The sequence below is a fragment of the Schistocerca nitens genome, chromosome 3 (assembly GCF_023898315.1).
Source record: "Schistocerca nitens isolate TAMUIC-IGC-003100 chromosome 3, iqSchNite1.1, whole genome shotgun sequence".
In the NCBI taxonomy this organism is placed as follows: Eukaryota; Metazoa; Arthropoda; class Insecta; order Orthoptera; family Acrididae; genus Schistocerca; species Schistocerca nitens.
In genome coordinates this window covers 380,580,585-381,157,300 of record NC_064616.1, presented here as the reverse complement: position 1 = coordinate 381,157,300, position 576,716 = coordinate 380,580,585, and the positions used below count along the sequence as shown (strand labels likewise).

The following is a 576,716-nucleotide window of genomic DNA, read 5'->3' as shown; positions in this document are numbered from 1 at the left end:
CTTGATGTCTGTGCCACTCATCTAACGGTCTAATGGGATGTCTGTTATTTGTCTGTTTGTAGGTCAGGTATGAACAGAGCAGTCGTTTACACACTTTCGTCTCTCATTTTTCTTGTTATTCGATTTCTTTGATGTTTAGGGCCCTGGCAGTATCAGAGATGAATCGAGTTTAAATTCCCCAGCTCATTGTCAGAGAGAACTATGTTTTATACTTAGCTCATCATGACAAGTGAGTTTACGTAGGGATTTCGGAAAGTAAGGTACACACGTATTCCCAAGCTAAGACCATGACGCAACAACGATGGCGCAGTGTCAAAAGAGAGCACGTGTTCCAGGTGTTCTGCAGACACAATTCTGCTGCAGTACAGGTAACAGGTACATCACACCGTGCGACTGAACTGATGCGGCAACTCGAAACATACTCCAAAGCAGAAACACACTGACAGTACGATTCTTCTCGGGAAAATGTCTAAATTGTACACAGATTCATCGTGAAATTTTGGCTGTATATGGACCAATGCAATGTCCCGTCCGGCTGTAGTGAAATGGTGCCAAAATTTTTGACCAGGGCCACACAGACGTGGGTGATGCCGACCCGCCATACAGTCCCGATCTTGCACCAAGCGATCTGTATCTTTTCGGCAAACAAAGAACATCGGCGGGGGCGGGGGAAGAGATTTTTCAACGATGAGGATGCGCACATGGCAGTTCTAGTACGGCTCCGTGATCAAGGAGCTAATTTCTATCGTCGAGGAGCTGAATGACTAGCAGAACGTTCCGACTTTTGTTGACAGGTAGTAGGTTACCATTTTGAGAAATAGTGTGCTGTATCTGTGTCACTTTGAATAGTGCAGCTTTCAATAAAAATTGCTTGGCTTGCCATGATAACGTGTAAATTACTTTTTGAAGGTCCCTCGAAGAACTAAAGGAATGGTAAAGCAAAATAATTTGCCGTTAATGACTTTTGCTGCAAACAGTAAAAGTAGATTGACAGTCCGACAAAAATCCTGAACTGCTTCCTTTAGACTGTGTCGGATGAAGAATAGCAATGTCACTTTTGTCCCCGTAAAAAAAAAAACCAACCTGATTCTTCTCATAAATGGCTGATGCAAGCCTGTGTTTATTTTCTGCATCTACATAAAGCTCCGACAACCATTATACGGTGAGCGACACCCTGTACAACTGCGAGTCATTTCCTTTCCCGTTCCACTCGACAATGGAGCGAAGGGAAAACGACTGTCTATATGGAGACATACGAGCCATGAGAAAGAGCTCCTTACGCGAGATGAACGTTGGTGGCAGTAGAATTTTTCTACAGTGATAGACAAAGTTTTCTCAATAATGTTTCGCGATAAGAACGCCTTTTTCCGTCCAAAGATCCCTATTTCAATTCACGCACCATTCCCACAATACTCGCGTGTCGATCGAACCTACCGGTAACAAATCTAGCAGCACGCTTCTGAATTACTTCTATGTCTTACTTTAATTCGATGTGGCTGGGATTCCAAACACTCCAGTGGTACTCCAGAATGGATCCGTACGCGGTGTCCTTAAAGATGAGCTAAACTTTCCTAGAATTCTCCCAATAAACCGAGGTCGACCATTCGTCTTCCATATTATCTATCCTATGTGCTCGTTCCATTTCATACTGCTTTCCAACGTTACGACTAGACATTTATTCGACGTGACTGACTCAAACAGCAAACCACTAACACCTTATTCGAACATTACAGGATTGTTTTTCCAACTCATCTACATTAGCTCGTATTTTTCTACATTTAGACGAAGCTGCCATTCATCACACCAAATAGAAATTCTATCTAAATCATCCGGTAATCTTCCTACAGTCTCTTAATGAAGATCCCTTCCCGTATACAACAGCGTCTTCAGCAGACGCTGACTGCCGTTCATCCTATCCGTCAGATCATTTATGTATACAGAGAACAATAGTGGTCCTATCACACCTTCCTTGGACACTCCTGATGATGCCCTTGTTCTCATGAACACTGTGGTGCACCACGGGAGATAGATGACAGACGTGAACAACGGCCCACATATCTGTACGGGAGAAAACGCATGCACCTGCTGAGCAACTGACCGCACAGGCGACAAGGAACTACGAAAAGTGTCTCGTCAACGACAGTTCAGCGACGTTGTTGCGTGTGGGCCTCGGCAGCAGGCGCCTCGTCTATGCAACCATGCTCACTGCTGTTCATCAGCGACGAAGGCTGGTATTTGCACGCCAGTGTCGCAACTGTACGTCCACTGAGTGGCGAGAGGTGGCCATTTCATATGAAGCACGTTTTTGCTCCATTGAACTGATGGCCGTTGCCCTGTACGGCGCGAAACGTCTGAAAGCAAGAGAAAGGGAGCGTTATGGTCTGGGGAATGTTTTCGTGGCATTCCCTGGGTGATCTCGTTATTCTGGACGACACAATGGATCAACACAAGTATGCACCTATCTTTGGGGACCATGTCCACTCCCACACGCAGTTTGTTTTTACTCTGCATGACGCCATATACCAGCAGGGCAATGTAACGTGTTGCACACCTCGTAGTGCATGCGCATGATTCGAAGAGCATTAGGATGAGTTTACAGTAATCCCCTGACCATCCATCTCCCCGGACTTAAACAATCTAGAACCTGTGGGAGCACCTCGATCGACTGTTCGCCCCATGGATCCTCAACCGAGGAACCTAGCAAAGATAGCCACAGGACTGGAGGCGGCATGGCTCCAAATCCCTGTCGGTACCTTCCAGAACCCCCACTGACATTTCAGGCACGTTTCGCACTGCAAAAGCTGGTTATTCAGACTTTTGACAGGTGATTACATTAATGTGATTGGACAGTGTAAATCCGCGCTCATTTGTGGACAGAAGCCGTTCTGTCTCAAATTTACTATATGCGAACAAAAACATGCTCAACAATTCTGCAGTAAACCGATGTTAAGGATATTAGCCTGTTATTTGGCGGGTCCATTGTTTTATACGTCTTGTACTCAGGATTCGCCTGCGCTTTTTACCGATCGTTTCGGACTTTGCGTTGAGCAAGAAGTTTGCGATGAATGCAAGCCAAATAAGGGGTCAATGTCGAATACCACTCTTTGTAGAATAGAACTGGGATTCCATCCGTACTTGGCGACTCATTTGTTTTCAACTGTTTCACAGTTGTTTCTCAACGATAGTGACGCACATTTCTGTGTCCTCCCTACGGGAGTCTGTGCGACCGTCAAATGATTTTCTGAACTCGAAATTTAGAACTTCAGCTTTCCTTCTGCTGTCTTCTACAGCCACACCAGACTAGTCGATGAGAGGCTGAATAGAAGCCTTCGACCCTCTAACTGATTTTTCGCATAACCAGAATTTTCTCCGGTTTCGCCAAAATTTATTGCTAACGTACGACGGAAGAAGTCTTTATGTGCTTCGCGCATCGATCTGTTAACAGACGAACGGATTTGTATTGACTTTCGTACGTCGAAATTTCCGCGTTCTTTTTCGAGCCAATTGTGCAACAATTCTACTCCCTCAGCATTTTCTGAATTTTGTTATTAAATCATGGTGGGTATATTCCGTCCTCAAACCACTTAATTCGGCACATACTTCTTGAAAATGTGATTACAGTATCTTTCAGCTTTGCCCATTATTCCTCTCTGTCTATCATACTGGAACTAGATGATATCCACTCGTATGAATAGCATGCTAACACTTGCTTATCTTTCCAGCATAATAGCTCTTCCAGCTTCCTCGCTGGATTTATTAACTTGGATAACTATCGTCGCTACGACGACACCATCACTAAATCCCTGTCTGAAACCTGACAGCATCGATAAGGTTCGCAGGAGAGCTTCTGTAAAGTTTGGAAGGTAGGAGACGAGGTACTGGCAGAAGTAAAGCTGTGAGGACGGGGCGTGAGTCGTCCTAGGGTAGCTCCGATGGTAGAGCACTTGCCCGCGAAAGGCAAAGGTCCCGAGTTCGAGTCTCGGTCCGGCACACAATTTTAATCTGCCAGGAAGTTTCATATCAGCGCACACTCCGCTGCAGAGTGAAAATCTCATTCTGGACGGTCACGACTGTTTGTAGCTTCAATGTCTAAAATATTTCCACTGGAGAAAATGTGTTCAGTACTACTTCACAATACTGTCTATTACCATTTCATTACATACACTATTGGCCATTAAAATTGTTACACCAAGAAGAAGTGCAGATGATAAACGGGTATTCGTTGGACAAATATATTATACTAGAACTGACATGTGATTACATTTTCACGCAATTTGGGAGCATAGATCCTTCGAAATCAGTATCCAGAACAACCACCTCTGGCCGTAATAACGACCTTGATACGCCTGGGCATTGAGTCAAACAGAGCTTGGATAGCGTGTACAGGTACAGCTGCCCATGCAGTTTAAACACGATATCACAGTTCATCAAGAGTACTGACTAGCCTATTGTGACGAGTCAGCCGCCCACCATTGACCAGACGTTTTCAGTTGGTGAGAGATCTGGAGAATGTGCTGGCCAGTGCACCAGTCGAACATTTTCTGTATCCAGCAAGGCCCGTACAGGACCTGCAACATGCGGTCGTGCACTATCCTGCTGAAATGTAGGGTTTCGCAGGGATCGAATGAAGGGTAGAGCCACGGGTCGTAACACATCTGAAATGTAACGTCCACTTTTCAAAGTGCCATCAATGCGAACAAGAGGTGACCGAGACGTGTAACCAATGGCACCCCACACCATCACGCCGGGTGATACGCCAGTATGGCGATGACGAATACACGCTTCCAATGTGCGTTCACCGCGATGTCGCCAAACACGGATGCGGCCATCATGATGCTGTAAACAGAACCTAGATTCATCCGAAAAAAATGACGTTTTGCCATTCGTGCACCCAGGTTCGTCGTTGAGTACACCATCGCAGGCGCTCCTGTCTGTGATGCAGCGTCAAGGGTAACCGCAGCCATGGTCTCCGAGCTGATAGTCCATGCTGCTGCAAACGTCGTCCAACTGTTCGTGCAGATGGTTGTTGTCTTGCAAGCGTCCCCATCTGCTGACTCAGGGATCGAGACGTGGCTGCACGATCCGTTACAGCCATGCGGATAAGATGCCTGTCATCTCGACTGCTAGTGATACGAGGCCGTTGGGATCCGGCGCTCCGTATTACCCTCCTGAACCCACCGATTCCATATTCTGCTAACAGTCATTGAATCTCGACCAAAGCGAGCAGCAATGTCGCGATACGATAAACCGCAATCGCGATAGGCTACAATCCGACCTTTATCAAAGTCAGAAACGTGATGGCACGCATTTCTCCTCCTTACACGAGGCATCACAACAACGTTTCACCAGGCAACGCCGGTCAACTGCTGTTTGTGTATGAGAAATCGGTTGGAAACTTTCCTCATGTCAGCACGTTGTAGGTGTCGCCACCGGCGCCAAGCTTGTGTGAATGCTCTGAAATGCTAATCATTTGCATATCACAGCATGTTCTTCCTGTCGGTTAAATTTCGCGTCTGTAGCACGTCATCTTCGTGGCGTAGCAATTTTAATGGCCAGTAGTGTAGCTTTTTGAGCAGCATGTATAGACCCAACACGAAACCTGTACCTTGTGTGCCATAACGATGAAGCTACAGATAGCCATAACGCAGACACAACTACAATGGAGGAGTATCTGTTAAGAGGACAAACATCTATTTCCTGAAGAGGAGCAACAGTCTGGATGATTGACTAATCTTGCCTTTGAACTTTAGCTAACGTGGCCTTGCTAAATCGGAACTGCGAACGGCTGAGACAATAGGAGACTATAGCTGTTACTTTTTTCGAGGGCATGTGCTCTGCTATATGGTTAAATGATGGAGTCCTCTTGTATAAGATATTATACGGAGGTATAATCGTCCGCCATTCAAATCTCCGGGTGGGGACTACTCAGGAGGCTGTCTTCATCAGGAAAAACAAACATGGCGTTTTACGAATCGGAGTGTGGTAGGTTAGAAAATCTAAAAAGGGAAATAGACAGGCTGAAGTCATATATAGTGGGACATAATGAAGTCATGTGGAAGGATGAACACGACTTCTGGCCAGCTGAGTACAGGGTTATAAATACAGAAACAAATAGGGGTAATGCAGGAGTAGGCCTAATGATTTATATGAAAATAGGAAAGCATAGTGAACGCATTACTGTAGCCGAGATACACACGAAGCCAACACTCATCACAGTAGCACAAGTTTTATAATGCCAACCAGCTATGCAGATGAAACTGAAAGAATGTATGAGGAGATAAAAGACATTACTCATTTAGTCAGAAGAAACGAAAATTTAATTGTAATGGAGATTTAGAGCTGAAAGAAAGATATAGAGAAAAAAAAAACAGTATGAGGATATGAACTTGGGGGAAAAGAGTGAAAGAGAAAGCCATCTGTCAGAATTTTGCACAGAGCACTATGTAATCATTACGAACATTTGGTTTAAGCGTTGGCATGAGAAGCAGGTTGTCTACCTGGAAAATACTAGGGCACACCGTCATCGGTCACAAAATGGAAGTGCAAAAAATGTAAATGCTGCAAAAGAAAAAACGGGTTCTAAAAGCCGAAAAATCGCTAAGGGTGAAAGTGCAACTACCTTTCTTCGATGTCAGCCTGTGGACACTAGGGATGGGAACAAACCGACTGGTTAAAACCGATATCAGTACTTTAGTTCTGAATAGCCAGTGTTTTTCGGTATTTATTTGATTTCGGTTATAACACGTGTTTTTTAAAAAAAATTGTCATAATTGAGTAAAATACCGAAATATCGATTAACCACAGCAGTTATGTTAAATCCTTTTGTTTTTGAATAATCATTTTATTAAAAAAAGTAATTTTTATTAGTACCATCTGCATTGCTATGAAATATTGCGTTATTACAGAAACTGGGAAAAACGATCAGTGCTATTTTAATAACAGTGGTGACAGAAATGAGCAACAAACACATGGCCTAAGAATCGCTACAACATTGCTCAGACCATAATGTCCCTGTGGCCGTGCGTCGTGGTTTGAAGTTCGTGTGTACGTACAGTGTGCAAGTTACTTAGCAATGAAGTACAATGCTTCATTCGCTTTAAAAGATTAGAAGTTTGTCTGCCATTTCTATGAAATAACAAAAAAGGAAGAAAATTATAGTGACAGTAATAAATTAAAAACTAAATAACAATAAAAATAGATAGTAGCTGATCTGCTGCCTGTGCATTCGTAATATGTCTTCAACTGCTTGCAGCCCTCGAAAACGGACAAATTAACAGGAAAAACACAGTTCTTCTTCAATCTCCGTTTTCATCCTTTACCATTGGCCCAAATACTGGTATGATCCCCCATTTAAACATGATTTTTGAGCAGAGTTTCAAAAAATTACAATCGATAGGAGAATACTGTTTTTTTCCGTAGTATTCAACCACTTACCACTTTTCGAGAAAAGCAGCGAACGGTGGATGGGTTAAGTTTTCTTTTCTTTTCATACGTAATTTAAAATTTTCATTCTATGTAACTTGCAACTGAAGGACTCAAAATTTTTCAGTCTTTGTTCGAGTTCTAAGTTTCTTACAGGAATGATAGGAATTAAAACCGAAAATCGGTTAATTCAGAAACCGGTGAAGCTAAACGGCTTTAAGTATCAGGTTAAACTGGCGTGGAAAAAATCAGATATAACCAAAAACCGGCTTTTTCACCGACAACCGCCATCCCTAATTCCAACAAAGAGAAAGAAACTTGACTTCAGAACGTGTAAAAAAGAGCAATAAACGCCCACTGACGATGCTATGTAAATAAAAGCGAAATGCGTCTGATGTAAAATACTCAAACTGTGGTACGCGTAAGACGAAAAACAACACACAATCACTGACGCAAAGCAATACTGAACCAACGACCTATCTCACAAATGAGACTGAAGAAAGGTAAAGATACTTTTATAGGATGAGTACATTTAGAGTACGTTTTTGAAAGTGTTGACAAATTCGGAAGGTAGCAGGGATAAGGCACATGGGCCGAATGGTTATCTACAACTAGCACAGAAATGAGACTGCGCTTGTAATAGTCAAACTACATGAAAGGGGAAGTCTTAGTCGAGGAGGAGTGACAGGGTTTGCAGCCTATCCACGTTGTTATTCATTCTGTGTATTGAGCAAACAGTGAAGGAAACCAAGGAGAAGTTTGGAAACGGAATTTTCCGATGACACAGCGACAGTAAAAGACTTTGAAGATCATTTTATCGGAATGGATAATGTATTGAAAAGAGGATTAACATTAACAGACGTAAAAACAGGATGATAAAAAACGTATTCTAATCAAATCTGGCGATCCTGAGGGAATTAGATTAGGAAATGAGACACTAAAGGTAATAATGGGTGATGCAGAAACGCAGACTGGTAACAGCAACAAAATTATTCCTAAACAAAAATTTGTTACCTATAACATAAATTTCAATTTTAGGAAGTCTTTTCTGAAGGTATATGCCTTCAGTCCTCCACCCATGAACCATGGACCTTGCCGTTGGTGGGGAGGCATGCGTGCCTCAACGATACAGATAGCCGTACCGTAGGTGCAACCACAACGGAAGGGTATCTGTTGAGAGGCCAGACAAACGTGTGGTTCCTGAAGAGGGGCAGCAGCCTTGTCAGTAGTTGCAGGGGGCAACAGTCTGGATGATTGACTGATCTGGCCTCGTAACACTAACCAAAACGGCCTTGCTGTTGTGGTACTGCGAACGGCTGAAAGCAAGGGGAAACTACAGCCCTAATTTTTCCCGAGGGCATGCAGCTTTACTGTATGATTAAATGATGATGGCGTCCTCTTGGGTAAAATATTCCGGAGGTAAAATAGTCCCCCATTCGGATCTCCGGGCGGGGACTACTCAGGAGGACGTTGTTATCAGGAGAAAGAAAACTGGCGTTCTACGGATCTGAGCGTGGAATGTCAGATCCCTTAATCGGGCAGGTAGGCTAGAAAATTTAAAAAGGGAAATGGATAGGTTAAAGTTAGATATAGTGGGAATTAGTGAAGTTCGGTGGCAGGAGGAACAAGACTTTTGGTGAGGCGAATACAGGGTTATAAATACAAAGTCAAATAGGGGTAATGCAGGAGTAGGTTTAATAATGAATAGGAAAATAGGAATGCGGGTAAGCTACTACAAACAGCATAGTGAACGCATTATTGTGGTCAAGATAGACACGACGCCCACGCCTACTACAGTAGTACAAGTCTATATGCCAACTAGCTCTGCAGATGAAGAAATTGATGAAATGTATGACGAGATAAAAGAAATTATTCAGGTAGTGAAGGGAGACGAAAATTTAATAGTCATGGGTGACTGGAATTCGACAGTAGGAAAAGGGAGAGAAGGAAATTTAGTAGGTGAATATGGATTGGGGCTAAGAAATGAAAGAGGAAGCCGTCTGGTAGAATTTTGCACAGAGCATAACTTAATCATAGCTAACACTTGGTTCAAGAATCATAAAAGAAGGTTGTATACATGGAAGAATCTTGGAGATACTAAAAGGTACCAGATAGATTATATAATGGTAAGACAGAGATTTAGGAACCAGGTTTTAAATTGTAGGACATTTCCAGGGGCAGATGTGGACTCTGACCACAATCTATTGGTTATGACCTGTAGATTAAAACTGAAGAAATTGCAAAAAGATGGGAATTTAAGGAGATGGGACCTGGATAAACTGACTAAACCAGAGGTTGTACAGAGTTTCAGGGACAGCGTAAGGGAACAATTGACACAGGAATGGGGGAAAGGAATACAGTAGAAGACGAATGGGTAGCTTTGAGGGATGAAGTAGTGAAGGCAGCAGAGGATCATGTAGGTAAAGAGACGAGGGCTAGTAGAAATCCTTGGGTAACAGAAGAAATATAGAATTTAATTGATGAAAGGAGAAAATATAAAAATGCAGTAAATGAAGCAGGCAAAAAGGAATACAAACGTCTCAAAAATGAGATCGACATGAAGTGCAATATGGCTAAGCAGGGATGGCTAGAGGACAAATTTAAGGATGTAGATGCTTCTCACTAGGGGTAAGATAGATACAGCCTACAGGGGAATTAAAGAGACCTTTGGAGAAAAGAGAGCCACTTGTATGAATATCAAGAGCTCAGATGGAAACCCAGTTCTAAGCAAAGAGGGGAAAGCAGAAAAGTGGAAGGAGTATATAGAGGGTCTATACAAGGGCGATGTACTTGAGGACAATATTATGGAAACGGAAGAGGATGTAGATGAAGATGAAATGGGAGATACGATACTGCGTGAAGAGTGTGACAGAGCACTGAAAGACGTAAGTCGAAACAAGGCCCCGGGAGTAGACAACATTCCATTAGAACTACTGATGGCCTTGGGAGAGCCAGTCATGACAAAACTCTACCATCTGGTGAGCAAGATGTATGAGACAGGCGAAATACCCTCAGACTTCAAGAAGAATATAATAATTCCAATCCCAAAGAAAGCAGGTGTTGACAGATGTGAAAATTACCGAACTATCAGTTTAATAAGTCACAGCTGCAAAATACTAACGCGAATTCTTTACAGACGAATGGAAAAACTGGTAAAAGCCGACCTCGGGGAAGATCAGTTTGGATTCCGTAGAAATGTTGGAACACGTGAGGCAATACTGACCTTACGACTTATCTTAGAAGAAACATTAAGAAAAGGCAAACCTACGTTTCTAGCATTTGTAGACTTAGAGAAAGCTTTTGACAATGTTGACTGGAATACTCTCTTTCAAATTCTAAAGGTGGCAGGGGTAAAATACAGGGAGCGAAAGGCTATTTACAACTTGTACAGAATCCAGATGGCAGTTGTAAGAGTCGAGGGACATGAAAGGGAAGCAGCGATTGGGAAGGGAGTGAGACAGGGTTGTAACCTCTCCCCGATGTTATTCAATCTGTATACTGAGCAAGCAGTAAAGGAAACAAAAGAAAAATTTGGAGTAGGTATTAAAATCCATGGAGAAGAAATAAAAACTTTGAGGTTTGCCAATGACATTGTAATTCTGTCAGAGACAGCAAAGAACTTGGAAGAGCAGTTGAACGGAATGGACAGTGTATTGAAAAGAGGATATAAGATGAACACCAACAAAAGCAAAACGAGGATAATGGAATGTAGTCGAATTAAGTCGGGTGATGCTGAGTGAATTAGATTAGAAAATGAGACACTTAAAGTAGTAAAGGAGTTTTGCTATTTGGGGAGCAAAATAACTGATGATGGTCGAAGTAGAGAGGATATAAAATGTAGACTGGCAATGGCAAGGAAAGCGTTTCTGAAGAAGAGAAATTTCTTAACATCGAGTATAGATTTAAATGTCAGGAAGACGTTTCTGAAAGTATTCGTATGGAGTGTAGCCATGTATGGAAGTGAAACATGGACAACAAATCATGTAACTAATGAGGAGGTATTGAATAGGATTGGGGAGAAGAGAAGTTTGTGGCACAACTTGAGTAGAAGAAGGGATCGATTGGTAGGAGATGTCCTGAGGCATCAAGGGATCACAAATTTAGCATTGGAGGGCAGCGTGGAGGGTAAAAATCGTAGAGGGAGACAAAGAGATGAATACACTAAGCAGATTCAGAAGGATGTAGGTTGTAGTAGGTACTGGGAGATGAAGGAGCTTGCACAGGATAGATTAGCATGGAGAGCTGCATCAAACCAGTCTCAGGACTGAAGACCACAACAACAACGCCTTCAGTGTAGCCCTGTATCGAAGTGAAACGTAGACAGCACGCAATTTAGACAAGAAGAGAATAGAAGCCTTGAAATGTGCTGCAGACCAAGGAATGACTCCAGTAATCAGGTTCAGAAGGGTGTATGCTGCAGTAGTTACGCAGACATTAAGAGGCTCTTGTCCAGGATAGACGAGCGTGGAGAACTGCATCAAACCAGTATTTAGACTACAGAAGACGACCATCACCACCACGTGTCGCAACCAATGCACATAGATTTTACTTATTTAATTTACTACGTCGTATGCAGTAGTCTGTAAACGGCCTATGTGTAGCCGAAACACACACACACACACACACACACACACACACACACACACAAAATCACGTACACGTTGTTTTAACATGTCTCTTTCGACTAATACGACAGAGATCTTATGAATGATGTGTGTAAAATAGAATTAACGACTAACTTAGGCCCTACGATTAAATGAAAATGGCTTTTATCGACAGCGAAAAATGCAAGTTGTGCCTCAAAGTTGTCGCGATTCAGTAATGAAATTACCTTTCCAAATTACCTACCGTACTATTGGAACAACTGGAAGTACACTATGTGCGAAAAATCTAAAGCGCCTAGTGGGACGCTAGTTTTCACAGTGGTTTTGCAGGAGCCGTGATAATTACAGAAGTTTATCCGTACTGACGCATTTCCGCAGATGTACACACAGCGCGTGCCTGCACGATAAAAAGAAACAACGCGAAATATTTGGAGCGGCAGGAGGCGGTGGGGGGAGAGCCGGGGCGCTCTAGCATTCACATTCAAGGACACCGGTGTGGTGGTAAATAAACAAAAACGTTCTCCAAGGAACAAGCGGAACACGTGCAACCGTTCATAGCACTGTGTACCGGAAACAGCAGATGCGAGTCACAGAATTGGTGCTGAGCAGAATTAACGGGTGTGAGAACTGGACCGGATATTTCCGATGTGTGTGTGTAATACAATATGACTTATTTTCTGGGGAACTTTTAACGTTTATGACTGCCAAATAGTTACACTGACACATTATTTATGGAACTACAGACTTTTTCTGTGGCCTCGAAACACGTCAGACCTCGATCAAGAAGCAACAAAACAGCTCCGCACACCAATGTCCCATCGTCAGGAAACGACGTCGTTTACCAAATGTAAGCAACCAAGTAACTCGAGCACAGTTCTCGTGTTTGCCTGTGCGCTTTAACTCTTCCACATCTTCTGGCTACAACTGTGTACCTTAACTTTTACTGTGTCTTAGCTGCAACAGGAGTATTTTTTCCCCACTGGAAACTGAGGTACACATTTCGTCATGCTTTACAAATGGCTGGGCATCACTATTAAAATAGCAATAAGTCAATGGAGCAGTGATCAGCAGCTCATGACCATCATAATACTAGGATGTGATTGGTTTGCTATATTCCACCGTATAATTGGATATTGATACTGTTATTTTGCTTGTTGATAAATGAACGATCAAAAAAATTTGTTTAAATGTGTGTGAAATCTTATGGGACTTAACTGCTAACGTCATCAGTCACTAAGCTTACACACTACTTAACCTAAATTATCCTAAGGACGAACACGCACACCCATGCCCGGGGGAGGACTCAAACCTCCGCCGGGACCAGCCGCACAGTCCATAACTGCAGCGCCCAAGACCGCTCGGCTAATCCCGCGCGGCAATGAACGATCATTTTACTATTTATTACAATATAGAATATTTCGTACGTAATTATTTTAGTCCATAAAATGAAGCCAAGTGTGCAAAGTATGTTTCGAAAACGGCTACATATTGTTGTATAAATCTTGCATCTAAAATCATTAAAAAAATCACCTAAGAGCATCAACATATAGAAAAATTTGCCTTCCTCCACAAAAAAATCAGGTATGAAACGGTTAAGCCCATACGTCCGTGTTTTGCTTTTGTATTCACAATGAATATGACGGACGAAAAATCGGATTGGCGTTCGTTTGCCGCGAAAGTCGCGTAACTGTTACATCAGCAGTGCGGTTGTGTATGCTCAAAGGTATCGTACCAAATCCTCGCGATAAGAGTGTTTGTAGGGAACTCAAGTTGTGAAAAGTAGAATACGTCACGAAAAAGAATAGTGACGTTATGAGAGATGTGTGTAAGGGGTGACTGGGGTGGGGGTCGGGAGAGGGGTGCTTCTGCTTGCAATGTTAACTGAATATGTAAAAATGGCCTAACATATCTGACATAATTCAGAACTTTGCCCTCCAAAAGAATTATCAACGATTGTTATCTACGAAATTAAAACAAGAATCACAATGAACTTAGTTTATTACATAAAAATGCAAGAGAAATAATTTGACAATTACTGACAATGATAAGCTAATGCCTTAGCAAGCCTGGCCAAGGGATCTGGAATGTGATTCAATGAATGCCTATCTGGATTAGCAGTTATATTTGTCTAATTCGGACCGTGATTTCCGAAGAGATAATGTTTAAAGTCAGAAAGCGCTACAGAAGGGTACGTATTTGCATCTATAGGCGGAGTTTAAAGCATCGTGAATCTTTAACGGCAAACAAGTGTTCAGAATGAAAACTGCAATTACTGGATCTTGGTAAAATAACTATTTTCACTACAGCTCGCCTCGCCATTGCGGCTAATTCTCACCATATTAATCGGCTGGTGGTGGCTGAAAAATCAATCACTGGCTCTATCCCAACAACTTGCGTCTGCATCTAAGTTCACATCAGCTGGCTACATGCATAACTGATGTCTGCCAGAGACCGCGCCCGTTCATCAAGTCTGTCCAACGTGAATCCCTCCTGTCAAGACAACTGGTTGTAGAATAACTTTTGACCATCTGCATCTTACAAAGACTAGTGTATCTGCGTTTTTCTGGCGTTTAATAAGTAACTCAAATTTTTTTCTTAAAGCAGGTTGGTTTTATTCAGGATTTCAATACATCATATTATTCCCCACTCTTTCGGCTACAAAATCCTGTTTTTCAACGTCATCTCGGTTCAATGAGACGGCGTTGCGCTATCTTAGTGGGACAGCTTGCATGATACCACTCTAATGGTCGGTGTGGGAGCAAACGTCTTGCTGCGCCAATAATCTACCTATCATTGACGTACTGCTTCCCGCGGAGTGCATCCTTCATTGGGCCAAACAGATAAACGTCGGAAGGTGCGAGATCCGAGCTGTAGGATGGATGAGGAAGAACAGTCCAACGAAGTTTTGTGAATTTCTCTCGGGCGCGCAGATTTGTGTGAGGCCTTTCGTTGTCATGGAGAAGGAGAAGATAGTTTGCATTTTTGAGGCGACGAACATGCTGAAGTCTATTCTTCTGTTTCCTGAGGGTAGCACAAAACACTTCAGAATTGATCATTGCACCATGAGGCAGGACATCAAACAGAATAACCCAGTCTCGTAACGCTCAAGCAATCCCGCACAGGTGGTCCTTCGTTGCTCTTTATGGCACTGAGTTGTGCGGCGAGGAACCCAGCGTGCACGCACCTTTGAGCACCCCAACTAGTGGAGCAGTGTGTCGGCACTAACAACATAGACGTTCAGCTAAGCAGCTATTAGTGTGATTGTGATCTGTCGATCACCTCGGATGAGAGTGTCCACACATTCCAACACTGAAGGAGTCACAGTTGTGTGCGGCCGGCCAGCACATGGGCGATCGGACAGGTTTGTGTGACCTTGTTGCGATGATCACAGACGCCTCGCCCGACGACTCACAGTGCTCTTGTTCAGTGCCAGGTCCCCATAAAAATTCTGAAGTGCCTATGAATACCTGATACCCTCTGGTTTTCAGCTGAAAGAAACTCAGTGATAGTTCTCTGCTTGACACGCTTCTCCGTTACAGACGCCATTTTGAGGCTACATATACCACCGTCACGTAACGAAACTTCATCAAACTACAGGGGCTGAAGCGACAATATTCCACGACGTCCCACAACAAATTCTGCATTTTTTCAATCCAAATTGGCCGAGAAAAAGAAATGTGTTGCATTACTTATTGAACTTTCCTCCTACGTCGAGTGCCGACCAGTACGAAGCTGTCTTACAAGACGCTAGTCTCCTTCCCCTCCTCTCATTTCAGGCCATTAACCAATAGCAAATGTCTTAATGCTTGGCGCTGCCAAAACTCAATCCTTCTATCTCTCTTTCTATGTCTACGTTCGAGTGTCTGATAATGAGGGTGACCCTCTGTATGCACAGTCGTGTTTCTGTCTTCCGCTTTCAAGTTAATTAGTTTACCAAAAAGTACCTGTTTGCCACATTTCGTTCAACATTTTGCCTTGTATGGCCTGAGTTCGGTGGGGGTGTGTCACACTCTTCAGAGGCGTCCTAAACTTCCCCGTTTCCCATTCCATTCTCAGATGTTATCTTTAGCGGTCTATGTATTTCGACGGATTCTCGCTTTCCACCACTCTTTCTGTAATAGCTCTTCCGGGACGCTGCCAAAAAGATCACATATCCCCTTATCACACACAGCTCATTAAAAACAGACTCCTTTGTCCCGGCTCAACTTTTGAGATACTATCTGTATTGTGACTTTAGCATGCGGCGCCCAGGAGTGGCTACCGGTAAGCCTCAAGGCACGGGCAGTCAGTCTGCCTAGTGTTGTCCCTAGCAGGTGTCAGAGTGCCTTCGGCGATTTCTCCTGAAGCGGTCTCCCGGTTGGCTTTTATGACCTACGGTCTGTTCGTTCACTAACGTAAGTGCAAGATGCTTTGAGGGAAGCTACTTATTTACATGAACATGCATTTTAATAATGGAAATTGTAATTTACGTTAGTTAAGTACTGGCAATCACTGGTACTGATACATATTCCACTTATTGGTGGGCTTTTATTATTCCCATTTGATTTTTCTTGCTATTCCGTATTATACATCAGTTACCGGACGGTTTGGGAGAAACGGTCGCGTAACGAATGAAACTAACATTTAAGTAGCGGTAACATACAACACACACGTTATAACGAGGCAGCTTGAGTGTGTGCGCGGAATCAGCCACAGGGGTCTTTTGCGAGTATTATATTCCGACGCATTTTATACTTCCTGCGATTCTTTGCGCCAACAGCCTCATGTCAATGGATTTCTAAATCTGTTACAGTTCTTCCAAGGATGTCTACGAAAACTACTAACTGATGCAGTGTTTATATACAAGATTTTGTTTGTGGATGAAGCATCGTTTGCAAACCACGAACTAGTCAACCTTCTCAATATCCCTTACTGGACACTTGAAAATCCACGCAGGCTGAAAAAAGTGGATAAACAACGTCCATGGTTTGTTAATGTGTGGTGCTGGATTTGCACGAATCGCATCACTGTTCTCTGTTTTATTGACGGGACTATTAATAGCAACAAGTCTTTACAATTCCTAACAGACATGATGCTGCAGTTATTCTCGGATAAGAAGCAAAACATGTGGTACAAATACGAAAGATGTCCCGTAAGTTTCGCACAGATAATTATAGACTTTCTTAGCAGAACATTTTGGAATCGTTGGGAAACACAAAATAGCCGGCACACTCACCAGACACCCCACTTCTAGCTATAACAAGAGGTGACTGCTGGCTTGTCTTATTGGTCGAAAATAGCACTCAATCAGGAAACTAGCAGCAAGAACGAAAAACAGATAAATAAAACTGTCTAGCTGTGGAACGATTATTTCCAGAACCAATACCAATTGATTCTCCTTCATACTCTTTACAGATTTAATGAACGTATTCGAAATTCCTCACCAAACGACGTTTAAGAAGCTATATTAATTACAGATATATCGGTATCAACTTCGCTGTTTCAAATTGAACTATAGTGATTTCTGCAACTAGTACTGTAATTCTAAAAGAGTCGAAAAAATGCAGTATCACTCTTCGAAATTCGCTTAATCCACAAGTTGGTACACGGATTTTTGAACTTTAAAATCTGAAATATATGCCAATGTAGGAAAAAAATCTCATACATCGAGAATGTGTTCCATGCGAAAAAATTGATATTCATTAACTATTATACATGTCTTTTACATTCTCCGTTAAGTGTGTCAGAGCTGTGGAATTAATGCAATTAATTTATTGGTGAAGGCCACAAACACTCAGAAAATATATGTTGCTACATTAGTTAACAGCAGCAGCCCACCGTATAATATGAAGTGCAGGTGTACTGCAAATCAATAACGCTGTCTTCCAAAACAAGAAGACTTCGCAGCAGTAATACTACTGTATATATTCACTAGTGACATAGCCTTAGTTTTCCTGTATTCCGAACGAAGTTTACAGAACACGCGGTCAGAGCCAATACCTTCCCAATGACACAAGATACATAAAATATAATTTTGAAGAGCCTCACTGGTAAAATATTGTTATCAGGAAGCGTGTGGAGCAGAGAGAGAGAGAGAGAGAGAGAGAGAGAGAGAGAGAGAGTGTGTGTGTGTGTGTGTGTGTGTGTGTGTGTGTCGCACTACGAAAGTAATTCGACATGGCCATTTCTTGACAGAACTGGAAATGATGGATCCAATTACAGCGGCCTAGGGCTCTATGCTGTACTTCTGTACCGTACATCGCTAAATTACCCCAGGAAAAGGGTTTCCTAATAGCTGTAGTTATTAGTGAAGCAGCATGACATTGCCACGAAGGAGACACCGGTCTTAACGTAATTTATTGAACATTTTTTATGTAAAAATTTATTATGCCTAGAACGCAAATTTCATTACACAATTAAAGCATGATGTCTAGTTCCGGTTGCTTTCTACAACCATCTTCAGCTCCTTCAAACAGTAAAAACGAGTTGAATATGCATTGAAGAATATCATCATTAGCTACAGACATGCAATGACACGCATTCGTATTATGGGCCAATTAGACTAGGACAGTATGTAATTGTATGTCTCATTGAGAGTGAACCAAGTTGTAAACCATAATCTCGCAAGATGCAGGTAACAAAAAAGGAAAATGGCCAGTTGCATCAGTAAAAATTGCATTAAATGTCCGTTATTTGCAACTGTGCAGCAGAAATTAAAGTGGAAAAAGTATATGCAACGTTAACAAGAATTGTCAGCTGTTCCACAGAAAGGAGTAATTCATAACGGCGCATAAAATAGTCATGCTTATAAAATATGCACAAACTGAAGATTAAAAGAAAAATGCCACAATCCCAACCAGCCTGGCAAGACACGTTTTGACGTACATATTTTGAAAGGATTACTATTTTGTACCACATGATGGAACACTCCTTTCCATAGTACAGCAGATAATTTTTGTTATCGTGCCATATACTTTTATCTCTGTGCTTTCTGCTATGATGTTGTCGTCGTCGTCTTCTTCTTCTTCTTCTTCTTCTTCTTCTTCCGATCCCTTCTAGACAAGTTGTGCCACAAATTCCTCTTCTGCCCAATTCTATTCAGTACTTCCTCATTAGTTACATGATGCACCAATCTAATAAAGTGCCTAGGTGAATACATATTTCGAGAGGAATTTCTCAGGTGTCAAGCATGAAAGGGATGCCGCCGCTTCATCCTGGTGGGACCCAAACTGACATCTACGCGTGGTTTGGCAGCTGACGGCCACGTCATCTCTTCGCGGGGACTGCCGATGCATCCCGACTCCTGGGGACGCGTCCAGAGTCGGCGGCGTCGGGCATGGAGTGGTGGGATGTGTTTTTCTATTAGCAATCTTTTGTTTAAACTATATTCGATCGATTTGACGACCAATAGGGTGCCGTGAATCAAAAAAATCTACCCCATACATGTGAAAAATATCGATTTAATTAATTTGCGTAATTTTTTTACGTCAACGTGGTGTTAGGGGTACAATAGTTAAGGGGAGGGTGTGTGTAAGTGGGTGACATGGAGCAGAACAGCAGATGATGTGCGTAACACTAGGTAAATTTGCATAATTTTTATGTAAACCAACGCAGTACAATAGTTGAAGGGGGTTGGGTGACGAAGAAGAATGTGCCAGAAATGGCGTTCAAAAGCATGTGAAATTCAAAAAGTGTACCAGAAAATGGTGGGAGGACGTGACTAATCACTTAATTTGGTATCAAAGGCAGTACAATAGTTTAAGGAAATGTGGGTGACATGGAAAACCACTTAACAGAACAACAGGTTAAGTGCCGACAAACGGTCAAACATTTGGTTAAGACACCCAGACTGCAGTGCCAAACATTAGGTTATGCACATGTTTGCTCCATGTAATTACTTCTTACAAGACTACATGTTTCTAAACAGCAGAGAATGATGAGCAAGAGAAATCCAACCTCCACAAAGTGAATTTCTTTATAAATAAACAATATACCCTAGAATTTCCTGTTATGAGATCCTACCTCTCTGCCAATTTCCAAATATTCTGTAAACTGCCTTGAATCCTCTAAATTGTTGAAATAAACAATATACCACACACAGCAATCGATTTCCCTCAAAATGGGCGATCAATTGAGCCTTTTTCCCGTCAATTTCCAGGAGGCAGGATGGGAGGGGAGGAGGGTATACCAGAGAGGGAGAGGTTAATTAATTGATCAATTTAATTAAGTAGGCAATCAAATTGATAAGAGTGAGAGGAGCTATTCCAATAACTCGGACCTGAAAGTGTACCTGTAGCAGTGAGGGGGGAGGGGGTGCCGCGGGACGGGGAAGGGGTGCCGGGGGCAATAAGATAACTGCCTGTAAATCAAAAGGAAATGCGGGTGACATGGAAAACCACTTAACAGAACAATAGGTTAAGTACCTGTCATTGCAAGAACAACAATTGGTTCGCCCTTGAGTGCATACCTGCCCCTGATGCAGGTAACCCGCACTAACAAAATGAACTCGCTCCTGCTTTGTCCCCCTACTGTCGTTAATTCTAAGACAAACAGTTAATATACCGTACAGTTGACACGCAACACACATGGTCATGTACCATATTTCAGTGAAGCATTTACAATAAATATGACAAGATATGAAACTTCGATAATTATGCGCTATTCCCTAGATAAAAAGCTAAAGAATAGCCAGAGGTAACATTGGGTACAGCTATTTTCTTACCTCTCTCTATCGTTGTAGGATTCGACGAATGTCAGATGGAGGCCGACGGCGAGACACAGCAGGTACTCTTATAAGGGGTCCAGAGAGACAGTTTAGGTCCACAGGAATGTATTTTCTTCCTTAATGAAGTCTTCGACGCAAAACATACATGCTGGATGACTGACAGTCTGGTTTGTGGGCATTTTCACACACGAAGTGTTTCAAAAGTTTCTGGAGAACACGACGTAAGTATATTATGATGGGAATTGCATTTCATGTTTATGGGTAGGAATACAGTGCTCGTTGCTTTCGAATCATCACTGGGCAAGAAACTGTGGTTTCTACTTCCTTTTGCAGTTTAGATCATCATTCTAGATCTAGCATTATCCCCCGACGCAAGGAAAGACGACAATCTCTTCACATGACATGGCATTACCAATTTTAAATTCAGTCCACGACGAAGAGTGAACACAGATGCAGTTTACCTGCACTAGCTCATTTTGAGGTAGCTAATCCTTTCATCTAGCTATGAAACAATGTATCATCGACAACATAGCTATGACTACGAATTTCTCTCACTCTTTATAGTTACAAAATCTGAACAACGCCGAGAACTGACCAAAGTGACTGAAATCTTGTTACAGTTACCACCATCTTACGATGAACGTAAATTTTCAAGTGTTCTGTTGGCGAAATAAAAACGTTTATAGTATATTTTTACTTGTTTTTTGTATGAATCAGGCAGCAATGTATTTGTCAGGCACAACCGCAAATATCAATTTCGAAGAAAATTGGCATAATGAAGTAAAATAAAATGAACAGTACAGAAATGTACTCACTTGTAAAGTATATTCACATGTTTTTTTAATGCTATTCCCAATACCTGATGAGCCTGAATGTTGAAAGTGCATATGAACGTAATTTGTAATTTCGTTTTTTCCAGATACCGGTCAACCACTGTTTTCAAGTGCAACAGTTTGTATTTTGTAGTTGTTTGCAGGATCAAAACCTAGTGAACCATGCTACCTTACAGTCAATGGTTCTATGGAAACATTTTCTTGAAGAAATGAAGAAATGAAGCTGCAAAGCCTCGTTCAACGGCAATTTGTACGATAAATTTAGTGATTCAGAAAGTTTGTTAATTCGAATCGACTGTTGGTACTCAACAGGCTTGAAGGCTGATAAAGTCGTGTGAACTTGTATAATATACACACAATTTTATCACCCAAATTGAAACGTGGAGCGACCACTGGTCGTCAATATCTACTCGACAGTCATCAGACAACTCACCAGATAATGAACACACGGTGCAGACGAGGCCTTACAGAGCTCCTGCGCTGCTGCTTTACCTTCTGGTTCTGCATCTAGGGGAGCGCACAGATTTCTTTGTTCACGACTAGACTTCATGTGGCTCCTTTACCCACGAGGCAATTAAAAATTTTTTGTCTCCAAAATAATCTCTCTTCTTAGCCCCTCACAAAAAGATTGCTAAGTTTTGTATTGCGTTAAAAATGGTTAGTTGTCGCACATTAACAATCTAATAGACAGTCCTTACCCTTCTGCAGGAACACAATTATCCATAACAATAGCTGAAGGGTGGAGCTAATGACTTCCGTCAGCATGGTACTGCACGATTAGACACAAATACCTCGCTTCCAACGTCCATTTGATTCAGCTTTTGAGACACTATTAACTCGCTTCATACAACTGATATCGGGGAAAATGTTTTCTCGGTTTTAAAATCCAGGAGAGAAGTCCGCACCAAATGCTGTCCACAGTCAAAATTTGTGTAAATATTTACAATAGGATTCATCCAGTACAAGTTTACAGATCCACGACTACTTTTTCTCCTTCTTGCTTCCACTTATATCTACATAAAAGAGCGGTATGTTTCATGTGATGTTCCGTACACGACGAAATCTACACTGACGAGGCAGTTACAAGATTTCGCTCTTTTTTTTAGTGTGGGAGTACCCACAATGGGCATGTCTTATAGACGTCCCATTCAGCATACGACGTTTGCTTCAGAGTCTGAATATAAACAACTCTCATTCTCTTCTTTTTTCAGCAACTCCTTAAAATCGCCACGTTTGACAACTATGTTGGTTTCAGTCTCACTTAATTAGTCTGAGTCATTATGCCACAAATCAAACATTTCCTTGCTCTTTATAGTAAGTAATCAATAAATCTTCCACCACTTTCAGTTCACAAGGTGCTCATTTCATAGGTTTCTTCGTAGGTGACCACTCTTACTTCACTTCATTTGGTTTGAGTTTTATCGTTAATCAAAACGTCATATTAAATCATCATGCTATAATAGAAACAATAAACATTCTTGAAATCTACTGTCTGTTCCGTCGTGTCATCACGACAGAGATGCGGGCACGTTTCCTTGGAAATAGTTCAACTAATGTAGCTGTTTGCTTTTATCCCATTACTATTACTTGCAGCGAAAGCAAGAGACAGGAAAGAAAAATTTTGCACTTCTCGTCGTGGTACCATCAGTTTCACCCATGTAGTCAATAACAATGGCTAATTATCTGAATGTGCAGTAGATTTTCACGCATGTAAATGTTACATTAATGAAATTTTTTGTTAACGCCGATTTGCTGGACAACAGCGTCGGTTTTTCTATGTAACGAACCACGACATCATCACACAAATGTTATCAATACTTTATACGTCCATATTAAGTAACTGACAAATAACTTGTTGTTCCATCAGTATCCAAAACATTCAAGAGCGCCTTTACCATTGGATTAATCACATACACACCTCAAACTGAACAATGCAACCTCCAGATATACTCAACATTTTCAGTCCAACAACATACTAATCATTGAACAACTATAATTACGACATACGTTGTAACCTCTGTCTACATCAAACTCGCAATGATTATCAGGTTTGTATGTTAACATCTCTACTGATTAGACGTGGCAAAATAATTTTCGAAGGTTGAGTCAATGTTCTGCACATTGTAGGTAGTACACACAGTAACTGTGCGCAACGAGTTTGTGCTTTAGAATCTGTCCAACAAACTCTTCGAAAATACACATCGTTGCGCAGTTTGTGATATGCTAGCTTGTATATCCTATATTTTTATACGACATGAAACTATTATAATTGGTCATTTACGACCTGGTATATCGCGAAATCAATCTGTAGCTCTATAGTTATACTCAGATGATTTAATTTTTTTGCGTTCGAGGTCCCCTTCAGGTTGCTTCCAATAGTAGTAGTAGTAGTAGTAGTAGTAGTAGTAGTAGTAGTTCGTTGATTTATACGATTTTATAAAATTCTTTCCCGGGATACAAGCTGTTCCAAGCAATACTGTGTTCTTTAAGTATCTCTTCACTGCTTCCTAAAATGTGCGTTGGTTCTGTAATGAAGTTACATGACTAATTATTACTGGGATGATCTCACACTGTTCACCTGCCACATACGACTTATCTCTATGATCCAGATGAGCAGTTTCCTCATTCATGAGGAAACTGTCATCCTTCCAGATGCACTACATTCTCTTTGCCTGTTGTAAAATGTGTCTTTTTACATGCTACGCAGTACCGTTAGTTTGCACCATTCTGACGTCCAAGATTGTTCCAGCTGCTGTGTGTCGGAGAGATCCAGTACTACAAGGGTTCAACACATTGGCCAGTGGTGGTTTGTATTCCGTTTTTGAATGAGAGAATAAGAAAGAGCTTTACTTTCTCCCCTGTCGTCTAACTGTTCCTTGTCCGGTGTTATTTGTATTTTGCCTCTATTGAATTTTCACTTTCAATTAACTGATAAACTACCATTATAAATGGTGTGTATCACGCCAAACCAATTATTTTACAGCAACCTCACACCTGCATTGCCACGGACTTTTGGGAAGCACTTTATGTACGAAATATATCGTACCCGACTCTCGTAATTACTGACATTACTCGTACTTGAAGTCAATGATACCTGACTTCGCTATATTACTCCTTTTACGATTAAGTTATAAAAAATGAATCATACACCTATTGAAAAGTTGATTTTAAACGTCAATCTTTTGTTTTATTACATCCGTTAATTCTTCCGCAATATTTCCTGAAGTGTCTTTTTCCTTCTTTTAATACTATAATCTGAATATCAAACCTCTAAGTGATGAGTCTCACTAAGCATACACAGACAGCTATTTTTTTCCTTATACACACATAATACTTGTATCAATGATACATGAATTATTTTAAGACTTCAGCACAATACATATAAGCACTGTTAACTTCAAAATTTTATTTTTCTGGGTGGTAAGTCTACGGCACTTCCTGAAGCTACCACCGGAAGTGGCGAAGCAGTACAAATATCTTAGATCAACCCTAGCTTCACTTTCTGTGCCTTAATCTTCGAAGTAACTTTATACTTACATCCCAGGTTTAAACGCCAACTAATGGATACGCTAAGAGTAAGACGATCACTGATACGAGAATGTTCTTCGACCTCTGTGTTCAGTAATGTACTTACTTTGTCTTCCAAATTTTAATCCATTTTCTCTGTAGCATATATTTATGCCCATCTCATCAGGAAAGTCAGCCAATAAGCTACGTTATGCAGCAGTCTGAGGACGACAGGGATCTATTCCCCATCAAGCTATCCATATGTCGGTTTTTCTGTGATTTCCTTGAACAGATTAAGGCGAAAGTCCAGGTGGTTCCTTTGAAAATGAAATGTTCGATTTTACTTATCACTGCCCAACAGGAGATTATTTCCTTCCTTCGGTTCTTTGAAAAACATTTCATGATAAAAGTGTTAATCTACAACATGATTGCAAGCAGAAATTTGTAGTTTTCTTCGATTAGTTCAATATCTACGCACCATTATTGTTGTCTTGCTGGTACCACGTTGTCCGCAGATCGTGCTCTAGTGGGCAGCGTCGCAGTCTCTACATCATGGGGTCCTGGGGGTTGATTGGCAGGGTCGGTGATTTTCTTCGATCGGAGAGTAGGTGTTTGTACTATCCCAATCACTTCATCTCACCTTCATCACAAAGATGCCCAAGTCGTCCGAGTGGTGTCAAATGAAAGAATTGCGCCAAACGGCCGAACAACCCCACATGGGGTCTACTGCCTGTTTGTTGCAAAACCGAAGATAGGCTTTAATGTAATGCTTTAATGCATTAAACGTTTGGCGAGAAAAGTCGGCCAGAGGCTTCGACTGCTATGATTTCTGACAGTAATTCCCAGCTTCACGAAAGAAAAAAGTAAGCCTTCCTAATATTGCAATAGAAATAATGTTCATCAGTTTCTTATGTTCTTCCTTCTTTCTTTAGATGATATGTAAGGTTCATGTTTAACATTTTTAATCTTCACACCTTGAGACCACAGGATTGGTTGAACATGTTGGGTCCAGACGTTCAAGGAAAATAAACTTCGTCTCTCAAACGTGTCAGAACTTACATTTCAATGCATTCTCTCACTAGCTTCACTACTTCACGTAATTATGTCTGAATTAGCAAACGATCACGATAGCTAAAAATAATCATGAGATCCCCACTTTTCTGCAACTTATTTCATTTCCGTGTAACTTGAAACTGAAGTTTGTACAGTGGTCTTCTGTATTACAGTAAAAAAGATTTTCGAAAAAGGATGGGAACACAAATCTGATTTTTTATCCTGGTATCATTTCCTCATAAGGCTAGGCAACCTTCAAAACTAAAAGAGGACTATGGCTTCGTGTTGTTGATCCGTGGTTAGCAGTACCACCAAATTGAAGGAACTTCTCAAAAATATCAGACAATGAAAAATTCTTCATCAATGATGGAATTTCCAATTCTTCATGAATGGTATCACTTCCGACTGAAATCTTCCGTTTTATGCCGTACTTAGTAGGCATTTACCTTCTTATTGCATCAATATTTTTGTTGTTTACGTGACTCTCCGTCTTACTTTGTAAAACGTCATAAAAACATTATATGTTAATGTCTTCCCAGACGACAAGAGACTGTCCACATAAAGCTGTGGATTCCTACGATGAACTGCTTCAAAGTAAAACATAATTTCATGAATTGGTGAATTTAGATATTTACATTGCTGGAAACAGCACATTCTTTTTACAGTTTTATTTCATTCCACATTAGCAGTGATAATCAGTTCGCTTCCGGGTCTTTTGTTTATTCACAGAATTGACTAACGAAGTTCATCTATAACATTTCAGAAGATTGTAAGAAAGTTCTCATTAACTAGATGAGACCGTATTTGCATCGAATATCAAGTCCAGGATACTATTTTCACTTCGTTGTTCTTGCTTCAAAAGAAACTTTCTTCTTAACTAACTCTATTTTATCTGAATTGTTTCAGTCTTGGTGGATTTTATATTTACCAATGACAACATACTTCCGACTTATCAATCTTACTGAATAGAAAATTTATTTATGAAGACACAACAAAGCTTGGCAAATTTTATTATTTACCCAACAGCAAATCATTCTGAAAATGACATGATAAATACTACTGATTTAGGTAACAATTCTGAAGTGCTTTCTGATTAATACCATCATTTTACAGAATTACTATAATCTCTAACGCACTAGCTTTCTTGTGGCTGTTATTTTTAAGAAAAGTATCATAATTAACATTAGAAAATTCGCTATGCATAATTTATATAATCATTATTAGTTCAAATTTACGATCTCATGATTTCATAAACACAACTAATGGTCTAAAACAATCAACTTCTTTTCAGCCAATAGTGCATTAAAGAACTGCTAAATTTTATAACTACAGTTTTGCTCTTCTTCGTGTGCATTCTATCGATGGCACATCGACATTTTCTCGTTACTTGTTGCCTATTCAACTAGACAGCCATTACTTGGTTGACGGGAACAGCCTTCTCCTCGTTGTGAACAGCTACTTCGGTGGACAGCGCGCTCTCTCACCTCAATGAACCTACAGCCTTCACAGCAGTTGTCGGGTCCAGCACTGACGACTATGACACGAAACTCACCTGAAACAGAAGACGTAAGATGTTCGGTTACACTATCATGACATTCATCAGGAAAGAAAAGGATGATTTGTATCCTTCTTTCGCTGACTTTAGTGCCTCGTCATCAGCGAAGAATGTACGTAAACACAGAACACTAATCTGCACACAGTTTAAATCAGACAACGGTAGTATTTGTCGCCATCTCAAAATTGGAAAGCTCAAACACACATTCTCAAATTCCCAGCAATTAGCTTACTTCATGCGCTTACAGGTAAAAGAAAAAATGAAAAATAAAAATGGAAAGCTCTCTCTCTCTCTCTCTCTCTCTCTCTCTCTCTCTCTCTCTCTCGCAGAGAAGACATGTGATGTCTTACGTGCATTGTCTATGTCTATAGATGGGCCGAGAAGAAACATCTGATAACTCTGCATTGACGAAGAAGAATACTACATTCAGTCCGTGGACAGCCGGCTCCTATACAATGCACTAGGTATGAAAGAAATGCGTCAATCAACGAACTCTGAGGAAGTTTTCGTTTTAACAAAATAAATGTCACTGACTGTAAGCAGAAAGTTTAGTGAGTCATCCTTACTCACTACGTCGTCGTTATTGTTTTCGTTGTAGTCAGAAGACTGGTTTGCTGCAGCCATCACACTAGTCTACCCCGCGCAAGCCTTTGGGTAACAAGTTTTTGGGTAACAACTGCAACCTACATCCATTTGATCCTGTGTACAATTGTTGCCTTCCCCTCCCTCCGTTTCCCTTAATCACTAAACGGACTATTCCTTGAAGGCTAAGAATGAGGAAGCGAGAGGCACTCAGCAATCAATCGCAATCCCATTAGTTTTTATCATTCTTGCAACTCTAGATTTCGGTTGTAAATAGCAATCTTCATTTCATTTGAGTTGCAATTCAAAAGACTAGCGGCAGTGTGTCAGCCTATGTTCTTACAGGTGTACAGGCAGAAGGAAACTAAGGAGGTTGTTTACAGCATGTGAAACAGCTTTAGTTGACGTCAACTAAGGCTGTTATACTTGTTGTAAACAACCGCCTCAGTTCCCTTCTGCCTGTACACTTGTAAGAACATATGGTGACACACTGCCGGGAGTCTTTCGAATTGTATCTCAAAAGCACTGGAGATGGCTATTTATAGCTGAAACCTAGATTTTCAAGAATAATAGAAACTAATGGGACGGCGACTGTTTGTTGTGAACCTCTCCTCATAGTCTATGGTCGCTTTAGACAACGGTTCCCTATGGAATCAAAGTTGGCTCAGGATACGTCTTACAAATCGTTCCCTTTTCTCCCAAATCCGATTTTATGCCACCTCATTCGTTATTCGATTTACTCATCTGATCTTCCTTTCTTGTCTGAACTCCTTACCGTCCACGTTTCATTTCCGTACAAGGCTATAGTTCACACAAATACCTCGAGGAAGGACTTCATAACACTGCAATTTGTATTACCCGTTAACAAATTACTTTTTTCAGAAATGCTTTCGAATGAAACATGTTTTACTGCTACCAATCACTATTTAATTATTTCCAAGATGCGTTTCGTAAGGCGGCGGAGGGGGGGACGGGGGGGCGGGAGAGAGGAGCGAGGGGGGGGCGGCGGGAGAGGGGCAACGAGTGGGGTGTGGGGGGATGAGAGACAGTGAGAGAGAACACTTGGATTATGATTCGAATATTATACGCATATAGATACACTCTTAATAATATAAAAAGATCTATATACTGCCAAGCTGATGGAGTGTACAAAATGTTTGTGTGTGGGTGAATCTGTTGTGTTTTGTGAGTCAGGCCACTATTGTTCAAGTGTCAGTATGCCAATTTAATAAAGTAGGCTGCTGATAAAAACAGATTACACTGGCGTAAAAAGTGTTACTTTTGTCACTTAGGATGGACTCAGGCTGTTTTCTTCGGTGTTTGTATATTTGGAGCGTTTAAAGGGTGCCTACTTTTGTGACTTTAGGTTGGATATGTAGAATATTCAAAAAATGGCTCTGAGCACTATGGGACTTAACAGCTGTGGTCATCAGTCCCCTAGAACTTAGAACTACTTAAACCTAACTAACCTAAGGACATCACACACATCCATGCCCGAGGCAAGATTCGAACCTGCGACCGTAGCAGTCGCGCGGTTCCGGACTGCGCGACTAGAACCTGTAGAATATTGATACCTGTCTTATTAACATGTTTTGTTTTAGGCATGTGAGTAGCTACTGCCAATCTGTGTTTTTTTTTTTTTTTTTTTTTTTTTTTTTTTTTTTTTTTGCCTAGTGCTTACATGTATTACTTCAATCTAATCTCAAACGATCTACCGATCTCAACTGCCTACAAGGGTGAACGGAAATTTAATGCCTCCGAAATTTTTATGTGGAAAATCTTAAAGCTTTTCAAATCAAACAACCTTTAGTAACAGTCTACACCTCTATTCTTCACGTCTGCATGTTTATTTATCAACATAGTCACCGTGGTGACGAACACATTTCTCCCAACGAGAGACCAGTTTGTTGATACCGTCACTGCAGAATGTTGATGGAGACAGAACCTCATCTCTGCTTAAACCGCTTCATTGCTACTAAAGAGAACTCCTCGAACGTGTTGTTTAAGTTTTAGAAACAGAAGAAAATCGGGTGGGACCAAGTTGGGACTGTATGATCGACAATCAAGGTGACAACCAAGGTTTCCGATTGTTGCATATGTTGAAACGCTTGCGTGTGGTTTCGAATTGTCACGCTGCAAGACAGGGTGCTCCATGTGTCGACGAACTCTTCGAATTGGAAACTCAATTAAAGCACGCTGTTTCTCATGCACCGACGTAGTGACTTTATGCACCGCCATGTTAAACACTGCAATTTAGAGCTCTCAAGCGGCAGATGGCTTTAAATATGTAGACAAGAAGAACAGAGGCGTAGTATGTTAATAACGTTTGTTTTGGTTAAAAAGCTTTAAGAGCTTTCACATAAAAAATTCAGAGGCATTATGTCTCAGGACGCCCTCACAGAAACACAGCCCAAACAAGTTTGTGTACACCTGTATGGTCTAGTGGGTTTCTTGTGCTGCTGTTATGAGGTAATTTGTGCTAATCTTGTAGTCAATGATGAAAAATATGTTGATGTCCTTGTGTTCTGAGACACTCCACCCGATACGAGGTATTACCGAGAAACGAGATTGTGTGGAAGAACTTATTCTCCGAGTGTTTTTTGCGCTGTAGCTGTTTCGATATTACGAGTGCTTCAATGTGTCGGCTGTAGCTACTTTCAATTGCTGTTTATTTTATTATTTCCAATCCTTACTTGTATTTCACTTCAGAGACTGCTAGTTGGGCTGTTCTGTTGATCATATACCGGAACGCTGTCTTTTGTGGACTGTGGGTTGTGGATGGTAGTGTACGCGCGTCCATCTGTTTGCTAGTTAATAACGACCATTGAGCTTTACCACTGACATTAGTCAGCCATTAATAAGAAATTGGGCTGGCTGATGACTGCGTAGCCAAACGCCAACAAAGTAAGTACATTCAAAAACTGAAATTAGTCCTAGAATTCCAATTTTCTCGATCTCAATTCAATTGCTCTAAAGGCTCGTGACCCCTTTAGATCGTGAGGATAATACTACAACCCTATTAGATTTGCGAATAGGCGATTTTTATTTTAGCCATATTCAAATGGCTCTGAGCACTATGGGACTTAACTTCTAAGTTCTAGGGGAATGATGACCTCAGAACTACTTAAACCTAACTACCCTGAGGACATCACACACATCCATGCCCGAGGCAGGATTCGAACCTGCGACCGTAGCGGTCGCACGGTTCCAGCCTGAAGCGCCTAGAACCGTTCGTCCACAGCGGCCCGCAATTAGTCATGTTGCATCCTAGAAATAAGTAAGTCTTGCGGCTCCTAGCCCGGTGCGGATGTTTCTATTTGCTGCCGATTAGGCGTTTGCATGCCATTTTTTCTGTTTATTTACCTGATAAACTTCTGATAATGTCTCGAGAGAATGTTTGTACCCCTGTTTTATAACTTCCCGTCACTGAAAAAATGCGATATGGTCAACGAAAGTTGAGCCAGAGACTAATGTGTGACTTGCCAACAAAACGAATTATTGTTCTAAGAGGCATGAAAGGGAAGGAAGATTTGGGTTTAATGTTCTATCGACGACAAACTAGGATTGGGAAAGTTTGAAGAAGGAAATCGGCCATGCTCTTGCCTAAGAAACGGGTCTGGTACTCTCCTCAATCGATATATGGCGAACACACGAAACTTGAATCTGGATAGTAAGAACGGGTGTGAAGCCAATTCATCCTGGACGCGACGTGGGTGCGCTGCGATGTTCTGTTCATCTGTAATCACGTTACCCTTTAGTGGTGTTGTAAGGTCTGTCGACCTGTCCGGCATCACCGCAGACAGTAATAGCCAACAGGATAACCTAGGTTGGTATCTCAGTCTCCACATCCTGGATTGACTTTCGAGTCATCCACGAAGTTATGGCGATTCAGCGCAAGGCACGTTCAGTAGTTCCCGTGTGAGATAACACCCACCCCACACAGTGCGGTATCATCGCTACATCAAATCTAAATCTTCAACGCTTTCTCCCGTTTCTCACAGAGTTTGCGTGAAAAGGAAGTAAGGGCAAGATAACCTTTGATGATCCATCAGAATGTACGATAGCTATAAGTAACAATAGCGAGTAGTAAAAATATTTTAAAAAATTAGACTTTGAGAAATGAAGACAGGTAAGATACGACGCCCATATTATGAATCTAAATTACATCGTAATGTATTATGTTACTGCCCTCTATTTGTGAACTGCATGTCAGAATTTGTCATTGTCATAATTCGTACTCAGAATGCGAATACCGAACGGTCCATTCGTGTAGTTACAACAAGACATCTTATCTGGTACAGCAGCACGAGTCAACATTCTTATCGGAAACGTGGGGACCTTTGCACCACTGATCCGTTGGGCCGCGATAGCTGACTCCCTACCATCGAAACCGCCATTATTCCCACACATTTCGTTCTACCAGCATCATACCTGCCTCAGCACACATGGCATCAAGATTTAGTGTGCAGCTACACCTTACTGGCATGAATTTCATATTTTACTGGCATGAATTTCATATTTTCGGGATTCGGTCCTGTTTCTTGACACCAGGAGGGAGAAGATATTGCTTCTACATCCACATCGATATTCCGCAAGCTACCGTGCAGCGCGTGGCGGAGGGTACCCTGTACCACTACTACTCTTTTCCTTTCCTCTTCCACTCGCAAATAGAGCGAGGGAAAAACGACTTTCTATACGTCTCTGTACGAGCCCTAATTTCTCTTTACTTATGTTCATGGTCCTTAGGCGAAATGTAAGTTGGCGGCAGTAGAATTGTTCTGCAGCTAGCTTCAAATGCCGCTTCTCTAAATTTTCTCAAAGTTAATCGTCGAAAAGAACGCCGCCTTCCGTCAACGAATTCCCACTGAGTTGCCGCAGCACCTCTGTAATACTTTAGTGTTGTTCGAACATACCGGTAACAAATCTAGCAGCCCGCCTCTGAATTATTTCGTCATCTTCCTTTAATCCGACCTAGCGCGGATACCAAACACTCCAGCACTACTCAAGAATGGGTCGTACTGGTGTCCTTTATGCTGTCTCCCTTACAGATGAACCAAACATTCCTGAAATTCACCCAATACACAGGAGTCGGACCTTTCGCCTTCCCTACTACAGTCCTTACATTCTCGTTCCATTTCATATCGCTTTGCAGCGTTATGGGTAGATATTTAATTGATGTGACTGTCACAAGCAGCACATTACTAATGCTGCATTCGAACATTACGGGTTTGTTTTTCCTACTTATCCGCATTAACTTACGTTCTTCCACATTTAGAGCTAGCTGCCATTCATCACACTAACTAGAAAATTTGTTTACGTCATCTTGTATCTCCCTATAGTCACTCAACTCAGACATCTTAACGTATACCACAGCATCAACAACAAATAGTCCGCCCCAGTAGCTGAATGGTCAGCGTGACAGAATGTCAATCCTAAGGGCCCAGGTTCGATTCCCGGCTGGGTCGAAGATTTTCTCCCCTCAGGGACTTGGTGTTGTGTTGGCCTAATCATCATCATTTCATCTCCATCGACGCGCAAGTCGCCGAAGTGGCGTCAAATCGAAAGACTTGCACCCAGCGAACGGTCTACCTAGTCACACGACATCAACAAATAACCGCAGATTGCGGCCCACCTTCTCCGCCAAATCATTTGCGTGTATACAGCACAATAGCGGTCGTATCACACTGCCCTGGCCGACCGATGTGGCCGAGTGGTTCTAGGCGCTACAGTCAGGAACCGCGCAACCGCTACGGTCGCAGGTTCGAATCCTGCCTCGGGCATGGATGTGTGTGATGTCCTTACGTTAGTTAGGTTTAATTAGTTCTAAGTTCTAGGCGATTGATGAACTCGGAAGTTAAGTCGCAGAGCCATTTGAACCACACTGCCCTGGGGCACTCCTGACGATACCCTTGTCTTTTATGAACACTCGCCGTCGAGGAGAAAATACTAGATTCTGTTACTGAAGACGTCTTCGAACCACTTACATATCTGGCAACACCAACATGTCTGGAAACCTATTACGTATGCTCGTACCTTCCTTAACAGGCTGCAATGGGGCACCGTGTCAAAAGTTTTCCGGAAATCTAGAAACATGTAATCTGCCTACTGCCTTACATCCGTTGTTCGCAGTTTATCACGTGAGAAAAGGGCAAGCAATGCTTTCTAAAACCATACTGACTCGTGGAAATTAACGTAGGGATATTGGTCTGTTATGTTGCAGGTCCGTTCTTTTACGCTTCTCATACACTTGAGTCACCAGTGCTTTTTTCCAGTCGCTTGGATCTTTGCGCTGGGCGAGAGGTTTGCGATAATGCAAGTTAAGTACGGGGCCAATGCCGTAGAGTACTCTTTGCAAAACTGGATTGGGATTCCATCCAGCCCTGCTAACTCATTTGCTTTCAAATCTTTCAGTCATTTCTCTGCGACAGGAATGCTTATTACTGTGTCGTCCATACGAGATTCTGTCCGATTGTCAAATGACGGTATGTTTGTACTATGCTCATGCTTGAACGATTTCTCTAACGAGAAATTTGAAACTTCGACTTTCGTTCTGCTATCTTCAACCGCCGCACCAAACTGGTCAACAAAAGAATGGATGGAAGGCTTAGCTCTACTTAGCGATTATACACAGGACCAGAATTTTCTAGGTTTCTCTGCCAAATCTTTTGCTAATGTATGACGGTGGTGGCTGTTGTATACCGCATAGATCTTATCGCAGACGCACGAATCGCTACAAACCTTAGCTTGTCGTCGTTTGTAGGTTCTCTTTTAAACCCAGACAGCCTCTACTTCCTCAGCATTTTGAAAATTTCGTTATTAAACCATGGTGGGTCTTTTCCGTACTTTATCTACTTACTGGGCACATAACTCTTCAGGCCACAACTACTCACATATTCACTTAAGTTAAATGAGCACAGTGTAGACATTGTCTACAGGAAACATGTTATTTATTCCTGCTAAAGTCTTTAACTTTAAATGTCTTTTAATAAGGCGACACTGGATCCTACAGTTACGTATTAGGTACATCCTTGTACCCGTGTACTGTGGTACGTACGAAGGATGAGCACTGTCACACTCGTGCAAAAACGTCAGGTTAAATTTAAAGATGCATAGATCCGTTCCGTTCCAGAACTGGTCTTATAAACATGTACACGCACATTTTTCAGTTCTGTTATTTCTGGTCGTTTACGAAGGAGGTTATGTACTTTAGTTGCCTTTTTACTTCACCTTAAATACAGCTGTATCGACAGGCAAGCCTCGGGATAGATAGAGAGGAATGGTTCATGTTGGTGAGAAAAAATTAGTTGCTACATCCACCTGGAATAATTCATGTCAGGACTGTCTTTTAAAAAATAAAAAAATGGAAAAGTGAAAACTGAATAAATTTTTCAACTGGAAAGATCGCTGAAGTCATTCATTCATATCTTACTGGTTTCGGCAATTCTCTCTGGCCATGTTGTAAAGTGGTGATGAAAGTGAGCACTTGTAATCGGCACTATAACATACATGTACTTACTGTACTGAGGGAGAAGATTGTGTAATAACGTAAACATGTGGTAGATCCGAAGATGGCAACAGTAAATTGCCGAAACCAATAATCTATATGAATAAATGATTTTAGCGATTTTATTTAAAAAATTTATTAGGTGTTCATAATACTTAAGATCGCCCCCCTACGCTGACGATGTCGGAAGTGTACTGGAAAAGTTAGTTTTCGATTACGTATTTCAGTTTATTCTAACTATGATATGTGTGTCTTTTGCAGCAATACCGCACATTGTTTATACAGCATTATAAGACTTTCGTCTGAAAAGTTTTTAAGGGTGTTGCAAGGGAGACTGTTCTGAGAAACAACAGCTAAGAAGAAAATTCGATACGTTGCGCCGTTTCCAGTTTATTTAGCAGTAAAGTTAGCCAATCAGGTAGTCTCGCACACAGCTTCAAGCAGCCTACCGAAGACAGTGTCGCCAAACTTGGTCTTCGTTTTGTTTCCTCAAACCTAAAAAACTGAAGTTTTTCTAACCTAGCTTCAATTTATCACATCCGCAACAGGCACATTTTAACTGGTAATGAGCATCTGAACAAGTCGTAATTCACGGACCCACAGGTGATATGTGCATTACAGCATTTCAGCGCGTGCAAGCGACTGGATTTTTCGCGCGACGATCTGGTTGGGTAATTTCAATGCTAAAGAACTCGGAAAAGGCGTAAAGTGTCGAATTTTTTTTCCTTAACAATTCGTTCTCAGCGCAGCCTCCCCTGCAACACCCTTAACAAGCTTTCCAGACTATTTCGGACCACCTCGTATATCACTGCAAATCCGTATTGGCGCCATGTACATGTCAACGTCTCTTCTGTGCTTTCTTACAAGGCCATTATGGCTAGTGGAGTATAAAAGTTATGTAGCAGACAAAGCTAATAGCAAAATGACTGCTAGGATGACTCGTCTACCGCACACGGTCCGCCTGCCACGAACTGAACGCCGGTGTCTCGCTTCCTGCAACAGCTGCGGCACATTTTCACACAGTGCGTATCTCAACAGCTGTAGCACATGTGTGTTGAGGCCTTCGTTTCCGGTACTGACAGACCTTCCCAGCTTTAACCTGAGCGCACTGCCGGCAGTCTCTCTCTCTCTCTCTCTCTCTCTCTCTCTCTCTCTCTCTCTCTCCCCCTCCCTCCCACTAGCGTCTCAAGATACGTTTGATCGCATCAGCTATGTTCCTTCGATAAGTAATTATCATCGCAACGAAACACTTAAAATGAGACTGACTTGTTAAGTTCCCATCGAAAAAGGATTTCACAGCCACGGCGCACTGTAGAGTTGATTTTTTTTTTATAATGGTAGTCAATATTAAATGAGAGATAAACTGATACAAAAGACGGAAAGTCATTAGAGCTGCATTCCTTCGGGATCGATGACTCGCAAAGTCGAAAAATTCACTCGCTGCAAAAACGTTGCTACGTCTTCGACAGTTGTTATGGAAGTCATTCTTGCACATTAACCTATTGCCTTAATTACACTTTCTCCATATTCGACCCTATATTTTGTTTCACATACTTTCCTCAATATAATATAATAATTTTCACAGGTATTCCTCGTAAATCTATCCTAACTATTTACTGATTTATTGGAATGAGGAGAAGTAAAGATAATACTGTTTTACAAGTTTTGTTGGTATGGTATACCAGAAAAAATACAGGAACGTGCAACGCGACTAGACATTTCTGAAACTCATACCATGTGTAAGTTTTCTTCTTCCTTGTTTGCACACTAATCAATTTCTGGAAGGTGTTTTCTTGATGGGATTGGGAAGGGGATAAACCTTACAAAACCTGAGAAAGATTGCTTAAACTCACAAAACATAGAAAGGAATCGAGTGTATTATAACACCACTAACAAGATCAGTGTCTCAGCTCCCAGTGGTATATAACATATCATGCCATCTGTTAACAGAGAAGAAGAAACATTAAGAAGCAGCTACAGCTGCTCGGCCAGTCTCACTGCCGGCAATGTAATAAACCTGCGGCAGGCTGTGAAGTCAATGGGTTACTTTCCTGTTGAAAAACGCCATGTGCCGTTATCTCAAAGACAGTCATTACCTTTTGTTCGCTATTTGTTCAGAATATCATAGTAAAAACCGTGTTATATCTAATAAGGTCCCCAAACCGCAGGGGTTTCACAGCTGTGCCTCAAAAATTTTTATTTACTGATTCATTTATCCTAGCAAAATTATAGACTCTCTCTTACATGTAACCAGGTAGTCTTCATATTTTGAGCAGCCGACTAAGTTGACAGTAGTGTCGCCACGGCCACTAGTCACACCAACGACAGCTCTAAATGCCCAATGTATTGTAAGGTTTTTGGGTTTTCTGGACAATGTAATCCGACGGCATAGCATGCGTCCAGGTTGAACTGTCTACGCGGACTCGACGTAATCCATTGGACTGCTGTAGCGTCGAGCAAATGTAGAACGAAAGTGCACGGTCACCTTGTGCCATGGTCACGTTGCGTCGTACAGCGCACGCTCACTGTTCCATTTCCAGAAGACCGTTCGTCTTCACATGCTGATGTTACTGATACTGCGCCCTTTGACGACAAAAAATTATACTATCAGTTCATACATCGATTGCCGGCTCTTCATGGGGACGATTTACTTTTTCGGTAATATAAGAGAGAGCGCTGCTATGGGGAAGTTTACGCCCTCTCAATCATTCATTCATTCATTGATGGTACATTTTACTATACTTTCGCAGTTCGTTAATTTAGTGCTATCCTTTCTAGATGTATTAACTTCCCTTCATGTTAGTATGGATGGGATTTCAAAAAGATGTAATGACTACTGTTAAATGATACATTATAAACTGTGAAATACATACGGAATCAGAATGGCAAATTCTCTGTATGAATTAATTATGAGAATTAAGGAAGAAAATAATTCCTGATTGCGTCCAGCAGCCACACACCTTCACCTTAAGTATCGAAATGAGAAACTGCAATGAAAATAAGTTGACTTTGTGCATACATTATTCTAATATGACATACCAACAGCGGGCAATTTTAGTTTGTCAGCAACTGGTTGAGACTCGCACGTGATTGTACAGACGGCAGACAAAGTGAGATTCGTGCTCGATGGTACAAAATACGTTTTTACACTTATCGAGCAGCTAGACAAGTCGCAGAATTGCCAATATCTCTCTCTAACAAACAAGCTAGAACTTTGCCACTCTATTTTGGTACCGGGAGTAGTGACAGACGACAATTCTCATATACAGGCAGTGACTGCTTTCGTTGAACTGTTACTAAGGGGAGAACAATAAAAATATGCTTCAACTAGAACACATTCAACCACGTAAATGGGAATCTTGATAACCTATGGTTAAAGATACTGAACAGGCACGCTCAAAATAAATAGCTTACAATCAAAATCTGCCCGATGCAACGTCAAGCGGAAAGATACGTATCGGGTATTTATTCAAACAATTTTAAGGCAAAATTTTATCTTTTGGATTATGAAATACTCACAGGAAGTTTTGGTTCTTTGTACAGTCAGTTTACGAGTAGAAATCATCTCTTCCGCTAATGAATGAGCATCCTGGTACTGCAGTAGTATATACAATAAAAATAAAATCCCAAATTCTGCCTTTCGAAACACTTTCAAGGCCTGAATTCAATACTCGCTATAGAAAAAAATGCACCAGCACGATCAGAATAAAATTTATATAAGATGGTATTCGAACCAAACGTTGCTGTCGCTCAGACGAGTTCAATCATTGAGCTACCAGCATATTACACGCTAGTCGCCCCCAACAAAGTGGTATCTCTTGCCGTTGTTACGAACCGCAATAAAGCACCTCTTCCGAATCTATAATCGTAAGAATGAAACCGTGTATTTTTTGTCTGTGTTTGCAGGGTGGAAGCAATCCTTGTAGAGTGTGGACTGTACCTCGCCAGAATGGTAAAATTTTACAATGTTGAAAGTATCTGCGTGAAATAAAACATAATTTTGTTTTGTTTCGTTCACTGCACAGTTTCGGCTGTGTAGCCAGTTTTTAAAGGTTTGCACTATTGCAGTCCATAAAAATCGTCATACCTTGATCAGAGTATAAAAATTCATCAAACCACACAAATTATAATTCAAACGCACAAAGTTGGTTACATTACCGTACTTCACAATGAAAGGCATGGCAGCTGCTACCTAGAACACCACTCATCCATGATACCACTAGTATTTTATGGATGTACTGGAGTAGTTACAATATGTGATCAAAAGTATCCAGACACCCCAAAAAACATACGTTTTTCTTATTAGGTGCATTGCGCTACCCTACTGCCAGATACTCTGCATCAGCGACCTCAGTAGTCATTAGACATCGTGAGAGAGCAGAGTGGGACGCTCCGCAGAACTTACGGACTTCGAACGTGGTCAGGTGATTGGGAGTCACTTGTATCATACGTCTGTCCGCGAGGCTTCCACACTCCTAAACATCCCTAGGCCCACTATTTCGGATGTGATAGTGAAGTAGAAACGTGAAGGGACAAGTACAGCACAAAAGCGTATAGGGCGACCTCGTCTGTTGACTGACAGACCACCGACAGTTGAAGACGGTCGAAATGTGTAATAGGCAGACATGTATCCTGACCGTCACACAGGAATTACAAACTGCATCAGGATCCACTGCAAGTACTATGACAGTTAGGCGGGAGGTGAGAAAACTTGGATTTCATGGTCTAGCCGCTGCTCTTAAGCCACACATCACGTCGGTAAATGCCAAACGACGCCTCGCATGGTGTAAGGAGCGTAAACATTGGATGACTGAACAGTGGAAAAATGTTGTGGGGAGTGACGAATCACGGTACACAAAGTGGCGATCCGGTGGCAGGATGTGGGTATGGCGAATTCCCAGTGAATGTCATCTGTCAGGGTGTGTAATGCCAACAGTAACATTCGGAGGCGGTGGTGTTATGGTGTGGTTGTGTTTTTCATGGGGGGGGGGGGGAGGGGGGGCTTGCTTCCCTTGTGGTTTTGCGTGGAACTATTACAGCAGAGGCCTACATTGATGTTTTAAGCACCTTCTTGCTTGCCACTGTTCAAGATCAATTCAGGGATGGCGATTGCATCATTCAACACGATCGAGCAGCTGTTCATAATGCGCGGCTTGTGGTGGAGTGGTTACACGACAATGACATCCCTGTAATGGACTGGCCTGCACAGAGTCCTGACCTGAATCCTATACAACACCATCGGGATGTATTGGAACGCCGACTTCGTGCCAGGCCTCACCGACCGACATCGATACCTCTCCTCAGTGCAGCACTCCGTGAAGAATTGGACGTCATTCCCCAAGAAAACTTCCAGCACCTGACTGAACGTATGTCTGCGAGAGTGGAAGCTGTCACCAAGGCTAAGGGTGGGCCAACACCATACTGAATTCCAGCTTTACCGATGGAGGGTGTCAAGAATCTGTAAGTCATTTTCAGCCAGGCATCCGGATACTTTTGATCACACAGGGTAAGCTCAGCGTCGGAGGCACAGGGGGAATAGCACATTGCCATCGTGGGCAAGGTCCTACGGGTGGTGTCTTGCTGTTGTCTTATTTCGACCCATGTCAAGGGTGTAACTGAGTGAATGTGGACAGTGCTTTGTATTACACACGGATCCACGTAGAGTGTTCCCAACAACCGTTTCGTTCAGCCTTACAAAGAAGGGGATATGAACTAATGAGCCGGCAAATTTCGTACGGAAATTTCAAACTAAAAAGTAACTTTCACGGCGATTTCTAACAGACCAACGTGTTGCCAAGAAAAAGGACCATCGGATGAGAAGCTCCACATAACTGTTAGATTCCTGGAATCAATTTAGTAAAGTAAACCAGGCTGGTGTGTCTGTCCAATAAGACGACAAAGCCTCAGAGTTCAAACTCGTATCGCCGGCCGGTGTGGCCGAGCGGTTCTAGGCGCTTTAGTCTGGAACCGCGCGACCACTACGGTCGCAGGTTCGAATCTTGCCTCGGGCATGGATGTGTGTGATGTCCTTAGGTTAGTTAGGTATAAGTAGCTCTAAGTTCTAGGACACTGATGACCTCAGATGTTAAGTCCCATAGTGCTCAGAGCCATTTGAACCAAACTCTTATCACAGACACGATTCCGCACAGGAAGACATTGTTTCTTGCGCGACAGCTGGTGTGGCGCCACCGCACGGTGTCCAACCTAAACGCTGGTGGTCTCGTCCGCTCCTCCGCTTCAAAAGCCACAGGAGCGGGTCAGCGAAGCCTCTCTTCTGGAAAAACTGGCCCTTTTTTTCCAACGTGGTCACTCCATTGAGTCACTACCGAGCTAATAAAACTGCAATACTCTCGCCGTTATTTTCTTGTGTAATCTATGTATTCTTTCTCCGTGGTTAGCATGCTTCTGACAACAGCAGCCCATAATCATGGATTCACGGCTTTTCCCACATTATGAGCCTGATTCACTTCCTCCCGTGTTTCTTAGAAAGCTATATATTGAACTAAACTAAAGCATCTCCATTACACGTCAGTAACCCTTCCCCCTGCCCCTAAATAATTCCAACGCCACAACTGAAGCACTTGCTATAGATTGCGAGCACCAACGCCGAACGGTCAAGTGAGCATGCAATTTTGCAGATAAGCTTTAATTTACCTTTAAAATTGCGGGAAGGAGTGAATAGTTGCCGCTACCTTTGTGATCGATCGTACCCCACCTTCTCAATTAATTAATATCGTCACAAGTGTTGACGAAACAATCATATAATTCCCTCCAGAGCTTCATAGGTCTGGATCATTGTATCCCATCTACAAGGCATTACAATATGAATTGAAGGGACGGAGAGCGTAAAATCCTGTGCCTGCCCGCGTGCGTAACGTCCCTATTCGGCAAATGAGTTACTATCAACAGTATAATATACCCTCACACTATGAGATACTTCTGAAAAATTTTCAACTGAATCAAAGAATGGGCTCAAAGTTTGTTGATCAGGAGCTAAACGCCACCACGGTCGTCCTATTTTCGGCGAAATACTGGTGGTGGAAATCTCTTCCTTTATGAGTACTTGATCATGCTACCTGCAAGGCAAGCGGCACCTTGCATTGTGCGTCAGTCGCCAGCGGGGTACAGCTACGTCATCTGGGAACTCGCCGTCTCCGCATGCTCGGCCACTCGATACGCAAGTGTCCGCCGCTGCCCATTTAAGTGGTAGCTCGTCACTTGGGTCTATTGCTGGGTACAAGTAGATGATACGAGCGTAGAAACGAGAGCGAGTCCAAGAGTTCACAGGTACAACCGATGACTCGTGGCATCCGCTACGTACACAACTTTAGGGTATGACTATTATTATTTACTAGTGCATTGACTTATCTGTTAGCAGTGAATATTGTTCTGTTTATACGTTTATTTGCATGTATATATGTATGCACGTTTGTACGTATGTATACATACATATATGTGTGTGTATACAGGGTGGCGCCATAAGTCACTGGTCTCTGGGCACTGACTGAAACGAAAGATTGAATTTATGTTTCATTACAGATACAAAAAATACATTCAATTATTTTTATGTACAAACTGTTTTCTGCCTTCATTAATACATCTTTGAAATCTTTTTGGAACACTGTTACATACTCTATGGCACAGTGTGGTATACCGTCCAAATCATGAAATGAGTCGTGTATGTAGTTTTTAGTTCAGCAATGGTCTGAGGCTTTTGAGAACAAGCAGAGTCCTTGACGACACTTCATACGAAAAAATCCACGGCCGTGATATCTGGTGAACGTGGAAGTATGACAATATCTGCCCTTCGACCAATCACTTTTCTTTGGAAGGTTTTGTTTAAAAAATCGCGGACGATAGTGGTATAATTTGGCGGAGCGCATATCCAAATAGTTAACTCTTGTCACTGTTCCTTCGAAACAATATGGTCCAAGTACGGCGAATAATGATACTGCCCACCAAACACTCTGATCAGGTTGATTGTCATTATACCAGTAAGTGCAGTTATGTCTGTTAACTTGTCCGCTTAACTTCGAATTGGCCTCGTCAGACCACACAACTTTATTGAACAGGTTAGGATCATATTTCTGTTGTTCAAACATCAATTCACGTAACTGAAAACGTCGACCTGTATCATCGTCAAGTAACACCTTTCGTAAATGTGGAATGTAAACTTTAGACTTCTGTTTGTGTAACATTCTTTGCACCGAGTAGAAGTGCGTTCAATTAACGATTTAAGAATTTAAAATTTTAGAGAACCTGATGCTAAATTAAAAGTTACGTAATTTCATGATACCTTAGCCATGGCTTACTAAAGGGATAAAAATATCTTGTAAACAGAAAAGGGAAATGTATCTCATAGCTAGAAGGAGTAATGACCCAGAAACAGTGAAACATAATAAAATCTACGGCACTGTATCAAGAAAAGTTATTAAAAAGTCGAGAAGTATGGGCACTACGTCTGGGATAAGCACATCTGATAACAAAATTAAAACAATTTGAAATATTATTAAAAAGGGAACATGGCAACAGAAAGCACAGGAAAATTGAATTTCTATCAAACTTAATGAGAAGTTTGTTAACAAAAAGTCAGAAGTAGAAAAAATTTTTAATCTTCACCTTTCAGGTATCGTAGAGAAAATAGGATCCAGCTACTCATTAGAAAATACAAGGCAGTAATATGGAAAAAGCAATACCTATGCAATTTGATAAAATTGGAATTCAACCCACCTCTCCTACTGAAATTAGGAAAATAATAAATTCACTCAAAAGGAAAGCTCGCATGGAATTGATGGCTTTTGCAACAGAGAACTAAAAGTTTGTTCCCAACAGATAAGTAGGATTCTTAGCCACACATGCAGCAGCTCAATGAAACAGGGCATTTTTCCAGATAGACTGAAATACGCTATTGTCAAACCATTGCATAAAAAAGGGGATATGTCTAAAATACGCTATTGTCAAACCAATGCATAAAAAAGGGGATATGTCTATAGCTAAGAACTACCACCCGATCTCACTTCTGACAGCTTTATCCAAAATTCTGGGGGAAAAAGTCATGTCTTCAATAGTAGCATCACATATTTGTTAAGAATGAAGTACTAACAGAATGTCAATTTGGTTTTCAGAAAGGCTTTTAAACAGAAAACGATATATACGGTTTCATTGATCAAATATTAAATACTTTGAATAACCGAACATCCCCACTGGGATATTTTGTGATCTCTCAAAGGCTTTTGACTCTGAATTATGAAATCCTTTTACATAAGCTTTTGTATTGTGGTATGAGTGGGGCAGTGCAGAAATGGTTTAATTCATATTTAACTGGAATGATGCAGCAGGTTGAAATTAACAGTACAGATAGCCTGCAAAAATTAGCAGAGTCCTCTAACTGGGGGGGGGGGGGGGGGGATGTTCAAAAATGGTGACCCACAGGGCTCAGTCTTGTGTCCCTCATCGTTCTTAATATTTATTTATGACTTGCCACTATATACTCAGGAAAATGCAAAGCTAGTTCATTCTGCCAATAATAGAAGCATAATAATCACAGCCAACAAACCAGAATCAGCTGAGGAAATTGTTAATTTATTTCAGAAAGTTAGTAAGTAGTTCTATGCGCATTGACTCTCGCTAAATTTTGAGAAAACACAGTATATACAATTCTGTACAGTAAATGTCGCAACACCATTGATAAATATAGACTTTGAACAGAAGTTTGTTGCTAAGGCAGAATACTCAAAATTTCTGAGTGTGTGCACTGATGAGAAATTGAATTGGAAGAAACACGTTGAATATCTGCTAAAACGGTTACGTTCAGCTACTTACGCTATTAGGGTTATTGCAAATTTTGGTGATAAACATATCAGTGAATTAGCATACTATGCCTACTTCATTCACTGATTTCATATGGCATCATATTTTCGGCTAATTCATCATTAAGAGAAAAATTATTCATTGCACAGAAGTATGTAAACAGAATAATAGCTGGAGCCCATCCAAGATCACCTTGCACACGTTTATTTAAGGAACTCGGTATATTCACAGTACCTTCGCAATACATATATTTACCTAAGAAATTTGTTATTAGAAGCCCGTCCCAATTCAAAAATTATAGCGAAGTGCATAGTTACAACACTAGAAGAAAGGATTATCTTCAATATTCTGGGTTAAATCTGACTTCGCGCAGAAAGGCGTGTATAACGCTGCCACAAAAATCTTTGGTCATTTGCCAAATAGCATTAAAAGTCTGACAGATAGCAAACCAACATTTAAAAACAAATTAAAGGAGTTTCTGAATGATAACTACTCCTACTCAATAGGTGAATTTTTATACGTGAAGTAGTAACCGTAAAAAAAATTAATTACATTGCGTAAAGAAAACTTACATTAAACTCACATATTTCACATCATTACAAAATGTCGTATTCTTGATCTATGGAACAAGTATTAACTTAATGTAATGTCACTGACCTTCCCAATAAATCTAGCTTAGTTGCTAATCGTCTGGTTGACTTTTGCGGACAATGGGTCAGAGCTAAAAATACTCACAATTAATTCTCCTCAGTTGTGACGGTTGTTCGTGCATGCATAACAAATCCATGTTCTTCATATCTATCTTTTATGGCGTACACTGTTTGACTAGACGGTGGTTATGATCTGAAGTGTCTTCCCCATTTATTAACAACTGCAGTAGCACCAATTTTTTATAACGTTCTTTGAATGCGAAAATACTTTCTTCTTTCGTTAACATCAAGACAATTCGGAAACCTATAGCCGTAAGCACGTTCACGCTTTCAACAATTCACTAGTTTAATTATGGCGTCTGTTTTGTTTGACACCGCAGTGTATGCCAACTTGACAAGGCGTAATTATCACTGTGTGTGTGTGTGTGTGTGTGTGTGTGTGTGTGTGTGTGTAAACAGGTATTTGTATACATTGCATCACTTACTTTTCCTTTTACACCATCCACCATCTCAACTACAGCTTCTTGGAGGCCATCTGATCAGGAGATTCGGCCATTTTCCCGTCAGCTTTACATTACAACGGAAGACTGTGTTCTCAACTTCCATACAAACTCACGATTAGCCTTGCACTCCTGTACGCTCCAGTAAGAGGGAATGAGTCAACGAGTTGGTTTGACCGCAGTACCACCGTCCTCAGACCCGTCATACTTGTGATACGCGCAGAACCACAGTGGAAAGGGGTACAGCACTCACCTAAGACCGAGGCCTTGATTTCTAGCGTATGCAACCCTCAACACTGGACTCCAACCCACTCCGCATGCATGTCAAAAGTTGAAACAGAATGTAGGCTTGTCAGCTAGAATCTGAATTACCGTAACTGCCCCACTACCATGGTAAGAATTACACAGCTAATCTTTGGCACTAGAGCTTCACTGCTCAAGTTGTGAGTGTACACAGGGTTCTTTCCCCATTTTTATCAAAAACAAAACCAACCAACCAAACAACCAATCAAACAAAGAACCAACCAACCAAGCTTACACAGTGAAGTATCTGTGTAGGCCTTATCCTGTTTTTGTATCCACTGAACTATGTTGCATGAATCAACAAGAACACAGAGCAATGATTCCGAATATTTGACAAGGTCAATTATTTGCTGGAAAGTCTCATATGCTCAGTATCCCATGAGAATAACATCATCTAGTATCAGCCAATCTGAATATGCCTGACACAGGCAGAATGCGTCATTAGTGAATAAATAATACTTACAGCCCTGTAACCAAGACTGTTTGATCCTTCATCGTGTATCACTGGTTGCTGCACCATCCCGGCTATGAGTTGGAAAAATTTTTATATTTTATTTCTTTGGTACTGCCAGACAAGATTTTCACTTTAAAGTTCAAGACAATATATTTGGCAAGCTTCATTCTGTGTTTGCATCTATTATTACGAATACAGTGTGAAAATTCACGGGCGTTAGCCACGAAAGACTTTTTGTTTACAAACCGTTCCAGGGCCACAAGAGTTTGGGAGGCGCTGCAACTATCTACTACAGAGCTCAATGGTTACCAGCTCTTTACAAAAATCGCCTCTCAGCTCATTTCGCCTCTCAACAGACAGTTTTATGAGGATCATTCAATAAATAATGCCCCACATATTTATTCTTTTCGAAATGCGTCCAACATTGAGAAACCTGAAGTGGCCCAAACAGATTGAAATCCGAGAATGCACTATAGGGCGGATGAGGCAAGGTCTCCAACCAAATTTGGCAAAGTGTGCTCCAGTACTGAGACTCTTGAGTGAGTATGCACTATTATGTTGAAGCAAGATTTCTTTTTGTATTCTTGTCAGGCCGAACACATCGGAAAAGAATCGTAAGTTTGTTCAGATTCTTCACATATACTTCTGAATTAATGGTTGACACTTTTGGCAACACATCCATGAGAACGACACCATCCCTGTCCCAAAAGACAGTCATCATGACTGTCGTACAGGGAGCTGCATTGAATTTCTTCTTTCTTGGTGACTGTAGGTCATGCCACTTCAATGCCTGCCTTTTTGTTTCCAGCTGAAAATTATGCACCCAGGTTTCGTCACGTCTCCACTGCTTCAGACTGCTCCAACAGTTCATATGAAATGGTTTTTCTCTGAATGTTGTCGTCTGTTGTGAGCATTCATGGAACCAATCTTGTGCACACGTTTGGTTATCCAACAGTTTCAATCATTACACTCTCCCTTCCAATATTCGCCGATTCAAGTGAAGTATTTGTGGAGTACTGATGGCGCCAGTTTGCACGATCAGTGGCATCCGCACGATTAACCCTGTCGGCAGCAATGACTCTGACACGACGTCTCGAACGTGGTCTATCATGGAGCTCAGTTTCTGCACTACCTGACGCTTTAACACTATTTCCCTATCGCCCAACAGTTGTGTCACTTGTATCACTACCATAAATCGCAGTCAAATTTTTATGGATGTTCACCAAGGTTTCATTTTCCGCAATCTCGAATTCAATTATAGCACGCTGTTCATAACGTGTGCATTGCGTATATGACGTTTGGATATTTCACTAAGGCACTGCTATTTGTCGAAATTGTTCGAAACATGTTGCTTAAACATCAAGTTTAAAGTCTCTAAAGGGACTATTCCTATATAATATGTAATACGTTTAAAAAAAATTGGGGCATAATTCATTGAACAACCCTCGTATGGCATGATAAAGCGATTGGCTGGTTCGCAGCTGGAAGCGGTCTCTGATGCAATTTATATACTAAATTAAGTTCGTTACGTATTAACTGTAGTCTAAGGAGTATTATTTGTCACAGTGTTTGCTATCGACAGCGAACGCCTCTACTCAGTGCAGATCTACTGCTCACGATAGACCAGTTGGGATTAACTATTATCTATCTCCTCGTTACGCAATGCCCAAGATTCCTTTCATACAAGAACTGGAAGAAAGTAGTAAAAAAAGAATATCGTACGATGATTTCTGGTTCTGACTCCATCGTGCGAAAGCTTCGGATGTTACCAAGCCTCTAAAGCTCACAAGTAAAACAAAACAACTGTCCATCGTAATGAAAAAATACGGTGCCAAAGACGCTTGCCGCTTCCATAGCTAATTAAGAGCATTATCAGCAGTATCGGTACAGTTAATTAACAGACAGAAAAAAATATTAACCATAAATCACTTATAATGAGACATGAAGCAGAAGGCTGGTGCAGAACGAAACAGTCTATAGGCGAAGCGGCCAACAAATGAAATAAAATGTACGGCCCATGATAGGGTTTAAAACAGAAAAAGTTACGTTGTCCGAGTGTCATGGGTCACAGTAAACCTAAACTCTAATAACGCGAAACGGTCAGTATCAATGACGTTCACTCCCCTTAACCCTGACTAACTTTCATCAAAGAGCATTGCATATATCCAGGGTCACAAAATCCTCAAGCAGGTTCTAGTGACAGTGCGATGCTAACCGACTATTTCATCCTCCCCTTGAGGCGTCACGAGATCGCAGAACTGGAGGACCGTGTTGTTAGCACATTTCTCTCCCGGTCTTTAATGTCGGCTCTCTTGTTTCAACAGTGTGTTGCACTCAGGCATTCCCTGGTGAAACATTGAAGCGGCGTTCCAAAATAAGTTGTACTATATATACGGTGATAGTTACTGAACTATATGAAAAAACGTACATTAGTTACTAACTACAGCGTGCACACACTTTATTCAACATTTACATGTCACTACAGATATTCAGGTTTAGGTTATGACACGTTCGATATGCCTTCCATCACTGGCGATGATGTGGCGCATACGAATAGCGAAATTATGCATGAACCGTGGAAGTATCGAAACATCGATGCTGTCGATGACCTCCTGCATGGCTGTTTTTAGCTCAGCAATGATTTTTGGGTTATTGGTGTACACCTTGTCTTTTAATTTAGCCCCCCAGAAAGAAGTCGCATGTGTTCATATCCAGAGAATATGGCGGCCGACCGCGGCCCATGCCAGTGGCCTATGGGTACCCCAGAGCCAGAATGCGGTCCCCGAAAGTGCTCCTCCAGGACATCAAACATTCTCCTATCTCGATGGGGTCGAGTTCCGTCTTGCAAGAACCGCATATTGTCGAAGTCAGGGTCCCTTTGGATAATGGGGATGAAGCCATCTTCGAAAATCTTCACGTACCGTTCGGTAGTCAGCGTGCCATCAAGGAATATCGCACCGATTATTCCGTGACTGGACACTGCACATCACACAGTCACCCGTTGAGGGTGACGAGACTTCTCGATCGCGAAATGCGGATTCTCAGTCCCGCAAATGCGCCAATTTTGCTTACTGACGAACCCATCCAAATGAAAGTGGGCTTCGGGCTTCGTCGGTATTCCAAACCATACTAACTCCCATCATGCCCTGCAGCCAACCGTTCATTTTGAACGTCCTAACGCAAACCGTTCAGAAGTTATGACGATTTTATTTCATAAAGTTCAATAATTGTCACCCTGTATGTACACAGGTATGAATAATAGAATCTCGTTTGCATAACGGGATGGTTAATAGGTCGATAAAATGACAGCATTCGTCCTAGAGGAGACTGTCGAGAGAGAGAGAGAGAGAGAGAGAGAGAGAGAGAGAGAGTTCCAAGGTCTAGCGTGATCAAGTCACATATTTTTCATTTCATTTCGTGTGCGAAGTATGTAGGATGGAAACCAAATCGTTCGTTTTCTTTTCCAGAAATGGACCAGAACTGGCTGCCACTTCGGTATCAGCAAAATCACATACAGCACATATAAAGAAGTTTATGTTATCACATTAAATTGAACACGATAGCTCTGTTTCATCACACACATGAGTATGTGCTTGTCTGGCACATGCTAACTAGAAATGACAGAAATACTTCAATGTAGCGATACCGACGAATATAATAATATGGGGTAACGCAGCACCCAAGTGTCACAAAACAATACTTAATCCAAAACATTCGGGACTTATTTAAAGTATTACCTGCACTTTCTCTCAAGGACAGGATAGGTAAAATGTCCAATAAAATACGAATGGTATTACAGATGCGCTTTACTCAGAGAGTGTTTTGTTAATTGTAGCAATTTATATTAGGGTCAACTGTAATTTCACTTTTATTTCTTTAGTATAAAGTCAACAGAACTATAAATACTACAAATCTTACACAAGTAAAGACGAAAATCGTTGCTCTGGGTCCCTGCCGTATGCTTATACCAGCGATCCATTCAATTACTACTTTCAAGTTCCTGGAACACTTTTAAACAAAAACTAGTACTTGTGAGAGCGGTTGACAGTCGACATACATTCATAGTGATCCTCTGCTATGTTCTCACATTAATATGTAACGGACAGTCAAATGAAAAAGAGAGAGATGGAAAAAAAGGAAGTACACTGTTTATTATTTCAAAAGCAATCGCCATAACTGTTTGTTCATTTATCCCACTGTGAGAGACGACGATCAATGCCTTCATGAAAAAATGTTTGCGGTTGCGTGCACCTCTTCGTGTGAAGAAAATTTACGATCACCAAAGTCTTTCTTCATGACTTCCAAAAACATGGAAATCACATGGAGAGAGATCAGGACTGCATGGAGGATGTGTAAGGCCTTCCCAGCGAAACTTCTATTGTGTAGTCGAAACAACAGGCACGCCAGCTGCAGGAAAGGCATGACGACTTTCTTTTATTGCAATTGTACGCTGCTCGTTGGTTTTCTGCAACACGGTGCCACAATTCACGTACAGCGCGGTACATGGACACCTTGCAAACACCGAAGCGCGTCCCGAAGTCCAAACGCCCAGGAATCATTCTACTGCAACATAATGCCCACCCTCTTGTTACCAAGGTTACTTCTAAGACGCTGCTGAAGTTGCACTGGGAAACCTTTACACGTCCTCCATAAAGCCCCGATCCCTTCCCATGCGATTTCCATATTTTTGGAGCCCTGAAGGAAGACATTCGAGGCCGTTTTTTGCTTTGTACAAAGAGGTGCACGCCTGGGTACAATCATCCGAAGGCAACAGCGAACATTTTGCCATGAAGGAACGGACCGCCTTGTCTGACAGCGGGTTAAATTTACGTTATTAATATTTATAACGACTACTTTTGAAATAATAAACAATTTACTTACTTTTTTCCCCATCTGTCTAGTTTTCAGTTGGCTGTCCCTTATATGTAGCAGATTAGCAGATCTCCACCTTTGCGTTCTGAGAACATTTGCTTCTTGTCTGCTTCCCTCGGGGAACATGTGTTGCTGGAATTAACACGACTCAACATTATCAGACAGTTCTTCAGACTGCTAATCAGATGTGATTCGTTCTTTGCTAACACGTTACGTGATAATCTTACGACGAGAGAGAAGTGTCATACACACTTATCAAACGAAGGTCTCGTAAATGGATCACCTAATCGGCACAGGAGATACGGAGGGGAAATGCCAATGCCTTAATTTTCTTTTTCTGTGTGCAAAGGAGAGCTAATAGTGGTCATGGCGCAAGTTCGGTATTTTTGTATGATGTAATGCGGAAGGTGGTAATCGTTTCGATCAAAGGCAAGTTTTTAATGTGCTTGCTTCTGACAGGAAAGGAATAAATTTTTTTAACCGTTTGCCCTGGAATAATTTACACTCTAATGAAACAAAACTAAAAAAACAAGCATTACGAAGGAATTGTCCGAATGCGATAGAAATCTGTGGATGTGATGTACATGTGCAGACAAACAAATGACTTACATTTCAGAAAAAATTGGATGATTTATCCAAGAAAAAGAGGTTCACAAACTGAGCAAGTCGATAATGTGTTGGTCCACCTCTGGGCCTCATGCAGGCAGTCATTCGGCTTGGCAATGATTGATAGAGTTATCGAATGTCCTCCTGAGTATTATCATCCCAAATTCTGTCCAACTGGCGCGTTAGAGCGTTAAAATTCCGACCTGGAATAAAACGCTTACTTTACATATAAATTTATTTTTTAGGTAGGTTCAACAGTAATGCTCCGATGTCGTCCATATTCAAATGCTGTGGCACAGATTTCAAACAATCTAATAATAACTATACAACATGCTTTCCAGGGGCATCTGCTTCAGGATTTGATGAATTTTCGCCCCTTGCGTTTGTGCAAGTACCTGAAACAATTTCTCCTCCTGGTGTCATCCTTTGTCTCTTACGAGAATTGGAGGTAGCTCCATCCTGAACATCAGAATCATTTGCCTCATCAGTATGAACAACAGCTTCTTCCATCTCTGCTTGTTTAGTGGCAATTAGAGGTGATAAGAAATGAAGCATGTCAAAATTTAGACTTTTTTTATTCTACAGGAGAACCACTTTTTGAGGCCTTCCTTATCCCTCCTCTGGGTGGCACCTTCCAATGTGAGATACGCATACATTTTCGATCGCAGATTTACAAACTCCACAATAAGCAATAAATTCGCCTCGTCTTTCGTAAGGCCAATAACCTTCTTGTTTCCTGTGAAACAATAACATAAGGATTAATCAGCCATGTATGAGGACGTGTCGAATTCATTACAGTGGTAGGTGTCTACTTCATATGGATCGCAGTTCTTCACCCAGTAGATAAAGCTATCTGTATCCATATAAAGTAACTTAGGATCAGCAAAATGCTTTTTCTCAAACCCGTAATGAAAGCAGTACATGTGGAATTTGGACAGCTCTAGTATGCACATTCCCACATACGATATAGGTTTCGTGACTTTACTGCAACCTTCGGCATCTTCACAGCAACGAAGGTCTCATTGAATATTGTGACCCATTTACAATTTGGTCTGGCGATGCATTTTCTCACGTCCCAACGGCCATCGCACTCGGTTCTAATCAAAATTTCACTTTCCTTCCAATGCTCCGTTGTTTTACCGAACACTGAATTAACCATTAATTTAGAGGTATCTTTCTCAAAGCGACATGTTGCAGGAGCCCTCAGTTTCGTATTCAAATCAATATACTCCTTCAACGAAGGGGATTACTTGAAGGAGATTCCCGGTGAGTCTAACCAGCTACATTCCCAATCTGAGACACTGCTGGAGATTAGGACAGTGAATAATGTATCTCCGCTTAGTACGCAGCGTTATGAGTTTTGGGATGGAGCCTCGTCACGTAACTAGTTCCTCAGGACACAGAGGAAAATCGGAGTGCGCACAATGCAAACTAATAGGGTGTGTGATTTCTGCTTTCACCACATGTCCCGCATCAGGATTATCCGACATACCCTCGATTTTTCCACCTAATCCCTTGGATTAGGTGGAAAAAAACTCCCCAATCGGCATTCATTACTGCATGGCATGCCCGTGTAAGTTATTTATATTCAAGAACATGACATAACTCGAATCAAGAGATGCACTGACCCTGTCACCCATTCGTGGGTTATTTGCCTTGGCGTGCCTATGGAAACACTGCCAATGTCCCCGACGGATTTCTTGCTCTAAGGAAAGAAGCATGGCAGTATCAGTCATAATTCGATGCTGCACTTCGTTTTCTTAAGCATTGCGTTCCAAGACAACCCAGGTGCCGTGTAACAAAAGGCAGGATCCAGAGAATATGTGGTCATGCATAGACTCCAAAATTTCTCGACAACATCTGCAAGCAAGTGCAAATCTGTGTCCACGTAAAGCATCCACAGCGTGCTCATACTCTGCATCCGTTACGGCATCGCCTGTAATGTTGCTGGAGAATGCAGTTACGTCAGGAAGCCTGGTTTCGTTGAGTTTTGCCGTACTATTCAGATACTTGTATGACAACCCCCCCCCCCCCCCCTGCTAGTCACAAGCTGAAACTTTTCTTCGTCGGGAAATGCAGTTCGAGTGATGTGTATATCCTTCAGAGGTGGAGTTTCAACGAGTTTCTGGAGTGTTGCCTGCATAAAGCAGAGCGAGTCAAGGAAGTGGAGCGTAACTCTTGGTGTCATTCGTTTGGAAAATGAAATATATTTCTCAACGCTTTGAGGCAGGACACTGATCTGACTTTTCTCCATACCGAAATCAGCCAAGTGCTCAACAAGAAAGTGAGCGTCATACCCGCTTAAATTATAGAAGAAAACATATTTGTGCCTGGATAGCTGATACTTCAAATTTCACATATTCTCAGCTGCGGCGCGGAACTTCCCCAGAAGATGACAGTGGTCCCTCGAGGAGTTTCCACTTTTCTATCTAACGACAGCCCACAAACATGGCAGCCAACTGCATTATTGCACAAATCTTCATTCTCTTTCGGATTTGGTCATGGGAATGTTGTTGCTGTAAAGCTTATCAAACTCCCACGAAAGTTTTACAAGCTCAGTGAGAAGCCAAACCGCAGGATTATCCCCAACATAAAATTTGTAGCAGTTAAGGACAGTACAATTTGGTACGCTGCCACATATGGTACGTGTTTTTCTGTGAAGGTCGTATGTGAGCCTGTGGGGTCACCTTCACAGTGGGACACAGGAGCGAAGAGGAGTTCAAAGTTGGCAGACACCATGAACGGGCATCACTCGCTTGTCGAAAAATAATTCAGACGCCTTAAGCAAATATGCTTTACACGTATACTTTTTGACAGTTGAAAGGAAATAAGTCAAGACATGGCTCTGATCTATAAGTAACGATAACTCTCTTCCTCCTCATTTTTCTCTTCGGAGAATAGCAGTATGTTTACACGCAGCTTACGCTCACCTGTAAATTTTGAGAAACAGAGGAGTCCAACGACTATATGCTCATTCTTCCCCTTCGAATTGCGTTTCGCCAGGCCATAAACATGAACAATATATCAGTATTCGGAGCCTGAAATTTAGATATATCTTGGAGTTTAACGGGGAACTCGATACTATCAAAGTTATACCCTCTGTGAATAGTATCTTGACGCACGTCATATTTACCTGTTCGCTGTGCATCTTTCTTGTAAATTTCTCTCACAAACCAGGACCGACCAAGCAAAACAAGCATGATCCTCTCTACATTCGACATTAACACATGCCTTCTTATTTGCTGTATCTTTAGGTTGTTCGATGTAGCTAGAGACCTTCCATTGATTGTAGGGCAAAGCGAGAACCAGCGTACTTTTGATATCAAATTGGTATGAAATTAATTATGCAAATGAATTAATTGATATATTAATTACCCCATTCTCTGATGACATGGGTTTTCCGCAGCCGGCACGTGGGTCCCTTCTCCGTCCCCCACTCCTTGTAAATTGTAGGAAACTGAAATTTTGGCGGAAATATCAAATGATGTGTGATCACCTCGAGGTTCAGAGACCAGTTGACGTGGAAAAAGGACTGAGTCTGTGCTATTATTGTTTATTTAAACAATTTGAGTCGCCATTGATCAAGCACTAGACAGTAGCTCTATCCTGTTTCGCCAATAACTGCGGGATGTAGAGGGGATACTTTTGCTATTAGTCTAGCACTAGATAGTTCCTCCAGTCAGTCTAGCCAATACTCCTAGATCGGTAGGATGGTAGTTAATAATAATACGGCAGCAATCTATCACTGAAGTACAGGGGAGTAGCCTCCTGCCGATCTCCAAGTGAATAGCTGCTGCTGGGAGAAACATAATGATGGGTAATAATAATAGAACAGCGACTCACTGTCCCACTGTGGCTGTAATGCCCTGCCTTTATACATAGGACTTCTGTAGCAGCATCATTTGGGAATGAAGCACACTTATAACTATTTACGAATTGCAAGACGCATCCTACCCCAACAGAAACATGGGAAATATAAGATATTTTTTTTACATATGTAGTGCTCGATATCTTATCAGAACAAGATCTCTCAAGACGATAAATAAAACTGACCAGTCACCTCCAGCTTAGTCCACTGTCATCTACCGGGTGTATTGCGTCCTGAAAATCCGGCCTGCCGGGACAGCTGTGAGCAAAACCGGCCGTAAGCCTCGATTTCCGGTCGCCCAACATCCTCGTTACCTCTCCAACCTCTGACCGTGGCACTGCAGCTCTACTCCTGACAGACACATCAGTTTAAAAAATGCGAAACGGGGATGTTGTTTTGTCAATACACCTTGAATTTCTCACGCGAAATGTAGATTCCTCTCTTTTACACGTGTTATTTTCGAAGACAGAAGAAATGATTCCACACGTGTTCCCACATCGCTAAAATATCGTTACTTGTTGTGAAAATCCTGTACAACACTATGGCATAGGCTATATTTCCTCTAAGTATCCTCTCATCACATAGAAAAATCTGCCCTTATCTGCTAAGTATCTGCTATGTCCTGCATTACAGGATCAGAATATTAAACTTATTTTTGGCTCATGATGGAGTGCTAAGACCATGCTCTACCTGTGTACCGGATGCTTCCTCACTTTCGAACTCTCTTAATGTAAACAAATGTCTCATCACATATGAAGTCTCTCAAGGTAACAGTACAGGGAAGTCTTAAGTATCAGGTTTGTACTACGTATCACTTTATATAAATTCGATAATGCAGCCAATTTTATTACGATAATCATCTCTACCTATTATGGTGGGAGATTGAAATCCATCATGAATCATACCTGTGGTTCTAGGCGCTTCAGTCTGGAACCGCGCGACCGCTACGTTGCAGGTTCGAATCCTGCCACGGGCATGGATGTGTGTGATGTCCTTAAGTTAGTAAGGTTGAAGTAGTTCTAAGTTCTAGGCGACTGATGACCAAAGGATGTTAAGTCCTACAGTGTTCAGAGGCATTTTGAACCATATTTATGGTACTCTCGCCCTCGCTCCCACTCGCCTGGTGGCGCATCACCGATATCAAACTGACAGCCTAATTAATTAAATTGATCGGAGTCCTTTTGCATGCTGAGTAATTTTTCCTGCAGACAGACTATACTCGCTAGATAACCGTTACAGACGTTTCTGTGACTTCTCCAGAGAATTCACAAATGCTAGGTAGTCATTTCCTCTGATACCAAAATGAGTGGTAACCATTGTCAAATACCTGAAGACATCCAACACTATTTGTCTTGTCATGTTGGTGGAAGTAATTCACTTAGAATTCTGGTACACTGCCCCCAAACTAATCCTGCTGAGACCTTTATGTCTATGGAGAGCAGTACGGTGTTACACACTCTTCTCCACCCCGACGACGCCTCTGTCACTCGATCGCATGTGAATAGTTACCACTGCCGCCACCAGGTCGTGACTCTCCGCCCACACGTCAGAGCTGTACCTCTCCAAGCAGACAACCCACCACCCGCCGTGCCAGACAGCTGTTAATGATTTCACACTCGCAAAAGTTGTCCTATCGTTACCAGGAGGACTGGGCGCATAAATGTCTCTGGGGTAAATACCAGGAAGTTGAACAATATGCTTTGCCTCATCCTCCTGCGAACAGAAACGTTCTGAGATGTGTTTTCGAAATATCCCGGAAAGGCTGAAGTAGTGAGCAGTAATAAAATAACTGTCTACTGACTGCCACACCCCAAATGTGTGCGAGTCTGCTGAGCTACGTTTTGACATGTAAACAGTCTTTTCTCCGTAGCTCTATTTGTGAGTGGAATAGGGAAGGAAATGACTAGTAGTGGTAAAGGTACCCTCCGCCACGCACCATATGGCTGCTTGCGATGTATGCATATCGGTGTAGATGTAAATTTAGTCTGCCTACGAACATGTCTCAACTGTCCATTTATGGGCACACAAATCTCACGCAAGAATGTCGCCTCTTACTTATTGAGAAAACAAAAGACAGAACTTCTGCTGATTGTACGTAGAAGTGGTATCAGTCCATCATTATATGGTAATCAACAGCATACCAGTGGACGGATGAGATGAAAAAGACTCTGCCGATATGGGACGATGTACTGCAATATGCATCACAGTTGATAGTGTGATCAATCTTAGCAATTTTTCCGTAATTTCAACGTCAACCAATGACACGACAGCATGCTTCCCAACTTCTGTATCACTGATAAACCACCCCTCCACTACTCTATGAGCATCGCATACTAGATTGCAAATGTAGATACATGATCGTAGTGCATTTAATCACGGTTAATTCTTAAACATATACACAGAAGTATACCAGACAGCACCCTACCCGATGCAGTTAGGTTATCTACATATTTCTAGCACTTCGACTGTAGTGCATACTTTAGGATTGCCCATCTTTCTCTATGTGGATGGGAGTCGAGGAGCATTCTTGCATTCTTAGGATCTTGTCACATTGTTTTTGGCCAACCCTCCCTAAAACACTGTTGCCGACTTAATTTGCAGCTGACCAGACATAGAAGGGTACCATACCCATTACATTCCACGTCTCATGAAGGTACAGAGCAAGTAGAGTCCATAACTACTGCTCAGCGAAGACTGTTCCGCACCAGTCTCTCTACGGCATCCATCCAAGTGCACAAGATCTCTCCAGATGCAAGCAGGTCGAGGAGGTTAGCACCCCTTATCAGTGTATAGTAGAGATGAGTGTATTGTGTTGATGTCACAGGCACGTAAGAAGAAATATGTGGTTTATGCATGATGGAGCTCCACAAGGATGGAGTGTGAAGCATTTTACGCAAATCAACTGCACTATCAATTCTGAAGTGTTTTTTTTTTTTTTGTCTCAGGTATCAAGAAGGTATTGGCAAGAGAAATGATCGCAGAACATAAAAACTCGCACTTCTAAGGCTACACTGTTCTGTACTTAAACACGCTATAATATTAAAGCCATGTGGTTTCCAAAATATTTGTGATACGGAGTGCAACGGTCTTGATATTCTAATGCAGGGCATGTATGTCCAACATCTGACATACATTCAACCTGCAAGTTTTCTATCCCACTCACTATGGTGACAAACTTTAAGATGATGAAACCGACTGTCACAAGTAGATGGAACATGCTGTAATGCATCGCCATGCGCATTGTTTATATGCCGATTTGGATCCAAAATTTAATTTTGTACTTATTGCGACAGTGTGAGCGGCTTCTATCTGTGTGCTTCTACTGAGAAGGACAGCTGGTAACACATCGCTCACCTACAGAATATTCATGTATATACACCGTAGTAACTAAACTTTGGCAGCATTTAGCATGTGCTGTACAACTGTTGCTTGTTACAAAGATGCTCATACGAAGATATAACACAGGCCTACTTTGCTCAGAGATATTATTTGTAAATACATACAATATTTGTTTTTCTTTGCATAAATTAGAGTCGATATATGGGCAAATACTTTAATCAAAACTGGCGTTAACGTGAATGCCCAGGAATAAAATAATATAAAGGTATAGTATTTGCAATGAACTGCAGCTTTTTATAAGAGCATGAACTTTATATTTAAAAAACAACGAGCACAAAACTTCAAATGAACTGCTGACTTATTTCTGTTCTTACATTAACATGATCTGCAATATTAGTAAAGACAGATTGTGTTTATTTCAGCTGAAGGTCATATGTAGAAAACTATTGATTTATTTGAACAGAAGTCAGTCAGCAGTTCATTTGAAGTTTTGCTCTTCTTGTTTTTCAGTATATAGTTCATGGTCATACAAAGAACTGCAGTTAATTGCAAATACTGTACATTATTTTATTCCTGGGCATTCCAGTTAATGCCAGTTTTGATTAAAGTATTTGCCCGTACATGAACTGTAATATAGGCAAACAAAACAAATAATACTTCTGAACAAAGTATCCTGTATCTTCGTATGAAGATCTTTGCAACAAGCAACAGCTGGACAGCACAGGCTAAATGCTGGTAGAGTTTCGCTACTATGGTGTATATACGTATATATTCTGTTCGAGTGAGTGATGTGCTACGAACTGTCCTTCACAACGGAAGCGGATAGATGGATATATTAATAACAAAGCCGTCTACATTGTCGCAGAAAGCACAAAATTAAATTTTGGATCCAATCCGGCATATAAACAATACTCATGGCGATGCATTCAAAAAATGTTGAAATTTGTGTGAATTCCTAAGGGACAAAACTGGTGAGGTCATCGGTCCTTAGACTTACACACTACTTTAACTTATGCTAAGAACACACACACACACACACACACACACACACACACACACACACACACACACGCACGAGGGAGGACTCTAACCTCCAGCGGGAGGAACCGCGTAATCCGTGACATGGCGCCTCTAACTGCGCGGCCACTCCGCGCAACATGGCGATGCATTAAAGCATGTTCCATTTGCTTGTGACATAGCCAGCATCCAGCATTACGCTTTGAAGTAGCTATGTAACCTCCTGTGCACCATCTGAAGATGAGCCTGAAAAGATTCGAAAACCGGTCCGTGAAATAAATAAGTATTCCAAAAAAGTGACTGGTCGCAGCTTTCTGTATTTATACTACACAAACAGTCGCGAGTTCTTAAACATCCGTAATGGATAAGCTTAATAAATAGATCGTTTTCTTGGGGAGTTCAGTAACTTTGCTTTCACGGAACTAAGGTCGGTAACATCAATGCTATCGCACATTGAAGATATCGCTAATGACTTGGTGCTGGTAGATTTACAATCAGAGTCTCTTTGAATTTTCTCATAAATTTCGAGATAGTGCTCGTGTGGTAGTTAGTGTGCGGCAGCAGCTGCGTGTGGCGAATCGAGGTGACTTCTTCTATCTGCCTGGGTTAGCCTGACAGCTGCAACACTTCGCAGCGGCCAAAGCAAACTATCGCACGCTGCTTCACTCTGTTACTGGCTTCGCCAATATGTTTCTGTTCCTCAGACAATGTGCTACAGTACTGTGGTGCGGGAATTTAAATTTTTTTGAACTGATAATTAAAACTTTATGACTTCCTTTCGAGTACAGCGAGATCAAAGCAGTGGGTGCATCTGACATTTTTACACGTACAGGAGGGAACGGAATATACGGATATCTGGCCCAGTAGCACGCTGTAATAACTTATAACAGCGTTTCTAGAACTGAGGGTTGCAAAACCCCAAGGGGTTGCGTAAACTATTATAAGGGCCGCGTTGGAGGAGGAAAAAAAAAAAAAGTTTTCGGGATTGAAAAGTCTCGCTGGTTGCAGTTTTTCCATTTTTTATATCAAACAGTCATAGTCGTCAGGAATCACAAATTTTGAAATTCGTTTGTTGTGGATCTAGGCTCCTCTATTGGCTCTACATTGGACGTTTCATTAGGAAGTACAGAAGGCCCGAAAGAAAACCCAACAACATTCACCTACACACTAATGACAGGAAGGACCCTGAACCCTTACCGGAATTGCGCGGGATTCAAACCTCTGTTCGAAAATACAGTTTTAGGTATTCCGTGGTTTTCGTGAATGACTTCAGGGATGGTCCTTTGAATAGAAATTTGGCCGACCCGAGCTTCTGCGGTGTATCTACATCAATGAGACTTTAAAGCTCTCTACTTCCCTCGAGCTAATGCGGACTTCTTGTTACGAATCTAGAAGGCAAGTATGCAGTGTATTAAGTGAGCAGTACACTACGACTGCCTCCAGATGTGAGAGGCAGATGCAATGGCGAGGCGACTATCGGCGCTTATCTAATAGGAGCGGCGTCAGTAGTTGGATCCGGAACACGGCACAGAACAGAGCGACGAGTGCTTCGTGCCGCTGTTGCTTCCGGCACGTAGACGCGCCGTATATCACTACAAATTTGAAGGCTTATAACAATATATGCCACAATTGGAGCACACGAAGCAGAAACTCTATCTCTACTTTCAGTTTTGATCAATGTCACTCACGGCTTTTATTTTTATTTTTGTATACCTCAAAACATACGCTACAATCCCCCTTGTAACCTAACTGTCTGCGTCTTCCGATAATGCCACTTTCAGCTGATACGCATTTGAGATCTGGCGGCACACACTGATTTCAGGTTCTCTTCTTTATTTTTCTTCAACTAGAGTAATTTGTTACCTAATTCCCCTCGCGACTCACCCATAACCGTCCTCCACACGCACATTTTCATTTATTCTGTTTAGTAGCTCTCCACACTGCCCTCAAATGATCGATCGTCTGTCTACTTCAGGTGGACAAACAATGTTTATCGATTCTGATTTACTTACAACATTCACAGGACATGAAGGGGGCCTTTATTTTAACACGACCTGTGTATTGCGATTATAATTTAAGGTGCCTTTCACTCTCTCGTCTACGAACACCAAATAGTGTTCTTCAAACCGACAACACAGAACCACATATTGCTGTTCCAGTTCGATTTCTGCACTTAGTATCACGTATAATAACAAGACATAATGCGTTAGTTAGATGAAAATGTGACCATTTAATGTTTCAGCATCTCAGTTTCTCCCTTTGTTGCTTAACTAGCTGCCATCACTGTATCAGTCTCTGGTAGTACAAAACTCGACTAGCACAGAAGGCTGGAAACACAGACTCCCTGCGACCACTCGTGACCCGTCGTACCGCGCGTTAGGAGCCAGTAGCAGTCGTCTCTTATTTTACAGTAGCGCATCCACGGCTGCTTCACACCCACTCGTGCCTCTTGGATCTTTATAGGCTGTTCACAGCAGAGATGGTGCTCTTGTTTACTGTGCAACCCCAATTGAACACAGCGTGCGCGTTCTGCTATACATGTACTAACATGCACTCCCGTGGCCACTATGTTGGCGGTGCCTCACACTGAATGTATCGTACACGCCCGCCGAATTGGGAGACCTAGCATATGTTGGTTGTAGCCTCCAACCACTCCAGGAAATTGATTTTGTGGTAAGTTCCTATGGGACCAAACTGCTGAGGTCATCGGTCCCTAGGCTTACACCCTACTTATTCTAACTTAAATTCACTCACTCTAAGGACAACATACACACCCATGCCGAGACGAAGCACGTTGCCTATACGTTTGCTGACGCCCTTGAAGGCACAAAACTATTTTTCTCAGGGTAGCTACAGGATCCCGAATGTCTGCATTGTCTATCGTAGTAATTACGCAACAGGAACAAATAAGAATGACGGGAGAAATGAGCCTCACTATTTTGTTCTATATGTCCCTCCATCAGCTTAACTGCATATGCGGTGTGTTTCACCGCATAGCCCAGTCCTTTGCAACAAGAAAAGGAGCTCCTCTGGTCCTTTCGGCAATGATTTGTGATCCAAGTTGTTCGAACATGCTGTACAGAAGAGTCTTCTGCCGCCTTCCCTCGTATAATGGTAGCCAGCAAAAACCACTCAGCACTGAACATTAAACAAATTCATAGCTCAAATCAATTTGCTCAAGAATTTGACGAAGGATGGTATGGGTCTGCGGTGGCCGCGAACTCGTACGGTCTCGACCTGGGTTTAACCTTCCCTTCGGGCAGACCACATCCTGACTCTACAATTAAGGTTCAGAAGTGCTATTCACTATTCAACTCTACGAATGATTTCTACGTCTACATCTCTCCTCTTCATGACACCTTGAGGTGTGTTGCACAGGGCGCATTGTGAACTAGTGTCATTTCCCACCTTTCCTGTTCCAGTTGCGAACTGTTCGCAGGAACATTGGTTGTCGGAAAGCATCTGTGTGAGCTCGAGTATCTAATTTTATAATGTCGCAGAAGAAGCCCAGCAGCGCACACGCCGTAATATAGTGGTTATCATACTGGATGGTTGCATGGAGGGTCGTGAGTTCAAAACTCACCTGAACTGAAACATTTAAATTTCTATATTCGTTTCGAGTACATTCTAGAAGTATCCACAAATGGCAAGAATCGTTGTACTGGAATGTTCTGTAGCTGTATATATACCGTGTTTGTTCTGACCAGAGGCAGTTCACTCCGCGCTCTTATATGTGCAAGTGCTGAATAAACCTTCGTTAAGTGAAGTTAGTGTTTGTCATTCATCTACTTACACCATCCTCTACGTGACATTATACTGGTGGAGGCGCTGGCTATTGGAACTTGTGATACCTCACATTAGCGACGACACAGTGGCTCCCATCAGGCCACGACAGAGCCGCCGTTTACGAGGAGAGAAACCAGAGTTAGAGCCATATTCAAAAGATCGCAATCTATCAGAGACGGAAGAAGACGACGACGTCACAATGACAGCTACTGTGTGCCACCAAATCAGACATCCTTCTCGGTTCTCTGGTGACGATGGCCAAGATCCAAACAAATGGCTGAAGGTATATGAGCGAATAGCCGAATTTAACAAATGGGATGACACCGTGTGTTTGGCTAACGCTAACGTACACTACTGGCCATTAAAATTGCTGCACCAAGAAGAAACGCAGATGATTAACAGGTATTCATTGGACAAATATACTAGAACTGACATGTCATTACATTTTCACGCAATTTGGGTGCATAGATCCTGAGAAATCATTACCCAGAACAACCACCTCCGGCCGTAATAACGGCCTTGATACGCCTGGGCATTGAGTCAAACAGAGCTTGGATAGCGTGTACAGGTACAGCTGCCCATGCAGCTTCAACACGATACCACTGTTCATCAAGAGTAGTGACTGGCGTATTGTGACGAGCCAGTTGCTCGGCCACCATTGACCAGACGTATTCAATTGGTGAGAGATCTGAAGAATGTGCTGGCCAGGGCAGCAGTCGAACATTTTCTGTATCCAGAAAAGCCTGTACAGGACCTGCAACATGCGGTCGTGCATTATCCTGCTGAAATGTTGGGTTTCGCAGGGATCGAATGAAGGGTAGAGCCGCGGGTCGTAACACATCTGAAATGTAACATCCACTGTTCAAAGTGCTGTCAATGCCAACAAGAGGTTATCGAGACGTGTAACCAATGGCACGCCATACCATCACGCCGGATGATACGCCAGTATGGCGATGACGAATACACGCTTCCAATGTGCGTTCACAGCGATGTCGCCAAACACGAATGCGACCATCATGATGCTGTAAACAGAACCTAGATTCATCCGAAAAAAATGACGTTTTGCCATTCGTGCACCCAGGTTCGTCGTTGAGTACACCATCGCAGGCGCTCCTGTCTGTGATGCAGCGTCAAGGGTAACCGCAGCCATGGTCTCCGAGCTGATAGTCCATGCTGCTGCAAACGTCGTCCAACTGTTCGTGCAGATGGTTGTTGTCTTGCAAGCGTCCCCATCTGTTGACTCAGGGATCGAGACGTGGCTGCACGATCCGTTACAGCCATGCGGATAAGATGCCTGTCATCTCGACTGCTAGTGATACGAGGCCGTTGCGATCCGGCGCTCCGTATTACCCTCCTGAACCCACCGATTCCATATTCTGCTAACAGTCATTGAATCTCGACCAAAGCGAGCAGCAATGTCGCGATACGATAAACCGCAATCGCGATAGGCTACAATCCGACCTTTATCAAAGTCAGAAACGTGATGGCACGCATTTCTCCTCCTTACACGAGGCATCACAACAACGTTTCACCAGGCAACGCCGGTCAACTGCTGTTTGTGTATGAGAAATCGGTTGGAAACTTTCCTCATGTCAGCACGTTGTAGGTGTCGCCACCGGCGCCAAGCTTGTGTGAATGCTCTGAAATGCTAATCATTTGCATATCACAGCATGTTCTTCCTGTCGGTTAAATTTCGCGTCTGTAGCACGTCATCTTCGTGGTGTTGCAATTTTAATGGCCAGTAGTGTATTTTTCTACTTGGAGGGCACTACCAAGCAATGGTATGAGAACAACGACGGAAAGTTCACAATCTGGGAAGTATTCCAGGCGGAACTGCGCAAGCATTTCGGCGACACACAACGACAGAAGTGCAACGCTGAAGATAAATTCAAGTGCATGGCACAAGGTCCAGGAGAAACTACAGCATAGTACATTCAAGACGCCTTGGAGCTGTGTAAAATAGTGCATCCTAGAATGAAGGAGGAAGATAAGGTTGCACATCTCATGAAGGGTGTTGCTGAGGACATGTATCAAGCCCTACTCCTGGAGGAGGTTTCAACAGCAGATGACTTCATAAAATGGTGCCAGTATATCGAGAAAATTCATCAAAAAAGAATTACACGCAAGAAGTTTGAATGGCTTCCAAACGTCGTATCGATGTCTGTGACGGAGGAAGAAACTGGGTTCACAAGTGTTCGTCAGACCAGATAGTGAGAGAGGAAGTTCAGAAGGCACTTGGAATGCACGGCGAACAAAAAACCGAGACGCTTCAAGAGGTCATAAGGGAGGAAGTGGAACAGACATTAAGCCGAATCTCTCGCCCTTCATTTCCCTTTCAAACGGTAAAAAAGTCGAGACCCAGCCGCAGTTACGTTCCTACAGTGTCGCATGGGGAACCTGTTGGGCACCAAGGAAGACTGACACCTGGAGGACCCACGATAAGCAACCAGTATGTTTCCACTGCGGACGACCGGGACATGTGGTGCGCTGTAGTCGTCAAAGGCTGCGGATATTTGATGACGTCCGCGCCAGAAGACAGAAGACCGTTCTTAGCCGACGCCAGCTCCGGGACGACGAAGATGAACAAGAAGATGTGGGTGCAGGACGGCGTAGGTCACCATTGCCGCAAGCCAGTCGCTGGAGAGGACGCTCCTCAACACGCCGATCAAGGTCTCCATCGCCGGTTAGAAGCACCAGCCTATCACCTAGCCGCCGCAACCTGGAAAACTAAGGGGTGCGACCTTCCTTGGAGGTGAGGCCGCCGATCACTACAAAAATCATACGAAACTACGTCGATATCCTGGATGGCCGACCAGTCCAAGCTCTTGTGGACTCTGGAGCATCACATTCAGTCATTCCGGAGAAGTACCGTCGCCATTTGCAGAAAACCGTATTCGTCGACAGCAAAACATCTCTGCTGAAGGTGGCAAATGGGAGATATGTAAAACCTACAGAAAGATGTGTCACTCGTGTGGGTATAAGTGGCTACATACAGCCCTTAGAATTGATCGCCGGCCGAAGTGGCCGAGCGGTTCTAGGCGCTACAGTCTGGAACCGCGCGACCGCTACGGTCGCAGGTTCGAATCCTGTCTCGGGCATGGATGTGTGTGATGTCCTTAGGTTAGTTAGGTTTAAGTAGTTCTAAGTTCTAGGGGACTGATGACCTCAGATGTTAAGTCCCATGTCCCATAGTGCTCAGATCCATTTGATTTTTTTAGAATTCATCGTCTCAAAAGAGTGTAGTCATGACGTCATTCTCGGATGGGACTTTTTGAAAGTTTCTCAAGCAGTTATAGATTGTGGTCGCTCGAAGATTATGCTAGACAAGATGAGATACTGTGGATAGGAAGATGCGCATCCGAGTGTGTGGACACTGTGTGTGCTGGATGAAGTGATCATTCCTGCAGTCAGCGCTAGAAAAGTAGCTGTCATGTGTCATGCCATGCAGCAACCCGTCGGACTTTTAGTAGAATGTAAGAGAAACATACCACTGAAGAATAACTTGGTCATACCAGCCTCTATCGTCTCGTTTCAGAGCGTATTCGGTGAATTCGATAGTTTACTGTCGCCGAAAACCGTAGATCCTTATAAAAGGCATGTGCGTAGCAAACGCTGAGCCGTTAATTGCAGAACAAATGGTTCAAATGGCTCTGAGCACTATGGGACTCAACATCTTAGGTCATAAGTCCCCTAGAACTTAGAACTACTTAAACCTAACTAACCTAAGGACATCACACACACCCATGCCCGAGGCAGGATTCGAACCTGCGACCGTAGCAGTACCGCGGTTCCGGACTGCAGCGCCAGAACCGCTAGACCACCGCGGCCGGCCAATTGCAGAACAGCTGAGCGTCATAGAAACCTCCCACGCCGAGTCTGTGGGCGAAATTAGCGCTACCACTACGGGACAAGATTTTCTAGCTCGACTATCACCAGATCTCACTAAGGAACAACAGAACAAACTACTTGCCGTTATTCAGGAGTTCTCTGAATGCCTCAATCTACAGGTGAAAAGCAAATTAGACAAATCGACGTTGAAGCACCGGATTAGCACTTCGCGACGAGGTAGAAAAAATGATGAAAAATTAAATCATTCGGCCTTCGCAGAGCCCACGGTCGTCACCAGTTGTTCTCGTCAGGAAGAAGGATGGCAGTTGGCGCTTTTGTGTTGATTGCAGGATGCTTGACAAGATAACTAAACAGGACGTTTACCCTCTTCCACGAATTGACGGTACACTACATTGTCTGAAGGGGGCTAAGTTTTTCTCGACCATGGACATGTACTCGGGATACTGGCAAATCGAAGTAGATGAGGCTGATCGTGACGAAACTGCATTCATCATCGCTGAAGGCCTGTATGAGTTTAAGGTAATGCCGTTTGGTTTGTGTGTGCACAAGCAACTTTTGGACGAATGATGGATAATCTTCTAAGGCACCTGAAGTGGACGATGTGTCTTTGTTATTTAGATGACATTATAGTGTTCGAGACATTTGATGAACACACAAAAAGACTGAGGGCCGTTCTAAGTGTCTCCAACAAGCCGGACTGGAACTTAATCCAAGAAAGTGGCTCTTTGGAGTGAAAGAAATCAAAATACTTGGGCACCTTGTGTCAAACGAAGGTGTGCGGCCAGACCCAGAAAAGGTGAGAGCTATAACGGAATTTCCTATTCCTAAAACTATGAGAGATGTGAGAAGTTTACTCGGATTGTGTTCTTATTACCGTCGTTTTATCAAAGACTTTTGTATCAAAGCCAGGCCACTCCAAGAGTTGTTACAACCCGATGCTAAAGTTATCTGGGGGTGGTGCTCAACAAGATTATTTGGGTGTGCTGCGAAAAGCTCGGCCGACTGAACCTGTACTTGGTCTCTATGATGAGTGAGCACCTACAGATGCCAGTGGGAATAGGATCGGTGATGTTCTGGTGCAGATTTCGGATGGGAAAGAGAAGGTTATAGCCTGTGCTTCTATGACACTTACAAAAGCCGAGAGAAACTACTCAACTACAGAAAAAGAATGTCTTGCTGTGATCTGGGCCATGTGCAAATTTCGACAGTATCTCTATAGAAGGCCATTCACAGCTGTTCCAGACCATCATTCACTTTGTTGGTTGACATGTCTTAAGGATCCAACAGGACGACTGGCCAGGTGAGCACTACGTCTTTAAGAGTATGACATTATTATAGCGTACAAAAGTGGAAGAAAACACCAGGATGCCGACTGTCTCTCAAGAAACCCTCTGAAAAACCATCAAGACTTTGATGAAGATATTGACTGCCTCGCTGCACTTCAGGATCTCTCTGCTGAGCAGAAGAAGGACGCCAAGATATCTCAAATTATGCTTGCCTTAAATCGGTCGGAGGGTGTGAAAAGACAAGTTAAGGTAGTTAATGGATTACTTTGCGAGAACAACTTTGATCCGTTTGGAAAGACGTGGTTACCAGTGATTCCTACACACATGCGCTTAGATGTTCTACAGAAATTCCACGACACACCTGAGGTCGGACATTTAGGATTTATGAAGACATAGGATAGGATCCACAAGAGGCCAGGTTTATTTAGGAGTGTTCGTCACTATGTGTCGCCCTGTAGAGTGTGCCAGAGGAGAAATGCAGTTCCACAGAAACCACCTGGCCGACTCATACCAATTCCACCATCCGAAACGCCTTTCCAGCGTGTCGGGATTGACCACCTCGGACGATTTCCAGCGTCTGCTAGTGGCAATAGATCGATTATTGTTTGCACTGATTATCTGACGCGCTATGTCATTACAAAAGCCGTGAAAACAGCCGAAGCATTCGAGGTAGCTTAATTCATCTTAGAAGACATCGTATTAAAACACGGTGCCCCAAGGTCGTTAATTACGGATCGAGGGAAAGTTTTTCAATCGAATCTTGTGACAGAGATACACCGTCGGTGCAATATTACTTAGCACATGACGACTGCCTACCATCCGCAAACCAACGGTTTTACTGAACGCCTTAATAAGACCTTGGTTGACAAGCTATAAATGTTCGTCAGTTTTGAGCAGAGCGACTGGGATGAGGTGCTACCTTTCGCGACGTTTGCCTACTACACCGATAAACAAGACACCACAGGATTGACGCCATTTTTCCTGGTGCATGGGCGTGAGACGACGACGACGACGACGACGACGACGACGGTGGACACTGTGTTTCCGTTACATCCCGATGACGTGGACGACGACTACAGAGCTGAGGAAGCTCGGCATTTAGCTCGACTCCGCACGCTGCAGGCTCAAGAAAACGATCGCCGAAGGTATGACGCGACCACCGCCCTGTTGTCTACCAGCCTGGTGACCTCGTCTCGATCTTCACTCCTGTTCGGAAGGTTGTTCTCTCTGAGAAGCTTCTCAGGCGCTACTTTTGACCTTATAAGGTTGTAAGACAATTGTTTGTTGTTACTTACGAAGTTGAAGATTTCGACCCGACTCAAGACGACGAAAGATCAGAGATACGGTCCACGTCCTTCGAATGAAGGCCTATAAGGATCCTGCAACCCAGTGTAAATTCGAAGCTGCAGCGACAGGCAACAAGCGGAAAGATAACGAAGAACGTAGCAGCAAGGAAGTTATAATATCACCGCCAGGGCGAACGTCAGTCATCGGGAGTCGGAGTATGCAGGACCGATGACTTGTTCCCGGACTGGGAGGATGTAACACCGAGATGCTGTTCTCTATTCCACAGTCACATATTTCGGTGTCGGCCATTTTGTCATTTGTACGATGACTTAAAAGAGGTACTACAGTGTGATCCTCCTTCGAGAAACAGATTTGAAATAAGACGTTTAGATTTCGGCCTTTTCTGTGTCGTCCTCCGTTTCAATGCAATTATGGGCACAGAATCCGTCGACAGACGACTTCGATTCTTCTACTGATTTCACCTAAGACCAAAACTTCTCAAGATCTTCCGTCACATCTACCACGTGAAAATTACAGTATTCAATAACTGTTAGTAGAGACTAGCGTGCTACATATTCATTCTCTCTCTCTCTCTCTCTCTCTCTCTCTCTCTCTCTCTCTCTCTCTCTCCCCCTCCCCCTCTCCGCGAGAACAGAAGGCATGTTGTGCGGGATACTAACAAATGTTCGGTTATCGCATCTGTTAGAATTCCTTAAATATTCAGTTCATGAGTCAGATAAATTCGATCCGACTTACCGATCGACTGCGACACAAGAATGCGCTTTACGCGACTCCTCATCATCATCATCATCATCATCATCATCATCATCATCATCAATGTGAAGAGTCGTACCTTTGACAGATGAGTAAAAATCTGGCTTTACGAAACCGTCCGAGGAAAGTGACTTGCAGGAGGCTGCAGCAGCCTCTTTATCTTTGTAACATTAGGAACACCACCTCTAAGCCTGGGGTGTCATTAGCAAACTTCCGTACTACTCAAATGCCCACCCTTGCCAAAAGGGTCACGCTATTCATGTAAATTACGGACCGGTGGTTTGTGAGCGCAGATCTCATGCCCGTTAGCGTCGCAGATCTGTTCCGTTGGGCTCAAATCAGGTGAATTTGTTGGCCATAACATCAACGTGACTTCACTGCCAGGCTTTTGAAACGGACAGTTATCCTGCTGGAACATACCATTGCCGTCTGGGAAGACAAAGAGTACGAAGAGCGGCACGTGGTCGTCAATAATGCTCACGTAGTCCACACCTCTTCTGGTGCCTTTATTAGCACCACAGCCCAGGTCATATTTTCCACAGCCTAACACTCCTCCAACCGAAATGCGTCTGGGGCGCAGCCCTTTGCCTGGATGACGACATATTCGGTCACGAAGATCGACCTGATGTAACCAGAAACTTTATTCACCCGACCAGTCCAGAAGTCCAGACTCCATGATCCCACGCCCACGGCGATCTTAATTGGTGCTATTGGGTCAAACTGTAGAGATTGTCTGCTGTGGAGGCTCATGTTCAATGTGTGCTGAACGGTGTGCTCCGAAAAACTTGTGCCTGCACCAGCATTTTACTCTGTCAACACATACACAGATCGCCGCTTATTCTGCTTTACAGAGCAGACGATCCTCCGACACCCCATTCTGTGATGATGCGTGAACGTCAAAGAACTTTTCACCTACTCGTGGTTTTACTGTCATTTAGCGTGTACTCTGGGGACTGAGAAACAGAAGAAACTAAATTCTTTGGAGCTATGGTGTTATAGGCGAATGCTCAAAATAAAGTGGACTGACATGATTACAAACGAAGACGTCCTTAAAAGAGTGGGTGAGTGGAGAAACTTGTGGAAGTCCGTTAAAAAAAATAATACAGCTTACTGGCCATTTAATGTGACACAAGGTTTGCCTCAACACAATAATATGGGGGTAGGTTAGTGGTAAGAGACCCAAAGGGAGACAACGTCTAAGGTATAAAGACCAAATTATGAAAGATGCGGAATGTGACTTACGCAGAAATGAAGTCTGGAAGGCGTGGAGAGTTGCTGACAACTTAAGTACTGCCAACCAATTCCCGGACTGATCACTACAGAAGAACAACATGACGATACATACATTATGTTGTGGCGTAACAAGCTAGTCACGCCACACTGAGGAGGAAGCCGAAAGGCACGCGTACACACACGCCGACGGGCGTCAAGTCTGGAACAGGATAAGTTATGACTGCTATAAAGAAAATACGTAACTTTGGAATATACTTAACTTTTAATGCTTCCTTTGGTACATCTCTCTTGACTATACAAATGAGACTCGTAAGATACATGCACTGATACAATTGGCGCCTTGCTAAGTCGTAGCCATTAGCTGAAGGCTATTCTAACTGTCTCTCGGCAAATGAGAGCAAAGGCTTCGTCAGTATAGTCGCTAGAAACGTCGTCGTACAACTGGGGCGAGTTCTCGTACGTCTCTCGAGACCTGCCGTGTGGTGGCGCTCGGTCTACGATCACACAGTGGCGACACGCGGGTCCGACATGTACTAATGGACCGCGGCCGATTTAAACTACCACCTAGCAAGTGTGGTGTCTGGCAGTGACACCACACATTATATAGTAGCACTATGACAAAACTTCCAGAATTAGATTTTCACTCTGCAGCGGAGTGTGCGCTGATATGAAACTTCCTGACAGATTAAAACTGTGTAAAGTTTGGAAGGTAGGAGACGAGATACTGGCAGAAGTAAAGCTGTGAGCACCGGGCGTGAGTCGTGCTTCGGTAGCTGAGATGGTAGAGCACTTGCCCGCGAAAGGCAAAGGTCCCGAGTTTGAGTCTCGGTCGGGCACACAGTTTTAATCTGCCAGGAAGTTTCGTATCAGCGCACACTCCGCTGCAGAGTGAAAATCTCATTCTGGAAACATCCCCCAGGCTGTGGCTAAGCCATGTCTCCGCAGTATCCTTTCTTTCAGGAGTGCTAGTTCTGCAAGGTTCGCAGGAGAGCTTCTGTAAAGTTTGGAAGGTAGGAGACGAGATACTGGCGGAAGTAAAGCTGTGAGCACCGGGCGTGAGTCGTGCTTCGGTAACTCAGATGGTAGAGCACTTGCCCGCGAAAGGTATATGACAAAACTGTTTCAGATACGACCAGTGTAAAGTTTGTGTACCTCACTTTCCACGACAATGAATTATTTACTTTCATTTTCATTTTAGAGTACATTTAACGATTGGCAGTGAGACGCAATTTTTCTAGCCTTTGCGGGAAGGAAGGATGGACGACGCTGCACAAAGCTAAAATTATGGAACGACATCGTCCATGTAGTTTTCGAAAGATCCCGTCATTTGCCCTAAGTGATTTAGGGAAGCCATGAAAATGGAGAGAGAGAGAGAGAGAGAGAGAGAGAGAGAGAGAGAGAGAGAGAGAGAGAGAGAGTTCGGAGACAGCTAAGCTTCCACTTGCTGTATTCGTCGGTCACGGGAGATTGCCTAGTTGCACAACTTCTTTTGACTTTGAAGTTAACACTAGATCGGCCAATGAGGTGTGTATGGGTAGCACATTAAGGGCCTATTTACAATCATCCACCTGTACACGGTTGAAGGGAAGTACGTTGCATACCTCGACAGCCGTGCACAAGACGCTGTTTGTCAACCGTGAAAGTGTGAAACGGCCCGGCACGGGTATTTAACATGTCAAAAATGTTCAATCAACCAAGTTCTCTGAGATATTTAACGTAATCATAGCAGTCACCAACACAAACAATATATCAGTTGTCGAATGTCTACTAAAGCACATGATAATTTCTGAGTAAATGGAAGAGACTGAAAAGGAAAGAGTATTATTTTCCATGTTACTAACAGCAACTGACAGAGCGGTAGGTTACGACCAGTGAAAGTATATATTTTTTTATGATTTTATGACTAAATATGTTACTACGAGATAAATAAATAAGAATATACATACTTCGAGATAAAATAGTCGAAACTGTTCGTAACAACAACGACATATTAGTGTGAGACTTTATTTCGAAACTTTGTGTTATTACGCTGTGCCTTGTTTCATCAGTATCGAGGACTCAGAGGCAGTGGATGAGAATCCTGCAAAATTTGTTGTACGAGGTCCAACACATCAGGAACAAGTCTGATGCTATAAATTTTTGTACACTCATGTTCAGAAAACACAGAACGACTAGAGATAGGACGTTCATATTCACAGGGCATGTGCATTACTATGTTATGCAGACATGATTAGCATTTCAGTCACCTCGGTTCAGCATGTGTCCTGTTACTTAGTAGGCACAGGGTCAGCCAAGGGCCCTGATAAGTTGTTCCACGCTTGATGGCATCTAGGAGTATAAGGCGCGAATGGCGTCCTGTGGTATAGCCATCCATGCTGCATTCACCTGGTTCCAAAGTTCATCTGTGGTGGTTGGCACTAAGTCACAGCGCTGCACCCGTCGTTTCATCATATCCCACACGTTTTCGATTGGCGACAAGTCTCGTGCTCTGGCGGGCCAGGGCAAAAAGCTGACATCCTGTGACACCAAGAAGGCACGTGTTCGTGCAGCACTATCTTGCTGAAAAACGGCGTCTGGGGTATTGTGCAGAAAGGGTGTGGATACGGCTTGCAGGACGTCATTCACGTAAGTCACACTGGTCATAGTGCCCTGGACGCGCACCAACTGTAATTTGTGGTTGCACTCAATAGCACCCCGAACCAGAAGGCCTCGAGTTGGCGCTGTACGTCTTGTGAGAATGCAGTCACTGTGATGCCGCTCCCCCTGTCTATGGCGAACCAAAATGCAACCATCATTTTCAGACAAACAGAACTTGGATGCGTCCGAAAACACTATCTGATGCCATTCCTGTCCCCAGTGACTTCGTTCCACACACCATTGGCGTCTAGCATGTTTCTGCATATTCGTAAAAGGTGAGCAGAGAAGTGGACGACGCGCACGTAACCCATGCCGTAATAAACGCCGACGGGCTGTCAACTCTGATAGTGTACGATGTGTTCCACTGTTGCGCAGAGTAGGACGCAGATCTGTTCTGCAATGTCATTCGGGTGAGGGGGTGGGGGGTGATCTGGGTGGTGCGACCCGATGCATCTCGTTATGTTCTACGATCTTCCTTGAACCATTCTGCATACACCCGTTGCATCGCCAAACCACTTCGTCCCACACGAGCAGCAATTTTCCGGATGGATGAATCACATTCTATCATACGATCTTCCTTGAACCATTCTGCATACACCCGTTGCATCGCCAAACCACTTCGTCCCACACGAGCAGCAATTTTCCGGATGGATGAATCACATTCTCTCATACTAATAATGCGCCCTCTTTCAAGCTCACTGATTCGACGCTACGGTTCGCGCAAACGTCTGCGAGGCATCCTGCACGTCTGCTGAAGGTTGAATTAATGGTAGTTGCCTTCAAAGTACGGCCTATTTTAGTACGTATTCGCACCTTCCCCTGCTCTACATGTCATTTGCTGTGGATTCATTGACGCTCCGCCGTTTCTGTCTTCCGGCAGAGTGCAAGAAATGATATGCAATAAACTGCCCCTGTACTGTCACCGCATAGATAGATTTTGATGGAATTTGTCACAAAGTAAGGATACAGCTCAAATTTGGAAAACAAACGCGCACCAGCAGATGACTTCCTTAGTAATACGAGAAATGGAATTTCTTTTCAGTCCAAATACTACAACCACCTAAGTGTTGCAGCAATGAAGAGAATAAATCTCAAAGTATTAATGTTAAATATGGGTAATAAAGCATTCAGCTTAAGGAAAAGTCCGTTTTTTGCGGGGAGGGACACTAATATGGGCATGTTGTAGTAATGTGATCTAGTGACATTCGATTGACTAAATAAATAAATAACTTACAAGGTACGTCTGTAAAGTTCGGCGAATGGTCTCAAAAAATTTAGAAAACAAGAGTTACAAACAAAATACCTTTACTGGCCCTCAGTATAGTTACCATTAGCTACAACGGACTTCTGAGATCGGCTATGTAGTTGTTGGAAACTGTCAGTAAACACTTCTTTTGTCAATTGCTGGAAGCACTGTGGTCGCGCGTTGTTGGATGTCCACATCAGTATGGGAGATGAGACGTGGCGTGGTGCTACCAAGACGATCCGTAGACCAAGCGACAGCCAAGAGCATGGTGTTCGTTTTTACCGCCTTCTAACAATATTGGCTAACAAAATCGAAGATTAAGACGATGCTGATCGCCTTTTTCGACAGAAAGAGCTTGATTCATCATGACCTAACCGAGAGCGGCTAAAAAGTCTAACACCGTGTCACTAACTGTCGCTTGATCTCCAGATCGTATTGGTAGTAGCAGATATCATCTCCTGTAACGATGTGGATATCCAATACCGCATGACCGAACTATTCCTTCCACAATAAGTGTTTGCTGACAGTTCCCAACAGTTTCACAATCTATGTCTGAAGTGTGTTGTAGCTAGTGGTGATTACTTTTAAGGCCTCTCGAGGTGTTCTGTTTGTGACTCCGGTCTCAGCAAATAAAAGAAACAATTCACCGAACGTTTCAGACGCTCCATGTATAACACAGACGTCAACACGACACTCATTCAACATGAATTAACATCACGTCGTTTAAACAGTTATAAATGTATAAATGCTTATCAGTTTAATTAACTGATTTGTTGCTAAAGGTGAAATTAAAGGCCTAAAACTATTATGTTATCTATGTTTTCACTCATTCCAAGCCGGCCGGTGTTGCCGAGGGGTTCTAGGCGCTTCAGTCCGGAACTGCGCGACTGCTACGGTCGCAGGTTCGAATCCTGCCTCGGGCATGGATGTGTGAGATGTCCTTAGGTTAGTTAGGTTTAAGTATTTCTAAGTTCTAGGGGACTGATGACCTCAGAGCCATTTGAACTCATTCCAAATGCAGCCTCCCTTGTAAGACACTAAGTTTTAAGTTAAACAGTCAGTAGTCACTGTCAGATACTTCATTCTGTGCGTGCGATGCCGTTCGCCAATTCTTTAGAAAACGCTCCTTTCGCGAAACATGAACTTTGTGTTACACAAAACCAGTTTTCTCAGAATGCTATTATGCAATTGAAATATATAGTACCGAATGGAGTAATGATCATCTATCTAGCAGCATATATCTAAGAGATAAGTCCTCAGAAAATGAGTTCCACAATGCACTGCATCCGATGAGACAGAAGGGACGACGTAACGCGAAAAAATATCCTACGTGATTTAACTCCCAACGGAGGGGTTAAATTTAAAGCAAGCATCATTTTATGAGAGGAAGTAATCACCCATTGCTTATGTACTGGAGCACGATTTTGAGATCATTCTATTACGTCTTTACAAAATACTGTTATCGCTTATTTCTACACCGATACACTCGATACTCATGATGCCGAATAAGATTCAGTAATTACACAGTTTCGGGTAATGCTCTTGCACAGCTGTTCCATTTACTGTCTGCAGGAAATCTTTAGCAAATGTCCAACAGCAAATATGGCGCACATGATATTGTTATCCACGAATTCTGGAGCTAATCGTCCAGTTTGGAGAGAAGACTGTCCGTCTCACGAAGCCGTATAGAGTAGCAGCGAACGAAACCTTCTTGGCGGTCGATCTTCAGTCCGAAATAGCAATTTCCCTGCCGTAAGTCCGTCTTCACCGTGATCAGCACTGTCACAGAAAACGGGGACCGCTGGCAACAAGAGGGAATCAAGGAGGCAGCCGGCCTTGGGAAGCAATTGTGGATGGGCGACTGGGTGAGGCCGCCAACCACCACCTGCCAGTCACCCTTCCCTTGCTGTCGTCATTAATCAAATCGAGCACAAGCTAAAATTATAGTGTACACCATTTATGTAAATATCAGGTAACCTCGTATGACTTGAAGGCCCAGTAGTTAAGTGCCAGACTAAGAATCAAATTTAATTCCTAGGATTTTTATTGCTCGCTGAGCACTTTTTTCAGCTCTGGCAATGTTTGTTAATATGAAAACTGCCGAGTTGTATGGCGGTTCGCTGTCTACATTAAGCTTTAGGTCCCCCAGTAAATAGCCAGGTTAGTCTATTCAAAGCTCGGACAAATGCAAGGACATATCACCTCTAATACGGGTGTGTCTAGTAAAGCTATGTGCTGTTCAAAATAAACTTTGGCTTGACGACAGCGTTACAAGTAACATGCAGACCTTTTACAAAAAGATCTACCGTATTTTTGTTGAAATGTATCCACCAATGGTTACAGCAATGACAGTGGTGCGGGTGATGTTCTCTGTAGGCTGGGACTGTGGGTCAGGGTAGTGGAGGGGCGGCGATATCCACATATTCCCGCTCTACACTAAGGAAACAGGATTTCAGTAACGTAGTCACCTCAATCAACGGGAGTAATAACAATGAAAATTAACACACTGGATGCATAACTAAGACACTGCAACGACTACACACACAGACACAGATCATCAATTCAAGACACAGAAAAGCAAGACAGAAAAATTCTAAGGAGAATTTTTCGCATAGACTACTTATGTGGGGTAAGAACGAATCGAAAATCTCAGGAGAGGTATCAGAATACCGAGCAAGTTATAGGTAAAGTTGAAATCAACACAAAGGCTGGTTTGAACAACATAGTGATTTATCCCACATTGCCCTACTGTGGGTGGTACGGCATGGCCTTATTTCGAAATGACACTGACTTATTCAGTTAGTTCTAGGAGGACATATAATGTAACATCGGCTCAACACCACTGTTCAACTAGGAATTTTTCACGCCAATAAATCACTGCAAAGGCCATACAGTTAATAAGCTAAGACGTAAGGGGGGCGAGATTGCCTTCAGCAATGATGCCTTTTTATATCTAATAATTTTAGTATGTGGAAACTGTCAGCATTACTCACTTAGACACTCATCTGAAAAGAAAAGGGGTACAATACACTGATGAATTAAAACATTATGAGCACTGCACACCGCGAGATTGAATACTGCCTGGTGGCGTTGCGAGCACGTGACACGGCACAGAAACTACACCTATATAGGACAGGCAGAGAATAGTGGGTCATCATTCTCTATAGCAGATGACTCCTACGTGAGTAGGATAACAGTTCGCTTTGTGGTTGCAATAATTATCTTATCTCAAGTACAATGAAATGGACTTTTGGTGTGAGGTTACAAACTTTGGCGACTTATAATCAAGATCAACCCCCACTTGTTTGTGGAACATTCAAGGTCATCCAGGGGAGCACGACACACACTTCAGGCGCCTGTGCGAGTTATATTTAGGGTCATCCAGGGGAACCACTGCCCAAACCACGCACCTAACGCATCGTCTACTGAGCAACGATGTAACTCGATACTTGCCACGTTATACATTATTGACGGGAAACCCCTGGACCAATGGCAGCACAAAAAAATAGCGGGAAACCCCAAGGACCAATAAGATTCGAAATCCCCCTAATCATCCTTTACTACTAGCCCAACTGTGTATAGGCCTCCTTATTCCAGGCCTGAGCATCATGGGGGAGGGGTTCAGGTTTTTAATAAATAAATTTACAATAATTCTACAGTGACAGGGTTGGGAATAATAACATTCATGTACAAAATGAACTAATAGTTTATTATTAACAATTTCTTTTTAGCAATATATTATTTACAATTTATTTTTACAAGGCTATTTGTTACACAATTTTTAAATTTACAATCATTTGTTATTCACACAGTGCTTTTTTAAACACTATTTCTATTTTTTACACTCCTGGAAATTGAAATAAGAACACCGTGAATTCATTGTCCCAGGAAGGGGAAACTTTATTGACACATTCCTGGGGTCAGATACATCACATGATCACACTGACAGAACCACAGGCACATAGACACAGGCAACAGAGCATGCACAATGTCGGCACTAGTACAGTGTATATCCACCTTTCGCAGCAATGCAGGCTGCTATTCTCCTATGGAGACGATCGTAGAGATGCTGGATGTAGTCCTGTGGAACGGCTTGCCATGCCATTTCCACCTGGCGCCTCAGTTGGACCAGCGTTCGTGCTGGACGTGCAGACCGCGTGAGACGACGCTTCATCCAGTCCCAAACATGCTCAATGGGGGACAGATCCGGAGATCTTGCTGGCCATGGTAGTTGACTTACACCTTCTAGAGCACGTCGGGTGGCACGGGATACATGCGGACGTGCATTGTCATGTTGGAACAGCAAGTTCCCTTGCCGGTCTAGGAATGGTAGAACGATGGGTTCGATGACGGTTTGGATGTACCGTGCACTATTCAGTGTCCCCTCGACGATCACCAGTGGTGTACGGCCAGTGTAGGAGATCGCTCCCCACACCATGATGCCGGGTGTTGGCCCTGTGTGCCTCGGTCGTATGCAGTCCTGATTGTGGCGCTCACCTGCACGGCGCCAAACACGCATACGACCATCATTGGCACCAAGGCAGAAGCGACTCTCATCGCTGAAGACGACACGTCTCCATTCGTCCCTCCATTCACGCCTGTCGCGACACCACTGGAGGCGGGCTGCACGATGTTGGGGCGTGAGCGGAAGACGGCCTAACGGTGTGCGGGACCGTAGCCCAGCTTCATGGAGACGGTTGCGAATGGTCCTCGCCGATACCCCAGGAGCAACAGTGTCCCTAATTTGCTGGGAAGTGGCGGTGCGGTCCCCTACGGCACTGCGTAGGATCCTACGGTCTTGGCGTGCATCCGTGCGTCGCTGCGGTCCGGTCCCAGGTCGACGGGCACGTGCACCTTCCGCCGACCACTGGCGACAACATCGATGTACTGTGGAGACCTCACGCCCCACGTGTTGAGCAATTCGGCGGTACGTCCACCCGGCCTCCCGCATGCCCACTATACGCCCTCGCTCAAAGTCCGTCAACTGCACATACGGTTCACGTCCACGCTGTCGCGGCATGCTACCAGTGTTAAAGACTGCGATGGAGCTCCGTATGCCACGGCAAACTGGCTGACACTGACGGCGGTGGTGCACAAATGCTGCGCAGCTAGCGCCATTCGACGGCCAACACCGCGGTTCCTGGTGTGTCCGCTGTGCCGTGCGTGTGATCATTGCTTGTACAGCCCTCTCGCAGTGTCCGGAGCAAGTATGGTGGGTCTGACACACCGGTGTCAATGTGTTCTTTTTTCCATTTCCAGGAGTGTATATACTGATACCATTTATACATTAACGAAGTAATTTTTTTCCTGGTCACTTACAACTATCAGTTACAAGACGAACAACTGAAATACTACGTTTCACGTTATCTGTATTCCCCCCCTCCCCCCCCCCCCCCACACACACACACACAAGCACTTCATCGAACTATTCCATACACACACGCACATAACATCACCTATTTACAAATGAAAATACAGCCACACAGTCACTCACTCTAACGAATACTTTTAATATGGTAGGGTGCCAGTCCCGTCCCCAGAGATGAACCATTTGCCATCATGATACAACAGCCCTGCTTCTAGCTGCTATGCTGTATGTACCTCAAAACCTCTCGGTAGAAAAACTTACTTGCTCACCATATGTGGAGTATCGCCAACGCTCTCGGGTAGGCACATCTTGTGATCGTCTACCGAGATGAAGCCTCTGGGTGGCACTTGCATCTATGCAGTATGTTTACATTTGCGACCTGAGCTCTACGAACTCCATAATCTGCGAACCATTAGGCTGATCTTTTATCAGGGCGAAACCTTCTTGTCCTGTGATATTACTCTAAAAGGGTTATCCAGAAGTGTTGAATTCTTCGTCATTGTACCTAATTACTTCCTCTGGATGGTAGTCTTTCACCCTGTAGATGAAACTGACTGTATCCATATGAAGTTAACTTGGGTTCAAAGAAGTTTGGCATTACAAACTCACCGTGAGAGAGGTACATATGATGTTTGGAGAGGTCCATAACATGATACCGATATACACAGGATTCGTGAACCGCACCGACCCTCGGCCATCTCCATACTGACCAGTCCTTCATTGAAGGTGGTGGCCCGTTTGAAATTTGACCTGGCAATGTAATCTCTTGTGCCGTAACACCCATCCCACCGGTGGACTAATGAATTTCTCGGTATTCTCTAATGCTCTCCCATGGTTTCTCCGAAAACCGAATTGTTCATTAACTTGGAACCGTTTCGCGAGGCTATGCACTCCAGACAGCAAGTTGCTGTGCTTGGCGTGCAAATGGGTGAGATATGCCAATTCTGCCTCCAGGACATCTCACTCACAGCCACAGCCACATCGACATCATGGATCTTTTCCTTCAATCTATCAATTTCCACTTTGCTCGTCCACTGGAACCCTCCAAATTGTAGACTTGGTTGAATGGTGCACCCATAGAAGTTGTTTATATTCAGGTAACGGATGTCACTTAAATCTTCAAATTGCCTGTAAAACTACTCATTCACTCACGGATTATTCGCCTTGGCGTACCTGTGTACGCACAGTCAGAGTCACTCCACGAATTCCGCATTCAAATAAGAGCAGCATGGCAACATCAGTTAACAGCTCACTGCTGACACATGTTCTTAACACTGCGTCTCATAAAAGAACTGTCATGTTGAAACGGACAGGAGAATGTGTATGGGTACATTCGTACATCCAGAACTTCCCGAAAATATTCCCTGAATTAGGGATGCCAAACTCTTACCAAATATTCACAGCGTGCTCATACTTCATATCCGTTATGGCAGTGCCACTTAGTTTACTGAAGAATGTGGTTACGTCAGACAATGTGATTTCTTGGAGTCAGTGCATCGAATCCAGGTATTCGTATGGAAAGACCCTCTCCCTCGTCAAAGGCTGAAACATTGCATCATCTGGATATGCGGCTCTGTTAATAGGTATGTCGTCCGGATGCAACACCTGAACAAGTTTCTGAAGAGACGCTTGAGTGAAGTGAAGCTAATCCATGAATGGAGCGATATTCTTGAAATGATTCTCCACGAAAAGAAACTTACTTTTCAACGGTATCAGGATTGACACAGATATCACCCTCCAACCTGAAATCACCCATGGGTGACAGAGAAAGTGAGCACTATACCCGCTCAGATTGTGGAAGAAGATGGATGTGTATGGTAGCTGTTGGTACTTGAATAGTTGCTTGCATTGTGAGCTGCACAATTTCCCCGTTAGATGACAATGGTATCTATGTGAATTGTCTGCGTACCTATCCAACGGCAGTCCACAAATATGATTCAGCTGCTTGCTCGTACAAGACATCATTCTCCTGCGAGTCGGTCATAGAAACATTGTTGCAATAAATACCATCAACTTTCCAGGCAATATTTTCGAACTCTGTGAGCAATCATCTCGCAGGATTATCCCCGACGTAGCTGGAGTCATACGTTCATAGTGGTTCATACGCCGGCACATACAAGAAGTGATGTTCTGGGGAGGTAGTAAGGGAGGTACAGGGGTCGCCTTCACAATGTGCCACAGGAGCTAGGAGGCACTCGAAATCGTTGCATATGACGAATAGACATCGCTCCTGGTGATGGGCGTTCTTTAAGAACTTTTTATCGTCGATAGGCATTTCCACATATAGCGCTTCCTGGCTCGAGCAGTCAGTGGGGTGCCTTTTTTATACTCACTCTTACTTTTGTGTTGATGTTATTTTCTGCTCATCTGGGAGAAAAGTAGGCGGGGCATGTTTTTGATCCATACTTACCCCCGGTAGCAACAAATCTACGTTTGGGCACTGAGTGGCTAATTTTGAAAAGTACGAGGTCCAACTACTTTGTGCTTAACTTCTTTGTTCTGCACATCGTGCTCTTGGTCATCCACTTCTGGCTTCCTATCATCAACATCCAGGATGTATACGTGAATTGAATCATCAGAACTTAAAATGATGATAAACCAATCAGAAAGAAAATGTAAATAGACAGGCAATGTGAAACGTAGTATTTAAGTTGTTCGTCTGGCACCTGATAACTAAGTTTCCAGGAAACAAATTATTTTGTAAATAAGTCCTGTGTGTATATACACCAAAAAAATTGAAAATTATTGTATATATAAAAAGCTTTGTAAAAACCACTATGTGAATAACAAAAATAAAGAAACTGTAACAAATAGCCCTGTAAAAATAAAAATAAGTTGTAAGTAACACACTGCAAAAAGAGAATGTTCATAATAAACTATTAGTTCATGTGTTATATCATTTATTATTTCCATACCCTGACAATGTAGAATTAATTTGTTTATTAAAACCAGAACCCCTCCCCCATGATGCTAAGACCTCGAATGAAGTAGCTGTAGTAGCAAAGGATGATAAGAGGGAGATTGAATTTTGTTTGTCCTTGGGGTTTCCCGCTATTTTAATGTGCTGCCATTGGTCCATGGGATCCCAGTCAATAATATATGTTACCAGTATCGAGTTAGGTGTATGGGTAGGGCATGGGTTACCTGGATGACTCTAACATTACTCGCACAATTGCCTGAAGTGTGTGTAGTGTGCCCTGCATGTATAAGTGCTGGTGATTCCCTAAGGGGAGGGGAGTGGTGGGTGACCATGATGTAAGTCGCCAAAGTTTGTAAGCTGACATCGGAAGTCCCTATCAGTGACCTTCATATAAGATAGTTAAAACGGCCAGAATGCCTACTGATATCGTACTTACGAGTTCCCATGTTGATCCAATCACATCGTCAATTACGATCTAGATTGGACTGTATATCAATGGAAAAGTGTCCCATGGTCGGTATAATCACATTTCTTACTACACAAGGACGACGTTGGTGCCGGATACGCCGACAGCTACTCGAAACATGCACGGCACCGTGGACGCGGTTGGTGAGGGCAAATATTATGCTGTGGAGGGTATTCACTATGGGAACTGTGGTAGTAATCGAATGCACCACGACATATGGAGTACGTGAACATTACTGCGGACCACCTACATCCCTTCATGCTTCATGTCTTCCCTCATGTTAATGACATCTTCCAACAGGGTAACTGCCCATGTCGCATGGCTAGAATCTTGCTATAGAAATCTGAGAAGCATCATAATGAACTCACATTGCTGTTTTTGCCATCAAATTCGCGTAATGTCAACCCGATGGAATAGATCTGGGGTGTTACTGAGCACCAACTTCGAGCCCAAGAACCAGTGGCCCATTAATTTACGGGTACTGCGTGACCATTCACGAAAACATCTCGCGCCATATACTTCCGGAAACCTACCAAGGACTTGTCGAATCCATACCACGCGTAACTGCTGCTGTATTGGGTTCCAAATGTGGATCGAAACGCCATTAAGCAAGTGGTCATAACGTTTTGCTCACCAGTGTTGGAGTCACATGGTGTAAGAACACGCTAAGGTGACTGCATGTCATTCCGATTACTGCATCTGTTGTTATTTCGACGTCTCAAAATCATTCAAAATGCTTATCGACCAAGTGCTGGAATATTGGGAATTCCTCGCGTAAGTTACAAGGCGGGGACGTAGGAAGTGAAGTAAGCCTGCAGCGACCGCATCTGGCAGAACTACGACCCTGAAGCACAGCCGCAAACAAACAGGTCCGGAAACTTGCCCGCCGGAATCTGCCAGATTTCTGCATTGAGCACACGGCATTCTCTCGCTACCCACTGTTCGACTAAGCACGAGGAATCGTCCACTCTCTTGTCTTTAGCATCAAAGCGGACTTTACAGAAACTGCCGCCTTCTATTTTAATAGCGTTTCAGACATTATCGGGATAATCTCACTTGATACAACTTTAAATTTACACGCATAAAAAAAATTAAGTTTCATTAAATACTAGCTCGTAATACAGAATAACGTATTTATAGTCACAACCGGTTCCAGCCCCTAGTCCGTTTCCAAGTGATCAATTTGTTATTACAAACGGAATCGTCCTTTAATTCCAAGGGTATTTGACCACTCAAGGACTTACAACATGACTGTGTATGTGACAGCTAATTTCCAACTAGAAACTGGTCAGTGTGCCAAGAAGGGTAACAAAATAGATAAGTTTTTATACAACTTGGGCTTTCAGTTGATCACACTGATAATAACAGCGGGATATCCACAACGCAGAGCATTCTAGATGAAATAAGTAAATAAATTTTACTATTTGATCACAATCGACTGAGTAGTTTTCCACCTAAAAATATTTAGAGAGTTCTTTCTGTTGAATACCTGGGAGCACGACAATATAAAATTATTATTTCTTTCGCAGATAAATTATACAGTGTTCCATGTAAACACAGACACACAGTAATTTTAATTAATACTATTATTGTATCTCCTTAACAACCGGCCGGAGTGGCCGAGCGGTTCTAGGCGCTACAGTCTGGAGCCGCGCGACCGCTACGGTCGCAGGTTTGAATCCTGCCTCGGGCATGGATGTGTGTGATGTCCTTAGATTAGTTAGGTTTAAATAGTTCTAAGTTCTAGGGGACTGATGACCTCAAAAGTTAAGCCCCATTGTGCTCAGAGCAATTTGAACCATTTTTTTCTCCTTAACACAACTTCAAATTCTACATCTATTTGTTCGACCTGCATATTATTCCCAACAGTCATTCTGGGAGAATATAAAGTTTGGGAGTCTTCGCAGGTGTAGGAACATTAATCGACCAGCAATCAATCGCCAGTTTGTCCTTGGATCTTGGACAGTTAACAGCTCATCCCCCCCCCCCCACACACACACACACACACTCTTGTTGATACTCTGTCCGCGAAAACAGATGCATGTGGCTCAGTTGGGCATTAAACTGTAGACACCTTCGCGTCAGTCGGCTGGATGAGAACGGCTCTCACACAGGAGGAAGGGAAGGGAGTACTGCCTCGCTCAGGACCATGCGATAATCCAGCTAACTTCCGATTTATTAAAGTTTTATTTCTTAAAGCTATAGCAGTCGGATGCTTAAAGTTGCAGATATGAATACGCATAACCAACACATCCAACTATATCTGATAAGGGGAAGGCCTCAAACACGGCCAACTGATTCGGGTCAAATTTGGCAGGCCACCTGTGTTCAACCTAAAACGAAGGACTAAGATATTCTGGCTCAACGACAAAGCCCATGCCTACTACAGTAGTACAAGTTTATATGCCAACTAGCTCTGCAGATGATGAAGAAATTGATGAAATGTATGACGAGATAAAAGAAATTATTCAGGTAGTGAAGGGAGACGAAAATTTAATAGTCATGGGTGACTGGAATTCGTCAGTAAGAAAAGGGAGAGAAGGAAACATAGTAGGTGAATATGGATTGGGGGGGGGGGGGGGGAAGAAATGAAAGAGGAAGCCGCCTTGTAGAATTTTGCACAGAGCATAACTTAATCATAGCTAACACTTGGTTCAAGAATCATAAAAGAAGGTTGTATACCTGGAAGAATCTTGGAGATACTAAAAGGTACCAGATAGATTATATAATGGTAAGACAGAGATTTAGGAACCAGGTTTTAAATTGTAAGACATTTCCAGGGGCAGATGTGGATTCTGACCACAATCTATTGGTTATGAACTGCAGATTAAAACTGAAGAAACTGCAAAAAGGTGGGAATTTAAGGAGATGGGACCTGGATAAACTGACTAAACCAGAGGTTGTACAGAGTTTCAGGGAGAGCATAAGGGAACAATTGACAGGAATGGGGGAAAGAAATACAGTAGAAGAAGAATGGGTAGCTCTGAGGGATGAAGTAGTGAAGGCAGCAGAGGATCAAGTAGGTAAAAAGACGAGGGCTAGTAGAAATCCTTGGGTAACAGAAGAAATATTGAATTTAATTGATGAAAGAAGAAAATATAAAAATGCAGTAAATGAAGCAGGCAAAAAGGAATACAAACGTTTCAAAAATGAGATCGACAGGAAGTGCAAAATGGCTAAGCAGGGATGGCTAGAGGACAAATGTAAGGATGTAGAGGCTTGTCTCACTAGGGGTAAGATAGATACTGCCTACAGGAAAATTAAAGAGACCTTTGGAGAGAAGAGAACCACTTGTATGAAAATCAAGAGCTCAGATGGCAACCCAGTTCTAAGCAAAGAAGGGAAAGCAGAAAGGAGGAAGGAGTAAGGAGTATATAGAGGGTTTATACAAGGGCGATGTACTTGAGGACAATATTATGGAAATGGAAGAGGATGTAGATGAAATGGGAGATAAAATACTGCGTGAAGAGTTTGACAGAGCACTGAAAGACCTGAGTCGAAACAAGGCCCCGAGAGTAGACAACATTCCATTAGAACTACTGATGGCCTTGGGAGAGCCAGTCATGACAAAACTCTACCATCTGGTGAGCAAGATGTACGAGACAGGCGAAATACCCTCAGACTTCAAGAAGAATATAATAATTCCAATCCCAAAGAAAGCAGGTGTTGACAGATGTGAAAATAACCGAACTATCAGTTTAATAAGTCACAGCTGCAAAATACTAACACGAATTCATTACAGACGAATGGAAAAACTGGTAGAAGCGGACCTCGGGGAAGATCAGTTTGGATTCCGTAGAAATGTTGGAACACGTGAGGCAATACTAACCTTACGACTTATCTTAGAAGAAAGATTAAGAAAAGGCAAACCTACGTTTCTAGCATTTGTAGACTTAGAGAAAGCTTTTGACAATGTTGACTGGAGTACTCTCTTTCAAATTCTGAAGGTGGCAGGTGTAAAATACAGGGAGTGAAAGGCTATTTACAATTTGTATAGAAACCAGATGGCAGTTATAAGAGTCGAGGGACATGAAAGGGAAGCAGCGGTTGTGAAGGGAGTGAGACAGGGTTGTAACCTCTCCCCGATGTTATTAAATCTGTATACTAAGCAAGCAGTAAAGGAAACAAAAGAAAAATTTGGAGTAGGTATGAAAATCCATGGATGAGAAATAAAAACTTTGAGGTTCGCCGATGACATTGTAATTCTGTCAGAGACAGCAAAGGACTTGGAAGAGCAGTTGAACGGAATGGACAGTGTCTTGAAAGGAGGATATAAGATGAACATCAACAAAAGCAAAATGAGGATAATGGAATGTAGTCAAATTAAATCGGGTGAAGATGAGGGGATTAGATTAGGAAATGAGACACTTAAAGTAGTAAAGGAGTTTTGCTATTTAGGGAGTAAAATAACTAATGATGGTCGAAGTAGAGAGGATATAAAATGTAGACTGGCAATGGCAAGGAAATCGTTTCTTAAGAAGAGAAATTTGTTAACATCTAGTATAGGTTTAAGTGTCAGGAAGACGTTTCTGAAAGTATTCGTATGGAGTGTAGCCATGTATGGAAGTGAAACATGGACGATAACCAGTTTGGACAAGAAGAGAATAGAAGCTTTCGAACTGTGGTGCTACAGAAGAATGCTGAAGATAAGGTGGGTAGATCACGTAACAAATGAGGAGGTATTGAATAGGAATGGGGAGAAGAGAAGTTTGTGGCACAACTTGACTAGAAGAAGGGATCGGTTGGAAGGACATGTTTTGAGGCATCAAGGGATCACAAATTTAGCATTGGAGGGCAGCGTGGAGGGTAAAAATCGTAGAGGGAGACCAAGAGATCAATACACTAAGCAGATTCAGAAGGATGTAGGTTGCAGTAGGTACTGGGAGATGAAGAAGCTTGCACAGGATAGAGTAGCATGGAGAGCTGCATCAAACCAGTCTCAGGACTGAAGACCACAACAACAAACAACGTTTCTGAACATAGGTTCCTATTCAAAATATTATGTACTCAATCCCCTCTGTATGTCCTAAAAGTTTGTAACGCGAATTTCCGAACACCATTACATATGCATGAAGTTTAGCCTTAGTTTGTTTCGTTTTTTGCTTAGCATGTTGGTATTCCGGTTACTATGGATTTATTTATCGATTGTCATTTTTTTTGTAGTTCACTGTTTTTTGGTTTTACATATCATCATTTAGAGATAGTGAATAGAGCTGTGGACGCCATAAAATGGAGTGCTAAGTTGAGAAATCGAAACATTTCCCACATATTCTTCTGTCTGAGTTCAGCAGAGGGGTGACAGCAACGGAGGCAGCCAGAAAAATTTGCGCCTTATATGAGGATAATGCCATTGGACAAAGCACGGAAAGAAAATGGTTTTCTCGTTTCAAGGAGGCTCGGTTTGGCATCAGTAACTCTCCACGTTCATGAAGACGTTTGGAGTTTGATGACGATCGTTTAAATGCATTGATCACGTCAGAGTACTCGAGAACTGGCAAATGTGAATTGGGATCATTTCACCATCATGCGGCATTTGCATGTATTGAGGAAGGTTCAAAAATCGGGTGTATGGATGCCGCATGCTCTAAAAAAAAAAAAAAAAACTGCGAATGGCCATATGCACATCTCTGCCTGCTCGTTATCAATTGGCTCGTGAACAAGACGGACGATTCCTATCCTGTATCGTTACTGGTGAAGAGAAATGCTGTCTTCATCCACAAGGAAAAGGAAGAATGGTTATGTCCAAACAAAGCAGCAACTCGCTGTACAAAACGTAATGTTGCGCGTCTGGTGGAACAGCGACGGTATGGTGTACCACGAATTGCCTCCCAAGAGGTATAACCATCACCGCTGACATTTACGGTCAACAACTGAGACGTCTTGCAAGCGCAGTCCAATAACAACAACCAAGAACACTGCGTGAAGTGATGCTACTGCACGATAACGCCCGCCCGCATTCTGCTAGAGTGACAAAAAGCTCTATATACGAATTGGGTTGGGAAGTCGTTCCCCACCCACCATATTCACCTATTTTGTGTCCTCAGATTTTCGCTTTTTCCGCTCTCTATCTAACTGCCTTAAAGGAGCTTCCTTTCTGGATGAAAATGTACTCCGATCATGGCTCGACGACTTCTCCTCCTCGGAACCATGTGATTTCTACAGTCGCGGAATCGAGAAGTTAGCCCGGCGTTGGAAGTCTGCCGTAAATAGTGAAGGAGCATATATTATTGTCGACCGAAATCTTTGTTATGTGTATCTGTTGTGTTTATTGAACTTACGGAAAAATGCTACGAACCTATGCACCAACACACACAATATACAGGGTGATTCAAAAAGAATACCACAACTTTAAAAATGTGTATTTAATGAAAGAAACATAATATAACCTTCTGTTATACATCATTACAAAGAGTATTTAAAAAGGTTTTTTTTTCACTCAAAAACAAGTTCAGAGATGTTCAATATGGCCCCCTCCAGACACTCGAGCAATATCAACCCGATACTCCAACTCGTTCCACACTCTCTGTAGCATATCAGGTGTAACAGTTTGGATAGCTGCTGTTATTTCTCGTTTCAAATCATCAATGGTGGCTGGGAGAGGTGGCCGAAACACCATATCCTTAACATACCCCCATAAGAAAAAATCGCAGGGGGTAAGATCAGGGCTTCTTGGAGGCCAGTGATGAAGTGCTCTGTCACGGGCTGCCTGGCGGCCGATCCATCGCCTCGGGTAGTTGACGTTCAGGTAGTTACAGACAGATAAGTGCCAATGTGGTGGCGCTCCATCTTGCTGAAATATGAATTGTTGTGCGTCTTGTTCGAGCTGAGGGAACAGCCAATTCTCTAACATCTCCAGATACTGTAGTCCAGTTACAGTAGCACCTTCGAAGAAAAAGGGACCAAAAACTTTATTGGCTGAAATACCAACGTTTAATACACCACCTATCAGGAGGTTTAACACCATACTTCGTTCGAAATGCACGCTGAACAACTGTCGTCGATTCACTTCTGCCGTACTCAATAACACAAAAAGCTTTCTGTTGAGCGGTCGCCATATTAGCATCAACTGACGCTGACGCCTAGTCAACAGCGCCTCAAGCGAACAAATGTACAACTAAATGAAACTTTATAGCTCCCTTAATTCGCCGACAGATAGTGCTTAGCTCTGCCTTTCGTCGCTGCAGAGTTTTAAATTCCTAAAGTTGTGGTATTCTTTTTGAATCACCCTGTATATTACTCAATATCTGAGGAAATGTACAAGTATTGACAAAAGCGAAACTTCTCACCCACTAGCGTGATAAGGTAGATACTGGAAGATTACAACCTGTTGAATACTATCCAGGTGATTATAGCTGTATTCCCTGTACATATTAGAAGGCAAAAACAGGACTTCCGCAGGGATGTTTGGTCGAAAACGGCCAGACTCCAAAAGCAACGGCAAACTGAACGCACCGGGAGAAGCGAGCAGAGGCGCCCTGCGTATACAGTGTGGTCGCCCATCCAATAGGCTCACGGAAGCTCGAGTAATTCTGCAATTTCCTGGGAACAGTGGTGGGCGCTCGACCAATCATGAGCCATTACGGGCTATTCCTGCCCCAGCTTACGCACACGCTCCCCCCGGTGTTTCGCCATATTCGTGGCGGGGCGAGGAAGCGCGGTAGCGGCGGGGCAGGTCAGCGTGATGCTATTCACGGATCCGGTCGGTCAGGGCCTGCGGTCGCATTTCCGACGACGCCGCGCCGCTCCTCTGCTACACGCCACGCTAACGCTATACCAGAACAGTTGCATGACTTGAGCAGTACATAGACAATTATCCAGTACTATTAGCATTCACCTACCCTCTTTTTTCATTATACATACGCTGTACACCTTGTACGGGAGTGAAACGTGGACGATACACGGCTCCAACAAGAAGACAATAGAAGCACTACAGAAAAATGCTAAGCCTTGGATGGGTAGACCGAGCAACTAACGAGAGGGTACAGAATCGCACTGGCGAAAAGGGAAATTTATGCCACAATTTGACAAAAAGAAGGGATCAGTTCAAAGAACACATCCTAAGGCTTCAAATGAATCATGGGGTGAGATGTGTGGGCTAAAGATTGTAGAGGGAGACCAAGCTTCGACGACAGCGAACCGTTTAAAATAGACGTGCGTTGCAGTAGTTCTGCAGATATGAAAAGGCTTAACAGAGGAGACACTAGCGTGGAGGACTGCATCAAACCAGTCTTTGAACTGATGACCAGCTATGGAATTCATTTGAAAAGTTTCCCGCATACAGAACACAGCATGACAGTCTCAACGAAGAGAAATCTTCAGACGTAGAAGAAACTTCGCGTGTATACCAACGGAGTGTTATACCACCATTACTTTTCACAATATATAAAAACTAGACGAGATCAAAAACTAGCGGGAATTTTTTAATTTCGAACATCCGATTTTTTTTAAAAATCATCTCGTTAGTACCTATGTTCCTAATGTCTGTTTGCATTTTCGGCTGTTTTGAATATTTAGTTTATTGTTGATATTCGGAAAGGTTATACGTGTTTTCGAGTACTCGGTGCATTTTTTCCTTTCGAAAGAGGCGGATCTAAGAATTTGCATTAAATTTTGCTGGAAAAATGGAACAAAGGGCAGCACCACATTCGAAACGTTGCTGTGGCTTTTGGCGAATCTGCTATGCTGAAGACACGAGTTCACGAGTGGTTCAAATGTTTCGAAGAGGGTCGAGAAGACATTTAAGACGATGCCAGCACTGGAAGCCCTAGCACATCAGTTACTGACGACAGTGCGTAAATAGTAAAGAGAATGGTCCTGGAAAATAAAAAAAAAAAAATGGTTCAAATGGCTCTGAGCACTATGGGACTTAACATCTATGGTCATCAGTCCCCTAGAACTTAGAACTACTTAAACCTAACTAACCTAAGGACATCACACAACACCCAGCCATCACGAGGCAGAGAAAATCCCTGACCCCGAACCCGGGCGTGGGAAGCGAGAACGCTACCGCACGACCACGAGATGCGGGCCCTGGAAAATCCCCGAATCTCCGTCAGAGGGGCTGTTGACGGCATTTCCTTTGGCTCATGACAAGAAATTTTTTCGTATGTTTTGGGCATGAAACGTGAAGCAAAAAAGTTTGTTCCGAAATTGTTGAACTTCGACCAAAAACGACGTCGCGTAGATACCGCTCGGGAATTGATGAATGAAGTCAACAAGACACCAGAACTTCTACAGAAGGTTATAATAGGTAATAATAATAATGACGTGTGATGAGGGACTCCCGTCGGGTAGACCGCTCGCCTGGTGCAAGTCTTTCGATTTGACGCCACTTCGGCGACTTCCGCGTCGATGGGGATGAAATGATTAGGACAACACAACACCCAGTCCCTGAGCGGAGAAAATCTCCGACCCAGTCGGGAATCGAACCCGGGCCCTTAGGATTGACAGTCCGTCGCGCTGACCACTCAGCTACCGGGGGCGGACATAATAGGTAATGAAACATGGGTATATGGATATGAAGTCGAAACCAAGACCCAATCGTCCCAATGGAAATTGCCTGAAGAGCCAAGAGCAAAAAACATTCGACAAGTTCGATCACGTGAAGGCGTCACGTGGAAAATAGTTTTAGTGCTACGGTTATTATGAGTTGGATTTATTACTACTGGCTGATCGGAGGATGAACTCCTAGTATTGCTGACCGCTAGTTGCGAAAATCTGACCATCTGAAATTTGAGTGGCCACTCTTGATTGCAACCACAGCCGGATCACCGATGTCCCCATGCAAACACTAATGTAAACTGATTCGTTCTACTGCCGTGTGCAATCATTACATCGTCTCACTTATGTTTCTTTATCTCTCTCTTTTGCATATCTCTTTTAGTAATCTGTATGTGCAGTTTTTCTTCACTGAAGGATGTTTGTCTCTCAGTCTAGTAAGCACTATCTTTCATCCAGGCAATTTTTCCACCAATTTAGGTGCCTTTTTACGTTGTACGAAATCTTTTATTAATTTGATTGTGGTTTCTCTTACAAATTATAAAACAGTCGGCAACAGACTTATTTTAGTAGCGCTGTGTTACACCCACCTTACTTCTGTCTTTAACGTATCATCGCTTCGGATCTTCTCTCTCTCTTACAATCATGAAGACAAGATCTAATCACAAGTGTAGGAAGAGCTTAAATGGTTCAAATGGCTCTGAGCACTATGGGACTCAACATCTGAGGCCATCAGTCCCTAGAACTACTTAAACCTAACTAACCTAAGGACATCACACACATCCATGCCCGAGGCAGGATTCGAACCTGCGACCGTAGCGGTCGCGCGGTTCCAGACTGAAGAGCCTAGAATCGCTCGACCACAACGGCCGGCTTATTTTTATCAACTGATTCTGGCAGGATTAGTGTCAACAGGTCCTCCCTTACATCTAACCAACCATTTTACAGGTTTTACATTATACTATTCTTACGGTACAGTGTTATAATAAAGCACTTCAAATCGGATAAAACACTTAGAAACAACATAAATAGTGGAGGCAGTACTACCTACAGTAGATTAAGAGAGACCTGTTATGTGATTATGATGAGGTGAGCGGTACTTAATCTCTATCAGGGATTCCTGGCCTTTATGCAGACTCAGCAGCAGATGACGTAGACGTAGCGTATGGCAGTTGCGTAACTTGTCCGGTCGCAACCATCCTAGCTGGGTATACGGAGCACTGGCATGATCAAATAGCTGGATGTTGTACATACGCGTTATATTCGTAGACCATATTTAATTATTGTGTTAATACAGAAAACTACCTTCTCAAACTTTCCTACTGTTCAGTACCCCAGAAAGCAATCCACTGGAAATATCTTCATTGCTATCATTATCAAAAACGTATACTGTTTGCAAAAATTGAGGAGCCAAAGATTTATGTGACTAAAATGACCATATATTAAGTAAATGACAAAAAACAATTATTATTACATAACTGTAGATGATCTCCAACTATATGAATTCACTGAAGCCGGATATTCCGGAGACATCCTTTCTTTCAGGAGTGCTAGTTCTACAAGGTTCGCACAAGAGCTTCTGTAAAGTTTGGAAGGTAGGAGGCGAGGTACTGGCGGAAGTAAAGCTGTGAGGACGGGGCATGAGTCGTGCTTGGGTAGCTCAGTTGGTAGAGCCCTTGCCCGCGAAAGCAAAGGTCCCGAGTTCGAGTCTCGGTCCGGCACACAGTTTTAATCTGCCAGGAAGTTTCGTATCAGTGCACACTCCGCTGCAGAGTGAAAATCTCATTCAGCCTCAGCTGTCGTTTAACGGTCCATTTATCCTGTGCGTAAGTGCCCTAGAAATGGTGTAGAAATAAACTTATTAATATTACTTTCAGTCTTCAATCTGCTGTTGCCTGAAGTTGAACACTCACGAGGTGTTTTTTATTTACAGCATGAACAGTCAACCTAGGGTCATATACACTGCTAATTGCAATGGATTTAATTACGAATATTTCTTTTTGAAAACAATGCTTTTCTAAAGTAGCGCGCACTGCAGGGTGGAGGACGTGTATCACACAGGGGAAGTAGGCTATTAAACACGAAATACACTCCTGGAAATTGAAATAAGAACACCGTGAATTCATTGTCCCAGGAAGGGGAAACTTTATTGACACATTCCTGAGGTCAGATACATCACATGATCACACTGACAGAACCACAGGCACATAGACACAGGCAACAGAGCATGCACAATGTCGGCACTAGTACAGTGTATATCCACCTTTCGCAGCAATGCAGGCTGCTATTCTCCCATGGAGACGATCGTAGAGATGCTGGATGTAGTCCTGTGGAACGGCTTGCCATGCCATTTCCACCTGGCGCCTCAGTTGGACCAGCGTTCGTGCTGGACGTGCAGACCGCGTGAGACGACGCTTCATCCAGTCCCAAACATGCTCAATGGGGGACAGATCCGGAGATCTTGCTGGCCAGGGTAGTTGACGTACACCTTCTAGAGCACGTTGGGTGGCACGGGATACATGCGGACGTGCATTGTCCTGTTGGAACAGCAAGTTCCCTTGCCGGTCTAGGAATGGTAGAACGATGGGTTCGATGACGGTTTGGATGTACCGTGCACTATTCAGTGTCCCCTCGACGATCACCAGTGGTGTACGGCCAGTGTAGGAGATCGCTCCCCACACCATGATGCCGGGTGTTGGCCCTGTGTGCCTCGGTCGTATGCAGTCCTGATTGTGGCGCTCACCTGCACGGCGCCAAACACGCATACGACCATCATTGGCACCAAGGCAGAAGCGACTCTCATCGCTGAAGACGACACGTCTCCATTCGTCCCTCCATTCACGCCTGTCGCGACACCACTGGAGGCGGGCTGCACGATGTTGGGGCGTGAGCGGAAGACGGCCTAACGGTGTGCGGGACCGTAGCCCAGCTTCATGGAGACGGTTGCGAATGGTCCTCGCCGATACCCCAGGAGCAACAGTGTCCCTAATTTGCTGGGAAGTGGCGGTGCGGTCCCCTACGGCACTGCGTAGGATCCTACGGTCTTGGCGTGCATCCGTGCGTCGCTGCGGTCCGGTCCCAGGTCGACGGGCACGTGCACCTTCCGCCGACCACTGGCGACAACATCGATGTACTGTGGAGACCTCACGCCCCACGTGTTGAGCAATTCGGCGGTACGTCCACCCGGCCTCCCGCATGCCCACTATACGCCCTCGCTCAAAGTCCGTCAACTGCACATACGGTTCACGTCCACGCTGTCGCGGCATGCTACCAGTGTTAAAGACTGCGATGGAGCTCCGTATGCCACGGCAAACTGGCTGACACTGACGGCGGCGGTGCACAAATGCTGCGCAGCTAGCGCCATTCGACGGCCAACACCGCGGTTCCTGGTGTGTCCGCTGTGCCGTGCGTGTGATCATTGCTTGTACAGCCCTCTCGCAGTGTCCGGAGCAAGTATGGTGGGTCTGACACACCGGTGTCAATGTGTTCTTTTTTCCATTTCCAGGAGTGTATGTTTGCAGATTTGGTGTTTCTGTGAGCAATAGTCTAAAACAAAACTTACCCCATTCTATCATAACACAAGACCATCGTTTCACTAACTCTGGCGTTTACGAAATTACATGTAATGACTGCCCCCAAGTATTACATAGGACAGACAACGACCGTTCACAGTAAAATATAAACAGCACCTGCTAAGTCAAGATGGGGGCAATGTGTACAATCCCACTTTTGCTGAACACCCGCTTCTTCTCAACACACACCACGAACACTAGAGGACTGAGAGCTTTTGTATAAGCAAAGTCGAGGTTACAGGCTTGACCTGCTAGAAGAATTAAAACTTTTTAAACATTCTGCTCACAACGAGGGATCAATTTTAAATGAACACGCGCAATTCAAAAACAGAAATTTTCTAGATAGTTTCAGACACCTACTTTCGTTAATCTAACAGAAGTGGCTCGATCTTCCAGATAATTATTGGATATGTCTTTTCCTCATATTAATGATAGTGGTACATATGTTTCTTCTTCGTTATGATGTAAATGTATTTCTAGAGGTTTTCACGTTCACAATTTTTCTAATAAATTACATTTGTGAGCTATACACGTTGTTACGATCTCCCCCCCCCCCCAATCTCTCCCCATCCCCCTTTCCACCCCTCATTCTACAGACCTCCCCCCCCCCCCCCTCTACTAGAGTATGTCATGGGACTTAACTTCTGAGGTCATCAGTCCCCTAGAACTACTTAAACCTAACTAACCTTAGGACAGCACACACATCCATGTCCGGGGCAGGATTCGAACCTGCGACCGTAGCGGTCGCGCGATTCCAGACTGTAGCGCCTAGAACCGTTCGGCCACCCCGGCCGGCTTTAAGTAAGTTTAACACAATAATGTTCATTCACTATCGCGCACCCTCCTCGCGGATCTAGTGCCTTGTCTTGCTGGAAGCTTTCGTTAGCTCAGGCATTACGTACGCGACGCTAGTGCACTAGCTGTACATTGATAAGGTTATATAAAAATCACCATGTTGGGCATGTTTTAATTATTACGGAGGTGAAATTTTTCTGACACCTTTAAACTACATTTTAATGTACGTCTGCCACAACATGTAGGAAAGGTTTTCATAAATGCTGAAAATACAGTCAAAAGGTTTAAATAAACCTTCAGTTTCGAAACTAATTGGCTGTTTATTATTTCCTCAAGATTATTGTGATACCTCATACCTCAATCACAGAATATTACGTTATCATATTCAATACCTTCATGTAAACACAATATTTTGTATGTTACATCGAACAACATCAATTTAGTTATGTATCTTATTTCTATACGAAACACATATTTCAAACGAAACATAAAATAATGGGACAGGGCAAAAAGTTCACTACACATTCAACAAAATCCAAAGCCTTATTGATGAACGAAAACTGAACAAGACCACAACGAACGCAAGTAGAGCAATGCGAGAAGTCTTCGACGAAGTCGAAGCTGTAGCTATATATACAAAAGTGAACCAAAACATTCATGACCACCTGCTTGACAGCGCGATGGCGTATTTTTGGAACACAATACAGCAGCGATTCTACGTGGCATGGATTCGATAAGTCCATGATAGATTTCTGGATTATGTAACACCAGGTATCTACCCACAGGACACACAAATCCCGTAAATTATGTGACAGCGGTTTGCGGTTGAGGAACTTGTGCTCGATAGCACGATTCTGGTTTCCTGACACGGATATTTGTTCTGCAGGAAGGTGCCATCACCGTCGGGAAAGGCATCAAGCATGAAGAGATTTAGCTCGTTCGCAATAACGTTCACGTGGTCCACATTTGTCACGGTACCTTAATACAATCACAAGTGCCACGGGAGCCCAGGCCGATCGTCTCCACAGTGTAACACTGCTCCCACCGGCCAGCGTCGGTAGCGCGGTGCATGTTTCGAGAAGTTGTTCGTCAGGATGATGCCGTATCCGACACTAACATCGAGCTGGTGTGACAAAAAGCATGTTTAACCAAGCCAGACGACACATTTCCACTGATCCACAGTCCAATCCCGATGATACGGTGGCCACTGCAACCTTATCTGACGATATCGTTGGGTCAACATGGGAACACCGAGGGGTCATCTCCTGCTGAGCCCCAAATTCAACAATGTGCACTGAAGAGTGTGCTCCGAAATATTTGCACCATCATTCTCCCTGTCTGATGTGTCTCAAATCGGCGCCTAGTCTGTAAGAGCGGGCAAACTTCCGAACTCAATGTTCTGTAATGAGGCATCGATACCCAATACTTTGTCGCAGAATACACGTGATCTCACAGTCATTCAACCACTTTTCTTATATGCTCCCAATAGTAGCAGACGAAATGCCGACCATCTTCGCCGTCTCCGAGATGCTCGATATCAAGCTGCGGGGCATAACGATCTACCCTCGTCAAAGTCCTTATGTCGGTGTATTTCCCCCAATCGTCGCTAAAATGAGTGCCCATTCGTTTCCGCTCCGCTTATATTATATCTTTGGCACGTCTAGCGCCCACAATGTCGCCAGGCGGCATTCAATCTTGCGGTGGGCAGTTGTAATGTTTTGGTTCAACGGTGTATGGTTGTCAAACCATGACACTTCGGCTCGTGCTGAACATACCGCTAAGACAATGACGCCTCTGCAAAAGCAGCAAGTGAAATAGGTTTATACCCAGAGACGAGCTGATATTAGATCGGATAATGTGCAACTGCCGATAATTACTAACATATTGTTCCCGTGGTTGTACCTTCGTGCACAGTGTTGGCTCAACGGCGATGCACTGCAAGGGTTATTGATCTGTTTTCGATGGTTGCACGGGGTATTCTACTGACTAGTCTTGGTGTTTCGAGTGTCACTGCGTAGATTTCCACTGTCCAAAAATCAAAAATGACTGCAATAGGCACTTGGTCGTGGTAAAATATATTTTCGGACGATCTACACTTTAACTTGTTCTATACTTTCAGTAGCTGTCATTGTGACTACAATGTGACAACCAGCATTAATGTGCTATATTGCAGGCAACGCGAACTGTGAGTTTTTGGGTCTCCACTGGATACACCACGTGATTTCGAGTTCTACAAATTAAGGTAAAGAGGAGCAGTATCATCTACATAATGGTGGTTTCATGGCCTAAAATACTGACCCTCCACCTGCCATTTCTCAGCAGGGCAGTGGCAAGTATAAAAAGAGTCTTAATATAAGAATGAATTGCACCACTGCTTACCGGAGCTGAGTGTTCGCCTGACACGCAGTCCACCCATGTTGATACTAGTCACGGTACTCATGCAACCACTACTGATGTTTTCTGGTCCTGCATAGAAACCAGGTGGAGAGAAATTCTCCACAAAAACATACCCAGAGCTTTTGAGTCTATACCATGAATATTGGGAAGTCAGAGATCACGTATAGTTTTGTAATCATAGTCACCCATATACCTTAACTGTCCTATACAGGGCGTCAAGGCGGAATGGTCCGTATTCAGGGATATGATAGGAACGATCATTCGAACCACGAAAGTCTAGTAAAGATCCAGAATGTACACCTCAAGCCGGCCGGAGTGGCCGAATGGTTCTAGGCGCTTCAGTCGCGGTCGCAGGTTCGAATCCTGCCTTGGGCATGGATGTGTGTGATGTCCTTAGGTTGGTTAGGTTTAGGTAGTTCTAAGTTCTAGGGGACTGATGACCTCAGTTGTTAAGTCCCATAGTGCTAAGAGCCATTTGTACACCTCAAGGCCTACGAGCACTTTTTCAGTAAAAGAGGCGTGTTTCGCTGTAGCGAAGATGAACAAGCGCTCATAGTTCTTGATGTATGAACTTCATTGCCCATGTTTACTAGACTTCTTGCTTTGAATGATGGTTCCTGTCATATTCCTAACTATTAACCAATCCTCGTCAGATACCATATACAGTTCGTTTCAGTCGTGCTACAATTTCCGCCAATAATGTATACTCGCAACGATCATAAAAATAGCACCCTACCACAATAACACTGACTTCAATATTTTGATTATCTGCGAGTACAACAAGTTTCACCCCCAACCCTGTCAACAGATCACTGGGTATATTACTCTCTGTCACAAACATGTAATAAACGCAAGAAATGTCTACTACTGCCCGACGATGGGATTCAGGCAGAAACTTGTCATGATACATCGGCTTGGTGATGAAACTGTGGTCATTTGCAACGATTTGTTTCTCAATTTCATAACTGTAGATTAAGCCTTCTCTACAGTTAATCACCAAAAGGACACGGTCATCTGCCAAAAGCCTTTCTAGGAAGAGCTTTTGTCTCCATCGAATTCCGGTGTTGGGTGGTTTATCAGCACCTGAGCATTGTATTGTGACGTTGGCTTGCTTGTACTTATAAACGTGTGTTTTCCTCGTTTCTTACGAGGAATGTTATGCTACCTCGGACTCTATAAATTAGGGATTAAAGAGAAGTCATAACTGAAAAAACGTAAGCAACAAGAAGCCCATGCTCAAACAGGCGCAGAGAAATGGAGTGCTAGTTTTAAGCTGCTTAAACGGAGAGCGAAAGCTGCTTGGTGCCGCTCCCTGGCTTGCATTGTCTTCTCATCGCCTGTTGACGTACTTAATTCGTGTGGTTCACTTTTTACCAGCGGGCAACTGAGCTGAAGCATTTAACACTGAAAGCAGATGTAAAGTCATAATCCCGTTGCGTGAATTTATTATATTATGATCTGGTATTTGCGCCTCTGTTATTTCGTCCCTTTTGCGTATGCGAGTTTCCGCTTACGGCGCGTTTCGAAATTGCTTGATGCTGTTCAGTGAATTACCGCTTTATCTACGCGAAAGGTGTTAAGAACCGTACTGCAAAATTTAAGAATTCACAAACCTTGTAGTTGGGGATGTGTTACTTCCAAACGACTGAAGACTTGCACCGCAATACTTGCGGCAACGAGCCGGCGGAACAATCAGCCGGTTATTGAGAAAAAGGTTGCTACAGAAAATGATATCTGAAGTATAGCAACAGGTTGTATTTCCACTCAAAAGAAAGTGACAGTCTGAGGCGGTAAATTACAGTGCTGTTATGAGTACAAGCGTTAGTGAAAAACATGCTCTAGTTGAAAGTAGGAGATCTAAACCAAATTACTGTGGCTCTTGTTGTTTTCATATTGAAAGTAAAATAGAGTGTTAGCAAGATGCCTTCAATGTCTGTTCGAAAATGAACACACTTGGATCATCCTGAAATTAAAGTCAAACTGTAAGTATTACATCGGCAAAAATACCATCGAAGTGGAAGTAAGAAACATAGTCACGATCAATCATTTAATATGATCGTAATTATTTGCACAGCGTAGCTAATGGCGTTTATAGCTTCTTATATTGCGCGTAAGCAAGGTATTATTCAAGACTTTCAGAATTTGAGGAGCAGGAAATACATTCCGAAACAGAGTTTTTCTATTTTTGACACAATCATAACCGGTTTCAGCCTTCAAAGGCCATGTTCAGACGCTATGGGTGGCATTTTATGAACAAGTTTTCATGTGTTATGAATGCCGCCCAAAGCATCTTCAGACGGCCTTTGAAGAGATTGTGAAACCCTTTAAGTACCAGTGGCTTCTAATTGATACTACCATTTCATTAATTTTTTTTAAAAGTGCCATTGCCTTTCGCGTGAAACCAACTGCGCTATTGTAAGGTACAGACATGTAGTGGTGCACTGAGGTATTCTACAAATGTAGTGAGTGCATCGTAGCAGACACGCCGTTCAAAGCAACAGTCGGCGCGGAGATTCTGCTATGTGAGTCTACAAGATTGTCATGTGTGTTTTTATTTATTTATTTATTGTTATCACAGTGAAGAGTTCATTGACAGTGAAAGGAATTATATCTAAAGTTACTGTAATGTAAATCTAAGTTTGTACTACCGCTGTTGAGTGGTTTCAAAATGACACCACTCGAGCAGAATGCACTTTTCAGATAAATTTATTAAATTTTAGGTTCATTTTGTTTGTTGTTTAGTATTATAGTTTGTTTCAGCATTATGTGTTCATGGAAGTTTCAAGATGTGGGGTTGTGTCTAGGGAAAATGCGAAACTGCTTTCAAATATTTTTCAAGAAATGGTGGGTGGTTGAAAACTGTATGTCCCAAACTTTGTCTCCTTGACTCAATTATCTAAGAGACAATATACAACAAACAGCTCTACGCCCGTGTGCATTACGTCAGAGAAGTAGAAAGAAAGTGCTATTGTTTCGAAAGCCAGCTTCGACGATTGACAGTGTTAATCTTACTTGTTGGTTTCAGCACTATCCTGCAAGTTTGAATGGTGTATCACACCAATAATGAATAAACATTGTCATGCAAACATTTAGAAACCTGAAAAGTAACATTCAGAATACGGAAGCAATCTCACAAAACTGAAATGTCTGAATCTACGGGCTGTTTGATATAGCATGTCAGTATGTCTTGAGGGTAGAGACGTCTGAAGCGATGCCTTAGGAAAGGACTCAACCAGACCCGGATTCCGTTTACGCTTATTTACTATTTCTAGTCAGTTGTGCATCTGTGTCAAAAGTATGAATTTGTGGCGATTCCCACTCCATACAAACAAATGTCACATATAATTACAAACTATGTAGGAAAGTTAATCCAACAACAATAGAGTGTTTTTTTAAGCCTGATCAAGGAACAAGAGTGGCAGGATGTTTACAGTGCCGATAACATAGATGACAAATATAATGCTTTCCTTAACACATTTCTCTTTGAGAGTTACTTTCCATTAGTACGTTTTAAACAGGGTACTAGCAGCCGAAGGCAGCCTGGGTGGCTCACTAGTGGGATGAGGATATCAAGTAGAACAAAGGGGTAATTATATAAAAATGTTACAAGAGGTCACAATTAAGCTACAGTAGCCCATTACAAACAGTATTGTAAAGTGCTCAAAAATGTTATTAGGAAGGCAAAAGTATGTGGTACGCAAATAGAATAGCTCGTTCACAGGATAAAATAAAAACCATATGGCCAGTTGTGAAGGAAGTGTCTGGGCAGCAGCACAAGGTCGACGATATAAAGTCAGTTCGTAGTAAAAATGTTTCTGTTACTGATAAATCAGATATACGTACAGTATTTAACAATCATTTTCTGAGCATTGCTGGTGAATTAAATAAAAATTTAGTTTCTACAGGGAATCATATAACTCTCTTGACAAATGCCTCTCCAAGACTGATGTCTGAAATACTCCTCTGTGATACAGACATGGGGGAGATTGAGTCAATAATTAAATCACTGAAGACTAGGGACTCTCATGGATATGATGGAGTGCCTAGCAGAATATTAAAGTACTGTGCTGCAAATGTTAATCCTGTACGTATGGGACCGATGACCTCGCAGTTTGGTCCATTCCTCCCCCACCCCCCTCCATCTTTTAAACCAACAGACCCTGTACGTAGCCGTGTTTGTAATTTTTCCTTTAAGAATGGTCAGTTTCCTGAACGATTAAAGTACTCAGTAGTAAAGCAGTGTTATAAAAAAAAAGGGATAATGTGGGCATTTTAGGCCTATCTCTACGCCATCAGTGTTTGCTAAAGTTATTGAAAAGACTGTATGTAAGGATAATTGATCATTTTATATCAAATGTACAGTTCGGCTTTAGAAGTCGTTTAACAACTGAAAATGCTATATTATCTTTTCTCTGTGAGATGCTGGATGGGTTAAACAAAAGGTTTCCAACGCTAGGCATATTTTTTGATTTAACTAAGGCTTTTGATTGTGTTGAACACAAAACATTGCTCCAGAAGTTGGACCATTACGGAATACGGGGAGTAGCTCACAATTGGTCCACCTCTACTTTAGCAAGACAGCAGGAATTATAAAATATTTCTGTCTGCTGATGACACTAGCTTAGTAGTAAAGGATGTTGTGTGGTTTCAAATAGTGCAGTTCATGGCTTATAGAAAATAAACTTACGCTAACTCACAGTAAGGCTCAGTTTTTACAATTTCTAACACACAAACAACACAACCCGAAGTTTTGATTTCACAGAATGGGCATATGATTAGTGAAACTGAAGAGCTCAAATTTCTGTGTGTTCAGGTAGATACTAAACTGTCATGGAAAGCCCACGTTCACGATCTTGTTCAAAGACTTAATGCTGCCATTTTTACTGTTCGAACGGTATCTGAAGTAAGTGAACGTTAGACGCGAAAATTAGTCTATATTGCTTATTTTCAATCGCTTATTTCGTATGGTATTATATTTTGGGGTGACTCTTCCCATTCTAAAAAGATTTTTGGCTCAGAAACGGGCGGTTCGAGCAATAAGTGGTTTAAGTTCGCGAACCTTTTGTCGACCTCTGTTCACGAGTCTGGGTATTTTGACATTGGCCTCTCACTATATTCCTTACTGTCATTTCTTGTTAACAATATTAGTTTAGTCCTAAGAATAAGCAGCTTTCACTCAGTTAATACTCGGCAGAAATCAAACCTGCATTTGGATCGGACTTCCTTAACTCTTGTGCAGAAAGGTGTGCAGTATACTGCTGCATCCATTTTCAATAAGCTACCACTCAAATTCAAAAATCTTAGCAGTAATCCATGCGCTTTCAAATCGAAACTGAAAAGTTCCCTCATGGGCTACTCCTCCTATTCTGTCGAGGAGTTCCTTGAAAAATTAAACTGATTCTTGTTGTATTGTTGACTGCGTTTACTTAAACTTATGGCTTGACTTTTTCTGGGTTCATAAACATTCTATTTTTATCTGTTACTACATTTATGCTGTAATTTCATGTACCGATACGTTCCATGACCTTGGAGATTTGCTCCTCAATTTGGTCCTACAGAACTTGACGTGTAAATAAATAAATAAATAAATACTTCGGAGTCAAATATACCTTACAGAAGTTAGCACAGTTCTCAAGACACAAAATTCCCGCACAAATGTGACTGTGACGATCACGCTGGGAGGGGTATTCGGCCACAGAAATACACGCAAATAACACTATCTCTGTAACGAAAGCATTATGAATAGACAAGCGATATCGTCGGAAAAATCTGAAAACCTCTCTTCGAGAAGGTCTGTGCGACAAATACAATGGTAACTACTGACACATCTTCGATGGTAACTGACATTTATATCGTAGAAATACATCACAGGAAAACCCCGGCGCATTCTCTCAGCGAAGAACCAGTTTCCTGTGTCAATAAAGTGACTCTTAACTCTGCTGTACTAACATAGTGCTACGTAGCCTGAACAATTTCGGTTATAATGACCTCTTCGTGGATTGGAACTATCTGTGTGGTTTCCCAACAAAACTATTTCATGGAGTAACTTTGATAACTTTACTGCAAATTAATACTTGGAACAATTTATTCATAATTTTTTATAGTCACACATCGTATACCTACTTTAAAAATTCCAACTGAATTGATGACCACTTACACTCTTATAAAAAAGTATTCGGACACCTGTTAGCGGACATTAATATGCGGTATGTTCCGCTTCGCTTTTATAACGGCTTGAACTCTTTTGGGGGCATTTTCAATGAAGTGTTCGAAAGTCTGAAGGAATGGCAGCCCATTCTTCCTTAATATCAGTAATCAGAGAAGGTAGTGATGTTGGAAGCTGGGGTCTGGAGCGAAGTCCACGATCCCTTAAAATTACTTTGCGTGCCAAGCGAACTGCCCTACCCTGTGGTCAAATTTTAGTATGGATTGCACATTGGCTACCTAAAAACTATTGTACGGAAGTGTGGGCTCGTGCAGCGACACTGAATGCGCCGGCAGCAAGCGTGGCACAAGTGCTTGCCTTATACAGAACCGGATATCCGTACCCCACACCTCCAGGCGCACTTGCCCAGGCTACACTATCACGCTTCATGGTTACATATTCGTCTGCAACTACAACTTTGCAATCAATGGTAGAGGAAACTCGTTAATAGAATGGTTGCCGAATACGATGGTTTACTGTACTTAAAAACCCTCGACTATAGCACCTTTCGAGGCGATTTTTACAATTATCTGCGTCTTTTATTATAAACTCACTCCAATCTCAGCACTAATTTGCGCATATCTTCGTAGTAGTCCCTGAACATTATATAGTTATATCGTTATTTCATTCCCTGCGTCCTATTCGAAACTCGCGAGAAGAGCGAGTGAGCAAGCAAGCAATCAATCAATCCTTTAACAAGAATCAGTAATTTTTGGGAACATGTCTCTTGGTTAAAAGCGGTTTTCTTTACTTAAGAATGACCGTGAACAGACACAACTGCAAGGAACTACTACTATTATGAGGTTACCGGTTTTGGTCTGTTTTAGACCATCTTCAGACCTACCACTGAAATATGTACATACAGTAGTATTAGAGGGATACAGTAATATATAACATACATCTTCATCAATAAATAATAAAAGAAGAAATTACACCCGCGATTGTAGACGGTGGCGGTGAAAGGAGCAGGCGCTATGTCTCCACCAACGCTAACTACTAAGGAGAGCAATGCAGCTGTTGCTAAAATATGCGACGCTCCGCCCACTGCACACCGAATTACATCAGTGATGGCCAATCAGGCATTCAGGACAATAATGCATATCCAGAATGGTTACACGAAAACTAACAACATATAAAGAAATGGGTGCTTTGTATTACGACATTAATGGTTCCCATGGAGACAGCGTGGTCATATCGACATGCGCCATACAACAGAAGCGGAACTGAGAGCTGCAACATCGGTGGATGTCGAATATGTACTGGCATGCAAGTCGACATGTAGAAATGTATGCAAGTGATTGCGTATTGCTCTCAGATCGTAGCGCCAGTGAAAATACAGCTTGGCCGACGCTGTTATTATGGATGCGGCGTGGAGGTGACGATGTACACGTTTCACAGGAGCCGATTTCAAAGTTGCGGCAGCGATTAATTGTTATCAACTATTGGCATGCAAGTTAGGCGACTGTCGTAATGTGTGTAGGATCCCCCAGATGACATTAACCAAGTAACTAACGAAGATAAATAGTACAGTACGATACCTAGAGCATAGAAATGAAAAAAATACGTAAGTTACATCAAATGAAGTATGGCCCAAAATCTCATTGACCCATCGAGGTAGACAAAGACATAAAACAATGAACATAAAAAACTGAAGTTACAAAACCGTGAACGTAGCTGTTTACGGTAATTCCTACTACGTTCACAGTTCTATAACTTCAGTTTTCTTATGCTCATTGTTTTATGTCTTTTTCTACCTCGATGGGACAATGAGATTTTGGGCCGTACTGCGTTTGATGTAACGTACTTTTTTTTTCCTTTCTATGCTCTAGGTATTATACTCTACTAGTTATCTTTGTTAGTTCCGCGGTTAATGTCATCTAGGGAATCCGACACATACTACTACAGTCGCCTTACTTGCATGCCAATAGCTGATAAAAACTAGTCGCTGCCGCAACTTGTACATCGTCACCTCCACGCCGCTCACATGATAAATAACGGCGCCGGTCAAGCTGTATTTTCACTGTCTAAAAGCAGTACGCAATCACTTGCATGCATTTCTACATGTCGACTTGCATGGCGGTACGTATTCGACATCCAGCCGATGCTGAACCTCTCAGATCCTCTTCTGCTGGATAGCGCATATCGATATGACCACGCCATCTTCATAGGAACCATTAGCGTCGCTTAACCGCCATGTTTACTGCCATACCATCTAAAAGTTTGCAATAAATCCCCACAGATGGCTACTGTTGTTTTTACAACAGATTATGATTGGTTATCTCTGTTATATCTATTTTTATCACTGCCTGACCTAATGCTGTTTCTAGCAGTTACTTTATGTAATACAAAGCACCTATTTCTTTATCTGTTATTAGTTTTCGTGTAACTATTCTGGATATACTTTATTGTAACAACTATTTTACGTATTGGCTTCTGTCTCGGGTTCTTCGGCCGACGTTCATCTAATGATTTTTCTGACGTTTCGCCAGCACGAGTGGCTGGCATTGTCAAAGCTTCACCCTCCATTGCCGGTGGTGAAAAATCATTAGATGAACGTCGGCCGAAGAACCCGAGACAGAAGCCAATAGGCAGTTTGTCAACAAGTGGCCACGAAAGCCTCAACAATTTTGAACTATTTTACGTCCTGAATGCCTGACTGGCTACCGCTGATGAAATTCGGTGCAGTGGGCGGAGCATCGTGTATTTAAGCAACAGCTGCATTGCTCTCCTTAGCAGTTGGCGTTGGTGGAGACAGCGCCTGCTCCTTTCTCCGCCACCGTCTACCATCACGGTATAATTTCTTCTTTTATTATTTGTTATGCAAGATGTATGTTACATATTACTGTATCCCTCTAATTCTATTTTATGTACATATTTCAGTGGTAGGTCTCAAGATGGTCTAAAACAGACCAACACCGGTAAACTCATAAAAAAGAAGTTTCTTTCGGTTGTGACTGTTCATGTTTATTCTTTAACAAGAAGATATCTGTCATAATGCAACGACCATTGGCATTCTCCTTTTGCATAAAGAACAATAAGAAAAAAATTGTTGGTGTTCCGCAATAATTGTTAGTATCGTGTTCTATCAAGCATTCAATTAACGTTCCCTTGGAAGCATACTCGTAGTTTCTTCTTTCGATCGTAGTAAGACAAAATTTACATCAACTTTGACACCACACAATATTCTCGAAGTCGACTTTGCTTACAACATTAATAAATTACTTAAAGAACCAGAACTTCCGTCATAAATTGCCGGACAGTTTATACAAAAAGCAGGTGTAATTTACTTGACATGATCACTTACAAGTATTCGAACAGGGCAGAAACAGTTTGGAGACATTCTACTCAGTGGAACTAGTGTAAATGCACACACAAAATCCGTGTTCTTCCGACTTCGAATCACCCCTTTTGCTTGCTCTAAACAAGAAACAAATATTTCTAATTACTCAAAACACCAGGAAAAAAATAATCTTGCAACCCTTGCCCTCGTCGTCAGTCGATCCGACAATTTCGTATGCTATCTTACTTTGGAATTACCAAAAAATGTAGGCAAGGAAATTTGATTTTCACCTGACGATGGCTTAACAAGCTAAACGCCCGTTAGTGACAAAATGAACATAATTTTGCTGAATATTAAGAAGGGTTTCCTATATAATTTTATTGTGTTCACTAAGCAGTGACGGAAAATTCATTTAAAGGGTTTTAATTACCATCTACGAGATATCTCTACACAATGTAACACCCTGATTATAGTAATTAAACAATCTTTAATACGGTGTGCCTAGCTGGATCAAGTTTGGCCAGCCTAACTCTCCCTCTCCCTCCCCCTCCCACATGCGCTATGTTAAGGCTCCGACTCGGAACGAACTCATTTTCATGGATATTCATCAAATGGCTCTGAGCACTATGGGACTCAACTGCTGAGGTCATTAGTCCCCTAGAACTTAGAACTAGTTAAACCTAACGAACCTAAGGACATCACAAACATCCATGCCCGAGGCAGGATTCGAACCTGCGACCGTAGCGGTCTTGCGGTTCCAGACTGCAGCGCCTTTAACCGCACGGCCACTTCGGCCGACGGATATTCATCGGCACCCTTTACAGCCGCTGTTAGCTTTTAAGATGTAAGCACCAGGCGCGTGCATCTTTGTACCAATTCAGATCATCCTTTATGTTTTCGCGCTGCCGAGAGTGGACGTGAAATGACCGTCTACGAACTAACTGTTGCATGCGTGGAGGCCGTTAACTTGCGACTCCGCTAACAAAACTAATTGGTCTAGCTCACTTCTCGTGTACTACCTGCACCCGTGCAGCCGCTTTGAAATTCCGCTCTCGGGGTAGGTGCGCTGATTTCGCACGATGGACGTGAAAAAGCCCTACAGGTATACGATAGTCACGGAAAACATCTTTCAGCGACATCAGCCGTTACTGCTCACAGTAGTATGTACAGCGAGCCTGAAAAACTTTTTTTAAAAAAGTACATTGTGAAAATCGTTTGATATGAATAGTTCACACAACGCACTTAAAAAAAAAAAAAAAGAAAAGTCCGATTGGACTAGAATAGAAATCTCTGTTGGTCCATCATGGCCATTATACAATTTCTTCATACAATTGCAGTTGTATAAAGATTGGAATTTACAATAGCCAGTGATTTATGGCGCTGTACGACAAGTTTGTTTATTTGGATAAAAGGGTGTGGGGCCTAAAGGTGGCAAAATGAAACGCCTAAACTGGTTGCTTTCAGAATAAAATATCTTCAAGTATACGGCTGTTGCTGAACTTCACAACACTGAAAACTGTAAAATAAAAATGGTAAATATTTTATCAATTTCTTTGACAGGACCATTCCTTTCATACTACTACACTGCACAGTCTTGTTTGGTGTTTAATTGCGTTTCTCCCGTTTAGGTGGTGCATACACAAGATGACTGCACTGACAGCGTCCAATATTCTCGCAGCCGTTAACAGTTCTATATTAAGAGTATTATATAAAGAACGACATTATGAGACAGGAAAGAGCTGATGTAGTGTGTATTTATTCACAGGAAACCAGCTTCCGTCGCCGTTCTTTACATGCATTCAAGCATCGTTCGTAGAAAAAAGTTTATAACATTCAGCTACATCATCAGTTGTTTAAATTATGACTGCAGATACACCCAGGTGACCTCCTACTCTAACTTATATGGGTTGCTTATTTCGATGTCTGTTTCTAACTTTTTTATGGCACATATGTGTATTTTCGAACGCTATGACTGAGCGCTATCTAACGTTGAAAAATGACAGTGGACGACAGGTATCACATTACGTTGCTTCAGAGACGTATGTTTTCTGCCCCCAACCATCCAGCTACGAAGAGAGCCTTCAGAAATTTCTGAAAGTGCAAAATGACAATTCATCGTTGTAAGGTATGGAAAGCAATGTCGTAATTGGCTAAAACGTACACTACAAGAAGCCAAATAGCACGCACTTCTTGACAAGAATATTATGGACAAAGCAATGTCAATTTTCGACAGCAACATCAGCAGTGGCAATAAAACAGCGAGAAAGAGGAATGGGCCTTTCAGTTGAGGTCAACGGCTTCCAACGTCGTCCAAAGAGCCGTGGGAATGACACAGAACTCCCACATCTACAATGACCCCTAGAGAAAGCGGAGTGTTGAAAGAAGTTACGATCTCCCTCACCGACGCTCCACAAAGTGTTATTTTCTCTTCTAGTACACGGATGTTCGATCTGTGGTGGTTGTTTCTGTGGCTTAACAGGTTTCTCTATACCCCACATAAAACTAAAATACATAGCCAGTTTAACGTGGCCTCCGGATGATGATGATGATGATGATGATGATGATGATGATTTAGTTGAGGGGGGGCACTCGACATGGTCATCAGCGCCCTGACGAAAAGTTAACATGAAATCTCATGGGTGGAGCCTAAGTCTATTCACACATGCAGAGCAGTTTATAACGTACCAAATTCTGCCGCTCTCCCCTACCAGTTTAGGGATGAGGCCTGACAGTTCACAAAATTTCATCACTCTGTTGGCAGATCTCCAGCGAGACCGAGGGCTGCCCTAATATCCCGAACGACAGAACAACTTGGCTTTACTTCCCTTTACAGACAAATCATCGACAGAGGTGAAGGAAGAGATCAGAGGAAGAGATCTAGGTCCGACGAGGAACAGAACCCTGAACTTACGGATTTATAACCTGACACCCATGTAGCCTTCGAGGCATACAAGCAAATTAAAAAATATATATATATAATAATAATAATAAAAAATCACGTTTATAATTTTAACAGTCTACGGTTATAATCGTGTATTAATTATAAAGTAAGTTTCTCTAAGCGCGATTTAAAAGTTAAGTAACTCATACGAAACTAGCTGTTGCATACTTTCCTCACTGATAGTACAAACTTTTATCCTGGACACATTAACAACGGTGCTCATTTGAACGCTTTTACAGCTTCCCCCATAATCCTAATACACAAAAACTTTTCAGGGCGCATTTCACACAAATCAGGACTAAAAGCGCTATTAGTTAAATGGAGACCACGTTCCATTTATCTGACAAGCTGCGTTCCATCACCTAATACGTCACACCAAGCCTGCAGCAGCAGCTGTAAGCTAAGCTTTAGTTTCCTTTTTTTAACTAAACACGTCGCTGTAAAGCTAACCAAGTGCATTCTGAAAGCCTCGTACCATAATGTACGATTTATTTTTCATTACTTTAGAAATAAACAACAGAGAATATGAAGTCAGATGAAAAAATGTATTACACTAATCATAATGTTCGACCAAACACAAAAACGAATTTCGTAACTGGCGTCTCTCTTCAAGCCGGTTGATTCTTTAAACACGTTTAGTTACTGTCATCAGGGGCAATGAAGTCTATAATGTTTGTTGCATAATGAATTATTACTGGATGTAGTTGGATATTAAAGTGCTACCGGTAGACACTGAAGGTAATGGGTAGATAGTTCAGCAGCGGCACTATATCATAGTTATATGGATACCTAAGTTTTGTTGTCACTAGCAGGAATTCATCTCTATCACTACACACAGGTACCTTCCAAGAACTACCAGTACGTCAGGTAATGTCGGGAAATTTCGAGACGCTATTCACAATAATTAACACTTGTGTAGAAGGACTGCAGTGTCCCATCTGTCAAGAGACTTACCATGCATTGTGAAGCTTATACATGGTGTACATAAAGTCCGGGAACACTTTCAATTATTTATTGTACAAGAACTGAACACTGTACAGATGTTATAAATATTGCACTTTGAAGAGAAACTCTCAGAGTTTTTTTACAAACATTCGACATGCGAACCACAAGTGACCCGGCATACGTCAATACGGTAATCGAATTCTTGCCATACCCGTCCCAGCATGACATCGTCGACTGTGACAGTCGCTTCCTGTATTCTCTCCCGGAGCTCTGCTACATCAAGCGGTAGAGGCAGTACATACACCAGATCTTTAATGTGTCCCCACAGATAGTCACACGGAGTGTTATCTGGTGATCGGGGAGGCCATTTCATGAAACAGCTGTCCCCTTCTGTAGCACGACCGTTCCATCGATGCGGCAGCTCTATGTTAAGGTATCCACGAACTTCACGATGAAAATGGAGTGGAGTCCCATCCTGCTGAAACATAAACGGAGAGCCCGATTGCATTTGAGGCATCACCCGTTGCTGTCCAAGTAGGAAAATCCAGAGACAGTGCTCTCATCGAAGAAGAATGACCCGTACAGTTTAAGATGTGAAGAAAGAAGAAAAAAAAATACCTTTAGGGAATCACGCTAAAATTCAATGCATTCGTGTGGATGCTTTGTACCCCAAATTAAACAATTATGCCTGTTCACATTCCCATTATGGTGAAAAGTGGCTTCGTCGCAAAAAATTAAGCGATCAACATTGCCATCCCCACCCTCATTCAATTGTTGCAACAGCCAACAGGACTCAAAACGCTTGTCTTTGTCGTCATTGAGCTTCTGCACTAGCTCCAATTTGAATGGATTCATACACAGCTTCTGTCGCAGGACTTTCCACACTGTCAATGGAGCCATTTCGAGTTACGGTCTCCAGATTCACTTCACTCACACTGGGACGTCCGCTTCTCTTTGCCGGGAACAAACAACCGGTCGTAATGAATTTGTTGTGCCAGTGGTAAATGGCCTTCCTTGTTGGTGGCTTCTTACCGTACTTCATTCTAAACATTCGCTGAGCAGCTGTAGCACACTTGTTTTTGTCGAACTCCCAACACACAGAATCCTCGCTCCGCACCTGAACTCGGCATGTTTGCGACTAGCGCGGACTATCGGCAAATTACCAAACCACGCTGTGGCTGTATACTGGAAAAAAACTTTCAGGGTTTCTATTGAAAATGACATGTATGATATTTGTACAATGTTTGGTTCTTGTGCAATAAATAATTGAAAGTGTCCCGGACTTTATGTACACTCTGTATTTATCCCTCTGGCTGGACGTATACTTAATATAAGTTTGCTTTCTCAAGCGCGTAATTCCATAACCCCCGTAGATAATTTTCCCGTAGGATGGAGAATCGCACACAATCGCATATTTGTTATATTCCAATTAAACTTCATTTTAGCATTTTTTTACGTTTCAATTGATTTATTATAGTAAAACTAGAGTAAATATAGTAATCTTTCTTACAGTTGGTTTTAGGTTACTTATGAGTGTGTCAAGTTTTGCGCAAGTGCACACTACTCCCCAGTTTCCCTTATACCTAGAACGAGTTAATACACTCCTGGAAATTGAAATAAGAACACCGTGAATTCATTGTCCCTGGAAGGGGAAACTTTATTGACACATTCCTGGGGTCAGATACATCACATGATCACACTGACAGAACCACAGGCACATAGACACAGGCAACAGAGCATGCACAATGTCGGCACTAGTACAGTGTATATCCACCTTTCGCAGCAATGCAGGCTGCTATTCTCCCATGGAGACAATCGTAGAGATGTTGGATGTAGTCCTGTGAAACGGCTTGCCATGCCATTTCCACCTGGCGCCTCAGTTGGACCAGCGTTCCTGCTGGACGTGCAGACCGCGTGAGACGACGCTTCATCCAGTCCCAAACATGCTCAATGGGGGACAGATCCGGAGATCTTGCTGGCCAGGGTAGTTGACTTACACCTTCTAGAGCACGTTGGGTGGCACGGGGTACATGCGGACGTGCATTGTCCTGTTGGAACAGCAAGTTCCCTTGCCGGTCTAGGAATGGTAGAACGATGGGTTCGATGACGGTTTGGATGTACCGTGCACTATTCAGTGTCCCCTCGACGATCACCAGTGGTGTACGGCCAGTGTAGGAGATCGCTCCCCACACCATGATGCCGGGTGTTGGCCCTGTGTGCCTCGGTCGTATGCAGTCCTGATTGTGGCGCTCACCTGCACGGCGCCAAACACGCATACGACCATCATTGGCACCAAGGCAGAAGCGACTCTCATCGCTGAAGACGACACGTCTCCATTCGTCCCTCCATTCACGCCTGTCGCGACACCACTGGAGGCGGGCTGCACGATGTTGGGGCGTGAGCGGAAGATGGCCTAACGGTGTGCGGGACCGTAGCCCAGCTTCATGGAGACGGTTGCGAATGGTCCTCGCCGATACCCCAGGAGCAACAGTGTCCCTAATTTGCTGGGAAGTGGCGGTGCGGTCCCCTACGGCACTGTGTAGGATCCTACGGTCTTGGCGTGCATCCGTGCGTTGCTGCGGTCCGGTCCCAAGTCGACGGGCACGTGCACCTTCCGCCGACCACTGGCGACAACATCGATGTACTGTGGAGACCTCACGCCCCACGTGTTGAGCAATTCGGCGGTACGTCCACCCGGCCTCCCGCATGCCCACTATACGCCCTCGCTCAAAGTCCGTCAACTGCACATACGGTTCACGTCCATGCTGTCGCGGCATGCTACCAGTGTTAAAGACTGCGATGGAGCTCCGTATGCCACGGCAAACTGGCTGACACTGACGGCGGCGGTGCACAAATGCTGCGCAGGTAGCGCCATTCGACGGCCAACACCGCGGTTCCTGGTGTGTCCGCTGTGCCGTGCGTGTGATCATTGCTTGTACAGCCCTCTCGCAGTGTCCGGAGCAAGTATGGTGGGTCTGACACACCGGTGTCAATGTGTTCTTTTTTCCATTTCCAGGAGTGTATATTGATATGCGGTTTGTGTCGAGTTATAGTGGAAAATGTGACTAGTTTTCTGCCTTTCGCAAGAAATTTTGGGTCAATTCAAATAAAGTGGTCCAATAAAAATTAAGTTGGTTGCCTGACCATTTTTAAATATTTTTTTTATATGTGATTACCCTATAATTGAGAAGTTCAAAACAGTTTTTTAAAAAATTTACCTTTCAATTATACTGAATGGCGGCCATTTTAGTTTGTACGCACGCGACGATGTTTCAGTTTAGAGACGTTAGCAAAAATATGAATATCTCTGCACTAGGTTAAGTTACAACATTGCAATTGACATGATTGTTTTTAGAAAAGTATCCTCTACAACATTATTATACAAAATACCCTAAATTCAAAAATAACCAGTCAAAATGACCTCCAAAGTTTGGTCTAAGAATTTTCAAAAATCCACTTTTTAGGCCCAAAAATAACAAACAAGGAGTGATTTATGAGAGTATTTTTTCTTATAGTTAGATATTATACACTACTACCCTCATATAGAGCAAGAACACAAATGTTTCCTTAATTTTTTATGAATTTTTGAAATTTGAAAATTGATTTTTTGTAAAGTTTGGGGTTAATTATGTCAGGTGGGACTGAATATAAAAATATGATTTTTGCACGGTTTGTTATACCTATATGATAGCAACGTATTGAAAAAATTTCAACATCGATATGGGACTGTGAACAAAGATATGAATCCAGATTGAGATTTTCACTCTGCAGCGGAGTGTGCGCTGATATGAAACTTCCTGGCAGATTAAAACTGTGTGCCCGACCGAGACTCGAACTCGGGACCTTTGCCTTTCGCGGGCAAGTGCTCTATCATCTGAGCTACCGAAGCACGACTCACGCCCGGTCTCACAGCTTTACTTCTGCCAGTATCTCGTCCCCTACCTTCCAAACTTTACAGAAGCTCTCCTGCGAACCTTGCAGAACTAGCTCTCCTGAAAGAAAGGATATTGCTAAGCCATGTCTCCGCAATATCCTTTCTTTCAGGAGTGCTAGTTCTGCAAGGTTTGCAGGAGAGCTTCTGTAAAGTTTGGAAGGTAGGAGACGAGATACTGGCAGAAGTAAAGCTGTGAGACCGGGCGTGAGTCGTGCTTCGGTAGCTCAGATGGTAGAGCACTTGCCAGCGAAAGGCAAAGGTCCCGAGTTCGAATCTCGGTCGGGCACACAGTTTTAATCTGCCAGGAAGTTTCACAGATATGAATGTTTGAAAATGAGGAAATAATTCACATTACTCTACAACTTATTTTGTGGGCCTATTTAAATGGTTTATTGTTTCATTGTAATAAAATTTAATTGTGACATGTATTTAGTTAACACTGTCACCCAATATTCATTTAGTTTATTTGTTTTTAATAATGCAACTTTCGCTTTTGTTCTATGGTAGTAAAAAAAATGCCCATTTACATTTAGGTTTATTGCCAACAAAGAAGTACATTATTACTGGGTGTGGCATTTTTGTTGTCAAACTTGAAAAATGTCAATGACTTTGATGAAGTTAGACAAACATTCTTTAAATTTCGAGTTAGTTCTTCTGTAACATCAGTGTGAGTGTACCGTGAGAAGAAATATACTCTGAAGTACAACCATATTTTTGGAAGGAAGTGCTATGATCTACTTAAAGTTCATATGAAGCCTATTACTAAAGGTTTGAGGGAAATAAAACTTGAATTGATGAATACGGATGTAAAAAGACGATTACTGAAAAGTAAGAAAGCATTCTAGGCGATGATGATCATTAAATGGTAGAGATGGTGTTATTAGCAAGGGATATCTTATTCCAAGACGACCTTGTCACTGTCAACAGCAGAGGAAATTTCCGAGATTGGTTTGAGCTCAAAGAAGAAAACTCACTTCACAAGGCTCTCTGCAACGTACAGATTTGGATATCCGCATTGGAAATACAAGTAAGGAGACGTCACCCTCTTCCAGGCTTAAAGTGCTGGAAGAGGGTGACGTCTCCTTACTTGTATTTCCAATGCGGATATCCAAATCTGTACGTTGCAGAGAGCCTTGTGAAGTATATATATATATATATATATATATACACTTTTTTTCACACGGAGTTTTCTGACTTTCACACAAGTCATTTACTAGCGACCACATGCAACAGCTGTAATAGTGTAATAGTAGTTTGTCGTTGTAAGTTCTGTAAGGTTTTCTTGGCGGACTGACAACGATCCCATGGGCACGTAAGCTCCTACTCTACCGTGGAACAGGAATAATCAAAAGAAGACATATTTACGTTGATCATTGTTTATTATCAGAAATTTGATGATGTTGTTGTGGTCTTCAGTCCTGAGACTGGTTTGATGCAGCTCTCCACGCTACTTTATCCTGTGCAAGCTTCTTCATCTCCCAGTACCTACTGCAGCCTACATCCTTCTGAATCTGCTTAGTGTATTCATCTCTTGGTCTCCCTCTTCTGATAATTAGTCTTTATTATCACAAGTTGTGAAATATTAAGTAATGATATTAGGTAGACAAGGAACATAAAATATATCATTATGCATGAAACTTTGTAAAGCTTTTGTCGGGCAAATTCACGTTACATGTGCGCACATTTTGACAGTTTCATTTTTACAAATCGTACATCTTCTCCTGACCCGACCAGTGAAAATAAACCAGTCAGGATTCACTGAGCGTCGGTATCCAAGAAAATAAGATCGTTTTAGATGTTAAAATTGGCCTTACAGTATCATTAGGTGGATATTCATATTATTTCGTCCTACCTCTATTTTCCTCAATGGTCATTAGCTATAATCGCCCAGTTAACGTGGAATTATTTAACCAAGATTATAAGTATGCTGCTGCTGTTTGTTCACTTGTTTTAGGGCCGTTGCTGAATATGAATGTATGCAATTTGTGAATATCGCAAAGACGTCTTTCCTTAGAAAAGTTTAAATATATTACTAGTTTTTTGACAATATGTATAATGTCAGTGTTTGGAACATTGTGAATGATTCCCCGTCCATGTAAGATCACAGGGGAGAGATGATACCCACCAATGTCAACACTTCCGTTCCATACTGTCTATGCTTGAAAACAGTATTGTAAGAGTGATTTTAAAACGCGTAAAAGGTTAATTTTTAATTAAAATTATTTATAATTTGAAGTAAGCATATTAAAAGAAAGTACAAAAATATGAATGATTGTGTACATGTCAACAAATGCGCTCAAGCTGATGTCCTCGCAGTAAAATAAAATTATATTAGTCTTACATAAAACATTACTTCGTGATACAAAGATTAGGTGGACGCAAACTTTCCCAAATACATGCGGCTGGTTGACCACAGATTTTTTTTTTTTTTAATGTACATAAAATCCAGGAAGGAGCCAGCCAGCCAATCAATTGTTAAAATCTGCTCCCTATAGAACTGAACATGAGTCCTGATTCCTCACAAAATTTTAAAATCCGAGAAACTCAAAACAGAGAGCATATCCAGCCAATCAGTTTAATGCTCTCTGATGGGCACACAAAGAACATTTAGTTACAATATGGCGCAGTGTTATAAGGATGCTACATGCGTCGCATTTTGGACGCTCTTCATGTCGCAGGAGAAAGCCCTGAGTTGAACAGTGTCATACGAACTGAGCTAAAATTACCTCGTTTCGCCTGACTAGATGGAAGTACGCCACAATCAGCTTCTTTGACAGAGTTGTCAGAGTCTTGTCGGATGCTTCAGGAAGCGTTGTTACGGTAATCTTTTACCGTAATAGTATAGATAAAACCTGATTTATTACTGACAAGGAAAAACTGCGGTGCGAGGCAGATATTTACCTTGCCTAAGTGTATCTACATCCATTTTATTACTATGAGCCATACAAACTACCCTTGTAGAGCCGTAGGTTCTACTTCTCTTTGTTTGAAGTTGTAGTTAAAAATATGCATCGTATGTAGAAGGCAATATCGCCTGTTAGATAATTCAGGCATATGATGCCACCGTCACTAGCATATAGAGGAGTCATCTCGAGACACACAATTTACTTCTAGCCAAACTTTTGTTGGGTTCACTATCAACATTTTCCGTCTGTCAGCGGCCACTCGGGCACAGCCTTTACCACCATCGCACTATCAAATGGAACAGAGCTTTTAACTTAACAACTGTGTGTTTTAGAAGATGCCGAGTGGAGCAGGCTTCAAATATTGCCCCAAAGCAGAATAAATAACATGCACACAATGAATATTTTATTGATGATATAATACTAGACAAATTTCCGCCATGTTATGAACAATACAGGAAAATACCACCTTAAAAAAAAAATCACAGCTTTTGTTGCACAGAACTGGAATCCCAGAATAGCAAAGAAAATGAGAAAATACTGTTCCACCAATGAGGTTTGATTTTGAAAGATACCAGAGTGAACCAATCATTATGTTCACACGAAAAAATATACTTACGAAAAATGAAGCACCAGAACTAAAGTGGCCAGTAGTTTATTTAGGACGGTGTCATGAGAAGTAATGCCTCCAAATTTTGTATGTGCAAACTCTTACAACTTTTTAAATAAACACATGTTATTAGCATTCTACATCTTTATTCTTCATGTCTACATATTTAGGTCTCAACATACACACGTTGGTGACAAACATTTCTACCAACAAGACACCAATTTGTTGATATCGCCACTATAAAATGTTTGACTTCGTTGACGGAGCCACAACCTCACCTGTGCTCGCACCGCTTCATTACTATCAACGAAGTCCTCGAAAGTGTTCTTTACATTTCGGAAACAGACGAAAATCAGATGGGGTCAAGTTGCGATTGTATGGAAGATGTTCGATGACAGTGAACCCAAGGCGTCGTCGGATTGTTGCAGCGCTCTTGTGTGGTCTGGCACTGTCCTGCTTAACTAGAAGGTGCTCCATGTGTGGACGAATCTTCGAATTCGGAACTCGATTACAGCACGCTGTTTCTCACGCATCGACATAGTTACGCTACACACAGCCATGTTACACGCTACAGTTCGGAGCCCTCTGGCGGCAGAGGGCTGCAAATATGTAGATGTCGAATGTTAATAATGTTTGTTTTATTCGATAAGCTTTAACAGATTTCACATAAAAAATTAGGAAGCATCACTTTTTAGCATGCCCTCGTAGATGAACCGTTGATTAACACATATTACACTGCTAAAATGTCGCAGATTGACAGTGTACTAAGTCAATCGACAGTGTCTATCAACGTTTCATTGTTGTGAATGCAGAGTTTTGTTTCGTGTTCAACTCTCCTCTACGATGAAGAGGAATACGTGAGATTTATGTAAAAATGGAGAGAAAAACTAAAAATACGTAGAAGCAAGGTAAGCCAAACATTTTGGCATTAATTAAGGAACACCAGCCTTCTCCTGTTTATTCCACTGGCAAAATTTTGCAAGAAAATGGTTCCCTTCCTACTTCCTCCATACAATCTACACCTAAATTCTGTATAACAGGTCTGGAAACTTGCAATGAATAAGATCTGCATCTGCAATACGTCATACACATCGCTCTCTAACCCTAAAAAATAACAGCTGGAACTTTTGCTGCTAATAACTAAACATCGTTTGTCATCTAGCCTGGGTTAAGCCTTTCCATGTAAAATCCTTCGCTTGTTTTGTATTTGAGTAACTTTTCATCTGGTCTCACTAGGCTGAGGAGACCTCCTTTCACAACTTTCTACAAGAGAAAAACTGAAGGTTATCACCGGAAATAGAACCCAGGACCTATTCATTACTAGCTGAAACCGCTAACCACAAGACGATGCAGATAGTTTCCTTTTGATGTTGTAACATTAGAAAACTAGAAAGGTCGTGGATCTCGCCAAAAAAGTGAGTGATGAATACTGGAGAAGATACTCTGACGGACGACAGCATAAATCATTCAGCGTGGATTCGAATCAAGACTCGGCATTACCCGCGACTGATACAGCGGACGATTAATCAACATGCACAACTGAGGAAAACAGTGACATCAGCGGGGAAGGTAGGTTTACGGATTTGACCAACAAAGCATCGAGAGAGGGCAAGGTGAGATATACTGTACGTCTTGCTTCTGTGCTTGTCCTAAATGGCAATTCATTTAGTGGTCCGCACAGACGGGTAGCGTGTGATAGCTCTCCACTTACACAGTACGCTGTCACTGTCCCCCCCCCCCCCCCTCCCCACTTCTCGAACATACACACGATAGTGTTACCATCCTGGAAATTTAACAATTCGCCTTGTCGAGTAATATATATCAATTTTGTAACACGAACCGTCGTAATTCACAATTAGCATTATTGTGATATGTCTCACAGATAAATTAGCGACCTTTTCTTTTCTTTCCATCTTCTTCAAAAGTCTGGCAAAGCTGCAGAGAGCCGCCTGCCTCCCTCCTCCCCCCTTTTTTCCTTCCTTTGCCAATGCCGTTCCTGAGTTTTCTATTACTGTAACAGCTTGGAATCGCTCCACAGCATTCCCTTTTAACGTTAGGAATCTAGCCTCGAAGGAAGAATGCTGTTATGAATGAGGATCATTCTAACAGGGTACGATGCCACAAGAAGGGAAAATAACGAAACCGTGTGTATTACTGATGGATGAATAAACACGTCGTCTCCATTAAACCAGTATAAAAGATCAAGTCTTTACTAAAGTGATTAACATTATAAGAATATTGTGTGGTTTTGCTGCTCACAAAAAATTAACAGCTATTATTAAAAATTTTGGTTTCATTAATAAGCAAAAAATAAAATCCACACAAAAAGAAACTGATGTTAACACGACATGAAAGATAAAACAGAACAGCAGAATGTGACTGGTTAACCGCTTGGGAGAAACGTATAGGTTAGTCATACTGTTACGCATTAAAATCGACCTAACATTTTAGGAGGCGCCTCGACTCATCCCAAATTTTAATACTTCTCCAACACTGTGGGGTTGCCAGACAAAATTGACAGTAAAACCTTACGAAATTCGAGAGTTTCCTCCTTGTTAGCAAATAAAACGCATGCAGCTAAAATATGGTATATAGAATAGGTCATATTGCAGCTACTGCATACTGGTGGGTTCTCTGTCCGATAAGGTAGCTGTGAATCATTGAAGTAAGGAAGATTGGGATCCAGTGTTCCGACGACGAAGAGGTGGATGATCGCAGGGGGAATTTGAACATCAGTCCTCCAGAATGCAAGTCCAGTGTCTTACCACTGCGATACCTCGCTCTATGTGGGTTGTGGAGAGATTCCCTATTTTGTGTCTGCTGCGCAGCTCTTCCAGCTTTGTGGCTAGGAGGACGTGAACCGCAGTCTTTGTTGATCACTATTGTTCATCCCCTTCGAACATTCTTCTTGACGTGACTAGTAATTTCTGTTTTCGTTGCCGAGGAAAGGGTATGTTGGGGAAGAGGATCATGTTGCACCGAACTATTCTTACAGGCGCCTCCGACTGTAGCGTCCGCTATGTTGTTGGCCGTAATTTCCACATATCCTGGCGCCAAACAAAAATGTACTTCTCTCTCGCTGTTCGGAATGTTCAGGACAATATCTTGATTGTACTGAATCATTTTGCCCGTTTGGCACATTTCCACTATTTCTGCGGGTACTGAGAACCAGAGCAGAAAAAAAACTTCTTGCTAGGATGATTTTTTATCCTGTCAAAAGCCTTTTTGATAGCGTAAACTTCCGCACCATATACGCTACACATATTAGGGACACGGAACTTTAAGACCATATGTGAAAGAACAACAGAGCAGGACCAATATATAAAACATTCAATCATAACCCTTACTTAAAACTACGGTTAAAACATTATTACAAGTACGCGGCTTTTAGTGTTGCGTCGTTTCTGAAATTACGTAGGAGTCTTAATTAACCAGGGTGATTATCTGTTCCAGCCCATGTTCATAGCATGTCACATCAAATTTCCCAAGGCATTATCGTTCTCGTATCCCAATTTATTTTGTACTATGATTTAGGTTTGCAACGGGCCGCTCAAAAGAAGTATCACCAAACTTTATAGCATGTTAACAATAGGACTTTCAGTAGATTTTCCCCAGGAGAAGCTGTCACAATGTTGAGAGTGGTGGCTACCCAGCCTCGTCACATATGCTGGAATTCGAGGTGACTTACTACGCCATGGTCCTTAGCCTAATGTCTTCATTTGGACATAATTTGAGAGCTTGCAGATACATGCGAAGTGGAATCGTTTACAAGTAGGGACCGAACACATGCCTTGTAATACTGTAGGAGTCGATATCTACCGGCTGTCCAAGTGCGTTGTTATTTAGGAGAGACAAGTCTTAATAGCAGCAGATCCTCTAAAACTCGATTCCCATTCAAGATTATCTGTAAGGACAGGTGCGCACCGAGCGACGTGGCGCAGTGGTCAGCACACTGGACTCGCATTCGGAAGGATGACGGTTCAAACACGCCTCCACCCATCCTGATTAAGGTTTTCGTTGATTTCCCTAAATGCGAGAATGGTTCCTTTGAAGGGGCACGGCCAACTTCCTTCACCCTTTACCTCGCTGTCTGGTCCACTCCCCATCAACCAACCGACAGGTGAGCAAATCATGAAATTTATAGCGGAGAATGAGCCCGATGTGATCCTGAGACGTGTTATTCAGGAGAGAAGTCTTCTAATACAAGCAGATCCTCTAAAATTTGATTATGTGTGGAGGTGGCGTTGGAGGAACCCCACAGGACATTGTGTGAACTTACGTTTCCAAGGAGAACAGCTGCGGGGAAAGTTCTTTAAAGAGGTCTGTGAGTACTTGATTGCCAAGACGTTTCCGTGAAGGCTTATTTATTATATATGTAAAATGAAAAAAATGGCTCTGAGCACTATGCGACTTAACTTCTGAGGTCATCAGTCGCCTAGAACTTAGAACTAATTAAACCTAACTAACCTAAGGACATAACACACATCCATGCCCGAGGCAGGATTCGAACCTGCGACCGTAGCGGTCACGCGGTTCCAGACTGAAGCGCCTTTAACCGCACGGCCACACCGGCCGGCCATGTAAAATGAACAGCTTTTACTCGAGTGCTAAGGGAGATGGGAGAGGAGCAAAGCAGTGCACACGCGTGGCCGATTCGAATGTCTTCCCTCGGTTGCGGTGTGTGTGTGTGTGTGTGTGTGTGTGTGTGTGTGTGTGTGTGTGTGTGTGTGTGTGTGTGTGTGTGTGTGTGAGAGAGAGAGAGAGAGAGAGAGAGAGAGAGAGAGAGAAAACAAACTTAGCTTGTAGGAAATTGAGGAAGATGACCGATTATACTACATCGCTTAATGGCCACTGGAATCTCACTCGCTTGAGCATAGGCGGCGAATTTGTCGTATGCGCAGGCTGGATACGCTCGAGGCCAAGTTGCGTAGATAAAGAGTTATGGGAAACGAAGGGCCTCACTCGACTTCGCCTTGCGGACGGAGCGCTGATCTGAGCACTGGTAAAATTCACTGACAAACAGAGCCAAGTCTAGTTTACCCCCTTCACTACTAAGGTCGTCTACTTACAACGTTCGTATTCTCACAGAATAGAGGAATCAAGGGGCGTAAAGTGCGTGGCTTGTAAATAAATGCAGATAGGTTTTGCCTCCTGTATGTGCGTCTTACAATAATTAAATTCCACTCAAGTATTGTTGTCAACTTCCAGAGAGGTTTTTTCTTTGTCTTCTCCATTCGTCGTGGTGACGACTCAAACAGGAGGAATACATGGGTCTGTTACTATAGTATCTACGTCCATACTTCCTCGCCTATACTGGATATTGGAGTTTTCTGATCAGATAAATTTCGCTCTATTTACTTAGGCTTTGGTTTACCTCTACCTGCAACTGTGGAGATACCATCTTGGTCAGTAATGGATCTCTTTAGCTGACTGAATAGATTTCGAATTGGCTGTGGATTTTTTTAACAGATGCAGTGTTACAGGTGTCCGTTTGGACTGAGGCACTTCTCCCCATAGCTGATTTACGAAGTGTGGCCGCATATGACTTACTAAACGTAGATGGCTACATTTTTACAACCGCATACAGAAGACGTGATTGTTGAGCTCCACAGTGTTCGTTGTTTTTACTTAGATGTACCGATAGACATGTAGCGTTCGCCTTTTGCACGCTAGTGTAGATGGTGCCACGAAACAATCTTTTTCGCACTTTTATGTACATATATATACGTACATAAATCGGTTTTCGGTATTTCTTTTGTGTCCGACTAAAATGACGCGTGTTAGATGAATTCACTTCGAAATCTAGATCGTAACACTTCACATAAAATTTAAACGTTCTTTTCGTGTTGACTATATCTAAACTCGTGCAAGTGTGCTTCACACAATTTTAGCTGTCGTCCTCTTTTAAAAACTGTCCGTCCCAAATTTTAGTGTATTTCTAACAGAATAACCATATTTTTTTGAGAATTTTCAGAAGCTACGTGTTACGAAAGTTGTGTCATGTATAGCATATTTGTAGTAAATCGTCGTTTGTAATTTAGTTACTGTAACGTATATTCTATCTTATCATGTAATTTTAGCTTTCCCTTTCAACAAGAGTGTCTGTAGTTCGAATTTGTCCAACATTCCCACCGTATCCGAGTTTATTACCCGAGTTCGTTGGTGATCGTAACTTCGAAAAACAAAATTTCAAGTAGCTTCAGCACTGCAAGTGGAATTGCAACGAAACTGAAGCTTCCGTATTATCCCCAGAACTGATCGTGCCCCCTAAAACTAATGTTTTGAGTCAAGTAGAAGACCTGAATCAGAGACTTCAAAGTTTCTGCTACAAGCTAGGCTTCGACTTTCTAGACTTTTGCCATCAGGATGGGAAATCTAGAGTTCCCATAAATATGTCAGATGTGTACTATACATCACAGTCGGCCACCCAAGCAGCTGTGTATGGGAGTACCCACTAGGGATTTTACTTTTAAAAACTAGGTGACTCTCCGACCAATCCACTTGACAGCTGTAGAAGAACCCGAAAAATTAGTGTAAAAAGAGAGACAATCTCTCCAACCCAAAGTCCTGTCCACGTAAGTGCTTTCTCCCTAAATATCCAAGACGAGGAGGATCCTGCTATTGTCTTTCATCAATAAATCCGAAATTCTACAATTTTTCTTCAGTAAGCGTTCTGACAAAGTATACCAGTTTGCGCCGGCCGAAGTGGTCGTGCGGTTCTAGGCGCTGCAGTCTGGAACCGCGAGACCGCTACGGTCGCAGGTTCGAATCCTGCCTCGGGCATGGATGTGTGTGATGTCCTTAGGTTAGTTAGGTTTATGTAGTTCTAAGTTCTAGGCAACTTATGACCTCAGCAGTTGAGTCCCAGTGCTCAGAGCCATTTGAACCATTTATACCAGTTTGCGACAGATGCGTAGAAAACTGTATGCTGCTTATTTCGATGGGAAAAATGATTGCGTTTTTCGGTTACAATCTTATTTTAAACCGAAGAAGGCAACACACAATCATTCGTAGCGCTGTTAATCATTTTAACATACCAGGTGGAAAAGTCTTAGAGCGAGGAAGCAAGACCACTACAATAAACAGATACTTTATCACATTTGTGAAAACAGAGGCAAAATATTGGACTTACTCAACACAAAATCTTTTCAAACGACTGCATTTTTGGTTTTAAAGGTGTTGGTTCGATTTCACGTCCACAACCTTCGAAAGAGTATTGGCTAACCAAACGTGTTTCTACTCGCGTTGCGAGGGAAAGGAAGGGAAGGTAGGGATGAGACGTTTCGTGGTTCAGATTTCAGATCGTTAACAAGAAATCCATTTCCCCTCACAAATTAATTCTATATCAATTACTAGTTAACAAATGCCCAGGGATAAGCGCTAGCCTCACTCCCACAAACATTTCGTGATTATTATACGACTTTTGGTGCAATTCCTGGCCGATAAACGGTACTGCACTTTTTAGTTGGGATAAGAAACATCATCTAAGCGATTCAAACAAGATCTGAGTTTTGAAGATCTGCTACAAAAGAGCGGAAGAGACCGACAGAAAGACGGAGCGGAAAAGGTTCCTTGCAGCTTCTCAAATCACCCGTTTCTGAAATAAAGTCGGACAACAATGCACTTTCAAGCTCTTAGGTAAAATGCAGTTGATCGAGCGAAGAGTCGCTGATGTTGACAAGTGGATTACAAACCGGGAGCAGAGCGGTGAAAGAAATGTCCAGTTTATCTACAGAACACCCGGATGATTGTCTAGTTTAACTGCGAACACAATGCAGTGAGGTGTTAGAAGTGGACGCGACAGCAGGTGTGCAGATGGGCACGTTCCCGTCTTTCCTGGCACGCACCACCGCCGTCTGCCTACGCGGTCGGCATGCAGACACCGCACTGCCTGCCTTCGCTGGTCGCCTCTGACACGACTGCCGGCTAAGTTCATTAGTGCATTCCATAGCGGCCATAGCGACAGCTTCGCCGCGACTATTATGTTGCGCTTTTTTAGCATACGGTATGGTGCCTTACGTTCTCGACAGTCACATTTCATAGGCAGATACGATGGCAAAATAGAGAGGAAAAAAAGTTAGAACTTAATGTAGGTACAGTGCTACATTTTTATAATAGTTGTAATACAGATACAATTTATACTCGAGGAACGCAACCATATTCAACCACAGGTTGTTTGATGACCCAACCAAATAATTGTCAATGAGATATGCTCGTAGCTTTGGACGTCTGCACCGTAATTCTTGATAGGTGCCTCACGCGTGCACTGACACAGACTTCCAGTAACTTCGGTCACACTTTGTTCCAGGACCATGCGATCCGTCCTTGGATGTTTTTCGCGAGGAAACAGCGTGTCGTTCCTTTTCTTTCACTCCACATAATATTTAACGTCAATATTTGGTCTGCTTGTCGCCTGAATCTGAGCTTGAACTCTGAGTTTGCTTCACAAACAAATGTCAACACCAGTCGCAGATGATACCTTAATGCAAATGTGTACACTCCAAGTCAAGATAATGAGAGCCGCACGACAAAGTTGCCAGAATTTAATAACGAAACTAATGTGTTTGCTTCTCGTCATAATAAATGAACTCTCTTCTGTTTCTGAGCCTGGAAAGTGATGGAGACGTTTCCCATAATTTGTTTTGGTTACAGGACTGAACGGCTAAGATATTTTGTTTAATTGGGCCTAAGTACTGGAAACAATGTATTTTGTGAGCGGCTGCGTACCTCATCGTTTCCTTGGAAGTTAACTTCAATTCTCTTTCGAAATGCTTTCAGTAATTTTGCATTTATCTCTGTATATTTGGTGAAAAGACGTCGATTCTTCAGTTGCTAAAGAATTACTTCTCGCTCGTTGGTGTCATGCTGTTCTTAACAACACTGTTCTACAAAAAAAAAACTTTTTTTCTATTTCTGATAAAAAGTATTGTGATCCTGGTTGTAATTTTAGTGCTGAATTGAAAACTGTTTTTGGTTTTTTTCTGTCAGGGATAGTTTATGAGTAATCGCAATTTTATTTCTCTTTTCAGTTTCTGATATAGTGCAGCAAACGTGAGGTGAAATTCGACAAACAAATGCACATCTTTATGATGTTATAAGTTCATCACATTAATGGAGGGTGGGATCTAACATATAACACAGTAACCTTTGTGTATACACTTTGAAGCATTTATTTGACATGAGAAATTACAGAAAATTGACAAACAATGAGCCACTGCCTTGTAATGCACATCACTTTTTTCTCTTGTATTGTGAATCTTTCTTCTCTCGAATGATATTCCAGCAATAATCTGCTAACACAGAAGGTACCCATTTCCCTTCATAGTGCCTTTCTATGATAGAAATGTCTTTATGGAATCTTTCCGCATGTTCATCCGATACGTCACTACAACTCTCTGTGAAGTAGTCCAGATGAGAGTCCATCATATGTACCTTTCAAAGACATATTGCACCCCAAATCCTGATATGCTTTGATCATATCCTTCACCATTGCTTTGTAGTTAGTAGCTCTTCTTCTTCCGAGGAAGTTTTCCGACATCATCTTGAAACAGTCCCATGCGGTTTTTTATCAGTTAAACATGCTTCAAAATTTGCATCTTTCTGCAGCTCTCTGATTTGTGGGTCCACAAATACACCTTCCTTTATTTTTGCAGCTGAAAGACGGGGTAATTTCGTAGCTAGATATACAAACCCACAGCCTGTTGGATCCATGGCCTTCACGAATTGTTTCATCAGGCCAAGTTTGATGCGAAGCGGTGGAAGTAGTATATATTCAGGAGCTATCAGACTTTCACGTTGTACATTCTTTTCGCCAACTTTCCCTCTTCGCCTAGGCCATTTCTTTTTCACGTAGTGAGAATTTTGGTCTCGACTATCCCACTCGCAAAGAAAACAGGCATACTTTGTGTAGCCTTGTTGCATTCCCAGTTCCATACCAATTACCTTGAAATCTGCACATATTTTCCATTTGTGTTCATTGTATTTTAATGAATTTAGTATCCTTTGTACGAATTCGTAATTCTCTTTTGTCAAACTAGCGTAAGATACTGGAACGGATGGTATTTTATTTCCGTTATGGAGCAAAACACCCTTCAGACTTGTTTTCGATGCATCTATGAAAAGTCTCCTCTCATGTGAAATATAAGTGAAGTTCAGCACTTTCATCAGGCCAGCAACGTCATTGCAAAATGTCAGTGCTTCGTCAGTTGAAAAATAAGAAATAAAGGCATGTTCTCTGTGCCTGAACACACTGATTTTAGTACTTTGGTGCAGTAGATTATACTCTTGTAATCTTGAACCAAGCAGCAGCGCCTTTTGTTTACTTAGTCCTAGATCACGTACTAAATCATTTAAATCTGCCTGTGTTAACAAATGTGGCGATGACTCACTCTGTGCAGTGATATAAAGAATCATCATCTGTGTTTTTTTCAGTACTACTTATTTCACTGTCATTCAGAATTTGACCTCGAGCTCTTGAAGGTACTGGAAGGTTGTTGGAATGCTGAACTGGCATTCTCGCTGAAGGAAGATCTGGGTAAACAATGTGCCTCTTCGACTTTTTGCATGGGAACAGCAAACAACGCCACATTCTCTTTACCTTTCCACCACTGAATTAGTTTGCAGTAACATGTAGCACAACAGAAATGTGGTGCCCATTCTTTATCTTGGTCTCCAACCTCTACTCCAAAGTAATGTTTGTATGTTTTCTTTATGACTGAAGAAATTTTCTTCCTATTTCTGGCAAAAGTGAACTTCCCACAGATGTAGCAGAAGTTTTCCGGCTTATATCGACATCCACAATGACATGGCATTTCTGCAAATTTAAAAATACCACTTTGGTAATATACCTGTATTAAATTAATAGTAGGGAACTAGAGGAACGCTGATGTGTAAAAACAAGCAGTCGTTTTACCTTCAGCACCAGGCTCAATCAGTTTACACACAGGAACTAAAAAATTCAACCGTGCTCAGAAATATGACAGACAGTCACTTGTCAACCAAAACACCCACTTGTTAAGACTGACACAAATTGCGGCTAACACCACTGCAACTGCCCCTAGGAGGCGTGAAGCTTTACTGCCGAGGCAGCGACCGGCTGTCGCCGTTGGAGTTAATGAGATGTTTCAGGTGGTCTTAATGACATAGGTGTGGCAGCGGTAACCTAATGATGTCTGATTCTTCCCACCTGCTTTTGCACAAGAAATTATCACGTTCTATCACTACTGGATGCAGCAACATAACAGTATTTCTCTATAACGTCTCTGTGTTTGCCATGAATTGTGAATATACATATATATACGTATTACATAAAAAGTATCCCTGACAACGATATTTTGTTTACATATTTGAATTTCCCACGGTAAAATTGTCTAGAAGCACATACTTTAATATCAGAAATAGAACCCATGTCGAACAGTGCAATCAGACTATTTTACGTGGAGTTTCTCGATCTATGATGACCCCATGGTATCATACTGATGAATATGATTAGCTTTTAACTAAGTTAAGCAGGGGTAAATATTTTGTAGAAATACACAGAACAGTGTACTGAGCGCTACAGATGGGGCTCTACGCCTTTCATTCGCGGATCAATTAAGAGTGTAGCAGGTACGAGGTTTGGGGAGGGGAAGGGGATGAGGAGGTACTGGCATTAGCTGTAACAATACATTTTCGACTTTTATAACTTTCTCTTGATTTGATGCATTTCCGCTGTTGGAATCTGTTACGTAGCGCCGAAATCTCTTTACAATGAAGTTGTTCACGTAGGTGAAAAATTTGCAACTTTTACGTATCCAGCACTAAGTCAATTTCTAATCGTCATGTGGTACCGAAACGAATTCCAAAATGCCGAATATAAAGTACTATAGTGACAGAAATTTACACTTAGAGATACACTGCAACACATTAATTAACAACTGGCTCTGAGCACTATGGGACTTAACATCTATGGTCATCAGTCCCCTAGAACTTAGAACTACTTAAACCTAACTAACCTAAGGACATCACACAACACCCAGCCATCACGAGGCAGAGAAAATCCCTGACCCCGCCGGGAATCGAACCCGGGAACCCGAGCGTGGGAAGCGAGAACGCTACCGCACGACCACGAGATGCGGGCTAATTAACAACTGTTAAGTTCTTAATATAGCTGAAATTGTTGCTACCGTCATCTATCTCGTTCGGCTATTACGTGGCATATATAACTTTATAGGTAGCTCCGTGGTAAAGTGCTAGACTACCTCAGTCAATCTTAGTCAGTCCAAGGATTTTTTTGTGTCACTTATCGCGTCTTCCGCATTTGGTAATGTTAATATAAAAAATGTCTAGTTGCACCGTGGTTCACGTTATACAGTATACACTGATGCTCATAAATTAAGGATAATTGAAGGATGTCGTGCCACACAACGTGGCATTACAAAAAACTGGCGCTAATAGCATAGGCATATAGGGAACACACACGAAAGAGATCTGTTAGTCCTCAGTATTGGTGATAAGCTGAGAAAACCGTCCCGAAACACATGTGCTACAAAACGCCACTGTTTCCTGTGCATGTACGACGGCATCAATATGGGATATGATCACCATGCACACGTACACAGGGTGCACAACGGGTTGGCATACTCTGGATCAGGTGGTCGAGCAGCTGCTGGGGTACAGCCTCCCATTCTTGCACCAATGCCTTCGGAGCTCTTGAAATGTCGTAGGGGTTTCAAGACGTGCAGCGATACGTCGACCGAGAGCATCCCAGACGTGCTAGATGGGTTTTAGGTCTGGAGAACAGGCAGGCCACTCCATTTGCCTGATATCTTCTGTTTCAAGGTACTCCTCTACGATGGCAGCTCGGTGGGGCCGTGCGTTATCATCCATCAGGACATACTGGTGCAAAATGACGTCCCGATACACTTGACCTCTTACAGTTCCTCTGTCAAAGACATGCAGGGGTGTACGTGCACCAATCATAATCCCACCTCATACCATCAAACCACGACCTCCATACAGGTCCCTTTCAAGGACATTAAGAGGCTAGTATCTGTTTCCTGGGTCACGCCACATGAAAACCCGACGAGAATCACTGTTCAGACTATACCTGGACTCGTCTGTGAACTTAATCTTGGACCACTGTTCCAGTGACCATGTACTGTGTTCTTGACACCAGGCTTTACGGGCTCTCCTGTGACCAGGGGTCAGTGGAATGCACCTTGCAGGTCTTCGGGCGAATGTGTGTTCAGTCGACTGTAGACTGTGTGTCTGGAGACAACTGTTCCAGTGGCTGCGGTAAGGTACCGAGCAAGGCTACCTGCAGTACTCTGTGGCCGTCTGCGTAATTTACCATGTCCGTAATTTATGAGCATTAGTGTAGTACAGATTTCCCCATGACTCTGGATAGGTGAGTTCGAAGATCAGATGGTAGCAAGGGCACAGCACCTCCAATAGAACCACGCCTCATAAAGCACTCTCGGGTCTGCAGCCGGACATCTGGCTGCATATTAGAGAAGAATATACTGAATTAATACACTGGGGAACTTTAGGTATGCACATAACTTTCACGTTGACGACAGCTTTACCTTTTTTATGTGACTACTGCGATAACATGCGTTTAGGCCCGTGACTGCATATACAGGTGAAGCTGTGACACCGTTCACGATGCTGTAATTCTGGCTACCTGATCAAATCGAGATAGTGTACGTTAACCACACCGAACAAAAAATTAGTCAATCTCAGTGGCATGACGCTAATACCCTGTAACACAATCTGTAGCCTTGATAATGGGCTCAATTAGTAGAGGAAGAGAGTGCACAAGCTTCTCCGGATACGCCTTATCAAGCTGAAGCTGCTCATTGATGAGTAGATCCCATTGAGCTACCACTCTGTGGGAGTGCTGATGGCTACATTTCACCCGCTGTTCCAGTAGTCCCAGACACTTTCTAGAGTTTACTTCGCAATGTTCGTTCGGAAACTGGATGAGATGGGCTTTCATTCACTTATTTATTGACATGTGAAATTCCTGTCGGATTTTAAATATATTATCACTGACTAGGCTGTACACCCACATCCCCTCCGAGTCGGTTAGGATCTTTTTAGAACCACTATTCTTAGGAAATGTTACGTGGCTGCTAGAGGTACACCATTCCTCTTATACACGTTCGACAGTCCGCGATGATACACAAAACAAATCACGGGATTTCCTTTACAGTTTAATCATAGGCACGTCCAAAGGTGACAGGTCCTTCCTGCCACTCTGTCACGTTTCTACGCCGACCAATTCGTGTTCTATACAACCGACCGGCACATACCCATCACTTCCATGTCACGACTTACGTAAGCGGCAGAGAGTGAGATAACCGCTATTGCTGACGGTTATGGGTTTTAAGAAGACTAAACATCCACGGTCATCTGTCTCCCAGGACGGAATCAGTGTACACCAATCTATCTCGTAGAGAAGGGTTTCCCAAACTGTGTTCGGCGGAACACTGGTGCTCCGTGGCAAGTGAATAACTGCTCCGCGGAAAACTACTATGTTCAGATGTAAAGCGCGTTGACGCGCGATCGAATTCCCGGAGAGTTCATGTGGAATGGCAGAGCGCGCTAGTCGCTGCAGTTACTCTCTCCGGATCTCACTCTCGCTGTGTGTTTCGATGGAGCCCAGAAAATAGATGCTGAATAAGCTGTAATTTTGTAGCTGTACTGTAAGAGACAATGAAAACGCGCACACTGGGACCAGCTAGTTTAAAATGATAGACTATCTACCAAATTGTATCTGCAACTGATGGACAATGAACTTAAATGTTTTAATTACTTCAGAAAGTTTATCAAATCATTTGAAAACTTGCTCTGTCTCATCCAAGAGAATATTAAAGGAGACCAGAATGCCTTCAGATATTGCGTTTCAGCAAAATAAAAACTCATAATTGCTTTAAGATAAGATTTAGTTTTATCAATGTTAACATTTGACAGTTTAACACTCAGCAAACAGTTGCAGTTGTGAATCATCGCTGAGACAGCTGAAGGTGTACTTGGTGCTAAATTCCACCCGCCCCGTTGTGCAGCCATATCTACAACAATATTGTTGTGCGGGGTAATTGTTTCCTTGTTAATAATGTGATGGTGACGTTGATGGAGAGCTGAAGCCACTGCGTGCACTTTGGTGCTGTGCTATTATATAGTATGTGTCTATCTTAGCTCTGAGACAGCTATGTTCAGGGACTGACTTTATTTCGTTCACTAAAGACAAGCAAAATAATTTGTCTTCATTGCAACATCACCTTTGTTAACTCTGTGAACTCAAAATGGGTTGAATTTCTTTTGTCAGCTACGAAGGTGTATCATCATTAGTCTTCGTACTATTACTTCCTCCTGCTTCAGCATCTATGTCAGCCCTCAGATTACTTTGTATTTCTTTAGTTAGTACGCCAGATTTTAGGAACAGTAAACTGTTGAAGACAATGTGACAGTTCTTGCACGCACCAGATCCAGATTTTCCTTTCTTCGTCGCTTTAATGAAACTGTCCTTCGTGTTTTCCATTTCTTTTGTATCAAAGCAGCGGGCAGCTGTAAAGAGTAAATACTAAACGACATTATTCATTAAAGATATCTTGGAAGCGGTTGTTCAGTGGCGGAGCTGCACTATTCATATAAAACCGGGAAATAAACTGCATATGGGATAACTCATCAAGTATGCTAAGTTATTTGAATTAAATTAAATGAAGAAAAATGGATTGAAATATCTCAAGGATTTAAACACTACGTGAAGTTTCCGCATTGCATGGGAGCTCTCGACGATAAACATATCAGAATCCAGAACTTTCAGGTTCCTTATACTTCAATTATAAACATTTTTTCTAGTGCTGTTGACGTTATTTGATTCTCACTATCGCTTTATCTGGGTACACACTGGCGCTTATGAGAAAGACAGCGACTCGGGAACTTTCAGATCTTACGTGGTATATCGAAAACACACACTAAAATGTTTGCATATATGGAAGCCAAGACCACCTTTATCAGAAAAACACATGACACTTCCTTACGCGATCGTAGGCGATGAACTATTTGGGCTAATGGAAAATTTAATGACACCCGGCGGTGGCAAGCACCTGGCTTATGTAAAAATGATACTTAACCATAGGCCAACTTTACCACGTAGGTATGTTTAGTGTATTTTTGGTAGGCCTATAATGTGTAAGAAGTGGAGAATACTACAATGCCCAATAGATGTCAGTGCGCATTGCACAGAACACAATGTAAAAGATACTACAGTGTTTCATAACTATGTTCGAATGTGAGAGCTATTAAAACACTAAGACATCTTAGGCGGAAATTATATAAGTATATAAACGCTACGCACAATTGAGGTCCCACTTCGTCAGCGGATAACATTCCGGGTATATTTAGTTAGTATTCTGCCAGTGAAGGTTAATTTGAACGTACAGATCGTGTCATATGAACGAAAGCGTACTGGACAACAGTAACGGTTTTCTTACCAATATTCTTCTTCCTGACAGTCATTTCCCTTACAGTAATCAAAACCAATTCTTCCCAAGCTCACATCTAAACAATTATTTTTAAACCACTCTGACGTTATATTCCAAATTGCTGGCCTTTTTCTATTTCGTCAATTAGTACCTCTGTCAATATTCTCACCTTGCGTTTCACTCATTTTTCCACATCGTCATACAAATAACAGTAACGGAAAGACACAGAAAGTACGTCTGGTTACGATGGAAACGCGCATTTATCTGCGTCTAGAGACCTTTTGCAATAAACGCGCATCAGCGGTTTACCGCGCGATTGTATGATTGGTTGTAAGTTAATGTTAGATGTTTAAACGCGCGATTTGAAATAGAGCGTCGAATTTCCGTCGAGTGAGCACAGCCTAAGGGGCGACCAAACAGTTTTAGTTTGAGGGCGCTGCTGCGGCGTATGTACTACGTAGCTAGGTTCCGATGTGGGTGTACAAGCACAGACATGTAGGCAAGGGATTAATGTGGTTGATTGGATTAAAAGAGGGGGAAAGGGACCAAACTACGATGTCATCAGTCCTTTTTTCCGAATAAAACAATGCCACAAGTGTGAGAATAAAACAAACGAGACTGACAGCTCAAGACGAAATGAAAGGAAAAATCACAAGAACGATGAAGGGCAACAAACATATAAATGAACAAAAGGGGACAAGAAATGTACAGAAATGCAAGAAACGGGATGAAGAGATTAAAACAACAAGGAAGATTACCATGGCTGGCTGACCATGAGAATAAAAAAGTAGAAGCCAGCCACTTTGCAACACATTAAAACCTCCATCCTACAAGCACTAGGGTGGAGGACACAGAGGGACAAAGGGCATGTGCTAAAACTTAGATCAAATGATAAAACCCACTCTCACGAATAAAGCGTATCAAAGATATTTGGGCCACTGTCTACCGGGCGCTACACCGACACTGAGGCGCGTCTTCACGGCGCAGGAGGTAGCCGTGGATCGCCCAAGCGTGGCCCATGCGGAGCCGGCAGAGGACAACTGATTCCCTGCGAGAGGCCCGCATGGAAGACTTCCACACACAATGACACGAAATTTGTTGTGTGTACTGTTATGCCATTCCGTCTCCCAAAGCCAAAAATCCCTACGGCGTAAGTCAGAACGCAGGTCAGGTTCAGAGATGCCCATCTCCAGAAGCGGTTTCCGCGTAGCCTGTTTGGCCAGCCTGTCGCCAAGTTAGTTGCCTGAGATGCCGACGTGTCCTGGGGTTCACACAAACACCACTGAACGACGGGACCGCTCCAGGGCATAGATGGACTCCTGGATGGACTCAACAAGACGATGGCGAGGGTAACACTGGTCGATAGCTTGTAGGCTGCTCAAGGAGTCAGTACACAGAAGAAACGATTCCCCGGGGCATGAGCGGATATACTGAAGTGCACGAGAGGTGGCCACCAGCTCTGCGGTGAATACACTGCAGCCATTGGACAAGGAATGCTTTCAAAATGGCCTCTGTGGACGTAGGCGAAGCCAACATGACTATCAGCCATCGAGCCGTCGATGTAAACCGCTTCAGAGCCCCGGAACTCGTCAAGAAACGAGAGGAAGTGACAGTGGAGAGGGACAGGAGTAACTGAGTCCTTAGGGTCATGCGAAAGGTCCAGACGAATCTGCGGCCCTGGTGTACACCATGGAGGTGTATGAGGATGGACCAGGATGGGAGGTGGTAAAAGGAAGGACTCCAGTTCAGATAGAAGGGATCGCACGCGAACCGCAATCGTTAGCCCTGAACTGGGCCGTCGATGTGGGAGATGAACTGCCGCGGGTGGAAAAAGGAGGCTGTAATTCGGATACCCAGGAGAACTACAAATGTGTGCAAACGTAACTTGCGAGCAGCTGTGCACGTCGGACCTGCAATGGAAGGACTCTGGCCTCCACAAAGGCGCTGGCCACTGGACTCGTCCTAAAAGCTCCTGCCGCTAGGCCAACGCCACAGTGATGCACTGGGTCGAGTACACGCACCGCTGAGGGCGCCGCCGAAGCATAAATCAGACTCCCATAGGCAAGGCGGGATTGAACAAGGGCTTTGTAAAGCTGCAGCAGAGTAGAGCGATGTGCACCCCAGTTGGTGTTGCTCAGGCAGCGGAGGGCACTGAGGTGCTGCCAGTACTTCCGCTTAAGCTGACGAAGGTGAGGTAGCCAAGTCAATCGGGCGTCGAAAACATTTCCTAAGAATCGATATGTCTCCACTAAAGTGAGTGGATCGTCATGAAGGTAAAGTTCTGGTTCCGGATGAACGGTACGACGCCGACAGGAGTGTATGACACACGACTTAAAGGCCGAAAACTGGAAGCCGTGGGCGAGAGCCCATGACTGTGTCTTGTGGATGGCTCCGTGAAGGCGCCTCTCAGCAACACCAGTGCTGGTGGAGCAGTACGAAATGCAGAAGTCGTCTGCATACAGAGAGGGTGAGACAGACGGCCCTACAGCCGCTGCTAGACCGTTAATGGCCAATAAAAAGAGATACACTCAATACAGAGCCCTGTGGAACCCCATTCTCCTGGATATGGGGTGAACTATGGGAGGCACTTGAACACGGAAAGTACGGGGCGACAGGAAATTCTGGATAAAAATTGAGAGCAGGTATCGGAGACCCCATTCGTATAATGTGGCAAGGATATGATGTCGCCAGGTGGCGTCTGGAAAAGGCTGTTCGGATGGCAGACTCGAGGGATACAAGATTATCAGTGGTAGAGCGACCCTGGCGGAAGCCACCCAGACATTGAGTCAGTATGCCACGTGACACACCATACGTTCCAGCAGCTTACAAACAGCGTTGGTGAGGCTGATGGGCCGATAGCTATCCACATCATGCGGGTTTTTGCCGGTTTTGAGCACCGGGACGATGGTGCTCTCCCGCCACTGCGATGGAAAGACGCCATCGCACCATTTCCGGTTGTAGATGACGAGGAGATGGCGCTTGTAGTCAGACGAGAGATGTTTAATACAATCTGACTGTGGATCCGATCCAGCCCAGGAGCTGTGTTGGGGCAATGTGCAAGTGCGCCGAGGAGCTCCCACTTCGTAAATGGGGCGTTATAGGGTTCACTGTGGCGTGTAGTCCCTTCCATCCGCCGTTTGTGGGTGCGAAAGGCTGGGGAGTAGTTCTGTGACGCAGAGGTTCGAGCGTGGTGCTCAGCAAAGAGGTCATCAATCGCGTTTGCGTCGGTACATAGCGCGCCATTGCTGGTAACCACAGGGACACCTGCTGGGGTCTGGTACCCAAAAAGACGTTTGATCTTCATCCAGACTTGTGAAGGGGACGTATGGCACCCAATGGTCGACACGTACCTCTCCCAACACTCCTGTTACGTCGTTGTAGCAGCTGATGTACATGGGCACGGACCCAGTTAAGGCTATCAGATGCTCTAGGGAAGGGTGTCGCTTATGCCGCTTGTAGAGCTCGACGACGATTGCCTCAGCGACTTACAGCGACCACCAAGGGACTTTCTTTCGCCAGGAGCACCCTAAAGAGCGAGGGATCGCGTTTTCTGCTGCAGAAACGGTTGTGGTTCAAATGGTTCAAATGGCTCTGAGCACTATGGGACTCAACTGCTGTGGTCATAAGTCCCCTAGAACTTAGAACTACTTAAACCTAACTAACCTAAGGACAGCACACACATCCATGCCCGAGGCAGGATTCGAACCTGCGACCGTAGCAGTCGCACGGTTCCGGACTGCGCGCCTAGAACCGCGAGACCACCGCGGCCGGCACGGTTGTGGTAGTCACCTGCTCAATCATCACATCCATGTTGCCATGTGGGGCAGAGTCAATGGTGACATAAGAGGTGAAATTTTCCCAGTCCACCTTGTTTAAAGCCAATCTGGGCAGGCGTCCGCGAGCCTGACGCCTTGGCAGTGACAGGAAGATGGGGAAGTGGTCACTACCACACAGGTCATGTGCTCTCCAGTTGATAGATGGGAGAAGACCTGGGCTGCAAATTGATAAATCAATGGCCGAGTAACTACCTCGAGCCATAATGAAATGTGTGGCGGCCCCAGTTTTTAAGAGGCAGAGGTCGAAATGAGACAGTAAAATTTCGACATCTTTGCCTTGGCCAGTAAGCATGGTGTCATCCCACAACGGGTTGTGGCGTTAAAATCTCCCAAAAGTAGGAAAGGTTTAGGGAGTTGATCAATCAGTGCAGCTAATACATTCAGGGGTACTGCACCATCTGGAGGAAGATATACATTGCAGACAGTTATTTCCTGTGTCGTCCGTATTCTGACAGCCACAGCTTCAAGAGGGGCTTGAAGGGGCACAGTTTCACTACAGACTGAGTTTAGGACATAGACACAAACTCCACCTGACACTCGATTATAGTCGCTACGGTTCCTGTAATATCCCTTATACCCGCAGAGGGCAGGCGTCCGCATTGCCGGGAACCAGGTTTTCTGGAGGGCAATGCAGAAAGCCAGGTGTAAAGCTTAACAGTTGCCGTAGTTCAGCCAGGAGGTGGAAAAAACCGCCGCAATTCCACTGGTGGATGACGTCATCGTGAGACTGGGAAGGCATGAGGCAGTTTACACCTCAAGGTCACCTGCTACCACCGAGTTTTGGCCTGAGCAGTCTATATCCATTGTGTCTGAGAGTCCGGCGAGATCTAGGTCCTCAGCGGACGCCAGAATCTCCACCGCATCCTCAGACACAGAACTTGTAGGTAGCGGTGGTGTGGGTGCCACCGCAAGTTCCTTGTTCTTAGGGGTCTTATTTTTCGATTTCTCGCACTATTCCTTGGGTTTCCCTGGCTGGGAGGACTTCACTGAATCAGTCTCCAGGACTAAGGATTAGCGTGAAGCCCTACGACTAGCTGCTTTTGGGCTCTTCAGCCGCTGGCGGGTGTTATCTTTCCCACTAGCAGAAACCTGGGAAGGGAGTGACCCAAGGGATTCCATCCTAGTGAAAGGAGCCAAAGAAGCCTTACGCTTATCTGGCTCAAAAGTGGGGACTGAAATCCCCGATGGTTGGGGGGGGGGGGGGGGGGCGTTGCTCCCAAAGTAGGTGGTGCGGGAGCAACAAGGAGGGAAGTGCTCCCCCACCATCAAGGGGTAGGTGTAGTCTCCCAGTTCTGAGAGGAGACAGGAATTCGAGGAACTGATGGGACAAGAACTGTTCTCGTAGCGGCAGCGTATGAGGTGGTCATAGCCACAGGATGTAGGCGTTCAAATTTCCTCTTAGCTTCAGTGTAGGTCAGTCGCTCCAGGGTCTTATATTCCATGATTTTCCTGTCTTTCTGTAAAATTGGGATGCGATGGGCGTCCACAATCTCGACAGGTGGGGTTGGAGGTACAGCGGGAAGACATAAGGCCGAACTTCCAGCACTTAAAGCACCGCATCGGGGGAGGGTCACAGCGGTAGACTATCACCTTCTCCTTCTCGGGCAATGTGTCAGCTCAATGGCCAAGATGAAGGCACCGGTGGCAACCCAGTTATCCCTCGGACCCCGGTTGACGCGCCGGACAAAACTAACACCTCGCCAATCTACATTGGCGCGCAGCTCGTAGACAGACTGAAAAGAAGGTCACTGTGGCATATAATACGCTGGACCATATTTAAGCTCTTATGAGGCGTGATGGTAACAGAAACATCCCCAACTTGCCACAAGCGAGTAATGCCCGTGACTGGGAAGAGGATGCCGTTTTTATCAAAACTGACGCAGAGTGCATTTTGGACAAGCGCTCCACCTGCCCAAACTTGTCCTCCATATGCTCCAAAAAAAACTGAAGCTTCATGGACATGAAAGATTCATCAACACTCGTACATACGAGGTACCGAGGCGAATAAGCTTCACTGCCATCCTTAGCCTGGCGTTCCTCCCATGATGAGGCCAGGGAGGGGAACGACTTGGGGTCACATTTCTTAGCATTGAAGTTAGACTTTGCCCGCTTAGAGACTGTTGGCCGCGGACCACCAGCAAGAGATGACGTACTACGCTTCATGGCGTGTCATTTGCCCTGATGCCACCCACTCCGACCAGGGGCCCTCCCCACGGGCGCCACCCAGTCGCAGCAAAGGCCACCTGGCAGGATGGCCAATGACGGGAGTCCCGATGCCCCAGCGTGACGGGCATCTACTCCTTGCCATACGAGGGGAGTTAACGGCGCAGGCATCAGCAGAGTGGTCCCTGTGTTGTCAGGGGGCTACAGCCAAGAGGGTACATGGCGGCCCCACCACAACGGACTGCTGCCGTGCTGGATATGAAGTGCAAAGAATTCCATGGTCATCGTCGGCACAGAAAGTGACACTGCATAGTGCATGGTGGAAAACGCACAGAGGAAGGTGTCCTCGCCCAAGAGATGGAGAATAGGCGAGACTGCAAAGCGACGACGAGAAAGTGGGCTAAAGATTTCAATGCATGATGGACACGATGCAACATGTAAGGCGCCCTTCCCCAATTGGCTCGGTCTTCGGGAAAATTTTGAAAAATTGAGGTCAAACCCTACAGGGGACCATCAAATAAAGGCCGTAAATTGTGAGACGACTCCTTTTAGTCGCCTCTTACGACAGGCAGGAATACCTCGGGCCTATTCTTAACCCCCAGATCCGCAGGAGGGGGGGGGGAGGGAGGGGGGGGGAATAACGTGGCTTTCGTGTCTTTCCGACATGCGTTATATACGGCTACGTGAGCTCTGCCGGCCGATGTGGCCGAGCGGTTCTAGGCGCTTCAGTCCGGAACCGCGTGACCGCTACGGTCGCAGGTTCGAATCCTGCCTCGGGCATGGATGTGTATGATGTCCTTAGGTTAGTTAGGTTTAAGTAGTTCTACGTTCTAGGGGACTGATTACCTCAGATGTTAAGTCTCATAGTGCTCAGAGCCATTTGTTTTGAACGTGAGCTCTGGCGACGATATTAAAAATACGCTCAGAAAGGACCACTGTGCTGCTATTCTTTCCTTGGCTGCCGAAGGCCAAACGCCGGTAGATATCCATTGGAGAATGGAGAACTGTATGGAACACATGTCTGTCGAAACCACCACTGTTGCGTGCTGGGTGCTGCTGTTTCATGGTAATGCATGTCCCTCATATCGCAAATGTAACGCCTAAGTTACGCCAGCTCAAGTGGGAGACACACTAGCACTCTCCCTATAGTCATGGTCTCTCCCCATGCGCTTATAATGCCTTCAGTCTCCCCCCCCCAAAAAAAAGTCCTTGAAGTGTAAAATATTCCTGTTACAGACTCCTTCACGCAGCAGGGTACTGTGTTTTACCAAACGGAAATCTTCAACCTGGTGCGTCTGTGGGATGATTGCCTAAATGGTCACGGCGATTTTGCCTGATTGACAGACCGATTGCGCACTGTACGGCCTTAGAACGCAAACTTTTTGGTAGTCCATTATATTAATACCACTGCCTTTTTTCCGACATTTTGATGATACTAATTTAACGGATGCAAATTTCATAACTGACCGCCACTGACGCCACAGAACGTCGCGTGCGTCTGTTTGCCAGTAACATTACGCATTTCTTCCAGTTTAAATTCTTTATGAAACTAGCTTATATTGGCTGCCGCCATTAATTTGGTCGCTTTCTCTTACTAATAATGCTGAGAGAGAGTTGAAAGTAGTTGCTGGAACAACTGAGAAACTATGCTATCTCACATTGTAACGATGTTTGTTACACGTTGCCTGCCTGCGTGTTAAATAGATATTCAAAACATATCCCTCTTCTAACTACGGAGTAATTCAGTTACAACAGACCCCAAATATTAATAAAAGGCCAGTCACTCTTTTTGTTTCATCCCATAGCGCGTTTCGAGCGCAGATGGTGCTACATACAACTATGATAGGAAAAACCAAGGCACCTGCAACACATATACAGCAGGAAGTTACAACAGCCAACAGCAGTCATTGTATTTTGCACAGGCAAGCTCTAATAACAAATAAACGCCTATTGATTTCAAATGTCTTATGAATGAAGCGGTCAAAATGATACATTGTGTAAAATCTCGACCACTGCAGTCCAGATTGTTTCAAATTTTGTGCGACAAGATGGGTACTGAACACAACACCCTTTTACTACATACAGAAGTAAGAGGGCTGCCCAGAGGAAAATTACCATTGAGGCTTTAGGAACTACTAATGACTTATTGATTTTAATGCGCAAAATCATTCAGTACAAAATTTTACTGAAGTTTTAAGAAATCTTTACGGTCGTTGAAACTCCCAAATCTAGCAGACATTTTACACAGTGCATCCGAATTACGTAATCATTGGAAGGAAATAATGTTAGAATTTTTAATACAAGAGATAAAATTGCATCATTTTAGAGAACATTTAAATTTTGGATTTCTTGAGTTCAAAAATCAGTTTCGAAGCTATTTATAAAGAACTTACATGACTTAGAAAAAATCTTTTACAATATTTTCCGAAGATTAGTGAAGATAATTCCTGGGTTCGAAATCCATTTTCTGTAACAGCTCAGCCAGCAGGCTTAAATGCAAGACACTATGTAAAACTACTGGACTTAACAAGTGACTGATTTAAAGCAAATGCACAAATAGCAGCCATTGTGTAATTTCTGGTCCAATTTTAAGGAATAATATCAGAATTTACGATAACAAGGTACAACTGTTTTACTTTCGTTTATCACTGCATATTTATGTGAAGTAGACTTTTTATGCTGCAACGTAGGCGAAGTTCAGGAACAGGCTTGACACCGCACCAGATACTTTAATTCAACTTTCTACTATTGTATGCCAAGAATATTTGTAGTTTAATGGCCCAAAATTACGGAAGCCACTGAAAACTTTATTCCACTTTGTTGTTTTGTGTTAGCGAAAAAACTTAAATAATTACTAAATACGTCTGAAATATGAAGTTCTATGTTATCAGTTATAATTTGAAATAGAAGTAATCACTGAATAAAATAAGTTTATTATTTTTAAAATTTTGTTGATTTTATTAACCTTTAAAATAAACTAGGTGTTCCATGAAAGTATCAGGTTTCTCGAAGTATTCCGCCAGACGGTACGTCTGGAAATCCCTGGTCCAGAATAAATTCTATGTGCAAGTCTGAGGAAGTTTTCTAAATGTTTGCGTGACCTGTGTCTGAGGCAGGAGGTGGATGCCAGTTCGGTATTCACCTAGTGGGATGTGGGAAACCGCCTAAAAAACCACATCCAGACTGGCCAGCACACCGGTATTCGTCGTTAATCTGCCGAGTGAATTCGAACCGGGGCCAGTGCCCCGCCCCCTTCGCAGAAGCGGGCGTTCGAACATGTACGGCTATTCAGGCGGGTAACACGACCACCTGGTAGTAGTTGGGTAACTAATGCTTTGGCCGTGAGGTTACCATAAAATGTAAAAGGTTACAGAATATACATGAAATGTATTCGCAGTTGCGAATATGAACAACCGTCAGCTGACAATGAAAAATTTGTGTCGGACCGGGACTTGGATCCGGATTTCCCGCTTATCGCGGGCGGTCGCCTTCCATGAGGCATCGGAGCACGCTCCACGGCCAGACCCAAACTTCCACATGTCGTCAAACACGTGTCAATAACCCGCACTCATACATTTATATGCATATTTCCGCACAGGGGACATTGAAAGTCGCATGTTCGGTGTCAGCGAATAAATACGATATTGCAGTGCCTGTGTTGTTCAGAATCACGAAGCACTGTGATTCACTGCATCGTAATTCTGAAAAAACAGCGACTGCAATTTCGTATTACAGAAGACAGCTATCTTCTGATGGAGATGGTTATCTGGCCCAACATCAGAGCAGGTTATTTGTGAATAAATAATTTTTATGCACCTTTTGTTGATTTCTGAAACACAGTAGCTTTCAAGTCTTATCTACGCTTTAGAGCATCAGATTTAGAGCAAAAAGGAGACACCGGGAATATTTCGAAAGAAGATTACAATTCAATGTCTCAGTGATGATGGGACAATGATCGCTACAAGCTGGTAACGGACAAGGAGGGAGGAGGTAACCGGACGTGACCTTTAGATGTAACTAGCCCGGCATTCGCCTTAAATTAGTGAAACACCGGAAAACAACATTTGGATGACCACATGGTGGTTTCGAGTTCGCTCCTCCTACAGGTGAGCCCAGTCACTTCTCTATCTCTATCTCCATCCGTGGGAAATTTGCACGCAAATTAGAAGTATTGTGACCTTTCACATGTCCAATGAAAGCAATTAAAGAACCAGCGAAAGCTGTGCCAAAAAATGGTTCAAATGGCTCTGAGCACTATGGGACTCAACTTCTCAGGTCATTAGTCCCCTAGAACTTAGAACTACTTAAACCTAACTAACCTAAGGACATCACACACATCCATGCCCGAGGCAGGATTCGAACCTGCGACCGTAGCAGCCTCACGGTTCCGGACTGCGCGCCTAGAACCGCGAGACCACAGCGGCCGGCCAAAGCTGTGCCGTAGACCAATTGTTCATACATTTTGTGTGTTAGGTATAAGCAACTTCTCCATCTGTAGCCATGTACACAGTATACTGTAATCGTAAATAAAGGTATAAAATAGGGCGCAAAAAGTATGGAAGTGGCTCAAGCGAGATTTTCTCATAGGCCTTCATATTTCAACTATTACATGAAGCAAGAGACCGTTCAGGACTGAAAGTACTCAAAAATAACCCGTAACGCATAGGACATCCTCTCTGCAGCTAATACGAGTCCCTGAGGGTTGTGGAAGAGAAAAATTCCCATCAGCGAACCCACACATTAAAGTTACCCCAGTTTATTTTGTGGACGGTTCGAAATAACGTAACGGGGTTTTTACTTTATTGTAAAAAACAGCGGTGTAATCACCGCCTGCAAATGTGTGGAATGCTCGTAGACATAATGAGGATACCAACTTCAATGCTAATTCTGTACAACTGATGCAGTTAAAAACTATTATTTCTTATCTTAGTTGCTGAACCAGTCAACCAAATTACATATTCAGAAACTTTATGGGCATTGGCCAGAAAAATTACTGAAGTATCAGTATATGTGGATTTTACCAGAATTTTTGAAGTTGGTGGCACTCTAATATCATGAAACGTAATATGCTTTTCCCTTTTTATTTATTTATTTTACTTTATGTCATGTTGACATCCATAAACAATTTTCAGTTTTTAAGACAGGACTTCCCTTTACTTGTATGAGTAACACTGGCTTCCAAAGGTTATGAAGACTATCTTAGTTTGCATTTTTGATACCAGGGTGGTCATTCTGCCAATAACCGGCTAAGAACTTCACCAAAACTTCCGTAACACGATAATTCTTACAACTTCCCAACAAATCGGTAGGTCTGGCTAACCTAACCTAACCTAAGGATTTAACTGACTCCTTGGTTAACTGAATATCGTCATACTTAAAACACATTTTCTTTTCGGAATAATAAGTTTAAAAAATGACTTAAATGTTTCAATGTCGAAATCAAGTATTCCTTTATCACTCACATCACAGAAGAAATAATCTTTTATTACTAATTTTCAGCGAAATACGCAAGTAAAGCTTAGCAAATACTACATAGGCCCTACTGCGCGGAAGTCACGCGAACAATGAAGTTTCGCTCGCACTGCGCTTGTGAGATAGCAGCAGTTTCGGAAACGTTCATTTCTCTTTATTACACGAAGAAATGAGCACGCCCGACTCTTTTACTTAGCAACTGTTTCAGTTGCAGCTGTTATTCAACGTCTTTCTCTACCGCATAGGTTTTTACAGCCAGTCTTCCTCCGCCGAGCCATGTTCTCGTTCGCAGTTACCGAAACGTAAAATCGCGACAACACTCATATAGGCCTACTTTTGCTAAAGCAACCCTATACCACCGTGTTCGCAATAAAGTTATCTACATTTTCTTTATGACTGTATATGAAAATTCGATGAGGCAATTTACTCCTACAGGCTTATCTGTTTGCACCTGGCAACCTTTCATCGTTATCTGGAAAAAGGTAGACAGACTTACTTTGGCGTTTTATTGACACATTTTACTTTTGATTTATATTAACTTTAACAAACTTCATAAGACTAACTACCGAAAAAACCTTAAACAATTTTGATTAAAAATAACTGTGCACGGATATGGGGTGACAATCCTAACATGCTTTGTTTATTTACAATTATAGTAAATAGAGATTTTATTAGGAAAATCGATGAGAAGATCTAAGTGAGTCGGCACCTTAGACTATAAGCTCAAGGAGGTCCCTTGCGCTAGAGTTCGCTAACTTACTTGACGACCTGTTCCACTGTGTCACGTGGTAACCAAGAGTGCTGCTCTGCCACAGGTGGACGTAAGACCTAAGTTACAGTATGTAACACCACCTTTACTGCCCTTACTTTTCTTACGACAGCCTGTTTTACTGTTTGTTTGCAACGACACGCCGCTCGAAAACTGCAATCTTTCTTATTACAGATACAGTGCACCGACGGCGACTCCTTTAATGATCAATTAACTTCAACAGGCCGAATGTCGGCAAATAATGCTATCATACAATAGTAAACAAGACTAACATCAAGTATCACAGTCTGTCCCCTAAACCTTTGAGTGTAACTGTGTGCGAGAAAAAACACATTCGAAGCATGTGAAGACTATGCTCTTAGTTTCGGATAACATTCAGTAACGTAAGAGTTCAGGATGAAAACTTCGCTACGTTATTGGCCACGGACATATGAGCTGTTAAAGCCAAAAAAGATCACTATCTCTTGCTCGCAGTTTACATCTCAGCAACAGCGAGACTTGCAATCACCCATCAGACCCCACAATACTAATCCATACACAGTTCACAGTGGTCTGCGTTAAGATAGCTGTTGCGCACATGGGCCCTTTAATGTGACCCTAAAGCCCTAAATGGGGATACAATCACCTGTGACGAGTATGTCCTATAAAGAGTCGCGATTTAGTATCAAGATGAAAAGCGGCGAATTCACTCCCCGCGAGTGTGTTGAAGACAACACATAGTGTGAAACATACAGGCACAATAGCGGCGAACAGGGGGTGTACACAATAATCAGCATTAATGGAAAGAAGCAGCCCGTTACATAAAGCTGTTCTTTGATAGCTCCCATTCGGGAGGACGACATTTCAAATCCTTGTCCGGCTATCCACACTTAGTTTTCCCGTGGCTGCCCTAAATCGATTAAGCCAAATGATCCATGTTTCCTCTGGAGAGGACACGGTCGATTCGCTTCCCAAGAACTTCGGAACTCAGTCTCCAATGACATCATCGTCGATGAGCCATTAAGACCTGATCTTCTTCCTTTTCTCTGACAGCTCACAGCATCGGGGGCAAAATTTTGAAGTAGTTTGTTCTACACTATGGATTGTGGCGTTAGTAGTGTCTCCTTCCTATTAGACGGCTTCACTATTCTCCGTAGAACTCGCTTCGTGAAAGATATGTTCCACTATGAGGTCATTATTCCACTGCCTGTCAATTTGTACCCGAATTTAAAACATACTGAAAGGGTCTGTTTGCTTAAACGACATACTGGGAAAGACGACTGCCACTGAGATTGAGTCTACTCTTCTTGAGGAGCGCTACAATGTCGCGCAGGAACTGTTCAATAATTTCATTGAAGAAACGGCTGTTTGGCCTGTTTGAGCAACTCAACCGGGATACAACTTGTTTTGTAAAGTTTTGTGTCGTGTTGGCAACAATTTCAAAGCACCTACATGAAAATAATCCAGTGCATTCAGCTGTGTTAGAAAGTATCTCCTCCAATGTAAGCATATAGGACAAAAAAAAAAATAGTCGTCCCCAAGGAAAAATTAGGATAATACCGCTTAACATCATCTTTAGCCTTAATAATGCCCTCAATTCGATGATGATGATGAAAGAATACTAGTTACTGTACGCGTGTCACATCAAGCTGAAGCCACTGAAGGCTGATTACATCTCGTGGAGCTGCGTATCTGCAGGGATGTTTGTGCTACGTTTCGTCCGCTTTTGCAAACATTTCCAGACATTTTTTGTGGGGTTAAGACGAGTGACTTGCGGGCCAGTCAAGGTGCGATATGGTGCCTGATTGCCACGTAACCATTACCGCTGAAATACATGAGTGGCCGCGCGGTTTGAGGCGTCACGTCACGGACTGCGCGGCCCCTCCCGACGGAGGTTCGAGTTCTCCCTCGTGTGTGTGTGTGTGTGTGTGTGTGTGTGTGTGTGTGTGTGTGTAGACAAAATTCAACACGTCGTTCTTAACGGAGCCAAATCGACATGTAATGGTAACTTCCGGAGTACCCATAGAAAATGATATAAGGTGTTTACTATATATGCAGCTCATGGATAACGTCGGAAGCTCCATGAAACTGTTCGCGCGATGCAGCTGTCTATAAGAAGACAGCAATGCAAGATGACTGTAGCGACTTGCAGGAAGACCTGCAGAGACTCATAACTGGTGCAGGGCCTGACAGCTGACCGTGAACGTAAACGAATGTAATGTATTTCGCATACATAGGAGAACAAATCCACTACTGTTCAATTCCACTAGGTGACAAAATGCTAGAAACAGTAACTACCGTAAAATATCTGGCAGTAACCATCCGGGTCGACCTTAAGTCGAATGACTACATGAAACAAACTGCTGGAAAAGCAGATGCCAGGCTCAGAGACACTGGCAGAATGTTAAGGAAATGTAACTCATACGCGATAGAAGTGGCTTATAAGCCACTTGGTCGATCGATTTTTGAGTATTGCTCATCAGTCTGGGAACCTTACCTTACCAGATTCGATTAACAGGAGAGGGAGAGAAAGAAGATCCAACGATGAGCGACGCGCTTCGTCAAGGGAGAGTTTAGGGGGCGCGAGAGCGTAACGGAGATGCTCTATAAAATCTAGTGGCATACGCTACACGAGAGTAGTATCGTACCAAGGAGAGGTTTACTGTTGAAATTCCGAGACAGAACGTTCAATATTACTGAACACTAGGAAATATTGAGCAGTGATATTCACTGTCTAGAGGGTGCTCTCATTTACTTTCGCCTGCAGAGCTCTCACTCCGTGGTCGACATCTTTACATTTCGGTAACGGAATCTATTTGCTCCGTAGTGAACCATCCTCGATGGTGCACAAATGTTTGTAATTTGTGGTTTTGACGTATTTTCACGTGATGACTAGTGGCATCATTAGCTGCCAAACATAGATTTCTATCTATACTCTGCAAATCGCACAAGTGCGTAGCGAAGGCGACTTCGTGTTACACCCTATATTTCGGTTTTCTCCACTTCCATTAACGGATGAAGCGTGAGAAGTTTCTGTTGCTTGTGCGCTTTGTATCGACTATTCACCTTCATGGTCCCTATGAAAGCAGTATGTTGGAAAATTAAGTAGATTATGCTCCAAAGACATTTCCCTACTATTTTATAAGTGTTACAAAACTGTTGTTCGTACGTGCCTGTGAATTCTAATTTTGCAGCGTTCCTGTTATACATTTCTGCCATTCCAGTCTGAGACTGCGCTGCCTGTCGTCGTAATCTCTCGCGGTATCGCTTGTTAATCCGATTTCATCTGGGTCTAGCACATCTGAGAAGCTGTGTAAGTGTTTTAAAAATTATATCTTCTGTGGACGCATTGCATTATCTCAGAATTCTGGGCAATTCTTGTTGAAGTCGGTATTTGACAAGACTGACCCCTGTTGCACCTTGTTAAAGTTGTCGTCAACAGTTTTTTTTTCGTCACGTGCACAATTTTACGTCTCTCTGCATAAAAAAACTAGTTATCCATTCTTTTAACAGGATGAAATAAGAAACAGGTGTGGCATTGTTAAAAGAGGCAACTCGCGCTGACGAAGTGGTTGAGAGAAATCACGGAATGCGTAGTAAACGAGGAATATCACTGAACTCCGGCAAAATGGAGTCTAGTGTAGTAAAAACTGCGCTGTATCTGCCGGTAGTTTCTAATTACTTATGTGGCTATTTAACAGATTAAGCCTCAATATGATGCTCAGTGTTATACGGCACTGCTGATGTTGACTTCTATGTGGAAGAAATCATGAAGCGCCAATTATCTTTCGCACTTACCGAGGGCCGTAGTGCAGTGGTTAAGGCAATGGATTCGCATTCGGAAGGACTGGTGTTCAATTCCCCTTCCGGCCAATCAGGTTTAGGTTTCCGTCGTTTCCCTAATTTACTTGAGGTGGCCCCTATCCTATTCCATCCTTTCCTTGCTCTTGCTCGCGCTTCGGCTCTACGGACCTCGTCGTCGGCATGACAAACCCTAATCATCTTTCCTTGGTACTTATCAAGAGCAATAACTTTCGTGTTAGCAACGAGTTTCACACCACTAAATCGAGAGGGGTTTCTCAGCAACTGACGAAAGATTGTATTGGACGACTGCTAGATGGCACCCCTTTTTGGGTAGTAACACCTGACTACCTGATTGCTCCCCCACTCTTACAGCAAAGGTACATTTTGATAAACAATTTCCAGCTGGCTAAGAAACCTCAACGTTTCCAGTATCAAACCTCTGATAGTACAAACAAAAAATATGATGTAATGCCGAGAACCCGCATGTTGCGACTAAACACTAAAGTATACGGCAAAATCATACAAAGTACATTGTAATCTTAGAACTGTCATTCGTGGTTTTTACGAGTGCTTTTAAATCTCCTTTATATGCTTATTTATTGTTCACTACCTAATGCTCACTGATAAATAATCCGTCATTTTCCGAAAGTAACTAGCTAACTGAAAAATCTGATCACACCACGAATTAAGAGCGAATAAAGTTAATAACACAGCAACTGCGAACGTACGCTATCATTATAAGCTGACCTGACCTGACGCAATCTCGAACAATCAACAACATTGTTTTCCATATTTTAAAGTAGGGAGCAAGCAACTTTCGAAACTTCCTGGTAGCTTGAAACTGTGTACCGGACCGGAACCCGGAGACTTGCCTTTTGCGGAAAGTTCTCTTACGACTGAGGTAGTTTCGTCAGAACATCGGTTATCTTACTGATACCGAGACGACTTTTGTATGGATACCTTACACATTATATTTAAATTGTTACTAAAACTTCATACGAAACAAGCTTAAAGATTCTTGTGAAAAATCAGCTTCTCAATCTAATATTAATCGCAAACTTCTCGCTTTGATCACCAAGGAATTACTACCCCTCCTCTAGTTTCAGTCAAGAATAGTTATCTAGCGATTGTAGCTTCATGTGACACAGCTTTGCGACACATCTAATCTCCTTTCCTTCTGTTTTCATCGGAAAAGTGATAACGCATAATATACGCGGGCGTGCTGAAAAGTAATGCCTCCGAATTTTATATGTGAACACTCTTAACAGCTTTTTAAATAAACAAACGGTTTAATATTCTAAATATTTATTCTTCACGTCTCCATATTCATTTCCCAACGCAGTCACCCTGACGACGAACATTTCTCGTGAAGAGAGATCAGGTTGCTGATGCCTACACTGTAGAATGTTTGACTTTGCTGACGGAGCCACAACCTCACCTCTGCTTGCACCGCTACATCACTATCCAAGTGAAGTCCTCGAAGGTGTTCTTTATGTTTTGGAAACAGATTAAAATCAGATGGGGTCAAGTTGGGAGTGTGTGGAGTATGGTCGAAGACAGTGAACCCAGGGTGTCGGATTGTTGCAGGTGTCACAGCGCTCATGTGTGGTCTGGCATTGTCACGCTGATGGAGAGGGTGCTCAATGTGTGGACGAACTCTTCTGACTCGGAAACCGAATAGAGCACGCCCTTTCTCAAGCACCGACGTAGTTACGTTAACATCGCCATGTTACACGCTACAATTCGGAGCCCTCTAGAGGGAGAGGGCTGCAAATAGGTAAACATGAAGAACAGATGTAGAATGTTAATAAAGTTTGTTTTATTTTAAAATCTTCATGAGTTTTTACATAAAAAGGTCGGAGGCGTTGCTTTTCAGCACGCTCTCGTGTGTGTGCCAAAAGTGGTTACAAAGTATGCATAAGAAACGACACCAAGCTGGTGTATGTATTAGCTACCAATTGAAGTATGAACATGCAGACTAAAATTGCGTGCTATACCAATGTCTGTCGCCTCTACAGATGCAACAGTTGTCGAGCCGTTATAAAGGAAGCATTTTATCGATGCGACTATCAAGCGCCTTACACGCGACCATAGCGTACGCTCAAACAGCGGTTTGCATAGCGACAATAGCCCGTCGTGTCATTTCCCGGAAGGAGTTGGCGCATGCTGTCGACAGTTAACAGTGGACCCCGTTGAGAACACTAGTATCACTAGACTCAGTGACGAAGCTAGTAATCTTTCGTTCTTTTTACATATTCGCAGATACCCTCGTGCAACAACAACTAACAACAATATGGGAATTGTGGGCCCGCCTTGATGCAAAACATTTACTTATTTATTCATTCACCATACCAGTTTCAGGGACAAATAACACCTACATCAGTGTGTTGTTCCAATTCTACAACATTCAGAAATGGTGTCGTTATAAAACAATCCCAATTGTATAACGCTGACACACACAAGCTCACGTTTTTGTAATTGTTTACTAACAGCCGCTCATACAGCTGCAGATGACATGATGAATGCCGAGGAAACGGCAACCGAAAAACACAGAAAATACGCCGCACACAGTGACAACAATCTTAAAACCATGCTGTGACGAATAGTAAATAAGGTATTATAAAAATATTCACAGAAAACAATATTTAAACAACAGCACATATGTAATAAGGTTTACAATGTTTTATAACTATGCAATGTTTTGGAGTTAAAGAACCCACTGATGATGGCGACATTTGTCGCTAAAACTAATTTGGAGAATGAATGAATGAATAAATCAAGTATTTTGCATGAAGGCGGACCTACAATTCCCACATTGTTATATATATATATATATATATATATATATATATATATATATATATATATATATGCGAACGTGGACCAGTGGAAGAGTTCCAAGACAAAATTATCGAACTGACAACTAATTTTCATCTGACGTAAGAGAAATAGCGCCTAATGTCCAGCAACTTAACAGTTTTCTCCTTTCTCGTTGTGCGCATGTACTGAGATCTCCATACGAAAAGCCACAAATCGTTATATTCATAGCATTAAGACTTTTAGGAGAAAAAAAATGGCGCAGCTGAACTCTACCTAAAACATTGTTTGTACACTGATATTTAGTGGCGCTCAGTCGGATATCAGCATTCAGATGCCTCACGGTATTACTATACTGGTCTCTCGAAGATAGAACATGCTGCACATCGCGAAGTGGTCTGCCGTCAAATTACAAGCTAAATGCTTTCGCTATCAAAGGTGGTCGTTACAGCGCAATCGATCGTTAGCAGTTCCGCAACTCTGGTCAAATCCGCTAGCCCGTAGTCCTTCCTAGAACCTTTGCCAGTATTTCGTACCCACCCACATAAGTTATTTAACAGATTCTCGAGTTGAGTTCCTCCTAATGTGTTTACACGAAACATAACTTTACAATTGGCATTTTATGGCATGGTAGGACTGAATTATGTGCTTAAAACTGACGACGTAAACCAGCTCTCAGATAAGGAAAAAACAGTGCATGTCAACTTTCATAACACCGTGCCTAGTTGAGCTCTGTGGTGTTAAAAACTAACCTATTTAATGAGAGCCGCTTCACGGTCTCAAAAAAATAAAATGTTACAACTAAAACATTACCACTATTAATCACAAACAAATGCAAAATTTTAACAATTTTTTTCGGGTCATATTCAAGTATTACCTTCGGCCTCATTCGTACGATGTCAAAACACACCTTACTCAGCACAGGATACGGAGCACTTTCATTGCCTACGACTGATAGATGGTAACAGCGATGCCTGCACTTAATTTAATGCACTAGTTTTTTAATCACATGCCTGTTGATAAATACTGGTTGATAAGGAAATCAGAAATTATTACTGAAAGAGTTGATACTGTAATGGAAGATACAGCCGGAATAACTTGGAATCGCTACCCAGCACTGCAACTTCTGATACGCCGTCTCGGGAACAAACAAAAGAAACTCAACATTAACACTTGAAGATTTCAAAAGGACGAATATGTTTCTGTTTATTTAAAAGGCTGACTGAAAAGTGGGGTACCAGCTGCCTCATTCTCCCTTCCCCAGCATCTTTAAACATTTTGGCATGTGAACATATTCACACTTATTTGTAACATGCAACTCTACATCTACATCGATACTCTGCAAACCACATTTCAATGCCTGGAAGAGGGTTCTCCTCAAACTCCTATAAGCTCCCCTAGCTCAAATCCACTGGTCCATCAATGTAAGTTACTCATACCCACCACTCCAAGTTCCCCTTTCTCACTCATTCAGTCCAACATATTGTCAGTGTCTCTCTCTGTCGTTGTCTCCTGTGTCACGGCCACAGTCCTCTCTGCTCTGTCCTACAATAAAGTCACATCTCATTGTCACTACATCCTCCTTGCTCTCTTTTACTGCTAAAATCTCGCTCCTTCCTTTTACACTGCTACTGTCTCTTCCCACCTCTCTCTCTCTCTCTCTCTCTCTCTCTCTCTCTCTCCCCTTCCTCATTGTCATATATTCTCTCTCACTGTCATTTGCTCTCACCCACTTCCACTATCTTTATTCTCCCTTCTCCTCTCCCCCTGGCACTGTCTCCTCTACACTCTTCCTAGTGCTGTTCTGTCACTGTCAACTACGTTCCAGTGTCACCGTGCCGTCCCCGCCCCCCTCTCGCACTACTATTGTCTCTTTCACTATCTGTAACATAACCACTATCTACTATCTCCCAGTAATTATTACTTTTCTGTATTTCTGCCACTCCCACTGTCTTCTCTCTCAGCATAAAAAAGCTTGACTACGATCATATGTCAAAATTTTTGGAATTTTTTAAAAATATTTTGAGGTATGTAGAACGACGCAGGTGGTTCCCACTTTACAGTCAAAATATTTTAAATGGACAGGAACATACTCGCAAATTTTGTGCTCCAATAGGAGCATTTTTCTGCTGGTTTCCTCCCTTTCCCTGTTGCAGCAAGGCATATAACTCATATAAAAAGAAATGTATTGGTTAGTAAAATTTAGATAGTTTACTTATGTGAAATTAAAATAACGCAAAACTAACGTTACACCAGAGATTGGATTTAGCATGCGCTTCAGTACTACAGCATGGGGTTTCCAGACAACGGAGACACTTTACAGCATATTTCTCCGTGCTACGTCCCTTTATAAACTACATTTTTTCATCACAACGGATTTTACGGGCACATTTTGCATGAACAAGTCGGGTAGCTATGACCCTTGTATCTAGGAAACGGATAAAGATACGAAGAAAATTTGCAAGGTTGTTCGAGATTGGATCTTAGGAACATATCGTATAAATTTTAGCCATCTGCTGTGCATGGCAGTCTTCGAATATTTTTCTCGGTTTTGGTGACGTCAAAATATGGTAAAAAAATCCGAGGAACGCCCATGAATTAATGGTGCCTCCGTAAGTCCCATCAAGCCCACTGTACACCACATCAAAATGCAAAAAAGAACCAAACGATTTGCTCCATCTGCCTAAGCAGGAGGAAGTGTACAATATTCATACTCTGGCCCTGTACTGTAGGATAGTGACACCATTCATCTGTTGCATATACAAGTAGTCCCTAGTCCATGGGCTATCCAAAACACTTGGCACTACCCTTTTATCAAAGTCACCCGAGTTGTGAATACCGAAAATCCCGTTTTTATGGGCGGCGTTTTGGAATGTATTAGGTACCCATGCTGTCACTTGCATACAGATGACCAGAAATTTAGAAATGCTTGAAAAGCAATTCTGACAATAGCTATGAATCTTGTGGTGGCAAACATAAGCCTCATAACAAATCGCTACTGTGTTAATCCCAGATTCGTAAGAACATATGCGGATGGATGGTTGTTAACACACTGCCGACGTCAAACTGAAGGAAGAGCTCAGACGAGGGCATACGAAAGTATACATTGCACAAGAGAAATTACTCAGTCCAGCGTGACAGAAATTTGAGTACTCCCACGAGAGTTTCATCTTTCTGAGGAATATTTTTTCGTAACTCTAACAAGCAAAACAAACCAGTTTCGCCAATGTTCAGTTTCTCTAGCTACATGAATTATCAGCAAAATGCTCAGCAGCGAATCACACACATACATACGGTACTAAAATACGATAACTACAAAATGAAAATCTTTTCACGCTGTGCATGAAAGTCCAGCGAGTAATATATGCTTTTTAGAACAATAAGGTTAAAAATTTCAGTTGTCAGCGCCACAAAACAAAATATTTACAGGAAGACAAAAAAAAAAGGTACTGATGATTTAAACACTACATAAACAAACTACTTCGAAAAAAAGAACAGCATATTCTTTCACTGGGAATCTTGTTGATACACACAAGAAGATAATACTACATGATTATATTCAGTGTGGGACATGAAAATAACACTTCTCGCTCTCGCTCGCCAGTTCAGAAGATGGAACAAATATCCCAGTGGCAGAGAGAGAGAGAGAGAGAGAGAGAGAGAGATGTAGGTTCAGGCGTAAGCATCCTCATGCGCACGAAGTTTCCGCGGTAAATACAATCTGTCCACTGAAGAAGCCATGACAGCCAGGCCATTCCATAATACATTTTCATTAATAGGCCTCGCTTTCAAAACTAGTGCATTTATTATATTTACAGATCCTGTCTTGAAATAGCAGCCACATGACTAAAACATTTAAATTCATATGGCTGACAAATAGTAAAGACGCATTACGAATTTGTCAACTACACATTAGAATCTGAGCTACATCACGTGCCGAATGAAATGCTCTACAAATGAACTTAAAACATTGCAATTTTTCACATACATTAAAGGATAGAAAGCAATATATCGGAAAGGCGCGAAGATGGTGTTGATATTGCAAAACACAAAAATTATAAACACTAATATCAATGAGTGATTCGTAAATGATAGTGGAAATAATCTAGTTTGTTGAAGCAGTAGCAATTTCTGTCAGTAGACAGCAGCAGCAAACTAGGGCGATACTATACTCACAATAACTGTTCGATCCTAACCTCAAATTCCGTGAACTCCCATGCAGCCAATACAAACGAAAATACATATTTGCAACCGCCAATGGCACTTTAATTGCAACCCATCACACTATGTTTTGCTCGTTATAAAAATTCAGCGATTGTGCACCATAAAGAGGCAGCAACTACACCACTTTACCGACAAGCCAACAGCTGATGAAAAGTATGATTTCATGAAACTCGTTCACTAATATAAGCTGCAGTTTGTATTTCTCTGTATGGCCATTGACAATGGCGGTCACGACTTTTGAACGGACAATCAATAGGCTCACATATCATGTTCCATAGCCCCATGCACTAGGATGGCACTCACCTGAGGAAGGTTTGCTGAGATCTGTCGCTGAAGAGAGTCCCGCTCTTTTTCTACTTCTTGAAGTTTTGCTTCTGTTTCACACAGCCTTTCTTGAGCTTCTCGTAGACTGTCCATAAGCTTGTCCCGTTCATCCAACATTGAAACCATAAGCTGTTCGAAGTTCGCATCTTCTCCAGAGAATTGCGAACTTCTCTGACTGATACTGTCCTCCGAAATTGTCGGCATCACATCACACATCATATTCCACATGGTTGCTTATTCGGAAGCACCGGCAAAGAGTGGTAAATATTAGCGGAAAACAAGAAACTGAGCAGTTTCGGACTACAACACTAACGGAATGAATATCTATATTTTACAGAACATGCAGCTATTTATATTATCTAGAACTGACACACGGGGCTGTTAACGCTTCATTGCAGATACGATCATACACACAACAATCGAAGCGGCAATACTTCATCGGCATTATTGCCGAACCACTAGCGTGACACACCTACGTTCAGTCTCCTACCACCCCATTACTACAACTACACTCCTTAACCCACGCGGCCATATTGAAACATGACGTCACAAATGACAGACGCCGAGAGGTCACGGGACTTGAGCATCATGACTGAAAGAAGTCGAAGCAATGCGAATAGTCTTTGCTTGGTATCGCGCCGTAAGAAGTGTGATGTGTGGCTAGTATTGTCATAAAATTGAGGCGTTTTTTTTTTTTTTTTTTTTTTTTTACAATTAAAGAGCTAAATAAACTGGTTTGCGACGGATAAGTCAATTGCATAAACCTTTGCAAGTTTAATAGTAGTACAGCAAAAACAAACACACTAGGACAGCCAATAAATGTTAATCGTTATAATACGCAAGAAAATAGCCATAATGTGTCTTGTAATAGACGTGGATAGTAACATTATATTAACATTTGAAATATTAATGTTACTTTTAGATGCATTGGCGTGACATTGAAACAGGCCCTAACCCATTAAGGTTATAATAGCATACGGTATTTCAATGTGCTTATTTAAGGCGAATTTGAACAAGGATTATCTCGGATATAACACATTTCAAAACTTGTTAGCGCACGAACAGGCACTTCTTTCATAATTTATTGGTATACTGTACACATGAAGATTGCCAGTATCCACACTGCACACACATCTCAACATTGGAGCTGTTTTCTGCACTTCTTGTGTATAATTGTGTCAGCTACTGACTCGTGCTTGAAGATATGTGATACAAATCGTACTAATGATTAAGGTTACTTCGTCTCTGCATTGCTGCTCAAAAAATATTGTGTGGAACTTCATATGGAACCTGGAATGTAACTTAAAAAACTACATTAGTTTTGTGTTTTCTTACGTAGGGTGAAATCATTCAGTGAATTTCACAGTCGTATCCCTCCATATTCTACTACACCTGTCGTACAGTAACCTAGGAACATGAGGTACCCAAAATTCCATCACCACCGAGCTATCAGGACATATTTGCAGTTGCATTCTTGTGCAATGAGTATGCAGCAGTCTTTACATAAGAGTTACTACAAACTAAGAGACTAAAAAAAGTTGGATGGACCAGGTTTCTGCCTCTGCATAGTATACATCAGCAATGAAAGCAGCAGGATCTGTTAAATGTCACTAAGGGCTGTGTATGTATGTGACAGCTTAGGCTGACCCAATTAAAGATTAGTGTAGCATAATAACTTAAGAGGATGGGAATACTTCCAACCAGAGTGAACGTTTTGAAACATTTAGCAGTTCATGGAAAATTTTGCCACTTTTGTAGTGTAGTATATTCTCTCTCTCTCTCTCTCTCTCTCTCTCTCTGTGTGTGTGTGTGTGTGTGTGTGTGTGTGTGTGTGTGTGTGTACCAATTTTGTATTGAAGATAAAATCCACAATTTAAGTGAGAGCTTCCTTTGTAATTAAGTCTCTCAATAGAATCTGATGTAACACTTATGTGATCCTGTTGAATATAAATCAAGAGCAAGTTGCAAAACAACAAACAACATAACAAATAATATTCTTCATATGTGTATCTCGTTTCGGTTCTCCATTGTACTGAATGACAAAATCTGTGACATTTGCTCTGATGACTATTATTAAAATGCATATTTATAGTTTCCAATTTTAAAAGATAAGTGTTGAGGAAAATTTGCTGTTCTTCAGGCAATAGGAACAAATCAGAGATGACATGACTCTTACAGGAAATAGTGACAACATTATTTGAGCAGTAGGGGATAAGTCTATTTTGAATACTTTAACCATGAATTTTTTTTTCCATTTAGAGGCAACATGCACAAACAGAAATATGTACAGGCAGAAGGATGTAAGTGTCTCCTGTTTACTGTAGAAATTGGACTTACACCCTTTTTCCCAAAGAAGAGCTAGTTATTAAAATCAAATTTTGAATTTTTGAACATTGTAACTTATAGCCTAGGTAAAACACTTACCTCATCACTTACCTATGCAGGTAGTATTCTTCCAGGTGAGCACAAAAACATGCTTAATCTACTGGTTCAAGGAATTAAGCTCCTACCAACTGACACCTTCACTTTCAGATGCTGTAGATGATCTGCTAATGGTCTCTGTCAGTCTTATTATCAACTCATCAGCAGTTTGCTGTCTCACTGACCTTTATTGAGTGTTAGTGGCATGTTGAGGTTGTGTGTAATCTTTATAAACTGTTGTTTCATAACAAACTAGATAGTCAAAACTTTGTTTGTGCCTGTAAATACACAGAAATTTCACACAAATTTATGAGGACAGTAACATGATACACAGCTGCCACAAACTAATAACATGGTGTAAGTATATGTACAACATACAATAGTGTTGATGGAGTTTTCTTTATAATTTGACTTTAACCCTTCATGTCCTGAATTTTTGTTCTTTGACGTTGACAGCTTCCAATTTTTTATGTAATTTTGGAGGATTGTAAATTGCTTTAGATGCAAGAAAATCACAGAAATGGAACTTCAGAGCCCCATCAGGTCATAATGGTCCAATCATTGACAAACATTAATTCATGACAACTGGTTTTGGTGAAAACAGAAATGTTCAAATGTGTGTGAAATCTTGTGGGACTTAACTGCTAAGGTCATCAGTCCCTAAGCTTACACACTACTTAACCAAAACTATCCTAAGGAAAAACACACACACCCATGCCCGGGGGAGGACTCGAACCTCTGCCGGGACCAGCCGCACAGTCCATGATTTGGTGAAAATAATTTTCTCTCTTACTGACAGATAAAAACATTTTGCATTGGGAACAACTGTAATGTGTTCTTGATTCTATGTTGTAAATAGCATAGTTTTCACATTTTCCATGATTAGCAACAAAATCTGGCATAACCTTCAAGATTTTTGGGTTCAAATTTTATTTGCAAGTAAAATCCCCTTCTTTCTTCTTTTATTCTGAAAATAATTGGGAGATATTTCCTGGTACCACTGCAGTCTTCAAATTGAATTTCTTCAGCTTCTGGAGAATAGGTGGAGACATTCTGCTAATGATGACAATTTGCGTGGTGTCATTTATTGTTTGTGCGGTCTGTAAATTGGTGAGTTCACATTATTCAATAATGTGTTTTGTTTCAGAATGACTACTTTGCCAAATTGATGTATCAATATCAGATGAGGAAAACTTCTAGTGTAACTCCATTTTCTGCTTATCTTTCAATTTTCATGCATCACTTTATTATTTTTCTCCAGTTTTTAATTTAATAATTTCTTTGGCTGTTTGAGTAACTTTTCCTTGGCCTGTCATACAAAAATACGAAGCTCCTGACAGGACTTACAAGTGCAGAAAACGAAAGTTTTCTAAAAATCTTCAATATTGTGGGCTTCTAAACAGTTATTTGTATAAATATTTTAATCACAAAATTGGGGAAAAATTTGAAGACCAGATTACCACTGTAAGCAGTCAAAACCAAGCACAAATTGGGCCATATCCGACTCCACTTAACTGATTAGTCCGAGGACTGCAAGTGCTGATATTAAAACTGATCTGGAGCCGCAGATAAAACATCAGTAAAAGTTCTGCTATATGTTAACAATGTACCAAACTAAAATTAAACAATGTGCAGCAGTCCTGTCAGGTTGCTAGCGAAAGATAATATTTTGTGCTCATTTTCTTTTTAATGTGGGACTCTAAAAGTCCCATCAGATCTTAAAGGATTAAATATTTTGGTTTACCTGACACCTTCAATGGCCAGCTCTCAACCAAACTGTCACATTTCAACCTAACCTAAACCTCGGTCTGTACCGTAGATCAGTAGGTCACCACAACTAAGATTTCATATTTACATTTATTGCCTTTGCCAACTCTCAACCAAACAATGGAAGCAATCTTGAAGGTAGATGACAAAACAGCATATCAGAACATATGGGACACTGTGCTATGCTACAAAAGAAAATGACTAAGAAGAATATGAAGTCTAGCAGTAAAATATAACCTATGATGACACTGCAAGATGATACACATCTCTGTTGCAAGGGATTGACTAGAAGTCATTCTTTCAAACCACTTGCTGATCGCACTGTGGTGTGATGGCTTTATCAGGTTGTTTAAGAACACTTCATAGAACTGCATTTCTGGGGATACAAAGCAAAACCTGTACCATGAGCTACACTACAGTTGTTAACCACAACATACATCACAAAAATAATACAAATGTGAAGACTGTAGTCTGCGTTCTGTTCTCTTCCTGTTTGTACACGTGTGCTGTAACATGCTACGTCTTTAAGTCACAGGACAAAGCAGACATCCTGAATCGGTGGCTGTGGTTGACACAAGATTCTCAAGCAATTGAACATGTGCATTGGCCAGGTAGGTTGATTGATTATAGAGAAGAAAGGGTGGCAGTAGACAATTAGAAAGCAACAAGTATTTTTAGTTATTTGTAAAGAGAATAGAATCATGCATCTTAGTGTGTTTAAATCAAGTATAGTCTCATAGCTGCAACATCAAGTAAAACGGCACATTTTTCTCTATGTCGTGAAAAAGTGAAATTGCAAGAGTTGTGTATCATACCTTAGAAAGACGTGTTCACAGCTTGCATTCTGAGTGTGTGGCATACTGCATAAGAAAGTTTAGGGTTTAATATTCTGTTGATGACACCAGCATTAGAGTTAGAGGTAAAATCTTTGAAGTTTTGGAGATACCATCATTGCAGTGCCCCACAATATTCCATAACAGTCACAGTGTGAAACCTCTGTTCTGACTTTGATGTTCCTGCAACTGTAGTTGTGATTTCAGGGTGCATATAGTAGACATTCATGCAATGAGCAACGGCATTTACCATTTGGGCATAATCTCCATCCATGGCCAAGTTTTTTGTTGATTCAAGTAATTCAAACATGCGATAAATCCATTTTCATCTACATCTACATGACTGCTCTGTAATTCATACTTAAGTGCTTGGAAGAGGGTTCATAGAACCACTTTCAGACTATTTCTTAAACGTTCCACTCTTGAGTAACACGTGGAATAAAAATGAGCACCTAAATTTTTGTGTGTGAGCTCTGAGATGAAAGTGTGTGCAGGTGCCACTACAAAATGAAACATGTTTGGTGTTCATGTAATAATTGCACACACAACAACATCAATTCTTCCTTGGGAATTTAATTGAAACTGTCCCTAAGATTTTACACAGCAGTCTTCATGCAAGGGAGACAGCAGCTATCACAATATCTAACCCAGTATCAGCGTTTCATTGATTCAAATGCAGACAATAGATGTTTGATGGTTTTAATTCTGGAAGGTCAAAATCAGTGACCAATGAAGCAACTGTTTGCAGCATCTTGCTGTAAAAATTTGATATGAAGCTGAAGTAACAGTTGTGCATGTTGGTTCCCGCTCTTCATTATAAGTCTATATATCGTCACACTCACAGTTGAAAAAGATACAATAACAACTGCAGATCTGTATACTGGGATATACCTTTCTAAACTGCTATATGTGTGGATGCTCTTTCTTCATTATACACTGAAAATAAATAAATAAATAAATAAATTAGTACAGCCTTTTAGAGGTTTCCAATTCACACAAGATTTATTGTTCCTACAGTGCAAATGGAGTAAATGAAATGATTACATTTACAGATCAATAGCACAAGCGGTTCTAAGGTACCAGGTATCGACCCGTACTGTAACACCCATATTAGTATGTGGTGTTGCCTCCACAGGCAGCAATGCAGGTGGTGATTCTTACATCTCATCAATTGTACAAAAGGTGAATACTGTCCTGGGATACATTACTCCACACCTGCTTGACCTGTTCATGTAGTTCCGTAAGAGTTGTTGGCTGACGAGTCACGCAAGTCACTTCTCGTCCCACCACATACCACACGTGCTCGATTGGAGACAGGTCCGGATATCGTGATGACCAGGGAAGCTGCTACATGCCTTGCACAGTACATTAAGTCTCACAGGCAGAGTGTGGGTGAACATTATCCTGTTGGAACAACACATCGCCTTCCTGTTGATTTAAAAACGGGTCTAACAACTATCTGCTCATATTGAGCACTGGTTAATGTTCACTCCAGAAACGCCAAAGGTGAACGAGAGTTGCAGCTTATTGCACTCCAGACCATAAGACCTAGGGTGGGGCCAGTGTGTTTTGGATGAATGCATTCTACAAGACTGCTCACCAGGTCTACGACGTACTTGCAAACGACCGTCACTTATGTGCAGGCAGAATCTGCTTTCATTACTGGAGACCATGGCACACCATTCCATCTTCCAAGTGTACCTCTGATGGGACCAGTGCATGTTTATCCTGGTAGCCTGAGTGGAATACAGGCTGGAGGTGTTTGTGCCCATAGTCTCACTGCTATTAACCGGTTTGCAACAGTTCTTGTTGACACTTCTGGTCTCCCAAGCCCTCTTATCTGTGCTGTGTTAGCTGTACGCTCTGCCACTGCTGCTCTTAAAATACGGTGATCCTGTGAGGCATGTGTGCTGTGTGGACATCTAGAACCTTGTTTACTGGTGTGAGAATGTTCATGTGATCACTCATACCACTATAACTGCGCAACTGACACAGCACATCCAACTTGTGTTTATATTCTCCAAAAGGAGCATCCTGCCAATTGGAAGGCCACATGATTTGACCTCTTTCAAATTCGCTCAGTTGCTGTAGGAAGCACTAATGTGTCTCCGTGACAAGGCTGCATGTTTCCTTCACACATTTGCACCACACTGAGCCTTCTGACTTGAGCATCCACTATTAAAGGGTAGACGCAGATGGCTTTCTGGTAGCCATGCCACTATGCTCTCTGTTGGTGGACAACATTAAAACTATTATCAGTACATCTATTATCTCCCAGGTGGAATGTGCCATCATTGGATGAAAATCAATGTCATCTTTCCAGGCGTCCTATTTTTTCTTTCTTTCTTTCTTTTTTTTTTCTTTCAGTAAAATTACTAACATTTGAATAATGTGGGACACGTATTGAATGTTGGTTTGCTAGAGTACATCTTTCTAAATTTTTTGAAAACTTTCAACAGAAGCAGCCAAAGGCAAGCCTGAATGGAATTTATTCCATCACAATGACACATACGCTCACTGGGCAATAAAAGTACAAAGCTTTCTCTCAGTAATTTGGAATCTAGACAACTCCACATTTACCATACTGGCCAGATCTGACTCCATGCAATTCTTTTCTTTTCCTGAAAGTGAAAGAAAAAAAATTTGAGAGTTCTGTATTATGTCCCCAGAAGTGCTGTGTCTGTGAAGTGTTCTTGAACAAACTTACAAAGCGATCACACTTGAAGAACCTTATAAAGACATCACATCATATTGTGTTCAGCAAGTGGTTTGAGAGAATGGCTTCTAGCCAGTGCCTTGCAGCAGAGATGCGTGTCATCTTGTATCATCATATGTTACAGTTTGCTGCCAGATTTTATGCCCTTCTCAGTCATTTTCATTTATAGCATGGCATAGTGCCCCATACTTTCTGATATGTTGTGTCATTATCCTTGGATATTGTTTCCTTTGGAACTTCAATGTTTACTTATAATGTGACTCAATTAGATGAGACACAATGAACCTTGTCCAAGAGTTCATTGTCACTGTTGGTGATATATTACGCATCTGACTCCCCTGTTTTTGATGCCTTCTCTCACCTGCAGGGCCGTAGCTTGTACATTCATTCTGTATTCCTCAACATCTGCATGCTCTACCCTCAGTTGCATTTCTCACTAGTTTCATTCTGTTGCACTGGTTCTATACAGATATTGTGTTGCTCATAGACAATAAATCAATTTCACTCAGTTGCTGTTCATTACATTCTTCAGTCTAGTCATTCACACTGAATGTAGAAGCTGTGATCAGGAAGAGCTATATGAATAAAACTGGAAGCTCTAAAGATGCTTACTTCACTAAATTCTCTGATGATACCTCTGCAATAAATCACCATGAACATCTTTGGAGTGAAAAAAAGACACTCGGCTGGTACTTCTGAAAGAGATTACATGCTAAACAGACTTTGTTAGGAAAACTCATAGACATACATTTAGTAAACAAGAAGTATAACACCATTAAAGAACTCTTGATCAGTGGGATATTAAAGATGCCTTGAAAACACTGTATTTGCACCTTCTTCTTAAGCATCATGGAATGTGATTTCACTTCTCCATTGGTTTTACAATATTTCCTCATCCTTTGATCATTTTGTACAATATTGCAGACAGATACTCTTTTAAAGATTTGTGCAATCTGATGCATAGAACTGAGATATCATATGGAAACAAATATCTTTGTTGAAAACTGAAATGCACTGTTTTGGTGTTTCACAATAATATTTATTTTCTTTCTGTTTTGTATGCCTTTCTCAGACAACTTAAGACTATATGATGGATATCTGAGCTTCATTAGCACATTTGATAATATTTATGGAATTTTCTGCTGGCACTTTAAGAGATATTGAAATATTAAAAACAGAATATCAGTGTTCTTCGAAGTACTGACAGAATATTCCATAGATGTTATCAGATGTTCTAACATAGCTTAGTTATCCATCATATAGTCTTAAGTTGTCTGAGCATGGTCTAGGAAGCCAAAAGGAAATAAATATTATTGCGGACCAGCAGCACTACGTGCTGCAATGTTTAATAGGTTGGTATTCCTCCAAGTACCAACAGAATATTCCATAAGTATCTTTATCTTAATTATTTTTGAAAGCACCTAAAATCTTATGTTCTAATCCTTTCACATGTATAAAGATAAAGCATTGTAGGTATACATGCTTATGCAATGACATAGTTTCTGTGCTCACAGTGAGGAAGAACTGTCTTTTTCCCAGCTTGTTAACTGGGTTGTGTTAAAATTGCTGATGAAAATGAGAATTTGAGAAATAACCTGTGCCTGTGCCTGTGACTTGTGAGGGCTGGCGAGTTCACTTAGTATGTATTGACAATGCTCACACTAACTTATGATGCATACCATAGCATCTTGCCAGCACACTACCAGCTGTGCTGTCATTCATTTTATCTGCTGGAGTGAGCTTCTGTCTATGAGAAAGGCTGTATGTGCATTCAAATGGTTCAGTGTTGGTGTGTATGCTTTGTGGAAGGGCTTGAAGATGTGCATGATGAATAGCACACAGGAAAGCCCACTGCGGTGACTTGTGATGATGCCATTATTGCAGTTCGCAGTATGGTGGTTGAAGATCATCAAGTTACCATTGACATAATCGTCGTGCGCCTACCCTCTGGGTCTGCAATTGGATGCAAAGATACTGACTGGCCATCTACACTACTGCAAAGTGAAGATTGGTGCCACATTTGGTGAGTGATCACCAAAATCAGCAATGGATGGACTCAGCCAGAATGTTTCTGGAAATCCATGAGAGAGTGGGAGATCTGCTCTTCAAATGGCTTGTCACTGGGTTGAGGCCTGGGTCCATGATTCAACTCCTGAGTGCAGACGTCAGGGAGGAAGAAACCCAGCAAAAGTGCCTCAAAACAGGCAAAGTCACATGTTCAGCAGGAAAGTTATGGCAACCATCTTTTGGGACTGTCCAGGGGTTTTGCTTCTTCCCTACCTGCCTTACAACACATATAGTGAATCCAGAGGGATAGTGTAATGTTTTGAGGAATCTGCGAGCTACCATCAAAAGAAAATGTCCTGAAATTTTATCTCACAAATTTCTCTTCCTTCATGACAATTCTCAGCTCCACAAAGTTCAAATGGCCCAGGTGGAGCTTGGAAGATTCAACTAGAAGTGTTCCTGCCTCCCCCTTTTTCACCAGATGACCTCCCCCCCCCCATGTGATTTTCACATATTTCCTCCACTCAAAGGTCACCTTGGAGGTAAGAACTTCAACACCAATGATGAAGTCACATCAATAATGACCAGCTTGTTTTGAGCAAAGGACCCAACCTGGTACAATGCTGGTTTGGAACACCTTGTGTCAGATTAACAAAAATGCATGGAAAAACATGGTGGTCATATAGAAAAGTAACAGAAGCATTGTACAGTGTGAATTAAATTATTTCAACATGATAAATTGTGTGTAATTTTTTTTTGTAAAATGGGGAAACTTACTTGTTTGGTTCCCAATATATTTTTATTTGTACTTGGTTGTAGTAATATTGTATGTGGATGTCAACAAAAAGGTTGATGAGGTGCAGTTGTTTTCTTACATATAAGGTGCCCGAAAAGAGTCTTGCACCACCTGCATTTATATAAATGTGTCTCAATTTGGATTCATAATAACCAAAATAAATGTAGTCTGTCTGAAAATGGACATCTGTGAAATCAATTACCTGCTGCTTTCAGTACCATGTTCTTCCACCCTATAACATGCTTGAATCCTTGTCATACTGTTAACTAAATGGTTGAGATGTTGCTGCTTTAACTTGCCTCCACCCTTGGATGACAGCAATCCTGAGGTTATTTGTTGTGTGAGGTTAGTTCATACAATGGCACACAGCAGTTTTCAACAGGTCCAGAGCATGCTGAAATTGGTTTGTCGGCAGATACTATAGACAATTCTGTTCAGTTGATTCCTGTCTCCTAGGGGAAGATGAGCACAAGATGAATGCAGTGTGTTAATTATTAGTGATTTCAAATACAATTCTGCTGCTGAAATATTTACTAGGACTGGACAGTAGTTTAGAGGATCCTGACTCGGTCCTCTGTAGCTGTCAAATTACAGTTGGTAGTAATTCGAGGTGCCCAAAATCTGTATATGATACTAACCGTAACAGGATTGATCTAGTATTTTACCGAACCCATGAAACTGCATGCCTGAGAACTGCACTGGCACTAGCACACTTTCAGACACTTTTATTATAAGTGTCATGCACAAGGCAGATCCTTTTTCGTCTATGAAGGGAACTTAATACCACAGATTGAGGTTCCATTCTATGTGTTCCTTTACCCACCTTCTTTGAGTACTATAGTGCAGAAGGAGGAGGAGGGGGGGGGGTGGTTGTACTGTTGTTCATAATGGACAGCTAGAGGCTAAATTGATTGTGTGGAGATAATTGTATACTGTCTGGGACCGATACAGCTCACCCAGTTACCTCCAAAAAGACAGCATGAAGTTATTTTACATCCTTCTTGGAGTAAATAAGAGCCATAATTTCTAGGTAGCATTCGTCAACATATGTTATTGACTGCAGGCAACCACAATGAGGTAGATGTTCATTGTTTTGGGTCTCACTGTATCGGCTGAATGTTCAAATAATGCCACTGTGATGTACACCAATCCACTGGGAAACTTCCTGTGCCAACAACCCTTCTTTCTGTGAAGTGACATAGCACACATGGCATAAGCTTGAAATGATTATGTGATGCATCTTGACTGACTAAACAGTGTACATAAGCCATTTTGTCCCATCTATAACAGATCTCAATCTATTGAACAACCAGGGGTAATCTCCACTAGTTTTGAGGGCAGATTGCCTTTATAGAAGTCCCGTTTATGATAAGGGACACATTGTACTCTACTGAACTACACAGAGAATGAAAGTTTGCTTTTGCCACCATTATGCAGGTGGCTATATGTAGCAATTTTGGGTGGTCAAAAGGATACCAGTACTGAGAAAGATTTTTTTTTTTTTTTTTTTTTCAGTTAAAATTTTTTTGCTGAAGTAACTTAACTTACCTCACCTCCTTGCAGACTTTTGTGATGGCAGTCATTGAGTGAATGATGACATTCATTGTTTGGTGTCTGTAACCACTCAGTCACTGAGTCCTGTATTGCATGCCAAAATGATGTCAGTTTTTTCAAGGCGGCTATGTAACTAGAAATGTCAGTATTAATAAAAGTCACAACATTTATTCGATGTGCAATATATATGGTTGGAATCATATGAGGAGACTGGATAAAATACATAAGTTCATTAAGGGTCACTTAGAAGGAAAGTCCAAAATGGATAAGTTATATGTTCCTAATTCAAAGTCTAATCCAGACTAGCTGGCTGTTGGTTGTAGTCCAGTGTGTGCATATTAATAAGCCAGAGTAGAAACCTGGCTTACTCAAACTTTAGTTGATGACCATTTCTAGACAACTCATGGACAACTGCTTGTAGAACTAGGAGGTAACAGCTGATCACTTAACTTCACTGGAGTCACAGTTCAACTGGCTCTGCAAACAGACCAGCTGGCTTGGGGGTGTGTGGCCACCTAAATGGCAGCTGAGCGGATGAATTCTTATCCCTCTCTATTCTTGTGTATATGAGCAGTGTAAACAAACATTGCAGTGACTTTGGCGCTGCCTGTGCGAGTTCCGCCTTCTGCGAGACTGACCACAAACATGTTGTCATCACACTGTTGTTGTCTACCAGGTATGCAATCTGGCCAACCTAGCCATACCATGGAAGGGCTTAAGACCTAGGATATAACAGAGACAGTACGTAGGATACAGCAGAGACAATACCTTGTTGTGCACAAGTTACTCAAATCCCCAGCCTATAAATACTCAAAATATTTATGCATGCCAAAAAGAATGTCCAGATATATGAAAGTAGATCAGATGTGCACTCATATGAAACCAGAAACAGGAACTTTCCATGGACTCAATTTAGTAAAGACAAAAATAATTTTTCACTTATTGGCAAAATATTTTTCAACAATTTACCATATGACATAGGAGAATTATGTGAAAGTAAATGTAAAATGGTGGTAGAGACAAGATCGAAAGAAAAATGAATTTATATACAGGGTGTCCCAGAAATGTTGCAGCAAACTTCTAGGGGAGGTGGGGCACATCAAAAGAATTGAGAATTTCATAGCAACCCGTGGCTGCAAATGTCGTCATACACTGCTAAGTGGGGCTGTACATGAGAGTATTGGAGGGGAACACTTCTAGATGGTGCTGTACATGAGATTACTGTAGGACGAATGTGACAATTTCCTCATTCGATTGCTAGCCAGGCCATCCTACAAGCACCCTGGAATGGTATACAAATGGTGAGCTTGCAGGTATGCACTTCATGTTTGGAATAGCTGAGTGCAGTGGATGAGCCGCTGGATGCATTTATCAAGAACAGTTCCCAGACAGACATCAACCACACTGCAGTTTGTTCGCATGCCTGCCTCAAAATTTGTATTAATATGGATCAATAAGAAGTGGCAGGGCTGATAAGGGCAGGCTATGATCGGTGGGTTCAGTTGTTAGGGAAGAAAGTGTGTTGGATACTGTAGAGACTTATCAAAGCACCAGCATATGTGCTATTACCTTGGACTTAAGAATGTCTCATATCAGTGTCTAATGTGTTTTGAACATCAAGTCCTTACATGCCTTTCATCTTCAAAGGATGTAGTTATTGCACCCCAATGATCATCCTGCACTAGTGTGTTTTGCGCAGTGGTTCCTGCAGCTGAGTGACTGAGACGTGCATTTCCCAACTTCTGTGGTGTTCACTGACATTTCCCAGCTTATGTATTGTTCACTGATGAAGTCAAATTCACTAGAGATGGCATATTCAGTCACCACAGTGAGCATTTATGGGCCCCAGGAAACCCCCACAGCATGTGGCACAATGCTGCACAACATCGGTTCACAGTTAATGTGTGGACATGTTTTGTCAACTACTGCTTAGCCGGGTGCATTTGGTCATTAGGGAAGAACGTGTGTTGGGTGCCATGGAGACTAATCTAGGCACCACTGTAGATGCTGTCAATTCTGACCTAAGAATGTCTCATAGCAGTGTCCAGCACGTTTTGAACATCGAGTCCTTACATGCCTCGCATCTTCGAAGGGTGCCATTATTGCACCACGGTGTCCATCCCGCATGAGTGCATTTTACAGAGTGGTTTCTCCAACAAAGTGGCTGAGATGTGCGTTTCCTGGCTTAGGAGGCCACATTCACTAGGGTTGTTGTATTCATGCACCACAATGAGCATTTGTGCAGCCAGAAGACATGCACGGTGTGTGGCACAACACCACTTCACAGTTAATGTGTAGGCAGGTTTGGTTGGTGACTGCTTAGTTGGGTCTTACCTTTTACCATCCTGTGTAGTTGCTGCAAATTGTCAGACCTTTCTGGAACAGGTTCTTCCTGGCTTGCTTGAAGATGTTCCATCAAGTGTGCGGTGGAGCATGTGGTTCCACCTGCTCATTTTGGATTGGCTGTTGGCAGGCATTTGAACAAGTCATTTCCACATCAATGATTTTTAGTGTTGTGGACTGGCTCCCACACTCACTAAATTTATTGAGCTTTGAGATCTCTCTGCGGAGAGCCATGAAATCTCCCATGTATTATGATCCTGTGGAGTCTCAAGTGGATCTCATTGCAAGAATTGTCTGTGCAGCTGTGTTCAAGTGTGTCTGGCAGTCAATGCTTGATTGGAGTGAGCCATGTTTTGCATGTGATGATGCAAGCGTCGAGTAGCTCCTGTAACATTAGAGCTGTATTCATGTTGTACACCATGTGTACTCATTATGTCCAATAAATGTTTCAAGTGATTCACTATCTTGTTTCCTTTCTAATTTTCAACCTCTGCTGCCATTTATGCCTGATATTTGGGGCCGTGGGTTGCTTTGAAGTTCTCAGTCCTTATGATGTGCCCTACCTGGCTGTGACTGAATATGGCAAACCTGGGGTTCCTGAAATCACCATTTATAACCACATAGGGTTCATGTGTATGGTTCATGAATTACTATGGCTGTGGCAAGCTTCATCTTCCAGCTTGGTTAATATGTCAGTTATTAGTAGTGTCAGTTCTTTATTACTGTAAGCTCCATGCATACTTCAGAGATTGTGGTTGGCCCTTACAGTGGAATGTATAGTGTCAGAAAGAGAGAGAGCAAGAGGCTTGAGGAATATCTGGTCAAAGTTGAACCGATGCAACAGCCAATTTCAGTAAAGTTGTTGTGAATTGCCATGTAAAAGCAGTAGACCTTCAGAAAGAATTAGACTAGAAGTACGAAATATAATGCCGTAAAATGTGCTTTCGGTATATGTACTGCTTGAAAATAGCTAATGGTCAAATCTAGTGATGCAGTACTGAGTGGTTATAATTAAACTGACAGAGTTCCGAAAGCATTAGTGCAGGTTGTATATATTGCAGGATTCTGAAACATCGTGGGTACGTTCTTTAATCTGCGCACTTGTGGAGCATGCTGAAAAAAATAATAGTTCCAGCTTCTGCCACCAGGTGAAAATATGGTGCTGTAAGCAGTCAGAATGTGAAATGTTTCCTGTTTTGACATCAGTATGCTGTTTGTCGGTTGGTAATGCATGTTGATTTTTTATGTGAAGTGACTGCTGGTGTTAAGGGTCAAGAAAGTTGAAGTTATCTGTACAAAATGCAATGACTATTGAGAAGAAAGACTGTGCATTGCTGTTAAATCTCTTTTATCAGAACAGCAGCACCAGGACTGCACTGCCAGACTATCACTGACAGAAACAGCTGTAAAAAGAGGGCCCATGTCCATAAATGGGCCAAAGACTATGGTAAAAAAATCTGCAGAAAAAAGTGAAGTAGGTGTTGCAGCAGGGAGAGGGAGGCAAGCCTTTCCCATGGCAGTTGTTGTTGAAGTTACTGTAGCTATAGCCGACAGTGTAGCATGTACCTCAAATTCTGCAGCCGGTGTTTGAGATGTGCCACAGGAATTTTGTCTCCCCTGGTCAACAATACAAAAGATGTTGTGTCAAATTTTGCTCTGGAATCTGTACAAGACTCAGAATGTGCACCAAACAAAGCCCCAAGATAGGCTACAATGCCGTGACTCTGCACGTCATTTGTTGGCATGCATGGAAATCGATGACATGTGGCTGGGAAATAATCTTTGGACAGACAAGGCACATTTTACTCTGTGCAGTGCTATGAATGCACAGAACTGTTGCATATGGGGTTCTTCTCCACCACATGTTGTGCAGAAGCATTCATTGCACTCAGAATATATGACTGTGCAGTGTGGTTTCAGGAGCTCCTTTGTTCTAGATCTGTTTTTCTTTGTGGAAATTACACATCATGTGTCTGTTAGGTGTACAGTGACATCTGCATGTTATAAGGACCTCATTGTGCAACATATGATTCCAGATTTGTAAGAATGCAATTGCGTACAAACCACTATTTTCATGCAAGATGAGGCGACATCTCATGTTGCTCGCCAAGTGAAAGATTTGCTTCAAGAAACATTCAGTAATGACCACATTATCTCTTGGCAGTTTCAAGATGTGTGGCCATCTGGATCCTCTGACCTAAATCCATGTGACTTAGGGTTGTGGGAATATGTGAAACAATATGTGTGTCAGGGATCTGTCCGGACTCTTCCTAAGCTGAAGGATAGCGTATGATGACACATTGCTCTGATTACGGTGGATATGTTGTGAGCAGCTGTCGACCATGCTGTGTTATGGATGCAGCATGTTACTGAGTTGAGAGGCCATATTCAACTCATGTTGTAACTTGTGACCATTATCCTAATAAACATGACAGAACCAACATCATCATGTGTTTTGTTGTTCTTCCCTTATCGTGCAACAACGCCACATTCTGGCTGCTTGCAGTGCCACATTTTCCCCTGGTGACAGAAAATGGAACTATTCTTTTTTTTTTTTCAGCATACTCCACAAGTGCCTGATAAATAAACCTACCCATAAAGTTTCAGTGTCCTGCGATCTATACAGCCCACACTGCAGCACTCTGAACAGCGTCAGTTTAATTATAACCACGTAGTATATCCAATAAAGACAATACTGTTTAGCTTGTAATTACAGCTTTCTCCTGTATGGTGCTCCAGTACCCAGACTCGATAAAATATATAATGAAAAATGTTGATGGTGTGCTTGGAAAAGTCAATCACTTTTCTGTTAACCAGGGTACCTTAAAACAGGTTCCATTAAACTTAAAGTGTGACACTTTTACTTTAAATGCTCTAAAGTATTTCAAATAACAGAAATTTGATATTACCGTCTTAGTATTTTAGAGGCAATGTAACTTGCAGATCTCATTAGGAGACCAGTGATTCAAAGACAGCCTGTTTGTCCTTGCTATCACACCTTAATTCCATAATTAACCATCTTGCTTACAATTTTAAGACACCAAGCTTACTGAAGAGAGAAACTGAAGTACCTCATGCAATTGTTTTGTTCAACAATCCTAAGGTAAATTTGATGCAGTTCTTCTTTCATCTCACTTGCCAGCTATCCTCATCATTCCAGCATAACTCATCCACCCTACATCATCGGTGATCTGCCTTATACACCTGTATGTAGGCCTGACTCTATGATTCTTTCCTTCCACCATCCATTCAACGACAGTTTTCATCAATAATTCATGTGGTAATATGTACAGCACCAAACCATTCCACCTCTTTGAAGCATTCTGTACTTCACTAGAAATTTTTTCTTGTTGATTTGTTGCAGGGCATCTTCGTTCCTTACTCTGTTAATCCAATAATCCATACAATCTTTAACAGTCTTGGGTAATATCACATTCAGTGGCTTCTAACTGTTTCATTTCTGTCTTCCTCATTGTGCATGTTTTATACCCTTATACAATTGTGCTGCAAACATAGCTTTTTGTTCATCTTTTACCGATCTGAAGGTCAATATTTTTTTATGTTAGCAGTTTCTTTTTGTAGTAAGCTCTCGTCATGTGCAATTCTTGCTTCTGTGTCTTTCTTGCATCTTTCATGTTTGTCTGTGCTACTTCTGAGGTAATTTACCCACCTCTTCAAGAGACTTGTACAGATTGAACATTTAGCCATCCAGCATATCCATCTACTGCACACTCAGCATTACATTAGGTCTCTCTTTGTTTGTACTCATATACAGCCATCAGCTAGCACACATTCAATTTCATTGAGCCCTCCAGTTACTGTTTACTTTCAGTGACTACTGTTAAGTCATCATCAAACTGCCATTCTGGGTCTCTGCCTTGGAGAAGCAACTCCCATACTGATAGAGTTCCTTGCTTTCCTCATTGTAACAAGATGCATATCACATACTGAATCCAAGTCATAGTGAATATTTTATCATGGGAGCCCTGCATGTGAATTTGCACAAGCTGGTGTTGGTTCCACCTTTAGCCATTTCCAGTGAGATACTTTTCCTCAGTTCCATTTCTTCAGTGCAGCCAAAGGTAATAGCACTCCTTTGAAAATCATCTTAGTTTCAGGATGTGGTACACATCTTGTTATAGTGGGGAAAGTAAGGAACTATATCAGTGTGGGAGTTGTTTCTCATAGACAGAGACTCAGTACAATACAGTGAACAGGAACAGGAATATCCAGTAGCAGCAGGCAGCCACCTGTGCTGGGGACCGTACACTGATCAGCCAGAACGTTATGACCATCTACCTAATAACTGGTATTTCCACCTTTAGAATGGATATCAGTGACGACACATCATGGCAGGGAATCAATGAGGTCTTAGTAGGTCGCTGGAAGAAATTGGCACCATATCTGCACACTCAAGTCACCTACTTCCTGTAAATTGTGGGGAGGGGGCCAATGAGCTCTGATGCCATGCTCAATCACATCCCAGATGTGTACGAGATTCAGATTAGTAAGTTGGGGGCCAACACATCAACTCACCACTGTGTTCCTTGAACCACTCCATCACACTCCTGGCCTTGTGACACAGTGCATTGTCTTGCCAAAAAATTCCACTGCCACCGGGAAACATTATCGTCATGAAGGTGGTGGTGATGTTTGGTTTGTGGGGCACTCAACTGTGCAGTTATCAGTGCCCATACAAATTCCCAAACTTTGCTAAGTCCAGTCTTGCCACTTTCATAATGATGATGAAATGATGAGAACAACACAAACACCCAGTCATCTCGAGGCAGGTGAAAATCCCTGGCCCCTCTGGGGATCGAACCCGGGAACTCGTGCTCGGGAAGCAAGAATGTGACCGCGAGACCACGAGCTGCGGACTCGTCATGAAGGGATGTACATTATCTGCAACTAGTGTGTGATACTCCTTAGCCATCATGGTGCCTTGCATGAGCCCCACTTGACCCATCGATGGTCACATGAATGTTCACCAGAGCATAATGGAGCCGCCACCAGCTTGTCTCTGTCCCACAGTGCAGCTATCAAGGAGCTGTTCCCCTGAAGGCAATGGATTCGCACCCTCCCATCAGGATGATAAAGATGGTATCTGGATTCATGAGACCATGCAGTGCTCTGCCTCTGTGCGAACATCCAGTGCTGATGGCCATGTGCCCATTTGAGTTATAGTTGCCGATGTCATGGTGTTAACATTGGCACATGCATGAGTCGTTAGCTGCGGAGGCCTATCATTAGGAGTGTTTGGTCGACTGTGTGATCAGGCACATTGTACTCAGCCCAGCATTAAAGTCTGATGTTCCATTACAGTTCGCTGGCTGTCCTGTTTCACCATTCTGCTAAGTCTATGATGTCCGACATCTGTAATGAGGGATGGCTGCCCAACCCCGCGACATCTGGACGTGTTTTCACCACATGTTGAAGACTCTCACCACAGCACTCCTTGAACACACAACTAGTCATGTAATATCAAAAATGATTGTGCTGAGCCCCCAGACCATCACAATCTGGCCCCAATGAAACTAAGACAGATTGCGCACCTTCCCCATTCTACACACGGACAGCACGCTCACTCATACTACATGCACCGTGCGTGTGTCTGACTATCAGTCATTCCTTACCAAGTAATGCTTCTATTGCCTGAATGGGTTTATATTGATAGTAGGTCAGTGGTCATAATGTTCTGGTTGATCAGTATATATGCAGATGACTTAGTGCCTTCACACCACTGGGTCTCCCTCTGGGTGACTACCTCCTGCTGGCAGCCAGTTTTCTACTGTGATGAATGTTTGAGTCTGGGCTGGGTGGTCCAGTGACTCTATTGCTGTTCACTGGTTCTGAAGGCCATCATTGAGGCTGATCATTGCCCAGGGAGTGCACACACTTTCAGCAGTGATCGTGCTGAGGGTTATGGTTTGGGTACAGTTATAAACTGTGCTGTGTTCTGCGGCCGGAGATGGAGCCAGCAGCCTCCACTAGGTTGTCATACATTTGCTGCAGTGCATAGTCTCTGTCAACTGCTGACTCCAGCTGGCGATACTACTTATGCAGGCAGCTGGCCAGGTGTACCTACTGAGAATAGCTCACAGAGCTCTGTGGCTCACTACATCATCTTGCCAGTGCCAACCGCCCCTTTGCACCTAATGTGAATGAAAGTCTAATTCAATCATGGATGTCTTACTAGCTATCTGCCACTCACATCCAGTCACCACAACTGGTCTCAGCCCACATCCTGGCGATGGTGATGGCGTTGCTTCCTGACTTTTGCATAGCTGTTCCCTCTGTCACAGTAGAGGTCACGGCCCCAGCCTCTACACTTGGTGTTAGAAGTATTTACTGCGTCAGCTGCTGCCATTCATTGAGAGGACACTCCATCTGTTACATCATCACCAGCTATATATTGTGGTCTCAATGGTGTCAGTTTGGCGAGTGGGCTTTATATCTTATTGGCCTTCATTGTGTTGTTCTTGTGAACAGCCTTGGTGGATAGGACTGATGTGCACAGGAATGTATGGTGTAGTTTGAGAAATCAGAGGGACCCACAGACCTCTCACAGTGTATGGGAACTTTGGAGAGTACTATTTGTGGCCAGTAAGGAGTCTATATTGTAATTTAACGGATCATGAAATGCCCTGTATGCAGGCAGTGGCAGCTACGCATGGGATGTGCTGATGTTATGGGCATGAAGCATATCACTGCTTAGAGTCTCAATGGGCTATGATCCACTGCAAGAATTAGTGTCATTTCATTGTACCTTTATCCAAATATTTGTGCTATATGTTTTTGCCTTCTAATGTACTTTCACTATATTGTCTTTTTTGGTAGAGGTAGCACAAATGCCAGAAACATGAGCAAGGACTATACGGAAGTGGTTGAAGTTTTGACAAAACAGATGGTCGAACTATTGGTGGAGAATACTGCATTATAAAAGCAGGTAGATACTTTAAAGGCATATTGTGAGTGTGCACAAGCTATAATGGTGGAGGCAAAAGTTTCAGTCAGTATACCTGTTTTTCTGTGGATCCTATTGCACCTAGTCTAGTGACTTATTTCTTTAGATTAGTCAGCTGAGGATATGTCAGCATTTATTGACAATTGGTAACTGCTGCTAGTATCGGTAATCGCTCAAACAACATACATTTGCATGTGGTTAAGTTAGGATTAGTGGGTAACACAAAGAATTATGTCATTTATCATGAATAAGGCATGTGGATTTGAACAACTCAACCTTGGACATTTTTTCTCCATGAGTGAGCGCTGTGGATATTCAGTACCACACCTTATTGATAAGTTGTAATTTATTTAGGAATCAGTTAAGTATTTATATTTTTCAGTAACATTTTTATGTATTTGATTCAAAAGCCTTAATCAACACCTGAATGAAGGAATTCATGGGTACCAACTATTAACCTATCTCCCTTTTCAACAAGCTTATCTAAAGTTCTTGAGAAATTGATTCACAAAGACTTTTGACTACCTCATTCATTATAAGGTATTAAACAGTAGCTGTTTGTATTTCAATGGGGTGTATCATCAGAACAAGATATTTTTCCATCACCCATCAAATTTTAGTGTCTTTTAATAATAAATTATCTCTTGTTGGTATCTTCTGTGACCTTTTTAAGGCCTTTGATAGTGTCGACCATGAAATCCTCTTAGCAAAGGTTGAATAGTATGGTATAAGTGGATCACCTGGCTCATGAATTAAATCCTACCTAACTGAAAGAAAGCAGAAGGTCATGTTGGAGGACTCCGAGGGGCATTCTATGTCATCCAGCCGGGGCTCTATTGGCTGTTGTGTTCCTCAGGGCTCTGTACTTGGTCCCATTATCTTCCTCATCTTTATCAATGACCTTCCCTTGTGTACTAGTTTCAAAATTCATTTTACTCTTTTCGCTGATAACACCTCCATCCTCATCAACAAAGCTCCCAACCACAATCTTGAGGTATCAGCCAATATTTTGTTTAATGAAGTACTTAGTTGATTTGGAAATAATAGGTTATCACTGAATGTTGATAAGACCAAGTTTATTCATTTTCAAGTAAGTAAAAAAAGTGGAGGAACAGTTAAATATTAAATGTAATGGTAGTGAGTTACTACAGGTTGAGTCATCAAAGTTCCTGGGTGTACATGTTGACAGCAACCTAAAATGGTCTGAACATATTTTACAACTTCTCAAAAAACTCAGCTTAACAACATTCTCTATTCATATTATTTGCACCATCTGTGACCGAGACATCACAAAAACTGCTTTTTTTAGTGTTGTGTCTAGGAATCCTGCATACTCAGTTTGCTAGACAAACAATAAAACAACTCATATTAATAAGTTTTATTATAACAAGGCAATTACAAATATTTAACTTTGATGGATGTGTTGCAAGCAAAGGGCGATATGCAAAATAATCATCTTCTTCAGAATAGACAAACACAAGTCTGTGCAATGTAGAGAGTACTAATGGTAGAGGCTATGATGCGTCAGATAATGAAGTGACTAACGTTGAAGCTGCTATCGAAGTGGGCTGCCACCAGCTGGGCGCGGCGCTTATGTCCTCTTCACCTAGGGGCCACAGCTATCACATTGTCATCCTGGAGGGAGGTCGGTCAGTGTGTGATTGGCTGACCTCTTCTCACAGCCATCTCTTTTCTGTCGTTCCCGACTGGCATGCCAGTGCTGACTTTATGCCGTAACATTTAGTTACTTCCATGCACTATTGTTGTATGGCATAGTTTCCTAGGATAATCAACCACTTTCCAAAAAAAAAAAAAAAAAAAAAATAAAAAAAAACTTAATTTCCCAAAAGAGAGTTATTAGGATAATGAGCGGAGTCCAGCCTAGACATTCTCATAGAAACCTTTTTAGAAAACTAGGGATACTGACAATTGCATGTCAGTATATCTACTCCCTGTTACATTTCATTGGTAAAAATGAGCAACTATACAAAACCAGTGATTCATACCATATTCACAATACCAGGAGGAAGGTAACCTCCCTTATGAATTAAAAAAAAACCCTTAGTATTGCTCAAAAGGAGTCCATTACATGATGCACAAGGTGTTCAGTGCTCTCCCACTATCACTGAAATCACGTGTCCACGAGCTTTCAAAATTTAAACACCAGTCCAAACACTATCCAGTAGATAATTAATTTTATTTGGTTGAAGAATATTTCAATTGTGTTAACTGTAATTGATTTTTTCTTTTAATTAAATCTGATTTACTCTTATGCATTATGACAGTTGGAATCATTGTTAACATTACTATGTCTTTAATGTAGCTATTAAGATCTACCTTTATTTTAACTTTTTTAAGTGTAATTTTGTCTATACCTATTAATGTGTATTTTGTCTTATACCTATACCTCCTCTTGCAAGAGGGATTTTTGTGTATTCGGTCTGTATAATTTGTAAAAATCCGACTCATCCTATACCCATGTGTTGGATTTATGGGATCTAAATAAATAAATGTAACAAAGGGAAGAAATACATCATTTAATTTATATATAAGAGACAATTAACTTGTAAGTAACATAAAGATGATTATATATTTCAATTTTCATTATTTTATGTTAACTCTATACAAATATATTGTACCTAAAATAAATTAATTGCATAAAAATAATAAATTGTGTATCAATCAGTCTCCTCTTGGTGACTGGAACACACGTAGGCTCTGTAATCAGATGTGCTTGACAAGCAAACTTATTGCACTTCACACAAGCTTTCCTCGTGGGGTTGTCCTTTTTTTTCCAAACACACTGCAGTGCCCTTTCTTCCTCTTCTCTGACAGCCCTAGTATGTCAATTACTTTTTCTGAAGGGAATTTCCTTGTTATAAATTCTGAAACATCGTTCGGCAGTGATACAATTTTCGATCTATTTTTCAAGTGTTCATTCATCAATGCAAATGCTAAATTCTTCAAAAAAAAAAAAAATGTCAAATTTTGATGGTTCCTTCTGGTTTTGAAAGTGAATGCAAAATTTGACAATTCATCCCAGCTATATTTAGCATAGTATAAAATAACACCATGGTGATTGGCTTTCCTGTTTTGGGGTTGATATTGTCCATATTATGCATTGTGGAGAGGAGTATCACTGAACGATTTCTTTTTCTTGAATATGAGACAAGAATTTTGTTACCTTGAAAGCCCAATTTCAAAACTCCATTGGCTGGTTTTTAGAGCCAAAAATTCTGGCCGGCTCTCCCTTTTGTTCTTGCGAAGAGTGCCTACTAGAGAAAAAGAGGTCAATTTTTTCTCTAACATGTCTTCTGCTAACAGGCAGCTCGTGTACCATTTCTCAATGGTAACATTTCTGTGCATACCTTCGATGTCGCTGACAAGACTTTTCACAATTTCTGCTGGGCTGTTTGATACCTGAAGTGGTCTATCTGGCTGCTTTCCCCACACGCGCTTGAATATTACTGGTGTAAAAACTCTTTGCATCACACATGGAAAATATTTTTATCCTGTATTTATAAAGTTTGGTTGGTATATATTGTATCCAGGAGCAGTGGCTTCTAAATCCCTTCAACATTTTATTGATTGTCACATATTCAGTAGGATTATAGGATTGTTTCAGGTCAACTGTAAAGCAATGTAAAAGCTCTCTGACAGCAGCTAACTTGCTAAATTTTCTCCTTTCATTTTGCCTAAAACCTCATGAACCCTCTTACAATGCTTGACAAATAAAGATCTCTTATAGTTCATTGTGGTCCTCAGGATATCCATACCTGTACCATACGACTCATGAAGTTCTTTTACATTTACATGTTGTCCTTTCTTTATACCTATCAAAGATAAAATTGCCAAATAATGTCATAATTTCTCATTTATCCAAAACTTTACAGTCTCTTTCGCATTTAAAAAAATAGTTTGTTCTAAAGTTGTCAATATACACACATCAAAAAAAGTTTTGCATCACCTTGGTTCCGAGAGTTCCGGAACCTGTACAGAAAATTGGAATAGAGATCAACATAAACATCATTTCTGCCCTTTTTATTGCTCATGAAAACCACACATTGCATGTTGTACCACCATACAGCGAGACCTTCAGAGGTGGTGGTCCAGATTGCTGTACACACCAGTAATAATAATAATAATAATAATAATAATAATAATAATAATGTCGTGTGACTAGGGCCTCCCGTCGGGTAGACCGGTCGTCTGGTGCAAGTCTTTCGATTTGACGCCACTTTGGCGACTTGTGCATTGATGGGGATGAAATGATGATGATTAGGACAACACAACACCCAGTCCCTGAGCGGAGAAAATCTCCAACCCAGCCGGGAATCGAACCTGGGCCCTTAGGATTGACATTCCATCGCGCTGACCACTCAGCTGTCGGGGGCGGACTGTACACACCAGTACCTCTAATACCCAGTAGCATGTCCTCTTGCATTGACACATCTCTGTATTCATCGTGGCATACTATCCACAGGTTCATCAAGGCACTGTTGATCCAGATTGTCCCACTCCGCAGTGGTGATTCAGCGTAGATCCCTCAGTGTGGTTGGTGGGTCATGTTTTCAATCTATCCCAGGCATGTTCGATAGGGTTAATGTCTGTAGAACATGCTGGCCACTCTAGTTGAGCGATGTCGTTATCCTGAAGGAAGTCATTCACAAGATGTGCACGATGGGGGTGCGAAATGTCATCCATGAAGCTGTATGCCTCGCCAATATGCTGCTTATATGGTTCCACTATCAGTTGGAGGACGGAATTCACGTATTGTACAGCCATTACGGCGCCTTCCATGACCACCAGCAGCATATATCCGCCCCACATAATGCCAGCCCAAAACAGCAGGGAGCTTCCACCTTGCTTCACTCGCTGGACAGTGTGTCTAAGGCGTTCAGCCTGATTGGGTTGCCTCCAAACACGTCTCCGACGATTGTCTGGCTGAAGGCATATGCGACACTCATCAGTGAAGTGAACGTGATGCCAATCCTGAGTGGTCCATTTGGCTTGTTGTTGGGCCCATCTGTACTGCGCTGCATGATGTCGTGGTTGCAAAGATGGACCTCGTCATGGACGACAGGACTGAAGTTGCGCATAATGCAGCCTATTCCGCACAGTTTGAGTAATAATACAACGTCCTGTGGCTGCACGAAAAGCATTATTCAACATGGTGGCATTGCTGTCAGGGTTCCTCTGAGCCATAATCCATAGGTAGCGGTCATCCACTGCAGTAGTATTCCTTGGGCGGCTTGAGCAAGGCATGTTATCGACAGTTCCTGTCTCTCTGTATCTCCTCCATGTCTGAACAACATCACTTTCGTTCACTCCAAGACATCTGGACACTTCCCTTGTTGAGAGCCCTTCCTGGCACAAAGTAACAATGTGGATGCATTCGAACCGCGGTATTGACTGTCTAGGCATGGTTGAACTACAGACATCAGGAGCTGTATACCTCCTTCCTGGTGGAGTGACTGGAACTGATTGGCTGTAGGACCTACTCCCTCTAATAGGTGCTGCTCATGCATGGTTGTTTACATCTTTGGACGGGTTTAGTGACATATCTGAACAAAGTGACTGTGTCTGTGATACAATATCCACAGTCAACGTCTATCTTCAGGAGTTCTGGGAACTGTGGTGATGCAAAACTTTTTTGATATGTGTATTTGTTGGTATGGGATACTATCATAGCTATGATATCAGTTTTAGAAATCTTGAAAATCACATCAATTTCATTCAAAATACTGTTTGAATAGCTTGTGAGACCAGGTGAAACTTTTATAATATTTTTTTGCTTAGTTGTTTTTGTTTCAGAGGCCAGTTTTTTTACTCCATTTTGATGGTTTGTAATTTCCTGAGAAGAACTCAGTTTCTGAACTTTTTTCTTCCTCACTCCCACTTTCGTCTTCCTGTTCAGAGTTCAGAGTTAGTTTCATTGTCTTGGCCACTAAAATGAACTTCTTCATCACTCAGATCACTTTCACTTTCAGCTAAATCAATAAGATTTACTCCAGTTCTCTCAGCTTCTTCAAGTTCTTGAAGGCATGCAGGTATGTCCTCAAGCTTTCTAAAATCTTTGGACCTAGAAACAAATAGAAAAAAAACAGTAATTGTTGGCTAACGACTCTTACATCGCAAAAAATTTATAAATATACAAAAAACATTACTTAGATATTTTTCAACCATTGTAATAAATACTGTTGTGAAAAATACTTTTACAGTTCAATTCTTTGCTTAGATAAAGTGAAAATAGCACACATGTTCAAAACTGTCCAAAAGAAACAAGCATAACATGAGCGGGCACGCAGTATTTGGAGTCCCTCACTACATTTTCCTTGCAAAACAATGCAATACCGAGGGCTCTGAGTTGAGAAAGGAGGGTAGAGAAAAGGAAGGGGGCAAGGAGGGCCAAGTAAACAAATACCTAGAGCTGCCATGTTGAAGGGCTCTGCATTACACTACAGCATTACTAAATTCCCCAATGTAGTGCTCAATACTCCAGCACACCTGCTTGAAGGTTAAGGGCATCTATCAGCGTTACTGCAAGTAGAACAGTGCTAGATTCTTAAGGGAACAGCTTAATGTGATATCCCAGAAATGAAACAAGTTTGTGGAAGTATTATTAGATAGGATCAGGAAAGTCAATGTGCAGGCCTGTAAGTTGACACAGAATGAAGAAGTGGACAAAACTTTTTGCAGGAGGTGGAGCACAGGGTGTTAGATGTATTTTTGAGAGGGCTTCCACCCAACACATCCACCGTGCGAGGTGGCGTTGTGGTTAGCACACTGCACTCGCATTCGGGAGGACAATGGTTCAAACCAGCATCTGGGTATTGTGATTTAAGTTTTTTGCAATTTCCCTAAATCACTTCAGGCAAATGTTGGGATGGTTCCTTTGAAAGGGCACAGCCAATTTTGTCCCCTATCCTTCCCTAATCTGAGCTTGTGCTCTGTCTCTAATGACATCATTGTCGATGGGATGTTGAACCCTGATCTCCTCCTCTTCCTCCTCCTCTTGATATGTCAAGGAAAGTGTGGATTTAAAATCCAAAGCATTTGGCTGCTGCCATTAAGGTTGGTGTGCAGCTGGAGGAGCTGAATATAGCAACAGGAGTGCAAGATAAGCAGAATGCATTTTCTTCAGAAGTGAAATGTTATTGGTGTGAAGGTACAAACCACATTTGGAAACAATGCCATCAACCACAATGTTATGAATGTAGGGTGGTTGAGCATTGGGCACAGGACTGTTTAAACAGAAAGTAAAGTGAATGGGCAGCATAATAAGTCGTTCATTAAATACCAACAGAAATTCCTCAACCACCAGATGATGTTCCCAGTAAAACAATGCTGCAAAAGTACATGCAGAGGCCTTCTGATTTGGTGGGCATGGCAAATGGAACATAACACAGACTTTTAGTGGAACGGGGGCTCACGTGTTGGTAACTGATGTTGGTAGGAAGAGACTGAAGTCACCACAATATAGGTTGCATGAAGTACAGCACAATTATTGGGTATCGTTCAGTTTAGCATTGATCAATTGACGTGTTGGAATTTTCAGAAAGATGTCAAAGTATTATTCCATGTCAGTGAGGGGCTCTGCTCAATCCTAGGGCTGGATTTTCTGAAAAGCATAATGCCATAACTGATCTTTTGCAGCATACTATGAGACGTTGTTCTAGCTGGTAATGACAGCTGCAAGTGAGACTTTATCGCAAGGTTCACTGGTCATGGAGATGAAACTGAATAAACTATGTGCACCTTCATTAAAGCTCAGTTTATATGATAAAGTACTGAGAGGTACAGAAAAATTACTCTGTGAGACTGTCGGTAGTGACATACCAAATAATAAATTGTGCGTTACAGAGCCATCGGAACACAATGACTAATTGGATACTTTGCATTGTTTTGTGCATAGAAGTGCGGCATGCATGCAGGAAGTAGATGGAGATTACATGGTTCCATTGAGTGTAAATAATTTCGGATCTGACAAAGCGGATCTGCTGAAATGGCGTTCTATTGCCAATTTAGACTTTGCAGATGAGAATGATTTGGATAGGTCAGGTGGAGACTTGTGCCACAAGCAAACCATCAATGCATCTGTGTCACACAAGAAAGTGGAGCATTTAAAAGGAAGGGATATGTCTACATCTACATCTGCATGGCTACTCTGCAAATCACACTTAACTGCATGGCAGAGGTTTCATTGATCCACCTTCACAGTAATTCTCTATGCCAATTTTGAACAGTGCACAGAAAAAACGAACACCTATATCGTTCTGTGCCATCTTTGATTTCCCTTATTTTATTATGATGAAGGTTTCTACCTAAGTAGGTTGGCATCAACAAAATATTTTCACATCAGAGATGAAAGTTGGTGACTGAAATTTCGTGAGAAGATCATGCTGCATTGAGAAATACCTTTTTTTAAAAAAAAAAAAAATTATATCCACCCCAAATCCTGTATCTTGGCCATGACACTCTCTTCCCTGTTTCTCAATGATAAAAAATGTGCTGCCCTTCTTTGAACTTTCTTGATGTAGTCTGTTAATTGTTTCTGGCAAGGACTGCACACCATGCAGCAGTACTGCAATAAAGGATGGACAAGTGTAGTGTAGGCAGTCTCTTTAGTAGATCTGTTGCATCTTCTACGTGTTCTGTCAATAAAATGCAGTCTTTGATCATCCCCCCCCCCCCCCCAACATTTCCTATGTGTTCTTTCAAAGTTTAATGGATCCCATTTACCACTCATATGGATGACCTAACACTTTTCATTATTTAGGGTCAGTTGCCAATTTTTGCACCATACAGATATCTTTTCTAAATCATTTTGCGATTTGTTTTGATCGTATGATGACTTTACTAGACACTAAATGACAGCATCCTTTGCAGACAACCTAAGATGCCTGCTCAGATTATCTCCTAAATTGTTTTATAGATAAGCAACAGCAGAGGGCCTTTAACACTACCTTCGGAAACACCAGAAATCACTTCTGTTTTATTCTATTACTTTCAGTCAGTTACTACGAACTGTGGCCTCTCTGACAGGAAATTATGAATCCAGTTGCATAACTGAGACAATATTCCATATGCACACAATTTCATTACAAGCTGCTTGTGAAGTATAGTGTCGAAAGCCTTCTGGAAATCTAAAAGTACAGAATCAGTTTGAAATCCTTTGTTGATAGCACACAACACTTTGTGTCAGTAAAGAGCTAGTTGTGTCTCACGAGAACGATGTTTTCTAAATCTGTGTTGCCTGTATGTCCATAGACCATTCTCTTCGAGATAATTCATGAAGTTTGAACACAGTTTATGTTCCAAAATCATGCTCATTATTGACGATAGTGATATGGACTCATAATTTACTGGATTACTCCTAGTGCCTTTCTTGATATTGACATGACCTGTGCAGCTTTCCAGTCATTAGGTATGGATCTTTTGCTGAGCGAGTGGTTGTATACAATTGTTGAGTATGGAGATATTGCATCAGCATACTCTGAAAGGAACATATTTGGTAAACAGTCTGGACTGGAAAACTTGCTTTTATCAAGTGATTTAAGTTGCTTCACTACTCTGAGGATAGCTACTTCGAAGTTACTCATGTTGACAGCTGCTCTTGATTTGAATTCTGGAACATTTACTTCATCATATTTGGTGAAGGAATCTCGGAAGGCTGTGTTTAATAACTCTGCTTTAGCAGCACTGTCATTGATATTTGATAGTATTTCCATTGCTGTGGTGTAGAGAAGACATGACTGGGCCTTTCTGCTAGCATACTTTACATACAATCAGAGTCTGTTTGTGTTTTCTAACAGTTTTGAGACGAAGTTTCATTGTGGAAACTGTCATAAGCATTTCACATAGATGTCTGCACTAAATTTTGAGCCTCTGTAATAGAGTGCCAATCTTGGGGTCTTAGTTCATTCAAATTTGTCATGCTTTTTCCATTGTTTCTGCAACAAGTGTTCCGACCTGTTTTGTGTATCATGGCGGATCAGCTCTGTCGTTTGTTGATTTATTTGGTATGAATCTCTCAGTTGCTGTCGGTACTGTTTCTTTGAATTCAAGCCACATCTTGTCTACACTTACAGTACAGAAAATTTGTTTATATGTTTTGTGGATTCGTTCAGTCCTAATGGACCATTACTGGCAATACCTGTGACTCAGCATAAAATCCTAATGGGAGATAACCCTTCAGTATACAAGAAACCATACAGAATTCCCAGGCACCGTCAACCCATAATGGAAGAATTTATCAATCAGCATTTGTCTGGCAGTATAATTGAGGAAAGTGACAGTCCATGGGGAGTAGCCATCATCATTATTCCAAAGAAATCAGGGATGGAACAAAGAAATACTGGTTTTGTTGCGATCACTGGTACCTAAATGCAAGAACAGTCATGGATGCATTTCCTATACCAAAAAAATGGAGATTTTGGGCAACCTAGGTCAATGTAAGTACTTTTCCACCTTGAATCTGAAGAGTGGATATCACCAACTGAAAATGGTTCCAGTAGACCAGCCAAATACTGTGTTTACAACTCCATAATATCACTATCAGGCTGTTGTTGTGCCATACAAAAATACAGTGGGTTCTTATGGTTTGCTCTGGGAGGATATTAAGTGTAATTATAACACATAAAATATTAGTTCCCTTTATTAAAATATAGATATTAATATTTACTTAACTTTGTACAATCCATATCTGTAGGAATGTTTTGAGTATTTACAACTGTCTGTGAATATTAAAGTATGACTTGATACAGACAGATTTACAAGAACCTTAACTTGAAGAACAACTGATATAATGTTCACATAATGTTCTGCATAAGACATTTAATATACTGAGCATTTCTCTGCTCAGTCACAAGTAGACAAGCCACTGCGGTGATGTAGAGAAACTATAGGAGGTATTTCTACGCTGGCATTTCTCATTCTTTGGTGTGGCATGAAGCGACTGTACTCTTTTGTGGTTTCATTGCGAGTTGCCAACATTGCTTTGGCACCCCGTTTCTTTGGAGGACACCACATTCCTCCTCCTTCCCCCCCCCCCTCCCCCCTCCCCAAACCTCTGCACCTTCATCGTGTAGGGCAGAGGCCTGTTATGATGGGGGGGGGGGGGAGGGGGAGGTGAACAACTGAATGTGGATGGAGATGAGGAGACAGGGAGTGTAACTATAGCCCATGGTAGCTCCCTGCCTGCTCTCTGGTATCTGCCTTACAAGTGCTCAGAAGCAACGGCTGAAACACCAGTCACAGGGTGCATGCATGTATCCAGAGATGCAGATGCTGTGATCAGGTTAACAGCAAAGTGATCCTCTGTAGTTTCATGGTGACCATCCAGAAGTGGTGCATCCATAGACACTGGCTCAGGCTGCGAGACAGGTGGTGGTGGTAGAGTGTCGAACTCCATTGGCACCACAGTTGATGTTGCCGGCTCTGACTGGTGGCAAGATGGAAGCGACAGCTGGTATGGACCCCAGCGACATGCTGGGCCTGTGGACACACATTCTGTGACAGAATCACTGACACTCTCAGAAGTGCATGGCAGCTGGTTTTGGTGATGTTGCTACAGTCCAGCAGGACCTTGCATGATGTAAGAAGAACATCCAGTGGCTTTGGTAATGACTCCATGGTCCAAACACTGTTTTGTTCCAAAAATTTTGTAGAAGACTTCACTTATGGAAGAAACTTGGCCTGACCTGGTGGAACGAAATTTATCTATGGAAATTGCAGAAGATGTGACAGGCTATGGTCTCTATGACAGTGTAACAATTCTGCCAGTGATTTCCTGTCACATGGCAAGGAGTGGTAAGAGGACAGAAAAATTTTTCAGTGCCTGCTCTCCTGTGTGGAAGAAATGGAGTTTCTCCATGTGGCTTCTGAATATTTTAATGAACTGTTCAGCTTCACCATCGGACTGAGGGCAAAAGGATGCAGTGGTCAGATGGAGTACGCGTTAACAGTATAAAACTGTGGGAAATCAGCTGACATGAATTGTGGTCCATTGTCTGATACAATGACCTCTGGAAAACCTTAAAGACAAAAAATAGAAGAAAGGGCCACTACTGTACTTGCAGTGGTGGTGGAAGTCATGGGGACAAGAAAAGAAAATTTACTGCATGCATCTACAATTAACAACCATCACAGGTTCCAGAATGGCCCCATGAAATCAATATGAATGTGTTGCCATAATCTGGACAGACATGGCCACTCAAAAAAGCATTGAGTCAGAGCTGACTGATGTTCTGTATAAACTTCACAACTAGGTGTCATTTGCTCAATATGAGCATCCAGTCTGTGCCAAGTACAATGACATCACCAACGTATGACAACCCTATCCAGGTTGCTGGTCCAACTCCGGCCACAGAACACAGCACAGCAATAGAGAGACTGGACCACCCAGCGCAGACTCAAACAGGCAACCCACTAGAAAGCTGGCTGCCAGCAGGAGGTTGTCACTCAGTGGGAGCCCCAGTAGTGCAAAGGCACTAAGTCATCTGCACATATAGTCACCAGCACAGGTGGTTGCCTGCTGCTACTGGAGACGAAGAAGTCCTTAGTAGATGAGTGAAAACTTCATCTGGCACTGAAACAATCTCCACTTTGAAGTCTGCAGCTGCCAGAGACAGTGACAGTTGGCATTCCAAACAGACCTCAATATGTTAATGCATAGAGAACATCAGCAAGCATTTGAGAACAATTGAGTGCATCTGAGAATGAGGGTTTGATTTGGGGGGATATTTAGACTGAGGGTGAAAAGGTGAAGGTGCAGTGGTCACATGGTGTATGTCATTGGCAGTACAAACCTGTTGGAGATTGGCTGACATGAACTGTGGTCCATTATCCTAGACAATGACCTTCGGAAGATCTTCAAGGCAAGAAATAGGAGATGCAGCCAATACTGTTCTTGAAGTAGTTGTGGAAGCCATTGGGACAACAAAAGAAAATGGTCTGTATGTGTCTACCACTAACAACTACCACATGTTCCAGAATGGAGCCACGGAATCAATATGAATGCATTAGAATGGTCCAGACGGGTGTGGCCTCTCAAAAAAGTGTTGTGGCAGAACTGACTGTTGTTCTGCACAAAATTTGCAAGAAGATGTCCTTCGCTCAATTTGAGCGTCAATTCCCTGGCAAGTACAATGAAATATCACAAGTTTCTTTATGCGAACTATGTCTCTATCACCTTGGCACCATAAAGAAAAAACTTCCCACTGTAGTTAGAGACAACATGCACATTGGCATTTTCTGTATGCAACAGCAGAACACCTGATCATGCAGATAGCATATGACAATGCAAAAAATATTGACAGGCCACTGGGTAGGTAATTTCATTCAAATTGCATGGCCACCCATGACACACGTACTGCAAAACAACCTGAAGGGCTTTGTCAGAAACTGTTCCTGGGGCAACACATTGAAGATTGAGAGGTAAATTTTGAGGGCATTCTAAATCCTGTAATCAATCTGGGGGGGGGGGGGGGGGGCAAAAAAACTGCGACATACTTGTGAAAAGGGTGAAATGGATCAGAAAAGTTAAGATCTCATTTGACTCTCCCAGATAAGACAATCCATTCAGGACTCACTGGGAAAGAATACAATGAAGACCAGTATTGGGCAATGTGTGGCTCAGATAAGATATTTGGCTCCCCGTTGTCATAGAGGTTGAACAACAAACGTCAGCTTTAACACGCTCCAGTAGCTTGGCTGCAACAATTGCCCATGATTTTACAGCCTAATTTACCATACATTCACTAGTCATTGCAACTGTTTGCATTAAATAAAATAAATGATATTAGGTGGCCTCATAATTAAATGATGTAGTCAACTAAGAAGATTTTAAGTGAAATGATTGGTTTATTCATTCAGTTGCTCTGTGAACTAATTGATGCTGGTGCTCATACATAAATTATTTAAATATTCAATAATAAAATAAATCACACAGTGAATTGTGCTATAGTGCATTAACATGAAAGAGTATCAGCTTCCACAATACTAACTGTTGATGAAGCTCAACTTGACAACACGTCTTAACTGCTGAATTTTGACTAAGTCCCACATCACATGAATATTTTTAGAGTCCCAACACTTGCTAACGTATCTAATGCAACCGCATGCCACACAAGTTAAATAATCATCATTGGAAGCTTTTCTTGCGAGTCCCGGAATGTAACTGCTGCTTCGCTCACATAACATGAACTCTCATTTTCACACTATCCACTGGCTACCAGCTGCCCTCAAGACATCCCACCAGCGCTGTTCAGTGCCAATAAGATGCATGACTGCATATAGGTCTGCACCATGGGCTGCAGTCTCCCTTCCAACTTACAGCCTTTCTTAAATCTAATGCTTAATAAAACGGAATGCTTAATAAAATGGACCACCATGCTTTGCCTTATACTGTTCTAATAAAAGTATTTGAATTATATAAAAGTTCAGTTCAATTTGGTTCAAACAGTACCAGACAAAATACATGACATTCAGTAATTTCATATAAATAATTAATAATGTACTTCCAAATAGAGAAGTATTAAAGAAAGAATCAGCAACTAGAATGCATGGATGATTGATGATCAAAGTATCATATTGGATTCACTGATTGTGTTCATGTGGAGGACATGATGATCTGACCCCAGTATGCACTAAATCTATATTGTATCTTAACACTAGATGGGTTTTGGCTATGTAGTGGTCATGACCGATAGCTAGTGTGCAATGCTGTGGTCTGGTACAATGTCTGTCAAGATTTCTCAACTGATTTGCTTGCATTCAAAAGCTAATTTCCACATTATTAGAAATATCACAGACATTAGTATTTCAGTAGAAGTATTGGGACTGCTTGGTGATTTTGATGCACTCAGATTAGTTCTATGATGAGCAATTGAATTACTATTGAGTCTTTGATATTTGGATATTCCTTCACTTGCAAAAGTAACATAAGTCTCAGTTCTTAGCACTGACCAAGCACCCTGTTAATTGGTTTCCATTAACAAGCATGGAATTGCCCACTTTGTACCTGCCCTGACCAGATCTTCGTATCAACCTCCTAACTGCCACTGGATTAGGAGTTTTCCAGTGCCACTCAAGGTGGTGGTCAGATTGGCGCCACTGCAGCCGAACAATACTTCCATGCTCTCAAGGTTTTAAGATCCTAACTTAGCTGGCTGGGCCTTCTACAGCATTTGTGTTATGTTACATTCCTCAGGAGAATCAAATGCTGTGTCAGTGAATATCAGTAACAAGACAACAAGTAAGCATTCAAATGTTGATCAGTGGACCTATACAACAACCAATACTGATAATTACACAATATCAGAGTCCTACATTGATATTTTTGCACTGACCATGAAGGGACAGGCTTGGAAAGATTGAACAAGGCCTTTCAAAGGCTGATGATCTGTGAGAAAATAGAACTTCCGACCATACAAATATTCTTGGAACTTTGTAAGATCATAGATAATGACAAGTGGCTCTTTCTCAATCTGACTGTAGTTACACTATGCTTTGTTAAAAAGTTGTTGGGACAAAAGCAATAGGTCTATCAGAAGAACCAGTTTTATGGGAGAGCATCACTCTTATCCCATAAGAAGATACATCCACAACTAACACGACAGGCTTAGCTTGGTCAATATCGACAAACATTGACAACTTAGCAATGCATCTTTTAATTGCTGAAATGCATTGTGGCATTCTTTGGACCACACAAAAGGAACATTATTCTGGTCACACCAAAGTGCAATTTAGTTGGATGCATACCCCACATGTGAATTATATGACCCAAGTATTTCAGTTCTTCCTGGAAGAAGGAGCAGTTTTCTCTGTTGCACTTTACACCAGCTACAGAAAGAACATGTAACAAAAAGTCTAAATTTGCTGAATGGTCAGCAGGCGTATGATCCATGACTCTGATACTGTACAAATAGTTCGTAGAAAAAGAGACTTTTGCTATTAACTGTTCCAGGAACTATAGAAAAACTGCAGAAGCTGAAGCCTTTCCAAACAGTAATCTGTGAAACTGCAACAAACATAGGTGAATGTTTAACACAAAGTATTGGTTGTAGTGCTTGTCCAGTGGTAACTGTAAATATGCCTCATGCAAATCAGTTCCTCTGAATGTGAAAGAGGAAAAGAATCTGTGACAGTTTGTGGAATTACTGTTGCCTTGAAGTCAACACACAGGTGTCAGCCATTTGATGGACTCTTCAGGATGACCTAGGATCAGACGCATTGACTTGCATAAACAGGTTGGATAACCCCACTGTCCTTCTGTCTCTGAAGTTTCTGAGCAGCTTGTTCAGGTATTGCATGGGGTCCAGGCTGTGTGCAAAAACATGGGGGATGTGCGTTATCTTTCACAATAATGTGCACTTCACAGACCTTACCCATCCCTAAACCTGGTTCAAACAGTTCCTTGTACTTAGTACACAAGTCAGAAATATTAGTATGAGCCACTGAAACACTACATCTACTGCATCTACATACATACTCCGCAATCCACCATACGGTGCATGGCGGAGGGTAGCTCGTACCACAATTAGCATCTTCTCTCCCTGTTCCACTCCCAAACAGAACAAGGGAAATATGGCTGCCTATATGCCTCTGTACGAGCCCTATTCTCTCTTATCTTTGTGGTTTTTCTGCGAAATATAAGTTGGCGGCAGTAAAATTGTACTGCAGTCAGCCTCAAGTGCTGGTTCTCTAAATTTCCTCAGTAGCGATTCACGAAAAGAACGCCTCCTTTCCTCTAGAGGCTCCCACCTGAGTTCCTGAAGCATTTCCATAACACTCGCATGATGATCAAACCTATCAGTAACAAATCTAGCAGCCCGCCTCTGAATTGCTTCTATGTTCTCCCTAAATCCGACCTGATAGGGATCCCAAACGCTCGATCAGTACTCAAGAATAGGTCGTATTAGTGTTTTATAAGCAGTCTCCTTTACAGACGAACCACATCTTCCCAAAATTCTACCAATGAACTGAAAACGACTATCCACCTTCCCCACAACTGCCATTACATGCTTGTCCCACTTCATATCGCTCTGCAGTGTTATGCCCAAATATTTAATCAATGTGACTGTGTCAAGCGCTACACTGCTAATGGAGTATCAACACATTATGGAATTCTTTTTCCTATTCATCTGCATTAATTTGCATTTACCTATATTTAGAGTTAGCTGCCACTCTTTACACCAATCACAAATCCTGTCCAAGTCATCTTGTATCCTCCTACAGTCACTCAACGACGACACCTTCCCGTACACTACAGCATCATCAGCAAACAGCCACACATTGCTATCCACCCTATCCAAAAGATCATTTATGTAGATACAAAACAACAGCGGACTTACCACACTTCCCTGGGGCACTCCAGATGATACCCTCACCTCCGATGAACACTCACCATCGAGGACAACATACTGGGTTCTATTACTTAAGAAGTCTTCGAGCCACTCACATATTTGGGAACCAATCCCATATGCTCATACCTTAGTTAGGAGTCTGCAGTGGGGCACCAAGTCAAACACTTTCTGGAAGTCAAGGAATATGGCATCCATCTGATACCCTTCATCCACAGTTCGCAAGATATCACATGAAAAAAGGTCGAGTTGCGTTTTGCAGGAGCGATGCTTTCTAAAGCCGTGCTGATGCATGGACAGCAACTTCTCTGTCTCAAGGATTTTCATTATATTCAAACTCAGAATATGTTCAAGAATCCTGCAACAAACCAATGTTAAGGATATTGGTCTGTAATTTTGAGGATCCATCCTTCTACCCTTCTTATATACAGGCGTCACCTGCGCTTTTTTCCAGTCACTTGGGACTTTACATTGGGCAAGAGATTCACGATAAATGCAAGCTAAGTAAGGAGCCAATGCAGTAGAGTACTCTCTGTAAAACCGAATTGGAATCCCATCAGGGCCTGGCAATTTATATATTTTCAACCCATTCAGCTGCTTCACAACACCACGGATGTCTATCACTGTGTCCTCCATATGAGAATCTGTACGAGACTCAAATGGCAGTATGTTTGTATGATCCTTGTGCGTGAAAGATTTCTCAGATGCTAAATTTAAAGTTTCAGCTTTCGTTTTGCTGTCTTCCGTTGCCAGGCCAGACTGATCAGTGAGTGACTGGATGGAAACCTTCGACCCGCTTACCGATTTTATGTAAGACCAGAATTTCCATAGGTTTTCAGCAAGATCTTTTGCTAAGGTATGACGGTGGTAGTGGTTGTATGCTTCGCACATTGCTCTTTTTACAGCAGCACGAATCTCTACTAACTTTTGTCTGTCCTCATTCTCCAGATCTTTCTTGTACTGCGAGTGCAACTGTCTTTGCTTCCTGAGCATTCTCCGAATTGCGCTGTTAAACCACAGTGGGTCTTTTCCGTCCATAACCCACTTTTTTGGCACATACTTCTCCAATGCATGATTTACAATGTGTGTAAAATTTGCCCATAATTCTTACACGTCCATTGTACCGGAAGTAAATGAATTCGATTCTATACTTATACTTTCCTAGCCTTCTACTTTACTGTACTTTCCTAGCCTTCTTGACCAACTTTTTAACTTTTGTAACCATAGTCATAATGACAACATCATGATCACTAATCCCTGTCTCAACACTGACACCGTCGATGAGGTCTGGTCTGTTTGTGGCTACCAGATCTAAAATATTTCCATTACGTGCTGGCTGTCGATTTAGCTGCTCAAGACAGTTTTCGGATAATGTGTTCAAAAGTAATTCACATGACGGCTTGTCTGTACCACCTGTAAGGAATCTATAGACATCCCAGTCTATACTAGGTAGGTGGAAGTCGCCTCCGAATAATATAGCATGATCCGGGTACTCCTGCGATGCAGAGTGTAGACTCCCTTTGAATGATTCTAGAACTGTCACGGTGGAACCTGGTGGCCGGTAATAACACCCAAGAATTAACTTGATTTCTCCTAGCCCTGTTAAACGTGTCCAGATAACTTCACAATCACACTCTACTTCAACCTCAGTAGACACAGTATTTTTGTCAACTGCAATGAAGACACCACCTCCTACGGTGTCTAATCTATCTTTCCGATACACGTTCCAACCCTCACTAAATATTTCAGTACTTCCTATCTCAGGGTTCAGCTATGTCTCAGTCCCGAGAATAATTTGCATGCCACATGCTTCCTGGAGGGCAGTAAATTCAAGAACTTTATTCCGAACACTCTGAAAATTTACTGCTAATATCTTGATACCTGAAGTGTCTTTACACTGAGTGCATCCTGATTTCCCTGCCTGCACGTTGACTGGTGAGTGTTCATCAGGACACCTCGCACTACTGCCTAGCCTAAAAAATCCCCATGTGCATGCCACAAGTACTCTGCTACCTGAGTAGCCGCTTCCTTTGTGTAGTGCACCCCTGACCTATCTAGGGGCGCCCTACAATTCCCCACCCAATAGCGCAAGTCTAGAAATCTGCAGCCAAGACCATCACAGAGTCGATGAAGCCTCTGGTTGAGACCCTTCACTTGGCTCCAAACCAAAGGATCCCAATCCACTCTGGGAACGACGCTGCAAATAGAGAGCTCTTCTTGCACCCTGCGTGCGAGGTCAGCGGTCTTCACCAAATCCGCCAGCCGCCTGTACGAACTGAGGATTGCCTCAGAACACAAGCGACATGCATCATTGGTGCCGACGAGAGCAACTACTTGCAGATGACTGCACCCCATACGCTCCATAGTCGCAGGCAAGGCCGCCTCCACATCTTGGATGAGGCCCCCCGGCAGACAAACTGAGTGCACGTTGGAATTCTTTCCAGTACTGTACACTATTTCCCTAAGGGGCTCCATCACCCGCCTAACGTTGGAGCTCCCAATAACCAGCAAGCCTTTGCCCCCGTGTGCCTGCTCGGGCCCTGCTGAAGGAGCAGCCACCTGCCCACTAACAGGATCAACGGGCGAGGCCAGCCGGCCAGCCTCCACATTGAACCTCCACCTCAAGCAACGTGAATGCGTTGCAGTCCGCCACTCACCCTGAGGTGAGGGTGGCCCCAACGTGCGAGGTACACTAGAAGGTGCCTCGGTGGCTGAGTCAGTGGACGCAGCATGCGACACCTGGGGTGTCTCGAGTGCCATTGCTGCACCTCGAGGCAGCAGCCTGAAGGCGGCTGACCGTGGCCAACAGCACGCTCAGCTGCTTGCGAACTGCGGCCAGTTCCTCCTGCGCCCGCACACAGCACGCAAACACCCTATCCATCCTACTGCTAATATCTGGACGTATAGAGTTGTGACAAATGAAACAGCAATATGCGACTGCACAGTTGCGTCACCAGCGCCAGATTGAGCTGCGATATATGAACAATTACATACGAACCAAGCAATCAAATGACCATGACTACGCCACTGTACAGATATTGTTTCTCAACAATATCTGTACAGCGATCCTACCCCTGTCTTAGTAGAAATGACAACCGCCTACACGATGTTACACTCTACCATTGTTAAAATTTGATACTACTCTTTTCTAATTCGAAAATATGCAAAGATCCGAAAAATCCACCACACAAGCACACAAACACACAAAATAATTTGAATTAAACCTGCGGAACTACGGTAATACGAAAAACTGAATATATGACTACTTCTTGCTACTGCTGCTCACACACGTCACTCTGCAAGCACAGATGAAACTGCACTGGCCTCTGTCTGCTGCTAACTGACTCTATGAAGTAAACAGAAAGCACTGGCTGTCCAAAACAAACAACTGACTAACGACTCCACAAATTTATATTTGACAGCTATCAATAAGCAATATAACTCCTATCAAATACGAGAATAGGCAAGGATTTTATGTAATTAAATATGCAAGTGCACAAACACTCTGAAAGAAATTAAGAATCAAACTACAAAACAAATATGAAAGTTAAATACGTGACTCCCTACTGCACTGCTGCTGCACTACTGCTGCACTGATACTTCACCAGTGGATGCTCAAGGCACACTGATTTGTAACACATTGTCTTGTATGCACAGAGTGAACAAATAAATCTAACCCAAAAATGTTTGCATTGTTTCTAGAATTAAATACATAAACAAAACATAATTTGTCACTCCACAAAAAGTTGCAGGCAAACTACACATGCCAAGGGCTGGGATTTCTCGTCCATTGTAGGCAGACAAAATAGAAGTAGGCTGCTGTAGTGGTTGGCTACCAAGTCTGTCCTAAGTTTCTTGATTAATTATGGAAAAAGAAGCACCAGTGTCCAGCTGTAATTTAACTGTCTTTTGTTCCACTCATAACTGAACAAAAAGTTTGTTCACGTCACCTGTGTATTGCAGAAGAAGATTTCCGTGATGTGGAAGTGTGAGGTTTGGCTTGTGCCGTTGTTAATGGCTTCACCATAACCAAATGTTCATATTGAGAGCTTTGCTGTGGCTGTGTGTTCACATGGCTGAGGCTGTCTGCTGAGCCTGGGTTGCCATCCAAACAACAGTTTGAATGTGACTTTGCCATCCACACTGGTGGCATTTTGCATCACGACAAGGACAAGCTTGCCGGTCATGATTTGAAAAGCACTGAGGACATGACTTCCTCACAGAATGTTGTGGCACACGCCATGCACTATGAGACTGAACATTTTTACTTCTATGCTTACTGTTTGTTTGAGTTCTATTTTTAATCAGTGTAAACTGAGTGTCTTTTGCACTACGAACAACAGAAATACAAGGAGCCTCAAAATCAACCTCTTTTTATTCTACACTAGTTTGCAATTCCATAATAGACAGAACTGTTTTTTTAGATCAAGATCTGGTAGTTTTAGAATTGCTGCATGAATGAGTGCATGTGATACATTCCGTGTGATTTAATCATGTAACATGATACCATTATAATTGCTTCCACAAGAACATAAACTTACAATGTCTTGTCAGTGCTTTGATATCAGCAATCTGCTATTTTATTGTTTGAGCTGGCCGCTGCTTGAGACAAAAAAAATTTAAAACTTGCTGCTGCGACATGGACCTGACTGTCATAATGATCATCAAGTAGCTTAATAAGGTTGTTGCACTTAACTGATAGGGGACTAACGTCTGGACTGTTTTACACACAGGTGGTAGATGAAAGCACCAACTGTTGATAAAAAGAAGGCATTGTGCTCAATACCTGTTACACTGTAAGCAGCAAATAGGACCTCCAATTGCGCCTGATATTCTGACCATTGTTTTTCCTTACTATGGTATGGGCAAAAATGTGTGGTACAGCAACCATTGGAGAGAGAGTAGTGATGTCAATTTCTGGACACTGAGCAACAAGCGTTCAATCTGCTGCACCTGAAACTGTGCAGTTTCAGTTACAGACATTTTGGGTGGCAGATCAGACATTGTGAAACACTTGTTATGATACATAAAGTTTAAGAACAGAAAGCTGGCAACACCAGCTAGTGAAAGAGCATGCACACTCACACTGCAATGGGCAGCAGGTGAGGCAAGGAAAGGCTAGTTTACAACCAGCATCATTGCCATTTGTTGTGCCTTACAAAAATACACTTGTTGGCACAATGGTGGATTCTTAACAGTTTGTTCCAGGAGGAGATTGAATGGAACTATAACATATAAAATATTAGTTCACTTTATTACAATACAGATATGAAAATTTACTTAAATTTGGAGAAGCCATTTCCACAGGAATGTTCTGAGTATTTACACCTGTCTCTGAATATTTACTTCATACAGATAGATTTACAAGACTCTTCACTTGAAGAACAACTGACATAATGTTCTGCATAAGACATTTAATACTCTGGTGCCTGTCTAAGATGATGCTGTCATCTTGACTAGTGACTGCAAACTGGGCTGAGCGTTTCTCTGCTCTGTCATAAATAGATGAGCCATTTTGGTGGTGTAGGGAAACTCTTGGAGGCATGGGTACACTGGAATTTCTTATTTGTCAGTGAGACATGCAATGACTATACTCTTCTCTTGTTTGGTTGTGAGGTATTAACCTTGCTTTGGTACCCTGCTCTTCAAATGACACCACAGATGTGCCAGACATATTCCAGAGATTATTGGATGGTGGGCTAATGGGATTACAACCACCTCAGTGAATGGTCTATTTAGAAGATATTACTGTGTTTTCTAAAGATCTACCAGGTGATTAGAATTATAACACAGAAATTAATTACCATACGAGGACCAAACTTGGTAGCGTTAATATCAAGGTCATGGGGAAGAGAAATAATGCAGAATCAGTTCAATTGAAACACTTTTAATGTGCTACCATGGTACATCATACCATTACATACTGGTACCATTAATGCTTCAAAAGGGGCTCAATATGGCGCCCATCAGTGTTCAGAAGAGTCTGAAAGTGCATAATTGTATTCTGCACAGCAGAACAAAGCATTTCTGTAGGTATGCTTGCTATCCCTCTTGATATGTTGCACTTCAGATCAGCACAAGTGTGAATGTTACCCTGGTAAAACCTGTCCTTCAGGCAGACCCACAACCAGAAATCACAATCAGGTGATTGTGCTGGCCAAGCATTTGGAAACGATCTGCTGATAATTCAATCATTTCCAAATGCGTTTCAGAGAAGCAGGTGAACTTCATGAGTGATGTGCAGTGGGGGCCCATCTTGCATGAAAATTGTGGAGTTCAGTGCATGTCTCTCCTATATGGCAGGTATGACATTCTGGTGAAGCATATTGCAGTAACACTGGCCAGTGACACTGCATGTCTTTGGTCCTTGTACACCAACCTATTAAAAAAGAATGGGCCAATGATGGATGTAGCTGTGAAGCCACATCATACGGTGACACGTTCACCACACAGAGGAACTTCATACACATTGACTAGAGGTGAAGATCTCCACACTCAGCAATTTCGTGTATTCACCTCACCCATCAGAGAAAAATGAGCTTTGTCTGTCCATAGGATGGTCCAGGACTAGCCCTCAACAATTTCATTCCTTGCAAGAAAGTGCAGAGCAAAGTCAACACTTTGTTGTGCATCCTGTGGTGCAAGCTGCTATAGGATATTGATCTTGTACAGATACCATTTGAGAATGATTGGAAGCACCTTCCATACAGTGGAGCACAGATGTTCAACTGTCATGGCACAGCACGTGCACTGCATGACGATCGGGAATTGCACGCAGTGTTGTCTGCCATAGCAACAGCGATTTCATCAACCACCTGTCGAGCTACCAGTCATCTGCCTCTTCGAGGAGAATCTGGAAAATAAGGACATCCTGCCCTCAAGCAGATTTGAAGAGGAGAAAAGGCAGACTAACAGTCCATGGTAAAACTTCGTATCAACATTGGGAATCATCCACCAATGAGCCAGGTCTCATAGAGGATGTCCCAGCTGAACAATTGATAACCATGGAGGTAATGGAGACGATGCTTCAGGATGACATTACTGAATCTTCAGAGTCTTTTTGGTTGCCTCCTGTGGTCCTTATGTAGAAGTAAGATGGCACATGGTATCTCTGCAGCAACTGCCAATGACTGAACAAAATCATGAATACAGACGTCTACTCATGGTTGTGCACTGATGACAACCTAGGCTGCTTGAAAAGAGCAAAGTATTTATTAATTTTGGGCATGTAGGCAGCCTACTCAAAAATCAACATTGATGAGGTTGGCTGAAAAAAGATTGTTTTCTTAACTCCTGACATCTTCTATCAGTTCAAATTTATGCAGTTTGTAATATGTAACATTTCAGCTACGTGTTTGTTTATTATGGACAATCTGCTTTGATGCCTTAAATGGATGATGTGTTTTTGCTATCCAGATGACACTGTCATTCTTTCGAAGATGTCTGAAGAACGTCTAAGGCACCTGACAACTGCATGTTCAGACCACAGGCCTCTATCTTAATCTGAATAAGTGCGTCTGCAGTGCCCATAGATTTTCCAACTCCTCAGCACATTTATGATGTTAGGAGATTTTTCTCAGAATGTGCTCGTAGTACCAGTTATTCATAAAGGACTTCTGTTCAAAGGCAAGTCACTTGCAAGAACTAATGCCGTGAGATGACAAATAGTTATGAAAGATGGTACAAGGAACACCTTTCCTTGTCCTTAACGAGGTGCTGATATCCTATCTGTCCTAGCATTGCATGACAAGAATACTGAGAGAAAACTTTACACTGACACTAGTGGTTATGGGATGGATGAAATTCTAGTGCAAATCCAGGAAGGTACTGAGAAGGTGACACACGCTTCCGGAGTACTTTACAAGCTAGTGATAAATTAGTCTACAACCAAGAAAATGTGCCTTGCAGTTGTTTGGCCACAATGTGTTTTGGTGATAGTTACTTGGCAAACCACTCACTATTATGATGGAGTACTTTTCTCTATGCTGGCTGACTTGTCTGAAGGATCCATAATGTCAGCAGGTAACATAGCTGGCTGGTTGATATGGGGGAGGGACCAAACAGTGAGGTCATCGGTCCCATCAGGTTAGGGAAGGATGGAGGGGGAAGTCAGCCAGGCCCTTTCAAGGGAACCATTCTGGAATTTACATGAAGCGGTTTAGGGAAATTGCAGAAATCCTAAATCAGGATGGCCGGATGTGGGTTTGAACTGTCGTCTTCATGAATGTGAGACCAGCGTGCTAACCACTGTGCCACCTCACTTGCTAGGTGAGATGGGCATTGAGGCTTCAAGAATACATCATCACAGTGGTACAGAAAAATGGATGCAAAAACAAGGACACTGACTGCGTTTCAGGTAATCCTGTGATGGAACACAGCAGTGTGAATGAAATCTCAGTAATCACTGCATAAATGGCATTGCTGCTTTTAACATGACAGAGTGAGATTACACATTTGGAATGTACTGATACCATATTTATTTTAGGTCAACTAAGGTTTGTGATACCCACATCTGATATTGTATCCATTCATTACAGACATCTTACAGTGTTATATATCAGTGCATTTATTACTGTATTAACATTTACATTGGTAATAACAATGGTCTAAGTAATTTGTACTGGAATAGCAATGTGTTAATGTAATTAATAAATTTCAAAACATGTCAGTGCTGTCTATTTGTAAAGAAACACCAGCATTTATATTTCACCAACTATCAAATTAATGATCTTTAGTTCTGTATAAATTACCCCATGTGATCTTTTTGAAAACATGTCAGCATCTGCACAATCAGTACAATGTTGTTGTAATGTATATTTTGGTATATGTCATTGGTTACATGATCAACACTGCATATTTACACATTGATGTAATAACAGATTGGTAAAATTACTATCAAGTGTAAAACTCTATGTCAAAACAATGCTTCTTTCATTACTAAATTAATCAAATTAGTACAACTTTAATTGTAATGTTGTAGAAACCATCAAACCAACAATGTGAGAATACATTATGTATTATTGTTAAGCTACAGTACTTAAGCCATGTGGTCGAAGCCACATTAGGGGAATCTTGAGCATACTTTTCTGTTTTAAAATCTATGTTGACTGATGTACAAGTTTTAAGTTTTGATCTGTATGAAGAAGTTCTATAAAATCAATGTGTTGTATACACTGCTTTAGTTAGAGTGCCAATTTATTATTTTGATATTGCTTAAGAACTGACAGGTGGAGTTAATTAAAATGTGAATTTCTGGAACTGTTTATACACTTGTCTACAGAAGAGCAACTAATTCCAAATTAAGTAAATGTGAAAGATTGGCACATTTAGTGCTGAACAGAGGGAAGATCTAGCATCGCTGAAAACCATAAAAGCTGTGAGGAGTGAGGAACCAATCAAATTAGAATTTAAGTTAATAAATGGCCCATTGTAGAAGACGAACTACGATGTGATAGAGGAGAAATGGTTGCTCAGAATCCCACCTTATCAACAGCCAACTATCCTGAAGTTTTTCCATGATGCTCCTTCTGATCACCTGAGAGTCATCAAGACTCTACACAGAATCAGACACAGTTACCCCTGGCCAGTTCTCTACTGATCTGTTAGACACTATGTGAGCCACTGTGAGGATCACCAGTGACAGAAGCATGTGCTACAATTAACTGTGGGACATGTGGTAACAGTTCTGCATGCAGTAGCACCATTGTACTGAACTGGAATTAATCTTGGGGAGGTTACCAATGTTTACAAATGCTAATTGATTGATAATATTCTGCAGTAATCACTGCATGTGCTAATTGTCACCAAAGCTGTGTTGACTGCAAAAATTCTGGAAATTGAAAGGTTCCTTTTGAAGCACAGAGTACATCCTGTGTGTCGTGATCTCTGATTCTGGAAGTTTTCCAGTCGAGACTAACATACAAGTATTCTCAACTTGGGGTCATGGATTTTAAAGACCTTTTAGGTTAAGAAAGTATTCATTGTAAGTAAAGTAAAGATCTCTCTCCCCCCCCCCCCCCTTTTGGCTGCCAATGCTTAGCTGCTTCCAAGGAAAATCAGTTTGAATAACATGACACGATTCGTATAACCATACTGTTGCAAATGCTATTCCCTAGGCTATGCGGCTCATAAGATAAACACTTGATTACTAAGCTGGTAGTCCATGTTCAATCCCTAGCCCAGACATTCTTTTTGTTTCCTTTGTTTTTCTCTGTGCCTATCTGATGATGTATTATGCATTCTTTCACGATGTTGTTGCCTAATCTGTCGACTGGAACACTATTAAGCTTCATTATTTACAACTCTTTATGATAAAATTTTACACAAATGTACAGTATATTTTGTTTGTGATGGTGTTATTATACACTACCACTACCATCATCTGGAGCATGGCCCCTACGTTCTTGCAGATGGTACTTGTTGTAGAAGCACGTGAAACATACATTGTACCATGTGCATTATATAAATAAATAATAGGAAACTGTACATCACTGACATTAAAAAATGCAGGTCCCTGTTCTGTCACATTTGTGGCAAACCAAGAATATCACAATATATTCTGAAATATTGGTGTACTTAATTGATTTATAATCAAGGAATGTAACTTGTTAGAATTTTCATATGATGTTATCTCCCTCTGGTCTTTTATTAAAACAGGGACATTTTGTAAATATTTCATCAAAAGTTTCGCCTTTCAGTAGAAATATATGTCACAAGGTTGACAGATGGGTACCAAAAGAAGGGCATGACAGTAAATTCTAATAAAATAAAACTATATAATTTATTATAATTTTACAATGTAATCATAATATTAGACAAAACATATGTTACTATTTATATTTTTATTGTGATACTATTGATACTGACCAGTGTTTCATTATAACCTTAAATTAATAGCTTTAAGAATATTTTCAGTAACTTAAAAACTTTATCATCAACTGGTATTTTCATAAATCCTGAAAGGAATTAATACTTATGAAAAATGCTTAATGAACTGAAATTGAATTAAGATCTAAAAAAATTACATAAACAGTGTTTTGACTCACAGAAAATGCTAGATGCTTCAACAAAAATTAGCATGGTTTATATTATCCTTGTTTGGTTCCAATTGTCAGAATCATTTTGCTGTTGAAAGGGTTAATATAAGGTGAAGCTCTTTGGAGGTGTAGGTTTTAGAAAGGCAATGAAACTGTTCTCAAGTATTCATGTTCAGTGTGAATCTATGTTCTTTCTTGTAATACTGAACTGTGTTTGTGATTATGGAATGTTTTATGCTGAATGAGAATAAAACCACATATTTTGACAAGACCTAATACTTTAAGTTTGTCTTAACAAACAATCCAGGCCCTTAGCAGTGTAATTAAAATGAGACAGACCCCTAGACATTGACACCATTTGTAAGTTAAGTAAATTACTTTTTTTTTATAAAATGTGATGATGTCTCTTTTACAATGCAAATACATTGTCCTTTCAATGCTGCTGAATCAAATGTAATGTCAGTGAAAGTAAACATATTCTATATACTTTATTAGAAGAGAATCATTACAAGTTGACTGCAATGGTGAATGAGGAGCTCTTGAACAGCTGTGATGTCAAACAGCTGACACAACCTGTGGCCTATGACGACCTCCTGGGAACACCCTGGGCACCGGCTGAATGAGTGCACTCAGATGTTGGCACCCTGCATGTGGTCAGACCTCTACTTAGGCTGAGCACACTTCAGGGGATACATGAGATCTAGTAGAATCTGATGCCTAACCCTACGCAAGATTTCGGATGGATTGGTGGCACTGACAGGTTTGTACCGGCATGTGGCAAGCAAGCTGCAGAGCATTTCCTCAGTCAACACTGGCAGCAAGGCCTTACACATTTGAGCCTTAAACATTGTAACTACCCACTCAGCATCTGCCTTGGAAGCTGGGTGAGAGGGTGTACAGGCCAGGTGCTCACTGCTGTTGCAGTGACAGAAAAACTAGAAATGTCACAACATGAAATTGGAACGATTGTAAAATACCAACATATGTGGTATTCCCTTAATCACTACAACTGTAGAGGGGACAAGGGTGGTAGCAGGGATGGTCATTGATAGTAACCCTACTGCAAAGGGGCAGTTAGAGAGAGTGTCCACCACCAGCAAATACCTAGCCCTCTGAAATGCCCCCACAAAATCAATGTGTACCCTCTTCTCTCCTGTGAGTGCTCTGGACAGAGACATGGAGAGAAACATTATGCTGGGGTTGCCCAGTTAAGGGAGCGGGCCCAACACTTGTGGCACACACGTTCAATTTTAGCATCAATACTAGGCCAGTACATGTGTTGCTGGACTAATTCCTTCATGTGTGTCATCCCTCAGTGTTGGGCATGAAGTAACTGGAGGATGTGGGGCTGGAATGGCAGCAGGATGCTGACCCAGCATTCTGAATCATCAGTGGCCAACATCTAGATGCTGTTTGTAGTGTTGAGCCTGTGTTGCATTGTAAAATAACTGCAAAAAGCTGATTCTGGTTCTTTTGATAAGTTCTCTGCCTAACACAATTTTGCACAGAACTTGGTTTTAGGCCATTGCTATTGCTACCTTGCATGCTGTCAGTGTTAATTCATCCTGGGTTTGCTGCAGATGCTGACTGACTGCAAATCAAACCATTTCCTAGCAACAGAACTCTGTGTCAGGGCCAAGGGGAAAGCAGGACGTGGTGTCTAACTTGGCATGTTTAACAGTGGAGTGAAAATGAATTTCGTACTTATACCTGCTTAAAAATAATGTCCACTGCTGCAGATGCTGTGCTATATTTACCAGAAACTTAGGCTGATGGCCAAAGATTGATATCAAGGGTTTGTAGTTGGTTAACAGGTGGAATTTGCCACCATACAAATACCCATGAAACTTCCTGACACTGTAAATTATTGCTAAAGCCTTCTTCTCAACTTTGGTATCGTTCATTTGTGCTACTGTTAATGTTTTGGAGGCATAGGAAATTGGTCTTTTAGAGCTGTCCAACAATGTATGGAACAAAATAGCCACAGCCTCACACTGAGATGCATCTGTCATGAGTGTCACTGCAGGCCCAGTGTATACAGCATCAGGTATTGTACTGTTTTGAGACAATATTTAAGGAATTGAGAAGGCTGTTTACTGGAAGCCAACCATAAAAATTTGATACCCTTTTTTCAAGGCTGGTTGAGTGAGGCCATGACTTGTACTGCTTGGGAAATAACCTTTGCATAGTAAGTGATCTTGTCCAGAAAAGAATGCAATTGTTTGAGATCAGCAGGCACTGGCATTTTTACTGATGTGTCTACATGGTCGTGTGTGCCCTTTGCTACAGTGGATGGGCCTCAGGTATTTAACACTGGGGGAAAATTTGCTTGTTCGGTGACAATATAAACCATTTTACAAGAGCAACCTGCAAAGGGATTCAGAGTTTCTGTGGTATTCAGTATGCATCACTCCTGTGATGATGATACTGTCCAAATAGTTAATGCAATGTGCAGTACCCTGAATCAGCTAATATAAGCATTCTTGTAAGATGGCAGAGGAACTGGCAACCCCAAAAGGTAAGAAATTATACTGGTACAAGCTGAATGGCATATTTAATAAGACCACCAGTTGTTCTGATTACTGTCTAATGGAAATTGTAGATAGGCTTATTTTAAATTTATTTTTGAAAAATATTGCCCTTGAGCTACTTTCATTGACAGATCCTCTGGGTGAAGCATAGCTAGGGATGAATGTTGTATTGAGTGCTGATAGTGGCTTTGAAATCGCAACAAATGCATAAAGAGCCATAAAGATTTTTTGCGACAACCATAGGCATTGCACATTGGCTGACTGAGACTGATGAAATGATGGCTAGGACACTGAGACATCTGAGCATGGCTTGAACAGCAACTCTAAAAGTAAATGATATCAGAAGAGTTCTACAAAATTTTGTCACTGCTGGCAGTTTCATAGAGGTGTGAGCAATAAAAGTTGTTGCAGAATTCAGTGATGTTTCGAAAATCTCTTTGTTTGTACTGCAAAGAGAATTGCAATCAGAAAATGGCACTGATTTGGATACTAAATTAACAGGTTAACAGGGTCCACTGTTTTGAAACCAAATGCTGTGAAGGCATCTGAGCTAAAAATGTTAATAGTGTTAAATGACTTCACTACTAAGAATGTTGGTACATGACCAAAGTGCTCTTATTTAGCTGGAAGTAATGATTCTCCAAGGACAGGAATTGTCTTTTGGAAGTAAGAGATGACCCATTGCCGAGCTCTTTGCAGTGAAGGTGAGCCAATCTGCCAATATGTGTTCTCACTGATTACTGACACAGCAGCTCCAGTGTCCAGCTGGAAGTCCACTGACTGGCTGAAAATAGTAATGGCCAACATCAGCTTGTGCGGTACTGGTGGATCTGCTTGGTCTGCTGGTATAACTGCAAGGAGCAATGAGTTGTCACTTGGGCATGTTGACACAGAACAGGGAGTATACAGAAAGGGGAGCAGGCAGCAGCTCTTTTGATTTCTATCAAGTCAGCATTGTGCTTGACATCATACTGAAAACGAAAAAACCTAATACAACATCTGCTTACTACTATGGCTCAAAATGTACATTTTAACAAAATGTAACTATTCTATCCAATGAAATGAAAATTTTTATCTAAGGAAACAGTAATGAAATGAGTTAAGATAAATCTTTAGTTAAAAACCCATCACACAAAACTTTAAATTTATTACTTTTCATATGTACAAGCCCTGAGGTGCCATTTCTTTTGCCTTCAGATAGCAATGAAGTTACTTTGTTTTGTAAATATCAGTTTCTTCCTTGCAGAAATTTTATTTTACTTATTAATTTTTCTTTTCTGGGTCTTTGAGATGATAAACCAACTTAACTTCTAACAGAAACAGCTGTTACAAGACACTGCAGAAGTTTATGTTCATCAGTGCTGAAATTTTCGCTCATGTTTCCAACTTTAAAGTAACACATAGGTATTACTTTAAATGAAGACAGTAGGCTGCATTAAAATTTAATTTATACAAAGGTTTTGAATTAAGCCCAGTCCTACAAGTTCACTCTAACATATTGTGTAATATGAATCTTATTTGTTTAATAAGTGATGAATTGTAAGAGTTGTAAAGAAACTTTTGTCAAACTTTGTCCTAAATATGAGATGTGATTCAGCTTATAAAACATGCAGTTGTTGGTATAGAATGTCTTCTTCTTCATTATTTTCTTTCAGCATTATATACAGGAATAAATAGTGATCACCAATTTGAGAAACATACGTCTACTTGCACAAACTGTTAATGACTGAGTTGTGGGCTACAGTACATGCACATGGCATGCTCAGGCAATGCATCTGATGCCATAATGCTCAAATAAAATACTTCAACTTCTACTTTCACCATACTGTAGAGAGATGTGGCTTTCTGTTCAGCTTTAAATACAATTTTGATATGTTAGCTACATTTTTAACACAGCAATATATCATCTAAATTGAACCAAATGTAAAGTAGCCAGTAAGCACATCTTTCACTGCAAACCCTTCAAATTATATGTTACAAAGTTTTTGGAAATAAGTATAAAAGTAACTGTGACTGCTAATGAAAAAAGGTACTTCATCACCAAGTTGTGATATGAAACTATAAGATACAAAAGAAATCAATTTTTTGTCCCAGTTAGTTTACTCAGAACAAAAGAGAGGTATGATATATGGCATTGAAGAAAATGAGCAAATGTGAAATATGTTGTTTTTAAATTTTTAAAGAAAAAGGAGAACCTCTACTAAAAAACTAACTCCAGAATCTGATGTGGATTTGCTTCTTTATATACAGTATGTTTTACAGTTTAATGTTTTTATTGTTTATAGCAAGAAAATTTGAAAATTAATCTTTTTCATGTATTGCTACTCATATCAGCCACTTTGAGGGAACCATTCATTACCTTCCTGTGTGGTCTCTTCTCTTACTTCTGCTCATTATATATTTGTACCTTATACAGCACATCAAACAACTGTTTACATGTAGGTAAGCCCACCAGTTAAAATGCACAGTTAGTAAACTAACAAAATACATTCGTTTGCTTTTGGCTTCAACAGAGCTGCTTACTCAGTTTCAATGGGGGTAGACTTTGCACATGTGCTCTAAATTTTGGTGCAAGAATTGGAGCCATTATTCATTCTGTATGCTCTCTATTCCGTGATGTTGGCATGGGGTGTTGTTGGGCAGCTTGTTGACACACAACTGCCAGGCGTCTGTGTTTGCCACATGACCAACAGTGCACAATGTGGTAAAGACAACAGCTTTTGGAATAGCAGCTGCCACAGCCTGAGCATGAATGGAGAATTGTTATCTTTTAAGGTGAATTCTTCAATGTTGAGGGGAATGCATTTCTGACCCACCCTTTTAGTATCAAAAAAGAGTTTATCTGACACTGAGCAGGGTCATCAACATTGATGTACTTAGGTCACTCATGAAATGCAGATGATTCAGATGACTGTGAACTTGAGTGAGACTTGAGGGTATGATTAGAAGATGATGAATCAGTATCATCAGCTCTCTGTTAGTTGTGATGCTGATGAACTACTTTTGAAATTTGAATTTATTTAGTGAAAGTATGTTGAGCATCAGAAGCAACCTCAAAATATTTAACAAATTTAACTAGGATCAGATGTGTCCAATGCCTTAACCATGACTTCCCTCTCATGGGCTAGGTATTCAGCGACATCACAAATCAATAATTCTGCATAGGAAACTACAATTCTGAAAAGTGAAATTGCACTGGCATGCATGACCCTGCAAGTCACTAGCCCATGCTGCATGACTGGCCATATTGTTTATGACATTGATTAAACTGAATCCTTGCTGGAACAAGGTGCATTTGATGACTGTAATATTCAGTTAACAGAACACATAGTTCACTGATGACAAATCAGTAGCTTTCAAGAGTGGTCAGGATTTTCACAACAATTCATGCAAATGACTGCTAGAAAACAAGAGTAAAACTCTTTGCTGCTCAAAAGAAATGCTGTAAGCAAGACAAAGCAGTTCAAAACATCAGCTTTCTGAATCCTCAACAAAGCAGATGAATGATTATGGGAGCATAGCCATGACCAGCAACTGATGTTGAAGCTGTTGAGACAAGAGCTGCAGGAGAATAGCATCCTGTCCTTGTTGCAGTCTTTATTGTTCCTTGTGTTGTTGCTGTAGTTGTGAAAGTTCTAGAAACTTATGTTCCACAGTGACAGCACAGGTGTGAATGTGATGCAGACAGTACCTTACAGTAAGACCTCTTCACCACTTTTCTGTCCATGTCTGATGAAAACTGTAAACTTGGAACAGAGCAATAGCTGTCATAAACTGCACACTGAATTCAAACCAACAGTGAAACTAGGATATTCCAGGAACCAACCAGATTCATTGTAGTCACATCAGCATGACAACAGATCTGAACACTATACTGTTTGGCACAATAGAGACTGTCCGGCTGGCTGTCCTAGCTCCACACAGGAGGCCCCCTGCAGTCATTGGCAGAATTTGTTGTAGCAAGATGCAGCATCTCTGTACGGATATTGATAACTGCTGCAGGCAAAGACAATAAAAAGAGTGTAGAGCATTATATATGGGTGCCCTTGTTAGAAACACAGATGTTTGTTTAGCCTCTCACCATTAAGTGTGAGCTAAGACTCTCAGAACTTTCTACTCAATCCTTGTGAAATTTGTAAAAAGGCAATTCTTATGAAGTACTGTCATCAATATTACTAAGAACACTAAAGAAACTGGTATAGGCATGCATATTCAAATACAGATATATGGAAACAGGTGGAATACGGCACTACAGTTGGCAACACCTATATAATATGACAAGAGTATGGTGAAGTTTTTAGATCGGTTACTGCTGCTACAACGGCAGGTTATTGAAGTTTCATGAGTATGGTGAATATCAGGAATACAGTAAAACATCAAATCTCCAACATCACTGTGGCTGGAAAAAGATCCTGCAAGAACAGGACCAATGACAACTGAAGAGGAACATTCAATATGACGGAAATGCAATCCTTCTGAAAATTGCTGCAGATTTCAATGCTGGCCACCAACAAGTGTCAGCGTGAGAACCATTCAATGAAACATCATCGATATGGGCTTTCAGAATCAAAGGCCCACTCATGTACCATTGATGACTCCATGACACAAAGCTTTACATGTCACCTAGGCACATCAACACCAACAATGGACTGTTGGTGACTGGAAATATGTTGCTTGGTTGAATGAGTCTTGTTTCAAATTGTATCGAGCAGGTGGATGTGTACGATTATGGAGACAACCTCATGAACTCATGGACCCTGCATGTCAGCTGTGGACTGTTCAAGCTGCTGGAGGCTCTGTAATGGGGTGGGACATTTGCAGTTGGAGTGATATGGGACCCCCGATACATCTAGATATGACTCTGACAGGTTACACATACGTAAGCATCTTGTCTAGTCACCTGCACCTGTTCATGTCCATTGTGCATTTTGATGGACTTTGACAATTCCAGTAGGACAATGTGACACCCCACATGTCCAGAATTGCTAAAGAGTGGCTCCAGGAACACCCTTGTGAGCTTAAACATTTCTGGTAGCCACCAAACTCCCCAGACATGAACATTATTGATCATATCTGGGATCCCTTGCAACGTGCTGTTCAGAAGAGATCTCCACCCCCTTGTACTCTTATGGATTTATGGACAGCCCTGCAGGATTCATGATATCAGTTCCCTCCAGTACTACTTCAGACATTAGTCAAGTCCATGCCACATCATGTTGCAGCACTTCTGCATGCTCGTGGGGGCCCTACACGATATTAGGCAGGTGTACTAGTTTCTTTGGCTCTTCAGTTGTAAAAATAGCATTTTGTTTATCAGTGAACATATGGGGTAGCTCATTACAGCAGCTAATACACAAAAGTCATTGGTTGTGAAATCTACAAGAGGAAACTACTCATATATGCAATATTACATGTAAATTGCAAAAGAAAACACCTCTTATGATTGCTGTACATACCAAGGGAGGTGGACAACAAATAATTTTTTCAAAGATGTATATGATCTTAAGCTATTTGAGCACATACAGAAGAATTAATCTGAAGAAGAGCAGAGACTGAAATTCGTAATTGGTCTCTAAGACAAAAGTTTTGTCCATCATGTACTGGAAGAACCCCTCATGTTTTTAAGCTATTTGTTTCCATATCCTTGAAGTGGTTGATTAATTGGTAGTGCAAAAAGATTATAGATGTTGTAACTTGAGCTATACCAGGGCTTAACTTTCTGACTTTGAGCATGAGCATTCATGACTGTTGAGGCTCTTGTTCATCAGCAGAGCAATAGCGGCATGGTGGGGAATGCGGGAAATATGCTTGCATCATGTGGTCATGACAAAACATGAGAAGTGACAACTGTGAGGTAGGTAAGGGTCAGTTTTGACTGTGGCTCCATCTAACAGCAGCAATGGCGAGTTGGCATTGTGTAACACTGACAGTGTCTTCACACTTCAATACATGTTGCAAGGAATATTATCATTTACACAAAAAGATGTTACACAAAAAATGTTTAGTGAATCATAAGACATTGAATACTTTCAGAAAGTTGAATTTTCAAAGGCACTACATATCTTACCATGTCAGAGAATATGATAGCAGAAAATCTGAATGATCTTAACGTGTGCAAGAGGTTTTCAAATGTAAAATGAAGCTCTCTGAAGTGGAGGAAGAATAGGAGGGGAAATAAAGTGGGTCTGTTGGTATAAGTTCCACATAATGCCATTATCAGACACAACAATCATGTGTCCCACATAGGTTATGACAGACAACTTGCCAAATCTCTGTACAGATTTTGTCAAATATTCTTGTGTCCTATGAACATACATATATCACAGGCACACAGCTGGATGTGCCATTCTTACCATTGTTAAAGAAAGTGTAAAAAAACATAGATTTGTCAAGGAATTTATTAGTTTATATGCCTAAAGATGGAGCACCAGTCATGTTTGGACACAAATAAGGATTTTTAGTACAACTGAAAGAGAAAATGAAAAATCTTTGAGTACCCAATTCACACTGATAAGTATCTGCCATCTGACAGGCTTCATAAAGCCATTCTATATTTCTCCAGGCATTTGCCTCAGGATAGATTTATTTGTTCACACAAGTCTCCAACCTATTCCCTGTGTCAATGGAGGGAGTACAATGCTTACTGTTGGCAGACTCTCTCTCACCTTCTGTTTGCACATCACATTTTCTGTAAAGCACTTGGCTATACCGCGAAGGTATGCAAGCATGAGCACCAGACATGCTCCCAATGCACAGCTCAGAGGCACCAGAAAAATGTGTGAACATAAATTTAAAAAAAACCTGTGTGCTTTTTGTGTGAAATAGGAAAAACAAAATGTAATGCACTGGGGAGGAATTATAACACATTGGGGAGGGATTATATGTCATATTTGGTGCAGTTGTTATGTGAAATAGCTGGAACAGAATATTGACACATTTTCTGTGCCTGACAAAAGATATGAAGCTTTCAGGAGAGCTTGTCGGGTGTTAGTGTAACTTTGTTCATGTACACACCATTGGCAGGTATGTAAATGATTAGAGTTACAATTCTCTGTGACAGGTAGAATGACCACCAGAGAGCATTAGTTTTTTTTCTGTTTACTGTTGTTATCAAACCTGGGATGGTATTAAGGGGTGCAAACTGTGTCGGATTTTGAGTGATCACTGCGAAAGACATGGAAATGCTGGATATGTGTGTGAGACAGCATTATCAGTACCTGACAGAATTCGAAAGGGGCCTCAGTATGGGTCTCCATTTAACTGGCTGGTCAAATCATGTAATATCCAGATTTGTGGAGCAGTTTGATGTGACAATGACTCTACATTGGACTGCGTGGGAATGTGAGGACAAGCATATTCATTGTCAAGGCTCAGGTTGACCATGTCTGATCACCAAATGGGAGGATCACTGTGTGTGCATCAATCACATTGTAACCTCTTCATTTCAGTGCCTGCCATCTGAGAAGAAGTAACGGACTCTCTGCAACATTGAGTAACTCTGCATCATTAGTCAGAGACTAGCAGCAGCCAGACTAGGGAATTACTATCACATTTACTGGCTGTCATCAACACAAACAACTGCATTTAAAGTGCTGCCGTGACTGGGGAGCATGGATTGTTGATGAAGGCCATTGCATTGAATTTAATGATTAATTGCAGGTTTGCACTTCCCCAGATGACCATCATTAGCGAATATGGCAGTGACCTGTGGAGAGGTCCCATTCTTCCAATGTTTTGGAGAGACACAGTGGTGGTACTCCTGGCATCATAGTGTGGGCAGCTATTGGGTATGACTTCAGGTCACAGCTGGTAGTGACTGAGGGAACTCTTGATGGCAAAACTGTACAACAAGTACACACTCCTACAATAGTGCCATGGTGTAATTTTTGAACATTAAAATGCTTGTGCACACATGTCACAAGTCTCTATGATCTGTCTGCATGATGTTGAGGTATTCTGAAGGCCAGAAAGATCGCCAGACCTGTACCCAATAGAACATGAGTGGGACCATCTTGGATGTTAACTTCACCCTACTGCCAGTATCTGGGATACCAAGGACCAGCTACAACACATGTTGGCCAGGTTGCATCAGGAGGGAATACAATAGCTTTATGACACCCTTTTCAACCAAATTAGTGCATGCATCCAGGCCAGAGGGAGTCCAACATGATACTGATAAGTGGGCTCATACTACCAAGTTCTGTGTGAATTTGCCTCAACTTTGTAATCACCAAAATAACATCACATAACCTCACAATTCATTAAGTTTCATTTTTTCCCTCTTCCCCTTCTGGTACTTCACTACTTTTTGTCAGGTAGTGTATATACTACCAAATTTAAAGTGGACAACCCCATACAACACATGTTTCGATAAAAAAGTGAAAGACATTGACAGCAGCAAGGAGTTGGCAGTGTGCCATACCTTACTGTCAACAACTTAGATTGATACGATACTCTCTGGGAAAGAAGAGTCATGATTTCAGGATATCATGGCACCAGTCAATACAAACTCAATGGAAAAAGAGTATCATGATTCTGTGAACTTCATAGATGATATGGTACAACAAAATACATCAGAAGCAGCCATTGAAAGCATCTTAGGAAACATAGTTTTGAATGAGCAATGACTTAATTTAAGATGTGTTTCATGATCAGTGAACTACAGCTATAGCAGTCTTACAGTAATCAAGCTGAGAATCCTGGACGTCTGCTCCCAGATGGGACAGCTTGCTCTTCCTTTTCATATACAGCTTCCTACCAAAGAAGGTCCATGAACTTTTGTTCGTGAATTGTAATAATAAAACTCTTGCTATTGGTGATGATGTTACAATTACTGTTTTCTTCAGTAGAACTCTTTGATAGACTGAGAGATTTCTTCTGGAGAGATTCCCCAGTATCCACATAAAGTAGAGGTGACCACAGCAGCACTATTGGGTATGGAAATAACATGACAGAGAAGTGTAGTGAGAATCAGCACATCTTAAAACAAAATTAACTGTAGTCCTATTATTCCAAATTCTTTTAAAATGATAACTGATTCAATCTAGACATAATATTCAGCTGAACCAGTAAAAGGATCCCAGTGTGCTGCAGCTAGTTCTTCAATGTGCAAATAGACTCGAATGTCCTAAAGGTGAATGAGTTATGTATCCTGCTCTTGTGGTCACAGACAGGATTGTTTTCAGACTGGGAAACTTGCCAGGAAATTTTAAACAATTGTATGAGGTAGGCATTCAATAGCATGAATGAGGCATTCAACCTTGAACAAATATACAGGGATTTTACTATAGTATATGGACATGTATACTTTGACACAATTCTCTCATCACTAAAATGTTTACATTCAGTATACAACAAGGTAATGCAGGAGGTAGTAAACTAACAGTTGGCAAGACTCACAAAGCTGACATGGAGACTGATACGAATATAGTTTGTTTGTAAGAACCATATTGTACAAATAATAGGCTCACACGTAAGTTGGATTGTGGTGAGCATGTATATGCTCTATTCACATTATCAAGCTCTTCATAGTAACCTTGGATTATACATTTTGCACCAGCTGACCCAAGGAGATTTGTTCCTAATAAATAAAGAGATACCATATTTTAGAACATTCTAGTCTAAAATAGAATGTAAATATAGTTTATTCGTCTCATAACATACAGTTACAAATCAAAGATCTTTGTACTGGAGACACATAAAATTACTTTAAAGAAATAACGTAATAATAATTAACATATTTAAGCAGGCATTTATGAATTTTTAGACATGAACGATTTAACAAGAACATATATAACACTTATGGTCATTTTAGAGCTTGCAATACAATTTATTCAATATCTATTAACAATTTATTATACAATATCTAATATATTGCATAAGATTATACAATATCTAATCTTTCCCTCCATGAACAATGGACCTTGCCTTTGGTGGGGAGGCTTGTGTGCCTCAGCGATCAAGATAGCCGTAACCGTAGGTGCACTCACAATGGAGGGGTATCTGTTGAGAGGCCAGACAAACGTGTGGTTCCTGAAGAGGGGTGGCAGCCTTTTAGGTAGTTGCAGGGGTAACAGTCTGGATGATTGACTGATCTGGCCTTGTAACACTAACCAAAATGGCCTTGCTGTGCTGGTTCTGAGAATAGTTGAAAGCAAGGGGAAACTACAGCCGTAATTTTTCTCAAGGGCATGCAACTTTACTATATGGTTAAATGATGTTGGCGTCCTCTTAGGTAAAATATTCTGGAGGTAAAATAGTCCCCCATTTGGATCTGCGGGCGGGGCTACTAAGGAGGACATTGTTATCAGGAGAAAGAAAACTGCCATTCTACGGATCGGAGTGTGGAATGTCAGATCCCTTAATCAGGCAGGTAGATTAGAAAATTTAAAAAGGGAAATGGATAGGTTAAAGTTAGATATAGTGGGAATTTGTGAACTTTGGTGACAGGAGGAACAAGGCTTCTGGTCAGGTGAATACAGGGTTATAAATACAAAATCAAATAGGGGTAATGCAGGAGTAGGTTTAATAATGAATAGGAAAATAGGAGTGCGGGTAAGCTACTACAAACAGCATAGTGTATGCATTATTGTAGCCAAGATAGATATGAAGCCCATGCCTACCACAGTAGTACAAGTTTATATGACAACTAGCTCCGCAGATGACGTAGAGATTGATGAAATCCATGATGAGATAAAAGAAATTATTCAGATAGTGAAGGGAGACAAAAATTTAATAGGCATGGGTGACTGGAACTCGATAGTAGGAAAAGGAAGAGAAGGAAATGTAGCAAGTGAATATGGAATGGGAGTAAGGAATGAAAGAGGAAGCCACCTGGTAGAATTCTGCACAGAGCATAACTTAATCATAGCTAACACTTGGTTCAAGAATCATAAAAGAAGCTTTTATACATGGAAGAAGCCTGGAGATACTGGAAGGTCTCAGATAGATTATGTAATGGTAAGACAGAAATTCAGGAACCAGGTTTTAAATTGTAAGACCAGGGGCAGATGTGGACTCTGACCACGATCTATTGGTTATGAAATGTAGATTATAACTGAAGAAATTGCAAAAAGGTGGAAATTTGAGGAGATGGGACCTGGATAAACTGAGAGCATTAGGGAACGATTGACAAGTATGGGGGAAAGAAATACAGTAGAAGAAGAATGGGTAGCTTTGACAGACAAAATAGTGAAGGTAGCAGAGGATCAAGTAGGTAAACAGATGAGGGCTAATATAAATCCTTGGGTTAGAGAAGAAATATTGAATTTAATTGGTGAAAGGAGAAAATATAAAAATGCAGTAAATGAAGCAGGCTAAAAGGAATACAAATGTCTCAAAAATGAGATCGACAGGACATGTAAAATGGCCTAGCAGGGATGGCTAGAGGACAAATGTAAGGATGTAGAAGTGCATATCACTAGGGGTAAGATAGAGATAGACATTCCCTACAGGAAAATTAAAGAGACCTTTGGAGAAAAGAGAACCACTTGCAAGAATATTAAGAGCTCAGATGGAAACCCAGTTCTAAACAAAGAAGGGAAAGCAGGAAGGTGGAAGAAGTATATAGAGGGTCTACACAGGTGCGATGTTCTTGAGGACAGTATTATAGAAATGGAAGAGAATGTAGAAGATGAAATAGGAGATATGGTACTGCATGAAGAGTTTGACAGAGCACTGAAAGACCTAAGTCGAAACAAGGGCCCAGGAGTAGACAACATTCCATTAGAACTACTGACAGCATTGGGAGAGCCAGGCCTAACAAAACTCTACCATCTAGTGAGCAAGATGTATGAGACAGGTGAAATACCCTCAGACTTCAAGAAGAATATAATAATTTCAAACCCAAAGAAAGCAGGTGTTGACAGATGTCAAAATTACCGAACTATCAGTTTAATAAGCCACGGTGCAAAATACTAACATGAATTCTTTACAGATGAATGGAAAAACTGGTAGAAGCCTACCTCAGGGAAGATCAGTTTGGATTCCGTAAAAATGTTGGAACACGTGAGACCATACTGACCCTACGACTTATCTTAGAAAATAGATTAAGGAAAGGCAAACCTAAGTTTCCAGCATTTGTAGATTTAGAGAAAGCTTTTGACAATGTTGACTGGAATACTCTCTTTCAAATTCTGAAGGTGGTAGGGGTAAAATACAGGGAGCGAAAGGCTATTTACAATTTGTACAGAAACCAGATGGCAGTTATAAGAGTCGAGGTGCATGAAAGGGAAGCAATGGTTGGGAAGGGAGTGAGACGGGGTTATAACGTATCCCCAATGTTATTCAATCTGTATATTGAGCAAGGAGTAAAGGAAACAAAAGAAAAATTTGGAGTAGGAATTAATATCCATGGAGAAGAAACAAAAACTTTGAGGTTCGCCAATGACATTGTAATTCTGTCAGAGACACCAAAGGACCTGGAAGAGTAGTTGAACGAATTGGACAGTGTCTTGAAAGGAGGATATAAGATGAACATCAACAAAATCAAAACGTGGATTATGGAATGTAGTCGAACTAAATCGGGTGATGCTGCGGGAATTAGATTAGGAAATGAGATGCTTAAGTAGTAAATGAGTTTTGTTATTTGGGGAGCAAAATAACTGATGATGGTTGAAGTGGAGAGGATATAAAATGTAGACTGGCAATGGCAAGGAACGTGTTCCTGAAGAAGAGAAATTTGTTAACATCGAGTATCGATTTATGTATCAGGAAGTCAATTCGGAAAATATTTGTATGGAGTGTAGCCATGTATGGAAGTGAAACATGGATGATAAATAGTTTAGACAAGAAGAGAATAGAAGCTCTTGAAATGTGGTGCTACAGTAGAATGCTGAAGATTAGATGGGTAGATCACATAACTAATGAGACTGTATTCAATAGAATTGAAGAGAAGAGAAATTTGTGGCACAACTTGACTAGAAGAAGGGATTGGTTGAGAGGGCATATTCTGAGGCATCAAGGGATTACCAATTTAGTGTTGGAGGGTAGCGTGGAGGGTAAAAATCGTAGAAGGAGACCAAGAGATGAATACACTAAGCAGATTCAGAAGGATGTAGGTTGCAGTAGGTACTGGGAGATGAAGAACCTTGTACAGGATAGAGTAGCATGGAGAGCTTCATCAAACCAGCTTCTGGACTGAAGACCACCACAACAACAACCTAATATTTATTATTTCTTTTCTTTTCAAATTGCCAAACTGCCCTGCAGGAATTCTTCAATTGTATAATAACATTTATCCACTAGTGTATTAAATAACAATCTCTTTAGCAGGCCAAACTCCATATTTAACAGATTTATGTTATTTAATTTAGTGTAAATTTTTAATCCAATGTACAATGGTGTTTGAGCTTAAGGTTTTGAATTATGACTGGGAAGTTTGAAACTGTCTCTGGGACGAGTACTGAAATTGTGGTTGAAATGAAAATCGTTGTTCGTTTTGATTTTTATATATGAAAATAAAAATTTTGTACATGTACAGAGAAGGAATGGTTAGTATTTTTAATTTTTTAATTAATGGGTGACATGATGTTCTTTTTTCAACTAAACACATGTTTCTTATGATTCTTGTTTGAAGTGTAAGTAATCTTGGGCTGTTAGTAGAGTTTCCCCAGAAAATTATTCTGTATGAAATTATAGTTTCAAAGTAGCTGTGGTAGACTATCTTCCTGGTGTCCATAGGGGTGGAAACAGATAAGACATTCATAACATAAGCTATGCTGTTTTCTTTGTTTGCTAAGAAGTCTACATGTGCCTTCCAATTTAAATTTTTGTAAAGATTTAGACTTAGAAATTTTACATAACTTGCTTCAGTCATTTCCTGATCACTGTGCACTATTTTTATGGAAGGTGCTGATGATGTTTTAGCAGTGAACTGCACTAATTGTGTTTTTGTTACATTGAGTTTTAATCTGTTTTGCTGAAACCATAATTCTAGGTTTCCTATTATATTTTCCACAGTATCATGGATTTGTTCTAAATTGTTATTTTCAATTAAAACCAAGGTGTCATCTGCAAATAAAATGGAGTGAACATCAATGCTTAAAGGTAAATCATTTATGTACAGCAGAAAAAGATAAGGCCCTAAAATTGAGCCATGAGGGACCCTTTACAAATCTTTCTCGAGTCCGAGAATGATTTTTTTTCATTTGAATTTAGAATAACTCTCTGTTTCCTTTCACACAAGTAAGATTTGAATCGCTGTAATGTCCTGTCCACGATCCCATATCTCTCAAACTTGTGTAGAAGTAGTTAGTGATTTATCAAGTCAAAAGATTTGGTCAAATCACAAAAAATACCTCTGACCTTTTTACCCATGTCTAAAGCAGAAATTATCTTTTCAGTGAATTTCCTGATAGCATGTATTGTATTTATCCCCTTTTGAAACCCAAATTTATTTTTAACTATAATATCATTTTCTATAAGAAAGTTTTCAAGATATTTTGCAACAATCCTTTCTATCGCCTTACCAGAAACTAGCAGCAGGGAAATAAAGTGGCAATTTCCCATGTCATCTGGTGAGCCTTTCTTAAACAATGGTCTTATTTCAGCATATTTTAACACATCCAGGAAATATCCTTCCTCAAATGACTGATTAATTACTTTAGCCAATGGATGAGAAATGATGTTATAAACAGCCTTGAATACAGCAGTTGGAATTTCATCCCATGCAGCTGATTTTTAAAGACACTACAGCATCTTCTACATCTTTGGGGATAGTCTATTTGAATGTTTTAAGGCTTGCATTTTTTTATATTTACAAAGTTGACATCTACTTTATCCTGGTGGTCTGTGATATATACTTCTGATTTTGCCACATTTATGAAAAAATCATCGAAACTGTTTGACATTTGAAAAGGATCTATGTTTATATCATTTTTAATTTTCATTTGGATGATTTCTTGGCACTTGTTCTTTACTCCCAATTCAGATTTGAAAACACTTCAAATTGCCTTTGATTTATTTTCATGTTTACTAATATACATGTTCTTAGCTAATTTTTTTTGCTTCCTGTACAACTTTTTTCAATGTATTTTTATATCTCTTTACATGCCCCACAAAGTGAGCATATTTATTATGTTTTAACTCATTGTGAAGCTGTCATCTCCGGGCACTAGAAACTTTTATTCCTGGTGTAATCCAATTTATTTTGTTGGCCACCCTTTGTCGCCAGGCTTGAGGGGGGAAAAGTCTAGTTGAAAACATCTAGGAAGCAGTTTAGGAATGTTTTGAAATTTTTTTCACTTGACACTCTGTTATCTAGAGACCAGTTTATAGTTCTTAGTTTGTTAGAAAATATATTTACATTCTCTTTGCTTAAGTTCCTTTTAAAACATGTGTGGCATAGAGCGCCATAAATATCGATATTTGTTCAGTGTATAAGTGTGCTATCTTTGAGTATAGGGGCTGTGGGAGGATGTTGGCCGCTTACGGCAGTTAGCCACTGGACTTGTATCTGTGTAGAAGCAAAGTGCTAATAAATCTGTATCTGAGAGAATTCTAGTTGTTTACCTACAGCTGTATCCTATTCCCTCACTGGTGACCCTGTTTTTTGTGTAATACGCGTCCGAGTTACCGCCCGAAGGTTATTTACGTGCCTATGGCGTCGGGTTTCTTCGTGATCGCGAGGGTCGTTGTTCAGCTTCAGACAATGGCCTTTCAGCACTCACCGCCGCCCGGATTTCAGCAACATCTCTCCAGCACACCTGCCGTCGTAGTGGACATGCCGCAAGACTCTTTGGAATCCTACAGCCCGAACATGCAGTGGAATTCATCGAGTGCCGCCAGTTTCTTCCAACCGCCAATGATCGCGGAATCTGGCTTTGTTAGCATAGACCTTTCCACGTGTTCTCCACAGAGTGTTGTTTGGAACATTCCTACTCCTGTGTCGAACGCACAATTCAATACAGTTCATGGTATCAAGTGAAGTTTTGCTACTCTGGAAAATCCAGTAGTAAATTCAAACTCGAATCAGTTCCCGCCATGTGCGTATCCTTCCGCATCGGCTAGTCAACAGGTGCTCAATGCTTGCCAAACAGCAAATGTCACACCAAGTGTGCATCCTAGTGGACATGTGTGGGATCCTTGTGTTGCTTCTAATCAAGTCAACAATTCGGTGCTGGACAGTAAGTACCTGGACACTTACAACCAGCCCCACCACTCATGGTCAAGTGAATACAGTGTGCATAACAGACATTCACCGGCGAACTTAAGTACTTGTGGCTTCTCTACGAGCTACCACATCAATGAGAATGCACATTTTGACTATGATCCTCACACTGTTCGAGCGTCCGTCACTTATCAGCCGCCCCCCCGGCGTCAAGTGAATTTCGCGATACCCGCATTACGGGATGCCAATAATTCGGACTCGCTATCTTCTGCATGCTCTACTTCCATCTGAAGAAATAGGCGCACCTCCGCAGTGACTGCAGTGCTGAATCTGACTTCAAACCTGCTCACCCAGAGTTCTGGTTTAACCTGGTTGAGCAAACATTCAATGTCTGTGCTTTGGACAATGACGCATGCTTCGCCTGCCTAATGAACCATCTTCACAACTGCGTCAATTTAATTTACGATCTGGCCAAAGCAGCCCCCCTAGCAGGGAAGTATGCTGTGGCGAAACAGACGATACTGGAGTGCGTCTCGAAAACCAGGAGAGAAAATGTGCGACAGCTCATCTACAAAGAGCATCTCGGCGACAGGTCTCCGTCCCAGCTGTGGAGGTGCATCCGTCTTCTCGTTGATGAGCACGTTATGCCTGATGACACGCTCGCAGAAATCTGGACAGAAAAGCTGCCTTTGCCTGTCCAGACTGCAATCTCTGCGTATGAAGATAGGCCAGTAAATGAACGTTTACACACTGCCGACAGAGCATACTCCGCCAGGCAACGTGAGCTCTGTGCACTGCATTCTGGACGTGACCACACTAAGAAGCTTTCTGACACCACACCCTTGTCTGGTGTTGCTAATAACAAGTTTGTTAAACTAGCCGCCCTGCCTGCACCTTCAACTCCCTGCAACGACAGTGCATTGGCCTCTGTGGAAGACTCTGGGTCACATACTCCGTCACCTAGCAACTACCCACAGGAGCACAGGCCCGCCCAACCTTACTGTTTCTTCCACGCAAGATTTGGGGAGCAAGCTCACAAATGCCAGTCACCATGTTCTTACCCAAATTCCAACCGCAGGTAGGCTGTGGTGCCACCTCCTGCGATGTAAACAATGGGCACCATTCAATGTTGCATTCCGTTTCGCACAACAAAAGTAAGTGTGGTCAAGTCTATGTTCGCAATTGACAATCAGGTGTAAGTTTTCTGGTAGACCCTGGCGCAGACGTCTCTTTGCTGCCGGTTTGCCTAGCAACCAATAAAGTGCAACCACACAAAACAGTACTTCGTGCACTGAACTTGTCTACCCTACAGTGTTCGGGTTCTACTGTGTATACAGTGAAACTTTCGCCCAAGTGCAAGCTGGAGTGGACGTTTTCAGTGTCAACAATTGAAGAATCTATTCTCGGAATTGATTTCCTCAAGCACTATCAGTTGTCACTAGATTTTGTGCAAAATACTGTGTTTTACCCCCCACTAAACAAACATATTCCTTTCGCTCCGCCAAACATGTGTGCTGTGCTAAGAAGTGTTTAAATCTGTCCTTGGAGCTGCAATCTTGGACAAACAAGTGGCTAGTGGAGTGCACCAAGTCTTCGAAGTTGTGGATGGAACGTATGGAAATGCTGCTGCATCTCCGCAACATACACCACAAGTTGGCCTCCACACAACAACGCCTCACGACACTACAAGCAGAAGACTTGTCAGCTACAGACAAGGTCAGTCCATGCCAATCTGGTGTTTCCATGCCTGCGCACATTAACGACAATGTTTTGAACTCTGTAAACTGTGTCAGCACCCCCTCTTGTAATGACAGTGTATGCCCGAGTGCTCATGTTCCTTGCATTCAAAATGGACAATTAACTTCCCAAGCTCGTGGCAATGAACTACAGCCATCTGCTGTTTGGCCATGCCCCCCCCCCCCCCCCCCCCCCAATGTTTTGAACTCTGTAAACTGTGTCAGCACCCCCTCTTGTAATGACAGTGTATGCCCGAGTGCTCATGTTCCTTGCATTCCAAATGGACAATTAACTTCCCAAGCTCGTGGCAATGAACTACGGCCATCTGCTGTTTGGCCACGCCCACTCATGCCTACAGCGCTTGTAGCGGCACGGCCCGCTACCAAGAACAAGTGTACCATCCTCGCCTATGTTAACACGCATGCGGCCTTTATGCAGCCTACGAGCGGTTGGCACATCTGTACTTCCGTGCCCTCAGCGCCACAGCTTTGCCCGTATGCCACTGCCTGCTCCGCTTCACAGACATCTGACCGTTGTGCCGCGCCACGTACGAGGTGCAGCTAGAAAAAAACCGGACTGATGCTGGAAAAAACATTTATTTACAATTATTTACAATTTCATGTTATCTCCTTCAATGTACTCTCCTCCTCGGTCTCTACACCGCTCCATACGAATTTTCCACTGTTCATAGCAATGCTGCAGATCATTTTCGGTAATTCCATACATTACTTCCGTTGCTTTTTCTTTTACTGCTTCAACAGTCTCAAATCTAGTTCCTTTCAAAGCTGACTTGACTTTAGGGAAAAGAAAAAAGTCACAGGGGGCCAAATCAGGTGAGTAGGGTGGATGATCTAAGATGGGAATGTTGTGTTTTGCCAAAAACGTCTTCACTGACAACGCACTGTGAACTGGGGCATTGTCTTGGTAGAGGATCCATGACTTTTTTCTCCACAAATCGTTCCGTTTTCTCCGTACTCGCTCACGTAGGGTAGCCAGGACGCTAATGTAGTAATGCTGATTCACTGTTTGTCCCTCTGGTACCCAATCAATGTGCACAATCCCTTTGATGTCAAAAAAAAAAAAAAAAAAAAAAAAAAAAAAAAAGAAAACAATCATCATTGCCTTGAATTTCGATTTTGACATTCGTGCTTTTTTTTTGTCGTGGAGAACCAGGAGTTTTCCAATGCATCGATTGGCGTTTAGTTTCGGGATCGTAAGTAAAAAACCACGATTCATCGCAAGTAATAACATTTTGTAGGAAGGTGGGATCACTTTCAATGTTTTCCAGTATGTCAGAACAAATCATTCTTCGGCGTTCCTTCTGTTCAATTGTGAGACACTTTGGAACCATTTTTGAACACACTTTGTTCATGTTGAAACTTTCATGAAGAATCTGCCTAACACTTTCCTTGTCAACTCCTGTTAACTCAGACACTGCTCTGATTGTTAAACGGCGATCTTGTCGAACAAGTTTACCGATTTTTTCAATGTTTGCATCAGTTTTTGCTGACAATGGTCTGCCAGTGCGAGTGTCATCACTGGTGTCTTCGCGGCCATCTTTAAATCGTTTAAACCACTCAAACACTTGTGTTCGCGATAAACAATCATTGCCGTACACTTGTTGTAACATTACAAACGTTTCACTTGCAGATTTTCCTAGTTTGAAACAAAATTTGATGTTAACATGCTGTTCTTTCAGCCTTATTGCATTCGTTTTATTGTTTCACCAGTACTAGTCCGGTTTTTTTCTAGCCACACCTCGTATTGCAGTAGTCACTAATGGCACAGTTCATCGGTTACATCTAACTGATGGGCCACCCATATCGCAACGCCCACGCCGTCTCAAGCCAGAATTTATGAAAATTGCAAAAGAACAATTAGATGATCTATTACAAAAGGGAATAATTGAACCTTCTTCTGGTTGCTGGGCTAGTCCTATCCTGTTTGACCAAAAGAAAGACGGTACTTGGCGTATGGTCGGAGACTATAGGCGTTTAAATGCCCGCACCATCATTGATAAATACCCAGTCCCACACATTGCGGACTTCAATCATGCGCTCGCAGGTGCAAAGTACTTCTCTGTTTTGGACTGTAAGCACACATTTCATCAGATTCCTATGGCTCGGGAGGATATTGAAAAGACTGCCATAACCACTCCCTTTGGGCTGTTTCAATACAAATTTATGCCATTTGGGTTGAAAAATGCCCCCCAAACGTGCCAGCGTTTCATCAATCAAACTTTATCCCATCTAGACTTTTGATTTGTATACATGGACGACATATTGGTTTTTGCTTCTACTTTGGAACAGAGTGAGGAACGTGTTCAAATTGTGACAGATATTTTAGCAGCCGCTGGTATTGAACTGAACAATAAAAAGACTCAATTGCACCATTCATCCATCACATTCCTAAGTTATGTTGTGTCGTCGGATGGTATGACACCACCGCAGCACAAGATCAAGCCTGTTCTCGAGATGCCACACCCCCAGACCTATAGGGAATTACGCAGGTTCATTGGTACAGTTAATTATTACCGTAAACATTTGCCAGCCACTTCTGCGGTGCAGGCTCCTCTCACAGATGCTCTCGCTGGCCCACAATCTCCTGGCACCCGCCAGGTCCCATGGACACCAGACATGGACAAGGCATTTAACAAACTCAAACAGCTGTAGGCCTCCGCTGCCACTATTGCTCACGCACGTGCGGACGCCACAATGTTTATCACTACTGACGCTAGTGACAATGCTGTCGGCGCAGTGCTGAGTCAGACGTACAATGATGTTACGACCCCCCTGCAGTTTTTCTCAAAAAAGCTAAACAACGCGCAGAAGAAATACTCAGCATTCAACAGAGAATAACTTGCAGTTTACGAGGCAGTAAGACACTTCAGAACTGATGTTGAGGGACGAGATTTCTATGTGCTCACTGATCACAAGCCGTTGGTTCCTGCCATGAGAAATCCTGTGGCTGATCCGCCCCCATGATGCTTTCGTCACATTAATTACATCTTGCAATTTACAAATGAAATTTGCTGTATCCGAGGAGTGGACAATGTGGTTGCTGATTTTCTCTCGTGCGTTGGTGCTGTCACAACCTTAATTGACTTACAGACCTACCTCGGTTGCAATTGGCAGACCCCGATACCATGCAGTTAATTTTGGACCAAAGCTCCTCTCTCCAACCGGTACGCTCTGCTTTCCCTGGAATATCTGACTTAGTGTGGTGTGATGAATCGACTGGTACATTGCGGCCATTCATTCCTAAGCCCCTTCAACGCCAGGTATTTGACAAATGACACACATTAGCACACCCCAGTGTCAAAGCTTCCACCCATCTTCTAGCTGAACGGTTTGTCTGGAGAGACATGCACCACGACTGTCAGTCTTGGGCCAGGGCATGCATGTTGTGGTAACAGAACAAAGTTTCCAGGCACACTTCCCCGCCCCTTGGCTGTTTTGCCCAACCGCCAGGCCGGTTTCATCATGTTCATGTGGACCTCGTAGACCCTTTGCCCCCCTCCGAGGGTTTCCGTTACTTGTTTACAGCTATTGACAGGATGACTCGGTGGGCTGAGGCTGTGCCTATTCTGAACATTACCTCTGAGAGAGTAAGTCGAGCATTCTTAGATTCGTGGATCTCTAGATTTGGCTCACCTGTTTACTTCACCACTGACCAGGGACGACAATTCGAGTCTTCAGTTTTCTCCGACTTATGTAAAATGTGTGGTATTGTCAAAATTTATACTTCCGCATACCACCCCCAAAGCAATGGGCTGGTCGAGCAGTGGCATCACACCTTAAAGTCTGCCTTGCGTTGCCATGACTCACTATGGACAGAAGCACTGCCCTTTGTATTTCTTGGCCTTCGTGCGACTTTCAAGGAAGACCTCAAGGGTTCCGTAGCCGAATTCGTGTATGGCGAACCTCTGTTTTTTCCTGGAGAATTAGTCACTCCCACCCCACTTCCAAGGCCCTCTGAACTCCCTTCACTTCTCGAGCGAGTGCGCTTGCACTGCAGCAAAATTCAGCCACCACTTCCAGCTACTCATACACCTTCGTGCGTGTACATACTGTGCACGCTAGACTCTTGTGAGTATGTGTTTCTCAGAGATGACTCAATCAAAGGTCCACTTCAGTCGCCCTACACAGGTCCTTACAAGGTCATCAAACGCTCTGAGAATAACATGGATCCCCTCATAAAAGACTCTGTAACCACGGTCTCACTCAACCGAGTGAAACCAGCTTTCATTGAGCCTCAGGTGAACCTTCCTGATTCTGCCCCTATTGCTCCCACTCCTGCTTCGAGCGGCCATCCATCTTCTCATACCATACATTCGGGTATTGATTCTCCACAGCATGCTCCTCTGCCAAGCACTGCCTCTTCTCCGTGTTCATCTAATTTGAGTGGCCAATCTTTTTGAGGTTTCACTCCTCACAGCCCTCGCAGTCGAACTGCCAACCACTCGGATTCTACCATTGTGTTACCATCTTTGTGTGACAGCTCTTTGTCACGCCATTCAATCCACGCTGGCTCCTCGTTGCCTTCAGTCACGCTCCCTCGTCCATCAGCTGATCTCCCGAGGTTGTCGCCTGCGCAGTCCAGTGCACCTGCCACCCCCCTCTTCGCAGATGCTTCCCCCTGCCATGGCTTTCCCACACCTCCCTGCCTCCCTACCATTGCTCGAACAGGTGCCACCCAAGAATTCACAACACATGTACACCCTGAGGACATACATAAACTATCTGTTGTTGTAGATGGCGATACGGTGTGTGTGGTACTCACGTGTGACAATGTTGAGGTAGGAAGTGCAGAAACTCATGTGGTGCGAGCTTTAAATTGAGCACAAGTGCTGCGTGTGGCAATTTACGTGCCTTTGTTAGGCCTTCTGGCAAGGTGATTCTCCGTCTGCCTGCTGACGAAGTGCTACACCTCCACTCCAGGACGAGACGTCGTCTTCAGCTGCCGGTGTCGATTGCTGACTTCGCCGTCGACGTACCGGGTTTCGCCCCCTGGTCTCCTACCAGTCAACTGCTTCCGCCTGATGCGGAAGAACTGTATGTTACCTTCCTAACTTCTCACCCCCCCCCCCCTTTCACAGGGACGTACTCCATACTGCGTGGAGGAGGGGGGGGGGGGTCTATGTGGCATAGAGCACCATAAATATCGATATTTGTTCAGTGTATAAGTGTGCCATCTTTGAGGAGAGGAGCTTTGGGAGGATGCTGGCCGCTAATGGCAGTTAGCCTCCGGACTTGCATCTGTGTAGAAGTGAAGTGCTAATAAATCTGTATCTGAGAGAATTCTAGTTGTTTACCTACAACTATATCCTATTCCCTCACATGTTTTCACATATTTTAGTTTCCCTATTTTTGGAAGCTCCATGAGCATTTCTGAAGATCTGATATGCCTAAATTCAAACAGGATGTATTCCCATCCTCAAACAGGTAATTTGTCAGAATATTGTCAATACATGTTTCAGAGTGGCTATTTCTTCTAGTACATCCAGCGAAATTTAAATCAAAAGCATATTTCTAAATTAAGTCAAAAAATTTGCTGCAATTACAATTTTTTCTTTCTTTCTTTCCAAATTATTTCCAACAAACATTGAAATCTGGATAAAAAGAATTTTGTTACTGCACTTCTAGGAATTCTGTACAGAGATACAATCACAGTATTTAAATCAATTTCAAAATTACCTACCTCATTCAAACAGTTGAACTCAGTTCTCTCTTCAAAATTTAGTTAGTCATTTAGAAGGATGCAGCAGCCTCCACAAGATCGGTTACCTCTACAAAAACTGCTGGCAACTGTAAAATGTTCAGTTTTGTTTAGAATCCCTATACTGTCTTTTGTCAGCCAATATTTGTTTAAACATACAAATTTTTAAATTTGAACATTCTGAAAGTAAAACTTGAACTTCATCAATTTTAGAATAACTTGGGTTACAAAAATCTGAGGCTGTAGCATTTATATTCCAATGCATTAGAAAATGATTATTGCTGTTTTTAATGCTTTGAAGTAAATCATTTGTCGGAATATATCCATATTTTTTATTTTCAGCTGATCCTTTTGTTTTAACATCCCTTCTCCACTTTGTCAGTTTCCCTGACTACTGATGAGTTTGCAAATGTCCAAAAATATTTTATTCAGAGTCACTGATCCTAGCCTATTTAGATGTACACCATACATACCCAAGACGTTTGTTGCTTATAAATTTGTTTGGGTTTAAAAACACCATTCCAAGATTATGGCAAGCTTATCACACTAGACCCTAGTTCCATCATTTATCTTATTTATGTAAGAGTCACTTACCGGTCTCCTGTGAAAAATACCACTTATTACCACTCTTGAGTTAATACACAAAGATTTGGCAGTACAAATCAAGTTTTGAGATTCACTAATGATTTCGACCTCGCTGTTGTGTCGAACAGAGTTTGTCTCAACATGCACGAATATGCCCTTGAAAGTTGGTTTCATTTTGACACCGTTTTGATAAGTAGAATGTGGTAGTGCCTTATTTATAAGGAGTGAACCTCCTTGGGTCAGCTGATGCCGGATGTATAATCCAAACTGTGGCACACTAGGTAAACTGATGAATGAGCTGAGATACAAGAAGATGAAATGCAGGAGCTGGACCTCACTGTTCTATATTCAAGGGGGCAGCTGAACATGTTATACGAAAAAACCAGTGTTGCCATTACCATATAAGTCATCTTCACACAATAGAAGACAACAGCTAAGATAATCAATGTGCAGGTATTCCAATATCCAAGATCAAGTAACCATAATGCAACTGCTTTCAAAGCAGATAAAGACAGCAATAGAGGTAGATATGTACTACTGTCTTAGATGTCAGGAAAACAGACTGGGATTGTGTAACAGACTATATTGAAATTTTTCAAATGAAATCACTATCAGTCCATACAGGCTTGGTTGTACATCTACTAAATGAAACCTCACAAACAGCACAGGGAGTTGTTTTGCTCCTAAGGACAAAGTGAATAATCAGGCTAGAATCTGTTGGAGGACAGAACTTCCCATGTTGAGGGACAGGATTAAAGTCAAGAAGAATCTATTAATACACTTCTGAGCCATCAGAACACTCAGGAAGGCAAGGAGAATATTAGACAGTCAAGACTTTCTTTAAATAATTTCTTCAGGAAACCAAAAGGTTAATCTGGCATAAGTATCTTTGCCAACAACCACACAGAAACTTAAGAGCTAACCTTAATTAGTTTAATAGCTAGTATGTATATTGCCCAATCCTACTGTCATCACTGGAGAAAACTTCAATCATCAAACAACTGATTTCAATAACTGCTGTTTTGTAAGTGGTGGATGTGAAAGATATTATACTCCCCAATCCTACTGTCATCATTACAGGAAACTACAATCATCCAACAATTGGTTTACATAATTACAGTTTTTTAAATTGTAGGTGTGACAAGACATCATGAAAAACAATACTAAATGCCTTTTCTGAAAGCTTACTAGAACAGATAGTTCATAAATCAACTCATGATGGAAATATATTTTATACAATAGCAACAAATAGACTTGAGCTTTTGGAGGAAGTCCATTGAAACTGACGTCAATGACTTTGAGGTTGTGGGCTTTTTGGCTATAGCGACAGACCATGCACAGAAAACTACAACTTATTACAATAAGACACTTTTATTAAGGTTCGTATAATTACAGAAAACACAAGAAAAACAATGCAGAAGTTCACGACACGCGCATCACTCAGTCAAGTCGTAGACGGAATGCCAAAGAATCTTGAGTCTCCAAAGACCATTTGCTCTGCACTTTGCTGCTGAAGTTACTGGCGGTCGACTGTCGCCACAGAGGATGCCCCCCCCGCCCCCCTCCCCTCCTGGGAGTGTGGAGCACTGGGGGAAGGATGTGGGTGTCTTCCTGTGTAGAGGCATTGTGGGATGCTCGCTGGTTGATAGCAGCAAGTGCTAAGAGTCCATACTGTCTGTGCAGGGTGGACTAGTGCTCGTATAGTCCACCATCCAGTGGAGGGGGGGGGGGGGGGGGCGGACTGGTCGACCTGCACGTGTGAACTGGACAGGCACAGAAGATGTTGTCATTACAGTACAGGCAGAGAGGGGGATGCGAATCTTGAGCATCCCGTCGGTACTGAACATTGCAGCTATGGCAGCCGTATCCACCCCATTTGGGATAGGGACTGTGTGCAGGATGATGATATGTGACATGGGTGTGGACCCACGTGAAGTGTCCCCTATGCGGAGGACGAAGATGGATCCCTCTAGGAACTGCAAGGAAAGCTCATCGTGTGGGCACTCAGAGGCATTGATTGAGATGCAAATTTCGTCAACAGTGCATGTAGGGGGCACTAGGGGGAAGGGAGGGGGGGGGGGGGGAGTAACGGAGTTCAGGAGACACACTGGAATAGTCTGTGGGGGTATTGGGTGCCAACCAACACTCGGGACAGGGTAATGTCACACTCAACATGTGGTTGTGCCTGAGGTTGTCGATTGTCACACGTAGTGCCTATGTGAAACGAGGGTAGAGTATCGTCATACGCAACCACTGAGTTGCCCACAGGTGTAGGCTTGGTGCACATATGATCATGGTGGGGCGCAGGGGAGTGGGCAATCTGTGTGAGATCGGGGTTGTCACCTGATGGAAGAACACTCAACTCGAGGGGGTGTGGTACAGGTTCCTCGATCGTCCAGGCTGGTTTCACGCGTTGGAGGGAAACTGTCTGCCGGAAGCCACTGACGAGGATGTCCATAGTATTTTCTGTGCGAGCCACTACTTGATGTGGGCCAGTGAAAGGTGGCTGTAATGCCAGTTTGACTGTGTCATCCCATAACATAATGAACTCGCAAGAGTCCAGTGCCAAATGTAGGAATACCCGAGGACGGGTATGTGGTCGTGGAGGAGGTTTGCGGATTGTGGCTATGTGTGTCCAGACACGCTCAACTAGTGTGGGGAGGTTGGATAGGTCGGCGATTGATTCATCATTGACGAACTCTGCGGGGAGAACTGGGGTCTTGCCATACAGGATCTCTGCGAGTGAAGCCTGGAGGTCTGTCTTGTAAGCCGTGTGTATTCCTAGCGTAACCCAGGGAAGGGCATCACACCACTCACCACCTTGGCACATGAGTGCCGCTTTCAGAGTCCTGTGCCTCCACTCAACCAGTCTATTGCTCTGTGGGTGGTAAGCCGTAGTGCGGAATATATCCACCCCACAGAGGACGCAGAGTTTGTTAAACAGCAGGGATTCAAACTGTCTTCCCTGATCAGTCGTGACGGATGTAGGGCAGCTAAATCGAGCTATCCAGGAGGATACGAATGCGCGTGCTACAGAATCCACTGTGATGTCCTGCAGGGGTATTGCCTCCACCCAACGTGTAACATGGTCAATGACGGACAGGATATACCTGAAACCATCAGACATGGGTAACGGTCCTACGAGGTCCACATGTACATGTTGGAAGCGGCCTTTCGGGTTGTCGAATTTACCTAGACTGGGTCTTGTGTGCCTGCCGACTTTGCTGCGCTGGCACTGTAAACAAGCACGAGCCCAAGTACGACAATCCCTCTTCACACCTGGCCACACAAAGCATTCTGTAACCTGGCGCGTAGTAGCCTTAGCACCAGGATGTGCCAGGTTGTGCAACGTAGTGAACACTTGGTGACGCAGCACAGGGGGAACAATAGGCTGGGTGGTGCCCATGGATGTATCACACCACAGTAGCCTGGCCGAGCCCGGTAGTTTGCACGAAACGATCTGAAGGGAGGTATCTGGGTCCTGTCGGAGGTTGTGCAATTCGGTGTCACTGTCCTGTAAGTGGGACAATTCGTTGAAATTAATGGGGGATGAAATGGTAGTGATACGTGATAGGTAGTCAGCCACTACATTTTCTGAACCTCGACTGTAACAGATGTCTGTTGTGTATTGGCAAATTAAGTCCATTTGCCAAAACCTACATGGGGGAAGGTCAGCAGTGGGGTTACGGATAGCCTTTGCGAGGGGGCGGTGGTCTGTGAAAATTGTTATATTCCTTCCTTCAATGTCTGTGCAGAAATATTTTACAGCTTCATTAACTGCAAGCAATTCTCTGTCAAATGCTGACCATTTACGTTGAGCTGTAGATAGTTTTTTGGTAAAAACCAGAGTGGTTGTGTCATGTCATTAACATGCTGTTGGAGGATTGCACCGATTGCAAAATCACTTTCATCCACTGTAATAGTGATGCAGGCATCTGGCAAAGGGTGGGTGAGAGTGACACCACTCGCTAACGCTGATTTAAGGTCTTCAAAACCTCTCACCATGTTGTCAGATCACTGTACCCTGCGACTGCCTGAGTTTTGTTTCCCGGCCAATGCATCAGTCAAAGGGGCTTGAACTGCTGCCGCCATCGGCAGGTTACGACGGTAGAAATTGACAGTTCCTAAAAACCAGCGTAATTCATGAAACGACACTGGGAGAGGTAGATCGTGAATGCAGTCAATTGGCTCCTGCGGGAGGCATATACCATCCGAGGAGACGGTGTGCCCCAGAAAGGTGACAGTGGTGCAGTGGAGTTTTGACTTGTCATTATTGATATTGACTCCGTTACATGTCAATAAGTCCTGTATCATGGCCAGGTGGAGTTCATGTTCCCTGTCTGAGGGGGAAAAAATTAGTATGTCGTTGAGGTATGCGTAGGAATATGTGCAGTTAAACAGGAGTGAGTCTATGAGACGCTGCCAAGTTTCGGCCGCATTTTTGAGAACATAAGGCATGTAACAAAATTTGTACAGGCCAAAAGGTGTGATCACTGCTGTCTTTGGTATGTCACTCTGTTCCATTGGTATCTGTAAATATGACTTGCGGCAGTCCAAGACACTGAACGTACGTGCTCCGCTAAGTACTTGTGCAAAGTCTTGTATGTGAGGTATCGGATAATTGTCTAATACCGTCTGCGTGTTGAGGCGTCCTTTTTAGGGACTAAATGTATGGGTGAGGACCAGTTACTGTCCAATGGGCGAACAATACCTGCCCATAGAAGTTCCTCCACTGCGGCTTTAGCAAGGCGTAGTTTATGTGGTGGCAGTCGGCGTGCTTTATGACGCACTGGTGGCCTATCTGTCCTGACAATTTTGTGTGTCGTGCCATTCGTGATAGCATTCAGCTCGGCTGGCAAACTCACTCGGGGGCTGGCATGAATAGGAATAGGTAGCACACAAGAGTCACTAACCTGATATGCCGGGAAAGCTATCTGCGTCGGTGTCAACAAAGTTCCACAAGGTGCGTCTCCGGTGTCGGATGGTGGCAGCGTTGACAGGCATTGTACAAGGCATCATGCCTTGGTGAGGGCTTGTGTAGCCTATGATATGGCACAGTTGAGTTTGGCATTGTGAGCACGGAAATCGTCGACTGCAGGGCGTTCGGGCTGGAGCTGGGCAAAGGAAGTTGTGAGGCTGTCCGCCAGTGAAGAGCACTCAATGGGCGCTGTGTCGAAGTCGTTGGGAGGCTGAGGGGGAGGGGGGACCAACAAGGTGACTGAACATGCAATATGACTGGACGAGGCATGGTGCAATAATGCGGCTAACTGAAGATCTGGAGACAGTCCGAAGTGGAAAAGGAAGTCAATGCGTAAAACTGGATCTTTGACATCAGTCACATAGAAGGACTGAACTGTTTGCCAGGTATGAGTTCAATAGGTAACTTGGCCAAACCATCGGCACAAAGTGGCAACTTATTTGCTGCTCGAAGCGACAGTTTGGTTGGTGTTGTGTCCTTTACAGCAAATGTGGGAGGTATGGCACTAACATCTGCTCCGGTATCGACAAGAAAATACCGGCACAAACCTAAATCCATGGCGTACAGACATCCTCGTGAGGTGGGGGATCTGACAGAATGCAACGTCTGTGGGCACCCCTGTATGTATCTGCGGGCCGTGGTGCCTACTGCGGCCTGCGCATGACGTTTGGGAATGCGTAGGGCAGACGGCAGTTGCGAGCGGCGTCCCTGAAAGTGGAGTGGAACCAGCATATGCATGAGTCAGCTGTACTCATCCCGCCAGCCGAAGCGTCAGGTGAGGGGAAGGCGGGGCGGGCAGGCACTGCCCGGTTGGAGTGGGGAGAGGCTGTTGCCGACCCACTGGCGGTTCCAGGTCTTGGCTGCTAGATGGCTAGATGGCTGCTGTTCCGTGTGCTGTCCGCGATACGCATACGCCTGGCCTCTACCACCCAACGGTGGAAGTATAATCACAGGATTACCAACCTCGGTGGTATTAGGCACCGTGCTGTGTGGAGGGAGGTAGCTGTGTCGAATAATGATGTATGCCTGGTCTGCCGGCCGTAGTTTACCCTCAAGTGACGCTGCGGTATGTGGAAGCAAATGTAACTGTAGTTCTTGTGGCAGCTTCACCAACCACAATGCCCAGAGCGCTAAGTTTGGCAAGAGCTCAGTATTGACCTGCACACGCAAGCGTCGCCACAGCTGTGAGGGTGTTCTGTCCCCTAAAGTCTCATTGTAAATTATGTTGTGAGTCATATTGGCTGGTGGATGAGAGAGGCGTTCAATGAGTAATGCATGAGCAGAGGCATATTTGTTGCTCTTGGGTGGGTTCAGCAACAAGTCACTGATGAGATCAGGGTGGTCGAGCAGGTGTTTGACTGAACACACAAAACGAGTGCTGTTGTCCGCAATACCGTGTGTGTCCAACATGTTGTCCACCAAGGTAAACCACGTCACTGGGTTGTCTGGTTGTAACAGCAGCAGCTTCGGAAAACGACTGGGGGCCATTGCTTTCTGGGCTGTAGGAAAGGCATGAAACATACAGAGATTCCGCACAGTGTTCACTGGTGCAAACTGTGCCTCAGTGACGGGCAATGTGTTGTGTTGAACGTCTGTTAGCCGTGTAGGCGATACGTGGTACCCAGTCCTTGTAGGCAGGGAATCTGTACGGCCACCTGACAAGCACGGCGCGGCAGGCATGGAAGAATCAACCGCTGATGCAGCCAAAATCTCGAGCAGAGAGGCGAGATCGCGCTTGAGCACCGAGTGACAGGGCTGAACCACGCCAGGTGCGTCGCCCGAGGTGTGCACAGGGTGGCAGGATGGATAGGCCTACAAATGGCCTGGCGCGGTTGGCATGAGTGTCCCTTTGACCGGCATGGAGGGGGACACGTTAAATGGCGGGCTGCTCTGAGGAGGGGGAGGCCGTGCGTGTGGACCCCGAAACTGGACAGCCACATGGTCCATGTTGTGTGGTAGAAACTCGGGAGGGGGGTTTCTGGGATCTTGTGCTGGAGGAGCATTCTGTCGAGCATAGAATGCTGTAGAAGGTGTCTACGACGATGTGTGCAGCACTCGGTGTGGTATGCCGGCATAGGTTGTAGTCGTCCAGCCAGGCGAGGCAAACACCGGAGATATGAACATTAGTAGCACACGGGGTAAAGCGTTGCACTTCACAGTCGAATGTCCATTCTACAGTCGTGGCATCCTGCACTGCCAGAAAAACTGGAGGCTGCGACATTGTCTATTGGCGCGAAACCGGTCAGACACAGCGAGCGAATGCAACGTATTTTCATGGTTCAGAGTCACCAATGTGGGTTTTTTGGCTATAGCGATGAACCATGCACAGAAAACTCCACCTTATTATGATAAGACACTTTTATTAAGATTTGTATAATTACAGAAAACAAAAGAAAAACAATGCAGAAGTTCATGACGCGCGTATCACTCAGTCAAGTCATAGATGGAATGCCAAAGAATCTCGAGTCTCCAAAGACCATTTACGCTGCACTTCGCTGGTGAAGTTACTGGCGGTCAACTGTCACCACAAGGTGATTACGACAACAACAATTACCAAAGTACAAAAGGCAACTAAAAAAGTAAAAATAGTTACATACTCCACAAAGAGGCAATAGTATCATATATAAAGGAGAATCTTGAAGCATTTAGCTGTGGGGAGGAGCATGTAGAGGAACTGTGGCTGAAGTTTGGAAGAATTGTATAGCAAGCACTGAATAGATCTGTACCTAATAGAACAATTTGTGAATGTGAGACCTTTCACACTATAGTGTCACTGTAAAAAAACTTCTAAAGAAACAGTGACTACTTCACACTAGGAGTAATACAACACATTGGGCTATTGATAGAGAGATGCTATGTTTGGCTATCACAAAGGAAATGGGTGAAGCCTTCAACAACTACCATAGCAGAATCTTATTGAAAGACCTTTCATGAAACCCAAAGAAATTCAGGTCATATTAGTGTCCACTTTCATGGATAATAAAAAAAGTGAAATTGAGTGTAGTATAGCAGAGGGGTGTTATCTCCCTTTCATTCTCATTTCACTGCAAAGATGAGTGATATAGATATTGGTGCCAGTGGCATTAAGAAACAACTGAAATGGATAAAACTGAACAAAATTCCAGGGAGATCCCTGTCAGATTTTATACAGAATTTATGGCTGAGTTAGCTGCTGTTTTCACCATAATGTGTGGTAAATCCCTCAAACAAAAAACTGTGCCTGGTAGTTGGAGGAATGCTAGTCTACAAGAATGGTAGCAGAAGTGGTCCACAAAACTACCATCCAATAACTTTCATATCTATCCATTGTAGACTCTTAGATAATATTCTGAGTTCAAACATAAGGAGGTAAATCCAACAGACACATTTCTCACATGGCATCCTCAAAGTCAGAAACAAAGCCCTGGTGGTAGATGCTGTATTTCTGGACACTTAAAAAAGCATTTTGCTCAGTATCACACCAATGTTTATTAACAAAAGTATGAAAATATGGGGTATTAAACAAAATTTATGGCTGTATTGAGGATTTATTTGTGGGGAGGATGCAGATGTAGATGTAACTTCAAGTGTGTCCCAGGGAAATGTGTTTGAACCCTTGCTCTTTATGATGTATATTACTGACAAGGCAAACAATATTAATAAAAACCTCAGATTTTTTGCTGATGATGTAGTTATCTAAAATGAATTACCATCTGAAAAAAGCTGCACAAATATTCAGGCAGATCTTAGTAAGATTTCAAAATAAAGTGGTGAAAATATTGGCAACTTGTTTTAAATGTTTCTAAATGTAAAACTGTGCACTTCACAAGATGGAAAAAAAAACATGTTAACTTATGACTACAATATCAGTGAGTCACAGCCTGTATAAGTCGACTCATACAAATAGCTGGGTATAATAATATGTAGGGATATGAAATGGAATGATCACATATGTTCAGTTATATGTAAAGCAGGTGATAGACTTCAGTTCATTGTTAGAACACTGGAAAAATGCTATCAGTCAACAGCAGAGATGGCTTACAAAATAATCATGTGACCCATCCTAGAATATTGCTCAAGTGTGTGGGACTCACACCAGACACAAATAACAGAGGATATTGAAGATAAACAAAGAAGGACCTTAAGAATGATCGCATGTTTGTTTGCCCCACAGGAGAGCATCACAGAGAGCCTGAAAACTCTGAACAAGCAGACAATTGAAGACATATGCCAATTCTCCTGTGAAAGCCTTCTTACAAAGTTTGAAGAACCAGTAGTACAGGTTGTCCAGAAATTAAGTATCTATTTTGTAAAAATAGTGATGGTACTTGCAATGATTGTTATGGTATCAGTTTATGTGATTACTTTCAACATGTTCACCATCAATGTCATGACACACTTCCCATTTTTCAGCAGTGGTGTGAAACACATTCTGAAGCACTACTGGTGTTATGGCAGTAGCAGCTTGTGTAATGTGCTTCCTGAGCTACTGTAAAGTGGTAATAAGTCAGGTCAACACATGTCCTTTGACAAATCCCCACACAACAAAGAAAAATGGCATGAGGTCAGGGGAATGTGCTGCCCATGGGAGGGGGCCTGCACATCCAACCCATCTCCCAGATAATTGTGAATTCAGGAACATGATCATCTAAGGTATAATGATGTGGTGCCCCATCTTGCTGAAAGTAAACAGTACGCTGATGAACATCCTGGATAAGTTGTGGCAACAGAAAATTTGTGGGCATGTCTAGGTACACTGCTCCATTCATGGTTTTTTTCAACAAAGAAAAATGGTCCAGAAACCTTGTCACATATGCACCTATCCAAAAATTAACCTTTGGAGAGTCTCACATGACTTCAACATGTTCCACTGGTGGTGTGTTAGCCCAAAAATCACAGTTATGCTGTTAATTTTTCCATAAATGTTGAAGGTCACTTCATCGCTGAATAAGATGTGATTCAGGATGTTGCACTGTTCATGTGCAAGGAGCAGGTCAGTACACATGGCTACACACTCTGCAAAATTTTCTTCATGCAGGTGGTGGAGAACCTGCAGGTGGTGCGGCTTCTTCTTTAGGGCAAATCACAACACCCTGTGTACTGTCAAACACAGAATGCTCATTTCCACTGGCAGACCCTGCACCTATTTTGGATTCCTTTCAACAGATGCCCTGACAACTTCAGTCCTTCTGTTGGAGATTGACAGACATCCTTGTCCAGGCTCCCTTGCCAGCAATCCAGTGCACTTGAACTTGTTTACTAATGTGTGAATAGTTTTATCAGTGGGAACATTGTGATGGAATTTGTGGTGAAATCTCATCTGAATGTCATCATATGATGACCTCTGTAGCCTCCACATCACAACAGCCAACTTCTTTTCTACAGTAAACATCATACACATTCACCCTCTAAACAGTGAAACATATGTTTAATTGTTAGCATAAGATTAATGCATGAGTCCGCAGCTCGTGGTCATGCAGTAGTGTTCTCGCTTTCCACGCCCGGGTTCCCGGGTTCGATTCTCGGCGGGGTCAGGGATTTTCTCTGTCTCGTGATGACTGGGTGTTGTGTGATGTCCTTAGGTTAGTTAGGTTTAAGTAGTTCTAAGTTCTAGGGGACTGATGACCATGTTAAGTCCCATAGTGCTCAGAGCCATTTTCTTTTTCTTTTTTTTTTTTTTTATTAATGCATGATATCAGGCAACAAAGTACACACAAAATATGTTCAATGTACCAGCAATGATCTACCACATACAACCTCTTCATAAGTATGTACTTCTACAAAATAGATACTTAATTTTTGGACACCCTATGAGTAAGGAAACTAGGAGTAGTTCACAATCACCTACATATTGTAACGACAAGATTAGACTCATTACAGAACCCACAGAGGAATTTAAACAATCATTATTCCTGCATTCCATATGTGAATGTAATGGGAAGGAACTCTTGTAATACACAGAACATTGGGAAGTACCCCCTGCCATTCTCATCACAGTGTCTTGCAGAGTACAGATGGAGACATATGTCAGTAACTTACTGCCAACACATTCTGGTACAGAGCACTCTGACCGATTTCTGGTATGCACTGAACACCTGAAGATGGTCAGAAGACACCATACCATAACATGTAGTAGAAACTACTGACTCCTGGGAGTTGTTCTGAAATTTTATGAACCCAATTTAAGTTTACTTGTAAATAATAGATTTCAGCTCTCAGTCATCTTTTTAAATTTTATTGGCAGAAATGATTTCAGCTAGAAACTAGCCATTCTCAACACTAAGAATACAAGAAGTATATAGTTAGATGATGTTGTAAAAAGTTGCAATTAATGGCTGAGCTTATATGGTTTTTTATTACATACCACTATCATTTTTGATCAACGCATGTAATACCTGTTCGTCAGGCTTCATCCACAGTTCATTGAATACTACTGTTTGTGGAAGGCAGGCTGTATGGGGAACACATCAGTTGGTTACATGGCGCCATCTATGTGAACTGCTTATAAACCTCAAGGGAAGTAAACCACTTCAAATTTAATTACATAAAATGAAACATAAGTAAAATTCTTAAATTGTCATCTGACTTATTTCATATTTATCATCAACTAATAAAATTTCCATGTTCACTCCTTGTGAGTCCATTATTATTATTAAAACATTTAAATTACGTTAGGTGGGTAAAGCTTTTTAAACTTTTTAAAACATTTTTTAAAATTTATGAAACACTAGAGAACATGTGCTGTATACACCTATTAGTTGATATGGCTTAAATATATTTATTTTTATATCATATCTCACTTTATTAAAACATAATAAGTATATTGTTCATCATATTTACTAAATAGTTCATAGATGACGACAAACATCAGTCAGATGCATGGTTATTACAATTTGACTATTCTGCTATAGATATAGAGAGTGCTAAACTCTTTCTCCCTTAAAGCCAGTTTTCCTTGTAAATGCAAAACAACCAATATATTGAATTACTGTTAATAATACTGTATATGCATCTGACCTAACATATCATGGAAGAAGTTCTGTTGGTTCAGAATTATACTCATCATGCTTGTAAAGTATAATGCAAATGGTTGCTACATTTTGGCAAGATGGCAGGTGTTACCTCTGTTCAAAAAGATTTTGGGCTTGCAGCTGGTCGTTGTAAATGTCATTGCATGATAGTTCGGCTGGAAAACTGCCAGCCATCTTCAGGTGGGCTTAATGAGGACTGACGAAGATGATCTCAGCTCCGTCTTATATAGTGCACTGATAGTACTGCTGCACATGCGTTGCAGTCTTGGAGACAGAAGGGCCACGCCACCCAGTGACAGCACCCTCGCTGGTGGCACTGCAGTACTCAGCTGCCGTTGGTATTGTTGCTGGCCACAGCTATCGAAGTCTTCTGGCGTCTTCGTCTCGAACAAAATTCGGAGATGACGGGATTCCATGCATTACTCAATTGGTAACCACTGTCACAGTTCATTAGATTTCCTGCAATGCATATTTCAATGGATTCTTTGATAATGGAGTCCCAAAAAGTTGTTGCTGTGGCCAAAATCGAAATTTTGCCGTACTCCATTGAATGTCAGTTAGAAATACAAAGTTCTGCAACTGCAGACTTACCGGGTTGCAGTAGGCGAATGCAATGTTGATGCTCTGTACAACGCTCTTCCACTGTACGCATTGTCTGTCCTATATAGGCCATACCACACTGACACGGTATTTTGTAAATTCCTGCCTTCCGCAGTAACAAATCGTCCTTCACCGATCCCAGCAAATCCGAAATCTTAGAAGGCAGACAAAAAACCACTTTCACATGAAAATTATTAAGAATTCTCACTGTCTTGAAGGAGATATTTTCAACAAAGGGAAGAAAATCTAGGGACTTGGCTGGCATGTTCTCCTCTTTATCCACTAAGCAGGTCCTGGCTCTAGTTGAGAAGGTCCTGCTAATTTGCCGGGTCAAGTACCCATTATCTCAACGTGTGGTCCTTTGTTCTGGGATCTCAATATGGAACACCTTTTACATTTCTTAGATGCAGAAGACACTATTGTGAGGATAGTTATGTCTGTGGATTCCAGGGTGAGGCTCCAAGAAAAAACAAATGATGTACTCATGTAAATGCAACAGTGATGCATGGACAACAAACACAATATTGTCCTTACTCAGATATGGTGCAGTAGTGTACAGGATTTGAGGACAAGAGAACACCTGGAGTATCGACAAGACTTTAATAAGTCCTATGAATCAGTTTAACTATGGAGGATATAAACAAGTATTACTTCCACAGCAGTACAGTAGCAACTGGGACTGAAATTACAAAATATGTTTTGAAATAAAATAATAATATAATTTGCATAAAGTGGGTACTCCCATGGGAATCCATAGACTTGATGATTTCCAAGGCATGCATATATCAGTGTGGACCATACAAAATGGTAAAATAGTAATAGGTTTTGATATAACATAGATATAGTTACATTTTGTATGGGTTTGAAAAGCACTGAGCATTTCTGGAGTAACCAGTAAATATTAACCTGTGAAAATTGTAACCATTAATTTAAGGTGGTCATTTAGTTATGATACTTGTAGTTTATCTTATTTTATCAAATGTTTTGTTTTCTTACCTTATTAAAAATTACTAATCTTATATCTATATTTGTTGATGACTGCCCATCACAAGGTAAAATGATGCCTGGTGACTTTGCAGGCATGTGACACAGTAAGTAAAGTATATATGCAGATCAGAGACAAATGGGGTATCATTCTAGCAATGATATGGGCAGCAAATGCGGAAATCTAGTGACATAAGTGACTTCAACAAAGGGTAGATTGTTATAGCTCAGTGCCTGGAAACAAGCATCTTGGGAACAGTGAAGCTTGTTGGTTGTTCACATGGCATTGTTGTGAGCATCTATGGAAAGTAGTCAAAGGATAGTGAAGTCTTCAGTAGATGATATTGTGATATGTGATTTATTCATCTCATTACGTACAGTTTTCAAATCATTTGATTTGATGTACAGGAGACATGTCAAGAGTTACAAAAAGAAACTTTTTTCTCTTTTTTAAGAGAAATACAAATGTTTACATTATATTTTACATTCCTAAGTTAGATAAGTACATAAAATAATACATGTAATACAATCCCTGTGTTCAGACTATAAAGCTGTCCTCAATGAATTCTTCGACAGAATAATAACACTTTTCCACCAGAAGAGTAAAGGGCAATCTTTTCAGTGAACCAAGCTCCATCTTAGATATATTACTGCCTTTTATTTTACTGAAAATTTTTAACCCATATACTCTGGCGTTTGGGCATAAAGTTTTAAACTATGTATTGTTGTTGTTGTTGTTGTTGTTGTTGTGGTCTTCAGTCCAGAGACTGGTTTGATGCAGCTCTCCATGTTATTCTATCCTGTGCAAACTACTTCATCTCCCAGTACCTATTGCAACCTACATCCTTCTGAATCTGCTTAGTGTATTCATCTCTTGGTCTCCCTCTATGATTTTTACCCTCCACACTGCCCTCCAATACTAAATTGGCAATCCCTTGATGCCTCAGAACATGTCCTACCAACCAATCCCTTATTCTAGTCAAGTTGTGCCACAAATTTCTCTTCTCCCCAATTCTATTCAATACCTCCTCATTAGTTATGTGATCTACCCATCTAATCTTCAGCATTCTTCTGTAGCACCACATTTCAAAAGATTCTATTCTCTTCTTGTCCAAACTATTTAATCTATACTCAATGTTAACAAATTTCTCTTCTTCAGAAACGCTTTCCTTGCCATTGCCAGGCCACATTTTACACCCTCTCTACTCTGACCATCATCAGTTATTTTGCTCCCCAAATAGCAAAACTCATTTACTACCTTAAGTGTCTCATTTCCTAATCTAATACCCTCAGCATCATCTGACTTAATTCGACTACATTCCATTATCCTCATTTTGCTTTTGTTGATGTTCATCTTATATCCTCCTTTCAAGACACTGTCCATTCCGTTCAACTGCTCTTCCAAGTCCTTTGCTGTCTCTGACAGAATTACAATGTCATCGGCAAACCTCAAAGTTTTTATTTCTCATCCATGGATTTTCATACCTACTCCAAATTTTTCTTTTGTTTCCTTTACTGCTTGCTTAGTATACAGATTGAATAACATCGGGGAGAGGTTACAACCCTGTCTCACTCCCTTCACAACCGCTGCTTCCCTTTCATGTCCCTCGACTCTTATAACTGCCATCTGGTTTCTATACAAATTGTAAATAGCCTTTCACTCCCTGTATTTTACACCTGCCACCTTCAGAATTTGAAAGAGAGTATTCCAGTCAACATTGTCAAAAGCTTTCTCTAAGTCTACAAATGCTAGAAACATAGGTTTGCCTTTCCTTAATCTATTTTCTATGATAAGTCGTAGGGTCAGTATTGCCTCATGCATTCCAATATTTATACGGAATCCAAACTGATCTTCCCCGAGGTCGGCTTCTACCAGTTTTTCCATTTGTCTGTAAAGAAATCGCATTAGTATTCTGCAGCTGTGAATTATTAAACTGATAGTTCAGTAATTTTCACATCTGCCAACACCTGCTTTCTTTGGGATTGAAATTATTATATTCTTCTTGAAGTCTGAGGGTATTTCACCTGTCTCATACATCTTGCTCACCAGGTGGTAGAGTTTTGTCAGGGCTGGCTCTCCCAAGGCTATCAGTAGTTCTAATGGAATGTTGTCTACTGCTGGGGCCTTGTTTTTACTTAGGTCTTTCAGTGCTCTATCAAACTCTTCATGTAGTATCATATCTCCCATTTCATCTTCATCTATATCCTCATCCATTTCCATAATATTGTCCTCAAGTACATCACGCTTGTATAGACCCTCTATATACTCCTTCCACCTTTCTGCTTTCCCTTCTTTACTTAGAACTGGGTCTCCATCTGAGCTCATGATATTCATACAAGTGGTTCTCCTTTCTTCAAAGGTCTCTTTAATTTTCCTGTGGGTGATATCTATCTTACCCCTACTGAGGTATGCCTCTACATCCTAACATTTGTCTTCTAGCCATCCCTGCTTAGCCATTTTGCACTTCCTGTCGATCTCATTTTTGGGACTTTCGTATTCCTTTTGCCTGCTTCATTTACTGCATTTTTATATTTTCTCCTTTCATCAATTAAATTCAATATTTCTTCTGTTACCCAAGGATTTCTAGTAGCTCTTGTGTTTTTACCTACTTGATCCTCTGCTGCCGTCACTATTTCATATCTCAAAACTACCCATTCGTCTTCTACAGTATTTCTTTCCCACAATCCTGTCAATCATTCCCTTATGCTCTCCCTGAAACTTCTACAGCCTCTGGTTCTGTCAGTTTATCCAGGTCCCATCTCCTTAAATTCCCACATTTTTGCAGTTTCTTCAGTTTTAATCTACATTTCATAACCAATAGATTGTGGTCAGAGTCCACATATGCCCCTGGAAATGTCTTACAACTTAAAACCTGGTTCCTAAATCTCTGTCTTGACATTATATAATCTATCTGAAACCTTCCAGTATCTCCAGGCTTCTTCCATGTATACAACCTTCTTTCATGATTCTTGAGCCAAGTGTTAGCTATGGTTAAGTTATGCTCTGTGCAGAATTCTACCAGGTGGCTTCATCTTTCATTTCTTACCCCCATTCCATGTTCACCTACTACGTTTCCTTCTCTTCCTTTTCCTGCTATTGAATTCCAGTCTCCCAAGACTATTAAATTTTTGTCTCTCTTCACTATCTGAATAATTTCTTTTATGTTTTCTTACATTTTGTCAATCTCTTCGTCATCTGCAGAACTAGTTGGCATATAAACTTGTACTACTGTGGTAGGCATGGGCTTCATGTCTGTCTTGGCCACAATAATGCATTCAGTATGCTGTTTGTAGTATCTTACCCGCACTCCTATTTTTTTTATTCATTATTAGACCTACTCCAGCATTATTACCCCTGTCTGATTTTGTATTTATAACCCTGTATTCACCTGACCAGAAGTCTAGTTCCTTCTGCCACCGAATTTCACTAATTCCCACTATATCCAACTTTAACCCATCCATTTCCCTTTTTAACTTTTCTAACCTACCTGCCTGATTAAGGGATCTGGCATTCCACGATCTGATTCGTAGAACTCCAGTTTTCTTTCTCCTGATAACAATGTCCTCCTGAGTAGTCCTCACCTGGAGATCCAAATGGGGGACTATTTTATCTCCAGAATATTTTACTCAAGAGGACCCCATCATCATTTAACCATACAATAAAGCTGCATGCCCTCAGGAATAATTATGGCTGTAGTTTCCCCTTGCTTTCAGCCGTTCGCAGTACCAGCACAGCAAGGCCATTTTGATTAGTGTTACAAGGCCAGATCAGTCAGTCATCCAGACTGTTTCCCCTGCAACTACTGAAAAGGCTGCTGCTCCTCTTCAGGAACCACACATTTGTCTGGCCTCTCAACAGATACCCCTCCATTGTGGTTGCACCTATGGTACAGCTATCTGTATCGCTGAGGCACGCAAGCCTTCCCACCAACGGCAAAGTCCATGGTTCCAATTTAAATTTTTATCAAGATTTAGGCCTAAGAACTTCACATGGTTTGCTTCTGTGATATCCTGATCATTGCAAGTTATCTTTATTTCAGTCCCTTCTCCTAATTTAGCTTCAAATTGCATCATTTTGGTTTTAGTTAAATTTAGTTTTAGTCCATTTTAATGGAACCAAGATTCGAGTTTCTCTAAAGTATTTTTGGCTTTTTATGGAATACTTTCAGATACCTCATTTTCAATTAGAACTGATGTATCATTAGCAAATAAGATTGAATGCACATCAATAGCAAGTTGTAGGTCATTTACATAAAAAAGAAACGGATTGGGACTCAGTATCAGACCTTGTGGGACTCCTTGGGGAACTGTTTTCGAATCTGAGGAATAATTGGTTCCATTTGAAGTTAAAATTACTCTTTGTTTCCTATGTGACAAGTAAGAGCTAAACCATTTTAAAGCAGTGTCCCTGATTCCATACATCTGTAAATTGTTAAGGAGTAATGCATGGTTCACTGAATTGAAAGCTTTAGTTAGATTACAGAATATTTCTGTGACCTTTCTACCCTGATCTAACATGGAGCATATTTTTTGGATAAACTCATTTATAGCATTCACAGTGCTTTTACCATGTTGGATTCCAAACTGGTTTTTAAAAATTATATCATTTACAGTAAGAAATTTATTAATGTTTTGCTGCAATCTTTTCAAACACTTTAGAGAAGACCGTCAAAAGAGAGATAGGGTGGTAATTCCCCATATCTTCTGTCAATCCTTTTTTGAATAGAGGTTTGATCTCAGCATATTTCAATACATTTGGAAAGCATCCCTGTTCAAAAGATTGATTTATAATAATTGACAGTGGTTGAGAAATAATATCATACACACACTTGATTACAGACGTGGTTATTTCATCCCACTCATGTGAGGTTTTGTTTTTAGAGACAACATTTCCTTTTCCACACCCCTTTGGGTGATTTTTCAAATTGTTAAAAGATGTATTCTGGCTGTTTTCCAAATTTGTGATGCCTTGATAGAATGTCATATCCACATCTGATCTTACTACATTTAGGAAGAATTCATTGAAAGAACTTGACATCTGAACAGGGTTTACTATAATTTCATTTTCATGTCTAATTTTCAAAATCTCATGAATTTTTACTTTGGCTCCTAATTCAGACTGAGCAACTGACCACACTGCTTTTTTCTTATTTCTGTGTTCTCGTATGAATTTATTATTTGCCATTTTTTTTAGCTGCCACTACAACTTTCCTAAATACAGCTTTATACTGCTTGTCATAAGTAACAAAATCCAGATTTCTGTTTGATTTTAACTCATTGTGGAGCTCTCTCTTTCTGGCATTAGAAATTTTTGTTCCTGTTGTAATCCATTTGAGTTTACCATTTACTTCCTTTTGCTTAGATCTACGAGGAAATGATTCATTAAATACCTCTAAGAAACAATTTAAGACTTTGTCATAGTTTATTGAGCTTGAACTATTGTGGTCTACAGGCCAGCTTATTATACCTAATTTACTGCGGAATAAATCCATTTTACTTTTACTGAGATCCCCTTTTATATCTTCTGGAAAGTGTTAGAAATCCATACCTCCTCACAAAATGTGATGATCGAAGGTTTGACTTTCCAGGAGACACCACATCGCAAAATTACTGAGCATGCAGGCAAAGAGGCTTGGGTATTCATGTAAACTGACGGCCATGCTGACTGTGGTACAACTACTGGCACAGTCTGCCGTGCTGGACAGGTCTCAGTGGATGAACCAGATGAAGAGTGTCCCACAGTGCCCCATTTCTCCCACATCTACTCCCAACGTCGTCACCTAACTCCTCAGGTACCCAACACAAGGTGTGATGTGGGCCAACAGGTGCATGGCACATGGGAAGATGTGTCATGAGTCGAACCTCATGAGTGCTGGATGACCTCACTGTGTAATTACCCTTGCACCATTTGGGGCTCTGTGGCATCAATTTAATAAATCCCTAATTCTTGTGGGACCAAAATGTAGAACACAGAATAAAACAAAACAAAACCTGAGTGATTTGATGAGACCTCGAACACCCAGGCATCAGGGCTGGAACTGATGGACAGGGTTTCCGTAACTGGATTGGGCGACAGACCAGGCCAAGAAGTGGAAATTTTCATTGAGATGTTGGACTGGTTCAAGATCAGATCCTTGCCTGGAGCTCAGATATAAATGAAAATGAAGGCACAAATTTGACTCCTATGCATAAATGCCGGGAATTAAAAGGTATCTAGCATAAGAGCTAAAAAGGGGGGGGGGGGGGGGAGGGGTCATCTCAGAGTAAGGGGTCCAAACAGGCCCCTTTCACCTTCAAGATATGGGAAAAGAGAACAAGGGAGGAGTCTAATACTGCCGCTTCTTGGTATAATCAGATCCAGAAGATAAGGCAAGACAGAGGGGAACAGATCTATAGTACTGCAGTTTCAGTTTTCCGGATGGCAATTATTCATAGAGATATCCACAGGTCAACATCATCTCACAGCAGATGGAGCCAGTTCAGATGGCTATCTTTGAGAAGACAGTGTGGAGAAAAGGCCAGGCCACATTCAGGAGGGTCTATCTGGACGAAGGTGCTCTGATTTCTGTGAGGGGTTGGGAACTTTTGATTAACTTAAGGAGATAGTGCCAATGATATCTCCAAGGGAGGAAGCATGGTGGCTGAGATCTTCAACACTGTAAATATACCAATCTGGGTACCAAAACTTGATGAGCATACGCCTCCAAAGACTCTGTTTGAGAAAGTATGTGTGTAGAACCAGTAGGTCCCGACAAAGGATTGGAGGGTAATCAACTGAAAAGTTGTATCAGACAACCAAACTGTGAAAAATCCCTGAGGGCAATTTGAGAATAGTATCTGAAACTGTACTTAGGGTTCATGGAGGTTAGTGTCAGGATAACCAAAGACATTGGAAGGAACTATGGTGACAAGTTGGTGGCTACAAATTTTGCAGATAAACCTGCAAAACAGTAAGGGGGCAACTTATATTTTGAGTCATCTTCTGAGAAGACAGGAGATAGATGTGGAACTGATTGAGGAACACTATTTATATGAAAGGGGTAGTTTGAGACCAGGAGGAACTGGAGGTAAGTTGATTTATACTAGAAATCTAAAGAACTCCAACACATACAGGTCAAGAGTGGAATTTTATTCAAGCTGATGGCAGCCTGTTGTTTCAGGAGCTTAGTGAGCATCAGGCTGAAACAGCAAAAGGAAGGTAGCATTAAACTGTACTGGCCTCAGTTTACCTGCCTTGTGAGGACAGTGCTCCTCCTTTCCAGGAAGTGAGGAGACTGGTAGATAACTGAATATTTATTTGAGAATAACTTGCAGATCTTGAATGGATAGTCATGTCAAGCCATGGCACGTGGGATTGGAGCCATCTTTATGCGACAACATGTATATCGAGTTAGAGGTGGAAATAGGTGCTGAATGGACCATGACCTATATGAATCCTAGGAAAACAGACTGGGCGTCTTATAGAAAGACCTAAACTCATGTCGATCTGATGTCAGAACATCAATAACTAATCTAGTAGATCTGAAGGAAATGGCAGACAAAGTGATGACTGCCATTATGGCCTTGGTCTTACAGAACTGTCCTATCACCACAAAATGCACAAACAGGAATGTACCTTGGCAGAACAATAACCTGGCACTGCAAAGGAAGCAAGTGAGAAGACTGTTTCATGCTGGAAGAAGGAAAAGGCAAGGACCAAAATATTGGGAGGCCCTTGCCAAACACAACCTTGTGATTAAGTAAGTGAAAAATCATAAAATCCTCACTAGACTACTAACCAATCCATGAAGTACACTTAGGAAACAGGATCGTGAGTGTACAAAACCAGTGTGTGAGACGTGGGATGTGCTCCTCAAGATCCGCTTTCCTCAATGTACTCTGGCAGATAACACATACCAAGACTCAGCCACTGGGATGTATTGGCTTACAGGTAACCAAAAGGAAAATTAAGAACCTTTCACTGAATAAAAAAATAAAAAGAAAACAGTTGGGCATTGGGAACGTTTCACCAGGCCCCGATGGAATCTTTCTGGCTCTACTGCAAGAAGCAGGAGAGAAATTAATTAGATTCCTATCTAGGCTGTTTAGGGACAGCCTAACAGCAACAATCATTCCTAATGTTTGGAGGACAGTGGAGGTTGTTTTCATTCCAAAGCCAGGGAGAACTGATCATATTGAGGATATGACATGTATCAGCCCGTCCTGCCCTTTTTTTTTCCCCCCAAGCCATTTGAAAAACTAGTTGCTGTGCATATCAGGGAAGGAAAGTTAACTGTGGTCTCTCTGCATGTAAACCAACATGCATATCAACCAGGTAAATCATGTGACACAGCACTCCATCAACTTGTTGAGAAGGTGGAAAAAATGCTACACATTCAGGAAATTTCTCTCTGCATCTTCCTGGACACCAAAAGAGCTTGTGGCAATATGCCCTCTGAATCCACAGTGAGAGCTACAGAAGAGCACGCCACAAATAACATATTTGTAGGTGGATTATGACTATGCTGAGTATGCATATGGTAGGAGCCACCATGTTGAATGAAAAAATGGTGATCAATACCACCAGACGTCCACAAGGCGGGGTTGTGTCTCCACTACTGTGGAACCTAGTGGTTGATAAACTCATTAAACTGTACTGGCCTCAGTTTACCTGCCTTGTGAGGACAGTGCTCCTCCTTTCCAGGAAGTGAGGAGACTACAGGTCACTTTTGACAAGGACATGCAGATGATTTAGTCACAGTAATTGTTGGGAAATTTGCTAGTACCATTGTAATCCTGGATGGGAAACTATCTTAGACTCCACACATTAAGAATATACGTTCCAAGGTGAATTGTGGTCTTGTGTGCAGTGGAAAAGCCTGTGGTAAGTGGTAAAAACTGGAGTCTAAGCCCCAGGAGCATGTACTGGATACACACCACTGTAATAAGCCTTATGGGTAAGTTATGGGGCTATAGTATGGAGGAATTAAGTATGACATAAAGTGGATACTGAGTTTCACAAAGTGCAGAGATCAGCCTGCTAAGACATAGCAGGTGGAATTAGCAGCACACCCATTGCTGGAATGGACACCATGTTGGACATGCCACTATTACATCTTTGGGTTACAATGGAGGCAGCAGCAAGGGTATGCAGATTAAAAACTGGTAATCCTTAGGAAATCCAGAATAACACAGCAACATAGTGAATGTGGTAAATATAGAAATGACCAGAGAAATGCTGACTGACTACACAACAACTTCTAGCTGCTTTAATAAACCTTTTCAGGTAATAATTGGAAGTAGGGAGCAGTGGAAGAATGAACCTTGATAACACTCAGGAGACATAATCTGGCTTACTGACAAATGAAAAACAAACCAAGGTGCTGGGGGTGGGTTATATGGAAAACAGCACAGAGTAGACAGAGCAATCTCTTCACAGCAGCTGACCATGGTATTTCAGGTGGAAATATCTGCTATCAGATTGTGTGTGGAGGAGAATCTGTGTAGGTGCTTCAAGGCTGTGGTATATACATTCATTCAGACAGCAAAGCAGCTACGAAATCTCTATCAGCACTTGTGAGGAAATCAAAGATCATCAAAGTATGTCATCAAGACATTGTGAGGCTAGGGGGAAGCAACAGGGTAAACCTGCTGTCCCAGTCACTCAGCAATCAGTCACAATGGACAAACTGATGGGCCAGCCGGGACAGGTGCAATGACTTCATCTGTTGGACTGGACCATGTCTTGTCACTAAGGTGATGGTAAGAATAAAACTACATACCTAGATTAGGAGAATGCAGAATATTGGATTAAGATCCAAAAACAGACACATGGCAAACTAATTACGCTAAAGCCATGTTACAAGAGAAGGTAGGTAATCCCGAACTTGAACAAGAGACATTAAACTCATGGTAGGACTGACAACTGGTCATGGGAACTTAAAGAAACACCTACACACAATGGGGGTACAGAAAGAAGTCCATAACAGCAGACAATGTGGTGATGGGCATGAAACTGTGCATCACATTTAATCTTCCAAGAAAAAGTGTTGGAGGCCAAAAGACACAGAATATTGGGTCATTAACTCCTGAAGAAATTATGTCTAATAAAAAACTGGTAAAAGGCTTCCTACTAGTCTTTAATGGTACTGAATGTCTTTAATAGAATTACAGGGAAAGAAGCATCACAATAAACTCAACTGTGGTGGAGGCAACAGTGAGCTAAGATTACTGTTGTTATATCTCCCTACTAAATCAATCAATCAAGTAATTAATTAGTTAGTTAGTCTCATGTTACATGCATTATCTGCATGATAAATCATAATGATGTGGAACTAGACATTTTACATTCAAATAACAAATTAATTTGTAAATATGGCTACATGCTGGCCATACATATATTTTTAAACACACATGTGAGTTAGTAATTCCTACCCACCACCTTTTACACATTACAATAGAAATTCTTCTGCTAAATAGGAACTGTCAAGAAGAAACTTTTTCAGTTTGTTTTCAAATTTTACCTTGCTGTCTGTCAGACATTTTATATCACTGGGTAAGTGATCAAAAATAATAATTGCAGCATTATGCACACCTTTTTATGCTAAACACAACCTTAACATGGAGTAATGAACATAATTTTTCCTTATGGTTTTGTTATTATGTACATCATTGTTCCATTTGAACTGTGGTGGATTGTGTACAGCAAACATCATGAGGGAATAAATATATTGTGAAGCAGTAGTCAGATTAGCCAACTCGTTAAACAGATGTATACTAGATGATTGTGGGTAAGCACCATGTATTATTCTCACAGCATGTTTTTGAGCAATTAAGACTTTCTTTCTTAAAGATGAGCTACCCCAGAACATTATTCCATATGACATTATTGAATGGAAATATGCAAAATATGTCAACTTAAAGATTGTCTCTCCCCTAGATTTGCAAAGATTTTTATTGCAAATGTGGCTGAACTACATTATTTTATGAGTTCCAAAAAGGAATGCATATTATGCATATTATTTATTTAGTTACTTGTCAGGACTATATAGTTCTATTAAATAGTTTTGCAGCTATGCATTAGCAGTTTTGCACAAATTGATAATTTTCTTAATATTAAATTATTGTTTTTGAGATGTCATCTTAGAGTGCATATTCACTGCAGTAATCATGGTGTATAAAATATTTTATGTTCATTTTACATACACATAAACAGTGAAATTATTCTATTTAATGCTTGTGAGCAACATCTCATTGGTTAAATATTTTAGAATTGAGAATTAATCAAACTGGCAACTTGCTTTAAATGTCCAGAAATGTAAAACTACGCACTTCAAAACACAACAAACTGTAGTGTCTTATGACTATATTTTTATATGGTACAAACTGTCAGCTTACGGACAGATGCAGACAATTTCACAGAGCTTTGCACTCAATTTGCCACATCTTGTGACTTATTTAGTTTCATAATTGAAAAAATATTGTAACACTTTTGGAACCTCATTATGGAGACTTGAAAACTCTATCTGAGGAAACAATGTAGACTTTCAGGACAGTCTTATTATAAAAATATTTGTCATTAAACCTGGAATTACCTTGCATGTCAATCAGTTACACCTGCACATGCACAGAGGTACTTTCAACTCAGACAGCAAACGATCTCGAAAACAGATCCAATATTGACAATGTCCTCAAAATGTTTATAAAACTATTCTTTTACTTCTTTCAAGGCCACAACAAATTCTTCTTTAATGCTGGTGAGCTTAGGGAACTGGACTGTCTTTGTCAGAATGTGTCCCTTCTACTACACAATTAACTTTTTAAATGTATCCCCATCCAATCACAAAGAAATTACCTTGCAGTCTCTTATTGTGGACAGTGTGCAGTTATGTATACTTAAAACGTAAAGTCCGCAATCCATTCTAGATGTTCTAATTTTTGTTCATCCCCTCCTTTTTCCTTCATAAATTCAACAATAGTGGATTTTTGAACAAAAATCATTCCACACATGCCCTTTGACTTAAGCAACATACTTTGCAGGAATATATGAAGTCTCAATACTTTTCATTGAGTTCCACTGGAAACTGTTGCAAATGACAATGGAATAATGCATGAGACTTCAGAAATGTTACTGTTAATACTATCAGTTTCTTCATGTGCTCCATGCCTGCAAATTTTGCACAAAGTGCTTCTTGATGTGCAAAACAATGAATCCAGTTTGTCAATCATTGTAATCTTTTGCTCTTTCATTGTCAACTAAACCTTTACATTCTTTCTGCATGGTATTGTAGTGTGATTTCATAGCAAACAGGCAGCACCTGTTACTTATGCCAACTGAGAATTCTCAATCCTCTCTTCTGCCATTCTCACTAGTTGTACAAAATTGTGAAAATAGATTGCTTTCTATGCAAATATCCACTGGACCTGTGAATGTACTTCAAACCAAAAACAAATATCGAAAGATAAACAGCAATGATGCTACTATACTGCCTAACTCAGAGTTTTGCCAACCAAAACGTGCCGCACCCCAATGCTCAATAAAATGTCGTGCTGTTTTGGGTACTTCCAAGAAGGACTGAACAGAGTTGAGAACCAGGTTGGGCCTTGGCCGCACATAGCACACACATGCTGCATGAGTGAAGTTTGGCACGCCATGGTCAGCCCTAGATGTACACAACTGCATATGTTGTGTCTTTTTGAAACTGAGAGTGAGGAAAAACCGCAGAAAATAAGTTTGTGGTACTTTTAAGAACATTGTTTACCATTTCTTCTGTTGCTTTATTTATGTTTGGATTGATTACAATACTAGCATCATTCACAAAATGAACTAATTCTGCTTTTTGTATATTAGACGAAAGATCATTTAAATACATTGATGAAAAAAACTCGCAACATCAAAAAATAATTAATGCAGAGTCATGAAATTTAGGAAATACATTTGTCTAGGTAACATATTTAAGTGATTAACATAGCTAGATCACAGGCTAATGTAAGTGCAAGACAAGCCACTGCAAACATGAAATGCTGGTACATTAATAACAGGTGTAACCATCAGAATATTGAATTCAAACATGCAAATGTGCCTGCATTGTGCTGTACAGATGACAGATGTCAGTTTGTGGGATGGAGTTCCATGCCTGTTGCACTTGGTCAGTCAATACAGGGATGGTGTATGCTGGTTGTGAATAACGCTGGAGTTGTTGTCCGATGATATGCCATACGTGCTTGATTGGAGACAGATCTGGTCATCAAGCAGGCTAAGGCAACATGTCAACACTCTCTACAGCAAGTTGAGTTACAACAGCAGTATGTGGGTGAGTGTTATCCTGTTGGAAAACACCCCATGGAATGCTGTTTATAACCTTAACCTAACCCTAACCTAACCTAATCTAACCTAACCTAACCTAACTGGCAGCACAACAGATTTAATCACCAGTCTGACGTACAGATTCACAGTCAGGGTGCATGAGATAACCATGAGAGTGCTCCTGCTGCCATACAAAATTGCATCCCAGAGCATAGCTCCAGGTGTAGGTCCAGTGTGTGTAGCACACAGACAGATAGGTTGCAGACCCTCAACTAGCCTCTTTCTAACTAATACATGGCCATCATTGGCACCAAGGCAGAACCAGCTTTCATCATAAAACACAATAGACAACACTGCTCTCACTTCACACCAATGATGTCACAAATGGCAGTAGTTTGGAGTCAGTGAAATATATGCTATAGGACGTCTGGCTGAAAGCTGTCCTTGAAGTAACCAATTTGTAACAGTTCATTGTCTGACTGTGGTGCCAACTGGCGCTCAGATTGCTGTTGCAGACACTGTATGATGTGCTACAGCCATGTGTCCAACACGATGGTCTTCCCTCTCGGGACTGTCTCATTGCTGTCTGGAGCCTGGTCTTCTTCCCACCGTGCATTCCCATGACCACCACTGCCAGCAATCATGTACAGTGACTACATTCATGCCAACTCTTTCTGCTGTACTACAGAAGGAAAATCCAGCTTCTTGTAGCCCTGTTACATGACCTTGTTCAGAAACTCAATGATGTATCAATAATGGCACCTTTGTCATCTTAAAGGCATTCTTGACTAACATTGACTCACCACATCCAATCTCAAAGGCAACTAACACTCACAACTGTTACAGTGTGTATTTAAAGAAACCTGATTTGCATCCTCATAGTGGAACTACTAGAGTCACTCTTCTGTGACTGGCATGAAACTTGAATAGAGACCATCTTTCAGATGTAGAAATGTGCCTATCAACTTTTGTTTATGTCACGCAATTCTTTCTTGGTGTTGCGATTTTTTTTCTGTCAGTGTATATGAGGAACAATATAGGTCACAAGATTGAAATTTGTGGAACCCCACATGTGATTTCTCTCCAGTCATAGGAATCTCAACAATGGTTGAATTATGAAGTATAATTTTTTGCATTCTATTGGGTAGATATGACATTATCCATTGGTTGGCTGTCCCATCGATTGCACAGAATCTCAATTTATCTAGGTGAATATTGTAATTTGCTTAGGCAAATGCCTTAGATAGGTTGTAGAAAACACCAACCAGTGCTATTTTGTATTTAATGCTTGTGAAATTTGGTGAGTGAACATGTAAATGTCATTCTCAGTTGAGCAATTCTTCTGAAATCCAAATTGTTATCTGCTGATGATAATATTGTTGTTCAGGTAACGTACTATTTTAGAATACACCACTTTCTCAAAGATTTTGGGAAATGATGTCAGTAGGGAAACAGATCAGCACTTATTGACATCTCTCCTAACAATTTTACTGTAGAGGTGGTTAACAATGGTGTATTTCAATCTCTCTGGAAAAATGCTTGATTTAGTGATGCATTACATATTTCAAATGCAACCATTTTTTTTTTGGGGGGGGGGGGTCTTATATATGAGTCTCCTAATTTCAGAAGGAGAGGTTGGTCATATATTCATACAACTGTATTTTATGAGTTGCTTTTCCAACATATTGCTGAGATTTTTCTCTTGAAATGTTTGTCCCTGTATTTTCTACTATATTTAGGAAATGATTATTAAACATAACTGCTACCGGTGACTGATCATTTATAGCCCCTCCATTTAATTCAATAAGGAAGTTATCTTTTTCTGTGCCTGTGGCCTGTTGCCTGTCTTTCATTTCACTGTAGCCCATACAGCCTCAAGTCTGCTGCTGGAATTACTTATTTCTGACACTGTGTACATGTTCCTTGATTTTTTACTAAAATTTCTTAATACTTTTGAGTAGTTTTCACAATGTGCAACTACTGTATGATCTTTACACGTTCTTGCCAACCGATACAACTCCCTTTTCTTTTCACAAAATACTTTAATTGTGCTAGAGATCCATGGTTATTTACATGGCTGTTTAGTGTTCTTTCTGATTAGCTTATGGGGAAAGTTATTTTCCAATAATGATATGAATTTATCATTGAACAGATTAAATGTTATGCCTGCATTTCGTTCATTATAAATTTCATCACAGGTCATCTCCTGTAAACTATTCTTAAAAGTATTTGTTGTGGAATTATTAACTACTCTAATTGATTTCCGCTGAAGGGTATCAATACTGTAAGACACTGTTTATTTATCCTATGTGGATCATGATCAGCGAGAGGGTTTGTTGCTGGGTGTACAGTTATTTTCTTGCTTTGAGCTTCATAACAAAACATTATCAATTAGGATAACATTTCCAGATCACTTTTCTTACAAGAATCCTTTCAAAAATATACCCTGAAATCACCACAGACTATTAACTGCTTGTTACTGTAACTGATTGCCTCTGCAACTGCTTGCATCTATCTGACATATAGCATAGTAAGGACTCCATATTCCTCATAAGCAATTCAAAATTTCCCAGTAGGGATCTATATACAGTTATGGTGAAAAGTGCTCTATCTTTTGGTATTTATTCACAATCATGCACTTCTATATGCCGATGACAACAAAATGTGCTTGTCTCAACATTTTTGAATTTGTATGTTGTCTTAGTATATGTAACATCATCTCCTTTTACCATATTAGTTTTACTTGAGTAAGATGCTTGGATATAATAATTTAATTTAACTTTTCTAATGTATGACCTTGCTGTGGGCATGGGACCATCAGAAATGGACCGTGGATCAATGGAAATTTCTTGCACAGTTGGATGAATCATGTTTTTTGCTACACCAGGTCGATCATAGTGTCTGTGTTTCCAGACACAAGCATGCTCAAAATGTGCACTGCACTATAGATGCAGGGCTGTGGGGGCAGTATTATGTTATAGAGGGGTCATTCACCAAGGGACCTGTTGTAATAGGAACTTGTTGTAATAATCAAAGGCACAATGACAGCAGCGGATTATGTGAACATTAGTGGAGACCACCTGCATCCCTTCATGCATCATGTCTTCTCCATCTCGTAACATGATGAAAGTGTTCACAGCAAATATTCAAACTACAAGCAAGCTAGTAATAAACGCCAGCATGGCAGGGTTTCAAGTACATCCTGGGGCTGCTGTGCCACTCATAATTGGAGACATATCCTGGCACCCCAGTTTTCTGTTGCTCCAGGCACCACAGTGGCAAGTGGTTATGTACACTAAGCAAACAGTATCCCTTAAAGGCCAAATCGTGATGCAAGCTACGTACAAAAGGTATGTAGAACACTACTATTTGAGCTGTAGTTTTGTCTGTAGCACTTAATGTTTTAGCTTAGAGCCTTTTTTATTGTTTGAATTTTAAGATCAATGAACATGTAAATAGTTCCATTCCCTAAAAATGTTATGTCGGTAGTATGGACAATTACCAGAGCCTGTGCTGGGCATTGAGAAAGATTGTTTTGCTCATTTGTCCTTAAAGTAAGTGGTCTAGCTAGCCTTGTTTCTGTAGAGCTTACCAAGTTTCACTCATTATCAATAAGGTGGTGAAAATATTACTAAATAAATAGCTGAAATTGATGATACTATCTCCATTTCATCTAGTCACTTGACAAAACCCATGACAGTCAATAAGAATTTAGTGGATCTATACATCTACGAGTATGTGGCAATGTAAAGTCATCATTAAAGCAGTTTGCAAGGTTTCTTGTTACCCCATTCTCTGGCCAGATTTATTGATAAAACCAGCTATAAGTAGGTAATCTAAAAAAAAACAGATTTGGTAAATGCTTACTGCAAATTACCAGTTCCTGGGGAAAACTTAGCACATGTAGTCATAAACAATGCGTTATGGAATGTGTCGGTATAATTGGTTGCCATTTGGGGTTGTAAGTGCACTTGCATACATTAACACTATTTGAAATAGGTTATCCATAGGATCCCACTGCACGCAAACTACTCAGATGGAAGAAAAGAGTGCTATGCAGGAGCAACACTAGAAAAATTTAGAAACCCAATTGATAGACTACAATCCAATGATCTATACTGTCAGCTAGACAACTACAGTGGTTTTGAGCATAGTGTTAAATACCTGCACTATAAGACACTTGCAGGTACTCTGCTGTAAATAGAGCTAACATGACACTTTGTACCATCACACGCAAATTAATCATGAAGTACTCAGATTCCTCTTGTGACAGATTGGAAGTATGACAGCATTTTATTACACCAAAAAGGTGGGACAATGCATGCACAGAGAATGAGGGCTTCATTGTGTCATTATAAGGTCTGAGCAACAGGCAAACATAGTAGCCATTTGTAGGTCACATTTCCAACATTGTGTCAAGAAGCACAGTCATTGTCTTGATCAGCAATGAGGGAATTAGCTGCGAAAGAAGCTCTGTTGTAATTATTACATCAGCAGCTTTCATGCATTACTTTGCTATTATAAGCTGCAATGCACATGCAAAAATACATCAGTTTAAATATTTTTACATCGGTGATGTCCCAGTTCCCCTTCAATGTCTGTGGAAATACCAGCCCAGCATACAAATACATGTCACATGAAAAGTACACTAGCACAGTCCTTTAACTCCATCAAAGACACACGTAGCCCAATTCGTTAATGACATAACAAGGAGTAAGCTCGACAAGTCTTCGTTACATACACAAAAATTAACTGGGTTTATTGTATCAAACACTGTTTTTTTGTCCTCTCCATAATGATAAGACTCTTTGCTTTCCATATGATGGATTCCAAAGTATTAACCACTGTTTAAATGCTCCAGTTCCACAGCATTTTGGTAAATAATGCTTCTGATCCTGTAAGGTCCAGTGTAGATTTTTTTTTAAATTTCATCTTTCATATAGATGACTTGAAATGGGAACATATCAGTACATGATATTACACTCTGTATTTAACTGGTCTCACAAGTTGATCATACACTAGCTTCCAAGCCAATGCATCAATATCTATTTGTTGTAGCACTGCACACTGACTTTCCTATTCCAGAAGATTTTGCCAAGGTGGAAAATTAATAACGTCCTTGAATATGTCAGCACCATTGTTATCACATCAAACTACATACAATGGTAAACCTATATTATTATGAGCAAACTGTTGCTAATGCCTTCAAAATCTGTCAAATTATTAATCCAATATCTATCTTTTATTTGCAGTAAATCAAAAAAAAAAAAAAAAAAAAAAAATCTTCTGAGTTTGCATATTACATGCTCTGCTGAATCTGATGCAGGACGATACAGATATGTTGCAATATGGTGAATGATTTCTCCTTTTATAAAATAGTTCCAAATTTTTAATCAAAATTGTGGACCAATGTCAAAAAATGGCTCTGAGCACTGTGGGACTCAACATCTGTGGTCATAAGTCCCCTAGAACTTAGAACTACTTTAAACCTAACTAACCTAAGGACATCACACACATCCATGCCCGAGGCAGGATTCGAACCTGCGACCGTAGCAGGCGCGCAGCTCCTGACTGAGCGCCTAGAACCGCTAGACCACCGCGGCCGGCGGACCAATGTCAAAAAAAATGTCAAATGGTGCTGACAAAATAGCTTACTTCAATTATCAACAATAATTTCACTATTCACTTTGGACCAAAGAAAGAAACAGATAAATTTTAAAGAACAGCCCCACAACAAACAAAATTTGTGACTGGTTGCAATGTGTGTTCATTATAAGAGTTGTCATCACATCTCTATAGTTTCTGGTGCACGATCAGATGGTTACATCACTACTCAGTTTTGTGTTTGTGTTTGTGTTTGTGTGTGTGTGTGTGTGTAAATTCCTAAGGGACCAAACTGCTGAGGTCATCGGTCCCTTGACTTGACAACACCCATACCCGTGCCCAAGGGCGGACTTGAACCTCCAGTGGGAGGGGTTGTGCAATCTGTGACTCGACGCCTCTAACCGCACAGCACTCAGCTTTAAATTATTCACCAACTAGCACTAAATCACAAAATGCAACTTTTAGCTGGCAGAGGCAAACTTAATGATTAAAAGAAACCAGTTCATTGTGAATAAAGTCTAAAACCTTGCTAAGAACAGGATAAAAAGCTTAAAAAGTACACAATAATAGCTATATTTACTGCATTCAGTATTCAGATTTTAAAAATTTCCCAATGCATCTCCAGTGGATACATAGTAGTTGGACCCAATCAACTAGATGGCGACATGAGACATCTCTGTCATATAGGTTTCTTGTTTCGCTTCAGTAATCAGTTAAAAAATTCCATATAAAATAAAAAAGTATTTCCTATACTGACAAGCCATTCAAGAGAGCAATGTCATTGTTATTGATAGGTTTACACTTCCAAATTTTCCATACATGGGGCAAATGGCTACGACCTCAGCAAGAAATGCAATCCTTGCCCTAGCCACATCTTTGCTACTGAGGGTGCTCTCTACAAAGTAGTTTTTAACAATGGTCCCAAATTTATCTCGTCTGCATTTAACGTATTCTGGCAGCATAATGGGATTAAACATCTGATCATCTAGCACTGAACGTTGAGGCAAAGCAGTTGGCCAAAACTTTAAAAATACAAACGTTAAAGGTAATAGTGTTGTCATTATCAGAAGCAGCCCCGACTGATTTCCACCACTGTCAGTGGATGCTGTCAAGCCAAAATTTTTCATAGGAGCAGGCCTTATGCTATCTTCACCCTGCTATGCATAAAACCATCAGGTTGCAGCCCACACACAAAACCTTATTGTTTCCTGGGTTCTCAACACTTGGCTCACTTCTTCAACTGGACCACTGAGTGGACAAATGGCATGTTGTCTTAACCACTAAGGGCACCAACTTTTTCAAGTTGTGGCAGCCCAATATTTAGGATTAACTAACGCAGCAGAAGAATCAGCTTTGGTTGGGGCTGCTGTCAAAGAAAGTGCTGACATTGAAGCTGGTCAGGATTCATGATAATTACATCAGTACTTCACCAGCTAGCATAGGCCATAGTGGCCACTGCCTATGCCGACATCCTCGCAGATATGGCACTACATTGTAAGACTACACCTCATGCTGCAGTGGCTACAGTGGCCTTAGTGCTATGGAGATGGATGCAGCGTGCTACATCTGCCATGATGACAATGGGTTTCAGTGTCAGCATCGCCACATCTGACACCATTTGTCAGATTTAATTAAGGGGATGAAATGTGAAATAATACATTCGAAGTCCAATCACAGGATATACCCAATGGCAAACTTTACGACATCATTCACTTACACTACGTGATTAAAAGTATCCAGACGCCTGGCTGAAAATGACTTACAAGTCCATGGCGCCCTCCATCAGTAATTCTGGAATTCAATATGGTGTTGGCCCACCCTTAGCCTTGATGACAGCTTCCACTCTCGCAGGCATATGTTCAACCAGGTGCTGGAAGGTTTCTTGGGGAATGGCAACCAATTCTTCACAGAGCGCTGCACTGAGGAGAGGTATCAATGTCAGTCGGTGAGGGCTGGCACAAAGTCGGCATTCCAAAACATCCCAGAGGTGTTCTATAGGATTCAGGTCAGGACTCTGTGCAGGCCAGTCCATTACAGGGATGTTATTGTCATGTAACCGCTCCACCACAGGCTGTGTATTATGAACAGATGCTCAATCGTGATAAAAGATGCAATTGCCATCCCCGAATTGCTCTTCAACAGTTGGAAGCAACAAGGTGCTTAGAACATCAATTTACACCTGTGCTGTGATAGTGACACGCAATACAAGGGAAGCAAGCCCCCACTATGAAACACATGACCACACCATAACATCACCGCTTCCGAATTTTACAGTTGGCACTACACACGCTACCAGATGACATTCAATGGGCATTCGCCTTACACATACCCTGCCATCGGATCACCACATTGTGTACCGTGACTCGTCACTCCACAAATGTTTTTACACTGTTAAATGGTCCAATGTTTATCCTCCTTACACCAAGTGAGGCATCATTTGGCATTTACTGCCGTGATATGTGGCTTATGAGCAGCTGCTCGATCATGAAATCCAATGAGCAGCTGCTCAACCATGAAATGCAAGTTCTCCCAACTCCTGCCTAACTATCATAGTAATTATAGTGGATGCTGATGCAGTTTTAAATTCCTGTGTGATGGTCTGGATAGATGTCTGCCTATTACACATTATGACATTCTTCAACTGTTGGCAGTCTGTCAGTCAACAGACGAGGTCGGCCTGTACACTTTTGTGTTGTACGTGTCCCTTCACATTTCCACTTCACTATCACATCAGAAACAATGAACCTAGGGATGTTTAGGAATGTGGAAATCTCGTATACAGACGTATGACACAAGTGACACCCAATCACCTGGCCATGTTCGCTGTCTATGAGTTACGCGGAGCGCCCCATTCTGCTCTCTCACGATGTCTAATTCTACTGATGTCACTGATATGGAGAACCTGGCAGTAGGTGGCAGCACAATGCACCTAATATGAAAAATATATGTTTTTGGCCATGTCCGGATACTTTTGATCACATAGTGTATGTAAAGATTGTACCTCAGTTGATACTTTCTTTTGAATTCCTTTTAATAATAAATTCAAAGGGGTCAAGATGTTTGATTACTGTTGCATGCCATAATTATTGAACAGCATTGATAATAGAGTCAGAAAGGAAAATAATCTGCAGTTGTTCACATTTGTATCATCCATTTCGGGAGGAGGTTTTACATGTCAGTTTTCACTCTGTTAGGAAATATAACATAGTAAACTGTTGCAGTCCATATTTTAATCAGGCATAGAAGTGGATATAGCACAATAGACAGATAGTATAGATAACATTAAAAATCTGATGGAAGAACTTAATGGAACAAGGCTGAAAATATGCCTCAAAATCATTTTCAGCAAGACCAGAATAATGGGTAACCAACATACTGAATATAGATTTGAACAAATGATCGCCAACTTCATGAAAATAATTGATGAATGTATTTAGAGCACTTAATGATATAAGATATTGACTACAAGAAAGTGCGGTAAGTCAAGATTAGCAACAAAGCAGCAGTTTAATGGTGCATCATGTAAAAAGTGTCTGAAATGGGTAGTAAAAGGAATATGTGTATGAAATGAAAACTGCGGCTTCCGGCTGAATGAAAAATGTGCAAAAGTATGCCTAATATTGGTGACAGTGTTCAGTGGTCACGCCAGACAGTATGCAGGACAAAAACATGAAACTTGCATCCATCATGAATTTTCAAGAAAAAAATTTGGCACATTCAAAGTGAGAAAACTGTGGACTGAAGAATAAAAAAAAAAATTTCTGTAAGAAAATTGGAATGACAGGTGATCATAACTGCAAAATAGGTGAAGTCATTATAGTAGCAAAGTTCTGGTAGAATGTAAATAATTTAGGAGTAAAGGAGATCACTCACCAAAAAGGAGTTGCATTGAGTCACTGATGGGGGGACACAAAAGAGAAATAAAACTTCCAGGACTGCAGTTTGGCAGTGGACAAGGGTGAGGTGGCAGTTGTGTTAGAGGGGGTGGCTGGAGCAGAAGAGACACCGGAGGCAAGAAGAGGGTTTGGGGTCGGTAGCTAACAGCTTGGAGGGAGACAGCCAGTTCGCTGGCTAGGAATGTAGGAGGGAGAGGTGGCAGGTGCACAGGCTAGGCATACGGGCACATGTATCGGAACTGGTGGAGGGCAGCACACGATGAAGGTGACATGGAGACATGAATTGGGAGGGGGTGATAGGACACAGGAAGGGGAAACTATTGAGTGGAGGATATGGAGGCATTGAGCTAACAGTGATTGAGGCCAGGAGGGTTACAAGGTGAAGGAAGTCTTGCAAGGCAAACTTCCACTCGCATAGTTCAGAAACACTGGTGGTTGAGAGAAGGATCCATATGGCGTAGGATGTAAAGCAGTCATTGAAACTGGTCATGTTCTGTTGTATTTTTAGTTTTGTGTGTCTATCAACCACATTCGATTTTTTTGAATTTCATGAGCTAGTAAGCAGATGCTACTCCTCTGTCACAAATATTTTTAATTTCACCACATGTGAATGTATAGAATAGTTTGTAATATCAACAATTAACTATACTTTCTGTTGCAATATACTTGTTTGCTTAATGTAGGAACATAAATTTCTTTGATTACTTGGGTTCAACAGGAAAATATAAGCACATTATATGTAAATTTAAGTAACAAAACTGTCAAATAATACTGAGATTGTACTTCTGACACTCAAAATGAAAACTGTTGGATTGTATATGTAGCAATTTCTGTTTCTCATAACTTCAAAAACTTCTATAAAGAACATACCATGTGTGTTCATTAGTAAACAGACACAAAATTATTGTCAGTTACTAATGTAATGATTTACAACAAACAATCACTATTTCGGGTTTGGAATTCAAATTATTTCCCTTGGCACATTTTGGAGGTTTTCAGCTCTAACTTTGGAAAATGCACATTTATTCACTGTAATATTATAAATGTAAATAATAGCCCTGATTTTGGTGGTTGTCAGTTTCTCACAACCCCTTCATTCTTCTTGTTTTTTTTTTCCCAACAGAATTTGTATCAGAATGCATACTAGACACATTTAATGAGTTTGAAAAAACACGTAAGGATCACAATGGACAAATGCATTACAAGAATAAAAATTAGTTTCAAAATCTAACAAAAGTAGATTATTAAAGCAGAGAAAATTAGGGTTACCAGGTGTATGAACATCCAATAAAAGACTATATACAAATGAATGTCCTCAGGTGTGACGATAAAGAAAAAAAGCTGTTGCTTTTACTGCAGCCATGAACAAAATAAGAATAACAATTAAAACAATATCTGCTTCACAAATACAATATGATACAATTTCTATACTATACAGGGCAACATAACCAGCAAAGTATTGTTGTAAAGGTAGTGACAGTAAACAAATGATAACAAAGTAAAAATGTTGTTTATTACCTACAATTACATTTGTACTGCGATGACAATCATCTGGTTAATAAATAAATTAATTAATTAGAAATATTAACAATGTGAATAATTTATGATACATATATGAAAACTGAAGAAAATATAACATGGAACTCTTTTGCAACATGAAAAAATTAACATACCCATCAAATTTTTAACAAAATACATTGCTGGTATAATTTTTCCCATAATGGGTACCTGAAAAAACACATAATGTAGTAAATCTTTATTTACTGGTATCATGAATTTGTGCACTAAATAGTGAGTCAAAACATTACACTGAACTAGTGATGTTCATTTGGAATATATTAGCATGTTCTGATTCTGTATTTGCCCTTCCAGTATGTCAAAAGGGATAATATTCATTTTTAAAAAAAAAAAAAAAAAAAAAAAAAAAAAACAAGAACATTTTTGCTGCTGTTATTCACTTTCTGCACGAATGTATCAAAATACACTGATGCACCAAAGAGACTGGTATAGGCATGCGTATTTAAATACAGGGATATGTAAACAGGCAGAATATGGCCCTGCAGTTGGCAAAGCCTAGATTTAAGTGAATTTGAACATTGTGTTATAGTTGGTGCATGAGCGATGGGACTCAGCAACTCCAAGGCAGCGATAAAGTAGGTATTTTCCCATATGACAATTTCATGAGTGTACCGTGAATGTCAGGAATCCAGTAAAACATCAAATCTCCGGCATCACTGTGGCCGGAAAAAGATCCTGCACGAACACGACCAGCGACGACTGAAGATGATTGTTCAACCTGATAGAAGTGTAACCCTTCTGCAAATTGCTGCAGATTTCAATGCTGGGCCATCAACAAGTGTCAGCATGTGAACCATTCAATGAAACATCATCAATATGGGCTTTCAGAGCCAGAGGCTCACTCATATACCCTTGATGACTGCATGACACAAGGCTTTACACCTCACCTGAGCCCATCAACACTGACAATGTACTGTTGATGACTGGAAACATGTCGCCTGGTCGGTCGAGTCTCATTTCAGATTGTATTGAGCAGATGGATGTGTACAGATATGTAGACAACCTCAAGACTCCATGGACCCTGCATGGCAGCAGGGGACTGTTCAAGCAGGTGGAGGCATGTGCAGCTGGAGTAATATGAGACCCCTGATATGTCTAGATACGACTCTGACATGTGACACGTACATAAGCACCCTGCATGATCACCTGCATCCATTCATGTCCATTGTGCATTATGACACTCTTGGGCAATTCCAGCAGGATAATGCGTCATCTCACATTTCCTGAATTGCTACATAGTGGCTCCAGGAACTCTCTTCTGATTTTAACACTTCTGCTGGCCACCAAACCCCCCAGACATGAACATTATTGAGCACATCTGGGATGTCTTGCAACGAGCTATTCAGAGGACATCTACAACCCCTCGTACTCTTATGGATTTATGGGCAGTCCTGCAGGATTGATTGTGTCAATTCCCTCCAGCACTACTTCAGACATTAGTCGAATCCATGCCATGTTGTGCTGTGGCACTTCTGCATGCTCACAGGTGCCCTACTTGATATTAGGCATGTGTACCAGTTTCTTTGGCTTTTCAGTGGAAATGCTCATGGCAGGATTCTGCAAACATGGTTAAATCCAAATTGGAATGTATGATCTGTACAACCATACCCTGATTATAATGTCTGTGGGAGTATTCAATGAAATTTCTCTTCTGACGGTTGTTGTGGTGGTGTTAACTAGCAAAAATTATGAGATCCATCATGCTTCTAATCACAGATATATGTTAGAAACATATTATACAACTAGGATAATTGGAAGAACTATCATGAAAATAATTCTCCATGAGACCAATCTCAATGGTCACTTCATCAATGACTCTGCCCCCCTTCTTCTCAGTATAACAAAAGATACCTGTAATGTCAATGTGTCTTTTGCAGTCCATTGGTACAATATTCTTTCAGTGTGCAAATCTCAAGCTGTTCTGTATTGACCAGTGTTTGTATTTTAAACAGTGTGTAGTATTTGAAGGACACTCATTGACAACATTACAAATAGCTGCAAAAATGTGAGAACATGTGGAAATACTTTTTTTTGTATTCAGAAATGACTTTTATATGTGATATCAGCATTTAGAATTTCAATGTATTGTATGTCCAGTTTTCACAAAGAGCTCACTTTTATTCTTGACATTGTTCCTCTACTTGGTATGTGGACTGGACAAAGACTTCTGAGTTCTACATACAACCCTCCACATATTTGTCATTCTATGGACAGCCTTATTACATTACTTACATCCACTGGTATATATTTCAAGAGTTTTTCTGTCTGTGCTTAACATGCTTCTTGTTCATAATAAATACTTTCTACATATCTCATCTTCATGGACTTCCTGAAATCAAGGATCTCCACAGTGACATTTCCAGTCAGTGAATCAGGCAACTTGTTGGCAGCTATACTTATTATTAACTGCATTAAATATGTGGCATGTTGGCAATGAGTCTTACATCACAATAATAATCGTATTATCAGTTTGTTGCATACAGAAGACATGCTAATTTCTTATCTATTGAGAAATGTGGGTTTTACAAAACTTTCAGCAGCCCAATGTCTCCAAATTTCTGCAAATTGAATTTACATGTATGCATTTGGAAACAAACATTAGAGGCACTCTGGAGTGTAACTATTTTTTATACTGAAAATGCTTATAAATTATTTTTTACACAAAACAGCCTTTATTTACATATAACATTCATGAAATGTAATCCTTTGAGTAATTGTAAAACTGTTGGTTTTAAATATGTGTAAGGCACTTCCGTGGATCAGTAGCTGGTACAATGTACCCCTATTCACACACAATTCAACCAGCAGCACTAAGTGCAAGTCTGAATGCAATTTCCACCATGTTCTGCGATGTACAGTCTTGATAACACACATAAACTTCTCGGGGATGAGGAGTGAAAAACAGCCTCCTGAAAACAGAAACAAATTTATTTTTACAAAATATGTTAAGAGAGTGTTATACAATATGAACATTCTGTCTTCAGTCAAGGGCCACTCTTTTATTGTAAAACGTAATATGTGCCTTAGTGGCATCCAGCGGTCATCTTGAAAGTGTATTGTTTTCAGCACTTTTCATTGTTCTTGACACATACTGGGAAAAAAACTGAACAGTTTTCAGTTGAAGTGACAAAACTAGCAAGTTAGAACTGTCATGATTAAAAGAATGCAGATGACATTTAAAGACTATTCTCAGAATTTATTTGTGACACAAGCAAATTAATATATTAAATTAAAAACATCAATTAGCACAGCAGTAGGAGATGTATGAAAAGATATAAAAATTTGTACGAGATTCAAAAGCTTTGTGATGAAATCAATACATGTCAGAGAAAGTTCACTTAAGCAAAGACCAATAAACAAGAAATGTGCCAATAGCGGCTGTCTTCAGCCACTGTCTAGGGGAAAAATGTGTTTATAGGTTTTCTGTTATGTCCTCTGAACATCGTTTCAAATATTTATGATGAAAATGATAAATTAATGTCCCAGAATGTAACACCAAAATTTCGTGTACTAAGGGTGTATATGAATTGTTGCTTTGCAGTATATCTTTTTTTTTTTTTTTTTAATTAGTCTTTTGGATTTAATTTAACTGGGATGGGATCTTAACTAAGGTGATTTCTTCATGAAATGTTTTTAATGCTCTACTTGAATCTTCTCAGATTGGTTTGTTGGTTGGTTAGTTAGCTAATTAGTTACATGTTCAATAGTTTGTTTGAATGATTCTTTTATCTAAACATCGTTGAATGAGTCAGTTTACAGGATATGTAGACATTATTAGTGTTAACATTAATAAAAATTTTATTTTCTAGTCCTACTGTTGCATAGACAGATTTTTTTTATTACAGACTACCAGTTTTTAAGTAAAAACACATCAATGGAGAAATGGTTTAAGGTTAGATTTAAAACATGCTTTGCCACCTATCATACATTTTATGTTATTAGGCAAATTATCAAAAATTTTTGTTTCAACATTTTGAACTACTTTCTGAGCCACTGACAATTTTAATAATGGGTAATAAAGGTCTTTTTCCCTCTAGTGTTGTAGGTATGAACTTCAATATTCTTCTCAAACTATGATGGATTATTTATGACAAATTTCATTAGCAAATATATGTATTCTGATGGTGCAGCCAAAATGCCTAACTGCTTGAAGAGGTACATCTTCATGATGACCATAGGTGAACACCATGTATAATTCTTACTGCCTGCTTTTGCACTATCAGTGCTTTCTTTCTGCGTGATGAGTTAACCCAGAAAATTATTCCATAAGACATTATTGTATATAAATATACAAAATATATCAAGACGGTTATTTGTTTGTTTCCATGACTGGCAATTATATGAACAGCAAAAGTAGCTGAACTTAATCATTTGAGCAGCTCAGTAACATGCTTCTTCCAGTTCATGTTTTCACCAATATGTACATCAAAAATACATCTCTTTGGAGTATTCTACCCTGTTTACTGACTCCTGTTAATGTGCTACATCCATTTTTGGTATGGCTGTGTGTTTTTTCTCAAAATTCAGTGAAAGTCTATTTTTAAAGAACCCCTTAATAATTCCTTGAAAAACATCATTAACAATATCTTCTGTTGTTTTCCCTCAAATGGGATTTATTATAGTACTTGCATTGTCAGCAAAAAGTACCAATTCTGCTTGATGAATGTTGAGTAGAAAGTCATATACATATATAAGGCATAACAGTGGACACAAAATCAGACCTTGTAGGATTCTCTTCATGATTTCTCCCCAGTCACAAAAATTTTCTTTCCTTCCAACATTGTTTGAAACATTCAGCACAACTTTCTGCATTCTGATGCCCTTCCTATCACTGCCTCTTTTCCCTGGGAAGGAATCTGTGTACCCCATCCGTCTGTGTGAAGTTTTGTCCCATGTGAAACTGTGAGAACATTTTTGAAATGTTTGCAAATTGTGTAACTGATGCAGGATGTGGGTACAAGCTGGGTTTTCACCTTGCCTGATGCCAGAAACTGCCTAAAAACCACAACCAAGCTGAATGGCCCATGGTGCCCTCATCCTCAATCTGCCAAGTGGATTCAGTATGGGTGTACTGTATTTTAATTCTATTAATTTCAGTAGAGGATGTTTGTGTCACTTATAGTTGCTTAAAGTTTTATTGAATGCCATTTTTAATATATTTCCTTGCTTCTTCAACTGAACCACTGAATTCTATATTTGCTGCTACGTACAAAAACTGATTGTTAAAAATAATGGCAACTTGTGAATTACCAGTCAAAACATTGTCATTTAGTGTTATTGTTGAGGCATCTTGTACACTGACTGGTTATGCTGCCTCCTCTTTCACAATATCCCATGTAGTTTTAATATTATTGTCTGCATTATTAACTCGTATGAAGATGTGCATATCTCTGGAAATTTCAATAACTTAAAATATTACAGTATCTTTTACAAAATGCAAATAACCTTGCATCTTCCCCTATTCTGGCTATTTTGGAAATTTCTTGTTTCCCCTACATGATATTTTGACCCTAGTTAACTATAGCTTAACTCATTTTTTTCCTTTTTCTTGTTTTTAATGGATTTTGTAGATAACTTTCAAATACTGACACAAATTTAGTGTGTAATATATTAAATTTCACATTGAAGTCTCTTTCCACATATATACTACATACCGTACTATCTTGTTTAACTTAGTCTTAAAACGATGTGCCCTGTTTCATTAATAAGCCTCACAGCATTGTATGAATATGCCTCAGAGCTGTATGGTGAAAGATTCTCTATGATGATAATATGAATGTTTGAAGCCATGCAGTTTTTCCATTGTGATAATATACATAGTTTATAGGAAGTATTTTGTTCATAAACAGAGTTGGAAGAACTCCTTGGAAGTCTTTTCACACCTGAGATGTTACTAAGAGTATTGTGTTTATTTCCATTAATTGAGCACCATTATCAGACAGTCCATTAACAATTTGGTACACATTAATTGTTTCAACCTGTGCACTGTCTATAAAAATGTTACCAGTCAACTGACCCCAAAGGATATTTTGTGACTAAAATTGCACTCGGTACTAAATATAAATGTTTTGCAATGTTTTACACTGTTAATCCTATGGCAAACACACGGTACAGTTAGTTAATCTCATGATATTTTGTTGTAACACATTTTACAAATATCTTGTAGAACACTTTCACTGAACAATTTTAAGAAAATACTAACATTTGTATAATATTTATCAATTGGGATTAGGATGCTTCATTGAATAAGCTGAAGAACTGTTTTTACCTTGTATACTGTTGTTAGTTGGTGACATATTTATGAAGGTGGACGCACTGATGGTGCTAGGAACCTGATGATTTTAAGGGTGTATGAGAGTTTTAAAGTTTTTGGTTAATAATGATGATGTATGGAGTTTGTGACAGAGAGAAAATATTGATGAAGTTATGAAGTACTGATGAAGCTGGAGATTTAAGGATATTAATTGTACAGGCACAGAAAGTTGTGATGATGTAGAAGGTATGAGGATACAGTTGTACAGAAAAGAGATTTGCTGTATTAAGTAAAACCACCACAATAAGCTAATGTGAGACTGAGGATATGAATTGCTCTTGGGTCTGGTGTAATTTGTAAAAACAATGATGAAACAAAGTAATGCCATATATAAATGAATTCTGTAACTCTAAGAGTACTTAAATAAACTAAATGTGCTTTTGGAAAAATACATATTTGCATCATAGTAATATATGTTGGTTTAATGTAGTTGGCACTTGTAATAACTTCAGAGGGAGCATTAGGCAACATTATAGCAAAACAGGGGAAAGGAATACAATAGAAGACAAATGGGAAGCTTTGACAGATGGAATATGGAAGGCAACAAAATATCACACAGCTAGAAACACAAGGCCTAGCAGAAATGCCTAAATAATACAGGAGATATTGAAGGTATTTGATGAAAGAGGAAAATATAAAAATGCTGCACATGAAACAATTGAAAGGAAATACAGGCATCTAAAACTGAGACTGATAGAAAGCATAAAGTGGCTAAGATGGGATAGCTAGAGGACAAATGGAAAGCTGTAGAAGCATGCATAACTAGGCGAAAGATAAATGCCTCACGTAGCAAAATTAATGAGACCTTTGGAGAAAAGAGAAGCTGCTGTACGAATAGCAAGAGCTCAGTCAGCAAGCCAGTACTAAGCAAAGAAGGAAGCAAGGAACGTGGAAAGAATATTCAGGGTGTTTGGCTATTATATGTATAAATGAAAGGGGATGTAAAATACAAATAACACTGATAAATATAGGTTTGGAAACCAACGGTAAGATTGAGTGCATGAACAACTTATAACAGGGTTCCTGAAGAATCAAACTGCGGATATGTACTTGAGAATAAACACATTACAACAAGTGTTTTACATGACCACCTTTCATGAGCAGGCAGGTTTCAGCATGTTTCCTCATTATTGCCTGTATACATTCAAAAATCCCAGATGTGTTCCAATTGTACTGACAACCATCCCCAATGCGATCCCAGAGTTCATTGGCAATATCGACAGGGCTGGAATACACAAAAGCTTTTAAACCTCCCCACACAAAAAAATCCAACAGGTACAAGTCGAGAGACCTGAGAGACCACAGTGATGATGATGTTTGGTTTGTGGGGCACTCAACTGCACGGGCATCAGCACCCGTACAAAGACCCAATTTGTACACAGTTCAATTTTAATACAATCCAATCTAGCCACTGTCATAAATGATGATGAAATGATGAGGGCAACACAAACACCCAGTCCCCGGGCAGATAAAATCCCCAACCCAGCTGGGAATCGAACCCAGGAACCCATGATCCAGAGGCAGCAACACTAGTCACTAGAACATGAGCTGCAGATGAGAGACCACAGTACTGGTGAGCCACATCTAATACACTTGCTGTCAAAATACTATTTACCAGTACTTAATTATCTGGAATGATGATAAAATCAAACAACCCCAGTTTCTCTCTATGTAATTTATGCCTCACTTGTGGTGTTTCAAAATACACGTAACCTTAAACATTAACAGTGTTGTAATATTAGCATGACTGCATTTGTGCATACATTATATTAGTTAAACTTTTTTATTTGTACCTTTAATAGTCAAACATCCTGTGCACTGGGGTCTGTATAAAGGAACAAACTTGAAGAAAATATTACAGAAAGAGAAGAGGAAGTAGGTGAAGATATATGGGAGATATAATGTGAGAAGAATTTGACAGAGCATTATTACTTGAGTCTAGCTGGCACCATGTAGGACATAAGCATGTGTCTGCATTCATGCACGCATGCTTGTGTGCATGTGTTATTTTGCTCTAGCTTGTCAAATGATAAAATCCACAAGACAGCAAGTTTTCTTTGTTTTTTGTGTGCATATCAACAACTTAGTGTTTCTGCTTTCCAGTGAGTGGTTTCCTTTAATCTTAATATGGAAAGTTAATTTCACAGTGCACAGTACTTATTAAAAAATTCCTGCTTCCAGTTGCAATTTTTATTTAATTTTACTTATGCACAATACATTCTCAGAAATAATTCCCATTGTAAAGTGTGTTTTATTATGGTCTGATGGTGTCTTAAGTGTCATGCTTGATGGGGTGTTTGTGAGTTGCTGCATTGTAATGGTGACTTTACTGTAATCTAAACGTGCAAAACGTATGATGTTCATTGTCCTATATATACTGGCAAATGGGAAAGTAATTGAATCTACAAAATTATGAGCTGCTTCTTACATAGGAACTCACACTTTTCACTTACACAGTTCACTGCAAAGTATCATATGTACAATACATTCACATTTGACACTAGCTACGGAACTAGATATATAAGTATTGGTAAAATTGTTCGTGTATTTAGATTACAGTACAATCACCACAATGAAGCAGCAGCTCATACACAGCAAGCAGCACACTTAAGGATTTCACAATAAAGTGAGCAAACACATTTGATGATGACAATTATTTGCCATAATGTGTCGCTCACAAAATAAATAAAAATTGTGACTTCCATACACAATGAAACTTTTACTTTTCATCATTATAAACTTATTTTACAATGGGTACAATGAAATTATAAAAATCAGACCTAAATCAGCTTTGCTGCCCACAGTAACTTCACGACTATTGTGTCTTTTGTGTTATATGATAAATTTGTTTTATTCCTAAAAATTGATTATGACCACAAAAAATTCATCAGCAAAACTATTGATGGAAGAATGACCAACATATTGTATGATGACACCACAGACAGAATGAGATTCTGTGTTTCTGTTGTCTTTTTTCAAGTGTCAGATGCAGAAGGATGCAAGTAATTGCCTGCTGCTGTGAAACTGCCTGAATCAGCAAAAGCAACAAAATCAATTCTGCACAATTTGTTGTAAATCATCACTGAAATGCTGCAAGTTTAATAATGGGCACACTACTATTTTATTACTGGAGTGAACATGAAGTCCACTGACAGAATTTAGGAGGTTGTTCAGTAACAATATAACAGATAGTGACCCCTCACCATATAGTGGAGATGCTGAGTTGCAGAAAGGCACAACAAAACGACTGTCTCACAATTAGATTTCGACCAAGCTTTTTTTCTTTAAGCAAGAGAGGATGCATTAATATTTCTGGAAAACCTGTTGACAGCCCAAAGCTGGGGTGTTGGTCAGAGGAACAATTCTTACATAAAGCAAAGTTACAGTTCGTGTGTGACGAAAATGTATGTGATGTATCATGAGGAGTTAAGCAATGCTCAGACATTTGAAGTTCTGAGGACAAGCTTGCTATAGCAATACTGGAAGAAAAATAACTGTAGATATTACCAAGAGCAATTAAATCACAGAAACAGGGCTAGTCCATTGAGAGTTTTGTGGACAGGATAAAGAAGCTTAAGGTCAATATGTAAGTTGATGAGGAGTAATGACACTAATAAGGTCCTTTGGCAGGAAGCAGAACAGGGTGCATTTTTGTGGGGATTCTCACCAGATGTATCATAAAAGGTACGGGCAGAGTTTCATAAAGACATAGTTGGAGCAATAAGTATAGTAACAGATTTGGAGGAGATAGATGCAGCAACCCAGTCCCACAGAAGTCAGGTGTGACCCTTGTGAGTAGTCAGGCCACATACAAGGAGACTGCCGTCAGCTGCAGTGTAGGAAATGTGAAAGAGTAGGGCATCAGATATGAGACTGTAGCCATAATAGGGGACATGACAGAAGGACAAAGAATGGGAATGGTAAGCTGCTGTTAAATGACAATGAGGCCTCCAGGGGCACTGAGTGGAGCTTCCAATAAATTTTAGCATGCTTAAAACATGTGCAGAAGCAGAATTTTGGTTAATTGGCTGGAAGGGGATGTAATTTTCTACTGGGCACAGGTGCCCATGTATCTGTCGAATGTTTTGACATCATAGGAAAGAGGCTTAATGAACCCACCACAACATGAGCTGCATGGGGTGGATGGTAGTTATGTACACTTACTGGGATCAGTGAGACTAAATTTTCGGATACGGGCAAAGCATTTCTAGGGGTGCATGGAAGTTGGCCTCAGGTAGGTGACGGTTACTGCACAATCTAACCATAGATTTCCTATAGGAAAAATCACCCTAAAATTGACCTTGGACAGCATATAGTGGCCTCTATGGGGAAATTGCTGCCACTGAACACTGCCACACAACCACAAGGTTCATCTCTCACGACAGTGGAACCAATTACACTGTATGGAAGGCCACTAAAGATAAATTTGCACAATAAAGTACCACAAGGTATAGGAAAACCACTGAGGGTTAGCATTTGCCAGAAAACATATTGTGTGTGGTTGTGCCACTAAAAGAGAATGATGAGTTGGATAAAATATGATGTTTTGTATGCAAGAGTGTTGGACACATACAGGAGATGGATGGTTACCAGCTAGAGCCTGTCACAATATATTACTTTGAGACAGAAGACATGGACATGTCTAAAGGGTTGTTAGTCACCAATTTGGAGGTTTTGGAGGAAAATGATCTGGGTAGGACAAACTCAGACCCTAAGCAAACGCAAGTCACCACTTTAACTGCATTAAATGAGAAAGTAAAACATCTGGAATGAACAGAAAAATTAGCAATGGGCCAGTTGTTAGAGTTTGAGGACCTAATTAATCAACATGGGTCTTTGCCAGTGACCCCAGTGACACAGCATAGAATCTCAACTGGGAATGAGCAACTTGCATATAGTAAACCATACCACATACCTCTAATACCAACAACTGGTGATGAAGGAGTTTATTAATTAACAGTTATGGGATAGTATTATTGAGGACAGTGCCAGCCCCTGGGGAGCACCAGAGGTGGATGTTATAAAGAAGAGTATGGACAGAATCAAAGCTTATCATTTTTGCTGTAATTACAGATATCCTAATAACTGTATGATTATGCATGCTTGTCCAATCCAAAATATAACAGAAACATTGGAAAATTTGGGGCAGTGGGGATATTTTCCCACCATGGCTCTGTGGAGTGGCTATCATCAGTTGGAAAGTGGCACCAGACGAACAGCCAAAAACAGCACTTACAGATCTTTCGGAACATTGCCAATATCATTGTGTGCCATTTAGGTTACAGAATACACCAGCCACATTTCAGTTACAGAATACACCAGCCACATTTCCGCATTTGGTAGATGGAGTTTTACGAGGGTTAAAATGAAAGCAGGGTAGGGCATATTTTGATGACACGACTGTCATTGCATTGGATATAGAAGAACATGTGTTATGGCTACAGGAGGCATTTAAGAGGTTATGTGCAGTGCACCAAATACAGTATGGAGAAGTTTCATTTTCCATTACAGGAAGTATGATATTTAGGACATGTGAATAGTCATTATGGAGTTCAGACAGATCGTAGCTTAATAAAGGCCATGCTGGATTTTACAATGCACTGTACGGAGAAGGAGTCTTTTTTTGGGTTTAGCAAATTGTTGTAGAAAGTTTGTTCTGAAATTTGCAGAAATAGAGCAACTTCTCACTCACTTATTGAAAAAAAATGAGTAAAATTTCTTTGGATGTTAAGAGTGCGAAGATCTGTTTGGTAAATTAAAAGAATTGTTGGCAACTGGTCTGGTGCTGATTTTTCCAAGCTATAGGAAAGAATTCATCTTGTCAGGTGATACAAGCAATCATGCACTCAGCTGTGTATAGGGTCAAGAAGCAAACGGAGCAAAGCAACTGGTGGCCTATGCCTCATGTCAATTAAATACAGTGGAAAGTAATTATTCTACTATGTAGAAGGAAATGTTGAGCCTCATGTATAGTATACCACACTTCTGATGTTATTTATATGGTGGGAAATAAGTAAGAGTAGATCATGCAACATTAAAGTGGCTATTAGTGTTGAAAGATCACCAAGCAGATGAACATGTTGGGCATTTAAACTTAATGAGTTTGACTTTAAAGTAATCCAACAACCTAACAAGAATCATGGGAATTCAGATGACCTCAGTGGAAAGACTGGTATGTTACAAAGAGGAGGTTTTAAAAAAAAAAGGGGGGGGGGGAGAACTTGGACCTGATGTAAGTGGTTCCAACCATGCAGTGGGAGGAAGGAAGGAGGTATTGAGACAATCATGTATTCATGTATTAATAGGAGAGGAGGGATGAAAAAACACGGAACAGCACATGGCCGAACTGTACTGGTGGCAAAGGCATAAACAGGATGTGAAGCAGTGTATGATGAACTATGTACCATGTGCCACCAATTTCATGTTTGAGTTAATGAAATAGCGTTGTCATTTATTGCTTATTCATAAGTTAAGGGCAAGTATGTTACATCTACAGTCCAATGGGAGAACAGCGCAATTTCATCAGAGAATATGGAAGATGGTACGTCATTATGAAAATAATCATAATAATAATTGGAATAGACTGTTAAAACGTGTTGTTGAAACATATACTTCTAAGATTCACAAAAGAGCAGGACTATCAGGGTATTAGGTAGTATATGTGTGGAAAATGCCACCGCCATTCGAGGCAGTGAAGCAAAAAAAGCAGGGGAGAATAGAGTGTCAGTATGGGATTCTGCAAAAACTTTACAAGAGGTATGGAATCAAATTCAGAAAGCCAATTCAAAATTCCTTGAATGTCAGAAATGGATGGGACAATGGAATGTGAAGCAACCTGAATACTATAAAGAACAATGGATGATGTTAATGACACCAAACACCCTGAAGCAATAGACACAGAAATTCTCACTCATTATCACAGCCTATATCAAATGATTGACACGATGTCACCAGAGCATATGAAGCTACACCTTCCTGGTCAAACTACAGCTGTCCACATTGGTCATCTCTATCCCTTTAGGGGCCCGTCAGACTCTTTACTGTCATTAATGGTGCCAGTCTCATAAAAGGGGGAAGGCACAGCAACAGGTAAAGCAGACTATGCATACCTTGTCATATGCGTTTAAACTCAGTGTTAAGTCAATGTGGAGATGACGGTCTGGTGTATTTATTTTCTTATTTATTTTTACATACATAATTGTACAAGTGGGTTGTTCCGTTTATATGTATATGTATTTTGCTTGACTGTACCAAAGTCATGGAGTGTTGAGGGTGACCATACCACTGTATGGTTGCAGACTGATGGTCAGATGTTTTCCATAACAAGTTAATTTGGAAGTTATAACGTGTGAATAAATTTCATTCTTGTGGTATGTGAACAGTTATTTGCGGAGATATCACGCATGTTGTTTATTTGAATTGATTTGTCTCATTAGTGTAGTAATTTGGGAGACTGTTTCATAATGAACTTCAGAGACAGGAGATGGAATTTGTTTATTTATTTATTTGTGTATGAGTCAAGTATAGTTACGAATATTTTGGTGTTGTAGATTTAGACAGAACAATGGGAGAGAAGTAACTTGCAGCTGACACATGGTTTGGCATTACACATGTTACGAAAGTCCAAACTATCATGAATACAAAAGAGAAAGAGTTGTTATCCGGAGAACAGCTGCAGAAGAATACCAACGAACAGTATTTCCTGAAGGCATGACCTCACTGGGCATACTCTGTATATGACCCAGTGGTAGTTATCATCACCTACTATGAGCAGGGAAGTTCGAAGTGAACAGAATGCTTTGAACTAAGCCACAGCGGGATACTCCCGAAGTCTTCCGAAGTAAGAGTGATTTCAGGTGTGCTGCAGGGGAGTGTCGTAGGACTGTTGCTATTCACAATATATATAAATGATCTTGTGGATATCACTGGAAGTTCACTGAGGCTTTTTTTGGATGATGCTGTAGTATATCGAGAGGTCGTAATAATGGAAAATTGTACTGAAATGCTGGAGGATCTGCAACGAATTGACGCATGGTGCAGGGAATGGCAATTGAATCTCAATGTAGACAAATGTAATGAGCTGCAAATACATAGAAAGAAAGATCATTTATCATTTAGCTACAATATAGCAGGTCAGCAACTGGAAGCAGTTAATTCCATAAATTACCTGGTTGTAGGCATTAGGAGTGATTTAAAATGGAATGACCATATAAAATTAATCATCGGTAAAGCAGATGCCAGACTGAGATTCATTGGAAGAATCCTAAGGAAATGCAGTCCGAAAACAAAGGAAGTAGGTTACAGTACACTTGTTCGCCCACTGCTTGAATACTGCTCAGCGGTGTGGGATCCATACCAGATAGGGTTTATAGAAGAGATAGAGAAGATCAAACGGAGAGCAGCGCACTTCGTTACAGGATCATTTAGTAATTGTGAAAGCATTACGGAGATGACAGAGAAACTTCAGTGGACGACTGCAAGAGAGACACTCAGTAGCTCGGTACGGGCTTTTGCTGAAGTTTTGAGAACATACCTTCACCGAGGAGTCAAGCAGTATATTGCTTCCTCCTACGTATAACTTGCGAAGAGACCATGAGGATAAAATCAGAAAGATTAGAGCCTGCACAGAGGCGTACTGACAATCTTTCTTTCCGCGAACAGTACGAGACTGGAATAGAAGGGAGAACCGATAGAGGTACTGAAGGTACCCTCCGCCACACACCATCAGGTGGCTTGTGGAGTAGGGATGTAGATGTAGATATAGATGTAGTACAAAGTGGAGCATCTTGGGACTGACTTGTCCAATTCCAGCAACAGTAACTTGGGCTATGGCTCTGTTCCTAACACACACACTACTGTATTTGACCAATAATTCTCTACAAATACTGCCAGCTAGGAACCTGACCTTCCTGAAAATACCTTAGATCTCACCACATTTGGCTCTCTCAAAGAGCCTATAGCTGCACAGAAGGAGTGCATAAGTGCAGAACAGATGTTCCCACATATTCAGCCCTAGTGCTAGGTCATGATCACAGGAATATCACCTTCAGGTGCAAATTTAATCCTGGTCCTCACTTATACAGCCTATGACTATCAACAGGGGAGAATCATCCACCATACCAAACTTCCAGTCCAGATTACCTACCGACTCAATGGGTCACCCCTTAGGTTTGACCAATTATGGATGTACCTATCTCCGTATATCATGTGACTGATTGAACAAAAAAGAAAAGACAGTAAGTGCAGAAATTGCAAAGAAGAGTGCATGACAGTGTAAAGAGTACTATGTTATTTTATATAATTAACAAGTTTAGCAGCACCTCAAGTTCGGTGATAAAATCTTCCTATTGGGGGTGAGTGTTGTGATTACACCCTTCTGTGCAGACTTCACAACAAATGGAGAGGTGGGCAACCAAGTTACCTACGAAACCTTGTTGCTGTGACTGGAATATTGCTGGCATAGCACGGTGCAAGAACCCCAGCCCGCTGCTGTGGTGAGCTGAATTTCCTCATCCCGTGGCCCCACACTCCGCTGCCTTTGTCACCTACATGACCAGTGCTGGACAGAGCAACTCAGACCCTTGAAGTACCTTGTCCTAGACTACTGCTAATGCCAAGACATACTCCACACATGCCGTTGATCCCATATTGGCCAATTAGCTTCTATTACACCAAGCTGTGATATCTACTAGCTGCTGGTCTACCAGCTGTTGCTAGACCTGATGTTTATAGGGTCTGAGCCAGAGCCACCAAGAGGAGACCAGCACTACAATGCCTTCATATGGTCTCTGGGCTTCTCCAAGGAGTGCCAGGTTCAGACGTCTGCACACCAGCAGGGTGTGTACCTGAATGACCTCTGGGTACATCTGGCTGTCCAGCACATGTACCTGCCACCTGCCAGATACCTGATGTCAGTGTTGTGACTCAGTGCTAACACAAATGCTGCCACTTTGCTGACGCAACACTCACTCACACTGTGTACTACACTGCTGTGGACCGTGCATTTTGCCTTGCACTGTATTGAGGTAGCAACTTTTGCCTGAGGGTCTACATATGTCACCAAGTCGCTGTCACCAAGCTCTTTAAAAGCGTCTTACTGGATAAAGGCTGTTATGGCTAACTGAACTCTTCTAATTCCACAAACACCAAGGGGACTGGCATCATCAGTAAGCAACCCATCGTCCTGCACATGTCATCCTGAGATTTAAAGGTGTTTGCATCCCTGACACTATCACATATTTGACATGACAAGGATCTTGGTCCATGTGGCTACATAATGTGGCACAACTATAAAAGAAGGTTTTGAGGTTTAATTATGGTACAATTACTTTGACAGAGAATAGGAGTAGGGCATGGGGATGGGCTTCAGACACTGAATGTAAACACAGAAAATTTCTTGACAGCTGAAGGTCTATAGGCGTGGCAGTTTCAAGTATGGTGTTGCTCCATCATGCCTGCTGAAGGTGTCATGCCCGGGACAGAACAGTGCTGTGATAGGCTGCCCACACATGCAATAATTTGACCCGCTTCGAGAACTTTCTGGATTCTGCTAACTTGCATATATAAAGTGGACACCCTCCTTATCCTGACAGTCAAAAGTTTTAACTGCTGAGGGAAATGACAGTGAGTGCTAATGAAAGTGCTAGGATGTTATCTTAATTGACATGGCTTGAAAATTGAGAACATTTTCCCCAAGATGTTAAATATTGGAAAATAATGATGTTGATCGTTTGACTGCGTGAATCTTAATACAGACAGGAGAAAGCAGTAAGAATGGATTCTATGTTACTCACCCTACAACCCAGTATGTCATTGTGGACGCTGATTTTCTTCCATTTTGTGACTGCTGCATGTTCATCTCAAACAACATGCCACATTCTTTAATAGCAACCAATGCTTTGTTTATGATGGCCTTGTTTATTTCCTGATTCATGAGTTTCTGAAGCACAGATAACATGGAAAAAAATCACTAAATTTCCATAACCATGTCCACTTGGAAAAGTAACTGAATACAAATTGATAGTACATGTGTGAGTACAAAAATATATTTTTACTGAAGACAGATGCTACAGACTGATAACTGTGTGTGTATGATATACAAACAAATTTTAACCACTCCTGAAGCAAGAGAATTCTGTGCCTATTGCAATTACACAAATCTTGGAAAAATTACTTACTGTCAGTGATAGTTCAAATGTAAGTTTGTGGATCACAATTGCCTGTTATGCAGCAGGAGAAATACTTGATTAGCTACCTGCAAAGTGTGGTTTTATGCTGTGCATCTGTATATATTGTTTGAAGTTACCAGTTTAGGCTTTTAGGAAGCTACTTAGGTATGAATACCAGTGTAACAAAATTATATCAGAATAACGATGTAAGGAAAAGACAGATTGCTATTTACTGTAAAGATGACACATTAAGTTGCAGACATGCGCAACTAAAAGATACTTACACATATAGCTTTCAGCCACTGCCTTCATTAGAAAAGGAAACACACACATATTGATTCACACAAACAAGCACCTCACACGCACATGACCACCATCTTCAGCAGCTCAGATTGAAACGCAGTTGTCACATAGAATGGAAGCAGCAATCTGGAGGGGGTGAGGGAAAGGAAGGGATAGCAGTGTACAGATGGAGGGAGAGAAGAGCACTGTCTGGCAGTGTGTGCAGGGACTGGACTGCCAAAAGTGACAGTTCCATCCAGGTCAGAGCTGCCAGAGATGACAGTCACATGTGTGTGGCACGTGACTGATTATGTGAATGAATGTGTGTGTGTGTGTGTGTGTGTGTGTGTGTGTGTGTGTGTGTGTGTGTTTCCTTTTCTGATGAAGTCTTCTAGTTGTGCCTGTCTGCAACTTAATGTGCCATACAATAACTAGCAATTGATCTTTTCCTTACACTGTTGATATTCCAGTCTGGAGTTTCCTTTGTTTAGTTATATCAAAACAAATTATTTTACTCAAATAATATTATGAAACACGACACACTGAGTTCATGGTTGATGGGAACCGTGAGAATCCAGTTCTGAATGATTTTCCCATCCCTTAACCACTTTTGATGTAACTGATGTTTACCATTATTTTCACTTCTGCAACTACAGTTTTCATATGTAATTTTTACATGTTGTTGCTGTGGTCTTCGGTCCAATGACTGGTCTGATGTGGCACTCTATATTAGTATATCCTGTGGGAGCTTCTTCAACTCTGCATAGCTGTTGCAACCTAGATTCGCTACAACCTGCTTACCGTGTAAAGCCTTGGTCTCCCTCTAAAATGTTTACACTTCCCACATTACCAAACTGATGATTCCTTGATGCCTCAGCAAGTATCCTATAAACTCATTCAGTCTACAGTCAAGTGTGTCACAAATTTTATTTTTCTCACATTCAGTTCAAGAGCTATTCATTAGTTATTCAATCTATCCATCAAACCTTCAACATCCTTCTGCAGCACCACGTTTCAAAAGGTCCTATTCTCTTCTGATCTATACTGCACACTGCCCATGTTTTACTTCCATATAAGGATACACTGCAAACAAATACTTTTACAAAAGTCTTGCTAACACGCAAATTTATATTAGCTATTAAAATACTTCTTTTTTCCAGAAATCTGTTTCTTGCTATTGCTAGTTTACATTCTATATCTTCTCTACTTTGAGCTTCATTTGTTAATTTGCTGCCCAGACAGCAATGTTCACAAACTGATTTTACTGTTTCATGTCATTATCTAATTCCCTCTGCATCACTTGACTTAACTTTAGTAGATTCTTTTTCCTTCGGTTCACTTTTGTTTATCTTCATCTTATAATTTCTTTTCAAGAAACTATCCATTCCATACAAGTTACATCTAACATTTCACTTCCTGTACTTATCCCTGCTATCTTCAGAATTTCAGAGTGTATTCCAATAAACACTGTCAAAAGCTTTCTTTAAGTTTGAAAATGCTCTAAATATTTTTATATATTTTAGAAAATCATGTAACTTCTCAAAACTTTTATATGTCTTTGGATTTCTTAAATGTGTTCCATTTGGTAATATATCATACACATAGTTAAAAAGTACACACAACAAAAACAATACCTTGAATGAAACAGTGTTTTGTAGAAGTTTGTGGATAGCTTGGCTGCTGAGTTTAAAGTTTGTGAGAATCTCCTGCATCTTTTGTGATTGCATTTGTTCACTGAAAACTGAAGGCGATAAGAGAACACCTTCACAGATGTTAAGATCAACATAATGGAACAACACATTATCATCTCCTGTAGTTAGTCTGGAAGAAAAGAAAAAACAAATATTACAATAAATCTTACATTTATTCCATTACAGACATGCACCTCAGTCTTCCGAAAACATTTAACATCAAAATTCTGATTCATATCAACACCAGATTTTCTAAATAAACAGCTCATTAAAGTATCTCATTTAATGATGCTTTCTGGCACAGTAATTAGTTCATGGAGTCTTTTACACTAAAAGCATGTATTAAGAGTAATAAGCAGTGTTCAGTCACTAATAATTTGTGTGTTTTACTTCAAACAAGTAAGCAGACTGACAAGAGGTTCACAACACACTTATGAACACAAGGTTTAATTCAATGACACATACTAGTATGAAAGTGAAATACTTCACGACAAAAATAGTTTAATAAAACTGAAGGTTGTTTAGAAAGGAATTCCTTAATGACACAAAACATCTGACACACACAGAACTTATTACTAAAGTTAAATTAAAAGCATTTTCCTTGAATATTGGGTTAACACCATAAAGAATTTATAACTAACAACAAATAGTACGTCTGGTGAAAAGATGATCATATCCATTACTAAACTTCAGCATTATTCTCTATTTCAGCTTGCTCAACAGTAAGTGGAAAGCACACTACCATACACACATTCCACAATCTGTAAACTGATTTTATAGAAGTGACACATTCATCATCCATGCAGAATGTTAAGTCCATACCCTTTGACAAAACATAATTCAGTACCTGGCTTCTGCATCAATGCTTGAGCAGTGAACAACAAACAGTAGCCAATGCATGTAGTTTGCACAGAGAGCGCAATTTGGCCATTTTATTATTCACTTCTTTCTGGAAGTGTACATTAACAATTTCTTTTCTGTCTGTCTTCAATATAACTTTTTATTTATTTACTTTTTTGTATATTTTATGGAAGTTAGTGATGTGCATTAGACGTTAGAAGCAAATAGTAGTTCGGTCGGATTTAGTCATAAATATTGCCTCTCAGTTTTTCAGACTATTAAACAGAACAGCTTTATGCATTTCCAAATCTTTCACTTGTTTAATTAGTTGTATCTATTAATGGAAGATGAGTAGGGACTACAAATGTCATGTGTGGATGCAAGGGGAATTGGCCACAGTTTGTAAAAAGATAGAGGCTATGTTGGCTGCAGTCAAGAGGCTTCAGGTGGCTGCTTCAATCTGCAGGAGCAAAAGGACCACTGGAGTGATGTCTATGGCACCTGTCATGCCACCAGTGTTGCCTGGGATCACTGACACCACTTTACCTTCCAATATAAATGACCTGAGTACTCCATTTCACCTGAGATTGAATGACAGACAATGGAAGGTTGTAGGCATCTATGTGGGGGAAAAATGCATGTATTGGCTGTATGGCTATCCCTTCACCCCCTAACAACAGATGTGGTGGACATTTGCTCATATGTTAGGACTGGGGCTAATATCTTCATGTGAGGTTCACATTTAAACAGAGGGAGTGGTTGCTTGTTCCTTGAAGCTCCTATGTTACAAGACTGACAAGAGTCTCCTAGGAAAATGGCAGACTGGTCCAAAAGGAAATCCACTGTAGACCCAGTATGTTTGCTCTGTGTGTGTGTGTGTGTGTGGGGGGGGGGGGGGGGAGTGTTAGTAATATGGAAGCAACTTCACTGGTAGCTACTGAATACACTGGGCACTGCTGAGGTACATGTTGTACTAATGCTGAATGTTTAATTCAGATTACAAGGAGAGGCAGGACAACAACAGCAGTGGTGCATAATATCTAATGAGATAAATAGAGAGACAGAATGTGAAATAATGTGAGTGAAGATAAGAATCAAAGTTTGCTTAATACACTAATCAGACATTTTCATCATCTGTCCTTATCAGTGCTGCTGTCTTTTTAAGACCTGATGTTGGGCGTAAAGCTGAAATCAGTAATCAGTTTAGATAAATTAAAATGTGATCAAGATTGTGAATTCTACAGTTTGTTTAGATATTAATGTCACCAGTCTTCTGGGAAGGTCAATATGACACCATTTCAAGCATTTAAGCACATAGTACCATCAGAATGAATTTTCACTCTGCAGCTGAGTGTGTGCTGACATGAAATTTCCTGGTAGATTAAAACTGTGTGCCGGAATGAGACTCAAACTCAGGACCTTTGCCTTTTGCGGGCAAGTTATCTACCAACTGAGCTACCCAAGCACTACTCACGACACAACCTCACAGCTTTACTTCCACCAATACCTCATCTCCTATCTTCCAAACATCACAGAATCTCTCCTGTGAACCTGGCAAGACTGGATTAGCCACAGCCTGGGGGATTGTTTCCAATATGAAATTTCACTCTGTAGTGGTGTGTGCACCAATATGAAACTTCCTGACAGATTAAAACTGACAGATACACAAACTAGGGACCTTTGCCTTTTGCAAGCAAGTCCTCTACCAACTGAGTCTGCCAAGAAATTTCTTATCAGCACACACTCCACTGCAGAGTGGAAATTTATTCTGGAAACAGTCCCATAGACTGTAGGTAAGCCATATCTCCACAGTATCCCTTCTTCTGGGAGTGCTTGTGTTACAAGCTTCACAGGAGAGCTTCTGTGAAGTTTAGAAGGTAGGAGATGTTGTGCTGGTGGAAGTAAAGCTGTGAGGATGGGTCATAAATTGTGCTAAGGTAGCTCAGTTTTTACAGCACTTGCCTACAAAAGAAAAAGGTCCCAAGTTCAAGTCTCGGTGCGGCACACAGTTTTAATCTGCCAGGAAGTTTCATATTGGGACACACACTGCTGCAGAGTGAAGATTCTTTCCAGAAACAATCCCCCAGGTCCCCCAGGCTGTGGCTAAGCAATATCTCTGCAATATCCTTTCTTCCAGATGTGCTCATCTTGCAAGGTTTGCAGGAGAGCTTCTGTGAAATTTGTATGGTAGGAGATGAGGTATTGGTGGAAGTAAAGCTGTGAGAACAGGTTGTGAGTCGTGCTTGGGTAGCACTTGCCCACGCATGGCAAAGGTCCTGAGTTTGGGTCTTGGTCTGGCATAGTTTTAATCTGCCAGGAAGTTTCATATAATGCCATGTTTAATAACAGATGCAGTGATTTATTCGTGGGCTATATTCTCTAAATGCACTCTAGGTCAATAATGTCTAATAGAAATTGTATTGGTAAAATTTTGGTATTGTCCCCGCTAATACTGAATATAACCTCAAATGTGGTGGCAGAAAAAGGTTTTCCTCAAGTGACAGTATACCCACAACTTTGCCAGCACATGCCCATGTCACATATATTTAACAAATTTCACACATATTTGTAAACATATTTCACCTGTATCTCTAGCAAATTTTGTCCTGCAGTTTCAGTTTCATGCAGTTCAATGTTCATGACATTATATCTCCAGAACTATGTCTCATACAATGAAATAATTTTGCATTTCACCCTGCAGCTTTGTTTTCACGTAGTTCAATGTTCATGACATCATATCTCCTAAACTATGTCTCGTACAATGAAATAATTTTACAGGTACATACAGTGGTGTGTGTGGATCTATCAGCAAAATGTGTTGCAGATAGGGTTGGTAGTAAATAAGTAATAAATTAAAACATCATGCATAATTCAATAGTTTTTCATGCACCTGAGTGTTTATGACATCATATCTCCTGAACTATGTGTCATTCAGTGATAATTTTCTCAAGTATACTCAGTGGTACGTATGAATACTTTCCGCAAAATGTTTTGTGAATACAATTATTAGTAAAGAAGTTATAATTAATAGGTCATGACTGATATGGCAGCTTTACTGCATGAACAGTGAAAATGTAGTAAGTGATAATTTTTTTCCTTTCATCATTTTGTGGTGGAGGGGGGAGAAGTGATTGAGAAAAGTCTTGTAAAGGTTTTACATCATGTGTTAAGTTGCTTTCAAGTCGCTAATATAGTCTGGTTAAGTGTGTTGATAAACTATGCTTCCCTTATATGACCCCTACCTCTTCAAGAGATAGATGGTTCTTATCCCCACTGTTGTTCTTTCCAGGTAGTAAGTGGTATGTGTACCAAGTTTGGTTGAAACTGATCAGGTGGTTTAGGAGATTTGGAGCAAACAAACATACATACTTTCTCTTTTATAATATGCATGGATACTGTTTTATTTACTCATATATGAATCAGCAACTATAGTTTCTTTTAAATGGGATGATGTATTTTTGTAATGAAATTTGATAGATTATGAAATAAGAATACTAATTATTCACATGTTGTAAAGAACAACTGAATTCCAACTTACTTTGATGGTATGATATCATCCATGTCCAATGCTACAGGCTTTCCAAATGATGTTGGATCATAAGGACTGCCCTCAGTGATATGTTCCTGAAAAGAGATCTATTTCAGAACAATAACTCTTCTCGCTCAAAGGTAAAAAATTAATGGAAACCCCTATAATAGCTGCAGCATATGCAGTGTTACAAGCCATAAATAAGTAACATGAGCTCATGTGATAGAAGCAATGACTGTTTGAGAAAATGGTTCTTGCACTGGACATGACCTAACTTCTGGAAAGAAATCATATCAAAATTCACCGTCTTTACAATCAATGCTATCATATTTCCTCATTCCTATGCTTATCCTCTTCCTACAATGTGAGCACTGAACTTCAGATTTTATGGTGCTATTATGCTGCAAGCCTTTGGAACTTACATTCAACTCTGAGAGGATAGTTCAAAACTATCTGAAGCTGTCACCAATCATTTAATTTAATCACTGCCTCTCTCCATTAATATCTTACACCCTCTGACAATAATTTTTCCATTCAAGGGCCACTGCAGTTTTCATACTGCCTCTCCCCCCTTAATTAAAAAAAGAGAGAGAGAGAGAGAGAGAGAGAGAGAGAGAGAGAGAAAACTTTCTTTCTACTTAAATTGTTGGTACACTCAAAGCAACAGTTTCTACAGGTCAGATAACCAGTGGCTGTACGAGTTGAGAGAGACTCATCTCAGTCACACTACACAATTAATATCTACATCTAACAAATCCATACCTCTTCAGTGGATTGCAATACTGCTTACGTTAATGACAGAGAGGCAGTTAATAGTATAAATAGAGATTTTTCTCTTGTCTCACTGAAGAAGAAGGAATTTACAGTCCAGAATGCTGTGTTCTATGATTCAGTCACCTAACCTCTGCTAATGCACACCTAAAAGTATTCCATTACCCTTGTATATTGTTACATTACCCAGTTCCATCCTCATTAATAACTTCTTCATCTTTGAGACCAGATTTATAAACACATTGTTGGACTGATTTGGAAAACAGAATGGTCCTACCCTCAACTAACTATCTCAAAGGCTGCATGGAAGGTTCATTTCTAAACTTCTAGAAGCTGCAACCCTTTTTGGGGCAACAACTACCTTGAAATGTGGTCACTAATAGCACCGTTACTCCTAAAAGAAGAGCCGGGCAGATTCATTGTCAGTCAAATGTATGAGTAATTTTATAAATGTAAGTTGCTGTAATATAGCAATGAGTGACAGCTTTTTCTTCTTCTTGGAATTTTCAAGCACCGTAGCACACTAATGATAAATATACACACCAATAACATAAATATACATGCAAGCAAAAAGCGTAGGTCAAAACAGTTTGTAATGTTCTAACAAAAAGATATGAAAGAGATTGCTGCATTATTTACTCTATTATACATAAATCATGTATCACAGATAAGCAATTACCTCCCAGTCAGATTCTGACTCTTCTGATTGTTCTGAAGGTGATTCAGAAAATCTGTCTACACTGCCATGTCTTGTTATACGTTCTCTTTCAGCTCTCCGACCCAAAATGGGAGCTGACTCATCACTCATTTCACTCATGACACTTGTTGCCTGACTAGCTGAGTCTTCTGATGTAGAGCCTTGTAGTGACACACCTACACAAGACATAACATTTGACAGAGAGAGAGAGAGAGAGAGAGAGAGAGAGAGAGAGAGAGAGAGAGAGAGAGAGAGGCTAGTGCATACAACTTTCATTTTTGCTCGAGTCATTCTGATTTCCAGAAATTTTATGTGAAACATGACATTATAAATTAAATCATCATAAAAATTCAAGCAGCATGCATAATTAAATTATTAGACACTGTACAGAGGGCTACTGAGCAATATCTATTACATTATTATGTCTCCTAAACAATACATGTCTGATAGTAATGTAGAACTTAGTTTGTATCTCATTTTAAGATAATTACTGAAATTTGTGGCTCTAATTGTGGCAGATAAAACACTATGACTTAGTAATGCATCAAATTCCGTAAATACATTTTAATCAACAATAAATCATGAGATCACAGAGTGTTATATGTGTTTAATGACTTGGAACTTTGTGTCCTAAATTCCGTAAGACAATCATATCATATATGTCGCTATGGAGGTGGGACAGGAAATCTGAGGTTTAACATTCCTTTTCTATGAGATCATTACATCCAGAGCATATGCACAGATTGGACAATACTGTGGTGTGTATTAGTAAAATCTTTTTTTAAGGAGTGATCCTGATATTTACATTAAATGGTTTATGGAAACCACAGTAAACTTAACATCTGGATGGCTGGATGGAGATATAGATGCAGGTCCTCCCAAATACAAGACTAGTATGGACTTTTATATGATGAGTAAAAAAATACATTCAAATGCTGTGATAAATGTGGTACACACATTGCCTGACATAAAAAGCAGAGCATCCAGAAGCAGAGGAGGAAAGGAAATGAAACTTAAAGGGTTGAGAGGGTATGCTACGTTATTACAGTGATTTTACACTACTGGCCATTAAAATTGCTACACCCAGAAGAAATGCAGATGATAAACGGGTATTCATTGGACACATATATTCTACTGGAAGTGACATGTGATTACATTTTCACGCAATTTGGGTGCATAGATCCTGAGAAATCAGTACCCAGAACAACCACCTCTGACCACAATAATGGCCTTGATACGCCTGGGCATTGAGTCAAACAGAGCTTGGATGGCGTGTACAGGTACAGCTGCCCATGCAGCTTCAACACGATACCACAGTTCATCAAGAGTAGTGACTGGCGTATTGTGATGAGCCAGTTGCTCGGCCACCATTGACTAGACATTTTCAATTGGTGAGAGATCTGGAGAATGTGCTGGCCAGGGCAGCAGTTGAACATTTTCTGTATCCAGAAAGGCCTGTACAGGACCTGCAACAGAAGGGTTTCGCAGAGATTGAATGAAGGGTAGTGCTATGGGTCGTAACACATCTGAAACGTAATGTCCACTGTTCAAAGTGCTGTCAATGTGAACAAGAGGTGACCGAGACGTGTAACCAATGGCGCCCCATACCATCATGCCGGGTGATACGCCAGTATGGCGATGACGAATACACACTTCCAATGTGCATTCACCACAATGTCACCAAGCAAGGATGCAACCATCATGATGCTGTAAACAGAACCTGAATTCAACCGAAAAAATGATGTTTTGCCATTAGTGCACCCAGGTTCATCGTTGAGTACACCATGGCAGGCGCTCCTATCTGTGATGCAGCATCAAGGGTAACCGCAGCCATGGTCTCCGAGCTGATAGTCCATGCTGTTGCAAACGTCATCGAACTGTTCGTGCAGATGGTTGTTGTGTTGCAAAACGTCCCCATCTGTTGACTTAGGGATCGAGACGTGGCTGCACGATCCGTTGCAGCCATGAGGATAAGATGCCTGTCATCTCAACTGCTAGTGATAGAAGGCCATTGGGATCCAGCACGGCGTTCCATATTACCCTCCTGAACCCACCGATTCCATATTCTGCCAACAGTCATTGGATCTCAACCAATGTGAGTAGCAATGTCGTGATACAATAAACCGAAATCATGATAGGCTACAACCCGACCTTTATCAAAGTCGGAAATGTGATGGTATGCATTTCTCCTCCTTACACGAGGCATCACAACAACGTTTCACCAGGCAACACCAGTCAACTGCTGCTTGTGTATGAGAAATCGGCTGGAAACTTTCCTCATGTCAGCATGTTGTAGGTGTCCCCACTGGCGCCAACCTTGTGTGAATGCTCTGAAAAGCTATCCATTTGCATATCACAGCATCTTCTTCCTGTCGGTTAAATTTCGTGTCTGTAGCACATCATCTTCATGGTGTAGCAATTTTAATGGCCAGTAGTGTCAAATTGAATCAAATTTACAAAGAACTTGACAGGGTGAGCCCTTTTATCAGTATGAAATTGCACCCCCTTTGGCCTTGGACAAATGCATTGATCTGGTTGTGAAGGACATCATAAAACCACTGCATTTTCTCCCGAGACAATCTGGCCTACAACTGTTGTAACTGATCCTTGATATCCTGGATACTGGTACTGGGACGAAGTTGACATCCAAGCTGATCACACACATGTTCTGTCAGGGACAGATGTGGGAATCAGGCTGGCCACAGGAACATTCCAACATCATACAGACAGTTCATAGAGACATGTGTCATTGTCCTGTTGAATAATGGCACTTCAATACTGTCACATGAGAGGCAAAAGTTGAGAATGCAGGACATCCATGATGTACCCTTGTGTCATCAGATTTCCCTCAGTCACTACCAGATGTGACCTGATGTCATATCTGATGGCTCCCCACACCAGAACACACGGAGTAAAAATGCTGTGCCTCTACAAAACATTAGAAGAATTGGACCTTTCCCAAGATCACCACCATACTCACCAACAATAGTTATATGGAGTAGTACATTACCACAATAACACATTATGACATCATTCAGCAGCAGTCAATGCTTCCTTTCAAACTCTGTCAGGTGGTGATAACATTGCCTCACACAGCATCTCCACGTCCTTTTAAGTGATCACCCAACATCTGACACTGTTCACATTACTTATACACTGATTAGCCAGGATATTATGACCACCTACATAACAGCCAGAATGTCCTCCTTTGGCATGGATAACAGTGTAAATGTGTTATGGCAGGGAAGCAATGAGGCTTGGTAGGTCGCTGGAGGGAGTTGGCACCACATCTGCACACACAAGTCACCTAATTCAAGTAAATTCCAGGGATGGGGGTGATGAGCTCTGATGCCATGTTCAGTCAATCCCAGATGTGTTCAATTGGGTTCAGATCTGGTGAGTTGGGGGCCGAATACATCAGCTGTAACTCACCACTATCTTCCTTGAACCACTCCATCACACACCTCGCCTTACGACATGGCACTTTTTGTTACTGAAAAATGCTCACTGCTGTCAGTAAACATGATCATCATGAAAGGGTGTACATAGTCTGCAACAAGTGTATGATACTCCTTGGTGGCCGTGGTGCCTTGCATGAGCTGCACTGGACCCATGGATCGCCATGTGAATGTTCCCCAGAGTATAATGCAGCCACTACCAGCTTGTCTCTGTCCTGCAGTACAGGTGTCAAGGAGCTGTTCCCCTGGAAGATGACAGATCCGTGCCTTCCCATCAGCATGATGAAGAAGGTATCTGGATTCATCAGACCATGCAACACTCTGCCACAGCGCCAACATCCAGTGCCAATGGTCTCATGCCCATTTCAAGTATAGCCGCTGATGTCATGATATTAATATTGGCACATGCATGGGTCACTGGATGGGAAGTTCCATCATTAGGAGTGTTCAGTGCGCTGTGTTTCCAGACACAGTTGTACTGTGCCCAGTGCTGAAATCTGATGTTAGTTCCACCACAGTTCACCGCCTGTCATGTTTTACCAGTATGCCCAGCCTATGACATCCGACACCTGTACCGAGGGGTGGCTGCCCAAACCCAAGATGTCAGGACATAGTTTCACCTTGGTTTTGCCACACTCACCACAGCGCTCCTCAAACACCTGACAATACATGCAGTTTTTGAAATGTTCATGCCAAGCCTCTGGGCCATCACAATCTGCTCTCGGTCAACATCATGCACATTCCCCATTCTACCCACAGACACCAATGACATTAGATGTACTGTGTGTGTGTCTGACTATCAGTCATTCCTTGCCAGATGCTGCTGCTATTGCCTGAACAAGTTTATATCAATAGTAGGTTGGTTGTCATAATGTTCTGGCTAATCAGTGAACACTCTACCAGGCCTGGTAACAACATAACAATCAGCAACACTAGTGCATTCTGCTGGCAATTCTTGTGTGTGTGTAGTTATACTGAGATCTGACCACGTATTCTGAGTGCATCAAATTTTTTTTTTTTTTTTGGTCAGGCAGTGCATTTTGTAACAGTATTTCATACAATGATTTCTTTCTCATTTGTCTGTCGCAGCACTGTAAGAGAGAGCTTTCCCCATTATTTTATCCATTAAGTAGGAATCTCATGAATACAGACTTTGTGAATGAATGTTGGCTGGTTTGAAAACACTGTACGCCACTTGTGGAGATGGAGCTCTCTCATTGTTTATGTTCAGTTCCCCCACCCTCTAATGTCTATTACTTTTTCTAATACAACATGTATTAGGAGAATTTTGCAATGCAAGGTCCCAGGTGAACAAGCCCCAACCTGCTTTTGTGTGTCACACATCTACATTTATAATCCAAAAGCCACCATACGGTGTATGTAGTGGACAACAGAGCGTGTGCTACTACACTCTTGATGTCTGTTTTCTTTATTTTATGGGGATGTGGAAAAAAAGAAAATATATCTATGAGGGAAAGATATTAAGATAAATGGCTACCTCATGATGCAGATGTGTTAAAATCATATATCAAAGACTGACTTTCATGAGTTGATTCTTTCAACATGACTGCTAGTAAAAAATTTACTCTGGCATCTGCAGTAAGTTATGTGAGATTTATTTCTTACCTCAAACAGATACTCTATCGGAATTTTCTATGAATGAATTGGTCTCACTGATATGGTATAATGACTATATTTAGTTGTCAGATGACACAGGGAAGAAATGCCTTGAAGACATGTTTGGAAGACTGAAGAGATGGTCTATTAGAAATTATTTTTTTAAAAAAGTAATGTAGCTTGAACTATGTAACAACATTTTACTGTGGATTTTTTAAATCATCAATTTTTAATTTTTTTTCCAGATTTCTCTATTCATCCTATTAGAAGGAAAGATGAACATACTGCTGGCTGTGCAGTCATAACTGTATTTGTACTCTGGGTGAAACATATACACACATTATTTCTTCATCTCATTGTAAGATCCATAATTTAAAATTGATCCTGGTATTCTCTGCTCGTGTAGTCTACTATTCTCATGTCTCATAGGGTGTTTCCAATATGTTATTTTCACTTTTCCAGAGCCAAATATTCTTTGTACTGCTATACAGACTGATTACAAGATGCTATACAAGCCAAAATTTCGAAGTAATTTGGTACAATACACATACATGACTACAGTACTTTAGCTTGTCCACTGTACAGTACCTTAAAAAGCTCATGAAGTCTGAGAGGTGTAATGACAAAGAACTTGAAACTAGTACCATATGCAATTATGCTGTGTCATTAATTTTAGAGCTGCTTTCAAGTTCTATATTATTATATGATATACATAAAATAGCATATATTCTTCATGTGGCTAAATTTGTTTCTTTATAATATTTTCTCATTTTATTTCATATTATTTCACAAAAACGCACCTGAAGACATGTACCCATAACCTTTGTCTGGACTGCTTCGCCTTTTTAAGATCGATGTAACTTCTGGCTGCTTCTTCGATAATACAAAACTGTTACCTAATCGGCACAGACAATGAATAGCATATGATGTTACAATTTACAAAAGAACTGATTTCACAACAGGAGGGTGGAGCAGTGAAATGGGAAGATTTATGGAATGGATAGTCCATGAAGTGGCAGGCTTATGAGAGTAAGGGGCAGTGATCTTACATGTCTAAACTCTCATAACTGATAGTAGTTTGCTGGAAATGGTACATAGTATTTTGGAATCTTTCACTCTCTGCCTACAGCAAAGGTGCACAATCAAGAATGAAACCTTATAGACATCATCTAAATTAAATGAACAGATTTCAGTTTTAGTAATAAGTTTCATTCATATTAAATCATGTATATGCTTTGCAGTCAGATAGAGTTGGTACTGTAATTATCTGCTGTTCACAAATCATTCCATTTCACTGCATCACAATGTACTAATTAATAGTGAGACTATCAGTTACATATATAAAAAATATTAGTGAATAATTTTATACTAATAAAAAGCTAACAATGATTTAATAAAACATCTAGCACACGTTCAACAATAAAAATGTTGTGTGTGGAAATTCCTTCTATTTGTAAGCAGCAGCTCTAAAAAATTAGGTGTCTTATTTCTTATAATATTATTGTTACCTCAATCACACTTCTGTCACACCTGGAAGTGAGTTACATTCTCCAACATTTGGTACATAAATCTTCTAGAGAGGAGCAGATAACAAGTATGAGAGCAAATACCTAGTTAAAGGTTCCATATACCTCATCTCCAATGCATATAAAAATACGGAACATTGATAAATAGGAAGGAAGTCAAGCTTTGATTGTAGTTGAATATGTGAAACTCATTTCCCTTGTTATCTACAACATTCAGAAGGGTAAATATATCAGAACTCTACTTGACAAAATGATTCTGAACTTCATGAAATCTTTAACAGTATTCCACATCACCCCCCCACCACACAAAATATATGCTTATACAATATAAGACCAAGTATGTGAATTGTCTAAGGAATTACTGGAAAACAGAATGAAGTATGCTGTTCTCAAAACAAAGATATCACCAGAAGCAAAAATAGCATATGTGCTGCCTTGCAGAAGGCAACATTTATGAGATGTGGGCAACTGATCTAAATCTACAAGCAGCACAAGATATCATCTACTAACTACTCTAAAATCTTTATGATCTTTCTTATAAGAAATTGATTACCACATTCTCTTTCCATCTCAAAGGAAAAAAAGTTCTCATTGTTAAAAAATATCTTCAAAACAGTTCCGAGTTTCTCTGTTTAATGACAAATTAGTGTCACAGCTTTATTAACATCATAACTAGTAAAACTTGTGCTGTATCATTAACCCACAGCAATGGTTATCACAGAACTCCAATGGAAGTGTGAAAGACAAAAACCGTCACCATTCTCATGCATAACACTGGGGAGAAATTTCTGCAGATTTTAATAAGGTTCACATCTCAACTAGAAATGATGTGGATATATCAGTGACTTCATAAGCTATGAAATCATGTCTGCAGTATTTGTACCTGTAGTTTCCGCTAGAGGTCAGTGACAGCTCTGTGGAATAAACTAAGGTGATTGCTTATGTTTCAGGCATGTGGAAACGAATACTGTGATTTAGTACTTACATTTACAAGAAAAACTGACAATGTAAATTTGTGATGAACTGCTGATTTTGCATAGAAAGAATTCATCAACATATAGGGTATTGTAAAAATTGAAAATGGTTTTTCACTGTGTATCCCATACAAGTACAAGCACACTGTGGAATGGCAGGCTATTTCTGTGGGAGAAGCAGACAGCCTTTAAGCAAATGGAATCTTTGGTGTCATCCATTAGTAGTTTAACCACATAATATGAGGTGTGTGAGAAAAGTGATGAGACTGAGGACACTGCGAGTAATATGGCAATGCTGTGTTGTTCTACTTGTGTAGAATGGTTCAAATGGCTCTGAGCACTATGGGACTCAACTTATGAGGTCATCAGTCCCATAGAACTTAGAACTACTTAAACCTAACTAACCAAAGGACATCTCACACATCCATGCCCGAGGCAGGATTCGAACCTGCGACCGTAGCAGTCGCGTGGTTCCAGACTGAAACGCCTAGAACCGCTCAGCCACAATGGCCAGCCTGCTTGTGTAGACCGTGTGTTCATCTCTTTCAGATGTTCAGTCAGAGTTTCAGCTTCATACAGCCACCACATAATTTTTGAGAGATTCATCAGTGAAACTGTGCTTTTGTTGTGTGTTATGATAATGGAAAAGCGGACTTGAGAGCAACGTTATGCTATCAAGTTTTGTGTTAAAGTTGAGGAATCAGTGAGCAGGACCTCTGAAAAGCTGAAACAGGACTATGAGGCAACATTCCTTATCAAGAGCACATGTCCCAATGAAAACATCAAACATGTGGATGCTCTTGTGAGATGAGACCCACATTTAACAATAAGGTTGATGGATGACTTTGTAAATTTAAACACCTTCACCTTACATCAAATTTTGTGCAAAGATATGCACATGCAAAAGGTCTATGCCAAAATGGTGCTGAAAAAACCTCACAACTGAGCAGAACACTCGAAGAGATGTGTTGATATTCTAGAGAGGATTGCCAATGACCACGAATGGTTCAGTTGTGTGGTCACAGATGATAAATCATGGATTTTTGAGTATGATCTCGAGACAAAGTGGCAAAGCAAGGAATGGCACACTAAGACATCTCCTTGACCGAAAAAAGATCAAATGAGAAAATCAAAGATAAAAACAATGCTGATTTGCTGTATCTTTCATAAAGAATTTGTTCTTCCAGAACAGACTGTCAACCGAGTGTTTTAAAAAGACGCCTTGAAATGCTCAGAAATGGGTGAACTGAGTGAGACTGGACATGCAGACAAGTGAATGCTGCATCATGAAACGGCCTCATGTCACATGGCCATCCACATCATGGAAATTTTGACCTCAAGAGGCATTCCTATTGTTCCACAGCCACCCTATTCACCTGATCTGAGTCCATGTGACTATTTTCTTTTCTTGAAATTGAAAACTGTCTTAAAAGGACATTATTTTGGGACTCTGGAGAACATTCAAAAGAATGTGACTAACTTGTTACAGGCTCTACCAGTTGAACCCTTGCAGCCCTGCTGCCAAGTATGGGAACAATGACTCCACACATGTATAGGTGCCAAAGGGTACTACTTTGAAGGGAGCAATATTGTTTTTTGAAAATAAAATAAAATAAAAAATAACAACTTTGGTAGATAAAACATCAGTCTCATTACTTTCCTCACACACCTCATAAACACACAACCTTGGTCAGACTTTATGTTGAGAAGAACTAATAAACATACATAACTTGATATTAATCTCTTCTTACATACTTTCTTTGTAGAAACTTTATAAACACCTTTTATACATGCCATATACTTAAGCCACCTGCAAATAAGGTCTGTGGATACATATCAGAGACATGATAGCAAGTGAAATAATCCAGCTTAACCATCACAAATGGTCACTATATATGACCAAAGTTGTGTGTAAAGTGAACATGACTGCTGGTAACTTAATGGGAAAAAATATAACTCCACCATGTGAAATTCTTACCTGTTACTGATGATGCTTTTGTTGGTGTCAAAGAATCTAGCTGCTTGACAAAACCAAGGAAGTTCTCTGCTTTTCGAGAGGCTTTATTAGACAGCAATACATCCGGTGTTGTAGTTTGTGGACGGCAATTTGCAGATAACCTTAAAAAAAACCACCACATGTAAATTTATTTGATTAGCATCAAGAATAAAATTCTACAATAATAATGTGCTGGTATATGGGTAACTTTTTATGCCCACACCTACATACCCTGTACAGCTGTTAGTCATTCCCTTTGCTGTTCCATTCACACATGGAGTGAGGAAAAAATGATGTCTATATACTTACATTTGAACCCTGATTTCTCTTATCTTGTCTTCATTGTCCTTAAATGATATGATACGTATGTTGCTTGCAGTAGGGTTGTTCTGCAGTCTTCTGCGAATACCAGTTCTCTAAACTTTCTCAATTGTGTTTTGTAAAAAGAATATCTTATCCCTCTGGGGATTCCCATTGGAGTTCACACAACATTTCCATAATACCTGCATGCTGATCAAACCTAAAGGAAAAAATATAACAGCAAGCCTATGAATTTCTTCAATTTCTTTCTTTAATCCTACATGGTGGGGATACGAAACACCTGAGCAATATTCAAGAATGGGTTGCACAAGTCTTGTGTACACAGTCTCCTTTATAGAGACTTAACCCACTAAACCAAAGACAAACATTTCATGTCACTTTGCAACATTATGCCTATATATTTACAAGCCATCACTGTGTCACGCAGCACACTACTGATACTGTAATCAAGCACTACAGGGCTGCTTATCCTACTCACCTTCATTGACTTACATTTTCCCACATTTAAAGAAAGCTGCCATTCACCACATGAAATAGAAATCTCTCCAAGTCATCTCGTATCCTCCTATAGCCACTCAAAGGCAACATGAGACTTTCCAGTACATTATAGCGTAATCAGCAAACAGTCACAGAACGCTGCAGATCGTTTACATACTTAGACAACAAAAGCAACCTTATTACTCTTCCCTGCAGAACTCCTGACAATACCTTTGTTTCTGATGAACACTCGTCATCCAAGGTAATGTACTGGATTCTATTAATTAAAATTTTTGCAAGCCACTCATGTATCTGTGAACCTATTCCATATGCTTTTAACTTCATTGACAGTGCACTCTGTCAAATGCTTTCTGAAAATCTATGAATGTGGAATCTGATTGTTGCCCTTCATCCATGCTTCACAGGATATCATATGCCTTTATTTTATGTTCTCCATACAGCAGTTTGTGTGGTGGTTGAATGAGCAGTTTGTGTGGTGGTTGAATGATGGTATGTCTATGTGATTCTCCTGCACAAATTATTTTTTAAATGCAAGATTGAAAACTTCAGCTTTCATTTTGCTGCCTTCTTTTGGCATGCTAGCTTGATCTGAAAGTGACGGAATAGAAGCCTTTGATCCAGTTGGTGATTTTACATGTGACCAGAATTTTCTACAGCTGATGGCAAGATCTGTAGCTAACACATGATGCTGGTGGTGATTGTATGCTTCGTGCATCAACCTTTTTACAGATGCATGAATTTCTCCTAACCTCTGCCTACTGGCATTTTGGTATTCTTTTTTGAACTGTGAATACAAGTCTCCATTTTCTCAGCATTTTCGGAATTTTGTAATTAAACTACTTTAGTATCCAGCCAGCTGACATCATAATGGAGGCACATGAGGTGGCATGGGTAGAGCAGTGGAGCATTTCAGAAACCTGCCATGGAAGGCACATGTGTCACTCAGTATGGGCAGAGGGTCATGCCTCTACTTCCTGTAGATTGACTCACATGGCAAGTTCATTTCCTCTCATGGTGTAGTGTTCCCATATTGTTATCAGCTCACTGTCAGCCCGTGAAATACCCATGCCTACAGTGTACAGTGTACAGTTGTCATGCCTGTGCAGATACTAAAACGACATTGGGTCTTTTCTGTTCTTAATCCACTTCCCCAGTACAAACATATCCAGAGCACGATTAACTTAACAATCAGTTTAAACTTTGCCTGCCAATGACTTGCCGCAGTGGTAACACCGGTTCCTGTCAGATCACCAAAGTTAAGCACTGTCACACTTGGCTAGCACTTGGATGGGTCACCATCCGGGTCAACTGAGTGCTGTTGGCAAGCGGGGTGGACTCAGCCCTTGTGAGGCCAACTGAGGAGCTACTTGACTGTGAAGTAGCGGCACTGGTCACGAAAACTGTCAGTGGCTGGGAGAGCGGTGTGTTGACCACATGCCTCTCTGTATCTGCATCCAGTGACGCCTAAGGGCTGAGGATGACATGGCAGCCGGTCGGCACAGTTTGACCTTCAAGGCTTGTTTGGACAGTGCTTTTCTTTCTTTTTCCTTTCCTTTTTTTTAAAAAAATCTTGCCCATAATTCTTGTATGTCCAAAACTAAATGATGTCTGCGCATTCTCTAAGTAGAATGCTAACAATTTTTTTTCTGCTCTTTCCGGCATAAGAAACTCTTCTAACATCCTTCATGCTATGCCAGAAAGAACAGAAAAAAATTGTTAGCATTCTCCTTAAGTAGCCATCACAGATGTGATGACATGATCACTAATTCTTTTCTCTATATACAACTAGTGTTATAAGATCAGCAATATTTGTAACTACAAGGACTAAAATATTTCCACTGCATGTGAGTTGTCGGACTAGTTGCTCAAGACAGCTTTTGGAGAAAGTGTTCAGAACTTCTTCACAAGACTTCTCTTCATATAAATTCATAGTTGTAGCATCAAGGTGTCGATAGGTACACACAAAAGAAAACTTGCTAGTTTTTCGGGGTTATCCTTTGATGAGCTAGGGAGAAAAAAATAGAAACCACTCTCTCTCTTAGCAGCTTGGAAGGGGGATGGCCACTTTGCTGGCTAGGAATCAAAGAGGAGGAATGGAAGGTATAAGGGCTGGCAAAATTGTAGGCGGCAGCAGGAGAAATGGCACACACTGAAGGTAACATAAGGACGTGAATTGGGAGGGGGTGACAGGACAGAGTAAGGTGAAATTATTGGGTGGAGAGTGTGAGGACAGAGGGTTACCTGAGATTGAGGACAGGATGATTACAGGAGCAGATGATGTGTTGTAAGGATAACTCCTATCCATGCAATTCAGAGAAGCTGGTGGTGGAGGGAAAGATTCAGATGGCTTGGGTTGTGCTCAGCTGCAGGTTTTGCCATGGGGTGGGGAACTTTGTTCTCGATAGCAGTTTGGCAGTGGCATCCTGATGGACAACTGGTTGGTATTCATACCAACATAGAAGGCAGTGCAGTCCACTGGGCGGAGTTGGCATACAACATGGCTGCTTTCACAGGTTGCCCGGCCTCTGATGGGGTACAATAGGCCTATGACAGGTCTGGAATAGGAAGAGCGAAGTGGATGGATTGGGCTGGTCTTGTACCTGGGCCTTCCACAGTGATATGATCCCTATAGCAACAAGGAGTTGAAAGAGAGTGGCACAGGTATGGACTAGGATGTTGTTTAAGGAGGGTGGGTGATGGAACACCATTCTAGGAGAGGGGGGGGGGAGGATCTTGGGTGAGATGTCCCTTATTTCAGGGCTGGATAATGAATGCCATGGCAAAGGATATGGTTCAGTTGTTCCAGTCCAGGGTGATAATGTGTGACATGGGGGCACTCCTCTGTAGCTGATTCTTGAGGGGTGATGGGAGGACTGGGAGTGTATGTGGATATGGCATGGAAAATCTGTTTGTGGACTAGCTTTGGAAGTACCCCCAGGAAACAGCTACAAATAAGTGTCCCACTTGTCACCCAATATCACCGTGGACTGGAACAACTGAACCATATCCTTTGCCAGGACATTGATTATCTTTCATCCTTCCCTGAAATGAGGGACATCCTACTGAAGATCATTCCTACTATTCGTAAAGTGGGTTTCCATCACCCACGCAACTTACACAACATCCTAATCCATTCCGGTGCCACTCCCTCCCTATCAATCAACAACTCAACATATCTCCTTTTTGGACAGTGATCTCCTTTAATCCAAAGTATTTACATTCTACAAGAACTTTCTTACAACGTTTACACCCACTGATGACTCAGTCTATATTTGATAGGTTAAAGTCGATCCCAACGAATCAGGGTACTTCTAGCCTGCTTTGTGAAGACTTTCTTTGAATGATTCTACAAATGTTACATTGGAATTGAGATGACGGTAAAAATATTTGATGAATTATCTGAGTTCACCTAGGCTGGTTACTCTTGTCCAAATAAGTTAGTACTCATACACAAATTCAACCTCGCTAATTTTTGTCAATTGCAATGAACACTTCGCTTTGTTTGATGTTTAACCTGTCTTTTTGATAAATGTTCCATCTCTCTCTCTCAGAAATTTGGAGTTTCGTACTTCAGATCACATCCAACTGGTGGTTTTGAGAATAATCAGAGTGAGACAGCTTTCTAAAGGGGCGATAAATTCAAGAACTTTGTTATGAATGCTTTGGCAATTTACTATGAAAATCTTGACATTTGAAGAGTTTCCACTTGTACATGATCACACTTCATTCTACGGTGACTGTTTGTCAGAGGACTTCAAACTATTGCCTAGCCTAAAAAACCGCCATGTGGCACTCCACATGTACTCTGGTACCCAAATAGCTGCTTCTTTAGTGTAGTGGGCCCCTGACCCATATAGGGGAATCCTACCTACAATTCTCCATCCCATAATGCAAGTCCAGAAATCTGCAGCCAAGGCCACTACAGAATCACAGAAACCTCTGATCAAGACCCTCTACTTGGCTCTGCAGAAAAGGACTCTAATTGACATTTGGTACAATGCAAATGGTGAGCTCAACTTGTACCCTGTGAGCAAGGCAAACATTCTGCACATATTCCACCAGCTGCCTGTAGGAACTAAGGATGGACACAGAACCCAAGCAACAGGAGTCATTTTTGCCAACACAAGTCACAACATCAAGATGACTGTACCTGCACCCTCAACAGCCAAAAGTAGGATCTCTTTCTCATCTCAGATGAGGCACCCTGACAAACATACTGAGTTCACATCGGATTTCTTTCTGGCCCTTGCCAGTGTTTAACTGCTGCCCTCCCCCCCCCCCCCCCCCCCGCCCCCCCATGTGCCTGCCTGCCTGGACCCTGTTGAAGAAGCAGCCACTTGTCCACACACAGGATGAACTGGAGAAGCCAGATGACCAGTCCCCACATTAACCTTCTGCCTCGCATGACACGAATGCTTCACAACCTGCCACTCAGCCATAGGTGAGCACGATAACCCTCATTGGGTGTTCTGGAAGGTGCCTGGGCAGCAGGGCCCATCAGTGAAAGAAATGGCACCTGAGGTGTCCTACAATTTGCCACTTTCTCTGCCTGCAGACAGTGACCATACCCAACATCATCTTAAGCTGTTTGCAAACTGCGGGCAGCTCCTCCTGCATCCACACTCCTTATCCATCACATTACTAAAATTCAAAATAAAAAAAGGAATGCAACCTCTTGTCTTTTAGACACAAATTTACACTATCAAACCTCTTAATATCATAAATGAAAGCTACTAGCCACTAGAAAACACTCAACCTGACACTGACACTAATTCACTGCATCATGGCAGACAAGGATGTAAGCACAATTGATAATTTTACAGATTAAAACTGTGTGCCGGACTGAGACTCGAACTCGGGACCTTTGCCTTTCGCGGGCAAGTGCTCTGCCAACTGAGCTACCCAATCACGAGTCACACCCCGTCCTCACAGCTTTACTTCTGCCAGTACCTTGTCTCCTACCTTCCAAACTTTACAGAAGCTCTCCTGCGAACCTTGCAGAACTGGCACTCCTGAAAGAAAGGATATTGTGGAGACATGGCTTAGCCACAGCCTGGGGGATGTTTCCAGAATGATATTTTCACTCTGCAGCGGAGTGTGCGCTGATATGAAACTTCCTGGCAGATTAAAACTGTGTGCCCGACCAAGACTCGAACTCGGGACCTTTGCCTTTCGCGGGCAAGTGCTCTACCAACTGAGCTACCCAAGCACGACTCACGCCCTGTCCTCACAGCTTTACTTTTGCCAGTACCTCGTCTCCTACCTTCCAAACTTTACTCGGTCCAGCACACAGTTTTAATCTGCCAGGAAGTTTCATATCAGCGCACACTCTGCTGCAGAGTGAAAATCTCATTCTGATAATTTTACAAGTTATTTCTATTTTATAAAGTGCAGTGTGTGTGTGTGTGTGTGTGTGTGTGTGTGTGCCACTAGGATCTTTAGTTTTCATTCTAAAATTTATGTCACACAATCCCATCTGCCTCCCCCTTCCCCCGGTCCCCACCCACTCCTCACATAAAAAATCATTATATTATTGTTGTTATAAAACAATGGGTAAAAGAAAACACACATTAATTAATTAATTAAAATAACAGAAATGTAAGGGTAGCTGATCACTGTGTTAAATATGGATAAATCAGCTCTTGTAATCCCACCAGAACATATCCATGGATAATGCCATTCAATCAATATGCTGCACTATACTTATGTTCAGTGGTGTAGTTGTGAGTGGGAAATAACCTAGTACCTCCAGCCAACAGTTAATATGAGTCTGCCAGTTGGCTAATTTCAGATCAAGTGGTTGCTGGACCAGTCTCACTTCTGTCTGCAAGTGAATGTGTTCACTTCCATGGCTGACTGAAGTATTGACAATGACTCTGCACTACACCAGCTATTATTTGGATTGTTCATGTTAGAGCTTTGTCTGCTTGGGGTCTGAGAATAGTTCCATCCAACTATGACTGTTGTTTCTACTATGGCTGACTGCAATACCATCTGGCTAAGTAATTAAATTAAGCTTAGCCTACTGGCAGTTTATAGTACCATAATTCAAATTGTGCTGCTGACAGCTGTTTTATTTGTAGTCCTGGAAAATCCACAAGATCAAAACTCTTACAAACTTCACATAATTTATTTAGTGTTTCAGCATATTCAACAGAGTGTTAATGAATGACATTTGTGAGCTAAATTGGGGACTATAATATCAACCACTCAGCAACATATAAAAATTTCCACTCTGAAATACCAGGGAAGCGTTCAAAGGGAGAAATAATGAAACATCTATAATATAACTGTTCCACCATCAGAACAATATGCCATACTTAAATGCGACCGAACATCACCAAATATTAAAAATTATGAAGACACTTACAGTATATAATAACAGGAAATCGTTGAACAGCATTGAGAATACCTCTGATTTCACCCACAGTTGTATAATACACAAAAAATGCTATAAAAATCTAAATGAAAAATTTGGTATGGAGTGCTTATTTTCTTTGTAAAATTCACTTGTCACCTGATGATGGCCTAAGAAGCCAAAAGCCAGTTTGCGATCAAATAAATAATATTTTGCAGAGCACCTTGAAACTGTTTTCTATTTAATATTATTGTCATGTTTCATGACTCACCAACAGAATATCTGGTTAAACTGTAAAATAATTATGAGCATTACTGAAAAATTATGATTTGCACAATAGCCGTGTGTCACTTTACTAACACATTTGCATACAATATTTTGAGAACAGGTTTGTCATAGGAATATGATTATTTTTACTATATTTTTTGTTTTTCATATACACATTATTATTCATTTATGAGACATGGAGAAATACACTTGTTCTAAGGACTTAAAATATCATGTCATATATATTCACACATTGGTTAGTAGTTTATGGTATACTGTGAAACATTTGTACATATAAATGTCAACTTTACACCTGTTACATTCAAAACAGGTTTCCCAACGATGTTCTCAATCATAGCAAACTTTGCACTTTCTAGAGGGAGCCCTTTCCTTTTGAGTCTGCATTATTTTTTCTGCAAACTGTCTCCACCTTCTGGCTTGAATCCTTAGTGATTTTTCTGATTTGCTTGGTTGTCCCTTACAAGTGTAGATATGGAGAGCTACATTCTTCACCTGATGCTCTGCCACACTGAGCCGGAACAATGTTGACATCAAACTCTTGGGTGAGGGGTTCAATATATAGTGAATTAAGCTTGCATTTAGCGTTGCTATGTTCAGGAGATAGAACTATACACTCATCAGCCAAAACAGTATGACCACTTACCAAATAGTCAGTACTTCCACCTTTGGCATGGATAATAGGACCTTGGTAGGTCACTGGAGGGAGTTGGCACTGCATCAGCACACACAAGTCATTTAATTCCCGTAAAGCCCAGGGAGGAGGGAGATGAGCTGTGACACCAAGTTCAATCACATACCAAGTGTGTTTGATTGGGTTCAGATCTGGTGAGCTGGGGACCAGCACATCAACTGGAAGTTGCCACTGTGTTCATCAAACCACTCCATCACACTCCTGGCCTTGTGACATGAGACTTCATGTTCCTGAAAAATGCCACTGCTGTCGGTAAACATGATCATCATAAAAGCGCGTATGCAGTATGCAACCAGTGTATGATACTCCTTGGCTATCATGGTGCCTTGTAAGAGCTCTACTGGACCCATGGATCCCTATGTGAATATTCCCCAAAGCATAATGGAGCTGCAGCCAGCTAGTCTCTGTCTCACAGTATAGTTGTCAAGGAATTGTTCTGAAGGAGGACGACATATTCGTGCCCTCCCATCGGCATGATGAAGAAGGTATTGGGATTCATCAGATCATGCACTGCTCTGCCACTGCGACAGTGTTCAGTGCTGATGGTTACATGCCCATTTCAGTGGTAGTTGCTGATCTCATGGTGTTAATATTGGCACATGCAAAGGTCGTCAGCTGTGGCAGGACATCATTATGAGTGTTCAGTGCACTGTGTGTTCAGACAGACCTGTACTATACTGAGCATTAAAGTCTGATATTAGTTCCACCACAGTTTGACATCTGCCCTGCTTTGCCAGGCTGCCCAGCCTACAATGTCTGACATCTGTAATAAGGGGTGGCTGCCCAATCCCATGTCATCTGGACATGGTTTCACCACGTTTGAAAGACACTCAGCACAGCACTCCTTGAACACTCGACAAGTTGTGCAGTTTCCGAAATGCTCATGCAGAACCTCCGGCCATCACTATCTGCCCTCGGGGAAACTCATACAGATTGCGCGCCTTGCCCACTCCACACACGGACTGCACGGCCACAGAGACTATGTGCATTGGATGTGTGTCTGACTAGCAACCATTCCTCCCCAGGTGATGCTGCTATCGCTTGTACAGATTTATATTGATAGTAGGTCGCTGGTCATAATGTTTGGGCTGATCAGTGTATCTTCTTAGTTAACATATCCCATCATACAGGGATACAAGGACAGATGCTGGTCATGTATGTCAACCCCACTCGTAGCTTGGTTGTAATTGATGAATCAGTTAGGCCTTAGCTTTATTTTTCCATGTTTATGTACCTACACATACTCTGGTCTATCATTAAGTGTTGACAAGAGGTGAACGGTTTTCCTATCAGGTCATTTCATTGCAAGACTACTGCTTGATGATATGAATGTTAGTTCCCTCTTCCTCAGGTTAGTTCCACTGAACATAGGTGGCATTTTTTCCTTATTGGTCTTACAACCCTGACAGCATGAGCAATCCTTTTATTATTTCCCTGAACAAGTTGGGACTGCTGTACCAGTTGTCGATGTATAGTTCTCCACCCCCTAAACAGAGTCTTGTACAATTCAAGCACAATCTTTTCACTTGCTGGAAATTTGACAGCCCCATCACCACTTTCTTCCTCTTTGCAGTTTATATCTTGATTACAACAGTATCGATTGTCAGGGGAGCATACTTAAACTCTCCTTTGTTAACAAGCTGTGTTATTCAAATAAAACACTTGAGCTTTTGGTGGCTGTCTCCGCCACCACCATCAGGAGTAAAAACCACTAACTGCTGAGGCTTGCATGATGTTCTGCTTATTTAGGTGTTATTGCAGTGTCTGTAATACTGCAGAGAGGGCTGAAGTGATACCTGCGCGGAAAGGCAAGTTGGGCAGCTCATAGCAGCCCCAGTCCACCATTACAGAACTGATGACGTTAGGTGGTATGAGGGACTGCTGTGTCTTAAACTGTTCCTCCCACCTCCCTACGTGTGCCACGCATCTGAAGCCCACGGCAATGTCCTACTATGTGTGGACTCCTAGTCTCTGTTAAAATTGCTGTGGTTTATTTTAATCTTGGCCACCTCCTTTAGAAAGGAACTCCAATAAGACCATCCATGAGAAAAGACTCTCATCTTTTCAAATTGCATTTTATGTTTGTCGTGCCACTAGCTTTTCCACACATTTCACTTCAGCCATCTCTTGAATGTTCTAGATGCTGTAACCTATATATGCAGAACACCTTGCCAGCTAAAGCATTCAGTTGCTTTTACAACTGACGATGATGGCAGAGGCAGCTGTTGTAAGCTCAAGTGTTTCATTCAAAGTAATATGGCTTGTAAACCAAGAAGACTTTATTCTGTAGAAAACTCTGAGGCCAAATAATTTATATACCTTCATGCCAGATCCAGCTCTCTTTGATGGATTATATTGAACATATGAAAGTCTGCCCTAAGCTTCATCAAGCATTCATCTACACTAACATTTTTGCCAGCAATATATACTCACTGAAATTTTGGCGAAGAGGGGTCAAAATAAGTGAACACATCCTCACATATCTTCTGAAAAAATGATGGTCAAAGTTTTTGAGGGACGTTATGTGCCATTCACAGCATGATACCCTCAAACAAAATGGTGACACAATGGTTAGCATTATGGCTTCTTAATTTTGTGCCCCCATGCTTGAAACCGAATTTTTATTTTTATTTTTGTTTTTCACTTATATACCAATATCTGTAGAAGATTACTACATGAATATTTTCCAGTGTATGTTGATATAATGTTTCCCTTATTCATTTACTAACTGTATGTCAAATGAATGAATTAAAAAAAAAGGTGGGAAAATTATTTGAAATTGTTCTTGGTGAAATTCCTTTCGTGTATCTTGATTTTAATTGATTGCAAGTGCCAGTTTTCAGAAAAGTGATCCATTATGCACGGTTTCTCATGAAATATTACCAGGGCATGCAATCTTCAGCAGTGTTAGTGATATTTCTCTCCCGAGTGAGATTCACACAAAGAAATGTCACTGTGGCAAACCTGCCTTTGTGTGATGCTCATGGTGTTCAGAATGTCTGTGTTTCGAATGTTCCTATGGCAAGTCTCACGCAAGGCAGTGCACCAAATCTTCCTGGAGAATAAATATATGAATAATATATGAGAATTAATAAAAGAATTGATATGAGAATGAAATGTCAGAATATAAGAATTTAAAAAGATTGCAACCCCTCAACATACCACATACACATTCATCTCTTTATTCATATACAGAGATATGTAAAAATGGCAGAATATGGCGTTGTGGTCGGCATCTCCTATACAGGGTGGTCCATTGATCGTGACCAGGCCAAATATCTCATGAAATAAGTGTCAAACGAAAAAACTACAAAGAACAAAACTTATCTAGGTTGAAGGGGGAAACCAGTTGGCGCTATGGTTGGCCCCTCTAGATGGCGCTGCCATAGGTCACACGGATATCAACTGCGCTTTTTTTTTTAAAAGGAACCTCCATTTTTTTATTACATATTTGTGTAGTATGTAAAGAAATATGAATCTAGTTGGACCACTTTTTTCGCTTTGTGATAGATGACGCTGTAATAGTTTCGGAGCCAGAGGCTCACTCGTGTACCCTTGGTTACTGCACAACACAAAGCTTTATGCCTCGCCTGGGCCCATCAACCGTGACATTGGACTGTTGATGACTGGATACATGTTGCCTGATTGGACGAGTCTCATTTCAAACCATATTGAGTGGATGGATGTGTATGTATGGAGGCTACCTCATGAATCCATGGACCCTGCATGTCAGCAAGTGACTGTACAAGCTGGTGGAGGCTCTGTAATAGCATGGGGCATGTGTAGTTGGAGTGATACAGGACCCCTGATACATCTAGATACAGCTCTGACAGGTGATACCTACGTAAGCATCCTGTCTGATCACCTGCATCCATTCATGTCCATTGTGCATTCCGACAGACTTGGGCAATTCCAGCAGGACAATGTGACACTCCACACGTCCAGAATTGCTACAGAGTGGCTCCAAGAACACTCTTCTGAGTTAGGTGGTTACCAACAAAAATTTTCACAATTTGAGGAGAAAGTTGGTGACTGAAACTTCGTAAGAAGATACTGCCGCAACAAAAAAAAGTCATCCCAATTTGCGTATCATACCACTGGCACTCTCTCCCCTATTTCAAGACAATATATAAAAAAAAGAGTTGCTCTTCTTTAAACTTTTTCAATGTCCTCCATCAATCCTATCTGATGCAGATCCCACACTGCACAGTGGTACTCCAGAAGAGGATTGACACGCATAGTGTAGACAGTCTCTTTAGTAGCTCTGTTGCATTTTGTAGGTGTTTTGCCAATAAATCACAGTCTTTGGTTAGCTTTCTCCACATTACCTATGTGAGTGTTACAATTTAAGTTATTTGTAACTCTAATCCCTAATTAGATATATGTGATTTATCATGTAATCAAAATTTAGTGGATTCTTTTCAGTAATCATCTGGATGACTTCACATTTTTCATTCTTTACAGTCAAATGTCATGTTTTGCACCATACAGATAATCATTTTGATATTGATTTTGATCATCTGGTCACAGTAAATGAAAGCATCATTTGCAGACAATCTGGGTGTGCTGCTCAGATTGTCTCCTAAATCATTTATATAGATTAGGAACAGCAGAGGGACTATAACCCTTCCTTGGAGAATACAAGATATTACTTCTGTTTTGCTTGGTGACAATCTGTCTGTTACTATGAAATACGACCTTTCTGACAGGAAATAAAAAATTCAGTTGCACAACTGGAACAATACTCTGTAGGCACACAATCTGATGAGAAGTAGCTTGTGAGGCATGGCACAAAAGCCTTCTGGAAATCTAAAAATATGGAATTAATTTGACATCCCCTATCAATAGCACTCATTAATTTGTGAGAATAAAGAGCTGCTTGTGTTTTACAAGATCAATATTTTCTGAATCCATATGGTTATTTGTCAATAAATTGTTGTCTTTGAGGTAATCCATAACGTTCGAATGCAGTATATGTTCCAAAATCCTACTGCAAATTGAAGTTAGTGAAGTGGGTGTGTAATTCAGTGGACTATCCGTATTTCCCTTCATAAGTATTGGTGTTATCTGTGCAACTTTCCAGTCTTTAGGAACAGATCTATCAATGAGCGAACAGTTGTATACGATTGTTAAATATTAAGATATTGTATCAGCACAGTCTGAAAGCAACATAACTGGTACCCAATCTGAACCTAAATCTAAGTTGCTGAAGTTAGCAGTTGTTCTTGATTTGAATTCTGGAATCATTACTTCGTCTTCTTTGGTGAAGGAATTTGGTAAAACCATGTTTAGTAGTAGAGTGCCACTGGTGTACCCTACTAATAACCAGAATACGTTTGGGTTTTCTGCCAGATTTTGAGACAGTTTCATTGTGGAAACATCTCACATTGACAATCACACAAAATTTTGAGCAGCTGTAAAACTTTGCCAAGCTTGGGGATTTTGTGTTATTTTAAATTTGTCATGCTTTTTGCATTGTTTCTGCAGCAGTGTTCTGACCTGTTTTGTGAGCCATGGGCAATCAGTACCAAACTTTCTGTCAGTACTATTTCTTTGAATTTAAACCACATCTGGTCTACACTTACATAGTCAGATTGGAAGGAGTGGAGACTCTCTCTTAGGAAGGCATCAAGTAAATTTATGCCTGCTTTTTATAAATAGATATATTTTGCATTTATTTATCTCAATTTGAATTACACTCTGGTTGGATTTATCATACTTTGTGTCAACATTCACTCTCTTCTCAAGTTCATTTCTCACAGGCCATTCTACATCTACATCTACATCTACATACATACTCCACAAGCCACCATGTGCTGCTTGGCAGAGGGTTCCTTGTACTACTACTAGTCATTTCCTTTCCTGTTCCACTTGCAAATACAGCCTCCGTACAGGCCCTAATTTCCCTTATCTTCGTGGTCCTTAGGTAAAATGTATGCTGGCAGCCACTCACTGGATGAACTCTGTCATTACCAACCACTCGGGATTATCTGCTTGTTCTACTGGTCTACACATCACTGCCTAACCCCCAAGACCTGACTGGATCCATCCCAAAGTACTACAGCACCTGATTCTACAAATTCTGCCACATTTAAAATGTTCCTATACTAGGAGGAGTTGGAGATTAGTATTTAACATTACATCGGCAGTGAGGTCATTAGAGACAGTCTAAGATGAACTAGGACTGGTAGGGTACTAGAGATCTGGACACTGGGTAAGGCAGTGAAAATAAAAACAGAATCTGAAATTCCGTTCATTTGTTAGATCTGCTAGCAGCATAATATTTGTGTAAAGTATTTGTTGAGAGATTGAACCTAAAACTGACAACACAAAAGCAAAGCCTGTTCCTTCATCTAGGAATCCCCAGAAGCATGTTCCTTACATGAGGTATGATGTAAAGGCCTGTATCTACAACAATAAAAAATATTTGAAATACAGAACACCTCATATTTAAATCCTGCTGTGTTATGGTAAGACTGGTTGAATTGTTGAGACTGACAGGATTGTTCCATTCTATATGTATCTGAACAACATGCAGATGAATATATAATGCCCAATTTCAATGGCTGCTTCACAATATGGGCCATGTGGATCCTCCCTTCCACCACCAGCTTCTCTGTTACAAAGGAGTGTCCCCTTCATCACCCAGTACCACCCCGGATTGGAAAACTGAACCACATCCTACAAGAGGGCCTGAAATGAGGGACATCCTACCCGAAATACTTCCCACCCCTCCTAAAGTGATGTTCCATCAGCCACCCAACCTTCATATCATCCCAGTCCATTCCTATGCCACTGTCAGCCCTAGTCTCTTATCACAGGGATCATACCCCTGTGGAAGACTCAAGTGCAAGACATGCCCAATCCATCCATCCAGACCGGTCACAGGCTTATCCTACCCCATTACGGTCCGGGCCAGCTGTGAAAGCAGCCATGTCATATGCCAGTTCCGCTGCGATCACTGCACAATTTTTTACATTTGTATGACTACCAACCACCTGTCCACCAGGATGAATCATCATCAGTATCAGTATCATCATCATCATCATCATGTGTTCTGCCCATATGTAGGTTTTCCTATGGTAACTATCCATGCTCTTTTGTCTTCTGATATCGTTTTCAAATCTTCAAGTGGCTAAGAGCGAAGTGCACCATGTGGCACAAAATGCAGCTTAAAGTAACATGCTTGATTACAATTGGTGCTTCACAACACCAGCCATCTATATCCTCCCCTCCACCATTAGCTTTTCTGAACTGGGCAGATGGGAGTTATTCTTATAACACACCTTCCATTCCTAAGATTATCCTGGTCTCAGACTATGATAACCTACTGCCCCACATCCTCCATCCAACAGTTTCCACCCCATTTGACCTTCACCTCCTCCCAATTCACACTTCCTCACTGTCACTGTGTGCCACAAACTGTCAATGCACTCACCCTTCCTTTCCCCTTTCTGCTCCCCCCCCCCCCCCCAAACACCCTGCTGGCGCTGCATCTGGGAGCCTTGTCCACTGCCTTCTATTCCCTGCATGCCCTGGCAGACAGTGTTCTTCTATCTCTCCGCCCACCCGTACCCTACTATCTCTCCCCCTTCCCCACCCCATTCTGGACTGCTGCTTTCATTCAACATAACCGTTACAGTCTGGCCTGAACGACGTGAGATAGCAGTCGTGTGCATGAGTTGTGCCTGCTGTGTGAATGTGTGTGTGTTTTCTTTTCTTTTCTGAAGAAGGTTTTTGGCCGAAAGCTCAGTGGTAAGTCTTTTTATTGTGCCTGTCTGTAATTCAATTTCTCTCTCATCATGGCAAAAGACTAGAGCCACCAAATTAGTACCCATGTCATTAACACACAGTCCACACACAGACATCTGGTAGATATTTTAAGTTTGAACTAAGAAATCTTGAATGAAATGGCCTCTCCCTGGCAATGAGCACACGTTCTGGAATTATTTAATGTGTGAAACCAAATGCCATATTTTAAAATGCCATGGATTCTGCAATGCTTTTCTTTGAGTAACATACTGTAATGAGTTTCATTTACCTAAATAGTTCACAGATCTTTTGAGTGACTATTAGCTGGGGTGGTACAAGTTAACAATCATTAAAATGAAGTTCACGTGAACAGTACATGATTATATTGCATTTAGGTGATCTTAAAGATAAGATACATGAAAGTTCTCATTATGCAATGGATGTTTTGACAAAAGTTATTATAACAATCAAGTTGAAACACATAAGAGAGGACCATTACATCATACTACATTAAATATATGCATAAGAAATAAACGTTGGATTCATAATCAGATTGAGAATTCCTTTATATACAGAAGAACACCATAAATTATAGTCGAGGGAGGATGATAACGCAAGATCAGGGGACGATCAGCAGTCTTTACAGGAAGTAACCTACTGTATAGGGTTAGTATGAACCTGGCAGTAGAGAAGTCAAAATAGAGTACGCAGGATAGAGTAATGTGGCAGAACAAATGAAAGTACTGGCTGATTACGAAGACTTCATTATAGGAAAATATTGGTATACACAGTTTGAAGAAGGCAGTTAGAACAGTGCACTGCGAGAAAAACAATGCACAGAGCTCAAGAAGTCTAAGCATGAAATCATTCCCCCCACCCCTAAACACTTGCACACATAGTGGAAGACACAAATTCTTCTGACATTTTCCAGAATATGCTTTTAATCAATTGTATATATGTGGCCCATGTTCAAAAAAGAAGGAGGGCAATGGATGACATATTGACTACCCATCTAGAAAATATAATTTGTGAATGAACCCCAGTGCTAAGGTATTTTTGGTATCTAATACTGTATACATTTTTGCAAAGCTGTTCACAACCACTGTATGAAAAACAAAACAGGAAATTATAATCATTGAGTTAACTAAGCAAACAGTTTTATAGTTCATAAGAAAAGATTAACTTAGCATTCAAATACAACTTTTCACTTAGAGAGAATAATAGATATCTTACCATTTGGAAGCAACTGAAGAAATGCCAGTCTTCTGGATGGAATGTAGTACGTCCTGGGCCATTTCCACATAGCACACATCTGGGCCTGTTTTTTCCATTGCCCTGAAAAAAATTTGTTTTGAGATCAACTTTATGTTGTGGGAACATGAAAAGGAAACAAAAAAATTTTCATTACACAAACTTGCACACCAAATCCAGAATTTTTAAATCCTTTCTCCACTTAATCATAAGACATGAAGTCAACAATATGGAAAAAGGTACAGGGTGGCACAAAATAGGTGTTAGAAAATGTTTGACTACCATGGTTTAATCGTATGCCATAAATGATTCTCCGTGTGATACTGTTGCATTGTAGTTCTCAAAATTCTACAGCTCACTCACCAATGTCTTGGTTCACATTTTGGAATGGAAGCACTAACATTGGAACAATGTTTGTTTATCATGAACAGATTATATGCAAATCCTGGACATTTTGTTGTGGTGAGACACAGTACATTTGAGTCAAGAACAGCACCACCCAGAATGACCATTTCTTGATAAGATTTCAGTACAGAACTGAAGTCCAATTGTGAAGGCAAAATTTATCCACCCTCTGATATGGATTTTGTGTATTGTCTTCCCTGTTTTCTTACCGTGTCAATGAAAATTTTTGAAAAAACCAGGTCCCAACACAATTCCAGGAAGGGGCACTCAAGATGACCAGCCTCAGTTGTAACCCTGGAGAATGTGGACCAAGTGTGAAACATATTGAGTGAGTAACCCAATACATCAACAAGACATGCAGCACAGAAAATCTGGATGCTATAGCAATCTCTCCAGAGGATAATGAAAGAGATAATTAGGCTTTTCCCTTACAAAATTCAACTGCGCCAATCTTTGAAAGACAGGGATGTGGAGTGGGGATACTCTCTTATAAGTGACATCACTGAGGCCTTTGGAAATGGGAAGGCAGAAAAGGATCAGGTCTGGTTAAGTGATTTCCACGTGTACATCAACCAACAGAACTGGTGGCACTGGGATACTATGAATCCACAATTTCAAGCTGCTGTGCCATTTCATCCACAAAAAGTCACTGCCATAAATGATGCATAATGTGTTATTGGACCCATTTTTATTGAGTGAACTGTCACAGCAGACAAATATAGACAGTTTCTGGAACACAAATCTGTACCAGATGCACAGTACTGCCAAATACTCCAAACCTTCTCGTTCATGCAGCACTGAGCATGTCCACACCATACTGCAGACATCTTCAGTTTCCTTTTGGCGATGTTCAGAGATCTGACTGTTGCACTGGACACCTTAGCATTCACTGGACACGGTCTGGAATACCCTCCTATAGTCCCAATCGCAACCTGAGTGATTATTTCATATGGGTTTATCTAAAGGTCTGAGTCTATATAAAGATGCACTTACAATAGTCCAGGATCTTCATACTGTAATTTCCAGAGAGAATCGTTTGTGTGAAAATGATGTTCTTCAGAAACCCACCATAGAATTCAATTCAAGGTTCTACACACTCACTGCTGCAGAAGGAAAACGTTTTGAAAATATTCTGTATAAAATTTCACATTGTCTGTTATCACATAAACATGATGACAAGAAGCTGCCAGCCCATATTATGTCATAGTAGACAAACAAGTCCAAGCTATTGACTTAAAACGGTTTCAAACTGAAGAGTTTCCTCATGGGTAACTATTCCTATTCTTTTGAGGAGTTTCTTGAGAAATTAAGCTGATTCTTACATTACATTGTTGATTGTGTTTACTTATACTTATGGCTTGGGTTCATAAACATTTTATTTTACCTGTTATTACTTTTATGTTGTAATTTCATGTACTTATATGTTCCATCACCTTGGTTATTTGCTCCTCAATTTGGTCCTATGGAACTAGATGTGTAAATAAATAAATAAAATAAGGTAGAAATAATCTTGTCTCTCTCTCAGAAGTTTTAAGTCCAGCCACTGCACAAATTAGCAACAATGTAGGATGTGAAAGTTTACAGAGGGAGTGGTATCTTCCTTTGAGCTTTTGTGACTGTGCGCCTGCTCGTTGTCTAGCAGTAAATACTGTGCAAAGTAAACTTGAAGTTGAGCATTCAAGCATACACTTTTCTTCATTCTCTTAAACTGCATTTCAGGTGAGTATCGGTCTAATAGAAGTAAAGAAACTATTTTTTTCACTTTCTGGCCTGCAAGTAACTGAAAAACTCCTATAACATTTTAATGGCTGACTGTCCAGTTCAGCATATTTTCTGATCTGGAGTTTGGCTCTGGACCACTGGGGTTTCTGGCTGACAGTAAATGGTATTTTCCTAGAAGACAGTAAAGCATTGTACCTTGCACCTATGACCTATACATGTTGTTGCACTCACTTTGGCAAGCATAAAATTACTTATTATTATTATAGCGTGAGTTTCGCAGGGAACATCCTGCAGTAACAGCAGTGGTATGAGCATTGCCTATGCTGCATATATTTGAAATCTTTGTTGTAATTTACCTGCAGAAAAAGGAAAGGTTAGTGCATAACTTCATAGCATTTTTGTTTTGCACATCGATGCACAGGTTGCTGTTCAGTCTATTTATCGTAGTTATTATTTGTCATTTGATGTTTTCATATAGTTCTTGTGGTTATGTACTGAATTTAAATATCTGATGGTTAGGAGTATTGATTAAGTGTAAAAGTCTATGTTTGTAACAAGTTGTTTGCTTTGAATTTAATAGAGGGGTGAAGGCAACAGAATCAGCTCAAAACATATGTGCCATACATGGGACGAGTTCCACCAGAGAAATTATGACGGAAAATGGTTTTCTTGTTACCAGGAGGATCATTTTGTCACAACTACCTCTCCACATTCAGTAAAAGATACACATTTGGATGGTGAAAATTTACATGGCTTAATCCATGATGGTCCACTGTTACTGACGACTAGAAAATTTCATGAAATGTGACTTTTTAAATGTTGTGTGGCAAATGCGTTGAATAAGCGACGTCCATAGTTCAGGTGCAGAGATATTGCATGCTCTAATTCAAAGCAACAGAAATCAGTTGGTGTCCACAGGTACAGTTTTGATTGAATGTTATTAATTGATAATCACACATTTTTATCCAATATCTCTTCTGGTGATGACATATGGTGTTAACTTAATAACAAGAAATGGATGGCTGATTATTGCTATCAAAAAACATCTACTTAAGTGAAGGTCAGTCTGAGCCAATGAAAGATAAAGTTATACACCTGGTGACACAAAAAAAAAGAGTGTTATATCCTACAAACTGTTTCCCTGTGATATGTCCATTACAGCTAGAATTTGGTGCCAGCCTTTTGGTAACACTATAATAAAAACAATCAAGAAGTTTGCTTCAAGCACTGATGTTTCATGACAACACCCACTATACTCTGCATATTAGACAACTGAAGACAGCCAGGAGCTTGGTTTGGAGGTCATCCCTCACTGCATTTGTTCTTATGATTTTGTGCCCTCCTTGTCACAGAAGTAACATCGGTTCCCATCAGATCACTAAAGTTAAGCACTGTCGGGCTTGGCTAGCACTTGGATGTGTCACTGTCCAGTCTAGCAAGTGATGTTTCCAAGTGGGATGCACTCAGCTCTTGTGAGGCAAATTGAGCAACTACTTGACTGACATAGTGCCTCCAATTCTGACAACGGCCGGGAGAGTAGTGTGCTGACCACATGTCCCTCCATATTCTCATCCAGTGACGCATATAGGCTGAGGATGACACAGCAGCTGGTCAGTACAATTGGGCCTTCCAAGGCCTGTTCGGATGGAGTTTAGTTTAGGTTAGTTTAAATCGTTACCTTTATTGCTTTATTGCTCCTTACTGAAAGACCATTAATAAAATTTACTGGTAGGTGAAAATGTGCTTCCAATTTGACTTAACAACATCTTTAACTCCAAGCTGGTAGATTTCTACTGGCATGCAATCAAATAATTGTGAAACTGTTGTAGATAATGTGAAAGAATATATTCTTGATGATTTATTTCTCTCTTATGATTATCTGCTATGTTTAATAAACAAACAAAAAATTCTATAAGATATGCACAGTGCTAATGATGAAAGCCAAAAGTATTCATAACACAAACCTTCCCAAAACATCACAAATTATAATACATGAAAATAGCATTTCAGGACTTCCACAAATGTATGGAAATCTGGCACTGTTCGTGGACCCATAAAGAAACTCAGTTCATGAATTATTAAATGCCACACTTTACTCAGTCAAATTGTGTATTTACGAAAACTACAAATTATATTGATAGAAATAGACAAATGCAGGCATTAGTGTCCAATTCAGTAATTTTGTACGTATTTCACCAAGAAGTCTTATGATGGAGAAGTTTTTAAAAAATCAAACAATGGGAACTCCAGGTTGGAATATCAACAACATGGGAATGTATGATTGTAGCTCACCATAAAGATGACATGTTGAGTTGCAGACAGGCATAAAGAAAAGACATTTATACATTAGCTTTCAGACAAAGTCTTCATCAGGAAAGGAAAAACACATACACCCATTCATTCACACAAGCAAGCACATTTCATGCACACATATGCCTTCATCAGGAAAGGAAAAACACATACACACATTCATTCACACAAGCAAGCACACTTCATGCACACATGACCACAAGCTGCTGGAGATGGCGCTCATTGAGGTGTGCTTGCTTTTGTGAGTGAGTGGGTGTGTGTGTGTGTGTGTTCTCCTTTTCTGACGAAGGCTTTGGCCAAAAGCCAATGTGTAAGTGTCTTTTCATCGTGCCTGTCTGCAACTCAACATGTCAGCTTTACAGTGAATAGTAATCTATCTTTTCCTTATATTGTAGCAGTTTTCTCAAGATTTCCTTACTGATCTTTGATCCAACTGCTTGGAGGCCATTCTGAAAAGAGATAAAAGGTTGAGATAGTGCAGCAGACCTTCAGTAAGAATGTAACAAAATAGCTAAGGCAGGCATTGTTTCACAAAGTAACCACATTACCACATGGCTACCAAAGTACTGCTGCATTCACCTCTCTCTCATTGCCATTGTGAAGACTAAGACAGATAATTCACAATATAAAAGACAGGATTAGTTGTAGCTTCAGTGTGGAATGACCTTCCTCGACTCAAAAAGTTAAATTTGCTAATTTGATGTCATACATTAAGTGAGATTCTTTTAGAACATTTAATCAAAATTACAAGAAAATATCTAGTGAAGTTTGCTGGATAATTTTGCACCACTCCTGGAAGTGCATCAATGATGACAGAATTGTATAACATTTTCTGTGATATTGCCAAGTCCATTTACAGTACACACAGAAAGAATACATTTCTACAATCAATCTGTTTTTTGAGTGTCACATTCGAGGAGCATAGCTTGTACTTCAGAGATGTAATGCACACAGCTGCCAACTTGACTGAGGGCCAAAATAATAGGCCAATGAGTTTTATTACCATTATTGTAACTAGGGTTAGGGGCTAAAGCATAGTTACAAATAATATTCAGATAATAAAACCTGAACACCATTAATTAAGAGCAAGGGAAATTATTTAGGCAGCTGCTCTCTACAGTAGCTGTCATGATTATCATGTTTTTTCTGTCTTAAGTGTCTAGCAAACAGAAGAGCCCATTCTCTAGATGCAATCTGCTATTTTGTTTTAGCTATTTTGGTTATACTGTAAACACTATGAGCAGATAACAATTTTTGAGCTTTTGATTATTATAGACCTAAAAACAGTCCTTAAAATTTTTTTCATTGGCACTATCCTCAAAGCAAAGACACACAAATGAAGAGGCAATACAGCACTTATAGCATAACACCAATATATCCACAGATAAATTTCAAGCTATGAATAACATACAACTCTTAGTCAAGAAAGCGGATTGTGCAAGGAAACCATGTGCAGTAACTGAAAAAGGGGCCTCAAAAAATCATTATGAAGTGAAACCAATGCATGTGTGCAGGGGAAGTTCAATTCCACCTTCCATTAAAATGAAGGGAGAAACATTGGGCATTAGAACATGGAAAAAGGAACACAAAATGCTGACAATAATGTCTAGAATATGTCTTCCTTATGCATAACTGCCGTTCAATCTGTAGTAATTACAAGAACAAAAAGCATCATCTACTCTGAATGTTTACATTATAATCACTGCTTTGCCCATAAAAGTGAGAAGCATCTGATGACGAGCTTTCTAATTTGCTGTACACTTATGACATGAAGAAACCAAAGTAAACAAATGAGGTTCGGCAAGCTGAACAGGTGGCACAGTTTCTATGCAGCATCTCACAGTTTGCTCTTAATGCAGTTCCTTGTGATTTTATTCTAATGCCACTAAGTTGACAGAATATTCATACATGTGGTATGTGGTTTATTCATCTCATTACGTGCAATTTTCAAATAATTTGATTTGATGTACAGGAGACATGTCAAGGTTTACAAAAGAAACTTTTTTCTCTTTTTAAGGGAAATACAAAAGTTTACATTATATTTTACACTTCTAAGTTACAGCTACACATGTACATAAAATAATACATGTAATACAATCCCTGTGTTCAGATTGTGAAGCTGTCCTCAATGAATTCATCAACAGAATAATAACACTTTTCCACCAGAAGAGTAAAGAGCAATCTTTTCAGTGAACCAATCTCCATTTTAAATATATTACTGCCTTTTATTTTATTGAAAATTTTTAACCCCATATACTCCGGTGTTTGGGCATAAAGTTTTAAACAATGTGATGGAAGTTTGAAGTTATCTCTGTGGCGAGTGCTGTAGTTGTGGTCAAAACGGAAAGTGTCTAGTGTATGTTGATTTCTATATAGGAACACCACCATCTCATATATGTAAAGTGAGGGGATAGATAGTATTTTTAAATTTTTTTAACAGCGGTCGACAGGATTCCCATTTTCTTGCAAAGCACATGTTTCTAATTACTTTCTTTTGTAATACTAGGAGCCTAGTGACATTTACTGAATTTCCCCAGAAGATTATGCCATAACGAATAACAGACTCAAAGTAGTAGTGATAAACTATCTTTCTGGTATCCATGTTTGTGGCACCTGACAAAATACACATTGCAAATGCTAAGTTGTTCAGTTTATTTGCTAAGTAATCTATGTGTACCTTCCAATTTAAATTTTTGTCAAGATTTAGGCCTAAGAACTTCACGTGGTTTGCTTCTGTGATATCCTGATCATTGCAAGTTATCTTTCTTTCACTCCTTTCTAATGATTTAGCTTCAAATTGCATCATTTTGGTTTTAGTTACATTTAGTTTTAGTCCATTTTGATAGAACCAAGATTCAAGTTTTTTTGGCTTTTTCTGGAATATTTTCAGATACCTCATTTTCAATTAGAACTGATGTGTCATCAGCAAATAAGACTGAATGAACATCAATAGCAAGTGGTAGGTCATTTACGTAAAAAAGAAACAGATAGGGGCCCAATTTCGAACCTTGTGGGACTCCTTGGGGAACTGTTTTCCAGTCTGATGAATAATTGGTTCCATTTGAAGTTAAAATTACTCTTTGTTTCCTACCTGAAAGGTAAGAGCTAAACCATTTTAAAGCAGTGTCTCTGATTCCATACATCTGTAATTTGTGGAGGAGTAATGCATGGTTCACTGAATCAAAAGCTTTAGTCAGATCACAGAATATACCTGTGACCTTTCTACCTTTATCTAACGTGGAGCATATTTTTTGGATAAACTCATTTATAGCATTCACAGTGCTTTTACCCTGTTGGAATCTGAACTGGTTTTTAAAAATTATATCATTTACAGTAAGAAAGTTATTAATTTCTTTTGCTGCAATCTTTTCAAACACTTTAGAGAAGACCGACAAGAGAGAGACAGGGCGGTAATTCCCCATACCTTCCGTCGATCCTTTCTTGAATAGAGGTTTGATCTCACCATATTTCAATACATCTGGAAAGCATCCATGTTCAAAAGACTGATTTATAATAGTTGACAGTGGTTGAGAAATAATATCGTACACATACTTGACTACAGATGTTATTATTTCATCCCACCCATGTGAGGTTTTGTTTTTTAGAGACAATATTTCCTTTTCCACATCCCTTTGGGTGATTTTTCAAATTGTTTAAAAGATGTCTTCTGGCTGTTTTCAAAATTTGTGATGCCCTGATAGAATGTCATATCCACATCCGATCTTACTACATTTAGGAAGAATTCATTGAAACAACTTGACATCTGAACAGGGTTTACTATAATTTCATTTTCATGTCTAATTTTCAAAATCTCATGAATTTTTACTTTGGCTCCTAATTCAGACCGAACAACTGACCACACTGCTTTTGTCTTATTTCTGTGTTCTCGTATGAATTTATTATTTGCCATTTTTTTTAGCTGCCACTACAACTTTCCTAAATACAGCTTTATACTGTTTGACATAAATAACAAAATCCGGATTTCTGTTTGATTTTAACTCATTCTGGAGCTCTCTCTTTCTGGTACTAGAGATATTTATTCCTGTTGTAATCCATTTGAGTTTACCATTAACTTTCTTTTGCTTAGATCTACGAGGAAATGATTCATTAAATACCTCTAAGAAACAATTTAAGAATTTGTCATAGTTTATCAAGCTTGAAATATTGTAGTCTACAGGCCAGCTTATTATACTTAATTTACTGCAGAATAAATCCATTTTACTTTTACTGAGATCCCTTTTTATACGCACTTCTGGAGGCTTTAGGTTATTTGCTTTTGGGAGCTCAATAAACAGAGCTGAGTGATCTAAAATACCCAAGTCTAACCAGTATTTGTGCTTATTTCCACTGTCAAATTTGTAGTTAGTAATAACATTATCAATGCAGGTCACTGATTTGCTGCTTTCCCTAGTGCCTTCAGAAAAATTTAGCTTGAAACCAGATTTCTGAATTAAGTCACAAAATTTTGTGGAATCATTGGTTTCAACTAAGACATTTAAGTTGAAGTCTGCTGCTATAACAACTTTTTTCTTACTTTCTTTCTGGAGTTTTTCCAGGAGGCACTCGAATTTGGCTAAAAACACGTTTGTTACCGCACATCCAGGATTCTGTAGATTGCTATAACCAGTGTATTCAGATTACTTAGTTCTACAGAGCAACTTTCAAACACACTCTCTTCATTTAAATAATTAAAACTATCTCTTACTGTATAACTTACAGAAGAATTGACAAGAATGCAGGAGCTTCCACGATATTTGCTTATTCCACAAAAGCTAGCAGCTACCTTAAAATTATTAATACTACATGAATTATCAAGATTAAATTGTAAGAACAGACTGCTATATTAAGAAATATTCTACTTGTGACTGGACATGACTTAGTCAGTGACACTAATTTTAATTTCTTTCCATCTGGTGATATCAAACAGAATGTCCCCCCCCCCCCCCCCCCCGACCCACCATCCCATGTCCCCCACTGCCTTCCCCCCTTCCTCCCAGCTCGTGAAAGGACAAAATATAGTGCAGTGAGGTGTTTTTCTTTCAAGAAAATGATTTAAAAGTTGGTATTATGCAGGTTTTTAATAGGGTCACAACTGGAATTTTTTTTATTTATGGCTACTTAAAAGTCACTATTTGTCTTCCAAAATATTACAGTGCTTAGTTTTACATTCACTGAGTTCTACAGCAGAAGTCCGTCTGCCATTGGCCTAGCCCTTGCCAGTTCTTATTATTTCCTAGGAAGGTTTTTTGCTTTTTGAGAAAATATTAGAGTGGTTGATGTGTCATATCTGCAAATGTTCTTACAATTAATGGTATAACACTAGTTTCACTAGTTTCATTGAAATTGTATATAGGGTCTCAGTCTTTACAAAGTTATAAGAAGTGCACCGAATGATGGTCTGTGCATTGGGTTCACAGCTAAGATATTTTTGCATTTTCAACAGCAAGGTTTCGTAAAACGAAGGTTACAATAGGAAGGCATCTATTGCTGTGCTTTGACACTTAAGAAGAGTGAGAGAATACTGAAGAAAAGAAATCTGCAACATTTAAATACCAAATCCTACAGGATGGGCAGCACAGAAAGTAGGGTGGAATGCACTTAGAACTGGGTCATTAGAATGGGTTATAAAATTCATTCTTAAGTATGTAATGAAAAAAGGAAAACCCTGCAGAATCATGAATCTAATGCGCTGGTGACTTACATTCCCTGCCTAACATCAAATGACCTTCATTTCTAAACTTCCTCTGTTACCATTTCCAATGTCCTCAAGTCCACTGTCCTAAAAGGAATCTCTTTTTGAAATATGATTATGGATAACATCATGTTTACTTTCTCATTCTATCTATTTAATGAAAGGTCCTTTTTTTTACACTTGGTTTTTCACTTTTAGAAACACTCTTTATTGTGAAGTTCAGCTGATTCTGGTAAGTATCATTCTTTCACATATACTTATTGAAATATGTATACCAATAAAACTGCTTCTACTTACGTCAGGGCACAGCCTCCTGATTCAAGTAAGACCACAAGTAAGTCATGCCCCTAGGAAACAACAATGAAAAATTAGCCACTGTACAGATTTAATTTACAGATAAATAAAATTATTGTAATACATATTATGAATTACAATAAACACAATTAATGATTCAAATTTAGAAATAGAGAGAGATGTGAAATGTGTAACACAGTTCATTACATACTGACATAACATATTATCTATCAGAACAAAAAACAGCACTGAATGATAATCATTTAAATGCATTGTCTAAGTATGTCGAATTCAATATCGACATCAATTAATGTAATCTATAAACACATATCTTATGGAAACCTGAAATAAAACATTATTTGAAATTACACATAGAAATAGCACTCCTTCACTTTTGCCTTACCTCAGTCAGCATCACATTCATTCATTTAGTTAGTCAGTTGTGTGTTCCACTGATCAGTCCCACAGAAACCGTTATGATGTGGAAAGTGTCAAGTGCATAATAAATGCACACATGAATCAAGTTTTTTTTAAGCTTAAAATTTTTATTACCTGCCCCTATCCATTAAATGGCACAAAATGCATATTTTATACCTATAGATTTATTTATTTCTATTCCAGAATTCATCTATGGTACAGAAGTAGCTGTCAAGGAAATATGATTTTAATTTATTTTTGAAGCTGTTAGTGCTGTCTGTCAGACATTTATTTCATCACATAATTTATCAAAACGTTTTACAGCAGGATATATTACTCCTTTCTGTGCTAAAGACAGGTTAAGTAGAGGATAGTGTAAGTCTTTTTTTGTTCTGGTATTATAATCATGAATGTCACTTTTGTTTTTAAACTTGTCCATGTGGTTGAGAACAAATTTCATTACTGAGTAAATGTACTGTGAGGCTATTGTAAGAATTCCTAACCTTTTAAACAGATGCCTACAAGAAGTGTGACTATGAGCCCCACACATTATTCTAACCGCTTTCTTTTGAGCAGTGAATACTTTTTGCCTAAGTGTTGAGTTAACCCAAAATACTATTCCATATGACATCAGAGAGTGCAAGCATACAAAGTATGTTAGCTTGCTAATTTCTATATCCTCAAAATTAGCAATTATTCTGACTGCAAAAGTTGCTGAACCTAGTCGCTTTAGGAGATACAAAATATGAATTTTCTAATTAAGATTCTCATCTATATTTACACTCAAAAAGTTAGTATGCTCTTTCCTGGCTATTGAATTTTGTTGATGTGCTATATTTATTGAAGGAACAGTACTACTTGCAGTAGAAAATTGGATGTTCTGTGTTCAGAGCAAGCCCATTCGCAGAAAACTAATCAATAACTTTCCCAAAGACATTCTTTGTATCATTTTCTATTGGAGTTTCTTTCACTGAACTAATAATGATACTTGAATCATCAGCAAACAACGTCAGTTTAGCTTCTTGTTTCAGCTAAGGAGGGTCATTCACATGCATCAGGAACAGAAAAGGACCCATGATCAAACCCTGTGGAATACCTAAAGTAATTTCACCACAGTTAGATGAAGTGGGAAACTTCCTTAATTCATTTATTCCATGTAAAGAAACATTTTTCTCCCTGTTCTGTAGATATGCCTTAAACCACTGACATGCTGTTCCATTTATACCGTACAATTGTAATTTCTGTAACACAATGTCGTGGTTCACACAATCAAATGCTTTAGATAAGTCACAGAAAATTCCTACTGGTGACATTTTACTATTTAAAGACTGTATTATCTGGGCAGTGAAATTGGATATTGCTGTTTCAGTAGAACAACATTTTTGAAATCCAAAGTGTGAGGCATAATAAAATATTACACTGGAGCAGCACATGGCATGGAATGGATGCAGAATACAAGATGAAGTTTTAGAGGGTGGGAGAAATATTAGACAATGTGGCATTGCTGTGTTGTTTGTCATCCAGTTGGTGGTAGGTACATGTAGAAGTGGAAGAAAAGGAAGATTAGAGTTTAATGTCCTGTTGACAATGAGGTCATTACAGACAGAGCAAAAGCTTGTATTAGGGTAGGGGATGGGGAAGGAGTTCGGCCATGCCCTTTCAAAGAAACCATCGTGGAATTTACCTTAAGCGATTTAAGGAAATCACATAAAACCTAACACTGAGTGGCTGTACGGGTATTCAAACCATTGCCCTCCTGAATGCAAAGTGCTAGCCACATTCTCATAAAGAAGAGTCTTATTGTACTCATATTCTCTGGTGTGTATGTGGGGGAGGGGGGGGGGGAGGAAAGGGGGGGGGGGGACAGAGTAACAAGTGTTAGACAGTATGAACATGTATGCTCATAACTTTCTTAAGGTATTTAACTGCCCTTTAAAAATTTTCTCAACATGTTGTGAATATTTTCTGTGTTATGACTTTTACGTGGGTTGTGTTATCACATGTCTATTCAAAAATGTTCAAATGTGTGTGAAATCTTATGGGACTTAACTGTCAAGGTCATCAGTCCCTAAGCTTACACACTACTTAACCTAAATTATCCTAAGGACAAACACATACACCCATGCCCGAGGGAGGACTCGAACCTCCGCCGGGACCAGCCGCACAGTCCGTGGCTGCAGTGCCTTAGACCGCTCGGCTAATCCCGCACGGCACATGTCTATTCAGTTGAGTTACTTGAAACAAGTAATCCTTACGGAAAACAGAAAACAAATTGCTATAGATATATGTCACTCAATGATTAAGAATTTCTACATCTACATCTACATTTATACTCCGCAAGCCACCCAACGGTGTGTGGCGGAGGGCACTTTACGTGCCACTGTCATTACCTCCCTTTTCTGTTCCAGTCGCGTATGGTTCGCGTGCATGCTCGAATATCTCTAATTTTACATTCGTGATCTCCTCGGGAGGTATAAGTAGGGGGAAGCAATATATTTGATACCTCATCCAGAAACGCACCCTCTCGAAACCCGGCGAGCAAGCTACACCGCGATGCAGAGCACCTCTCTTGCAGAGTCTGCCACTTGAGTTTGCTAAACATCTCCGTAATGCTATCACGGTTACCAAATAACCCTGTGACGAAACACGCCGCTCTTCTTTGGATCTTCTCTATCTCCTCCGTCAACCCGATCTGGTACGGATCCCACACTGTTGAGCAATACTCAAGTATAGGTCGAACGAGTGTTTTGTAAGCCACCTCCTTTGGTGATGGACTACATTTTCTAAGGACTCTCCCAATGAATCTCAACCTGGTACCCGCCTTACCAACAATTAATTTTATATGATCATTCCACTTCAAATCGTTCCGCACGCATACTCCCAGATATTTTACAAAAGTAACTGCTACCATCGTTTGTTCTGCTATCATATAATCATACAATAAAGGATCCTTCTTTCTATGTATTCGCAATATATTACATTTGTCTATGTTAAGGGACAGTTGCCACTCCCTGCACCAAGGCCTGCATTTCGCTACAATTTTCTAATGCTGCAACTTCTCTGTATACTACAGCATCATCCGCGAAAAGCTGCATGGAACTTCCGACACTATCTACTAGGTCATTTATATACAATGTGAAAAGCAATGGTCCCATAACACTCCCCTGTGGCATGCCAGAGGTTACTTTAACGTCTGTAGACGTCTCTCCATTGATAACAACATGCTGTGTTCTGTTTGCTAAAAACTCTTCAATCCAGCCACACAGCTGGTCTGATATTCCATAGGCTCTTACTTTGTTTATCAGGCGACAGTGCGGAACTGTATCGAACGCCTTCCCGAAGTCAAGGAAAATAGCATATACCTGGGAGCCTGTATCTAATATTTTCTGGGTCTCATGAACAAATAAAGCGAGTTGGGTCTCACACGATCGCTGTTTCCGGAATCCATGTTGATTCCTACAGAGTAGATTCTGGGTTTCCAAAAACGACATGATACTCGAGCAAAAAACATGTTCTAAAATTCTACAACAGATCGACGTCAGAGATATAGGTCTATAGTTTTGCGCATCTGCTCGACAACCCTTCTTGAAGACTGGGACTACCTGTGCTCTTTTCCAATCATTTGGAACCCTCTGTTCCTCTAGAGACTTGCGGTACACAGCTGTCAGAAGGGGGGCAAGTTCTTTTGCGTACTCTGTGTAGAAACGAATTGGTATCCCGTCAGGTCCAGTGGACTTTCCTCTGTTGAGTGATTCCAGTTGCTTTTCTATTCCTTGGACACTTATTTCGATGTCAGCCATTTTTTCGTTTGTGCGAGGATTTAGAGAAGGAACTGCAGTGAGTGTGAGTTTCTAAAAATAATGTCTATGTACATCAACATCTACATACCTACACCACAAGCCATCATAAAGTGCATGGTGGAGGGTACCATGTAGCACTACTAGTCATTTTCTTTCCTGTCCCACTTGCAAATAGAGTGAGGGGAAAACAACGATGTAGTGAGTCCACATGAGTCCTAATTTCTCACATCTTATATTCATTGTCCTTACGCAAAATGGATGTTGATGGCTGTAGAATTATTCCCCAGTCACCCTCAAATGTTGGTTTTCTAAATTTCAGCAATAGTGCCATCAAAAAGAGCATCGTCTTCTCTCCGGGGATTCCCATTTGAGTTCACGAAGCATCTCTGTAATACTTGGGTGCTGATCAAACCTACTGGTAACAAATCTAGCAGCATGCCTCAGAATTGCTTCAATGTCTTCCTTTAATCTGACTGGGTAGGGATACCAAACACTAAAACATTACTTAAGAATGAGTCACACTAGCCTCCTATATGCCTTCTCTTTTGTGGATGAGCTACAATTTCCGAAAATTCTCCTAATAACATGAAGTTGAGCATTTGCCTTCCCAACTGCCAACCTGATGTGCTCATTTTGTTTCATATCGCTTTGCAACGCTACATCTACATATTTAATTGATGTGACTGTGTCAACCATCACACTACTAATGCTGTATCCGAATGCTATAGGGTTACTTTTCCTACTCATCCACGTAACTTACAGTTTTCTACATTAAGAGCAAGCTGCCATTCATACCATCAACTAGAAATTCTGTCCAAGCTATCATGTATATTCCTACAAACACTCAATGACATCACCTTCCCATATACCACAGTGTTACCAGCAAAAAGTCGTAAATTGCTGCGAACCCTGTCTGCCAGGTCATTTCTATACAGAGATAATAAGAACAGTCCTATCACACTTTCCTGTGATACTCCTGAAGATACCTTTGCCTCTGATGAACACTCACTGTCAAGAACAAAATACTGAATTCTATTACTTTAAAGGTCTTTGAGAGACTTACGTATCTGGGAACCTAAAACATATGCCTGGACCTCCATCAACAGTCTGCAATGGGGAACTACAGAAAACACTTGCTGGATACCTAGGAATATGTAATCTGGCTATTGCCTTCTATCCATGGTGTGTGGGATATCATGTGAGAAAAGAACAAGCTATGTCTCACATGAGCAATGCTTTCTAATTCTGTGCTGATTTGAGGACAGAAGCATTTTTGTCTCTAGGAAATGTATTACACTGTAACTCAGAATGTGTTCAATAATTCTGCAGTAAACTGATATTAAGGATATTGGTCTGAAATTCTGTGGGCCTGTTCTTTTACCTTTTTTTATGTATGGGAGTCACCTGCACTTTTTTGCAGTCACTTGGGACTTTTTGCTAGGCAACAGATTTACGATAACTGGAAGCTAAGTAAGGAGCAAATGCCACAGAGTACCCTCTGTAAAACCAAACTGGGATTCTATCTGGGCATGGCGACTTATTTGTTCTCAACTCTGTCAGTTAATTCCTTCTCTACGCCATAGATGCCTATTTCTAAGTCCTCCACATGGGAATCTGCACAACAGTCAAACAATAGTATGTTTTATGATCCTCCTGCATGAATAAAGCTTTCCTTTTGCTGTCTTCTACTGCTACCCCAGACTGGTCAATGAGTGAATCCATAGAAGTCTCCAACCTGCTTACTGAATTTACGTATGGCCAGAATTTTCTTGGGCTCTCAGCATGACCTATCACTACTAAAATTTGCCTGTCAACATTTGCGTGTTATTTTTTTCAACTGTGAGTGCAACAATTCTTGTTTCCTCAGCATTTTCAGAATTTAATTATTAGATCATGGTGGGTCTTTTCGATCCTTCATTCAGTTACATGGGACACACATCCCCGGAGTGTGATTTACAATCAGTTTAAACTTCGCCCATAATTCCTTCATGTCCATCATACTGGAGCTAAATGGCATACATTCACTGTCTCAGTGAGATGCTAACAACTGTTTATCTGCTTTTTTCTAGCACAAACACTCTCCTGCCTTCTTGACCAGTTTATTAACTTAAGTAACCCTTGTCATTATGATGGTATCATGATCACTAATCCCTGTCTTTATACTGATACTGTGTCGATAGGATTAGTCCTATTTGTAGCTACAAGGTTCAAAATAATTTCATTGTATGTGGGTTGTTTAACTAGTTGTCCATGGCAGGTTTTGGAAAATGTGTTCAAAAGTACTTCACAAAACCGTCTGTCCGAACCACCTGCAGTGAATCCATAGACATTCCAGTCTATACTTGATAGACTAAAGTCACCATCGATTAATACAGCATGATCTGGGTATTTCTGCGCTACGGTGCATAGACTTTCCTCGAATGATTCTACAACTGTTATGGCAAAATCAGGGGGCTGGTAAAAACATCCAATAATTAACTTGAGTTCATCTACGTATGGTACTCGTGTCCACCTAACTTTACGACCAGACTCAATTTTAATCATGATAGACATAACATTTTTGTCAACAGCAATGTACACTCCCCCTTCTATGGTATCTAATCTGTCTTTTCAATATACTTTCTGCTAAATCTACAGAGCAGGAACCAACTCGTTTTGCCAACTCATTTTTATTAAGGAAGCTGCAATAAACCACCAACAGTAATATATATATATATATATATATATATATATATATATATATATATATATATATATATATATATATATATTACTGTTGGTGGTTTATTGCAGCTTCCTTAATAAAAATGAGTTGGCAAAACGAGTTGGTTCCTGCTCTGTTCTACAGATCAAGAAAATAACAACTAATTCTTATAATCAGAGTTCCCTTCGACTCTATACCTGTACGACTGTTTTAAAAACAATAAGGATCCCTTCTACAGATCAAGAAAATAACAACTAATTCTTATAATCAGAGTTCCCTTCGACTCTATACCTGTACAACTGTTTTAAAAACAATAAGGATCCCTTCTACAGCTCAAGAAAATAACAACTAATTCTTATAATCAGAGTTCCCTTCGACTCTATACCTGTACAACTGTTCCACGTTAAAGTCGGCAGTTACCAGCTGATAGATAGCCTACATGACAGAAGTGACGTAGCACAATCGTTGTGGAAGAGAGGATGGTCAAGATGGCACACCGGTGGTCTGGCCGATCTTCTCTGCACTCGATGAGTCGAGAACAGCCCACTGAATGGCTGGGCACCGGTTTATCTAGTCCCGGGTGGAAGGATATTTCCAGAACTATTTGCACGCATGTGATCGCCAGGAAATAGTTCACTGATCGTTGCATCCCCTTTCCCTGCTGCTGGTTGATGCCCTCTGAGGGACATTGGCTGCACGTACGTGTTTGTTGTCAACTGTGGTAATGGCTTGTAAACACTCTGGCATAGGCCAGACTTTGCAGCAGAGTCGGCTACCCGCATCACTGGCCTGTCTGCGGTGTAGCTGCTGCAGTAGATGTCTGTTGTGACTGCAGCAATCCTCCCCCCATCCCTCCCAGGGGTGAGGCGAAGGCACATCTCGATGTTGGTCCCTGGTTCCGCTGGTCGAATGAGACCACAATTGGCGGCAGAGGTGCTGGTGGCGGAGGGAGCCCCATCGACATCCACAGGTGGGGGGACCTGCCCACGGGGATTCTGCGAAAGCCCACGTCAGCTACGATGACCGCTGCAACATCGATGGCTGCAACTGTGGCGGCTGCGATGGTGGCAGCTGCAACGGTGAACTCCTGGCCTTCCAGAAGACCTCAGATCGAAGGTGCGGTGCTGGAGACAACAGCAGTGTCGGGCCTGGCCCACGATAGTGCCGTAGCTGGTTGAAGTGCTTCTGACAGAGGGAACCACCATCGAGGACGACAGTTGCCACGGTGCGGCCAAAAAGTGTGGAGACTTTGGTGGGAACCCAGCAGGGGCAACCCTTGGGAAACACCAACGCCCAGACAGGATCCTGTGGAGAGAACTGCAGCTGGACAAGGGGAAGCAGGAAACAGGAGAGACAAGGACATCCGATGAGGGTGGTCATGCAGCTTCTCTGCCGGAGAGAACTCATAGTGACCAGAAGAACGATAAGTAGACAGGAGGAGGCCAGGGCAGCTGCCTGGGAGTGATGCTGACACAGTTTGGCCATCTGCGATTTAAATGTGCGGACAAAAGTTTAGGCCTACCCACTGGGTGTGAGATGGAATGGCGCCATATGGAGTAGTTGGATGCCCAGTGTAGTACAGAAGGAAGTAAACTCTACCAATGTAAACTGCGGGCCATTGTCCATCACAATCGCCTTCGGTAGACCCTCGACGGTGAAAATATGAGAGACGGCTTGAATGGGTTGAGCCGCAGTCATCAAGGACAAGCATGTGATGTACGGAAACCCACTGCTGGCGTTCACCAAAATGAGTGAGTAGGACCCTAGGAATGGACGTAAAAAATCCAGATGGAGCCGGGACCACAGGGCGGCAGTCAGAGGACACGGAAGCAGGTATCGTGGCAGCACTAATTACTGACTCTGACAGGAGGAGCAGGAAACCACCATGTGGGTGATGTCGCTGTCCATTCCCCACCAACAGACATGTTGGCGGGCGAGGTGCTTTGTCAGGCTGATCCCCCAGTGCCTGACATGTAGGAGTGCGAGGACCAGCTGATGGAGGGAGGACAGTATCAGGACATGCCAGCGATCAGTGTCCCCTAAGAGAAGAAGAACTCTGTCACGAACGGAAAAGTCATTGCAGTGAGGCCAGTAAGCCCAAACCTCCAGGTCTGACACCTGACGACAATTGGAGGGCCACTCGAGTTGAACGTGGTGCAGAATCATCGAGAGAACCAGGTCCGAGACCATGTGCTATGCAACGAGCCAGGCATTCAGTGGCAATGCAGCGATGGCAGAGGAGGCAGCACCATCCAGATGAAAACAAGCAACCAGATCAGCACTGAAGTCGGAATCCCCCCCTCCCCCCCGACCTCCGCCCCCCCCCCCCCAAAAAAAAGCGCTGGCATGGAGGGCTGTGGCCTGGTAATGGATGTCATAGGTGGTAGGTGTACCCTGCAAGGAACAATGCCCAGCGCTGCAGGCGGTGAGCAGTCTGGGTAGGGATGGCGGATGTGCCGTCGAACACAGAGACCAAGGGCTGTGGTCTGTGTAGAGTGTGAACCAGTGGCCGTAGATGAAGTTGTGGAACTTCTTTGAATCTAAATATGATGGCTAAGGCCTCCTTCTCTATGTTGCAATAGTTGTGGCATGCATGTGATAGTGTTTTTGAGACGAAAGCCACTGGGCACTCAACACCGTCAACGATATGAGACAACACAGCCCTCAGCTCATAATCCGATGCATCAGCAGCCAAAAGTAGAGGCTTGCCGGGGTCGTATGGGATGAGGCACAGTGGAGCAAAAAGAGCAGATTTGAGACGCTGGAAAGTCTGGCGACCAGGTCCAGGGAACATTCTTGTGAAGCAGGTGATGCAGAGGCTCTGCCAGAGCTGCAGCATGTGGGATGAAATGCCGATAATAGGTGAGTTGACCCAAGATGGATTTGAGCTGGGAGATGTTTGTCAGCGTCGGGAGCCGCTGAATGGCCTCGAGGTACTGCAACGTTGGTCGAATGCCCGCGGCACTCAAGAAGTGGTCGAGAGAGGTCAAAAAAATTGACATCTGACCCTGTTGCACCAGCCTGCACATCCTCAAAAAGTTACCAAAGAATCTCTGGTAAGTCCGGGGCCGAGATCCCTGTGACTAAGATGTCATCTAAGTAATTGGCGGTACTGGGGACCTCCTTAGTCACAGACTCTAGAAAGCATTGAAAGATGGCTGGAGCATTGGTGATCCCAAAGGGCAGGCAGATGTACCAGAAGAGCCCAAAGGCAGTACTGATGATGAGGACCTCTTGAGAAGCAGCATCGACTGGCAGCTGCAGGTATGCTTCCCTAAGATCAATCTTTGCAAAGATCTTTCCACCCACCAAGTTGGACAAAATATCACCGACCTTCAGGATAGGGTAAGAGTCAATGACTCGCTGGGCATTGACAGTGGCCTTAATATTGCCACATACCCGGAGGGACCCATTCGATTTTTCGAGGATGACAATGCGCCAATCGGTCTAACAAGGGAACCTCCCCATCGCACCCCCCTCAGATTTAGCCATAAGTTGGAACAGTGGATAGGCCTTGAAAAACTGAGCACAGATCAATCGAGAAAACAGGAAGAAGTTGTGTGGAACTATGAAAAAAATTAGCAAAATATATGAACGGAGTAGTCCACGTGCAACATATGCCACTTCAAGGATAATGTGCAGTCAGGAGCGCCGTGGTCCTGTGGTTAGCGTGAGCAGCTGCGGAATGAGAGGTCCATGGTTCAAGTCCTCCCCCGAGTGAAAAATTTACTTTCTTTATTTTCGCAAAGTTACGATCTGTCCGTTCATTCATTGACGTCTCTGTCCACTGTAATAAGTTTAGTGTCTGTGTTTTGCGACCGCACCGCAAAACCGTGCGATTAGGAGACGAAAGGATGTGCCTCTCCAATGGGAACTGAAAACATTTCATCGCAAGGTCATAGGTCAACCGATTCCTCCACAGGAAAACATGTCTGATATATTCTATACGATACTGTTGACGGCATGTGCGTCACATGATAGTAATATGTTGTCGACCCACCTAACTTGTACACTTGGCGAGTGGGTAAAAAGATTCTTCTACCTTGCCTGATTTAGGTTTTCTTGTGGATGTGATTATCACTCCCGAAAAAGTGATCGCATCAGACGGACAGATAACAATTGCCTGAAAACAAAAAAATAAAAATTTTCAGTCGAGGGAAGACTTGAACCAAGGACCTCTCACTCCACAGCTGCTCACACTAACCACAGGACCACGGTGCTCCTGACTGCACATAACCCTTGAAGTTGCATATGTTGCACGTGGACTACTCAGTTCGTATATTTTGCTAATTTTTTTCATAGTTCTACACAACTTCTTCCTGTTTTCTTGATTGATCTGTGTTCAGTTTTTCAAGGCCTATCCTCTCTGCCAACTTATAAACTAAATCTGAGGGGGGTGCGATGGGGAGATTCCCTTGTAAGAACTCCAACCTCCACAAGGTGACGCAGTTCCTTGTGTAGGGCATCCTGCAGGGAAAAAGGCACTGGACGAGCCTTGTGAAACTTCAGAACATCTGAGGGAAGTAGTTCAATGTGCACTTGAAACCTGACATCCCCAGAGAAGAATTAAAGAAGACGTCAGGGAAGGAATCGAAAAGCTACTGTAAAAGAGCATCAGGGGACACAGTTTGAACTGCAGAGGAAGAATCATAGATCTCAAGGCAAACAGAATGAAAAAGATCCATCCCCAACAGTTTAGGGGCTGTGGAGGCGACTAGGACCAAAACTCGGGTGGTGACATCATGACAGACACACTGCACCTGCGCCAGGAACCAGCCCTGCATGTGGATAATGTCGTTACTATAGCTTGTCAAGGGTGTCAGGAATGGGTGGAGTGTTGGAGCACCCAAGCAGGGGTGAGAGTTGGTGTCAATAATATTGGTGGAGGACCCTGTGTCCAACTGCAGACAGAGGGGAGTCCTGTTGATCTGGACCGTCAGAGCGATGGGCCCCGCCAAGTGTGGAAGGACTGACTGGACAAAGGAGGCACTCAGCAGCTGGTCAGAATCTTCCAAGACCAAGTCTGGAGCATCCAACTCCATGAGGTCCACCTCCACTGACGAAGAGGAGCGGCAAATGTTGGCTCGATGACCCTCCGTCCCACAAGTGGAACAGACCACCCACTGGAAACGACAATCACGGTGTGGGTGCGAAACACAAAAGCATTAATGACAGGAGGGCAGCTTCTGATGTTGCTGAGCCCGAGAACTCATAACCTGGTCTGGATGAGGAGGCAGCAGTGGGGGGCCTGCCACGGGCCGTTGGCGTGGTCCAGCGGATGTGGCTCTGAGCAACACTGGGACAGCCGTGTGGCAAAGACCTGTGGTGAGGCATGGAGCACCACAGACAAATGGGAAGACTGTTCATGGGCACGAATGACTGACAGACACATGTCCAAGAAGGGATCCTTCAGCTTCAACAGATCCGTTCGCAAGGCATCGTCAGGAGCATGGACCAGAATCACGTCGTGAACGAGGGCCGAACCATATGACTGCTCACACCCTGGGTTGCACTAGAGAACTGGCAGTCCCGGGAGAGCCTTTGAAGGCAAGTGATCCATTCCCTGTAAGACTGCAATGGAAGCTTCTGACAGCTGAAGAACATGTGGTGAGCTGTCGCAACGTGTACCTGGGCATAAAAATACTCTGTTAAACTGGTGGTCAGCTGTTCATAAGGGAGGGCACGTGGCTCTACCTCTGGATGCAACTGTTGCACTAAGCGATAAATGTCAGGACCCACACAGGCAAGAAAAAACACACAACGCTAGCTGGTGTTGTTGATTCCATGGGCAAGGAAATGTTGTTCCAAGCAAACGGCATAATTACTCTACTGTTCAGTAGACTTGTCAAATGGCAGGAACGCAGCAGGAGTGGCCGATGCCGGAACCCCCAGAGGAACACTAGTCAAAGCCTGCAGATGCTGAATCAGAAGTTCATTTGTCTGTTGCATACGATCCAATAGCTGAAGGACGCGAGCTGACGGCGCATCTAAACCTGGAATACCGTCAGCCAGGGTAACAAACAATGGAGAAATGCAGGAATTCAAACAAACTCGTCGCCACTGCTAAATCTACAGAGCAAGAACCAACTGGTTTTTATTAAGGAAACTACAAAAAAACCACCAACAATAACACACTCTTCAAAACCAAAAAGCAATAAGGATCCATTCTGCGGATCAAGCAAATAGCAACTAATTCCTATACCCAGACTTCCCCTAGACTCTGTACCCCTACAACTGTTTCACGTCAAAGTCGGCTGTTAGCAGCTGGTAGATAGCCTAGATGATGGAAGCGAGGTAGCACAATTGTTGCGGAAGAGAGGATGGTTGAAGTGGCACACCACTGGACCGGCGATCTTCTCTACACAAAACAAGTCGAGAACTGCCTGCTGAACAGCTGGGCGTCAGCTATCTAGCCCCGGGCAGAAGGATATTTCCGGGACTATTTGCACACATGTGATAGCCAGGAAATAGTTCGTTGATCTCGCACCCCCATCCTCTGCTGCTGGTTGATGCCCTCTGATGGACGTTGGCCATACCTACGTGTTTGTTGTCAACTGTGGTACTTGCTTGTACACAATCTTGCGTTGGCCAGACTTAGCAGCGGAGTTGGCAACACGCATCGCTGTTGTGTCTACGGTGTTGCTGCTGCGGTAGGCATTTGTGGTGACTGCCACACTTTCCATGCCTTGGTAAATATTTTGGAGCTTTCTACTTCAAGTTTCAGTCTGCTCTCAGTTCTGTAATAATTTAAGTGGGACAACTTTCCTGGAGGCAATAAATTCAAGAACTTTGTTATGAATACTTTGACAATTTACTGTCAAAACTTTGTCAGTTGAAGAGGTCTACTCTTTACACAATCTAATTTCACACTCTGCATATCGACTAGTGAGCATTCATCAAATGACCTCAACCTACCACATAGCCTAAAACAAAAACCCATATGCATCCCAAGGACTCACTACCTGAGTAACTGTTTCCTTTGTGTAGTGCACCCCTGACCTACCATAGGGAATCTTACAACTCTGCACCCCATTCCCACAGGTCCAGAAATCTGCAGCTATAACTATCACAGAACTGACGGAGCCTCTAGGTTAGACCCTCCACTTGGCTCCAAGCCACAGGAGCTGATTTACTCTGGGAACGATGTTGCAAACTGGGAGCTCTTCTTTCTCCCCACAAGTGAGGCCAGCAACCTTTGCCACTTCTGCCAGCCACTTGTACAAACTGAGGAGGTCCTCATTACCCAGCAAAAAGTGTAAATGGTGCCAACACAAGCAACAACTTGCAGACTACTGCACCCTGCATCCTCAATAGCTGCAGGCAGGGCCTGCTCCACATCTCAGATAAGCAGATGAGCCCCCCCCCCCCCCCCGCCCCCCACCCCCAGCGACAGACACACTGAGTGCACATTGGAATTCATTCCAGCTCTGTATGCTATTTCCTTGAGGGGTTCCATAATGTGCGTAACATTGGAGCACCCAACAACTAGTAAATCCTCTCTCCCATCTGTGTGCTTCAAGCCTATTCTGTGGCCTCTGTCCACACACAGGGTGAATGGGTAAGGCCAGACAGCCAGCCTCCACACTGACTTTCCATCTCAAGTGATGTGACAGCGTAACAAACTGCCACTCACCCTGCAGTGAGTGTGGATACTCCAAGTTGGATACACTAGAAGTGAAACAAGTGACACCTGAAGTGTCCCATATGATGTGCCAGTTCCTCCACTGTCACCACACCTTGAGGCAGCACCCTGCAGACAGCTGACCATGGTCATAAGTGTCTTTAGCTGTCTGCTCACCGTGGTCAGCTCCTCCTGTGTCTGCACCCAGCACACACACACACCCTATCCATCTTACTACTAACAACTTAATAATTAAACTATGAAAACAAACAAAAAAGCTAAATATGCTACTTGTTAGTTCCCTGGTGCTTCACCAATGAAGGCTGATTGGCTCCACAGGGTAGCCAGTGGCTGCACAAAGTAGAATTTCAATACTTATGACAACCAGTGGTAGGTCTTCTTTTGATCTCTGACTATTATAGTTTCACATAGAAATGTTAAAACTGATGGACTGTATCATGCTTTCAAGCATAGAGCTGATATGTATTATTGGTAATGGAAGTGAAACAGAACAATTTACTTGTTCTCCTAATGTAAAAATTGTGGCAATCTGGACACTTCATCTGGTATGCACATAGTTTTTAAATTGTTCTGTTTTCCTATATTAGCATCCATCTCATTTTGTTGGTAGTATGGAAATAATATGTCCTTTCTGTAGAGTCGTTCACCACAGAAATCAGGTCGGGGATGTTGATTCACAGTTCAGAGATTGGCTCTAGATGTTTAGGGTACCGCCCCATAGACAACCGTATAGCATCTGTAGCCACCGACCAACGGCCACTCCAAAGACATGCCCACCTCACCTGACACAGGCAGTGCAGCTATGAAAGAGTATAACAGGCTACCATCACCCTTCAGTTGTAGTGTTCTACTCCTGTGGATACTCTGCATCTATAGTGATACTACATTGTTAATATAGACTTGGTGCTGGACTTGGATTATTCTGGAGTGTGTCCTGTACTTGCATGCACTTGTGTTCCACTGCAACCTATTGAATTTAAGTAAACAATTTTTAACTAACAGCTGTTGTGTCTTTCATTCTCTGCTTTCTTCCACATCAACCACACACCACTATAGGACACAGCACACCCCATACTGATACCTTCTAAATCTGCTAGCTGTTCTGCATGTAATTTTTCCAATGAGTGGAACATTGAAGTACTGTGTTGTTCATGTGTAACAGCAGTAGTAGTAGTAATGACAGTAGCAGCCTTCAGTCCTGAGACTGGTTTGATGCAGCTTTCTGCACTAGACTATCCTGTACTGGTTTCTTCATCTCTGCATAACTTCTGCAACCTTCATCCACTCGAGCATTTTGCTCCAACACACTATGAATGTTCCAGAATTTTATGAATAGACCTCGTGTACTGATTGCAGATGGCTCATTATTTTTAAATACCTCAACCAGATAACCAACAACATTAGGAAACAGATAGACTACTAGTCACTGTAAATATGAAATGATGAGTTTCAGCCAAGCACAATGTAAAGACTGTTACACATTTAACTTTTAGCCAAAATCTTCTTCAGAAAAGTAAATACACGCACATTCACACAAGCAAGCGCACCTCATGCAGACACGACCACCCTATCTGGCAGGTTTTACTGGAATGCAACTGTCACATTGAGCAGCAATTTGTAGTCAGCTGACAGTGAATTCATTCCAGATTACCACTCAACATGACAACCGCATTCTGATCTGAGCTGCCAGAGATGGAAGTCGTTTGAGCTTCAGGTGTGCTTGCTTCAGTGAATATAAGTGTCTGTGTTTTCTTTTCTGAAGAAGGCTCTTGTAAACATAAATTATTTAGATTGTAATAACAGTTAGTTTAGTACAAATTACTCATTACATGTGTATAAGTGCGCTTTTTAAACTTGCTATTAAAGGTATCACTTTCCTTTATGTATTAGTCCAGAAAACAAGAAAAAAAAGATCATAAGGTCAGGTTGTAATATTATATTTGTTTGCATTGTGGCACAGTTAACTTAGAGAATTCTACTTAACTGTTCTGTTTTCCTTTCCAACAATTTAATCTGAGTGGGTCCATTTACTGTTAAGTACATATTACCAGAAAGTAGCATAAATCTTAATGTGTTTGATTTAGAATCTTTTGCACTAATTGGTTGTTTATAAGCAGTGTGCTTACAATAAAGTTACACTCTGTTGTGAGTAGGATAATTTAACTGTTACTGCAGTTGGGTATGTGCTAAGTTCTTGTTGTAAGTGGAAATAAATAACTTTTTACATTATATCATACACCTGAAACACTAACCTGTAGGCCTGCTAATAAGTAATGAAAATTTGTGTAGTGTAAAGTGTGGATGTTGCTGTAGGATAGTCAAAGAGGGAGAGGTGAGTGTAGACTGTGGGTTGGAATTTCACTGGAATGACAGTAATAGGGACTGAGCAGGGAACTCAATGAGATTCTCCCATGGAACTGTAGGATTTGCAAAAAAGATAAGAGGATCACTGAGCAGGAGGCGAAGATTTGTGCCCTTCAGGCTGAATAAGATCACACAAAATTTGGACTACATAAGTTGAAGGGCACAAAGATCTTGGCAACTGCATAAAAGTAACAAGCAAAGGATGGAAGTAGACCAGTTCTTCAACTTAATCTACATCTGAGTTAACAGTATCGAATAAATCTGACTTGTTACCTGAAGTAGGAGGAGAAGAATCTCATCCAGCTGTAGGTCACAGTAATATGCAGCAGACCTCTGGCAAAGACACCCACTGTAGGCTGGTACCAAAAGAGAATAGGATGAAAAGAGTCTTGCTGCTCTAAATAGTAGTCATGGGAGGGGTGTAGGCCAGATGTAACATGACAAATTAAGGACAGGGTACAAGGTCACAACTATTGTGAAGCTAATTGCTAGCCTTAGCAGTTGACAGAGGATATAGGGAATTTGTGCAAAGGTTTTGGCAAAGAGGATAAGCTTATTATAGTTGGTGGAGCATGGAACAGCCTGGCTAAGAACAGTAATTACAGAATTATGGGCAACCTGGATGAAATAGGAGCAGCAGTTACACCCACAAATGTGAGTTTTGCTGAGGTCCTGCATTGCCATTGGCAGCCCTGGGTAAACACTGCTGTGAGCCACATGGACAGTGAGTTGAGCAGGCTGCTGCTGACTGAAACAAAATCTCATGTGAGTGCAGAGCCAGTTGCTATAATTGGGAGATGGGAATATACTAGATATGACCTACACCTGAATTGGAGATGGAGAGATAGGTTGGCTGAGCTTCTTGGAGATAATATACAGGGGACCACCATCATATGTAGCAAGATCCCTATGGTTACTGCTGTCATAGGGACACTTGTTTCAGGTTAGAATCTGGATTCAGGCTCCCCATTTTGAAAAAAGTAAAAATAACAAGAGAGTCCCATAAAATGCTTAATAATGTTCAGAAAAGTAAGTTTAGTTCATTTCATCAAAATATTACAGGACTGAGTAGTAAGGTAGAAGAACTTCTTGTCTCCAGAATGAGATTTTCACTCTGCAGTGGAGTGTGCGTTGATATGAAACTTCCTGGCAGATTAAAACTGTGTGCCCGTCCGAGACTTGAACTCGGGACCTTTGCCTTTCACGGGCAAGTGCTCTACCAACTGAGCTACCAAAGCACGACTCACGCCCGGTCTCACAGCTTCACTTCTGCCAGTATCTCGTCTCCTACCTTCCAAACTTTACAGAAGTTCTCCTGCGAACCTTGCAGAACTAGCACTCCTGAAAGAAAGGATATTGCTAAGCCATGTCTCCGCAATATCCTTTCTTTCAGGAGTGCTAGTTCTGCAAGGTTCGTAGGAGAGCTTCTGTAAAGTTTGGAAGGTAGGAGACGAGATACTGGCAGAAGTGAAGCTGTGAGACCGGGCGTGAGTCGTGCTTCGGTAGCTCAGTTGGTAGAGCACTTGCCCGTGAAAGGCAAAGGTCCCGAGTTCGAGTCTCGGTCGGGCACACAGTTTTAATCTGCCAGGAAGTTTCATATCAGTGCACACTCCGCTGCAGAGTGAAAATCTCATTCTGGAAACATTCCCCAGGCTGTGGCTAAGCCATGTCTCCGCAATATCCTTTCTTTCAGGAGTGCTAGTTCTGCAAGGTTCGCAGGAGAGCTTCTGTAAAGTTTGGAAGGTAGGAGACGAGATACTGGCAGAAGTGAAGCTGTGAGACCGGGCATGAGTCGTGCTTCGGTAGCTCAGTTGGTAGAGCACTTGCCCGTGAAAGGCAAAGGTCCCGAGTTCGAGTCTCGGTCGGGCACATAGTTTTAATCTGCCAGGAAGTTTCAACTTCTTGTCTGTTTGGAAAATTCAAAGAGCTCTGTAAAGATAGACATCCTGTGCCTGTCTGAGCACACATAACCAGAGTGTTAGATAAGTTACATATAAAAAATTACACTATTGCAGCTTAGTCATGCAGAAATAATACTGGAAAAGGAGGAGTTGTTACACACATTAAGACAGAACACAAGATCGACAACATTGAGACAAGTAGATTTTGTAGTGATCAGCACACAAAAGTGTGTTCTTGAGAATTGATGTAACTATATATAGATCCCCACTGGGAAATTTTGAACTATTTATGAGGAATCTGGATTCCTTATTGTGACATTTGTCACACAACAGCAAGCAGTTAATAGTCTGAGTTGACTCAGGGTAGAGTTTCTAAAGGATCCTCACAGGAAAAATGATCTGGAAACCTTATTTGGATCCTACAATTTTGTCTCGGTAATTAACTTTTCAAGACGAGTGGATAAAGGCAGTAGGACCCTAACCGATAATGTTTTCTTTGCTGAAACTCAAAGTAAGAAAATTACTGTTTATCCAGTAACAAATGCTTTCTCTGATAATGACACGCAGTTAGTTAGGATGAATAACATAGCACCTTACAGTATGGATACTCCTAGTGGAAATCAGTTAGCACAATTAATGACTCCAGGACAAACGTTTTTAAGAGTAGTTTACAGGACATGATATGAGGTGTAATTTATAATGAACCAAATGCTAACATAAAATTTCATCTATTCCATGATAAATTAATATCATTATTTGAAAACAGCTTTCTACATAAGCTTATCAAAAAGGACACTAAACGGCCAAGTAAAAGACCATGGATCACTAGATGGATTAAAATATCTTGTGATAGGAAAAGGGAAATGTGTCTTTTAGCAAAAACAAATAGGGATCCCAAAGTAGCTGCACACTACAAAAACTACTCAAAATTACTAAGAAAGGTTATTAAAAAATCAAAGAACATGTACATCAAGTTAGAAATCAGTACTTCCGACAACAGACTTAAGGATAGCAGTGCAATGAGGGACAAAACAACCAGCCACAGAACAATACACTATTACTATTGAACTAAATAGAAGGGCTATAAATGATGGGTCACTTTACAATCATTTCTAAAATATAGTAGAAAGTACAGGGACAAACAGTTCAAAAGCAAAATCACAGCAGTATGTAGAAAATGTTACTTTCATAAAATTCAGTCATATGAATGTATCACCAACTTTTCTTTGTGAAGTTTAGAAAATTATACATTCTTTCAAAAGTAAAAGCTCATCAGATTTTAAGGTGTTTTCTATAGAGAACTAAAAATTTGTTCCCAAGTAATAAGTCCAGGCTAATCTAAAATATGTGATGCATCACTAACTCAAGGCATTTTTCCAGAGAGACTGAAATTCACTGTTGTTAAACCTCTCTTTAAGGAAGGTGACAAGAGATTCTCCAAAATTTTTGACAAGGTGATGTATTCTAGAATAGTGTCTCACCTTAGTAACTACAGTATCCTTATTATCACAGTTTGTGTTTCAGACGGACTGAGAACGCCATTAACACATCCACTCACCCAATTTTACAAGCATTAAATAATAAAACAGTGCTTGCTGCTATTTTCTGTGACCTCTCTAAGGCATTTCACTGTGTGAATCACAGTAATCTCCTAGATAAAATAATGTTTTATGGGACTGATGGTACAACCAACCAATGGATAATGTGACATCTAACCAAAAGAATGCAGAATGTTGTACTTAGTAATTGAAGCAATATGGTCTAGGGACTTAATTCTGACGGGGGAGAAACCACGAACGGGGTTCCTCAAGGTTCAATCTTATGTCCACTACTGTTCCTCATGTATGTAAATGATCTTCTGTTTAGTATAGATTAAGCAGAGTCAGTTCTTTTTGCAGATGACACCAGTGTTGTAATTCAATCCAAGCATACATACAAAAATATATGAAAAGGCAAACAAAGTTTTTAAAAGTATCATTGACTGGTTTTCTGCAAATGGTCCCACCCTCAATTTTAAAAAGACAACATATTCAGTTCTGCACATCCAGAGGTACTACACCAATGATGAGTGTAACAAATGGTGAGGAAATAATAAATAGGATGTAAACTTCACATTTCTATGGGATGCATACTGACGAGCATTTAAATAGGGAAAAACACATTTTGGAACACCTAAAACAACTCAGTTCAGCCAAATTCGTGTGCAGAAACATTGAAAATCTTGCGGAAAAAGCATATCAGTAAGCTGACATATTTTTATTCAATAATGTCACATGGAATAATGTTCTTGGGTAACTCACTTAAGAAAGAAAGTGTTCACTGTGCAAAAATGTACTGTGTAATAATAAGTGGTGCTCAGCCATGATCATCTTGTAGACATCTAAAACTTTGAACATAGCTGCTAAGGTTCAGTGACCGTGTCAGAATTATATCATAACAAATAAGGCCTCAGTCACAAATATTAAGTCAAAATTGACCAGGTTTCGATGCTACTATGAGTGTCGTCTTCAGAATTAAACTAACTGTTCTAAAACATATTAGGTATATAATACATTAATAAAATTAAAGTTTGTATTGACTGGAAAGAGATGCAGTACTTACAAGTCACATTTTTAAAAAATCTAAGCCAGAAAGGTGACGTCATAAATAGTTGTAAATAAGATGGCGAGCCGCTAAGGGCTGCTCGTACTTGAATGAACAAGGGTTGCCCTTAGCGGCTCGCCATCTTATTTACAACTATTTATGACGTCGACTTTCCGGCTTAGATTTTTTAAAAATGTCACTTGTATGTACTGCATCTCTTTCCAGTCAGTACAAACTTTCATTTTATTAATGTATTATATACCTAATATGTTTTAGAACAGTTAGTTTAATTCTGGAGACGACGCTCATACCAGTGTCGAAACCTGGTCAATTTTGACTTAATATTTTTGACCAAGGGCTTATTTGTTCTAATATTGTAGACATCTGTTTAAGGAGTTGGGCATTCGGACTACTGCTTGACAGTATATTTATTCCCTTATGAAGTTTGTTGATCCGCTACAGTTCAAAAGAAACAATGAAGTAAATGATTGCAATACCAGACGGAAAAATAACATTCATTACTCCCCATTAAGGTTGTTTTTAGCACAAAAATGGGTGCACAATGCTGCAAAAAAATTTATTTTGATCACTTACCCAATGATACAAAATGTCTGTCAGACAGCAATGTAAATTTGATTACAAACAGAAAGTTTCTCCTTGACAACACCTTTTATTTTGTAAAAGACTCTGTATTATCATAATGTGTAAAAGGTGGTGGGTAGGAATTACTGACACACATCTGTATATCTATTTCCTTTTTGGAAGAAAGCTAACAATTGTTCAGAATGTAACTGTGTGCACAAATTAATTTGTGATGTGAATGTAAAATGACTCATTCCACATCATTACAATCTATTGTGCAAAATGATCTATGTAACATGTTACTAATTAACTAACAAACTCCTAATATTACAACCTGGAGTTTCCAGTGTTCAACCTAATAAACATATACACAGTAAACCTAATAAACATATACACAGTAAGCCCACAGACAAAAATGTCAGTTAATAACATTTAACACAATAGTTAATAACATATCATTTAATCAGCAAATGTAAGCTGCTATTTAAACATGGGCTGAGGCTCAAAACTGCTCATAGAAAAGTAAGATATTAATTGAAAAAAATTCTGATTAGTTACTGAATTTTCTTCTGAGAAAATAACTTTTTTTTAGATACTCAAATGCATCTCTTGGTCATTATAATAATAGAAATAACATCATCAGTTGACATCTACTGTGACAGAGAAATGAAGTCTGCCATACAGCAATCAATCCAATTATATCACAGACCTCTGACCAGTCTTTGTACTTTTGTTTATAAACAGCTATCACTTGAATTTCTGCATATCTTGACAATATTAATAATCTACATTTCAAATAGTTTTACACTAAATGCTGAAAGTAATTTCAGTACAATCCTTGGTCTCACGTTAGTACTGTTGTTTTGTAAGGCAGATGTCTCAAGGGTGATGTTCTGGGTCAGACTTGGAGGTAGCTTCTAAATGTGATATTACTATTACCAACCATGGGCCTTGCTGTGGTTGGGTGGCTTGTGTGTTACAATAATGCAGATATCTGTACTGTGGGTGTAAACATGTGAAGCTGGGTGGCAGCCTTTTCAGTTGTTAAAGGGACAACAGCTTGGATGACATATCATCTGGCCTTGTAATATTAGCAAAAATGGCCTTCTTGTGTGTGTACAGCAAATGGGTGAAAGCAAGGAGGAATTAAAGTCATTACATTTCCCAATGACATGCAGCTCTACTGCATGGCTTAATGATAATGTCATCCTCTTAGGTCAAATGTTCTGAATATGCAAAAATCAAATTTTCAGGCAGGGACTACTCAGGATGACTCTCTCATCACAAAAAATAAAACTGCCATTATATATGTTGGAGTGTGGAATGTTAGATACCTTAATCAGGTAGGAAGGTTATGCGAAATTAAAAAGAGAACTGGATATGCTGTCATTAGATACAGTGGGAAATAGTGAAATGCGGTGGCATGAAGAACGAGGTTCCAACTTGTGAGTACAGGTAGTCAACACAAAATCAAATATGGGTAATGCAGGTTTAGGTCTAATAATAAATAGGAAAATAGAAATGTGGGAAGTTATTATCAACAGCATAGTGACTGCATTATCACAGCCAAAAAGATACAAAGTCAATACCCAGACTGAAACAGTGTATGATGAAATAAAAAAGAAAAAGATTCAGAGAGTGTAGGGAGACAAAAATTTAAGTGTGATAGAAGACTGGAATTTGATAGTAGGTAAAAGAAGAGAAGGCAAAATAGTAGGAAAACAAGGACTGGGCACAAGGAGTGGAACAGGAAGCTGCCAGGTGGAATTTTGGAATGAGCACAATTTAATCATTGCTAATACATTGTTTAAGAATCATGAAAGAAGGCTGTATATGTAGAAGACTCCTGGAGATATATAAGGGTGCTAGATATCTTACATAATGCTAATAGAAATATTCTGAAACTTGATTTTACACAGCAATAATTTCCAGGAGCACATGCAGATGCTGACCATAATTGATTGTTAATGAAATTTAAACTAAATTAGAGAAATTGCAGAAAGGTAGGAAAATGGTTCAAATGGCTCTAAGCACTATGGGACTTAACATCTGTTGTCATCAGTTCCCTGGACTTAGAACTACTTAAACCTAACTGACCTAAGGACATCACACACATCCATGCCTGAGGCAGGATTCGAACCTGTGACCGTAGCAGCAGCGCGGTTCCGGACTGAAACGCCTAGAACCACTCGGCCACAGCGGCTGGCAGAAAGGTAGGCAATTAGATAGATCCTGTATAACTAGAGATTGTTGAGAGTTTCATAGGGGGCATCATGCAACAATTGACTGAAACAGGGGAAAGGAATGCAGTAGAAGATGGATGGGTAGCTCTGAGAGGTGGAATACAAAAGGCAGCAGAGGATCAAGTAGTCAAAGAGACAAGGCCCAGTAGATATTTTTAGATAACTCATGAGATATTGCATTTAAATGACAAAAGGAGAAAACATATATATTTAGCAAATAAAGTAAACAACAGGTAATAAAATAAAAAAAAATATATTGAGATTGACAGAAAGTGCAAAATGACAAAGCAAGAATGGTTAGAAGACAAATGCAAAGCTGTAGAAGCATGCATGAATATAGGGAAGACAGATGTCATCATCAGCAAAGTTAGAGAGACTATAGGAGAAACACCTGCGTGAATATTAAGAGCTCAGACAGTGAGCCAGTACTATGCAAAAAAGCTAAAGCTGAACGGTCGAAATAACATACGTAGTTTGGAATTTAAATAGTGGCAACACTGCTGTGGAAACACTATGCAATAGAATCTAATATTGTCACTGATAGCACACATTGTTGACATACCTACCTTACCTCCGAGGAAACGGACTCACCCGTCCCACGTCACTGGCGTGCACAATTGAGGGAAACACAATCACTTGTGAGCGAGAGGTCTAACATCAAGGTCTTCAAGAGGCGTACGGGGAATCGGCATTGCCATACAGAACAGTGGCATGTTGGGTAAAAGCCTTCAACGAAGGTTAGAAAATGGTGGCAGACATGCATTGGGCAGGTTGTCCTAGCATCTCTGAAGAAGAACTGCATGCTGTTGCCGCATTAGTGGACAGTGATCAGCACCATACAATTCGTGAGCTCGCCCATGAAACCGGATTACTGCATACGACTGTGCTTGGCATTCTGAAGGAAGACCTGGGCATACGAAAAATTGCATCATGATGGGTTCTGCATGACTTGATGGAAATGAAGAAATGGATGCATTATGATGCTCCTCAGATGCACTTGGAGCACTCTGAGCACAAAGGAGAGGCTTTCTTATGCCATATCGTAACACTGGATGAGACATGGGCCACATCGTATGAGCCAATCCAACAAATGGCATCATTATGGGTTGTCACGAAAGTTGAAAGTGCGTCAGAGCCCCAGTACGGTGAAAGTTATGGTGATTCTCATGTACGACTGTGATGGTGTTATCCCAACGCATTACATTCCTCCATGGCAGAGCATCAATGCACAGTATTACTGTTCGGTTTTGGAGCATCACCTGCAACCAGCTTTGCGAAAGAAGCAGCGACACTTTCTGCACAACCCACCCATCATTTTGCATGACAATGGGCAGGTGCATACAGCGCAAGCTGTGGCTGCTCTGTTCGGTCGATGGGACTGGGAAGTACTGTACCATCCACCATACTCCCCGGACTTAAGCCCTTGTGACTTTGATTTGATTCCGAGGATGAAGGAACCACTTTGTGGCATTCGTTTCAGAATTGTTCCAGAGATTCGACAGGCAGTAGACCACTCTATTCACACCATCAACAGAACAGGCTCTGCTAACGGTATACTACGCCTTCCACATCGCCGGCAACGGGTTCTACACAATGCTGGTGACTACTCTGAAAGAAAGTAACAGGTGCAAACATGTAACTCCTTTGTATCGGTTGTGAATAAATAGTTGCCACTATTTAAGTTCCAACCCTTGTATAAAGGCCTGTACAAGGGACATAAACTCGCATGCAATGTTATAGAAAGGGAAAAGGAAGAAGATGAAGGTGAGATTGGAGATATGATACGGTGAGAAGAATTGGACGGAGCACTGAAAGATCTAATTCAGCAAAAGGCCCCATGTCTGGCATCACACAAATAGCACCTATGACCTTACTACCAACCATGCCGCTGTGTATTGCAAGTGACTGCCCTTTTTACCTGCTTACTACATAGACTTTGGCAATCATAAGAAAACATTCCAATGTACACAATAATAGGCAGGATTGTTTTCCTCAGGTCTCCAGTGGTTAACACACATCCAGAGTGTGCTCGTTTCACCACAGGTGTTGCCACAAGTGCTAACACTTCTCGCTGCCACCAGTCATGTGCCTTGAAGCACTGATCCCTGTAATTTTCCGTGACCTGGCTATAAAGGTTGCAGCTCAACTGACTACAGCAGTTATATATCAGAGCAGCTATGTGGCCACATGCTGACTGTTCGCACTTCTTCAGTACAGAGCTCTCCCCTAAGCACAGGTGTAGTTCATCAGGAGTCATGCCATGGCGCTGTTGTCACCTCACAGAGTTCTCATTTCCAAGCAAATGAGACTTGCTCAACTGATGTCCACCTGCATCTGCAGTCCAAAGAACATGTTGCCTGCTGCATTCCAAATGCTGCCCTCACCAAGTGCCTCCTCTGCATGACATCATTGACTTCAATTTCAAGCACCCAACCTTGCAGCATATCAACTACAACCAATTAACCAATTCAAGGAGATTCCACTGCATATTGACAGATGCTATGCTGGCATGAAGCCATGTACCCAAGAAGTATTGTTTTGTTATTCGTAGTGAATCCAGAGACTACTGTTTGTTTGTCATTGACTTAATATGCTTCTATTATTCGGGTTACATGGGTTTTCACATTTTGTAGCATGCACCTTCAACACATGGCCACTTCACCTAGAGTAGATGATGCTCCCTCAGAATTACTGAAATACCCAGGAGAGGCATTCATGATAAAACACTTCATGTGGTGTGCAAGATACAACAGGCAAAATACCCTCAGTTTGCAAGGTGAATGTAATAATTCTATTTCCGAAGAAGTCAGGTTCAGACAGATGATAATATTACTGAACCATCAGGTTAATAAGTCATGGTTTCAAGATACTGACACAAATTATTTAAAGAAAAATAGAAAATCTGGTAAAACGGACCTAGTAGAAAATCAGTTTGGGTTCCAGAAAAATGTACACACATGCAAGGTAATGTTGAACACATGTTCAATCTTAGGACATACACTGAACATTCCCAGGTTCATAGCACTTACAGATTTTAAGAATTTTTTTGGTAATACTGACTTGAATACAGTCTTTAAAATTCTGAAGGATAAAATACAGAGAGCAAATGGTTATTTACAACTTGTACTAAAATCAGATCCATTTATAGGTAACAAAGGACATGAAATAGTTGCAGCAGTTGAAAAGGGAATGAGACAGGGCTATACAATTACAATAAAAAAGCTGTGAAGGAAACCAATGAGAATTTCAAAAAGGGAATTAAAACTCAGGAAGAAGAAATTAAAACTTTGAGGTTTGCCAGTGACATTATAATTCTGTCACATACGGAAGATGACTGAAGAGCAACTGAACTGAATTGACAGTGCCTTGAAAAAAGTTTATAAAATGAATATCAACAAAAGTAACACAATTTAGTACAGTTACATTTGGTGATGCCAAGAGAATTAGATTAGGGAATGAGACACTAAAAGTGGTAGATGAGAGTTTTATTTGAGCAGTAAAATAAGTAGGTAGGACATAAAATCCAGACTGACATCAGCACAAAAAGTATTTCACATTGCATATAAATGCAAATGTTAGGAGTCTTGTCTGAAGGTCTTTGGAGTGTAGCCTTTTACAGAAGCGAAACATCAATGATAAAAAGTTTGAACAATAAGAAATCGTTAGTTTTTTTTATATTTGATGCTACAGGAGAATGCTGAGGATTAGACCAGTATATTAGATAACTTTGAGACAGTACTGAATCAAACTGGGGAAAAAAAGGCATTGGCTGATAGGATGCATCCTGAGGCATCAGGGAACCATCAGTCTGGGAATGGAATGGAGGGAACTATTTGGGTGGAGGGTGGGGGGGGGGGGGGGGGGGAGGGCTGCAAAGGGGGAGACCAGTACATGACCATAGTAATCAGGTTCAGATGGATGTAGACTGCAGCAGTTATGCAGAGATGAATGGGCTTGTACAGGATAGACTACCATGGAGAGATGCATCAAAGCAATCTTTGAACTGAAGATCACAACAACATTATTGTGTATGAGTAATTATAAAAAGGATAGATTGCTGCTCACCATAGATATGACATGCTGAGTTGCACACAGGCACAATGAAAAGACTGCAAGATACTGAGCTTTTGGCCAAGGCCTTCTCCAGAAAGTAAAAAAAAAAAAAACACACACACACACACACACATATATCCCGGGATTGGAATGACTCCTTACTCTCTCCCTTAAAACCCACATCCTTTCGTCTTTCCCTCTCCTTCCCTCCTTCCTGATGAAGCAACCGTTGGTTGCGAAAGCTTGAAATTTTGTGTGTGTGTTTTTTTATTGTGTCTATCTACCAGCGCTTTCCCGTTTGGTAAGTCATGGAATCTTTGTTTTTAATATATTTTTCCCATGTGGAATGTTTCTTTCTATTGAGGGAAACATTCCACGTAGGAAAAATATATCTAAAAACAAAGATGATGTGACATACCAAATGAAAGTGCTGGCAGGTCGACAGACACACAAACAAACACAAACATGTTTGGTGTATTTGTGTGTCTGTCGACCTGCCAGCACTTTCATTTGGTAAGTCACATCATCTTTAAGCAAGCACACTTCATGCACCCATGACCACTATGTCTGGCCACTGTTTTGTGTGTACATACAACATGTTACATTCTGAGCTCAAGTGCTGTGTGTGCACTAAATACATCATATGATTACAAAATATGACCAATGAGCTGGTTATCTGACTAAAATGCCAAATTCCATTAAAACATTATCTCTAAGCTATACCTGTCCTGCACATAAAAGGAAATGACGAGCTCCAGGAGGTGCTGTTATTGGTAAGAAGACTTCCCTCCACACCAGAAGTGAAAGCACTGCTTCTCTATGGTTGAGTTCCAGCAAGCAATGCTGTCGTAAAAATGTGTGAATGTGGACCAGTATACACTGTTCTATGTGCCACGTAAGTAAGTGTCCCTGAAAACAGAAAGCCATTAATACAGCATCCAAGCCTAAAAAATGCTTGTTTCACAAAGTTGCACACTTATAACAAAATAAAACTGTTGGAACATTTCTATGAAAATAATGAAGCAGTATTTAGGACTATCTTTTTTGATGCTGTTGATACTGAAAATATCTTTTACAAAAATGGCTCTGAGCACTATGGGACTTAACTTCTGAGGTCATCAGTCCCGTCGAACTTAGAACTACTTAAACCTAACGAACCTAAGGACATCACACACAGCCACGCCCAAGGCAGGATTCAAACCTGCGACTGTAGCGGTCGCGCGGTTCCAGACTGTAGCGCCTAGAACCGCTCGGCCACTCCGGCTGGCTATCTTTTACATAAATCTGCATATGTGTCATAATGGAAAAATGGAATACAGGAAACAGATGGCATCAACCCTTAGAATTTTAACATCCAATGCACAATGAAGTGTTTTTCCAGGCTTCCATTAATTTTTACAGTGGAGCAACACACACTGTAATGAACAAAATGCAACTACATGTATATGGTTCTTCTACTTTAAACTACTCTAAATACAGGGCAATTAAAAATGAATATGGCAACTACAAATGGCTGTAACTATTTAATGCATTGAAATAAATGGATAATAATTGCAGAAAATATAAAACGAAGTTCAAAATTTTGACCTATGCACAAGCACAAGGAATCAGATGCCAGTGCATATGCAGTGATGTATAAGTGAAAAGTTCCATGACATGTGTGAAATTGGCAGATGTTGTACAGAAGGTATTCTGTATGTTAGAATTTAACAACTGTCATTCTGTCACCTCAGTGCAGACAAGATTTCATTATCAATGAACTCCAAACGTCAATAACATTCATAGATGGCATCAGCAGTTTGAAAAACAATGTTTTGCAAAGGAAAAAGTAATTGTCAGCTATATAGTCAGCAAAAATTGACATACCAAACCAGTGGGCAGCTACAAATGCCACCACCAACAGTGTGGTGTGTTCTCAAAATTAAGCTCAAAATGAAACCGCATTTAATTAAAATTTTACAGGAACCGAAACATGAAGATTACATAATATGTGTGGATTATGTTATGGCAATGCTGGAAGCCATGGAGGAAGAAATATTTGCTACACATCTTATTTTTAATGATGAGGCAACCTGGTACAAAAATTCAAGTATAGGGTACAGATGAGCCTTCAGGCGCAATAAAGTATCGGCGTGACTCATCAAAAGTTAATGTTTTGTGAGCATTGTCAGCATAAAAATTGTCTGGCCTATGTTGCTTAGTTGAGCTAATTAGCTAATTGTTTAAACAAACACTCTCTCTCTCTCTCTCTCTCTCTCTCTCTCTCTCTCTCTCTCTCCCTCCCTCCCTCCCTCTCTTTCTCTTCTGACACCCATGGATCTCTTTTTATGGGGTTATCTAAAAGACTTTGGGTAAGTACGTCCTGTGCCAAAAACGATTTCGGAACTCAGAATGTGCATTTTTTATTTGCTCATGTTGATGACGCCATATGTGCTTCAGAATGTATGGTGTGAAATGAAATATTGTTTACATGTCATTCGTATGAGTAACGTGAGTTACATACACCTCCTATGAAGTATGTGAAACAAAAATTGGACTTTTCTTTACATATTTTGTAACTCTTGTTGGCATGTCACTATGCACTAAATAATTGTTGCCGTTTGTAATCATTGTATTGATTTTGAACTGGCCTGTATCTGAGTGTTGTAACTGACTCTATAGACTAATCACCAATAATGTATCTAGACAACAGAGAATCTATTCACTTATTTATTTCTGTACATTACATTTGCTTAGATTGGGCATCAGCTCAGTTGTTCTGCCAAGTACTGACCACTTCCACATGTTTTCCTGATGCTATCACTACATTTACAATTTGTACAGAAACCAGATGGCAGCTATAAGAGTCGAGGGACATGAAAGTGAAGCAGTGGTTGGGAAGGGAGTGAGACAGGGTTGTAGCCTATCCCTGATGTTATTCAATCTGTATATTGAGCAAGCAGTAAAGGAAACAAAAGAAAAATTCAGAGTAGGTATTAAAATCCATGTAGAAGAAATAAAAACTTTGAGGTTCGCCGATGACACTATAATTCTGTCAGAGACAGCGAAGGATTTGGAAGAGCAGTTGAACGGAATGGACAGTGTCTTGAAAGAAGGATATAAGTTGAACATCCACAAAAGCAAAATGAGGATAATGGAATGTAGTCGAATTAAATCGGGTGATTCTGAGGAGAGAAATGAGACACTTAAAGTAGGAAAGGAGTTTTGCTATCTGGGGAGCAAAATAACTGATGATGGTCGAAGTAGAGAGGATATAAAATGTAGACTGGCAATGGCAAGAAAAGCGTTTCTGAAGAAGACAAATTCGTTAACATCGAGTGTTGATTTAAGTGTCAGGAAGTCGTTTCTGAAAGTATTTGTATGGAGTGTAGCCATGTATGGAAGTGAAACGTGGACAATAAATAGTTTGGACAAGAAGAGAATAGAAGCTCTTGAAATGTGGTGCTACAGAAGAATGCTGAAGATTAGATGAGTAGATCACATAACTAATGAGGAGGTATTGAATAGAATTGGGGAGAAGAGGAGTTTGTGGCACAACTTGATTAGAAGAAGGGATCGGTTGGTAGGACATGTTCTGAGCCATCAAGGGATCACCAATTTAGTATTGGAGGGCAGCGTGGAGGGTAAAAATCGTAGAAGGAGACCAAGAGATGAATACAAAAAGCAGATTCAGAAGGATATAGGTTGCAGTAGGTACTGGGAGATGAAGAAGCTTGCACAGGATAGAGTAGCATGGAGAGTTGCATCAAATCAGTCTCAGGACTGAAGACCACCACAACAACAACAAACAACATCACTACATCCTTAATACAGCTATCTGTGAAGAATCTGAAAAGGAAAAACTACCAATACTATATCATTTGTAATTATGTTCTATTCCATTTGCTTCTGATATAGCCACTTCTGATGTCTCCCCACTGAGGAAGACATAATCAGTTCTGTTTGCTATAAAGTCAACTAAGTCATCTTTGCTATAAAGTTAACTAAGTCACGTGCCTGCTCAAATGTTGCATAAGACTGTGTTTTATTTGCTTAAAAAATGTGCAAATGTAACAAAGACTTTAAAAATTCAAGAAATGCTGCATATACAGAGCACCATAACCTATAAGACAGCTGTTCCTTAATGAAGAAGCCCCATTAGACCAAAATAATTACTGCAAAAGAACTAATCAAAGTGTTCATCCACTCAGTAAAACTTGGGTACCAGTTCTGACAGTGCTAAGACACCACCAGGGCAATGAAATTGGTGAGGAAACACAAAAAGTAAGGGTTGAAGTCAAAATGACTGTGCTGGCTGCAGACTGTATCATACCAGTAGTATATGACAAATTAAAACTCCCGGTTAAGCAACATATCTCATCTCCTTGGCTATAGCTGTGCTGAAGGACTGATTTACATATTCAGCTTAAAAATTCAACCATCTATTTGCACACAAGACAAATGTAAACAGAACTAACATGTGACACATTCTTAACAAAGCTGCACATTAAATCTTTGATCATTACAAGAAATAAACTGCGGCAACACAGACTGCAGAAAATGGTCTGGAATATGGTTTTACAACACGTTAAAAATTAGCCATAATTTGTGTGGAATGTGGTAAGGCTGGATGAAACACACTAAGTTTAATGCAATGTTGACAGAAACGAGATTGTACATTGGGTTGTGAATAGAAAATGCCGTAGAGTGCAAGAATCTGATAACGCAGTGTAGATCAATACCTAGTTTGGATCTTCATCTACAGGACTATTTGGGTCTTTCCTGTCTGGGTATATCATGAAAAGTATCTGCCAGGATAATGGGTATAATAAAGAGGTAATCTGAGTTTCCTCATTCTCTGCTGACAACACTTATGGAATTTTCCTTTTCATGGTATTGGAGAAAATAATATACCATACAGTCAGCATACTTTAGAATGAGATAGATATGGTCCCTGTATCAGTTCCAATGGAAAATTCAGTCAAACCTGCTTAAGCAGTAATTATTTGCACTCATACATATGGATATGGAGGCCAACATTTCAATTGTAAATATGTAGCCCAAAAAATGTATTTCACCTTCTGCCTGCATCTTCCTTCTGGACAAATACACAGCCTCAGTAACAGTATTATTAGAAGTTTTTCTTTTTCTGAAGTGTGTATACAGTTTTTGTTTTGTAGCACAATAAACAATTTCTTGGTTGGTGTACAACCTGAAGAGACAGTTGAGGTAACTATATAAGTGTGACATTCTATTTCTGATCACTGCTCAAGCCTGCCTACGAACAGCTAGGAAAATTATTCTAAATCTTCAGAATTTTCCATATCACATTCTATTCTTTTCAGATCGTATTCTATATATTTCTTATATGAATTCAGAGTCTCAGAGTGTGAGTAAATATCTTTCTTTTTGGATCCAAGAGAACATTCTTGAATATCGAATGGTCAGGGACACAATTTATTTAACCAAGGTAAATGTGTAGTTACTCAGTTAAAAATAGACACAACACATACAAAATATTTCCAAAACTACAATTTTAACACTTGAAAATTCTCCTTCACATTTTTATGTGAAAGAATAATTATTTCATAAAACATACAAATGTTAATATGGTATAAGAATTATTTACATGAAACTTAAATTTCGAATTCAAAGTTATTTTTGCACTGCATTTCACTGCTCATTGCTTCATTATTAGGAGAGTACAAGGATGTTCTCACTCATAATCAATCATCAATCATTTGTACATTCCACTTGCACTTTGATTTTATGGTATCCGTAAATGAAAATGATGATTCAAACAAGTATATGAAAACAAAAATGATTTTATGTTGCATGATTTTTTTTTGTTTGTATTAACTATATTGCTGAAGTTCTCATCTGATGCACTGGATTTTAGGACATCATCATTCTGAAGATCCAAAGTTTCTAGCTCCACTTCTTCTGTTTTTACTACAGCAAACCCTGCAATGTATTACATTTACTTGGCAGCCAACAGACTTGATAAAAGAATCTGTTGATTCAGTGGCATTAAAGCGTTGAAATTGCTTTTGAAATTTTTCTTTGAGTAATTGAAGACTGATAATAAATGAAAAGTCAATAGCAGTTTCATCTATAATTTTTTCATATTTGGGAATTGCACAAATTACTTCCTCTGCAGATGTGATATGCACAATTACAGATCCTGACATTACAGTTATATTTATCTTTCCATTGTGTCTACAAGTTTAAATGATTTAGGTTTTTCGTTATGTTTATGATAAAAGGAAAATTCACCAGCCAGTGAAAGTCCATTAATTCCACAGAAGTCTGATTTATTATTCAAAGATATTTTTCTATTTCTTTAACCAGAGTTACAAATCTTGCAAGACCTTTGCCTTTAGTGAACTAACATACTTCAATATGTTGCAAAAGACCTGCTTCAATCAAGCTACTAACTTTGTAACAACTTCATGACACACCTAAAGGGTACAGATTCCTACCACACAAAATTGCTGGTGGATAATACAGTGATAGAACATAAGGTTTGAAATTATTATCTTTTTTGCAGAGGGCAGTAAATTCATCAATATTATCAATCATTCCTGGATTTCCATCAGTAGTTATTTGTGACTATTTGTGTAGTGGCACATTTATCAATTTTGCATTTCCTCTACATTTCTCATAGATTTCCTCATTTAATGTTTCTCCTGAAATCAGTAATATTCTCAGAAGCTCCTCTTTTACACTGAAATTACTCAACAAAATTCTCAGTTTCACTGCCAACTATGCTTTGTTTAATGTATCTCTGGACTCATGAAATTGCAGATAGAACCAGTCACATAACAAGTTATTTTATAACCCAGTTTGCATGCCATATGATATGTAATTATATTCTCATTGTGACAGTGGGATTCGACAGCTGTAAATCTTATATTGCTGACATTTTTTGGAAATCCATTAAATAAGCAGTTGTTGCCAGTCAGTTTTTCGTCTTTTAGCAATGCACCATCCTTTTCTTCTTTGTGGGCATGCGAGAAATTTTGAAAGACACATGTGTGACATTTGTATATTTTTATCAAAGGCCTAGTGACAAAGAATTCTTGGGCAGGCAGGGAAGATTTTAGTTGATTTATTTGTTTCTTTCTTAGTTCAAAATTTAGGAGGCATGATTTATATGAAAGTAATATCAACATTACTACCACTGCAATGCTACTGCAACACAATGAATACACACATTTATTTACCTTTACAACAGACATGACTCACCACAGTCAATATTAAAATTATAATGTCATTTTATTTTACTTTAGTAACTCAATATGAGATTAAAATAAAAAGTACTAGCAACCCAGCATGGCCTCAACTAGGTAGTATTAAGGAGCTATGGCCAGACAACTTGTATGGTGCATATGGTGCAATACATTTCACAAAACAACGTTAAGTAACTGAATATCATCACTTTCACATAACTTATGTGGTGTAAGCACTGCATGGCAGGAAAGTTGTTTGGAGGCAACAATATTGTGTGTTCCATATTGATCTGGCGTTTGGAGTGACATCTCATGGCAATGATGGGAGCACATTGTGATGTAAGTAATATGTTTACAACCAATGTAAATATTGTATGCAAATCATGGGTGTATGTATGTGAGTGATTTATTATGTATCAGTGGCCGGCTGAGCTGGCACAAATAAATGAAAAAAATAAGAAAAAACATACTAGATGTACACATTTAGCACATGTTACAGCATTCATTTTGTGAAGCTTAGCATGCATTGTGCTGCGTTATTGAGATTCGTTACTGAGGTTCACTGCTGCAATTCTTTGTCATGGGTTCTTTATGGCAGATTTCTTCACCATGCCATACAAAGAACCAGCATTTGGTTTGAGGAAGGGTTTGGTTTGAGGAAGGCAGGAAGCTGAAATAATGTAGCATATGTAAATGAAGCAAAGTTGCTGAAGTTGTAGAAGTAGTCTTTCAGAAAACATTGAACTTATAGCATAAAAAATAAAACGTCACATACTTTGGATTCACATGCTTTTTCATTATGCACTTGTTTTCAAACGATAGCAAGGAAACTATTGGTTAAAAATACTCGACTATTTCAAATTGTAAGCCTCACATCATAACATAATGATGAAGTGGTCATCTTTTTGTTACTGGTCATATCTTTTTCAATACTACAAACCTGAGTAACTCACTGCCCATTGTTCAAAGAATTTGCAGTGAGTTAAGAATTTAAATTGTGGTACTAATCTGAGTGAAGCAGACACAGGAAGTCTGAAACTGTTATCACATTTCGAAATGCATATCTCCACATCATTGAGAGGTGAATGCTAGGTTAAAACGTGCAGTCAAAAACAAAATGACATAGCCAGGAACCGATCCCACAACCTTTGGTTTTCCAGCCAAATGCTCTAACACTATATCAGCACACCATATACGAATTGCATCTTGCTTGCTGTGTTTTCAAGAAACTGCTGCTTTCTCTCGAGTTATGGTGGCTGTTCGGTAAGTGGCAATGGCATCATTTTTACAATTTCACTATAATTCATCATAATTCTGACTATTTGTATGAAATATTCATTAACTGTATATAAAAACTTTCCTCGTGAATCAGTGTACTTATAAGTAAAAATTGGGTCAAAATCCCTACAGCAGTTCTCAGACTAGTCTGTACATACAGACAGATGCGACCAAGCAGCTTCAAATTTGTGTATATAGAGATTAAAACCAATGAAGTATGGATATATAATTGGAAATCAACAACGCATTCTGCCATCTGTAGATTTCTGTGTGGTGAGAATTTGCACTTTATTTGTGCCAGCCAGAAGCTGCTGCAAAATGGCAGGTAAGATTGGTTGTCAAGTTTGCACAGGTATGATAACTGAACTTTTTAAGTACGGAACATTTGGGTGAGAGTATGAAGCTAAGGGAAAAATGGGTGTCTACTGAATATTTTATTGTATCTGACTATTTATACATAAGCTCTTACATGTTAACCAGCAGAAAAATAAATAAATAAATGGGGTTCTACCCCTAAGAAAGACACAATAAGAGCAACTGTACAAAAGTGTCATTTGAGTACTCTGACATGCACAGATGCAGTGAAAGCATTCAGTCTGATATTAAATTATACATGAATTTATTCAGCAATGTTCGCACATAAAGGGTGAGAATTATCGAACTATATGGAGGAATAAAAAAAAAAACGTAAATTGGTTACAAACTACAGCATGCACACACTTTATCCAACATGTAAACGTCACTATAGATATTTGGATTTAGGTTATAACATGTTTGACATGCCTGCCATTACTGGTGATGATGTGGCACAGATGAATAGCAAAATTCTGCATGATCCACTGAAGTCTCAGAATATCGTTGCTGTCGATGACCTCCTGAATGGCCGTTTTCAGTTCAGCAATGGTTTTGGTGCTATTGCTGTACACTTCGTCTTTAATACAGCTCCACAAAATGAAGCCACATGTCTTCAGATCCTGAGAATATGGTGGCCAATGAAGGGCCATGCCAGTGGCCTCTGGGTACCCCAGAGCAAGATTGTGGTCCCCAAAGTGCTCATCCAAGATATCAAATGCCCTCCTGCTTCAATGGGGTCAAGCTCCATCTTGCATGAACCACATCTTGTTGGAATCAGGGTCACAATGGAGATGAAATCATCTTCCAAAATCTACACATACCATTCTCTAGTCACCGTGCCACCACAGAACATCACACAGATTATTCCATGACCAGACTTTTCTCACCACACAGTCACCCGTTGAGGGTGAAGAGACTTCTTGATCATGAAATGAGGATTCTTAGTCCTCCAAATGTGCCAGTTTTGCTTATTGACGAACTCATCAAAATAAAAGTGAGCCTTGTTGCCAAACCAAACCATGCATGTGCATACTAATTCCCATCATGCCCCGTGGCCAACCATGTTGTTTGTACATCCAACACAAACTGTTCAGAAGTTATGACAATTTTATTTCATATAGTTCAATAACTGCCACCTCGTACATCACTCTGCACTTTCATAATTTGTATAGTTCTTATGCCACTAATCTTTACATTAAGTCACACTGTTTCTAATCACTGCTAAATCATTTTCACACCCTCAGCAAATAAAGTTTACTTCATAATTTTTGTTCACAAGAGCTTTGAGGAAATCATTTTTCCAGAGAGAGACTTTTTTCAGTATTAGAAAATCTAGTTGCCTTCTTCTGTCTCCCATGTACTTTTCCTTTCACTTATTTTTGTTCTTATTTGGTTTAATACAATACTCGAAGTTATTTGGGCTTAAAAAACACATTTTTTTTTAAATTGTGTGTAAACATCCACCATATATTTAGCTTTACATGTATGGAGTTTTCACAGCGAAAGTTTGATTGGGTATAGATTTATACATGAATATGTATGACGGTGCATGGGTGACATTTTCATATCCTTTTCTACCTCATTTCTTTATTCATCAGAAGAAATTATATTAATAACAGTCCACTCATATTAGAATTCTGCCCTAATATCTTTTAAATAACTTGATATAAATTTTGACAGTTACTTGTTCTGAGATATCTGAAACCAACACCATAATTAAAACGCATGCTTATAGACCTAAGTTTATAATCAGCATGGAACCAGCAATTGAAGCACAATGAGTGGAGCTATTAATAATACAAGTTTACAAATTCTTGCTCAGATCTCTTCTTTCTCTCTTTTATGATACAGAAGTATTTTTCCTTCATAACCTGAAAAGCTGCAAAGTTCTCAGTCTCTAATTACAATCATCACTCCGTCACAGACCAGACTGTCTTCTCTGTTATTCTAAAGACTTTGGCATGCATGAACAGTTAGTGGATTGTGTTGTTAATTAGACCCACCCAATCCTCAATCCTGGCTTTGTGTTAAACCACAGCTCGTTAGCTGTATTGAGAATCCAGTCTGCCTTTATGAGCACCCATTTGGCAGGTTTCTTTCTGGGAATGTTCTAAAGGTATAGAGAACTACAGCTAAAGAGCTGGAAACCATGGTGTTTCCACAAGCAACTAGGGTATTAAAGGCAAATTCAGACAGAGCGTGACATTGTATGGACAGGCCTAATTCTATCCACACATAGCCCATCCTTTTAACTGCTGTATGTAATATACTTATTAACTGGGACGAGCTGTCAACTTTCACTGAAGTTACTATGTTCTGTAACATGTAACACTACTGAATCACACAGTATTACTTTAAATGACCAATTTCACTCACTGTACTGAAAAATTCTAGTTAAAGTGTCACAAAATTTCATCAGCCTTATTAAAAATATTTTAGGACTGCATACCTTGTGATAATAGCATGATCCTATGATTGTATATAGTCTCTGCTGGTGGTCAAAATCTTCATTCTGAAAAACAAAAATGGATTTCCTAAGATACTTAAAACAGACAATTGTGAAATGCACATTTAGAAACACATCATTCGGCAAGTGAAAAGCATGTAAATATTAGACAACAAAAGCATGAAAACCTGGAATGAAACAAAGGTGGAGTCATCTCTTTTGCACCACAATTTGAAAAGAGGAAAGGAAATGAGGAAAGGTGAGGGGTGGGGGATGGTGGCAATAGCAAACAGAGACACACAGGTGACATTTTTCTTCTTTTAAAAAAGACTAGAGCCCCTCCATGCCTACGCTAGCATGGTGACCATCACAAAAAGTTCCATGTTGCTTCTGCACTGCATAGTCACTCAAACCGAAGTTATCACAGGATGCAGGACTGTGATGTTGTCCACAAGTCTGGGTAAGGTTACTCACTGGTACGGGTCAATTAGAAGACAGTTGTCAATAGAAACATACGAAGAAACAGTGAGTTTACGGTAGAGGGAAAAAAGCGCCATGGCACATGCCACAGGAAAATAATCTCAGTGACAGTCTGGAGATGTAGTAAGGGGAAGTAGTGGACTTGCTTTCTATCTGTGATAGATCACGCAAGGGTAAGTTATGTTAGTAGTGGGTATCGTGCAGCTCACCAGACGTCAGTGCCATCTGTTCCTCAAAATGAGGCCAGTCCGAATCTGTGCTGCAGCACCTATGCTGCTGTAGGAAACGCCGGTGGCCCACATTTGCATTAGGTCTCACCTTTGTGTAGTTCTGTGTAGCATGGTTCTTGTGTCACCATGGCGGGTGGCAGGCAGCTGCTGCTTTGTGTGCCTGTTGAGTCTATGCAACCAGCATGTTAAGAACATAGTCAGTTTTCTCAGACAGTTGGTCAATGCTTAGCTCACTCAGTTTTGCCATGTTTCCTGGTCCATTTGTCATTCTGCTTGGAGCAATTAACAAATTCACTCAGCAACACTGTTGATGGCCCCTTAACTCAGTCAGCTAAAGTCTGACTCACCTTCCTTTGCCCATGCTGTGGCATGAAAGGATGACAAATTTTGCTCTCACTGTAAAAATTACAACAACAACAACTGTGCTTAATTCATGACTGCCAACATCACAAGCACGCCTTCTCAGCTCTCCTTCAGACTAGACAGTGGAGCACACAATGACAGCAGCGCATTCACTTCACCTGCTCGAGCTAAGCTCACATAGGTGAGTTCCTGGCCTGTCACGCATATTCTGAAGTGTGGTGGCAGAATACGCAGGAGTTCAGCTCTGCTTATAGCACACTAACAATAGTGAAAAATTAATTAGTAAACACAGTGTGAATCATGCTACATTAAACACTGTGTGACCATAAGGTGTATGTTGAGTGTGATGGTATGTGAAATATATCTAATTTTAAAAAACTCTGAGATACATCTGTACTAACAGTCATAGTGATTTTAATTTTACGTGAACTATGACACCCACATTCAAAGGCACACTGACGATGCTAACTATCTTATATTCTTCTGTCTATTCTATACATGTATGAAGTCCACTACTGTGTTTTCTGCCTGTATGTTTGATTTAATCTCAGTTATTCTGAGATGACTTTTAGTAACAGATAGAATGATTCACAAGGAAGGTTTGTGTAAGCAATTCATAAATATTTTATACAAACTGGCTGAACTGTGATGAATTTTTGTAAAAATGATGCCATTGCCATCTAGCGGGGAATGGCTGAACTTCTTGGAATTATCCATTCATAGGAATTATCCATCCATACTGTGGACACAGGAAATAGGCCTAAGGCCACCTGCCTGCAGTGCCAGGCCAGCATGAGCTACTGCTACTGGGAGGCTGGTTTGAGCTACCACTGTCTTCCTAAATGACCTGTGATGTAGGATGTGTGGTATCAACGGTGTCTGCATCAACTGCACCCAGCATGCCGGGCACTGCTCGCCACTAGGTGGAAGCCAGCACATTTAAATCTCCTTCCTGCATACAGCTAGGCAAGCTCGCACTTCCGTTTCTGACTGTCTCCTATGGGGGGAATCACACATGTGTGCCCCCAGGACCCCAAATTCGCATTACCTGACTGTTTGCAACTCTGATTGGCTGGTGCACTTTTTTAAGTGGTCACACTTATAGAATCGTTCCACACTCAGTGGATCTACAAGCTTATCAACCTTAGTACAGAAGACTGTAGTGAGGAAATTACATTGATGCTGCATCACACTACTAAGCATTTATATGTATCAGTGACTTATCTGATTCCATCAGCTTTCAAGCTTACAAGAACATCACTCTCATTGTAGCTCAGCACCACAGCAGGACCTAAAGCACTTCAATGTTAAGTATATATCAATTTTTAAGTGTACATACTGTAAATAAACTTATTAATGTGTTACTATTTGTAGATGTCCAAATATCTTTATTCACCACTTCAACTACTGACATATTGGACATCCATTGACGATGAATCTGGTGCTGTAGTGTGGCAGTTGTCAAAAATTCATACCAATTTGCTAACAATTTTGTATGGAATATATTTTACAGTGTCCGTAATTTGTGTACACAATGACAACTTCTAGAGAGCAGTCAGTCACTGCACTTATTCAGTTTCAGAGCTAAAAAATCACCTCACTGCTCATTATTATTGGCAAGCTGATGGATGCACAACAAAACCAGCAAAGAACAATGAGTGAAGCACAGAATTCCAGTGGCCATGTGTCATCTCCTCCCTTCCATTCTTTTGATGCAAACCAAGAGGAATGGATTGAGTAAGCAGGTTGAGCAGCATATGACATATCAGGTGAATCACAATGCTTTTTCTTTTTGTATGTAGAAGTGAATATTTTAAGATTGTGTAGGAAGTTGTTCCATCAGTTAAGAGTCCCAGACCCTATCATATGAAGACAGTGTTGGTGAACTGGTTGACTGCTTCAAAGTTAATATTCATGTAGCTCCTGCTTATTTCAAATTTTTTGTACATGTTATTATAATAATCAATTCTGCAAGGAATAGATCACTGAACTGAAGGGCATGACTAGGAATGGCAAATGTAGCTGCTCTTGTGGAGCCTCATTTCAAGATGAATGCTTTGCAGTGCCATTATTCAAAACCTTGCTGATAACAGGATATGGACTAAGACTCTAAAGCATCAGACCACTGGTCCCAATGTCATGCTCAAAGAAATCAAAGGTCAAGAAGTGCAAGACTTCATGGAACTTGACTTAAAGGTGCCTGTTGTTGCAATACTGAACTCAGACAGCTCACAGTGGCCCCAGTTTCATATGGCACAGGACAAACACCACCATAGGCAACAGATAAACACAGCATGGGGCGCCTAGCCACTTTCTTGGCTCGTTCAAAGCTTTGGAAGTCTTTTGTGAAATGTTATGTAACGCACAACTGCAAAAAGTGCTTTCTCCACCATGTGGAATACTAAAACTACCATAAATCAAGACACTCAATAGAAACCCAAAGTAAATTCTGTTCCACACAAATCTCAGTTTGATAAAACGAAACTAAACATAATCTCTCATTCTGAGACTGTATCCACTCCTCCTGGCAATCCACACTAGAACCATGGGTGAAAGTGACGGAATCGCACAGTGAAATACACATCACAAAAATTGCCTCAGTCTAACCATCTCTCTTATAATAGATGTACAGCTAAATTCTTCAAGTCAGAACAAACAGTCACATTCAATGGACAATAACTGCAAACTGTTCATCTCTCTGCACGTTTGAAATCAAGCTGTATCATTACAGTTAGATATTGCTGATTCAGTCACACTGTTTAATGAAAATACTTATCTGCAGTTGGGAAACCCTCAAGTACAAAATCATGCCTGCACCTCATGGCCTAAAATGGCGAAAATATCCCTGTTCTTGGAAAATGTACTTTGCAAGCAAAATATAGAAGTATGACTACATCAGTTCCATCCCCTGTAGTTCAACCACATTCTGTTACTAATATTTTTGGCTTGGATGTTTTTCACTTATGCATACTACTGATATGCAATTTTCCAATGCCAGTTTTCGGCAGTTGTGTGAAAAATATGTAAATTATCACGCCCCAGCTCTTGGGTGATATACTTCTGCAGAGTGGCAAGCTAAGTGATTATCTTTCCGTGTGTTTTCCCTGTAATATATTTCTTAAATTTTGTTCGTGTTTTTTTGTTTAAGAGGTTTAATCTTGAATTTTTGTAAGTGAAAATTCATTCAGTCTGTAGCACAGTTTTCACTTCTTCTGAAGAGCCAGTTACATAGCTCATTAACACATCAGCATTCATTGGTGATGCACCAGGAGAATAGAAAGTTGCATATCTAGGATTCAGTCTGCTTTTACAGTTTACTCTTCAGTTAGCCTTCCTAGGATGGATAGGAGATAGTGTGACCTATTCTTGAGTACTGCTTGAGTTTTTGGGATCTGCACCAGGTCGGATTAAAGGAAGGCCAGTAGGTCCAAACAACACTTGAGTGTTCTGGAGATGCTTCAGGAACTCAATTGGAAATCTTTGGAGGGAAGGCGATATTCTGTTTGAGAAACACTATCAGAAGATTTAGAGAATGTGAAGCTAACTGCTGAACGATTCTACTGCCGCCAACATATATTGTGTGTAAGAACCACAAAGATAAAATATGAAAAATTAGGGCTCATATGGAGGCATATAGACAGTTGTTTTTCCCTCACTCTATTTGAGAGTGGAACAGGAAAGGAAATGACTAATATTGGTATTGGGTACTCTTTGCCAAGTGCCTTACAGTGGCTTGTGAAGTATCTATGTAGACGTAGACATTTGTTCAACGTCACAGTGGGACACGCAAAGAATTTTCACATGCATACTACGCTCATGGACAATGCAAAACCTGTTTTAGCACACTAATCTGGTACCCTATGCCATTCATGATGAAGATACATCTGAACTTAACAGATCAGAACAAATCAGAGTTTTGAAACCCATTTCTGCAAATCTGCAAGCACCTCCCATTGTGATCACAAAGAAAAGTGAATGGGAAGATTAGACTATGCACCGATTATGAAGCTGCAGTTATCACTCAAACAGTGAATGATTCCTTCCCGGTTCTACGTACTGGCATGCTTATGGATTGCCTTAAAAAAATGGAAGATTCTTTGCAAAATTTTGTTTAACTGACGCTTATCTTCAACTTCTGCTTGATAAGGAAAGATTTATGGTAGTTAATACGTACATCAATACCTCACTACTAGTGCCTTCAAATCAGAAGTGCCTCTGCTCCATTATCATTTCAATGTTTTCTTGAACAAGTGACACTGAAAGTTCTGTCCTGTTCAAATTATTTACATGACACCATTGTATCTGGACAAACACCGGAACAGCATCTCAAATATTTGAAGTCTCTTTTCCAAGTTTTAAGTGACCCCAGACTCAAGTGTAATTTACAAAACTGATCAATTTCAATGCTGAAAGTGAATATGTGGGATATGTCATTTGATGTGTCGGCAGCTGGGCCAACACCTTGTAGATAGAGGTGGCTTAAAAGGCACGCGAGACTAACGCAGACGGGCGTGAAGTACTGGAACAGGATACGTAATTAATGCTATGAATAAAAGTACGTAGCTGGTATAATACTTATCTTTAATAATTCATTGTGGCACATCGCACAAAGGAGACTTTAATTACAATCACTGTAAGGCTAATGGCGCCTTGCTAGTTCGTAGCCATTAACTTAGCTGAAGGCTATTCTGTCTCTCGGCTAATGAGAGAGAAAGGCTTCGTACGTCTAGTCGCTAGCTCTGTCGTCCGTACAACTGGGCTGAGTTCGAGTCAGTCTCTCGAGACCTGCCTTGTGGTGGCGCTAGGTTTGCGATCACACAGTGGCGACACGCGGGTCCGACATGTACTACAGGACCGCGGCCGATTTAAGCTACCACCTAGCACGTGTGGTGTCTGGCTGTGACACCACATCATTGATGCCTACAGTGAACATCCCTCAACTAAGCATTTAAAGATCATATGGGGAGTACCTTCTCCTAAAAATCCATGAGAACTACAAGCTGTTCTTGTGAAATGATACACTACACTGAATTCATTCCAAACACAGTGAAAATAGTCACTCCTTTGCATCCCCTCTGGCATAAAAATGTTCCTTTTGACTGGACTGGAGAATGTGAACATCTTTTCTCACATCGAAACGTCCATTCTTAGTTGTCCATGTCATATGAATTTCGACCTGTAAAAAGGAGTAATGTTTGCAGTTGATGCATCACCACATGTAATAGAGGCAACTTTATATCACAAGGTTGACAACAGAGAATCCCATGTAACATTCGCATCTAACACACAGAACAAGGCCCAAGTCAACTCCAGTCAGCAGGAAAAGGAAGTATAAGCTGCAATTTATGGTGTCACTAAATTTCATCAATATCCATATGGTAAAAACTTTTTCTAGTGGCTGGTCATAAGGCACAGGCAGCTCTCTTTTATCTGGCGAAAGATGTACCTGATCTTACAGCACAGAAACTGCAATATTGATCACTATTGCTGTCCATTTATCAATATCAAATTCTTTAACACACTACAGCACAGTATGCAAATGCAGCCACTCTGTCTCACTTAATCATGGGAAATGATCTGGATTTTAATAAATCTGAAGTTTCTTTTCTTCAGGCTGGCCATTTTGTTCTTGCAAGCATTGCAAGTTTATCCTATTAATTCTCAGTAGATTGTACAGGCTACTGAACATGATCAGACACTATGATTACTCAAGTACTACATGCAGATGGCTTGGCTTCATAATCCAAAATCAATTTCAGATGTAGTAGTTTGCAAATACCATGCACAATGCAACAGCATTTCTCTTCAGAATGGAAAGATTTTATTGTATTCTCCTAATGAACAAACGTAAGTTCTGATTCCCACATATTTTGCAACATGTGTTCAAACAATTACATAGAGGGCATTGGGGAATCAGAAAAAGGTAGCTAATGTGCCAGCATTGCTCATGGCTCAGACTTGATAGACAGAAGATGCAACCGCCCACTGCCAAGTATGCACAGATAGCCAGGCAGCACCGTGCCAAGAATTTTTAAACTGACCTTGACTTGAGGGTCCCTTGCAGTGTATTCATATAGATTTTGCTGGTCCTTTCTAGAATACAAGATGACACATTATCATCAATGCATACAGCAAATATTCTTTTGTCTGTCCACAGAATTTTACTACTAGTTCTATCACTATCAAAGCACTCACTACTGTATTTTGCTTAGAAGGTTTGCCACGCACGATTGTTTCATAGAATGCTCCACAATTCTATTCATCAGAATTTCAACAATTTTGCCGCAACAATGGAATCCAAAATATTCGAATGGCACCATTCTCTCCTCAGTCGAACGGTGAAGTCGAACATTTTGTTCGCACTTTCAAGGTTCAGATGTATAGACTTCATGCATCACACTAGAGAGAAAATACTTTTTTGTTGTTTCTGACCACCTATTTCACTATGCCTGTTCATGAAGCCTCACCAGCAGAACTCTTACATGGTCGTTGTTACCACAGTTTGCTACATCTTTCACCCTTGCCAATGAAGTTCTGCACAAAGGACAAATTTTTCCTCTGTGTCTATAATGAGCTGCACAACTGGGAATCCGGTGCTGTCATTCAGATGTCGGGCTGTATCTATTACATCATTCACGGTAGACAGGGGAACCAATCGAAAGCACCAAAACCAAATTTGTTTCTGTGATTATTGTGATCCTGCCATAGATTTTTGTTTTACAGACACACTGCTTGAAACCCAGCCTGCTGTCCCGAAGCAGCTTTTGCTGGTGCTTGACACTGAGTCGCACCGATTTTCTGACAACTCTGCCATGGAAGTCAACCCCTGACCACCCATGCAGCTACTGCCACCTCCAAAACCATTGCCACTGCACCTGGGGCAATTCGCAGCAATGGCACTCACGGACTTCGAGCCTGCATCAGCCACATAGCCTTTGGTGACCTAAGCAGAGCCAATGCTGCACATAACTGTACTGCTGGATTGATGCCCTACCTCCAGTCTTTTGTAGATGTTCCTGGTGGTTCACAAGACGAATGTTAAGATGTGAGCAGTTGGTGTCATCTGGCACGGCTGACACCATCAGCAGAACCGTGGCACATACCTCCACCTCCTCACCACCTGCACCCACACTACATCATGACAGTGCACAATTATGGGGGGTTGGGGGGTGGGGGTCGGGGGGGGGGGGGATTTCAGTATCGACTGCATATTTGTCGACCAAACCCAGCACACTGCTCATGGCTACGTGGGAATGGCACATTTAAATCACTCACCAGCATACTACCAGGCAAGCTTGTGCTTTTGTCACCTGCTGTCTATAAATAGCCACCAGAGGACTCTAAATTCATGGGGCATCACTACCTGCGACTGTTATTGGTCAGCATGTGTCTTTTGAGGAAGCTGCGCTCAGAGCTTCATCCCCTACAGACTTATCAATCATGGTATGGAAGACTGCAGTGAAGACATTACACTGACACATCATGACACTAGTATTTCCATGTGTCAGTGACTTACTGCTTGTTTCTATCAAGAACAATATTCTCATGGGATTCAGCTCGGCATCACTGAAGGACCTACAGCATTTCAAAGTTATATATATCTCAATTATTAAGTGTACATAATATTGCAAATAAACTTGCTAATCTGTTATCTTTCTACATCTGGCTGTCTTTATTGGCCACCTCAACTACTGATACATCAGGTCATATCAGATATTAAGCTAATAAGAACAGAGTTTGGTGCAGAGTTAATGTTTAAAGGGATTGAAGGGAAATTCTGGAAAAGGTCACGTAGAAAACGTAGCTCATGCCAAAATGGTGCTTGAGTCGAGTGACTGAGCAGCGTAGTAGCTCACAGCTCTCATCATTGCCATGAGATGCCACTTCAAATGCTAATTACATATCAAACAGATAACTTTCTTACCTCCTGGCAGCTTTCCTGGCATCCGCTGCTTAAATCGCTTAAGTTACGTGAAAGTGATGATATTCAATTACATCATGCTGTCTCTGCATTTTAATTATAATGCTATACAGTGACCTGTAAATGTAATTACTGCTATGCGAGACAAGTTGATCAACCGTAGATACTTACCCATGCGAGGTGATGTACCTTCCCTCATGATGTGCGTCATTTCAGAGATCACGTGTCGATACAGTTCACAGGCCGAGTAACAGAGGCCACCTGGGTCAGCCCCCTGGTGCATTTCTAGGTAAAGTTGAGTACTACCATAAGTTTTAACTAGACACATCTACTGTTGCTCAGCCCTTACATGTGCTTTTGCGTAAAAATGTGCCTTTTCTCTGGTCCCCAGCTTGTGACTGAGCGTTCGCTTTGTTTAAATCTAAGCTTCAATCTGCCTATGCCTGGTCACTTTTCAGCCAGGTCGGCACCTCATGTGGGCTACAAAGGCCTCTTGGTACGGTCTTGGTGCGGTGTTGGCACACAAATCTGTGGACAGGTCTGAACAACCCACTGCTTATGCTTATAAGACTTTAACTCCCACTCACCTGCGGTATTCTCAGATTGAAAATGACGCTTTAGTGATTGTGTTCGTCCTCACAAAATTTCACATCTTCCTGTATGGTTCGAGTTCCATTTAACCACGGGTCACAATCTGTTGGTTTTTCTTTCCAGTCCCCTGGCTTCAGTGCCAGATGAGGCATTGCATCGTATGCAGTTATGGACTCTCTTGCTCTCATGATATCATTACCAGATGCATTAGTGGCTGACAGTGCAAAATGCCAATCCTGATGGCTTATCCCATCTTCCAATTGGGACGGACGCAGCGTTTAATCAGGATGAGCTGCTTTGTTTCTATTTAGATACCGAGGAACAGAATACGATCAATGGTTGTCCCATCACTACTGCCATGACAGCATCGGCCGTTGCTGTGGATCCTGTACTCACTTGGGTCCTTTCTTTTCTGCAGCACAATTGGTTGGAAAGGCCTCCAGGCCATACCTCAGATCCCTTGCATAATTACTTCTCCCTCCAGCACCACCTTTCTGTGTTTGATTGGGTCTTTTGTTAGCTGTGGAGGCCACTGCTCCCCAGGTTGTGATACCCCCTTCCTTATGATATAACATACTGTAGCTTCAGCATATAGGTCATTGAGGGGGCCTCTCCCACCAAAGCTTTGGCCCACTGGCATGTGTATTGGCCAGGCATAGATGGGGACATTACGCAGCTTATCACCACTTGCACTCATTGTGATAAGCAACAGGTGGCCCCGCGGGCGTCTTTTCCCCCTGGCCGGCACCGCAGTGCAGTTTGGACATTTAAAACTCAGATGGTGTATGTATCCATAAGGTCCTCTGAAGCTTTTCTGAGTTTGTACCATTCACTCTGGTATGGGACTAGAGCCCAGTGGAGCTGCTACAAGAATGTCAACCACAAACCCTCCTCTGCATGCTGCTCCCGATGCCGGATCTGCTGGTGTTGCCGGCTCCACAATGGTTCCGGCCAGGTGTACCTGTCTGGGCTTGTGGTTTCAGCTGCGGGCCAAACTGGGATCTTGGTGTCATCGATCATTGTTGGGGCTGGTGTCTGTGTGTTGTCCGCACTCCTGAGGGGTGGACGTCCTTTCCCATAGCTTTAACCATTCGTTCCAGCGGGTTCAGCACCACCTATGGCTGTTCCTGTGTCACAGATGATCTGGTTTGTGCTACACTGGGGGTTTCTGTCTGGGGTTCCTGCCTCCACTCCTGCTCCTCGACTGCCATCGTCAGTGCAGCCCCCGCTGAATCTGACACCGGAGCTGCAGCCGCTTCTTTTGCTGGGTCCTGTGCGGCCATCGTCTATGACAACAGCACTGATGCTGACCCCAACAAGGACATCACTATGGAGATGCCATCCCCAATCCTGCCCTACAGCCTCTCACGAGTGGGTGGACGGCATGCTAAACCGCCCTTCATCATTTCTGTCCCTTCTTGCCACTTGCCAGTGCCTGCCCACATGCTGCAGCAGCTGCTATTGACAGGCGATGAAATGTACATCAACATCATCACTGTTGGTATTTTCTGTGAATCGTAATCTCAGTGCCAGTGACTTTTGAGGCCAGTGCTTTTTTTTTTCTCTCTGCAGTATCAGTGCTTTTTTTCTGTACCACGTATTTTCTGTGCCTAGTGTTTTCCCAACACTGGAAGGGAGGAGTGATGTACCTTCACTCATGACGCATGCGATTTCAGAGATCGCGTGTTCATACAGCTCACAGGCCTACTTATAGACACCTTATAGGCCCTGGCATGCTCTAGTGAGCTGCCAAAGAAAGAGTATTATTTAAGTGATTGAAAACAAGTTCTCAGCCCATTCTGTAACCTTTGTTACTGTTGTCCAATATATGTGTTCAGTGCTACACACAACCTGTTCTTCATTGTACCTTATGTGTTTCTCTATAAAGCACTGTGTTCCATAATTCATGTTTATTTCTGCTATAGCAGTGTGCCATTGATGAAATTTTTGGTAAAGATACTTGATAAGGGTCTAGGACCAAATTATACAATGAATAAAGAAAGGGAAAGGAAAGACAGCTGCAGGCACATTGAAGTGCTTAAACAAGAGGATGATGGATTAAGGAAATAAAGTAAGGCCTACAATCTGTCTCTTCCATGTGGGTGCACTTCAAACAAACTGTAAACGTGTTGGAAACACAAACTGGCTACATTATTGCAGAGCATGGTGGCTTCCCTTTAGACACTCCATGGAGGGCTGGTTGGTTGGTTTAAAAGAGGGGGGAAGGGACCAAATTGCTAGGTCATCGGTCTCTTTTTCCGAATAAAACAATGCCACAAGGGTGAGAATAAAACAAGTGAGACTGACAACACAAACCGGAGAGAAAGGAAAAATCACAAGAACGGCAGAAGGGCAACCAACACTTAAATGGACAAAAGGGGAGAAAAATCCACAGAAACGCAAGAAACAGGTAGAAGAGATTGAAACAACAAAACAGATTACCATGGCTGGCTGACCATGAGAATAAAAAGGAGAAGCCAGCCACTCTGCGACACATTTAAACCTCCACCCTAAAAGCACAAGGGTGGAGAACACAGAGGGACAAAGGACATGCGCTAAAACTTAGATCAAATGATAAAATCCAACCTCATGAATAAAATGTAAAACTAAATCAGCCGATGAGGCATTGTCAGATAAAATTAGCGGCAACGAGTCCGGTAACCAAAAATTTCGACGCAGGGCAGTCAAAGTGCGACAGTGCACCAGAATATGGGCCGCTGTCAACCAGGCACCGCATCAACACTGAGGCGGGTATTCATGGCACAGGAGGTAGCTTTGGGTCGCCCAAGCGTGGCCAATGCGGAGCCGGCAGAGAACTACAGAGTCCCTGTGAGAGGACCGCATGGAGGACTGCCACATATTAATGACACACAGTTTGTTGTGCATACTGAGACTATACCATTCTGTCTCCCATAGCCAAAAAACCTGGTGGCATAAAAACAAATGCAGGTCAGTTATTGGAATTCCGATCTCCACAAATAGTTTCCACGTAGCCTGTTTGGCCAGCCTGTCAGCAAGTTCATAGCCTGGGATTCTGACATGTCCTGGGGTCCACACAAACACCACTGAATAACCAAACCGTTCCAGGGCATAGATGGGCTCCTGGATGGTTGCTACCAAAGGGTGACAAGGGTAGCACTGGTCGATAGCTTGTAGGCTGCTCAAGGAGTCAGCACACAGAAGAAATGACTCCCCAGTGCATGAACAGAGGTGCTCAAAGGCACGAGATATAGCCACCAGCTCTGCTGTGAAAGCACTGCAGCCATCACGCAAGGAATGCTGCTCAATATGTCCTCCATTGACATACATCAGCCATCAAGCCGTCGGTGTAAACCACTTCATCACCTCGGTACATGTCAAGAATCAAGAGGAAGTGACAACGGACAGCCATGGGGTGGGCCATGTGAAAGGTCCAGGCGAAGCTGCAGCCTAGGTGTACACCATGGAGGTGTACGTGAATGGACCTTGAGTATGGGTGGTAAAGGCTAGGACTCCAGTTCAGATAGAAGGGATTGGACGTGAACTGCAATTCAAAGCCCTGACCTGGGCCGCCAATGCGGAAGATGAACCGCCGTGGGTGGGAAAAAGGAGACGGTAATTTGGACAAACAGGAGAACTATGAACGTGTACAATATAACTGGTGACCAGTTGCGCATGCCTGACCTGCAATGGAGGGACTCCAGCCTCCGCCAGGAAACTGGTCACCAGACTCATCCTAAAAGCTCCTGTCGCTAGTCGAACGCCACAGTGGTGCACTGGGTCAAGGAAACGCAACACTGATGGCACCGCCGAACCGTAAAAAAGACTGCCATAGTCAAGGCGGAATTGAACAAGAGCTCTGTAGAGCTGCAGCAGCATAGAGCAATCTGCACCCCAGTTAGTGTTGCTCAGGCAGCGAAGGGCACCGAGGTGCTGCCAGCACTTCCGCTTAAGCTGACGAAGGTGAGGAAGCCAAGTCAATCAGGTGTCGGAAACCAGTCCTAAAAATCCACACATCTCCACTACACTGAGGGAATCGTAAGTAAGGTAAAGTTTTGGTTCCGGATGAATGGTACGATGCCGACAGAAGTGCATAATACATGACTTTGCAGCTGAGAACTGGAAGCCGTGGGCTAGAGTCCATGACTGCGCCTTGTGGATGGCTCCCTGTAGGTGCCGCTCAGCAACACCAGTACTGGTGGAGCAGTACGAAATGTAGAAGTCATCTGCATACAGAGAGGGCGAGACAGACAGCCCTACAGCTGCTGCTAGACCGTTAATGGCCACTAAAAATAGAGATACACTCAATACAGAGCGCTGTGGAACCCCATTCTCCTGGATATGGGGGGGACTATGGGAGTCACCAACTTGCATGGACAGTACGGGGCGACAGGAAATTCTGGATAAAAATCGGGAGCGGGCCTCGGAGACCCCACTCGTATCATGTGGGAAGGATATGATGTCGCCAAATGGTGTCATACGCTTTTCATAAATCAAAAAAGACAGCAACAAGGTGTTGGTGTCTGGAAAAGGCTGTTCAGATGGCAGACTCAAGGGACACAAGATTATCAGTGATAGAGCGACCCTGGTGGAAGCCACCCTGACAGGGAGCCAGTAGGCCACGTGACACCAGGACTCAACCCAACAGCCGACACACCGTATGTTCCAGTAGCTTGCAAAGAACACTGGTGAGGCTGATGGGCCAATAGCTACCCACATCATGCGTGTTTTTGCCGAGTTTGAGCACTGGTACAATGGAAAGACACCATCGTATCAGATCCGGTTGAAGAGCATGAGGAGATGTCACTTGTAGTCAGACGAGGGATGTTTAATCATCTGACTATGGATCCGATCTGGCCCAGGAGCTGTGTCAGGGCAACGTGCAAGGGTACTGAGGAGCTCCCACTTTGTAAATGGGGCATTGTAGGGTTCACTGTCGCATGTAGTGAATGAGAGGACTTTCCTTTCCATCCGCCATTTGAGAGTGTGAAAGGCTGGGGGGTAATTCGCTGACGCAGAGGCACAAGCATAGTGCTCAGCAATCGCGTTTGTGTTGGTAGATAACATGCCATTTATATTAACACCGGAACACCTGTTGGGATCTGGTACCCAAAAACTCGTTTGATCTTTGCCCAGACTTGGGAAGGTGATGTATGGCACCCAACAGTCAAGACGTATCTCTCCCAACAGTCCTGTTTCTGTCTTTTGATAAGATGGCGAACGCGGGCACGGAGTCGTTTAAAAGGCGATGAGGTGCTCCAGGGAAGGGTACCGCTTAAGCCGGTGTAGAGCTCACTGACACTCCTTAATTGCCTCAGTGACTTCCGACAACCACTACGGGGCTGTCTTTCGTCGGGGGCACCATAAAAAATGAGGGTTCCCATTTTCCGCCACAGAAACGATCGTTGTAGTTACCTCCTCAACCAACACATCGATGTCACCTTGTGGGGGAGATTCAGCGGTGACAGCAGAGGTGAAAGCATCCCAGTCTGCCTTGTTTAAGGCCCATCTGGGCAGGTGTCCATGGGCCTGACGCCGGGGCAGTAACAGGAAGATGTGGAAGTGGTCACTACCACACAGGTCGTCATGCGCTCTCCAGTGGATAGGTGGGAGAAGGCCAGGACTACAAAATGAGATATCAATGAGCGAATATGTGCCATGTGTCACACTGAAATGTGTGGGGGTACCTGTATTTAAGAGGCACAGGTCGAACTGAGAAAGTAAGGTTTCGACAACTCTGCCTCAGCCAGTAAGCACGGTGCCACCCCACAAGGGGTTATGAGTATTAAAATATCCCAAAAGTAGGAAAGGTTTAGGGAGTTGATCAATCAGTGCAGACAATGCGTTCAGGGTTACTGCACCATCTGGAGGAAGATATACATTACAGACAGTTATTTCCTGCGTCGTCCTTATCCTGACAGCCACAGCTTCAAGAGGGGTTTTAAGGGGCACAGGTTCACTGCATACTTAGTTCAGGACATAGACACAAACACCACCTGACACTCTATTATAGTCACTGCGGTTCTTGTAATATTCCCTATAGCCACGAAGGGCAGGGGTCTGCATTTCCAGGAATCAGGTTTCCAGAAGGGCAACCCAGAAAGCAGGTGTAAAGCTTAAGAGTTGCCGTAGCTCAGCCAGGTGGTGGAAAAAACTGCCGCAATTCCACTGGAGGATGATGTTCTCGTGAGGCTGGGAAGGCATGAAGCATGCAAGGAGGCAGGTTCTGCCTCAGGGTCACCTGCTGCCACCGATTGAGTATTTGTAACCATTTCTATGGTGGATAAGCCATCAGTGAGATGAAGGTCTGCAAGGGACTCTAAGATCTCCGCCACATCCTCAGATGAAGTATTGATAGGGAGTGGTGGTGTCGGGGCCACCAGAGGTTCCTGTTTCTCAGCAGACTTGTTCTTAGTTTGCTTGCTCTCTCACTTCTCTTTAGGGGCTTGCTGGGAAGATTTCTCCGAAGTAGCTTCAAGCATGGAGGAAGACCGTGAAGCTCTTCGTCCAGCAGCTTTTAGCTCCTTGAGCCACTGGTAGGTGTCTGCCATGGCATTAGTGGAGACCTTGGAAGAGAGGGCCACAAGGGACCACTTCTGCAAGAGAGGAGCCGGAGGAGGCTGTTGCTTCTCTGGCAGGGGGGAGGGGACTGATGCCCCTGTGTTTGGCCTTGCTCCCAAAGTAGGTGCTTTGAGAGCAACAGAGAAAGATTTGCCCCCTACCTCCAAGGGGGTGGATGTGTTCTGGTGGCCCAGAGGGCGCACTGTTCATGGCACAGAGTGAGGAACCACTGGCACTTGGGACAACAATGGTGACGTAGCTGCAGCATATGTCGAAGTCAACCGAATGGGGTGTAATCTTTCAAATTTATGTTTAGCCTCTGTGTAAGTCAACCAGTCCAGGGTATTGCACTCCATGATTTTCCACTCCTTTTGGAGTACTGGTCAGTCTGGCGAGCATGGGGATTGGTGCTCTCCACAGTTGATGCAAGTGGGAGGAGGCGCACATGGAGTATCTGGGTGCAGTGGACGTCCACAGTCTCGACATGTGGCACTGGAAGTGCTGCGGGAAGACACGTGCCCGAATTTCCAGCACTTAAAGCACTACATAGGGGGAGGGACGTATGTTTTAATGTCACAACGGTAAATCACCTTGACCTTTTCAGGCAATGAATCACCCTCAAAGGCCAAGATGAAGGCACCAGTAGCAACCCTGTTGTCTTTGGGTTGCCTGTAGGTGCGCCAGATGAAATGAACATCCCGCTGTTCTAAATTGGTGTGGAGCTCGTTGTCAGACTGCAAGAGGAGATTGCGATGGAAAATGATCCCCTGGACCATGCTGAGGCTTTTATGGGGAGTGGCAGAAACAGGAATATCACTCAGCTTGTCACAGGCAAGTAATGCTCAGGGTTGGGCTGGGGATGCTGTCTGAATCAAGACAGCGCCATTTCACATCTTGGACAGTGCTGTCACTCCTCCAAACTTATCCTCAAGATGTTCGACGAAAAACTGAGGCTCTGTAGGTAAAAAGGAGTCCCCATCAGTTCTGCTACAGACTAAAACCCAAGGCGAGTATGGCTCTCTCTGTTCTGTAGCCCTACGTTCCTCACATGGTGTACGGCCAGCACCAAATGACAGTCCGCTTCATTGCAGGTCATCCGCCCTGATGCCACCCTCTCTGATCAGGGACTCTCCCCACAGGTGCCATCTAGCCACAGCAAAGGCCAACTGGCATGATGGCCATTGCCAGGAGTCCTGATGCCCCAGGAAGACAGGCATCTACTCCTTGGCATACGTGGGGAGTTTACAGCTCAGGCATCAGCAGTGTGATCCCTATGTCTTCAGGGGGCTACCACCAAATGGATACATGATGGCCCCACCACAACAGACACAGAGAAATCCAATATTGTCATGGGGGCGAAAGAGGACAGGAGACAACGGAAGAAGATGACATACCCCGGAAAGTGTCCTCGCCCAGATAGTCGAATCGCAGGTGGGGATGTAAAGTCATGACAAGAGATCAGGAGATCAGATCTAAGGGCACTATGGATAACATAAGGTGTCCTTCCCCATATGGCCTGCACTTCTGTAGAATTTTGAAAGTGGCAGGTCAAACCATAGAATGGGACCTGAACTCATAGGGCCGAAAAGTGAGAGACTCTTTTTAGTCGCCTCTTACGACAGGCAGGAATACCTCAGGCCATTCTAACCCCTGGACCCACAGGGGGTCCATGGAGGGATTAGTCAGAACTGGGAGACACTCAATGGAGAGATTAGTCAGAACTGGGAAGAGGAAGCTTCCCATTGTGTCATTATTAATTTGTTCATAATATTTTACTTTACACTAAACATGAAGTAGGTAGACATCAACAATTGTTTAAAGAAGCTTACCATTCTTCTGTCAGACTTTTTATCGATTAAATGATGGGACGTTTTCAGCAGAACTTGCAGGAACAACAAGACAGTGTTGAAACTAACCACAACAGCAATGACAGTGTGGTGAAGCTGTTGCAGACAGACTATGGGATTACTACCGTAGTGAAATCATCTGACTGGACAATTGGAAATCAGCTATGTTAGAGGCCAGGAAACAGACCACATACACATTTCTAAGCAAATTTGAATGGAAAAGAACATGACCTACCATATCTCCAAAATCATTGGCTTCCATATGACTCAGCAAGTTGTCTATCTGGACCTGCAATAAATATGAAAGTGGTATTAACAGACAGTTTTAGTATTAATGCAAAAAATAATGATATTTTATCATTTACAGTCTGCATCTCAGACTATTCTTAGTAGGGGGAGTTCCCACTATTACTACTCTCTTCAATACTTCAAGTTTTTAATTCCTTCCATCATTTCTATTTCTTTCTAGTTACAAATTAGGAACTTTAACAATTTTAAGAAAAGGATAGATTGCTACTCACCATAAATATGACAAATCGAGTTGCAGACGGGCACGACAAAACAACTGTTACACATTTAGCTTTTTGTCAAAGCCTTCAGAAAAGAAAACACACACACACACACACACACACAAGCAAGCACACCTCAAGCACACATGATCACAATCTCCGGCAGCTCGGACCGGAATGCAACTGTTACACTGAGCGGCAATCAGGAGTCAGCTCATGGTAAATTCACACCAGATTGCCACTAAACAGGACAGTTGCATTCTGGTCTGAGCTGCCAGAGATGGCAGTCATGTGTCCTTGAGGCATGCTTTCATGCTTGTGTGAATGTGTGCTTTGGCTGAAAACGAAATGTGTAACAGGCTCTTTGTAGTGCCTGTCTGCAACTCAATGTGTCATTTTTATGGTGAGCAGCAATCTATCCTTTTCCTAATATAGTTGATATTCCAACCTGGAGTTTGCATTGTTTGGAAATTGGGAAATTTAGTTTCTGAAAGTTTAAGAGTTAACACTCCTAACTGTTATTTCAAATCAAAACAATTTAAAAAGTTGTGGTTGAGACCGCCACATAGTGAAATAACTGCAATACTAATAATTATTATAATAATAAAATCTTTAAAAAAATCACTGAGAGCAAAGTGGCAGGAGCTGAAACAAGAGAAAAGTTCTTCAGGGCCCTAAGTAAGACACAGGGAGCAAGAAGCGATTCATAAGGAATGATTGACTAACAGCCAGGATTCAAACTGTGGAGTACTGAAGAAAGCTGTTTGTAAAAGTTCAGACTGGATTAAAAAAGAAATCACATGATGCAAATAGACCACATCTAATGACAGAGAAATGGAAAAAAGTGATTGCTAAATAAGTGAATAAAAAGTTGAAAATTGAAGTCAAGAGATAGCAGGCTGCTGACATACTCCCTCTAGCCCCTCCGACACACACACACACACACACACACACACACACACACACACACACACACACACACACGGGGAGAGAGAGAGAGAGAGAGAGAGAGAGAGAGAGAGAGAGAGAGAGAGAGAGAACGGGGTTGAGATGGAGAAGGAGGGAGGGGGGAAGAGGGGGGGGGAGAGAGAGAGAGAGAGAGAGAGAACACAGAATGAGGAGATGATACAGAAACAGATCTATGCACAAGTTAATTACAAGTTGAAGAGCCAGTTCCCATAACTGAAGTTGAAAGCACCAGAGCCAGTGTTGAAGACTTAACAGTGCCATCTCAAGCTTGCTTAGATTCATAAAAAATGGCTCTAAGCACTATGGGACTTAACATCTGAGGTCATCAGTCCCCTAGATTTAGAACTTCTTAAACCTAACTAACCTAAGGACATCACACACATCCACGTCTGATGCAGGATTCGAACATACGACCGCAGCAGCAACGTGGTTCTGAACTGAAGTGCCTAGAACTGCTTGACCACAGAGGCCGGTGCTTAGATTCATAGACAACAAATTTGCTTCCTGGACTTACACAGAGAAAGAACTACTTAAACAGCTCAATTTTATTCTATGTTAAGATTCTGGCTAATTCATCTTTCCGCAATATCTTTCCTTCTAGGAGTGCTACTTCAGTCATATAGACAGAAACGTTTCTGTGAAGTTTCAAAAGTAGAAGACAGCAGAGGCTGAAATGAAGCTGTGAGGGCAGTCTTCAGTTGTGTGGGTAGCACAGCAGGTAAGAATGCTGTTGACAAAAGCTACATTCTCCCATTTGAATCATTGTATGCCACACGGTTTTAATTTGTCAAGAATTTTCCTACTAGTTTGGTATATTTTTATGACAGATTGTAGAAACTGAATACAGTTCCTCACATTTTCTATAGTGTAAATCCAGTAGAAAGTTTGTTACATTAAAAATCTTTATATAATTATAGAGGCATGTCTTTGTAAAATTTCATTGGTTAATAACAGTATCTGCAAGGCAGCATTTCCCTGTAGCAGTTACACTACATATATGGCCAGTCCTCTGACAGTCATAAGACAGCTACTTCCTTGTTCCTGTAGCTAGCATTACAAGTGATAGCCACATGGACTATATGATAGTTATCACTGTCCATCACCTTACACTTAAACACAAGAGTGACAATGTGATCACCAGAGATGTATATTGCTAACATTGTAAATCATATAACCATGATGACATACTTTAGGTAAGATTACAGCTTTGCACCACTTACCAGTTATACTTCTATGTCTTTATTTTTGCCACGATCTATAAAATTTTTCACTGTGTACATGACTACAAGAGTGATTCAGCACAGCAGATTATGATGATGTGTAATGCCTGGTGGCTGATACAAAATGAATTAAGTAATAATTTTTATTGGTATGTATCATAGCATGAGTGCTTAAATATAAAATGTATTATGCTACTGTTCACTTATTTTAAGCAATTTTATGTATTTTAGATCTGAAGGTGGTTTGTCAGTAAGGGAATTTTAAACATCTTGATCAAGGATTTTTATCCATAGATCTTAAAAACATCTAAAACAATCAACAGTATTAAATGGGTATACCACCTAAAAATCACAGAAAATCGATAATTATTTCAAAAGGAAGAACATACAAAAATTTTACTGGGCATTTATGGAAGGACTAAAGAACTACAAGCCACCTAGCCTTCGTTTTCATCACCCTAATGGAACACTTAAGATGAATGCACAGATCAACTGTGAAATCCTGAAGCAGTACTTCGAGAAACCACACAAATGTAAACCACCTGCAGAAAGATAACAATTTCACTTAACTGCTCCAAATCAAAACTCTGTTCCACCTACACGTGAGGGAATATGAAGCATCATTATACATCTCAAAAACAAAAAAGTGCCAGGGGAACGTTGTATAATCGTTGAAATTCTCCATATCAGAGGTAAACTCTTGACTGACAGACTACAAGCCATCATTACCAATGTATGGAAAAACCTCATCATACCAGCACTCCGGAAAAATGCTTTGATCCACTCACTAAACAAAAAGGGTGATAAAATGGATTCCAACAATTACTGAGGTATTACACTTCTACCAGTTACCTACAAAGTTTTCTCATGTGCCATGCTCACCAGGCTAGAGAAACAGACAAAAATTTCACAGGCAGGCTTCTGACCAGGCCAGTAATGTGCAGAACAGACCTGGAACCTCAAGATGATACTGCAACACCAAAAGTCAAACTGCACAGCAGTCACTTACGTAGATTTCAATAAAGTCTGCAGTTCAATCAATTGCATCACCCAGTTTAATATACTTAGTGAACACTGAAGATAGCAAAACAAATGTGTTAATTGAACGCACCTTGACAGGCACAATCTCTAAAGTAAAATTCATGGATGAAATCTATGAACCTTTTCAAATTAGAATTGGACTAAGACAGTGTGATGGACTGTCCCAACTCCTGTTCAAACTAGTACTCAATAAGTTTTATCAAAACTTGGGAGAAAGAAATACCTCTAATAAATACGGAAACCAAAGATAAAGGAATCAACATTAAGGGTCTAGATTATGCTGATGACCTAGCAACAATTACATGTAGTCCCAAAGAAGCCAGCCACTCCATTAAGAAGCCTCATGAGAATGCCATCAAGACCATACTCCAAATCTCTTATAAATAAACACAATACATAGACTCCAAGATGTCAAACTTGGCATCACTTGCAAGCAAGTATGGCAACATCTCACAAGTTAAACACTTCAAGTATCAAGGTGAAATTATTGAAAACACTAGAAACTTAAAAATCGGTAGATGCAAGAAAGAAAACAGGTACAAAGTGAAAGGATGAGGAATTTTGGGGAAGATCAGAAGAACATAAAAGCCTGGGACTTCCACAGCTAGAGTCTAGTGCTTTAACCATTAAACCAGCAAGACCACAATAATAATAAACAATGAGATAATAATAATAAATGAAAATGAAATAAAAATTAAGTGTAAAATACTGAGACACAATGTAGCGAGCTCGAAGAGAAAGAAAATCAGGTAGACTGCTTCACCTAGGAACTCTGAGAATTGTTAAAGTGGTAAATGCCTAGTGGGAAAGGAGGGTCTATGATTACAATAGGGTAAAAGGTTAAAATGTGGGTACAAAGACAAGGGCAGACATTATCATAGCTTTACTCATCGGAGATAGGTTATTTGGTACTGCAAGGAAGAGCTTCCCGAAGTTGGGTTCCTGCAATCGAAAAATATTTAGAGAAGGTGATTTTGTGATGGAATGGGTCAGAAAGGGTTTTGTTTTGATTGGAACAAGTATTTCTGTTGTGCTGTTCAAATGAGAGTGTAGGAACTGTTGATGTCCCTTCAAATATATGTGTGGGTTGTAAGCAATTAACCCTTCATTTATATTAAATACACTTTGTACAGAGTAAAATACTTTGAGTACACGACGAAACATGAACCACACTCAAGTACCAAAGAACATGGCATAGAAAGATAATTTTGCATATATCTTAATGTCACTTTAGTGTCCCCACTTTGGAGAGCTGTGACTCTGAAGGTTTTGCATCACATCACAAATTTGGTCAATGCAGTTCAACTCCTTAACCTGAACATAATTAGAAAACCCCGGAACTCCTCTAACCAGCGGGTATCTACACATTACCTGCCTGCCAGTCTGAGTATACGCTGACCGGTTTTTCAAAGGATCTGGCACAGGCACTTGCAATCTCACGTGTGATGCATCACACAGTAGATTTTGTGACTGATGTACATGTCTGATTGGATAGTTCACTGCTGTAGATGGACTGTCTTCTGTGTAAATAGGCTTGACATACTCAACAGACACATCATTCCATTCCCCATTCTTCTCAATTATCAATGTCTTATTACTGTGGCCTACGACATTATAGGAGCCTGTATATTGTGGAGAGTGCAGTGGTTTAACAGTGTCATGTGTCAGCTGTGCGAAATCACACCTGAATAAATCGTTCTGAGGGAAAGGGGGGGGGGAGGGAGGGAGGAAGGTTCTGTCATCATGTCCAACTGGGATCTTTGGCAAGAGATGGTATATGTGTGTGTGTGTGTGTGTGTGTGTGTGTGTGTGTGTGTGTGTGTGTGTGTGTGTGTGTGAGCGCGTGCGTGCAATTTGTGCAAGAAAGTGTCTGACTCCCCCACCCGGTAGCCCAGGTTTAGGTCTGGGTGAGCAAAATTCACCCAGAACACTTGGACCAGTTGAGCATCTGAGCAAGCCAGGTACTCATTCAGGGTGGTGCATCACCATAATGGTACGAAAGATAGAGCGTCTGACCAGGCTTCCGTATGGCTGGACAAGGCTGCCTTCAGTGTGCAGTGCATATGCTGTACCAGCCTCTCACTGAAGGGATGCAGGCATATGGTTTAAATATGTTTGCAACCACACATTCTCATAAGCCCTAGGAAGAATAGGCACTCGAATTGCCTACCCCTGTCAGTGGTAATGATCTGTGGCACGTCAAATCTCGAGAACCAGAAACTGAGTAGTGTCCAGGCGACGGAGACTGCAGAAGTATCAGGTACCAACATGTCCTGAGGTCACCTAGTTAATCTAGCTACCCTAGTCACCAAAAAACAAAATCCATCAGAAGAGAGAGGTGGGAGGGGGGAGGGGAGGGAGGAAGGGGGGTAGGAGAGTTGAGGACCCACAATGACAACATGTAAATGTGAGAATCTTCACAAAGCGGAGAGAAATGAGTCCATGGGAGCAAAACATTCCAAGAAACATTGCAACATTTGTATTTCCTGCAAAACCATGCCTAGCACTGACAATCTTGTCACATTCCTGACCAAACCACTTTTTCCGCCACCATTTTTGAAAAAGCTTTGCTGGCAGGGTATGACAAGTTGGTAAATGCATCGAAGACAAGGCACCACCATCTCATGGGAATGAAGGGGCAAATCTCATTGCTTTAAGTGTTGTGCCATACCCAGTGACTCGTATCATGCATTGGTAGGTCTTGAGACATAAGCCTGTCAATTCAGGATTCATACAACATCGTAGAAAGAGAGAATCTTTCTCTCATTCTGCTGCAACTTCCACCCGTCAAGTAGCAGTCACAGTGGCACAGATTTGAAACAAATAGTCACCCACAATACTATCCTGACCTGTGATGCCCTGGATGTCCATTGAGAACTCGACAATAAACTTGGCGTGTCTACAATGGCATGGTGAATCAAGTTCCGTCACATGCTGAAATATAGATTTTTGCGGCTCATGATCAGCAAAAATTTTAAAGAATTGTCCCTCTAGCCATGGCTGGAAATGCTTTACATCCAAACATATTGCAAGAAGCTACCTGTCAAACACACTCCACTGTCATTGTTGAGTAGACTGGTTCTTCAAAAAGAAAGCCAAAGGCTGCGAGGTTGTGGAGACATACTGTCGCAATACAGCACCCACAGTAGTTTGACTTGGGTAAAACGTCATGGCAGTGCTAGAAACAGGGAGTGTCAACAAAGAACAATTAGTTAATGCTGTTTTCAGGTATTAAAATGAATTTTGAGCTTCATGAGTCCAAGGAATCTTTTTGCTGTCAAAAAGGTTTTTGTCCATTAGCAGTTTACTTATTGGTTCTTCTACCTCAGCTAAGTGTGACAAGTGTTGCCTATAATAGTTTAACATTCTGAGGGAACTGGAATCTTCTAAAGCTTTAAAATGCCGGAGATACAGGCATCTACAAAATATCATTGACCTTCTCGGGAAGAGGTCAAATGCCTGTGCAAGGGACTGCATACATAGAAACTGTACCTCCTTCTTGACAAAGACACATTTATCCTGATCGACCATGAATCCATAGAACTCCTGCCTTTTGAACAGCGTACATAAATGCCTGAAGTGTTCATCTTTGGTTTCAGAAAATATTCAAGACATCATCCATGGAACAGAACACGAATGAAAACCTATGTAGCACTTCATGCATGAAACACTGCCACGTCTGGGCAGCATTTCATAGTCTCAAAGGCACTGTATTATGTTCGAAGAGCCCAAAGGGGTTAGTAACCACAGTATTAGTGCTTATCATTTTTAGCCATGGTGATTTGTGAGAAAGCCTTTGCACAGCCTATTACACTGACAAAACAAGTAGCCACCACATTGTTGTTAAAGTTGAAGACATTGGAAACTCGGTATCTGTCTGCAAAGGTGTGAGCATTTAAGCCCCTATGAATGTTGCACATTCTCTATGACCCATCCACCTCCTTTACCATCTGCGGAGGTAATGATCATGCACTGTGAGATGTCATCTTGGATCCATTAGAAATCATCTTCTCAAACTCCAACTGTGCAGCATGTAACTTATCAGGAGGTAACTGCTGAGGTCTGGCAGCCAAGGTTGCCCTGGTGTTGTTCCGTTATGGTGCTCAGTTGAATGGCTTCTTTTGCTCTTCACCAGTACTGGGTCTGTTAGCACTATGAATTCTAGCAGCAGTTACTGACTGAGATCACCGCCCACCTTTGCTGTGGCCTTGACTCACCTTTGCTGTGGCCTTGACGTTAGTAGTGGGGGAAACCTCATGGTCCACGTCTCATGAAACAGCAGGGTAGCATAAGCATCCAACAGATCAAGTGTTTTGTTCAACTCATTTTGTGCAGCAGACACTTTACTCTTCAGTTTGCATTGTTGTATTATGGCAAACTGTTCTTCACCATTTCACATACTGACTTTACACATCTTTGCCTTAAGTACCTTGCATGTCTCTCTCAACTTTGAAGCTTCCATCAGTTCATGTGATTTAGAATGTGAGGTCTTCCTGTATGTGTATCAAGCACTTAGGTTGTTGTGACAGAGTATTCTATACCTGGCACAGAAGACACAAACAACCCGGAGTTCTTCCCACAATGCAGATCAATGGTATCGTGCAACATGCAGCCCGACACATCAGAGAGGAGAGGCATTTTGATTAAGCAAGAGTTTAACATATTCAGCACCACAAAAAATGATAGAGTAAATTGGCCACCAAAAAGGGACCACTCACAACTGCAATAATAAATGTCCAAGTAGGGTGGAAATTGTCAGCCATCTCTAACATCAACCCCATCTTCTAAAATGTCTCAACTGCCAAATTTTCAGAAGCTGTGAGAAATAGAACTGTTTTACATGAGCAGCGCTCGTTTGGCCTCTTTGGATATACACTTATCTCGGATCCAGTGTCGATTAAGAATAGGTCACCAGATTTTCTTGTTCTTTACAAACAGCCTAGTTGAGCCTGCAACTGCTGACACCATTGCATTCCTGAAGTGTTTTGAGTGTCCTGGATGAGTGCATGTACCTACTGGCACTCGTCGTTTGAATTTGGGTAGAGCCATGGGCTCGTGCACTGTCTTGCTGCCTCACTAAAGTGTCTGTCATACTAATGCCATTTTAAATTTGTCATTTACTATTACAGCCTTCAAAACTGCTGTTATTTTCCTGTCTCTGTGACTGACATTCATCCTTGCTACTTCATTCACCAGTTGACTCATAGAAGGTTCTGCCCACAGTTCTTGTGTTTGGGGTGATGCAGTGCACGAGTCCAGGCTCCCTGCCACTGCAAGTGTGTGACTGCACGGTTCGGGGCTTCCTGCCATAATCTCTTTATCTGCCACACATGAATTATTGTTTGTACATGCAATTGAGACAGCAACTGCGTTGCATGCCACATCATCAAAGGAAGCTCTGTGAAGGCAGACAGAATATCCCTAATATTTTGCAGCAATCTTCAGAGCCAAAAAATCTTCAGAGATTGCTCTCAGACAGGAGCTCATTTCTCGTTAGCACACACAGGAGGAGGAGGAGGAGGAGGAGGAGGAAGAGGAGATTAGTGTTTAACATCCTGTCGACAACGAGGTCATTAGAGATGGAGCACAAGCTCGGATTAGGGAAGGATGGGGAAGGAAATCGGCCGTGCCCTTTCGAAGGAACCATCCCGGCATTTGCCTGAAGTGATCTAGGGAAATCACGGAAAACCTAAATCAGGATGGCCGGACGCGGGATTGAACCGTCGTCCTCCCGAATGCGAGTCCAGTGTGCTAAAGCACACACAGCAAACAAAGTGCTTGTGAAGGGGAACCAATGGAACAGCATCACTTTCAATCATTCTGTGTAGCCGTGACTCAGGTGGTAACACAAAATGTTGGAGCACTGCCTCTTTAAGAATAGCGTATGACTGATAGTGGAAAAGATTGCACAATTGCTCGATGAGCCTTTGTGAGCCAAAATGGTGGAATTCTAATATTATTCCTGCCACCATTGCCTGTGTAGTAGTAGTTGTTGTTTGATATAGTTGGTACTGGCACAATGCTGCTAGCTAACGGCAAACTCTGGTGCTCCTCCTTCACCTGGCACAACGCTGTTAGCTAACGGTAAACTCTGGTGCTCCTCCTTCACTGCTGTGTTAGTGTTTCATGCGCACACACAGAAAATCAGTTTGCAAACCATTCAGTACAGGATCGCCACTGCAGGAATTGTTGACACCACTTCAATTATGTATATAGTTTATAAGCAGTTAACACTTTATTTGTATTAAATGCACTATGTGAAGAGTAAAATACTTTGACCACACAATGAAACTTGATCTGCACCAAGTACCAAATAGCATAACATACAAAGACAATTCTGCATATGTCTTGATATCACAGAGGAATTGTTTGCATTTGACCTGTGTCATCTCTATTGAGATCATCACAAGACCATTACGGAGAGATAGGAGGGACACAGGAAAGTAGCAGACCATATGGAAATTTCTGCACTAGTCTGCAAACATCCAGATAACTGTGCATAAGATGGTGAAATATGATCACAGTAATAATGTACACAAGTATTTGTCACCAGCTCCATGCATCTTGCAATTCCCTGGGAAGAACCTTGCAAGATAATAGTTTTGCAAACAACAACTGGAAGTACCCATGTCTATACAAGTTTCTTTTTCAGATCTTCTTTTAAAATTTTTGTAGTGTGTGGAAGGATACTGATGTCTTCTTCTGAGTTTCCATTGTGTGTTCAGCCTAGTTCAGGTTAAACTCTAAACTCTTTGCTAAGGAACAAAAAATTTAGCTTGCCCCATTTAGGACTACAGTGGGAGGGGGAGCCAATGCTAATAGGTCTAGAATGACCAAGCGGGTCTCCATAGGATTTTGTGGACTGAGTTTTAACACTACATTCTATTCACCCTCCCCCCATCCCTCTCCTCCTCCTTCACCCAACCTGGACCTTGTCATGACTGGTTAGCTTCTGTGCCTCAATGGTACAAATAGTCATATGATACCTGAAGAGATGTGGCAGCCTCTTTAGTAGTTGCAGAGGCAACAATCTGGAGATTGACCGATCAGGTGTGGCAACATTTGTCAACAAGGCCTTGCTATGTCAGTACTGCAAACAGTTGAAAGCAAGCAGAAAATACAGACATTACATATCTTGAGGACATGCAGATTTGCTGTATGACTTAATGATGAGTTAATTAGTGCTCCACTCTGGATGGCAGCTACTCAGGTGGATAGCATCACCACGAAACATGAAACTGCCATTCTGCGGGTTGGAATGTGGCATGTTAATTCCCATTATTGGTTACAGAAGTTAAAAAGAGAAATGGATATGTTGACATTATAGATAGTGGGAATTAGTGACCTGTGGTGGCAGGCAGAACAGAACTACTGTTAAGGTGAGTACAGGGTTATGAAGACAAAATCAAACAGGGGTAACACAGGAGTAGGTCTAATAATGCATAACAAAATTGGAATGCAGGTAAGCTACTATGAACAGCATGATGACTGCATTATCACTGGCAATATAGATAAAAATCCGACCCTCAGAACAGTAGTAATAGTTTACACGTGTAGTTGATCTGCAGGCAAAGAAATAACTGAAACACTGTATGATGAAACAAAAGAAATTATTCAGATAGTTAAAGAAGACAAAAATTTAGTTGTGATGGAAGACTGAAATTTGATATTATGAAAAGACAAGAAAGAAAAATAGTAGCAGAACATGGACTGGAGCAAAAGAATAAGAGAGGAGCTGTCAAGTAGAATTTTGCACAGAGTACAGTTTATTCATTGCTGTTATATTGTTTAAGAATCATTGAAGAATTTTGTATAGGCAGAAGAGACCTACAGATATGAGAAGGTTTCAGATAGGTTACATAATGGTATGTAACAGTTCAAACTTGAGCAGGCAGGAGAGCAGCCCAGCCCAGTCATGAAACCAGGCCGCAGTCTGCCAGCCAATGCCCTGCCAGCTCAACAGCATAAGAAGACATGGTTTCTGCAGATGGTGCTTCCACATGAAGGGTGTCATGTAGATTCCTGTTGCACAACAACTGACCCACTGATTACGGCATGCCAGGCCATCAACCCCACTCCAGATATTTCAATGCAGTCTCAATACAGGGGGCCTACCCCAACTACCAGCACGTGGAAACAGGATTTAAATGACCAGAACTAGCCCATCAACAAGTCATCACAGCTGGGCTGTTTGATGATACGCAGACTGTATCAGTTGTCATCACTTCTATGACAGTGCCTCCACCAGGCTGAGAACCAATGACCGCTGACTGAGTGTCCAACCTGAGAACAGGAACACTGCCTCATTGACACACCGCCAGCCCACAGCCATCAGCCGTCATCTGCAATCATGCTGTAGGAGCTGGGCTGCCTTTACCATTCATGGGAAATGCCCGTATCAGCGTGGCCATACCAGTGTGCTGGGCTCCAAAGAGCAACTCCCGTCATCTGCAGTCAATGTGTTTCAGATGTGCTGAATCACATTTGTTCATGTTCATCAATAAAGTGTTCTATCAACTGATTGGCTGCCTTCTTGACCTGCTCCACAGCCAACTTCCAGTAGAGAACTACTCATCCATTCCTACTCTATAGTGAACCACATTATAATATTGGTGTCAGAATATGTGCTGGAGCCTTGAAGAGATGTAGGTCCAGCAGCAATGGGATTCAGTGCAAGTTTTCAAGTAGGTGCCAGCAACAAGTGTTTTATCTTGGAACTAACTTGTTGTGCTACTCTTTTCCTTTCTATTTTGGGTATACTATAGCTTTGTGTTGGTAGTTCTGGGTGAAATGGCTGTTGTTGAGAAAGCAACAACCCAGAAGACAATTCAGCATCTACTAAACATGGTAGCTATGATTAGAGCTGACAATGAAGTTTTGTGTAGAGAAGTGAAGCATTCGAAGGGTGAAAGAAGGGAAGGGTCATCTTTGGGCATGTTTTCACCTATCCTTGATGTTGGTACAGCCTCATTGGTGGTACCTTTTTCTGGTAAATCTGGGGAAGATATTTTTGTATTCTTGGATAATTTGCATAGGGCCACAAAATTAGGGATCTGGAGTGTTGAACAATTGTTAAGTGAGGCTCATTTAAAATTAGTAGGTGATGCCAGGATATACATGATGTGCAACGAGAAATTGTGGGACACTCATTCCTTTGCAGACTTTTGGGAAGGGTTAGTGGATCATTACAGGAAGAAGAATACCTCGCAGTATTATCGTGAACAACTTAATGATGCAGTGCAGAAGCAGTAAGAAGCAACAGAATGTTTTGTGAGCCGCATCAGGCAAATCAGTGCCAATACATACGAATTAACAAATGATACTTGAGCCAATAAAGCCATTTGTAGATGGCAGAACAATGGGCACTTGATGCATTTTTGTGGGTCTTGCCATCTGAAATGTCATGGAAAGTAGGGATGGAGTTTCTAAGAACCCTGGATGAGGCAGTGGCAACTGCAGTAGCTTTGATTGACCTTGATTCTGTAACTAGACTAAGGGAGAAGTACATAGTGTTTAATGCAGAGATTACATGTTGTGGGTGTGGCACACTGGGATACATTCAGTGTTACTGTATGGAATGTTAAAGGTGCAAGCAAGTGGGGCACTCTGTTCAAAAATTCCACAAGCGCACAGATCGTGGAATCGGCGTAACATTCACGTCCCTGCATTAAACAGTACAGGTGTTGGTGTGACCACTGTGCAACACTACCCCCAGTAAGTTCAACTATGGAACACCACAGTGCAAAATCAGTGGCAGAAATTTGGCAATTCGGCTATACAAAGGGAAGGTCATGTAAGATGTCGTTGGACACACAATCACAGGTATCCATGGTAAGTTAGAGGGTATTGAGTGCAGTGAATTTGAACTTGAATTGCGAGATACAATGCTGAAAGGTACAGGAAGCCTGGTCTGGGTAAATGGATGAGCTGATCTGTCAGTTAATACTGTGTTTGTGGTAGAGCCCTCGCAAGAGAACGACGTACTGGATCAGGCACGATGTTTTGTACGATGTAGTTAGATGGTAGTTGAGTAGTGACACTCACTGTAAATAATTTTGGTTCAGAGGAGGTAAGGCTATCAAAAGAAACCCTACTAGCTAACTTAGAAGTTTTAAAGGATGAATCAGAAAGAGATTTCAATACAGAATATCAGAAACGGGGACAGTCAGTCCATTTAACTGCTCTGAGGGGAAAAGTGTCACATCTGAAAGGATGTGAGAGAGTAGATATGGAGAAGCTATTAGAAGAATATGCAGGATTGTTTAACCCACCTGGACTACTACCAACTACACCTTTGATACAACACAGAATTTCCACTGGCAATGAGCCACCAGTATACAAGGAACCATACCGTGTCCACTACTTGCAACTGGTTAAAGGAAGAGTTCAAATAACAACAACTTTGGGATGGTCAGTCGCAGTAGTAACTGTACCCAAGAAGTCATCAGATGGGAAAAACACTTATAGGTTATACTGCAATTACAGATTTCTAAATCAGCAAATGGTCGCCAATGCATACCCCATACCAATTATCACAGAGATATTAGACTATCTGGAGCAATGCCGTTACTTCACAGCCTTAGATTTACGCAGTGGCTATCGCCAATTAGAAGTAACATCAGAGGATCAGGCTAAGACTACATTTTTGGCCCCATTTGTACACTTTCAGTATCATCAGATGCCTTTCAGTGTGAAAAATGAGCCAGCAGCTTTCCACTGCTTATTAGATGGAGTTCTATGAGGCCTAAACCCAAAGAAATGCCCAATATATCTAGACAACACAATAATACATTCCAGGGACATCCATGAGCACATGGTGTGTCTGCAGGAAATATTTGAATGGTTGCGTGCAGCACGGCTGACCTTCAGCTTATAAATGCGTCACTTTGTATTACAGGTGGTCTGATATTTGGGTCACATTTTTGGCCAGGGCAGGGTACGTACCAGCCCTGGCTTCAGCAAGCAGTAAGAGATTTTCCAATGCCTAGCACAGAAAGAGAAATACAATCATATCTTGGGAACGTGAATTTCCATAGGAAATACGTTCCAAAATTTGTAGACATGGCATGACCCCTTATGCATTTGTTCAAAAAAAAAAAGGTGCAAAATTTAACTGGAGTCCAGATTGTCAAGAAGCATTTCAATGGTTAAAGGAATTACTAGCCACGTGTCCTGTTCTAATTTTTCCAGATCTACAAAAACAGTTTATCTTGTCTTGTGATTCGAGCAATAATGCCCTTGGCTGTGTTCTGAGGTGGAAAAACTATCCAACTAACAAAAGGAAATACTGGTATTAATTTTTGATATTACGTGTTTTCATTGCTATCTGTATGCAATGCATTTTAAGGTCATAAGAGATCATGCCACAATAAAATGGCTTCTAGGATTAAAGGATCCAATCAGTAGGCTAATGAGCCTTAAGACTTACCAAATGCAATTTTGAGGTAGTCAATCACCCAGGGAAGTCTCATGGTTATGCTGATGGATTACGCCGCAAAGTACGTTCTGTAGAATGCATTAGAATAAACGCAGAAGAACGGTGCAGAGCTCAGCCTGTTGCCCCTGACTGTCAGTGATATGCAAAACACATGCAGTTTAGCTCTGATGAGGAGTGCTTTACATGCAAACACCATGTGGCCACCGTATCATTGTGCCAGCCTCTTTGAAGGATGAAGTGTTGAAGTGAACCCATGATTCCATATTACTTGGGCACAGCAGATGACGAGCCATGGACCACAGCACTGTGGAAAATATGTTGAGCACTATGTAAATAATTGTTCCCTTGCACTCTAAGAGCCACGCTGAGTCATCATCGAATACCACTGCAAAGACTGCCTGAGACAAAGAAACCTTTTCAGTTAATTGGCTTTGATGTCCTTGGTCATTTTGCACAAAACACCAGCAGGAAATCTATATGTACTAACATCAACTGATCATTTTTCATATTACTTGGCCACAACCAAGAAGCAGACACAGTGGCTCACACTTTCGTTACCCACTGGTTATTGAAATTTGGCACATCAGAAGCAATAATACCAGATCAAAGCATGAACTTTATGTCCAAATTGTTTAAGCAGTTGTGTTGACTATTGCACAGTAAGAAGTTATGAACTGGTACCCTTCACCCACAAGAGAACGGTACAACAGAGACAGTATGTAGGACACTGAGCTAAATGCTAAGTTATTATGTAAATAGTAGCCACAATAATTGGGACTTCCTATTACAGTAAGCCGTTAGCATTTACCTTTAAAAAATTCATGAAAATATGAGTCTTTCACCCCATGAATTTGTTTTTGGTAGGAAAATGCCCTCACCTTTTGAATTACATCACCCTATTCCAGGGGAGGATATATCCTCTATTTGGGTCTTTACTAAAAGGCTGAAAAGGGTATGGTGAGAGGTAAAAAAATGAACATAAAGGCCCTAGAAAGGCTGGAAAACACTCACAATAAAAAAGCAAAACTATCTAAACATCAGGTCGAAAAGTGGTTTGTGTTATCTAACCATCACTTCCAAAATAAAAAACAAAGAAGTTCATTCCGCAATACCAATGACCTTACACGGCAGTCAAAATGACATCCCCCGTTAATGTTGAAAAACAATCCACCAGCTAAACCGCGGTTGTCCATATAAGCAGAATCCACCCATTTCAAGGTGAACTCGAAGCACTGCCTCAATTGCCGGCCACACCTTCTGAAAGGGGGAGGGAATTGGGTAAGGAAAGAAGAAGAAAGAAAAGTAGAAACAAATCAGTGACACAGAGTGTATCAGAGATTGTTCCACCATATCCATACACCTTAAGACCACAAGGTGGTCTCACAAGCTGGAGGTCTGTTATGGAGTATTATGGTTATATTTATGTTGCATTATATCTATGAGAAAGGTCTGTGGGAAACATTTGCAAATAGCTAATAGGTTAGAAAACTGTTAATAGAACATTAGCATGTCTAATTTAAATCAATGGTTTTGTTTTATATGTAGTTGGTATAGGAGCAGATAAGTGAGAATGAGTGAGTAAAGGAGATAATTTATAATGGATGTCTGATAGGGCAATTTAGTCAGTAAAGAAAATGAATTTAGGATGTTTTTCAAGTGTGAGCGACAAGTAAGCTCCCATAAGGTGTGGACCGAGCCTAACCCAGAACAGATATACAGAGAGTAGAAGATAGCTGTACCATTTCTGGTTGCTCAACACAAAACCAAGGGTAACATGAGAGCCAGAGGATTCCTGATTATGGTGCTCTAGGGCCTGTGGGTAAGTCCAACATGGCAGAATCTATCAAGGTATGAACTTCGAGTTAAGGGCTACTTTTTATGCAGCAACTGGATGTAGTGATGTAAGAGCACCAGAGGACATTAATCTCGGATTCTAATGTAAGGACAGTGGAAAATGAAATTCAGCAGCTCAAGGATATGTTCAAAGAACTACAGTCCCTGATGTAAGGCATGGCAAGACTGAATGATACTCAAAGGGAATGTCAGTTACTACAATCAGTTCTGGTATATTTGCAGGAGCAGCTGCATCAAACTACAGAATTATTCTCACAAGTTCAGCAAAAATCAGGCTGGCTGGACTCAGGTGATAGAGTCCTAAAGACAGTATTCGGTACATCCGATGTGGATGGTGATGAGAAGATAAATGTGGGGCTCCAACAGCTACAGGCAGACATGTAAGGAAACCAGGAAACCCTTGAAATACACACCACACAGTTGTCCAGCCTTGAACAAGCCATGCTGAACAACACCCAGCAGTTATGCACCATGGCTGCCACCCCTCATGACACACATCTGAGTCAACAGTCACAATAAATCATAACTTAGGGGAAACCATTGACACACAGCTGGTCATTGCAAGGCTTTTTACACACTCTTGGTGAAAGTATCACTGACACACACACTGAACCCACAGAACTGCAAGCAGTACTCCTTCACATGATCCGATACCATCTGACCCTATTACTTCTCCCACCAGGACAGTTTCTAGAACAGCTATGCAGAATTCAAGCTGAGTTATGGTCCCATCAGAACTATTAGCAGCAGCAGATGAGGAAGCTTTACCATTCTACTACCATATGACCAGTGTAACTAGTTTACAAGCAGGATCAAGGTTAAGAGAAGAGATACCATTGGCCTTTAAAGATTGCCAATTCAAGCACTTCACCACCAATGCCCATCCAGTAGCTTGGGAAACCCTACGGAAATTTGTGCATCTACTGGTACACAAAACACTACTGGTATAACCCAATAGAAAGTCCCATATCCTTCTCACCTCCACAAAGCTATTATAGTGCAGAACCAGGCAAGTCACCATTTGCCCCACAAAGCGAAAACACATTGTACCTGAGTCATGCGAATATACTCTGCTTCGCTCTGAAAAGCCTGCAACTAACTGTACCAGGGAGGTCATGACATGTGAACCCAAATTTTTCTAGAGGTGAGGATCACACTGGCTGTACTTAGCCCCAAAACTGATAGTAGTCATTGACACCTGCTATTACCAAGGACATTCCAGCAGTGCCCAGTGCATAGCGCTACAAGGTCAGAGTGTGCTGATGAATAGTATACAATGCAACATTTCAGGTCCCACTTTTCAGTTCCAAGCCACCGTTACCAGAACCACATCTCTAAACACTAGCTACTCATTAATTTACCCACTGGTTGTGCCTTTCAAACTCCTGCCCAAGGAAAATCTGATTTTCTTCAATGCCATACTAGATACAGCTCTTCTGGTTACTCTGGATCAAATGATACAGCACAAAATGGTCATGTGACGACAGAACATCTACTCAATCACATAAAATAAATAAATAAATAAATAATAAAAAAATAAAAAAACATTAGAATGCACGACACAATTCATTCATAATCACAGGACTAGCACATTAGCTGTTTGTGTAATTTTGAGCATAATAAATATTCCGTACAGCCATCTTAGATGTAGAGTTGCCAAAATCCCGCTCTTACCTTCCTTCAACCTGCGGATACCAATACTCATGCCAGTAACAGTAAAGAAGTGACTCAATCACAGTGAACAGCAAAAAGTTGTGGAAGAAAAAAAGATGGGTTGGGAGAAAGCAAAGTGGATGCAGTGCTTAAGCATTGTACGAGTGATGTGTTGTATCTACTGTCAAATAAAAATGAAAAGTGGGGAATGCCAAAGTCTTATTCAAGCAATAAAGAAAAATTGATGGATGCATGTCTCTGTTATAATCAGGCCAACAAATTAGGAATCTGGAGGACTGGATTAATCTAAGGAGGGAGGAAATGTAATGGCTGAAACACTAACAGCTGGGACCACAGCCCTGCCACGAAACCTGGCCTCGGTCTGCTGACCAATGCCCTGCCAGCTCAGCAGCATCAGCAAAGATGGCTTCCACAGCCAGCACTTCTATGTAAGGGACGTAATGTGGACTGCCACCGCATGATCGAGCAATTTACCAATTAAGCCATGGCAGGCCACCGACCCCACTCCAGGCATTTTGGTGCAGCCTCAATACAGGGTGCCTTCTGTAACTGTCAGCATGTAGAAATGGGATTCAAATCACCAGGATCAGCCCGTCAGCAAGTCATCACAGCTGGGTTATCACTGGTCATCACTGCGCCTATGGCACTGCTTCCATGGGGCCGAGAGCCAATTGGTTGAATTGGTTGGTTTGTGGGGGTTGAAGGGACCAGACTACAAAGGCCATCGGTCCCTGAGAGCCAATTAATGGTGCCTGAGTGTCCAAACCAGGCACAAGGATGTCACTTTGCTGCTGTACTGCCACCCCACAGCTGTAAGCCACCATACGTCAGCATGCTGTAGGTAGCCAGGCTGCTGCTACCATTAACAGGAAATGCGTTCATTGGTATACCCGTACTGGTGTGCTGATCTCTGAGAATCATCTGCCATCATCTGCAGCCTGCCTGTTTCAGATATGCTGAACTGTGTCTGTTCATGTTCATCACTAAAGCATTCTATCAACTGATTGGCTGCCTTCTTTGCCTGCTCCATCGCCAACCTCCAGCACAGAACCGCTTGCCCCCTCCTGTCCTGCAGTAATCCCCCCTCACAGAAAGTTTGAAACCTGATTTTCAACAGCAAAACATTTCAGGAGCACATGTGGCCTATGAACATAATTTATTGGTTATGATTTGTAGATACAAGTACAAGAAATTGCAGGAAGGTAGGAAATTAAGGAGATGGGATCTGTATAAATTGAGAGAACCGCAAGTTAGTGATCACTTTAAAGTGAGAATTAGGTGACAACTGACTGGATCAAAGGAAAGGAATGTAATAGAAAATGAATGGGTAGCTTTGACAGATGAAATAGTGAAGACAGCAGAAGCTCAACTAGGCAAAAAGACATGGCCTAGAAGACATTCTTGGATAATACCTGAGATAGTGGGATTAATTGACGAAAGGAGACGATAGAAAAACTGAGGCAGGCTTAAGGGAATACATATGTATAAAAAAAGAGGCAGGCAGAAGATGTAAGGTGGCAAAGCAGAAATGACTAGAGGAGAAATGCAAAGCTGTAGTGTTATGCATGACTATGTGAAGGATAGAGATCACGAACAGAAAAATTAGAGGGACTTTTGGAAAAAACAGAAGCAGTTGTGTGAATATTAAGAGCTCAGGTGGGAAGCAAGCAGCAAGGAAATAAGGAAAGGCTGAAAGGTGGAAGCAAATACAAGAGAAACAGTTATTATAGAAAGGGAAGAAGAAGCAGATGAAAATGAGATGAGGGATGTGATGCTGTGAGAAGAATTTGACAATGGAGTGAAAGACGTAAGTTGAAATGAGACCCAGGGGCAGATGACAGTTCCTCAAATTACTGAGATTCTTGGGAGAGCCAGCCATGGTAAAACTAATCCACATGATGTGCAAGATATATGAGAAAGGCAAAATAGCCTCACACTTCACGAAGAATGTAATAATAACAGTCCCATAGAATTCCAGGTGCTGACAGGCGTGAATATTACCAAACCATCAGTTTAGTAAGTCATGACTACAAAACACTGATATGAATTTTCTGTGCAAGAAAAAAGTGTTAGAAGCCTGATGCATTTGTCAGAGATGGCAAAGGACTTGGATGAGAGTTAGAGAGAATGGGTAGTCATGGAAAGAGATTCTAAGATGAACATCAACAAAAGTAAAACAAGGGTAATAGAATGTATATGAATTAATTGCACAATACTGATGGAATTAGATTAAGAAATGAGACACTAAAAGTAGTAGATGAGTATAATTATCTAATGACAGGTGAAGTAGAGAGGATATATAAAATTTAGACTGGCAACAACAAGAACAACATATCTGCAAAAGAGAAATTCGAATATAAATAAATATTAGGAAGCCTTTTTTGAAGGAAATTGTCTGAACTGAAGTCCTGTACAGAAGTGAAATGTGTTCGGTTAACAATCCAGCAAAGAAGAGACTAGAAGAACTTGAAATATGGTGCTACAGGAGAATGCTGATAAGTAGATGGGTACAACAGATAACTACAAGGGGGTACCCAAAAAGAAATCAGAATAACTTTGCTGTGAGTGGAGCTTGTGAAGTTTGCATTTCTGCCACTAGGTGTGTATAGCGCAATTCATTACCAGTTCAGTGCCATCTGTGTTGTTGACCTGCCTTATTCTGTTCATCTGCAGTGATTGTTTTTGCTTGTGCTGTTTTGTTCCTGTTTCATTTTTATGATGGCAAGTTTAAGTGAATAATGTGCAGCTGTGAAAGTTTGTTTTCTACTTGGTAAAAATGTTGCTGAAGGTGATTTTATGTTGAAAACAGCTTACCAAGATGATACTACGCGAAAAACTCAAGTGTATGAGTTGTTTACTTGATTTAAAGACGGTGACATGTCAATTGATGACAAAGTTCATTCTGAACATGCATCAACTGCCTGAATCGATGAAATATTGAAAAAATTTGAGAGCTTGTGCTCACAGTCAAACAAACTTTTTATTTGGAAGTTTTAAGAAGATTGTGCAACAGTGTTCATCAAAAAAGACCCGATTTATGGCAGACACGGGACCAGTTCTTCCACCATGAGAACACATCTCCACACACAGCCATCTCTGTTAGGCAGTTTTTGACAAAAAAGGCATGGTTCCACTGCTCCACACATCTTACTCACCTGACTTGGCTCCATGCAACTTCTTCTTATTTACACACATGAAAAGGGGCACAAAAGGGCACTGATTTGACAAAAATTGATGAAGTCAAGGAAAAACAAGGGAGGAGCAGTCAGCCGTTTCTAAAGATGACTACAAAAAATGTTTCAAACAGTGGAAGCGCCAATGTGACAAATGTATTAGTTGTAATGGAGAGTATTTTGAAGGGCATAAGGTTGTTCTGTAAACAATTTGAAAATATACAGCTTTTAAAAAAGAATTTCTGTTTTTTGTACCCCCTCTTAATGAGGTGGTACTGAATCGCATTGGGGAGAAAAGAAATGTATGGAAAAGTTGACTAAAAGAAGGGATAAGTCAATATGACACATCTGGAAGCATCAAAGAATTGTGGATTTGGTAATGGGAGAAAGTGTTGGGGGTAAAAACTGTAGCAGGAAACCAAAGCTTGACTACAGTAATCAGGTTCAAATGGATTGTAGGCTGAAACTGTTATGCAGAGATGAAGAATTTTTCACAGGATAGACTAGCATGGTGGACTCCTATTGCCAATACTGTGGCGAGCAAAATGTAATGAAGACTTGATCCATTCATTTAAGACAAAATGCTGATAGGTAAACTTGCAGTTACAGAGCCATGATTTAAAATTTGTCTGCATCTAAAAAGAAAAAAGAAAAATATTTTATAGTGACAGGACACTCAAAGTTTTTAAAGGGGGTGGATCAGTGATAAAAACTTGTTGCTGCTAACATGATTAGTTGCGGCACTGTCAAAATTACTATGTGCAATGTATCAGGTGGCAGCATCTCACTGGTGTGAAGGCAGGGCAACACAGTGTAGGGCAAAGTAAAAGGAGCCCACACAAGCAACAAAGAGAGGCTAGCTGGCTGGTGGAACAGAAGCTATCCGTGTGGACAGTGTGACATCATGTACTCGACTAGGAGCACTGGGTCACTACCTTTACAAGTAAGAATAATACACAATTTTATTATGAACTAATACCTAATTGTACAAACAATCAAAATTTGCCAGAATGCTATGCTATAATAGAATCTACAAAAAGTCATTATCATTTTGCACTTAGATTACATAACCTAACAAACATTACATTCAATGAAAAAGAGTAGTTATTACAAAAAGGTTTATCCTACAATTTACAAACAACATGCTCTCTGGAGACAAACAGATAGCATAATAGCTCATATGGTGGCCTCTTTGGATGGTACTCGAGTATCTACTGCAGAGTGCAGTGAAGTTGTGGTCAAAATTAACCAGCTTATCTCTACACATGAAAAGGAGGGAAAGCCAAAAGCAGAGAAGGAAAACTCAGACTGTGTCACTATAAGATCAATTAATAGTAAGTTATCAGAGAGTCAAGCACTCATAGTTCAGGTTGACAAGAGCAAGGCAACGGTATCAGAGGTAGACTACAGAAGTAAATTTCAAAATTTTTTGAGCAGAATAATATAACAAAAATTAAATATGAATTAACTGCAAAATATGTGGCAAATCTGAAATTCAAAAGAAATGAAGTTTACCCATGCACCCAGCTGTGCCAAAATTATGTGGCACTATAAAGTTTCACAAACTTGGTAACCACTATTGTTGAATGCTAGAGGGGGCACAGGTTATGAAGCAGAAAAGCTGCTGGTTGAGTATTTGAATAAGCATTCCCAGCATCCCATCAATTTCAGCATAAAAAATAGGAAACAGCTTATAAACAGTGTGTTCATAGCAACAACAACGTGTATGATGACATGATGTCATGACATATATACTATAAACATATTGTTCAGGTGCAAAGTATTATCACAGAGAATCTGTATACTTTTATGGAGAGACCATCTACGGGGGGGGGGGGGGGGGGTTGCTTTATTAAAAATTGTTTTATCTTTCAACTCTTTTAAATTTGTGGATGATTTTTATTCACAACAAGAAGACTTAGCGATGGGCTGGCTCACCACTTGTCTATTCCATAGTAAATATTTAATGATGAACTTTGAGAAAGAATTTATGACAAAATTCCCTCAACGTGTTAGAAGACAAATTTTATGGAATAGATATGTTGACAATACATGATGGTAATAATGTTGAAAGCGAACAGTTTCTCAGATTTAAACAGATTGAACCAACAGATCCAGTTTATTGGCCAGTGCACTGACAATGACACTTTACCATTTTTTGACCTCCACAAGTGATCATAAAATATGGAAATATAGGCTTCAATATTTACCAAAAGCCAACCACAACAGATCTTGTTCTATATAGGCAGTCATGTCATCTAGTGAAACATAAATCTGCCACATACAGAGCCATGTTAAATGATATACAGGGTGTTACAAAAAGGTACGGCCAAACTTTCAGGAAACATTCTTCACACACAAAGAAAGAAAATATGTTATGTGGACATGTGTCCAGAAACGCTTACTTTCCATGTTAGAGCTCATTTCATTACTTCTCTTCAAATCACATTAATCATGGAATGGAAACACACAGCAACAGAATGTACCTCCGTCGCATGGAAACCCTGATGCGCTGATGCAGCCCTGGAGAATGGCGTATTGTATCACAGCCGTCCACAATACGAGCACGAAGAGTCTCTACATTTGGTACTGGGGTTGCATAGACAAGAGCTTTCAAATGCCCCCATAAATGAAAGTCAAGAGGGTTGAGGTCAGGAGAGCGTGGAGGCCATGGAATTGGTCCGCCTCTACCAATCCATCGGTTACCGAATCTGTTGTTGAGAAGCGCACGAACACTTCGACTGAAATGGGCAGGAGCTCCATCGTGCATGAACCACATGTTGTGTCGTACTTGTAAAGGCACATGTTCTAGCAGCACAGGTAGAGTATCCCGTATGAAATCATGATAACGTGCTCCATTGAGCATAGGTGGAAGAACATGGGGCCCAATCAAGACATCACCAACAATGCCTGCCCAAACGTTTACAGAAAATCTGTGTTGATGACGTGATTGCACAATTGTTTGCGGATTCTCGTCAGCCCACAAATGTTGATTGTGAAAATTTTAAATTTGATCACGTTGGAATGAAGCCTCATTTGCACTGAAATGAGGAGTGACACATTGTTGGATGAACCATTCGCAGAAGTGTACCCGTGGAGGCCAATCAGCTGCTGATAGTGCCTGCACACACTGTACATGGTACGGAAACAACTGGTTCTCCCGTAGCACTCTGCATGCAGTGACGTGGTCAACGTTACCTTGTACAGCAGCAACTTCTCTGACGCTGACATTAGGGTTATCGTCAACTGCACGAAGAATTGCCTCGTCCATTGCAGGTGTCCTCGTCATTCTAGGTCTTCCCCAGTCACGAGTCATAGGCTGGAATGTTCCATGCTCCCTAAGACGCCAATCAATTGCTTAGAACGTCTTCCTGTTGGGACAACTTTGTTCTGGAAATCTGTCTCGATACAAACGTACCGCGCCACGGCTATTGCCCCGTGCTAATCCATACATCAAATGGGCATCTGCCAACTCCGCATTTGTAAACATTGCACTGACTGCAAAACCATGTTCGTCATGAACACTAACCTGTTGATGCTACGTACTGATGAGCTTGATGCTAGTACTGTAGAGCAATGAGTCGCATGTCAACACAAGCACCGAAGTCAACATTACCTTCCCTCAATTGGGCCAACTGGCCGTGAATCGAGGAAGTACAGTACATACTGACGAAACTAAAATGAGCTCTAACATGGAAATTAAGCGTTTCCGGACACATGTCCACATAACATCTTTTCTTAATTGTGTGTGAGGAATGTTTCCTGAAAGTTTGGCCATACCTTTTTGTAACACCCTGTATATGAAGTGCCCCTTACTAACAAAGCTCAAATGGCCGAATATGAGGTTATACAGTACATAGTGTATCAAAGGAGTTACAGTCCAGAATTTGTTAATACAGTTAATAGAAGTATACTCAGAATGAAAAATCTTCCTTCCCATAGTGGATTACAGGCAGATTTTATAACACTTAGACCAGTCAAGCAGATAAAGGAAAGCTCTATTTTTTTTTTTTTTTGTAGAATACTGTACCTGGGTGCAGTAACCAAAAAAACTAAGATATATATGAGACCTAAAAACATCATTCCAGTATATTTTACTTTTTTGTATCTAGGTAGAAAACTCAGGAATAAGGAAAAAGCTGTGGTAAATAAATATAATGAAGTGGGTGTATACTGTGTTACATGCAATGATTGTCCTAAGAAACATATAGGGCAAACCGGTAGGTCATTTCAAATATGATTTCAGGAACATCTTAACTTAAATAATCCCCAATTTGCATTAACAATACACTTGTGCAAAGACAGGCACAACATCATGAGCCCTTCAAAAAATTTAAAAATACTTCATAAAAAGAAAAAAAAACATATTTTGAATACATTTCAGGAAGTAGAAATTTTTAGAGGTAAAAAAATAAAAAAAAAATGCACAGTTCACATTGAATAACCAATTACAATTAAAGCACCATAGCATTTTGGATAATTTTGACTGTTTGTACATTTAGGTTCTAATACATAATACAATTCTGTATTATTCTTGCTTGTGAAGGTAGCGGCCCAGTGCTCCTAGTCATGGGTGTATGATGTACACTGTCCACATCAATAGCTTTTGTTCTGCCAGCCAGCTAGTCTTTCTCTGTAATTCATTCAGGTTACTTTTACTTTGCCCAACACTGGGTTGCCTTGCTGTCACACCGGTAAGACAATGCTGCATGATACATTCCACACAGTAATTTGCACAGTGCTGCGACTAATTGTGTTAGCAGCGACAATTTTTTATCACCAACTTGGCCGCTTTAAAATTTTTTTCCTTTGTGATGTAGGCAAATTTTAAAACATGGCTCTGTAACTGCAAGTTTCACCTATCAGCAATTTGTCCTAAACAAATGGAGCACATCTTCATTACCTTTTGCTTGCCACAGCATCAACAATATTCACGGAATAATAAATTTTGATTAGGAACAATGGGTATGCCAACAATCTCTTAACGCATGGTGACACTGTTTTTTGCTTTTCACAATGTAGGCTACACGAAACCAGTTGTGTTTTAATAAACAACAATTTTACCAGCTGTTGGTGGAATTCTTCCTAATATCCTACCCTTCATTTTGATTAAAAGCCTAACAGCACAATTTGTGTTTGTTAAAATCATAACAATGGCGTCTAGCCATTGTGTGACACCCTTGGTTTTAATTAAAAGCCTAACAGCACAGTTTGGATTTCTTGTTGTTTTTAAAGCATCTATCAATGCTCAATCTAACGTACATATTTTTCCTATCTCATGTCCAGAAGAGCTGCTGGCGAAGTTATCAGAGGGACAGTTGTATTCTAAGACAGACTTAGCTGACTCTTGCCTGTTACTACCCTTAGAAGAATAATGAGTGCCTTTTATGAAAATAAATATGCCTTTCAGGTTATGTCAGCATCTATGTCTACATCAACATGACCACTCTACAGTTCACATGTAAGTGTTTGGCAGAGGGTTCACAGAACCACTTTGAAGTTGTTTCTACTTCACTCTTGAACAGACTGTGGAAAAATGAACACCTAAATCATTCTGTGCAAGCTCTGATTTCTCTTATTTCATTATGACAATTTTTTCTCCCTAGGTAGGTGGGAGCCAACAACATATTTTTGCAATCAGAGGAGAAAGTTAGTGATTGAAATTTTGAGAAAAGTTCTCATCGAAACTAAAACAAAGGCATTTATTTTAATGATTGGCACACCAACCCATGTGTTGTATCTGTGACACTCTCCTCCTATTTCACAATAATACAAAACAAGCTGCCCTTCCTTGAAATTTTTGAATGTCTTCCAACAATCCTATCAGGTGAGGAACCCATACCATGTAGCAATACTACAGAAGAGAACATACAAACATAGTGTAGGCAGTATCCTTAGTAGATATGTTGCATTATCTCAGTGTTCTGTTAACCCTCGAGCGGGCACGCCATTTTTCATAACATGAGGTGGGGTGCGGCGCACTTTGTACACATAAAAAAAAAAGTTTCCTTATGTTACTAAGGTAAGTCAAGTATGATCAAAATAAAAGTTTAATCTTGGTTCATTTAAACAGGGAGAAAATAAACTTACATAATATGAGCTAAACTACTGTTTTATTAAACAATAATGAAATAAATTTTCACTATGACTCTCTGTTGCCAATAACAGGTGTTAAAGAGACAGGAATGACACATTCGAAGCATTAAGCAGTGCAGTTGCATCAGATCTGTCAGCTGCTTATTCAATCACAAATTATCTTGTAGACAACTGTCTCAATGTGGGATTATGTTGCTAGTTCGTAATTGGGGTCATCTTTTTTAAACTGATCATAAATGTTTTCTCACCAAGCTCTCTTTGTATTTTATATTACTGCTGCTCCCTTGGATGTACGACAACACAATTTATTGCTGTGTTACCTGAAGCAATACTGAAGGAATAAGTATAGGTTTGCAATTGTGAAACAAAAATGGAACCACACAAAATCATTTTATTTTTGGTTGGCGCATTTTATACACAGGCGTGCCTGCTCATGGGTTAATAAAACACAGTAATTGGTTTGCCTTCCCCTACAAAATATTTTACATGATGGTTCCAATCTAAGTTGTTTGTAATTATAATCCATAGGTATTTAGTTAAATTGACACTCTTTAAATCAGTGTGATTTATTGCATAACTGAAATTTAATGGTTGTTTTTAGTATTCATGTGGAGGACTTCACAAATAATTAACAGGATCAAAAATGAATTTTCACTTCAGAAACTTCCTGACAGATTAAAACTGTGTCACGGTCTGGGACTCTAAGATAGATTCTCGTGCTTTGTGGGCAATACTCTTACTGACTGAACTATTCATCAAGCTTCAATTCCCCCAGGACACATATGCTACTTTCCACACTTCATACACACTCGTCTGCATACCTTGTTGGATTAAAACTCATGGAAGAAAGGATATTGTGAAGAAATGGTATGAAGAAGAGATTCTGTGATGTTCAGAAAGTAGGAGAGACTTAATGGCAGAACTGAAGCTGTGAGAGCAGGCCAGGAGACATGTCTGGACTGCTCACAAAACATAAGATTCCACATCCAAGTCCAGGTCCAATGCACAGTTATAATCTATCACGATGTTTCATCTGTAGTTGCCATTTTTACAAACTATTTATTTCAAATACATCACTGACTGAGCCCATGTATTGATGTTACTGAATACCTGATTCAAGTACAATTATTAAGTCAGAATAACTTACTTCATACATTAAACATTAAGGAACTAGCTTTGTAAATAGAATACAACCAAGCACAAATAGGGATAATGAGTGTGTAAAACAGAAGAACTGGTGCATTCATTGGGCCTTCAGTAAGTTTAGGTATTAAAAGCCAGTGCACACTACCAACAGGTCACAAATTTGATTTTCTCAAAGAATGTGGACCAATGCATCACACATGTAAAATGTTTGTAGTCCCTATATGAGTAAAAAAGAACATGGTTGTGCGAAAGATGCAGGTTATATGGCTGTAATCTGCCTCTTTACGTTCATTGTGGTTTTGTGTCAAAAATCGCAGTTGGGATGCACAACACAGGTATTACAAAACTATAGGTGATCCTATTAAATAATTATGAAATAATGTGCTTAGGAAATATCACTACAAAATATGTGATGAGTTCATTCAGAATGATCACAGATTCTCTCTTGACTCAAAAATATCTTTTACTTGACTAACCAGAAGGGTCACTACTTCTCACTCCCTGGTGAGTAAAATATCCACAGCAGATGATAAAATGCTGATATACAACATAACTGCAAGAAACAGAAAGACTGATTCCAGCTGAACTTCAACTTTTTTTGAAACATCTGCAACTATTTCCACCATCTATTGAATTCTTCTTCTAAAAAAAAAAAAAAAAAAAAAAAAAAAAAAAAAAAAAAAAAAAAACGACTAGTTTACCATCACCTGTCTAAAAGATACATCATATTGTAAAGATGCCAAAAATTGCATTCTCTACATATCTATAGATTTTACATGTCATTAAATTGTGCTAGGTAATTTGACCAGTGCTAATGCCAAAACATGAATAATCATAACTACAGCAGTCTTCAATGGAAATATTACAAACTTAAAAAATTGAAGCCTTGTAAAGATGTTGATGAGAAACAATGTGTGCAGACTAAAATTTGGTAACGTGAAAGTTACCTTTATAACATAATATGGAGAGCACAGTTTAAGATATCTTCTGTGGTTGGTAATTGTTTGTTAAATTGACTAATCCACCATATATGGTTAAGCATGTTAATGGTGTCCTCACTGAACTAAGAAATGGCTAAAGGAAAGCATTGCAATGCACAGCGTCAAATGATTGTCAGAAATTATTTGAGAAGCTATGTTGATAGAAATACAATTAAGAGCCACCACTGTATTTACTATGCTTTATGTCACCAAAACTCAATCGATTTCTTCATTCCTGATTTTATGAATTAATTTTATCCTTACTGTTTAAAAAATACTGTGAAGCAAAAATGAAATAGTTTAAATAAGGATTTATGAAGATCTTAATAATCTGTGTTATTCTTGTCTACGGAAGTTTCATCCCAGACTAATCTTCAGTACTGACGATTACAAACATAATTTTTGCAAATTCTTATAATGCACATGATATGACACATCTTAAAAAGGCAAAATCCAAAAAAAAAAAAAGAGCATCTTTGTCCCCAAAAAATGTTTAAGGCTGTGATGAGGATGTACCTTGCAATCTCAGTGTTGCTGCATTACTTTGAAAAAAATACTTGAAAATAAATGACAGACTGCTCTGGAGTTAACCCACACAGAAATGTGCTGCTCCTGGCACAAAGACATTGCAGTAGCCCCTCTTGAAGAAGAATGGCACTGCCTGACAATTTGTCTCTACAATGACATTATCACAACAAACCACAAGTAACTGTATAAGCTTGTTTTTAACAGTCTGCCTTTTTCCACTAAAAATATACACACCCATTGATGGTGCTTATGAAAATTATGAAAACAAATCTTGTGCCAACAAATGAAAAATTAAGTTGCTACTTACAGATGATTCTCTTAACTTTATCATTGTATTTTGAATACAAGAAAAGATACCACCATAACTGTATAACATCGCTGGTTCCAAGCAAAAAAACATACCATGGCCTACTAATTTTTGGCAGCTTACATCTCACAATCTTGGCTGCAGGTTTTTATTATGGTCAATCTCCAACAAACAGCACAATGTATACTTTAACATATTGCACGAGAGTGAATTACTACTCACTGGCATCAGCCTACTGATACACGTTTTACACTTTTCAATCCACCTGGAAGTTATAAGCTGAAAGATTTACAATGAACTAACAATTAACTAATATATTTTTACATGTATTTATTTAACGAGCAAACTAAAAATGCTGGCAATGAAAAGAACAATTAACACCTATTGCAATGACCTGTATATGATGAGGCACCGTCAACCAATGTGCTACAGTAAGCAGTTCTTCAAATTTTGCTGAAATCATGCATGGATTTTCATCCTGCAACATTGGGGAAGCTCTCTCAGCTGGCCACTTGCCACCGGTGAGAATGCGCATGAAGAACAGTGCGAAGAAATCATCCAAGGCCTGAAGATTAGCTTCATCTGAGAAAGCTCTGAAATATAAAATGATAACAGAACCTATCATAAAAATTAAGATAAACTTTGAAATGAAGAAAACATTTTTTTTTTCATTAGTAGAACTGATTTTATTCTTGTTAGTGACAATGCACGATGTATCTTACTTTGAAAGACATGTGATATAATGCTAACTGACACCCGACTGGTATCTGCTGGAAATTGACATACTAAATAAACCTTAATTTGTTAACAGTACCAAGCTAAGCTGCCTCTGTGTTAAAGTTTACTAACACACAGCTGTGCTGTTTGGTGCTCATCTTGGAGCTAAGCAAGTTCGAATCCTGGTGGTGGAAGAAATTTTCAATGGGGCATTTGGCCGACAGTGAGAGAAGAGAAGGTGATGTAAAGTTCCTTATTCACCAGACTTTCACGATCCGTCGATCACATCTAATGGTCCCATTGGTGCTATTATAATCACTAACATTCAACAAATACACTTAACACACAACTCTCACATTCAACTGCATCACCTCAGTATGTCAGGACCACCTGACATATTCCTGGGCTTCATATGGATGTCATGGTTACCAGAAACACATCACTCCTTATTGTCAATAATGCATGAACTGGAATTGAACATGCATTCAGAGACCATGGACAGTACTTCAGAAGTTGCTGCTCCACAGGTGTTTACCAGGTGCAGCATCTCATATTATGACAGAACAGAGAACTTAACATCACACCTCGATGAGTTCACATGCCAGAGTGAGGCTTTTGGAGCATGTAAAGGACAAATCCACCCAAAACCCCAGGTAAGGGGGTTTCACGGATAGTGAAGTGCACGATCCTCACCTATGCCAGACTGTAAGAAATGCTTTTACTATAGATTATTTCAAGACAAAGCTCTTGAGTGCAGATCATCATGAACCTGGTTAGTTCACACAGGAGAATCGTATAAACATACCACTATTTGACCATAGGACAGACTTCCATATGGACTACACATCATGATAGAAGGGAGACGGTGAAGCCCAGTGCCAGCCCATAGCCAATTCCTCTCGAATAGCACCAAGGGGACCATTAGACATGATGGACAGATCATGATAACCAGTTTCACATGCCCTCACTCCATGAGATGCTGTGGAGAGGTATCAAATTTAAACCAGGAAACTGTGGCACGAAGTCTGGGAAATAAGGAACTTTGCATCGCCTGCTCTTTTCTCACATTGTAATAAGCCTATCTGGCATAGAGGAACAGTTGAAACATTTTAAAGCAAATAAATCACCAGGTCTGGATGAAGTCCCAGTTCGATTTTACAAATTGGCCCCTTACCTAGCTTGTATTTATCGTGAATCTCTCACCAGCACAAAGTCCCAAGCGACTAGAAAAAAGTGCAAGTGACTCCAGTATATAACAAAGGGGAAAAAAAACTGAGCCGCAAAATTACAGACCAATATCCCTAACTTCTGTTTGCTGCAGAATCCTTGAACATATTCTCAGTTCAAACATAATTAACTTTCTTGAAACTGAGAAGTTTATAAGCATGGTTTTAGGAAGCACTGCTCGTGCAAAACGCAGCTAGCCCTTTTCTCACATGATGTATTGCGAACTATGGATGAAGGACTACAGGCAGATTACATATCTCTAGATTTCTGGAAAGCATTTGACACAATACCTCATTGCAGGCTGTTACTGAAGCTACAAGGATATGGAATAAGTTCACACATACGAGAGTCGCTTGAAGACTTCTTAAACAATAGAAGCCTGTATGTTATCCTCGACGGCAATTAATTATCAAAGACAAGGGTATTGCCAGGAGTATCCCAGGGAAGTGTGACAGGGCTGCTGTTGTGCTCTATATACATAAATGTTTAGCAGACATGGTGGGTAGCAATCTGCAGTTGTTTCCTGATGATATTATGGCATGTGGTAAGGTGTTGAAGTTGAGTGACTGTAGAAAGATACAAGACAACTTACACAAAATTTCCAGTTGGTGTGATGAATGGCAGCTTAGTCCTAAACGTGGAAAAATGTGGGTTAATGTGGCTGAGTAGGAAGATCAGATCTGTAATGTTTGGATACAGTATTACTAGTGTCCTGCTTGACACAGTCAAGTTATTTAAATATCTGGGCATAACATTGCAAAGCGATATGAGGAGGAATGAGCATATGAGAACTGTGGTAGGGAAGGTGAATGGTCAACTTTGGTTTACTGGGAGAGTTTTAGGAAAGAGTGATTCACCTGTAAAGGAGACCACATATAGGATGCTGGAGTGACCTATTCTTGACTATTGCTCGAGTGTTTGCGATCCGTACCAGACCAGATTGAAGGAAGACATCGGGAAAATTCAGAGGCAGGCTGCTAGATTTGTTAGTGGTACGTTCAAACAACATGTAAATGTTATGGAGATGCTTCAGGAACTCAAATGGGAATCCTTGGAGGGAAGGCATCATTCTTTTTGAGAAACATTATTGAACCGGTATTTGAAGCTGACTGCCAAATGATTCTACTGCCACCAACATACATTTCAATTAAAGACCATGAAGACAAGATACAAGAAACTAGAGCTCATATGAAGGCATATAGACAGTCGTTTTTCCATCACTCTATTTGCGAGTGGAGCAGGAAAGGAAATGACAAGCAGTGGTGCAGGGTACCCTCCACCACACACACCTTTCGGTGGTTTGCAAATTATCGATGTAGATGTAGAAACACAAGTGGCAGCCTCATATAGCCAAAGAGTGAGCCTGCCAGCAACAGCAATTTGTCCAACAACCATGATGCCTAATGGTGACCATGCTGCAGTTGGCAGTGGCTCCGATGTATGTGTTTTCACACTGCTCTCTCATGGCAGCTGAGTCTATGTACCTAGTTTGATCACAAGTAGATTCCTAATAGCAACCTCTGAATGGGGAATATGTGTCATAGAGTGACTGTAGGAGGATACAGGATGACTTAGAATTTCTGTTTGGTGTGGAGAATGACAGCTTGCTCTCAATATAGAATAATATAAGTTAATGCAGATGAGTACGAACAACCTGTTATGTTTGAATACAGTATTAGTAATGTGCTTAGGCATCATGCTGCAAAGTGATACATGTACATCTCTACATTTACATCCACATGAATACTCTGCAAACCATACTTAAGTGCCTGGCAGAGGGTTCATTGAACCTCCTTCACAATAATTCTATATTGTTCCACTCTCAAACAGTGCATGGTAAAAACAAACACCTATATCTTTCCATGTGAGCTTTGATTTCCCTTATTTTATTATGATGATTGTTTCTCCCTAAATAGGTCAGCATCAGAAAAATATTTTCGCATTCAGAGGTGAAAGTTGGTGATTGAAATTTTGTGATAAGATCCCATCGTAATGGAAAATAGCTTTGTTTGAATGATGTCCATCCCAAATCCTATATAATGTCCATGAACTCCCCTCCCCTATTTCTCGATAATACAAAACATGCTGCTCTTTTCTCAATGTACTCCATTAATCCTACCTGATAAGGATCCAACACCACACAGCAGTACTCCAAAAGAGGATGAACAAGTGTAGTATAGGCAGTCTCTTTAGTAGAACTGTTGCATCTTTTAAGTGTTCTGCCAATAAAATGCAGTCTTTGGTTTGTCCTCCCCACAACATTTTCTGTGTGTTCTTTCCAAGTTAAGTTGTTCTTTATTGTAATTCCTAGGTATTTAGTTGAATTAATGGCCTTTAGATTTGATCGATTTACCATGTGACTGAAGTCTAACGGATTCCTTTTACCACTCATGTGGATGACTACACACTTTTCATTATTTAGGGACAATTGACAATTTTTGCACCACATACACACATCAAAAAAAGTTTTGCATCACCTTGTTTCCAAGAGTTCCAGAACCTGTACAGAAAACTGGAATAGAGATCAAAATAAACATCAATTCCGCCCTTTTTATTGCTCACGAAAACCACACACTGCATGTCGTATCACCATACAGCGAGACCTTCAGAGGCGGTGGTCCAGATTTTTGTACACACTGGTGCCTCTAATACCCAGTAGCACGTTCTCTTGCATTGATGCATGCCTGTATTCATTGCGGCATACTATCCACAAGTTCATCACAACACTGTTGGGCCAGATTGTTCCACTCCTCAATGGTGATTCGGCATAGATACCTCAGAGTGGTCGGTGGGACACATAATCCATAAACAGCCCTTTTCAATCTATCCCAGGCACGTTTGATAGGGTTCATGTCGGGAGAACATGCTGGCCACTCCCGTTAAGCGATGCCATTAACCTGAAGGAAGTCATTCACAAGATGTGCAAGATGTGGGCATGAACTGTCATCCATGAAGATGAATGCCTCACGAATATACTGCTGAAATGGTTGCACTATTGGTCGGACAATGGCATTCACATATCGTACAGCCATTACGGCACCTTCCATGACCACCAGTGGTGTATGTTGGCCCCACATAATGCCACCCCAAAAAAGTAGGGAACCTCCACCTTGCTCCACTCACTGGACAGTGTGTCTAAGGCACTCATCCTGACTGGGTTGCCTCCATACACGTCTACGATGATTGTCACTTAAATGTGAGTCCCTGGAGGAAAGAATACATTCTTTTTGGTAAACACTAATGAGAAAATTTACAGAACTGACATTTGCAGCTGACTGCAGAATGACGAATTTACTGCACTAATGTATATTTTGCTTGAAGACTGCAAAGACAAGAGAAATCACAGCTCATGCAGAGGCATATAGACAGTTGTTTTTTTCCCTTGCTCCTCCTGTGAGTGGAAGAGGAAAGGGAATCACTATTAACAGTACAAGGTATCCTCTGCTGTGCAGCTTATGGTGGCTTGTGGAGATGTAGCCATTAAATCTGAAACTGGCTTATGGTGAGCTTTCAAGTGGCACTTTATAGTCACTTATGTCACCTGCCCCATTGTAGATCTGGGTTTTCTGTCTTTTTATGACCTCATACCTCACATGCATCATAGCTGCATCTTGGACTGAACAACTTCGGTACTAACAACTGGTCAGCTACTTCATTACAGGGATCTGACAGTGCATTTCATCACAATACTGCCTCATCTCTTACACCTCATAACAGAATTTCTGTCATTTATACATTTAGTGGATGTGTCACACCAACTTTGCCCTCTCACCACTTCCCACTTCATGCTACTCTACAGCACACCATATAGAGACTACAGCCAGGCCACCGTGTCTCCTATCAAGCATGCTGTCTTAGTCCTGTCAAACTCCAGATTGCCAAAGCGAAATTTGATGCAACGGTTCAGGTGGGCACAGCACAGCTGACGGAAGACACGTGGACATAACTGCTGCACTTGGTGGCAAAGAAGCCTGTTGGCTGAGAGCTATGTGTAGATTATAGAGCACTAAATGCTTAGATGATTTCCAACCATTACCTGGTGTGAGAAATTGGAGATTTTGTGTGTCACATTTCTGGTTATACAACCTTTTGATACTGGACCTTTTCTAGGCCTACTAACAGATCCCAGTAGCCTCTGAAAATATGGTTAGCTCAACATTGTTTGGAGTATTTGAATTCCTCTACGTCTTATGGCCTCCACAATGCTGCACACACTTTCCAAAGGTTTACTGATGACATATGAAGGTTGCCTAGATTTCTGTTTCTGCTACATTCATCATGTGCTAGTGTCATCATCTTCACCAGGAGAACATGACCATCATTTATGAGAAGCTTTCCACCAGTTTGAAACTATGCAGTACTACTGAATACTATTTAATGTGTTATGGGCACAATTGAAATAAGTTTTGTATTTCGTCCTGACTACAGTGTGAGAACTGTACTGATACTTAGTTATGGTAAACTTGTATCACCACCTTATAGCTCATATCACCGAATTCCTGGAGCCACTACATGTGGTCCTAACTGGCCCCACAATGAATTGAATCCACACCCCTCACATGGAATAATCATCTACAGGAGGCATTCAAAACATGTCAGTTAAGTCTCGTGTGGGTTGCACTACACATCGCACTGGGTAGAGTACATTTGGTGATCTCTTCAGATGCTTTAGTCTTGTGTGTGAGTGTGGTTTTGCAACAGTGTGTCCACTGCACCTGGAAATCCTGTGGTTTTTTCCACCAAAAAGCTGACAGAAAGACAGTACTCTTGGACACAATTTTATACAGAGTTCTGGCTGTCTATGAGGCCATACTACACTCCTGGAAATTGAAATAAGAACACCGTGAATTCATTGTCCCAGGAAGGGGAAACTTTATTGACACATTCCTGGGGTCAGATACATCACATGATCACACTGACAGAACCACAGGCACATAGACACAGCCAACAGAGCATGCACAATGTCGGCACTAGTACAGTGTATATCCACCTTTCGCAGCAATGCAGGGTGCTATTCTCCCATGGAGACGATCGTAGAGATGCTGGATGTAGTCCTGTGGAACGGCTTGCCATGCCATTTCCACCTGGCGCCTCAGTTGGACCAGCGTTCGTGCTGGACGTGCAGACCGCGTGAGACGACGCTTCATCCAGTCCCAAACATGCTCAATGGGGGACAGATCCGGAGATCTTGCTGGCCAGGGTAGTTGACTTACACCTTCTAGAGCACGTTGGGTGGCACGGGATACATGCGGACGTGCATTGTCCTGTTGGAACAGCAAGTTCCCTTGCCGGTCTAGGAATGGTAGAACGATGGGTTCGATGACGGTTTGGATGTACCGTGCACTATTCAGTGTCCCCTCGACGATCACCAGTGGTGTACGGCCAGTGTAGGAGATCGCTCCCCACACCATGATGCCGGGTGTTGGCCCTGTGTGCCTCGGTCGTATGCAGTCCTGATTGTGGCGCTCACCTGCACGGCGACAAACACGCATACGACCATCATTGGCACCAAGGCAGAAGCGACTCTCATCGCTGAGGACGACACGTCTCCATTCGTCCCTCCATTCACGCCTGTCGCGACACCACTGGAGGCGGGCTGCACGATGTTGGGACGTGAGCGGAAGACGGCCTAACGGTGTGCGGGACCGTAGCCCAGCTTCATGGAGACGGTTGCGAATGGTCCTCGCCGATACCCCAGGAGCAACAGTGTCCCTAATTTGCTGGGAAGTGGCGGTGCGGTCCCCTACGGCACTGCGTAGGATCCTACGGTCTTGGCGTGCATCCGTGCGTCGCTGCGGTCCGGTCCCAGGTCGACGGGCACGTGCACCTTCCGCCGACCACTGGCGACAACATCGATGTACTGTGGAGACCTCACGCCCCACGTGTTGAGCAATTCGGCGGTACGTCCACCCGGCCTCCCGCATGCCCACTATATGCCCTCGCTCAAAGTCCGTCAACTGCACATACGGTTCACGTCCACGCTGTCGCGGCATGCTACCAGTGTTCAAGACTGCGATGGAGCTCCGTATGCCACGGCAAACTGGCTGACACTGACGGCGGCGGTGCACAAATGCTGCGCAGCTAGCGCCATTCGACGGCCAACACCGCGGTTCCTGGTGTGTCCGCTGTGCCGTGCGTGTGATCATTGCTTGTACAGCCCTCTCGCAGTGTCCGGAGCAAGTATGGTGGGTCTGACACACCGGTGTCAATGTGTTCTTTTTTCCATTTCCAGGAGTGTATATTTTATGTTTATGGTCAATGGCCACATCTGAATCGTATACACTGAGCACCGACTGCCAATGTTTACATTTCCACACTTCTGGAACAACTGTCCATCAGTCCAAATGAATTATCTGAATTTCATTGCTCTGTTTATGGGTGACATTTGGCATATTAGTGGTGCTGAATAGTGGTTGCTGACACACTGGTCAGAGATGGCACTATATCTCAGCCAACATATTTTGAAGAGCTGGGAGCAGCACACAATAATGACACAGAACTGAAGGAACTGCTGCAAGGAACACTGACCCTTCAGCTGTGGTGTGTGTCACTGCCAGGCATTGATTTAGCAATGTATTGTGATGAAGCCACTGGCTGGATGCAGCTATATGTACTTGCATCACTGCACTACCATGAATTCGAGTCCTTATGTGGACTAAGTCATCCAAGCATCAGGCATTTTGAGGACACTACTGACACAACACTTTGTATGGCATGGTTCACAGAAAGACAGCTACTCATGGACCCAGGAATGTCTCTCCCGCCAGAAAGGCAAAATGATATACCACGAACAGGCTAGGAAAATTTGCTGCCACTGTACATTTTACACAGCTGCCTGCATGTGGATCCCATCATCCAACTACCTGTTTTTCACATCTTCCGTTATTGCCTGAGAGTGACTGATGGATTCACAAAGTGTCAGATGCTTTACCGCAACAAGATCAAACAGCAGAGAGTGTGACCCATGCCTTTATTTATGGCTGGACAGTGCATTTCAGCTAACTGGAACATGCAACATCCAACAAAAATTGCCAATGGGTGGCAGAGGTACTCCATACTATGGGATGATTATATGGTACAAATCTCAGAAGCATGATACCATAACATGCAGATTCTAATGGTATAATAGAATGCCCTCTTCATGCTCTGCAACTGGATCTTGGATGGACACACTCTGATGGTACTGCTTGAACTGCACAGAGTGCTGAAGGAGGACTGTCAGGAGTCCGTGGCAGAACTCATGCATGGTGAGCTTCTGTGATTGCCAGGTGAATTCTTCTTCCCATCAGCTACATCTGCTAGTATAATACCTGATCTGTAACAAATCTACTTAAGAAGATGGAAGTGTTGAGATGAACATCTGCTTGTACACAACTAACGAGCCACGTTTGTTTTCGCAGACCTGGCCCTGACAAAACCCATATTCTAGTGCTGAAGAACATTGTTTAAAGTTTGGAACTGCCTTACCACCGCCCCTACCCAGTTGGAGAATTGGATGACATGATGATGACACTTTGTGTAAAGGAGGGAAAGAAATTTATGTCATCAATTGATGTAAACCGGCATACCCGAGTGTCAAAGACACCGCTGAACTGCTGGCCACTATTGCACGGGCTCCTATGCAACACCCACACTCAAAACACAGATGCTGCCCCCTGCCAGACATCAAGAGAAGAGGTTGAAACTGAGATGATGGGATATGGATGATGAGTACTATTTCCCTAGATCCATGTGTGATTTCATAAGCTGGCAATTACTGTTTGTTTCTTCCTGCAGAGGTAGTAGTATGATAGTCTCAGTGCCACACACTTCCATGCTGGCAAATGGACAAAACTGTGGCAGAAATTTAGCAAGGACTCTGGCAGACTATCTGTGGTAACAAAGCCAGTTTTTACCTAGCCAGCGACCTAGACAGACAGTAGTTTTAACTTCTGCTATGTATAAATTTACACAAATAAAATTGCATACTATCATATATACTCTTTGCATACTTGTACCCCACATATTAACAACGCTGAAGATGCAAGCACTACATTAATTTTGGTTAAGATAATTGGGATATTTTGTAGGTTTAGAGCTTCAGACATAATCAGTTAACTTGGCATGTTTTACACAAAGATTCATTAGGTTAAATTAGGGAAAGATGAAATTCTTAAAGAAACTTAAACTAAGCCAGGTCCAGTTGGTGAGTGTTAAGATTATTATTATGAGTATCAACTTATTTTTAACCTCTAGCAATTTTGTTATACAATTTCAGGGTAATAATTTATAAATTTGACATAATAATTTAGGCTAACACACACACACACACACACACACACACACACACACACACACACACACACCTGTATCACTCAGAACTTAGCTGAGAGAGGAAGATCAACACTGATATTCACTTAAGAGATTAAATTTGAATGTTACAGACTTTGGGGAGAATAGTTGACAGATCGAAAATCAGGAAAGGAGGCAACTGGAAAAGAAGTGTAGATGAAACACAGATGAACAGATTAAAGGAAGAAAAGCTGATTAGATTTTAATGTCCTGACAACAAGACTATCATTACAGGTGGAGCACAACCTCAAATTAGGAAACGAAATCTGCCATGTCCTTTTCAAAGGAATGTCCCCTGCATTTTCATTAAGCAATTTAGGGAATCTCGGAAAGCCCAAGTCCTGGTAGCTAGATGGGAAATGGATACATTGTCCTTCTGAATATGCATCCAGTGTCTTAACCAATGTACTACTTTGCTCGGTATGACTACTGGAGAGAAGGCCATAACATAAACTTCGGGTTATAAAAAAATAGACAGGGTATAAGAAGGATATGGGAGGATGGAAATGATAAAAAAATTGAAAAAAGTAATAATAAAAGTAAATAAAAAATAAACAGTCAATATTAAAAGTGTGTTTGGAGGCTGGGGGATAAGGATCTGGGCCAAACAGGTGACAGGAACCAAGTACCTATTAAGGAGCAAATTGCACCTACAAAGACAGGGTAGAAACAAACATGGGATCTGAAAGACTATGAGCATTCTCCTTTTCTATGCTTATATCACTCTGCTGCCACCTAGTAAATACAATTTTTCCCGTTGTCATTTGTTTCTAATTAGAGTTCAGAATACTCTTTGGAACACAAGAAAAATTCAAATGAAGGTATGGATTAAAAACAAATAGAAAAATAACACACACACACACACACACACACACACACACACACACACACACACACACACACACACACACACACAAAAGCTGTAATAAATCATGAGCTCTGTTATTGTAATGGCCACAACAATGGGTGGTTAGACCTTACTTGGAAACACCTATCACCTTCCTAAACCTTTATCTTTTACATTTTATCATTAGAAACTCATAAAAGGAAGGAAGATTGGTGTTTACAGCCCTGTCAATTTTGATATCATTAGAGACAGAGAATAAGCTCAAATTGTTTCAAGTATAGGGAAGGAAATTTGCCATGCCTTATCAAAGAAACCATCCTGGAATTTGTCTGGAGCAATTTAGGGAAATCATGTAAAACTTACACCTTGATGGTTGGATGTGGATTTGAACCACGGTCTTCCTAAATGTACGTCTGGCGTGCTAACCACTGCACCATCTCACTTCGTAGACTCAAAGAAAAACCTCCAAGACGCCATATCGGTTAGTACATTTCACTTTTGTCCTTGCCTCAGTAAGTATTTTCATCTTATCAGTTTAATTTTTTAGCTTTCATTCTGCAGTTTTAGATATTTAATAGGAAGGAATATCATATTAAATAAAATATTTAACTGCTTCCTCACCTAGGCACTGTCTTATAACAAAATTCGAGGTTACGAATAATATCTGCCAGAAGCTGGTGTGCTTCCCACAACGGACACCTGAAAGTAAAAAATAAAGAGTAATTTTAATTTATACACAAAAGATACATGTGAATCATAAATGATAATACATTGAAAAAGAAAGTGAAATTATGTCCATTTAATTGTTAAAAAAGAAGAATATCACTCCCATGTACTTGTCCCACACCACATTCAAAGTAAAAAGCATATGGCATATTGCTTCGATCATTTCCTTCTGTATGGCTTCCCTTCACAGATTTATTTGTCAGCAAACCTGACATTCTCCAGATCTAAGTACTATATGTTGATAATAGTGATCAGGGAACACTTAAGTGTAGTTGTGCTATGTTATTGTTGTTGTTGTTACTGGCGATGGTTGTTATTTAAATGGGAAAAATAGCTTCACAAAATCTGTTATTTTAAAATGCAGCTAAAGTGCTGTAAAGCTTAATCACCACCTAAACTGATGGATTACCATCACCAGTATCTTGTCCTCTTTTTTCCATACAACACCACAAAGAGATCTGTCAAGTGAACAACATATTTATACAGAATTGCTAGCCAAGTTCCACTCATAAAACTGGTTTTCATGCTAACAATTAGCTAATAAAGTGCTATTAAGACACCACAATTTAGCAGCGTTGGTTAAAGATGCAGGTTATAAACAGAGAGGTAAAAAGTTTGGGCTGATGCAAATAATGGCTTACACTAATTCTGTCTACTTATGCAACAGAATACTAATATTTAATTTTCCAATATAGAGTTAAACCTTCTTTTAAATTAATGATCAGATTAGATTAATTATTCATTCCATAGACCCACAAAAGAGGGAATCCTCCTCGGTGTGGAACATGTCAGATAAACACATTACAAAATGTAATTAGAAAAAATTGATTTTCATTAATTTTAATGGTCCTCAGTCAATAAACAGTAAAATTATGTACACAAATTAAAATTAAACTTCTAATATTTACAGGTTTAATACTTACATCTGCTTTCATTAAATCCATCATTCACACAGTAGCTAGTTACTTGGCTATTACAACCAAGTATTGTCAAAAATTAAAGTAAATTATTCTTTTCAATGAACCTCAGTTAAGAACAGTCAAATTATGTACAAGATTTAAAATTAAACTTCCACTAAGTACAGACTTAAGACTTACATCTGTTTTCTGTACATCCACCATTCACACAGTAGGTAGTTACTTGGCTATTACAACCAAGTATTGTCAAAAATTAAAGTACCGGTATAATAAATTTTCATTAAAATGGTCTACTGAACTTGTTGAGAAATACATGGGTGGAATAGAAGGAGTTGGCCACCAAAAATTCTTTTAAATTATGTTTAAATTGTGCCTTGTCTGAAACTAAACTCTTAATGGTTGCTGGTAACTTATTGAAAATATGCGTTGCTGAATACTGGACTCCTTTCTGGACAAGAGTAAATGATTTTAAATCTTTATGTATATTGTTCGTATTACTAGTATTGATACTGTGTACTAAGTAGTTAGTTGAAAAAAGAGATTTATTATTTACAACAAACTTAATTAAGGAATAAATATACTGAGAAGCTGTGGTTAGTATGCTCAATTCTTTGAATAGGTTTCGACATGATGTTCTTGGATTTTCACTACACGTTACTCTTATTATATGCTTCTGTACTCTTCAAATTTTTTTCTTGGTTCGTGGGGTTACCCCAAAATATGATACCATATGACATAATGGAGTGAAAATAAGCAAAACATGCCAGTTTTTTTATTTTTATATCTCCTATGTCTGACATCATTTGCACTGGAAACACAGACTTGTTTAGGAACTTTAGCAGTTCATTAGTATGTCACTCCCAATTGAATTTATTATCAAGTTGTAATCCCAAGAATTTTACACTCTCAACTTCTTCTATTTCCTTGTCATCATATTTTATACACACACTAGAATAAAATCTTTTGGAAGTTCTGAACTGCATATAGTGGGTCTATCCAAAGTTTAATGACAGTGAATTGGCTATGAACCATTTATTAATGTCAGGAAAAATTTGATTAGCTGCTCTTTCTAAGTTTATATTTGATTTACTATTTATTGCAATGTTTGTATCATCTGCAAATAAGACAAACTTGGCATCTGGTAATGTAACAGATGACAGGTCATTAATATACACAAGAAAAAGTAGTTGACCTAGTATGGAACCTTTGGGAACCCACATGTAATTTCTTCCCAGTAAGATGATGTCTAATTGCCTACTGTTGAAGTGTTACGTAATGACACCCTTTGTTTTCTATTAATGAGATATGACTCAAACCACTTTGCAGCACTACCAGTGATGCCATAATATTTTAATTTACTTAAAAGAATGCTGTGATTCACACAGTCAAAAGCCTAAAGATGAAAAATATGAATAAATAGAGGGATACAAGATGACAGACAAATTTCTAATTGGTGTGGTGAATGGCAGCTAGCTTTAAATGTAGAAAAATGTAAGTCAGTGCAGTTGAGTAGTTAGGCTCTCTCCTGTCATACAAGTTTAAGCGCAAATGAATTGTGATACTGCCTGTGGACTCAATATAAATTTTCTAATTTTGAAGGGCACACCAGACTTGCAAAATTTGATGTCCAGATATAACTGTGTTTCTTTTGTAACTTTCTCACTAAAATAACTTCATGCCCAACCATTCTAACTAAAAATTTGTTTATAGAATGGAAAAGAATTACTGACACATCTGTTAGCCAATTTCTAAATGGACTCTCTGACCAGTATGGAAAAAGACTCATAATCAACAGCATAAATGTTCACAAGAATCAGCAGAGCTCTAGTGGGAAATTGTTAGGGCTATAACTAGTCATGGCTTTATTTCATGTTTCAAGGAAGTAAATTGGAGCTCTGAATAAAATGAAGAAAACACCAGCTGCAAGTAAAATTAGTTCAGTAATGAAGTGACACTAATATTTGAAAGCATTTTTCCAAAAAGGGATTACAGAACTGAAACAAAAGACTCTAACAATAAGCTACGGATCACCACTGGCATAAGGATTTAGTGACAAAGAATGCAAGAACTGTATATTGATTAAAAAAAAAAATTAAAAAAAATGAAACAACTCTGCACAGCTAAATCACAAAAAATATTGTAAAATGTTTAGTATTGTTATTAAGATATACATTTGTTTCTCGATAGCTTCATTATTATCAGCAAAAATTCCACTGCCTGAGTGTAAAATTGAGTCAAATTTACAAAAAACTTGACAGTATGAGCCCACTTTTTGGTATTACATTGCACCCCTTCTGGCCTGAATGCATGCAATGATTAGGTTTGGAAGTGTGTCAGAAGAGCATTGTATTCTCTCCTGAGGCAAACTGGTGCACAACTATTGGTACTGGTTCTTGATAACCTAGATACTGGCACTGGGACAGATTTGATGTCCTAGCAGGTCCCATACACATTATCGGGGATATATCTAGTGATCTTACTGGCCACATGAGTACCTCAACATCATGCAGACAGTTCATAGATACGTGTGGCATGTCTGCATGAGCATTGTCCTGTTGAAAAATCGCACCACACTCACCGCCACTCACCATGGTGAGAGGTAATGTGAGAGTGCAGGATCTTTGTGATGTAACAATGTGTTGTCAGAGTTTCCCCAATCACTATCAGCCAGCAGCCATAACCTGAAGTCATACCTGATGGATCCCCACGCCATAAAGCCATTAGCAACACTGCTGTGTCTCTAGAAAACATTGAAGGAAGCATGGATTCTCTGGCCAGGTGGCTGCCATACTCCCTGATGATGGTCACGAAGAGTACTGCAGAACTGCACTTCAACATGGATCACACTGCAACTCCACTCATCAGCAATCTATGCTTACCATCATGGTACCATTCCAAACGCAGCCGTTTGTGCTGTGGTGTCAACTGCAGCTTTTGCATGGGACAGCAATTCCATAGTCCAGCTGCTGCTAGTCTCTGACCAATGGTGCAGGATGACATAGAATGTTGTAGAGAATCCATTACTTGTTCTTGGATAACGGGCACACATATGAGTGTTTACAATGTGATTGGTGTACAATATAGTGATTCTTGCCTGTAGTGGTCAGATGTGGTTCACCAGTATGCCTGCCCTCACATTCCCAAGCAGTCTGAAGATCACAGCACTGTCATATCTGAATGCCACTTAAATACGGATATTGCACAATTCAACCAGATGGCCAATTGGAGACCAACAATGTTGCCACTTTTAAATTCGGTCAGGTGCTTATACTGTTGCCTCGTACGGGTATGCATCTCTGCATCATTAACAGCGATCATTCAACAGCTGGTGTTGTCCACACCCATTATACACCCAACCGAGCCAATTAGCAACAGTAAACATGATCAACACTAATGCACTCTGGTGTCTGTTCTACAAGTCACAGAGAAGTGCTGCTCTAATCAGTTACATATCTGCCGATGGCGAGTACATGTATGAAGTTATAGGGGTAGAAAAAAATGGAAACACTGAGAAAATGTGTGCCTGAACACACATAAATGACAATGACATGCAGACAATCCTGCAGGTTGCACCTGTGAAATTTTCTCAATATGTTGCGAGTGTCAGTCATGGCCACAACAGTATCCTGTATACCTGTGAACACATTACGTTGGAGCTCAGTGCATTACAATGTGGGCAAACTGTTGGTGCTCATATGGTGGATGGTTTCACAATGAAGGTAGCCAAAGTGGGGTGTTGCAAGAGGCACCATATTGAAGATTTATACCGCATACAGGGAAAGTGGAACATGTGTGTGTGTTGAGTGATCATGATGTATTGTCATTGAAGATGATTGTGACAATAAATAAGAGGATGACAGCTGGAAGTCACTGCAGAACTTGTAACAACAACAACTGCACATATAATAATTTTTTCTTCTGATTTTCGATAAATTAGTGTAAGCAATGTTTTGATTTCATTTCTTTTTCTTTTCGTGTCATTACGTTAAAGAAACTGTAAGCAACTTTCGATGTGAATATTAATATTTATGTAAAATTTCAAGCAATGCTATAACAGAATTGAAGTGTAACCCAAGTAGAATCTATTGTAACATGTTTAAAATTGTAATTGTGCGCCTGGTCCAGACGTAGGCAATGTATTAGGATATGTGGAATGTAAAACCTTTGGTGAATACCCTGTCTGTAGGGGAGCGGTAAAAGGTGGATGGCAGGCGAGCGCGGGAAAATGCACACGGGCGCGGCACGGCATAACGGGCTCAGCAGTAATAGTCGGAGTTGGGCATCGGTCTGAGAAACACGCTCTGGATCGAGGAGGCTCTCCTAGAAAACGTGATTTCATTGAGCCTCGGATGTGCCATTTCCGACGACTATACAGCATGGCTATATTCTATAGGCACTAAATTGAAAAGGATTGCGACGCTAAGAAGAAGCAAAGTGCCGATACACCAAGAGCCATAGCTGTGATTGTACGTGTGCTGAGCGCCTCGCCATCTTGCCGCTCGCCAACCGCCGCATCGACACGAACAGGTTGAATCTTTAGAATTGTATTCGTGTGGACCAGCGTTAATTTTGTTCCTGACTGTTCAATAACAACTTAACTTTTACCAGAATTGTCCTATCAATTAATTATCCTCATCACTAACCTAGACAGGGTCCTTTCCACATGTTGTGCAATCCGAGTGTCCCGAAATGAAGATTTAAAGTTTATGTTAATAAGAATTACCTGCAGACCTATCTATGCTAGAAAGATGTTTAAGGAGCTTTATTGTTAATGAAAATATAAGCAAAGAACAAAGGTCTGACAAAGTTGGAAGATGATTTTGGAATTGGTTTAGTAATGAAGCTTAATTAATTTGAGACAAAAATAATGGTAGTTAGATGAGGAAGTAATAAGACAAAAAGAGTAGTAACTCATATATTGTAAATCTTGAGTGCTTAATGCTTCCAATAGTTAATAGTTTCAACACAGTGATCATAACAGTTTCAGGGTCCCCCCTCCACTCTTTTCTTTTCTATTCACTTAAATTCTGAAGTGTACTGAACTGATTTGACCAGCAAAGTTAAAGTCAATATAAAACCTAAATTTATCAGTGTTTTACCCTTATTAAAATTGACATTGTATGTGTGTTTCAAAAGTACTATTTCTAGGGTAACCTATGCCCGATTTCAGTCGAATCAATAGACAAAACACAGTTTGTAGTAATCATTATAGTGCAGTGTTGTGTATTTATAGCTTGTCCAAATTAGTACAGAAAGGGAAAGTATTAGTTCAGTAGATTTTTCTGGTTCTAAAATTTTCCATATAATGCAGTATTACTACGTGTTGTTATGCTTGTACGTACATCCACTTGTACAAGGAAAAAACTCACTTAATGCCTAATTAGGCTGGCGACCGTATTATTAACAATTGGTAGCATCTGCTGTGTATGTTTCTTGCCCGTCCTAACGTGTAGTTGCACTTTAGACTTGCTTGACGTATCATTGTTGTTACTGAGTGGGTGTAAGTCTGATTTTGCCTCCATTCAGGTACACGCGGTCAACATATTTACTAAAATCCTTTCTTATAAGGTGAAGCCCGTCAAATTACCATAGTACAGGCTTTAAAGAGTTAACGTCCGCCCGAGCGTAGACGTTACAAACTGAATGTCGCATTCGTGAACCCTGTTAGCTCCGAAACAACATGAAGAGAGCTCAATATGCAGGGAACTGCAGGATGAACTGGAATTCCAAATCGCTTATCAGTGACACAAACGCCCATAACAGGAAAACATGGTGCTGAAGCCATAAAATCTAGACTATGCAGCAATGGAAGAAAGTTATTTGGTTGGATTAGTCTTGTTTCACACTGTTTCCAATTTCTGGCTGAGTTTTACATGGCAGGCATTTGGTGATGATTACGGCAGCCACGGGTACTCTGCAAGGTCACATTTCTGCCAAGAATTATGTGACCATTTTGGCTGATCACGTCCACCCCATGGTGCAATGTTTGTTCTTCAACAGTGATGCTGTGCTCCAAGACGACAAGGCCCCTGCTTACACAGCTCGCACTGTCCAGGATTGGTTTTGTGAGCACAAGGATGAAATGTTGCATTTCCCCTGGCCACCACAGTCACCAGATCTCACCTTCAACATTGTCACCTGAACTGGACATTATTTTCCAGGAATAATGTTATAATATTCACTTGAAAACTATATAGGAACTGCCATTCTGAGATGACTGTAAGTTGTTTTGGATGCCAACCATGAGGACTTTGCATTTTTTGTCAGGCAGTGTAGTCTGAATCTCAAAAAAAGTATTTCTACAAACCAAATCCACTTTATCATGCTTACTGGTGTTATATTTAGGGCTCTTTCAAAAACGTCTGACTTCGTTGAACAGGTGATAGTACTTGAGAAAAAAGTTGGATAAAAATGCACAAGTATTTAATATATTATCTTTAGGACATACAGCAGAAAGTAGTTTTAATTGTTAACAAATGGGTATGAATGGCATGAGTCTGACAGGTGACTAGTAGATTGCATTGTTCCACAAGGATATATTTTTGATGCATTATTATTTCTCACTTAGATTAACAATCTTTCTCTGTCATCCAATATCACATGCAATTTTAATGTGTGTTTGTGATGCACAACAAAATCTCCACTAATCTGGAAGCCACTGTCCACCAATTACATGTAGATGTCCCGTAATAGTCGACTGATTTACTAGCAATAAATCTCTGTAAAACCAAGTACATTCAGTTCCATTCTGACAATTAAAGCCTACAGGAGATTGTTATTGCACATGAATGTCTGCAGATATAGAGGATGTATTGCTCAAAACTCTTCTTTCTAGATCTACATACATAACCTGCAAACCACTTTTAAGTGTCCAGTAGATGGTACTTAGCATTATACCACATGTTAAGATTTCTTCCAGTTACATTCACAGACGTATTACATGTAGAATGAGTGCTTAATCTCTTAGGTGTCCATATTGATGTCAGATTTAAATGAAATTATTTACACCACATGTTAATATTTCTTCCAGTTACATTCACAGACGTATTACACGTAGAATGAGTGCTTAAACTCTTAGGTGTCCATATTGATGTCAGATTTAAATGAAATTATCACACTCTCCAAATTCTGAAAAGGCTATGCTCAGCAACCTCTGCCATGAGGCTAGTTTCCAGTATCAAAGATAATCACAGTCTGCCTATATCGGTTCCTTATGGAATCATCTACTGCGAAAAGTCAATGGCACTGAAAAACGTCTCTTTGGGGGAAAAAAATATTAAGAGTAACTACCACCTTCCAAAAGAAGAAAGGGAGGTCAGAGTTTAGCATTCCATCGATAACAAGGTCAGCAGAGATTGACAACAAGGTCAGCAGAAATGTAGCACAACCTCGGAACGGAAAAGGATGGGGAAGGAAATTGGCCATGCTCTTTCAAAAGTACCATAACGGCATTTGCCGGCAGTGATTTAGGGAAATCATGGAAAATCTAAAATTGGCTGGCCAGATGGTGACTGAACCATCATTCTCCCAAATGCGAGTACACTGTGCTAACCACTGCACCATTCTGCTTGGACGCAACAACCTTCAGTTGTAGTTATTTAAAGCAGTAGATATACAGACTACTACCTCACAATATATATTTTTAATTATGGTGTCCATAATCATCACTCCTTTACGTTATGTAACAAATGAAAGACACCAGAAACATAACACAAGAAAGAAATGTGAGCTAGAGTGTGACTTGGAGCATCTGTTTATGGTACTGAAATGTGTAAAATGCACTAGTATCAAAATCTTTAATTAAACTCCATGTAATATTAAATCATGATGAGGCTTTCCAGTGTACCCATCGTGGGGAAACCATACTTACCACAGGGCGAGTGAGAGGTTGTAACATAAGACACAAAGGAATTACAGACTTTGGCTGCAAGTGGGCATTGATTTAAATCAATGGGGTCAGTTGAAAATTTGGGCCACATCAGACATATACAGGATGATTATAATCAAAGTTAAACTTTCAAACCACTGTAGAAATAACAACACTGGTCTTAATGATGTCACATTGCAATGGAATATTATTGGAGAAGGGGGAAAACATATGACAGAAGAAAAATAAATAGTTACAAAATGTAGCAATAGATGGTGCTGTAAGCATCATAATTTAATAGTGGTTGACTACAAATGACAAATCAATCATACAGCAATGCCTTGACATTAAACAAACTGTAGTACTCAGTGTGCATGGATGTGCAGGTGCAATACTGTTAGTTGCGTAAGCCCATCCACCACGGCAAGGTCATATCACAATTGATGATAAAAAACAGTTTTTAATTGTCCTGAGGCCAAAAACCACATACAAAAGCATCACTCATATCAGTTTTTAATTGTCTGGAGCCTAAAATTTGCATAAAAAGCATCATCCAAAATCAAAGCGGATTATTAATTCCCACGTGACTGGTGCAATACATGTTCAATATGCTGTCCACCATTTTCTGCAACAAGTTGAAATAGCATGTTTCACAATTGATTGGAGTGTTTCCGGTGTCACATTCAGAATGTGTCTTCAATGCAGCTAAGTTTGCAGTTGGAACACTGAACACAACATCTTTCAGATAGCCCCACAGCCAGGAGTCACACGGATTAAGATCAGGTGATCGGGATGGCCAGGCTGTAGGGAAATGGCGGCTGACAATTCTAGCATTTCCAAAATGGTGCTTCAGCAGCTGCTTAACTGGATTTGCAGTGTGCGGAGGTGTGCCATCTTGCATAAAAATGATCCCATACACACCTCAACACTGTTGGAGAGCTGGAATGACATGGTTGCACAAAAGACACTCATACCACTTACCAGTCACAGTACAGGTAACGGGACCGGGAGCACCTGTCTCTTCGAAAAATATGGCCCTATGATACACGATGCTGTAAACCCGCACCATACAGTGATCTTTTCAGGATAAAGTGGTACTGGTTGATTTGCATGTGGATTTTCCGTTGCCCATACTTGACAATTCTGTGTAATGACATATCCTGTCAGATGAAAGTGGGCTTTGTCCACAAAATCGTCCACAGCCAATCATTGGCCAATTCCACGCGAGCAAGAAATTCTAAAGCAAAGGTCTCTCTTGCTGGCACATCACCAGGAAGCAACTTGTGCTCATGGTTAATTTTAAATGGATAGCAAAGAAGGACATTTCGTAGGATTTTATACACCATGCTCATGGGTATGTCCAATGTTCGGGGAATTCTCCATGCACTACACATTTGCACACCACCACTCGTCTCCTCCTGCACTGCTGTGGCCACTGCTTCCACAGACGTCGAATCAATTCGTTTCCTCCCTCTACCAAGTTGCACACCAAAAGAACCCATCTTTTGGAATTTCTGAATCATTTTCTCCAGATCCACGGCAGTCATCGGACCAATGCCTTTTTTCAAACCCTTCAGTGTCCAGAACTTCTGCAGAGTGCACAGTCATCATTCTCGTAATACAGCTTTACAAGCAGAGTGCGATCCTGCATTGAGACAGTCATGGTGAACATCGCTCAACCAGAGGCTCCATTGATTCTATGATGATCCTGGCTGCAGATTTATGGAGCTGCATTATGCAGTGGGTTGCACCTTGACAGGTCAAGAGGGCACTACACAGAGGAAGCAGCTACTCAGGTAGCAGAGTACTTGCGGAGTGTACATGGTTTTTTAAGGCTAGGTGATAGTTTGATGTCTGATGAACACTCACTAGTCAACACACAGGGAGCATGATAAAAATCACATACAGAGTAGAGATGCCTTAAATGTCAAATTTTTAACAGTAAATTTCTGAAGTATCCATAACAAAGTTCACCAATTTACCATCCTCCAGGAAATCTGTGATACTCAAATTATACTCGGAACCAAGAACTGGATGACACCCGAAGTAGGAAGCTCAAAAATATTTAACGACAAGACATGAAATCCATATATGAGACAAGTTAGGTGGCATAGGAGGGTGGAGTGTTAACTACGATCAATGAAAATATTTGGTCTATACAGTTTGAAATCGAGTCTGGGAAGTTATTTGGATGTGAGTAAGCAGCCTAGGTGATCTGAAGGGTAGAAAGTGTGTGCACGGTAGCTTGGCATTATCCCAATCATGGAATATCAGTTGGAGGTGAGCTTAATCTACTGAATACAGAGTGAGTTATCTATGAATTCATCGAGGGAGTATGAATGACAGTATTGTGACACAGTCCTGACCACATTTTCAGAAAACTGTCTTGAACAGCTAGTTGGACAACCCACATACAATGGAAATAATCTGAACCTTGTTGCTGCAACCATGCCTGACCTTATTGAACTGTGTCAGTAGAGAGACAGGGAATAGTGACCATGATTTTTTCACACTGACAATGGTTATTTAAGTTAATAAAGACACCAAGCAGGCTGGGAGAGAGTTTATGCTGGAAAGGACACACAATGAATGGACATCACTTGGTTCCAATATGATGGACATAGAGGAATTAAGGCAAAAGTTTAAACTGATTGTAAATTGTGCTCTGGAGAAATATTTACCAAGTAAGCAGATTAAAGGATGAAAAAGACCTATCATGGTTTAATAACAAAATTCATAAAATGCTGAGGACACAGAGATTGTTGCAATCTCAGTCCAAAAATGAATGCTGAAATGTTGACCAGCTAAAGTTTGTAAAAATTGGTGTTTCTATAAATAAACTTATCCATGAAGCATCCAACTTTCACCATCATATGGTAGCGAAGGATCTTTCCAAGAACACAAAGAAATTCTGATCCTATGTAAAGTCGCTAAGTGGCCAGAAGGTTTCTATTCAGCCACACATTAACCAGTCTGATGTGGCAGTAGAAGACAGCAAAAGAAAAGCCGAGTTTTAAATTTTCCATTTAAAGAATCATTCACACAGAAGGACCATACAGACATATCATTATTTGCTTGTCACACAGAGTACCACATGGAGGACAGAGAAATAGTTCTCACTGGCATTGAGAAGCAAATGAAAGAGTTGAAAACTAATAAGTTTCCAGGTTTGAATGGAATTCCAAATCGGTTTTACAGAGAAGACCCTTTGGAACTGGCCTCTTACTTTGCTTGCATTTATTATAAACCTCGTCCCGAAGACAAACTCCCAAGTGACTAAAAACATACACTGGTGACTCTCATATATAAGACAGGTAAGAGATTAGACCTACAAAATTAACATTGGTTTGCTGCAGAATTCCTGAGTGTGTTCTGAGACTGAACATAGCAATTTCCTTGAGACAGAAAAGCCTCTGCCCACAAATTAGTAGAGTTTTAGAAGGCATCCTTTGTGAAAAAATCAACTTTCCTTTTTCTTGTACAATATCCTGTGAGGCATGGAAAAACAGCAAGGGGCAGAATCCATATTTTTAGATTTCTGGAAAGCATCTGACACAGGGTCCCATTGGATATTGTTAACACAGCTCCGAGCATACAGAATAGTTTCTCAGATATGTGGGTGGCTTGAAGACTTTTGATGTAATAGAACCCAGTATGTTATCCTGGACAGTAAGCATTCATCAGAAACAAGGGAGACAAGGGTATCATCATGAGTGCCACAGGAAGGAGATACTGGACCACTCTATGCTCTTATACATAAAAAATCTGACGGACAGGGTGAGCAGGATTCTGTGACTGCTGATGATGTTGTAGTGTACAGAAATCTGTCATCACTGAGTGGTTGTAATGTTCAAACGTAGTATTAGTGGTGTGCCACTTGACACAGTCATGTCAATTAAATATGTGGTCTTAATGTTGCAAAGTCATATAAACTGGTACAAGCACATAAGGTCAGTAGTAGGGAAGGTGACCAGATGACTTCAGTTTACTGGGATAATTCTAGGAAAGTATGACTGATCTATGAAGGACACAGCATATAGAACACTTAGTACAACTCAGTCTTGAATGCTGTTCAAGTGTTTGGGATCACCATCAGGAATGATTAAAGAAAGAGATTGAAGCCACTCAGAGGTATGCTGCTAGATTTGTTATAGGTTAGTGAGTATTAGAAAAATGCTCTCCAAGATCAAATGGGAATCTCTGGTGGGAAGACGACATTCTATTTAGAAAGTTTAGAGAACCAGCATTTCTGACTGGCTCAGAACAATTTTACAACCACCAAGATACATCTTGCGTAAGGACCACAAAGGCAAGATAAGAGAAATTAGAGCTCATGTCATAGGCATATAGACAGTTGATTTTCCTTCACAATATTTGTGAGTGGAACAGAAAAGAGAATGACTAGTTGCACAAGATACTCTCAACCTTGCATCATATAGTGGCTCACAGAGTATGTGTGTAAATGTAAGAACTTATTTAAAAGTAAAGTAACAGCATTTTGACTGGAAAAAAAGCTTTTTATTCTCTTGATAAATTTGTCAACAGAACAGACAGACTCTTTCTCACATTTTTCTGATTTTGCTGTTCCAGTTTTAATCAGTCTTTCTGTTTTATTTGTACAGGAATAATAATATTTTATCAGTTCTATAACTCATAGTAAAGTTCCCTCAAAGTTAATGAAGTATTCATACATTCAATAAAGTGTTTACATATTCAATAAAATGTTTATATAATCAATTAACAAAATTATGTAAGTCATAACAAAGTTCTCTTTTATCACTGTTGTTGTTGCTGCTGCTGCTGCTGCTGCTGCTGCTGCTGCTGTAGTATTCAGTCCAAACACCAGCTGGATGAAGCTCTCCACATCAGTCTATCCTATGCAAGCCTCTTTATGTTTGCATAGCTACTGCACCCTACATCCATTTAAATGTATTTACTGTAGTGAAGCTTTGGTTTTCCTCTACAATTTTTACCAAAAATTTCCCTCCAATGCTAAATAGATGATTCCATGATGCCCCAGGATATGTTATATCAAATGACCACTTCTTTTAGTCAAGTTGTTACTCAAATTTCTTTTCTGTCTACATCAATTCAGCATCTCCTCATTAGGTGTCAAATCTAACCATCTAATCTTCAGAATTCTTCTGTAGTGCCAAATTTCAAAAGCTTCTATTCTTTTCTTGCCTGAACTGTTCATCGTGCACTTTCAGACAAATACCTTATGAACTTCATTATATGTGATGGTCAAAGACATGTATGTAACATTAAATTATATATTTTTACTCATTCTATATCATTGTGTCAACACACATTAATGGACAAGTGGAAAACATAGCTAAATAACTAAAAATAAGTTTTTCCTAGTTACTTCTGTATGTAAAATGTAGCATAAACTTTTTTTCTGATGCACTTGTGTGTACAGCTATTTCACACACCATCAACTCTTGATCCTCAAATGCCATTCTGTGGACTTTTTCAGTATTTTTATATGTGGTTTCTACTAAACCCATGCCGCTGAAACATGTCACTTCAAGGTCACTCCCCAAGTGCCCTAAAGTTGGCAATATAACTGACAAACAAGTGAGGAACGAGAAGTGCTGCGTCTTCTGAATCAATAACAGCACTGAACAAAAGCTGGTTCCAGCATTGACACTACCACGTTGCCAGCTTCCGTGTAAACATTGTATGTCAGTGTGCAAACACCTACTTTTGTGTCGTGTTGTGATACCATCTCGACTACAGTTTCTGTTTATTAAACAATGTCACCAAAACAATGTCGATCACCAAGCGACAATCTGTTGCGTCGTGGAGTTCCATTAAATAGTCAGGCTTTGGAATTGCTACAGAGGCTGCATGAGTTTTATGAGCAAGAAAAAGAATTTGCTTCCGTTCAGGGGCCGGTGTCGATTCCTGCCGATAAAGTTTTAGAGTGTACCTCGAAAACTGTAGGACTCAGTCAAAGAACAGTTATGAGGAAAGGGGAGCTGCTTCAAGATTTACAAGACACTGAAGTAAACAGTGTGGAAGAAAGCCTGTGTAAGAGAAACAGTGTCTTTTTAAGTACTCCAAGAAAAAAAAAGCCTTGTCCTGTTACAGATATTGATTCTTTCCAATCTGATGCAATTCGTCGACACATATATGGATACTATAGTAGGAAAGAATACCCCACAATAGCGAAGTTGCTAATTTCTTTAAAAGAAAGTGAACTTTTTCCCTGGGGGAAAATGTCACTTAAGGTGGAATTAAAAAGTATGGGCTTCAGTTTCAAAAACTTAAATGGACAAAAACTGTTACTTGGAAAAGCTCTCATCGTTGCAACTCGTACCATTTTCTTGCACAAAATTGTGGGAAAGGACATACACTCAGTCATATGGCTAGACGAAACCTGGGTCAACACTGGAGAATCAGTTGAGAAATGCTGGATAGATGATACTCCGAATAGCAGTGGTCATCAGCCAACAGGAAGAGGATCCCGATTAATTGTGGCCCAAGCAGGATCTTCACACAGCTCTGCGCCTGAAGAATTTTTAGTTTTTAGATCAAGAAAAATCAGTGACTATCATGAGGATATTGACCATCCACAGTTTCTACAGTGGTTTAAAAATTTATTGCTCCAGTTTAGTGTTCCGACAGTGGTTGTGATGGACAATGCACCATACCATTCCCATTCCGTGATTTTAGATAAAACTCCCACCACTAGTGACCGTAAAGAAACTATAGTGCAGTTGTTGCAGGCGGGAGACATTTCTGTGGACATGAGCATGACAAAGCTCTTGTTATACTCGCTCATACAACAAAATAAGCCTGTGACACCTAAATATGTTGTAGATGAAATTGCAAGCGAACAGGGTCACTTGGTAATTAGGTTACCGCCTTATCACTGCCATTTTAATCCAACTGAATTGGTTTGGAGTGAGGTCAAGGCATACATTAGAAGTAACAACAAGACTTTTACTATAACAGAAGTGGAAAAACTGCTACATGAAGGTCTTTCTACTGTTGATGCTATCTCATGGAGGAAGAAAGTAGGCCATGTTGCTAAACTCAGAGAAGCACAGACTATAGATGGCATTATAAATGAAAATGAACAACTAATGATTTCTCTGAATGATGATGATGGTGATGATGACAACGAAGACAACGGTTTTGGTGCAGATTCCGATGATAGTGAAGGAGAACTGGATGAAATTGTGCCATTTGACTCACTGTAGAGAGAACAATCAACAATAAAACATAACGAAAATTTTATGATAGCAGTGACACCTCGATGTCATGCTGAGAAATTCTCTCTTATCTTTAGTACTTTTCCTAATAGAATCATTTTTCCTCTGCCTGAAGAAAGCAGAATTTCACATTTTGTCCTGTGTTGCTCACAGTGGCATTTGTTTCTGAGATTTGAAACACATGATTGTTTATTCAGATTGTGCTCTCTGAATCCAATTTTCTGCTAGTCCACTTTATTAAAAAATTAGAGGAAACTCCTGCACATCAGTTTATACACAGATGATTATGTCATTGGTTTTCTGTTACTGTACCGAGCACAACATTCTGTTTTAGTTTATTGCCGATTGAAAACTTATTTTTAATTTCATTCAGCACGTTATTTCAGCAACTTTGTAAGAGATGCTGCCTAAAAATTGGACAGTGATGTATTTAGCTGCTTTTTTGGAATTATAATGGGTGCAACGATTTCAGAGTGCTGGAAAAAATTTAATTTCTAAGTTTCTAATGCTTCTTTGCATCTTTTCATTGTGTGTGTGTGTGTGTGTGTGTGTGTGTGTGTGTGTGTGTGTGTGTTTTACTTGCCTTACATCCAAATTATATTTTAGCATAAGTGAAATACAATTAATGGACTTAAACATTTTTGAAGGGGAATACTATTCTGTGCCTGGCTGAATCTGTGATATTCTGTTATTCTTCAGTATTGTGATGTTACAGTTATGAAGTCATTTTCAAACATCCTAAAATACACACTGGAATAGCAAAAGACATTTTTATAAAATTAAAAATACAGTTATATGCGAATAAATAATACTTACATAATTTATGGCAAAGAGTTCCATCATAATATTATCAACAACTCGCTCTTGGTGATCCATCACATGATCTCTTTAACATTATGTATCCATTTTTCTGGTCTTCTGCAGTTTGGAGTAAATGGCCACATGTTCGGTTTGTCTTGTGCTTTATTTGGCCCATCCATGGCCTTGATGGTCTCCCTTGTAATCTTTTCCCATTGACTTTGCCTTGGATAACAACTTTTTCCAAGTTATTCATCTGTCATCACACAGTGCGACAGAACTGCAGGGTTCTTTGAAAACAAGTATTGTACAACCTCTTCCCAATCTGAGTTCTTGAAGCACTGATTTTTTGGTTCATTTGTACATCCATGACATACTCAGCAACCACCTGTATGCCCTACATCTCAAAAGCACCAACTCTCTTGTGGTCCCCCCTGATAGTACATCAGTAAATGGCAGTGACTCACTTCCATCAATTGACATGATCTTGGTCTTTCTCTTATTCCCTGACAACTGAAGTTCCTCACTTTCTCTGTTAACTCTATTTAGTAGTTTGTTCATTTCCAACTGTGATTCTGTGCACAGCATGGTGTCGCCAGAAAATCTTAAATTACTGGTTCTTTGTCCTCCAATATGGATCCCACCAGTCCAGTCATGAAGACTTTTCTCATAACATTCATTATGTAATCAAAAGTACCCAGACACCCCCAAAAACATACATTTTTTTTTCATATCAGGTGCATTGTACTAACACCTACTCCCAGGTACTCCATATCAGCGACCTCAGTAGTCATTAGACATTGTGAGAAAGCAGAATGGGGTGCTCCGCTGAATTCACGGATTTCGAACATCGTCAGGTGATTGGGTGTCACTTGTGTCATACATCTGTATGCGATATTTCCACACTCCTAAACATCCCTAGGTCTACTGTTTCTAATGTGATAGTGAAGTAGAAACGTGAAGGGACACGTACAGCACAAAAGCATACAGGCTGACTTCGTCTGTTGACTGACAGAGACCACCAACAGTTGGGTCGTAATGTGTAATTTGCAGACATCTATCCAGACCATCACATAGGAATTCCAAATTGCATCAGGATCCACTGCAAGTACTATGAATGTTAGGTGGGAGGTGAAAAAACTTGGATTTCATGGTTGAGCTGCTGCTCATAAGCCACACATCACGCCGGCAAATGCCAAACTACGCCTTGCTTGGTGTAAGGAGCTTAAAGATTGGATGATTAAACAGTGGAAAAACGTTGTGTGGAGGGACAAATCATGGTACACAATGTGGCGATCTGATGACAGGGTGTGGGTATGGCGAATGCCTGGTGAACAGCATCTGCCAGCGTGTATAGTGCCAACAGTAAATTTCGGGGGCAGTGGTGTTATGGTGTGGTCATGTTTTTCATGGAGGGGGCTTGCATCCCTTGTCATTTTGCATGGCCCTATCACAGCACAGGCCTACATTGATGTTTAAAGCATCTTTTTGCTTCCCACTGCTGAAAAGCAATTTGGGGATGGCCATTGCATCTTTCAACATGATTGAGCACCTGTTCACAATGCACGGCCTGTGGCAGAGTGGTTAAATGACAATAACATCAGTGTAATGGACTGCCTTCACAGAGTCCTGACCTGAATCCTATAGAACACCTTCGGGATGTTTTGAAATGCCGACTTCGTGCCAGGCCTCACAGACCGACATCGATATCTCTCCTCAATGCAGCACTCCGTGAAGAATGGGCTGCCATTCCCCAAGAAACCTTCCAGCACCTGATCATCAGGGCTAAGGGTTGGCCAATACCATACTGAATTCCAGCATTACCGATGAAGGGCACCACGAACTTGTAAGTCATTTTCAGCCAGGTGTCCAGATACTTTAGATCATATAGTATATTCTCCATAGAGATTAAATAGAACTGGTGATAGAATGCAACCCTGTCTAATAACATATACAAGGTTCAGAAGAACTTGGAACTGTAAAGGATAGTCCTATTCCAGGGATTTAGCAACCCTGCCTAGATAAGTTCCAGGTTTGTCCTACCCCTCCCTTATTCAGGATGAACCATGACATTACCACTGATGCTAACCAAATCTAGTTAGTCTTCTGCATTTTCTTTTGTAGTTCCAACCAACAGGGGAAGGCAATGGGGAACCAGCCAAGAAAACCCATCACATTATACTGTTTTGGAAAATACAGTGTACTACACAATAATCTAAAATGAACCATTCACAGAACTACCTATATCTGCAGCAGCTAACAGGTGCAATTGCAGTAATTTGTTACTATTGTACTTTAAAACATTATATGATCATTAATATATAATAAATAATACAGCAATTATCGTACAACTGCAGTTCAAATATATACACAGCAAACCAGGTATGGTGACCCAACAGAACAACTGTTGAAACAGAGATTATTACATCCGCACACTGGAATAAGTGATGCTGATGTATAATGGTTACTGGGTTCCACTGGCAGTGTGTCACATACTGGCCAAAGGTTCCCAGTAGCAAAGACATAAGGTCAAGTTGGTATTAGGAACACAAAATCAACCTCTTAATTACATATAGTACAACATAGGAAAAAAGAGACGGAGGAGGGGTGAGTTAGACAGTGGAGGAACAGGGGGAATGGAGGCAGTGTTGATTTATTATGTGGAGAGTATAATAATAATTAATAAATTATTCCAGGCTATTATGCAGTGGTTGAAGGGATTTCACTTTAAAACCCAAAGTTTTGTCTCCATCTGTGGAAGACATTTTCAAGGGGGATCGTAGCTTTGTTGAACGTCCGATTCACACCCTGACTCACTACTGACTACAGCAAAATTCTACTTCTGTGAGCTCCCGTGCAGTGGTGTGACATCACATGTTTTGAATACGTGAGCACAATTGGCTGTAGTCTGCTGTTATCATCATCCCATGGTGGAAGACTGGTGCACATCTTCTTCAGCACCAGAATCCAAATTTCATTCAATTTCATGCCCTCCTCCTTCCTATTAAAATTCCTGGGGTGTTTCACAGTCTGTATGGTCTCTCTCTATAGTCTTTCAAGGTATCCAATTGTGGCTGCCAGTACTGGAGTCCTATCAAAATGAATGTTATGGTCTTCTGGCTGTAAAACATGTTGTGCAACAGCTGATCTGTCAATCTCACCTCTTCTGCAATTACCCTTGTGCTCTTCAAAATGTTTTTCATCAGTTCTTTTTGTAGTACCTACACACACCTCCCCACAACTACACGGAATCCTATAACTTCCAGCTTTTTCCAGTGGTTGGCAAGCATCCTTGGGCAATTTTAGATGATCTTGTATCTTCCATGCGAGTGTGTAAATTACCACGATGTCCTGGTTTTTCAAGATTTTTCCAATGTGGTCAGTCACGTCCTTAATGAATGGCATGAAAACTACCCATTTCACCAGCACTTGACCATCACTATGATTTCTATGTGGTGGACTTCATGCTCTTTTCATCTCAGCGAACAAATAATCATCCTTGAGCAATGCATTGTTGAGATGTTTTAATTCTGCATCAAGCAGCTCTGGTTCACAGATTTTCCTTGCTCTATCTGCCAATGTTCTTACTATGCCTCGCTTTTGCTGTGGGTGGTGGTTTGAACCCCAGTGCAAGTAATGGTCAATGTGCCTGGGTTTTCGATAAACCATGTGGTCCAAGTTACCGTCTTCTTTTTTGAAAACTAGCACATCAAGAAAATTTAATCTTCCACCTGCCTCCTCCTCCTTGGTAAACTGAATTTTCAGATTGATCCCGTTGAGATGTTTGTGGAAACGATCAAGTTCCTCCCTGCCATGCCGTCACAAAACAAACATATCATCCACATTACGGAACCAAATATTCGGTTTCTTGTTAACAGTTTCCAATGCCTACTCCGCAAATTTTTCCATAAAGAAGTTCACTATAACTGGATTGAAGCGGATCCCCACAGCACCACCATCCGTCTGTTCATATAACTCTTCATTACATTTGAAATATATGGTTGTGAGGCAATATTTGAACAATTCTGCGACATCGGAAGGAAAAATCCGACTTGGCTGTTGCAACACTTTATTGAATGGAACCACTGAGAATAGCGACACCACATCACAACTAATTAATATGTCCTCTGGCTGTACCACTCTGCCGTTTAATTTACTGATAAAATGTGCCGAATTCTTGATATACAAATCCGACTAACCCATATATGGTCGTAATAATGTTGTCAAGAACTTGGCAATCGAATAGGTGGGTGAACCAATAGCACTCACTATAGGCCTTAGAGGATCATGTTCTTTGTGCACCTTCGGCAGTTCATAAAGTTCAGCACAACTGAATTGAACAGACTTTACTGAATGCTCTGCTCAATAGAGGACTTCTTTACCAACTGTGTAACAATTCTAAGAACTTTGTCAGTGGAGTATTTATTTAGTTTCTTATATGTTTGCGGATCTAATAAGTCATTAATCTTACTCTAATAATCAGCCACAATCACTTGAAGACCACAAGGATAATTGCAGACGAGGGGAGATTGACAGATCAACTGTCATGGAACACACTTTACAGCCAGGAGATCACCACATTCATTTTGATAAGACTCAAGTACTGGCAGCCACAAGCACATACCATGACAGACTATACAGAGAGGCCATGCAGACTGTGAAACACCCCACGAATTTCAATAGGAAGGAGGAGAGCGTGAAACTGAATGAAATTTGGATTCTGGTGCTGAAGAAGATGTATAGCAGTCTTTCACCATAGGATGATAGTAACAGCAAACTATGGTAGTCGACAACGGCCAATTGCGCTTGAGAATTCAAAACCTGTGACGGCAAGCCATTGCACGGGAGATCGCAGAAGCAGAATTTTGCTGTAGTCAGTAGCGAGGCAGGGTGTGAATCGAACGTTCAACAAAGCTATGATCCCCCTTGAAAATGTCCTCCACAGATGAGGACGAAAGGTCAGGTTTTAAAGTGAAATCCCTTCAACCACATCATAATAGCCCAGAATACTTTATTAATTGTGACAATTCTGGCGGTGAAAGTTTACATTTTACAAGGAGTGTAGAATAAAGATATCTTGGCATACTGACATTTAAAAACACGAACTAGTTTTGGAATATAGCAACATATTCTACTATAAATAAATCTAGATTTATAATAATAATTCCATGTGGCTCAACAACCTATCTTTTGACTGGATGCCACTCTGGCAACTTGTGTTTGCCTAACCTATCACAGCAACCCTAGCAGAGGCAGGCGAACTACAGTTTCACATGGAATCTGAACCAGTTGTTGTACTTAGAAAATCTTAACATCACTGAGACGTGAAGGCTATGCTACAGGCAGACTGCAGATTCCCTAATCTGATCAGGATTAAATCACACAACCTTTCTCTTTCCTGGCATGTACTTTACCACTAGACCACGAGGCCTGACAATCTAGGGTTTGTATATTCTGTATGAAATGATATTACAATTTAAATATGTCAGCTGGTTTTTGTTTTCTTTTACATTATATTCTGCATTTTGCATACTCCTTTATTCTTCCACATATTCTAAAAATCTTCAACTTCATGTAGTCTTGGTAAATGGAATTAAGGTTGTTGAAGATCACAGCATTATGTGCAAAGTAATCAGTACTCCCCACGTATTTCACACATCAAAACTCGAGCTTTCTTTATAGGATGTTAGAATTCCAGGATGATCCACCCAAATGCTTGGGACCTTTATTTACTCTACTACTGAATGAATAAGGAGCTACAGAAACAATAGTCCATATAAGCAGAGCCTTGGGTATTTGGATAAGTTTAGTAATTTAGGAGTGGGATGGGATTTGTAGAAGTTGCATACTAACAAGCATTTCACTTTAGCATCCCTTGACCTTTTTAGTCCAGAGCTTAAATGAAGTTGCAAGAATATTTGCTTATTTTATACAAAATTTTCTACTTTTTTCAAGATCCAGTAGTTTATGCTGAAGTCCTCAATGGTGGACAGAAAAACATACAGAGAGATTATAGTAACTGGTTACACATTTAAAGTGAGAAACCAGACAGACAATTTCATTTACAATGCCTTGAGAAGTCAGAGGTGAGAAGTTTATGGTTTCAGTTTATACAGTTCAAATACTACCAAAATGTATACTGACCTACTATCAGGCACAGCCAGCAGCAATAGTCCATCATTGTGTGGTGAATACAAAATGTGTACCAGTTCATCATTGACCATAACACTGGAACTGGAAAAAAAATTAAAAACACATTCACTTTTCTTCTGCCCAAACAACTCTTTGTGAAAACAAAATGTCAGAAACACTACTTAATATCGGGGACCAATGACCTCGCTGTTTGGCCCCCTCTCCCGGATCAACCAACCAACCAAGTACTTGATAAGTGAAATTGATTTTATTTCAAAGAATACTTACAAAAATAAGCAACATTTATCTCACAATGCAGACATCAAGGTAATTAGAAATAGGGCATTACTTAGTTGAAAAAGGATCGACAAAGGCGACAGTAAAACAACACCCTTGGCTTGACACACAATACACACCATATCACTTGCAAAATTATTTTTTATCATATCAGTAATTTCAATTTTTGTGTGTAACATTATTTTTATAATCACAGACATAAAATAATCCCTACTAGTCCAGTCAATGAAGGAAAATTAGGAAAAAAAATTGTGTAGTCACAAATTTCTGCACAGTGCTATGAGAGTGTGTCCTGACGCTCCCTCCTACCACTGTGCAAAAATTTGCAACTACATGATTTTTCCCCTAATCGAGGTGTTCCCCCCCCCCCTCCTCCATTGAATGGGCTACACTGCAATATAACATTTAAAAAGTAACAAAACAATTCATTTTGGGAATTAGTTACTCTGGAAAATGTAGCAGTATTAATAAAAATATACATCACTAACTCAGTTTCAAACAGACAATGGTGGTACAAACAATTTTCAGATGGTACAGTTTTAACAATTACGTACTATTAAAAATACTTGGTGAAGCAGTGAACAGCTTGAAATTGAATTTCAAAATGATGCAAAGGAAACATAAATTAAATTAATTACTATTCTTACTTCTCTAATGTGTACTTAGTTGACTGCATAAAGACTGTGGCAAGCACACAAATTTTTGTACAGCACTTTGAGGGAGTGTCCTGACACAACAACCTCATTAGTCTCTCCAAGATTTTTTACAATCTACAGCTATATCTACATGTACATCAGTACTCTGCAAACCATCTCACGTTGTGTGGCGGAGGTTAGTTTTGGTACCACTAACTGATCCCCCTATCCCCGTTCCACACTTTAATGGTGCATTAGAAGACTGATTGTGTGTATTAGCTTGAATTTCTCAAATTTTCTCATTATGGTCATTTTGCGAGATGTACGTGGCAGGAGGTAATATGTTGTCCAACTCTTCCCAGAAAATACTCTCTCAAAATTCCTCTGCTAAACCTGTGCGTAATGTACAACACCTCTCTTGTAGGGTCTTCCACTGAAGGTTTTTTTTTCACATCTTTGAAATACTCTTAACACTGACTAAATGATCCAGTGGTAGAATGCTGTTCTCTTCATTTGATCTTGTCTCTCTCTTGCATCAGTCCTATTGGGTAAGGGTCCCACACTGATGAACAGCACTTAAAAATCTGTTGAACAAGCACCTTGTAAGCCATTTCTTTCATGGATGAGTTACATTTCCTTAAGATTCTTCCTATGAATCTCAGTTTGGCATCTACTTTCCTACTATTTCTTTGTGCGGTCATTCCACTGAAGATTGCTCTGGATAGTTACACCTAGATAATCATCTTGGGCTTTAAGATCTTTCCTTCCGAGTTTGAAATTATTCAATTTTTATATATATAACACACAAAATTCAAGCTTCCGCAACAAACTGTTGCCTCATCAAGAAAGAGGGAAGGAGAGGGAAAGACGAAAGGATGTGGGTTTTAAGGGAGAGGGTACGGAGTCATTCCAATCCCGGGAGCGGAAAGACTTACCTTAGGGGGAAAAAAGGACAGGTATACACTCACGCACACACACACATATCCATCCACACACGTACAGACACAAGCAGACATATTTAAAGACAAAGAGTTTTGGCAGAGATGTCAGTCGAGGCGGAAGTGCAGAGGCAAAGATGTTGTTGAATGACAGGTGAGGTATGAGTGGCGGCATCTTGAAATTAGCGGAGATTGAGGCCTGGTGGGTAACGGGAAGAGAGGATATATTGAAGAGCAAGTTCCAATCTCCGGAGTTCAGATAGGTTGGTGTTAGTGGGAAGTATCCAGATAACCCGGACGGTGTAACACTGTGCCAAGATGTGCTGGCCGTGCACCAAGGCATGTTTAGCCACAGGGTGATCTTCATTATCAACAAACACTGTCTGCCTGTGTCCATTCATGCGAATGGACAGTTTGTTGCTGGTCATTCCCACATAGAATGCGTCACAGTGTAGGCAGGTCAGTTGGTAAATCACGTGGGTGCTTTCACACGTGGCTCTGCCTTTGATTGTGTACACCTTCCGGGTTACAGGACTGGAGTAGGTGGTGGTGGGTGGGTGCATGGGACAGGTTTTACACCGGGGGCGGTTACAAGGGTAGGAGCCAGAGGGTAGGGAAGGTGGTTCGGGGATTTCATAGGGATGAACTAACAGGTTACGAAGGTTAGGTGGACGGCGGAAAGACACTCTTGGTGGAGTGGGGAGGATTTCATGAAGGATGGATCTCATTTCAGGGCAGGATTTGAGGAAGTCGTATCCCTGCTGGAGAGCCACATTCAGAGTCTGGTCCAGTCCCGGAAAGTATCCTGTCACAAGTGGGGCACTTTTGTGGTTCTTCTGTGGGAGGTTTTGGGTTTGAGGGGATGAGGAAGTGGCTCTAGCTATTTGCTTCTGTACCAGGTCGGGAGGGTAGTTGTGGGATGCGAAAGCTGTTGTCAGGTTGTTGGTGTAATGGTTCAGGGATTCCGGACTGGAGCAGATTCGTTTGCCACGAAGACCTAGGCTGTAGGGAAGGGACCGTTTGATGTGGAATGGGTGGCAGCTGTCATAATGGAGGTACTGTTGCTTGTTGGTGGGTTTGATGTGGACGGACGTGTGAAGCTGGCCATTGGACAGATGGAGGTCAACGTCAAGGAAAGTGGCATGGGATTTGGAGTAGGACCACGTGAATCTGATGGAACGAAAGGAGTTGAGGTTGGAGAGGAAATTCTGGAGTTCTTCTTCACTGTGAGTCCAGATCATGAAGATGTCATCAATAAATCTGTATCAAACTTTGAGTTGGCAGACCTGGGTAACCAAGAAGGCTTCCTCTAAGCGACCCATGAATAGGTTGGCGTACGAGGGGGCCATCCTGGTACCCATGGCTGTTCCCTTTAATTGTTGGTATGTCTGGCCTTAAAAAGTGAAGAAGTTGTGGGTCAGGATGAAGCTGGCTAAGGTAATGAGGAAAGAGGTTTTAGGTAGGGTGGCAGGTGATCGGCGTGAAAGGAAGTGCTCCATCGCAGCGAGGCCCTGGACGTGCAGAATATTTGTGTATAAGGAAGTGGCATCAATGGTTACAAGGATGGTTTCTGGGGGTAACAGATTGGGTAAGGATTCCAGGCATTCGAGAAAGTGGTTGGTGTCTTTGATGAAGGATGGGAGACTGCATGTAATGGGTTGAAGGTGTTGATCTACGTAGGCAGAGATACGTTCTGTGGGGGCTTGGTAACCAGCTACAATGGGGCGGCCGGGATGATTGGGTTTGTGAATTTTTGGGAAGAAGGTAGAAGGTAGGGTCAGGAGGTTGATGGAGTCAGGTGAAAGGTTTTGCAGGGGGCCTAAGGTTCTGAGGATTCCTTGAAGCTCCGCCTGGACATCAGGAATGGGATTACCTTGGCAAACTTTGTTGTGGTGTTGTCTGAAAGCTGACGCAGTCCCTCGGCCACATACTCCTGACGATCAAGTACCACGGTCGTGGAACCCTTGTCCGCTGGAAGAATGATGATGGATTAGTCAGCCTTCAGATCACGGATAGCCTGGGCTTCAGCAGTGGTGATGTTGGGAGTAGGATTAAGGTTTTCTAAGAAGGATTGAGAGGCAAGGCTGGAAGTCAGAAATTCCTGGAAGGTTTGGAGAGGGTGATTTTGAGGAAGAGGAGGTGGGTCCCACTGTGATGGAGGACAGAACTGTTCCAGGGAGGGTTCAATTTGGATAGTGTCTTGAGGAGTTGGATCATTAGGAGTAGGATTAGGATCATTTTTCCTCGTCACCTACTCCAGTCCTGTAACCCGGAAGGTGTACACAATCAAAGGCAGAGCCACGTGTGAAAGCACCCACGTGATTTACCAACTGACCTGCCTACACTGTGACGCATTCTATGTGGGAATGACCAGCAACAAACTGTCCATTCGCATGAATGGACACAGGCAGACAGTGTTTGTTGGTAATGAAGATCACCCTGTGGCTAAACATGCCTTGGTGCACGGCCAGCACATCTTGGCACAGTGTTACACCGTCCGGGTTATCTGGATACTTCCCACTAACACCAACCTATCCGAACTCCGGAGATGGGAACTTGCTCTTCAATATATCCTCTCTTCCCGTTATCCACCAGGCCTCAATCTCCGCTAATTTCAAGTTGCCGCCACTCATACCTCACCTGTCATTCAACAACATCTTTGCCTCTGCACTTCTGCCTCGACTGACATCTCTGCCCAAACTCTTTGTCTTTAAATATGTCTGCTTGTGTCTGTACGTGTGTGGATGGATGTGTGTGTGTGTGTGTGTGCGAGTGTAAACCCGTCCTTTTTTCCCCCTAAGGTAAGTCTTTCCGCTCCCGGGATTGGAATGACTCCTTACCCTCTCCCGTAAAACCCACATCCTTTCGTCTTTCCCTCTTCTTCCCTCTTTCCTGATGAGGCAACAGTTTGTTGTGGAACAGTTGAAGGTGTTCCTGGTGGGTGTTCTGAATTTATTTGTGTTTCTGCGTTTTGTTTGACTGTATTCATGATATCATTAAATATTTCAGAGATTTTAATGTGATTTCCTAGTTCCAGGTGAATTTTGAATAGTTCAATATTAAGTTCCTGCTTCTTTGTATGTAGGTTTCTAATTTTTTGCTTCAGCCACTCAATTTCAGCTTTGTGTTTGGCATGACGAGCTGCAGGTGACATACTGTTTACATTTACATGTATATAGTTAGGTATTACATTATGTGAAAGACAAATCCTATTGAATTTTATATTTAAAATAGTTTGATATAAATTTGTTATAGTGTTACGGAATTTGTTGTAGACCTTGCTCAGAAATGCCTGGCAGGGCGTCGAAATAATCATCTTGGGGGTGAAGCTCTTTTCTTCCGTGTTTGCTCTAACAGTATGTATGTTTTTGGATAGGGTCCATCTTTAGCAAAACACATTTTTTTGTTTTTTAACCCAAACATGTTTCACTGCAGTTGCAGCATCTTCAGTGGGCTTTTATTTTTTATCTGTTAAAGATAAAGAGTGTTCTTTGCTGTCTGTATACATGTAGCTATTAGTTTTTAAATTGTAATTACAGATATTTGAAAAAACACATAAATTACGAATTCATACCTTTTTACCACATGGTGTGGTTTTTCTGATGTGTTGTGTTTCTACAGTGACCGTTTTGTTCCACAGTTTGTCATTTGAAAACTTGTTATTTCTATGCCTGAAACTATTTAATTCTCTCTCTCTCTCTCTCTCTCTCTCTCTCTCTCTCTCTCTCTCTCTCTCTCTCTCTGTGTGTGTGTGTGTGTGTGTGTGTGTGTGTGTGTGTGTGTGTGTGTTTACATAATGTTTCACTTACATAACAAGTTTTCAAATCGTAATTTTGGCTTAAACAATTTATCTACTTTAAAGGTATAAGTGGTTGCAGATAATAAACTATGGAAGAAAACAGTCACTGTAGAAACACAACACATCAGAAAAACCACATCATGTGGTAAAAAAGTATGAATTCGTAATTTATGTGTTTTTTCACATATCTGTAATTATGATTTAAAAACTAATAGCTACATGTATACAGGCAGCAAAGAACACACTTTATCTTTAACAGATGAGAAATAAAAGTCCACCGAAGATGCTGCAACTGCAGTGAAACATGTTTGGGTTAAAAAACAAAATTGTGTTTTGCTAAAGGTGGACCCTATCCCAAAACATATGTATACTCCTAGATGCTTTATGGTTGATATTGCTTCCAGTAATTTGTCATCAATAGTACAAGCGTACAGCAGCAGATTTCTTTTTCTATGTGTGTGCAATATGTTACATTTATTTATGTTATGGGTCAACTGCCACATCCTGCACCATTCATCAATCCTCTGTGGGTCACTATGCACAATGATACTGTCTTCTACTATCGATATTTTCGTATAGACAACTGCATCATCTGCAAACAGTCTTAAAGAGCTTCCAAGGTTTTCTACTAGATCATTTATGTACATTGTAAACAGTAAGTGTCCTATCACACTTCCTAGGGATACTCCAGGAATTGCCTTTACATCTGTCAACTTTGTTCCAATTAGAGTGATGTGTTACGTTTCATCTGCAAGGAAGCCCTGAACCCAGTTGCAAATCTGGTCTGGTACTTGGTAAGCTCATATCTTTTTCATTAAACAGCAGTGTGGGACAGCGTAAATGTTTGTCTAAAGTCAAGGAATATGGCATCGATCTGAGCACCATTGGCTACAGTGCTGTGGATTTCATGGAGGAACAGAGCAAGCTGAGTTTAAAAGTTCTCTGTTTGCTGAGCTCATGTTGATTTTTATAAAGGAGATTGTTGTGCTCAAGAAAGTCATAATTCTTGAGCATAAAAAATTTTCCAAAATTCTGCAACACACTGACGTCAATGACAGAGGTCTGTAACATTGTGCGTCCATCCTATATTGCTTCTTGAAAACAGGAATGACCCGTGCTTTTTTCTAGTTGCTTGGTACCCTTGACGGGCATCAAGTTATTTATTATTATTTATTTACACATTAAGTTCCGTAGGACCAAATTGAGGAGCAAATCTCCAAGGTCACAAAACGTGTCAGTACATGAAATTACAACATAAAAGTGATAACAGATAAAAATAAATGTTTATGAACCCCAAAAAAGTCAGCCCATAAGTTTAAGTAAACGCAATCAACAATACAACAAGAACCATCTTAATTTTTCAATAAACTCCTCGACAGAATAGAAGGAGTGACTCATGAGGAAACTCTTCAGTTTCAGTGGATCACTGCTAAGATTTTTGAATTTGAGTGGTAGCTTATTGTAAACGGATGCAGCAGTATACTGCACACCTTTCTACACAAGAGTTAAGGAAATCTAATCCAAATGCTGGTTTGATTTCTGCCGAGTATTAACTGAGTGAAAGCTGCTTATTCTTGGTAATAAGCTAATATTGTTAACAATAAATGACAGTAAAGAAAACAAATATGCTGTAACTTACCAAACGAAAGTGTTGGTATGTTGATAGAGACAATAAAAAACACACAAACACACACACAAATTTCAAGCTTTCGCAACCCAAGGTTGCTTCATCAGGAAAGAGGGAAGGAGAGGGAAAGATGAAAGGATGTGGGTTTTAAGGGAGAGGGTAAGGAGTCATTCCAATCCCGGGAGCGGAAAGACTTACCTCAAGGGGAGAAAAGGACAGGTATACACACACACACACACACACACACACACACACACACACATATATCCATCCGCACATATACAGACACAGGCAAATATATGTAAATGCAAAGAAGTTGGGCAGAGATGTCAGTCAAGGCGGAACTACAGAGGCAAAGATGTTGAATGACAGGTGTGGTATGAGTGGTGGCAACTTGAAATTAGCGGAGGCTGAGGCCTGGTGGGTAACAGGAAGAGAGAGTATATTGAAGGGCAAGTTCCCATCTCCGGAGTTATGATAGGTTGGTGTCAGTGGGAAGTATCCAGATAACCCGAACGGTGTAACACTGTGCCAAGATGTGCTGGCCATGCACCAAGGCATGTTTAGCCACAGGGTGGTCCTCATTACCAACAAACACTGTCTGCCTGTGTCCATTCATGCGAATGGACAGTTTGTCGCTGGTCATTCTCACATAGAAGGCTTCACAGTGTAGGCATGTCAAATGGTAAATCATGTGGGTGCTTTCACACGTGGCTCTGCCTTTGATCGTGTACACCTTCCGGGTTACAGGACTGGGGTAAGTGGTGGTGGGAGGGTGCATGGCACAGGTCTTGCACCGGGAGCAGTTACAAGGGTAGGAGCCAGAGGGTAGGGAAGGTGGTTTGGGGATTTCATAGGGTTACGAAGGTTAGGTGGACGGCGGAAAGAAACTCTTGGTGGAGTGGGGAGGATTTCATGAAGGATGGATCTCATTTCAGGGCAGGATTTGAGGAAGTCGTATCCCTGCTGGAGAGCCACATTCAGAGTCTGATCCAGTCCTGGAAAGTATCCTGTCACAAGTGGGGCACTTTTGGGGTTCTTCTGTGGGAGGTTCTGGGTTTGAGGGGATGTGGAAGTGACTCTAGCTATTTGCTTCTGTACCAGGTCAGGAGGGTAGTTGCGGGATGCGAAAGCTGTTTTCAGGTTATTGGTGTAATGGTTCAGGGATTCCGGACTGGAGCAGATTCGTTTGCCACGAAGACCTAGGCTGTAGGGAAGCGACCGTTTGGTATGGAATCGGTGGCAGCTGTCAAAATGGAGGTACTGTTGCTTGTTGGTGGGTTTGATGTGGACGGATGTGTGAAGTTGGCCATTGGACAGATGGAGGTCAACGTCAAGGAAAGTGGCATGGGATTTCGAGTAGGACCATGAAGATGTCATCAACAAATCTGTACCAAACTTTGGGTTGGCAGGCTTGAATAGCCAAGAAGGCTTCCTCTAAGCAACCCATAAACAGGTTGGCATATGAGGGGGGCCATCCTGGTACCCATGGCTGTTCCCTTTAATTGTTGATATGTCTGGCCTTCAAAAGTGAAGAAGTTGTTGGTTATGATGACTCATCGTATCTATCTGAACACCTAGAAATTTGAACTGTTCAGTTTCACTAATCATATGCCCATTCTGTGAAATTAAAACATCAGGTTTTGTTGAACTGTGTGTTAGAAACTGCAAAAATAGAGTCTTACTGCGATTTAGCGTTAGTTTATTTTCTACAAGCCATGAACTTAGGTCACGAACTGCACTATTTGAAACCAAGCCAATGTTACACTCAACATCCCTTACTACCAAGGAGTGTCATCAGCAAACAGAAATATTTTAGAGTTACCTGTAATACTAGAGGGCATATCATTTATATAAATCACGAACAGGAGTGGCCCCAACACTGATCCATGGGGCACCCTTCCTTGACCGTACCCCACTCAGAACCCACATCACAGCCATTCTCAACATTCTGAATTATGAACTTCTGCTGCCTGTTACTAAAGTAAGAGGTGAACCAACTATGAGCTACTCCCCGTATTCTGTACTGGTCCAACTTCTGGAGCAATATTTTGTAATCAACATAATCAAATGCTTTAGTTAAATAAAAAAAAAAAATATGCCTACCATTCAAAACCTTTTGTTTAACCCATCCAGTACCTCATAGAGAAAAGAGAATATAGCACTTTCAATTGTTAAATGACTTTCTAAATCTGAACTGTACATTTGATAGCAAATCGTGTGATAAAAAAAGATCAATTATCCTTATATAAACAGTCTTTTCAACAGCTTTTGCAAACACTGATGGCATAGAAATATGTCTAAAATTATTTACATTATTCCTTTCTTCCTTTTTATAAATCGGCTTTACTACTGAGTACTTAAATCATCCAGGAAACTGACCATTCCTACAGGAAAAATTACAAATATGGCTAAATACAGGGCTAACATGTGCAGCACAGTACTTTAATATTCTGCTAGACACTCTATCATAACCATGAGAGTCCTTAGTCTTCAGTGATTTAGTCATTGACACAATCTCCCTATTGTCTGTATCACAGAGGAGTATTTCAGACATCAATCTCCGAAAGGCATTTGCCAAAAAGTTATATGATTCCCTGTACAAACTAAATTTTTATTTAATTCACCAACAATGCTCAGAAAATGATTGTTAAATACTGTACATATATCTGATTTATCAGTAACAGAAATATTTTTACTGCAAACTGACTTTATATCATCGACCTTGTGCTGCTGACCAGACAATTCCTTCACAACTGACCATATGGTTTTAATTTTATACAGTGAATTAGCTAATCTATTTGCATACCACATACTTTTTGCCTTCCTAGTAACATTTTAAGTAGCTTAAAATACTGGTTGTAATTTGTTACTGTAGCTTGATTGTGATTACTTCTAACATTTTTATGTAATTTCTGTTTTGTTCTATAAAATATTGTTATCCAACAAGTCAGCCACCCAGGCTGCCTATTACTGCTAATACCCCATTTAGAACATTCTAATGCAAAGCAACTCTCAAAGAGCATGAGAAATGTGTTAAAGAAAGCATTATATTTATCATCAATGTTACTGGCACTGTGAACGTGCTGCCACTCTTGTTCCTTGATGAGGTTTAAAAAACTCTCTACTGCTGTTGGATTAACTTTCCTAAATAGTTTGTAATTATATGTGACATTTTTTTGAGACCTAAGTATTTTAATATTTAAATTTGTGCATCATGATCTGAAAGGCCATTCACACTTTTACTAACAGAGCCCATCTAGTAATGAAGAATGAATAAAAATATTGTCTATGACTGTGCTACTGTTCCCCTGCACCCTAGTTGGAAAAAACACAGTCTGCATCAGATCATATGAATTTAGGAGATCTACCAACATCCTTTTTCTTGCACCATCATATACACAATTAATATTGAAGTCACCACATACAACTAATTTCGGGTACTTCCTACAAAGTGAATCAAGAACTCTCTCTAGCTTGAGCATAAATGCTCTGAAGTCTCAGAGTTAGGGGACCTATAAACAACAACAATTAGAACTTTAGTTTCACTAAATTCAACTGCCCCTGCACAACATTCAAATATCTGTTCAGCACAGTGCCATGATACGTCTATGGACTCAAATGGAATATTGTTTTTTTTACGTACATGGCCACTCCCACACCCCGCAAGGAACTTTTTGAAAACAGCCAGCTAATCTGTATCCTGCTAAAGGAAGCCTCTGAACTGTCAAATTATTTAAGTGGTCCTCTGATACACCAATAATTTCTGAGTAAACATCTATAAGCAGTTCACTAACTTTATATCTAATACCTCTTATATTTTGATGAAATATGCTAATTCCTTTTCTACTTGGAAACATTACATCCTTAGAAGGTGAGCCCTTAGAGGGACTTCCTTTAAGCACATGTACCTATCAGCTTACTTCAATCTACAAAGGTGCAGCTCTAACACCAACTACTACAAGAATTTTTCCATGAGTCATCCCACCATCACCACCACCCACTACACTGTCACCTAAAAGCTTTGCCAGCCTCCCCTTCCTATACCTATTGAGGTACAGGCCATGCCTAGTGAATCCTGATCTACTGATAGACCCAACTGGCACCACTGAGATGTGACCCATGCTCTCTGCCATTAGCACCCTCTGCAGCCCCATTTTAATGCACCTAATAACCGCATGCAGATGAGGCAGATCATGATGCTGAAACAGTTGCACTAAATGCACTTTAGTGCCACCAGTTTGAGTAGCTATATTTAGGTCACCACCTCCATCATATTCCCCATCCCTATCAAGACTGTTTTCTGCTCCACCCACTATCACTACCTGATCCTCCTCCGTAAAATTCCTACATCACACCCCTATGCAGTCAGTCACTTGAACCAACCTTGCACTAGGCTTCACAATGCTGGTGACCTGGTACTCACACCCCAACACTTCCTGCAACTGCTGGCCCACACCTCTACCATGCGAACTACCTAGCAGCAGAACCTTCTTCTTTCTGTTAGATTTTGCAACTGACCTATGCCTCCCAACTGCTGAGAACTGCTGCAGGTTTCCTACACCTACAGTTACAAGAGGTTACTCTCCACTCAACCCTGACAGTTGGTCAAATCTATTGCACATATGCAAAATATAACTGACTGAATACCACCTCCTCCTGGCTGCCTTCTTGCCAACTGCCTATCCCATTCCCCACCACCCTTCACCCTCCTCAACCTATCTAGTTCCTTCTTTGGGCATTGTAACTGCACCTGAAGGGCACAGATCTTACGCCCCTGCGCCTCTATCAACTTATTTCTACTACAGATTCTGCATTCCCAGGAGAGGATCTTGCTAGAATGCCCACTGGCTTCCCCACTGCATTCCCCCCCAATGAAAATACCTTGAACAAATCCCACACCATAACCCACTACCCACAAACCAATGACAGCGCCCACACTTCTCACTCATGGTAAAATTTTACAGTTACTTAAAAAAAATATATGTCTACATTACCATAGTTCAGTTACACCAGTAGAACTATTTATAGAACTAACAATAGTGGTCTCAAAATTCTCTGTCTACTAAGAAAGCAACTACTTGTATTAATACTATTACACCACAGCTAATAGCAATACCAACAAAACTTTACAAAAGTATTATCTAAAACCAAAAATTCAAACGGCCACTGGGACACTCAACAAAGTAACTGAATGAAAATTTTACTGAAATATTTCACTAGAAACAATAAGAAACGTCAGCTGAAACCTAAAGCATGAAAGTTACTAAATGACTTCAAGGCACATAAAACTCTAAAAAAACACAGTGAGTGAACGTTTCCACAAGTTTATTAAATCATTATTTCACCACAAACAGCATGAAACACCGCTGAAAACTATTCAATTTAATAACTGTATAACAGTGCACAAATAAGTATGTCAGTATTTAGCTTTTTAACTCTTACAGCTGCAGTGCGCGCCGAAAATGTAAACACATTTCCCATAATCGTTGTAAAATACTACAGATATCTCATTTGGTACTAATACCTTTCCATTAATAAGTAGTTGTAGTTGTTTCTTTTATTCCACAATTGGTTATCTCAATATCTGCCATTTTGACATTCATATGATGATTCAAAGGAGGGACCTTATTACGATCCGTAGTGAAACACTATCACAAAACCAAATTCAATATTTTGGTGTTCTCTCTGTTATCTTCTGTTCTGGTGCCTGTATGGTCACTGAGTGACTAAATAGATGATTTCAAATTGCTTACTGATTTTACATAAGACACAAACCTCTTAAGGTTTTTAGCTGGCTGGAAAAATTTTACTTTCAAAGTCACTGAACATCACTACTCTCCTTATGCTCATTTTTGCTTCATTCAGCTTTTGCTTGTCTGTTAGGTTTTTACTTCTATTAAATCACAGTCATAGGACAAATTTAATTTAAATAACTGTAGCATGTGAACTGAATAAATCTTCACTTAAAACGTTCTGAGTGTGCTCCCAAAAGCAGAAACTATGCATTCAGTTGAATGTAGCTCTGGTAATTACTTTCTTACAAGAAGATACTGATAATTAGAAGTCAAGTTGCTAATAATTACTTCCTAGAACCACTATAGAAAGATATAAACAACATGCACTCCTAAGAAAGAATTAGAAAGCATGTGCTTTACAGATAGTCAAAAGCAGAATGAAACAATAGTGAAAGAGCCCAAATAAAAGTATAACTCTCATTTTGTACTCTACTTACTTTTATATGGGGGTATGACACATGACAAAAGATGTCTACACTCTTCATTTCTCTAAGGATGTAATAAGTTGTGTAATTTTATTGTTGTGATCCCTATGTGATATGTATGATAAGGGAAATGGAATATTCTTAGACTCATCAAGTAACAAAAATTCATGAAACATTAGTAAGTGTTTCTCACGTTACACACACTTATATAACAATGCCTCTCACACACTGCACTTCAAGCTGATTAAACAAACTTCTCACAGTTCACTTAATTATTCTATGGAGTTTCTCAAGCTACATCATATTCAAGCTCTTCTTAATAATGAGTCAGATCAGAGTTTTATTTATGTGAATCTTATCATTGTTTCAATTAACCATGGTCTGCCATTTTCCCTCCTACTACTTACTTCATACACTGTCTACCTTACAGGAATTGTGTAGCAAGTACAAGAGTAAGTGTGCTCACTTCCCCCATTCACCAGGTCTGCCACAAGTTATTAGCTGCTCCACTTATGAAATCAAGGAAGCAAGCGAATCGCAATCACAAGTAAACTCAGTCGCTTCCAAACATAACCTTAAACAATGAAATAAAAAAATGCATGGATTTAATTAACTTACATTCGAGATTTTCAGTTGTCAGCCACATTAGATAGTTTCTAGTAGACTTCAACATTTTTTTGGGAACTTCAGTTCCTTCCAAAACCGTTTAATGCCCATGAAAAACTGGCATTTCACCTAATGGAGAATCAGCTTACGAGTTAAGCATCTCACATGTTCTTCCCTGCATGCTATGTTGGAAATTTTAACAATAATGTGATCCAAATCGTTTAGAGATTCGTAAAATATTTCATCCCATAAACTGCTGATACAGAGTTTTCCTGTTGCTATATTTTCCACATTTGTAAGAACTGTGTGAATTTTCCAATGGTTACATGAGCAATGTCTTCCTGTAGCACAACCATAATCTGTGACAGATGCATGCAAAGAGGTGTGATTCTTCAATTTCTCCTGACATACTTTTTGATTGAACAATCAACAGGTGTACTGCCAGTCCACAGTGCCTGATGACCACAATATTTCAGTGATCAGAAATGTATCAATCATCATCATCATCATCATCATCATCATCATCATCATGTGTGCCGATGAACTGAACTCCAACAGGTGTGGAGCCAACTTATATCACCTCCTACTTGAGCAACTAGAACACAATGGTCAGAAATCTGACAAGAAAACCACTGACCTTTTCAGGCTTGTCATAAGCTCCACATATTTTTTATTTAATGGATAATACTATGAGCAAACAGAGGGAGTTGCAATGGGCAGCCTACTCTTACCAGTGGCTGCAAATTTGTATATGGAGCACATTGAGAAAGAGGCCCTGATGTCATCCAAATGGAAACCCACCTGCTTTTCCGTTATGTGGATGACACATTTGTCATCTGCCCCCTGGAAGAGACAAATTCCTTGACTTCCTTGTAAATCCGAACTCCACACTTCCCAACATCAAATTCACTAAGGAGACTGCAGAAGAACGAAGACTAACATTCCTGTAAATCACAGTCAATAGAAGAGATGACGAAAGAGTAAAACATGGTGTGTACTGTACGAAAATGCATGGTGACCTGTATTTGCACACAGTAGAGCCACCATCCTGACCAGAGTAATAGGGTACTAAGAACACTAGTGCACAGGGATCACACAATCTCAGATGCAGAGTGTCTGCTCCAGGGGCTGGTAACCCAAGAACTGTGTTCTGAAAGAATGGATCCTCAGAGTGGCAGATTACATGCACTCTTTGTTGCACCACTACAGCACAACCAGTGGAGACAAAATAAATCATGCACGAAGAGGTAGCCATAGCCTTTAGCCTACAGTGGCATGCTATCAGGAAATGTTGGGTGCATACTGAAAAAGCACAGTGTAAGAACTGTCTTTTGTCCACCCAACAAAAGACAGGCATTATTGAGGAGTGTCGAAGATGACCTCAGTTTGCAGAAGGCCAGGTATATCAGATTCTGTGCCAATGTGACAAGACACATATTGGACAAACAGTGTGCACCACTGAAGATCACCAGCACACCAGCAACACACTTGACATGTATCCCCACAAGTCAGTGGACAAAGAGCACTGTTTGTCAGAGAAGCATGTGACGGAATACAAACGTACAAGGATTTTAGCACAGACTTCCAAATACTGAGACAGTGTCATTAGAGAAACCATAAAAATTCACACCAGGGAAAATCTTATCAATCAAGACTACAGCTATAATCTCAGAAAGGCTGGGAACTAACACTGGAACGGCTTGCGGTGGGAGCAGATGTAAGTCAGCCATGCGCCCTCAGGAGGTCAGTTCATCAGCAAACCTGACAATGCCAATATGGTGAGATATGGTGAGATATTGGACAGATTCCAACCTATACGGCACAAACTCTTAGGGATTTTGTAATTCTTCTTGCTTAATTAAGCATGTAACCTGTACAAAGATAAACCAAACATTCCACTATTGTGTTTATTTTAAGTCTTCAGCATATGTTGAGAATCAGATTGAGCTCTTGTGAAATTATGTGGAACACACAACATTTTTCCTTCCAACAATGACAGTTTTGTGATTTCAGTCCACTCAGTTTATGAACTTTTGTGGAAACGATGGTATCTGCAATGTTTTTTCTGTCCCTTTTCATCCCACCTCTTATGGTGAAGGTGAGCCCTTCACGCACACATTTAAAATGCAAATGACTAAAGCCATCACTACTGCTAACAAGAAAAATGCACTGCATGCTTTTATATCATCCTCCAGGAACATCCCAAACCAGGGCCTATCACCATTTGAAAACATACATGGCTATTGGCAGCACATGATACTGGACCTCCTACAGCTGGTGCCATAATACCTGACATTCAGCAGCTGCGTAGAATATACTGCAAACACCAATGAGTCCACATAAACAGCCACGTCCTAGGATGGGTTTCAGGCATTGTTACAATCAGTCAGGCCCGCATGATGTTTGACATGGAAGCAAATGGGGTGTGCTTAATGTAGCATGCTCTTAACTGGTATCCACAGAACCAGCAACAGCCCAGACTCCTCAATTATTAGCCCCAGCCCTGACCCCCTTTTGGAGCCTTCACATCATCCTGTCCCTAGTTATCACTTACCCCCATGAGATCTACCATGATACAAGAAAAAGCTAAAAGTCACAGCCACAAGTGAGAGACATTGCCGAAGAATTGCCCTCAAGTTGTTCCATATGGCGCCACTGCTGGATGTCTACTTACATCAGAGTACAGCACTGCTCATCCCACTCTTTGATAGGCCACTTTCATAGCAGCCCCATCGTAGTTCAGATCCAAGAGCAAGCTTGTGTCATTAGTCATTGTGTGCTAAAGTTCATAGTTAAATGTAAAGTGGTATTTGGATGTCATTCAGTGCAAGAAATAAACTGTTATCACTGTGCTCTGTAATTGTAATGATTGTACACTCCTGGAAATGGAAAAAAGAACACATTGACACCGGTGTGTCAGACCCACCATACTTGCTCCGGACACTGCGAGAGGGCTGTACAAGCAATGATCACACGCACGGCACAGCGGACACACCAGGAACCGCGGTGTTGGCCGTCGAATGGCGCTATCTGCGCAGCATTTGTGCACCGCCGCCGTCAGTGTCAGCCAGTTTGCCGTGGCATACGGAGCTCCATCGCAGTCTTTAACACTGGTAGCATGCCGCGACAGCGTGGACGTGAACCGTATGTGCAGTTGACGGACTTTGAGCGAGGGCGTATAGTGGGCATGCGGGAGGCCGGGTGGACGTACCGCCGAATTGCTCAACACGTGGGGCGTGAGGTCTCCACAGTACATCGATGTTGTCGCCAGTGGTCGGCAGAAGGTGCACGTGCCCGTCGACCTGGGACCGGACCGCAGCGACGCACGGATGCACGCCAAGACCGTAGGATCCTACGCAGTGCTGTAGGGGATCGCACCGCCACTTCCCAGCAAATTAGGGACACTGTTGCTCCTGGGGTATCGGCGAGGACCATTCGCAACCGTCTCCATGAAGCTGGGCTACGGTCCTGCACACCGTTAGGCCGTCTTCCGCTCACGCCCCAACATCGTGCAGCCCGCCTCCAGTGGTGTCGCGACAGGCGTGAATGGAGGGACGAACGGAGACGTGTCGTCTTCAGCGATGAGAGTCGCTTCTGCCTTGGTGCCAATGATGGTCGTATGCGTGTTTGGCGCCGTGCAGGTGAGCGCCACAATCAGGACTGCATACGACCGAGGCACACAGGGCCAACACCCGGCATCATGGTGTGGGGAGCGATCTCCTACACTGGCCGTACACCACTGGTGATCGTCGAGGGGACACTGAATAGTGCACGGTACATCCAAACCGTCATCGAACCCATCATTCTACCATTCCTAGACCGGCAAGGGAACTTGCTGTTCCAACAGGACAATGCACGTCCGCATGTATCCCGTGCCACCCAACGTGCTCTAGAAGGTGTACGTCAACTACCCTGGCCAGCAAGATCTCCGGATCTGTCCCCCATTGAGCATGTTTGGGACTGGATGAAGCGTCGTCTCACGCGGTCTGCACGTCCAGCACGAACGCTGGTCCAACTGAGGCGCCAGGTGGAAATGGCATGGCAAGCCGTTCCACAGGACTACATCCAGCATCTCTACGATCGTCTCCATGGGAGAATAGCAGCCTGCATTGCTGCGAAAGGTGGATATACACTGTACTAGTGCAGACATTGTGCACGCTCTGTTGCCTGTGTCTATGTGCCTGTGGTTCTGTCGGTGTGATCATGTGATGTATCTGACCCCAAGAATGTGTCAATAAAGTTTCCCCTTCCTGGGACAATGAATTCCCGGTGTTCTTATTTCAATTTCCAGGAGTGTATATCATCCCCCATATGGACATAGCTGCCTACCAAAGTTAAGTGAAGTGTTTTGCTGAAACTGATAGAATGGACATTACACATTGTAGCGTTTACTTGACCTCCAGATTTAAAGACTTATACCTGTCATCTAGGCTTGCTATGGCACATAAAAATGATCATCAAATGTTGTCATTAAAGTTACAGGTGATAGAAAGGTCACTAATTAACTTTCAGCATTCATATTCTCAACACAGCTAAGGAACTGTCCTCCCATTTTCGCCATATTTCTTATGTGGTGAAGAAGTCATCTCACAACAGCCTGTGCTTATACTTTTGAAAAGACAGTAACACACTTTAATCTTAGCCAATCCAATTATTACGTCTGATAAATTAAGGAGAATGTGCTGGAGCATCTTATCCAAGATTCCTTAACCATTATATACAATAAAGAACAATTTTTCTGCATTTGTAATAGTTCTGCTACAGCAAAATGCCCTGGCAGTTTACAACTATGTGGCAGACCAGGACCGAAACCTGGATCTTGTCTTTCAAGGTAATGAAAACTGCTTCCCTAAGAAAATAGTTAAATATACTCGTAAGAAACCTTGTAACAAGCCATGGCTTACTAAGGGTATAAAAATATCTTGTAACCGGAAAAGGGAAATGTATCTGACAGCAAGAAAGAGTAGTGACCCAGAAACTATCAAAAATTATAAAAACTACTGTGTTATATTAAGAAAAGTTATTAAAAAATCCAGGAGTATGTGTATCATGTCTGAAATCAGCAACTCTGATAATAAAATTAAAACAATTTGGAATATTATTAAAAGAGAAACAGGTCAACCAAGAGCAGAGGAAGACAGTATTACCATCAAATTAAATGAAAACTTTACGAACAAAAAGTCAGAAGTTGAAAATATTTTTAATAATCATTTTCTAAATGTTGTGGATATAGTAGGATCCAGGTGTTCATTAGAAGATGCTAGGCTGTTAATGGAAGAGGCCATACCTATGCAATTTGATACAATTGAAATCTCACCCACTTCTCCCTCTGAAATTAGGAAAATAATAAACTTGCTTAAAAGCAAAAACTCACATGGAATTGATGGCATTTCCAGCAAAATACTAAAAGCTTGTTCTCAACAGATAAGTAAGATTCTCAGCCACCTGAGTAATAGCTCTCTGGAACAGGGCATTTTCCCTGATAGACTTAAATATGCTATTGTTATACCTTTGCATAAAAAGGGGGATAGATCTGATGTCAACAATTACCGTCCAATCTCCCTTCTAACAGCTTTATCCAAAATTTTTGAGAAAGTAATGTATTCAAGAGTAGCTTCACATATCTGTAAAAATGAAGTACTAACAAAATGTCAGTTTGGTTTCCAGAAAGGTTTTTCAACAGAAAATGCCATATATGCTTTCACCAGTCAAATTTTGAATGATCTGAATAACCGAACACCACCCGTTGGGATTTTTTGTGATCTCTCAAAGGCTTTTGATTGTGTAAATCATGAAATTCTGCTAGACAAGCTCAAGTATTGTGGCATGAGTGGGACAGTGCACAAATGGTTTAATTCGTACCTAACTGGAAGAGTGCAGAAAGTAGAAATAAGTAGTTCTCGTAACATGCAAAGATCAGCACATTCCTCAAACTGGGGAACTATCAAGAATGGGGTTCCACAAGGGTCAGTCTTGGGTCCTTTGTTGTTCTTATTATATATTAATGACTTGCCATTCTATATTCATGAAGAGGCAAAGTTAGTTCTCTTTGCTGATGATACAAGTATAGTAATCACACCTGACGAACAAGAATTAACTGATGAAATTGTCAATACTGTCTTTCAGAAAATTACTAAGTGGTTCCTTGCAAACGGACTCTCACTGAATTTTGATAAGACACAGTACATACAGTTCCGTACAGTGAATGGTATGACGCCATTAATAAATATAGACCTTAATCAGAAGCATATAGCTAAGGTAGAATATTGCAAATTTTTAGGTATGTCCATTGATGAGAGATTAAATTGGAAGAAACACATTGATGATCTGCTGAAACGTTTGAGTTCAGCTACTTATGCAATAAGGGTCATTGCAAATTTTGGTGATAAACATCTTAGTAAATTAGCTTACTACGCCTATTTTCACTCGTTGCTTTCATATGGCATCATATTTTGGGGTAATTCATCACTGAGGAATAAAGTATTTATTGCACAAAAGCGTGTAATCAGAATAATAGCTGGAGTCCACCCAAGATCATCCTGCAGACATTTATTTAAGGATCTAGGGATATTCACAGTAGCTTCTCAGTATATATACTCTCTTATGAAATTTGTTATTAACAACCAAACCCAATTCAAAAGTAATAGCTGTGTGCATAACTACAATACTAGGAGAAAGGATGATCTTCACTATTCAAGATTAAATCTAACTTTGCCACAGAAAGGGGTGAATTATACTGGCACTAAAGTCTTTGGTCACTTACCAAATAGTATCAAAAGTCTGACAGATAACCAACAAGTATTTAAGAAGAAATTAAAAGAATTTCTGAATGACAACTCCTTCTACTCCATAGAGGAATTTTTAGATATAAATTAAGAAAAAGAAAAAAAAAAAAAAAACAAAAAAAAACAAAGAAAAAACAAAATATAAAAAAATTAAAAAATAAAAATAAAAAATAAAGAAAAACAAAAAAACACAATAAAATAAAGTTGTTATATTAACTTAAGTATGTTGTTAAATTAACCTAATTATGTCATGTATTGGAAAATTCGACTCGTTCCACATCATTACGAAATATCGTATTCATGATCCATGGAACTAGTATTAATCTAATCTAATCTAATCTAATCTAATCTAATCTAATCTCACTTACAAAGTAAGCTTTCTGGGCACAACCAATGACACACTTTCACAGTTTTAATACTGCTAGAACCTCTCTCCTAGCTGAGTACCTATGAAAGTAACTCATGAGTTGTGCCTGGATATGCCAGTCAGCAACAGCTTGCCCAAGAAAGATGAAGCACACAGTTTTAATCTATCAAGCAGTTTCACAATAGTTCACACTCTGCTAAAGACTGAAACTTTCATTCTTGTAATACAGCACTTATTAGAAATGAATAATAGGTAATTTAAAACAACCTGGTAGGTGTCGAGGCACCAGCATTTGGGAAAAGGTGACACAGAGTAATGAAGGCACCCCGGGCTGCAACGAATGTATCCTGTTGTGAAGGAGATGATTGTGCAGGGAAACAATAGATCAGTGCATGACTTCTGTCAGTGTCTTCTAGTCTCGAGTCCATCTCATTTGTTACAGACATGTAAAGCACAGCTACTGGATGTCCACTAAGTGGTGGAGGAGGATCTACTCCTGTTAGCCGGCGCACTAACTCTGACTGCCTCCGACCCTATAAGAAATTCATAAAAATGCTTCTATAATTAATCCGTTTCAGAGCAATTAAAAGAAAGACACACACACATATACCATAATTCTTTCAGTTAGATGCTACGTCTTATTAATGACAAAACATTTGTACTGAATATAACAAAAGTAGTACGTGAATTTCAGCTACAAATGAAATTTAGTTTTTAATTAAGCCTGTGCAATTACATTATGTACACTAACTTAATGAGTAATATATGACAAATCAAAGAAATACAATTCAGTGCCACATATTTAATCGGGGCAGTAATTCTACTTTGCTTATTAATCCCAACACACAGACTGACAAAAAAAAGGAAGCACCCAGAATGGAAGGGGAAAATAAAATGAAACTTCATGGTTTGACAGGAAATGTGATGTTATTTTAGTGATTACAATACTGAATCAAATTTTCAAAGAAACTGGCAGAATGAGCCCACTTATCAGTATGACATTGCATCCCATTTGGACTGGATGTATGCACTGATTCAGTGGGGTAGGGAGTCATAAAGTCATTATGTCCTCTCTGGTCCGTGACTGTTGGAACTCATCCTTGATAACCTTGCACTGGGACAGAGATGACATCTGACCAGAACCCATATGTTTCTGCAGGGACAGGTATGAGCACCTTTCTGGCCGTGTCAGTACCTCAGCATCACACAGGCAGCTCATAGAGATATGTGCCATGTGTCAAAGATCACTGTCCTATTGAAAAATGGCAAAATGATTACGGTCACATGAGAGGTAGAACATGAGGATGTAGGATGTCTGTGGCATATGACTGTGCCATCAGTGTTCCTTCAACCACTAGTCATCTAGGGTAATGCAGAACCATGATTCACTGCTGAACACTGTGTGACACCATTCATCAGCACCTGGTCTCAGCACCACTCCAAACAAAGCCGTTTGTTCTGGCATTAACATCAGTGTACACACAGGACAGAAATTCTCTAGTCCAACTGCTACCAGTCTCTGACCAAAGGTGCAGGATGACACGGAGTGTTCTCAGATGATGGGAACAGTCATGAAGGGGTTATGATATGCTTGGTGCACAATACAGGGCAGGGATCTTCCCTTGTGGTTGTCAGACACAGTCAACCAGAACATTGACAAGTATGCCTGCCCTCATGTTCCCACAGAGCCTAACATCAAGCCACTGTCACGCCCAACAGCTCCACAAATCTGGATACTGCATAATTTGACCAGTTGGCCAAATGGAGATTCACAACAAGGCCCCTACAAACTATGTCAGGTATTGACAATCTCACACCAGTATGTGGTATCCTCATTTTCCTTCACAGTGATCACTCAGCATCTGACATTGTTCGCACCCTTTACATACCCTACCAGGCCTGGTACCAACACTACACCAACAACACTAACACAGTTTGGTGGCCAGTCTACCTGTCACAGATTGTTGCAATCTTAATCACTTACACACCCACCAATGGTGTGTATTTGTAGGAAGTTATAATGACATCCATCCTTGTCTTCCACGTGCTTCAATTTTTTGTCAGGCAGTGTAACTGCATTTAACATTATTTACAGATCTAATTTGTTTGTTAATCAATAACACAATAATACTCTTTTCTCACTAGATAATCTTTCTGCTTCTTTGGAAAGTTCTAGTCATGTATGAAGTCCTGTGGATTTTTGGGCAGGCATCTTGGTTATTGTAACAATAATTAATTACCTAGGAATAACAATCTGTAGTGACCTAAAGCTTGGTTATTGTAACAATAATTAATTACCTAGGAATAACAATCTGTAGTGACCTAAAGTGGAATTACAACATTAAACTAGTTGTAGGAAAAGCAGATGTGAGGCGGAGATTAATTGGAAGAATCCAAAGGAAATGTAATTCATCCACGAAAGAAGTTACTTAAAAACACTCATTTGACTGATTCTTATGTATCACTCATCAGTGTGGATACCTTATCATGTAAAATTTACAGAGGAAAGAGAGAGGAGCTTTTTACATCACAGGTTTGTTCAGTACGTGTAGAAGCATGAAGAAGAAGCCCATTATACTCCAGAAAGACACACTACAAGAGAAGCATATATAATGTAACACCACTACACACATGTATATATATTTAACATCACACATTCCTGTTACCTACACTCAATGTAACTTCTTCTTCATGTGATTATATACTGTTTATTGTGTTTAAGACTTGCTTTAATTATATTTGAATTTATTGTACCTATACTGTAAAAGAATTAATATGAAAGTTGTTATGAAATTTTATCTTATCTATGTAGATACTGCAATTCTGTTTAAGCTTATATTTTCCTGAGGGGAAAAATTTCATTACATTCTGAACAAAGTCTTCTGCCATCAGATAGGAAAAGTAATCAAGCTTTGATGCATCAAGCCTTGAAGCATGCACAGATGGCAAACACAGCCTTCATTTAGTCATCATCAAAGTCAGGTAGCTTCAAATGGGTGCAGTGATACAGGTAGTGAAAATCCAACTGCAAATATTAAACTGCTGCAAATGGAAGGATATGGAGGCAAGTGAGCCATACTGAAGCTTGTTCAACAATCTACATACATCTATAAACTGCAAATCACTGTGAGGTGCAAGGAAAGAGGGTATGTCCCATTGTACCAATTATTAGGGTACCTTCCCGTTCCACTAATGTATGGTGCATGGGAAGAATGACTGTTTGAATGCCTCTGTGCGTGCTATAATTATTCTAAGATTATCCTCATGATCTCTATGTGAATGATACATAGGAGGTTGTAGTATATTTCTAGAGCCATAATTTAAAGTGGGTTCTTGAAACTTTGTTAATAGGCCTTCAAGAGTCTGCCAGTTCAGTTTCTTCAGTATCTCTGTGACGCTCTCCCATGGATCAAACAGACCTGTGAGCATTCGTGCTGCCCTTCTCTGCATACATTCAATATCTCCTGTTAGTCCTATTTGGTATGAGTACCATACACTTGAGCAATATTCTAGAACTGGTCACACATGTGATTTATAAGCAATCTCCTTTGTAGACTAATTACACTTCCCCAGTATTCTACCAATAAACCGAACTCTACAACCTACTTTACTTATGACTGAGTCTATGTGATAATTTCATTTCATATTCCTACAAAGTGTTACTATCAGGTATTTGTATGAGTTGGTCAATTCCAATGGCGATGATATTTTAGCCGTAGGATACTATATTTTTTCATTTTGTGAAGTGCCCAGTTATATATTTCTGTACATTTTAAGCAAGTTGCCAATCTTTACACCGCTTTGAAATCTTATCAAGATATGACTGAATACTTGTGCAGCTCTTTTCAGACAGTACTTCATTATAGATAACTGCATCATATGCTAAAAGTCTGAGGTTATTACTAACATTGCCTGCAAGGTCATTAATATACAACATGAACAGCAAGGGTCCGAAACATACTCCCTTGGGGCACACCCAAAGTTATTTCTACATCTCGCAATGACTCTGCATCAAAGATAACATGTTCCATCTTCCCTACCAAAAAGTCCTCAATCCAGTCACAAATTTCACTCGACACCCCATATGATCCTACTTTTGACGATAAGTGTAGGTGTCTTTTAAGCTGGGGTGCAGCTTACTTTGAATGGTTGAAAGGTGTTACAATCTACTGAGTCAAATTCTTTTCAGAAAACAAGAAATAGTGCACCTATGTGACTGCTTTATTGTAAAGTTTTGGTATGTCATATGAGAAAAGTGCGAGTTGGGTTTCACGTGATTGATGTTTCTGGAATACATGCCGGTTGGCATGGAGGAGGTCATTCTGTCTGAGATAACTCAGAATGTTTGAGCTCAGAATACGTTCTATGATTCTGCAACAAATCCATGTCAAGGATATTGGATGGTAATTTTGTGGATCATTTCTACTACACTTCTTGTAGACAGGTGTAACCTGTGATTTTTCCAAGAATGGGGCACGGTTTCTGTTCAAGGGAGCTATGATAAAGTTAGAAGTGGGGCTAACTCAGCTGCAAATTTGGTATCGAGTCTGATACGGATTCCATCAGGCCCTGCAACTTTGTTCAGTTTTAATGAGTTCCGCTGTTTCTCAACACCACTGTATCTAATAATTATTTCACTCACCTCTTCAGCACTATGATCTGGTAACGAAAAGTCATATTTAATATAGAGGGTATGCTATGAGTTGGAAACCACTTAATACTCTTAATAAGCTGGGGTGCAGTTTACTTTGAATGGTTGAAAGGTGCTACAATCTACTGTCTGCAAGCTGCATAGCATTTTTCAACTGTAACAAGGCTTGGTTATTCATCGTTCCTTTTAGTTTTATAAACGGCAATCAGTTTACCTGCTTTTTGTTTATCATGTTTTAAGTAGGCAAGACACATTTTTTATTACAGTCTTATAAGTGTCTCGGTAACCACTGAGATTTGAATGTTCCATATATTTCTTCCTTTTCACATACTGAGTCTACTCTGCTCAACAAGAATTTGATTCTGAGTTATAATTGCAATATATTGCCTAATGTGATAGTGGCACTGTAATGTTTTAACTTACATGATTTTAATGTGGCAATTACTGTAAACAACAGTTTTTTGTAGTTCATATGTAGTTATTATTAAACCACCAAGGCCATAAAGTACAGTACTGTCCTCATGAATGCTTCAGTAATGGGGATGCTCATATTTGTTACTACTTTATGAATGTTTTGCGCAGAAATTATGTAATAATACAGTCATTCTACTACTACATAACAGCTTAGCTGAGTTTTTAATGAGAAAAATATTTGATGCTGGCATAAACATTGGAAGTTATTGCTTGTTTCACCATCTCAGTCTTCACTAAAGCAGAAATGTTGTACGATAGAAAATATAACTAATCGGTTAGAGCACAAAATAAATAACTGTCCTAGTTGGACTAGTGATTGATGTCAAATTTTAGACTTACAGGTGGCATTTCTAAAAGGTGAGTTGTACTGTGCCCTGCCTCAGGCATTGCAGTTCTGACAAGAAAGTGCCAAACTGAAGCATTACACAGGTAAGCAGTGAAAATGTCTGTACTAAACTGCTTTAGAAATGGCCATGTAATTTTATATTAGTGTCCTTGGAACCACAACAGCCTCAAAACTGACAAATGTGGTTTTTCAGGTCACAGTTAGTTAATTCAAAATTTGTTACTTAAAGAGAACATTACCCTGAATTTATGTTTTTGACTTAATATATTAAACTTTAGAGTGTCGTGTTAGATGACAATGTATACTTATGTTGCTGCTGTCCATTCTACATCTACCTCTACATCTACATGATTACTCTGCAATTCACATTTAAGTGCTTGGCAGAGGGTTCATCAAACCACAATCATACTATTTCTCTAGCATTCCACTCTCGAACAGCGCAAGGGAAAAACGAACACCTAAACCTTTCTGTTCGAGCTCTGATTTCTCTTATTTTATTTTGATGATCATTCCTACCTATGTAGGTTGGGCTCAACAAAATATTTTTGCATTTGGAAGAGAAAGTTGGTGACTGAAATTTCGTAAATAGAGCTCGCCGCGACGAAAAACGTCTTTTCTTTAATGACTTCCATCCCAATTCGCGTATCATATCTGCCACACTCTCTCCCCTATTACGTGATAATACAAAACGAGCTGCCCTTTTTTGCACCCTTTCGATGTCCTTCGTCAATCCCACCTGGTAAGGATCCCACACCGCGCAGCAATATTCTAACAGAGGACGAATGAGTGTAGTGTAAGCTGTCTCTTTAGTGGACTTGTTGCATCTTCTAAGTGTCCTGCCAATGAAATGCAACCTTTGGCTCACCTTCCCCACAATATTATCTATGTGGTCTTTCCAACTGAAATTGTTCATAATTTTAACACCCAGGTACTTAGTTGAATTGACAGCCTTGAGAATTGTACTATTTATCAAGTAATCGAATTCCAATGGATTTCTTTTGGAACTCATGTGGATCACCTCACACTTTTCGTTATTTAGCGTCAACTGCCACCTGCCACACCATACAGCAATCCTTTCTAAATCGCTTTGCAACTGATACTGGTCTTCGGATGACCTTACTAGACGGTAAATTACAGCATCATCTGCGAACAACCTAAGAGAACTGCTCAGATTGTCACCCAGGTCATTTATATAGATCAGGAACAGTAGAGGTCCCAGGACGCTTCCCTGGGGGACACCTGATATCACTTCAGTTTTACTCAATGATTTGCCGTCCATTGTGTAAGTGCTTGTTCTGTTAACCTATCAGTTCGCTTGAATGACACAATTAACCTCAGGCAGTAAATAGTTCATAAGTGTTGTGATTACATTATATTAGGTTAGGCATTATGAATTATGCTTAACACAGATATACAATAGAGAAAAGTAAGAGACAATAAGAGGGCAATATAGCCCCCCCTTGGCTGTTACACATTGTGCTTCATAGAGATGTTTACTGTTAAAATTTCCAAAAATGTACATATTACTTCCTCCCACATTCATCCACAACATGAAAATCAGAGAAACTGAAGCTACTATGTAGGCTCACTAACAGTCATTCTTTCCCTGCCCAATTTGCAAATGGAACAGGAAATGGGAGAAATGATAGTGATGTGTACAATACACCACAATGTGGCTACTGGAGTTCAGGTGTATCAGTGTCATATTCATTGTCAGTTGGTGAGATGTGCTTCTTAACTAGTTCTTCAGTGTGAATGTGGTCACCTGCATTTGTTTTCCACTCTGACTATTTTGTATACAGAGTGTCCATAATTAAACTTCCAGTTTCAAAATGCTGTAAAAAGACAACCTCTGTTACTGCTCTGAATGACGTCAACTTTGAACAGCTAAATATCAGTGCAAGGGGAAATGTCGCGGAACCAAAAAAATTAACAAAAATTTGACCAATATACGGTGCTGTAAGCATCAGAACATGCACACAAACAGATATGCGGCACACAGCTGTTCCTCAGTCTGATCTGAAACGCCCAACATGACAGTCTGCATGAAGGATCTTGCACTGCTTGTAAAGTCCTTTTACAAGAATGGTGACTGTATACCAGCAGCCCTGCAGAAGTTCCAAACAGTCAAGGGTATGACAAAAGACATTCATCTGATGTCTACTGAGGGTATGGAGAAAAGATTACAAAATTCAAAAAGACAGGTTCTTTTGAAGTGCAATGTGGCGGAAGGAGGAAAGCAGTTGATCCTACATCCATCAAAGATGTGGCCACAGCACTGAATGAGGGATGAAGTGGTGGTGTGCCAACATGCACTGCATGAGGAATTGCCCGAACATTGAACATGCCTGTGGGCACAGTGCATAAAATCCGACAAAACTTCCTGCACTGCTATCCATACAAAATCATCCATGTTCTGGAGTTGATTCCTGCTGACCTGCCAGTGAGATAATTTTCTGCTCTGAAATTTCTTGCTCACATGGAAGTGGGAAATGAATGGACATCGAATATTCTGTGCACTGATGAAGGCCATGCTCATCCCCAAGGCCACATCAATACGCAGAATTGCAGAATATGAACAACAGAAAATCTGCATGCACATAAATTGGTACCATTTCAGTCTGAAAAGATGACTGTGTGGTTGGGTTGATGGCATCCTTTATTGTATGGCTGTATTTTTTCAAGTAGATGAATCCTGTGGGTCTTCTTAAATGTACCAATAACTGGTAAACACTATGAGAGTCTTTTGCACACCAATGTCATTCCGACCCTTCACCAGTGTGTGTGTGTGTGTGTGTGTGTGTGTGTGTGTGTGTGTGTGTGTGTGTGTGTGTGTGTGTGTGTGTGTGCAGGATCATTTGTATGCACGATGGTGCTTCTTCGTACATTGCACAGTCAGTGAAGGGGCTGCTGCAAAGGCAGTTCGAAAATGCTGGAATTATCAACCACCTGATCCCTACAGTCTGGCCGTCCAGATCACCTGATCTGTTACTTCTGGCTGTGGGGCTATCTGAAAGGTGTTGTGTTCAGTGTTCCAATTAAGAATGTAGCTGAACTGAAGGCATGCACTGCACATCATATTCTGAATATTATCCCCGAGGCACTTCTATCTGTTGTGGAATATGCTGTTTATAAATTTCATGCCATGCATCAGTCTCACGACAAACAGAAACTGATGTCATTTTGCTTCTTAGGTGGTTTTTTGCCTCATGACAGTTAAAAACCAATTTTTCCCATCCGACCTGATATGACCTCCCTGTGGTGGACAGGCATACCTTATTAACAGTGCCACAAATGTTGACTGCCAAATTTGTACAGTCATGAACATTGAATATTGTTGGTGGTGTTATGTGCAACTGAAACCTCAGCCATTGTATTGTGATTCATCTGTCATTTGTGATCGACTCCATTTACATTAAGACACTTACCACATCAACTATTGATAAAATTTTCATTATTTTTTCCATGGTGTTTCTCCCTGTATCAATAACATGCTGTTCAAATTTCATGTCATTCTGAGCAGTGGTTCTCTTTCTACAGCATTCTGAAACTGGAACTTTAATTATGGACACCCTGTAAATCATATTATCATTTTACGTTTGTATACAGATATATAGATCAAAAGGCATACACTTTTGAAGCAATTTGTGCACATTTAAAATGGCCTTTTTCTTAAAAGACTATCTGTTTTCGCATGTGCCACCCATTTTGTTTCCTGAATGTTTGACTTTCTCTGTTCTGTTGCTCAATACTGCACGTATAATTCACAGAGTCCATGGTATAATATGCACAGAGGCTGTTTTTCTGTATTCTTAATGAAAAGCTGTTTGTCTGTATTCTTAATGAATGTATGGTTAAGCTCAGTTTTTGACAGTTTAATACACTGCTTAAATTTCACCTCGGTCTCCACAGAGACATGTAGGAATCTAGTGGATTCTACTTCCTCTAGTCTTTTTCCATCATTCTTTATACCATTCCTTTGTTTCAAACCACTCCGTACATCAACACTAGCTGCATAAAACTGAAATGAAGAATCAAATTGTGAACTGAGGTCAAAATATTACGCACCTACATAATTTATATGTTATATGGTTTTGCCTGTTTCAATTAGGTCACAGTGCTTGTGGTGTCAGACGAAGACTGGATGAGTAAAAGAGACAGGGATGTATGAATCAAATATAGAAATGTGGATGCTGTACTTGCTCTATTATTTCTGCAAGGTATTTCTGATCAGAGAAAGATTGTTCACAAAGAAATAAAGAGGTAATATGGTAAAGCAATGACTGGTTTAAGAACCCATTGGTAACTTCCAATTTTTGTGAAATATAACTGAAAAGCAAATTTACATAAATCAAGGCAAAACTATAAGATGTCCACATAGTGACCAACAAATAGAAGTAACAAAGCTAACGTAAATAGAAGGTAAGAAGGACACACGAAATCAAAAGGAAATACTCAATGACTTAGTTTAAAATGATCCTGGAGAACTAACATCCTTACAAATATGTCAAAGTAGTGGGGGGAAAACATGCCAATGACTCCAAACTTTACATACAGAAACTAAATAATTTGTTGCATAATCCTAAAAGTAATTAACAGCCTCCAAAAACACAGGACATGTATTTTTGGAGCTGCTACATTAGAAGCTCCAATTCTACCATAGCAAGAATTAATATTTGTGTTTAATTTTCATGGTCAGAAATTAGGTAAAATATATTAAATTATATAAAAGTTAAAACAAACCTTTCTCTGGTTATCCTGATATTCATCTATAGTGACTTCGTAACCTGCTATACGCTGGAGTATTAAAGTGACCTGTAATACAATAATCACCTTTTTTAACCAGACACAACATTATTCAAATTACTGGCAAACATACAGTGGCCATTTTCTGCACACAAATGCACATGTGCATGTGCAAGCACACATGTGCACCCCTCCTCCCCTACACACACACACACACACACACACACACACACACACACACACACACACAGAGAGAGAGAGAGAGTTCAAATATAGAGTTTTGAGTACTTTAAAAAGCTGAAGGCTTGTGGTGGCTTTGAAATCAAACAAACTTGTTAACAGATTGTTATTCAGAACTGGGAAGGAAGAACAGAGAGTAATATCCCATCAAGTACCAGCTAGGATTGGGGAAGGATCGGAAAGGAAACTGGGCATATCCTATTCAAAGCAGTCACTCTGGAATTTGCCTTAAGCAATTTAGGGAAACAACAGAAAACATAATTCTGGATAGCTGACCAAAAATGTGGCACTGATTCATAGGATGACCAATTACAGTTGTGCTGATACACATGACATGGTGGTTTGGCATGCACCCAATACCACTGTAACAGAAAAGTCACTTCCTCAGAGTCTGGAAAGTCACAGAATTGTGAAGCTGTGATGCCCTCACTATAGTTGCTTTGTAACACTGCAACTGAGTGACTTGGAAGTATCACAAGACTGTTTCTTCCTTTACTCTCCTGCTTTCAGATATAATCTGCCACTTTACTTTTTTTTTTTTTTTATTTGTTCATGATACAAAGAAATGTGCACTAAATGTAAACTTTACAGTTACCACTGAAATTATTTTCTACGACAGCTTATGGGCACACCACAGTTTTATATGCCAATCTTAGTGTGAGCAATGTATGACCTAATTTGTTGACCTGACTCATTCTTAGCAGAGGGGTCAGTCATGCAACACTGCTTTAAAGACTTTACATTTAACACAGACTTGAATGTCAAACCATTTTTAATCAGTAGACAAATTAGTGAATAATATAAAAATATGAGAAATGATTGGATAAATTCTGCAGGATTAATGATGCTGTTGAAATCACAGAGTTACACTTTAAACCAAATAAATGTTTATTAAATAATGTGCACATATGTGTGAATGGTGGTGTCACATAAACTGTGGATTTAAATTTAAAAAAATTAAAATTAGACAATAATTAAAGTATGTAGTGTGAGCAGAGCATCAAGTACAGAAATGTGTGAGTAAAGTTCATTTAACTGCACAGTAACTCACAAAAATCAACAGCAAACTCGCAAAGGCAATTTTCCACCATCAATAGCATTGTAAACAAAAGTTTGCTATCTCAAATAACCACTGAAAAATGTGGATAAGTCCTTAACTACACTATCAAAAATATCAAATGCAACACATAATTATAATTCATAGCTGCCTCAATCATGCAAACAAAGTTATAGTTCATACAGTCAAACTAAATCAATCACCAGGAAACAAAGTCAAATTATTTAAGTGCCATGAAAAGTTAAAATTTGTAAGTCATGCTTGCACAATTACTCCAAGTCCAACGAAAAGTTACAGTATGCAATTCACATGGCTGCTCAGTTGCAAGCCCTTTGACAATAGCATACTCAACAACACTGACCAAAGATGACAAAAAGCAACATGCTTCGGTAATTGAAATGAAAGATGAATGTTACATTTTCAATGAAACTACTTACATACCTTCTGTGATGTTACACACTACTAAATCCAAGTTAGACTCTTAAATAATGACCACTATTCAAGTAAATGTACCCACATGTACGATAGCACAAAACAAAGAAAATTATTGCAGTCATTTTGTGACCTTTCATTCAAATAACAACATGGTATTAAACAAGTTATTGACAAAATTCACAAGGCATGTTTACATCCAGTTTTACAATGCGACAAAACTTTGACAAAACTTAAGGCCTACATAAAATTATAATTACACATGGAATAGTAAATTGTGGGTACACATACATTATTAAGATTAAGTAAGGATCTGGCAAACTCATGCTACATCCATATTATATGTAACTGTTGAGGATGTATAGCCTTGGCACATCTGCACATCATACACTTTTAATAAACTGATATGTAATTATTTATATCCAGGCAATATTTGAAATGTAGTGCATTGTGGTGTTCATCTTCTACTTCATACAATTAGATTTCTCCAATAATTCAGTTGTTATTAATTTTATAATCTATCATAATTAAAAACAATAGTAACTTCCAGGGGTATCCAGTAAAGGAGACCCTGATTCCAGAATTAAATATCTCGAAACTAAGATCGATACACAAGTGCAACAAAAAGTGTGCTTATTGTGAAAGCTGTAATGAAATGATAATTAAATGGACACCCTTGCTGCAACCAGGCGTTTATATACTTCATTGGGGACATGTTGAAAATGTGTGCCCCGACCAGGACTCGAACCCGGGATCTTCTGCTTACATGGCAGACGCTCTATCCAACTGAGTCACCAAGGGCACAGAGGATAGTGCGCCTGCAGGGGCTTATCCCTTGCACGCTCCCCATGAGACCCACATTCTCAACATGTCCACATCACTACATTTGTAGTGCGCCTAATAGATGTTTGCCCATCATACTCATTACTTGTGGCAGATTAATCTACCAAGTCCTGTACGTACATCTATTAGGCACACTACGAATGTAGTGATGTGGACATGTTGGGAATGTGTGTCTCACAGGGAGCGTGCTAGGGATAAGTCCCTGCAGGCGCACTATCCTCTGTGCCCTTGGTGACTCAGATGAATAGAGCATCTGCCATGTAAGCAGGAGATCCCGGGTTCGAGTCCCGGTCGGGGCACACATTTTCAACATGTCCCCAATAAAGTATATAAACGCCTGGTTGCAGCAAGGGTGTCCATTTAATTATCATTTCATTCTAGCAAAGCTGAATGGTCATTAACAGTAACTGTTCTTTCGGGAACAGGTACTACTGTCATATATAATGAAAGCTGTAAGAATTTTATACAGAAGTTTTGAAATAGTTCAAAAAGCTGCTAAGAGATGGCACTGAACACTGTGCATCTCGTACAGTAACAGTGTGAGTAATTAATCTTCTCCTCTGCAAGAAGTCTCTGCAGTCACATCACAATTTTTTCAAGAAGTCCACCACTTGCAGTACGGAGATGCTGCAAATGAACTATAAAATTTGCCATCACATCCACCAGTTTCTCAACAGAAATGGATTCAGATGCCACACAGACTGCCAATTCGAGGACATCCAGAATGGTGGGATGGTTTCAGTAGACAGTCACAAGGAGTCACACTGGATGAATATGGAGGCCAATCCACCCTTGCACCAACAAATTTGCATTAATCCATTGCAATGGCTCTATTCCCGAACTATTCATTGAGAAAGCAAAACATCTGTTCAGTGGGATGTGGTCTGGCCCCCCACTTGATGACTAGTCAAGTCCTCCGACACTAGCTGTGTGGTGACAAATTGTTCAAAAACTACAATGTAATATTCACTAGTGATGGGCCCTTGCATGATAAAAAGCCAATAATGCCTCTTCTGCATACTGCAGCCCAAACACTCCTTTTCGGAGGCCCAAAATCACTAGTTTTGTTTATTCATGACTCCATTCTGGTGGAAATGTTCTTCATCTGTGAAACAGGTGCAGCAAATATCAAGTCCTTCATTATCAATAATAGTGAGAATATTGTTTGCAAAGTCAGCTATCTATCTTTTAGCACATAAAGATATGGCCTGATGGATTTGAATTTTGAATCAAACCATGTGTTGGCTCTATCTGAGTATTTCCTGCCTATTGGAATGCTTCAAACCAGTCTCTGCTGCAATTTTTCAGATGGATTTCATTGGATTTTGCTGAATTATTCCTGAAACCAAGGTAATATTTTCAAGAGTAACTACAGTCTGCCTTGGGACATCATTACCCGCTAGATCATCAATCATGCAGCCTATCTGTTGCAATTTGGTGAAGAGCTAACAAATGGTTTTTGCATTGGATCCTTTTGGAAACATTAAATTGTGTTTGAAAACTGTGCCTTGCTGCCATAGGACTGTGTATTAACCTGTGGTATTACAGGACCAGAGAAACATGTTGTTCAATGGATTACATGATTTCAACCTCTTCCTTCAGCATGTTAATCCTCTTTCGTATTCACTTTGAGCTGCAACAGACTATTTACAGGCATAACATATTGTGATTACAGAGCCATCTGTTAGCAGCATTTTGAACTATTTTGAAACTTCTGACTAAAATTCTTAGAAGCTCTCACAATAAACATACCATTTGTTGCACTTATATATCAATGTTAATTTTCAAGGTACTGAATTTTGTAATCAGGGACCTCTTTGCTGGACACCCTGTATTTATTCTAGAATCATACTTGAAGTTGCAATGAGTTCAGCTCATTGATTTTTCTGGTGTACTTCATTTTTCTGTATCATGTCTGTAGGATCTGTAACATGGTTTCATTGAAAATATAATATTCATCTGTCATTTAAGCCCCCTTCGCTGTCATTCCATTGTATTCAATCCTTCATTTAAGCTTGCATGCTCCAGCCTTGTGAAAGACCCACATCCGGCACAGACTCCTGTATTCCTCACTTCGTTGGGTAGGCACCGCGAACTGTCAAATCAGTCATTACAGCCTCTTGCTCCATGGGCTGGCTTCTTATAACATCGCAAATTGAAAGAATATTCTTAAATTTAATTTTTAAAGGGCATTGTAGTTTTGACTGACATACAAACACTGACTTACCTCACAAGGGGGCTTCACTGCTGACAGAACTGCATCAAGTGTTTGTCCACTGACCTCCTGACCATTAATACTCTGTAACCAGTCACCTGAAATAATAAGAATCTTACTACAACAGAAGTTTAAGACATGTGCCTTTTAAAAGTATGAGAGACATTAACAAATGTAAACCTATTAATGAAAACTTACAGAAAACTGAAAAAAAGTTATTAACAGAGGCAAATAGAATAACTGAATTTCAGCAAGAGAAGGAACAAAGACAACAATAAATACTGTATCATAATGTATACCCATTCACTGATGAGATCATTGGAAGTCTGATTGTAGTAACCAAGTAATACACAAGTCCAGTCCAAGTAACACAAATATGGCTTTATTCAGGAAGCACTCAACAGTAATGGAAAACAGACTCCTGTGGATCCCCACATAATAAGACACAGTACACTGATGTGAATGGCAAACTGGAAGGACATACAACAGGATCAGTTAGTGCTGCTCTGTGCATGTACTTGAATCACCTGGCAAAAATATAACTATACTCTATTGGATGGCACCCTGTAAAATATCTTCCTTTCACTGATCTCTAAAAATGACAAGAGACACTTGAGGAATATGGTACTGTTACCACAATTTGTAAGGCACAAATATCAGAATGTTGGTATGTACATGATGCTTCTTATGCAGAACATCCATAAGAACACAGCAGTGAGAAAGGTAAAGTTGTTGTCAACCCTAAGATTAGTTTGAAATTCCTATTGGTGATGGTATGTGGTAGTTATAGAGGGACATACAATTTAACATGGACGGTGCAGCTTGGCATTTTTCCCATTAACCAAGTTCTCAGAAGTGTTAAAGTGACAGCAGAACACTTAGTACAAAATGAATCTGCACTAGACATAGGATTGGAGAAGTTACAGTCATAACTTACAATTTATACTATTGCCACAAACAAACAGATGCATGCACTAGCCACCCTAATCATAATGCTAGAGTCTAATAAGCTACTGCTTCACCGTTTTCTGCCTCGTAAAAGATGGCCTCCACTGTATCACAACTGCCAATAGAAGTGCACAAAGAGCTATCATTGATACTTATTACATACATTTGCAGCAAATAATTCAAAAGTTAACACTACTTCAAAGCCAGAGCCAGAACATCCACATACCACATGTTGATTACTCTGAGCTAATAAACAGCACAGGAGCTGATGATTTTGCTACCACTCAGCTATGTACTGCACATACCCCTGATCACCTCACAGAACCGTGATCTTTAACATATCCTGACCTAGTCTATTGTTATGCAGGCAACCTATTGGAGAAATAGACACAGCACCACAGCATGATATATGAAGCACTGATGATACCAAGAGACAGTACAATTATCTAACTCCAATGCAATGCCAATGGAGTTAGCTGAGATTACATCATCATTTTTGCAAACAGTCCTTTAAGGCACACTCAAATGATCAAAAGGAGACATGCAAGACAGACGTGTTACAACCTCTTATGAGAATCTACCACAGCTGCGGGCAGAAGGTCGTCCATCTTTTGTACACCTGATGGCTGCAGCTTGAATACAGTAAATGGTTGTATGTGATACATGAAGAAGGGAGTATTGTGCTACAATGTAAAGAACAATGACATGTGTTACTCACCAGAAGAGGAGACCTAAGCCAGAGTAGCAATTGACAAGGCTACAAAGCTTTAGTTCAGCAGCAGATTGATGGCATGCATATCAAATGGCCCCCATATGATGACATCATGAAACTGCTTAATGTCAACACCACATATGGACCACTGATTTGGTTTGAGAGTAATCTCAAAGTACAAAAGTCCATAGCATCAGCAATGGTACACCAACTGCTGGACCAAAACCAACATTGGCTACTGCCACGACAAACTTGATCCCAATAATACCAATAAAATGCAATGGAAACAGAAGTGACACCACTGATGGTATAGTTATTGACACTTTCCTCTACACTGTCTCTCTTCTTGTTCTATTTAAGTAGCTTTTAACCCTAGTAGTCAACACTGCCAATGTTGCTGATACCTCATCCCTTTGACTCTTGAGTTTACCCCTAGGACATCATCCATTGATGAATTCAAACTATAAACTCCAAAACATCATCATATCCACCCAAGGAGAAGATTTTAACACAAACTGAAAGTCAAATATGAGACAGGACACATCTTGTACAGTCTTTTGTTCACATATACACTATCTGATCGAAAGTATCTGCAAACCTATAAGTGGACATTAATATGGGGTGTGTCCATCCATTCACCTTTGTGAAGGCTTGAACTGTGCTGGGGACACTTTCAATGGGGTGCCTGAATGTTTGCAGAGGAGTCCACTCATCTGCAAGGGCCAAAGAGTCCACTCTTCCCCAATGGTCAAAACCAGAGATAGTAGTGATGTTGAACCTAGGGTCCGTGGTGAAACTGACATTCTCACTCATCCCCAAGGTGTTCCATTGGAATCAGTTCAGGCCTCTGGGCAGGCCAGACCATTTGAGAAATGTTAATGTAAACAAATCCTTACCTCATAGATGCTGCTTTATTCTGCAGGTATCCACCAAACCCAAGCCCTTTCATCAGATTGCCACAGCATACAGGATGATTCATCACTCCAAATCACTCATTTCCAGTTACTCACTGTTTAGTGATATCGCTCATTAGCCACCGCAAGTGTTGCTTAGCACTGACTAAAGAAATGTGTGCCTTATGAGGAGCTACTCGACCACTGTGCCCCTTTCTTTTTAGCTCCCTATGTAGAGTCAATGTGCTAATTAGACTGCAAGTAGCACTTCAGAACTCACATGTGATTCCTTCTGCTGATCTTAAGCAATTTTTTACAAACACCCTCCACATTGCACAATGATCCCTGTCCATTGGTACATGAGATCTGCCTGGTGTTGGTTTACCCGCAGTTGTTCATGTCTTCACTTCACAATCATGTGTGAACAGTTGACTTGTGCAGCTTTAAAAGGGTTTAAATATCCCTGATGGATTTGCTATTCAGGTGACAGCCAATGATTAGTACACATTTGAAGTGACTGAGCTCTCCTGACAGATGCATTCTGCTGTTACTGTTTCTCTACTGGCAAGACAATATACTTTTATACTAATGGATCCATCTCTCGTGACATCTAGTGGTCAATTCCACAAGAGTAAATGGGAAGAGTCTAATCTCCTTTCAGTAGTCAGCCTCTAAGGGTCAAAGCAGATTGTCACCACTCCGGTTGAACGCCGTCTACGAGTGCAATCACCATTGACAAAGGATGGAGGAATATTGCAGAGATTGCATCACTAAGGAACTGTTGCTGCATGCAGCAGAGGCCGTGACACGAAGTTGCTGTGTTGGTCACTAATGCTTGTAATACCACAACAGTAATATGCAACTTGTTACTTGTAACTTGTCATTGCTCATCTGTTTGGTCCCTCTCAATCATCTTCAAGTAACACACATGCACCCACCTTGCCTGCTCCTTCATAAATTGTATGTATATGTGTAATTATGCATAGGAAAATTATGACAAAATCATACATGCAATCACAAATTCTAACACTCTTAATTTTTCCATTCCCAAGCCAAGCCAAGCCAATCTCTAATGCCAGCTGCCACTTGACACTAGACCTATATGATTAAGGTTGCTAATGTCTCCATATCAAACGTGGCCAACTTGTTCTGCCATAATATGACAGGGTCATGTAATGGAATCTGAGAAGTGGAATTAATTTTGTGTGCTTATCACATTATGAGAGTTCTTCCTATGTTTGGTGGAAGTTAACCAGCCACAACAGACAGGCTAGGAAGAAGGCTGGTCTTAAACGTCCCTGTATGTAGCTAAATTTTGTTATGATAGGTTGCTCCTAATATCATTAAATATGATGGTCAAGAAGACCCAGACACCATACATCCTTGATCATGCTGGCATTATACTGAGGCTGCAAAAAATCACTCCACACTCTTAGTTTAACATTTATAATATTATTAAAATGTCCTTATTCCAAGTTATGAAAGATAACAACTAAAAACAAAATGTAAAGTGCTCTCTCTCTCTCTCTCTCTCTCTCTCTCTCTCTCTCACACACACACACACACACACACACACACACACACATATATATATATATATATATATATATATATATATATATATAAGTGGGCAGGCACACTCGTGCAAGACCGCTTGCAATCATAAGCGTGCGCAAAGGCATGTATGCGTCAGTCAGAAAACTTCCGTCTGCTAACTTCACTTGCTGCAACTGGTGTACAGTCATTGTGAGGCTGTAAGAAATGTATAATACTTCCACAAATAAGGAAAACTGAATAAGGTTTCTGAGTGTGGACGTTCTACTGATAACAACAATTGCAAAAATTATCACACTTAAAACTGCCTAGAGGGGCACTTGCAGAGTTGAACCAAAAACATTATGCCTCTGTGTAAAATATTAGTAATTCTCAAGGTCAGAAAAAAATATCCCCTATATGGGCAAAGAGAAAATTTTGAAGCTTGGCTAGAAAGTGCTTATTTTCTAGCATGTTCCCCTTTTACATCAAGGCATTTTATCCAATGAACTATCTGTCTGAAGTGTGATTATGAAAGGTTTGCAAAATGCCCAGGTATCATTACAGCAACCTTTTAACTGGCAAGCCATATATTTCTTTAAGCACGGAAATATGTGGAAGTCAAAATGTGTCAGATCTGGTAAACGGGGTGGATGTTCTAACAATTCATACTTGAAACCCCTCAGTTCTACTACTGCCAAAGCACCAAAGTGGGCAGATGCACTTTCCAGATGAAAGACTTTTTTTGCTTTTGTAATCCAGACCTCTTCCCATATATATTTTCAACCAGTTGAATTCCTTTTGCATCCAAGGAAACATTAACCCTAACCTTTCCTACAGATGAAATCAAATTTGTCTTTCTTGATGCAGGGTTGAAGTGGGAATATGTATCACCACTTACATGTCAGTCGTGCAGTGAGCCCTACGTACTGTCGCACCCACATACTATGTTCAGGCTATGGTGACAGTGTGGTGACAGTAATTGATAAAGTGCACATTTGCTGTAAATTTATTTATTCTGCAGAAATGAGTAAATGAACAAGTGACAGAAAGGAAATCCAATTACAGTGTCTATTGACAAAAACGAAATGTGACTGAAGCAAAAGTAGACACAAATTGAGAGCACCAAACAAACTTCCTCACATGTCAGTGGGGAGCTCACATTAAGCTCAACCCACATGGTCCCTGGTTCACAGAAATGGAATCCAGAAAATGCTTCTGTACTTTTTGGTGGTTCAGTTCGCACTACCATTGCTTTTTACTGACCCACGTCCATCTGCACCGCACATTGCCAGAATTTTGCCTATTGGTAAGTATGTGCATTGACAGATACCTGATGCAGCTAATAGGTGCCAGCAATGAGCAGTTCTTATCCATTCACATATTTGTGGCACTGCTGCGACAGGGTCGCTAGCTTTTACTTATTGCTTATATTGCTAGTCCATTTTTAATATTGAGTGATGGACACACATCTCATTGACACTAACGAATTATTGCACAAAATATGTTGGTTTCTTTTTGTAACTTCCCACAGAATGGTGAGAGATTCGCTTTCACCCTTACTTGCTCAAGCCTCCCCCATAGTTAACTCATTCATGTAAAGTACTGTACTCTTCCTTACTAGTTGCCTGTGGTATCAGTTGCATCATACACCTTTAATCACCCATTGCTCAATATCATACAGTGAATTTTTTTTATGTTATCACATATGACTGCAGTTTTTGGGACATCTTCATGTTGGATCACCATCAAAATACATACAGCATGTTTATATTTAAACATTTATTTCTTAACCAATGAAAATTAAGAAGCAGGTTTCTTATGAGTTAAGGAAACTTTGAATGACTATGCACTGACAATAAGCCATTCAAAACAAATAATTTAATTACAGCATGGCATTCAAAGATTATTCATTTTAATGAATTAGTTCATCAGCCCACTCGAAGCATAAATGGTAGCGAAAGCACACTTGACCTTTTAGCAACAAATAATACTGGACAAACAGTGAGTATGGTGACAAATACAGGGATTAGCGACCACAAGGCAGTTGCTGCTAGGCTGAATACCATAACACCTACAACCATAAAAAAGAAACGCAAAGTATATCTATTTAAAAAAAAAGCTGACAAAAATGCTCTTAACGCCTTTTTAAGAGACAGTCTTCACTCCTTGCGATCTGGTCATGTAAGTGTAGAAAAGTTGTGGAATGTTTTCAAAGAGATAGTATCAACAGCAATTGCGAGAGATCTACATCTACATCTACATCCATACTCCGCAAGCCACCTGACGGTGTGTGGCGGAGGGTACCCTGAGTACCTCTATCGGTTCTCCCTTCTATTCCAGTCTCGTATCGTTCGTGGAAAGAAGGATTGTCGGTATGCTTCTGTGTGGGCTCCAATCTCTCTGATTTTATCCTCATGGTCTCTCCGCGAGATATACGTAGGAGGGAGCAATATACTGCTTGACTCTTCGGTGAAGGTATGTTCTCGAAACTTTAACAAAAGCCCGTACCGAGCTACTGAGCGTCTCTCCCGCAGAGTCTTCCACTGGAGTTTATCTATCATCTCCGTAACGCTTTCGCAATTACTAAATGATCCTGTAACGAAGCGCGCTGCTCTCCGTTGGATCTTCTCTATCTCTTCTATCAACCCTACCTGGTACGGATCCCACACTGCTGAGCAGTATTCAAGCACTGAGCGAACAAGCGTACTGTAACCTACTTCCTTTGTTTTCGGATTGCATTTCCTTAGGATTCTTCCAATGAATCTCAGTCTGGCATCTGCTTTACCGACGATCAACTTTATATGATCATTCCATTTTAAATCACTCCTAATGCGCACTCCCAGATAATTTATGGAATTAACTGCTTCCAGTTGCTGACCTGCTATTTTGTAGCTAAATGATAAGGGATCTATCTTTCTATGTATTCGCAGCATGTTACACTTGTCTACATTGAGATTCAATTGCCATTCCCTGCACCATGCGTCAATTCGCTGCAGATCCTCCTGCATTTCAGTACAATTTTCCATTGTTACAACCTCTCGATACACCACAGCATCATCTGCAAAAAGCCTCAGTGAACTTCCGATGTCATCCACAAGGTCATTTATGTATATTGTGAATAGCAACGGTCCTATGACACTACCCTGCGGCACACCTGAAATCACTCTTACTTCGGAAGACTTCTCTCCATTGAGAATGACATGCTGCGTTCTGTTATCTAGGAACTCTTCAATCCAATCACACAATTGGTCTGATAGTCCATATGCTCTTACTTTGTTCATTAAACGATTGTGGGGAACTGTATCGAATGCCTTGCGGAAGTCAAGAAACACAGCATCTACCTGTGAACCCGTGTCAATGGCACTCTGAGTCTCGTGGACGAATAGCGCGAGCTGGGTTTCGCACGGCTGTCTTTTTCGAAACCGATGCTGATTCCTACAGAGTAGATTTCTAGTCTCCAGAAAAGTCATTATACTCGAACATAATACGTGTTCCAAAATTCTACAACTGATCGACATTCGAGATATAGGTCTATAGTTCTGCACATCTGTTCGACGTCCCTTCTTGAAAACGTGGATGACCTGTGCCCTTTTCCAATCCTTTGGAACGCTACGCTCTTCTAGAGACCTACGGTACACCGCTGCAAGAAGGGGGGCAAGTTCCTTCGCGTACTCTGTGTAAAATCGAACTGGTATCCCATCAGGTCCAGCGGCCTTTCCTCTTTTGAGAGATTTTAGTTGTTTCTCTATCCCTCTGTCGTCTATTTCGATATCTACCATTTTGTCATCTGTGCGACAATCTAGAGAAGGAACTACAGTGCACTCTTCCTCTGTGAAACAGCTTTGGAAAAAGACATTTAGTATTTCGGCCTTTAGTCTGTCATCCTCTGTTTCAGTACCATTTTGGTCACAGAGTGTCTGGACATTTTGTTTTGATCCACCTACCGCTTTGACATAAGACCAAAATTTCTTAGGATTATCTGACAAGTCAGTACATAGAACTTTACTTTCGAAGTCATTGAACGCCTCTCGCATAGCCCTCCTCACACTACATTTCGCTTCGCGTAATTTTTGTTTGTCTGCAAGGCTTTGGCTATGTTTATGTTTGCTGTGAAGTTCCCTTTGCTTCCGCAGCAGTTTTCTAACTCGGTTGTTGTACCACAGTGGCTCTTTCCCATCTCTTACGATCTTGCTTGGCACATACTCATCTAACGCATATTGTACGATGGTTTTGAACTTTGTCTACTGATCCTCAACACTATCTATACTTGAGACAAAACTTTTGTGTTGAGCCGTCAGGTACTCTGTAATCTGCTTTTTGTCACTTTTGCTAAACAGAAAAATCTTCCTACCTTTTTTAATACTTCTATTTACGGCTGAAATCATCGATGCCGTAACCGCTTTATGATAGCTGATTCCCTGTTCTGCGTTAACTATTTCAAATAGTTCGGGTCTGTTTGTCACCAGAAGGTCTAATATGTTATCGCCACGAGTCGGTTCTCTGTTTAACTGCTCAATGGAGTTTTCAGATAAAGCACTTAAAAAAATTTCACTGGAATCTTTGTCCCTGCCACCTGTTATGAACGTTTGAGCCTCCCAGTCTATATCCGGCAAATTAAAATCTCCACCCAGAACTATAACATGGTGGGGAAATCTACTCGAAATATTTTCCAAATTACCCTTCAGGTGCTCAGCCACAACAGCTGCTGAGCCAGGGGGCCTATAGAGACATCAAATTACCATGTCTGAGCCTGCTTTAACCATGACCTTCACCCAAATCATTTCACATTTCGGATCTCCGTCAATTTCCTTCGATACTATTGCACTTCTTATCGCTATAAACACGCCTCCCCCTTCACTGTCCAGCCTGTCTCTGCGGTATACATTCCAATCTGAGTTTAGGATTTCATTACTGTTTACATCTGGTTTCAGCCAACTTTCTGTCCCTAGTACTATATGGGCGTTGTGATCGTTTATTAATGAGAGCAGTTCTGGGACCTTTCTATAGACGCTCCTGCAGTTTACTATTAGCACATTAATATTGTTATTCCCTGTTGCATTTTGCCTACTCATACCTTGCCGCGTCTCAGGAGGCGTCTTGTCAGGCCTAGGGAGGGAATTCTCTAACCTAAAAAAAACCCATGTGCACTCCACACGTACTCCGCTACCCTTGTAGCCGCTTCCGGCGTGTAGTGCACGCCTGACCTATTCAGGGGAAACCTACATTTCTCCACCCGATAGCGGAGGTCGAGAAATTTGCACCCCAGATCTCCGCAGAATCGTCTGAGCCTCTGGTTTAAGCCTTCCACTCGGCTCCAAACCAGAGGACCGCGATCGGTTCTGGGAATGATACTACAAATAGTTAGCTCTGATTCCACCCCGCGAGCGAGGCTTTCCGCCTTCACCAATTCCGCCAACCGCCTGTACGAAGCAGGAGTCATTGGTGCCGACATGAGCAACAATTTGCAGTCGGGTGCACCCAGTGCTCTCTATCGCCGCCGGCAGGGCCTCCTCCACATCTCGGATGAGACCACTCGGCAAGCAGACAGAGTGAACACTGGCCTTCTTCCCCGACCTTTTCACTATTTCCCTAAGGGGCTCCATCACCCGCCTAACGTTGGAGCTCCCAACAACTAATAAACCCCTCCCCCCGTGTGCCTGCTCGGACCTTGCTGAAGGAGCAGCCAAATGTCCACTCACAGGCAGAGCGGGCGATGCCACACGGCCAGCCTCCACATTTACCCTCCGCCTCGTGCGCCGCGAACGCCGCTGAACCCGCCACTCCCCTTGGGGAGAGGGTGGCCCAACCGCGCCCGGTACCCGCGATATGTTGTGAATTGGCAGGAGCCAATTCACGGGTTTTGGAGGAAGCCGAAAGGCACGCGTTTAAGCTCACGCAGGCTGGCGTGAGGTCTGGAACAGGTAAAGTAATTATACTATCAAGAAAAGTACGTAGCTGCTGGAATACTTAACTTTAATCCATAATTGGTGAACATCGGTCTGGCTGTACATGCATTCCAAGATAAAAAACAAATGATAATGGCACCTTGCTAGGTCGTAGCAAATGACGTAGCTGAAGGCTATGCTAACTATCGTCTCGGCAAATGAGAGCGTAATTTGTCAGTGAACCATCGCTAGCAAAGTCGGCTGTACAACTGGGGTCGAGTGCTAGGACGACCCTCTAGACCTGCCGGGTGGTGGCGCTCGGTCTGCAATCACTGACAGTGGCGACACGCGGGTCCGACGTATACTAATGGATCGCGGCCGATTTAAAGGCTACCACCTAGCAAGTGTGGTGTCTGGCGGTGAGACCACAAGATATATACCACATAAACTAATAAGTGATGGTACTGATCCCCCATGGTACACAAAACGGGTCAGATCGTTGTAGCAGAAGCAACAAAAATAGCATGCCAAATTTAAAAGAATGCAAAATCCCCAAGATTGGCAAAGTTTTACAGAAGTTCGAAATATGGCACATACTTCAATGCGAGATGCTTTTAATAATTTCCAAAACGAAATTCTGTCTTGAAATCTGGCAGAAAACCCAAGGAGATTCTGGTCATACATAAAGCACACCAGTGGCAAGACGCAATCAATACCTTCACTGCGCGATAACAACGGTGAAGTCACTGATGACAGTACCACTAAAGCAGAGTTATTAAACACGGTTTTCTGAAACTCCTTCACCAAAGAAGACGAAGTAAATATTCCTGAATTCCAATCAAGAACACCTGCCAAGATAAGAAACATAGAAGCACATATCCTCGGTGTAATGAAACAGCTTAAATCACTTAATAAAGGCAAGGCCTCCAGACCAGATTGTATACCAGTCAGGTTCCTCTCAGAGTATGCTGATAAAGTAGCTCCATATTTAGCAATTATATACAACCACTCACTCACAGAAAGATCTGTACCTAAAGACTGGAAAATTGCTCAAGTCACACCAATACCCAAAAAGGGAAGTAGGAGTAATCTACTGAATTACAGGCCTATATCACTAACGTTGATTTGCAGGAGGGATTTGGAACATATACTGTATTCGAACATTGTGAAGTACCTTGAAGAAAATGATTTATTGACACATAGTCAGCACGGTTTCAGAAAATACCGTTCTTGTGAAACACAACTAGCTCTTTATACTCATGAAGTAATAAGTGCTATCAACAGGGGATGTCAAATTGATTCCATATTTTTAGATTTCCAGAAGGCTTTCAACACCGTTCCTCACAAGCGTTTTCTAACCAAACTGCGTGCCTACAGAGTAACGCCTCAGTTGTGCGACTGGATTTGTGATTTCCCATCAGAAAGGTCACAGTTCGTAGTAATAGATGGAAAGTCATCGAGTAAAACAGAAGTAATATCCGCCGTTCCCCAAGGAAGTGTGATAGGCCCTCTATTGTTCCTGATTTATATTAATGACATAGGAGACAATCTGAGTAGCCATCTTAGATTGTTTGCAGATGATGCCATCACTTACTGTCTTGTTAAGTCATCAGATGATCAAAACAACTTGCAAAATGATTTAGATAAAATATCTGTATGGTGCGATAAGTGGCAATTGACCCTGATAAGGAAAAGTGTGAAGTTATTCACATGAGTACTAAAAGAAATCACCTAAATTTTGATTACGCGGTAAGTCTCACAAATCTGAAGGTTGTAAATTCAAGTAAATACTTAGGGATTACAATTACAAATAACCTAATCTGGAATGATCACATAGATAATATTGTGGGTAGAGCAAACCAAAGACTGCGATTCATTGGCAGAACACTTAGAAGGTGCAACAGGTCTACTAAAGAGACTGCTTATACCACACTTGTCAGTCCTATTCTGGAGTATTGCTGTGTGGTATGGGATCCGCATCAGGTGGGACTGATGGATGACATCGAAGAAGTACAAAGAAGGGCAGCTCATTTTGTATTACTGCAAAATAGAGGAGATAGTGTCACAGACATGATATGTGAATTGGAGTGGCAATCATTAAAACAAAGGCATTTTTCATTGCGACGGGACCTTCTCATGAAGTTTCAATCACCAGTTTTCTCCTCCAATTGCGAAAACATTCTTTTGGCACCCACCTACATAGGGAGAAATGATCATCATGATAAAATAGGAAAAATCAGGGCTCGCACAGAAAAAGTGCTCGTTTTTCCTGCATGCTGTTCGAGAGTGGAATAGTAGAGAGACAGCTTGAAGGTGGTTCATTGAATCCTCTACCAGGCATTTTATTGTGAATAGCAGAGTAATCATGTAGATGTAGATGCAGAGGATTCCAAACAATATGATTACTTAAAGAATCCCCATAAACAAATCAGTTCACCAGACAAAGTTAGTATCTGACTTATACGGGGCATCCCTAATGTGTTGCAACAAACTTGTTTACAATCGTAAGCATTGAGAAGTGCATAGCAGCCCATGGCCATGAAACGTCATTGTGGGCCACTAGGTGGTGCTATACACAAGAGTACTGGACTGGAATGTGAGGATTTCATAGTTCGTGCATTAGCCAGCATAAGAAGCATAGATCAGTACACAAATGGTGAGCTTGCAGACATGCACTTAATATATTGAATAGCTGAGTGTAATGGATAAGGTGCTAGAAACATTTATCAAGAAGACTTCCCAGACAGATATCAACCGCACCACAGATTGTTTGCAAATCTGCATCAAAATTTTTGCAAGTACGGGTCATTAAGAAGTGGCAAGGCTAGTGAGGGTGCTCTGCAATTGGTGTGTTCGGTCACTAGTGAAGAAAGTGTGTTTGATGCTATGGAGACTAATCCAAGAACGACCATACATGCCATTGCTTAGGACTTAAGAATGTCTCATAGCAGTGTCCAGCATGTTTAGAACATTGAGTCCTTACATGCCTTTCATCTCCAAAGTGTGCTATTATTGCACCCCAATGACTATCCTGCATGTGCACATTTTGCAAAGTGGTTTCTGCAACAAAGTGGCACAGATGTGCATTTCCTAGCTTGTGTGTTGTTCACTGATGAGGCCACATTCACTACAGCTGTCGAATTCAGTCACCACAACGAAGATTTTTTGGGGACCAGAAACCCCCCGCCAGTGTGTGACACCACATGGCACAACATTGTTTCACACTTAATATGTGGGCAGGTTTGGGTGGCAACTGCTTTGTTGGGTCACACCTTTTACCATCTTGCCCAATCACCACAAATTATCAGACCTTTCTGGAACAGGTTTTTCCCAGTTTGCTTGAAGATGTTCCACCATATGTGAGGCACAGCACATGGTTCGAACATGACGGTGCACCTGCTCAGATTGGACTGGCTGTTCGTAGGCATTTGAAAAGGTCATAACCACATCGATGGCTTGGGGTGGTGGACCGGTTTCCTGGCCCCCACACCCAACTGATTTATCAAGTCTCGATTTCTTTATGTGGGAAGCAATGAAATCTCTCATGTATCACAATCCAGTGAAATCTTAAATAGACCTTGTCACATGAATCATCTGCACAGCTGCTACAATTAAAGAAACTCCTGGTGTGTTTGAGTATATCCGGTAGTCAATGTTCCATCAGTGCCAGGCATATGTGGCATCTGATGGTGCAAATTTAAAGCATGTGCTGTAACATTAGAGCTATACTCATGTCTACACCATGTGTACTCATTATACTCAGAAAATATTTCAAGCGAATTACTCTCTTGTTCCCTTTCCAATCTTCAACCTCTGCTACCACTTATCCCTGATGTTTGTGGCCATGGGATGCTATTCAGTTCTCAATCCTTGCGATGTACCCCACCTCCCACAGAAATTTGATGCAACATTTCTGGGACATCCTGTATGATTTGACAATATCTATTAATACAACAAAAATTAGATTTTATTGAAATTTATGTAATTTCTGAGCTATATTGAAATTTTTTCTGCCTGCACAGGGTGGTCTATTGTGCAGTTACCTCTAACAAGCTTAGGTTATCAACAGTGGAGATACATGGGTTGGACAAATACACTCCTGGAAATTGAAATAAGAACACCGTGAATTCATTGTCCCAGGAAGGGGAAACTTTATTGACACATTCCTGGGGTCAGATACATCACATGATCACACTGACAGAACCACAGGCACATAGACACAGGCAACAGAGCATGCACAATGTCGGCACTAGTACAGTGTATATCCACCTTTCGCAGCAATGCAGGCTGCTATTCTCCCATGGAGACGATCGTAGAGATGCTGGATGTAGTCCTGTGGAACGGCTTGCCATGCCATTTCCACCTGGCGCCTCAGTTGGACCAGCGTTCGTGCTGGACGTGCAGACCGCGTGAGACGACGCTTCATCCAGTCCCAAACATGCTCAATGGGGGACAGATCCGGAGATCTTGCTGGCCAGGGTAGTTGACTTACACCTTCTAGAGCACGTTGGGTGGCACGGGATACATGCGGACGTGCATTGTCCTGTTGGAACAGCAAGTTCCCTTGCCGGTCTAGGAATGGTAGAACGATGGGTTCGATGACGGTTTGGATGTACCGTGCACTATTCAGTGTCCCCTCGACGATCACCAGTGGTGTACGGCCAGTGTAGGAGATCGCTCCCCACACCATGATGGCGGGTGTTGGCCCTGTGTGCCTCGGTCGTATGCAGTCCTGATTGTGGCGCTCACCTGCACGGCGCCAAACACGCATACGACCATCATTGGCACCAAGGCAGAAGCGACTCTCATCGCTGAAGACGACACGTCTCCATTCGTCCCTCCATTCACGCCTGTCGCGACACCACTGGAGGCGGGCTGCACGATGTTGGGGCGTGAGCGGAAGACGGCCTAACGGTGTGCGGGACCGTAGCCCAGCTTCATGGAGACGGTTGCGAATGGTCCTCGCCGATACCCCAGGAGCAACAGTGTCCCTAATCTGCTGGGAAGTGGCGGTGCGGTCCCCTACGGCACTGCGTAGGATCCTACGGTCTTGGCGTGCATCCGTGCGTCGCTGCGGTCCGGTCCCAGGTCGACGGGCACGTGCACCTTCCGCCGACCACTGGCGACAACATCGATGTACTGTGGAGACCTCACGCCCCACGTGTTGAGCAATTCGGCGGTACGTCCACCCGGCCTCCCGCATGCCCACTATATGCCCTCACTCAAAGTCCGTCAACTGCACATACGGTTCACGTCCACGCTGTCGCGGCATGCTACCAGTGTTAAAGACTGCGATGGAGCTCCGTATGCCACGGCAAACTGGCTGACACTGACAGCGGTGGTGCACAAATGCTGCGCAGCTAGCGCCATTCGACGGCCAACACCGCGGTTCCTGGTGTGTCCGCTGTGCCGTGCGTGTGATCATTGCTTGTACAGCCCTCTCGCAGTGTCCGGAGCAAGTATGGTGGGTCTGACACACCGGTGTCAATGTGTTCTTTTTTCCATTTCCAGGAGTGTATATGGAGACACCATGAGAAATGAATGCTTCAACATAAATGTAGATGCTGGCCAAGCCTGGAGGTTGTGCCGCTGTATTTCACCACAAACGACACCTGTGCAATGTCCTCATTACGTTGCAAGTGTCAGTGATGTTGAGAACAGAATTCTGTGTAGCTGTGAGTATGTTATGTAGGTGCTAAGTGAATTTGACTGTGAGCAAACTGTTGGTGCTTATATGGCAAGAGCTACTGCAACCAAGGGAGCCTTAGTTTGGTGTTTCAAGAGGCCCAATATCGAAGACTTATACCGCATACTGGGAATGTGGAAAAACAGCATGTGCTAAGTCACAATGCGGACAAAAGTGTGTGTTGAGTGATCACTGAAGAGGAAGAATAAGAGGACAACAGCTGCAAAAGTCACTGCAGAAATGAATGTTACACTCATGAATGTGGTCAGGACCAAAACAACAGGAAGGGGGCTCCATACGCAAGGAACTGCAGGATCAGCTAGAAATTCCAGTGACGCAAATTCTCATAACAAGAAAACATGGTGACAAAGCCATAATACATGGACTATGGGGCACTGGAACAAAGTCATTTGATTGGATTAGTCTTGTTTAACACTGTTTCGAACTTCTGGTCGAGTTTAAATCACAAGAGTGAAACATGGCAGGGGTTCAGTGATGATTTAGGCAGCCATATCATGGTATTCCATCAGCTCCATCATTACTCTACAGTGTAGCATGAAAGCAAAGGATTATATGACCATTTTGTCTCATCATGTCCATCACACAGCACACTGTTTTCCCAACAGTGATACTGTGTTCCAAGACAACAGGGTCCCTGTTCACACAGCTTGTGTCATCCAGAACTGGTTTTGTGAGCACAAGGGTTAATTTTCACATCTCCCTTGGCCACCACAGTCACCAAATCTTAATGTTATTGAGCCCTTGTGGTCTACTTGGGAGAGAAATGTGTTTGTGTGATCACTACGCACCTCAATCATCGTTACCTACACTTGCCACTATTTTGCATGAAGAATGGTGTAAGATTCACTTGAAAACCATACCGGACCTGTAGTTATCCATTCTGAGACAATTGGAAGATTTTTTTTAATGTCAATAAGTTTCCTACACCATATTATGCATGGTACTGTGTTGTATTTTTGGTGTTCCCATATTTTTGTCCTCTTCTGTTTCACTTGAAACCCACTGAAAATGACACGAAAACTGCCTTGTTTTCATCACCCAGACTAAGCTGTGACTTGGTTTCTGTACAGTGGCCTTTTCATGTATTTAGTTAGTACACATTACAATAGCTACTTGGGCAGGCATGACCCTTGCTTTCTTTCACCGTTCTTATACACCTGAATCATCTGTGCTTTCTTCCAGTCCCTTGGGACTTTGTGCTGGGTAAGTGATACATGATAAATGCAGGGTAGGTAAGAGGCCAATGCCACAGAGTACATCCTAGTCCATCCATATAGCACTCCCACTCCCAACCACTTGCCACTGGGATCATATCCCTGTGGCAGACCAAAGTGCAAGACCTGCCAAGTCCACTCACCCAGCACCTCTTACTCCAGTCCTGTCACAGGCTTATCCTATCCCATCAGAGACCATGCCATATAGCAGCTCTTCTGCTAACATTGCACAGCTTTTTTATGTTAGCATGGCAACCAACCAGTTGTCTACCAGGATGAATGGCCACTGCCAAACTGTCATCAAGAACAAAGTTGACCACCTGATGGCACAACATGTAGCTGAGCACAACATGCTCAATTTCAATGGCTACTTCAAAGCCTGGGTCATCTGGTTCCTTCCCTCCATGACCAGTTTTTCTGAACTATGCTCCCTTACAACACATCCTCCACTCCCCTAATCGTCCTGGCCTCAAAAGGTAACACATTGTCCCCAAACACTCCACCCAACAGCTTCTCCTTCCTCCATCTGGTCACACCCTCCCAATTTGTCCCCACATCACCTTCAGCATGTGCTGCCTCCCACCAGCCACTACAACTGTGCCAGCCCATATACCTGCCACCCCGTCCTCCTGTATACCTAGGTGGCAAACCATCCGCCTTCCTCTGAGCTGCTAGCCACCCACCCCAGTCCCTCTCCCTGCCTCCACTCTTCGTCTCCCTCTTCCCACCCCACTCAAAAATACCCCCACCACAACTAGTCCACATGCTGACAAATATCATTGCCACTCTTAATCCATCCGGCACCACATGGGGGCACAGGAGTGTGTGTGCTTGTGTAGGAGAGTGTGTGTATTTTACTCTAGCCCATCAAAGAATAACTCTGAAAGCTAGTATGTTTTCTTCCTTTTGTGTGTGCCTATTGACAATACTTTTGCTTTTCAGTGTGTGGTCTCCTTTAATCCATAAGTATTTACACTCTACAAGAAGTTTCCTACAACATCTCTGCAGAAATCTGAATATCACTCATCTCATTCTCATAGTTCCTAGAAGAGATACATAATGGGAATAACAGTACTGTTACACAGTCTCCCTTAAGAACCAGTTCCCTGTATTTCCATAATGGAGTTTCACAAGAGTGATATCATCTTTCTTAAGCTGTACCAAGCTGTACCAGTTACAGTACTTGCAGCACATCTCTACATTTATGTGACATCTTCTGTAATATCTATTTGATAAGAACTTTGAATACTAGAGGAGTACTCTGTAATAGGTGACATTAGGGTCTCATCCGTGGTTTCCTGTATAGGTGTAGTACACCTTTCCAGAAGCCTCTCCACAAGTCCGTCATTTGCATTCCCTGCCATTTATTTCAAATGTATCTTCCTTCACATATAGCTTTGTAGTGTCACCTCTAGACATTTAAATGACGTGAGAGGTTACATAAGCCCACAGTCAATCTTTTAATTGGATAATATCACATTGTTTCTCTTTGTTGTGGGCATTATCTTGCATTGTTTGTAGCCCTTGTAGTATAGTAATCAGACTTGTAACACAAAACTAATGTTGCACAGTCTAATGGCTTTTGTTCCTCACTGGTCCACAATGCAGTTTTAATCATTTAGAAAGTCTCACAACAGTATAACTTCAATTGTAAATTTCTGTCTGATAATGCTTAGTTCTTAAGTTTTTGTTTTGTACTCTGTGTCTGGCCATTTGATGACAGAGATTTTACAACTAGAAACACATTGATGAATGTACCTTGAACTGTATACTGGGAAGATATTGTGAACAAGTATCATTTGGATTTCCTGGCTTCACTGACCATCTGGATCAGATTGTACATATTTAGCTGAACTTGCAAGTAAAGGTAATTATAGCATCTTTATTTACCAGCATTTGTGATGTCAACTTTGTAAGCACAGTTTTTATGATCCGAGGCACGTGAGGTTACACATGTACAATGCTGCACTCCGTTATTGGCCATTATTCTTATGACATATAGAATCTCCCTTATAAAGACTAGTGTCATTATATTTCATTCCTCAAAGCTTATAAAAGCTCCTTACACCAAACAGCATGGCTGCAAGAGAAACTTAGGCATGCTTACAGACAGTGTCTATGGGAGGCTTTGCCATATTTTCCATGTGATTCTTTTCCTTCACACATATGACTGTTGTGTGAACAAACTGCCCACATTGAAAACTGGCTTTATTACAAAGTATATTGCATTGAAATGTATGATGCTCATGCAGTTTTCCCTAAGAGCATTGGTATGTTAAATGTAGGCAGTTGCTTTCATCAGCCCGCCACTCACTTTCTCATTTTTTTTAATGACAATGGCAACATAGTATTTGTGAATGACTTTACAATTCAATTCACAGATTTTCAGCTCCACAATATCCTTGTGTGGAACATCACAAAAAAAAAAAAAAAAAAAAAAAAAAAAAAAAAAAAAAATCTACTAATTTAGCAATAAGAAACATATCCTATACCTGGGTGATTCTTTTGAATAGTACATGGCTGATTTCCTTCCCAATCCTTATGCAATCCAATCCTGAGCTCTAGTTCTAATGAGTTCACTATCAACTGAACACTGAATCCTTTCTTTAAAAAGATAAGTAAATAGATCAACTGTATCATTCATATCTTTCTGACTGCCCCAATGCAAAACTTATCCTTTGTACCCATCTACCACCAGTCACCCCAGCCCAATCATTGGTTGGACCATCCAAAGGGACAGAGGCCTACAAGGTTATCCATGTGATACTGCCACAGCCTTCAACCTGCTTCTTAATAAAATGTCCACATAATTCCAGAAATCAATTTTGTGTATGAATAGGAGCCAACCAAATTAAAAAGGAAGTTTAGCTCTGTATGTGGTACAAGTTGTACAAACATAATAAACCTGCTTTTAGTGTTAGGTGCTGACTTTCATTGGCAATCTGTCTTTTATATTTGGTACATGTTTTTGGTGACTATATGACAATATAATAGCTGGTGGTCAGATTTTGCTCTGCTTTCCACATCACCATAAATTCTACTTAGCTGTCAGTGAAAGTAATCTGCCAACCCCTGAAAAAAAAAACTACAAGTACACTACCTCCTTTCTGTTAACATATAATTATATTCCAATTTTCCTTTTCTGCATTTATTTCATCATGTCTTTTGATTATCTTCAACATCTTGACTGCTTTCTGTGTCACTTTAAACTTGTTAGCTCTTCAAATCTTTTGTGTTGATGGCACCATATTCCTGATTTCTTTTCGGCTTTGTTCTGCTGTTGCTGAGGTTCTGAATGATTTTGCTACATCAATTCTGAATAATCTCATTTATCTACCCTTTCTACTATTTCATCAAATGAAGGAAATCTTAGTCCCATAACTCAATGCTAGTGTCTTTTTTTTTTTTTTTTTTTTAATACCACTTAGGCATAAGTTTTTATACTTTTATTTGATTGTACTCTTCTTGTCTTGCATAAATTCTACCCATAAAGAAAAGCAACATATATGCATATTGCAGTCTCCAGCAGAGATTCTACACAAATATGAAATTTTCTCCTTATCTTTATTATTTTTCTTTTTTCTATAATTGCTGTTGGTGGATCAGTGATGTTTTTCGTTCATACAGTTCCAACACTGCAACTATGTATTTTGTTCACACAGTGCTCAAAATGTATACATGTTTCATAGGAAATATGGAAATGTGTTAATTTAAACATACTGAGAGTATATATTAAACGCTGCCAGGTTGATAGACACACAAACAAACACAAACATACACACAAAATTCAAGCTTTCGCAACAAACTGTTGCCTCATCAGGAAAGAGGGAAGGAGAGGGAAAGACGAAAGGATGTGGGTTTTAAGCTAGAGGGTAAGGAGTCTGGTAAGTCACATCATCTTTGTTTTTAGATACATTTTTCCCACGTGGAATGTTTCCCTCTATTATATTAATATCATGAGAGTATATATTGGGTGAAATAATCTACAAGAAAACAAAGTATCTGAGGTTAATAAAAAGAAAAAAATTATATGCTTCACTCAAAGCTCACCAATTTTAATACCACAGTGTTTGGCAGCTTCACCATTTGGGATGAATCCAGCAACCATAACTCGAGTGCCATCACCAAATTTACTAGTCGTTAAACCCAGTAACATTTCAGACAAAGTGGCACGTCGTCCAAGATTGTGGACCATTCTTCCATTCACCGGGATTGTGACCTCTCGAATCTCTCCTTGCTGCACAAATAATCAGAGACAAATTTTATTGTTTATGTATTTGTATTTTTCCTCAGGAAAAAGTTCACCACGTAATTACAGATTACATTTGCAATATCAGGTTAAGTGTGCATCCAAACAGTAGCAGAAATACAGACAAAAATTAAATTTATTTAATTATTCCTGAGAGAAGGGAAGGACTATTTACTAGTTTTTTGGTTCTTCTCAGGACATTCTGCAATAATCTTTGGACCTGTTATCAAGACCCATCAGGTCAATATTGAAGGCATAAGTAAATCAGAATTTAATCTTACAGAAGATTTTATCAAAATATAACATCAATGCTGTTGCTGTTCAGGAAACACATACTGAAACTGAAGATCAAATAAATTAGAGGGGAAAACATTCCTGGCTTTGACTTATACGAGCAATGCACCACCATGAACTGGCAACGTACATACAATTGTCAGCCAATAATGCACATCCACGCTCTGTATCTGATCTCAATGACATCCATGAAGTTACAGTAAAAATTGTATAACTAACACTAATTAATATATACAAACCAACAGCTAGCTTGTAGTGAAAGAAGTGCTGTATCATTTGTGAGATACAGAGGTGAGCGAGTGTGCCAGGACTTACCCCAGTTCACTGCTAGTAGCGCCACGTCACCATAATGCGTCTGCGCATAGCGCACAAGTATTTCACCATAATTAAGAATAAAATTAAAAGTTAAAATTGTTTTTTTCAAACTTTGTCAGCATATACTTTAATGTAATAATGTTTTAAATGTCAAGTCTTAAGAGTGATTAAATCAGTGGTTTTCATAAGTACATCGTTTTAAGAAAAAGATAACTAGCGCTAAATAATAAAGCTAGAAAGCCAGAAATTGGTCATAATGCGCCAATGTATGTCAAAATTAACTGGTACAAGTAGCAACATGATAAAACAAAAACTGTGGTCAGAATCCACATTTTTAAGAAAAATTGAAGGTGCTAAATATTAGACTTAGAAATGTGAAAATTTGTATGATGCTAAAAATAATAATCACATGACGACATTAAACTACCTCTAACAGTTTTTGAGTAATTTAATGAAAACTAAATTTGTAACTAAAACATCCCCGTTTGTAGTAGATTAAGTATCTGCAATTTTAATGCTAGAAAATTTTGGTTACAGCACATGATAAAACCTATTAAATAATGGAGCTATAACAAATTTTAGGGGTAACGATCTACTGTCAGTTCCAATCCAAAAATTCTAGAAGGGAAAGTTTTTATGCAAGCGAGCTGAAACTTTTTCTGTGATTTCAACCAACTTACCTACTACATGCTTGTAAAAATTAAGAAGATTCTACATTAATTCATAACTCTCTTATTAAATATTGTGTGTACAAGAAAGTGGCCATTTAGAGACTGCTGCTGTGTGCATAAGATAGATGACAGTAAAAGTTCCTTTGGCCATCCGCTGCGCCACATATATAAATACAGCCCGAGAGGCAAGACTAGGTTTCACTTTGCACCCAGCCACTGTAAGACCCACGTCTGTCAAACACTGGATTGCACACTGCCTCGGATGGCATCAGAGATGGGCTGTTGCAAAACACTGGTTTTCTGTAATAACTGACAGTGAACTCGTGAGGACTGTACACCGCCCTGGATCGCTTAGATTTTCACTAAAGTAACTGTTAGTGTGCTATCCATGATATTTACAAATCCACGTGGCAAGTGGGGACAATTATCTTGCACTTTTGTGGTGAGCATTTAATTTAACTGAGTATCAGTAGTCAGGGCGAAAGACGATTTGGTAGGAACTTAGCATAGAGGTCACTTCTGAACTGCTCATAGTGCTGTTTAGGGTAGAAAGATTTACTGTCAGTATGAGCCTAATGACTTTCACAATGTTGTGTGTGTGAAACTTTACCAAATATATGTATGAATTAGAACTCTAAATCTTCATTTATAATTATAGTCCTGATCCCAATAAGCAGAAAGAGAATAGAAACATTTCTTTCAGTGGGCTGGACAAGAATGTAGGCATGCAGACTGGAAACTATGGTCAGTATTTTGTCCATCGCTTTCTGGCTGACCACAAAAATAGTTGCCAGACTCTTGTAAAATGGCGTCGAGTCAGTTCTTATTGCTTACTATTTAAATCCACAGCCCCACAGGCCATTCCGGTATCACAACACCCTGCCATATATCTCGGAGATCTTAAAAGTCACCATACTCAATTGAAGTAAAAGGAATATGATGAAAATGGTGAAGCCATTGTAAATTGGGCAGAAGACAATAGCTTATATTTTTTTGATGCAAAGGATAAAGGAATATCTGTATCAGCAGCTTGGAGACAGGATTGTAATCCTGAGCTATACTTTGTAACAACTAATGAGAATAAGTTACTTCTCCAAAGTTCATGGTTTGTTTTAAAAGACTTTCCATATAGACAACACTGTCCAATCTTGATTTTTATTTATTTATTTACACATTAAGTTCTGTAGGACCAAATTGAGGAGCATATCTCCAAGGTCATGGAACGTGTCAGTACATGAAATTACAACATAAAGGAAATAACAGATAAAAATAATATGTTTATGAACTCAAAAAATGTCAAGCCATAGGTTTAAGTAAACGCAATCAACAAAACAACAAGAATCAGCTTAATTTTTCAAGGAACTCCTCAACAGAATAGAAGGAGCGACCAATGAGGCAACTATTCAGTTTAGATTTGAAAGTGCGTGGATTACTGCAAACATTTTTGAATTCTCTGCAAAAGAGGTAAGGAAGTCCGATCCAAATGCAGGTTTGATTTCTGCCAAGTATTAGCTGCGTGAAAGCTGCTTATTTTTGGGAGTAAGGTAATACTGTTAACAAGAAACGACAGTAAGGAACGTATATATTGAGAGGCCAATGTCAAAATACCCAGACTCGTGAACAGGGGTTGCCAAGAGGTTCGTGAACTTACACCACTTATTGTAAAAACTGCCTGTTTCTGAGACAAAAATATCCTTTTAGAATGGGAAGAGTCACCCCAAAATATAATACCATATGACATAAGCGAATGAAAATCAGCAAAGTAGACTAATTTTCGTGTCAAACGATCACTTACTTCAGATACTGTTTGAATAGTAAATATGGCAGCATTAAGTCTTTCAACAAGATCCTGGACATAGGCTTTCCACGACAGCTTACTATCAATCTGAACACCTAGAAATTTGAACTGTTCAGTTTCACTAATCATATGCCCATTCTGTGAAATTAAAACATCAGGTTTTGTTGAATTGAGTGTAAGAAACTGCTTTGAACTTAGGTCATGAACTGCACTATTTGAAACCAAGCCAATGTTGCACTCAACATCCCTTACTACCAAGCTAGTGTTATCAGCAAACATAAATATTTTAGAGTTACCTATAATACTACAGGGCATACCATTTATATATATCATGAACAGGAGTGGCTCCAACACTGATTCCTGGGGCACCCCTCCTTGACCGTACCCCACTCAGAACCCACATCACAGCCATTCTCAACATTCTGAATTATGACCTTCTGCTGCCTGTTACTAAAGTAAGAGATGAACCAATTGTGAGCTACTCCCTGTATTCCGTAATGGTCCAACTTCTGGAGCAATATTTTGTTATCGACACAATCAAATGCCTTAGTTAAATCAAAAAATATGGCCAGTGTTTGAAACGTTTTGTTTAACCCATCCAGTACCTCACAAAGAAAAGAGAATATAGCATTTTCAGCTGTTAAACGACTTCTAAAGCTGAACAGTACACTTGATAGCAAATCGTGTGATAAAAAAAGATCAATTATCCTTATATACACAGCCTTTTCAACAGCTTTTGCAAACACTGATGGCATAGAAATATGTCTAAAATTATTTACATTACTCCTTTCTTCCTTTTTATAAATCGGCTTTACTACTAAGTACTTAAATCATCCAGGAAACTGACCATTCCTACAGGAAAAATTACAAATATGGCTAAATACAGGGCTAACATGTGCAGCACAGTACTTTAATATTCTGCTAGACACTCTATCATAACCATGCGAGTCCTTAGTCTTCAGTGATTTAATTATTGACTTATCCTCCCTACTGTCTGTATCACAGAGGAGTATTTCAGGCATCAATCTTGGAAAGGCATTTGCTAAGAGAGTTACAGGATTCCCTGTAGAAACTAAATTTTCATTTAATTCACCAGCAATGCTCAGAAAATGATTGTTAAATACTGTACATATATCTGATTTATCAGTAACAGAAATATTTTTACTGCAAACTGACTTTATATCATCGACCTTGTGCTGCTGACCAGACAATTCCTTCACAACTGACCATATGGTTTTAATTTTATACAGTGAATTAGCTACTCTATTTGCATACCACATATTTTTGCCTTCCTAATAACTTTTTTTAACTACCTTACAGTACTGTTTGTAATGGGCTACAGTAGCTTGATTGTGATTACTTCTAACATTTTGATATAATTTCCCACTTTGTTCTATAAAATATTCTTATCCCACTAGTCAGCCACCCACACTGCCTTCTACTGCTAGTACCCCATTTAGAATGTTCTAATGGAAAGAAAATCTCAAAGAGCATGAGAAATGTGTTAAAGAAAGCATTATATTTATCATCAATGTTACTGGCACTGTGAACGTGCTGCCACTCTTGTTCCTTGATGAGGTTTAAAAAACTCTCTACTGCTGTTGGATTAACTTTCCTAAATAGTTTGTAATTATATGTGACATTTTTTTGAGACCTAAGTATTTTAATATTTAAATTTGTGCATCATGATCTGAAAGGCCATTCACACTTTTACTAACAGAGCCCATCTAGTAATGAAGAATGAATAAAAATATTGTCTATGACTGTGCTACTGTTCCCCTGCACCCTAGTTGGAAAAAACACAGTCTGCATCAGATCATATGAATTTAGGAGATCTACCAACATCCTTTTTCTTGCACCATCATATACAAAATTAATATTGAAGTCACCACATACAACTAATTTCGGGTACTTCCTACAAAGTGAATCAAGAACTCTCTCTAGCTTGAGCATAAATGCTCTGAAGTCTCAGAGTTAGGGGACCTATAAACAACAACAATTAGAACTTTAGTTTCACTAAATTCAACTGCCCCTGCACAACATTCAAATATCTGTTCAGCACAGTGCCATGATACGTCTATGGACTCAAATGGAATATTGTTTTTTTACGTACATGGCCACTCCCACACCCCGCAAGGAACTTTTTGAAAACAGCCAGCTAATCTGTATCCTGCTAAAGGAAGCCTCTGAATTGTCAAATTATTTAAGTGGTCCTCTGATACACCAATAATTTCTGAGTCAACATCTATAAGCAGTTCACTAACTTTATCTCTAATACCTCTTATATTTTGATGAAATATGCTAATTCCTTTTCTACTTGAAAACATTACATCCTTAGAAGGTGAGCCCTTAGAGGGACTTCCTTTATGCACATATACCTATCAGCTGACTTCAATCTACAAAGGTGCAGCTCTAACACCAACTACTACAAGAATTTTTCCATGAGTCATCCCACCACCACCACCACCACCACCACCACCACCACCACCACCCACTACACTGTCACCTAAAAGCTTTGCCAGCCTCCCCTTCCTATACCTATTGAGGTGCAGGCCATGTCCAGTTAAACCCGATCTATTGATAGACCCAACTGGCACCACTGAAACGTCATCCATGCCCTCTGCCATCAGCGCCCTCTCCAGCCCCATGTTAACACACCTAACAGATGTGTTGAGGCCGATCATGATGCTGAAACTGTTGCACAAAATGCACATTAGTGCCACCAGCTTGAGTAGCTGTCTTTACCAGGTCGCCACCTATATCACATTCCCCATCCCTGTCAAGACTGTTTACTGCTCCACCCACTATCACTACCGGTCCTCCTTCATAAAATTCCTACTTAACTCCCCTATGCTATCAGTCACCTGAGCGAACCCTGCACTAGGCTTCATTAGCAACAAACAGGGCGGAAAAGACGTTTATGTTGGTCTCTATTCCAATTTTCTGTTCAAGTTCCGGAACTCTCAGAACTGAGGTGATGCAAAACTTTTTTTGATATGTGTATTTGGGCCCTTGCTTTGAAAAGGGAGTATTATAAAACAAATGACCACAAGGTGCTATGTAGCAAACATTGGTCACCAGAATTTATTTTTTTTTTTTTTTTTTTTTTTTTGTTTGTGGTTTTAGGGCGCAAAACTGCTATGGTCATTAGCGCCCGGATCACCAGAATGTTTTAATACTGAGGCCTTTGGCATAGGAAGGCAACTCAAGCCAGATGCTGTACCATCAATTCTTTATTTTCCTCTGCACTTAGTAACTAAAGGGAAAAAGAAGAAACCACCAACTCAGACCAATGTGCAAAAACCATCATTAATCCGGAAAATGGCGTGTAAGATGTGTTTTATCCCTACTTTTACCGAAATAACTGTAAAGAAAGTACTGCTACGGTCGCAGGTTCGAATCCTGCCTCGGGCATGGGTGTGTGTGATGTTCTTAGGTTAGTTAGGTTTAAGTAGTTCTAAGTTCTAGGGGACTTATGACCTAAGATGTTGAGTCCCATAGTGCTCAGAGCCATTTGAACCATTTTTGTAAAGAAAGTTGTTGTGCACAAGTTTGGCTAACTTAAATATGATTCCATTCCATCTGAAACTACATTTAACTCAAGATTGGTTTAGTTTGCGGTTTGTTGAGGAAGATTTGTTTTTAACAGAGCCTTGACAGGTTACTGAGATCAAAATGTCTGATTTATTTATTTCTCTTTGTTTCCATGTTATTACCTTATATACAGTGTGTGTACTTGTAATATAGGACAAGGCAACTTAATAATGTGAAATATATAGTCTACATATTACAATATAGAACATGAAATTGGTGATAATGATAGTATTCTGCATGGATTTTTCTCTCGGTTAATATTTAGACCTCAGAGTTATCTGAACATTCCTTAACTACAGACCAGACGTCTCAAAACATACAATGCATAATTTTTTTCCATTGAATAATCCTTTAGATCCTTCTGGAATACGTTTTTGCTCATACTGCCCTGTAGACTCTTTGAAAGTTATGTATGTTTCACAACCGAGTACCAAAACCTTTCTCAGCAGTTCTCAGTTTTTGTGGCATACTTCTCAGTTGGGTTTGGTTTTTAATCATATGAATGAACACATGTATTTTTTCTGGTAATAAGCTGGCTTTGATTTACAAATTTGTTCTGCATATGTACATAGAATTGTAAGGGCTCTGTATGATCACTTATACCCACACGAATGGTACATTTTCCTGTAGGTTTTACATATTTCCCATTAGCCACCTTCAGCAGAGATGCTTTGCTGTCGACGAATACTATTTTTTGCAACTGGTGACGGTGCTGCTCCGAAATGACTGAATATGATGCTCCAGAGTCCACAAGAGCTTGGGCTGGTCAGCCATCCATGAGGATATTGACGTAGTTTCCTTTCATTTTTGTAATGACTGACGGCGGAGGACTTTTCTCTTCGGCAGCCTCACCTCCAAGGAAGGTCGCACCCTTTAGTTTTCCAGGTTGTGGTGGCTAGGTGATCAGCTGGAGCTTATAAATGGAGACCTTGATCGGCGTGTTGGGGAGCGTCCTCTCCAGTGGCTAGCTTGTGGTGATGGTGACCTACATCGTCCTGCACCCACATCTTCTTGTTCATCTTCGTCGTTCCGGAGTTGGTGTTGGCTATGATTGGTCTGCTGTCTTCTGGCATGGGCGTCATCAAATATCCGCCCCCTTTCTTGACAACAGCACACCACATGTCCTGGTTGTCCGCAGTGGAAACATACTGGTTGGTTATCCTGGGTCCTCCAGATGTCAGTCTTCCTTGGTGCCCAAACAGGTTCCTCATGCGGCATTGTAGGAATGTAACTTCACCTGGGTCTTGACTTTTTCACCATTTTAAAGGGAAATGAAGGATGATAGATTGGGTTCAATGTCTGTTCCACTTCCTCCCTTATGACCTCTTGAAGCGTCTTGGTTTTTTGCTCACCGTGCAATCCAAATGCCTTCTGAACTTCCTCTCTCACTATCTGAAGAAGAACACTTGTGAAATCAGTTGCTCCCTCCATCACAGACATTGATACAATGTTTGGAAGCTGTTAAAACTTCTTGCGTGTAATTCTTCTCAATATACTACCACCATTTTATGAAGTCGTCTGCTGTTGAAACCTACTCTAGGAGTAGGGCTTGATACATGTCCTCAGCAACACCCTCCATGAGATGTGCAACCTTATCTTCCTCCTTCATTCTAGGATGCACTATTTTACACAGCTCCAAGACGTCTTGAATGTACAATGCTGTAGTTTCTCCTGGACGCTGTGCCCTGCACTTTAATTTATCTTCAGCCTTTCACTTCTGTCATTGTGTGTTGCTGGAATACGTTCGCAGTTCCACCTGGTATACTTCCCACCTTGTGAACTTCTCCTTGTTGTTCTCATACCATTCCTTGGCAGTGCCCTCCAAGTAGAAAAATACATTAGCCAAACACACGGTGTCATCCCATTTGTTCAATTTGGCTATACGCTCATATACCTTCAGCTACTTGTTTGGATCTTGGCCATCGGCACCAGAGAAGCTGGAAGGATGTCTCATGTGGTGGCACACAGTTGCTGTCATCGTAACATCCTCTTCTTCTTCTGTCTCCGATAGATTGCGATCTGTGGAATATGGCTCAAACTCGGGTTTCTCACCGCGTAAACGGTGGCTCTGTTGTGGCCTGATGGGAGACACTGTGTCATTGATAATGCGCGCTATCACAAGTTCCAATATCCAGCGTCTCCACCAGAATAATGTCACATAGAAGAAGGTATAATTAGATGAATGACGAACACTAACTTCACTTAACGAAGGTTTATTCAGCACTTGCACATACAAGAGCGGGTAGTGAACTGCCTCTGTCCAGAACACATACGGTGTATATATATACAGTTACAGCACCTTCCAGTACAACGATTCTTGACATTTGTGGATACTTCTAGAATGTATTCGAACTGAATATAGAAATTAAAATTTTACAGTTTAGGTGAGTTTTGAACTCACGAACCTCCATGCAACAGTCTAGTATCATAAGCACTATACCACAGTGACTGTGCTACTCAGCTTCTTCTGCGACAATATCAATATCTGCCAAACCATCTGCCCCGATAGCTGAATGGTCAGTGTGACAGACTGCCATCCTAAGGGGACTGGGTTCGATTCCCAGCAGGGTCAGGGATATACTCCGCACAGGGAGTGGGTGTTGTGTTGTCTTCATCATCATTTCATCCCCATCCGGCGCACAAGTCACCCAATGTGGCGTCGAATGTAATAAGACCTGCACCGGGGCAGCTGGACCTGCCCCGTAAGGGGCCTCCTGGCCAATGATGCCAAATGCTCATTTCCATTTTCTGCCAAACCCAAATCTAAACATAATGTGCTGTATGCATCCCAATAAGCCTCACTGCTTGCTGATGGGCATTAATGAGCCATTCAAAAGTGCAGTTAACAATGGAGTGGTATGTAGGTGAGAGGGGATAGGAATTAATTATTGTTGCAGTATGAGAAGTTGCCATATGACGTCAACAGCAGCTTATTACACTCAGTATGGAGCCTGGTAATACATTCATTCTCAAATGCTCCAGTAACCAGCCTCAGTCCCTCAAGGTGAATGTCATTTAATATAATAAATGTGATTCTCTGATTAATCCATATATCATAGATCAAAAATCAAGCTGAGATTGTACTAAAGTTTGATAAAATTGGATCAGACAAGTTTAGTCTGCCATCCAAGCCCAGTGACTAACACATTTCAAAATATTTAGCATCTGGGACATCCTGTTTTTAAATCTCTAAGATGGCAATCAAGTAAGTCTTTTTTTTTTTTTTTTTATCAAAAGTGAGGCTGAGAAACCTCACCAACTGTTTGAAATTCAAGAATCCCTTATTGTCAATTAAGACAAATTAAAAAAGAGCATGAATGGTTAAAAAAGACATATACAGATTTCCCAGACGAAAATTTGAAACCTGTTTTATCAACCGATTCCTCCATCCATTACCAGCTACAGCTGACATGCACTATCTGCAATGATGGGAGCTAAAAATAAAATTAAAAATAAATAAAAACTTGTACATGAATTGGCAGAACTGGATGGAGCTCCTTACTGCTGATGGAGTACTGTTAATAGCAGTTGCAAACATTCTCACATTTAGAACATTACCTTGGGAGACACCATTCTCTTGTTCAAAATGCTCATACAAGATATTGCTGATTCTACGCCTAAAATAATGTGGGGAAAGGAAGGACCATAGGAAAATTTATAAATATGCCGTGATGTACCATTTAGGGAGCTGCCCAATGATATTATGCCTCCAAGTAGTATCACATGCCTTTTTGAGGGTAAGATACAGTACTTATTAGGAGTGTCTGAGCTGGACAGTCTGTTGTATACCTGCCAGCAGGGTCACAATATCAATGACTGATCAATATATTCTGAACCCAGGCAAGGTGGGATATGACTATCTGCTCCAAGGTCTTTCCCACACAACTAGTGAGAGAAATATTTTGATAGTTACTCAGATGTGTACTGTCCGTATCAGGTTTAATGAGGAGGATTAAAATGGCTTCCCTCCATAAGTGTGAAAATAGTCCTTATGTCCTGGTGAAGTTAAAAAAAGTGTGAGGATGATTTCTTTACATCTCCCTGTGTGGTGTTGCAGCATGATGTAATGGACTCTCATAGTGAGCAGGTGATGTTTCATAAGCCTTTGCCAAATTGGGCTCCTTAGTGTAGAAGGGGCAGTTATACGATTCACAACTGGTGAGCCTGAGGTCCCAGCCTCCTCTCTCAGTGACAGTTCTGTAGTCCTAGAAAGCAGGCTTGTGCCTAGCACTGGTGGTTACTCTGGTAAAATATTCATCCATTGTCTGGGTAATGTTTCATGGACTGGCCTGAAGACATCCTCTTCACAGTACAACACTAACTGAGCACCTCCCACCTCTCTCTCAAATCCTCCAAATGGTCTCCAATACACTGTACTGTTGGTTTATAATGTTTGTGAACTGATGCCATGATTTCAGTTTACTCTCCCTTTATAATCCAGGAGCATTTGGTCCTTGTTATGAAAAAGTCTGTGAGGTTCTCTACTTACAGTCAATATTTGAACCCATGTAGAGTTGTCCGCCTGTCACTGATAGCAGAGTGGCATTCATTATTCTACCAGGGAATGCTTTTGTAGATGGCCAGAACACTGTGGAATAAGAGTGCTGTAGTGTCTGCCCTGCTCCATGTTCAGAAGACAAAGATCTCCTGTCATCCAGAGGTTTTTGAAAGATCTACTACCGGGGTAGGCAGTAGTAGAGCCCTGTAGCACACCGTACGTCTTAAAATCACCACACAAGTATCAGTCAGGCGATCTGTGTGATGGAGTTGGTGAGAGCCTCTTCATCTGTTGGTTGATAAGGCAGCAAATAGAGTGAACACAAGTGATCCTACACAGCACACATACTGTGGCAGAAATTGATTGTAAGTTTGTAATAAGAGGAAAAAGTTGAGAGTGTATGCACAATCTATAAAGATGGCCCTTCCACCTTTAGCTCTCTTTTCACTGAGGTTGTCCTATCTGGGAAGCTATATCCACTCAGCACAAGGGCGTCAGAATCCTTAAAATATGTAGCTTGTAGACACAAACACAGTGTTCTTCCCTGTAATAGGAGTTTCAGTTCCTCTACATGAGTCCAGACACAACTGATATTCCACTACTATATGGAAGCCACTTTATTGGTTAAGTTTCTCTTTACCCTTGTCTTTCCACTGGGGTAGGAATCCTGCAACAGTTGGGGGTTTAGTTGAGAGACTGGACAATTGCCATAGGCAGACTTCATATTTCATAATGTCTCATGCTGACTCATTAGAACAACCAGACAGAATTATATATGCATGGTTTCATGGTTTGAAGGTTTACAATCTTTTCTGTGTTTACCACATCTGTCTTGGCTTTTCTTTCAAAGCAGACTGTGGAATTTTCGTGCCACTGTGCTTGCCTGTTTACTTGAGTCTGCCCGTTAAGGTGTTGGAAGCTCTATAATGTTGGTAATCCTAGCCTTATCTGATTGTGTGGTGGAAGCAGCAAGTTTTGAGGTCGGTGTTCTTTTGTAATTGCATTTACAATGGCTGGTGTTTGTGTAGATGTCATTTACCTGCATCTGTGTTGAGGTACTGGCTTTCTAATAGCTGAAGCAAACAAGACAGAGAATATAGAAGGTTGCACAGATTTCTGAATTTTTTTGTTTGATTCACTGCATGTAATCGGCTCAAGTGCCTTCAGCTCCCCTTCTTCCAAAACCACCATCTACTCTTTATGTAATGTTTTGCATTTGAATCACGCCTTGTTGTACCCATTGGTCTCTCAAATCCTCTTCTGTTATGTCTGTTTAAGCTCCACATGAGTGTTGTGTAGATTTGTTTAAATGGCCTATTTTTCTAGACACATAGCTGCCTCGAGGCTTACTGTTGTTGGGAAATGAATATTTCAACCAATAGTGAGGGATTATGTAAACACTTTACTGATTTTAAATTGTCAATAATGCCATCTGCCCTTCTGAATGTAGAAGAGTAACAGTTCCCCAATACTGCCTTCTCTCTCTCTCTCTCTCTCTCTCTCTCTCTCTCTCTCTCTCTCTATATATATATATATATATATATATATATATATATATATATATATATATATATATAAACAGAATTCAAGCTTTCGCAACAAACTGTTGCCTCATCAGGAAAGAGGGAAGGAGAGGGAAAGACGAAAGGATGTGGGTTTTAAGGGAGAGGGTAAGGAGTCATTCCAATCCCGGGAGCGGAAAGACTTACCTTAGGGGGAAAAAAGGACAGGTATACACTCGCACACACACACATATCCATCTGCACATACACAGTCACAAGCAGACCACGTAAGTCTTTCCGCTCCCGGGACCGGAACGACTCCCCACCCTTTTTTTCCCAAGTGGAATGTTTCCCTCTATTATATGGCATGTCGATAGACCCACAGACAAACACAAGCATACACGCAGGGTTCTGGCTTTCATGGCCATCGGTTGCTTCGTTGGGGGGGGGGGGGGAGGGAGGGAGGGACGAAGGGATGTGGGTTTTGGGGGGGGAGGGTGGGGAGTCGTTCCGGTCCCGGGAGCGGAAAGACTTACCTGGTCTGCTTGTGACTGTGTATGTGCAGATGGATATGTGTGTGTGTGCGAGTGTATACCTGTCCTTTTTTCCCCCTAAGGTAAGTCTTTCCGCTCCCAGGATTGGAATGACTCCTTACCCTCTCCCTTAAAACCCACATCCTTTCGTCTTTCCCTCTCCTTCCCTCTTTCCTGACGAAGCAACCGTTGGTTGCGAAAGCTAGAATTTTGTGTGTATGTTTGTGTGTCTATCGACCTGCCAGTGCTTTCATCTGGTAAGTCACATCATCATTTTTTTTTTTTTTTTTTTAGATATATTTTTCCCACGTGGAATGTTTCCGTCTATTATATTCATATCATTGATTAAATATATATTCTGACAAACAGCATGTGTTCTACTACTAAAATCTGAACTTCATTTTATTACATTTTTAGGATGACTTGTTTGAGCCCTCTGATTGATTTGAGTGTTGATATTCATCAGCAGTATACCAATCACACTGGGAGTTGATTTTCAAGATTTCAAAGGATCCATCTCAGTAAAATGAGTCACGAGGGAACTAAAGGTAAACCCTGACAGAGCCCTGGGGCAACACAGGTACTTCAGCAGTTACCCGTTAACAACTGTTTTGCTTTGGCAATTATCCACTCCATCGGTATGTAGCACACGTACAGGTTGAAGGCTTTTTCCTAGATGTTTGTATCATCCTTGTAATCCAGGCAGTTAAGCCAAGATTTATATTCCATGGGGCACACAATGTTCTTTGGCAATACTACATGGTGATCACTGAAGTACATACAGAGCTTACAGTTACAGAGGACTGGAGGTACTCACCAGTCCCCAGATCACAAACCCTGAGTTTGCCAAACCCATACCCAGCCAACACAGATGAGCTGCTTCAGGTGTTCACTATTTCATCACTTGGCACTGCCCTGTATGCATATGTGAATGTCATCAAGTCTTCATGATATCTGTGTTTGTGATTTATATCAGTGTTGTGGATGCCAAGATTTATTTTTAAAAGAATCTGCTGCAAGTTATGAACATAGCTCATGAATTTGTGTATGGAAATGAGTGTATTTGAAATGGTTAGTGCAAGATGTGCCATTACTAACTCTGCAGATCATTTTCACTATCAATGAAAAGATAATTCTTGAACATCACACAACGTATAATATAAAATTACCTGCCAGTCCTGGAATGTCACTTTGCTGTTGGAATATTCTTGTGTAACAGTTACTTCTCTGGGGGTAGATGGCAAAGATGATGAGATTTTTGCACTCTGCCGTCTGAGCCGCTTACTACTTCGATGCTTAATCAATCGAGCAAGTTTACCTTGTGGGGAAAAAAAAAAGAGAGTTAAACATTAACATGTTATACCTCTTACCAATGTTAAACAGTAACACACAAAAAATTACTTTCATTCTGAAATATTACTTTTACATGCAAGATGTGCATCCACTGTACTATTTATTTAGATACCGAGTTACCTCATCCAGAAACTTTTGAAAAAGCAACGAGTTTCTGTCAGTTGACTGTAGAAATTGAGAGAGATGAAACTGTGTGTGTGTGTGTGTGTGTGTGTGTGTGTGTGTGTGTGTGTGTGTAGAGTAGAGTTTTATTGGTCCTGCTAATCATATAGTATACAAATAGTACATTCTGATGTAGGACAAGTCAATGTATAACAAAATATAGTATTAAATTTGCATTAATTTCATTATTTCTACATTAAATGATCACTGAGTTAGAATATACAGAGCAAATATTGAACAAAAATAAAGAGTATATATGTTAAAGCAGAAAGAGCATGTTCTGTACTGGCAGATTAATATTTGTATTACAGCAACATTCACATGGTAAATCACTAAAGTTCTAGTAACATTTATATGATACATAACTAAGGCAAAGACACACATCATTAGTGAACTTCCTGAAGGAGCTCGTGGAGGCTATAGAAGCAGTGATGAGTCAAATACGCCTTAGCAGTTGACTTGAAGTTTGCCGGGTTATTTATTGATTTAAGTTGTGAGAGAAGTTTATTATAAATAACTTCCCCATAATATAGGGTTCCTTATTTATTCAGGGTGGTGGTGGTGGGCTCTAAATGAAAGTTTCCTTTTTGCCTGGTGTTATAGGAGTGGATATTTTCATTTTTTCTGGAAGAAAGTGGGATTTTCCATTGAATATTTTTTCACAAACATGGTTATCTTATACACAGATATACATGGAAGTGGGAGGATTTCTAGCTTTTTAAAGAGTGGTCTACAGGTTTTGTTCCATTTTACACCTTCCATTATTCTTATAATTCTTTTTTGTAGCCTAAAGAGCTTTTGGCTAAGAGAAGAGTTTCCCCAGAATATAATTCCATATTTCAGTTGTGAGTATATACAGGCACCATACACAGTTTTCAGAGAATATTTGTTGCAGCATCCCTCTAATGGTTCAAATGGCTCTGAGCACTATGGGACTCAACATCTGTGGTCCTAAGTCCCCTAGAACTTAGAACTACTTAAACCTAACTAACCTAAGGACATCACACACATCCATGCCCGAGGCAGGACTCGAACCTGCGACCGTAGCAGTCGCGCGGTTCCTGACTGAGCGCCTAGAACCGCTAGACCACCGCGGCCGACATCCCTCTTATATTCTCATTAAGTAGCATGTAGTGCTTAATTTCTTACAGACTTTTTCAATATGCATCCCCCATTTAAGATTAACTTGGAGCCATATTCCCAAGAATAATGTTGTCTACATTCTGAAGGTCTTTGTCAGATATCTGAATTTGAGCAGTTTGCTTACCTTTTTTCACATTATAGAAATTTAGTGCCACTGTCTTACTTGCATTTATTACCAATTTGTTGTGACTGAAAAAGTTTTCAATATTGTTCACTGTCTGTGTTGTAGATTTCTGAAGCATTTCCATTTCTTTCCCACTCACTAGCACACTTGTATCATCAGCAAACTGGACGATGTTCTCACAGAATTTGTTTAGGTCATTCACATATAACAGAAATAGAAGAGGTCCCAGAACTGAACCTTGCGACACTCCATATTTAATGGTTTCATAATGTGAATAGTGTTGAGTTAGATGAAATTTTGATGTTCCACTTCAACCACTTGTTTTTGACCGCTTAGGAATGACTTTATCCAGCTGCTAGATGTTCCGCTAGTCCCCATGTTGTAAAGCTTAGGCAATAGTTTTGTGTGATCTATGATATCAAAAGCCTTAGAGAGATCTAGACATATTCCAATGCCATATTCATCATTATCTAGTTTCTGAAGTACTTCACCTAACAGTTCAAAAATTGCTGCATCAGGTGATCAGCCTTTCCTGAAACCATGTTGTGCTGTGGATAGTATTTTGTGCTCTTCCCGAAAATCTACTACTATTCTTTGAAAAAAAATTTTCTATGGTTTTTGAGAATACAGATAGTAGAGCAATGGGCCTGTAGTTAGCCACTTCATTCTTTTTACTTTTTTTGAACAGTGGTTTGAGCTTAGCTGTTTATAGGCATTATGGGAAAATTAAGGATTGGATTGATTTGGGGGAAGAGACCAAACCGCGAGGTCATTGGTCTCATTGGGTTAGAGAAGGATGAGGATGGATGGGGAAGGAAGTTGGCCGTACCCTGAAAATTCCAGTTTGAAAGGAACTATTATTGGGATGCCATCTATTCCAGTGGAATGATTCACTTTTAAAGTTCTGATAACTGTCAGGGCTTCTTCCTGAGTTGTTGGAAAAAGAAACAGTGAAGTAGGATTTATGCTGGTATTTCCAGATGATACTGGGCAGTTTGTATTGCAAGGTCTGTTTTCAGCAATTAATTGCTCGCTTATATTGCTAAAATAAGTATTGAATACATTTGCTATTTCTTTAGGATCATTAATTTATTTGCTGTTACAGTTCAATTTAATATTGGAATTTTGAGGAGAAACATTGTCAGCTTGTTGTTTCACTATACTCCATACAGCTTTCATTTTGTTATTAGAGTTATTTATATAGCAGTCATTTGCCATTACTTTAGCCTCTTTTATAACTTTTTTATGTATCATTTTATAATTCTTGACATATGCAAGGAATTTATTGGATACTATGGAAGACTTGGAGATCTCATATAATCTTTGTTTTTCAGCACATGACTTTTTTATACCTGTTGTCAACCAGCAATTTTTTCTGTTAAGCCTACTACCCTTGTTTTTGTGATTTTTAGCTGGAAATGACATGTTAAAATAATATGGAAGTATATCCATAAATATGTTGAACTTCTCATCTGTGTTTTTATATCTGTACATTTCAGTCCGTGTTTCCTTCCTTAGTAAATTCCTAAAGTATTCAATGTTTTGATGGCTGAAGGTCCTTACTATTTTTATTGTTTCTGTTTGTTTAATTAAGTTCAGGATTGAAGACATTTCAAGAAGCTGTGCATAGTGGTCACTGAAACCCGTGCTGAAGTTTCTAGCTGCATATTCATGGCTTTCCTTGTATATCAGTATCATATCAATAGTTGTGCTGGATACACTTGTAACTCTGGTAGGGGAATTTATAATAATGTTGCACAATTAGCCATAAGATCATCTCTATCTTTTGAAATTTCGTTACAGTAAATGTTAAAGTCTCAACATATTATAACAGTTTTGTTTAGGTCCATGATACTGTCAAGACTACTTTCAAGTTAGTTAAAGAATATTTTTATGTTTGAGTTCGGATTCTGTTCAGGCAAAAGATTGTTTTTATCAAGGTTAGTTCTACAGCAGAAATTTCAAAATCACCTTCTTTTCCTAACTTTTAGGCAGCAATAGCTGATATTGTGTTTCAAAAATATACATGTTCCTCCACATTGTGTGTGTGTGTGTGTGTGTGTGTGTGTGTGTGTGTGTGTGTGTGTGTGTGTGTGTGTGTGTGTGTGTGTGAGAGAGAGAGAGAGAGAGAGAGAGAGAGAGAGAGAGAGAGAGTTCTGATAAAAGGCTTTCTCTGAAGTCTCAAGTTTGGATGTATTCTCTTATAAATATTATACTCAGTGCTGACTTTCTATTACATATATAAATGCAATGGAGAGAGACCACTAGTATCAGTACAGCAAATGGAATGCTTCAGTACTTCATGTAATGAGATGATGTCAGACTCTGCACTAAGAATCAGGACAGCAAATTTGATTATAACCAGAACATGGGTGCCTGATTAGACACTATCATTTCAACTATGTTCATGTGCCACTATGTTAATGATGTACTGTGAGTATTTAACTAAGCAAAAACAGCCGCCGTCCTCCAAGAGTCAACTGTTGTGGGCAAAAACACAATGACAGAAGTCCCACTGACTATGTAGTGGCACAGATCAACAAACAAGTGACAAACTAAAGACAGCATGAAATAACTGTAATTGAAGGTCTTTAGCTCACTCTCTATTGGCATGATTCTGTAGGCTGACATGTTGTCTTTTGTTCTGAGATATAGTGCCGATATTAAAGGTGTTATAGTGTGTAATCCCTGTTCTCTATTGGATTACCTCCGCCTTCAGTGACCTCTCTACAGTGGTGCCTTAGCATAGAACACATCACTATGAAGTGTGGAAATGGAGATGCCATAAAATCAAAGGACAGTGACAACACTTTGCAACCAACCAGCAGTAATGCGACGGGTACTTCACAAGATCGACAGCCTCAGTAAGTGCCTCACAAGGTAGGAATGCACAAAACATTAAACTGAAAGGGTTCTGGACCTCAAAGCCAGAACTCTGGTTTATCCATGCGCAAAGTGTTTTCTGCCAACACAATGTGCAGGATGACATGTTACATTTCTATTGTGTCTTCGCCCACTTAAATGAAGCTCAGACAATCATTGCAAGGGACACTTTACACATGCATAGCTATTCACCACTTTAAGCCTGCCTAATCAAGGAAGTCGCACAGTCACCAGAACCTGGGCTCCACAAATTAACAGCAAATGATGGATTAGGAAACGTGTTCCCTACCCAGCTACTGTGAGACCTGACCTACTTTCAGAACAGGCCCTCAGCATAATATGGCTCAGTAGGCTTCTGGAGAATGTGAAACTTATTCCCACAGCAAACAAAAATGCTTCACTACAGAAGCTGGCACACAAAGCTGAAAACATGGCCGCCTGCATAAAAGGACAGTGTGAGAGTATTCATTCTGCCAATGGCCCCTACACCCAAGTATTTGTATTTTGGTGGCACACACACACACACACACACACACACACACACACACACAACTAGCTCTAGAAGTTAAGAGCAGGTAGGAGCACTACACAGAGTGCAGTGCTTGGCAGAGCAATGCCTAGGCACCCACCTGGACAATGATGAACAAGCTAGTGGATACTGGAACAATGCAAGTGACTGGTGCCCATATCTCTGCAGGTTTGGCAACAAAGAGTGCATTTGCTCTGCCCCATATCAGTACCCAAATGTCCCCGACGGCTGCCGAAGCGCACAGCTTCCTGTCGCAGTCTACATTTGAGCAGCCCTAAATCTGTCATAACTGCCACACTGGTTTTTAAGTATTCGCCTACCCATACTGTTGTCCACTGTGTACGCCCAGGTTCGCAATGCACGAAGATATCTGCAGTGACCTCCACATCACCATCTCGGTCCACTGGCATGGTTGTTCCCTCATGTATCTCCAGTAATGGGATTTCAGGCTCATAATGGACAGAAGCAGCAGGGTGACACACACACACACACATAGGAGAAGAATCACGTTTTTAGCTGGATATGATATACACATGCCACAATTACATTACCGCCTCACCACTCACTAAGCAGAACTACACCCACAGACCGTTTTGTGTTGGTTTCACCTAAAACACAGAAAATGTCAAAAAGTCTTCATTATGGATAAAACATCATAAACAAAATTTTTTGTGGATGCCAGGTCCAACATCAGTGTTTTACCAAGGACATTGTTTCAACCGAATTGCATGGACACTACCCTCCACATCACAGTGGCTAATAACACAACCATCTTGACATACAGCGAGAAGAGACTGTGCGTGGAGCCTACAGGAGCTGATCACATGGAATTTCCTAATTGGAGATATTGGGGAATCTATAACTGGAGGAGATATTCTACACCATTTTCAATTACTTGTGGACATCTAGAGAGGACTGACAGCTCAGGTCACCACTGCAAGCACCTCACAGAAAAAATATTTTCGATGAATCCTATAAGAGTTCCCAAGTTTCATTTCACCATCAGGTGACAAACATAAAGTAAGACCAAAGACTCAGCACTTTATCCGCACAACCCCAGGGCAACCAGTGGCAACAAAGCCCTCTTGCCCCACGCCTGAGAAGCTGACCACAGCCAAAGCGTATGTGAACAGAAAATTAGAGATGGAATAACACAGCCAATGGGCCTGCCCTCTCCATGTGAAGCCCAAACAGGATGATTTGTGGAGACTGAGAGGAGATTACCAGATACTCAATGAGAGAACCATCCCCAAATAAAGGACATGAACAATAAACTGGCTGGAGTGACAGTGTTCAGTGGAATTGACTGTGCACAATCATACACATAAATCCCCATGGCCACAAGTAATGTGACAAAAACTGAAGCAACGGCCCCTTTCGGGTTATATGAGTACTTATACATTCCCTATAGTCTAAAAAATGTTGCCCAGATTTGGCAACATTTCATCCAGCAAGTCCTCCATGGTCTAGAGGGTGTATATTGTTATATGGACAATATCATTGTGTTTTCTCATTCACCAGCACAACATGCTAAGCACCTATGACTACTTTCCAAATGACTTCAACAGGCAAGGGTTGTGGTGATCACAACTAAGTGCATTTTTGGCCAGAGTAGCATCAAGTTCCTGGGGTTTGAGGTGTTAACAGCAGGCATCTTGCACCTAGAGAAATGAGTCTTAGCGATTCACAGAGTGACACAACCAAGGATATTCAAGCACCTTAGACAGGTTTTACATATGCTCAGCTACTACTGACACCACCAACCTCATGTGATGTCATTGCTGGCACAGCTGACCGGAATGCTCAGAGGAAAATACACAGCAGGTGCCTTGGAGTGATGAAGCAATAACCATGCGTGAGTCAGTGAAAGAATATGTTGCACAAGCCATACTACTGAATCATCTGCACAAAAATGTGCCAACAGCTATTATGGTGGATGCAAGCCAGGTGGCAGTAGGCACTGCTCTCCAACAGTACGTTGACAGCATGTGGCAGCATCTGGCATTCTTCTCCTTCCTGTTAACAGAGTTCCAAAGAGACTGGAGCACCATGGATCATGAGCTCCATGATATGTATGCCGCTTTCAAGCACTTCCATAAATGTGTGGAAGGCAGAGAATTAATGATTTTCACAGACCATGCCCCCAACACAGCACTGTTTAAAAAGTGTCGCCTAATGGTCTGCCTTGACAGACCAGACAAGCAAAGTTAATTTCCCAGTTTACCACTGACATACACCAAGTGAGTGGCCACAAGAACATTGTTGCTGACTGTTTATCCAGAAGTTGCATCAATATTAGTGAGATATGATGCAACTACATCACACATGCACAGGTGCAGGACGTGGAGTCAGATGTGCTACGGGAGGAACAGAGTTAAAACCTACAATGGCGGAGGGTCAAATCAGCAAAGGCAAATGTATCCCTGTGGTGGAACATGGAGCACAATAGCACATGTGTCTACATTCCATGCGACTTTCGGAGAATAGTTTTTAGCCTTCTGTAACTTCACGCACCCAGGAGTATGGACTACAGCGAAACTGGTGAAGAGCAAGGTGGCATGGCTCAGGATTGACAGATATTGCCACATGTGGGTAAAGCAGTGTGACAAGTGTCAGCAGAATGAAATTGGCGGCCATGTCCTTGGCTCACACAGATAATTCATCACTCCTTTGGCCAGATTTGGAAACATCCATGCAGAACTCATGTGTCCCCTTCTATTACCTGGTAACCTCAGTGGATTGCTGGAGGCCACTGCAGTGACAGACATCATGGCAACAATGGTGACAAAGACTATCGTACAGTGTTGGATCACGAGGTTTAGCACACCACACGCCATTACAACTGATAAGTGCCAGCAAGTGGTATGGTGGAGAGGTTTCACCATACCCTGAGAGCAGTGTTGATGTTGCCAGTACTACAAGGTCAGATGCATTGCCGCTCAGTCTGTTGGGCCTGCAATTCGTAATCAAACAAGATCTGCAACATTCAGCAGTACAGCTCATGCACAGTGAAGCGCTACATCTACCAGCAGAACTAATTACCAACAAGCCTTCCAACCTCCACCCACTAGTCTCCATCACCGAGTTCCATCAACACTTGTGAGAAATGATGGCACAAATATGCCCCTCCATTCTGCAGTTACGTGGCCGCAGGAACATCTTCAAATGCAAGGATCTCTGCAGCATACTTTTTGTCTGGCTGTGGAACAACTTGGTCCACCCACCACTCGCATTGCCATACAGTGGCCTGTAAACGGTTCTGCAGCATGCAATACACACTTCTCATATTCAGCTTAGCAGACAAGATGAAATGGCTTCTGTCGATCCGTGTCATTACATCTCCCCCCCCCCCCAACACACCCTTTTTCTTCTTTTCTATTTTCTTTTTAAAAAACCAGAGCTCTGGGTATGTTGGGGAACTGATGTTTTACAGTGTGCCCAGATCTCGTAGTCTTCAGATCCAGTTTCGGCGGGAGATACGACTGGTGTAAGCCAGTAAATGTGTGGTCCTCTGCGCTGCTCTGTCTGGGGGTGGTTTGGTGGGTGGTACTGAAGTGCTGTTTTCTGTTGTCTCAGTGTCGAAGTGTGCTGGCTTCAAACGACTGACAAGTTAAGGTTAGTAGAGATTTGTGCGTCTGTGAAAAGATCTATGCGTAAAGCATACAACTAGTATGACCATCACACCTTAGCAAAAGATCTGACACAGAACCCAAGAAAATTCTGGTCATACGTAAAATCACTAAGCAGGTCTAAGGCTTCCATTCAATCCCTTGTCGAGCAGTCTGATGTGGCAGTTGAAGATAGCAAAATGAAAGTCGAAGTTTTAAATTTCACGCTCAAAAAATCGTTCACATAGGAGAACCGTACAAACATACTGTCATTTGACCATCGGGCAGACTCTCGTATTGACAACATAGAAATAAGCATATCTAGGGTAGAGAAACAACTGAAAGATTTGAAAACAAATAAATCACCAGGTCTGGATGGAATCCCAGTCCAATTTTACAAAGAGTACTCTACAGTATTAGCTACTTACCTAGCTTTCATTTATCGTGAATTTGTCACCCAGCACAAAGTCCTAAGCAACTGGTAAAAAACGCAGGTGACTCCAGTATACATGAAAGAAAAGAACGGCTCCGCAAAGTTACAGAACAAAATCCCTAACTTCTGTTTGCTACAGAATCATTGACATATACTCAGTTTGAACGTAATAAACTTTCTTGAGACTAAGAAGCTTATGTCCACGAATCAGCATGGTTTTAGAAAGCATCGTTGGTGTAAAACTCAGCTTGCCATTTTCTCACATGATACACTGAGAACCACGGATGAAAGGCAACAGGCAGAGTTCATATTTCTAGGTTTCCGGAAATCATTTGACACAGTGCCCCATTGCAGGCTATTAACAAAGGTACGAGCATATGGAATTTCTCTATACACATAAATGATTTCGCTGACAGGGTGGGCAGCAATCTGCGGTTGTTTGCTGATGATGCCATGGTGTACAGTAAGGTTTCAAAGCTGAGTGACTGTAGGAAGATACAAGATGACTTCGACAAAATTTCTAGCTGGTGTGATGAATGGCAACTAGCCCTAAATGTGGAAAAATGTAAGTTAATGGGGATGAGTAGAAAGAACAAGCCTGTAATGTTCGGATATAGTATTACTAGTGTCCTGCTGGACACAGTCAAGTCATTTAAATATCTGGGCATAATGTTGCAAAGCAATATGAGGTGGAACGGACATGTGAAAACTGTGATAGGGAAGGCAAATGATCGACTTTGGTTTATTGGGAGAATTTTACGAAAGAGCAATTCACCTGTATAGGAAACTGCATATAGGACACTGGTGTGACCTATTCTTGAGTAATGCTCGACTCTTTGGGATTCGTACCAGGTTGGTTTGAAAGAAGACATCGAAGCAATTCAGAGGCGACCTGCTTGATTTGTTAACAGTGGGTTCGAAAAACATGTGAGTTTTACGGAGATGCTTCAGGAACTGAAATGGGAATCCCTGGAGGAAAGGCGATGTTCTTTTTGAGAAACACTATTGATAAAATTGAGAGAACTAGCATTTGGAGCTGACTGTCGAACGATTCTACTGTCGCCAACATACATCGTGGGTAAGAACCACGTAGATAAGATATGAGAAATTAGGGCTCATATGAGACGTACAAACAGTTATTTTTCCCTAGTTCTATTTGCAAATGGAACAGGAGCGGAAATAAATAGTGGCACACAGTACCATCCGCCACGAACCATATGGTGGCTTGCAGAGTACCTACGTAGATATAGATCACCAAAGCAGATGGGTGGAATCTGAACTGCGTGTGTGTTGATTTAATATTATTATTACTTGCAGATGGTGGCTTATATTGTATTGTGTGCAGTGGAGAGGGTGGACTGTTGTGGAGAACAATGTTTTGTTTGTGTTGTATGCTTATGTGGTTGACATGACAAACTGAACTGTATCATAGATCCAGGTCAAAGTTAGGTTGGAAGGTGATAGTTTGGTTGTAGGGTAGAAAAACCATGACAAAAACTGTTTTTAAGGTTTCATACCTCAGTCTGTAAAATCGTAACACTTATAAGATCACTTGGTCATCTGTCTGTTAAGACCCCTTTTTCTCAAAACTGGGTAGAGGTATCAAGTTGAAATTAATGTCAAATACTACAGTAACTTTCCCATGTAAAAAAATTAAGCTCATAAGTTAATGCATTCAAAAGAAACACCTATTTATGTTACATATTTTGATACCCGCAAACTCACTCATCAAAACAAATGAGTTGTCATTTATGTAGGTCGAACATTTTTTGAAATTTCAAATTGCATTTGAGAATATCTACAAATCTGAAATTATAATTCTGTGAAAAAAATGAATAGAAATCTTCAGTCAAATGGCACAAATTTCTTTCAAAAAGTGTAGTGAGGGACAGATCTGCAGTGTAGTTGGAGGCCTAAATTAAGTTGGAAAGTAACAGTTTAATTAAGAGTTGCTGAAGGTAATGAGTAGGTAAGGATAGTAAAGGATACATAGTGCTAATACATATCTGTTTTTTGGTAGGCATGGGATGTGATTATTGGGAGTTAATTGACACGGTACTGTACTGATGACATCATTACCATGATTGTGTTATGACTGACTGACAATGTCACCAACAACACAAAATGTCAGCAAAATAAAACAACATACTAACAGGACTTTTTTTGCGTAGTTAGTGAAATCATCCATGGGTCACATCTCCAACATGATAATGATCTCATCAGCTTGGTATTGCATTTTTAACTAATGCCCAATAACTGCTTTGACTGCCCTCCAAAAGAAAATAGATATATATCAGCAGTACTTGCTGGTTCCTTCCTTTCTGAAGTGATGCATGCAGTTTCATATTTACCAACACAGAGTCCCTCACATGAAGAGTAATGAAATGTAGTGCATGTAGTAGCACTGACAGGGATTTGAGTGTTGATATTTGAATGCATAACAGAACTGAGTTTTCATGCGCCAGCAACATGATGATTTATGGGTTCTTTCCGCACTATGGAAGCTATTCGTAATCTACAGATATTTGTGACGTAATTTACTGTTTATTTTTTAAAGGAAACACTAAGTAAATTAGAACAGTGTTGCAACACTAGACTTGCATTTGAGAGTAGCGAAGTATAAAACCCATTAGGATCATACAGAAATTGGTTTTTTATGGATTTCGTAAGTCACTATGTTTAATGCCAATACAGGTCCAAAAAATTGCATGGCAACTCTCAGCCCCTTCCCTGTCCATCTGGACTCAAGTTTTCTTCCTTTTACTATAAATATACAAATGTGTCAATACCTCAACAATGTATTTAATATATCCTATACTACAGGATAAAATGTCCAGAAGACAAATAAATAAATCAAGATGTAAATTAAAACAGAAAGTTCAATGACTTAAAATGCATTTTTAGTTCTCTCACCGAGACTAGGTTAACATGATTATTTTTAAATATGTTGTAACAGTATTTTTTGAGTCACTAAAAAAGAACTTGGTGGGTTAGCCAATGTTTTAATTTTATTAGGTACTACAGATTAAAACAATTGAAGCATGCGCAGCAGAAGTGTCACTTATGTAACATACTTTTGGTACTCCGTCGAGTTGCGTGTTGTGGAATACTCTCTCTACTATCTGTTTTTGCCACCATGGTCAAGGAGGTACTATTACCACTTTCTAATGTGCACAGAGATTCCACAAAGAAAACTTCCCCTTTTGCATTTATCTCCGTTTCCCATTCCAATAACGACCTATATGTAGAAAAAACAAATCAACATAAAACAAATCCGGATAAGGAATACGATTTGTTGTTATATTTATTAGTTGTAAAGTTTACCCATCATATTCGGAATCAGAATATGAACTTGCACTCGAAACTGTGTCTGAACCACTTTCGTTCCACCAATCAACAACATTATTATAGGATTCCCCCGAACTAGCACTGGTTTCCCCCAAGCACTGTCCATTTAGTGACAAATACTCTTTCATTATCAGAGAATCATTTTCTCCCATGTTATCCATTGCAACACTCACATTGCACGGTAATTTTCTCTACCGAGAATAAGCAAAAAACCACGCACAATAGAGAAGCAGCAGCCCCATAGGATTTGCACCTTAGATACGAACTCCACACTGTGTTACCGCTCACCGCAATTATTTTCCATCTGTTCCAGAATTAGTGTCAGGTGTGTTATTAACTAAAATCACAGCTGATTTCTCCCCCTCTATTACATCAACTGACTGGACTTGTTCACCAATACCTTACTGACACATGCCTATACGAAACACCCATACACAGAGCCATATTCAAACATACAATTAACAACGAATCATTAACTTCAACGACAAGCACCCACGCCTCCACACAACTGACCCAAACATAAACAAGACACCACAGCTGTCAAAGTACTACCATCAGAGATAAAACTTAATAATCACACTTTTGCTAGGATGTTAGAATCCGTGGAGGTTAATCTGAACATCCTTGCACTTTTCTCATAGAGTAGGAATATCTATGGCGTGAGCATTGTGTTCTACGCATGTTGTCAACATTATGGTGGATTCCCACTTGTCGGAACTTCAAGTAACCGTCACGTTTTTGAGCGTTGACGGTTAGAGGAATTCCTGAGCATTTACACTAAACGGCAACACCGAAAGAACGTCGTATCGTCACAGCTGTTTCATAAAATACCCACCAGAGGCGCTATTTCCTAGTACATTGTACAACGTAATAAAATCCCGAAAATTAGTTTAAAGCAGCTTGCAATGTTTGCTGTTGCACTTCATGATGAGAAACAGGAAAAGCGTGCAAAAAGAATCAGTGTTAGAAAAAAAATGTTAAAAAATTGAGATTGTGAAGGGGAGTTCCACACTCTTTACAAGGAGATGGAATAGGAGGAGTCATCGTTCCACAAATATTTCAGAATGTTTAAATAACAGTTGTTTTACCTATTGGACAAGATTCAAATAAAAATTACGAAGGCAAATTAAAGATTTAGGCGTCCGATGTCACAACTGGAGAAGCTGATGGTTTGCCTAAGGTATGTCTACATAGGCCTTTTTGCTGAACTCAACAAAACAGATATGGAGGTGCTACTTTCCGGCAGCAACAGAGAAATATCAAGAAATTCCGTCAATGGCCCGTTGAAACACTCTTCCCTAGGAACCTTCACGTGACGTGACATCTCAATGACATTCCGTTGATGGGAGGTGTGACTACCATAATTTGAACTATAGAGGAGAATCTGTCGACGTGACGGTGATGTTCCGTCAAGTGTGAATCTACCTTTAGACTGCGAGTGGCGTGTGGTCTTGGGACGACGCTGTTTGTTTATGTTTGCGGCAGAGTTCGAAACATCTAATATTACACGTATTTGTTGAATTTTCATCATTTGTTTATTTCTAACAGTAATGGAGAATTACTGTAGTTGGTACAGGAGCAAGGGAAATACAGGAAAGGAGAAAAAGTTGCCTATGCCGATTGTGCTGTTTTGAATGAAGGTTTTAGATCTATTATTACGTGTAGGATTGTTCGGCGAATCTCGAGCCATCTGCAGCAGTCATTTCTTGGTATTCGTACATATAAATGGTAAGAAACCCACGGCTTAAAAATAGCCTTTTCTTTAACAGTGGTGGCTCTCAAAAAATACTGATAGAAGTTTTTATACTTTTCTGATTGCTCACACCTGCGTAATTTATACTCAGTTTATTTGTTTTAAACTGAAATATGCTTACCATATGGTACTATGTAACATGACGGAACAGTTTCATGTTTTATTCAAAATCAAAATGTTTGTGAAATATTCCACTCTTGGTTGGATAGAATGTTTCACATAATTGAGAGTGAATGTGTGTGTGTGTGTGTGTGTGTGTGTGTGTGAATACATACCATGAACAGCAGTGATCCCAACACACTTCCCTGGGGCACATCCGTGGTTATTTCTGCATCTGTGAAAAACTTCCCATCCAAGACAACAGGCAGTGTCCTCTCCACCTAGAAACCCTCAGTCCAGTCACAAATCTAGTTTACTAGTGTATGTTACACCTTGTAGTTCGCAACTGCGTCGTTAACTACTACCGTTTACTGAATCTCTTTGAAAAAAGAATTAAAACTGCTATTTTATTCTAACCCAAGAACACTATAATTTTATTATACGAAAAAGCATATATATAAAGTACATATAACAGATAACACACAAGTGGTTGGCAGAGACTTGCGCTCCAGCCTATAGAGTCATTAGTTCTATCACGGGGTGCAGCCAGCAGGCTGCACACACAACTACTGTTACACTAGCAAGCCATGTGTCCTCTAGTGGCCGAATCAGGCACAAACTTCATGCATGAACTATGAAGCATCTCACACTGATATTTGGTGATTACAGCCCTCCTCTTTCATTATGAAGAAGTGAGCACTGTGCTCATGTCCATTTCTTCTGTCTTTGATGCTGGTTGTTGAGTCATGCAATGCACTGCCACTAGTGTGTACGATTGGAAGTGGCATGCGAGTGAACATATGTGGCTCCTGTCACCCTATGAGAGACCATGTGGTAGGACAGGTGACCCTACGTGGGTTCCATTTTCATGTCTGAGTCCAACCCTGGTGAAGGAGTTTGTGGTGAAGGTGGCTGAACAGGTGGCGCTGGCTGCAATGGAGGTGGCAGCAGTGGAGGTGGAGGTGGAACAGCACAGTAGTTGGGACCTGCCTTGGCCCTCAACAGCTGAAGGGGGCACACACAGCAGAGTAGAACGGTTGTGAAGGCATCAGCAGCAGCGATGGAGGTGAGGGCGCGCGCCAAGACAGAGGAAATGGCCAGGCAGACAGAGGATGCAAGGGTAGCAGATGCACTCACAGTGCACAGCGACCCACGTGAAGTAGTAGCTGGTCGAAGTGTGACGCCCTCCATTCAGCAGTGTGGACAATGCGGAGGCGTTGACCATGGTGGCACTCGATGACTGCTGGCACCCATTTCGGTTGGGGTCAAAACCATGAGCCCTAACATCTGTGCCACACTGGCAGCGTTGCAGTGCCAGTGTAGGCAGATGTCCTGGCATCAGTTGAAGCAGATGTATCAGAGTCCAGGGATGACGGCCATGCAACTACTCTGCAGGACTCTTTTCACCAACAGGGTTAAGCCAATAAGAACTACTGAACCAGTCAAGAGCCATTTTCTGTGACCCATCCAAAAGAAATTTTTTCATCTGAAACTTAAATGTTCACACTAGCCAGTTTGGTTCTCTATTTTACTGAGGGTGGAAAGGAGGAGCTGTGATATGGCAAATACCATTTTTTTTTTATAAAAGTCTTGAAATTCTTGAGATATGAATTGGGGGCCATTGTCAGTAACTAACGTATATGAAAGACCTTCTGTTGCAAAATTTTTTGACAGAGCTGAAATTTTTGTAGCCACAGAAGCAGACAGACAATACACCATGTGATGTAACATATAATATGCATCAGTTACAAGAATTCAGTAGAAATTCAAGAAAGGTCCCGCAAAATCTATATGAATTTGTTTCCAAGGCTACTGTGGAGCTGGTCACAATGACAAAGATGCATGGGGGGCTGCCTGATGGATGGAATCCAGTGGACAGGCTGTCACAACTTGCGCCATTTACCCATCAATGCCTTGTCAGACAGCATGTCTGCATGCAAACCCTTTCGTTTGTGACATGCCCCAGTGGTCCACATGTAATAAACGCCTGCCATCATGCCAAAGGGTGTATGGGACTACAACCTGAGGAGCAGTGTCGTCTGTAGCTAACAGCAGAACACCATCTCAAACAGAAAGACAACTTTGTAACGCAAAATAATTTCCTTAAAGATCAGAAGCATAGCCTGGAGGTTTTTCCAGGCAGTTATGTTGTAAAAGAAACAAATTTACTTAAAACAGGATCTGCGTCTGCAATTTTAGAGCTAGTAATAGGAAAACCATCAACAGCATTTTGAGTCTCCACATCTAAATGAAAACAAAGCAGTTCCTCTCCACCAACGTCTCGATCCAGACGACTTGGTAAAAGATAAGATATTATTACATAAGATGCCATCAAACTCCTTCATGTTTGTCATTGTGCGCTTCCTTTCATGCTACATGGTCTACACCTCAACAGATGACACAGAGGAGCTAAAATAGATGTTATGGAGACAACTATATTGTAAGTTCATGCAGTGTGCTGTGTTGGTGGGGGAGGGGGCAGAGGGGAGGAAATGTGTTACATACATCTTCAATGTTTAGGATACACATGGCTTAGTAGCACATTTAATGAGCGATCCATCTTTTTTTCTGTTATAATTAATCTGTAATGTAGTGGGAATATGTACATTAAATGTGCTAACAATATGTCAAAGTTTTACCATTAAGCAAAATTGTGCTTTAGCCTACAGGTAAGAAGTAAATAAGTTCCCTAAAACTGGATAAAAATACGATGAAGAAGCAGGTGGGATAATCACGAATATGCGGCAAATTCAGTATTTTCTGGGACAGTTTCAAATACACTGGCTTGCTATTAAGTCGTTTTACGATGCTGGTGATGGCAAAAATTTACCACAACAAACTCAGCAATACAATAAAGTCCATATCAAACACAAAGACAGTGGTGCCTGTCTCAGATATAAAAAAAATGAGTGCATCTGGACTGTGACACTTGTTGCATAGAAGCAAAAATGCCTCATCATTTTTCTCTTCAAAGATAAAAGAGTCCTGTTTATTCCAGGTATCAAATGCAAATTGTTATGATGCTTATGAAGTGCCTATACCAAATCCACTCCACCTGATCAAACAGACTTAAGTAATTGACGAGTTGCCATAGTGCATCAACAAATGCAAGGGCGCAACATGTCTAAACCAAGTTTTCAAGACATTCTTCAGAATCTTTTGAAGAAGAGAACAGGAAAGTTTGTCCCTCACACCTTGACTCCCAAACAAAAACAACGAAGCATGGACGGACTTGATGTTATGGATGTGAACCTACAACAAAATGACAAAGTGCAGAAAATAACATGAAGGGTCTATGCCTTGACGAAATACCTGATGCTCAACCCAATGTGACATGTGAATTGAACAATAGTCCAAACAAGGTCTATTCCAACAGCGTCACATGAGTTTATACTAAAGTAGGGGGAGGCTACATAATTGAACCAACAAATTAACCATCTTAAATTTTCTTTTTCTTTAGTAAATTCACCTTGAAAATTTTTGGGTTGACGGGGTGGAAACTGTGGCTGCCAATGGAGTCAGTTAAACTGATTAAAATCCTATTTTAGGGGTCATGCTACGGAACAATATCAAGTGGGACAAACAACTAAAATCAGTTGTAGAAGTTCAGTGTAGTTGATGAGGCGCCAAATACAGAAATTTTATGTGACCTATTTTTGACTATGCATGGGTGTATGAGTCACCCATCTTTAGATTTAGAAGAGGACATTAGAAAAAAAAACAAAGTTTTCCTGCTAGATTTTTCACTGACCCAAGAGTGTTAACCAAGGTATTAACTGTTATTATATGATAATCCTTAGACGAAAGAGGATTTTCATGTGGCAAAATACTGTTTGGGGAATTTCAAAGTATCAGTTCTTAAGATGGTCTACGAAATTATTTTACTGCCTTCACTGCACATAGTAGCATTTCCATAGGCAAGGAAAACTTGCACATGCATCCTCCTACCATTGCCCTCAGATGCAAGTAAGTTTTCCCATACATACGATCTGATTTTCCACTGGCACTGTGTTGCAGATGGCGTCAAGCGGAATTAGTTATGCCTTCATAAATATATTAGTGCATAATTGTAGCTCAAGAGCTCACAGAAACTTAATGAAAAGAACAGGATAACATAGATATTGAGCATGAAATTTGATATTTCGTAGGAATCTTATGGGGCATAAAATGCGTCAATAAAAATGCTGTCAAAACATGGCGAAATGTCGTTCGAAAACATAAATGAATCAGTAAAAAGACTTTTGAATTCCTTTTGAGCTATATAAACACATCACAAAAAGTTTTGCATCACCCCAGTTCCAAGAATTGCTGAAGATAGACGTTGACTGTGGATATTGTATCATAGACACAGTCCCTTTGACTCTTCAGAGATGTCACTGAACTCACCCAAAGATTTAAACAATCATGCATGGGCAGCGTCTATTACATGGAGGGGGTCCGACAGCCAATCAGTTCCAGTCATTCCACCAGGAAGGAGGTACACGTCTCATGTTGTCTGTAGTTGAACTGTGCCTAGACAGTCAATACCGCAGTTCATGTCCTCATTATTACTTTGTGCCAGGAAGGGCTGTCAACAAGGAAAGTGTCCAGGCATCTTGGAGTGAACCAAAGTGATATTGTTCGGACATGGAGAAGATACAGAGACAGGAACTGTCGATGGCATGCCTCATTCAGGTCACGTTTGCTGTAATTTCCTTACAATACTTGAAAAATGTTTCACCTTACCCCCTCCAGTAGATATGTACTGGAGTTCCTAGCGTATTAGAGCTAAAACTGTAATTATTGTAAACAATAAGGAAAAGAACACGAAAAATTGCGAAATTTCAAAGAAAAAACACGATTTTACGAAAAAGATAGAATTTAATGGCAAAAAAGATCAAAAATGTAAATAAATGTTAACAAATTTAAATCAGCATTTTTCATTGTTTTTCAAGGATTTTCATACATTCATAATTTATCGAGCGTTTTCACCAATAATTTAGAATTATCTTTGAATATTCGCTTCAGTTGTCCAAAGACTTTTCAAATACATCAAATAAAAATCGTGAAATTTCAAGCATAAGAGTTTCAAATCATATCTTCATTTTTTAAAGATACTATGTCATGATATTCATTATTATTTCCTTGTTTTTTGCTTTTTTCTCAATTCAATATTTTTATCTTCAAAAAACTGGAAAACCAATCCAGTTATTAGTTTCTGACATTTGTTTGGGACAGTAGTTTTAAATTCATTATAGAACTCCCTACAAATTTTTCTACATTTTTGTATTTAGAAAATTACATGTAGTAATAGTGTATGAAATATCTATTTCTAGCTAATTATTTTTCTTAAACAATTAATTATTGTATGCATCATTGAGTTTCTTTAAGTAGAGACTCCATTTAGATAGAAAAATATTTAATAAAGACAATTAAAATTCTTTCGTTACAGAAATATAAATAAAGTTTAATATAAAAAACCTAATTTATTTGTTATGGAAATATAAAAAATATTTCTCTTATTAAAGGTTTTTGGTATAAATGGACACAAAAAACGAAATATGGTCTGAAGCCTGCTTAAGTTGTCACCACAATTTAAATTCAAAACTACAAGAGAGCATAAATGTGTTTAATAATTTGGATATAGACCATAAAACTGATTACAAAGAAATTGTCTTATGATGATGAAGTTGAAGAATGGAATAGACAAAGATTAAGAGAAAATGATGATTTTTAAAAATGGAAAAAATTAAGAGAAAATTAAAATTTCTCAGAGATATTCTTAAGTTGAACATCACATATCAAATTCTTTTTTTCATACACTAATGTGTAGATAATTGTATAAGCTGGTATATTAGCATCAAAATTAGCACATAATTTCATTGATATTTTGTACTGCTACAATATTTTTTTATGTTTCATGTATATGACATAAGTAGGATAATTTTTAATAAAATTTCATGGATTCATATCAGTGACTCGTTTTAATTCTGTAATTCGATTAAAATCATGAAATGAATCATAACCATTCAAAAATTATCTGGTAGAACTAAATTACCCTTGACTTGAGGAAAAATTTAATTTCTTCCATTTTTCAAATGTTAAGCAAGTAATTTAACATGATTGTATAATGATGAATCAATCATTTAGTTATTTAGTGTGAAAAGCAACAAAAATAAAATTTGAAGGAGATAAAGCAATCGAAAAGCGTAGGAAAGCGTGGATTGATCGGTGCTCTCATAAAACACCAGAAAATACTACGAGCTTCCAAGAAGTGAGGAAAGCCTCTGCTAAAACTATCAGAAATCTCAAGAGGAAATATTTGCAAGAATGTTTAACTAACATAGAAGAAAACTTCCAGAAGAAAAACATGCGAGACTTCTATAGAACATTTAAGACCAACGGAAGTAGATATGATCCTCCAAACCTCAGCTTTAAGAATAAAGAAGGTAAGACAGTGTATGGAGACATTGAAAACAGTCAGATCTTGGTGTAATACTTTGAAGACCTCCTGAATTTTGAAGCTCCACCTAAGACATTCAATTACAATGAGAGAGAACCAAACCCCGACTCGGAACCACTAACTGTAGGAGACACTAAGAACATTAGAAGAACCTTGAAAAATGACAAAGCACCTGGGGCAGATGGGATCATCGCGCAACTCTTAAAGTATGCAAACGAAAATGTGTTCATAGAACTAACACAAATTATACGAAAACTCTGGGAAGAAGAGCAGCTTCCAGAAGGTTGGACATCTTCATGAATACACACTACACACACGAAAGGCAATGAGACGGAACCTGGGAATTACAGGGGAATTTCTGTAATACCTGTGACCTAAAGGTATTCTCAAAAGCACCGTTAAATAGAGTGGAAGAACAACTAAATCCACAAATTTATGAGTACCAAGGATGCTTCAGAAAGGAGAGATCATGTGCAGAACAGATCCTGATTCTAAAACTGATAATCGCTTATCAAAAACAGAGGAGTAAAAAATTTGTGCTTACATTCATACACTTCAAGAAAGCCTATGATTCTGTAGACAGATACACATTGTTCCAAATTTTAGGAGATATGAGTTTGGATAGATATTCCAGTGAACTGGTTAAACAGACCCTAAGCAACACAACATCCAAGGTCAAGTTCAGAGGAAAGCTGTCAGAGGCCTTTAATATTAAAACCGGGGTGAGACAGGGAGACAGACTCTCTCCTTTGTTCTTTTATTGTGTCCTCAATAAGGTGATCAGAGAGTGGCGACAAGAAATGAAAGGACTGGATGGAATACGACAGGGGTGTGAGAATTTAGGAGTACCAATAGATTGTCTAGCATTCACAGATGACATCGTGATCTTTTCCGAATCACTAGAAGAGGCAGTTAAGCAAACCACAGAACTGCAGAGATAGACAGCTAAAGCAGGCCTACATTTCTCTATTGAGAAGATACAATATATGACAAACATCACGACAGCTCCTAGATGGATGACAACAGAAGGAGGGAAAATTAAGAAGGTGGAGGGATTCAAAAACCTTGGAGAATTGATAGACATTGGACTGACCGAAAAAGAAGCAATGGGAGCACGAGTAAATAAAGTGAACTTAGCATATAAAGTATCAACACCTACAATAAGAATAATATTGCGATAAATGCATAATTGAAACATTACCAAACAGTGATCCGCCCTAAAGCTCTATATACAGCAGAAACTCTCAACTTAGCAAAAACCTGAGTGCTCAAGAGGCTAGAACTGATAGAACAAAAGATTCTCACGAGAATATTAGGACCTCGAAGAACACAAGGTGGTCAATTTAGAAACCGAGACAACCAGGAACCGTATACCAGATATAAAAAAAATTCTGAGATCATCAGGAAAAGAAGGAGCATGTTCTTTGGACGCATCCTCAGACTGGACCAGGGGAGGTTAACATGGCAAATCACACAATTTATGCTGAACAAGAACACCAAAGTACAATGGATCCAAGAGATACAAAGAGATCTGGAAAAAATGATAATACAGGAACCAAAGATATACAACAGTGTGATTTTTAAATAAAATATTCAAGCCTTCAAAGCTTTTGAGGACAGAACAAGACCCAGAACAAAATCATCTTGGACAGAAGACTGAAGAAGGTTGAAAAGTATGAGAATGAAAGACTACTGAGAAAGAAGAAAGATGAGAAGAAACGAAGTTGAAGCGAATTTACTTTGTCCTAAGATGGCAAAAACGAAGGAAGAAGAAGAATTGATTATACCTTATACAGATCAGAGATACAACATGTACTAAATAAATATGAAGAAGAGAAGGTGCCAAACATTAGAAAAATAAATGTAATTGAAAGAATGGTGAACTATATTAAGAATAGTGTAGATACAGAGGTCTTGTAAACTGATGATAATAATTGGGGCTTATAAATTTTATATCTATATAAATGAATTTCAGCATCGATTATTCTTTGCTGCTATGTGGTAAAACTAAAAATAAATCAATTAAAGTTAAAATAAGTAATGAACAATTACACGGCACTGATAAACTGTTGTGTGAAGCTTAGAAAGGGAAGACAGAAAAAAACTGGTGGAAATTTCCTCATGACATTAAGATACCTCCTATGAAAAAAAAAACAATTGAATATTTAATAGAAAAGAAAGATAGATCAAGCTGAAATAAATATGAGAGAAGTTGTTAGCGATTTTATTAGCAGCATTAAGATCAATTGGTTGATTAGCAGGCAGAGCACCAGATAGCACTAAATGAATTCATAATAAACAAAAAAGGACAAAGAATTAACAGAACAAACAAGTTATAATTTAGCATTCAGCTACAAAAAAGTTTAAAAAATAATTAAGAAATAGTACAGACCATTATGAAATTTTTAAATAAAAATGGTTAAGCAAATGAAAATTAAATATTTTCGCAGTGTTTTTATGATTGATAAATTAGCTAATAAACCAAAAATTTTTGAGTATGGTCTAGTTAATTTAGGTATATGAAACCACACTGGTACATATTGAATTTGTTATTATAAGATAAATAGTACAAGTACTGCATTTGATTCACTTGGGAGCAACATACCAAAATAACTAGTCATATATGTAGGTCAAAATGAATTATATTACAATATAGAAAGAATGCAACAATATGTTGAATTAATTAACACAGCAATAAATTGTCACGATCAAGTGTTTACAAAATTACCTGTAGTGATTGCCCTAGTTTTTACATAGGTCAGACAGGAAGAGCTTTATGGGCTAGACACAAAAAGCATTTACCGACAAAAAGTAGAGATGGCACCTGTGGCTCGACTTTTGCAAAACATTTAATCCAAATGACCCGTGCCCCTAACCCAATTATAAACACAGAGCCAATAAGCCAGAGAGCATATCGTGTCTCACCAACGGAACCTCGAGTAATTCGCAATGAGGTAGAGAAAATGATGAAGAATGACATCATTCAGCCTCCGCAGAGCCCATGGCCATTACCAGTGGTCCTCGTCAGTAATAAGGATGGCATGTGGCTCTTTTGTGTTGATTACAGGAAGCTTAACAAGAGAACTAAAAGGGACGTTTAGCCTCTTCCACTAATTGACGATACTCTACATTGTCCGAAGGGAGTTAATTTTTTTTCAACCATGGACATATACTCGGGATACTGGAAACCGGAGATAGATGAGGATGATCGTGAGAGAACTGCATTCATCACCCGCGAGGGCCTGTACGAGTTTAAGGTAATGCCGTTTGGTTTGTGTAAAGCATCAGCAACTTTTGAACGGATGATGGATAATCTTCTAAGTCTTCTGAAGTGGACGATGTATCTCTGTTATTTAGATGACATTATAGTGTTCTCAGAGACATTTGATGACCATATAAAAAGACTGAGGGCCATTCTTAAGGCTCTTCATTAAGTCGGACTGAAACTTAATCCAAGAAAGTGTCTCTTTGGTGCAAACGAAATCAAAATACTTGGGTACCTTGTGTCAAACGAAGGTGTGCGGCCAGACCCAGAAAAGGTGAGATCTGTAACGGAATTTCCTATTCCTAAAAGCATTAGTGATGTGAGAACCATCCACGGATTAAGTTCTTACTACCATCATTTCATCAAAGTCAGGCCACTCCAAGAGTTGTTAAAGACTGATGCTAAATTTATCTGGGGTGGTGGTCAACAAGATTCTTTTGATATGCTGCGAAAAGCTCTGGTGACTGACCCTGTACTTGGTCTGTATGATGAGAGAGCACCTAAAGAACTACACACAGATGCCTGCGGGTGTGGGATTGGTGCTGCTCTGGTGCAAATTTCGAATGGAAAAGAGGTTATAGCCTATGCTTCTAGGACACTTACAAAAGCCGACAGAAACTACTCAACTACCGAAAGAGAATGTCTTGCTGTGATCTGGGCCATGTGCAAATTTCGACAGTATCTCTATGGAAGGCCATTCACAGCTGTTACAGACCATCATTCACTTTGTTGGTTGACAGCTCTTAAGGATCCAACAGGACGACTCGCCAGGTGGTCACTATGTCTTCAAGAGTATGACATTACCGTACTGTACAAAAGTGGAAGAAAACACCAAGATACAGTCTGTCTCTCAAGAAACCCTGTGGAAGACCATTACGACTTTGTTTAAGATAGTGTCTGTCTCGCTACATTCCAGGACCTCTCTGCTGAGCAGAAGAAGGACGCCAACATATCTCAAATTATGCTTGCCTTAAATCGGTCAGAGGTTGTAAAAGGACAGTTTAAGGTAGTTAATGGATTACTTTGCAAGAAAAACTTTGATCTCTTTGGAAAGAGGTGACTACCAATGATTCCTAACCACATGAGCTTAGGCGTTATGCAGAAATTGCATGACACACCTGAGGCCAGACATTTAGAATTTATTAAGACATACGATATAATCCGCAAGAGATTTTTCTGGCCAAGTTTATTTAGGAGTGTAAGTCACTATGTGTCTCATTGTCGAGTGTGCCAGAGGAGAAAGGCAGTTCCTCAGAAACTACCTGGCCGACTCATACCAATTCCACCAGCCGAAACGCCTTCCAGCGTGTTGGGGATTGACCTCCTCAGACGATTGCTAGTGGCTATTGATGGATTATTGTTTGCACTGATTATCTGACAGGCTATGCCATTACATAACTCGTGAAAACAGCTGCAGCATCTGATGTAACCAAATGCATCGTGGAAGACATTGTATTAAACACACTGCCCCAGGACGTTAATTACGAATCGAGGGAAAGTTTTTCAATCGAATCTTGTGACAGAGATAAACTGTCTTTGCAACAATACTTATCACATGACGACTGCCTACCATCCGCAAACTAATGTACTTACTGAACGCCTTAATAAAGCCTTGGCCGACATGCTATCAATATTCGTCAGTGTTGAGCAGAGCGACTGGGTTGAGATGCCACCCTTCGTGACATTTGCCTACAACACCAATAAACAAGACACCACAGGATTTACGCCATTTTTTCTGCTGCATGGGCGTGATGCTACTACGACGATGGACACCGAGTTTCCGTTACATCCTCATGACGATGACGACGACTGCCTCAGCCAGAGCTGAGCAAGCTCGGCAGTTAGCTTGACTCTGCACGCTGGAGGCTCAAGAAAACGATCGCCGAAGGTGTGGCGCAAGCCACTGCCCTTTTGTCTACCAGCCTGGTGACCTCGTCTGGATCTTCACTCCTCTTCGAAAGGTTGATCTCTCTGAGAAGCTCCTCTGGCGCTACTTTGGGCCTTATAAGGTTATAAGACAGTTGTCTGATGTTACTTATTAAGTTGATTTCGACCCCGACACAAGACGATGAAAGATCAGAGAAACGTTCCACATCTTTCGAATGATGCTCTATAAGGATCCTGCAACCCAGGGTAAATTCGGAGCTCCAGCGACAGGCAACAAGCGGAAAGGTGACGAAGAGTGTAGCGGCAAAAGAAGTTCTAAGAAGATCAACGCTTGGCCGAGAATCAATTTTCGGGAGTCGGAGTATGCAGGACCGATGACTCGTTCCCGGACTAGGATGATGTAATACCAAGATGCTGATCTCTTAAGGATGGAGCAATGTCACAGAACCAGGTGATTAGCAGCGTGGCGTAGTGGTTATGATACTAAACTGGAGCAGGGAGGGTTGTAAGTTGAAAACTCGCATTGACTATACAGTTTTAATTTCTGTATTCGGTTCGAGTACATTCGAGAAGTATTCACAAATGTCAAGAATCATTTTAGTGGAATGTTCTGTAGTTTTATATATACAATATGTGTTCTGGCTGGATGCAGTTCGCTCTGCACCCTTGTATGTGTAAGTCCTGAATAACGCTTGGTTGAGTGAAGTTAGTGTTCATCACCCATCTAAATACACCCTCTTCTACGTGACGTTATTTTTTGGTTGAATAAATTTTTCTAACTTTGTAGACTACATCATAGAGTAGTTTTTACTAAATTTTCTCCATTAATACATAATTATAATTTTTGAAGTAATATTTATGGTTAAAAAGTTGTATAAAGCCAACTACTGCAACATTTTTATAGCTTTCACAAATATTAGCTTGTAATGTTTTTTTGAGAACTGATAAATTACTTTTTCTTTGAAGTAAGTCGCTCATTTAATATTAAAAAATTTTAATTAAAGGGAAACTGACTGGGAGTCAAAAACATAGATACTGGAACAGGAATTAAAAATAAACATTGTCAGCATTTACCATATTCTGTTCATTGTTCTATAACAGGACCAAACATTTGTGGTCAAGCAACATTAATGATTTTTAAAGGCGTTTTAGCTCCAGGATGGTTAAAATGGGATAAAATAAATCATTTATATATTGATTCTTCAAGTTTAGATCAATCAAAACATTAAGAATTTATAAAATTGTCTAGAAGATAGAAGAAAATATTTAGACAGGGTCTTAAAGTCTTTGAATTTGTTACTTATACTGAAAATAATCATTCAGTTATACCACTGGATGAATGTTAAGATAATTCAGTAGTTTTATTTCATGACTTTATTCTCAAAAAATTAAGATTTAGTTAATGAAATTTTTACTAGCAGTAGACACAAGGTCTAGATGATTTTTATTTAGCCCAAATATTTTCAAAAAATCAGAACAATGAGAGGATTCTAAATTTTTAAACTCTTTTTAGACGAGATTATAAAAATGTAACACATATATACTGTTAGTTTGCTGATAGTGGTTTAAAATTCGAAGAATTTTAATGGAATGTGTGGTAAATGTTGGTATTATGATAAATAGGGTTCATTCCAAGAGATAGGACAAGAAAAATTAAGGAATGTAAATACAGAAATAAAATTAAATATTTTTAACAATATAAAACACAAAAATATAAAACAAAATATTTAAAAACATAAAGATATATATGAGGAAAAATCCACATATAAAACGAGAAAAATAAAGAATCTGAAACATAAAAATGTAAAAACATAAACCATTAAAAATTATTTATTCATGTTTTTTAATCCTTATTAAATGTCTTTAAAATACGACTCTGAAGTTGTTATCATAGCTCAACGAAAAGGAAAGATAAAGGAAGTATAGAAGAAGAGTTTAGAAGGCATTGATGGAATAGAAAAAATTAGAGGAGGAATTCAAGGATTCAGTGATGATGTGTTAAATGCTGTAGAAGAAAATAAACAGATTGAAAATATGATTCCTTGTAATTATTATAAATATTTAGACGAATTTGATGATACATCACCAATTAAACTATAAGATTACACAGGGTGAGTCAAATAAAAGTGTCTCAGACAATTTCAGGCCATTTGTGCCAGCATTATAGAGGAGGGAAGGAGCTACACTTACTTCCAACTGGATGGTGGAACTACCCAATCAGCTGGTCAGTCTTTGGAGCATATTTACTCAATCTTCATGCATGATAGTGTTGTCAGCAGAGGTCCATGTGGGTGAAGCCCTAGCTGGCCACCCATTTGCCTGATCTGTCAGTGTGTGATTTCTTTGTGTGGGGATCCCTCAAGTGTAAGGTGTATCGCAACAACCCTCATAGTCTTCAAGAAATGCAGCAGAGCTGTGCAGATGAGATTGCAGGAATTCCAACAATCAAACATCGATCCACCTTCAGAAACTTGCTTACCAGTGCTCAAAAGTGACAAGAGAAGAATAGTGGTAACTTTCAACATCTGCAATAGTCAGGTTAGTACTGTACTTAATTTTGTCTACTGTGTTTGTATCCTGGTACTCTGTTCTCTGGGCCGGTTTCATTTGCCCCATCCTGTATGTTAAGTGCAAAACTTTGATTATTTTGTATGTGGTCATTTGCATTGATTTAGGATAAAACTATTATGAGATACTTATAAATTCGATGATATTTTAAATTTAATAAGTTGACATTTTCGACAACAGAATATAAATCAAATTAGCTGAACAAGAAAAGAATTTTTATATGAAAAATAAATAAATAAAATATAAATTTAGGAATCAGTAATTCATAAAGAATTAGAATCAAAGATGAATAAAAATGAATAAGTAACAAAATCCAAAATTTCTAAATAATTGGAGTAAAAAAAGTAATAAAGAAGTAGAGTAAAAATTATTAAACACACATGAGTAACAGAATTATAAATTGATACAAAAATTGTTAACATGAATCAGCTGAAAAAATAGAACATGTGGTTGTACGATTTCATATATAATTAAGTAACATTTTTCAAGTAATGAAAAATTATAATGGTTTTAAAGGTTGAAAAATTGTAGATATAAAATCCTATAAGTGATTATGATTTGGTTACTATACATAGCTTAGAAAAATAATTCGATTATCTTGTTACCAATGCTGAACTTACAAAACTTTTAACATAAAATAATAACTAACTTACTAAAAATTTTGTAGGAAATTATTAAAAACTTTTGTGTTCAGTGTCTGAGTGTACAAGTCTACTAACACAGTTCAATGAAAGAAACACAATTTGTGATAATGCAATAGAAGAATATCTTAAAAGTTAATTAACAACAATTAAAGCTTTATTATGATTTACATGAATGTAATTGATAAAAATTTAGATATATGATAAATAAATAATTGATTTTAAATTTGTAATGGAAATGAACGGGAAACACAAAATTCTGAGTGCATATTTATCTATAAAGTGATTTTATTATTGATATAGACATAGATAATTATTTTCATTTAATAATTTTGGTATTTCGTTGAGTGAGTTTGATAATCTTTTTAAAATAAAACTCGTAAGTAGTCAACAGAAATATTTCATAAATCTAATTTTCTGACTCTAAAATTGAAAGGTATTGTTAAAACTGGTCCTGGAGAATTAAAACTAATTGTATTTGGTGAAATTTAATTTGATATAAACGTATGAACATATTTGGTGCTGAGTGTAAAAAATTTACTAAATGTCTTTACCCTAAAAGCTTACAAGTAGAAATGGAGGAGAAAGAACTGGAGGTGTTTGTAGAGTCTGAAAGAAAATTACTGTTAAAGAAGTAAAAGATCGACGCAGTGGACACCAAATGAAAAAAGCTAATCCGTATGTTTCTGATCTAGACTGCCATTAAAATGCGAAGTAAGTGTTGATCAGAACTCGGGGAGAAGTTGCAGTTAAACTACCAATCGATTTAGTGATCTTAAACAAGAGAAGGCAACAAAATTATTAAAGCAACATCATACAAAAAATATTTATTTAACAACAGCCTTACTAAAATGGGATCTATGGTGGAGAACGTAATCTGCTGGGGATCGACACTAACCAGAACACTACTCTCTCTATGTCACTTCATAGACGTGAATCCAGGTTATGGCATCAAACTACGCCACCACCAAGCATCTATATTCTATCATAGAAAAAAAGGAAAAATATGGTCCGAGAGAACATGGTGCTGAGAAATAGATATTGTAGCTCTACACTGCAGCAGCGAATACTTTACCATCCTACTGGTCAAGGCAGCACACTACGATGCTTTCAGCGACTGAGGTCATAGACGGCAGCAATCTGTTATTAAATGCACGTTCCCAAAAAATGCAAGTACGCGGTCTTGCGTTCGGTTAATTCAGAATGCAGGTACTTCCCCAAGAGCCTCTGAAACCCCGACGGATTCCAGTGTGGAGGTGGACCCGTTTGCTGGTCTGCCAAACTAATTTGACTCCATGCCACGACTGTGTGTGTCGGAAAATGTCAAATGCTTAGACGGCCGACTCAACACAAATAAGTACACCTACGCATCACTTGTTGTGACCGTGATGACATAAGCAGTACCTCTGATGGTTCAGAAGGTGACTGGCACTGGCTCTAAGTTCCGCCCCTAGCAAAGGACACAAGACCTGCAGTTCTTTACTAGCTAAGTGCCAGTACAAGAGACTTGTACCAGAATGTTAATCTCCCTTTCTCAGTGTTTCCTCCTCAGCTCGGTTCCAAAAGCACATTTCTCTTTTTTGACTTCCCCCTATTTTGCACAAGCCAATCACGAGCTGGAGCCTGGCATTCTAAGCTCAGTGAATGGTCTTTCCACTGCAAACCGATTTGAACAATCAGAGACTTAAAGTTAATTGGCAGAAAGCGGAAAAAAATTCAGCTTCACGGCCTCTTTCCCACATGTTTGCCATGTCTTTTGCTAACACAATACAGTGTGGAAGAATAGCCCTCTATAAACAACTTGTTGTCTCACCTGTTGCATCCATTTCAAATGTTGCATAGAATGGCCATAAACTTGCATTGACAAAAGATGTTTTGAAACAGAGTCTGCACGTCTGGGCGCCAGTATTCCTGTCCCACGGACATCTGCAGGATGTTTTTATTTCTTTTGGCGGCTTGCTCGCTAACAAGGCCTACAGTGCGCTGTCGGCGACTTTACAGCGCTAGACCGTATACCTGGACGTCTACCCCTGTCCGTGGCGCCAAGCTTAATGTGTTTCTGGATAATACGACCACAGCAAGGGCCATCTGGAAATGTCTCAACAGTTCTTCAGAAAAAACGCGACTTGTCGCCCCACCAATGCCGTGCTTTTACTGCAGTCGTCCAAATCGGCACCCTGTTCCTTTGAATGCAGGTAATGCTTACCGTATTTCTTTCGCTAGAGCACACAAACAAGACCATAAACAACTGACCACCATTTCATTACGATGTATGAAGTCAAATCGCCGTAGATCGTATTCCCTTCACCATATCAGAAGTGAGAATGCCCTGCAATATCTCAAGTTTAGAGAAATAGAAACAAAGAAATTTGTTAAAAAGATTTTTATAGCACTGGGACACAGCCTAATAATACTTGTGAATAAAAAATTAAATGCACTATGTGAAACAACAAGAAATGAAAAAGATTACTTCTTTTAGTGTAGATGATTTTTTTCAAGCAGATTTGCAGAAATGTATTCTGAGAACTCGGAAATTATCTTAAAAATAAATAAAGGAAACAAATACTTACTAAGTATAATGGATGTTTTTTAAAAAATTTGTTTGGGCTACCGCTGTTACAGATAAAACTATTGAAAATTTATCTGGACTATCGAAATGATTTTAAAGCTAAGAAACCCAAGAAATTTATAAATGAAAAATGGTAAAGAATTTTTTAACAAAAGCACCCAAGAAATTATTTGCAAAAATATAAACTTACTCACTACTCAACTTTTTCAGCATTAAGGTCAACATTTTTGAATAATTTAATACAATAGAAAAGGAAAAATGTGGAAAAATTGTTCTTTCAGGTAATTATAAATCGGTTTATTCATTTAAAAATTAGTTAATAAATATAATAATGCAAAACATTTAACAATAAAAATGAATCAAACATACATTAGTGTATAAATTATAAGAAATTATCACAGTATATAATAATAAATCAGATTATAAAATATGTGAACAAATTCGAGTCAGTAGATGAAAAGGAATTTTTGCAAAGGAAATATTCCTAATTGGAAAACAGAAGTTTTTGAAATTGATCATATTATATATGTAGATCCGATTACATTTATACTAAAAGATATAAAAAGAAAATGTTTATGAACAAGAAATACAAGAAACCAAATTTCCATGTATATATATCATGTTGAGAAATTTGTGCAAAAGAGAGATGATAAAGATTCTGCTAATTAGCTTGGTTTTGATAATTAATCTAATAGTATCTTAAAATAATGTTAAAATATAAAAATATGTAATACTAATTTTTTGAATTGAATAATTTAAAAATTAAATTTTTATAGAATGAACGATATTGAATGTTCTATATTAAGATTAATAGCGAATATCATACAGAATCCGATTTACTATATCATGGTGTAGCAGACGTATTAAAGTAACTATGATGATATTCAGTTCTTAAATATTTTTTAACTGTCGGATATAAATTTATGGAATTGAATAAATGGCAAATAATGTCTTCACTGTTAGGGTGTCAGTTTCTAACCTCATTTAATTGTCTTATAATAACAAAATGATATACCAAAATTTATCATCAATTAATCTTAAAGTAACAAATGTTGGTATTAAATCTGCATTATTTGTTGGAGAAATCGTGTGTGTGAATATTCCGTATATTTTATCATTTTTTCGTTTATTATTTCTGAAGCAATATAAACCATTGCTTATAAATGTTCCATTAGCCTCTACTACAATTTCATAAATTCTTCATTATTTTCATTATTTTATGCAAACCATATTTATTTTATTAAGTTGTTTCATGCAACATTTTATCGGTTCTATTTGGATCCTTTGTGAATTTAAAATTCAGTTAAATTTTATATTCACATCTTCAGTCACCATTTTTTTAAATTTTAGCTTCTTCCTCTTCAAAAGCAAAATTTAAAAAATTAATAATTATCATTAATAAATACAGATGATTTATCATTTCCTCTCAAGGGTATCTGGCAGACCATCTTATTTTCTTAATAACCTTATCATCTTCATCATTATATTTACTAATCTATTGTTTGTATCTTTATATTCTAAAATTTCAGCGCCATTTTTGTTTTAAAGAAAGAACGGATAACTTAATCAATTAAAATAAATTTTTCTTTTCTATCAAATACATGTTTATTGGCTTTAGTTTTTAAGTTAATTTGTTAGAAAAATTTTGTATAAGAGATTATTTAAAATTCTTTACTTTTAACTTATTTTTTAATTGTTATTTTCTTTATTCATTTTCTTTCCGAAGAAATTGTGTTTACAGTTGTAAGAATTGTGGTTTTGAGAAAGCAATTGATAATTTTACTTCTCCAATATTTACAAAAGATTCTTGTAGAATGATGTGTACCACTTGTTTAATTGTAGATTAGTAACAACTATATAATAATAATCAAATAATTTGTGTGTGTGTGTGTATGTGTGGAAAATATATTACTAAATATTAAGACAAGGAATATTTAATACGAATTCTGGGTGAAAAAGATAATAATATTATTTATAAAAAGTGTCAAAAACAAAAATTAAAGACCCCAACCTAAAAATATCTATAAATTATCAAGAAATTTAAAACTTTGCTTTTATCGCAATCCAACAACCCTGTGAATGTAATAAATGATTCTAGAATATAACAAAAATGATAAAGTACAATAATTTTTTATGTTATACTGTTTTTTAAATCAATGGTAATTTCTAAAACATCTGTTTAAAATCTGCAGGATTAAAAGCTTTTTATTTATGTCCTGAAAATGAATTCTATGCTTATGGCTTCATATTAAATTCATAGTTCTTTAATGTTCTTTGTTCTTAAACAAACGATATTTATACTCTTGTAAACTTATTTTTATCCATCTTTTTCTTAACTTCTTTTGGTTTTTCTTTTCCTTGTTGCTCTTAAAAAACTAAATTATTTTTCTGTTATTTTTCTATAACATTCATTGCTCATTTTCCCAAATATTTTTTTATTTACTTGAGGTATATTATAAATATTACCTTCTGAATAATCAATAGTATCAGTCACTGATTTCATGTCTTTATAAAAATCTGCAGTTTTTATTGTGTCAGTATATCTGTCAGTGTCTTTATAACAAAGTTCAGTATTTTCCTCACATTTTGTTTTCATAGAACTACAGTGAAAATGTTACATTAATTCATTCGATAAATTAAGTGTACAAATTCCAATATAAATATCTTTATCAAACAAAATTTTAGTTTTGTTCTTACAGATAGCAATTATATTTTCATTAAATAATGATCTTCATTTAAAATTTTGTTTTGCTACTAATTTATTACATTTATCTGAATATAAAACTAATTCTATATCCACTATTCTTTTCAAAATAATGTATTACTCATCAGTTTGCAGAAATATTTTTCAAACTCATCCTTTGCAATATTCCTCATTTCCGTACTTGAATCTATTTACGTTTTTAAACTATCTGATTGTTTAAATTAAAAAAGCACATATATTTTTTAATTTATACTCCAAAGATTAATATTTACAAATAGATAAATATTTCTACAGTGAACAACATAATTGTATTTCTTAACTAACATAGCAAATAAATTAATTTCTTTAGCCCTTGGCATAATTTCATTTTTGGGAGCAAGTGTGGAACTTTAAGTACAATGTATAAATTTGTTGTGTGTTGTGAATGTACTTCAAAAATGTTTGGAATTTACACTTTTATTTAGAATCAGACAAATTATGTTCAGTCCACTCAAAATCTCCATAAGGCATATAATGACTCGTAGCACTATATTATAAATTGCTTGTCTATAAATATTAAAAAAGTTCATTTATACAGGTTTATCATAATGTTTCATATATTTATTATTTGCTTTAACATATCTTGTACATCATTGAGATATACTACCTCTTACACCATTTTTAACCATTAAAATCGTATTATAATTGTCTAGTGATTCAAGAGGCCCCCCATTATTTTGAGCATGGTATCGAAAGATAAACCTGGGGCAGGAAGGTACCAAGAAGGTTTTAAATCGTGAGCTTTACTATAAGTTTTTTAAAATTTTCAAAAAGTCATATAATAATAAAAATCAGTTATTTGATATAGATCATGATTTTCAACTAAACTTTTTATATTAATTTTTTTCCAAATTACTGTAGCTTGTTTCTAATCTTCTTCACTAGTTTCACATTCAGTTAATTTATTATAAAATTCTTCTTTTGGCAAAAGGTCTCTTACTTCAATTTTTCCCAACTATATAATCATAGGCACCAACTCAATTTTTAGTTACTAAATCTGTTAGAATTCTAGAAATTGTTTTAGAAATATTTTTAATTAGTTACTTTTTTTAAATTTGAAGAAAGTTTCTCAGGATTCCAAATCACAAATTTAAAGGTATCAATTAATTTACTTTCATTTGTTCTGAATTTTTTACTAAAAGTAACATATTGGCTTTCACTATTTGGTATTGAATCATTTCTTTTTTATCATGCCCCAGGACATTTAGAAATAAATGGGAATCATATACTACCAAAATATGTAAATAAATTGGTAAAAATGTTGAATTTTCAATTGTAAATACAATAATAGCTGTATGCAGTTATATATTTTGCTGTTAAACGATGGTGATGACATGCTGTTTCATTATATTTTGTGTAATTACTTCTACACAAGGAAAAAATGTAGACATATAATGACTTGATAGTTTTTAAGAAGTAACATTTCGTTTTTTCTTCTTCAGAATATATAATTCCTATTTCTTTAACTTTTTTCATACGTGCTATAAATATTTTGGTACTTTGAGCGTCTATACACTAAACGACTTTTATAGTGATGATACATAAATTTAATATAATAATAAAAGCCCTTTTTCGTGTTTTTGATATTTTGAAGTACAATGTTAGTAAGTTAAAATTTATCTTTTAATTGTTCTCTATAGAAATATTTAATAAATTGACTTGTTGTTCATTCAGAAAATATGTTAATAAATTTCTATAGTAAAATTTCAATAAGTGCTTTAATAATAAAAGGAAATTTTTGAGTTTAGTATTCTTTACAATCTTATCTATCAATCTTTCTCTGGTAATTCTACTTTATTGGTTTGTTAATTAAAGAATTAGTTGGTGATCATCTGATGTTTTCGATTATTAAAATTTAATAAGCTAAATCACCAATAAATTTTGATATCTGAGTTGAAACAAGTCTAGATAAAACCTTTATCTTATTTAGTGTGTGTTATATTCTTCTCCTTAATGAATGGTTAATTATATAAGTTTTCACATCTAAATAGATGTTATTTGTTAGGGGTATACTTGATATATGTTAACAGAGGTATTAGTAGATATATTAATTACAGTCTTAATTTTTGATATTTCATTAATTGTACAGAAAATTAAATATTAGGTAATTTTTCTTCTAGCACTGTAACAAATTTTAAGTTTTTTGTAAATACTTTCTTCTAACTCTTGAAGTTAATGAAGAAGCTAGAGAACACAGAAAACGTTTCTGGTTATTATTTTTAACTTGAACAAGCTGTTTTATTTTTTCTCAAAGTTCAATATAAGATTAGCCTATTAACTGAACAAATTTAATAATTTCTAGCTGTTTTCCAATAATTCTATTTAATGTGAATTTAGTTCTACATATATGAAAATTAAATATTTGTGTAAAATATTTTGTTTCCCTTTCTTCTTCTTTTTAGTTATACCTTTTCTGTAATAATTCTGTAATTTTGCTTTTGCTGCTGTATTACTAGTACGCATTCAGTATTCATAATAAATAATAAAATTTATTTTGAGGGCGTTATATAATCTTAAATTATCTTTCACTACTTTCAACAATTTTCATTTCGATGCATATAAGAAATAATTTGACTCAATTGAGTTTATATAACTTTCGAAATTCATATTTTGTATTCTTTTTGTAAATTCTTATTAACTATACATTGATTAAGCGCTTTTCTATTTTTTGTTTTCTCAAATCTATGTATTAGTAGAAAAAGGAAATATTTCTTGTGTACCGATCTACATTTTCTTATTTTATGATATTTGTACTATTCCTTTTACAACAATCAAGAAGTTATTTGCTCTTTTGTTTAAAGGGAAAAATTTAATAGATTTTTGAGAAAGAAAATTAAAAAATTTAATTGATTAAAGAGAATTTATAAGACTTTTAATAATGAAAAATTGGGTTTTTATTTTTTTATGTACGTTGTGACTATTTGAGTATTAGATCTGGAAAGTTAATTTATAAGATAAAAAATTTAAAACATTTTTAAAAGGAAAGAAAACGAGTTTATATTTCAAATGTGGTTAATATTTTTAGAGTTTATATTTTTAATGCTCATATTTTCAAAAAAATTATTAGGTTCTTATTTTTAGTGTATAATTTTTAGTTATTTGCCCATGTGACCTTTTTTATTCAGTTAAAAATTTATAATTAGCTGATTTTCAATCATTCTCAGATTTGGTTCAAACTTTCAGTTTTTCTGATTTAATTTTGACAATGCATTGAATTTAACTGGATTTCCAGTTGTCAGTGACATTTTGGGCTCTCTGTTGGGTACAGTTTCGATGAAAATCTTAAATTTTAACTGATTATGGTAAAAAGTGGGGCAGATTCTCCAAATTACACCTACGCAATGAAACTCATCACTTGATCCGTTGATGAATTGAAGGTTATCCCAAGGTGTAGAAGACTGCAAAAGCCTTCCCAGGGTGCTGATCAAAAGGCCTCCCTGGTTCATCTGACAAACAGTTTTAAGTTTGTGTGTGTGGCTGATAAAGGTCCTGAGCCAAATGCAGTCCCTTATGTTGGTTTTCAGGAAGCCTCTTAGTCTGCAAGATCTGAGGATTCACAGAGGGTGGGATTATGGATAGTTGGGAGCTCCAATGTTAGGTGCATAATGATGCTTCTTACAGACATGGCTGACAAGGAGGGGAAAGAAGCCAATGGGCACTCCGTGTGTATACCAGAGGGAGTAGTCCAAAATATGGAGAAGGTCCCCCTGGATGACCCGCCCCCTGCAGAAGTGTGCTAGGCGGTGCACCTGGAGATTGATATGGAGCCCTCAGCTGTGCCTCCCACTGTGGATAAAGACACACGAACCGGGGAAGAGACGCTGTCCACTTCCTCACATGACGAGGAAGAGGCAACAAAGGAGGAAGACCTGCCCCTGTGCCTGCCACTTCCAGATGAGTGCAGTGTGCAGCCCTTTCTCAAGAAGATTGCGGCATCCTATATCCCTTCACGCCTCCGGACATGCCCAGGCCTCCACTTTCGCTGGCCGTGGTGGCCGTCATTCGTCCAAGCCTCGCGCCGCAGTAATGTGTTTACATTTTGCGGCGTGCAATTGCAGCTGTAGCGGTTGTAAAGCTAACTACTGACAAAGTTATTTGTGCACTGTTATACAGTTATTAAATTTAATAGTTTTCAGCGGTGTTTCGTGCTGTTTGTGGCGAAATAACGATTTAATAACCTTTTGGAAACATTGGTTCGCTGTGTTTTTTAAAGTTTTCTGTGCGTTGAAGTCGTTTAGTAAATTTTGTGCTTTAGTTTTCAGCTGACGTTTCAGTAAAATTTTCATTCAGTGTTTTACTTCCGTTGAGTGTTCCAGTGGCTGCTTGAATTTTTGGTTTAGCTAATAATTTTGAGAAGTTTTGTTGATTTTGTTATTGGCTGTGGTCTGGAAATATTAATACAAGTAGTTTCTTTCTTAGTAGACAGAGAATTTCGAGACTGCTATTGTTAGTTCTGTAAATAGTTCTACTGGTGTAACTTAACTTAGGTAAACTGTAAAATTTTACTATGAGTGAGAAGTGTGGTCTCTGTTGTAGTTTTGTGAGTAGTGGGTTATGGTGTTAAAAGTATTTTCATTGGGTGGAATGCAGTGGGCAAGCCAGTGGGCATTCTAGCGCCCAGTGGGCATTCTAGCGAGATCATCTCCTGGGAATGCAGAATCTGTATTAGAAATAAGTTAATAGAGGAGCAGGAGCGTAAGATCTCTGCCATTCCGGTGCAGTTACAACGCGCAATTTAGGAACTAGATAAGTTGAGGAGGGTGAAGGGTGGTGGGGAATGGGAACTGGCAGTTGGCAAGAAGCCAACTAGGAGGAGGAGTTACTCAGACGGTTATACTTTGCGTCTATGCAATAGATTTGAACAACTGTCAGGGTTGAGTGGAGAGTAACCCCTTGTAACTGTAGGTGCAGGAAACCTGCAGCAGTCCTCAGTAGTTAGGAGGCCTATGCAAGTTGCAAAGTCTAACAGAAAGAAGAAGGTTCTGCTTTTAGGTAGTTCGCATGGTAGAAATGTGGGCCAGCACTTGCAGGAAGTGTTGGGGAGTGAGTACCAGGTCACCAGCATTGTGAAGCCTAGGGCAAGGTTGGCTCAGATGACTGACAGCATAATGAAGTTATGTAGGGATTTTATGCAGGAGGATCAGGTAGTGATAATGGGTGGAACAGGGAACAGTCTTCATTGGGATGGGGAATATGATGTAGGTGGTGACCTGGTAAAGATAGCTACTCAAACTGGTGGAACTAATGTGCATTTCGTGCAACTGTTTCAGTGTCATGATTAGCCTCTTCTTAAAGCGGCTGTTAGGCATGTTAACATGAGACCGGAGGGGGTACTGATGGCAGAGGACATGGATCACATTTCAGTGGTGCCAGCTGGGTCTATCAGTAGATCGCATTTCACTAGGCATGGCCTGCAACTCAATAGGTATAAGAAGGGGAGGCTGGCAAACCTTATAGGTGACAGTGTAATGGGTGGTGGTGGTATCATCACTCATGGAAAAATTCCTGTTGTAGTTAGTTTTAGAGCTGCACCTTTTTCAGATTGAAGTCAGTTGATAGGTATATGTGCTTGAAGGAAGTCCCTCTAACTAAGGGCTCAACTTCTGAGGATGAAATGTTTCCAAGTAGAGAAGGAATTAGCATATTTCATCAAAATATGAGAGGTATTAGAGATAAAGTTAGTGAACTGCTTATAGATATTCACTCTGAAATTATTGGTATATCCGAGCACCACTTAAATAATTTGACAATTCAGAGGCTTCCTTTACCAGGATACAGATTAACTGGCTGTTTTTAAAGGAATTCCTTTCGGGGTGGGGGAGTGGCCATGTACGTAAAAAACAGTATTCCATTTGAGTCTATAGACGTATCACGGCACTGCAATGAACAGGTATTTGAATGTTGTGCAGTGGCGGTGGAATTTAGTGAAACTTAACTTCTAATTGTTGTTGTTCACAGATCCCCTAAGTCTGACTTCAGAGCATTTCTGCTCAAGCTGGGGAGGATTCTTGATTCACTTTGTAGGAAGTACCAGAAATTAGTTATATGTTGCGACTTCAATATAAATTTTGTACATGATGTTGCAAGAAAAAGGATGTTGGTAGATCTCCGAAATTCATATGATATGATGCAGGCTGTGTTTTCTCCAACTAGAGTGCAGTGGCACAGTAGCACAGCCATAGACAATATTTTTATTCATTTTTCATTACTAGATGGGCATTCTGTTAGTAAAATGGTTAATGGCCTTTCAGACCATGATGCATAAATTTTAACACTAAAAGGCTTTTGTTCACAAACAAAAGTTACATATAGTTACAAACTGTATAGGAAAGTTAATCCAACAGAGTTAGAGAGTTTTTATAACCTTGTTAAGGAACGAGAATGGCAGGATGTTTATAATGCTGATAACATAAATGATAAATATAATGCTTTCCTTAACACATTTCTCATGCTCTTTTTAGAGTTGTATTCCATTAGAACGCTTTAAGTAGGGTACTAGCAGTAATAGGCAGCCCGGGTGGTTGACTAGTGGGCTAAGGATATCATGTAGAACAAAGTGGGAATTACATAAAAATGATAGAAGTAGTCGCAATTAATCTACAGTAGCCCATTACAAACAGTATTGTAAGGTGGTTAAAAATGTTATTGGGAAGTCAAAGAGTATGTGGTATGCAAATAGAAAAGCTAATACACAGGATAAAATTAAAACCATATGGTCAGTTGTGAAGGATGTGTCTGGTCAGCAGCTCAAGGTCGACAATATAAATTCAGTTCGTAGTAAAAATATTTCTGTTACTGATATATCAGATATATGTCAGGTATTTAACAATCATTTTCTGAGCATTGCTGGTGAATTAAATAAAAAATTTTTTCTATGGGGAATCATGCAACTTTCTTGGCAAATACCTTTCTGAGAGTGATGTCTGAAATACTCCTCTGTGATACGGACAAGGAGGAGATTGATTCAAAAATTAAATTACTCATGACTAAAGACTTTCATAAATATTATGGCATGCCTAGCAGAATATTAAAGTACTGTGCTGTACATGTTAGCCCTGTATTTAGCCCTATTTGTAATTTTTCCTTTAGAAATGGTAAGTTTACAGAATGATTAAAGTACTCAGTAGTAAAGCCACTTTATAAAAAGGGAGAAAAGGATAATATAAACAATTTTAGACTTATTTATATTGCATCAGTGTTTGCAAAAGTTATTGAAAGGGCTGTGTATGTAAGGATAATTGATCATTTTATATCACATGATTTGCTATCAAAGATCCAGTTGGGTTTAGAGGTGATTTAACAACTGAAAATGTTATATTGTCACGTAGAAGAAGGTGTAATTAGATGAATGACGAAAACTAACTTCACTTAACCAGGTTTGTTCTGCACTTGCACATACAAGAGTGAGGGGGGAACTGTCTCCACCCAGAACACATT

The 576,716-nt window shown here is 40.7% G+C and overlaps 2 protein-coding genes and 2 non-coding genes across 6 annotated transcripts; 2 read left to right on the top strand and 2 right to left on the bottom strand.

The window, feature by feature from the left end:
• Positions 1 to 27,340: 27,340 nt before the first annotated feature.
• Positions 27,341 to 163,490, bottom strand: LOC126248319 (liprin-alpha-2-like). Of its 2 annotated transcripts, none has more exons than XM_049949208.1 (2): positions 162,952 to 163,490; positions 27,341 to 27,675 (listed from the first exon to the last, which is right to left on the bottom strand). In XM_049949208.1, exons 1-2 carry the CDS (start codon positions 163,198 to 163,200, stop codon positions 27,658 to 27,660), a joined length of 267 nt encoding a protein of 88 aa, XP_049805165.1. In that variant the 5' UTR covers positions 163,201 to 163,490; the 3' UTR covers positions 27,341 to 27,657. The 2 variants fall into 2 exon arrangements, with proteins under 2 accessions (XP_049805165.1, XP_049805164.1); XM_049949207.1 differs by lacking the exon at positions 27,341 to 27,675 and adding an exon at positions 43,212 to 43,268.
• A 116,545-nt stretch (positions 163,491 to 280,035) lies between these two features.
• LOC126248318 (protein inturned) lies at positions 280,036 to 547,881 on the bottom strand. 2 transcript variants are annotated; one of them, XM_049949204.1, is made up of 22 exons: positions 547,289 to 547,876; positions 547,039 to 547,202; positions 534,899 to 535,047; positions 520,326 to 520,512; positions 499,393 to 499,478; positions 494,591 to 494,662; positions 484,644 to 484,909; positions 463,112 to 463,201; positions 440,058 to 440,135; positions 428,709 to 428,907; positions 397,616 to 397,669; positions 379,412 to 379,474; positions 368,843 to 369,028; positions 339,834 to 339,883; positions 329,390 to 329,491; positions 312,231 to 312,370; positions 308,553 to 308,648; positions 302,660 to 302,853; positions 301,219 to 301,304; positions 296,784 to 296,970; positions 294,493 to 294,638; positions 280,036 to 280,295 (listed from the first exon to the last, which is right to left on the bottom strand). In XM_049949204.1, the coding sequence occupies exons 1-22, from the start codon at positions 547,471 to 547,473 to the stop codon at positions 280,184 to 280,186; spliced, it is 2,892 nt and encodes a 963-aa protein (XP_049805161.1). In that variant the 5' UTR covers positions 547,474 to 547,876; the 3' UTR covers positions 280,036 to 280,183. The 2 variants fall into 2 exon arrangements, with proteins under 2 accessions (XP_049805161.1, XP_049805162.1); XM_049949205.1 differs by lacking the exon at positions 294,493 to 294,638 and having other exon boundaries at positions 547,289 to 547,881.
• On the top strand, positions 358,253 to 358,327 carry Trnas-uga (transfer RNA serine (anticodon UGA)). The gene has a single exon. It is a non-coding gene; the product is annotated as a tRNA-Ser (tRNA).
• On the top strand, positions 358,553 to 358,627 carry Trnas-uga (transfer RNA serine (anticodon UGA)). The gene has a single exon. It is a non-coding gene; the product is annotated as a tRNA-Ser (tRNA).
• Positions 547,882 to 576,716: the final 28,835 nt, after the last annotated feature.

Bases quoted from the DNA above. Each gene is read 5' to 3' on its own strand.
- LOC126248319 (XM_049949207.1), bottom strand. From the start codon at position 163,200: ATGTGGAATATGATGTGTGATGTGATGCCGACAATTTCGGAGGACAGT. The intron at 43,269-162,951 runs GTGAGTGCCATC...CTTTCGTTTCAG, and splicing joins TCTCAGCAAACCTTCCTCAG to TCAGTGCCCAGAGACCAGTG.
- LOC126248318 (XM_049949204.1), bottom strand. From the start codon at position 547,473: ATGGATAACATGGGAGAAAATGATTCTCTGATAATGAAAGAGTATTTG. The intron at 308,649-312,230 runs GTAAGAATTTCA...TGTGCCGATTAG, and splicing joins AAAAGCATCATCAGTAACAG to GTAACAGTTTTGTATTATCG. The intron at 302,854-308,552 runs GTGCGTTTTTGT...TGTCTTGTGTAG, and splicing joins TTATGGGTACATGTCTTCAG to GTGTGTCACTACAAGGCTCT.